The following is a 576,716-nucleotide window of genomic DNA, read 5'->3' as shown; positions in this document are numbered from 1 at the left end:
AATCACGATGGAAGACAAAGGGGAAGACCGAATATCTTACCACTTGGTGCAGGAGAGAAAAAGAGTGAAGAGGGAAGTGCCACACAATTTTGAACCATCAGATCTTCTGATAACTCACTATCATGAGAACAGCAAGGGGGAAATTCGCCTCCATGATCCAATCACCTCCCACAAGGTCCCTCCCCCAGCATTGGGAGTTAAAATTCAACATGAGATTTTGGTGGGATCACAGGGCCAAACCACATCATTTTGACCTTGGCCCCTCTCAAATTTCATTTCCTTCTCACATTTTGAAACCAACCCTGCAACCCCAACAATCCCCCAAAGTTTTAACTCATTCCAGTATTAACTCAAATGTCCAAGTCCAAAGTCTCATCTGAGACAAGGCAATTCCCTTCCACCTATGAGCCTGTCAAATTGTAAACAAGTTAGTTACTTCCAAGATATAGTGAAGGTAGAGACATTGGGTAAATGCTGCATTCCAAATGAAAGAAATTGGCCAAAACAAAGAAGCTACAGGGTCCATGCAAGTCTGAAACCCAGCAGGGCAGTCATTAAATCTTAAAGCTCCAAAATAATTGCCTTTGACTCCATGTCTCACATAAAGGGCAAGCTGATGCAAGAAGTGGGCTCCCAAGGCCTTAGGCAGCTGCACCCCTGTGGCTCTGCAGGGTATAGCTCTTGTGGCTGGTTTCATGGCTAGCATGGAGTTCTTGCAGCTTTTCCAGGTTCACAGTGTGAGCTGTCAATGAATTTACCATTCTGGGGACTGAAGGACAGTGGCCCTCTTCTCACAGCTCCACTAGGCAGTACTCCAGTGGGGAGTTACTCTGTGTGGAGACTCTAACCCCACATATCCCCCCTACACTGACTTAGTGAAGGTTCTCCATGAGGGCTCTGCCCCTGTAGCAGATTCTGCCTGGACATCCAGGTGTTTCCATACATCCTCTGAAATCTAGGCCTCTGCCCAAACCTCAACTCTTGCCTTCTGTGTACCTGCAGACCCAACACCACATGGAAGCTGCCAAGGCTTGGGGTTTGCACCCTCTGAAGCTGCAGCCCAAGCTATACCTTTGCCCCTTTTAGCCATTGGAACAGCTGGGATGCAGGGTGCCATGTCCCAAGGCTGCACAAAGTATCAGAGTCCTGGGCCTGACCCACAAAACCATTTTTCCCTCCTAGACCTAGCCTGTGATGGTAGAGGCTGCTGCGAAGATCTCTGAAATGCCCTGGAGGCATTTTCCCCATTGTCTTGTGTGTTAACTTTTGGCTCCTCTTTATTTATGCAAATGTCTGCAGCTGACTTGAGTTCCTTCTGAGAATATGGGTTTTTCTTTTCTACCACATGGTCAGGCTGCAAATTTTTTCAACTTTTATGCTCTGCTTTCCTTTTAAATATGCTTCTATTTCAGATCATCTCTTTGTTTATGCAGATGAGTATAGGCTTTTAGAAGCAGCCAATCTACATCTTGAATTCTTTGCTGCTTAGAGATTTCTTCTGCTGGATACCTTAAATGACCTCTCTTAAGTTCAAGGTTCCACAGATCCATAGAGCAGGGGCACAATGCCACCAGTCTCTTTGTTAAAGCATAGCAAGAATGACCTTTACTCCAGTTCCCAATAATTTCCTCATCCCCATCTGAAACCTCTTCAGCCTAGACTTCACTGTCCATATCACTATCAGCATCAGAATGGTCACAACCATTCAACAAGTCTCTAGGAAGTTCCAAACTTTTCCTCATCTTCCTGTCTTCTTCTGAGTCCTCCAAACTATTCCAACCTCTGCCTATTACCCATTTCCAAAGTCACTTCAACATTTTCAGTATCTTTATAGCAATGCCCCACTTCTCTGATAACAATTTTCTGTATTATTCCATTTTCACACTGCTATAAAAAACAGGCTGGATAATTTATAAAGAAGAGAGGTTTAATTGACTCACAGTTCTGCAGGCTGTACAGGAAGCATGGCTAGGAGGCCTCAGGACACTTAGAATTATCTGAAAGTGAAAGGGAACCAGGCACATTTTATCATGGTGGAACAGGAGAGAAAGCAAAGGGGGAAGTGTCACACATTGTTAAATCATCAGATCTCATGATAACTCACTCACTATCATGAGAACAGCAAGGGAGAAATCCACCCCCATTATCCAGTCACCTCCCATCAGGTCCTTCCACCAACATTGGAAATTACAATTCAACATGAGATTTGGGTGGGAACACAGAGCCATATCATATCAATGACATATTACAGTGAAAGCCTACAAATTAAAATCAGCAAAGGGAAAAATACATAGGGAGGAACCTGAAAGAAACCAGGCGCAAGCTTCCGTTTGCCCCCTCCCCAATGGAGTTACAAGAACAGTGCTTAATTCTCTCTGAGGTGATCTGTGACAACATATGCGAAGTGTTATAAGAACGGAAACTCCCCCAAGCCTTGGCATCTAGGGATTTTACTGGGAGTCAGTTACATAGGGATATAATACAGCCTCCCAGGGGTAAAATGGAAACAGAGTGTCCCACATCTTCAGGCATGCAAAAAGAGCTATTCACCAGAAATCACACTGTTGGCATTAACTATCTGGTGACCCGAGGCAGTCATTCAAACACTCTCTTATCAGGGAGGATAGTCCCAGGACTGAGAGGTCATCTCCCTAAAGGCATGAAAAAGCTAGTCTTTGGTAGCCCTTCCCTTTTTTAACACTTGAATAGAAGGATTTGAGGAGCCCAGGCCTGCTAGTTAGCCCAGCATACCTCCCTCGACTCAGGCTCCATCATCTATTTACAACAAGCTTAGGTTTGTTGTAAATAATGAATGGAATTGGGTATATGGAAAGTGTCTGTATAACTGATAAAGAGTTAATATTTATTCATTTAGTTGGTATAGGTCAAAAAAAAGGAAAAAGATCCTGTACACCTTTTCCAAAATCAAAATATCTATATGGTTTTTACATAGCAAATAAATAGATAATTAACTGATCATCATCACAAAATATTGTCTGTTCGAGGTGGTTATCCAGATGTGTCACCCACTAGAAACTCTTCTAAAGGTATGCCATTTGTTCTCTTTAAGCAGAATCTTATCAGTGAGGGTAGATTTATATTTGTGTGTGGTTTGTGCCCTGCACAAGGGTACCTCACTGAGGGGGAAAGTCAGGAACTCAAAGGCACTGCAAGTTTTGCTTGCCACCCTGTGTGACACCAGCTCTGTCTAACTAAGGGCTTTTTCTTCTTATTATTATTATTTCACACATAGGCCTGTAAGAGCTGGTGGTAGTCCCATCACTATTGTTATCTCCATGTTATAGTGACAAAACTAGTAATTTAGTTAATAGTGGCTTAAAACATTATGTGTCAAGATTAAAGTCATGGATTCATTTGAGGAGCTATGGGCATTCTAAATGTTTACCATACTAACCCTAATTGCCATGTTACTGAACACAAGATGAAACTCACCTAACAAAATAATGTGTTTTATGATATATTGAAAAACTGGTTTGGAATAAGAATCAGTTGTTAATATTCTTTAAAAACACACACACACACACACACAAATATTCTGCACACACAAGACCATTTCCAAAAGCTACAAAGCAGAGGTGTTGCTCACATCCTCTGCTGTTTATTTTAGCATTAAAGCCATTAGCTCTGGTTATTAGATCCTCACAGGAGATGAGAAGGATTACTGTTAATCAGAGGGAGTATAAATTACCATGTATGCTGATGACATTTTAATGTTCATGACAAATCCAGACAAATCTTGGTAGGCATTGTTGGATTTACTGGATTAATTTATGTAACTGTCAGAATAGAAAATTAACTGTGAAATTCTAGTCTGACGTCAATGAATGACTTTCATCTAAAGCAACTGATCACTTACCTGCCTTTCCCTTAGAAACTACTTGGGGATATACTACCTTAATGTTAAGGACTCTGCAATCTTAGCAAAATCATAAACATAGAAAATAAAATCAGGCAAAGGTTTACTAACATCATTCCTTGGCAGATCATATTTGCCAGCACTTCATGTTTGTTATCTGTATATTCTCCTTTCTTTTCTTTCTCATACAAGAGATGTTAGTCTAGGCTTTTCTTACCTGAACACTATCTATCTTCTGAAAATATTTGTCTTCATAGGGCAGGTCATGAGCAATGGAGTGCCAATTTTTATAAGCTTCCCCATATCAAGGATAAGGCTAGACTGCATAAAAGCGAAAGACTGATGAAAATAAGCAAGGAGTCATATTTCAGTCACCAGAGGACTTTACTCTCTGCTTCCTTGACTTTTCAACTAACTGACCTGAGAACTAAAAACATCAATCTGCTCCAGTTTTCCAGCTCTCTGCAACTGTCCCCAACCCAGTCCCACTCTCCAGGAATATTCAGCCCAGCAGAGTCAATTCTACAACATAGAAAAGCAACTGTGAGCAAGCATTCAACCATCTTACTTTAAAATCATTTTTAAACACTATGACTTTAATCAACTCTAAATCTCATTATCCATTCTTCATTTGATGCAGAATCATCCTCTGACTTGGTGCAGTATTTCCCCAGATTCCACTGCAGCTAGGAGCATCTAAGTGGTTAACAAGGTATGAAATGAGAATTCTGGAAAGAGATGATTTCTTCATGCAGACACTGATCTTTGCTTCTCCCTTCCTCTTTTCCTGCCTGGAACCCATACAGGATCCTAGAGTTGCAGCAACCAACTTCCAACAAAGTTTCTGTAACTATACTAAAAATGACAAAGTATGTTCAAACACAGTACTAGTGTTTTCTATTATTTGCAGTCAAAACCCTTCTTAACTGATGGAAGCAGAATCTGTTTATAAATCTTGCACCAAAAACATATTCCACTCAGAGTCTTTAATATGGCAGTGAGACAGTCCTTTTCCATGACAGCACTATGTCTCCATAATTGTCAGACAAATTAAAATGTGGTTAATTGTTACATAATGTTCCCAATATAATGCCATTTGATGTTTATGGTAAAAACAAAGCCATCAAGATGATTGAGTGTGGGCACAAAAAAAACACCCCTAGAAGAGATAAAATCATTCTCATTAAGCCATCCCCCATCTGAGAAAGGATGTTGCTGGTTCAATCGTAGTTTATGGTTAACATTGCAACGGCAGGGCAAGAGGAGAAGGATGGCAGATTAATAACCGGACTAATTGGTTTTAAATCCACTTCAGTAAATCTCCAGATACCGCTTTTATTGATACGCAGTGCAAGCTCAGTGCTGTCAGGAAGCAGGCACTGCTGTGGTGTACCAGTGTAGAATCACAGAGCACACAAGAAATTTTGACAAGCAGCAGAAAACATTCTGTGGTAGAAAAGAAAATATTTGTCTAGCTTCTCACACAGTGGAGCAACATTTCCATACCTTATTTACTTCTTCTCAAGAGGGTAGACAATTTTTACACTGAGTGAGAAAAGGAAATACTAAAAATGGGAATTATGACACTCATCTGCTTCTCACAAATCAATATTTGTTCAAAACCTCCCCACAATCGCACTGCATGTGAATTAGGCAATGCCAAAATTGCTGCAATCTGGCAAAATGTTAGTGTGTGGCGATTGTGATCCAAGCTCCGATGTTTGTGTTGGTCCCCTCCACAAGGGAACAGCCATTGCACACAGGCCAAGGTGGAGCTGGTGTCTGCAAACTCTATCGGCATAAATGGTTGTGTCGTGAACACTTGCTGCGCACCCATCTGTCTTATGCAAGACAAAATGTTTCAATTACGACGACATTATAAAAGGAAGCGTTGATATACTGAAAGAGACTGCTTACCGAGGGTATCCATCCGCACCAAAATAAACATCATATTGTTAATTGTGGCTGACATGCAGTTTGCAAAAACGCTTTAAGTTATTTGTATTACTAACAGCCATCTGAGGTCTTATTTTATCTCCTTAAATCTGCTGCAGTTTTCTGAATGAATTTTTATGGTTACATTTAAGGAAACAATTAGAAGTGCAAATAAAGAATTCCCGGTAGTCCCACTTATCTTGTTTGATCTGAACACTCATAAACAAGCCCTTTGAAAAGCTCAGGCGCTTTTCCCCATCTCCTCCTCACCATGATGATAAACCAGTCTAGTAAAGAAAACGTGCAACTGACATCTGAATTTTCCCTTCGAGAGACATCCTGTAACATTAAAAATTAATATTTTCACCTTTTGATGTTCCCCCAAACTTTCTTTCTGTGTTTAGTCAGTAAGGTTTCCCTTTTAAGCTAGAAATCACAATTTTCCTTTTTTTTTTTTTTTTTTTTTTTTTTTTCAGGAAGACACTATGATCCTTTTTCTCTACAAATCAAACTGTGTTTTCGTATTCCATTCTTCATAGCTTGGGTCCTCCTTACACCATTATTATAGATACTTGCATACATTATATGTACACATGACATTTATGTATTTTTTAAAAACTATTGTTGGTGTTGTCAGAAACCTGGGCCCTGTTTACAAATATGCTCTATAAAAATGGAAAAATAAGAGCTGAATATACAAGCGCTAGTCCCAACCCTGACAGAGAATCAGTTGCCCACTCTGCCCTCAAGGGAGAAGAGACAGGTCTATAAATAACAATAATATAAACAGAAATTGATGTGTCATAAAAGAACTAAAAATGAAGCAATAAAGGAGTGTAGAGGGAGACTCCCCCTGGCTGGGGGATCAGAAAAGGCTTTCTAGGGAGGGTCTACTTGACAGGTCCACCCACAGAGCTTTAAACAACCTGAGAGACAGAGCTTGGCAGAGAGCACAGAGGGAATGACAAGAAAAAGGTGGAGAAACAAGGGGAGTAAACAAAGCACAATAAAGACCACAGCTTGTCCTGAAGACTGGGGGCATGAAGTGGTATAGTAAAAGGTAAGTTCCAACTAAATCGATGAATCACATGAAAGCCCCTTTCCTGGAACTAGGAATTCTATACACCTTAGGCAAAATGAAAATCCAACTATAAAAGGGGTTAAATTGAAATAAGGCTGGTCTCAGAGGTACTTGAAAGCCAGTCTAAGAAATTGAAGCCTTATTTGGTAGACGATCATGACAAAATTTATGACATCATAATAGTACCAAAAAAAGGCTATCTGGAAGCGGTTTCTAATGTCAACGCGCAGTGAGTGATTCTGACAGGTTGTCAGACGTCTCCTATGCACAGTGCTATGCACAGCCTGCTCATCTATCTGAGGTTGTCTTCTCAACCAATCCTGTGAGAGCCCTAATATCTATCCTCCTCCAGAAAAGAAATATGCAATGTATTAAGCAACATAACTGCAAGTCAAGGGGCTCACTGGGACTACCTCCAATTCACAGCAATTTAGAGATTAGAATTAAGACTTTTCCATACTCTGTGAATCATCAGAGTTCCTGACTTCTTTAAACATCTGTACCTACATATAACAACTTTCCCAAATCTCCTCATGGTTTTCCAGCCAATAGCAAAGATAATGAATAAGAGATTTTCACACAAAAAAGGAAACTCACATATATCATTATAATTAGAATATAGAGTTTTAAAGAATATACATATGTATATGCATATATGTATGTGTGTGTGTATATATATATTCATTAAACACAATGCCAATTCAATTTCCTTGAACACTTGTCAAGACCTATTTTCTGTGAGATTTCTTGCTAACAGGCCCTCAGTCACATTAAGTGTTCACAAAGTGCATAGAAGTTGTATTTTATCGCACAGCCCTAATTGAGCTGTCGAGGTTAAAGAAGCCGAGTGTTACAGAAATGTTTATTATACAAGCACACTTAATCTGAAGCTAGAAAGGAACATTTCTGTAGCTTCGGGTGTAATTTATCCCTGCAAAAGGCAAGAAAAAGGGCCTTTTTTTATCACCCTCTCATTTCAGTGAATTATGTTTATAGAGTCCTTCTACTGCTATGAATCTGGCTTCACTCCAACGTGAAGAGGAGTTGAGTCCCAAATCCCCCTCAGCTGAATCACATTATGTTCCTTGTCCCTTGCTTCCCATCAAGACACATGTCTTCACCATACATACAGTGAGTCACAGTCATTTACACCTGCTCTAACTTACAGCAGCCACTTAGTTATAGCAAGGAAAATAGAATGTAAATCCAGGTATCCAGAGACATTTATTATTTCAAATATTTTTGTTTCAGTCAACTTGCCATTGGGAACTGGGGTGGGGGCACATTCTTTTTATTTTCTCTCTCTTTTTTCTTTTTTGGTTATCTATTTTTTTCAACTGGTAGGACAAGTAAAGGAGAATCTCCATTTTGCTAAATTGATAGTTTTCTCATCTTTGAGTCCTTTGAATCTTAGCATCAGGGTGGCAACAGCAGCCAATAACATTATCCAGATTAAGATTAGAAAGGAGAATTTAAAATTGTTTATTTTATTGTTTTGTTGCTCTTTTTTATTTTTTAAATTTTATTTTAATTTTTTTTATTTTGTTCTACACTAAAACATCAAAAAGTAAGCTCATCAAAATGGACAGTATTGCTTAAACCAAGATATTCATCTGCCTCTTCTTAACAAAGAAGATACTCTGTATGTATAGATTAAAGTGCTGCTTTTAAATTCTAAATTTATTTTAAAAATTAATAAACAAAAGGTTACAAAATTTAATTTGAAATACTTAAACTTCATATAACTATTTTACCATCTAGAAAATAAATTTCCAATGAACATTTAAATCCAATGAACAAAAATAATAAAATATGGTGAATAAATCATTCTTCCCAAAATAAAAAATATAGTTCTCAAATAGGTATGTAATAGTGCTGAGTAATTCATTCATTCATACAACAAGCATTTATTGAGAGCCAACAATGCTCCAAGCTTTCTTCATTGAACTTATATTCCAACCAGTTTAAAATCATTTCATAAAACAAGAAATAAGAAATAAAGAAGAATTATATAACCACTTGAACATGATTAATTTTTTTTAAATTTGTGTAAATTTAATAGGATATAATCAAACATTCCAAATGAAATTTGTCCATGGCACCAAAGTAATAACTGTTCAACCAGTAGCTTCATAGACTTTTCTCAGAGTCATCTCTCCCTGACAATCCTGGAAGAGAGATCATTGTTTCAGTAGAGACCTAGAATAATAGGTCAAGATTCTGCAGAATACAGCAACATTAGAACATCAGCAAAAGTTCATTTCATTTAACAAAAAAAAATTGTTGAGGTATAATAAAAGAAATTGATATTCAAAAGTTGATGAAAAGTCAGAATGCAAAGCCACAGGTAACTCTTTCCAAAGCTCTTCCCACAGCATCTCGCTGTGGCAGAAAGTAGTAGACTAAGAAAATTGTGATGGAAGTTCAAATACAGCTACCGATACACCAGTTTCTCAAAACACATTAAAATTAATTAACCATTAATGAAAGTGATCCAACAACAAATAATTGATTTTTCCTATCATGTTCAAATTCAATAAGCAATAATAAAAAAAAAAAAAAACTATGAAAGTGAGAATAAGAAGGGTGCGGTGGCTCACACCTGTAATTTCAGCACTTTGAGAGGCTGAGGTGGGTGGATTACCTGAGGTTGGGAGTTCGAGACCAGCCTGACCAACATGGAGAAACCCTGTCTCTACTAAAAATACAAAATTAGCTGGGCGTGGTGGCACATGCCTTTAATCCCAGCTACTCAGGAGACTGAGGCAGAAGAATTGCTTGAACCCAGGTAGCAGAGGTTGCGGTGAGCCGCGGTCATGCCATTGCATTCCAGCCTGGCCAACAAGAGCAAAACTTGGTCTCAAAAAACAAAACACCATTAGAAAATGAGAATAACTAAAAACTTCAAAATGACACAAAATGGTTTATTGTACACTAGTTTTAGATGCTATATAGCCAGGGCCAATGGGTGTGGAGAGGATTATTGTTGGAGAATAGATTCCTGGGAAGATTTGTTTTCCTTGTGGTTGCAGGAACATTTTCAGTAGCAATTAGGCTAAATGCTTCTTTGTTCCCATCCAATTGGAGAAATAGTTACTTGTTCTTCCCAAAAGCCCCAAGCCACTTTACCCATCTTATTTGTCCAAATTATCATGGGCTTATCCATCTTGGAACCGATCCCTAACAAAGAGCATGAAATCACCACAATCGGACAAATCATCTGAGGTAGATACTGGGGAATTAGGCACAGTGTCCACCACATCATCTCCCAAAGTCCAATTCAGTTAACACTTTTTCCAAAGCTTTCTTCCTCCTTTATCCTTCCTGTCTCCATCCCTAGGGTGGAAGTAAGCTTTCACTACTCAGACCTCTGATAATGTTTACTCTGTACTTCTTTTATGAAACTTACCAATTCCACACTTCACTATGAATATTGAATAATATTATGAACTATGTTGCATTATAACCCAAATGTGTCCCGGCATCCTTGGGAAGCCGTGACTTGTATTCCACGTTCACCTGAGGCTGGACTCAGTGAATCTAGATTTCTATCTACCCTTCCAGCTCTCCCACAAACACCCAACTCCAAAAGCACTGGTAATGAGTGTCAGTTTCATTTAAAGATTCACAAACAGAAGGCCAGGCACGGTGGCTCACGCCTGTAATTCCAGCACTTTGGGAGGCCGAAGCAAGCGGATCATGAGGTCAGGAGATCGAGACCATCCTGGCTAACACGGTGAAACCCTATCTCTACTAAAAATACAAAAAATTAGCCGGGCGTGGTAGCGGGCGCCTGTAGTCCCAGCTACTGGGGAGGCTGAGGCAGGAGAATGGCATAAACCTGGGAGGCAGAGCTTGCTGTGAGCCGAGATTGCACCATTGCACTCATGCCTGGGTGACAGAGCGAGACTCGGTCTCAAAAAAAAAAAAAAAAAAAAAAAAAAAAAAAAACAAAGAGATTCACAGACAGAAAAAGACAAGTTCACTTCATGCGTTTGACACCACAGAGCAGGCCCTGCCATATTTCTCCAAAGGCCTGCTGCCTCTGGCCTCCATGGCTCTCTGCCAGCCAGCTAGTTAGCACTGTCTCCACAATCGCACGCTCCTGATGCTATGTGACTGATATTCTATCCAGTCTTCTCAAGCAGGAGACAGACTCAGCAAGGAGGCTGCTTGGATAAGATTACCCTCAGCACCACCGTCGGTTGCTTTCCCCCTATATGTTATCCCCCAGAGAAATTACATGGACTATTTCTTCACTTTGAATGTCATAACTATATCACTTTCTTGCTTGTCTCTGCCTGGCCCTTCTGTTTCAGTCCTAAATAAAAATAAATATAATGAAAAGAGTAATTGTAATACTGGCTCCAACATCCTTTGTCTATAACTTAATAAAATACTCCATTAGATGTCTGTATTCCTGGCAGAAGTCTTCTATTCATGTCCATCACTTGAACTCTAGCCATACTGGTGGGTGGAGGGCAGAAGTAATATATTTTGTATACAGTTGTACATATCTTCTCTTCCTATAAGGGTATAAGATCCTTGAGGGCAGACTCAATTTCTCATAGACCTGCATATCATATCCCATTCTCTCAATTAATGCTGAATAAAAGAGAAGGAAATTATAGACATATAGCAGATACTAAAGGAATCTTAAGGTTAATTGTATTTTCTCCTCATTTGCTCTGCAATACTCAAATCTCGTATTTGCCAGGTAGAACCCCTATCTATGTCCAGAATCAAATGAGCTCAAATATAAGTGCTTTTTATTAACTTGAAAAGCCAGAAGCCCCTTATATAATATTCCTACCTTATATGTTCTTTGCCAACATCATTCCAGTTGTAGGCACTAGATGTAACGTAAAAACTTAGAAAGGTTCTCTGAGAAGATATTGATAAGGGCACTGTTTACCTCATCTCAGAAAAGCTTTACTTCTAAAGGCCAAAATGTCATCATAAAAAATTTTCAATAAAGTGTCAGTGACAAAACCTCATTCCTAAAAGTCATTGTGTATGGTTTCTTACTTGCCTCTGCATGGCTCTCCAGCTTCAATCATAAATGACAATTAAAATAACAATGACAATAATAATATCTACCATTTATTGAATACATGCATCAATTACTGTCCTAAGTATTTTGCATGTATTACCAAATTTAATCACAATGCTACCAAATTTAATTTTGTATGAGATAGGGATGGTTATACCCATTACCATGTGTGAAAATTAAAACAAGAGAAAATTAGAACAAGAGAAAATACTCATCCAAGACACTAAATAGAGCAAGACTGAAAACGAGCTCTGAAGAGGTTTGTTCTTGCTGTTCTACCTGCAAACTTCATTCTGCACAGACTTGTAACCAGTAAGTTCTAGTCGAGGATCTTCAGCCCCACCAAGTGAATGTCTGGATGAAGGCTGCTGCCCCATTCCTGGTGAGAAGTCAGCCTAGAAGGAATCTAACACCCCTGCCCCCAGCTGCAGTACTCTATTTCAAGCTCATTCTGTGTGGTGTTTAAAAAGCTCTGCCTGACTTGACTTCTGCCTTGGCTTCCAGCCAGTTCTCCTCTGGGATCAATAATGGAATGAGTAACTCAGCAACTATAACCCTCTTCCCCCTAACAGGCCTGGCTTCCCAGCTCCCCAAGACTAGGCTCTGTTTCCCATATCACCTCAGTCACAGGCTGGCCTCTGGGATTAACTGAATCCCTGTGGGGATTCCAACCACCAGGATTTTCAGACCCCGGTGGTTGGAAAATTCATGTATGAGGCGGGGGTGGGAGGGGCCAGGATTCTAAAACAATAAGTGCAAGAAACAGAGGGAAAGGCCTCCATGAGCTGTGAAAGATGTTCTACCTTTTCATGGTCTGTCTGAAAACTTCAGCCTTAAAGGAAATCAGGATGAGGGAACTAAAATTATGAGGAAATCCATTAAAATAAAGCAACCTTACATTCACTAAAAACAAAAAACCCAGTACACAAATAAGATGGCAATTGTATTTTACACATCTAAAATAAACAGTAACAGGCAATATACAATTACTATCCATTTACAATACCTTATTCAAGAGCAGTGATTTTTAAGTTTTCCTTCCTCTGCAGTTTTTATGTCACGTGTATGATTCATTTTGGATGAACTATTTTACTAGAAGAAAAGACACACATTATGCATGTTATACAAAAACAAATTAGCTCAGTCAAGATTTGGCTCATCTCTTTAAAAAAGTAATAATCATGGAGAGAGCAAACATAATAATAGAAGGTATTGTTTATGGAGTGCTCAGTACACATTGTCATTATTATTGTTGCTGTTGTTGCCATTGTTATCACTTTATAGATGAAGAAAATAAGGTGCAGAGACGTTAAGTAACATCACAACAAAGAGTATGTGGCATATGAGAAGCAAAAGAAGGTTTTTGGTTAGCAGAAATGCCTGGATACCACCGTATTAAGAAGTTTATAATGTTATGACCAAAATTATCCAGAAACCCAGAACCCTTAAGGACTTGTGACTTTTAAAAAGGATGAAATGAGAATTAAGGGCAAAGGGCTGGTAAAACCAAGATGTATAACTAAAATTTGGGGTCGTACCTCAGGCTACTGAAAAGTACAGAAGGAATCCAGATTTTTCAGAGATGTTTCTGTGGGCACAATGCTCACATACCAGAGGCATGAGGCAAATGGATTCAAAAAGAAATGTTTTGACCTGGTACCAAGAGGACATCTCTTGGAGGTTGGAATACTATCTAAAAAAAAAAAATCATTCTAGAATTTAAGGAAAAACTAAGATAAAAAAAATTTTAAGGACAATGCTTTCAAGAATTAAGGAAAAAAATAAGCAAAAGAAACCCAGAAGAGTCATACTAATGCATCTAAAGTCTATACCTAACTAAAGGAACGACTCGAAGGTCGTCCTGTGAACTCTCTCCCTTGTGTGTGATTTGTCCCCCATCCCTTAAAAAGTTCTCATGCCTTAGTAAGGTTGGTAAAGTTGAACTCGTATATTCTCCTCTGCAATCAATAAAAGCAACAGAAGTGGTCTTGCGTCCTAGACATTAGTGCTAGAATTGTAGACTCAGATAAAAGTGCAAAGGGCAGGGATGCTGATAATCTGAAACTGGGAGAGCCAGGAATTCACTCAAGCTGAAATGTTCGAAGCTCAACAGTGAGTTAGCAGTAAGGCAGGCAAGAGTCCAAAAGGACTGCATGGTGTGTCAAAGGGCAGGCAGAAGCAGTGAGTTAGGAATCAGGCAGACACGTGGAAGGCAGAGCCTCACATCTCCCAGAGATTCAGGCAAACACAGGGTCAGAAATCAAGCAGGCAGGCCAAAGCCAAGAAGGTATAACTATCACAGAGCGAAGGAAAGCAGATGGCCAAAGCCCCAGACCAGCAGCACAGGATGGGGAGTTTCACAGAGAGTGAAAGGAAAGGGCAAAATAGGTGAGTAAACAGATTTAGAGACTTGTACGGATTTATAATGTCTTTGTGCCTGTATATGCACAAAACTAGCAAAAATGGAATATTGATTCTAACAAAATAACCCATTTCACACTGAATTCTGAAGCTTTCTGTTACTCTGCAATTGAATGTACTATTTAGTGAATGCAAACATTGTACTTTAGTGTCCATTTTCTCCTTCCTCAAATGAGGAAACTACATAGATACATAGCTCAAATGACCAATGATTTAAAATATTCATTTGAACAAGTTTTTTGCTGCTTCCTAAAGGATCACTGATATTTTCCAAAGCTGAATGACTAACACCCTTCCAAAGAATTCTTGTACACATTGGGGCCTTGGAGCTTACATAGTTTTAAACTCATTTTGCCATACATCAGTTATTCATTCTGTGATCCATTTATTGTAAGCACTCTTAGAGCAAAAATGAATGTCTAAAATTGTTTTTTGTTGTACGTGCTTTGACTGATACTGAGATTCTTAAAGCTTCCTGCAGTTTTACAAGCAATTTCCTGTTCTATCTCTCAAAACTTGGTCTTTTTAAGAGATTTATATACATGTAAAAATAATAATTTTTATATTTAATTATTAAGTACATTTATGAGTAACTATTATTATAGGTAATCAATGAACATTGAAGTTTCAGACCAAGATAAACAGTTGTGAATCAAGATCTGTAACATGATACACAGATAAAAATTTGAGACTTTTAAAACTTATAAATCATATTGATGAAAAGATTTCAGCACAAACTTTAGGGTAAAAATTGCGATTGGACAGTTGTCTAATGATGTAAAATACTTGTGGTTTTTCAAATTGGATTTTCAAAGTAAAATCTGTCCCTAAGAGTGGATCTGATAAAAGGGCAAAACTGCATCTATATAGCTCCATGTCTCCTGTCTTTTCAGGTTTGTCATCAGAAGGAAATATTTTCATAATAAATTGAAACTGTGAACTCAAAGAAAAAAGCCTGAATGATTACAGTCAGATGTGACTGAGAATTGTCATGATCACAGAGTTCTGGAATTCTAAATTTCCCCCCACACACCCTTTTGTTCCTCATACTTATACATAGTTCTCAAATGTATATCTGTATCCGTTCATTTAATGTGAAGAAAAAAAATGGCTACATAGAAATTTAATATCATCATGGTGTTCACGGATATGCAAAAAATAAAGTATGTTCCAACCGAAGATATAAAACAAGAAGGATGCACTTGTGCTTTGACCTGAAGAATTTATTTAAATATTTTAAATGTTAGCATAGCATAAGAGAAAGTTTCCTAAGCCAGGAATCAGAGACTGGGGGCCTATTTTCTGCTGTGCCAGCAAGTGGCTATGCCTATTAACCTCTTAAGGTCACCGTTTCCTTATTTTTACTATAACTAAGATTATTTCTTTAACTTTAACTTCTATGTTTCTAAGAAAGATTCCTCTAAGCATTCTAAAGGCTAAAGATTGAAATGCGTTCACCACAAAGGCCATACATTGTCTTTCTCTGGAATTCTTTAGCTATAAATTGAAAAACTCCAGATGGAACAAAGATTTAAATGTAAAATCCTGAAAACATAGGACTAGAAAAAATACATAGTCATATTTTATTATAATCTTGGAGTGAGGAAAACTAAATACTAAGAAACACCATCTTCACTGTATATGACAAGGAAAATTGACTAGGAAACTTGAAAAGCTATTTACACAATTTTCTTCTAATGGAGCACTGTACAGAATAGGTATTCAAAAATACTTGTTGAATAAATAAATGAGTGAATGAATGTAGTGGAATTATACTTAAATTATAAAATCAGAGAATTCTATCTAATTATGTAATTTATAATCTGTCTTCATCGCCATCTATATTGTTATTCATAGTACTTTTAAATTAATACAAACAACTTATGAAAAGTATAAGCAATATAGAAATGGCCTTCTTTTTCTTCACTGCATAGTTTCCCATCGAACAGAAAAAAATATGATTTACATAGTCTGCTTCTTACTGGTGGATATTTAATTTATTTCTTATTTTTAATCTTCTTAACAAAGATATAATGTTCATTTCTTTGAACTTGAACAAGTATTTGTATAAGATAAATTCTAGGAGGGGAATTTACAGAAATACTTGAGGTGAGAAAGCATACACACACTTAAAATTGTAGTTCATATTACCAATACCATATTACCAAAATGTTGTACCAATTTATACTCAAACCAGAAGTTGATGAGTATATTTGTTTCTCCACATCCTCACAAAATACTGGTGACACAAGCTTCAAGAACAGTCTATCTGAGAGGTGAAGAATTGTATCTCTTTATTGTTTAGTCTAAATATTTCTAACTATTAGTGAAATTGAAAACCTTTTCACTTTTAGTGACATTATAGTGATGTTATGTTTCTTCCAAGAATTTATAGCTTATGTCTCTTGCCATTTTTCAATTGTGGTGCTTGTACCATATTTATTATTGATTTATAAGACCCCTTTGTAGATGAGGTAAACCAGTCTTTTGTCTGTAATCTGTGTTGCAGTTTTGCTAGCTTATGTTCAACTTCATTTATGGCATATTACGTCAAATTTTATTGTATAGAATTTTATAATCTTCATGTTGGGGTATTTATCATCTTGTCATGGTTTTTTATGTTTAGAAAAGCTTTCCTCACTCTATGATTACAGTAAAATATAACTATAGATTTTTTCTAGTCCTTCTATGTTTTCATGATTTTACCTTTAAATCTTTCCTCCATCTGGAGTTTTCTAATTTATGTTTAAAGACTTCCAGTGAAAGACAATCTATGGTCTTTATGGTGAACACACTTCAATCTTTAGCCCCTAGTATGCTTAGAAGAATCTTTCTTAGAAACAGAATTTAAGAAAGGTTGAGCATATCAAGGTACCTTGATTTACCTTCCCAAATACAATGAATTTCCATTCCCAAACACAGCGAAGATGATACTTCTTAGTATTTAAGAAAACTGAAGCAGGTAACATATCTAATATAACAGCAGAATTAATATTCAGTCTAAAAACCCAACAGAAAGGAACAACACAGGTAGAACTTCACCAGCTGGTTGTGAAAGATTAGTTATGCAGTTGGTTAGGAATGACAGTACTGTTGTTGCAGTACTCGTGTTGCATTTTTACTACGAATGTAGAGTTGGAAGAGAAAAAATATTGCCTCCCCAATGTTTATTGCTCTTAAAATTCTCAATTCTTTCTCCCATTACCTAACTTAAGAAGAAAAGATAAAAGAGAAATTATCTGCAACTCTGTATTAGTCTGTTCTCATGCTGCTAATAAAGACATACCAGAGGCTGGGTAATTTCTAAAGAAAAAGAGGTTTAATGGACTCACAGTTCCACATAGCTGAGGAGGCCTCACAATCATGGAGGAAGGTAAAGGACAAAGGCACATCTTACATGGTGGCAGGCAAGAGAGCTTGTGCAGAGGAACTGCCCTTTATAAAACCATCAGATTTCATGAGACTTATTCACTACCACGAGAACAGTATGGGGGAGACCATTCTCATGATTCAATTTTCTCCAGCTGGCCCCACCCTTGACATGTGGGGATTATTAAAATTCAAGGTGAGATTTGGGCGGGGATACAGCAAAACCATATCAAGCATTATGAATTAACATCAAGAAAAGGGAAATTTGGCAAGACTGAAAATCAGCCTATGTACTGGTTCATCTTAAGAGGTTGTTAACATATTGAAACTTTTTCCTCACAGTTGATAGGAAGCCACTGAAACTCTCATGCTTCTCATAGCCTTGACTGCCCTTCCTTCCCCCAGCATTCTCAGACCTCTCCATGGTAAAGACACAAAGGACCTAATTCTGGTCCCAGCAGAGGCATCCAGGACCTTGCTGCAGGACTATGGCTGGTGTCCTTCTGAAAGGTCAGCCCCATGCCCTAATCTCTTCCTTTTGAGTAACCATTGACTTTGAGGACATTCAGCAGTCTCGTAAGTAGTCACCATCTCCACTGTATTTATCACCAGCTACCTCACTTTGGTGTTGGCAAATCTAAGTATCTGCAGCCATAACTGTTCTCACATCTCCCAACTCCCACTGCTCTGCCATGCCCCTTAACACTTGCCATCCTACAGCTACATGTGCAAGATAAAGATCATTGATTCACCCAAGGCTTTGGCCAAAGCTTTGGATCTCCATATGTTACCCAATAGAGGGTAAAATTTAGATGAATTTTGTGGGATGAAAAAGACTTGAAAATGAATGAAGATTTTGGTCTTGTCTGTGACATATGCACTGATTGCGAGAGAAAATCAGAGTTCTAGTTTCTTGATCTGTTGTATAGAATTAACATTAATTTTTGTTATCTTAATCATTTATGTTATTGACTTTTCTGTTCTAGTCCTGCTTTTCTCAGTTTTCAGTATGATTTTGGACGTTTATCTCTACATATTCACTTTCCTACCTAAGACTCCATTTACAACTCTGCTCTGTCCTCTCATTAAAATTCAGAGTCCACACCAAGCTTCTACTTTGATTGACTGAGTGATTTTTTCTTCTGCTCATGTTTGGCAGGCCTTTAATAGTAATTAAAGGTTTCCCTAATATGTTCATAGGGCTCTCTGATAATCAAGAAGAAGTCACTTTGATTGATAGTCTCTGTTATGAAAATAGGAAGGCAGGACCTCTTAACAAATTTCCATGAAGAAAAATTCAGTAGATGAAATGTTCCAAATGAATGTCCAGACATATTTAACCTCAAAGCAGAATTATTTGAAAGGCCAATGTGAGCTTTTATTGTCTGGCAACGATATCAAAGTGAAGCCCGGAATATGGATTCTGAGCATCCTAAGGCCTGAAAAAGCCCCTGGGGTTCCCTTTCTCCTACTCATTAGCTGGAAGTCTTTGGTGGTGTGAAGGATCAACTAGAAATCTATAGCAATAAAGCTGGTGCTGAGGCTGTCCTGGCAGGTGAGAAATTAAGACAGGAAGTGAATCCTGTGGGCTTTAAAATAATGAGGAGAAATGGCAAAACCAACAGCAGTGGGTAAAGGGCATGAACAACTAAAGAGTCTCCATGGGTCGTCATTGGAAAACATATTATTTCAGTATATATTCTCTTGATTTAGTGCCTGCTGCCTGAGGTCTGTGGTACCACTAAAGCTAATAAATCATTGCTCTGGATGACAGCCTGAGCACCTGTGTTTTATCATACAGCAGGAAACCTTGTAAATTACCAGGAGAAGCAACTAGTGACCATGCAGCAGAGCTATGAGAATCAGTCAAAGCCTCAGTCCATTAAGCCCATTTCATTTTATTTGCAGGTGCATTAAAAGAAATAGGGAGCACTGCAAAAAGATGAGCCCCAGCCTTTTGATTAGTGTATAATGAGAACGACACAGGACTGCTACAGCAGAATCCTAATGGCCTACAGATGGAATATGTCCACAATGGGACCCCACCTGCCTCTGTCTACCCATTGGCTATGTTGCAATTTAGCCTATAAAAGCAATAGGACAACTTCAAGAGAGTTTGTAGCAGGCACAGAAACCTTGCTTTGTGCTTTTAGTGCTTTTGAGCTTTGTTTTGTAGAGAAAGTTGGCTTATGAGTTCACTGGATGTGTCACACTTTTCAAAACTTTTGATTCTGTAACTTCCTCTCAAACAAATTGGCCAGGAAAAAAAAAAATGTGCTAAAGTGAAATATCATTTTCTTAGCAAATTTCTCTAAGTGAATAAGCTCACTCTTTTTTCACCCCTGAATTTTTATTCAAACTTCTCCTATCTGGTTATGAAAACCTGTATTCTTGAGTATTCATTAGAGCTGGAAGTAAAAGGAAGTTTAAGACTAAACGATATGTTTTTGCGACTCACTTTAATGGAGTTATCAGCCATAAGATACACATCCACAAGAGACAACCTCTAACAGTGCTTTTCTCCAAGCACTTCTTGATTTATGGTTTCCTGTCTGTCATTTCAAGCAAATCCAATACTCCTAACTTAGGTCAAGATGACATTTAACCGTGTAGGGCTAAGTTTCAGATTACCTAGAAATCATTTACCTGAATTGAATATATGCAGTGCTATTCTGAGGTCAGACTTATTTACATGGAAGAATTCTGAATACACCTGCCAGGCTTCCAAATACAAGACCACAGCCCAAATTTCAGCTTGCCAACTTGTAGAAGAGAGGAGAAAGGGAGTTGTGATTATCTCTAATTGTCTGTACTTGTAATAGCCAGATGGCCATAATTCAGCAAAACCAACAGCTCTCTCTTCCCTGTCATTTCTTTCAAAGCTGTGAGCTGGACAGGGAAGGAAGATAAACATAGATCTTCCCTTCAAACAGTCCCTCCCCATTGACTATGGGTAGTAATTCCTGCAAGCACAACTCATAGGAAGATCCCTTCTTTGTGCCTTTCAGTAAGTGACTGTTCAGCCAGTTCTCAATTATTCAGGGAGAAGGCCTGCCACATTCTGGATAATTTTCATTCTGTGTATCCTTCATACTCTATCATCGTCTCTTCACATGCTGTCTGCTATATCTAGTTGTGCCATTGCTGGGGTGACAGAAAGAAGCATCACCCATCAGCAGCCTCCTCCCCATCAACCGTGTCAACTGCACATCCAGCAGGGTTGCTAGAGTAAGTACTCCATCAAACTTCCACCTCTCAAGGCTGTCAGCCCAAGATGATGTATCTACAAAGGGATTTCAGAGCTTTATAAGCAAATAATGCCTCCTCCAAAGCACATATTAACTGAGCAAAAAATACGCCTTAAATTCAGCATGTGCATTTGCATAGTTACACAGAAGCCCCTGCTGCTTATTTGCCTAAGATAATGAAAGAGCATACAAGGAACCTTCTCCACTGGAGCCTAAGCACATGCAGAAAACATGATGGGTTGATTTAAAGTTTTAATTTCCTTTTTCTGGGGTGAGGAAGAGTCATCATTTGGACTAATTTAGATGACTCACAGTATCTGGAAAAAGAGGGAGTAGCCCAGGGTAGAAACTCTTATAAATCTTTTTTTTTTTTTTTTTTTTCAGTGCTGCTGATTTATTTCAGTATGTTCTACCAAATTTTCTTCTCTGTTAAATGAGGTTAATACCTGTAGAAAGACAGTAAAGCCTAAATGTTATGAAAAGCTGTGAAGTTCGACAAAGCTTTGTAGCAACATGAAACCCTAACACTGCAAATCAGATTCATAGGACATCTACTCCCAACTTTCACAGAACAAATCATGTGGTTTCTCATAATCACCCTAGGTTACTACTCCAGAGCAGCATCAAGAAAACTCGTTTCTAGATTTTCCCATCATTAAGAATTTTTCTTTCAGCAAAATATTCTTGAAGGTGATTTTTGTGGTACATCCTAATCAGGCATGTCCCCTTAAACCCTTTTTAGACTGATAAGCAATAAAAATAATCAGATGTTCAACACTTCCTTTTCTCAGGTAAGTTAAGTTTAGCTTTTTATAAACATTAGTCATTGAAATTTTAAAACTATTTGTTTAATTGACACATTATCATTTCACATATTTATAAGATAAAATTTGGTGTTTCAATATATATCTCTGTTGTATAGTGATCCAATTGGGGTAGTGTATCCATTACCTCACACATTTATCCTTTCTTTGTGGCAAGAATACTCAAAGGCTTCTCTTCTAACTATTTTGTAATATACAATATTTTACCATTAATTATAGTCAACCTACTGCTCATTAAAACACCAGAATTTTCCTTCTATCTAAAATTTGTACCTTGTACAAATTATTTGTACTTTGTACCTGTTGGCCAACCTTTTCCCATCCTACCTTCCCAGTTCCCCTCCTAAGTCTCTGCTGGCAACTGTTCTACTCTGCTTCTAAGATATCAACTTTGTTGTTTCTTTTAAGAGTCCATACAAATAAGATAATATGGTATCTGTCCTTCTGGGTCTGACTTATTTCACTGATATGAATTGGCTGTGTCCCCATCCAAAATCTCACCTTGAATTGTAATCTCCATAATCCCCATAATCTTCACATGTCAAGGGTGGGACCAGGTAGAGGTAAGTGGATCACGGGGTCGGTTTTCCCCATGCTATTCTCATGATAGTGAGTCGCACGAGATCTGATGGTTTTGTAAGAGTCTGGCATATCCCCTGCTTGCACTCACTCCATCCTGCTGCCCTGTGAAGAGGGTGCCTGCTTCTCCTTTGCCTTCCACCATAATTGTAAGTTTCCTGAGGCCTCCCCAGCAGTGCAGAACTATGAGTCAATTAAACCTCTTTCCTTTATAAATTACCCAGTCTTGGGTATTTCTTCACAGCAGTTTGAGAATGGCCTAATTCATTCACTTAACATGATGTCCTACAGGTTCATCCTTGTCAAAAATTACAGGATTTTATTCTTTTTAGGCCTGAATAGTATAGTATGCCATTGTATATATATACCACATTTTCTTTATCCATTCTTCCATTGATGGACACTTAGGTTCATTCCATATCTTGGCTATTGTAAACAGTGTTGTCATAAACATTTCTTTTGAATATATACAAAATAGGATTGCTGGTTCCTATTTCTATTTTTGATATTTTGAGGAATCTCCAGACTGTTTTTCCATAATGACTGTACTAGTTTACAATCCCACCAGCAGTTTGTAAATAGTCCCTTTTCTCCACATCCCATCTAACACTTGTTTAATTTTGTCTTTTTGATCAAAGCTATTCTAACTGGAGGGAGGTGGCATCTCATTGTAGTTTTGATTCACATTTCTCTGATGATTAACAGTGTTAAGCATTTTTTACATGTCTATTGGCTATTTGTATGTCTTCTTTTGAGAAATATCTATTAAGGTATTTTGCCATTTTTAAACTGGTTGTTTTTTTGCTTTTTACTATTGTGTTGTTCAAGTTTCTTATATATTCTGGATCTTGACACCTTGTCAGACGTGTAGTTTACAAACATTGTCTTCCATTCTGCAGGCTGCCTCTTACTGTATTAATAGTTTTCTTTGTTGTGCAAAAGCTCTTTTAGTTTGATGTACTCCCATTTGTCTATTTTTGCTTTTATTGCCTGTGCTTTTGAAGGCTCATTTTAGAAACTTCTTGCCCAGCCCAATGACGTGAAGCATTTCCCCTACATTTTCTTCTAATAGTTTTATGGTTTGGGGTTTTATATTTAAGTCTTTAATTGATTTTGAGGTAATTTTGGTATATGGGTGAGAAGTAGGGGGTCTTGTCTCATTTATCTGTATGTGGCTATCCAACTTTCCCAGTACCATATATTGAAGAGACTGTCTCTTCCCCAGTGCGTGTTCTTGGTCCCTTTGTCAAAAATTAGTTGGGTGTCAGTGGTTGGATTTATTTCTGGGCTCTCTATTGTTTCACTGGTCTATGTATCTGTTTCTATGCCAGTACCATACTATTTTTATTACTATAGCTTCGTAGTATATTTTGCAATCAGCTAGTGAAATGCCTCCAGTTTTGTTCTTTTTGCTCAGCATTGGTTTGACTATTCAGGGTCTTTGGGGTTCCATATAAATTTTAGTATTGTTTTTTCTATTTCTGTAAAGAATGCCAGGCTGGGTGCAGTGGCTCACACCTGTAATTCCAGCACTTTGGGAGGCTGAGGTGGGAGGGTCATGAGGTCAGGAGATCGAGAATATCCTGGCTAACACAGTGGAACCCTGTGCCTACTAAAAAATACAAAAAATTAGCCAGGCATGGTGGCGGGCACCTTTAGTTTCAGCTACTCGGGAGGCTGAGGCAGGAGAATGGCACGAACCCAGGAGGCAGAGCTTGCAGTGAGCCGAGATGGTGCCACTGTACTCCAGCCTGGTTGACAGAGCGAGACTTCATCAAAAAAAAGAGAAAAAAAAAAGAATGCCAATACTGTTTTGATAGAGATTGCATTAAATCTATATATTGCTTTGTGTAGGATGGTCATTTTGATAATATTAATGCTTCCAGTCCATAAACATGGAATATCTTTTCCTTTATGTGTATCCTTTTCAATTTCTTTCACAGTTTTCCTTGCAGCAATTTTTTTTACCTCCTTTATTCCTAGGTATCTTATTTTTTTTTGTAATGACTGTAAATGGAATTTTTTTCTTAATGTTTTTCAGATACTTCACTATTAACATATAGAAATGCTACTGATTTTGTGTGTTGATTTCGTATCCTGCAACTTTACTGAACTTACTAGTTCTAACAGTTTTTTGGTGGCGTCTTTAGGGTTTTCTATATATAAGTTCCTGTCATCTGCAAACAAGGACGATCTGACTTCCAAACTGGAAGCTTTTTGTTTCTTTATTTTGCCTAATTGCTCTGGCTAGGACTTCAAGTACTACGCTGAATAAAGTGGTGAAAATGAGGTAATCTTAGAGGACAAATTTTCAGCTTTTCCTCACTCAGTATGATGTTAGCTGTAGGTCTGTCATATATAGCCTTTATTGTGTTGAGGTACATACCTACAACACGTTTGTTGAGAGTTTTTATCATGAAGGGATGTTGAATTTTGTCAAATGTTTTTTCTGCATCTGTTAAAATTATCACATAGTTTTTGTCTTTCTGTTAATGTGGTATGTCACATTTATTGATTTGCATGTTATACTATCCTTGCACCTGCAGGATGAATATTATCTGATTATAGTGAATGATCTTTTTAATGTGCTATTGAATTCAGTTTGCTAATATCTTGCTGGGAATTTTTGCATCTGTGTTCATCAGGGATAGCAAAGAGAAAGCCATCAAGATTAGAAAGAGAGAACTAAAACTGATGTTTATTTGCAAAGTAAATAATTATCAATGTAAAAATCCAAAAAGAATTTAAAGAAAACTTCTAGAATAAATACATTTAGCAAGGTAAGGATATGAGGTCAAAGTACAAAAAGTCAACTGTTTTTCTGTATACTAGCACCAGACAATTGAAAAGAGCAATTTAAAAATCAATGCCATTTACAAGAGTTCAAAAATCAAGACATTGTAGTATTAAAATAATGAATAAATAGGTGAATGAACAGAATGGAAGTATTCAGAAATAGACCCACATATATAGCATCAATATATTTTAGACAAAAACCTAAGACAAAACAATTGAGAAAACAGAGTCCTTTCAACAGACAGCACTGGAATAACTATATAAATGTATTTAAAAAAGAAAAAGAATCTTGACTCCTTCATCACACCATACACAAAATTATTTTGAAACACATTATATAGACCTGAACTTAAAGCTAAAAGTCTAAATATCTTAGAATAAAAAAACAGAATATTTATATTAGTTGAGGTAAGAAAATATTTCTTAGGGGACAAAAAAAGTAATAACCATAAAGTACTAACTTCATCAAAATTTAAAAGTCATCAAAAGACACCCCTGGGAAAATGAAAAAGCAAGCCACAGACTGGGCAACAATTTTGCAATGATCTTATCTGACAAGGGACTTATATCCCAAATATGTAAAGAGCTCAATAATAAGAAGACAACCCATTTTTACAATGGGTGAGTTTTTTTTTTTTTTAATGCATTTTTTTTTTTATACTTTAAGTTCTACGGTACATGTGCATAACGTGCAGGTTTGTTATATATGTATACTTGTGCCATGTTGGTGTGCTGCACCCATCAACTCATCAGCACCCATCAATTCGTCATTTATATCAGGTATAACTCCCAGTGAAATCCCTCCCCCCTCCCCCCTCCCCATGATAGGCCCCGATGTGTGATGTTCCCCTTCCCGAGTCCAAGTGATCTCACTGTTCAGTTCCCACCTATGAGTGAGAACATGCGGTGTTTGGTTTTCTGTTCTTGTGATAGTTTGCTAAGAATGATGGTTTCCAGCTGCATCCATGTCCCTACAAAGGACGCAAACTCATCCTTTTTTATGGCTGCATAATATTCCATGGTGTATATGTGCCACATTTTCTTAATCCAGTCTGTCACAGATGGACATTTGGGTTGATTCCAAGTCTTTGCTATTGTGAATAGTGCCGCAATAAACATACGTGTGCATGTGTCTTTATAGCAGCATGATTTATAATCCTTTGGGTATATACCCAGTAGTGGGATGGCTGGGTCATATGGCTATTTATGACAACCCACAGCCAATATCATACTGAATGGGCAAAAACTGGAAAAAGTCCCTTTAAAAACTGGCACAAGACAGGGATGCCCTCTCTCACCACTCCTATTCAACATAGTGTTGGAAGTTCTGGCTAGGGCAATCAGGCAAGAGAAAGAAATCAAGGGTATCCAGTTAGGAAAAGAAGAAGTCAAATTGTCCCTGTTTGCAGATGACATGATTGTATATTTAGAAAACCCCATTGTCTCAGCCCAAAATCTCCTTAAGCTGATAAGCAACTTCAGCAAAGTCTCAGGATACAAAATTAATGTGCAAAAATCACAAGCATTCTTATACCCCAGTAACAGACAAACAGAGAGCCAAATCAGGAATGAATTTCCATTCACAATTGCTTCAAAGAGAATAAAATACCTAGGAATCCAACTTACAAGGGATGTCAAGGACCTCTTCAAGGAGAACTACAAACCACTGCTCAGTGAAATCAAAGAGGACACAAACAAATGGAAGAACATACCATGCTCATGGACAGGAAGAATCAATATCGTGAAAATGGCCATACTGCCCAAGGTAATTTATAGATTCAATGCCATCCCCATCAAGCTACCAATGAGTTTCTTCACAGAATTGGAAAAAACTGCTTTAAAGTTCATATGGAACCAAAAAAGAGCCCGCATTGCCAAGACAATCCTAAGTCAAAAGAACAAAGCTGGAGGCATCACGCTACCTGACTTCAAACTATACTACAAGGCTACAGTAACCAAAATGGGTGAGTTTTGAATACACACTTTGCCAGGAAGATAGAGTGGCCAATAAGCACACAAAAAGACCTTCAACATCATTAGTCATAAGAGAACTGCAAAAATCAGAATAAAGTACCACTTCACACTCACTACAATGTTAACATTTTAAAAGGTTTCATGAATTGATAGCAGAAATGTGGAATGATACAACCACATTGGAAAACTGTTTGGCAGTATCTTAAACATATACTTAACCTGTGGTCTAACAATTCCGTTACTAGGTATTTACCAAAAAGAAATGAAAACATTTCTTTGTGTCCACACAAAGACTTATACAAACATGTTCACAGCAGCTATATAAATGATAGCCAAAAGTGAAAACCATCACATAAACTATCAACAGGAAAAAACGGATAAGCAAAATGTTATATACCATATAATAGAATATAAAACAGTAATCTTTTAAAACAAAATACTGGCATGTGCAACAACACAAATGAACATCAAAAACATTATGCTTGGACATAGATACAAAAATATATAATCAATTATTACATCATACAAATAAAATTAGAGAACATTCAAAATGTTCTAATCCATAATACTAGAAACTAGAGCACTGGTTGCCTATCAAGGGGTAGAGATTAATAGGAAAGGGCCTCTATAGAGGCCCTTTCTGAGCTGGCGAAGATGTTCTATATCTTATTTGAGTAGTTGGTCATATGAACAAATGTTGGTCACATTTGTCTAAACTAATTCACCTGCAGCTTTAGGATTTGTGCATTTGCTATATGTAATTCTTATCCCAAGAAAAAAGGAGAAAAATGAAAGAAAAATAATCACATGGAAAATACTGAATATTAATTCTATATTGTCCATACCTCAAAACATAAAGTATCATCTAATTGCAAACTAATAATCTATGTAAATACTCACTGAACACTTGCTGTGTGCTAGGAATCTTGTTGGTGGGGTGTGTGTGTGTTTTAAGAGACAGGGTCTTGCTCTGTTACCCAGGCTAGAGTGCAGTAGCATGATCATGGCTTACTGCAATCGAACTCCTGGTCTCAAGAAATCTTCCCACCTCAGCATCCTGAGTAGCTAGGACTACAGGAGCATGCCACTGTAGCCAGCTAATTTATTTTTTAAAATCGTTTTGTAAAGACAGGGTCTCAGTATGTTGCTTAGGCTGGTCTTGAACTCCTAGACTCAAGCAATCCTCCCACCTCAGCCTCCCAAAGTGCTAGTATTACAGGCATAAGCCATAGCACCTGGTCACTAGGAACCTTTTTGAATGAGCACAGTTAATGAATTTTTCTCATTTTATCATCAGGGTATCCTATGAGGGTACATTTTATTATCATCACCACACTTTACAGATGAGGAAACTGAGGCCTGGAGACAGTAAATAATTCACTTAGAATGACAGAACTAATACGTAAAAACCTATACCTGACCGTCTAACTATAGAAACCAGGCTCTTAAACAACATGGATCATCTGAAAAGCACTTGTTTGGGCTTAGGAAGGCTTCAATACCTATGCTTGAATTGATGAGAAATGTTGATGGGAAAAAGATATATTGTATCTAAGAGGTGAAGGATTTAAGAGAAACAAAATGTCTTAGGTTAGTGAATTCAAGGTAACATTAGTCGTGATGATAATGATAGCTAAAATTTATTGAGCACTAACTATATATCAGACATTTTCCAAGCACTTAATGAATTTTAATCATTAATGCCTCACAATGGTCCTATTAAGTAGGTCTGATTATTCTCATTTTTATAGATGAGGAAACTGAGGCAGAGAGTTTTAGTCATTTAATAGACATACACAGCAAGTAAGTGATAGAAATCAGAAAGACATTGGGGAACAGACAAAATAAGAAAAGAAATCTGCACGGTATTTATATTCCTGCAAACTCAAAGATGATATAATACTTCCCAAGAACACAGTTGAAATTAGCCGTAAGAACGTCATAACGAGAAAAGCCACAAGCAAAGCGAGCAGAGAGTAATCAGAGACAGAGCTACCCATGTTTCAGCTATAGCTACCTTAAGAAAAGGCCTATGAAGGTGACTGGAAGGGGTTTGTGCATTGGATAAAGAAGACTTCCACAACAGACAGTCTCAAGTTGTACATTGTGATTGAATTCTCTCTGACAGAACTTCTTGGGTACCATGGTCACATCATAGGTCAGACTGACATGGTCTTAGGCTTTAACGGAAATAAACTAGACATTTGTGAATTTACATAACTTCACTTGTTCTATGGACAGCTACTGCATAAAGTGAAACCCCAGATTAAGGGAAGAGTGAAAAGCACATTCTCCCCATGTTGCGGCTGGCAGTTTTGGCATACTGCTGCCATGACTCTCTCCCTGGCCTTGCAGCCATCAAAGAAACTTGAGACCACTCAATGGAGTAAAGATAAGTAGATGGGAACAAATAAGAACACGAGGTTGTCTTTTATTATGAAACTATCAAATAATCCCAATCAAATACAACATTTTGAATCAAAAAAGCAAATGCTATGAAAATCGGCCTTAAGTGGGGATGCAAAACAGGTCATCTTCTCCAACTCAGCTTAGCTGCACCTCCTTCCTTGCTGGGATGAACTGTATTACATCTCTGAGGGCGGATATTCACCATGAAGCTTGGCAGCAAACGATCCAAGTCCAAAGTGACTCCTAATAGCTGAGCAAAAAGACAGATGAACGTCAAGCCTTCACTTACCCCCTATGCTAGGCTGCAGGCTGAGGAAGAGGAATCAGCTCGGTAGGCAGATGGAAGAAATGCAGCCTTTCTTAGCTTTCCCACTTCAAGAATACTGGGTGTATGTCGTAATTTTCAAATATATATATACTAACAGAGAAAAGAGAAGCTAGAAAATCATATCCAGAGGTAAATATTTAAATTTTTAATAGGCTAACTATAAGCATATGCTATAGGAACAGAATTGAAGAAACATCTGGGGCAGGCATTTTTTATCTTTATTGGGAAATTTGACAGACTGTTTTTTACCAAGTTGGGAAAAAAAAACAGTATGAAATGATGGTTTTTAGTATACTAGTTTTTATTTGTGTTTCTACAATACATAGAAATTCATGTCTTGAAAATGCACTCAATAACAACAGTGATTAAGAAAATACAGTGTATTTTGCTTTGATCATTGCAAGGATGAAAAAATACTACCGCAATTATCTTTTAACCACTAGAGATCCCTGATATAACCAGGTACATCTTTAATATAAAACATATGAGTGTTTTCTCTGTAAAATGCCTGTACATATATATAATGTGACACTCGAGGTGGCATGGCAATTAAGGGCATAATTGCTGTAATTACTGATGGAATTACTCATATTCCTCTATGCTACTTTTTCTAATTATCTTGGTTTAATGAAAATGTGTGTTTTTGCATTGAACAGGATGTGGCCATCATTTGGCTGCCTGCCTGGGATGATGTACAGTGTCTGTCCCTTGAATGAACATAGTGCAGAGAGGTCACCACTTGTTTGCAGGAAGAAGAGGTTTCTGGAACACAACAGGCAATTTAAATGCATGTCATGAACATCCTACAAAAGCTCACAGATGGATTTCACTGGAAGAAATATAACAGTAGGGGGGACATTATCCTAGAAGGAGCCCAATAGCTTTACAGTCTTCAGGCTTTAATGAGAATGACTTGTAAAAATAGTACAAAGGTTTCATACTGTTTGTCCATTCTTCTTCTAGTCTCTAACTCAAAAACAGATTCAAACAGTACCATTTTTCCTGGTTTTGTTACACTCTTTATCATAAGAATGAGGTGTTTTAAACTTACTGAAAATTGCAAGACTTCTGGAAGTACGCTCTCTCTCTCTCTCTCTCTCTCTCTCTCTCTCTCTCTCCCCCGCCCCCCTCCCTCTCCCTCTCCCTCTCTATCTCTTTTACTTCATATATTTTAAATGTCTTGGAAACTTAATTGGCTGGCTATACTATTTATTTATTTATTTATTTATTTATTTATTTATTTATTTATCAGCCTGCTGGACAGAAGTTAATCATTCAACAAAGACTATAAAGTCACTCAAAACATATATCTGATATATGCAAAAAGCACTTTGTAAATTCAGGTAATTATTGGTATCACAGCCCCTTGGCATCACTAAGTAGAAGGGGTTTGGTATTTACGTTCTTAATTGTGAAAATCACATAGAAGGAAAAGATAAAGTTGAGGAAATTATCTTGACTCAATCACAACAAATCTTAAGATCTACTTTCACGGCCTGTATTAATTTCCTATTGTTGTTTTTAACAAATAACCATAAATTTACTGGCTTAAAACATTAGAAGTTTAATAGCTTAGAGTTCCAGGGGTCAGAAGTCTACAGTAGGTCAGTAGGGCCACATTCCTTCTAGAGGCATTCTTTTTTCTTTTTTTTTTTTTAGTTTTATTTTAGATTTGGGGGTACATGTGAAGCTTTGTCACATATGTAAATGTGACACAGGGATTTGTTATACATATTATTTCATCACCCAGGTATTAAGCCTAGTACCCAATAGTTTTCTTTTCTGCTCTTCTTCCTACTCCCACCCTCGCTGCTCAAGTATACCCCAGTTTCTGTTGTTTCCTTCTTTGTGTTCCTATGTTCTTACCATTTAGCTCCCACTTATAACTGAGAACATGCGGTATTTGGTTTCCTGTTTCTGCATTTGTTTTTTGTTTTTTTTTTTTTGGTACACAATATTTATTTATTATGTTTTTTAATTATACTTGAAGTTCTAGGGTACATGTGCACAATGTGCAGGTTTGTTACATATGTATCCATGTGCCATGTTGGTGTGCTGCACCCATTAACTTGTCATTTACATTAGGTATGTCTCCTAATGCTATCCCTCTCCCCTCCCTCCACCCCACAACAGGCCCCAGTGCGTGATGTTCCCCTTCCCGTGTCCAAGTGATCTCATTGTTCAATTCCCACCTATGAGTGAGAACATGCGGGGTTTGGTTTTTTGTCCTTGCGATAGTTTACTGAGAATGATGGTTTCTAGCTTCATCCATGTCCCTACAAAGGACAGGAACTCATCCTTTTTTATGGCTGCATAGTATTCCATGGTGTATATATGCCACATTTTCTTAATCCAGTCTATCATTATTGGACATTTAGGTTGGTTTCAAGTCTTTGCTATTGTGAATAGTGCTGCAATAAACATATGTGTGCATGTGTCTTTACAGCAGCATGATTTATAATCCTTTGGGTATATCCCCAGTAATGGGATGGCTGGGTCAAATGGTATTTCTAGTTCTAGATCCTTGAGGAATTGTCACACTGTCTCCCACAATGGTTGAACTAGTTTACAGTCCCATCAACAGTGTGAAAGTGTTCCTATTTCTCCATATCCTCTCCAGCACCTGTTGTTGCCTGACTTTTTAACGATCGGCATTCTAACTGGTGTGAGATGGTATCTCATTGTGGTTTTGATTTGCATTTCTCTAATGGCCAGTGATGATGAGCATTTTTTCATGTGTCTGTTGGCTGCATAAATGTCTTCTTTTGAGAACTGTCTGTTCATATCCTTTGCCCACTTGTTGATGGGGTTGTTTTTTTCTTGTAAATTTGTTTGAGTTCTTTGTAGGTTCTGGATATTAGCCCTTTATCAGATGAGAAGATTGCAAAAATTTTCTCCCATTCTGTAGGTTGCCTGTTCATTCTGAAGGTAGTTTCTTTTGCTGTGCAGAAGCTGTTTAGTTTAATTAAATCCCATTTGTCAGTTTTGGCTTTTGTTGCCATTGCTTTTGATGTTTTAGACATGAAGTCTTTGCCCATGCCTATGGCCTGAATGGTATTGCCTAGGTTTTCTTCTAGGGTTTTTATGGTTTTAGGTCTAATATTTAAGTCTCTAATCCATCTTGAATTAATTTTTGTATAAGGTGTAAGGAAGGGATCCAGTTTCAGCTTTCTACATATGGCTAGCCAGTTTTCCCAGCACCATTTGTTAAATAGGGAATCCTTTGCCCACTTCTTGTTTTTGTCAGGTTTGTCAAAGATCAGATAGTTGTTGATGTGTGGTATTATTTCTGAGGGCTCTGTTCTGTTCCATTGGTCTATATCTCTGTTTTGGTACCAGTACCATGCTGTTTTGGTTACTGTAGCCTTGTAGTATAGTTTGAAGTCAGGTAGCATGACGCCTCCAGCTTTGTTCTTTTAGCTTAGGATTGTCTTGACAATGTGCGCTCTTTTTTGGTTTCATATGAACTTTAAAGCAGTTTTTTCCAATTCTGTGGAGAAAGTCATTGGTAGCTTGATGGGGATGGCATTGAATCTATATATTACCTTGGGCAGTATGGCCATTTTGACGATACTGATTCTTCCTATGCATGAGCATGGAATGTTCTTCCATTTGTTTGTAAGCTCTTTTATTTTGTTGAGCAGTGGTTTGTAGTTCTCCTCAAAGAGGTCCTTCACATCCCTTGTAAGTTCTTTCTAGAGTACTTTTCATTGTTTACAATCTCCCCTTTCCCTCCAGGAGAGGTTTGAGTCAATCTCAAACTTTCCCTTTTTCTCATTTAATGCAGAGTTAATAATAAACTAAGCAAAGTTACGCCAGAAATACAGGCTCCTTGGGGGCATCCACTGTTATCTTACATATTTTTGTTCTTAGTGTATCCTTTTATACCCTAAAAGGCATTCGTATATGTGTCTGGTATGAAATAAGGAGACAGAGTTCCACAATAGGAAAGTAGTTACTGAGCAGGAGCATAATGTTTCTTGACAGATCCACACCAACCTACAGCCCCTTAGCCATTGGTCCAATCTACCCAATAACCACGTGGAATTAAATACATCATCCTGGATGACAAAGTAACTGACAAATCATGAGGAATCAAAGGGGTCATCAACTAACTGGATAGTAGTCCAGATAAATTTTAATTAATTAATTAAAGGGAAGGGGAAAATAATAATACACAGAGAGTGCCCTGTGTCTCTTCTCTGTTTTAAGCCAATCTGACAAGATCAAGTAATATATCATCTTTATTTTTACGTCACATATTTTAAACACCTTGGAAATTTAATTGTCAAACTATATTGCTTATTCATTCGTTTCTCAGCCTGCTGGTAAAGTTAGATAAAAAATTTAACTGAGAACCATTATAATCTAAACAGTCTGGCAGTGAGTATGAATTTTATACACATCCCTAAGATGCAACTTATATCACATTCTTTTATTTCTCTAAATTTATTCAGAAAGCAGTTATTGAGTACCTACTATGTGCCAGGCACTGTGCTAAAGACAAAGCATGATTAAAAAGAAAATCTTTACTCTCATGAAGGGCTAACATTCTGTTGAGAAATATAGACAACACACATAAGTAAATAAAATATATGTGTGTGTGTGTATATATACACACATATAAACACATACACATATATCATATATATATATATATATATGATAGGGCTGTGCTCCAAGAAGAAACACAAAGCAGGAAAGGGGATGAAAATTATTGGAGGTATGAGATTAAATTCTGGCCAGGGTGGCCAGGGAAGGTCTCAACTGCAAAGGTGACTTTTAGTTAAGATGGGAAGGAAGCAAGATTAGTAATTCAAATAACTGGAAGAGGAGCATTCCATACTGAAGGGACAGCAAGTTCCAAAGCCCTGGGATTGCAAGCAGAAATAAAAGGACGGGTGTAGTGGGAACTGAAACAAAAAGCGGATGAGAGTAGTAGTAATAAAATCAGGGAAAATGAGGAGCCAGTTGCCATAGGGGTTTGTAGATCACAGTTAAGACACTGGCTTTTCCTCTGAGTGAAATGGGAAGGCACTAAAGTATTCTGAACAGAAGGGTGACATAGTCTACCTGTGCTTAACAGAGCAGTCTGGCTGCTGCACTGAGAATAGACTAAAGGAAGGTAACTGCAGAAGCAGGGGACCAGACCAAAGGGTATTGGAATAATTCAGAAATGATGTGACGTGGATCAGGTTGGTGTCCTTGGGAACTAGGAGGAATGGTCAAATTCTGATAGAGGAGAGTCAGGAGGATTTGCTCAAAATTCAGATATGGAGTGTGAGGGAAAGAGAGGAATTGAGGTTCTGGGCTACACAAGGGGGAAAATGAAGTTGCCATAATTGAAGTGGAAAAGACTATAACAGGAACTGATTTGAGAGAAAAGTCAAGTCCAATCTGGGACATGTTTAGCTTGAAATGCCTATTAGGCAGCCAACTAAAGATGTCAAGAAGACAGTTGGATATATGGTTTGGACATATTCAGCTGCAGGCTCCTCCCGGGCTGGCTGGCCAGTAATCCAATCTCAGTCATTGAATGCTAGAATCACAGGTTTACATTATTCCAGAAAACCAGGAAGGGACCAAGTCCCTTAGTCCATGATGATTCTAAACGTTGCAGTTGTTTCTTCTCCTTCGTGCTGCCATCAAGAACTGGTCCTCCGGCCATCAGAGGCCTCAAACTTGTCCACAGAGAGACACGTGTGGTCTTTAGGCCACAATGTTTCCAGTTATTAAGGGCACAGGCCCAGACCACCATATTGAGGCTCACTCATGTTTTTACGTTAGTAAGTTATTTAACTTGCCTGTGGCCTCTTCTCTGTAAAATTATTATGATATAGTAGTACCGGAATCTACCATGGAGGATTGTTGTGAGCATTAAATGTGTTAATACTCATAAAACATCCAAAATGCAGACTTGGCACCTGTACAATAAAGAATCACTCTCACCCTCACTATTATTATTGCAAGAATCTGTAGCAGGGCCTGGAACACAAGTAGAGCCACAAATCCTCAGCCGTGTTCTTAATCTCAGGGACTTTCAACATTTTTCCCCCCCTGTTACCCCAAAACTTGTCCACTTTTGCCTCCTCATTATAAACTCTCTTCTACCTGCCTCCCTGTCAAAGATTCTGAAGCAAAAAAAGATTTCTAGTGTGAGAGAAGGGAAATTGGGGCCCTTCAAAATTCTTTGAGACTTTTTTCCACAGGATAAGAATGGGGAAAGAAGATACTAGTACTAGTTACTGATTTTTAAATAGCCTATCCTTTATACTGTGACTGTACATCCTTCAATATGCTTTCCATTAGGACTATTCAAGGTCTATTCCAGTCTGTCAGCTTACTTGATTGTATCATGATCAAGAAACAAAAAGATTCAGAAAGCTCAGATGGCATGTAGACAAGCCCTTACCCAATAACAAAATGTCTTTGGGTTAGACGATTGCACAGAAAACATGGCACACAGATTTGAAGCCAAGCCTCCAGGCCTTCCTTTTGCGGCTGCTTTACCTTATCCCAAGCTCTCTCTCCTAAGTAGAGAGACGAAAATGATTTGTATTTAACCCATCACATGTTTGAATGCAAATGAGTGCTTCAGAACTTTACATAGCACATAAATACGGAATAATGCTTTTGGTATATTTCCAGTTAAAAAGCAAGTTCTCATTTGCAACAAAATATATTTTACTAACCAAACAATCTGACCAAAAACCAACAATTTGATCAATGCAGCGTATTTATCTATTGTCTGAAAAAGCAAATATCCTTCTTTTTCTTTAACTTTATGTTCAAGACCAGTGTTAGAAATCTTTACTCATCATCAAGAATGTTCTTTTTCTCTCATCTTAAAAGTAAAGTTTACTTCAATAATAGCCTTAAAAGATAGTTGTACATTTTAGCTGAAAAACACTGGATCTTTAAATTTAAAAAATCTTTCATTTAGCTTCTTCCCAAACGAGATTTCTTATAGTACTCAACCAACTTGTGAAATATTTCAGTCATATATAAGCTTTCACTGATTCCAGGCAACAGCATTTTGACAAACAAGTTTAGCATTGAAATGAACAGTAGCAATTCCGCAGAAAGAAGTTCTCTCTTTTTCATTTTAATAACATTTCTGCACGAATTCCAAAGCGATAGGGTTCCTGTTATTCTGGATACAATGCTCATTACTCATGTCTGCTGGGACATTATTGGATGTATACTTTGGAATAAAGAGGGCTTTTACAATGTCTAATATGATGTCCTTTGCAATCTGTTATTAGCCTGTGCATTGCCTTGCCAGTTAATCATCCCATTATAGATTCAGAAAATCTGACAACCCAGAGGGATTGAAATGCAGTGTGCTACAAGATTAGAAATAGCTGTATGAAAATGAAGGAAGGATAACAAATGTTGTAGATTGGTCCATAAAATAAAGGCTTCAAAAGATTTTTGTTCTGGAGATCTCTCAATACTTTTACCAGAAAAGAAACAAGAGCAATGGATAAATAGAAAGACAGGAAAGCCTTGGACTTGACCACAGGTAAGGAATAAAATAAAAGCAGTTTATTCAGGGTTTGTTGAAACCTACCCAAGATAATTAAAAATAAAATGAATACACACATCAGCTCTCTATGTACCTGTCCTATCATTTGAGAGCAGAAGAGTCCGATGCATTTCGTCAGTCATCCCAAGAACTGCACAGCGCCACTCATCTCACTACTTGTTTGTGTGTTACGGTTGGTGCCCTTGCTTCTGCGTACTTTGCTGCCATCTCCAGGAAACTGTGATGACAAGAATAGCCAAACCTGGATGGTTATTATAGCCCTAGAAAAAGTCTTGTAGGTGACTTTCTGTATTAGGAAACCCGGTATTAGAGAATATATTTTGTAAAATCAAAATATTTGCAATTATCAGTGGTTATTAGAGCACATATAGAATGTCTATTGGTTATTTATTGAGAAATGAGTCACACTAAAATGAGAGTTTCATTAGCAAAATGGCAAATTCAGAAGAAAGTCTATGAAAATTGCACTTCTACTTCACACACTGTTAAAGAGAGTAGAAAAATAGTTTGTCATGAACGTCATTATTGCTATAACAATCCAAAGAATTAATGGTGAATTGGTCTGTATAGAGTATATCGAATTACTATAAATTCAAATACTTTTTTGGTGAACAAGTTGTCTAAAGGAGACAGTACACAATGAAATTCCATCTGCTAGAGACCATAAAACAGGATAATTAAAAACATAAAGACAGGCAGGAATTGGTTTTCTCTAGGAAACATCCTAAGTCGGCGGGAGCTTTGAGACTTTCTAAAATTTACTCAATATGTCTGTATAGTGGTTACTGCTGGAACGGGTCCCCTTTGACTCTTGCGTAAATAAAAGGAAAACTGTTCTTATAGCCCTCAGGGAAAACTCAAGGTATTTCTCAGTGATGAACATGCAGCAAGTGCGCTGAGGTTCAGTGCTATGCATAATAATGTGGAGACTGTTCACAATGTCAGAGTATAGTGAAAGCTAAACACATGACTGAATGACAGTGAAGAAAGAATGACCACTTTGGCCTTGATTATTTATGTTTGATCAAAAAATATACGATGTAATAACTGTGCAACTCTGTATTCTACAGATAACATTCAATATATAAATAATATGTATCTACACTTCAGATAAATTAATAGATAGGTGACCAGGAATTTCAACATTTAATAAAAGGCCACGAACCAATCCTTATATACTCTAGTAAAAGGTATATTCTAAATACTCAATAGAAAATAATAGCTTTTTAAATATATTTTCAAAGAATTCTTAACATGTTAAGTCTAGATAGTATAGTCCACACTCAAAATAAGAATTTATATCATCTTTTCCCCAATTGGACTGAAATGCCTTTACACCAGTATAATTATTTATAACCTTAGCTCCTAGCAAAATGCACAACACAACAGACAAACATTAAATGTTTATTGAACTGAACTGCATATAGTAAACATATTCAGTAAATACAGTAAATATCACTAAAGGTTATGTATTGAGGATGGCACATCTTCTAAAGTAGTACTTTCTAATCCTTAGGACAATTGCCATCAAATTAAAGCTAAGTGCTACACTTTAGTGGGAGAAAAAATACAGTTTACAAGTAGGCTTCACTATGGAAATTAAGCCACTGTCGATATGAAAATAAATATTCTTTAGTCATCAAGCCTTCAAATGAGAGTGGTACAAATTAATGCCAATACTTTTCCTAATTCTGCCTTTTAAAAATACTATAAAACATCTAATAATTGGCACAATTTAAGTGAAAATAGTAAGGGATCAAAAAAAGAAACAGTACACACACCAAAAAACCAAAATCAACAGAGAAAATGAGCCAGTCAATTAAAGATCCTTTTGTAGAATAGAGGCCTTGACTCAGAAGACAAACCAGATAGAATTAGGTAGGACATCATTACATCACATACGGTATATAATCATAATATACCAATTAAAGAAGATCTGAAAAAGAGACAAGATGTACTCTTCCAGAAGACTTCAGAACTTTTTCAAACAATAATTGTTAGTGGCTTATAAATTTGAAAAACATACAAACATGGTTTGCCCTAAACACTGAAGACAAATTAACTTTATAAAGTAAGGGGTCTAGAGCACCCAGAGTAGAAAAAAAATGAGACATTCTTAAGGTCCTACCTTTCTGTGCATTGTCGTTAGAGTAGACCAAAGGTATTGACAAGGTAATTCACTTTACTCTAGATTAGTCTAGCATGTAATTAGACTTCTGGCTGACATCTGCCCAAGGACCAGTTCCTCCCACAGCTCTGCCAGCTGCACTGGCTTCTGTAAGTGGAACCATGTTGAATGAGTGAAAGAAGGGACCGGTCCTTTTTCAGTCTGATAATTAGCCTCCCCATCCCATTAAGCACAAGGTACAAAAAAGGGAAGAGCCTCACAATCATAACATGGCAGCTGTTCCATTTATTACAGAAAGAAAATTGATATGCTAATGCTGAGGCATGAGAAAAGTATACCTTTTAGTATATAGGTTGCACAATAGAACCTGTTTATTAACACATGTGCATAACTAAACTGAAATTATTTTCTATAAAATATACATTGGCATGCCCCAAAGCTGTATGCCCAATAAAAGCATGAACAGATTCACAACACAAGTAATTCCACAAGATACCAAAACTCCCCTCTACACCCTTCTCAAAAATCAACATGAAAGTGAAATTCAACCTGGAAAATAACTGTTCATTAATAAAACTCCTTTCTGGCTATTTCTTCCTTCTGTATACTGTAGAATCAGTCTGCTTTTTAAAAAATCAAAAATGTCATGACTTGTTAGGAGTATCAAATAAGTTAATGTACACAGAAAATGCTTATACATGTAAAACTGCTACACAAATGTTAACTTGATTTTTACTCGGTTGGATGTGACTTCTCTCTAGACTTTTTAGGCTCCCAAGTGCAAATGTTGCTGCAAATATAATCATATACTGAACTAAATTGCTATACATATTTAAACTGTAGGAACTTCAAAGTTCAAGACGGAGTGAAAATATTATTTCTCAAGATGGGCTGGTTGAAGCTGTAGAAACCTGACATCAATCTATTCCTCCATAGAACAGACCTAAGGGAACCAGCCCAAGTGTGAGGAAGCTCAGGCTAGTTGGGAAAGCAAAGTGCTTTATTAGAATGGGACACCATGTGTTCATGGGGTTACCCGTGATTCAGCCAACAATGAGACTCTACCAGGTGACACCATGAATAGCATCACTGGCCAGATCAACAGTGAGGCTGACAGATTGCAACCAATTTCTACTAGACCTACTCTCCTCACCACCCTCCTTTCCCACAGCCACTGGAGCAGGTACGTCTTTTCTACTAAGCAGGTAGGAGTGGTCAGCTGGGGTCTAATAAGGGAAGTTTGCACAGACAAAGCAGTAAAAGAGGCAGGAGCAAGCAGTCTATGCAATCTTTTTTTGTGCTATAAAATATTTTTATATACTTATTCTAAAGTTTTTTCTTTTATGTTTCTTTTTTTTACTTTTTAAATTTTTGTTAAAAAACTAATACACAAGCACACACATGAACCCAGGCCTGCACAGGGACAGGATCATCACTATCACTGTCTTGAGTCTCCACATTTTGTCCCATTGGGAGGTTTTCAGAGGCAATAACATGCATGAACTTGTCATCTCCTATGACAACAATACCTCCAACAAACAGAAAGTAAGCTTTGAAGGTCTAAGTAGCCACAGTCTTTCAGAAAGTTTTCTCTTTAAACTGTCCAGAAACATATTTCCCAACTGTTCCTTTTGGCTTATTTGAACCTCACTCATCTCTAATCACAACCTATAGTTGATTCTCCTGATCCTGTCTTGATTCACAAAATAATGAGTTGGATAACCTTTTTACATGCCTACTTTTCAGTGACTTATCACATTGAATTAAAATAGTCTTTCTATTTGTATCTTTTCCCACTCTTAGTTTTTCGTCAAGATGATCTTTATATATTTCATTCTGACCTCCAATCAGAAGCCTGCCTACTTGAATGTTATATCTAAAGGTCATTAAAATTATAATCAACACCGATTTTGAACCCTATAACCTCCCAAATGTGCTCATACCTTAGATGGACACTTCATATTGGGTTACCCAAGTCCTGGAGTTGTTTCTATGCAAAAAGTCTCCTTAGAAACCAGAAAATTGGGAGCAAGATGGCCGAATAGGAACAGCTCCAGTCTCCAACTCCCAGCGCGAGCGACACAGAAGACCAGTGATTTCTGCATCTTCAACTGAGGTACAGGGTTCATCTAACTAGGGAGTGCCGGACAATTGGTGCTGGTCAGCTGCTGCAGCCCGACCAGCGAGAGCTGAAGCAGGGTGAGGCATCGCCTCACCTGGGAAGCACAAGGGGAAAGGAATCCCTTTTCCTAGCCAGGGGAACTGAGACACACAACACCTGGAAAATCGGGTGACTCCCACCCCAATACCGCGCTTTAAGCAAACGGTCACACCAGGAGATTATATCCCATACCTGGCCGGGAGGGTCCCACGCCCATGGAGCCTCCCTCATTGCTAGCACAGCAGTCTGCGATCTAACTGCAAGGCAGCAGCCAGGCTGGGGGAGGGGCGCCCACCATTGCTGAGGCTTAAGTAGGTAAACAAAGCTGCTGGGAAGCTCGAAGAGGGTGGAGCTCACAGCAGCTCAAGGAAGCCTGCCTGTCTCTGTAGACTCCACCTCTGGGGACAGGGCACAGCTAAACAACAATAACAACAAAAGCAGCAGAAACCTCTGCAGACGCAAACGACTCTGTCTGACAGCTTTGAAGAGAGCAGTGGATCTCCCCACACGGAGGTTCAGATCTGAGAAGGGACAGACTGCCTGTTCAAGTGGGTCCCTGACCCCTGAGTAGCCTAACTGGGAGACATCCCCCACTAGGGGCAGACTGACACCCCACACCTCACAGGGTGGAGTACACCCCTGAGAGGAAGCTTCCAAAGTAAGAATCAGACAGGTACACTCACTGTTCAGCAATATTCTATCTTCTGCAGCCTCTGCTGCTGATACCCAGGCAAACAGGGTCTGGAGTGGACCTCAAGCAATCTCCAAGAGACCTACAGCTGAGGGTCCTGACTGTTAGAAGGAAAACTATCAAACAGGAAGGACACCTACACCAAAACCCCATCAGTACGTCACCATCATCAAAGACCATAGGCAGATAAAACCACAAAGATGGGGAAAAAGCAGGGCAGAAAAGCTGGAAATTCAAAAAATAAGAGCGCATCTCCCCACGCAAAGGAGCGCAGCTCATCGCCAGCAACGGATCAAAGCTGGACGGAGAATGACTTTGACGAGATGAGAGAAGAAGGCTGCAGTTCATCAAACTTCTCAGAGCTAAAGGAGGAATTACGTACCCAGCACAAAGAAACTAAAAATCTTGAAAAAAGAGTGGAAGAATTGATAGCTAGAGTAATTAATGCAGAGAAGGTCATAAATGAAGTGACAGAGATGAAAACCATGACACGAGAAATACATGACAAATGCACAAGCTTCAGTAACCAACTCGATCAATTGGAAGAAAGAGTATCAGCGATTGATGATCAAATAAATGAAATGAAGCGAGAAGAGAAACCAAAAGAAAAAAGAAGAAAAAGAAATGAACAAAGCCTGCAAGAAGTATGGGATTATGTAAAAAGACCAAATCTACATCTGATTGGGGTGCCTGACAGTGAGGGGAAAAATGGAACCAAGTTGGAAAACACTCTTCAGGATATCATCCAGGAGAACTTCCCCAACCTACTAGGGCAGGCCAACATTCAAATTCAGGAAATACAGAGAACGCCACAAAGATACTCCTCCAAAAGAGCAACTCCAAGACACAAAATTGCCAGCGTCACCAAAGTTGAAATGAAGGAAAAAATCTTAAGGGCAGCCAGAGAGAAAGGTCGGGTTACCCACAAAGGGAAGCCCATCAGACTAATAGCAGATCTCTCGGCAGAAACTCTACAAGCCAGAAGAGAGTGGGGGCCGATATTCAACATTCTTAAAGAAAAGAATTTTAAACCCAGAATTTCATATCCAGCCAAACTAAGTTTCATAAGTGAAGGAGAAAGAAAATCCTTTAAAGATAAGCAAATGCTTAGAGATTCTGTCACCACCACGCCTGCCTTACAAGAAACCCTGAAGGAAGCACTAAACATGGAAAGGAACAACCGTTACCAGCCATTGCAAGAACATGCCAAAATGTAAAGACCATTGAGGCCAGGAAGAAACTGCATCAACTAACGTGCAAAATAACCAGTTAATATCATAATGGCAGGATTAAGTTCACACATAACAATATTAACCTTAAATGTAAATGGGCTAAATGCTCCAGTTAAAAGACACAGACTGGCAAACTGGATAAAGAGTCAAGATCTATCAGTCTGCTGTATTCAGGAGACCCATCTCACATGCAGAGACATACATAGGCTCAAAATAAAGGGATGGAGGAAGATCTACCAAGCAAATGGAGAACAAAAAAAAGCAGGGGTTGCAATCCTAGTCTCTAATAAAACAGACTTTAAACCATCAAAGATCAAAAGAGACAAAGAAGGCCATTACATAATGGTAAAGTGATCAATTCAACAGGAAGAGCTAACTATCCTAAATATATATGCACCCAATACAGGAGCACCCAGATTCATAAAGCAAGTCCTTAGAGACTTACAAAGAGACTTAGACTCCCATACAATAATAATGGGAGACTTCAACACTCCACTGTCAACATCAGACAGATCAACGAGACAGAAAGTTAACAAGGATATCCAGGAATTGAACTCATCTCTGCACCAAGCAGACCTCATAGACATCTATAGAACTCTCCACCCCAAATCAACAGAATATACATTCTTCTCAGCACCACATCACACTTATTCCAAAATTGACCACATAATTGGAAGTAAAGCCCTCCTCAGCAAATGTACAAGAACAGAAATTATAACAAACTGTCTCTCAGACCACAGTGCAATCAAACTAGAACTCAGGACTAAGAAACTCAATCAAAACCACTCAACTACATGGAAACTGAACAATCTGCCCCTGAATGACTACTGGGTACATAATAAAATGAAGGCAGAAATAAAGATGTTCTTTGAAACCAATGAGAACAAAGATACAACATACCAGAATCTCTGGGACACATTTAAAGCAGTGTGTAGAGGGAAATTTATAGCACTAAATGCCCACAAGAGAAAGCAGGAAAGATCTAAAATTGACACCCTAACATCACAATTAAAAGAACTAGAGAAGCAAGAGCAAACACATTCAAAAGCTAGCAGAAGGCAAGAAATAACTAAGATCAGAGCAGAACTGAAGGAGATAGAGACAAAAAAACCCTCCAAAAAATCAATGAATCCAGGAGTTGGTTTTTTGAAAAGATCAACAAAATTGACAGACCGCTAGCAAGAGTAATAAAGAAGAAAAGAGAGAAGAATCAAATAGACCCAATAAAATATGATAAAGGGGATATCACCACGGAACCCACAGAAATACAAACTACCATCAGAGAATACTATAAACACCTCTACGCAAATCAACTAGAAAATCTAGAAGAAATGGATAATTTCCTGGACACTTACACTCTTCCAAGACTAAACCAGGAAGAAGTTGAATCCCTGAATAGACCAATAGCAGCCTCTGAAATTGAGGCAATAATTAATAGCCTACCAACCAAAAAAAGTCCAGGACCAGATGGATTCACAGCTGAATTCTACCAGAGGTACAAGGAGAAGCTGGTACCATTCCTTCTGAAACTATTCCAATCAATAGAAAAAGAGGGAATCCTCCCTAACTCATTTTATGAGGCCAACATCATCCTGATACCAAAGCCTGGCAGAGACACAACAAAAAAAGAGAATTTTAGACCAATATCCCTGATGAACATCGATGCAAAAATCCTCAATAAAATACTGGCAAACCGGATTCAGCAGCACATCAAAAAGCTTATCCACCATGATCAAGTGGGCTTCATCCCTGGGATGCAAGGCTGGTTCAACATTTGCAAAACAATAAACATAATCCAGCATATAAACAGAACCAAAGACAAGAACCACATGATTATCTCAATAGATGCAGAAAAGGCCTTTGACAAAATTCAACAGCCCTTCATGCTAAAGATGCTCAATAAATTCGGTATTGATGGAACGTACCTCAAAATAATAAGAGCTATTTATGACAAACCCACAGCCAATATCATACTGAATGGGCAAAAACTGGAAAAAGTCCCTTTAAAAACTGGCACAAGACAGGGATGCCCTCTCTCACCACTCCTATTCAACATAGTGTTGGAAGTTCTGGCTAGGGCAATCAGGCAAGAGAAAGAAATCAAGGGTATTCAGTTAGGAAAAGAAGAAGTCAAATTGTCCCTGTTTGCAGATGACATGATTGTATATTTAGAAAACCCCATTGTCTCAGCCCAAAATCTCCTTAAGCTGATAAGCAACTTCAGCAAAGTCTCAGGATACAAAATTAATGTGCAAAAATCACAAGCATTCTTATACACCAGTAACAGACAAACAGAGAGCCAAATCAGGAATGAACTTCCATTCACAATTGCTTCAAAGAGAATAAAATACCTAGGAATCCAACTTACAAGGGATGTAAAGGACCTCTTCAAGGAGAACTATAAACCACTGCTCAGTGAAATAAAAGAGGACACAAACAAATGGAAGAACATACCATGCTCATGGATAGGAAGAATCAATATTGTAAAAATGGCCATGCTGCCCAAGGTTATTTATAGATTCAATGCCATCCCCATTAAGCTACCAATGACTTTCTTCACAGAATTGGAAAAAACTGCTTTAAAGTTCATATGGAACCAAAAAAGAGCCCGCATTGCCAAGACAATCCTAAGTCAAAAGAACAAAGCTGGCGGCATCATGCTACCTGACTTCAAACTATACTACAAGGCTACAGTAACTAAAACGGCATGGTACTGGTACCAAAACAGAGATATAGACCAATGGAACAGAACAGAGTCCTCAGAAATAATACCACACATCTACAACCATCTGATCTTTGACAAACCTGAGAGAAACAAGAAAAGGGGAAAGGATTCCCTATTTAATAAATGGTGCTGGGAAAATTTGCTAGCCATAAGTAGAAAGCTGAAACTGGATCCTTTCCTTACTCCTTATACGAAAATTAATTCAGGATGGATTAGAGGCTTAAATGTTAGACCTAATACCAGAAAAACCCTAGAAGAAAACCTAGGTAGTACCATTCAGGACATAGGCATGGGCAAGGACTTCATGTCTAAAACACCAAAAGCAACGGCAGCAAAAGCCAAAATTGACAAATGGGATCTCATTAAACTAAAGAGCTTCTGCACAGCAAAAGAAACTACCATCAGAGTGAACAGGCAACCTACAGAATGGGAGAAAATGTTTGCAATCTACTCATCTGACAAAGGGCTAATATCCAGAACCTACAAAGAACTCAAACAAATTTACAAGAAAAAAACAAACAACCCCATCAAAAAGTGGGCAAAGGATATGAACAGACATTTCTCAAAAGAAGACATTCATACAGCCAACAGACACATGAAAAAATGCTCATCATCACTGGCCATCAGAGAAATGCAAATCAAAACCACAATGAGATACCATCTCACACCAGTTAGAATGGCAATCATGCAAAAGTCAGGAAACAACAGGTGCTGGAGAGGATGTGGAGAAATAGGAACACTTTTACACTGTTGGTGGGAATGTAAACTATTTCAACCATTATGGAAAACAGTATGGCAATTCCTTAAGGATCTAGAACTAGATGTACCATATGACCCAGCCATCCCACTACTGGGTATATACCCAAAGGATTATAAATCATGCTGCTATAAAGACACATGCACACGTATGTTTATTGCAGCACTATTCACAATAGCAAAGACTTGGAATCAACCCAAATGTCCATCAGTGACAGACTGAATTAAGAAAATGTGGCACATATACACCATGGAATGCTATGCAGCCACAAAAATGGATGAGTTTGTGTCCTTTGTAGGGACATGGATGCAACTGGAAACCATCATTCTTAGCAAACTATCACAAGAACAGAAAACCAAACACCGCATGTTCTCACTCATAGGTGGGAACTGAACAATGAGATCACTTGGACTCGGGAAGGGGAACATCACACACTGGGGCCTATCATGGGGATGGGGGCGGGGGGAGGGATGGCATTGGGAGTTATAACTGATGTAAATGACGAGTTGATGGGTGCTGATGAGTTGATGGGTGCAGCACACCAACATGGCACAAGTATACATATGTAACAAACCTGCACGTTATGCACATGTACCCTAGAACTTAAAGTATAATAATAAAAAAAAATAAAAATTAAAAAATAAAAAAAATAAAAATAAATCCCAGAAAATCCTGGTGAGGATAATATACCAAATGGAACTCAGATGCCATCATGAATATATACTCAATTAAACCTGTTATATAAAGTACAGCATCCTTTCACAATATGAATTACAACAGATCTCAATGTGAAGTCTGGAGGAGAGCTGGCAGTGACAAAGGTCAGTTTGCATGCTGCAGTATTGTCTCCTACAATATGGTTCCTTCAAGATGGCTGGTGCAAGAGAAACTGTGAAAGCAAAACAATTCTGCCAATTTTACAGAAATTAACTCTTTTCACTTGCTCTCCTGATGACTCAATTTACAACATTTGTAAACTTGTTTTTACCTACAGTGTAGAACCTTTATACTGGATGCTGGATGGGGATACACAACAAAAGTTGAAAAGGTTTATAGAGGTCTTTATGCTACAAGAATAGGCTAACAATCTGTTCAAGTTGATGAGGTATCTCTACAAAACTATCCAGACTCACTTGAACTCTGTCCTTAGTAGCAGCCAAGTGCCTGGAGATAAGGACCATCATGCTGCCAATTTCACAGTGATGTGATTGGCCTGTGATCCTTCCATTCTTCTCTCCAAGTGCTCAGGGTTTGCTAGTTTGACAGTAGTGGTGATCTCGTACGTCTTTTGCATTGTTTTATTTCTTTGTCTTTGTTGTTGCTATTTTGCCTTAGCAATTCTACTACATAAAATTGAGAAGGCTCTCTTTGTTAAATGTTGTAGCACCAAAAATTTCTGTGGAAATTGCATTTTGGGTTTAGAATAACTCATCCCTGAGAGACTTCTCAGGAACTTTTTTTTCAGAAAACTATACATATATATATAGTTTTAAATATATATATTATATATATGTATTTAAATATATATATGTGTGTGTGTATATATATAGTTTTAAATAGGAGATTGATTATCTATAAAACCTCAAGGTGGGGCACAACTTAAGCAATGAAAGAAACCATTAAAAATATAATTGTTTTTCTAATACTAAAATAAAAAGAATTCTCTTTGGCATAAAACAGAAAAAAACCCAAGAAACAAACCATATTATGGAATAAAGTATGTACAAAACTCATAACTGACAAATGGTTATATTATTTTTATATATATACTTTAAGTTCTAGGGTACATGTGCACAACGTGCAGGTTTATTACGTATGTATACATGTGCCATGTTGGTGTGCTGCACCCATTAACTGGTCATTTACATTAGGTTTATCTCCTAATGCTATCCCTTCCCCCTTCCCCCATCCCACGACAGGCCCTGCTGTGTGATGTTCCCCTTCCTGTGTCCAACTGTTCTCATTGTTCAACTCCCACCTATGAGTGAGAACATGTGGTGTTTGGTTTTCTGTCCTTGCAATAGTTTGCTGAGAATGATGGTTTCCAGCTTCATCCATGTCCCTACAAAGGACATGAACAACTCTTTTTTTATGGCTGCATAGTATTTCATGGTGTATACGTGCCACACTTTCTTAATCCAGTCTCTCACTGATGAGCATTTGGGTTGGTTCCAAGTCTTTGCTATTGTGAATAGTGCCTCAATAAAAATACGTGTGCATGTGTCTTTATAGCAGCAAGATTTATAATCTTTTGGGTATATACCCAGTAATGGGATGGCTGGGCCAAATGGTATTTCTAGTTCTAGATCCTTGGGGAATCATCACACTGTCTTCCACATTGGTTGAACTAGTTTACAGTCCCATCAACAGTGTAAAAGTGTTCCTATTTCTCCATATCCTCTCCAGCACCTGTTGTTGCCTGGCTTTTAAATGACCGCAATTCTCACTGGAGTTAGATGGTATCTCATTGTGGTTTTGATTTGCATTTATCTGATGGCCAGGGATGATGAGCATTTTTTCACGTGTCTGTTGGCTGCATAAATGTCTTCTTTTGAGAAATGTCTGTTCATATCCTTTGCCCACTTGTTGATGGGGTTGTTTTTTTCTTGTAAATTTGTTTGAGTTCTTTGTAGGTTCTGGATATTAGCCCTTTATCAGATGAGAAGATTGCAAAAATTTTCTCCCACTCTGTAGGTTGCCTGTTCATTCTGAAGGTAGTTTCTTTTGCTGTGCAGAAGCTGTTTAGTTTAATTAAATCCCATTTGTCAATTTTGGCTTTTGTTGCCATTGCTTTTGATGTTTTAGACATGAAGTCTTTGCCCATGCCTATGGCCTGAATGGTATTGCCTAGGTTTTCTTCTAGGGTTTTTATGGTTTTAGGTCTAATATTTAAGTCTCTAATCCATCTTGAATTAATTTTTGTATAAGGTGTAAGGAAGGGATCCCATTTCAGCTTTCTACATATGGCTAGCTAGTTTTCCCAGCATCATTTATTAAATAGGGAATCCTTTCCCCATTTCTTGTTTCTCTCAGGTTTGTCAAAGATCAGATGGTTGTAGATGTGTGGTATTATTTCTGAGGGCTGTGTTCTGTTCTATAGGTCTATATCTCTGTTTTGGTACCAGTACCATGCTGTTTTAGTTACTGTAGCCTTGTAGTATAGTTTGAAGTCAGGTAGCGTGATGCCTCCAGCTTTGTTCTTTTGACTTAGGATTGTCTCGGCAATGTAGACTCTTTTTTGGTTCCATGCAAACTTTAAAGTACTTTTTCCCAATTCTGTGAAGAAAGTCGTTGGAGCTTAATGGGGATGGCATTGAATCTATAAATGACCTTGGGCAGTATGGCCATTTTCTCAATATTGATTCTTCCTATCCATGAGTATGGAATGTTCTTCCATTTGTTTGTGTACTCTTTCATTTTGTTGAGCAGTGGTTTTAGTTCTCCTTGAAAAGGTCCTTCACATCCTTTGTAAGTTGGATTCTTAGGTATTCTATGCTCTTTGAAGCAATTGTGGATGGGAGTTCATTCATGATTTGGCTCTCTGTTTGTCTATTATTGGTGTATAGGAATGCTTGTAATTTTTGCACATCGATTTTGTATCCTGAGACTCTGCTGAAGTTGCTTATCTGCTTAAGGAGATTTTGGTCTGAGACGACAGGGTTTTCTAAATATGCAATCATGTCATCTGCAAACAGGGACAAGTTGACTTCCTTCTTTCCTAATTGAATACCCTTTATTTCTTTCTCTTGCCTGATTGCTCTGGCCAAAACTTCCAACACTATGTTGAATAGGAATGGTGAGAGAGGGCATCCTTGTCTGATGTGCCAGTTTTCAAAAGGAATGCTTCCAGGTTTTGGCCATTCAGTATGATATTGGCTGTGGATTTGTCATAAATAGCTCTTATTATTTTGAGATACGTCCCATTAATACCTAATTTATTGAGAGTTTTTAGCATGAAGGGCCGTTGAATTTTGTCAAAGGCCTTTTCTTCATCTATTGAGATAATCATGTGGTTTTTGTCTTTGGTTCTGTTTATATGCTGGATTATGTTTATTGATTTGCATATGTTGAACCAGCCTTGCATCCCAGGGATGAAGTTGATTTGATCATGGTAGATAAACTTTTTGATGTGCTGCTGGATTTGGTTTGCCAGTATTTTATTGAGGATTTTTGCATCGATAACACACAAAGTGCTTCTACTGATTCATCAGCAAAATGACAAATTCTGTCATAGAAAAGTGATTAAAGAAAATATAAAGGCAATTTAGAGAAGAAATGGAATTCTCTAAGATACAAATGCTCAACCTCACAATAATAAGAAAAATGCAAAGTGCAGCAACAAGATAACATTTTTAACTCTTTATTGTTACAAACACATAAGACAGGTTGCATCAGTGCTCAAAAGGATGTGGCACCCAGGCAGCCTCATGCAATTATGATGGGAGCTTGAATTCCTTTTTTTCAGAAAGTATCTGGTAGTTTCTGTTAAAATGTTAAAAGGGCATAACCTTAGACTCAGCAACTCTACCTCTAGAAATTTAACCTATGAAAACGAAATCACAAGCCTAAAATGACATATGTAGAAGAGTGTTTACTGCAGCGTTGTTTGTAATACCAAAGCAACTGGAGACAGTCGGAATGGCCGCCAATAAAGTAATGGTTAAATATATTAAAGTACTTCCACAGGACGGACAATTCTGCAGTTATCACTGAGGAGCTGGAGACTTGTACTGGCCTGAAAATCTAAGATAACATAGTTTAAGCAAAAAAGGTACAAGTTGTAGAGAAATATGTATAATATGATATTATGACATAAAGAAAAAGCCTCTATAAATATGTATAGATTCATATATGTATGTACATATAATTCATGTATCATTCATGTAAATACATATATTAGAAAAATGTGGAAAAATACTTACCAAATATTAATATGGGTTATTTCAGGGAGATGTGATTAGAGATAGAATAGGAAACTAATCATTTTTCCTTTATATACCTCTGTAGTATAAAGCATATTATAAAAGAAGCAGCTAATCCTGCCACTTTACTCCGACTTTAATGTATTTATTTATTCAACAAATATTTACTGGAGCTTAAACTTAAAACTAAAATTGTGTAATCACTTAAAAGGAAAATTCAGAATAATCCCAACCAACAGGTAAAATTGTTTAGCTATTTTAGATATATTCTACATCAATGAAATCATTCAGCTGCAGCTACTTAAAAATTTTATTGAAGTACTTTTATAGTTAGAAAACAAGTGGGTAACATGGGTCCAGTAATAAAAAATACTGTTATTATTTATTCTATGCTTCATGACATAAAATCGAATATATTATAGGTGTTTGGTGAGATTCAGAACTTTTTATCTTAATACATGGTCAACCTCAGTTACTCTATGAACCCCATTCTATGAGAAAATGAGAAGACTTACCTCGAGAGAAGAATGTAAATTCTCATACCTAATTGTAAATTTGCTTTCTATATTTTGGGTAGGTGTTGCATTAGTCAGAAACCCAGAAGTTTGACTCTTCATGTTCTCCTCAGAGAAGTCACAAATACATTTGAGATAATCATTGCCAGAAGTTGGCTTGAGAGACTTCATGAGAAACTAATTTTCTAGCCTTTCCTCTAGATTTTCTGGGCTCTTTACTCTCTGTTTATATTAACTCCTCCATTCTTTTATCTTGTTTTTTGTTTTTGCTTTTTAATTATTTTTTTCTTTTTTTGGTCCTGGGGGACCTCAGGGCCAAATGTAATATCCAATTGTAGTAACCAACTTATCCTGGGTTCCTGAGAGCATCTCTTGATTCTACTTTACTTGATAGTTCATCTATCATTGTATTCTTGAAGTCTTTTCTTTAAAATTTTCTCTTATTTAAGTGTTATGGTATATTATTGTTTTTAAAATAATAACTGTTAAAATACATTTATCATTTTCCATAAATATTAATAAATCAAATAAAGATAGTTCTTGGACATGAGGAAACAAACATTGAATATACTATACCAACTTTAATTATGCATAAAGGTACATTTATGTTATTTTCTGAAGAGTATTTTTAATTTTCCTCCAACTATGCAAACACAAATATTTTTGAAGATAGTTCCACAATGGAGAGACATATTCACTTGAGTGGTTCCCCAATAAATTATGTTCTCAAATGACTTATCATAAATAATTACTTACTGTTCAAAATACGACAGAACTCAGACTTCTATGGGCCTTGTAAAAGTGCCAGCATATGTATACTGAAAACAATTAATTCATCTCTCCACTCAATTAATCTGAAAGTGTGGCCATTCTTTCAGTAAGGAAAAGGGATCTCTTTGGATTCCTCTGCTGTTAATGATAAAACCACAGTCAAGAAGTATTTCTTTGACTACACTGGCTCCATTACTTTATTTAAGAAATCTCATTATCCCCCCCAAAAAAACTTTAATTGTAGAGAAGCGTAGAATTCTGCCAAAATTTTACTTTTCTCCCCCTCAGTTTTATGAGCTATTTAAAATCTATGTTGTATTAAAACTAGTTTTGTCATAGAACACTGGATTCTGAGTATTAGTTCCTGGGGCTTATGTTCAGCATAAATGTAAAGCTCAACTGATTAAGATTTCAAAGAAGCTGGGTCAGAATCAGAAAGATTTACAAGGATTAAAACCTAATATGAGGATTATTATAATTCTTTATATTTTCATGGTTCTTTGGAGTTTCAGAGGATCATTGGAATAAATTATTCCATATGGTCCATATAATATTCCTGGGTCATGTATTATTCCCATTTTGAAGAAAGAAAAAACTGGAGTTTATGGAAGACAAATGACTAACCCAGGTTTTTCGAGATAGGGAATGGCAAAGACCATGAGCATAGATCTCTCTCTTCATTCTCCATGGTTGAACTAAAACAAGGTCATTGCCTTTTAAAAGATTGTCTAAAAGCTAGGGGAAGCAGAAAGGTAAATCTGACTCCTCCTCCTGTGGTACTATAGAGTACCTCTATGCTGACCACCTCCTCCTATGGCAGGCACCAGCCCAGTCCCACAACCAGAGTGTCTGGAAGTGTGTCTGTCTACCCAGAGTTTAAGTCTAATCAACAGGAAAGGAATCTCCCTTTATTCCATCCTCATGCTTACTTTGTAAATTCCTATTTTCTTTCTTAGAGCAAGTCCTTTTTTGGAGTATAAAAGTCTACTTTCTCTACTGTGATATACCAATAACTCTATCCGGGAGGAAGACTTGGTCCATCGTTATCAACTGGGAAATTCCTTAAATGCACAGTTGGTTCCTCCAACTCTAGATGTTTGGTGCTATGTCCAATATCTTTTATAAAACCCTAGTGATCTATTCCCACTTGGTCATGTGGAGCCAGCCCAATCCATTCCCTTTCAAAAGGACCCTCTCCAGCTCCAGGGGAGACAATGTCGTACCAGGACCAAACAATGATAGCTGTTTGTGGAGTGCTTTGAATCTATATATAAGGAAACAATTCTCTCTATCCTCATTCTGCTTCCCACCAAAACCAAAAGGATCTTCAGAAACGTAACACATCTAATATAAACCCAATGTATATAACTCTATCTAGACTTAAATAGAATACTTATCTTTTTAATTTAGAATATCTACATTCAAGTTATTTCACAGTATTTTTCCAAAATGATTGATAGGTTATTTACTTCCTAGAACTAAACAAGCTATTTTTGTGGTTTTGGCTTATGTATGTGCGATTTTTTTTTCTTTTAGTTTTATCTCCTGAACAAATAACTAGTCTTCCCCAAAGAGAAACTTTAGTCCCTGGGGAATATAGAAAACAGCAACTTAGAAACAGCAATTTTTCCATCTTCTCACCATTCAAGTCCTAGTCTCAGCTCTTCACAGAAATTTTCAGATGCATTCTTTCTCACTTACTATCTGCAGAGCTCTAATTACCTTCAAAAGTGCAACACAAGCAGAAATGAAAAGAGGTAATATGTCTATCTGGATCCTCTTTGTGCCATCAGCATCTCGCATATTGAAGACATTCAACAAATGTGGGGTGGATGGATGGGCAAAAAAATAAAAGAATTAACAAATTCAATATGACTCATTTGTTTCAGCGAACTATTGCTCTATGGTTTAAAATAGCAATTTTTTTTTTTTTTCTTGGGATTCTGTGGGCTGGCCGAGCAGATTTGCTGCTGGATTTGCCTGGGATTATCCACTCAGCTGCATTTAGCTGCAGGATCAGCTGGGATGAAAGTGAGGCCTCACCTGGATGTCTGACAGTTGGTACTGACTGTGAGCTAGAATGCCCTGGTTCTCCTTCACTTGTCCTCTCATTTTGTAATGAGTTAGACAGGCTTCCTTACATGGCAAATGCAGGGCAGCATTCAAAGTGTGTGAAGGCAGAAGCTGCATGATCTCTTGTTTCTAGACTTCAACATTCACACAGCATTACTTCTACTGCATATGTCAGTCAAAGAAAGACACAGGCCAGTCCAGATTCAAGGGTTGAAGAAATGTACTCCACCTGTGGAATGAGGGGACCGCAAAGAATCTGTTTCACAGTCTACCCCCTAGCCACCCTCTTGTATAGTCCTTGCACGTGCAAAATGTGCTCACCCCTCTCAAGCTCCCAAAAAGTCTCATTCATTCAAAGCATCTGGCTCAGATTCCAATACCTAGAATTTATTGCCACATTTAATTTACCACCTACTCATGCACCATAAAATCAGCACCTACTAAGAGTAGGTGCTGTAAGAGTTCCTGCCCCATTTATAAATAACCTCCTGGACTCAATCACTTCCCTCCTCCTTTGTACCACTTCTTCCCCCTAATTAACAAATTATCCAAGACCTGACCTCTTGCTTTGCCTCTCACTTTTATCTCTACATTTTCTCCTCCTATCACAGTTTGTCTAACATAGCCTAGGAATCTTCTCCTCAGAAATATTTTACTCCCTTTCTGGTTCCATTCTGCTTCTGTATCTCTTAGTAACTAACCCATCCCAACAATCCCCCTATGGCTAGAGCGAGGGTCAGATGGAGTAAAGAGATTAAACTAATGTTTTGAAATATTTATGAAGTTTCTTGGAAAATCAAAGCAGTTGAATTTTATTTATGACTTCAGTAATGATTTGCAGTTTAACACGTCAGTGATTCACTCACCTGTCTATAAAATAGAATAAATTATTTGACCTGGGGCTATAGCTTGCCTCCTACCTATCTATAATTTGTTACTGGGAGAATTTCCAGAGACATTGCTGTATATTCTACTTTTTCATCCCATGGAAAAACTGTATTACTTTACAGTGATCACACATTTTAATTGGCAAGTTTAATTATATACTATAATCATCTTCTGAATTATACCTCAGAATGGTTTGATCAAGAAGATCTGTTTTTATCAAATTTGACAGAACTCACTTACAATTAACTTCCTAGAGAATAACTTCTGTTAAAAAAGAAATTGCTATTTGTGTTTCATCTTACACTCTTATTACAACCTTAGCCCTGATTTATTATGATAAAGAGAACTAAAATTGGCTATACTTCTTTCTTTTATAATAGATTTCTTAAGCACTCATTTCACATACCAAAACAACTTGAATGAAGTAACCAAACCATCACTGTGATTACTTTTGCTAGAAATAGGGTCAGAGCAGATAAATTAACTTCATTTCTCAGGTGTATGTCCTTAGTCTCCAGAATCCATGGGCTCTGCCCAAAAGTAAAACACCACACAATATAATTTATAATTGGAGCTATTTGTTTAGAAATAGCATTTGTTATTTTCTGTGTCTATAATTGTTTAAAGCTGTGTAACATCCCATGCTCCCGACCTTTTGTAATTTCACTTGGACATTCTCTACCAAAATAACCTCAGATTTTCAGACTTGAATATTATCTTCAGGCATCAGTTAAACTGCAGCTATGAATTCTGATAGCAGTTTGTGCAGAATAACTATTAAGAAAATACATTGATTATCCAAAATATACATTTGAGCCACGTTCTAAACATTCTCAATAAGCTAAACATAATTGATTCACTTATTCAACAAATATTTGTCTACCATGTGCAGGAGATACATATAAAACAAAGCCCTGGCCCTTGTTCCACTCACATCCTAGTGTGTTGAAAAAGTCAAACAAACAAGTAAGTATAGAGGGTACTCAACAGAGATTATTCAAGTAAGGAAATAATAAAACAGGATGAAGAGATAGTGAGTACAAGGTTGGGGCAGGGGGAAATGAGGTTGTTATTTTATGTAGCAGTATTGCCTATTATTAATAGATACAGATGAGGCCATAATGTCTGACTAATTTATTTCAGTCCAGGTAACTGACCTCCAGAATATATTTCTAACTTTGGCCAAGCTCTCTCTTCCTCTCTCCAGAATTACATGGCAGATTATGCCTCCTTGTCTCCCATGTTACTGATCTTAGCACACTGATATTGGACAATCATCTGGATTTCTTACCTCCTGATACCTTCCTTAATTCCACTGAGTCTGATTAAGAGAAAACAACTGATGCAAAGATTGCCTTCCTCTTTAGAGACTTTTCTTTGAACCTATTGTATTCTGGAAAGTGGGCAAATCAGGCTTCTTGAGGTTGGAGATTAAAGTTCTCAATAGAACTACCACCATTCGACTCAGCAATCCCACTACTAGTTATCTACCCAAAGGAAAAGAAATGATTACATCAAAAAGATACCTGCATTCATATGTTTACTGCAGCACTATTCACAATACTAAAGATATGGAATCAACAAGACTGTCCATCAATGGTTGATTGAATAAAGAGAACATGGCATATATATGATGGAATATTATTCAGACATAAAAAAGAATGAAATCCCGTCTTTTGCAGTAATGTGGATGGAACTGGAGGCCATTATCTTAAGTGAAACAATTGGGAAACAGTCAAATATTGCATGTTCTCATAAGTGGGAGCTAAAGAAAGTACACACAGACATAGAGTATGGAATAACAGACAGTGGAGACTAGGAAGTGTGGAAGATGGTAAGGGATGAAAAATTATTATACTTAGTGGATACAATGTACACTATTCAGGCAATGGTGACACTAAAAGCCTACACTTCACCACTCCCCAATATATCCATGTAACAAAACTTCATTCATACTTTTTAAATGTATACAAATAAATTAATTAATTAAAAGTTCTTTGCTGAAGTCATCCCTGCTCTGTGGTTTTCCTTTGAAGATTTATCAAGTCTTTTCTCTTTTCTATTCAAAGCCAGAGAAAAGAACTAAAAAAATGCCAGAAGCCAAAAACTAAAAATAAAAAACCCCTGCAACTGCCTTATATGATAATTATCTGAGTTGACATAAAAATTAAATTGCAGATTTTTACTAGACGTTTCAGTTATATGCAAGTTAGCTTTTATGATCATTTACCTTAATGCTTTGCCAAAATTTGTTACCTCACACTAAATATTCATCCTGCCCATAAAAGTCCATCAGCATGGATTTAGCAGTTTAAATTCCTACCTGTGTTTCTAAAATGTGATCCTTTTCAAACCACTATCTTAATTATTTTTCTGTTGATTGCTTCCGGTGCAGCTGCTTTGAACTTCATGGAGATTTGGTCTTCTGATCTCTACTTCCTACCCACGGAGACTGAAATCGTAATTCTGCTTATCCTTATCACCCACCTTGAGAAGTTAGAGTTTCTTGATCTGATTTTCCATTTCTAATCCTAAATCTGAGGACTTCTATGAATATTAATCACTGTGCAATATTGCGCTGCAGCAATGCTGAAAACATGAGGACTGTACAGTATGACTGAATCACATTCTTTAAATATAAAAGATTCAGTTAGGATCTATGAAGGAGAAATAATCCTAAACTACAGCCATTCAGCTTAATTGAGTACAGTACTATAGGTAAGTATTGTTTCAAGGAGTGGAGAAGATTATGTGAATTGCTCTGGAAAACCAGTAAGGCTTTTAGCTCCTATGGTTCTGCTTAGTCTACCAGCTTGCTCTGTTTCCCACTGTGGTATGCCTGTAGATAAATACTCTGCAAGAAATGTTTACTCCAGGCTTTTGCTGGATCACAACCACGAAAGTGATCAGCTAGAACAGAGAAAATTAAAAAGTTTAAGGATTAAAAAGTTTGTTAATTTCGGGGAGAATGAATATTATGAATAACTAAAAACTTTTCTTAACGGAAATGGCTTTTGAGTTAGAAAAGCATTAGAATGAAAATTGCTGTTCCCTCCTACTCTGCTTTCTCATTGTGTGATAAATGATAGTCAGGTTTGCTGCACTAGCCAATTTCCATATTTTTGAGATATTTTTCTGGTGGCCATTGTTATACAAAGTCGGCTTATCATTTATTCTGCCTGCTAACTATTTTTCTTACTTTTTTCTTTCTGTCTTTCTCATGCATTCTCTTTCACTCTTTGTCAGTCAAATACATGCAATCTAGGATTTTTAAAAGTCATACTGCAATTTGAAATTTGGATATTCATTATCATATTACTATTACTATATAGACTATCTAGTCAAAAGGCAGCCTGGAAATGTGCTGGCCAAATTAGCAAAGAAATACGAAAGATTATCAGTTGCTAGGCAATAAATTAGTTGCTTAGGTTTGTTTATTTGTTTTGTTTTGTTTTTTGGTTTTTTTTTTTTTTTAGCTAAAAAGAAGAAAACAAAAGGTGGAGAATCAGTAGATTAGGTGGATAGGGATGACAAGAACATTCTCCCCATGATATCAATAAGGATTTCCTCTGCATAAACCAGTTTTAGTTTGAATCTGCTTAAATTTGCAATCTCCAGGAATGAATGACAAATAAAGATAATGATTTTTACCAATCCTCTAAGTTAACAAAAAAAGCCATTGTGCTGTGGTACAATTTCTCTCTTCAATAAAGACATTTCTAAGTGATGAGAAGGATTGCTGATTTTTCATTTGACAAAATTTTATTATGGTAAACTTTGCTTTCTCAAATTTAATTTACTGTTACACTAAAATGTAATATTGCAATAAATTCTCCATGGGTCTCTGTCTATACTAAAACTTTTCTAAACTACTAGAAAGATCATTCTTTGGTTGGCTTTTTGATGTTCTGGGACTGGCAAAAAGGAGATTATATTATACATTTTTACTTCTATTTCTGGTAAACACTGGTTTTGATAAAACCCAAAGCACCTTCTGCTAGGGCATTTATGAAAACAGACACATTGTAAGCTATTGGGTTTTTAATTTTTCATTCATTTATTCAGCACACTTAAATTGGGCAAAACACTACCTAAACACTGGTGGGAATGAGAAGGAATGCCATGGCATCAGATTGCTCCTTTCCTCTTAGTGATCAAGACAGGGGAAGGTAAACATTGCAGCGTTTATTGTAAACCAAGTCAGGTTCTCCTTCAGTTTTCTGTGCTATGAACTACACCAAGTCCCAGGCACATCATATCATCCATTTACCTGCAGCACAGCTACTGAGCACTAAATATGCAACCTTTATTCTGGGAGAAAGAAATACACACCCAATCTGAAACATCGGATGGTTTCAGGATGGCATTAATATATTAATTGTCAAAAATGTAAGCTAATATTTGCCTCACTCTTCTTTCATATATATTCTCTTAGAACCTGGAGTCTTCACGAATAGGAAGGAATCATGAGGCACCTCTTAAGATTACTAAATGTGTGGTCTTAAAAAGTTAATGCAACTTTCAAAAGTTTTAAATGTAAAACCAGGTGTACCTAAACCACTGGGGAAATCTGGCTCAATTTGAATTATCATTTTTCACCCATTCTACTTTATGCTTGGTTTCTCTTGAAATTTTCTTCTGAAGTACAGGCAAAGTTCCTGTCATTAGGAGGCTACTGTTGTGTGAAGTCAGCAAGTGCGTTTCAAACTTTAAAATACGCATTAAGGGAATTATATTTGCAGTCCGTAATTGCAGTATGCTCTAAAACCCTGGCCTAATAGGTCCAAGGACAATTCTGTAGTTGTATTTATAATACCGACTTGCTATAACAACTTTATGTAACATGATCTCAGTTTAAGTGTTCATTTCAAAATGACTTCTGCTATCCAATACTCAATCTACTTAGTTATCAGAAACTGTCAATATGCCCTTCACCTCACGTTCTTAAGTGACAAGTTCCACTTCTCCAGTTTATTTGTTAGCTTTATTGATTTAAATTCCTTCTCTGCTTCTATTCATATGTCTAGAAGAGAATAATATTAGCACAGACTTTGTGACAAAGATTCAATAAAGAGCTTAAAGTGATCACTATGGGATCAATCTGCAAGGTCAAGGAAAAATGAAGGGATATATGTATATCACACTGTGTTTACCACTATTCTTAATTTACACCAAGCCAATGGCCATGAATGTAATTTGCAAATTCAGACGTTTTATTTTCAGCTAATAAGGAACCCATTCCTATCACTTAACAAACATTTTTGAGGACCTACTATGTTCTTGCCACTGGATTGGCTATAGAAAGATAAATATGACATGCTCTTTCTTCATATCCTCATGAGAGAAGAGCAATTTTACAAAGAAACACACTACAATGAAGTGAGTACCAAAGTAAAAATATGAATGTTTTGCATTTTGAATTTTGTTTTGAGATATATAATTACAACTGCTTCCTAAGGAGAGCCTTTAAAATGAAAGCCCTTGATAGGATTGTATAGGCAAGTTGAAATAGAGGCTCAAGAGTTAAATTTCTTTGCATCATAGAAGTAGGACAATTTGACAATTCAGGAGAGAGATCTAGGACAACACTGCCCAGTAGAAATATAATGTGAATCACATATGTAATTTCAAAACCTGAGTCACATTTAAAAAGAATGAAACTGATGAAATTAATTTTAATAATATATTTTATTGAAACCAATATATCTAAAACATTGTCATTTTAACATAATCAATATTTGAAAAATCATTAAGATATTTTATGTTCTTTTTCCCAACTGTCTTCAAACTCTGTTGTGTATTTGATACTTGCTGCACATCTGATCTCATGCTAGCTACACTTCAACTGCTCAAGAGTCACCAGAGACCGCAGGTGACTAATGGCTAGAGTATTGGACAGTGTGGATCTAGCAAATGAAAGAGGAGAGGAGAATGGGTAAGATGGCAGAAGCATGTGCACTCTGCCATAGGATCTCTCCCACAAACCCACACAATCTTCAGTGAACCCCACCATCCTCATAAATGCTTGATTTGAGGAATTTGTGTTGTGGAAAATGACAAAACTAAGTTTCACAAAAGCATTGACGTGGTATGGGACAAATACAACAATTTCATTTATTTATTTATTTATTTTTAGATGGAGTCTCACTCTGTCACTCAGCCTGGAGTGCAATGGCACAATCTCAGCTCAAAGCAACTTCCGCCTCCCAGGTTCAAGCGATTCTCCTGCCTCAGCCTCCTGAGTAGCTGGGATTACAGGCACATGCCACCATGCCTGACTAATTTTTGTATTCACAGTAGAGATGGGGTTTCACCATGTTGGTCAGGCTGGTCTCGAACTCCTGACCTCGTGATCCACCCACCTCGGCCCCCCAAAGTGCTGGGATTACAGGCATGAGCCACCACGCCCAGAAAATGCAATAATATTTTTAAAGACAAGAAGGCATGAAGGGTGTGAATATGTAGCTGAAGAGGTCTGGAGTTGTTATTAAGAGATAAAACCGGACTTTGGGAGGCCGAGACGGGCGGATCACGAGGTCAGGAGTTCGAGACCATCCTGGCTAACACGGTGAAACCCCGTCTCTACTAAAAAATACAAAAAGCTAGCCAGGCGAGGTGGCGGGCGCCTGTAGTCCCAGCTACTTGGGAGGCTGAGGCAGGAGAATGGCGTAAACCCGGGAGGCAGAGCTTGCAGTGAGCTGAGATCCGGCCACTGCACTCCAGCCTGGGCGACAGAGTGAGAATCCGTCTCAAAAAAAAAAAAAAAGAGAGAGAGATAAAACCGGACAGATGGTGTGAGAATAGGAAGTATTGTATATACCATGCACAGGGGTTTGGTTTTATGTCAGATACAAGAGGGAACCATGGGGTAGGCTTATGTCTGATAATATATAATAGATTTCTGTTTATCATTTTCACTTGGACGTCTTACAGCACTTCAAACTCAACATGATGAAAATTTAACTCATTGAACCATTACTTCAAACCTGCTATTTCCATGTTTCTTAATTCCTCCTGCTCCGTTAATGTTCTAAGCCTACCTCCTAGTATCCTGCAAAGCTAACTACTTTCCTCTTTTTCTACTGCCCATTCCTATCCTGTACCATGACTATCTCCCAACTGGATTACTACAATTGGTCTCCCTCTTCCAACTTGATCTATTTCAATCCATTCTTCACAGAAGTATAGATTTTTCTAAAATGCAAAGTAAATTCTGAAGTTTCATGTTAGTCTCCTGCTTTTCTTAGAATAAATTCCCAATCTCCTTAAATTAGTTTAGATGCTGAATGGTCTGAATGCTGATTACCTCTCCGGCTTTATTCCCGTTTTCTTTTTTCCACTCTCCACTGCAGTCATATTAAACTTCTTTTAGTCCATCAGTTGTACCTGCCACGTCAGGGTCTCTGGCAGGGGCTGCATCCTCTGTATTGAACATACTGTCTCATTGTTTTGGTCTCTATATACATGACCTTCTCCTAGGAAGTATTTCCGTGTGTCCCCAAGTGTAGATTGAATTACTCTCATACATCGCTATCTAGAACTCTGTACTTCCCCTACCATAACACATAGCACACTGTTTTATAATTTCTCATTAATGTGATAATTTACCTGTGAATTCTTTTCTCCCTTAACAAAAAGGGTAACCATGTCTTTTCTCCTGTGATATCTCTAGTGCAAACCACATCTGGTACAGATTAGATACTCAGTAAATGTGTGTTGAATGATCAATTTATAGCAATAGATTGGAGTGTTAGAGAGATCAGAGAAAGGTATCAAGTTAGGTTACTGCAATACTCTATATAATAATAGGTGTTGAAAGCTTGAACTAAGGTAGGAGTACAAATAATGGGTGAGGGATGAATGAGATATAGTGAAAGACATATGGAAAGTAAATTTGCCAGAGCCTGGTAACTAACTGAATGTTGGAGGTAAAGAAGAGGGAGTTTAAAATGATTCCCAGTTTTAAATCTTAGATGGTTAGTGATGTCAATAAAAGAAGAAACACGAAAAGATCAGCAAGCTTGTGTGCAGGGAAGTTACAATAACGTTGTAAAGAAATAATGAGATCTGTTGGACACATTTAGTTTGAGGGCACAGCAGGAGATTCAACTGCCGATTGAGAGCCTCCAACTAAAAGTAAAGCTCTGAAAATTCAGGACAGTAGTAGGAAGTGAAAATAGAAAGTTGAAAGTCATTGACCTACAAATGACAGTTGAAGTCACAGGAATGGATAACATCGAGAAGCAAGAGTATGTAGAATGAAAAGGGAAAGAAAAAATGAGGACAGCACCTCAAGAGCCCCAGTTGTAAGGATTTGGCTGAAGAACCAAAGCCATAGTACTGCTCGTCAAAAACGGAAGGTTGAACACATTGGTCTATTTTCAGTCCATCTATAAACCACATTAAAATTAAAAATACAGGAATTGTATTTAAAAGGATAACTCGTAAGAACAAGCAGAACAGGAGCAAGACAAGGAAAGAAGAAAGGAGTACAAAACTTTGAAAGGGATTAAACATGTGGACAAATGATAAATAACTTAGCAAGCCTGGGGAGGAAATACCACAATGAAATCTTAATCCAGTATGCAGAATGTCCAAGATCCAAGTCAATTTATATAACCGAATCCCCCAAATGCCTCATTAAGAACTGGCAGTGCTATATACTTCAGAGCTGGAGGAAAGCTCCACCCACATGCTCAGTGCTTCCATTTAAATCGTTAGTTGCCAACCCTTCAGTTTGAACAGTCAAACCAAGTATTACCAGGCCACAAAAGAGAGCTTTTGCTATGAAATGCAAAAACCAAGGCAGACAGCTAAAACTTGGAGGAGACAGATTTTGCAGGCAGAATAAAATTCCCAGGAAAATTACTGTTAATGTTCTTAGAAAATAAAACAAAATACTGCAACCATGAGTAGGAACAGGATATCATTTTTTAAAGGGACCATTTCAAGAACAAAAAGAGGGATGCATTTCTAAAAAGTTATAAATTTGAGAGCAGAAATTAAAAATCCAAAAAGATAAGTTTGGGGAGAAATTTAGGAAATATTCTAGAGAACTGAGGAAAAAAAGACAAAGGGGATAGATATAAATAAGAAAATCAAAGGTCTGGTCTATAAATTATAATAAAATAGGAGTTCCACCAAAAGAAAACAGGAAAGAGACAGAGGAGAAAACCACTTGTATTAGTTTCCCATGGCTGCTATAACAAATTCCCACAAACTTGGTGGCTTAAAACAACACAAATTTATTCTTTTACAGTCAAGAGGGAAGAAATCCAAAATCAGCTTCACTAGGCTAAAGTTAAAGTGTTTGCAGGGCTGGTTCCTCCTGGAGGCCCTAGGGGAGAATCCATTTCCTTGACTTTCTCAGCTTATAGAAACTGCTTGTATTTCTTGGCTCATGGTCCCGTGCCTTTATCCTCAAAGTGCATTACTTCAACCTATGCTTCTGGTATACATCACCTTCACTGATTCTGACTCCTCTGTTGTCTGCTTACAAGAATTATCAGGCCCACCCAGATAACCCAGGATAAACTTTCTATCTCAAGACGCTTAACTCCATCACATCTGTGCAGTCCTTTTTGCCATAGAAGGCAGCATTCCCAGGTTCCAAGACTTGGGACATGGGCATCTATGGCAGGGAGAGATGGGGTGTTATTCAGCCTGCCACACCACTGATGAAATAATTTATGGAAATTTTCCACAACTGAAAGATCTTACTTTGGAGATAAAAAAAGACATCCCACTACCCAGCACAGGGATGAAAACAGAGCCACAACAAGCACAGTACAGTGAACTTTTAGAATATTAGAGATGTATGAAGATCCTATAGGCTACAGGATAAATCATAATGACTTCACTCTTCTCAAGAGCACTGGACATTAGAAGACAGGGAATCAATACTTCAAACAGTTCAAGGAAATTATTTTCAACTTAGTGTTCCCTAACCAACTAATCTACTATTCAAGCACCTAATTAGTGCAATCCTGATATCAAAACCTGACAAAGACACTATAAAATATAAAAATCTGGCTGGGTATGGTGGCTCATGCCTGTAATTCCAGTACTTTGGGAGGCCAAGATGGGTGGATCACCTGAGGTCAGGAGTTCAAGACCAGCCTGGACAACATGGTGAAACCCCATCTCTACCAAAAACACAAAAAGTAGCCAGGCATGGTGGCAGGTGCCTGTAATTCCAGCTACTCAGGAGGCTGAGGCAGGAGAACTGCTTGAACCCAGGAGGCGGGGGTTGCAGTGAGCCAAGATCGGGCCACTACACTCCAACCTGGGCGACAGAGCAAGACTCTATCTTGAATAAACATAAATAAGAATAAAAATATAGGTCAACATCTCTCTTAGATTAAAAAATCCTATATGAAATAATTATCAAAAAAATCCAGCAATATATTAAAAGCATAAGACATCAACACCAGGTAGAGTTTATTCCCAGAAGGCAAGGTTAGTTTAACATTTGAAATACAATCAACGTATATTACAATGTATATTACCACATCAACAGAATAAAGGGAAAAAACAACATATCAGTAGACCAAGAAAAAGCAATTGAGAAAATTTAATATCAATTCATGATTGAAAAAAACAAAGCAAGTCAGTAATACAAAAGAACTTTCTTAGTCTGTTGAAGGACATCAAAGAAAAGCTTACAGAGAATACTAAACTTAATGGTGAAATATTGTACACTTTCCAATGAAGACAAGCAAAGCGAGACAAATAAGGAGAATGGTCATTATCACCACTTTTAGTAAAATGAGGAAAACATATATAGAAAATATAAATATTTAAATAGAAAGAGTTAAATAGTCATTATTTGGAGATGATATTTCTATGCATGTAGAAAATCCAAAAAAATCTATAAACTACTTAATAAGCATATTGGGCAAGGTCATTGGACACAAATTTGACATACAAAACTATGTTGTATTTTATATACTACCAACAAAACAATTGAGAAATAAAATGTTTTAAATACCATTTCCAGACCAAGTGTGATGGCTCAAATTCCAGTGCTTTGAGAAGCTGAGGCAGGAGGATCACTTGATGCCGGGAGTTTGAGACTACTCTGGGCAACACTGCAAGACCCCATCTCTACCAACAAAATAATTAGCCAGGTGTGGTGGTGCAAGCCTGTTAAGTCCTAGTTACTTCAGAAGATGAGGCAGGAGGATCACCTAAGCCTAGGAGTGCAAGACTTCAGTCAGCTATGATTACACCCCTGCAACAGAGTGAAACCCTGTCTCCAGAAAATAAAGGAAGAAAACCTACTTCCAAAAGCATCAAAAAATATGGGATGAAAACAACAGGAGTAAATAAAAAATATTGAATGAAAAAATATAAATACAAAAAGGCACAAACAGTATGATTCTACTTATACGAGGTTCAAGAAGGCAAAATTAATCTATGTTACACTCATCAGAATAGTAATAACATATTAAATGGCATGGGCACTAAGCATCCTTTTTAGCTGATGGAAATGCTCTATATCTTAATTTGGGTGGGGTGTACAAGCATATACATATGTAAAAAAATTCATGGGAATTACATTTAAGCCTTGTGCAACCTATATATATGTTATACCTCAATACAATTTAAAGGGCTTGGGATTCTAAGTGTCAGGGTAGAATAAAGCACGTTTTTAGACGTGTGAGGTCACAAACTATTTGCTTTATGTGAAAACTATTTGGGTATGGTATTCCATAGAATGCGAGAGCAAACCAACAATGAGGAAGACCTGAAATAGAAAAAACAGGAGATCTAACAAAGGAGAGGTGACAGAGTTCCCAGCAGGATGGTCAGTAAAACCCCCAGTTATACCCCGGATGTGGAGGGAAAACAGCCCAAACGAGAGCAAGCCCTAGGAGAGATGCCTCCAAAAATATTAATTTGATAGAATATCAGAAACATCTGGACGTCTAAAGAGGCGATTTAGGCAATTGCAGAGAGTTTGAGGTTTAGTTAATAGAAGGCACAAAGAAGAGCGAAAAAATGAATAAATGAGACAATTATGTAAATCCAGGAAAATGAAAACTTGTATGGGAAAAATAATGTAAACATAGTTTACTAACATGCTTCCTTAAACATTATTTATATGGTTACAATCGGGTAACCACTGAATGTTTATCTAACCAACTTGTAATATAACCATATTGAGAGGCTGGCAAGTTATACATAATAAATGTACATATGAAGGAGGGAAAGAAAAGAAGCTAAATAGCTTTGTCCCATTTAGTGGGATGTTAAGAGATGATGCCTAAAACAGAACCACTGAATGCAGTGATGTAAGCATTTTTATGTCAGCATATCAAATAAATAGCAAAATAGTTGGCTAAGAGGTGAAAGGAGTTACCTTTTGGGTAGGAAGAATGGTGGGAAGCATGGCTGGAAATTGATACTTTGTAGTAAACCTGGCAGAATATTTCAACTCCTTAAATTAATGTGCATGTAAAACTCTTGACTGAAATGACAACTTCAAAAATTTTCAAAAAGAGGATGAGTGATGGAAAAGAATCTGAGAAGAGTTGATTAGAGTCAGGAGATGAACTTCAGAAGAACTAATGTTTGGACTGAGTGATAAATGGCTCCTGATCATGGTCTAGATGGAACATCTCAAGGTTTTCAAATTAAGTCTTCAATGCTCTACCCTTGCATTTTAAACCTATCATTTTTCAGAGTGAGACAACCTTTCTTTTTTGAAACTCCTTTTTCCTCAATGCAAAATTCTTTAAATAATTTTTGAAGCATTCTGTCAGTATTTTGTGCTTGCTGGGAAAAGAAATTTTCTTCATTATTTTATTATTGATATCTCTCAACACCTTCAGCAGAGAATTTATTACTTATTAAACCAGATGACATTCCCTGAGAGTTTTCAGGAATTATAAACAATTACAGGAAAGAGAAGTGTTTCCATTACCAAAAGGGCAGTAATGATAGAATCCACTATTGAATATGCCAGCAAGATCATAGAGTTTAGAGAGCAAGCACAGTGTTTTAACCTTTATTCTAGCTGATAGAAGATGATGCAGTATTCTATTATCCACAATGACAGGTGATTTATTGGGATACTTCTTTTCCTCCAAAGTGTTTTAAACCATTGTCTTTTTCTCCAATTGCACTGATTTTTCATCTTCGTACATGCATGGGGCTGTGAGCATCTGAGTGGTCATTTTTTCAAAAATCAACATTCTCACCTCTAGAGACATTCACCTTGTTAATGCTACATCACAAATTGAGGGTTGCCAGTGTTGCAGTCCAGAACAACTTTTATTTAGGCAGATTTTGTTACTATCCTAGCTGAAAATTAACCAAAGGTTTTGGAAATTTGTTCCTACAAACATTTCCCTAAAAATCTGCTTTCTGAAATCTTGGTTTAAGAAAAACCATGATGTGGGGAGCCAGATATTTTTGCTAAAAGAAAAATATTTTAAAATAAGATTCCCAAAAATTGAAGGATAAAGGGAGCAGATTAAAGGCTGATAGTGGGACTGGAATGGTTATATATTGTGTCATTTTTCAGGCCTGTAATTCTGGTGTATGTTTACTTTTCTCTCAAAGGAGGTGAGATTATCAGTCTTGTGGTAATGGATCAGAAAACCATCAGACAAGCGGTTTTGCTGAGGTTCTGAAATGAGAACAAAACATTTAAGGACCTTTCCTCCTAATGTTCTTCTCCAATGGAGAGAAAGACCCATACTTCAGGTCACTGCTAGAGTGGCAGATTATTATTTAGTTTTCAGGTAGGGTGTTGGGGGGATTATTAGAATGCTGAGTCAAATGGTGCTTTGCAACATTGATATCTTTTTGATAAATTGCCCAAATTTCATGGTTAATGAGCCATGGTTATCTGTGCTCTGTAGATGTACAAAATTAAAATTCTGAAAGGCTAAAGACTGCCACTCTAGTGCATTTTCCATTTTCAATTGCCCTTTGTAATTTTGCTATGTACTAAAATTTAGAACTACATATGTGTGAAATGGGGAAAAATTTTAAAGGAAGAATGCATTATTAAGAGAACAATCAGTATAGTTTCAGGTTGCTTTTATCTTAAAATTTATAATCTAGAAAGAAGGAAGTCTTAGGAATTGATATACAAATCTTAGATTAAGGTACAAAAGAATTGGATTCTAACTATCTAGCTGAGTGTGTTTGGGTAAATTAATTTGTGTGCATTTAGGGCTTGATTGTCATCCAAAAAATAAAGTGAAAAGATAGAGACATTAACTCCAAAAATGCTTCTAGTCCTAAAATGTTTGTTTTTATTTTTGAAATACCACAAATACTATGAAATACTAATCACAATTTTAACTGTTTAAAATATTCTAAGATTTTATCTATGCCCATTTTATAACTTTTATCTATTTGTTTTTACTCTTCATCTTTTGATTTACATAGACTTTAAAATCACATACATAAAGAATATTACAAAAATTTGTTAATAATCAAGTGTATTTCAGATTAATTACAGTGTTGAATGTAAAAACAAATGAATAAAACTACCTGTAAATGAAGAAAAATCCAATAAGAACAAATATAAATATAATCTTGTTTTCAATAGTATCATTTTAAGCTAATATCAAGGCAGAAATTACAAAGAAAAGGATTGATAGCATTGTCTGAAAAGTTAAAAACAAAATTAAAAGGCAAAATATCTATGCTGAATGTGTAGAAAAAGATAATATCTTCAAAATCAGTAGAAGATTATAAACATCCTAATGTTTATAATCTACATGAGCCTACATGAGCCAAGTAAGGGGAAACATAGTCAACTGTACGTAACATCAGTGAACTGTAAATAAATATGAAAAATTGCATATCAATTGGGTATTTTTCAATGTTTTATAATAACATTCAGTTAGAGGAGGTTCTGGAAATGAGTACTCATATACTGTTAATGGACACGTTAGGTGGAAAAAAATTCTGGAGTGTATTTTGACAAAATGACTATAAAGTCTGAGAATTTTGCTTTCCATTGGATTCAACAAGTCAATTTTAGATAGTATGGTCTAAAAGAATATCATGAACATACTTTTATCTGAATGAGGTAAAATGCCACTGGAGGGTTTTAGACAGAGGAGTGAAATGATCTGCTGATGTATTGAGAACGGACAGCAAGTGGCAAGAGGAGGAAGCAATGAGGCAAGTTACAAAGCAAAAAGTAATAGCAGCTTGGAAGGATAACATTAAGATAAAAGAAAAAATGTTTAGTTTAGTGTTAAGCACAAAAAGTAAGTTAGGTTACAAATCACCATGAACAATCTGCCTCTATTTGTGTTCAAAATATAATTATGTCCATACATAACAGGTTATCTCTAAGAAGAATAGTTCTTTTTGTTTTTTAATATCTCTATATTTTCAAACTCATATACAGGTAACTTCACATTTTATAATCAGAAAAAATAAAACATATTACAAATATAACTATATATCTTGAGTCAGAAGTTCCCAGGACATGGAGCTATAACATAACTAGCACAAACTGACCCAAGAAAATAAATTTATGTCAACACTTGGGTTATTCAGTGACCATTAAGTCACATGGCTAAATTAAAGGAAGAAAAAGTAACAAGAATTTGAGCATGTTGTGATTTGGACCATGTAACCAAAGTATATACAGAATCCTAAAGAGGCCTCTCAGCAAACTCTTGCCATGCAAATAAGTTTAAAGCTCAATGTTGTATTATACTTAAAATTTTGAAATTTGGTATTAGAAAACAAAGTCCAACAAATTATTCAAAAGTAAAGTTTATATAACTAGAAAAAAATGAATAAGTGACAGAGAAAAAGAAACTTTCCAAATGGAGGAATTATGTGTGCAGCGCAGCATGATTATTTTATTTGATCTTAAAATTATGGGGCAGAGGTAAATGCCCCTGTCTGACAGCTTTGAAGAGAGGAGTGGATCTCCCAGCATGGAGGTTGAGATCTGAGAACGGACAGACTGCCTGCTCAAGTGCGTCCCTGACCCCTGAGTAGCCTAACTGGAAGACATCCCCCACTAGGTGCAGACCGACACCTCACACCTCACATGGCGGGGTACACCCCTGAGACGAAGCTTCCAGAGCAAGAATCAGACAGCAACACTCGCTGTTCAGCAGTATTCTATCTTCTGCAGCCTCCACTGCTGATACTCAGGTAAACAGGGTCTGGAGTGGACCTCAAGCAAACTCCAACAGACCTGCAGCAGAGGGTCCTGACTGTTAGAAGGAAAACTAACAAACAGAAAGGACACCCACACCAAAACCCCATCAGTACACCACCATCATCAAAGACCAAAGGCAGATAAAACCACAAAGATGGGGAAAAAGCAGGGCAGAAAAGCTGGAAATTCAAAAAATGAGAGCACATCTCCCCCTCCAAAGGAACGCAGCATATCGCCAGCAATGGATCAAAGCTGGACGGAGAATGACTTTGACGAATTGAGAGAAGAAGGCTTTGGTCGATCAAACTTCTCAGAGCTAAAGGAGGAACTACGTACCCAGTGCAAAGAAACTAAAAATCTTGAAAAAAGAATGGAAGAATGGATAACTACAATAATCAATGCAGAGAAGGCCATAAATGACCTGATAGAGATAAAAACCATGACACGAGAAATACGTGACAAATGCACAAGATTCAGTAACCGACTCGATCAACTGGAAGAAAGAGTATCAATGATTGAAGATCAAGTGAATGAAATGAAGTGAGAAGAGAAGTGTAGAGAAAAAAGAGTAAAACAAAATGAACAAAGCCTCCAAGAAATATGGGATTATGTGAAAAGACCAAATCTACGTCTGATTGGGGTGCCTGAAGGTGAGGGGGAAAATGGAACAAAGTTGGAAAACACTCTTCAGGATATCATCCAGGAGAACTTCCCCAACCTAGTAAGGCAGGCCAACATTCAAATTTAGGAAATACAGAGAATGCCACAGAGATACTCCTCGAGAAAAGCAACTCCAAGACACATAATTGTCAGATTCACCAAAGTTAAAATGAAGGAAAAAATCTTAAGGTTAGCCAGAGAGAAAGGTCAGGTTACCCACAAAGGGAAGCTAATCACACTAACAGCAGATCTCTTGGCAGAAACTCTACAAGCCAGAAGAGAGTGGGCACCAATATTCAACATTCTTAAAGAAAAGAATTTTAAACCCAGAATTTCATATCCAGCCAAACTAAGTTTCATAAGTGAAGGAGAAATAAAATCCTTTACAGACAACCAACTGCTTAGAGATTTTGTCACTACCAGGCCTGCTCTACAAGAGACCCTGAAGGAAGCACTAAACATGGAAAGGAACAACCGGTACCAGCCATTGCAAAAACATGTCAAAATGTAAAGTCCATTGCAGCTAGGAAGAAACTGCATCAACTAACGAGCAAAATAATCAGTTAATGTCACAATGACAGCATCAAGTTCACACATAACAATATTAACCTTAAATGTAAATGGACTACCTGGTCCAATTAAAAGACACAGACTGGCAAATTGGATAAAGAGTCAAGACCCATCAGTTTGCTGTATTCAGGAGACCCATCTCCCATTCAGAGACACACATAGGCTCAAAATAAAGGAAGGGAGGAAGATCTACCAAGCAAATGGAAAAAAAAAAAAAAAAAAACCAGGGGTTACAATCCGAGTCTCTGATAAAACAGACTTTAAACCATTAAAGATCAAAAGAGACAAAGAAGGCCATTACATAATGGTAAAGGGATCAATTCAACAGGAAGAGCTAACTATCCTAAGTATATATGCACCCAATACAGGAGCACCCAGATTCATAAAGCAAGTCCTTAGAGACTTACAAAGAGACTTAGACTCCCATACAATAATAATGAGAGACTTCAACACTCCACTGTCAACATTACACAGATCAACGAGACAGAAAGTTAACAAAGATATTCAGGAATTGAACTCAACTCTGCACCAAGCAAACCTAAAGACATCTACAGAACTCTCCACCCCAAATCAACAGAATATACATTCTTCTTAGCACCACATCCCACTTATTCCAAAATTGACCACATAGCTGGAAGTAAAGCACTCCTCAGCAAATGTACAAGAACAGAAATTATAACAAACTGTCTCTCAGACCACAGTGCAATCAAACTGAACTCAGGACTAAGAAACTCAATCAAAACTGCTCAACTACATGGAAACTGAACAACCTGATCCTGAATGACTACTGGGTACATAACAAAATGAAGGCAGAAATAAAGATGTTCTTTGAAACCAATGAGAACAAAGATACAACATACCAGGATCTCTGGGACATATTTAAAGCAGGGTGTAAAGGGAAATTTACAGCACTAAATGCTCACAAGAGAAAGCTGGAAAGATCTAAAATTGACACCCTAACATCACAAGTAAAAGAACTAGAGAAGCAAGAGCAAACACATTCAAAAGCTAGCAGAAGGCGAGAAATAACTAAGATCAGAGCAGAACTGAAGGAGATAGAGACACAAAAAACCCTCCAAAAAATCAATGAATCCAGGAGTTGGTTTTTTGGAAAGATCAAAAAAATTGACAGACCGCTAGCAAGACTAATAAAGAAGAAAAGAGAGAAGAATCAAATAGACCCAATAAAATATGATAAAGGGGATCTCACCACGGAACCCACAGAAATACAAACTACCATCAGAGAATACTATAAACACCTCTACGCAAATCAACTAGAAAACCTAGAAGAAATGGTTAATTTCCTGGACACTTACACTCTCCCGAGACTAAACCAGGAAGAAGTTGAATCCCTGAATAGACCAATAGTAGGCTCTGAAATTGAGGCAATAATTAATAGCCTACCAACCAAAAAAAGTCCAGGACTAGACGGATTCACAGCCGAATTCTACCAGAGGTACAAGGAGGAGCTGGTACCATTCCTTCTGAAACTATTCCAATCGATAGAAAAAGAGGGAATCCTCCCTAACTCATTTTATGAGGCCAACATCATCCTGATACCAAAGCCTGGCAGAGACACAACAAAAAAAGAGAATTTTAGACCAATATCCCTGATGAACATCGATGCAAAAATCCTCAATAAAATACTGGCAAACCGGATTCAGCAGCACATCAAAAAGCTTATCCACCATGATCAAGTGGGCTTCATCCCTGGGATGCAAGGCTGGTCCAACATATGGAAATCAATAAACGTAATCCAGCATATAAACAGAACCAAAGACAAAAACCACATGATTATCTCAATAGATGCAGAAAAGGCCTTTGACAAAATTCAACAGCCCTTCATGCTAAAAACTCTCAATAAATTCGGTATTGATGGAAAGTATCTCAAAATATTAAGAGCTATTTATGACAAATCCACAGCCAATATCATACTGAATGGGCAAAAACTGGAAGCATTCCCTTTGAAAACTGGCACAAGACAGGGATGCCCTCTCTTACCACTCCTATTCAACATAGTGTTGGAAGTTCTGGCTAGGGCAATCAGGCAAGAGAAAGAAATAAAGCGTATTCCGTCAGGAAAAGAAGAAGTCCTATTGTCCCTGTTTGCAGATGACATGATTGTATATTTAGAAAGCCCCATCATCTCAGCCCAAAATGTCCTTAAGCTGATAAGCAATTTCAGCAAAGTCTCAGGATACAAAATCAATGTGAAAAAAATCACAAGCAGTCTTTTTTTTTTTTTTTTTTTTTTTTTTTTGAGACGGAGTCTCACTCTGTCACCCAGGCTGGAGTGCAGTGGCGCTATCTCTGCTCACTTGAAAGCTCCCCCCATTCGCCTGCCTCAGCCTCCCAAGTAGCTGGGACTACAGGTGCCCACCGCCACGCCCAGCTAATTTTTTGTATTTTTAGTAGAGACGGGGTTTCACCATGTTAGCCAGGATGGTCTCGATCTCCTGACCTCATGATCCGCCCGTCTCAGCCTCCCAAAGTGCTGGGATTACAGGCGTGAGCCACCGTGCCCGGCCCACAATCATTCTTATACACCACTAACGGACAAACAGAGAGCCAAATCATGAATTAACTCCCATTCACAATAGCTTCAAAGAAAGTAAAATACCTAGGAATCCAACTTACAAGGGATGTAAAGGACCTCTTCAAGGAGAACTACAAACCACTGCTCAGTGAAATCAAAGAGGACACAAACAAATGGAAGAACATATCATGCTCATGGATAGGAAGAATCAATACTGTGAAAATGGACATACTGCCCAAGGTAATTTATAGATTCAATGCCACCCCATCAAGCTACCAATGAGTTTCTTCACGGAATTGGAAAAAACTACTTTAAAGTTCATATGGAACCAAAAAAGAGCCCACATTGCCAAGACAATCCTAAGTCAAAAGAACAAAGCTGGAGGCATCATGCTACCTGACTTCAAACTATACTACAAGGCTACAGTGACCAAAACAGCATGGTACTGGTACCAAAACAGAGCTATAGACCAATGGAACAGAACAGAGCCCTCAGAAACAATACCACACATCTACAGTCATCTGGTCTTTGACAAACTTGACAAAAACAAGAAGTGAGGAAAGGATTCCCTATTTAATAAATGATACTGGGAAAATTGGCTAGCCATAAGTAGAAAGTTGAAACTGGATCCCTTCCTTACTCTTTATACGAAAATTAATTCAAGATGGATTAGAGGCTTAAATGTTAGACCTAACACCATAAAAACCTTAGAAGAAAACCTAGGTAATACCATTCAGGACATAGGCGTGGGCAAGGACTTCATGTCTAAAACACCAAAAGCAATGGCAAGAAAAGACAAAATTGACAAATGGGATCTAATTAAACTAAAGAGCCTCTGCACAGCAAAAGAAACTACCATCAGAGTGGACAGGTAACCTACAGAATGCGAGAAAATTTTGCAATCTACTCATCTGACAAAGGGCTAATATCCAGAACCTACAAAGAACTCAAACAAATTTACAAGAAAAAAACAAACAACCCCATCAAATGTGGGCAAAGGATATGAACAGACAGTTCTCAAAAGAAGACATTCATACAGCCAGCAGACACATGAAGAAATGCTAATCACTGGCCATCAGAGAAATGCAAATCAAAACCACAATGAGATACCATCTCACACCCGTTAGAATGGCAATCATTAAAAAAACAGGAAACAACAGGTGCTGGAGAGGATTTGGAGAAATAGGAACACTTTTATACTGTTGGTGGGACTGTAAACTAGTTCAACCATTGTGAAAAACAGTGTGGCGATTCCTCAAGGATCTAGAACTAGAAATACCATTTGACCCAGCCATCCCATTACTGGGTATATACCCAAAGGATTATAAATCATGCTGCTATAAAGACACATGCACACGTATGTTTATTGTGGCACTATTCACAATAGAAAAGACTTGGAATCAACCGAAATGTCCATCGGTGACAGACTGGATTAAGAAAATGTGGCACATATACACCATGGAATACTACGCAGCCATAAAAAAGGATGAGTTTGTGTCCTTTGTAAGGACATGGATGTAGCTGGAAACCATCATTCTCAGCAAACTATCACAAGAACAGAAAACCAAATAACGCATGTTCTCACTCATAGGTGGGAATTGAACAATGAGATCACTTGGACACAGGAAGGGAATCATCACACACCAGGTCCTGTTGTGAGGAGGGGCGGTGGGGAGGGATAGCATTAGGAGATATAACTAATGTAAATGATGAGTTAATGGGTGCAGCACACCAACGTGGCACACGTATACATACGTAATAAACCTGCACGTTGTGCACATGTACCCTAGAACTTAAAGTATAATAAAAATAAAAAAAAAAAGAATCCAGGCCAGGAGTGGTGGCTCACACCTATAATCCTAGCATTTTGGGAGGCTGAAGCAGGTGGACTGCTTGAGGTCAGGAGTTCAAGACCAGTCTGGCCAACATGGTGAAGCCCTGTCTCTATTAAAAAATAAATAAATAAATAAAAATAAAATAAAATTATGGCATTAATTTGTTATTAAGTTGCTTTAATTAATATTATGAAAGATTTCAGCCATACTAAAAAGTATAGGTTTAATAAACTACCTAGTTTAAGAAAAACTTCCATTCATCTCTCTCCCTACCTCAAAATAGCTGTTATCCTAAATTTGGTGTTTATAACTTCCAAGCATGTTTTTATAATTTTACTACATAAACTATGTATGTACATATAATAAGTGTTGTTGTTCATGTTTCTATTCTTTACAAAATAGTAGCATACTATACTTATGCCATGTATATGTATGTGTATTTTATATATATATATATATATATATTTATATATATATATATATATGCAAGGTTATATTTTTAGATTATCTATATTATAATTTGGCTCTAATTCATAATTTCATTTTATTTTAATGAATTAATATGACAAAATTTATGTATTAATTCTCCTGTGGATATACATCTAAGTTTTTTCCAATTTTTCACACAATGTTTCAACATTCTTATATGTATGTCCTGTATACCTATAAGGAAGTGTCCCTAGATTATATACATGGGAATGGAATTTTTGGGTTTTAAGGTTAGGTGCATCTTTAGGTTTACAATATGTGGCTTTAATTGCCCTCCAAAGTCATTGTACCAATTTGTACTCTCACCAACAGTGTTTACAGTGTCTTATGACATATAGAATATAATCTTTTAAATTTAAATTAATCTTTTTGATGCTGAGTCTTGCATAAGAAATCCATCCCTAGCGTGATGTCAAAAATCTTTTTTTCTATGTTTTCTTCTGAAAATAATTTAGTTTCATTTTCATGTTTGGACCTTTAATACCCCTGGAATTGGTTTTGGTTTATGTTGTAATCTGTAGATTCATTTTTGTTTCCATATGAATAACCTACTGATTTAACAAAATCTGAAGTTAATCTGCATCTCTACTCTCCTTCAGGAGAAAAACAACCATCCAACGTACCCTTAAAAAGCTCTAAATTCCATGAAACCTGGCTTCTAAAGTTATTTGTGGTTGCTTCAACCCAGTGTTACTAGTAGTAGTATAGCTGGGATGATGTTTTAATTTCTCAATGTATTAATCACCTACATAGTGTAAAACTGAGCCCCAAATTAATGTGAAGGCAGACCTATATTTGCAAATTATCAGAGGAAAAATTCTGCCACACCAACTCCCAGTTCAAACTGAAAAAGGTAGGTTGGCTCCCTATGCCATGGGATAGATATTTTTCTGGTTCACCCTTGATCTAGTCACTGGTGTTGCAACCTGCTGATCGTTTTTCATTTTATTTTCTGTTTCTTTTTCAACTCCCTGACTCATGTAGATCCACGGCATCACTTTCTGTCCCCAAGGAGTGTTAAATTCCAATTCTTGTTACTGAGAGACGGAACCAACCCCGACCCCAACCTTTCAAGGTGGTTGCCATATTACCTTTTGCTCCAGGAATTTTTTCCTCATTGTTTGTCTCTCTTGAGATTTTCCAATTCTTTTGGGAGCATTTAAATAGATAGTTGTTATATTTGATCTAGTGTTTTCAGGTATTTAAAAACTGAAGGCCACTTGAGTTATTTAATATCCCCTATCCAGAAAATGAAACCATCTAAGTTATTTTAATATGTCAATATTGGTTATCATATTTAATGTTCAATTCAATGCTGAAGATAGTTTTGGGATTATTAAAAATGAAATTTATCTTCCATGTATGATTCATTGAGAAATCTTTATATTCATGTCACATTGAAAATGGCTCTTGTTCTTTCTTAGATCTTTGTTAACTTTTTTCAGACGCCAAAGATAAAACATCTGGTTGCTTTCAAAGCTCTGTTATTTAACTCCATTTATGAAGGTACTTAAATTTACATAAATAAAAATTGATGTAAATGTTTATCTTACTCATCTCATCTTACATTTTCTTGATTTTTATTGGGCTACCATGTACCACAATCTACAAAAATTCAAGAAGTCAGTTCAGTTATTTTGTCATTTTCCCACTATTCCCATGCCTAGCCTGTGCCACAGTAAAGCAAACTAGAGTGCATTTTCCATCCAAATGTCAAATATTTTTCTGGCTCTGAGCCTTTGCTTATGCTTTAATCTGTCCACATGCCCTTATCCACCACTCCTCAAATTCAATATTCAACATCCTACACATCCTACAAGGCCTCTTTAAATGTCTATCATCTTTATGAAAGGACTCTTTATTACCCTCAAGATGATCTTCAATCTTTTTCTATAGAACTCCTGTGGTTCTTTTCATATTTATCTTAAGCTATTGCTTCATTGGGATTTTAAATTTTGATTTAGTTTAGAAAATAAGAGTCTCTTTTTTGTATTCTTGTGTATCATGAAGCACTTTGAGAACTTGTAGAATGTCAACAAATACTGAAATTGAAGGTAAATAAAAATTTCTATGCAAGTCAAAATGATTGTTTTAAGTAATTAGAGTAACATTATTTTAAATATAACCCTAAAGAGAAGATTTAGAAGTGTTAAATGCTACATAAAAGATATGACAACATGCTGAATAAACTTCTCTGGATTTCTACAAAATGAAAGTAGTAGACTAGATGTTTCCTAAGATGTCTCCCATCTCTAATACGCTAATATTGTTCATCAACTTCATATACACATTCATGTGTATGTCAGTCAGGACACATAGGGTTCACACTGTGAGAGCACAGGATTCAAACCTACCCACTCTAGTTCTAAAGTTCATGATTTTAACTACTATTATATACTGCCCAAGTTGTACAAGAGGTTTTTATAGTCAATAAATATAATTTCTTGAATTAATTTATGAACCAATTTATTAAACATAAATACTATTTTAAAATAACAATTAAATTTAAATGACAGCTAATTAATGGCATAAAATGAGAATTTTAATTAATTTATACTATAAAATGTAATAATTTATACATTATATTAATTATATACATATATTTACTGCATATATAAACCTTTGTGTACGTTAGGCAGTATACCATAGCGTTTAAAATCATGGACTTTAGAATCAGACCAAATAGATTTGAAGCCTATCCTTCACACTCATTGTGTGACTTTGAGCAACTTGCTGAAGCCCTCTCTTTCTTATTATAGTTATATCATCTATAAAATCAGAATAGAGTACCTGCTTCATAAGGTTTTCTGTGTATTAAATGGGTGTACAAAGTACTCTTTGCCAAAAGCATAATAAGTACTCAATAAAAGTCCATTATTGTTTTTCTTACATCTATATACTTGAAAACAACCATCAAACACTCGATTTATGTCGGTGACTGATTACGTTTTAAGAAAAAACAACTAATTTTTCCTAAAACTCTCTCATCCCCACATTAGAGAATAGAACTATAAATCTAAAGTAAACTCTCTCTCCTTTACAATTCCAGAACCATTTATCTGTTTTTTCAAAATTGGACCAAATGTATTTTTGTACCTAACCTAACACTTCGTCAGATAATCATGACTCATTTATCTCTATCACTCAAGTTTTTTATCTATCAATATAAAATAAACTACGTATGTTTATATTTGTAGATTTCCTCACCCAACAGATGTTGAGAAAAACCTAAAGCCCTGGCATAAAATTTCTTAGCCTTCTGATTTTAAACCTTGTTACATTTTCTATTTTAAGCCACATAAGGAAGTTATTGATAAAAAGTTACTTATAGGACTGGCACAGTATAGAATATAAATTTCATTGCATTTTATGTTAGCCATGTTTATGGATTGGAAGAATTGATATTACTAAAATGTCCCTACTACCCAAAGCAGTCTACAGACTCAATGCAATCCATATCAAAATTCCAATGTCACTCTTCATAGAAGCAGGAAAAAAAAGCCCTAAAATTTATATGGGACCACAAAGAAACCAGAATGAAGGGGCGGAGCAAGATGGCCGAATAGGAACAGCTCCAGTCTCCAACTCCCAGCACGAGCGACACAGAAGACCGGTGATTTCTGCATTTTCAACTGAGGTACTGGGGTCATCTCACTAGGGAGTGCCGGACAATCGGTGCTGGTCAGCTGCTGCAGCCTGACCAGCGAGAGCTGAAGCAGGGCGAGGCATCGCCTCACCTGGGAAGTGCAAGGGGGAAGGGAATCCCTTTTCCTAGCCAGGGGAACTGAGACACACAACACCTGCAAAATCGGGTAACTCCCACCCCAATACCGCACTTTAAGCAACGGGCACACCAGAAGAATATATCCCTCACCTGGCCGGGAGGGTCCCACGCCCACAGAGCATCCCTCATTGTTAACACAGCAGTCTGCCGCGATCTAACCGCCAGGCAGCAGCGAGGCTGGGGGAGGGGTGCCCGCCATTGCTGAGGCTTAAGTAGGTAAACAAAGCCGCTGGGAAGCTCGAACTGGGTGGAGCTCACAGCAGCTCAAGGAAACCTGCCTGTCTCTATAGACTCCACCTCTGGGGGCAGGGCTCAGCTAAAAAAACAACAGGGGAAGCAACAGAGGCCTGAGCAGACGCGAACAACTCTGTCTCACAGCTTTGAAGAGAGCAGTGGATCTCCCAACACGGAGGTTGAGATCTGAGAACAGACAGACTGCCTGCTCAAGTGGGTCACTGACCCCTGAGTAGCCTAACTGGGAGACATCCCCCACTAGGGGCAGTCTGACACCTCACACCTCACAGGGTGGAGTACACCCCTGAGAGGAAGCTTCCAAAGTAAGAATCAGACAGGTACACTCGCTGTTCAGCAATATTCTATCTTCTGCAACCTCTGCTGCTGATACCCAGGCAAACAGGGTCTGGAGTGGACCTCAAGCAATCTCCAACAGACCTATAGCTGAGGGTCCTGATTGGCAGAAGGAAAACTATCAAACAGGAAGGACACCTACACCAAAATCCCATCAGTACGTCACCATCATCAAAGACCAGAGACAGATAAAACCACAAAGATGGGGAAAAAGCAGGGCAGAAAAGCTGGAAATTCAAGAAATAAGAGCGCATCTCCCCATGCAAAGGAGTGCAGCCAATCACCAGCAACGGATCGAAGCTGGTCAGAGAATGACTTTGACGAGATGAGAGAAGAAGGATTCAGTCCATCAAACTTCTCAGAGCTAAAGGAGGAATTACGTACCCAGCGCAAAGAAACTAAAAATCTTGAAAAAAGAGTGGAAGAATTGACAGCTAGACTAATTAATGCAGAGAAGGTCATAAATGAAATGACAGACATGAAAACCATGACACGAGAAATAGGTGACAAATGCACAAGCTTCAGTAACCAACTCGATCAACTGGAAGAAAGAGTATCAGCGATTGAGGATCAAATGAATGAAATGAAGCGAGAAGAGAAACCAAAAGAAAAAAGAAGGAAAAGAAATGAACAAAGCCTGCAAGAAGTATGGGATTATGTAAAACGACCAAATCTATGTCTGATTGGGGTGCCTGAAAGTGACGGGGAAAATGGAACCAAGTTGGAAAACACTCTTCAGGATATCATCCAGGAGAACTTCCCCAAGCTAGTAGGGCAGGCCAACATTCAAATTCAGGACATACAGAGAACGCCACAAAGATCCTCCTCCAAAAGAGCAACTCCAAGACACATAATTGCCAGATTCACCAAAGTTGAAATGAAGGAAAAAATCTTAAGGGCAGCCAGAGAGAAAGGTCGGGTTACCCACAAAGGGAAGCCCATCAGACTAACAGCAGATCTCTCGGCAGAAACTTTACAAGCCAGAAGAGAGTGGGGACCAATATTCAACGTTCTTAAAGAAAAGAATTTTAAACCCAGAATTTCATATCCAGCCAAACTAAGTTTCATAAGTGAGGGAGAAATAAAATCCTTTAAAGATAAGCAAATGCTTAGAGATTTTGTCACCACCAGGCCTGCCTTACAAGAGACCCTGAAGAAAGCCCTAAACATGGAAAGGAACAACCGGTACCAGCCATTGCAAAAACATGCCAAAATGTAAAGACCATCGAAGCTAGGAAGACACTGCATCAACTAACGAGCAAAATAACCAGTTAATATCATAATGGCAGGATCAAGTTCACACATAACAATATTAACCTTAAATGTAAATGGACTACCTGGTCCAATTAAAAGACACAGACTGGCAAACTGGATAAAGAGTCAAGACCCATCAGTCTGCTGTATTCAGGAGACCTATCTCCCATGCAGAGACATACATAGGCTCAAAATAAAGGGATGGAGGCAGATCTACCAAGCAAATGGAGAACAAAAAAAAGCAGGGGTTGCAATCCTAGTCTCTGATAAAACAGACTTTAAACCATCAAAGATCAAAAGAGACAAAGAAGGCCATTACATAATGGTAAAGGGATCACCTCAACAGGAAGAGCTAACTATCCTAAATATATATGCACCCAATACAGGAGCACCCAGATTCATAAAGCAAGTCCTTAGAGACTTACAAAGAGACTTAGACTCCCATACAATAATAATGGGAGACTTCAACACTCCACTGTCAACATCAGACAGATCAACAAGACAGAAAGTTAACAAGGATATCCAGGAATTGAACTCATCTCTGCACCAAGCGGACCTAATAGACATCTATAGAACTCTCCACCCCAAATCAACAGAATATACATTCTTCTCAGCACCACATCCCACTTATTCCAAAATTGACCACATAATTGGAAGTAAAACACTCCTCAGCAAATGTACAAGAACAGAAATTATAACAAACTGTCTCTCAGACCACAGTGCAATCAAACTAGAACTCAGGACTAAGAAACTCAATCAAAACCGCTCAACTACATGGAAACTGAACAACCTGCTCCTGAATGACTACTGGGTACATAATGAAATGAAGGCAGAAATAAAGATGTTCTTTGAAACCAATGAGAACAAAGATACAACATACCAGAATCTCTGGGACACATTTAAAGCAGTGTGTAGAGGGAAATTTATAGCACTAAATGCCCACAAGAGAAAGCAGGAAAGATCTAAAATTGACACTCTAACATCACAATTAAAAGAACTAGAGAGGCAAGAGCAAACACATTCAAAAGCTAGCAGAAGGCAAGAAATAACTAAGATCAGAGCAGAACTGAAGGAGATAGAGACACAAAAAACCCTCCAAAAAATCAATGAATCCAGGAGTTGGTTTTTTGAAAAGATCAACAAAATTGACAGACCGCTAGCAAGACTAATAAAGAAGAAAAGAGAGAAGAATCAAATAGACCCAATAAAATATGATAAAGGGGATATCACCACTGACCCCACAGAAATACAAACACCCATCAGAGAATACTATAAACACCTCTACGCAAATCAACTAGAAAATTTAGAAGAAATGGATAATTTCCTGGACACTTACACTCTCCCAAGACTAAACCAGGAAGAAGTTGAATCCCTGAATAGACCAATAGCAGGCTCTGAAATTGAGGCAACAATTAATAGCCTACCCACCAAAAAAAGTCCAGGACCAGATGGATTCACAGCTGAATTCTACCAGAGGTACAAGGAGGAGCTGGTACCATTCCTTCTGAAACTATTCCAATCAATAGAAAAAGAGGGAATCCTCCCTAACTCATTTTATGAGGCCAACATCATCCTGATACCAAAGCCTGGCAGAGACACAACAAAAAAAGAGAATTTTAGACCAATATCCCTGATGAACATCGATGCAAAAATCCTCAATAAAATACTGGCAAACCGGATTCAGCAGCACATCAAAAAGCTTATCCACTATGATCAAGTGGGCTTCATCCCTGGAATGCAAGGCTGGTTCAACATTCGCAAATCAATAAACATAATCCAGCATATAAACAGAACCAAAGTCAAGAAACACATGATTATCTCAATAGATGCAGAAAAGGCTTTTGACAAAATTCAACAGCCCTTCATGCTAAAAACGCTCAATAAATTCGGTATTGATGGAACGTACCTCAAAATAATAAGAGCTATTTATGACAAACCCACAGCTAATATCATTCTGAATGGGCAAAAACTGGAAAAATTCCCTTTGAAAACTGGTACAAGACAGGGATGCCCTCTCTCACCACTCCTATTCAACATAGTGTTGGAAGTTCTGGCTAGGGCAATCAGGCAAGAGAAAGAAATCAAGGGTATTCAGTTAGGAAAAGAAGAAGTCCTATTGTCCCTGTTTGCAGATGACATGATTGTATATTTAGAAAACCCCATCGTCTCAGCCCATAATCTCCTTAAGCTGATAAGCAACTTCAGCAAAGTCTCAGGATACAAAATTAATGTGCAAAAATCACCAGCATTCTTATACACCAGTAACAGACAAGCAGAGAGCCAAATCAGGAATGAACTTCCATTCACAATTGCTTCAAAGAGAATAAAATACCTAGGAATATAACTTACAAGGGATGTCAAGGACCTCTTCAAGGAGAACTACAAACCACTGCTCAGTGAAATCAAAGAGGACACAAACAAATGGAAGAACATACCATGCTCATGGATAGGAAGAATCAATATCGTGAAAATGGCCATACTGCCCAAGGTTATTTATAGATTCAATGCCATCCCCATCAAGCTACCAATGAGTTTCTTCACAGAATTGGAAAAAACTGCTTTAAAGTTCATATGGAACCAAAAAAGAGCCCGCATTGCCAAGACAATCCTAAGTCAAAAGGACAAAGCTGGAGGCGTCACGCTACCTGACTTCAAACTATACTACAAGGCTACAGTAACCAAAACAGCATGGTACTGGTACCAAAACAGAGATATAGACCAATGCAACAGAACAGAGTCCTCAGAAATAATACACACATCTACAGCCATCTGATCTTTGACAAACCTGAGAGAAACAAGAAATGGGGAAAGGATTCCCTATTTAATAAATGGTGCTGGGAAAATTGGCTAGCCATAAGTAGAAAGCTGAAACTGGATCCTTTCCTTACTCCTTATACGAAGATTAATTCAAGATGGATTAGAGACTTAAATGTTAGACCTAATACCATAAAAACCCTAGAAGAAAATCTAGGTAGTACCATTCAGGACATAGGCATGGGCAAGGACTTCATGTCTAAAACACCAAAAGCAACGGCAGCAAAAGCCAAAATTGACAAATGGGATCTCATTAAACTAAAGAGCTTCTGCACAGCAAAAGAAACTACCATCAGAGTGAACAGGCAACCTACAGAATGGGAGAAAATTTTTGCAATCTACTCATCTGACAAAGGGCTAATATCCAGAATCTACAAAGAACTCAAACAAATATACAAGAAAAAAACAAACGACCCCATCAAAAAGTGGGCAAAGGATATGAACAGACATTTCTCAAAAGAAGACATTCATACAGCCAACAGACACATGAAAAAATGCTCATCATAACTTGCCATCAGAGAAATGCAAATCAAAACCACAATGAGATACCATCTCACACCAGTTAGAATGGCAATCATTAAAAAATCAGGAAACAACAGTTGTTGGAGAGGATGTGGAGAAATAGGAATACTTTTACACTGTTGGTGGGATTGTAAACTAGTTCAACCATTATGGAAAACAGTATGGCAATTCCTCAAGGATCTAGAACTAGATGTACCATATGACCCAGCCATCCCACTACTGGGCATATACCCAAAGGATTATAAATTATTCTACTACAAAGACACATGCACACGTATGTTTATTGCGGCACTATTCACAATAGCAAAGACTTGGAATCAACCCAAATGTCCATCAGTGACAGACTGGATTAAGAAAATGTGGCACATATACACCATGGAATACTATGCAGCCATAAAAAAGGATGAGTTTGCGTCCTTTGTAGGGACATGGATGCAGCTGGAAACCATCATTCTTAGCAAACTATCACAAGAAGAGAAAACCAAACACCGCATGTTCTCACTCATAGGTGGGAACTGAACAATGAGATCACTTGGACTCGGGAAGGGGAACATCACACACTGGGGCCTATCATGGCGGGGGGGAGGGATTGCATTGGGGAGTTATACATGATATAAATGATGAATTGATGGGTGCTGACGAGTTGATGGGTGCAGCACACCAACATGGCACACATATACATATGTAACAAACCTGCACATTATGCACATGTACCCTAGAACTTAAAGTATAACAAAAAAAAAAAAAAAAAAGAAAAGAAAATGGATCAATGTTTGCCAGCAGCTGGGACTAGAAAGAAGAGATTGACTGCAAAGAGGCATGAGTGAACTTTTTGGGGTAATGGATATATGCTATATCTTGATTGTGCTGGTGGTTATGGTAACTGTATAAATCTGTCAAAATTCATTGTTTACTTTAAAAAGATGTATTTTAGGGTCTTTAAATTGTACCTTAATAAATATGGCTTTTCAATGAAAAAAAAAAAAAAAAAAAAAAGAAACCAGAATGAGCCAAGGCAATCATGAGCAAAAAGAACAAACCTGATGGTATCATACCACCTGTTTTCAAAGTATACTGCAAAGCTACAGCAATTAAAACAGCATTGTACTGACCAAAAAATAGACACATTGACCACTGAAACAGTATAGTGAGCTCCAAAATGAACTCACACGTGTACAATCAACTGCTTTTCAACAAATGTGTCAAGAATATGCAATGGGAAAACGATAGTTCCTTCAATAAATGGTGCTGGCAAAACTGGATATCCACATGCAGAATAATAAAATTGAAATCTTGTTGCATACCATATACAAAAATCAATTCAAAATAGATTAAGTACTTAAGCATATGACCAGAAACTATAAAACTACTAGAAGAAAACGTGGGGGAAAACTACACGACATCGGTCTGGGCAATGATTTCTTGGATTTAATCCCAAAAGTACAGGGAACAAACTCAAAAGTAGACAAATGGAAATACATCAAATTAAAAAGCTTCTGTGTACCACAGGAAACAATTAACTGTGTGCAGAGACAACCCACGGATTGGGAGAAAATATTTGTAAGCCATATATCCTATAAAGGTTTGATATACAAAATATGGAAGGAGCTCAAACAAGTCAATATTAAGAAAGCAAAAATTCTAATTTAAAAACGGGCAAGAGGGTATATATGCACAGCGGAATATTATTACTCTTAAAAAAGAATGGAATTCTGTCATTTGTGACAACATGGATGGGATTGAAGGATATTATGGAAAATGAAATAAGCCAGGCACAGAAAGACAAATACTACATGTTCTCAGTTATATGTGGAATCTCAAAAAAAAAAATCATAGAAGCAGAAAGCAGAATGGTGGTTAGAAAGGCTGGAGGGAGGGGAAAAGGGGTAGATGATGGTCAAAGGGTACAAAATCTCAGTTATCCAAGAGAAATATGGAATTTTTTTTCAGTTCTATTGCACAACTTGGTGAATGTAGTTAATATGAGTGCTCTACATTTCATAATTGCTAAGAGTACATTTCAAATGTTCTTACGACATAAAATGTTAAGTATTTGAGGTGATGGATATGTTAACTAGGTTGATTTAATGATCCCATTATAAATACAGTAGTATTTATAAAACACAACATAACTTAAAATTTAAATTTAATTGCAAATTTACAATTTAAACAAAGAATAATCTAATAGTGAGAATTTGCTATGGAGCAGACACATAGAACACTTTTTTTTTTTCCCCAGAAGCCTTCATATGTTCAAGTATCTGGTAGTTCAATTCATAATCATTTAATAAAGTGAACATTTATAGTCTTAAATACTAAGAAAGAAACAGTTAATAAAAGTTAAAACCCCACTTGCATTTAACTACGTTTAAAAAATATAATCCCAGGAATACTGTAAGGAGTCCTACACTTAGGAGTGAGCATTGTACAAGTTAATGTAAGTAATGAACCTTTCATGTGAAATGATGTTGTGTCACAACTCATTTGCATCCCACTTAAAGTGTAATTAAGTTTCCCTGACAGCATGGCTTATGGCTGAAAGAACAGACCTGGGTGCTAAATTAATCCAGAGTCCCTCAGTTAATAACACTCAGCAAAGAAAACTTTACACACTCTTTCATTTAAAGTTTCCAAACTCCCATTTACAGAAGTGTATGACAAGGCAACCCTACTGAGAAACCTTTGTATGAAATGGATGGCCTCTTGCCAGGCAGATTCAATCACTAAAATACCTGAAAACTGAATTTTGATGAATTGGGACATAACAATGTGCTATTTTCACTCTAATTAGGAAGGATGGTGGTCCAGAAGGGATGATTTCACATTTAAATTTCATTGCACCATGTATTTAATCTATAGTATGTTTTCAAACTTAAATCTGAAGTGTTGGTAGTTTTAAGATATATAACAGGACTGGCCTACAACACTAAGTGCTCCGAAATAGTAGAATTCATTTTTTATTCATTCTTTAAGGACTTCAGTTCTCCATATATGTTTCCAAGTGAAGTTATTCAATAAATTATCTTGAGGTTTTCTGGTACATCTGTTTGTTTGCAGTTGTCATTACTTATTTGTTTTGTTAAGAATCTTCACTTTTTGCCATCTCCAGAACTGATTATGATTCTGCCACAAGATTAGAACTACACTGTGCTGTTTAAACAAGTTTTAGCTAAACAAGGGGTTCATTTATAAATAATGTAAACCATTTTCAGAGAGGTAGACATGAGGACAGCAAATTTCTCAGGATCAGATTCCACTTCTCTGATAGGGCAACATAAGAATTTTTGCCCAACAATAATTATTGCTTGATGCTATTATCCTGTTCTCTTTCTGGCCACCCCAGTTCAAAGGCCAGTGTGAAAAGAAACACTCTATCTTGAAATGGATGACTTCAAAATTGACTGTTGCTACCACCATAAATAAAGTGGTTTTTCGGAGAGTTATTTTACATGTTGGTATCTGGAGAAAGACAACTCGATACACCTCTAACACACCCAACACCCTTGAACTCTATGAGTGCCCAACCTGATTATGCCTAATAGATTTACTCCAGTTCCCTAAACCCATATTGTTCAGGGTCTTTCAGGCTAAGCTAGCATTCATTCTGATAGATGGTCTGCATGCTTTCCCTACTAGGAAAGTTGTCACATTTAGAAATTAGATAATATATTAAAGTGTAGCATTGAATAGGAGCTCTAATATCCTCCTGCAAGTATTTGCATGGTACTGAAATGTACCTAGGGCAAATTTGCAGCAGCTCATTTTTCTAGATCAGGTCTCAGCATGGTGCAATGTATCACTGGCATTTTAACAGAAACATCACATGCTCTTCCCTGATTTTCCAAAGAACTATTTCAGGGAACAGAAAATGTGCCAGGAAGGATGAGTTGATGGGAAAGAAACACCCAAACAATTATTTTTCTCTTTATCATTTGTTAGAAGAACCATTATGTAGTAAAACATAAAGAGTAAAATTCATGTAAATGATTTATTTTTGGCATGTTGTTAGATCGCTTACAGTGGTAGCAGGCAAAGATTTTACTGCAGCCATCCAAGTGTGGCCAAAAGGTGGTGGTACATGGAGTTCTATTTAAGTGCCTTTCTTTGTGAGTTATAACCCATGTTGTCAGAAGGTAAAGGATCACAACAAAACTCCCTCCATAGCTCTGAGTCTTGCTGCTGCCAGTCGTCTCCCATAATCCACTTCAGATTGAAAGGTTTAAAATACTCAAGGCGATGGCTTAAGGTCACATTGAAAACAATTCAACTATAAGCATTAAATACACAGCCATGTTTTGTTGTATTCATTAAATACTAGAAAAACTTAAAAGAAAAACATGTGCTTTAAAGTTTATACATAAATCTGTTATTTTAAAACATATATCATTTATATTTTTTAATGCAAAAGTGTACAGACCTTGCCACAATATTAAAGAGCAAGAAACCATTCTTTCTATGCTAATTATCAATAAATATATACTTAATTTATATATATTTATAATACATACATACACATATATTTTTAAATCCAAATCATACCTGAAAAAGGTTATAAAGTAGTTTATTGAATTTACATGTTAAGACATGTCAAGATGGTCCAACTCTAAGGTTCAATATGTAATAATGAAAATATACTCTCATGTCCCATTTACAGTTTTTCTGAGCTCCTCGTTACTATAAAACATGCTGACTCAATTCATATAGGAGTACTATATACTAATTAAGTACTTCATTCATACCACACTCTTATAGATGAGCTTTAACTATAGATTTTCAAAGTATATGAACTTTTGCAGCCAGCAGCAATATTATTAATACTATCCATTAGAGCAAATAGGAATCTTGCAGTCTCGTACAGAGGACCTAAAATAGCTTGAAGGAATTTGATTCAAATTGACTGCTATGTAGATTCATTTCCAATTAGCTGGGAGTTAATCCAAATGATAGTTTTTAAAAGATAAAAGTATAAAAATAGTTCAAATAAACATACTGAAAAGAATTCACCTATGCTGCATAAAAATACTATATGTGTGTATATGCATGTGTATCTATATAGTCAGAGATGCATATAGAGAGCATATATACTTACATATTACAGTTTTATATGTACATGCCTTAAATATTTAGGTACTGTGTAACATGGTGTATGTTTAAAGCATCTCTCAAAAAATGTGCAAATTTTGAAACGAGCATGTATCAAACCAAAAAATTCATACTGTATTCATAAAATATAATACATGAGAGATGCTATTGAAAAGTATAGCATGAATTTTTTACATTTGGATTTTCAGCTGAGGTTATGGAAGACTGAGAAAATAATGTAAATATACAAGAAAGATTACTTAGTATATTTAATCCTACATTTTAAAAAGTTTAAATAGGCTACAATTGTCCGTTGGCATTTTCAGTTACTATTATTTTGTATTAATCGTATAAGCAGAAAATGTTTTAGAATAACTTTGGTTAGAATCTCACTTATTTGTGAATAGAACCCCTTATTTCTAATACCAGAAACAAAATAGAGGTCTTTTTTAGATAGTGAAAAAACTTAAGATGTGTTAACGCTCTTACGTTCCCTCTCACAACCCAAGGTAGCCAAAAACTGAAAGTAAATATGTAATCAAATTCTTGTCGCATACTCATGTATTAGGACGTTGTCCATCCTCAATTTCTTCATGTAGTATTGAATAAAGGGCTTCATAAATACTTCCAATCCCAGATTCATGAATTGCATACGAATTCATCATGTCAATACCAAGTAGAAAATATTCCCAAGGAAGAAATGCAATCCCATTTCACTGGTTCCAAGTAATGTTGACTTTAAATTAAGTTCAGCTCTCTCTTTCTTAGGGAAAAATAATCAAAACTGTATAACTTAAAGGTAGCAGATAGCATGCATTAAATAAATGGAACCAAGGATTAAATTAAACAAAAATTATATAATTGTTTTGGAAAGCAAGCTTGTCAGTCATGGTTCCTAGGTTAAAGATATATTAATAAAGCCATTGAGAAATAGCCTCACTTGTAAAAATATTAAAGTATTATGATCTGTTACAAAACAAAATGTCAGATCTGATTTATGCAAATGACTAATTTTTAAAAGAGTCATAATGATACTGCTGATCTGGGTATCGGTTCTTCATGCTTGGTGTGCTACAGAAAAGCAACTGAAACTGCTTTGTTTGCTCATTGGCCCTAACTTTATTACAGTTGTTAATATCCATACTGATCCCTGCAGGGCAAATCCAGATTCTGGAATCCTGTTAAGCAGCCACCTTAGCTCAAGGAACTCGATCTATGTAGGCAATAACTAAGGGGTCTTATATGCCCCTAGCTGCTTGGTTTAATTTTATTCTTTCTCATGCTTTCAGAAGCTAATCATATTTTTATATTGGTCTTATTCACTCATTCATCAAACATTATTTCACTATTTTATTCAAATTTGAACATTTAACAATTTTTTTGCTGATATCAGTTTTTACCTTTTGAAGCTGTTCATCTCCATATTAATTTTATAATATAACCTTTTAATAGGAATAAGGAACAAAAGGGATAGGACTTTAAAACCATCTCTGTTCCAAACAGAATATTGAAGGTCTTTATTCAGATTATCTTGCCATAGACTTTCCTCTCCTGTTCCCAAAGCAGATCCTGTCAACCCTAATGAAGAATCTAATCTTAACTGAAGTAAACTAGAATAATTGACATTCCCATTCTAAAAATTACCCATTTGGAAAACAGTAGTGATAGAGAGCCAAATTATCATCTCTGGTCTTCCAACTTCACTCCCTCAGAGATCAGGACAACTTAATTTTTAAAATTTGTCCAGGAACTTTTATAATAATGCTGTCCACAGTACAACTTACAACTTCTATGAAAAGACCCATAAACTAAAATCTATGGTCTCTGATAAACACAATATGCTGATCATAGTCATTTCTCACTAACAGTGTATTCTGCATCTAGAGAAGGAAATATGCAAGGAATTTTACCCAGGAAGGCTCCGAAGCTAACTCTGTGTAACTCCACAGAGCTGCTAATAGTTGTCTCCTTTAGATTTTTTTTTAAGAAAGATAACTTTTTAAATAGAAGGTCCATCATCAAATAATTAAAATCCCATATATCATCCTGCTGCCAGGACAAACTTGAATAACTAGCTTGACCTCCTTTCAAAACAGTAACTCAAAAGAATTCTCCATTATGGCTAGAATTTCTCGGTTCATTCTAAGATGATAAGAGAATCATAAGAACCAAGCATCACTGGTTAGGGAGTTCATTTTTTCTAAAAACAGGTTTCATAAAAAGATCATTTTATAAAGATCTGAGTCCATCAAGTTCCAACGAGTGTTATGATCTAAATCAGACATTATTGTTCCTCTCATCACTCCACTTGCTTCTGTGCCAGAAAACTGAAATCAATTCCTGATTATATAAATCCCCAGGTTGTTATTCAGCAAGTATTTATTATATGATTGTCACATGGAACTGGATATTTGCGGTCAACAGAAGCAAAATCCTTGCCCTTATAGAGTTTATAATCTCAGGTACATTCAGAAGCGAATCTTGAGTATCAGCAGAATACCTAAAGCAAGCATCTTAAATTCTTTTATTTATTTATTTATTTATTTATTTGTTTGTTTATTTATTTATTTATTTATTTATTTATTTATTTTTGAGAAAGCATCTTGCTCTGTCACCCAGGCTGAAGTGCAGTGTTGTGATCTTGGCTCACTGCAACTTCCACCTCCCCGGGGCAAGTGATTCTCATGCCTCAGCCTCCTGAGTACCTGGGACTACAGGTGCACACTACCATGCCCGGCTTATTTTTTTATTTTTAGTGGATTTGAGGTTTCACCATGTTGGCCAGGCTGGTCTCAAACTCCTGGCCTCAAGTAATCTGCCCCCCTCAGCCTTCCACAATGGCATCTTAAATTATTTTACCAATTTACCAAAAGAACGGGATGTTATTTTTGATTTGTTGAAAGCACTGCAGAAAAACCAATTGATGTCCAGACACAGGCTATAATAATAAGTCATCCAGCTGAATAACCTTTTTATTTGTCATGTACTATATTCCCTTCTGCTTGAGAAGAATATAATTCTAAGAGGTCAGAGATTATGCTTACTTTGTACATCAGCATGTATCCTTTGTCTGGCATGCCTAAGTTTGGTTGAATAATGGAATGAGCAACAGGCCAAGGAATGAATGAATAAATAAGTATCTTTGAAGCATCTAGTCACAGGGAATCCTACAATAAGTATGCTTCATTTAATACTCTTAATTCTTCACAGCTTCCTTCTTGCTCCCTAAAGTGACTGTCAAGTACCCTTCCTGTTACATTAGGCAAAAGAACAGGTCATTAAAAAGATTGTAAATGCATTAAGTCATAGATTAAAGTAGCTATTTCTATGTTCTTTGCTCCCCCATCCCTTCTTCTTCCTCTAAAAATATGGATTTTTGCTGCTAAATTCTTTAAATCTTGCTATGAGTAGTGATGCAAAAGACTACATATAGTAGCTGTAGGAAGAAACCAATGTGTCATTCATGTTATTATGACAAAGGATAGCTCCATTCTTTCCCCAAACTGCAACATCATCAACCCACTGCCTATCCTCTCAAATCCTAGTTTTATCTACTAGACTGTAGCAATGGTTTAATTTTTTAAATTTGAATAAACTAAACATGGTTCAGGAGCCACATTAGGATCCAACCCTCAAAAACCTTCCAGGCAAATATCTGTAAGGTTTATAGTGAATAATTCTGTAATTTTAAAGTGCTTATTTAAGTATTTGAGTAGAACCAGAGTTGCTTTTTGAGAAAAACTTTGGCACTACCTGAGTCATTCCTGCAGTTTCTTGAAAAAGTAAGCTGCTTTTCATTTCAGTGAGAATCTAAGAGAGGCTCTTCATTGTTTCCGCTGAAACACCATCTTGGCCATCAGTTTGTCTAGTTAAGATCACAATAGCTTTCTATCAGTCAACAACAAATAAAGAAAGCCATGATCACAGTGTGCTTCCTGCTCTGAATTTTCTGCTACATCGTTCTTATCACAAGTCCAGGTATGATAATTTACAGTCAAAAGAAATTGATTAAAGAGGTAATTTCAAAAAAGTTTTCTGATTGTAAACTCACACAATGTACTTGTAAAAAACAAATTTCTGGAATGCATTTAACATCTTCTGAATTTGAAGATTAAGGGAAGATCCAATACCTAGAACTGTGTCTTGCAAACAGTAGGAGCACACTAAGTATCTGTTGAAAGAGTAAATGTATGAATTACTGAGTCTCATACTACAATGTTTTATTTCCCAAAGGTAGCTCATTGTGTGAGACAGAATCACTGATTTTTCTACCTGCACCTTTTGTCTAGATTTTCCCTGAAATGTGAGCTCCTTGAAGGCAGGAGCTTTGATTATTTCGTTCACACTTATAACCCCAGGCATCACAACAACATACTACATATGGTAGGTGCTCACAAAATATTCGTTGAATGAATGAATGAGTCTATAAACCTCTTTAAATATCAAGCTTCATATAATGCAAGAGCGCTCACCCAGAGTAGAACTTGTAATACAAAACACAGGTGAACCTATGCAAGAAAAGCTGAAAGTTGACATTGATGACTTCAACACATTTCAATGGCCTATTTTCTAAACAATAATATTCACAATTCTCTTGGGAAGAATTGTAATCTTTCTCACTTAGGGAACGAATGCTTCTCATTTACTTAACTATGTATAATATTACCCTATAGAATTATTACCTTAGCTAAAAATTTGAAATGTATTAGTTTATTAACAATGTGACATAATTCACAGGCAACATAAGTATATCTATAAACCTCTAAATCAAAAAGCCACTCTAGTAGAAAAGGTACAGCCCTTAACATAGAAGGAAAATATGTTTTTTTCCTATCAGAGTGAAGGAAGTGTCCTTATTCTGTAGACTCCCTGCGTACTAGCATGGCTTCATGTTATTTGGTGTTTTGTCTTGCCTTTGTTTTTGTATTACAAAATAGAAGCAGAGGTATTTAAAGTACGTATAAAATAATAATATATTCAAAACATTTGGAGAAATATTGTTTGTCATAAATCCAATAAACATTGACTAACTGATATGGTTTGGCTCTGTGTCCCCACCCAAATCTCATCAAATTGTAATCCCCACATGTCAAGGGAGGGACCTGGTGGGAGGTGATTGGTTTATGGGGGCGGTTTTCCCCATGCTGTTCTCGTGATAGTGAGGAGTTCTCACAAGATCTGCTGATTTTATAAGGGACTCTTCCCCCTCCAATTTCTCCCTCTCTCCTGTCGCCATGTAAGACGTGCTTGCTTCCCCTTCTGCCATGACTGTAAGTTTCCTGAGGCCTCCCCAACCATGTGGAACTGTGAGTCAATTAAAACTCTTTCCTTTACAAATTACCCAGTCTCTGGTATTTCTTTATAGCAGTGTGACAATGGACTAATACACTAAATTAATAAAACATTTTGAACAAATGAATACATGTTATTAGAGTGAAATCTCCAGGAGAGCACAGACCACATATTCCGTGACTTTGTATCCTCTGCCTCTAACATAGAGTCAGGCTCATAACAGGCACTCAAAAATACTTGATAAATGAATGAATGCAAGAATGAGTGAATGAATAAATACATTTCAATCATTTTGTTTTTATTAATCAAACCCATTTTTCATCTAGAAACCTACCACTTTCAGTAGCAATTTGCTTGATACTCAAGTGCATCTACCTTTTCCCACATATTAAGACAATATTGTGCTCTAATTTTCAGTGTCTAATTTTCAGTGTTGTATGCTAGCTGTTATAGTATTATGGCACCAAACCATGCTAAGAATTCAGCAAATCACTTAACTCCGTTTGACACTTAAATAGACAGTAGTGTTAAATCTGTCACTTTGTTTCTGCTACCTCCATTACTGTTCATTGGATTTTAATGTAGTTGGCATCCACTTAACAAACAATATACTCACAGTCTTCAATTTTCTTTATTTCTCCACTTTTCCAAAGTAGAATGTCAAATGGTAAAGTTAATAGAGCTGTAAAAAATATAGTACCAAATTTATTTTAATGACAGTGTGGGTATCATTGATTTAGGACAGCTGCTCTCTGAATATAGTCAGGACCTAATAACTGTACAGAAAAAGGCCAAGGCAGATGTCCATTTCAGATGCCTGAAAACCTATTGGGAGACCACTGCCCAGTTAGAATGACTGGTCTCAGCTGCAGTTTCTTTATAGTTTAAAAAAGTCCCAAATGCTTTTGTATGCAGAGACCCCCTAGATTGATTTTCTTACTGGAATAGATTCTTCACAAACAAGGATAATCCTTTATTTGAGGTTTAGTCACTTGAATTCCTCTCTGTATTCTTCACTGTCAGGCTTTGCAATTGTTATTTATTCTTGGTAGAATGCACTTATATATTGTAGTTACGGCACTTTTCACTCCGAGCCCTTCTTTTCAGAGCCTTAGAGAAAGAAAGGTCTTTAGCTAGAAATTTCTCATGCTTATTGGCAATTTGGAGATGATTTATTTTAGAAGAGAACAGAGGTGAAGGGAAAGATCATTTATTCCACCACCTTTGAGAACTTGATTATCAGTTAATCACAGGTTTGTTGTTAAATGAAATGTGATGGTTTTCAACATTTAATTTTATGGCTTTTACCTAAGAACTTACAAAATATTTCAAAGTCTCATGAACAGAGTAAGCCCAATAGGCTAAAAAAATTTTTTATGGCTAATGTATTTTAATTTATTCTCTCCCACATTAATGTAGTAAAATGGATTACTATAACACCAGACAATGAAAGCAACTTTAATGTATATGTATTTATAAATACACATATATTTATTCAAATACGGATCTATAAATAAGCCAACAGTTATGTATTCTGTGGATGTCCTTTCAGATTTTTTTTTTTTTTTTTTTTTTTGAGACATGTTTTCACTCTGTTGCCCAGGCTGGAGTACAATGGCACAACCATTGCTCACTGCAGCCTCAACTTCCTGCACCCAGGCAATTCTCCTGCCTCAGCCTCCTGAATAGCTGGGATCTCAGGTGCATACCACCATGTCTGGCTAACGTTTAATTATTTTTAGAGATAGGGTCTCATTATGTTGCCCAAGCTGGTCTTAAACTCCTTGGCTCAAGCAGTCTTCCCACCTTGGCCTCCCCAAGTGCTGGGATTACAGACATGAGTCACTGCGCTCAACCTTAAATGTTTTTAACACTAGTTTCAACCACACATGGGAGAGTCTATAATAATAAAAACTGTCACTCTTTAAAATCTCTGCTTAATATCTTAGCATTTTAATCCATTGTTTTCCAAAGCTTTTTCTCCATGAGAATTATTGCATATGTACTTAGGACTAAATTATATAATGGTTACTGAAACAATTATTCAACAGTGTTTCAAAATGCATCAAACTTACTTTAGGGCTCTCTGATTTTGCTACATAGAAGTAAAATATTTAGACTAACTTCTTTAGAGAATAGTAAGATTCAAGGCAATCTACTGCTCTCGTCTTTTCTTTTTCTAATAAAACAAATCCTTCAAAGTAAATTATTGCCAATTACTTATGAGAATATACAGGAAGAGGACTAGAAAAAAATAGTGAGTGGATTTGCTTAAAAGACTATTTCAACTTCCTAAGTGTGAAGTCTTCAATATTATCTATTAAATAGCACAGAGACTACAGTAAATAATATATAGAGAATGAAACTAGATATAACTATTAAGAATTTAAAGGAAACTTGTCATTATCTTCTTAATTAGATATAAGAGCAGGCTGCTTATGAAAGTTAAGTTCCCTATACACTTTTCTGATTTTTCATGCTAAACTCGAAGACTCTACAATAAATAAAACCAATGAAATACGGAATTTAGATTCAGATAATTACTTCTTAAAGTTATATACCAGAAACAGAAATAAGGAGAAGATCTACATAAAAACGTAAAGTTATATGTTGTAATTACTATTTTTTTTCTCTCTGAGACCTCAAAAACTTGATTTTGCCTCAGATTTGTAATTCCAAATGCAAAATTAAAGTAAGTACCCTTGTTTTTTTCCTGAAAATATTTGACTAGAGGTAAGACTAGGAATAAGTCATCACTAAATTTAAATTCTCCTTCCTCTTCTTAGGGTAGGACCAATAAGTAAGAAGCAAGCTGGGCATGACTTTTGTATGCCAGGAGGTCCCCGAAAGGAACATACACATCCAGGACAGAGTCCAAGATGTTATATAAACAGTATATTAGAGGCAGCCTCATATGAACTGGAATTGTCTTAGCTATTGCTCCAGAGAGCACAAGTAAGCATCTAAGGAAAGCATAGAAGGAAAGATTCTCTCCTGTCTTCCATATTCAGAACATCACACTGCTATCAACTTTCTGGGTACAAGGGAAAAACATAAGTGACTCTTGCCTAACTTCCCAATATTGAAAACTATTATGCTCATTTGGAAAATCTTTTGCCAACACAAAAGCATTACTTCCCATAAATTCACAAATGGCATATAATTTTATGTTCAATAGAGCATTATTGGGTGATGATTACTGTGTATGAAACACAGTAGGACCATCTGGCAGGCATATTACTTGCGACACAAATCTCAGCCTGCGTTTCAAAAAATGTTTAAAGGTATTACATAAAATTCTCGGCTAGATATTAGCCAGGGTTCAAAATGAAAACATATGCATGAGCCACTCAGAACTTATAAATAAATAAAAATGGAAAGGTCAGCAATGGTCTTTCTTCCTCACTGTTACTAAGCCTTTCAAATAAGCTCAGGAAATGTATGCAGGTGGTTTTTTGATTAATTTGATAGAGGTACATCCATGGAACCAATTTACAAATGATTTGCAGGCAGACTGGCATTACTGAAATAAACGGTGCTATTACTATGATTTATGCTACTATTCCTAACACAAATGATAAAGTGAAATTTACAGTCCTTAATTACCACCATGAAAAATTGGAAGGGAGAGAAAAGAGCAAAGATTGGCAATTTACAAACTTGTCAGTAAGGCAAGATGCAAAAATCCATTTTCTTTACTTTTTTAAAAAAATATATTGTATAAATGGGCCTTACTATGTTGTTATCAATCCTCTGTGTAAGAGGGGGGAGTTAAAAATAAAACAAACAAACAAAAAGTGACCAGAACCTAACCTTAAGATGCCAAGAAGCATGGCTTAAGAAAGCAGCTGACAAAATGAAGCCTCTAATTATAAAAAGCAAGAAGGTGACAAAATACAATACCGCACCTTATTTGGGCCACTCGGAAAACCCAGTTTGCTCTTCAAATCTTTTCCTTTCTACTATATCTTAAAAGGCTTGTAGCAGAGGAAAAATCAAATTAAAATCTTATCTGCAATTTTTAACTAATTTTTTTCTCTTGTCTCATTCATATCTAAGTAGTACCTGCTTGAAGTTTGTTGGGGTATTCAAAAATATTTATAGGGAGGTTGTTATCTATGGAACACTAATAAAGCTATACAGAAAACTTTGAAGACATGACTTACACACTACAGTTGTCAAGAGATTAGGAATAATGTGAATTGCCCCCATTGGCTGGGTTCATGGCACATTCTTGTTTTCATTTTCCATCATTTACTACTTTAAAAATCAAGCCATGCTTTATTTCCAAAACCTATTCTCTTGCATAACTGTGATACAGGAGCTAGAAAGAAATTACTTAGGAAGATATTAAGGGCAACAGAGTCCTTGGTGGAATTTCTCTTTTAACAAAAAGCAGCCCCAAATAATTTCTTTTCTAACAAAGAGCAGCCTGAAAAATGGAACTGCAGACATAGATAAGCAAGCTAGAAGCTCACACAGGGGAATGCCAGCAGCTATGCCAACAGAAAAGGGCTACCTGCAAGCTAGGTATGTGCAACATACAGGCTCCATCTTCCCATTTCTTTGTCACCACATGTACGGTAAAGAAGCAGGCGGCATTGCACCGTCCAACGTAAAGAACTCATCTTATAATAAAATATTAGGGTGGGGTGGCCAGTTTTTTCACAAACTATACAAATGGCACACCTAGCCCTAACCAGTTTCTCATACCTTATGAAACGGCACACCTGGTCCGACCAATCTTTCGTGCCCCATGTAAATCAAACACTGTCTCCTCAAGCTCATCTATAAAACCCACAGCATTCCACCACGGAAGCGGCAACTCATTTCTCTGGGACCCCTGTCTCTGCAGCAGAGGGAGCTATTCTCTTTCATTCACCTGTGAAACTCCCGCACTGAACCTCACTCTCTGTGTGTCCGCGTCCTAGTTTTCCGTGGCCGTGAGACCGCGAATTTCAGGTATTTACCCCAGACAACAATGCCGCTTCAACTGGCCTACCACTAGGGAATGGCTAGGGTTCTAATGGACCTTCTAATCACTATTTGCTAAGTTTGGCTCAGTCTATGGTAATTCCACACAGTGGCCATTTGTACTGTTTCACAGACTGCTTTATAGCAAAATTCTGAAGTTACAAAACATGGCAACTGATTCGATATGAGGGGCAACAGAGATGGAAGAATCAAAGACGGCAAAAGGTTCTTGTCTGCCTGATTTAGAAAATAATGGTACAATTTTAGAAACAGGGAAGGCACAACCCAAAACTGGAAATTTATGAATTACTTTCAGGAATGTTAACTTTGAATTGCAGGGCACCAGTTGTAGACATTCAATAAGCATTATTAGAAAGTTAGGGCTGTAATTCTGGAGAGAGCTTAGGCCCAAAGATGTAGGTTTGGGATAAATATGAATAGAAATAAAGGTTGAAAGCATGAGATAGGATCAGATAGTCATAGTATAGAATGGAAAGAAAAGAGATCTGAAAGGAAAAACAGAGAAAGGACATATTTAGAGGACCCAGAGAAGAGAAAATGAGTTCCAGAAGGAATAGTCAGTGGAAAAGTGGGAGAATCCTAAGAATAATCTTAGGAATAGAGAAATGATCATCAGTGTCACATACTACATAGAAATCTGGAAGAATGGGAGATTTTATTAAATCTGTTGACCAAAATAACTTCAGTAAATAAAAACCAAAATACAAACCTGGGTGTGTACTTCTTTCCAAACTCAAATTGTATACACTAAATATGTACAGCATTTTGTATGTAGTACATATTAAGTGTTTTTTAATTTTTTTAACTTTTAAAAAGCAGACTATGAAGATTTAAGAAACAAACACATCAAAGAAAACAGAACTGCATGTATAGTTTTCCTGTTAGAAATCAAACAGGAAAAGATTCAGGAGAACACTTTGGAGATGGATTAGAGGGCTTTTTAAATAGTTGATATCAAGCATATATAAGCATCTTAGTGATTTCTAATTGTTTTTCCACTTCTCAAAAACTGCTTCTTTCATTACTAAGATATTATAGTATGGGAAAAGCCTTCAGATAAGTCTCTTTTGGAGTTTATCCCTTTTATATGTATGACCTCATGGTCATTGTGGATTCTTATTTTATCTTTGCCTTGTTCCTAGAAAACCTACAGACACTTGGGCATTCTACAAGCAAGTAGTTTCAGTGTTTCTATTTCCCATAAATTCAGGCTTCATTACTACTGCGTAAAACTTGAATTTTTGAAGCAGCTTTTTCTCCACTTCAATTATGTTTCTCAAAAGGTTCACATCTTCTTTAATAATTTCCTCATTTCAAATTCCTAAGTTTCACACTTTTCTCTCAGACTTTTCCATACCTCCATTCACATATATTTGGGTGGTATCTCCTTCTCTTCAGTATTTTCTAGGTTATAATTTCATTAGCATTCTTGAAACAGGTCCATGGAACTTGAAATGCTCTCTTTCTTCTAATTTATCAGTATTTCAGCAAAGTTTAATATTAACTACCATTTGAGGACTTACTCTATTCATTAAACATTATATTAAGTGTCTGACATTCATTTCTCTTTTCATCCTCTCTGCAAACCTATTGAGGGAATATTTTCATTCTCTATAATTCACAGGTAAGGAAACCGAGCATTAGTAGGGCAGGGTCACTCATCCAAAATCACACAGGAAGAAAGCAACAGAGCTGGGATTTGAACCTGAATCCCTTCGACTCCAGTGTTCATCATCTTCCTTGTGGAAAAAATCTACTTCAACCCTTTTAGTCTTACTTTATAAGGATTTTAATCATTAATTAATACATTTTTAGTTTTGAAACTCTGCTGCACAAAACAATTTCTCTTTGGAGAAAGCAGGCATCAATTTGTCAATTCTGGTCCATCCCAACTCAAAGTACTCAAAAGGATAAATTTCAAGAATTGTTTCTTTTCTTCTTTCATCCTTAATTCACACTTTGGTCAAGCAATCCTGTCTCCTAAGAGACCCAATTATTGTTTCAATGGGTCTTTCCCTCTGTCTTTCCCTCTGTTCTTTTCTCTATTCTAACTACTCTGATAAATAAGACTAATTATTGATAGTGATAAATGTGTATAGGATCACCACAATCTGAAAATACTCATTAATTTTCATTAATATTATGATAACCACATATTCTAGAGTTGACTTTAATACATATATTTTTTCTTATCAAATATAATCTGTTATGAATCAATAAGTATATACATGCTAATGACATTAAAGTCAGCAATATACCTTTATATTATGTAGTTTAGTGTAAATATGTTAAATTTTAATCATATTATATATGCATACATATATACGCATTCACATTGTATATTTTAATGATTTTTAAACCAGTGGTATATCTTTATATTAAGTAGTTCTCAGTCAATACACATACTGATTCTTTACTACATATGCTAGTTGTTTTTCTCTCTTCTCAAACACATTAAAAATTGAAAATCCAATTATATTTCAATATGGTAGCCATTAGCCACATCTTGGCTATTTAAATTTAACTTTGAATTAATTAGAATTAAATAAAAGAATCCAGTGTGTCAGTTGCAATAGTCACATTCTAAGTACTCCAAAGCCACATGTGGCCAGTGGCTACCATTTTGGACAGGACACACAGAGAACATTTTCTGTCATTTCCACAGAAATTTCTATTTGGGCAGTGCTGACCTAGAAGACTCAATAGCTAAGTCCATTTTTAGAATGTCCTGCCATTTCTCTTAAGATTATCATCTTCAGAAGTGTTCCGTGCGTGCAAGTGCTGCGAATCACGTGGGTCCCTGGCGCATTTCGGGTTCCGGCGGCTGCAGCCGGAGTTCAAGCCTAAGCAGTTGGAAGGGACCATGGCCAACTGTGCGCGTACCTTCATTGCGATCAAACCAGATGGGGTCCAGCGGGGTCTTGTCGGAGAGATTATCAAGCGTTTTGAGCAGAAAGGATTCCACCTTGTTGGTCTGAAATTCATGCAAGCTTCTGAAGACCTTCTCAAGGAACACTACATTGACCTGAAGGACCGTCCGTTCTTTGCCGGCCTGGTGAAATACATGCACTCAGGGCTGGTAGTTGCCATGGTCTGGGAGGGGCTGAATGTGGTGAAGACAGGCCGAGTCATGCTCGGGGAGACCAACCCTGCGGACTCCAAGCCTGGGACCATCCGTGGAGACTTCTGCATACAAGTTGGCAGGAACATTATACATGGCAGTGATTCCGTGGAGAGTGCAGAGAAGGAGATCGGCTTGTGGTTTCACCCTGAGGAACTGGTAGATTACATGAGCTGTGCTCAGAACTGGATCTATGAATGACAGGAGAGCAGGCCACAATGCTTTCATATCCATTGCTCCTCCTTCCCATGGGCAGAGGACCAGGCTCTAGGAAATCTAGTTATTTAAAGGAACTTCATCATAATTTGGAAGGAAGCTCTTGGAGCTCTGAGTGCTCCCTGTACAGTATTACCATCCCCTACCATCTGATTAAAATGCTTTCTCCCCCCAAAAAAAAAAAAAAAAGATTATCATCTTCTTGGCTACTTTCTTTTTTATGGCAAACCCTTAGGCATTATTTATTTTTCTACTACCACTTTGTAACACTACTGACAATATTTTACAACATGAGATCAATATTGCAAATGTTCACCAATTCAAAAAATCTTCCATAATTTTTTCTTAAACAAAATGCCAACAGACCTTAGTTACTTCTGTCATTTCCCCTTCCTCCAAAACTTAAAAAACAACACAAAAATAAAGGAAGCCTCTGTAATAGAATGTGCAACCCTTTGTAAGTTCCAGCGATGAGACTATCTGTTCTTCGAGGTGGTCCTATGATGAGAATTCCATATCTAGAGCTGGAAAAGAACTCTTTAACAGTTTATTCTATTTTATATGGACAGGTCATTATTTTAGCTCCTAAATCCTATATTTCTACTACTGTCAGCAACTTTATGCTGTGAGCTTCTGGTTGTTTTCTTGCTTCCTTATTTTTTGAAAACTGAAACTGATAGAATACACAGGTAAAAAACTGGCAAAAGTTAACATTGTAATCTATAGTTACAGAACACACAGGGATAACTGGTCAACACATGGATCAAAACTCCAATCTTGGCCTTTTTATCATATAAGACTACAACAAAGTTTAAGTCATATGTTGATATGGTTTAGCTCTAAGTTCCCACCCAAATCTCACCTTGAATTGTAGTTCCCATAATCTCCATGTTTTGTGGGAAGGGACCCAGTGGGAGGCAATTTAATCATGGAGGCAGTTACCCTCATGCTGTTCTTGTGATAGTGAGTGAGTTCTCACGAGATCTGATGGTTTTATAAAGGGCTTTTCCCCCTTTTGCTTGGCACTTCTCCTTCCCGTCATTATGTGAAAAAGGACATGTTTGCTTCACCTTCCACAGCGAATGTAAGTTTCCTGAGGCCTCCCCAGCCTTGTGGAACTGTGAGTCAATTAAACCTCTTTCCTCTATATATTACCCAGTCTCAGGTATGTCTTCATTAGCAGCATGAGAATGGACATATGTATTAGAACAAAAAGGAATATATCGTTCAATTGTTTCTTCTTTTCTTAGTAAGTAAAAACAGCCACTGAAACGTGAACCTAGTCCCTTAAATATGAAAACCGATTTACCTCAAGGGCAACCTTTTAAAAACTAATCAAAGTTTCTCAGTAAAAAGCATCTGGTTGTTGATTATGAGTAGTTAATAATGTCATAAACTATTAGATGCTTTTAAAGGAATTTCTTTTTAACACAAATTTTCATACACTGACAAAGATATTCATACTATTTTTGTGACACTTTTACTGGTGTATTTGTAGAGGACTGAGATAAAAATAGAGGGAGTCACAAGTCTCATCACCTTGATTTTTATAGGAGCAACTCTGGCCCTGCCAGAGATATCATATGTCTATCTCTCTGATATTGAGAGGACCCAGGAGTAGGCAGTGACTTTTTCCCCTTCATAGCAATTCAACATTTCATCTTTGCCACCTCTGTACCTGATGCTAAAACAATGTGAATCTTATTTCAATTGACAACAAAGTCCTACACAATACAAGTGCTCACTAGATAATTCAGATTTCCAATTGCCTGTCATTCCTTTTTTACATATAATACTTTCAGTTGCTGTTTTAATAATGCCTGCCATTCCATTCTGACAAAAACTCAGAACAATATTAAAATAAGTCAGTCTAAAGCCTTTTTATTCCAAGTATTGTCTGCAGGTAAGCATCACAGGGTAGCTTATTAGTAACATAAGATCTCCAGCCCCTACTCAGATTTACTGAATCAGAATCTGCATTTTAACAAGATTCCATGGTGATTTGTTTGCGAAGCACTGATGTGAGAGACTTGTAACACATATTAAGCATCGATTTAGGTTAGACGTTACATATCTAGATTTTGTGTTGCCTTAGCTCTCAAGGGCAATACAAAGTACAGTTTAAAAATGTGCCATTTTGGCCGGGCGCAATGGCTCACACCTGTAATCCCAGCACTTTGGGAGGCCAAGGCAGGCGGATCACGAGGTCAGGAGATCGACACCATCCTGGCTAACACGGTGAAACCCCCTCTCTACTAAAAATACAAAAAATTAGCCAGGCGTGGTGGCGGGCGCCTGTAGTCCCAGCTACTCGGGAAGCAGAGGCAGGAGAATGGCGTGAGCCCGGGAGGCGGAACTTGCAGTAAGCTGAGATTGCGCCACTGCGTTCCAGCCTGGATGAAAGAGGGAGACTCTGTCTTAAAAAAATAAATAAATAAATAAATAAATAAATAAAAAATAAATAAAGTGCCATTTTATTTTATTTTATTTTTATTTTTATTTTTATTTTTATGTTTTTGAGATGGAGTCTTGCGCTGTCACCCAGGCTGGAATGCAGTGGCGCCATCTCAGCTCACTGCAAGCTCCGCCTCCTGGGTTTACGCCATTCTCCTGCCTCAGCCTCCCGAGTAGCTGGGACTACAGGCACCTGCCACCTCGCCCAGCTAGTTTTTTGTATTTTTTAGTAGAGACGGGGTTTCACCATGTTAGCCAGGATGGTCTCGATCTCCTGACCTCGTGATCCGCCCGTCTCGGCCTCCCAAAGTGCTGGGATTACAGGCTTGAGCCACCGCGCCCGGCCCAAAAGTGCCATTTTATATGCATTAACTCATCCAGTCTTCCTGGAAGCCCTGCAGGGTTGGTGATCCCCATTGTACAATGAGGAACCCAAGTCTGAAAAAGGTCCAAGGACAGTGAGTGGTAGTTTCAGTACTGAACCCTGAGCTCTAAAGTCACTGGCCTGGGTGAACTCCCCAACACTACAGCTTTTGCCTTTTAATTTACTTGAGTTAATTAAATCAAGAAAAATTTACTTAAGTACTTCTCTTTTATAAAATTGAGATTATAAACACATGGCCCAAATATCGTATTCATAGTACTTTATTTATCTTTGTTTTAGGACAAGGAAAAACTTGGCAGAAGAAGTATGTCAATAAATTTTCAGAAATTAGATGGAAGAAAGGTAATTTATTGATCTAGAGCATCAGAAATCATGAAACGTTGAGTGCATGTAAAGGGAAAGAACAACAAAAAGCAGGTTAATTTGCCCTACAGAATCTCTGAAAGGCTCAGGCCTTGGGAAGACAATAGATAATTTAAAGATATGAGTAAATCTCATGGCTGAAGCCAGGAGTTTATCTGAAAGAAACAGTCGTTATGCCCGTAGAGTTCTTCTTAAACCCAAACAGCCAGAGGTATCTATTACCGAGTCAGGAAACCAGAGGTTTGTTCTTCAGAGAATTCAACTAGAGGGCTCTTGATCTAGTCATACTAGGCAGAGAGGGTATTGGAGGTGAAAAAATAGATGGAATATAGTTGATTAAATAAGTCTATACACTGAATGATAGAAACTCCAGCCCCAATGTTTGTGCTGTTCATAATCCTGAAGGAAAACCACCCAGAAAGTAGGCTAATGAATTCTTCTCTGATTAGAACAGCCATAGAGAATATACTTACAGCAAATTATTACTGAAGGTCTCCCAATTAAAAAAAAAAAAAAGCCACTCAGAGCTTCTAATATCAAACTAGACAAGAACCACCAAGCATTTGAAGAAAACCTCTCATATAAACGGCAAGAACAAGATCAAGCACAGACACAGAACCCAGAGAAAATAGAACAATAGAAATAGCAGAAGAAAACTTAAAATATATTAGTAGTCCTCACATCTGCTAAGAGATGAGAAGAGGTGTGGCAGACACAGAAAAATTGCTGGGTATTGTTGTTTTTAAAGTACACATTCATGGAATAGATAATAGCTTTTGGCAATTAATTTTTTATTACCAGAAAAAAATTTTAAATATGTAAATTTGAAAAATGAAGTCCAAGAAATCTCATGGAAAATGATACCAAGTCACAAAGGGATGGAAAATGACGTAAATTAAAACAGAGAGAGAGAATCATCCACATAGTCCAACATCATATAATTAAAGAGTTCTAAACAAACAAAATAGAAAAAAGAAAGTTAAATATTAGAAGAAAAATTTTCCAGAGGTAAAGGACATACATGAGTCTCTACAGTAAAGAGTTTGTAGTGTAGCCAATACTATGAATGAAAAGAGATTCATATAAGTTTAAAGTATCGAAAATCCTAGTGTAACAGGGATAAAGAAAACATAGGAAAAGTTTTCAAAAGAAGAAACAAAATAATGCATTAAAAAATAAGTAAAAGAATTGAGAGTAGGGGCGGAGAAAGATGGCCGAATAGGAACAGCTCCATTCTCCAACTCCCAGCGCGAGCGACACAGAAGACCAGTGATTTCTGCATTTTCAACTGTGGTACTGGGGTCATCTCACTAGGGAGTGCCGGACAAGTGGTGCTGGTCAGCTGTTGCAGCCCGACCAGCGAGAGCTGAAGCAGGGCGAGGCATTGCCTCACCTAGGAAGCACAAGGGGGAAGGGAATCCCTTTTCCTAGCCAGGGGAACTGAGACACACAACACCTGGAAAATTGGGTAACTCCCACCCCAATACTGCGCTTTAAGCAAACAGGCACACCAGGAAATTGTATCCCACACCTGGCTGGGAGGGTCCCACGCCCACGGAGCCTCCCTCATTGCTAGCACAGCAGTCTGCAATCTAACGGCAAGGCAGCAGCGAGGCTGGGGGAGGGGCGCCCACCATGGCTGAGGCTTAAGTAGGTAAACAAAGCCTCTGGGAAGTTCGAACTGGGTAGAGCTCACAGCAGCTCAAGGAAGCCTGCCTGTCTCTGTAGACTCCACCTCTGGGGACAGGGCACAGCTAAACAACAACAACAACAAAAACCAGCAGAAACCTCTGCAGATGCAAACGACTCTGTCTGACAGCTTTGAAGAGAGCAGTGGATCTCCCAACACCAAGGTTGAGATCTGAGAAGGGACAGACTGCCTGCTCAAGTGGGTCCCTGACCCCTGAGTAGCCTAACTGGGAGACATCCCCCACTAGGGGCAGTCTGACACCCAACACCTCACAGGGTGGAGTACACCCCTGAGAGGAAGCTTCCAAAGTAAGAATCGGACAGGTACACTCGCTGTTCAGCAATATTCTATCTTCTGCAACCTCTGCTGCTGATACCCAGGCAAACAGGGTCTGGAGTGGACCTCAAGCAATCTCCAACAGACCTGCAGCTGAGGGTCCTGACTGTTAGAAGGAAAACTATCAAACAGGAAGGACACCTACACCAAAACCCCATCAGTACGTCACCATCATCAAAGACCAGAGGCAGATAAAACCACAAAGATGGGGAAAAAGCAGGGCAGAAAAGCTGGAAATTCAAAAAATCAGAGCACATCTCCCCATGCAAAGGAGCAGAGCTCATCGCCAGCAACAGATCAAAGCTGGACGGAGAATGACTTTGACGAGATGAGAGAAGAAGGCTTCAGTCCATCAAACTTCTCAGAGATAAAGGAGGAATTACGTAGCCAGTGCAAAGAAACTAAAAATCTTGAAAAAAGAGTGGAAGAATTGATAGCTAGAATAATCAATGCAGAGAAGGTCACGAAATGACAGAGATGAAAACCATGACACGAGAAATACGTGACAAATGCACAAGCTTCATAACCGACTTGATCAACTGGAAGAAAGAGTATCAGCGATTGAGGATCAAATGAATGAAATGAAGCGAGAAGAGAAACCAAAAGAAAAAAGAAGAAAAAGAAATGAACAAAGCCTGCAAGAAGTATGGGACTATGTAAAAAGACCAAATCTACATCTGATTGGGGTGCCTGAAAGTGAGGGGGAAAATGGAACCAAGTTGGAAAACACTCTTCAGGATATCATCCAGGAGAACTTCCCCAACCTACTAGGGCAGGCCAACATTCAAATTCAGGAAATACAGAGAACGCCACAAAGATACTCCTCGAGAAGAGCAACTCCAAGACACATAATTGCCAGATTCACCAAAGTTGAAATGAAGGAAAAAAATTTTAAGGGCAGCCAGAGAGAAAGGTCAGGTTACTCACAAAGGGAAGCCCATCAGACTAACAGCAGATCTCTCGGCAGAAACTCTACAAGCCTGAAGAGAGTGGGGGCCAATATTCAACATTCTTAAAGAAAAGAATTTTCAAACCCAGAATTTCATATCCAGCCAAACTAAGTTTCATAAGTGAAGGAGAAAGAAAATCCTTTACAGATAAGCAAATGCTTAGAGATTTTGTCACCACCAGGCCTGCCTTACAAGAGACCCTGACGGAAGAACTAAACATGGAAAGGAACAACCGGTACCAGCCATTGCAAAAACATGCCAAAATGTAAAGACCATCGAGGCTAGGAAGAAACTGCCTCAAATAACGAGCAAAATAACCAGTTAATATCATAATGGCAGGATCAAGTTCACACATAACAATATTAACCTTAAATGTAAATGGACTAAATGCTCCAATTAAAAGACACAGACTGGCAAACTGGATAAAGAGTCAAGACCCATCAGTCTGCTGTATTCAGGAGACCCATCTCACATGCAGAGACATACATAGGCTCAAAATAAAGGGATGGAGGAAGATCTACCAAGCAAATGGAGAACAGAAAAAAGCAGAGGTTGCAATCCTAGTCTCTGATAAAACAGACTTTAAACCATCAAAGATCAAAAGAGACAAAGAAGGCCATTACATAATGGTAAAGGGATCAATTCAACAGGAAGAGCTAACTATCCTAAATATATATGCAGCCAATACAGGAGCACCCAGATTCATAAAGCAAGTCCTTAGAGACTTAAAGAGACTTAGACTCCCATACAATAATAATGGGAGACTTCAACACCCCACTGTCAACATTAGACAGATCAACGAGACAGAAAGTTAACAAGGATATCCAGGAATTGAACTCAGCTCTGCAGCAAGCAGACCTAATAGACATCTATAGAACTCTCCACCCCAAATCAACAGAATATACATTCTTCTCAGCACCACATCGCACTTATTCCAAAATTGACCACATAATTGGAAGTAAAGCACTCCTCAGCAAATGTACAAGAACAGAAATTATAACAAACTGTCTCTCAGACCACAGTGCAATCAAACTAGAACTCAGGACTAAGAAACTCAATCAAAACTGCTCAACTACATGGAAACTGAACAACCTGCTCCTGAATGACTACAGGGTATATAATGAAATGAAGGCAGAAATAAAGATGTTCTTTGAAACCAATGAGAACAAAGATACAACATACCAGAATCTCTGGGACACATTTAAAGCAGTGTGTAGAGGGAAATTTATAGCACTAAATGCCCACAAGAGAAAGCTGGAAAGATCTAAAATTGACGCTCAAACATCACAATTAAAAGAACTAGAGAGGCAAGAGCAAACACATTCAAAAGCTAGCAGAAGGCAAGAAATAACTAAGATCAGAGCAGAACTGAAGGAGATAGAGAAACAAAAACCCTCCAAAAAAAATCAATGAATCCAGGAGCAGGTTTTCTTGAAAAGCTCAACAAAATTGACAGACCACTAGCAAGACTAATAAAGAAGAAAAGAGAGAAGAATCAAATAGACGCAATAAAAAATGATAAAGGGGATATCACCACCCAACCCACAGAAATACAAACTACCATCAGAGAATACTATAAACACCTCTACACAAATCAACTAGAAAATCTAGAAGAAATGGATAATTTCCTGGACACTTACACTCTTCCAAGACTAAACCAGGAAGAAGTTGAATCCCTGAATAGACCAATAGCAGCCTCTGAAATTGAGGCAGTAATTAATAGCCTACCCACCAAAAAAAGTCCAGGACCAGATGGATTCACAGCTGAATTCTACCAGAGGTACAAGGAGGAGCTGGTACCATTCCTTCTGAAACTATTCCAATCAATAGAAAAAGAGGGAATCCTCCCTAACTCATTTTATGAGGCCAACATCATCCTGATACCAAAGCCTGGCAGAGACACAATAAAAAAAGAGAATTTTAGACCAATATCCCTGATGAACATCGATGCAAAAATCCTCAATAAAATACTGGCAAACCGGATTCAGCAGCACATCAAAAAGCTTATCCACCATGATAAAGTGGGCTTCATCCCTGGGATGCAAGGTTGCTTCAACATTCGCAAATCAATAAACGTAATCCAGCATATAAACAGAACCAAAGACAAGAACCACATGATTACCTCAATAGACGCAGAAAAGGCCTTTGACAAAATTCAACAGCTCTTTATGCTAAAAACGCTCAATAAATTCCGTATTGATGGAACGTACCTCAAAAGAATAAGAGCTATTTATGACAAACCCACAGCCAATATCATACTGAATGGGCAAAAACTGGAACAATTCCCTTTGAAATCTGGCACAAGACAAGGATGCCCTCTCTCACCACTCCTATTCAACATAGTGTTGGAAGTTCTAGCTAGGCCAATCAGGCAAGAGAAAGAAATCAAGGGTATTCAGTTAGGAAAAGAAGAAGTCAAATTGTCCCTGTTTGCAGATGACATGATTGTATATTTAGAAAACCCCATCGTCTCACCCCATAATCTCCTTAAGCTGATAAGCAACTTCAGCAAAGTCTCAGGATACAATATTAATGTGCAAAAATCACAAGCATTCTTATACACCAGTAACAGACAAACAGAGAGCCAAATCAGAAATCAACTTCCATTCACAATTGCTTCAAAGAGAATAAAATACCTAGGAATCCAACTTACAAGGGATGTCAAGGACCTCTTCAGGGAGAACTATAAACCACTGCTCAGTGAAATCAAAGAGGACACAAACAAATGGAAAAACATACCATGCTCATGGATAGGAAGAATCAATATCGTGAAAATGGCCATACTGCCCAAGGTTATTTATAGATTCAATGCCATCCCCATCAAGCTACCAATGAGTTTCTTCACAGAATTGGAAAAAACTGCTTTAAAGTTCATATGGAACCAAAAAAGAGCCCACATTGCCAAGACAATCCTAAGTCAAAAGAACAAAGCTGGAGGCATCACGCTACCTGACTTCAAACTATACTACAAGGCTACAGTAACCAAAACAGCATGGTACTGGTACCAAAACAGAGATATAGACCAATGGAACAGAACAGAGGCCTCAGAAATAATACCACACATCTACAGCCATCTGATCTTTGACAAACCTGAGAGAAACAAGAAAAGGGGAAAGGATTCCCTATTTAATAAATGGTGCTGGGAAAATTGGCTAGCCATAAGTAGAAAGCTGAAATTGGATCCTTTCCTTACTCCTTATATGAAGATTAATTCAAGATGGATTAGAGACTTAAATGTTAGACCTAATACCATAAAAACCCTAGAAGAAAATCTAGGTGGTACCATTCAGGACATAGGCATGGGCAAGGACTTCATGTCTAAAACACCAAAAGCAACGGCAGCAAAAGCCAAAATTGACAAATGGGATCTCATTAAACTAAAGAGCTTCTGCACAGCAAAAGAAACTACCATCAGAGTGAGCAGGCAACCTACAGAATGGGAGAAAATTTTTGCAATCTACTCATCTGACAAAGGGCTAATATCCAGAACCTACAAAGAACTCAAACAAATTTACAAGAAAAAAACAAACAACCCCATCAAAAAGTGGGCAAAGAATATGAACAGACATTTCTCAAAAGAAGACATTCATACAGCCAACAGACACATGAAAAAATGCTCATCATCACTGGCCATCAGAGAAATGCAAATCAAAACCGCAATGAGATACCTTCTCACACCAGTTAGAATGGCGATCATTAAAAAGTCAGGAAACAACAGGTGCTGGAGAGGATGTGGAGAAATAGGAACACTTTTACACTGTTGGTGGGATTGTAAACTAGTTCAACCATTATGGAAAACAGTATGGCGATTCCTCAAGGATCTAGAACTAGATGTACCATATGACCCAGCCATCCCATTACTGGGTATATACCCAAAGGATCATAAATCATGCTGCTATAAAGACACATGCACACATATGTTTATTGCGGCACTATTCACAATAGCAAAGACTTGGAATCAACCCAAATGTCCATCAGTGACAGACTGGATTAAGAAAATGTGGCACATATACACCATGGAATGCTATGCAGCCACAAAAATGGATGAGTTTGTGTCCTTTGTAGGGACATGGATGCAACTGGAAACCATCATTCTTAGCAAACTATCACAAGAAGAGAAAACCAAACACCGCATGTTCTCACTCATAGGTGGGAACTGAACAATGAGATCACTTGGACTCGGGAAGGGGAACATCACACACTCAGGCCTATCATGGGGAGGGGGAGGGGGGAGGAATTGCATTGGGAGTTATACCTGATGTAAATGACGAGTTGATGGGTGCTGACAAGTTGATGGGTGCAGCACACCAACATGGCACAAGTATACATATGTAACAAATCTGCACGTTATGCACATGTACCCTAGAACTTAAAGTATAATAATAATAATAATAATAAAGAATTGAATGTCTCATCAATAATAACAGAAACTAGAAGACCATGGAGGACTGTCATTAAGATGGTGAGGAAAGATGACTATCAACTTCAGCGGACATTTTCAGACACAAAATAGTCAGAAACTGGACAATTCACACCCCTTTCCTACGAAGATTCTGGATTTTATGCTTCAGAAAATCATGGGAGTAACTAAGAAAGATAACTATCCAATAAACAGGAGCTTCAACACAGTAAGTGCTACAGAGAAGCTCCTGAGGGGTCCCTGTGCAACTGACCGGCAAGGTGGCAAGCAGCCAATCCAAAGCCTAGCAAGTGGATTAAGAGCTATAGGGAAAAAATAAAACCAACAGAATATTTGAAACTGGGTTTGAGCATTTGTAAAAAATTAATAGGTTTATGACAAATGTGAGGGAAGATGTGGGGAAAAATTACAGGCAATTAGGAAACAAGGGAAATGCAAAAATAAGGCAATTATAACCTTTAGAAGAAAGTGTGATGAAGAACATGTTATTAAATACACTTCTCACCTCTGTAGTGGACAAAATTTAAAAAGCATAGCATAAACACTGATAATTTAACTAAAATTTGTGATGTGAGTGTTCTGAAAGGATGGATTAAGGAGAGAAGGTGATAAAAAAAAAAAAAGAGCTAAATCCTCAACCACTATAACAGGAGGTGAATAGATAAGACTTTTGCTTGACGAATTAGGAAAGGCCAGTGTCTGTATATTATTCACAAATAATTAACAAAGTAAATACCAAAAGAACTCTTAAAAGCAGTTGCCTGTGAGGGAACAAGACTAGAGAGAGGAATAATGGGGCAAATAGTGCTCCATTTACTCATGAGCCCTGCAGTTGATCTTCTAAACCATGTGTGTTTGTAAAATAATTTTTAAAAATAAAATTGCTTTTAAAAACTATGGAAATAACCTAATTGTCCACCAGTTGAGGAACATATGAGTTCTATGTATTGAAACAAAACACAGCACTTAAAATGAGCCATTGCAAAATATATGACTTTGCAAAATATTTGACTTCTGCCATATTTATGTAATTTATATATCTAAACCTATATGACTGACTCTCTCTATATATATGCCTCATATTGTCCTTTACAAAAACATCTTAATTGTTTTTTTCAATTAATCAACAAGAATATATCATTTTATAAACTTTCAAAATATATAAAATACGTCTTTTATGAATACACATATTGAAAGGCATGAAAATACTACAGAAATAATACAGACCAACTTTAGTAGTGAAAGCAGAAAAAAATGAAAAAGTAGGAAAAGAGAAGAAAGGAAGGAAAAGAAAAGGATTAAGAGGTGAGCTTTTGGTGTGTCTATAATGATTTATTTTTTAATATCTGACAAATTCGGGTGGTGAGAATTAATTCTAGGCGGCAAGTGTCATTATGTTCTGTGCTTCTCGGTCATTTTGAAATATTTCACTTTTTAAAAAAGTTTATGCTTCTACATTGTTGAAAGTGTCCTCAGTTTATATAAGATTTTCCAACAAATAATACATTATTCTCTGCTGTCCTTTTAGGAAGTTGAGTAGAAGAAATTCAGTTCCCAGAAGAGCAGTTATCATTACTAAATCCAGTGTACAAGAGCACATATAAAGCAATAAGTCTTATGAAGGACCCACTCATAAACCATCCAAACCAGGGGTTCATTAAAAAAATATTAGCCTCATAGATACAACCCTCTCAAGTCCTTGAGCTCTCTTATTTTGTTTCCTTTTCCCAGAACTTTAGAGGAGAAAGTCAAAGTTTAAAAACAAGTATATATGCATTTGAATTCCCAAAAACATTTAAACCTGCATTTCAAGATATAGTAATTGTAGCATAATGATTAAATCAATTTAATATAGATTTGTATCACTCACTGCAAATGCTTCACCATGGCAGAGCAGCACGACTAGGTGCTATCTGTGCCTAAGCAAACAGAAAAGAATCATAATGATAGAGATGAAATTAGGCCAATAGCTCAAGTATTTTCAAGTTAAAATATCATCCAATTTTTATTTTTTATATAATTTTATTCATGATTTTCTAGTAGCTTATTCTTGGAAAATAGTGGCTATTAACTGACAGAAATTGAGAACCAGTAATGGTGGGACACAGGGTGTGTTTTTACAGATTTTAAAGGAAGGGATTTGTCTTTCCCGTTTGCATAGATTATATACACTTTCCCACTTTTTAAAAAACTTACTATAAAAAGTGTGCTAAACAATGTCCGTAAATCTGAACTTCATTTAAATTTTCAGCTCTTCAGTAATAGGGAAAGTTAATTATCAGATAAAAGAACATTAATTTCAGGACCAGCTGTTTGGATTCACATTAATAACATTTAACACAGTGTACATAATACACTAATGTATTCTACTCACAAATTGTCAGAGACGTAAATGCACCAGCATCTACCCAATTTACTGCCTTTCACACAAGAGATATGTGCATTTCAACCAAAGTCTGCATTAAGTACATACCTAACAGGTGTCATATTTATAAGGTTAGAAACTAAATTGCCTCATCAAAAAAGTTAAAGAATGAATATCTTAGAAATGTCTCTTAAGAATTAGGATTCCCAATAATGCTTTAAAATTAACATTAAATCAGTAGTGTTCAAAGCTGGTAACATCAGAAAATTAAATTACAGAATTTTAATACCTTTTATCTTTAAATTCAATTATTTGTCATTTATAATGTAGTACTACTATTTGACCTAAAGTTTTTTACTTCCTACACTGATGTATATGGTTTATATTTTTTACTTTCTGTATATTAGGATGTTTTTGGCATCTTAAAAAAGACTTTCTGGCAGGGAAAGACTGCCTGTCCAGAAACTAGCCAGTTATTAGAGATAGCAAAGGGCCCAGCTGGGAGCATGCCTTTGAGATGCAAAGTAACCAATCCAGAGCCATATCTTCTCTATCCATACACCCCAGAAACTGGACCTCAGGAAGCAATATTCCTCTGCTATAAACAACCCAAGGCCAGGTACTATGTAACTAAGGATAGCCCCTATCTCATAGTTTAGAGGCTGCCAAAATTTTTCAAAATTCCCAGTCCTAAACTGTTTACCTACCTTGTTTCCTGCACCAGCAAAAGCCATGGCCCAGGCTCTCCCCTGGCTCCTGCCCCTTTTGCATCCTGATTAAAGCTGATGCTTTCTCATATGGCCTTGCTTCCAATTTCTAGGGCCCGTGGGTACAAATGGTCCCCATTTTAGGATGGTTACACTTAATGGTTTTTCAACATTGTGATGGCGCAAGAGTGACATGTTCAGTGTGAAGATGCACTTTCACTTTCAACTTATATTATTTTCAACTTAGGATGGATTTGTCAGCCTTATATTAAGTTGAGACATATCTGAATAATAAACTTTGTTTCCCTGAGCCTCTCCTGTAGCCACACCTAATCAACTATCATATGAAAGAACACAGCAAATGATGTTCATGTTTCACTTGTTTTCCTGTTTTCTGCATGAAGCGTTTCTGATTGTTCACCAGTATCTGCTCTCTCCTGCTACCTTTTAATTACAGATACCACTGGATTTAGCTGGCCCATGACTGCTAGAGGTGATATTTTCAGCGCTCCTTTGTTGCAGCTAGATGTGGTCCTGTGATTAGATTTTAGCCACACTTATTACACAGATGAGAAATAAAACTTGTTTTGTTAATCTAAAGGACAAAACTAGGAACAACACAACAAATACAAAGGAGGGAGTCTCAAATATAAGAAATGACTTTCTAACAATAACATTCTTTAGAAGATATTGTACTTCCAACGTGAGATTTTCTTTTCAAACAAAGGCTGAATAATGGACTCCACCACTGGTATGGAAGGAGAGATTTCTGAACCAAATAAAAGTTTTGAATATATGGAAAGTCTCTTCCAGCTCTAATGTTTTATGGTTCTATGCTAAGTAGGAAAATGAAAGTTGGGAGGAAGGCAAGAAAATGGGAGGCAGGTTGAAATGACAGGAGGGAGTAAGGCAAAAATGAGTAAAGAAAGACAACTTTTAGAACTATTGTATTTTTTATTATTATTTTAAAAATTTTTCTGAGACAGGTTCTTGCTCTGTCACTCAGGCTGGAGTGCAATGGTGCAACCACAGCTCAATGCAGCCTCAACCTCCTAGGCTCAAGCAATCCTTCCACCTCAGCCTTTCTAGTAGCTGGGACCACAGGCATGTGCCACCACACCTGGTTAACTTTTTTAATTATTTTTTTAATACACAGGATCTCCCTATGTTGCCCAGCCTGGTCTCCAACTCCTGGGCTCAAGCGAGTCTCCTGCCTTGGTCCCCCAAAGTGGTGGGATTATAGGCATGAGCCACCACACCTGATCAGAACCAAGTAATTTACAGCCAAGGACTAGATTACTGGGAAACAAGTCTTAATGATTACCAAAAAAAATTGCTTTAAAGATAATTTTTATATAATACCGAGTTTTGTCGGACACAGTGGCGCACACCTGTAATCCCAGCACTTTGGGAGATGGAGGTGGGTGGAACACCTGAGGTCAAGAGTTCGAGACCAGCCTGGCCAACTTGACAAAACCCTGTCTCTACTAAAACTACCAAAATTAGCTAGGTGTGGTGGTGCATGCCTGTAGTCCCAGCTATTGGGGAAGCTGAGGCACGAGGATCCCTTGAACCTAGGAGGTAGGGGTTGCAGTGAACCAAGATCATGCCACTGCACTCCAGCCTGGGCAACAGAGAGAAACTCTATCTCAAAAAATAAATAATAAAAATAAAATATAATACCAAGTTTCACATATTCCTACTCTTTTTAAAAAACAAAATAACCACATCTTACAAACAAAATCTTTGAGAATCTAGAGAACGGACTCCAGATTCAAAGTATAAAAGTAGAACTATGGCTTTGAGATTAATGTAATTGAAATAGAAAATCTTTCATTTATCATTTATAATAGCAGTTTTAGACTCCTTGATTGATTCATGTTATAGTCATGGAGTAATTTAACACCCTAATTTATAACATGCTGTTGGTTGACTTTTGCCGTACTTATATTTTTGCCTGCCCTAGATTCTGTCACTTTACAAACACCTTAGTTAATGGCTCCCTCCAGTTTATTTATAAGTTTAATTAAAGCAAATAAGGCAAAGACTATGCTACACTCATCTTTGCACCATCTCTAGTGCCTAACACAGTGCCATTGTTTTCAGTGGGGCTCCAAAATACTTTTATTCAACAATCATTTGTCAGTCTCTACTGTGCACCTGCCAATACTCTGGGCACTGAAAGTACCATGGTATTATAGTTAAGAGTGTGAACTTCTAAATGAGACAAATCTGTATTTGAATCCTTCTTCTGCCATTTAGTATATATACCTAAACTGAGTATATATACTCAGTTTTATACCTAAAGTTTCCTCACCTGTAAAATGGACAAAATAATGATACTTTCCTCCCAGGTAAAGACAAAATGTGACAATATGTGTAAAATGCTTTAAATAGCCTGGAATATAGTAAATCCTCAATAAATGTTATTTGTAAATCAATCACATAGTATCTATAATACGATGTTAATTATATGACTATTCATATTATAATTTATGCACTATAAATTCATTGAATAAAAGTCCCAGGAGGAAAGGACTTTTACCCAATTTTTTTTCCAATTGTTGTATCTCCAGTGCCTAAAATAACGCTGGAACAAGGTGTTTTAAATAAATGAATCAGTAATCAAGACATTTTTACATAAAAAGGGTTTTATTTTCTACAACAAACTTTTAAGAATTAGAAACTATGTGAAATAATGTTCTATTAAAATTAAATGAAGCAGGACTTAAAATATAGCTAGATATTCTGTTTCTTTCCAGAATCTTGCCTTGGAAAGATCAGATCACTCATATCTTTATGGCACTAACTACTTACATTAAAATGCTTACCTTTACAATCTAAGTAACAAAATATTCCAATTAGCCATATATTGTGAGTTAATTAAGCATATCTGTTACCACCCAGAAGTCTTAACACATAAGAAATTTAAAAATAAAAAATGATAAACTCTTGAATTTCTTATCAATCTCTGGGACTACACAAGAGAAATGTTTTTAACAGAAGAAATTAAAATGTCAATAATTTCAAGCTTATCTTCCTAAAACATATTTTAGTATTCCTGATGTATAAGAAAAGTGATTTATCCACACTTAATTATTTTTCAATTCAGTACTCCAAAAGGCAGAGTTCCTGATAGAAAAGAAGAAACAAACCATGAGGCACCTGAATAACCCATAAGGATTTTATGTTTAAGAATCATATTATGGGGGGCGGAGCAAGATGGCCGAATAGGAACAACTCCAGTCTCCAACTCCCAGCGCAAGCAACACAGAAGACCGGTGATTTCTGCATTTTCAACTGAGGTACTGGGGTCATCTCACTAGGGAGTGCCGGACAATCGGTGCTGGTCAGCTGCTGCAGCCTGACCAGCGAGAGCTGAAGCAGGGCGAGGCATCGCCTCACCTGGAAGCGCAAGGGGGAAGGGGATCCGTTTTCCTAGCCAGGGGAACTGAGACACACAACACCTGGAAAATCGGGTAACTCCCACCCCAATACTGCGCTGTAAGCATACAGGCATTCCAGGAGAATATATCCCACACCTGGCCGGGAGGGTCCCACGCCCACGAAGCCTCCCTCACTGCTAACACAGCAGTCTGCCGCGATCTATCCGCAAGGCAGCAGCGAGGCTGGGGGAGGGGCGCCCGCCATTGCTGAGGCTTAAGTAGGTAAACAAAGCCGCTGGGAAGCTCGAACTGGGTGGAGCTCACAGCAGCTCAAGGAAGCCTGCCTGTCTCTGTAGTCTCCACCTCTGGGGATAGCGCACAGCTGAACACCAACAGGGGAAGTAGCGGGAGCCGGTGCAGACGCGAACGACTCTGTCTGACAGCTTTGGGGAGAGCCGCGGATCTCCCAACGCGGAGGTTGAGATCTGAGAACGGACAGACTGCCTGCTCAGGTGTGTCCCTGACCCCTGAGTAGCCTAGCTGGGAGAAATCCCCCACTAGGGGCAGTCTGACACCCCACACCTCACAGGGTGGAGTACACCCCTGAGAGGACACTTCCAAAGGAAGAATCAGACAGGTACACTCGCTGTTCAGCAATATTCTATCTTCGGCAACCTCTGCTGCTGATACCCAGGCAAACAGGGTCTGGAGTGGACCTCAAGCAATCTCCAACAGACCAACAGAGAGTCCTTCTGACTGTCAGAAGGAAAACTATCAAACAGGAAGGACACCTATACCAAAACCCCATCAGTTCGTCACCACCATCAAAGACCAGAGACAGATAAAACCACAAAGATGGGGAAGAAGCAGGGCAGAAAAGCTGGAAATTCAAAAAATAAGAGCGCATCTCCCCCTGCAAAGGAGCGCAGCCCATCACCAGCAACGGATCAAAGCTGGTCAGAGAATGACTTGGACGAGAGGAGAGAAGAAGGCTTCAGTCCATCAAACTTATCAGAGCTAAAGGAGGAATTACGTACCCAGCGCAAAGAAACTAAAAATCTTGAAAAAAGAGTGGAAGAATTGACAGCTAGACTCATTAATGCAGAGAAGATCATAAACGAAATGACAGAGATGAAAACCATGACACGAGAAATACGTGACAAATGCACAAGCTTCAGTAACCGACTCGATCAACTGGAAGAAAGAGTATCAGCGATTGAAGATCAAATGAATGAAATGAAGCGAGAAGAGAAACCAAAAGAAAAAAGAAGAAAAAGAAATGAGCAAAGCCTGCAAGAAGTATGGGATTACGTAAAAAGACCAAATCTACGTCTGATTGGGGTGCCTGAAAGTGAGGGGGAAAATGGAACCAAGTTGGAAAACACTCTTCAGGATATCATCCAGGAGAACTTCCCCAACCTAGTAGGGCAGGCCAACATTCAAATTCAGGAAATACAGAGAACGCCACAAAGATACTCCTCCAGAAGAGCAACTCCAAGACACATAATTGCCAGATTCACCAAAGTTGAAATGAAGGAAAAAATCTTAAGGGCAGCCAGAGAGAAAGGTCGGGTCACCCACAAAGGGAAGCCCATCAGACTAACAGCAGATCTCTCGGCAGAAACTCTACAAGCCAGAAGAGAGTGGGGGCCAATATTCAACGTTCTTAAAGAAAAGAATTTTCAAACCCAGAATTTCATATCCAGCCAAACTAAGTTTCATAAGTGAAGGAGAAAGAAAATCCTTTACAGATAAGCAAATGCTTAGAGATTTTGTCACCACCAGGCCTGCCTTACAAGAGACCCTGAAGGAAGCCCTAAACATGGAAAGGAACAACCGGTACCAGCCATCGCAAAAACTTGGCAAAATGTAAAGACCATCAAGGCTAGGAAGAAACTGCATCAACTAACGAGCAAAATAACCAGTTAATATCATAATGGCAGGATCAAGTTCACACATAACAATATTAACCTTAAATGTTAATGGACTAAATGCTCCAATTAAAAGACACAGACTGGCAAACTGGATAAAGAGTCAAGACCCATCAGTCTGCTGTATTCAGGAGACCCATCTCACAGGCAGAGACATACATAGGCTCAAAATAAAGGGATGGAGGAAGATCTACCAAGCAAATGGAGAACAAAAAAAAGCAGGGGTTGCAATCCTAGTCTCTGATAAAACAGACTTTAAACCATCAAAGATCAAAAGAGACAAAGAAGGCCATTACATAATGGTAAAGGGATCAATTCAACAGGAAGAGCTAACTCTCCTAAATATATATGCACCCAATACAGGAGCACCCAGATTCATAAAGCAAGTCCTTAGAGACTTACAAAGAGACTTAGACTCCCATACAATAATAATGGGGGACTTCAACACTCCGCTGTCAACATTAGACAGATCAACGAGACAGAAAGTTAACAAGGATATCCAGGAATTGAACTCATCTCTGCACCAAGCGGACCTAATAGACATCTATAGAACTCTCCACCCCAAATCAACAGAATATACATTCTTCTCAGCACCACATCGCACTTATTCCAAAATTGACCACATAATTGGAAGTAAAGTACTCCTCAGCAAATGTAAAAGAACAGAAATTATAACAAACTGTCTCTCAGACCACAGTGCAATCAAACTAGAACTCAGGACTAAGAAACTCAATCAAAACCGCTCAACTACATGGAAACTGAACAACCTGCTCCTGAATGACTACTGGGTACATAACGAAATGAAAGCGGAAATAAAGATGTTCTTTGAAACCAATGAGAACAAAGATACAACATACCAGAATCTCTGGGACACATTTAAAGCAGTGTGTAGAGGGAAATTTATAGCACTAAATGCCCACATAGAAAGCAGGAAAGATCTAAAATTGACACTCTAACATCACAATTAAAAGAACTAGAGAGGCAAGAGCAATCACATTCAAAAGCTAGCAGAAGGCAAGAAATAACTAAGATCAGAGCAGAACTGAAGGAGATAGAGACACAAAAAACCCTCCAAAAAATCAATGAATCCAGGAGTTGGTTTTTTGAAAAGATCAACAAAATTGACAGACCGCTAGCAAGGCTAATAAAGAAAAAAAGAGAGAGGAATCAAATAGATGCAATAAAAAATGATAAAGGGGATATCACCACTGACCCCACAGAAATACAAACTACCATCAGAGAATACTATAAACGCCTCTACGCAAATCAACTAGAAAATCTAGAAGAAATGGATAATTTCCTGGACACTTACACTCTCCCAAGGCTAAACCAGGAAGAAGTTGAATCCCTGAATAGACCAATAGCAGGCTCTGAAATTGAGGCAACAATTAATAGCCTACCCACCAAAAAAAGTCCAGGACCAGATGGATTCACAGCTGAATTCTACCAGAGGTACAAGGAGGAGCTGGTACCATTCCTTCTGAAACTATTCCAATCAATAGAAAAAGAGGGAATCCTCCCTAACTCATTTTATGAGGCCAACATCATCCTGATACCAAAGCCTGGCAGAGACACAACAAAAAAAGAGAATTTTAGACCAATATCCCTGATGAACATTGATGCAAAAATCCTCAATAAAATACTGGCAAACCGGATTCAGCAGCACATCAAAAAGCTTATCCACCATGATCAAGTGGGCTTCATCCCTGGGATGCAAGGCTGGTTCAACATTCGCAAATCAATAAACGTAATCCAGCATATAAACAGAACCAAAGACAAGAACCACATGATTGTCTCAATAGATGCAGAAAAGGCTTTTGACAAAATTCAACAGCCCTTCATGCTAAAAACGCTCAATAAATTCGGTATTGATGGAACGTACCTCAAAATAATAAGAGCTATTTATGACAAACCCACAGCTAATATCATACTGAATGGGCAAAAACTGGAAAAATTCCCTTTGAAAACTGGCACAAGACAGGGATGCCCTCTCTCACCACTCCTATTCAACATAGTGTTGGAAGTTCTGGCTAGGGCAATCAGGCAAGAGAAAGCAATCAAGGGTATCCAGTTAGGAAAAGAAGAAGTCAAATTGTCCCTGTTTGCAGATGACATGATTGTATATTTAGAAAACCCCATCGTCTCAGCCCAAAATCTCCTTAAGCTGATAAGCAACTTCAGCAAAGTCTCAGGATACAAAATTAATGTGCAAAAATCACAAGCATTCTTATACACCACCAACAGACAAGCAGAGAGCCAAATCAGGAATGAACTTCCATTCACAATTGCTTCAAAGAGAATAAAATACCTAGGAATCCAGCTTACAAGGGATGTAAAGGACCTCTTCAAGGAGAACTACAAACCACTGCTCAGTGAAATAAAAGAGGACACAAACAAATGGAAGAACATACCATGCTCATGGATAGGAAGAATCAATATCGTGAAAATGGCCATACTCCCCAAGGTTATTTATAGATTCAATGCCATCCCCATCAAGCTACCAATGAGTTTCTTCACAGAATTGGAAAAAACTGCTTTAAAGTTCATATGGAACCAAAAAAGAGCCCGCATTGCCAAGACAATCCTAAGTCAAAAGGACAAAGCTGGAGGCGTCACGCTACCTGACTTCAAACTATACTACAAGGCTACAGTAACCAAAACAGCATGGTACTGGTACCAAAACAGAGATATAGACCAATGGAACAGAACAGAGTCCTCAGAAATAATACCGCACATCTACAGCCATCTGATCTTTGACAAACCTGAGAGAAACAAGAAATGGGGAAAGGATTCCCTATTTAATAAATGGTGCTGGGAAAATTGGCTAGCCATAAGTAGAAAGCTGAAACTGGATCCTTTCCTTACCCCTTATACGAAGATTAATTCAAGATGGATTAGAGACTTAAATGTTAGACCTAATACCATAAAAACCCTAGAAGAAAATCTAGGTAGTACCATTCAGGACATAGGCATGGGCAAGGACTTCATGTCTAAAACACCAAAAGCAACGGCAGCAAAAGCCATAATTGACAAATGGGATCTAATTAAACTAAAGAGCTTTTGCACAGCAAAAGAAACTACCATCAGAGTGAACAGGCAACCTACAGAATGGGAGAAAATTTTTGCAACCTACTCATCTGACAAAGGGCTAATATCCAGAGTCTACAAAGAACTCAAACAAATATACGAGAAAAAAACAAACAACCCCATCAAAAAGTGGGGAAAGGATATGAACAGACATTTCTCAAAAGAAGATATTCATACAGCCAACAGACACATGAAAAAATGCTCATCATCACTGGCCATCAGAGAAATGCAAATCAAAACCACAATGAGATACCATCTCACACCAGTTAGAATGGCAATCATTAAGAAGTCAGGAAACAACAGGTGCTGGAGAGGATGTGGAGAAATAGGAACACTTTTACACTGTTGGTGGGATTGTAAACTAGTTCAACCATTATGGAAAAGAGTATGGCAATTCCTCAAGGATCTAGAACTAGATGTACCATATGACCCAGCCATCCCACTACTGGGTATATACCCAAAGGATTATAAATTAGTCTACTACAAAGACACATGTACACGTATGTTTATTGCGGCACTATTCACAATAGCAAAGACTTGGAATCAACCCAAATGTCCATCTGTGACAGACTGGATTAAGAAAATGTGGCACATATACACCATGGAATACTATGCAGCCATAAAAAAGGATGAGTTTGCGTCCTTTGTAGGGACATGGATGCAGCTGGAAACCATCATTCTTAGCAAACTATCACAAGAAGAGAAAACCAAACACCGCATGTTCTCACTCATAGGTGGGAACTGAACAATGAGATCACTTGGACTCGGGAAGGGGAACATCACACACTGGGGTCTATCATGGGGAGGGGGGAGGGGGGAGGAGGGAGGGATTGCATTGGGGAGTTATACATGATATAAATGATGAATTGATGGGTGCTGACGAGTTGATGGGTGCAGCACACCAACATGGCATAAGTATACATATGTAACAAACCTGCACGTTATGCACATGTACCCTAGAACTTAAAGTATAATAAAAAAAAAAAAAAAAAAAAAAAAAAAAGAATCATATTATGAATGTACTCTATGTAATGAGGTATAATGGACACCAGTCACTTCTCTCTCCTAGCTAATATTTCTCCCTTTTCCTCAGAGCCATCAGTGCCTTAGAGAACTAACAGCTCCCCTCCCTTCCAACTCTGTGATTCACAGACTCCTTATCTTTACATGCTGAAATAGGAGAAAAAAAATATTTGTTTCCTCTAAGGTGGCTTAGCTAGCACTGGTGCAAATTTTCATCTGCCTGAGTCAGCTCCCTCAACCCTACTACAAAAAGGAATAAATTAAGACAGACACACACAGATGTGGAAGAGACATAGAGATGAATGGGAGGTAAGGCATGGGAGTGTGAGAAGGGTACAGAGCAAGGGAGAAATACCCGTTTACATCACTCTGATCTTGGGATTCATGCAGGTCTGAGGCAGGATGCCTAGTTCACCTCTGATGTTCTTAAAAACCTAAGCCAATAAGCCTCTTTTTTATGAGTTGTATTTCTTTCACTGTTAATGAAAAGAATTCCAATGCACACAGGAGATTTTCTATTTTACTTAGTTACAAAATATCTAAAGGTACAGAATAAGTTTATAAATCAAAATATTTCAAGTCTTATGAATACTCAAGAGTTTCAAATATGGGCACTATTTTTGTTTTCTGTTTTTAATATTTTATACATTTGTATGATTAAAATTGCAAAACATTTGGGTTTTACTTATTAAAACTTTCTCCTCTTTGAGATGTGAATTTCCACACAATTAGCAAGAACGCTGAAAATGACTAATTTATTTTAAAGAAATTATCTTACCAACTCAAGTTAATATAATTATTAAGTTAACAACACAGGCAGTAGTGCATGCGGATTTTAAAAAGCACATATTCTGAAGCCAGACTGTCTTGATTCATATTTAGGCCCTGCCACTTGCTCATTGTGAGGCACATGTTTTCTCATCTATAAAATAGATTATAGAGTCGTTAAAAGATCTAAAATGTGGACAGTGCTCAGAACAGTATTTGACACAGAGTAAGCATTACATCAGTGTCAGTCATGTTGTTATCTAAAACAAACGATTTTGCAATAAGTAGACCCTGGGTTTCATGAACATGACTTGGCAATAATAGTACAATGCTTTAAAATGCCTCATTGGTTGGTTCATTTTATCATCTCACACTTTGCTTCAATTAAAGAAATGAGGATCAGAACTGCTTGACAGATGCACAAAAGTTCATATGTACACATCCAAATTAATGAAGCATCTTAGCAATGTTAGTAAAGACAAAGCCAAGATAGCATGGTAGTTCTCTTTGCTACTTGCCCTTTTTCTCCTTAGAGAGGAATGTGATGGAAAGCAAATTATCTGACTAGGAATTTGGGACTTGAGGCTGAAAGAATCTAATGCTGATTGCTTCTGCTTATTTTCTACAATAATATGATAATGTACAGCAAAAAAAAATTGCTGTCTATGATCCTAGGGATCTCATGTTCAAAATATGCAAGAGACCAAGCATGCATTGTGACTGTGAGAAACACTCTGAGTGTAAGCGCTTAAATTCAAAATTGTAAAAGCACATTGTAAGCTTACAAAAAAAAAAAAATCTGCTGACCATATTCGGCCTTTGAGACATCAATGGAGACACCTGGTTGTACATTCAAAAGTGAATAGTGACTTTACCTGAGTAGTAATGTTACATGACTTTTATATTTGTGTATCTTTTATTATTTTTGAAATGTTTCACCATGTACATTATTTCCTTTCATCATTAAAGGATAAAAAGACACATGCTATTTTTTTCAATTATAGGTTAAGTGACTCAGCTGTACCTAAATGAATTTGTTAATTCATTACATGTTAGAAAATCACATAGCAAGCCTTATGAGAAGAGGATAGAATAGATAAACACCTTAAGGAACAAAAGAGAGAAAAATCTGCGGGTAAGGTTAATTTAAGGAGGCAAAGAACATTCTTAGATGATTGTCTGTTATAGAAAAGAAGTCCAGTACACCATTTTCAACAGGCAGAATTCACAGTGATTCAAATATGCTGAGATGTGGTAAGCACTCTGTAAATGTGGTGAAATTGTATTTAACTATCCAAAATGACTATCTAAAGAATTATTTCTTTCTTTAAAGCTATAACTATGCAATGCATCTGCAAATCATACTTCTTGACTGAGAATACATCTTTCATCCATCTTTCCAGGTGTCAATAGCGTTTATTCGTCAAATGCCAGAGGAAATGTTAAAGCACAATGAAGGTCAGAGAGTCATATTATTAACCTTGTATGGATTTTGAATAGAAATGGATGGTAGCCAGACAGAGCTGAATACATCATTTTAAACTTTAAGCTTTTGAAGTTTACAATAAAGGCTTTGGAGCTCGGAATTTCTCTCATTAGGAAATTATCTGCTAAACTTTGCTTGCTTGTTGACTCATAGGCAGAGATTATAAAGCATAAGGGGTGGGGTGGGGTGTGTGTGCATAGAACTTATTTAATGGAGTTAAATCGGGGTCATAAGTATCCTAAAAATCACTGGAAATCGCACCTACACTAAAATCTACACAGTTTTGAGATCCACGAGACTAGTTTCATGAAAAGGTATCATCATGACGAACCTAAATCAGGAAGTGGGTCAGCCTTAAGGAAACATCATAATCTCCACCTTATGTGTGATTTCGCATTTCAGAGGAAATGCGTAGTCCCTCTAATGCTTCGAACTTTGCACGATGTCTAAAATAATAAATACGGATGGGATTCATGCATATTTTGCAAATCAAATAGAATGAGGGTTTACTGATTTTTAAAAACTATTCAGAAAGCTAGTCAAAAGCAGTGAGCACCTTTAAGTATATATTACAAGAGAATTTATAGAGTTCCACCTCAAGGTGCTGTTTAGTCCTGTGGTTCAAAAAAAAATGACTCAACAATTGCAAATAAAAAACAATTATTATAGTAAGAGATTTAATTCAGAAAAACTTAAGAACGTAAACATTTCTAAAGGGTCACACTCTGAAGAAGGGAAGTCTAGTACCTTATAGAAGGAAATTTTTATATTCAATCCTAGTGCAAATGATTTACAGAAAATGCAATGTAATGTCCTCAGGACCTTGTGAATATTAAAAGTAAAAGCGGTCAGGCACGGTGGCACATGCCTATAATCCCAGTACTTTGGGAGGCCAAGGCCGGTGGATAACCTGAGGTCAGGAGCTTGTGACCAGCCTGGCCAACATAGTGAAATCTCATCTCTACTAAAAATACAAAAATTAGCCAGGCATGGTGGTGGGCACCTGTAATCCCAGCTACTCGGGAGGCTGAAGCAGCAGCCTCAGCCTCCGAACTCAGGAGGCAGGCGTTGCAATGAGCTGAAATCATGCCATCGCATTCCAGCCTGGGCGACAGAGCAAGACACATCTTCAAAAAAAAAAAAAAAAAAAAAAGTAAAAGCAACTTATCTGCTGTCTACACAAAATACTCTACTCCAGTTGTTCCTCAAAGTGATTTCCTGGAAATGTTAATTCCACAGAATTTCTACAAATAATAGGCATTAAATATGGGAAGTAGTTTAGAATAGTAGTTACCAGTGAGGGCTCTAGGTGCAAAGAAGGTGAGTTCAAATTATGCCCCCACCACTTATGTGTCCTTGGACATATTTCTTCATTGCTTTATGTCTCAGTTTTCTGATCTATGTAACAGGGATAAAAATGGTATCTACATCACAAGATTCAGCGAGTGTTCAAAAAATAGTAGTTGCCATTGTTGTTATTGGTATTACTATTATGTTAAAAATTACAGTGGTCAGGCCAGGCGCAGTGGCTCACGCCTGCAATCCCAGCACTTTGGGGGGAAGAGGCAAGTAGATCACGAGGTCAGGAGATCGAGACCATCCTGGCTAACACAGTGAAACCCCGTCTCTACTGAAAATACAAAAAAATTAGCTGGGCATGGTGGCGGGTGCCTGTAGTCCCAGCTACTCAGGAGGCTGAGGCAGTAGAACGGCATGAACCTGGGAGGCGGAGCTTGCAGTGAGCCGAGATCACGCCACTGCACTCCAGCCTGGGCAACAGAGCGAGACTCTGTCTCAAAAAATAAATAAATAAAAATAATAATAAAAAAATTACAGTGGCCAAGTATGTTTGGATACATTGGGTTAATAAAATCAGATATTTCTCTTCTGAAAGATTTTGGAGTTATTATTGTGCTAATACTCAGTGATCCTCCACAGGACAAATAGAATTTGCAGGGTTTTTCAAACTTTTTTCACCTTGAAAGCTTTGTTTTCTCTCAGCACATTTTTCAAAACTAATGTCAAACAACTCAGTTGAGGAATATAAATAAATAAGAAGAGGATTTCAAAAAGTTTTTTAAAAAAGATAATACAAAAGAATCTTTCTACTGTTATCACTCTAGTCAGGAGCTTTTTTCATGTCCCAGAGTCTTGTACAGTGGCTAAGAGTTCTAGTGCTAAAATCAGATAATCTGGCTTTGAGTACCAGCTCTATTACGTATCCACTAAGTGATCTTAGGCAAGATAATGAACTTCTCTGAGCCTCTGCATCCTCATTTGCAAAATGGTAGTAGTCACCATGTTAGCAGTGGTATTATAGTTATCAATACAAGTCTACAGCAACCTCAATTATTGCCTACTCAGAAGAAAGCGTTTGACTGAGGGGTATAAGGCAAAAGGAAAGACCAAGGCAAGTTTCAGAGCAGTAATGAAAGGAAAGAAGTTACCTTTGGAAGAGGACCAAGCAGGAGACTTGAAAGACCAAGTGTGCGGCTTGACCTCTTGACTTGGAGCTTTATACATTGGCATACTTCTGGGATCTTGCATTACTTCTCCCCACTCCTGAGATCTTATTGGAAGCTGCTGATTGCTAGTTTCAGGTGTTTTCTATCTATTAGGAACAGGCCTTTCCCTGGTGTCAGCTGTGACGAATTATTTCTTTAGTGAGACCGTTAACAACCTCCTGTCCATCACCTCATGGTGGCCCAACACTCCTTGTCTGTGTGTATACTCTGCTCATACCTAACTAGCTACCTACAGAAACAACCATGCCTCTCTTACAGGATTGCCATGAGGATTAAAGGAACAAGTGTAAAGCATTTGCTAGAATGCTACCAAGCTGGGAACAGAAATCCTGCTCAGGGCATCCTGGATACTGATGTATGCAGGAAATGTTTCTATTTCCCTATCCCTCCTTAAGCTTCTGACCTTCTGATGCTTCCTTTGACCTGAGAGCCAGAAAAATGCAGATGTCTTCAAATACTTCTTCTTGAGGACATATTATTGCTAGTAGAAGATTTTCTTGGATGATAATATAAATCCCAAACATAAAGAGGAATGACATAACAAAGTATTCAGCTTCTCAGAGCCTTCATGACTGAGCCCGGCTGTAACTGTGTCACTACCAAGACTGCAGGACCAAAGGAAGCTGCTCTGAGAAATCCTATATTTTCTCTTGCCTTATGTGCCTTTGCTTCTGCTGGATTTCTATATTTTTTATTATAAATTTGGAGATTAACATAATTATACCGGAACCGTGGTAGGGTTGGGGAGGGTAGGGTTGGTTCTTTCTACCTGCAGTCAAACAGAAATACTGTAGTACAGCAAAACCGTCTCAACAGTAAGCACGCAATGAACTTGTTAGCCATCATTGCCATTCAGGGCCGGAGTCAGGGTTTGTGGGGCCAGAAGTTTACACAATTTGGGGGAACTCTGAAAAAAAATAAATACAGAATTGTGACACAGTTAGACACAGAATCTTAGAAGGTATCCATGCAAGTGAGCCCTGAAGCATAAGCCTCATTAGCTTTACAATAAATTCACTCAGGAGACAGATAATACATATTCTTGCCTTCACGGATTTTAAAATAAAACAAAGGAAATAAGACAATGCATAAGAGTTTAGGCAGCAATCAAAAATACAAGAGAAGATTCAATACGGTGTTATGTAAATGCCACAAAGCAGTATATAATACACTTTTAAGTGAATGGCACAGGTAATACATGTTGCAGAAACTCAAAAGATAATCACCATAAACTGAAATTGTTTTAGAAGGATTCACAGAGGAGGTGACATTTTAATGAGGTTTAAAATGAAGGATTGGGGTAGGCAAAAAGAAAAAAAAATTCTGTGTATTCAGAGGTTCAGATTTGAGCTTAATCTTGCAAGCTACTAATCTTCTTGAAAACAATGGAGTGACATAATCAAAGTGGTGTTTCACGACAGCTAGCCGGGTCATTGAGTGTGGAATAGAGGCACTGGCAGCAAGTATAGCCTCTGAGACCATATTATAATAGTCTAGATGGTCTTGAAGCAGCAATGCTGATGATGGAAATGAAGGGACATATTCAAGGGATATCTGCAAAGAGGAATTAACAAGAATTGATAACTGTTTGTGGACAACAACAAATGACTAAGAGGTCAATGATAACACCAGACTCTGAAAGCTGGTAAGTTGGAGAATAACTTAACTGAACTGGAAAGTTAGAAATGAAGAGATTTTGCAGGAGGACAAGTTCATATTTAGGTATATAAGGTTTAGGGTAAAGAAAGAATACAGGTTTTCATGTTCATGAGGAAATTGTAAATATTATCCAAAGTGATTCCAAACAAAGACTGTCTACTGATTAAATTCTAGTATCCTAAGAAATCTATTTTTTCAAAACAGAGTATCATGATATATTGGAAGGTTCTGAGTTTTAAGTCAAGAAACCTCAGCTGTAGACAATATATATATATATATCATCTAATAATATAATATATATTATACCACAAAGCATTTTATTATTTTTATTTTAGATTCAGGGAGAACGTGTGCTTATTTGTAACATAGGTATACGGCATGATGTTGCAGTTTGGGCGCTTAATAATCCCATTGCCCAAGTAATGTACATGATACCTGATAAGTAGTTTTTCAATGCTTGTCCCCCACTTCCTTCTTCCTCCCTTTTGGAATTCTCAGTGTTTATTGTTCTCATCTTTGTTTCCACATGCGCCCAATGGTTAGCTCCCACTTGTAAGTTAGAACATATGGTATTTGGTTTTCTTATCTATTTTAATTTTCTCAGGATACTGGCCTTCTGCTGCATCCACGTTGCTGCAACGGACATTACTTCATTCTTTTTTATAGCTGTATACTATTGCATGGTGCATCATTACCTCATTTCCTTATCCAATCCAAGATTCATGAGCACTTGCTTTGATTCCCTGTCCTTGCTACTGTGAATAGTTCTGCAATAAACATACGCTTATTGGTGTCTTTTTGGTAGAATAATTTATTTTCCTTTCAGTATATACCCAGTAATGGGGTTGCTGATTCAAATGGTATAATTCTATTATTAGTTCTTTGAGACATCTCCAAACTGCTTTCCTCACAGGCTGAACTAATTTGCATTCCCACTAACAGTATATAAGAGTTCCCCTGTCTCTACAACTTCGACAACATCTGTCGTTTTTTGACTTTTCAGTAATAGTGATTCTGATTGGTGTGAAATGGTATCATATTGCGGTTTTGATTTACATCTCTGTGATGATTAGGTATGATGAACCATTTTTTGCATGTTTGTTGGCTGCTTTTATGTTTTCCTTTGAGAAGTGCCTATTCATATCCTTTGTCTGCTTTTTTCTTATTAAATTACTTATAGATTCTATACATTAGTCTTTTGTTCTATGCAGTTTGCAAATATTTCACTCCATACTGTAGGGACAGGTGTATTTAAGGGAGCTAACTGACTGGATCCTTCACAGGCAGAGTTCCAATATATTATGATTCTCTGAAACAGTCACCTAATTTTCCCTAAATTAGTTAGTGAAGTCTATAAATTTTACAAACACAAAATGTCTAGATTTAAATTCTTTCTTCAAAAGCTATAGATAATTTTTTAGAATTAAGCATCACAATATTGCTGTAACATTTTTAAGGGGCACAGTTTTAACTCATAGTTCCTAGAACTTCAGAGAACACTGTCAATTTAAATTTAGTGCTTTGCAAATACCACTCAATACCCAAAATAAAACAATTATCTGTATTGACTATGTGGACTAACATTTTCACATTAATTACTAATTAATATTGTTTCATGGATAATTTTCTTACATGCCTATCAAATATAGACTTCATTCCAAAAATCTCAATTCCGGTTCACACAATCTTTGGCCCAGCTTTCTGAGTCATTAAATTTTTCAGATACTCACGTTGAAATCGCCGAGGTATTTGGAAACTCCAAGATAAATAATAGATACGGTAAGCAAATATGGCCGCATATCATATTTTGTGTTCTTCATTTTTCTCACTGTTGACACTCAAAATACAAAATCTCTCACCTTCATACTCCTAGAGTTCATTAAAAGGTTGCCCTGGTGCCCCTGATGGTGCTGGGGGATCATTAAAAATTGGAGCATTCACTTCCATTGGTAAGCCTCGAGCCCAAAGTTTAAATGTGAGAGTCACAGGCCTGTGCATCACTGGTGTACTGTTCCATGTTGTGTTAATTTTATATTCCAAATACTAAAATTAGAAGATCAAATACCATGATATAAGTAAAGCAGTGGTTTCTTCTTCCCCTGGTCTTGATGTAATTAAGCTCAAATAACATTTTTACCAATATCCTCAAGGCAATGAACACTTCATTACATTTTTTAAATTATATTAATTGCACTAAAATGTTTTTACCCATAGCAAAATTTCTACAAAAAAAATTTTTGAAGAGTTGCTTGATGTGATTTAATACAGGTACATTACCTATGTTTACAAGGTTTACCAACATAAACATGTTTTTATTCATTCCACAAACAATTTGAGAATAGACTATATGCAGCTGCTCATTAGGTTCTATAAAGGAAATTCAAAGAACTGAAGATGTAATCCCTGCCCTTAAAAAGGTTATAATCTTTATTATTAGGGGAAAAAACCAAAATGCACATCTACAAACTAATGAATAGTTCAAAAAAAAGCATTAAGAACCTGACTGGAATACACAGAAAGGTGATAGAAATATGGAGATAAATATGAGTTGGAGTAGTCAGAAAAGCCTCTTGGTTTGGGAGGCCAAGATGGGCGGATCACGAGGTCGGGAGATCGAGACCATCCTGGCTAACACGGTGAAACCCCGTCTCTAGTAAAAACACAAAAAATTAGCCCGGCGTGGTGGCGGGCGCCTGTAGTCCCAGCTACCCCGGAGAAGCTGAGGCAGGAGAATGTCATGAATCCGGGAGGCGGAGCTTGCAGTGAGCCGAGATCGCGCCACTGCACTCCAGCCTGGGTAACAGTGTGAGACTCGTCTAAAAAAAAAAAAAAAAAAGCGTCCTGGAACTTGAGCTACACAAGAAAGGAAAATACATATATTTAATGTAACTATCTTATGGATGCTTATTTTGCCTACTTTAATTTCAATTTTTTGAAAGCTGAAAGTAATCGCATCAGTTAGTATTTATTATTTATTGCTCACATTCTATGCTAGCTGCTGACTTATGTGCCCTCCCAAAATGTATTAGAATGTTGTTCTGACCTAGGTATACATTAAATGCTTAGCAAGTGCTAATCAATTAATAAATATTATGTAAGCATGACTTTTTTGTTCTAGATGTTGAAATTTAAAAAAACAAGACTGGTCCCTTGGACTTAGATGACTCACAATTCAGTGGAAAAGCACACAAATGTGAGCAACATGTGAGAAAACAGCATGAAAAGTGCCTTAATAGAAGTAGGGGCACACAGAGCACGGACCCTCTACTTCTGATGGTGGGAACTGCAAGAGCGCGCTGCCAGGGTTACTACCTGAGACCGTCACTACAGCAGTTACTACTGTTACTGCTTGAGACCGTCAATACAAGACTGAACGAAGGGACCAACGCAGAAATGAAAACTTAATACAAAAGAAACTGTTTTAAAGAAGAAATTAAAACTTAAGACAAACGTAACTGTTTTAAGGAAAGGCTAGCATGGGGAAGAAGAGAGAAGAGAAGAAAAGACTCCCTGCGTCTAGTGAGCAAAGGCAGCCGCCTAAGCATCTACAGCCCTTATTGGGTAACAAGAGCAGGGAGAAGGAGGTAACGATTGGTCAGCTGCTTAATGCATCACAGATTCATATTGTTACTAACAGGCTTCAATTATGCCTAATGGTGAGAACCACTTGCACCTGGGTTGTGACTGCCCTCAGCAGTCCTTCTGGGCGGCAGACGCAGTTTGTCAGTTTGTCAACATTCTGCATTTAGGAGAAGAGTTTGCTGTTTACATTTTACTCATGTGGCCTCCAGTGGTATATTGAGTTGATCACGACCCTCACTCTTTCGGCCTGCAACACAGAAGTGCCAGCAAAGACCTCACAGGATGTGCAGGAACAGAACAGGAAAGAAAACAATTATGTTACAAATGGAGGAAATAGCATGAACAAAAGCCTAGAACCATGAGAAAGCTGAGGGGAGATAGGAGATAAACCAGCATAAGGGACATGGTGGATGGGGTGTGGTGAAAAAAGTGATGTTGACAGAAGGGGTGCGGATCACTGGGCTGACATTCGAGTTTATGCTGATGCCATGTGGACCACTGAAGGTTGTAAGCAGGGAATTTACTGACAATTTTGTGTTTTAGAAAAATCGCTCTGGAAGATGTATAGAAAAACCAAAATACTCTGAGAAATCTGAAGTCTTAATCCAATTTATTTTATTTGTTTATTTATTCTTTGTTTCTATCCCAATTTCTCCTAACTACACTGGTAAGGTTTTATTTTCAAAGTTAGAGTCTTGATTTCAAATGACTCTTAGGCAATGTTTATAAGACAAAAGGATCTTAAAGAATACAATTGAACTCAATTCAATAGAACTCTTTATTTTCTCACTACAACATAGTATTTCTTGAATTTCCTAGTGCAGAATACATTCATGTCTTTGTAATTATTCTTTCCTCATTATGCAGAGAAAATTAACCAAACTGACTCTGACTAAAGAAAAGAAAACAAAATTTAAAGCCAAGAATAAATTATGACAAAACATTGGTCTAAACAGCCATTTAGAAAACTATCCTATTATAAAAGCAGAAGAAATTTATGTGCAAAAAAGTTTAAAACTCCATATAGTCAGTGGTATGATTGTTCTTTTGCTCCTAAACATGCCCAAATTGTGCCTAGCTCTGAGCTACTTTTGCTTAAAAATAGAATTAGAATGATTTTTAAAATGTATTATATTTATTTTTTTTTCCTCTTTTTGTAAATAGATTATATTCTTTCTAATATCCCAACATGGTCAAAGATGTTCTTCTAGCAACTTGCAAATTTCAATAAAACTGTTATCTTCAGTAAAAGTTCAAAATGTCAAAATAATTTTAAATTTAGTATGAAATTTTACTTGTTTGGTTATGTAGTTTGGAAATATCAAATGTTAACCTGAAAATGTATGGAACACAATAAAATGAGTGTATGTGGACAAATAACACATTTTTAAAATTCTGGTAATCAAATGTTCTCTGGTGTGAAACTTCTTAAGCAAGATTCCTATTTTACAAAACCTACTTTAAATATAAGTAAAGTTCAGTGCAAATACACACACACACACACACACACAACATTTTTAGGCACCCTAATGCTCAACTGCTGCTGTATTCTAAAATAGCTTGATGCTTACCAAATTCTCAAATGCTTAGTCTGCTTTCTGTTAAATTCATGAAATTCCCACTTGATGCCAGCACTTACTACATAAAACAGAATTTGACCTGATGAGTTGATTTTTGTTTTTTGTTTTTTAAATCAGGTTTTCACAGAGGAATATCCTACAACCTATAGTGACAAAGAGGTTTTATTTGGCCAAAATGCTACGATTCCTGCAAGGCAGAATTAAATTTCTCTAAACTGGAAGAAATACACTTCTAAAAGTCAATAAAAGAGCAGATAACACTCTTTTAGTGGACAGGTTTTGTTTAGCTGTATAACCTTTTTTGACAGATTTCATTTTTAAAACTCTCTGCAGGAAAATTACTAATGATTTTCCAATCAGAATAATAGGAAACCAAGCAGCATTAAAGTTAGGACTGAGTTATATCAGAATTAGAGAATTTTATTCCAAGATGTTCCCCTTTCATCTATAAGGGCAAAGAATTACAAGAGTTGTGCGATTGTATTGGGTCAATAGAACCAATGTAAATACACAGTTTGGGTAAGTAGGCTAAAAACTCCTTGCTGTATCATTTCTTCTACTATAGGATTTTACATTTTGCCCACCTTTTTCAAATAATTGCCTCTATTCACTACCTGGCCTACATCTACAGTGCCCTAAAAGATAAACAATAACTCATGTAGGTTTCTGTGGCCATTTTTTTATCCTTCTGACAAATCCATTTGAAATTACATATTTTTATATCTAATACTACTACTGAGTTATGATTTTTTAAAGATTTTAATTGTAGATAGGCAGAAAATATCATAAAATCAAACTGGCATCTTCTCTTTGTAGGACAATCAGCTTATATTTTATAAAGGAAGGGAAGGGTCAGCAAAATAAAATTATTAACTTTATCTAATTAGATTCAAACATGGATGATGTAGGTATGTTAAAATCACTAGGATAGGGGGGCGGAGCAAGATGGCCGAATAGGAACAGCTCCAGTCTCCAACTCCCAGCGCGAGTGACACAGAAGACCGGTGATTTCTGCATTTTCAACTGAGGTACTGGGGTCATCTCACTAGGGAGTGCCGGACAATCGGTGCTGGTCAGCTGCTGCAGCCTGACCAGCGAGAGCTGAAGCAGGGCGAGGCATCGCCTCACCTGGGAAGCGCAAGGGGGAAGGGAATCCCTTTTCCTAGCCAGGGGAACTGAGACACACAACACCTGGAAAATCGGGTAACTCCCACCCCAATACCGCGCTTTAAGCAAACGGGCACACCAGAAGAATGTATCCCTCACCTGACCGGGAGGGTCCCACACCCACGGAGCCTCCCTCATTGTTAGGACAGCAGTCTGCCGTGATCTAACCGCAAGGCAGCAGCGAGGCTGGGGGAGGGGCGCCCGCCATTGCTGAGGCTTAAGTAGGTAAACAAAGCCGCTGGGAAGCACGAACTGGGTGGAGCTCACAGCAGATCAAGGAAACCTGCCTGTCTCTATAGACTCCACCTCTGGGGACAGGGCACAGCTAAAAAACAACAGGGGAAGCAGCAGAGGCCTGAGCAGACGCGAACAACTCTGTCTGACAGCTTTGAAGAGAGCAGTGGATCTCCCAACACGGAGGTTGAGATCTGAGAACAGACAAACTGCCTGCTCAAGTGGGTCACTGACCCCTGAGTAGCCTAACTGGGAGACATCCCCCACTAGGGGCAGTCTGACACCCACACCTCACAGGGTGGAGTACACCCCGAGAGGAAGCTTCCAAGGTAAGAATCAGACAGGTACACTCGCTGTTCAGCAATATTCTATCTTCGGCAACCTCTGCTGCTGATACCCAGGCAAACAGGGTCTGGAGTGGACCTCAAGCAATCTCCAACAGACCTATAGCTGAGGGTCCTGACTGTCAGAAGGAAAACTATCAAACAGGAAGGACACCTATACCAAAACCCCATCAGTACATCGCCATCATCAAAGACCAGAGACAGATAAAACCACAAAGATGGGGAAAAAGCAGGGCAGAAAAGCTGGAAATTCAAAAAATAAGAGCGCATCTCCCCATGCAAAGGAGCGCAGCCCATCGCCAGCAACGGATCGAAGCTGGTCAGAGAATGACTTTGACGAGATGAGAGAAGAAGGCTTCAGTCCATCAAACTTATCAGAGCTAAAGGAGGAATTACGTAGCCAGCGCAAAGAAACTAAAAATCTTGAAAAAAGAGTGGAAGAATTGACGACTAGACTAATTAATGCAGAGAAGGTCATAAACGAAATGACAGAGATAAAAACCATGACACAAGAAATACGTGACAAATGCACAAGCTTCAGTAACCGACTCGATCAACTGGAAGAAAGAGTATCAGCAATTGAGGATCAAATGAATGAAATGAAGCGAGAAGAGAAACCAAAAGAAAAAAGAACAAAAAGAAATGAACAAAGCCTGCAAGAAGTATGGGACTATGTAAAAAGACCAAATCTACATCTGATTGGGGTGCCTGAAAGTGGGGGGGAAAATGGAACCAAGTTGGAAAACACTCTTCAGGATATCATCCAGGAGAACTTCCCCAACCAAGTAGGGCAGGCCAACATTCAAATTCAGGAAATACAGAGAACGCCACAAAAATACTCCTCCAGAAGAGCAACTCCAAGACACATAATTGCCAGATTCACCAAAGTTGAAATGAAGGAAAAAATCTTAAGGGCAGCCAGAGAGAAAGGTCGGGTTACCCACAAAGGGAAGCCCATCAGACTAACAGCAGATCTCTCGGCAGAAACTCTACAAGCCAGAAGAGAGTGGGGGCCAATATTCAACGTTCTTAAAGAATAGAATTTTAAACCCAGAATTTCATATCCAGCCAAACTAAGTTTCATAAGTGAAGGAGAAATAAAATCCTTTACAGATAAGCAAATGCTTAGAGATTTTGTCACCACCAGGCCTGCCTTACAAGAGACCCTGAAGGAAGCCCTAAACATGGAAAGGAACAACCGGTACCAGCCATTGCAAAAACATGCCAAAATGTAAAGACCATCGAGGCTAGGAAGAAACTGCATCAACTAACGTGCAAAATAACCAGTTAATATCATAATGGCAGGATCAAGTTCACACATAACAATATTAACCTTAAATGTAAAAGGACTAAATGCTCCAATTAAAAGACACAGACTGGCAAACTGGATAAAGAGTCAAGACCCATCAGTCTGCTGTATTCAGGAGACCCATCTCACATGCAGAGACATACATAGGCTCAAAATAAAGGGATGGAGGAAGATCTACCAAGCAAATGGAGAACAAAAAAAAGCAGGGGTTGCAATCCTAGTCTCTGATAAAACAGACTTTAAACCATCAAAGATCAAAAGAGACAAAGAAGGCCATTACATAATGGTAAAGGGATCAATTCAACGGGAAGAGCTAACTATCCTAAATATATATGCACCCAATACAGGAGCACCCAGATTCATAAAGCAAGTCCTTAGAGACTTACAAAGAGACTTAGACTCCCATACAATAATAATGGGAGACTTCAACACTCCACTGTCAACATTACACAGATCAACGACACAGAAAGTTAACAAGGATATCCAGGAATTGAACTCATCTCTGCACCAAGCGGACCTAATAGACATCTATAGAACTCTCCACCCCAAATCAACAGAATATACATTCTTCTCAGCACCACATCGCACTTATTCCAAAATTGACCACATAATTGGAAGTAAAGCACTCCTCAGCAAATGTACAAGAACAGAAATTATAACAACCTGTCTCTCAGACCACAGTGCAATCAAACTAGAACTCAGGACTAAGAAACTCAATCAAAACCGCTCAACTACGTGGAAACTGAACAACCTGCTCCTGAATGGCTACTGGGTACATAATGAAATGAAGGCAGAAATAAAGATGTTCTTTGAAACCAATGAGAACAAAGATACAACATACCAGAATCTCTGGGACCCATTTAAAGCAGTGTGTAGAGGGAAATTTATAGCACTAAATGCCCACAAGAGAAAGCAGGAAAGATCTAAAATTGACACTCTAACATCACAATTAAAAGAACTAGAGAGGCAAGAGCAAACACATTCAAAAGCTAGCAGAAGGCAAGAAATAACTAAGATCAGAGCAGAACTGAAGGAGATAGAGACACAAAAAACCCTCCAAAAAATCAATGAATCCAGGAGTTGGTTTTTTGAAAAGATCAACAAAATTGACAGACCGTTAGCAAGACTAATAAAGAAGAAAAGAGAGAGGAATCAAATAGATGCAATAAAAAATGATAAAGGGGATATTACCACCGAACCCACAGAAATACAAACTACCATCAGAGAGTACTATAAACACCTCTACACAAATCAACTAGAAAATCTAGAAGAAATGGATAATTTCCTGGACACTTACACTCTTCCAAGACTAAACCAGGAAGAAGTTGAATCCCTGAATAGAACAATAGCAGGCTCTGAAGTTGAGGCAACAATTAATAGCCTACCCACCAAAAAAAGTCCAGGACCAGATGGATTCACAGCTGAATTCTACCAGAGGTACAAGGAGGAGCTGGTACCATTCCTTCTGAAACTATTCCAATCAATAGAAAAAGAGGGAATCCTCCCTAACTCATTTTATGAGGCCAACATCATCCTGATACCAAAGCCTGGCAGAACACAACAAAAAAAGAGAATTTTAGACCAATATCCCTGATGAACATCGATGCAAAAATCCTCAATAAAATACTGGCAAACCGGATTCAGCAGCACATCAAAAAGCTTATCCACCATGATCAAGTGGGCTTCATCACTGGGATGCAAGGCTGGTTCAACATTCGCAAATCAATAAACATAATCCAGCATATAAACAGAACCAAAGTCAAGAACCACATGATTATCTCAATAGATGCAGAAAAGGCTTTTGACAAAATTCAACAGCCCTTCATGCTAAAGATGCTCAATAAATTCGGTATTGATGGAACGTACCTCAAAATAATAAGAGCTATTTATGACAAACCCACAGCTAATATCATTCTGAATGGGCAAAAACTGGAGAAATTCCCTTTGAAAACTGGTACAAGACAGGGATGCCCTCTCTCACCACTCCTATTCAACATAGTGTTGGAAGTTCTGGCTAGGGCAATCAGGCAAGAGAAAGAAATCAAGGGTATTCAGTTAGGAAAAGAAGAAGTCAAATTGTCCCTGTTTGCAGATGACATGATTGTATATTTAGAAAACCCCATCGTCTCAGCCCATAATCTCCTTAAGCTGATAAGCAACTTCAGCAAAGTCTCAGGATACAAAATTAATGTGCAAAAATCACAAGCATTCTTATACACCAGTAACAGACAAGCAGAGAGCCAAATCAGGAATGAACTTCCATTCACAATTGCTTCAAAGAGAATAAAATACCTAGGAATCCAACTTACAAGGGATGTCAAGGACCTCTTCAGGGAGAACTATAAACCACTGCTCAGTGAAATCAAAGAGGACACAAACAAATGGAAGAACATACCATGCTCATGGATAGGAAGAATCAATATCGTGAAAATGGCCATACTGCCCAAGGTTATTTATAGATTCAATGTCATCCCCATCAAGCTACCAATGAGTTTCTTCACGGAATTGGAAAAAACTGCTTTAAAGTTCATATGGAACCAAAAAAGAGCCCACATTGCCAAGACAATCCTAAGTCAAAAGGACAAAGCTGGAGGCGTCACGCTACCTGACTTCAAACTATACTACAAGGCTACAGTAACCAAAACAGCATGGTACTGGTACCAAAACAGAGATATAGACCAATGGAACAGAACAGAGTCCTCAGAAATAATACCACATATCTACAGCCATCTGATCTTTGACAAACCTGAGAGAAACAAGAAATGGGGAAAGGAATCCCTATTTAATAAATGGTGCTGGGAAAATTGGCTAGCCATAAGTAGAAAGCTGAAACTGGATCCTTTCCTTACCCCTTATACAAAGATTAATTCAAGATGGATTAGAGACTTAAATGTTAGACCTAATACCATAAAAACCCTAGAAGAAAATCTAGGTAGTACCATTCAGGACATAGGCATGGGCAAGGACTTCATGTCTAAAACACCAAAAGCAACGGCAGCAAAAGCCAAAATTGACAAATGGGATCTCATTAAACTAAAGAGCTTCTGCACAGCAAAAGAAACTACCATCAGAGTGAACAGGCAAACTACAGAATGGGAGAAAAGTTTTGCAATCTACTCATCTGACAAAGGGCTAACATCCAGAATCTACAAAGAACTCAAACAAATATACCAGAAAAAAATAAACAACCCCATCAAAAAGTGGGCAAAGGATATGAACAGACATTTCTCAAAAGAAGACATTCATACAGCCAACAGACACATGAAAAAATGCTCATCATCACTCGCCATCAGAGAAATGCAAATCAAAACCACAATGAGATAACTTCTCACACCAGTTAGAATGGCAATCATTAAAAAATCAGGAAACAACAGTTGTTGGAGAGGATGTGGAGAAATAGGAACACTTTTACACTGTTGGTGGGATTGTAAACTAGTTCAACCATTATGGAAAACAGTATGGCAATTCCTCAAGGATCTAGAACTAGATGTACCATATGACCCAGCCATCCCACTACTGGGTATATACCCAAAGGAGTATAAATTATTCTACTACAAAGACACATGCACACGTATGTTTATTGCGGCACTATTCACAATAGCAAAGACTTGGAATCAACCCAAATGTCCATCTGTGACAGACTGGATTAAGAAAATGTGGCACATATACACCATGGAATACTATGCAGCCATAAAAAAGGATGAGTTTGCGTCCTTTGTAGGGACATGGATGTAGCTGGAAACCATCATTCTTAGCAAACTATCACAAGAAGAGAAAACCAAACACCGCATGTTCTCACTCATAGGTGGGAACTGAACAATGAGATCACTTGGACTCGGGAAGGGGAACATCACACACTGGGGCCTATCATGGGGAGGGGGGAGGGTGGAGGGATTGCATTGGGAGTTATACATGATATAAATGATGAATTGATGGGTGCTGACGAGTTGATGGGTGCAGCACACCAACATGGCACAAATATGCATATGTAACAAACCTGCACGTTATGCACATGTACCCTAGAACTTAAAGTACAATAAAAAATATATATATGTATTAAAAAATAATAAAAATAAAAATAAAAATAAAAAATCACTAGGATATTTACTTTGAATTCAGAAAAATAAGCATATAGAGAGAGCTATTGATACAAAGTGACTTGTTATAATAAAAAGTAAGGTTTATAATCAAAATTTATTAATTGGAAATGATACATATGTATATATATAATTTTTAGGTAATCTAGTAATCCTATATAGTATCACACATATATCAAATTTAAGTAAGATTTAATGAACAGCATTTTTACCCATTAAGATGTAAAATAATATTTAAGTTTTAACTGCATCTTACCTGTAAGCAAGATATAAAACAAAGTAGGTAAATGAAACTTAAAATGATATGAAGTCTTTACTCCAGAGCCAAAAGAATCATATAGTCTCCTACATGTAATTTTAGCAATTAAAATGGTGAACTAGACACAAACAATATCATAGAAAAAAATAAAAATCTGAATTCAGAAAAGAAAAAGTTACAAGGTCCTCATTGGGTTATACAAAATTATAATACTGTAAAGCTTGTCCCGCTATAGAACAAGGTGATCTCTGAAATTACAAGCCAGGGAATTCAGAACTATAAAAAGGAAATATTACTTCATAATCTTTAGTTAACCTGTAGCTACACTTCCGTAGAAGGTCATAAAATCATATTCTGTGGTTGGATTTAAAAGCTGGATAATTTTATAGCCACTCATAATATCAGGGCTCAAGATCATTGCCTTTACTGGCTGGAATAGAATTCTTTGATCATCCATATGAATATACTGCTAGGTAAGGAGGTAGATGGTACAACATGCAGTCTTACGGGTTAAATATTGGTTTCTTGGAGTCAAATGACAATGTTTACCACCTTCGTCTTCTTTCAAGCATGCTTAAGATTATTGAAGGTGAATAGAAGCCATAGGAAGCTGCCTTTGTAAGTCAGAACTTATATTTCCCTTACGGAATCTTCCCAACAATTGATAGACCCATGTGCACAGTAAGCCTACATCTGATAAAACACTGGCATCAAATGGAAGCTAGAATTTCCATTTCCAGGTTCTTTCAACTTGGGTGACCTTCCATTTCCAAGCTGAAACTTCACTTTCCCAGCATCTAGGGTGCTTCTCTTAGACGGTGCCTTAGTTTGTGAGTATACTTCCTGTATCTATCATCTGCTTAAAAAGTATCACTTACAATGTCCTCTATATGCAAGCTTTTAAATTATTTTAAAATGTACTATCCTTTCATCTTTAAACATTCTTTTAAATTGCCGTTTCCTGCCTCTGTGCCTTTGTTCATTCTGCCTCTGTCACTGGAATGTTATTCTCTGCCCCTCCTACTTCAAGGATCCAGTTTCTTCAGGAAGTGATCCCTGATGTTCTCAGATAAAAGTGATATTCCAAACCTCCCTCCCCACCTACCATGTGCATCCCAAATATTGTATCTGTGATTTTGATATTTATCCATCTCTACCTTATTCTAAGAGTATGTATAAATTCGTTTGGCTTACCTCTTGCTTAGCTCTCTTCTAGAATGTAAAAATTTCGTAAGTAGGAGCTGTACCTGAGTCATTTCTCGTGTGTTTCACAGCACCTAGTCTACTGTCTTCAACAAGGGCAATAATGTGTGCTTCCTTGGCAATAATGCATGCTAAGAATTACTCTGTGGCATACCTATTGTGGATATTTTTATGTAATTCTTAGCTTTCCTCTTCCAGCTGGCAATTGTCTTCTTTCTTGGTTACTTTTGAAACTTCCAGTAATCAAAATAACAAAAAGAAAATTAATCTCTACAAAAATACAGTTCTTAGATCCAGTATTCATGCAAAAAGAATAATGCAGTAAAAATAGATAAATAAAAGCATGCTGAGGTTGTCAGTATTTTAAACACAGTTATGTGGTGTTTCTTGGTAGAGTTGAATGAAGCACCAAAAATATCGTTTTGTTAACCTGCTTCTTCCATCTAGTGGCAAAAAGCAGGAAGAAACAATGTCCTAGAAAAACACCATGATCAAATGGTTCTAAATGCCATTTCAGGAAATACTGATGATAAGAGTTCAACATTCAAGATTTAAATGATAAGTATTTTTAAATAATTTTAGCAAATTGATAGTGCTCAGCTGGGGTAACTGTCAAAGGTAAAGTCATACATGTATTTGCATGCTTTCACAAAGACTTCAACTATATATGTAAAGCTATGTATCACCCCACATTAAATTGAGATAGATTTATTTTGGTATACATAATTATGGATCGGGAACAAACTGTTGGATAACTATTTAGAATTCCACTATTTCCTCAGCTATAAGCACATGGCAACCGTGCTGTTATAAGTTTTAAGAGGTGCAATTGAGAACCACTGCCATTGGACTTCACCATTGGAATTGCCAGTGAAAATGTTTTTGCAATAATAGGCAGTGAAAAATTTTGTGACCTGAGGCATAGGGTCAATTGGAAGGGGGAAAGAGGGAAAGTTTAAAGGAGGTAGAATCAGCTGCTCTGCATTGTTAGCGCTGCTTCAAAGACAGTAATGAAAAATAATATGCAATGGACAGCATAATTCTCTGTACTCTCAAAGGCCACCAGTTTATCCCTAATACATTAGGTTTGACTGCCCTTCTAACACTTTCTGTTTGCCTCACTGCAAATGTAATTAATGTTTTAGAAGTTAAATGTGGGTTATGCAGAAGTGGAAAGATGTTCTCCAGAACAGCAACTTTTTCCCCTTCTTCTATTCAAGTGAACCAGTTAACCATGTGTAATGATGATAAAAATAAAAAGCTGTCAAAGTATTTAAATATGTAAAGATTATAAGGGAAAATATAAGTATTTACGAGTATCATAATTATTTTAAACTCAGTTTTTAATAAAAGAAAATATACTTTTTGTTTATTTCCTAATTTTTAAGAAGAGAAAACTTGTGTCTTCCTATCTCTGAAACTCTTTTTCCAGATGAATAGGGACCAGCTACAAAATTTCATTGGATATTTAATCACGTCACACCACCACACTGAAGTTCTTCCTACTGCACAGAAACAGGCAGATGAGATTCTATCCTCCAACTCAGAAATCAACCAAGTGAACAGTGCTCCTGACCCCACAGCTGGGGCCAGCATTGACAATGAGAACTGTTGGCATTTGGATGAAGAAGAGGTGAAAGAGCAAGTGAAGTTATTTCTCTCCCAGGGGACTTACTATGACCCTGGAAAGCAACTCAACTCAATATTTGCCAAGGTTCAAGAAATACTGTGGACGAGAGATTCCAGTGGAGCAAGGATACTGATACCAATAACTGAGCAGTTTATGGCTGATCCATGACACACTCTGGAGTCAGCAAGGAACAAGCCTGACAGGCAAGGTCAGGCAACTCTGGAATGAGCTGGGGGCTTTATGGGTGTGCATAATTTTAAATCCACACTGCAAACTGGAGGAGAAATACTGCTGGCTGCAGCAGCTGCAGAAGTGGAGCGACCTGGATGTCTGTCCCCTGGAGGATGGAAACTATGGACGTGAGCTGCCCAACATCACCAATGCACTTCCCCAGAATGCCATTTGCAGCCCAGACTCCTTATCCAGACCTAGACGTACGATATTCACAAGAGCCATTGAGGGTCATGAATTACACTGACAGGACAGCCACCTACAGCAAATAATCAGCAGTGATGTTTACACAGCTCCCGCCTGCCAGCACGAAAGTGAAAGACTACTCTTTAATTCCCCAAGCCAGTCACTGTGGCTTGAGCATGTGCCTACAGCCTGTGCTCGGGTTGATGCCCGACATTCCCATGGTTATCCAAAAGAGGCCCTCAGACTCACAGTGACCATTATTAATACTCTGAAGCTGCAGCAACAGCGGCAACTGGAAATCTACAAGCATCAGAAGAAAGAATTGTTGCAGAGAGGAACCACAACCATCACAAACCTGGAGGGCCAGGTAGGCTACCCCCGATCCCATTGGCTGCCTGTTTCTCACTTTGACTGAGGCCTGCCGCATGAATGATGACGGCTATCTGGAGATGTCAGATATGAATGAAAGCAGAACTCCTGTGTACCAACATGTACCTGTGGCTGTAGGCTCCCCAAACACTAGTAAGTCCTACCCGTCATTGACCCTGGAAGTTGCATTGATGAACCTGGGTCAACAGACGATAATGCCTGAAGACCTCTACGCACAGAAGAAGATGTCCCGTAATGAAGAGCAGCTCCTAAGCCAACTCCAAGAGCTGCAGGTTGACGATGAGCTAGTGCAAACACTGCAAACAGCGTATCTTACTGCTGGAAGGGGGCCCTTTGAGCAGTCTGGGAGAAGTCATCCACTAAAAGAGTGTTCCCATGCAGACCTTTGCCAAGTATTTGTTCTCAGCTCTGCTGCCTCATGATCCAGATCTGTCCTATAAATTAGCCCTACATGCCATGAGGTTACCTGTTTTAGAAAACTCAGCTTCTGGCCGGGTACAGTGGCTCACACCTGTAATCCCAGCACTTTGAGAGGCTGAGATGGGTGGATCATCTGAGGCCAGGAGTTCAAGACCAACCTGGCCAACATGGAGAAACCCCATCTCTACTAAAAATACAAAAAAAAAAAAATTAGCCAGGTACGGTGGCAGATGTCTGTAATCCCAGTTACTTGGGAGACTGAGGCAGGAGAATTGCTTGAACCCAGGAGGCGGAGGCTGCAGTGAGCTGAGATCACACCACTGCACTTCAACCTGGGCAACAAGAGCAAAACTCCATCTCAAAAAAAAAGAAAAAAATGAAACAGAAAACTCAGCTTCTGTAGGTGACACATCCTACCCTCACCATGTGGTATCACAGCAGTGTGAACTGGCCTCTGCCATGCTGACTGCTGCCAAAAGAGACACTGAGACTCTGAACAATTCTGGAAGCAATACAGAAGAAAAGCACATTCATTCCTCTTTCCTTATCTTCAAACTGGCCCAAATGCATACAAGATTGCTACTCCCACTGTCAGTAGTACTGAGAGCACCCTGCTCACCATGGCCCTGGGACTTGGGTTACAGGTGATGCAGATGGCCTTATCAATCCTTAACTGGAGATGCCAGGAGATGGTATGGTGGTTGGTGACCTGTGCTACAGAAGTGGGTGATTCTCCCACTTCTGTCTATCCCCAGGGGAAAGGAATTTCTAGGCCCTACGCTTGGGATGGGACAATGAATCCTTTGAGCTTTCATATTCCTATTCTTGATGTCCTAAGAAAGGATGTGGCTGCTGGTGGGAGATGATGGCCTCTGTTTAGCCAGCTCAAGCCCTGTTCTCACTGCATGAACCATATCCTGATGTCAGCAGAACTTTAACCCTCTCATCAGAGATGTATCTAAGACAGTGAATTTTCAGCTGCCAATACTCAAGTGCTCCCTTGGGAGGTAGTGGGCCAGGTAGTTTCCTCCCCATCCCTGTCCATGCTTGTGAGCAACCCCAGACAACTTGGAGGCTCAGGACCCTTTCTGAAGCCCAAAGCCCCAGCACAAGACTCTACCCTGAGAGGCCTCACTTCAGCTAGAACCCCTGGCAGATCTCCAACCCTGGCCTGTGGGCAAGCAAACCACAGACTCTACTGCTCCGTCCTTGTGAGAGGCTGAGAGCACCTGCAGAAACCTTCAACCTTCTAACCAGGGAAGGAAGGGTTAGCAAGAGACCCCAAACAGGGTCTGGCCATCTGGGATGCTCCCCTTTCCCTGGTTTGCCTCAGATCATCTCAAAGTTGCTGAGGAGGAGGGAGAACTCATCTATGCAGGCCAAGTTCAAACCCCAAATGGTAATCTGGGCAGACCTGAATCAGGACACAGATGGCACAGCTGAGCTCAGGCTCTCCCTGACAGGTGTGTGGGCCCTGGTGAGCATCTTGCAGAGCTGGTACACACTCTTCACTTCTACTGAGGCTACTAGTATTGTAGCTGCCACAGCCGTATCCCACACTACTATTCTACGCCTCAGTCTTGACTATCCACAGCAGGAGGAACTGACTAGCTGTGTTCACACACTGGCCTTGCAGTGTGCTATGAAACATCCACAGACCTGTGCCCCTGTCAGCCCTTACGCTCTGTGAGGAAGACCACGTTGCCTTTGAGGCAGCCTACCAGATTGCCACTGATGCTGATGCTGGTGGCATGAGCCATTCATAGCTGTTCACCATCTCCCACTACACAGGGCTCCGTGGCTACCCGCTCCATGCCTTCAAGCTGACCTCACTGGCCATGACCCATCTTAACCTGGCCTACAACCAGGATACCCACACAGCCATCAATGATGTGCTCTGGGCTTGTCCCCTCAGCCACTCACTAGGCAAGAATGAGCTGGCAGCTCTCATGTCCCTGGTGATGAAGAGTGTGCACTGTGCCACAGTGCTTCCAGACATCCTGTGTGCAACACTGCACAGTGACTGCACCTGGCCTGGCTGGCACTCCAGGCCGCTGTAGCTCTGGAAAGTTCATGTCCATTGACAAAGCTCCATTGTGCGAGTTGCCAATGATGCTGATGACACCATCAATACTTATATCAACACTACAAACTCATGCCTAATACACATCAGCTCTCGCCACCATGCAAAGTTCATTGAATTTCTAAGCAAGGCTCTGGAGACCTTCCTGCTGCCCCAGGATGACCACCTGCAATTTGCTCAGTTCATCAACAACCTCAAACAGATTTACAAAGGCAAGAAAAAGCTGACGCTGCTGGTGCTTTGCCTAAGAAAGCAGATAGCTCACTGCCAGGGCAGCCTGGGTCCCCAGGTAGAATCAGGGTGGGCCAAGGACATTGAAACATTTGTCCACCCTGAAAGGACTCCGAGCACCTGTGACTGAGGCCAAAGAACTACAGGGCTAAGAATGGGGAGAGTCTAACTCTAGTCGATATGCCTTCCTTAGCAAGCTTCTCACTACAGCCCACTGTTCGCGGAGGAGCTGGGCCCTGCAGATTGACCAGAGACCCCACAACATGCCACCTCCTGCCCCTATATCCTGCATGTTCTGAGCATTGGCCCTGTCTCCCTTGGCAAACACAGAACACTATTCTGTCTCAGGGATTGCTTAACCAGAGAAACAGATGCATTTATGGTGCTGTAAATACTATAGTATATGTGTTGCCAATTATTGTAAAGTTGTAACTATTTATAATTCTGGTTCTTGTTTGATGGGCACTTGAAGTAGCTGTGGGTGGGAAGATATGCTTATTTTCTGAGGAGAACTCACAATCATTTCTCAGGTTTCCCTTGCAGAGTGTATGCTGTTAGCAGTGGAAGAGTGGGGGTACCACGGAGAAAAACAGCCAGTTCGAAAAAAAATCCCAAGTCTAGTCTATGCAGAATCCCCCACCTACAGACAGGGCATTTATAGCCAGTGGTGGGTGAGGGGCAGAGGACAGAACTGGACTTAGATTTTTGCCTCACAAAGCTATGAGGACACTGAAGCTCCTGCTCCTGCCTCTTCAGGAGCCTGATGAGTGACTAAGAAACAAGGGCAGAGAGAAGATGAAGGTCTGGGAAGCCACTGAGCTCATAATATTCTTCTATAATTATTTGCTGGCCCCTTTTGGGTTTAGGATTTTTTTTTTTTTTTTTTTTTTTTTTTTTTTTTTTTTTTTTTTTTTTTGCACTCAAGCTAAGTGCAGACCAGCCCCAGCCTCCAAGTCAGCAAGCAATAAGACTGTGGCAAAAACATGCAGAAGAAGCCTGAGGTAGGGCCGGGCGCGGTGGCTCAAGCCTGTAATCCCAGCACTTTGGGAGGCCGAGACGGGCGGATCACGAGGTCAGGAGATTGAGACCATCCTGGCTAACACGGTGAAACCCCGTCTCTACTAAAAAAAAAATATGAAAAACTAGCCGGGCCAGGTGGCGGGCGCCTGTAGTCCCAGCTACTCGGGAGGCTGAGGCAGGAGAATGGCGTGAACCCGGGAGGCGGAGCTTGCAGTGAGCTGAGATCGCTGCCACTGCACTCCAGCCTGGGCGACAGAGCGAGACTCTGTCTCAAAAAAAAAAAAAAAGAAGAAAAAGAAGCCTGAGGTAGAAAGGCAGGGGAAGAAAGCAAATACAGGGTGAGAAGAGCACTGTGCACCTAAAGCAGCCAATCTGATGGCAGAGGGAGACTGGTGCTTAGAAGCTTGTTTGGTGAGAGAACGAATAGAGGAGGCACAGAGATGGGGAACAAACATTTAAGTGGTAAGAGATTTAAAAGGAATGGGGAAGAGAAACCTGGCAAAAAGAAAGGACACATTCATGCAGATCCTCAAACATGAATACAAAGATATCCCTACATGTAGAAATACGCTCAGTTACACATATAAAGACACAGATACATAGATAGCAAGCATACACACGGACACAGATTTTCACATATGCACTCATGTGTGCCCAGATACAAATACACACTAAACATGCACAAACATGAGTGCATTTACACATAGATATGCATCCTCACATATATACACATCATAAATATGTATGTGCACATACAGGTGGTCACCTTTGTGTTAGAGAGTATGTGGTTTCATCTACAGTTACGTGTGTGTGTATCTGTATGTCTTAGGATATGTGTTTATGTGCAAAGACATATCTATGCATGCCTGTCTGTATGTGCACATACATATTTATGTGTATCTATGTCAGCTCTATGGCTGTGTACCTGTGGGAATATATGCACACTGGCCTGTGGGTTTCCGCATGAGGATATACATATTTGCATACATGTTCCCATCTGGGAAAACAGAGGCAGGAGGTGGTTACCATGTCTCCAGGATTCTCGTGGCCAATCTTTCTGGATCAAGTCCATGAAAGGATGCTAACTAACTGGGCGATTGTTGGAGCCACTGACACTGTTTAGATGTGCCAGCAGCCACAAGACCCAAAAGCCTAGCCCTAATAATTAAATTGAAACAAACTGTTAGCATATGATGCCAGAAAGAGCTAGGATGGGGATAGAATCTGGTGGCCCAGTAGGGCTGTTGACACCTGTGGTGAAACCTAGTCGGGTTATCTCATTTACTTCACAATCATATGTCCCCACATTACAGGCAGTTGAAATGTGTGGGTCCCTCTTATGTATTATAATGAAGTTTTACAAACGCTAGAGACCTTGGTATTTAAAATTTTTTTCACAGTGAACATGGTCAGTTCCCAAGAAATAAATTTCAGACAAATTGTAAACATCATACATAATATTTTATTTATAATTTTTGGACAATCAAGGGAAGGAGGGAAGATGTTATAAGTAATAGTCATGAGAATGAACTCTAGTACAGCTTCCTGTGCTAGAGTCTCAGCTGTCATTTATCAGCTATCTGAACTTTGGCAAGTCACATAACTTCTCTGAGTCTCAGTTTCCTCATTTATAAAATAGGGATAATGAAAATACTCACCTTATAAGGTTGTTCCAAAAAATTAAGTGAGAAAATGCATACAGAGTACTTGGCAATAGTAAGTGCTCAATAGATATAAAATACTATTGTTTACACAGTACCTAGTCTATACCAAGCATTTGTAGTACATTATCTTGCATAAAATATATCTAACATTACCTGTTTTCAGCCATGCTCTGAGCCAACATCCTTTCTATACTACTTTAAGATGGTATATAAGATTCCGTGCCTCATTGGGAGGTTGGGTCATCATTCTGAAGGCTCCAGTGTATACATATTAAATAAATGCACATGTATAAAATATATATATATATATATCTCTAAGATTTATTTGATGCATGTTTAAAATAAATTTAAGAGTGCTCTTTTTGGTAAATATTTCTTCATCATAGCTTACCTTTGTAAACAGATGTGTGATTTTTATAAGCAATTTTCAAGATTGTTTTCAAGTCGTTTAATAGTCAATAAATAATTACAATTAATATTCATATTTGTGTCTGGTTTGGGGGGAGTTTTTAGAAAATCTGAACTGAAGAGCTTAAGATTATTTAAATTAAATAAAACAGAGAAGTAAATTAAAATATCTGTAAAAGAACAAAAAAAAAGGAAGATGAAATGATCGTTAAAAACTTTTAGTCCCTAAAAAAATAGAAGCTATCATGAATTTCTACAAGAATATTTGATATGACACCATAAACCTAAAGAATGACAGAAAAAGGTCATTCCAAAGCACTCAATTTTCCTATCCCCATGTAAGTCTGGGTTAGAGTTAGGCTATGATGTGATTTTTGAAAACTTGGTAAAAACATATTTACAGAACAGAGGCATATTTTCATTTCTGGATAAAATATGTGCTATTCAAGATATGAAACTTAATTCTCTACAGTTAAGGAGGAATAAAAGAAAAAGGAATTATCATAACTTGCACACAACTGCTTTTGAGTTATGATACCCACTCAATGTCATTTACTCTGCTGAACCCAATTTATAATTACTAGTTAAACATCTTTAACATGCAAAATACACCTGAAGGACTCTCAAGAAGTCTCCTTCTGAGATTTCTGAGACAAAAGTCTCCTTCTGAGACAAAAAATATAAGGCAATTTAAAAATATTTTAGGCAAGATGGCCAAATAGGAACAACTGCAGCTCCCAGAGAGATCCACGCAGAAGGCGGGTGATTTCTGCATTTCCAACTGACCTACCTGGCTCATCTCACTGGGACTGGTTAGACAGTGGGTGCAGCTCACAGAGGGTGATTAGAAGCAAGGTGGGGTGTCACCTCTCCTGAAAGGACAAGGGGTTGGGCAGCTCCCTCCCCTACCCAAGGGAAGCTGTGAGGGACTGTGCCATGAGGAACACTGCATTCCAGCCCAGACACAACACTTTCCCATGGTCTTCACAACTCACAGACCAAAAGATTCCCTTGGGTGCCTACACTGCCAGGGCCCTGGGTTTCAAGCACAAAACTGGGTAGCCGTTTAGGCAGACACTGAGCTAGCCACAGGAATTTGTTTTCATATCCCAGCATCACCTGGAACACCAGTGAGAAAGAACTATTCACTCCCCTGGAAAGGGGACTGAAGCCAGGAACCAAGTGGTCTAGCTCAGCGGATCCCACTCCCATGGAGCCCAGCAAGCTAAGATCCGCTGGCTTGAAATTCTCGCTGCCAGCACAGCAGTCTGAAGTCCACCTGGGATGCTGGAGCTTGGTGGAGGGAGGGGCGTCTGCCATTACTGAGGCTTGAATAGGCGGTTTTCCCCTCACAGTGTAAACAAAGCCACAGGGATGTTCAAACTGAATGGAACCCATGGCAGCTTGGCAAAGCTGCTGTAGCCAGACTGCCTCTCTAGAGTTCTCCTTTCTGGGTAGGGCATCTCTGAAAGAAAGGCAGCAGCCCCAGTCAGGAACGTATAATCAAACTCCCATCTCCCTGGGACAGAGCACCTGGGGGAAGGGGCCCTTGTGGGCACAGCGTCAACAGACTTAAATGTTCCTGCCTGCTGGCTCTGAAGAGACCAGTGGATCTCCCAGCACAGCGCTCAAGCTCTGCTAAGGGAAAGACTGCCTTCTCAAGTGGGTCCCTAACCCCCATGCCTCCTGACAGGCAGACACCTCCCAGCAAGGGTCAGCAGAAACCTCATACAAGAGAGCTCCGACTGGCATCTGGCAGGTGCACCTCTGGGAAGAAGTTTCCAGAGGAAAAAACAGGCAGCAATCTTGGCTGTTCTGCAGCCTCCACTGGTGATACCCAGACAAACAGGGTCTAGAAGTAGGCCACCAGCAAACTCCAGCAGACCTGCAGCAGAGGGGCCTGTTAGAAGGAAAACTAACAAATGGAAAGAAATAACATCAACATCAACAAAAAGGACGTCCACACAGAAACCCCATCTGAGGGTCACCAACATCAAAGACCAAAGGTAGATAAATCCACAAAGATGAGGAAAAACCAGCACAAAAGGCTGAAAATTGCAAAAACTAGAAGGTCTCTTCTCCTCCAAAGGATCACAACTCCTCACCAGCAAGGGAACAAAACTGGACGGAGAATGAGTTTGATGAACTGACAGAAGTAGGGTTCAGAAGGTGGGTAATAACAAACTCCTCTGAGCTAAAGGAGCATGTTCTAACCCAATGCAAGGAGGCTAAGAACCTTGGAAAAATATTAGAGGAATTGCTAACTAGAATAACCAGTTTAGAGAAGAACATAAATGACCAGATGGAGCTGAGAAACACAGCACGAGAAGTTTGTGAAGCATACACAAGTAACAATAGCCAAATTGATCAAGCAGAAGAAAGGCTATCGGAAATTGAATATCAACTTAATGAAATAAAGCGTGAAGACAATATTAAAGAACAAAGAATGAGAAGGAACAAACCAACCCTCCAAGAAATATGGGACTATGTGAAAAGACCAAACCTATGTTTGATTGGTGTACCTGCAAGTAATGGGGAGAATGGAATCAAGTTGGAAAACACTCTTCAGAACCTTATCTTGTATCTTCAGAACATTTCCAACCAAGCTGGGAAACACTCTTCTGAACATTAACTTCCCCAGCCTAGCAACACAGGCCGAAGTTCAAATTCAGGAAATACAGAGAAAACCACAAAGATACTCCTCAAGTAAAGCAACCCAAAGACACATAATCATCAGATCCACCAAGGTTGAAGTGAAGGAAAAAATGTTAAGGGAAGCTAGAGAGAAAGGTCAGGTTACCCACAAAGGGAAGCCCATCAGACTAACACTGGATCTCTCTGCAGAATCCCTATAAGCCAGAAGAGAGTGGGGGCCAATAGTCAACATATTTAAAAGAATGTTCAACCCAGAATTTCATATCTGGCCAAACTAAGCTTCATAAGCAAAGGACAAATAAAATCTTTTATAGACAAGCAAATGCTGAGATTTTTGTCACCACCAGGCCTGCCTTACAAGAGCTCTTGAAGGAAGCACTGAATATGGAAAAGAAATACGAGTATCAGCCACTCAAAAACATACCAAATTGTAAAGACCATCGACACTATGAAGAAACTGCATCAATTAACGGGCAAAATAACCAGCTAGCATCATGATGACAGGATCAAATTCACACATAACAGTATTAACCTTAAAGGTAAATGGGCTAAACGCTCCAATTAAAAAACACAGACTAGCAAATTGGAGAGAGTCAAGACCCACTGGTGTGCTGTATTCAGGAGACCCATCTCACATGCAAAGACACACATAGGCTCAAAACTAAGGAATGGAGGAATATTTACCAAGCAAATGGAAAGCAAAACAAAGCAGGGATTGCAATCCTAGTCTCTGATAAAACAGACTTTAAACCAACAAAGATTAAGGGAGACAAAAAAGGGCATTACATGATGGTAAAGGGATCAATTCAACAAGGAGAGCTATCTATCCTAAATATATGTGCACTCAATACAGGAGCACCCAGATTCATAAAACAAGTTCTTAGATACCTACAAAGAGACTTTAACACTCCACTGTCAATATTAGACAGATCAGCAAGACAGAAAATTAACAAGGATATTAAGAATTTAAACTCAGTTCTGGACCAAGCAGAAATAATAGACATCTACAGAACTCTCTATCCCAAATCAACAGAATATACATTCTTTTCAGCACCACATTGCACTTATTCTAAAATAGACCACATAATTGGAAATAAAACACTCCTCAGCAAATGCAAAAGAACAGAAATCATAACAAACAGTCTCTCAGACCACAGTGCAATCAAATTAGAACTCAGGATTAAGAAACTCATTCAAAACCACACAATTCCATGGTAACTGAACAACCTGCTCCTGAATGACTACTGGTTAAATAACGAAATGAAGGCAGAATAAGTTCTTTGAAACCAGAGAGAACAAAGACACAATGTACCAGAATCTCTGGGACACAACTAAAGCAGTGCTTAGAGGGAAATTTATAGCACTAAATGCCCACAAGAGAAAGCAGGAAGGATCTAAAATCGACACTCTACCATCACAATTAAAAGAACTAGAGAATCTAGAGCAAACAAATTCAAAGGCTAGCAGAAGACAAGAAATAACTAAGATCAGAGCAGAACTGAATGAGATAGAGGCATGAAAAAACCTTCAAAAAAATCAATGAATCCAGGAGCTGGGTTTTCTGAAAAGATTAACAAAATAGATAGACTGCTAGCCAGACTAATAAAGAAGAAAAGAGAGAAGAATCAAATAGACACAATAAAAAATGATAAAGGGGATATCACCACTGATCCCACAGAAATACAAACAAACATCAGAGAATACTATAAACACCTCTATGCAAATAAACTACAAAATCTAGAAGAAATTAATAAATTCCTGGACACATACACCCTCCCAGGAATAAACCAGGAAGAAGTTGAATCCCTCAGTAGACCAATAACAAGTTCCGAAATTGAGGTAGTAATTAATAGCCTACCAACCAAAAAAGTCCAGGACCAGACGGATTCACAGCCAAATTCTACCAGAGGTACAAACAGGAGCTGCTACCATTCCTTCTGAAACTATTCCAAACAATAGAAAAAGAGGGACTCTTCCCTAATTCATTTTATGAGGCCAGCATCACCCTGATACCAAAACCTGGCAAAGACATAACAAAAAAAGAAAATTTCAGGCCAATATCCTTGATGAACATCGATGAGAAAATCCTCAATAAAATCCTGGCAAACCGAATCCAGAAGTACATCAAAAAGCTTATCCACCATAATTGAGTCAGCTTCATCCCTAGGATGCAAGCCTGGTTCAACATATGCAAATCAATAAACGTAATCCATTACATAAACAGAACCGATGACAAAAACCACATGATTATCTCAATAGATGTAGAAAAGGCCTTTGATAAAATTCGACATCCTTCATGCTAAAAACTCCCAGTAAACTGGGTACTCAGTAAACTGGGTATAGATGCAGAAAAGGCCTTTGATAAAATTCAACATCCTTCACGCTAAAAACTCTCAGTAAACTGGATACTGAGGGAATGTATCTCAAAATTATAAGAGCTATTTATGACAAACCCACATCTAATATCATATCAAATGGTCAAAAGCTGAAAGCACTCCCTTTGAAAACCAGGACAATAAAACGATGCCCTCTCTCACCACTCCTATTCAACATAGTATTGGAAATTCTGGCCAGGGCAATCAGGCAAGAGAAAGAAAGTGTATTCAAATAGGAGGAGAGGAAGTCAAATGTCTCTGTTTGCAGATTACATGATTGTATATTTAGAAAACCCTGTCTCAACCCAAAATCTCCTCAAGCTGATGAGTAACTTCAGCAAAGTCTCAGGATACAAAATCAGTGCGCAATAATCACAAGCATTCCTATACAACAATAATAGAAAAACAGAGAGCCAAATCATGAGTAAACTCCCATTCACAATTGCTACAAAGAGAATAAAATACTATGAATACAACTTACAAGGGATGTGAAGGGCCTCTTCAAGGAGAACTATAAACCACTGCTCAAGAAAATAAGAAAGGGCACAAACAAACAGAAAAACATTTCATTCTTATGGATAGGAAGAATCAATATCGTGAAAATGGCCATACTGCCCAAAGTAATTTACAGATTCAATGCTATCCCCATTAAGCTACCATTGACTTTCTTCACAGAGTTAGAAAAAACTACTTTAAATTTCATACAGAACCAAAAAAGAGCCCATGTAGCCAAGAAAATCCTAAGCAAAAAGAACAAAGCTGGAGGCATCATGCTACCTTACTTCAAACTATACTACAAGACCACAGTAACCTAAACAGCGTGGTACTGACACTAAAACAGATATATAGACCAATAGAACAGAACAGAGGCCTCAGAAATAACACCACACATCTACAACCATCTGATCCTTGACAAACCCGACAAAAACAAGCAATGGGGAAAGGATTTCTTATTTAATAAATGGTGTTGGGAAAACTGGCTAGCCATACGCAGAAAATTGAAACTGGACCCCTTCCTTACATCTTATACAAAAATTAACTAAAGATGGATTAAAGACTTAAACATAAAACCTAAAACCATAAAAACTCTAGAAGAAAACCTAGGCAATACCATTCAGGACATAGGCATGGGCAAAGACTTCATGACTAAACACCAAAAGTAATGGCAACAAAAGCCAAAATTGACAAATGGGATCTAATTAACCTAATGAGCTTCTGCACAGCAAAATAAACTGTCATCAGAGTAAACAGGCAACCTACAGAATGGTTGAAAATTTTTGCAATCTATCCATCTGACAAAGGGCTAGTATTCAGAATTGACAAGGAACTTAAACAAATTCATAAGAAAAACAAAGCCCCAGCAAAAGTGGGCAAAAGATATTAGCAGACACTTCTCAAAAGAAGACATTTATGCAGCCAACAACATATGAAAAAAAGCTCATCATCACTGGTCATTAGAGAAATGCAAATCAAAACCACAATGAAATACCATCTCATGCCAATTAGAATGGCCACCATTAAAAAGTCAGGAATCAACAGATGCTGGGGAGGATGTGGAGAAATAGGAACACTTTTTTTTTTTTTTTAAGATGGAGTCGTGCTCTGTCGTCCAGGCTGGAGTGCAGTGGCACGATCTTGGCTCACTAGGAACACTTTTACATTGTTGTTGGGAGTGTACATTAATTCAACCATTATGGAAGACAGTGTGGCAATTCCTCAAAGATCTAGAACCAGAAATATCATTTGACCCAGCAATTCCATTACTGAGTATACACCCAAAGAATTATAAATCATTCTACTATTAAGACACATGCACACGTATGTTTTTTGCAGCACTATATACTATAACAGAGACTTGGAACAAACCCAAATGCCCATCAATGATAGACTGGATAAAGAAAATGTGGCACATACACACCATGGAATACTATGCAACCATAAAAAAGAATGAGCTTGTGTCCTTTGCAGGGACATAGATGAAGCTGGAAACCATCATCCTCAGCAAACTATCACAAGAACAGAAAACCAAACACCATACGTTCTCACTCATAAGTGGGAGCTGAACAATGAGAACACATGGACACAGGCAGGGGAACATCACATACCAGGGCATGTTGGGGGGTAAGGGGAAAAGGGAGGGAGAGCTTTAGGACAAACACCTAATGCATGCAGAGCTTAAAACCTAGAAGACAGGTTGATGGGTGCAGCAAGCCACCATGGCACGTGTATACCTATGTAACAAACCTGCACTTTTAGCACATGTATCCCAGAACTTAAAGTAAAATTTAAAATAAATAAATAAATAAATAAAAGAAAACAGCAGAGCAAGAAAATCATATACAGATAAAGCCAGAGACACAATGAGACTGTCATTCTCTAGATCAAACACTGTCACATGTCATCATACTTGTAACCCAAAGTATCCTAACTTACAGTTTAGGGACAGAGCTACATACTGTGAAAAGGGGCCACTTCCAATGAATAATTTTAAAATCTTAGTATCTCTAGATGTAAGTCATCTCTGTCTATCTATCTATCTATCTATCTACCTACCTCCCTCCCTCAATGTATCTACCTACCTATCTATATTATCTGTTTTATTCCCAATTTATAAATCAAACTAAATTGAAGATTGTTACTCTCCTTAGTTTTTAAGATACATCAGAGACACATTTGGGTGTGAGCTATGCCTCCAAATCTTCTCTAGTCACTAATTATTGAGATTCTTTTGGATATAAACATGTTACCCAAAAGACAATACTGTGAACACCCAAGTGTTTAAAGCTTGTTTTCTATAAACAGCATAAATTAATAGATTTTGAATTTTTGTGATTAGATAAAAAATAAAATTATTAAAACAATATATACACTTAATACATGTGATGCATTCTGATATTTTCTATTTACTTAACTGTTACATACAATCTACTAAAAGATTCTATAATCCACTCACTAATAGGTTTGTAACTTGCATTTTGAAAAGCCACTGATAAATTACTCTATTGTTTTTGAAAGAAAATAATCCTCTCAAGAAATAAAAGGATGACTTGTCATGTTCCAAAGAGTATAATATAATGAAAGGAAAACAGATTCATTTACAGTCTTTCAGTTTTCTGCACAAGTGGACTATGAGATGACCATTCAGAATAAATTTTTACTAAATCATCATTTTTCTCATATATAAAGATAAAAGGTTATTATAGTTATTGCAAGTTATTCAAGGATATGAAGTTTTGCTTGCCAAAGATTCCATGTCTTCTGAAGCTTATTTTTTGCTTTGATAAAAACAAGCCAGTAAAAGCAGTTAGTACAGATGAGGCATGGGATTTCTTTCTAATATTCCAGAACACTATGATACATTCCCTAAGGATAATCAATGTTAAGAGAGTTGCATTCAGATTAGCCACTAGTCCACCACCAATGTACACCTGCTACAATAATAATTTTCATGTGTTACAATGCTGCAACAAATAATACTCTAGAAGGGCTTAGGGGGGAAAAGTGACTCCCTTAGTGAGTGGCTTATTAATAAGGAGTGGCTTGAATACTCATCTTCCCTATTATGTACTACCACATAAAAGTGAAGGACTTATGAACCTCTTTTCTCTTCTATGCTGTTTTTATTTATAGAATCAGGGAGGAAGAGATCTTGGTTTAATAGCTTTATCTTGTATTATTTTATTAAATATGCTTTTCTCACCATTTCCATACTCTTCTCCTTCCTGAATACCCATAATGTGAATATTTGTTCACCTAATGTGGTATCTATACATTTCATAGGCTTTCTTCATCCTTTCAAATATATTTTTCTTTCTTTTCTTTTTCTTTTTTTTTTTATGTGCCTGTGTTATTTCAAAAGATCTGTCTTCAAGTTCAGAAATTATTTCTTCTGCTTGTTCTAGTCTGCTGGTGAAACTCTTGATTGTATTTCTTTTTTATGGCATTCATTGAATTATTCAGCTCCGTATGGTTTTTAATGATATCTATCTCTGTTGAATTTCTAATTCAAATCAGAAATTGTTTTCCTGATTTTGTTGAATTGTCTGTCTGTAGTATCTTGTATCTCATTGAGTTTGCTTAAGATTATTATTTTGAATCTTTTTCTGGCACTTCATGTATTTTCTTACGATTGGAGTCTGTTACTGGAGAATTATTGTTTTCCTGTGGAGGTGACATATTTCCTTGCTTTTTCGTGGTTGATATGTCCCTATGTTGATTTCTACACATCTTGTAGAAAAGTTACTTCTTCAATTTTACGGAGTAGGTTTCATAGAAAAAGAACAATTTGCATTAATGGGTCTTGGAGTGTCAGTCGGGTGGGGTGTGTTGGCCTTCATTCTAGGTGGATGCAGTAGCGTAGCCTCCATGTAGTTTCTTTAACTGAAATCCATGCTAGTAGTGTTTGCAAGTTTCTCGCTTACTTAGTGGCCTAAGCTGAGAGAATTTGTGGTGACAGTGGTGTGCCTTTGCTGGGATTGGCCTCACCACCCCATTTCTCTGGTCAGGGGTACATGCATGCACACAATGGGTCAGTCACCTTGGGGTCTGTCTTGCTATGGTTGAACCCATAGGGCTGTTACACTGGTCAGAATCACACACAAGTGGCTGCTTGGTTGGCTCAGGGGCATGTCCACTGGGGACAGCCCATGGGGCTGTTTCTCAGGTCTGGGGCATAGGCTCTTGGCTGCTTGGCTAGCCTAGGGATGTGTCCACCTATTTCTCAGATCCTTATTGGGAGCACAGGGCCAGTGGGAAGGCCCAGGGGTGTGTTTGTGGTGGGGTTAGGGGAGGATGTGAGAATGCAGGGCTGTTTCTCAGGTTCTGACTGTGGGCACACAGCCAACTCCACTGGGTGTATCAGGTGCTCAGATGCTCAGAGAGCTCTCCCACTTGGAGGAAGGCATGCAGCAGTTTGGCTGGCTCAAGGGCAGGCTTGTCCTGGGAAGGACTGGAACACCATTCCTCCTGCCATAAGCGTGGGTGGGGGTTGGTTTCTCTGCCATGCAAGACCAGAGTCACAGCCAATCCTGAGCCCAGACTCCCCACAGCTGGGTTGTGAGGTTCAATCACCCATGTGGGTTTGGCATAATGAAGATGGAGCCCAGTGCCGGAAAAACACAGTGGCTACTGACCTCAGAGCAAGACACACTCCAGAGATGGCTCAGGTCTCAAGATGGCACCATGCTGCAGCAGCTTGGCTCAGAGTGGGTGAGTAGGGTTAGGAAGTATACACCTTGTACTCCTAATCCGGTGCAACACAGCTGCATGAGTTCCCTGCAGCTCTCCAAGATGGACTCGGGGCTTACAGGAACTATGGGATTCTTCTGTTTAAGGACTATAGGTGTTTGCAGTGGCAATGGGGCTGGGGGACAGTGGGGATCTCCTGCTTATCCTTTCCCCACATGTGAAGTCTCTCCTGACTCCAGGTATATCTGATCCAGGCAGAGAAGATGAAGCTGCAGACAACAGGTACCTCCACATTACCCTCCTAGACTTCCAATCACTACTCCTCCACCGGACTCCAGCACTCTCCCTTCAACACTGGAGTCAAAATCTTAGCTGTTTATTCATTGCCTTGGTCCTTTATTGTGGTGGGAATGAATGCCAGGTATCTCTAGTCAGTCATCTTGCTGACATCCCTCTCAATAGCTTTATTTTGTAAATGAGTAGTGAAGACTAAGAAAGGCAGTAGCATAGTAAATAAGTGCCTTCTCTTGAGAATCAAATTCCCTGGGTTCAAATCTACTACTTCTTAACTGTATGCTCTTGGGCAAGATATTAACTCTGTAGGTCTTAGTTTCATTAACTTTAAAAATAAGCATTCTAAGCGTATCTGACTTTCTTTGAGGTTGCTGTAAAAAGTAAGGGTAACATTCTTTATATAGTTTCTGAAAAAATAATAAGTATTCAATAAGTATTAGATATTGCAATGAGATGACTTGCACAAGGTGAGGCAGCTAAAAGGAATGCCCAGTCTATTGTGGCAGTATAAGACATTTGGTGTTTCTGCTATGTATACCAAAGCATACTAATTATATTTAGTGACATTAATGATATAATATCACTAAGTAATATTATCTTTTTGCCATTTTTCATAAAACTAATTCAAAAACATACATTTGTATTTAGCATAATGTGTATTTCTCTGAATGCCCAGACTTCAATTTACAGTTTGGTTTTCTATTTCAGCAAAGCTATCTTTTCAAAAGATATACTCTAGGTACTGTGGTGCTTTAGGGCATTATTACAAACATGGGTTTTCAGTGTACTATTGAGTCAGAAATACTGTTTAATGGAAATTACAGGTGATAGGCTGCCAAAAGAAAATACATTATTACTAAACCTTGCACTCTCTGCGAATTTTTCAAGAGTGCAAAGTAAAAAATTTACAGAACACACAAAGCTCTCTCAGGAGCCAGTGATGTAGCTATAAATTATTTCATTGTAATTCAAATACGTAGTAAAGTAAAATGTCATTTGACAGCATTTTCTATTTCTCCTTTATATTACATATTAGATATATAAATATCAGGCAAAAATTTATTCATAGATCCCATTCTATGGAAAAGAATATCTTAATTACTGGTTATTTATTGTGAAATAAAATAAAATATGCACAGACACCCCTCACTTTTCACAGATTCATGACTTCTGGCTTCCTATATTCCTCATATATGTGTCATCTTAGCTTCCAGGGTAACTCTTTTTACTATTCCTTCCACGAAAAATGATAGTTGGTAAAAACTAAACAGTTACAATAGTCAATTTTATAAGTTTTGCTCTTTCAGAGTAAAATTAAGATAAGAAATTATCAGAAAATGAGTAGGGCCTAGGAATGGTGATTTAACAAAAAATATGCTACACACACACAGAGCACATTTTATGCTCTCTCTCTATATATATGCTATATATAAACATATATGATACATATAAACATATATTTATAAAAACATATTTTTCTTGAGAATTTTTTTGAGAAAAAATTATATATTTATATATCATATATATAAATATATATATAAAATATATATATATATATGTTAGGCACATATTCCTCTTGGACTTAGGTGCCTTAGGCTGGATACCCCTCCTACCCCCGACAAAAGCAGAGCCTTTAAAAAGCGTTGTGTGCAGTGCATTAAATTTGGAATGTGATTCTAAGGAATGGGATTGGGAACTTTGGAAAAATTAAATAAGGTAAGCCAATCTAAGATTGTATTTTTAAGCTCATCAGTACTGTAGGTAACTGAAGACCCTAGTGGAGTCCTACTTGAGACCACTAAGGAACTATATAGAATGCATTTCGGAATATTCTGCCCAAAGGACAGAAAAGGGGAGTATTTATCCACTGAATCCTGTCCCTATTGTCAATTCCCTCAAACTTCCAGGTTTGCATATACGTCAGAGTAGATTAGCAGATTTCCATAGGTGTTCCACATAACTGAGGTGGCAGAAAAGCACTAATACAGAAATCTAGAGATACATGGGACAACAGAGGTAAAGTGCTATCAAAGAGTAAAATGTATGAATTGAAAAATGGCCTAAGAGGATGTGAGGTAGGACACGAGAGATATTAAATACAGTCCACTCCTTGCAGCACTCAGAGCCACACCGTTTCCACATTGAGTCCAATCTATCACAGAGTCTTCAAGGAAGTGGGGGGCCATTACACAAATACGAAATGCAAAAGATTTAGTGGAACAAGTAATGTGGCTCCTGTAATTGATTCCAAGTCCATAATTGATAGTTATCATCTCTCTCTTCCACCACAAATTCTGTATTTCTCTCACATTTGGCCAACCTCTTCAGTAGGTTCACGTGGTTTGAATGGTGAGGTGACCTAGACCTTCATCCTCAAAGGGTCAGAGTCTTTAGTTGCTTTACCTTGTCAGGCCGTGGTTGCTACAGCTGCCCATTTAAGGTTATCACTTGACACTGAAGCACCAAAGGATGCCTCAATGAATCCCCTAGGAAGGACATACTCTATACTGCCTCCATTAATAGTTATAACTCTAGCTCTGGATGGTAGCCAGGATCAATATCTCTTCCAATATCATGCTTCTATTTGCCTGCTGAACAGTTGACACAAAGAGTCATTATGACTAGATGGCTTTCATAGTTTCAGGTACCTCAGCTGCACCTCAAGCCAGTCTACCACTCCATGAAAGTTTTCATAACTGTGAAGTTACTTATAGCAGAGCCATTGCCACCAACAATGGGGTCCTTGTCACCAAATGCCCTGTGATACAATTCTAGATTCCCATCCTGATGAGCTGCTTTCTAGGGCTACTTTAGGTAATCACTGACTTAGCCAGGGTTCCCCATGAAGCAAACATAGGACAATAACTTCCAAAGAGGTTGACTGTAGTTAAGTAACTCCAGAGAGGACAGAGGTACTAGGAAGAGCAAAACAGAAAATGATGGAAATGAAGGAAAGATAATGCAAAAGTGTGTTACTAGTTGGCCACTGTTGTAGATAACCAGGGTGGGATCCTTTTAAGAGAATTTCTGAGGCGCTGTGTGGAAGGGACCATAGAATTGTTAAACTGAGGGATGTAACAGAGAAGTATTTATCCATCAACTCCCACCCTCCTTGGTCAAGAGGTGCCCCATGGGATGTTTTAGTCCCTTCACACATCCAGGATAGTTCATGTGTGAGAATGGCTAAACGGGTTCCTGTAAGTGTTCCACACAGCAGAGGAAGCAGAGAAGCCCTAGGGGCAGGAAGTAAGACATACACAGTACAGCCAACGCAACTGGCCAGTCAGTTCACTGTATGCAACTGATTGCTGGAGTAAAAAGTTAGGCTGAGAGGATGGGAGGTGGGTCAGAAGAGCTATCTAGGACACAGTGAAATAAATGCTCTAATAAAGCAATGTGTAAAATACTAACGGAACTTATATGGAAAAGAAGAGACAATCCTTAAGCTCTGAGGCATGAGAAAAGGGCTGAGGGTTTACTGTAATTGCTTTATCCACTTGCTACCCTTTCTTTTTCAATATCAGATTAATTATGCTCATATCTTCTGTCCCCTAAAAGCCTAACATTTAAAAAAGGAGGAAAAGGAGGAGGGGAAATTAAATATTTTTTTCCTGTGGCAAAAACTTTTTTAACATTCTAAAAAAGTAATTTGGAGCCAAAAATGAAAAGCATATTTCCCTTCAGACTGTGATTTACACTTTCCTGGAGCTGGGAAAAAGCATGAGAAAGCACCTGAATAAATATGCACACTGTGTAATCTATTTAGGTGGTGAGAAGAGAGAATCTGCTTGACACTGCAGTGAACAATTCAAATCACAGCAAAGAAATGCATTTATGCATACTTTAAACAAAAGGATGATTATTCTTTCATGGTCCTGAAGTTGACAAACAAATTTGAAATGGCTATTACAAACACCCATTCTCAAATACAAGTTTCTATAGGATACATCATTTGTAGCTGACTAATGGACAAGCTTTCTGAAATTCTGTAGTTGATATGCATGTTTCTTTCAAAAGAAAGTGTTTATGTAATGTATTTTTGCTTGCTTGGTATTGGAAGAAAAGGAAATGTCTTATCTAGATGAAAGAAAGTTAAGAGATGTTTAAAAAAATCTTAACAAATTTAAAAAAGATACACATTATGTTTGAGAAAGCTCACAAGCCACAACATTCAAATTCAGTATTTTATATTGCTGTGATTGTAGCTATCATATTTGTGCTGCATTTTTACCCATATTATAAACAGTTATGATTTATATCTGGAACTGTGATTCATAGTGTTCAATTCACTTCTAAAATCAAGATACTCTAAAATATATCTTATTTTTATTTTGATAGTTTTATATGCATTTATAAAATTATTCACATAATTTATAAATAAATCATCCTAGGTTATTTAAAATATACCAGTCCTATCCAAAACAGGCAGATCATTTCCATATCAAATTAATTAGTAGCTATTGTCAGTTTTAAGAATAATTTCTCAATTTATCTAAGATGCCTAAGACTGCCACCATGATGTGTAGTCAGGAGGATACTTATAATACGTTTTGTAAAAGTCAGCATTTATCTTACACCAACTCCCTTTTCAGATAGAGAACATATTTAAGAAATGAGTAAGTCGATAAGCCACTTGTAACCAGCACTAATGATTGTTCAATGGACACATATAAACTCAATGTAAACTTGAAGTTAATTCCATTTAATTTATAGCTTATTTTATAATAGTATTTTATTAATGAGTTAATTTACATATACTAAAATCACAAATCTAAACATACAGCATGACATGTCAACAGCATGTTGACAAATGTATGCAACTACATAACCGTCATCCAGATCAAAATACAAAACATTTCAATCACCCCAGAACATTTCCTCAGGCTCCTTTTCCATTCAATTTGAATTCCCTGCCCTCACTCAAAGCAGCCACTACTCTGGTATCTATCATCAAATGCTAGTTTTGCCTAGAAGTGGCTTTAATGTAAAAGTAATTAGATAGTATGTGATGTCTGACTTGTTTTGCTCTACTTAATGTTTTTGAGATTCATACAGGTTGTTGCATGTATCAGCGTCCTTTTTTTAATGAACAGTATTCCCCTGACTACATTGCAGTTTGTTTACCATTTTCCTATGGATGGAAATTTGAGTGTTTACAGTTTTGTGCTATTGTGACTAAAGCTTCTATGAGCAGTCATTTTTCTGGGGTGTATATCTAGGAATGAAATAGCTGAATCACAAGGTAGTGCAGGACAGTGCTCTAGGTGGCCTTGGACAAACTCAATTGTTCCCCCTTTCTCACTTGTAGTTCTCAAGAATAACTGTACTGTGTGCTGGGAATGTAACATCCTGGACTAAGTGACTCTGAGAAACATTATGACTTTACAGATGAAACATCTACAAAGAATCATCTATTTTCTTGTTAATCATATGCAATTTGCCACAGATATTTTCAGTGACTTCTATGAAAATATTTGTTGTTGAAATGTATGCATGACATCTTAAAAAATTGATATTTATTTTTTGTTTATCTTAAAAGACATAGAGAAAAATGATCAGTATGGTTATCTATTACACTCCTATATATCACATTTCTCTATTAGCCACAGGTCTGATTCCGGTTGTTTCCATTCTTCTCCAAGCAGCGTGTTAAAATTGAAAGGTTTGAAGTATTCTAGGTGATGGCTAAAAGCAAAGAAAAAGAAGGTGGGAATTGAAATGAATTATGCATTTGTGAAATAGTTGTCCTGAAGGGCTATTTATTTTGTCACATCTATAATAAGACAACATTCTATTTTAAGCAATACTAAAGGTAAGACATATTTTATATGTACAGTTTCCTCACTCTAGCTATCAAACACTCAGCTCTGAAAACATTCACCTGCATCTCAAAGCCCTCTTCTTTCAATTCTGCAAATAGCTCCCTCACAGCTGAAGGGAGAAACCAACTCTCAAAACATGACTCATTCCATCCAACTTTAAACAAATCATATTATGCTCTTGCATATGTTTTTATATTCAAATTTTGACATAATTTATATCAGTCATATATGCAATGGTTTTAAAAAGTTTCAGTTCCAAAGATAAGAAGATAGCCTTCTTAATTCCCTTCTCTGCTGAAGCAACAGAGGTTAATGTAAAGGAGTGTTAATCCCAGTTCTTTTCTTTCCAGGAAAACCATTTAACTATATTAAGACGCTTTCTCTAGTGGCTTAATGAGGAGAGAAAGGCTTAGCTACTAACATGCTACAGTGGAGCCCCACTCTGTAGGAAGTCACTCTGCCTTGGCTCTGTCCTGGCCAATGTATAATCGTACTTCCACCTCCGATAAGCTTCCAATAATGTATGAATGAAGAGCCTGAATATAGGAAGGTATTAGCTGATGAACAGCCAGAGAGACATGACGTCTTGATACGAAGACCTTGAGTCAGTTGCAACTACGTTTTTGTCTCATTCTGCCCACCTGGCCAGGATAAATCAGTTTTTGAGTCATAGTTGTCAATCCCAGAGTAAGAGATTAAGGAAAAAACAGTGAAGGATAAGAAAAAGGAAGGGAAAAAAAGACTAGCTAAAAGCTATGTCAGGACTGGGGGAAAGGGAAAGGGAAAAGGGGAAAAAAGTCAAGCAAAAAAAGGGAAAAAATGTCAAGGATATGAAAAAGGAAGGGGAAAAAAGACTAAGTAAATGCTATGTCAGAACTGGGGAGAAAGGCAAAGGGAAAAGGGGAAAAAAGGTCAAGCAAAAAAGAAATATGCTAGAAGTGATAAAGACAAACAAGCATGAAGTAAGAGCATGAAAGGAAGGAGAAGGCAAACAGGGACAGGAAGGACAATGCAGCATATTCCACAGGTAAAAAGGCAGGAATGTCCGTCTGCCACAGTGCAGTGCTCAGTAGGATGTCTCTGTTAGGTTCTTCCAAATGCCCAGATTCACCAGACTACCTTGGCCATGGTGAGTATATCTAGAGAGATACAGAGCAGCAATTACAGCTTGCCCCAGGACAGCATCTGGCTTTCCTCCCTGAAGGAGTAGTCCTTGCAGAAGTCCAGGAAGCATTCATAAGGCTGGCCAGGAGCTCTAGTCTGCCTATGTGAGAGCTACAGGTGCAAGGAAACAAGACTCAAATTGAGAAAGCATAGCAGATACCTTGGCTCAAATGCCTTCTGCCCCATGGGAGCAATATCTCTTGGAATAACTCCATAGCCATAGCTTCCAGTGTTCCCACATGGAACATGACTGTTAAAGCGGAATCCCAAAGCCACGCTGTCTCCATCATATATTTATAGTTCAACCAAAATTATTTTCAGTCCAGATGTAATTTACCACTTAAGGGTCATTTTTATCAAAAGCAACGTTGCCTAGAAACATAGTTGATATTTTTATCCTCATGAGGTTACCAGAAGAGGAGAACTAGAGAGATAACTGAAGATCAGATTTCCTTGCAACAGGGACCCTTTGTTCACAGCCGGAAACACTAATGCTTCTGGCCCTTTAGCCCTGAAAGAAATTTTAAATGAATTTGCAAACATACTGCTATATCAGCTATTGCAACATTTACTTTTCTCACATGCAAACCACTATGGAAAAATAAGTGTTCTACTGACAGTAGTGAGAGAGATTATGTCAGTCCAAAGTTTACCAAGTATTTTCTGAGGATCATCAGTGAACATTGGACTCTACTAGGTACTTGTGCACATATGTCATCTTCTTTGATCAAAAGGGTTACTTCTGCTCCACTAAGACTTAATTTCCAAAAAACTCATTTATTTGGAATATATCTTCATTTATTTTCTACTTACAAATCAGGTTTTTGTCCTTGTTGCAGTTCATGCTGTGGTACAGGGTAAAGAGCTTCATAACTTCGTTTATCTTTTGATCCATGAATTGCAAATGAATTGAATTTTGTCACATTTGGTGGAAAATAATTCCAAGGGAGATAAGCTTTGCCTTCCCATTTTGTCTCTCCTCTGGACACTCTGAATGATAATGGAAGTTCTTGCTACAGAAACAACATGTGGAACACAAAAGATAAAATTGGGCTTACACTTTAAACATAGAAATAAATATGTGTATTACTGTGTATGTAATGATTTTGCCTCATATTCTTATTTACTTACTTTCCACACATTTCTTCTTCCAGAGAGTAAAAGCACTAAATGCTGTCCGTGGCTGTCAAAATTGAGATTCCTTATGAGTGTCTGAAAAACATGTTATTTTCTTCACTATCCTTTATACATGGAATGTGTGTGCTTGCAACTAAATTTCTAAATAATTAAAAGATGCAGGCTGAGCGTGGTGGTTCACGCCTGTAATCCAGCACTTTGGGAGGCCAAGATGGGCAGATCACGAGGTCAGGAGATTGAGATCATCCTGGCCAACATGGTGAAACTCCATTTCTACCAAAATACAAAAAAAAAAAAAAAAAAATTAACTGGGCATGGTGGCATGTGCCTGTAGTCCCAGCAACTTGGGAGGCTGACGCAGGGGAATCGCTTGAACCCGGGAGGTGGAGGTTGCAGTGAGTCAAGATAGCGCCACCGTACTCCAGCATGACAACAGAGAGAGACTCTGTCTTAAAAAAAAAAGAGAGACGCAATATTAATATTGGATAATTCTAGGGAGAGCCAGTGTGTTCAGTTGTTTAGAAATGACATCTTTGGGTTTACCACTCCAGACAACTGCCACCAAATGCATAAAGTTTCATGTTTAGATTGCTTTTTATATTCTTTAAAGAAAAAATTATATAAAATACTTCATTTGGTTAGATGACACAAAGTATGAAAAAGGTCAGAGGGATACCATGTTATTTGGAGTTTTTTATAAAATGAGCTTCAAAAACTGAAGCAAGCAACAGTTTCCAAGTCTGAATTCAACAACTTTAATAAAGGTTATTTCTGTAAGAAAACTATGTGGTAGCTCATTAGGAAAATAAGAAATGCAAAACATAGACAGTCTACAATTAGTCAACAGGCTAAAGATTTTCATCTTTGTCTATTTTTTTTTTCACACACTGCCCTCAACCTGTCTGCCTCTTGTGTTTTCCTGTTTTCTACCATTCATTCAGCATCATGTTTTCAAAAAGGAACACAGTATCTTCTCAAAGGGAAATTCTAATAACAGTGTACAATTGGGACTAGCCAGGTCATTAAGAACCAAAGGATTTCATGTATTTACATGAAGCAAATTCACTAACTCTAGAAAAACCTATATCTCAAAATATTTCTATACAGGTACTCTTTTGAGAGCTTTTCAGGGAAGATTTCCTTCAGTAAACTATTCTAACAGAAGCCAAGTATTCTTTCCCATTTAAAAGTCTTCTGATTATTTTTATTGTTATCATGCAGCCTTAGTGGTAAATCCTAGGAGAAAAAATTCTTGCAAATAAGAATAAATTCTTCCTGTTGCTTTCCTAGAGGTTAACTGTTACAGGAAATGATTGCCTGAAGCAAAACTATGATTCTTGATTATTAACTACCCTGATACATAAGAAACCCAAATTACTCTGTGAATTTTTTAACCTTTAAAATCTATTAATTTTATACACAATGATTACTGTGTAATTTCTTAACAAGAGAGATTCCAATTATTCCATTCATCTAGTGTTAAGTCATCACTTTATGAAAATAAACCAATATTATCATCTAATACAATTAAAACTAAGGGCAAAACTTTAGGATATCCAAGTTTTTTACTGTTCTCTAGATAAGTTATGAATGTTTGCCTTAGTTTTCTCACCTATAGGGTAAAAATAAGCACAAAAAAGTTGAAATTTTCTTACTTCTCATGGCAGTCTATGAGAATTAATCATATTTTTCAATAACAAATTTTGGCATGTTAGTTGAAATGTGACACACAAAGGTATATGATTATTCTTCTTTAAAAATATAATGCAAACAGCTAGACTTTTCTACATTTGATTTAGCTGAATATCAAAATAAAGGAAAATAAAAGAATATTTAAAAATCTCATTTCAATCAATTGTTTGGAGCTCTCTGACCAGCCTACAAAAGGAGCAATGGCTTCTAAATGTTAGATGCAGAGAAGCATTTAAATGGCATTTCAAATGAATAACTGCAATATAAATATTTCATTATTAAATATTTTATTAATTTTAAATATGCTATAATTTAGATAATAGGCGTACATCTACAGGAAAAAAGAAAGAGTTTGCCAGTCAGGTAAATAGGATTCCCAAGAGACAGTTAAACCTGAACAAAGAACAAAGTCAAAGCCAATATCATACTGAATGGGCAAAAACTGGAAAAATTCCCTTTGAAAACTGGCACAAGACAGGGATGCCCTCTCTCACCACTCCTATTCAACATAGTGTTGGAAGTTCTGGCTAGGGCAATCAGGCAAGAGAAAGAAATCAAGGGTATCCAGTTAGGAAAAGAAGAAGTCAAATTGTCCCTGTTTGCAGATGACATGATTGTATATTTAGAAAACCCCATCGTCTCAGCCCAAAATCTCCTTAAGCTGATAAGCAACTTCAGCAAAGTCTCAGGATACAAAATTAACGTGCAAAAATCACAAGCATTCTTATACACCAGTAACAGACAAGCAGAGAGCCAAATCAGGAATGAACTTCCATTCACAATTGCTTCAAAGAGAATAAAATACCTAGGAATCCAACTTACAAGAGATGTCAAGGACCTCTTCAAGGAGAACTACAAACCACTGCTCAGTGAAATCAAAGAGGACACAAACAAATGGAAGAACATACCATGCTCATGGATAGGAAGAATCAATATCGTGAAAATGGCCATACTGCCCAAGGTTATTTATAGATTCAATGCCATCCCCATCAAGCTACCAATGAGTTTCTTCACAGAATTGGAAAAAACTGCTTTAAAGTTCATATGGAACCAAAAAAGAGCCCACATTGCCAAGACAATCCTAAGTCAAAAGGACAAAGCTGGAGGCGTCACGCTACCTGACTTCAAACTATACTACAAGGCTACAGTAACCAAAACAGCATGGTACTGGTACCAAAACAGAGCTATAGACCAATGGAACAGAACAGAGTCCTCAGAAATAATATCACACATCTACAGCCATCAGATCTTTGACAAACCTGAGAGAAACAAGAAATGGGGAAAGGATTCCCTATTTAATAAATGGTGCTGGGAAAATTGGTTAGCTGTAAGTAGAAAGCTGAAACTGGATCCTTTCCTTACTCCTTATACGAAGATTAATTCAAGATGGATTAGAGACTTAAATGTTAGACCTAATACCATAAAAACCCTAGAAGAAAATCTAGGTAGTACCATTCAGGACATAGGCATGGGCAAGGACTTCATGTCTAAAACACCAAAAGCAACGGCAGCAAAAGCCAAAATTGACAAATGGGATCTCATTAAACTAAAGAGCTTTTGCACAGCAAAAGAAACTACCATCAGAGTGAACAGGCAACCTACAGAATGGGAGAAAAGTTTTGCAATCTACTCATCTGACAAAGGGCTAATATCCAGAATCTACAAAGAACTCAAACAAATATACCAGAAAAAAACAAACAACCCCATCAAAAAGTGGGCAAAGGATATGAACAGACATTTCTCAAAAGAAGACATTCATACAGCCAACAGACACATGAAAAAATGCTCATCATCACTCGCCATCAGAGAAATGCAAATCAAAACCACAATGAGATACCATCTCACACCAGTTAGAATGGCAATCATTAAAAAATCAGGAAACAACAGGTGTTGGAGAGGATGTGGAGAAATAGGAACACTTTTACACTGGTGGTGGGATTGTAAACTAGTTCAACCATTATGGAAAACAGCATGGCAATTCCTCAAGGATCTAGAACTAGATGTACCATATGACCCAGCCATCACACTACTGGGTATATACCCAAAGGATTATAAATTATTCTACTACAAAGACACATGCACGCGTATATTTATTGCAGCACTATTCACAATAGCAAAGACTTGGAATCAACCCAAATGTCCATCTGCGACAGACTGGATTAAGAAAATGTGGCACATATACACCATGGAATACTATGCAGCCATAAAAAAGCATGAGTTTGCGTCCTTTGTAGGGACATGGATGCAGCTGGAAACCATCATTCTTAGCAAACTATCACAAGAAGAGAAAACCAAACACCGCATGTTCTCACTCATAGGTGGGAACTGAACAATGAGATCACTTGGACTCGGGAAGGGGAACATCACACACTGGGGCCTATTATGGGGATGGGGGAGGGGGGAGGGATTGCATTGGGGAGTTATACACGATATAAATGATGAATTGATGGGTGCTGACGAGTTGATGAGTGCAGCACACCAACATGGCACAAGTATACATATGTAACAAACCTGCACGTTATGCACATGTACCCTAGAACGTGAAGTATAATAAAAATAAATAAATAAATAAATAAATAAAATCTATATGTGCTTTAGTTTTTAATCCCTGGTGCTGAATGCAAAAGTGACACAGCATATACTTAACAAATGCATGATGAATAAAGAATGGAATACATGAATACATAATTATGTAATACATAAAATTAAAGTTTCATCTGGTCATTTAAAAATCCCCTAAAAGAAACATTTTTATAAGCTAGCTCAATTAATTATATACATATCTCTCCTTTTATTTCTGAATAGCTATATGTAATAATGCAAATTTATTGAGTAAATAATGAGAAAGACTTTTTGTTTTATAATGACTTTTCATTTTGAAACAAAAATTATCTTCTAATTTATTAGAAAAATCTACATTAGTGAACTGAAAATACTAACATAGAATTTTCAAACATTTAGAATATGAGTATATTCTAAACATGTATTCTAAATATGTGCTCTGTACTTGAAACTAAGAAATATATAAAAGTATATCATTCAAATAAATTCAGAGTACCATTCTTACTAGTTAACTGGAATTAATGAGCTTTTACTATAACCATATCATTTATAACAGAAAATAATATGCTCAAATTATGTAGTAATAATTAAGAAAAAACATTTTATACTTACGGACAAAGTTCAACTTCTATATACTGCTCAGTTACATCATTCAAGAAAAATGCTTCCACAACTTTTGAAAACAGAGATATAACATATTGAGAAATTTAATATTGCTTTCCAACAATAAATAATTTGTTTATTCCTTTAGAATATAAAATAAATTGACTATTTTTAATTATAATACTATCCCCAATAGGAAAAAGAGCAAAGAAAATAGACATTGCCTGGAAGAAGAAATATATAGGAAATAAATCATCAACAATTTTCTCGCATATCAGATTGCCACATATTGAAAAGATTAATTAAAACTAGTGCTGGTCAAGTTGTAAAGAAATTAATATTATCACATAAACTTTGAGCCAGTTATCTTCTTCTAGGAATGTATCTGAAGAAAATAATCTGACAACTGGGAAAAGAATTAAGTATAATGCTATTCATTAGAGTACTGTTCAAACATTAGAAATGATCTAAATGATTTATCTCCTATTACATAAGATTATCTCTTATTCTCTAAATAAATCTATTATACAGAAGAACTGTTAAGTAAATTATGGAATTTATGTATTCCATGCAATGGAATACAATGCAGCTATTAAAATCAAAGATACCATTAAATATTTGTTGATAAAGGAAGATATCCATGATATTCAATAAGTCAGCTGCAGAATAGCACCAAAATGTGTGTGACATTAAAGTTGCATGTGTGTCTATGTCTAGATGTCTCCAAAATGTGCACAAAAATGTTAATGACTGCATATCTGTGATTGCAGGAATTTAGGTAGGTGATCTTTCTTTTTTTGTTTATAATTTCCTGGAAACTTCTGAATATTGCTATTTTTAAAATTGTTTAATTTTGAACATAATACATCTTTCTTGTAAATAATTAAAACAATATATATATGAAGTAAAAAGTCACGTCCTTTTCTTCCTCTTTGGTCTAATATCTGCCAGACCTTTTCTGTGCTTCTCCATACTATTTTAATGACTGAATAGTATTATTTTACAGAATATTATAACTTACTCACTTAATCCTTTATGGATAGACATTTAGGTTGTTTCCAGTTTTCCATTTGTTGTTTTTATAATAAAATAGAGCTAAAATACAGACATAGTTCTGCTATCAAGTCAGAGAATCTTATTGTCCCCTTTTGAATCTTCTATCTAGATAAATGAAAATGTCTACTGTGATAGTTAATCGTATCTGTCAAATCAACTAGGCCATGGTATCCAGATATTTTGTAACATATTATTCTAGTTGTTTCTATGAAGTCATTTTTTAAAGATGAGTTTAACATTTAAATCAGCAGACTTTTAGTAGAGCAAGTTTCCCTCTATAAAGTGGCTGGGGCTTATCCAATCAGTTTAAAGCCTTTATAGAAAAAAAGACAGACTTCCCACAAGAGAGGAATTCTGCCAGCAGAGAGCGTTCAGATTTGAACTGCAACATCAACTCTCCAGCTGGCAGACTGAAAACCCAGGGAAGAGTGGACTTGCTAGCCGCCACAATTGTGTGAGCTAATTTCTTAAAATAGATCGCTCTCTTTCTCTCCATATATATAAAATAGATACATACATACATATATATACACACTCTCTCACTATAAATATATGTGTGTATATATCACACACACACACACACTCAGATGCACATATGTATCTTCTGCTTTCTACTTTCCATCATCACCTTACAAATACTTTTGCAGCTTCTCTGTGTTAAACACTATATCAGATTCTGGAAATACCTTTATTAGCTTACAATCTAATCAGATACTAAAGTGGAAAGTTTTAATAAAAATTCCAAAAGGGAGGATGCATACATTGCTACAGGAAAAAAAGAAAACAGATGCTTAGCTCAAAAAAGTGGTTTAGTGAAGGATTCCTGGAAAAGTTGCTATTTAAGCTCTATCTTGAAAGATGATTTGGAACTAGGTGAAGAATGACAGAAACAGCATTCTAGGGCAAGACAACAGTAACATCAAGGGTACACAATTAGGAAATATTGTAGCTTAAAGAACTATGAACAGTTCAGTCTTACCAGGCAAACCTTTCAATGTAGGAGGAGCTGGTGGTGCTACAGAGAGAATAAGCGGCCAGATCGTGGAAAGTCTTATATAGAGATCATATTAAGAAGGGCAAAACTTACTTTGAGAGGAAAAGGATCCTGAGAAGGTTTTTAAGAAGCTGAAGGATGAGTTTAAATTTTCATTTTAGATATAGCACTCTGGCTTCTAAGTGAAGAATGGGCTTAAGGGCTAAAAGACTATTTGGAAGGCTCTGCACTAACCAAGGTAAAAGACTATGAAAGCCTAACTTTTGGAAAGGATAGTGGGGATGAAGAGGAGATACTGAGTTAGAGGAATATTTAGGAGGCAAAACTGATGGGACTTAGGAAATAAATCCAAATAATGGAGAGTGTCAAAGAAGGATATCTTAGAAAGATCTCACAATTTTTTAGATTTGGTGATTTAATGTATTGTTAATACCATTTATTGATATTGGGCAATTAGGTAAAGAACTGGTTTATGAAAGAAGTAGGTGAGTTGAGGCTAGAATTTGTTGAGTTTCATGTCTGTAGTGCCTCTAGCAGGTAAGTCACATTAGTGTATATTCCATTAATAAGAGGATAACATACCAGTTTTGTATCAACAAAAGACAATATATATTTAACATATGACAAATTAACACTGACAAAATGAGTGCTTACAGATGGCATAAACTAGACATATTGACTAGAAGATTCATCAAAATCTTCTTTGAAGAAATGGGACATGAATTAGATCTTGAACTATGTATTAGAGGCAGGGGGAATAGAATGAGAAGGTACATAGGTTAAGAGTTTTGGTTGAATATGGTGGCCCAATTCATAAATATGCTGAAAGCTTAAAGGAAGGGTTTGAACTTTATCCTAGGGATAATAATGATTTAAGCTCTGGGAAATGGCATCATGAAGAGTATTTCAGAAAGATGTATCTGATAGCTTAATTAGGATACAGCAGAAGGAGATCATAGAGCAAACCTGAAACAGTGTAATTTTATGTCATGTCTTAATTTGATATGTGAGATGAGTTACCAGTATAAAGTAAAAACTACATTTCATATTGAGGTTGATAGTGTTTCTACAATAAGTAAAACACTCCAAATCTTCCATAAAGAAGATTTACAAGGTTAGAGTGGTAATTTAAAGATACTTAAATACAAAACAGGAATCTTGAACTCTTCTCAGCATAGGAAACAGAAATAAAGGAAGACAATAAGGCAGCAATAAAAAAATCTGGATTTGTGGCTGGGCAAAGTGGCTCACGCCTGTAATCCCAGCACTTTGGGAGGCTGAGGTGGGCAGATCACAAGGTCAGCAGATCAAGACCATCCTGGCTAACACAGTGAAACCCCATCTCTACTAAAAATACAAAAAATTAGCCGGGTGTGGTCACGGGCACCTGTAGTCCCGCTACTCGGGAGGCTAAGGCAGGAGAATGGCATGAACCTGGGAGGTGGAGCTTGCAGTGAGCCAAGACTGCGTCACTGCACTCCAACCTGAGCAACAGAGCAAAACTCGGTCTCAAAAAAAAAAATCTGGATTTGTAATTGCCATTTTTTAACTCTTCTAGCTATATAGTTAAAGTCACATAGGTAATGGAGAAAAAATCAGAATGAGAGATTGGTAGGAAATATCAGAAACTGTACATGTCAATTGCTCAGAAGCACTTCCCAACAGCAAGATAAAATAAGAGTTCTGTGAGAGGTTATTATAAGAAGATTTATGTTTGCAATAAAATACACTACTACCACTTACCTTCATAATCCCACAGTTGATTGAAAGGTTTTCCTGGTTCTCCAAGTGGGGCTGGAGGATCATTGAAAAATGGAGCACTAATGTCCATCATCACTCCTCTGTCACCTGGATTCAGTCTGATAAATACCGGCTCGTGCTTCACTGGAAAACCATCCCAAGTGTGTTCAATTTTAAAATCCATCTGAAGACTCTTAAAGAAAAATATATTAAAACAAACTCTTTAACAATATACAAATGTTTTCTTTAGTTGGAAATGAAATGAAAATTTCAATGCCAAACAGCAGACAGGAAAGGCAGCAGAGTGGCAAGAGCACAGTCCTGGGAGTCAAAAGGCTATCTTGTGTTGTGCCAAAGCACGGACTCTGAGTTCTAGTCTAAAATAGGTAACTAGTTCCTAGAGGCTTTAAAACTTCTAGATTTAACACTTTTTTATGTAACTTTTTTTAAATTGCTGCCATAGAAACACTATCAATCTCAACACAAAAAGTGATAAAAGTGTTAAAAGTCTAGATTTGGCTCTAGTGCTGTTGTAAATAGTGCATCAAAATCATTTTCTTAATTGTAATCAAGTCTACTGCAAAAATTATTTATATACTTAATCACAACTATAAGCACCATGGGTTCTTATGTCATCCTTTGTCTTTTATTTATTGTAAAGTGTGCAGGTGTCTCAGTTACTGGATCCTCTGGGAATCAAAATCTTTATAATAAAATTCAACTTAGTTAAAAAAAAAAAACCCTCCATAAATCAGTAGAAGCAGCGCTGTTAACACTTGTTCTTTTGTCCAAAATCCTTTTCTTCATGGGGGTTGAGGACGGGGAGTTCCAATCATTTAAAAGTTAGTAGAGCTGAATTTTGCCTTCCTTTGTCCCAGCATATACACTTTCATTTTTAATATTTTAACTGTTAAATGACTGCTTGTTTGGTTAATTACCTCTCTCCAACTGAAAAATGGGAACAAAATCTGCGATCATTTAAACTTTGAAACAGACTAAGTACCTACAAAAGAGCAGTTTTTGCATTTTAAATTAGTTTCCTAAGTATTCAATAGAAGGGCATAGTATTGTAATGCATTGATAAAATTACATTTTTGAATACTATGGATTGGGCATTTTCTAAACATTGTCTCATTTAATTTCACTACAAACTTGCAGAGAAACTATTATTGTCCTCATTACAAATGGAACAGATTTGTTCAAGGTCACATGACTAGCATATCTAGAAATTAAACCAATGTCAACAATGTTTTCCCAGATGAAGACATTTCAGGAATCTGCGAGGAGATGAAAATTTTATTTAGGAGTGGTGGAACCCCCAAATTACACTAGATCCTGTGTTTTATCCAAAAGATAATCTCACTTAGTACCTGATGACTTTTCCAAACTGTAACTTCTTTTATCTGAAATCTTTGAATGTATTCCTTTGCTTCATAAGTTATTTGCAGTCTTTTACTGTAATTAATGAGGTTACTAAATTTGGAATTAATTTAATTCAGTGAATATGTATTAAAAACCTACTATGAGTAAGCGGTGGGAGATCCAAATGTACAAGCTCTGCGTAACATAAGAAATCCAAGACCTCTAAAAACCTTTTTCTAAAGCATATAGCTTTTACTAATTTTCACTACATGCTCACAAATTTTACTAGATAATCTCTAAAATTAAACAATTCTGGTATTATAACCCATTTGTAGAAAGTTAATAGCATTTCAGAAGAAATGTTCAGCAACTCATATTCTTCATTATTGATATAAGCGCAATGAGTGATAAAACTATATAAATTCATTCTGATTTAACTGGATTACATGGAATAAAATACCTCAATAATAAATTTATTTTCTTTAGTTGAAACATCAAGGCACATTCTACAAAAAAAAAAAATGTATAATCCTCTACCCTAAATTTTGGTAGTAATAAGCATCCTCATGCAGCACATAGGAAGAAATAAGAATAAATCAGGACGTTAGAAATGCTGAATGACTGATTCTGACACCAATAGGCTGAAAGAAAATGTTATTCTCCTAATTTAGAGCTTGACAATTCTTGACAATTTTGGCAATACATACCTTAGCTACTAGGAAATTCTGGCAAATTCACTTATTCTTCATACAACCACCAAATCCACAAAAATTCTGCATACATTAAAGAGATCCCCATCTTAATCAGTGGATTTCCACTAGGGACTTAATTCCCTGCACATTCAGGCAATCAATTCTATGTCTAAATGGAATATAACCATAGCAGTGATATCCAGTGATATGCTCCTAAAACTGGCCTATCATTTCCATGCGTACATGGTGGGTCTCATGGTTAGAGTGAGATAGACTTTATAGCAGGTGTGTCCCATCTTTTGGCTTCCCTAGACCACATTGGAAGAAGAAGAATTATCTGTCTTGGGCCATACATAAAATGCATTGACACTAACAATAGCTGATGAGCCAAAAAGGAAAAAAGAAAAAAAGTCACAAGAAAATTCATAATGTTTACGAATTTGTGTTGGGCTGCATTCTAAGCCATCCTGGGCCACATGCAGCCCATGGGCCTTGGGTTGGACAAGCTTGCATAGGTTTCAAATTACTTCAAAATGTAATTTTATCTGGAAGATAAGAAGTAAAAGATAAAAGCAAAGTTACCATTGTTAAGAATTAGGTAGTGAGTACCTCAAACCTTTCTACTGGTTCCTTCTGCTTTTCCCCACTAAGGTTTCTTTGAGCATTATTTGAAAATTACTGCAAGAAATAGTGACTAGACTTCCATGGCTGATCAGTTATGGGAATAGTGCATGGCTGATCAGTCCAAAGACCAAATATAATTTTGGCTTTAATTGCATAAACAACTTTAGTTTCTTATTGCAATGACAAATGTGTTTATTTTTAAAAAAACTTTATATTGCTTAAAGAACATTCATGTCAATCTAAGTGTGCATAATATTTATAAAAATTAACCTAAAAAGTATAGTCCATCCTGCCCAGTAATTAACAGTCTAGTTTAAAAATAACATAAACTAGAGACAGATGATTCTCCTTCAGTAATCTTCTGAGATTTAATCCCCACAATCTTTCAATTTCTTTGTATTTGAAATTGTGCTCATTAAGTAAAGACAACTTAATTGTCAATGTCCTTCACCTCTTGGGCTAGCGCTCCCCTCCTAGTCATTCTCTATTAACCTGTACACTGCTCTATTTCTATTCTTACATGGCACTTACATGGCATGACATATTTGTTTACTGACTCCCTGAACCCAGCTAGAATGCCTGTAAGTGATGCTTACTATTTATTTGTTGAGTGAATAACTTTTCTAATCCCTGGATCTAGCACTCTAGATTTTATGCAGAAGAAACCTACTGTGTTCGTGGTATCATCATCACGACCATCGCGTAGTGTCATTTAACACTACATATCAGATCAATACAACGGCTAATAACGAAGATGATAAACCCAGAAATTCCCTTCAATTTAGTTTATCAAGCACTTATTAAGCACTCATCTTATTTCAGGTACCATACCAGGTGCTGGGGCAATAACATATAATAAGTCTACAGCAGTTTGGGATGGTTCTCACGTAACTAGTCAATGAGGTCCCCATTTCCAATATCAGTTGGTTCATTTTGCAGTCCTAAATTTAATTCAGTGGGATCCTTATACCAAAGTAAGTTTTAGATGAATCAAAGATTTAAACATAAAAATCAAAATCATATAAAAACAAGAAATAAAAAGAAAGTTAAATAAAATCTTATAGTAGTAAGGTAGGAGATGAGCTGGACCTGTTTTCTGAGCACCCAGGCCCACTGATTAAAACAGAAACTAATCAAAATAAAATGCAGCAAAAGAAACCAGCTAAAACCAAGATGGCAACAAAAGTGATCTCTAGTTGCCCTCACTGCTCATTACACATTAATTACAATGCAGTAGCATGCAAAAAGAAATTCCCAACAGTGGCATGACAGTTTACAAATGCCATGTTTGTAAACTCCTAGAAGTTACTTTATATGGTTTAAAAAAGGGAGGAACCCTCAGCTCTGGGAACCCTTCCTACTTTTCTGGAAAACGCATGAACAACCCACCCCTTATTTAGCATATAATTAAGGAATTGTCGTGTATATAGCTAGCCAACAATTCATGGGAGCTGCTGCTCCTACTCTGTCTATGGAGCAGCCATTTTCCTGTACTTTGTTGCTCTGATAAGCTTGCTTTTGCTTGTGAACCCCTTCCTGAATGAAGCTAAGAACCCTCCTGGGCTGAGCCCCAATTCTGGGCTTTCCCTGCATTAGTAGAGAAAACCTTTTAAAATAGAAACCAAAACCCAAACATTTTACTCCATAAATATAACAAAACTAACATGGATGCAGCTGGAGCCTATTATTCTAAGCAAATTAATGCAAGTACAGAAAACCAAATAACACATATTTTCACTTATAAGTGGAAATTAAACATTAGGTACTCACGGACATAAAGATGGCAACAATAGACACTGGGGACTACTAGAGGGGGATGGGAAGGAAGGGGCAAAGTTTGAAAAACTAACTACTGGGTACTATGCTCACTACCCAGGTGATGGGATCATTTGTACCCCAGATCTCAGCATCATGGAATATAACCATGTAACAAACCCACGCATGTATCCCCTGGATCTAAAATAGAAGTTGAAAATTTTTTAATAATTAATAAATAATATAATAAAAGCAAAAACCTCCTTCCCAAGTTCCCCTTACCCCAAAAGCCTATCATTAACAAAATCAATAGACAGTCTGGGAAAAAGTATATGCAAGTCATACTTGATACAAATAACTAATTTCTTTGATGCGTAAAGAGCTCCTAGAAATCAATAAGGAAAAGACCAACACTCTAACAGAAAAGTGACCAAAAATTATGAACAGCCAGTTAGCTCACAGAGAGAAAATGCAAAATGTTCACTTACAATGACAGAAATGCAAACTAAAACCACAATAAATTACCATTTTTCACTTAGATTGGCAAGGATCAGAAAGTCTGATAACATGCTGTGTTAATGAGGGCACTGAGAAAAAAATCATATATTGCTAGTGAGGCATAATTGATACAGCCTCTGTGAAGAGCAATACGTCAGTATCTATCAAAATACAAATGCAAATATCCTTCGACAAAAATAATTCTAGTTCTAGGAGTCACTATACCTGCACATATTCAAAATGCATAAGTATTGAGGATATTTGTGGTAGCCTTGTTTATAATAACAAAATGTTGGAAGCAACTTAAATGTCCATCAGTGGAGGACTGGTAAAAAAAAAATTATGCTATATCATACAATGAAACTCTGTATAACTGCTAAAATGAACGAGGCAGCTCTAAATTAACATCTATGCTAAAATACGTTGTGAAGTGAAAAAAAGCAAGGTGCATTTATTTAATAAAAAGGAAGTTTATTTGCATATATGCTTGTGATGCATACACTATCTCAGGAAACACCAAGAAACGGGGTGGTTACAGTGGTTACTTCCCTGAAGGGAATTATCTGCCTGCAGATATGGGAAGGAGGAAGCTTTGCTTTCAACTTCACCACTTTTTAAAAACCTATTTGCATTTTATACTATGACAGACACGCATTACTATTTTAAGGCAACTGAATGGTTTAAAATTATTTTTTGGCCGAGTGCGGTGGCTCACGCCTGTAATCCCAGCACCTTGGGAGGCCAAGGCGGGCGGATCACAAGGTCAGCAGATCAAGACCATCCCGCCCAACATAGTGAAACCCCGTCTCTACTAAAAATACAAAAATTAGCTGGGTGTGGTGGCGGGCGCCTGTAGTTCCAGCTACTTGGGAGGTTGAGGCAGGAGAATCGCTTGAACCCGGAGGCAGAGGTTGCAGTGAGCTGAGATAGCGCCACTGCCCTCCAGTCTGGCGACAGAGCAAGACTCCGTCTCAAAAAAAAACAAAAAAAAACAAAACAAAACAAAAAAAAACAAAATAAGGCTGGTCTCTTAAGAGTATGGTGGCTGCCCCTTCTCCCCTTTATATTATATATGCTGAACGTTTCCGAAAAGTCATAATGCATATTATCAAGATGATTACTGTCCTGCAATTCAAGTTTGGCTGTTTAGACTTTCTTAATACAATGTTTATTGTTAATCTGTATGTTTCTACTTTTAATCCCTATTCTTCAAATTGCTCTTAAAACAAGTCAAAAAAATAAATTTTCAATTATTCTGATTGCTTTTTCTTTACCTGGAAAGACCTCTAAAAGGAAACGAAGGAAGAGAAAGGAGACCGAACACTGGAGCATTAAGAACCCGGGAAAAGAAAAAAATGTTCACAAAGTTTAAAAGAAATAAATTATGGTAAAGGCGTTTTCTCAACCAAATGATCTGCAAGGAAAATTTCCAAATTCCTCTGCTCAACAAAATTTCTTTTAGTTTTTCTACAATAATGATTTCTTTTCAGTTTCCATACCGCCCCGAGGCCCCGCCCATTTATAAGAGAAACGAAGAAATGAGGAAGTCAGCCTGAAAGTGGGAGTACGCTCAATTAGCAGGAGACAGCTGAAAAGTAAAATACTTTTCATTATTTTCCAGAGATCAAGCGAAAGACAAGACCTGGCGACGGCGAAAGGAATGTCAGAGAGAAGAGGGAATAACAAGAGAACACAGACCACGAAGCTTTTCTCAAAACACTGGCTTCCTCCTTTTAGCCGAGGTCAACGGAGAGGGCTCAGCTTTAGGCTCCACCCAGCTGCCTACACGTTCTGGGGGAGGGGCTTGGAACACTGAAGCAGAGAGACTTGATTTTTCTAGGAAAGAAAGATGTTGAAGGGCCACAGGTGAACATCTGAAGACTTCTAATCGTTCCACTAAAGTTTGAGTGGTTTCTTAGAAGAAGGAAGGGTGATTCGGAAATAAAAATACTGTGCAACAATTTGAAAATCAACTGTAAATCATTAAGATTACAATAGAACATGTACAGAAATAATTCATTTAATACAACTACAGGCTAACTGGCTATATAAGCAAAAACTATAAATTATATTTTACCAGCTATAAATTATATTATACTATACTCCTGGGGAGGCATGTTCATGGCGGTTAACAATTGTGAAATTAGAACCATCCTGCCTGGGTTCAAATCGCAACTCAGGCACTTGCCAGCTGTGTGATCTGTTCTGACCCTTGCTTAAACTTCTAACTTTGTATTCTTCATGGTACTTTGCACATAGTAGTGGGTGCTCAATGTCAATTGATCAACCAAATTAATGTTAGTGAAATGTCACTAATTTTCAATCTATACAATTATCTATTAGTATGTACATTTCCACTTGTCATTCCTTGTATTCAATTTATACTAATAGATACTTTCCAGGAACATCTACTGAATTCTTTCATTCTTTCCATCAGATATTTAATCAATTCTGTGTTCCAGGTATTATGATGGAGCCTGGAGACAAACTACAAAACATGATAGATAATGCAGGAAGGAGCATGAAATAAGTACTAAGGTGGCACCTACCTTGGGAGACGTGGATAGAGAACTCAGGAGGTGTGAAAAGGAGAAACACGAGAGGGGATCCTTTAAGGATAAGTGAAATCATCACAATTTTGTTTCCTAATGATGAAACTTACGTTGAAAATACTCCATTAAAATTGATCTACTAAAATCTTGTAACCACAAACACAAACACAAAAACAAAAAACTATCATGATCATAATTATGATCATGTAAGCTAAAAAAAATCGAGTGCAGACATAAAAAATTTCACCTGAGATACTCACTTTATTTAACTACCACTCATCATTATAGCCAGAAGGTATTTGCTTCCATCCAGTTTGGGTGTAAGCATAGAGTTAAGTCTATAATTATTTATTTGATGCCAAGTAGAAACACAATATGACATTATACAAAGTTCAAATGTGGGAGAAGTTACAAGCAAGTCCTCGGAGAGTCAGTGAGATGTTTATGAAGAAAGAGTCATATACTGAACTCCAAAAACGAGTTGCACAGTCAATTTTCCCTTTACGTAAAAAGTTTTCGTGTAAACACTATAGCTACTAAAAATCAGAACAAGTTCAATTATCCACGACCCAAAGCTAGATTAGACCTTTTCAATGATTATTAAGCTACACATCCATATTTATTTATTTATTTATTTATTTATTTATTTTGAGACGGAGTCTCTCTCTGTCGCTGGGGCTGGAGTGCAGTGGCCGGTTCTCAGCTCACTGCAAGCTCCGCCTCCCGGGTTTATGCCATTCCCCTGCCTCAGCCTCCGAGTAGCTGAGACTACAGGCGCCCGCCACCTCGCCCGGCTAGTTTTTTGTATTTTTTAGTAGAGACGGGGTTTCACCGTGTTAGCCAGGATGGTCTCGATCTCCTGACCTCGTGATCCGCCCGTCTCGGCCTCCCAAAGTGCTGGGATTACAGGCTTGAGCCACCGCGCCCGGCAACACATCCATATTTAACAGTTAGTCTTTAGAGGAAGGGACCATCTCATTCTATTAACAGCGAGTATTGAGTCAGGCCTTCAGATGCCTAACTGCACATATTCGAATATATTTTTAAAAATTTCTTAACACATATCGCTAAGGTTACTTTATATGACATTATGAGTACAGGACAACAAACTCTTAAGCTGTTAAACAGAAAGCCAAATCAAGCTGCATCTATGACATGGCTGTTTAGTGAAACTTTACTTCAATCCATAAAAATACAATTTATTAAAAGCACAAAACTAGTGGCTAGCTTCAAATTAACATGTTTGTTGCTAGTGGTGAGATTTCCTCCAATGTTAAATGATTTTTTTTAAAAAAACATACGTTTTAAATCCAGACAAAATCAATTTTCAAAAATGAAAATTGTAATCTATCCACAAATGTAAGTTTTACCGTTTTGTTTTTTGAAAAAAAAAAAAAGTACCTTTTATCTTTCCTTATATTTGAGGAAACAAGCTTATCTTTGAAGAAATAGCTGCTGAATTTGCAAGATCTTTTGAATACTTCTAACTACATGCTTTATTACTACACAGTTAAATATTTAAACAACAGTTGTCTCCTTTGGCAGGATGGTACTTACCTTCTTGAGATGACCAAATCGAAACACAGAACTCCTCCAGAGGTACAGCCTTGGTGGGAGATTCTGAAGACCCCAGTCTGGCTTCTACCCCTAGCCTCATGAACCTGCATCCTTTACTTAGTCCAGAAAGGCTTAGTATATTAGTAACCAAAGATAGTGAGGGCATTTAAACTGTGTATTTCATGCCCTACTCACGTTTGCATTTTGGGTTAAAAAAAAAAAAAAAAAAAGAGGTTGGGCCCCACCACCTGGAGACACTGTCCCACCAGTTTGCCCGCTGCGCCAAGCCGGTGGCTCAGCTGTCACCCAGGTTCTCACGACTCCTCCCATTGCTTGACAGCCAGCCAATAGCGTGCTAGGACTCTAGGACGCGCGATGGCGTAAGCGCAAACGCCCGCGTGATGACGCAAGCGGCGTCACCGTCTCCAAGGAGTGGTTCGGGGCACCGGTTTCAAAGTCGCAGGGCGGGCCGAGTGGACTTCCGCTGCTGGCCTGGGGCTTCCCAGCCGTCTTGGCGTCGTCTTCTCCAACCCACGCCGCTCCGCGTAGAACGCCGCTCTCAGGCTGCCCTCCAGCTCCCGCGGCACTCTCCTAGGTGGCCCGATGAGACCCGGAGTGACCCGCGGGACGCCTGTATCGACCACGTCCTCTTCCCACCAGGGTAGGATTCGGTTGAACGTGGAACAGAATTCACTTGGTGCGTCCCCAACAATCTTCAGTATCTCTCCAGGGCCTGGGACTCGTCTGGGGCGCGGGGGAAGGAAGCGTGGCGTGTAGATGCCGCGTGAGTAGGATGCAGATTGCACCGCTGGAGCGCTTGACAACCAACCGAGCGTTGGCTTAGTTTTGTTTTCCCGCACAGCGAGCTCTGTGTCTTTCAGAGGAAGGTAAAGGTGGTGAAAACTCCAAACTAAAATTGTATCGAAATGGCTACAGAAATCGACTTTCTGAGAGAGCAAAGTAAGCTCCATGTTTTTTTGAGACTTCATATTCACATACAATGTTTAATATCGTCGTCGTTGACCGACGTATCTTTTTTGAATGCTGGTTGGGTACATTTAAATTTGTAAAAATTTAAAGAAGTTAGTTGCAGGAAAAAAGAAAAGCTTGATGGTATACGTGAGGATGTGTATATATTTAAGCAGAACCGTATGGTGGTACTTGTGGCTTACACAGAATTCTGCTAGACGCTAAACATGTTTGTTACGTTCCTCTCGTGCTCTGAAGATTAGAAGGCTAATGGCCAGCAAGAGTTTCCAAGTGTGCATTTAAAACCTAGGGGCCCAGCTCTCTGGCCATTTATTAAAAAGATGTTTATTGAACTCCTGTTTCTATTATGTACCAGACACTATAGAAGAACAGCTGCTGCAAAGATAAACAGGACAGTTTTTACCTTAAGAATTTAATTTCGGGAGGGAAATGTATTCCAAAGTATATTGAAGTGGCAGCAACTGCTGGCTCTTTTGCCACAGTCTCATGGGGTTGTTGGAATGATTAAATGAATATTAAAATATGTAAAGGATTTAGAATAGTATCTGATACATTGTTAATTTATTGTTATGTAATAGTTAAATATTAACTGTTACACGATTATTATTAAAATATGTTCAAGGAAGGTGCTATTGGGCTGAAACGTGCAGTACCAATATGAATTTACTATATAAAAACTCTAGGCATCCCAAATAGAACAATATTTGCGACACTGAGGGCGTTAGGAATATGCTTTGTTAAAGATTTGCAATAAGGCTGGTTTGAATGTAATATTGATGTAAATTGAATTGGAATATTTATATAGGGAAATGGCAAGTGCAGTCGAAGGAGTAGAAAGGGCTGGATGGTGAAGGGCCCTGTCTTCTCTGTGCTAAGGAGTTTGGACCACTGCATGGGTTATAGGAATTCAGTTGAGAGTGGCATGATCAAATTGTCATTTAGAAGGCCCGGTCTGATTTTTATGGGGAATGTGCATTATAGCAGAGTGCAGTTAGTTGACTACTGTCATCATTCAGGTAAGAAGTAAACTAAGTTGGGCACAGGGAGACTGGGGATCAGGGGATTTGAGGGAAAGAGGTAGAGGACACTTAGTTTTCGCTTGAGCAACAGGGAAGTTAGGAAAAAGGTAGTAAGTCCCATTTTGGCAGCATTATAGACCAGTGGTTAAGAACTCAGTTAGCCTCTAGATTTAGTCTGTCTGGGCTCAGAGCCTACCTCTTTCCAGGTCTGTGACCTCGAGCAAGTTTCCTAGCTTTTCTGCACCTCAGTTTTCTCACTTGTATAATGAGTATAAGAACACAAGAATTCTCTTGAAGTTGTGACACTTAAATGAGATGATGAAAAAGCATTGAGCATTGTGTCTGGCACATTTTAAGTGCATGGTATATGTTATCTAAAATAATTAATGACACTATAATGACACAATAACATTAGCATTATTTCTTAGGTTTGTAGTGAGAATATCCCCATCCCATAAGAACAGCTAACTGGCCACCATAAGAGTGGTGTGGCACAGGAGTTGGTTGGTGAGGAGTTTGGCTAGAGTCAGGAGAGTACTTAAGGCAGTGAGAAACTATTAATTTCATAAGAATGATCCAGCCAGAATTCTTAGATAAAACCGAGATCCAAATACCAGGGGGAAACAAATAAGACAACTGAAGCATAGTAACATTTTTTGAAAAATGAGTGGTATTTAATAGTTCCACAGAAGACAAGTGGAGTGCAAGAAGGAAATCTCAAGCAGAAGGAGCAGAAGAAGGAGTGGTTCAAAGGCTTAAAATAACTGGTTTTATTCAGGGAATCGGAGCCTAGAATGGTAGCGTTTGCATGAAGAGATAAGAATGAGAGTTGAGTGTCTGTGTTGCTCTCCTTTTTTCTTTAACTAGATTTTGCATGCCATTTGAAGGTGGTGGATTATTCCATTAAGTGACCCACCTAAATACCAGCCCAGATAAAGATAGATGGTCTTCTTTCCACCTGCCTCTGACTTTTTCTACACTGATTTCTGTTGATCTTTATTGTGTCTTTGTTCCTTTTGAATTTGGGAGCCTAGGTCAAGACCATTTGTTTTGGTACTTCTCAACTGGCAACCCCACATGACATTTCCTCTGATAATTACTATTTCAGCTTTACATATCGTAACAACAGGCAGCTCCACACTCAACCAGGCTACTAGTAGAGTAAGCTTGTAGCATATTTGCTGTGTACTGTTCTTCCACCTCTGTCTGGGAAAGATCAGTTAGTTTTTAGGAACCTGTTCAAAGAGGTACTTGTATTATCAATCTAAGGAACTAAGAATTCATTCATTAGTGGGGTGTGAGACTCACTGGCAGAGTGGTGATGGACTCATTTTTTTCTTTTCATTCTCTTAACAGTGTTGGAGACAAACATTTTTAATTTTGATGAAATAATTCATCAATTTTTTCTTTTATGAATTATGCTTTGGGTGTCATGTAAGAAATCATCGCCTAACCCAAGGTTGCAAAGATTTCTTCTATGTTTTCTACTAGGAGTTTTATAGTTTTAGGTTTTACATTTAGATCTATGGTTCATAGAGTTAAATTTTATACAAGGCATGAGGTAAGGATCCAGGCCACTTTTTTGCATTGGATGCCCAATTGGAAAAACTACCCTTTCTCCATTGAATTACCTCTGCTCCTTTACAGTTGTTTATATATGTATGGGTCTATTTATGAACTCTATTCTTTTCCACTGATTTATTTGTCTATCTGGACACCAATACCCCACTGTCTTAATTATATCAGCTTTATAGTACGTTTTAAAGTAAAATTGGTTCTTTTTTACCTCGTTGATGTATCTCTTTAAATTTTCTCAGCTATACTTTGTAGTTTTTAATGTTTAGGTTTTGCACATCTTTTGTGAGATTTATGCCTATGTATTGAAATTTTTGATACTACTGTAAATGATATTATTCTTTTACTTTCAGTTTCTGATTTTTCATTGGTAGTATGTAGAAATAACATTTCTTTTTTATTATTATACTTTAAGTTCTGGGGTACATGTGCAGAACGTGCAGTTTTGTTACATAGGTATACATGTGCCATGGTGGTTTGCTGCACCCATCACCCCGTCACCTGCATTAGGTATTTCTGCTAATGTTATCCCTCCCTTAGTCCCCTACCCCCCAACAGGCCCCAGTGTGTGATGTTCCCCTCCCTGTGTCCACGTGTTCACCTTGTTCAGCTCCCACTTGTGAGTGAGAACATGCAGTGTTTCGTTTTCTGTTCTTGTGATAGTTTGCTGAGAATGATGTTTCCAGCTTCATCCATGTCCCAGCAAAGGACATGAACTCATCCTTTTTTATGGCTTCATAATATTCCATGGTGTATATGTGCCACATTTTCTTTATCCAGTCTGTCATTGATGGACATTTGGGTTTGTTCCAAGTCTTTGCCGTTGGGAATAGTGCCACAATAAACATACGTGTGCATGTGTCTTTATAGTAGAATGATTTATAATTATTTGGGTATATACCCAGTAATGGGATTGCTGGGTCAAATGGTATTTCTGGTTCTAGATCCCTGAGGAATCGTCACACTGTCTTTCACAATGGCTGAACTAATTTACACTCTCATCAACAGTGTAAAACATTCCTATTTCTCCACATCCTCTCCAGCATCTGTTGTTTCCTGACTTTTTAATGATCGCCATTCTAACTGGCGTGAGATGGTATCTCATTGTTGTTTTGATTTACATTTCTCTAATAACCAGTGATAATGAGCATTTTTTCATGTTTGTTGGCTGCATAAATATCTTCTTTTGAAAAGTGTCTGTTTATATACTTTGCCCACTTTTTGATGGGATTGTTTGCCTTTCTGTTGTAAATTTAAGTTCTTTGTAAATTGTGGATATTAGACCTTTGTCAGATGGATAGATTGCAAAAACTTTCTTCCATTCTGTAGGTTGCCTGTTCATTCTGATGATAGCTTTTTTTGCTGTGTAGAAGCTCTTCAGTTTAATTAGATTCCATTTGTCAGTTTTGGCTTTTTTTGCCATTGCTTTTGGTGTTTTAGACATTAAGTCTTTGCCCTTGCCTATGTCCTGAATGGTATTGCCTAGGTTTTCTTCTAGGGTTTTTATAGTTTTAGGTCTTACATTTAAGTGTTTAATCCATCTTGAGGTGATTTTTGTATAAGGTGTAAGGAAGGGGTCCAGTTTCAGTTTTCTGAATATGGCTAGCCAGTTTTCCCAACACCATTTATTAAATAGGGAATCTTTTCCCCATTGCTTGTTTGCGTCAGGTTTGTCAAAGATCAGATGGCTGTAGATGTGTGGTGAGAAATAATGTTTTTTAATATTCTGCTCTGCAGCTTTGCCAAACTCATTCATTAGCTCTCGTAGTTTTGTAGAGTCTATCAGTAGTTTTATGTAGATAGTCTTGTCATCTGAAAATAAAAACAGTTTTATTTCTTTTCAATTTGGATGCCTTTTATTTCTTTTTCTTGCCTTATTGCAGTGGCCAGAATCTCTGGTACGGTGTTGAACAGAAGTGGTAGGAATACACATCCATGTCCTGTTCCTGATCTTATGGGGAAGGCATTTGTCTTTCAGAATTAGGTATGATACTAGTTGTAGGTTTTTCATAGATGTTCTTATGTTGAGAATGTTCCTTTCCCTTCTTAATTTGTAGAGAGTTTTTATCAAAATGGATGCTGGATTTTTAAAAATGCTGTTCTGCATCCATTGAGATTATCAGATATTTTTTCATTTTTTGTTTGTTAATAGAGTGAATTACATTGATTAATTTCAAATGTTAAAACCATCTTGCCTTTCTGGGATAAATTCTACTTGCTCATGATGTATAATCCTTTCTCGATATTATTGAATTTTATTTTATAAATGTTTGCTTAAAATTTTAATGTGTTCAGAAGCTTTTTTTCTTTTTGGGACAGGATCTTCCTCTGTTACCCAGGCTGGAGTGCAATGGCACAGTCACTGCTCTTTGCAGCCTCAACCTCCTGGGCTCAAGTGATCCTTCTGCCTCAGCCTCTTGAGTAACTGGGACTGCAGGCACATGCCACCATATCTGGCTAATTTTTTTTTTTTTTTCTTTTTGTAGAGATAGGGTCTCCCTGTGTTTCCCAGGCTGGTCTTGAACTTCTGGGTTCAAGTGATCTTCTTGTCTCCCAAAGTGCTAGGATTATAGGCATGAGCTATCATGCCCAACCTATGAAACTTTTTTGCGTTTCTTTTTTTCTTCCTTTTTTTTTCTTGCCAAGGGTCTCACTGTCACCCAGGCTGGAGTTTAGTGGTACACTTGTAGCTCACTACAACCTGGAATTCCTAGGCTGAAGCCCTCCACCTGCCTCAGCCTCCTGATCAGCTAGGACTACAGGCATGTGCCACTGCACCTGGCTAATTTTTTTTTTTTTTTTTTTTTTTTTTTTTTTTTTTGGTAGAAGCGGGGTCTCCCTTTGTCATCCAGGCTGGTCTTGAACTCCTGTGCTCAAGTGATCCTCTTGTCTCCCAAAGTGCTGGGATTATAGGCATGAGCTATCATGCCCAACCTATGAAGCTTTTTTGCTTTTCTTTTTTTTCTCTCCCCCTTTTTTTTTCTTTCTTGCGCAAGGGCCTCACTGTCACCCAGGCTGGAGTTTAGTGGTACACTTGTAGCGCACTACAACCTGGAACTCCTAGGCTGAAGCCTTCCACCTGCCTCACCCTGTGAGTAGCTAGGACTATAGGCATGTGCCACTGCACCTGGCTAATTTTTTTTTTTTTTATTATACTTTAAGTTCTAGGGTACATGTGCATAACGTGCAGGTTTGTTACATATGTATACTTGTGCCATGTTGGTGTGCTGCACCCATCAACTCGTCAGCACCCATCAATTCGTCATTTATATCAGGTATAACTCCCAATGCAATCCCTCCCCCCTCCCCCCTGCCCCCTCCCCCCTTCCCGTGATACGCCCCGGTGTGTGATGTTCCCCTTCCCGAGTCCAAGTGATCTCATTGTTCAATTCCCACCTATGAGTGAGAACACGCGGTGTTTGCTTTTCTGTTCTTGTGATAGTTTGCTAAGAATGATGGTTTCCAGCTGCATCCATGTCCCTACAAAGGATGCAAACTCATCCTTTTTTATGGCTGCATAGTATTCCATGGTGTAAATGTGCCACATTTTCTTAATCCAGTCTGTCACTGATGGACATTTGGGTTGATTCCAAGTCTTTGCTATTGTGAATAGTGCCGCAATAAACATACCTGTGCATGTGTCTTTATAGCAGCATGATTTATAATCCTTTGGGTATATACCCAGTAGTGTGATGGCTGGGTCATATGGTACATCTAGTTCTAGATCCTTGAGGAATTGCCATGCTGTTTTCCATAATGGTTGAACTAGTTTACAGTCCCACCAACAGTGTAAAAGTGTTCCTATTTCTCCACATCCTCTCCAACACCTGTTGTTTCCTGACTTTTTAATGATTGCCATTCTAACTGGTGTGAGATGGTATCTCATTGTGGTTTTGATTTGCATTTCTCTGATGGCGAGTGATGATGAGCATTTTTTCATGTGTCTGTTGGCTGTATGAATGTCCTGTTTTGAGAAATGTCTGTTCATATCCTTTGCCCACTTTTTGATGGGGTTGTTTGCTTTTTTTTTGTAAATTTGTTTGAGTTTTTTGTAGGTTCTGGATATCAGCCCTTTGTCAGATGAGTAGATTGCAAATATTTTCTCCCATTCTGTAGGTTGCCTGTTCACTCTGATGGTAGTTTCTTTTCCTGTGCAGAAGCTCTTTAGTTTAATGAGATCCCATTTGTCAATTTTGGCTTTTGTTGGCGTTGCTTTTGGTGTTTTAGACATGAAGTCCTTGCCCATGCCTATGTCCTGAATGGTACTACCTAGGTTTTCTTCTAGGGTTTTTATGGTATTAGGTCTAACATTTAAGTCTCTAATCCATCTTGAATTAATCTTCGTATAAGGAGTAAGGAAAGGATCCAGTTTCAGCTTTCTACTTATGGCTAGCTAATTTTCCCAGCACCATTTATTAAATAGGGAATCCTTTCCCCATTTCTTGTTTCTCTCAGGTTTGTCAAAGATCAGATGGCTGTAGATGTGTGGTATTATTTCTGAGGACTCTGTTCTGTTGCATTGGTCTATATCTCTGTTTTGGTACCAGTACCATGCTGTTTTGGTTACTGTAGCCTTGTAGTATAGTTTGAAGTCAGGTAGCGTGACACCTCCAGCTTTGTCCTTTTGACTTAGGATTGTCTTGGCAATGCGGGCTCTTTTTTGGTTCCATATGAACTTTAAAGCAGTTTTTTCCAATTCTGTGAAGAAACTCATTGGTAGCTTGATGGGGATGGCATTGAATCTATAAATAACCTTGGGCAGTATGGCCATTTTCACGATATTGATGCTTCCTATCCATGAGCATGGTATGTTCTTCCATTTGTTTGTGTCCTCTTTGATTTCACTGAGCAGTGGTTTGTACTTCTCCTTGAAGAGGTGCTTTACATCCCTTGTAAGTTGGATTCCTAGGTATTTTATTCTCTTTGAAGCAATTGTGAATGGAAGTTCATTCATGATTTGGCTGTCTGTTTGTCTGTTACTGGTGTATAAGAATGCTTGTGATTTTTGCACATTAATTTTGTATCCTGAGACTTTGCTGAAGTTGCTTATCAGCTTAAGGAGATTTTGGGCTGAGACAATGGGGTTTTCTAAATATACAATCATGTCATCTGCAAACAGGGACAATTTGACTTCTTCTTTTCCTAACTGAGTACCCTTGATTTCTTTCTCTTGCCTGATTGCCCTAGCCAGAACTTCCAACACTATGTTGAATAGGAGTGGTGAGAGAGGGCATCCCTGTCTTGTGCCAGTTTTCAAAGGGAATTGTTCCAGATTTTGCCCATTCAGTATGATATTGGCTGTGGGTTTGTCATAAATAGCTCTTATTATTTTGAGGTACGTTCCATCAATACCAATTTATTGAGCGTTTTTAGTATGAAGGGCTGTTGAATTTTGTCAAAAGCCTTTTCTGCATCTATTGAGATAATCATGTGGTTCTTGTCTTTGGTACTGTTTATATGCTGGATTACGTTTATTGATTTGCGAATGTAGAACCAGCTTTGCATCCCAGGGATGAAGCCCACTTGATCATGGTGGATAAGCTTTTTGATGTGCTGCTGAATCCGGTTTGCCAGTATTTTATTGAGGATTTTTGCATCGATGTTCATCAGGGATATTGATCTGAAATTCTGGTTTTTTGTTGTGTCTCTGCCAGGCTTTGGTATCAGGATGATGTTGGCCTCATAAAATGAGTTAGGGAGGATTCCCTCTTTTTCTATTGATTGGAATAGTTTCAGAAGGAATGGTACCAGCTCCTCCTTGTACCTCTGGTAGAATTCAGCTGTGAATCCATCTGGTCCTGGACTTTTTTTGGTTGGTAGGCTATTAATTATTGCCTCAATTTCAGAGCCTGCTATTGATCTATTCAGGGATTCAACTTCTTCCTGGTTTAGTCTTGGAAGAGTGTACGTGTCCAGGAAATTATCCATTTCTTCTAGATTTTCTAGTTGATTTGCGTAGAGGTGTTTATAGTATTCTCTGATGGTAGTTTGTATTTCTGTGGGGTCGGTGGTGATATCCCCTTTATCATTTTTTATTGTGTCTCTTTGATTCTTCTCTCTTTTCTTCTTTATTAGTCTTCTAGCAGTCTGTCAATTTTGTTGATCTTTTCAAAAAACCAACTCCTGGATTCATTGATTTTTTGGAGGGTTTTTTGTGTCTCTATCTCCTTCAGTTCTGCTCTGATCTTAGTTATTTCTTGCCTTCTGCTAGCTTTTGAATGTGTTTGCTCTTCCCTCTCTAGTTCTTGTAATTGTGATGTTAGAATGTCAATTTTAGATCTTTCCTGCTTTCTCTTGTGGGCATTTAGTGCTATAAATTTCCCTCTACACACTGCTTTAAATGGGTCCCAGAGATTCTGATATGTTGTATCTTTGTTCTCATTGGTTTCAAAGAACATCTTTATTTCTGCCTTCATTTCATTATGTACCCAGTAGTCATTCAGGAGCAGGTTGTTCAGTTTCCATGTAGTTGAGCGGTTTTGATTGAGTTTCTTAGTCCTGAGTTCTAGTTTGATTGCACTGTGGTCTGAGAGACAGTTTGTTATAATTTCTGTTCTTGTACATTTGCTGAGGAGTGCTTTACTTCCAATTATGTGGTCAATTTTGGAATAAGTGTGATGTGGTGCTGAGAAGAATGTATATTCTGTTGATTTGGGGTGGAGAGTTCTATAGATGTCTATTAGGTCCGCTTGGTGCAGAGATGAGTTCAATTCCTGGATATCCTTGTTAACTTTCTGTGTCATTGATCTGTGTAATGTTGACAGTGGAGTGTTGAAGTTTCCCATTATTATTGTATGGGAGTCTAAGTCTCTTTGTAAGTCTCTAAGGACTTGCTTTATGAATCTGGGTGCTCCTGTATTGGCTGCATATATATTTAGGATAGTTAGCTCTTGCTGTTGAATTGATCCCTTTACCATCATGTAATGGCCTTCTTTGTCTCTTTTGATCTTTGATGGTTTAAAGTCTGTTTTATCAGAGACTAGGATTGCAACCCCTGCTTTTTTTTGTTCTCCATTTGCTTGGTAGATCTTCCTCCATCCCTTTATTTTGAGCCTATGTATGTCTCTGCATGTGAGATGGGTCTCCTGAATACAGCAGACTGATGGGTCTTGACTCTTTATCCAGTTTGCCAGTCTGTGTCTTTTAATTGGAGCATTTAGTCCATATACATTTAAGGTTAATATTGTTTTGTGTGAACTTGATCCTGCCATTATGATATTAACTGGTCATTTTGCTCGTTATTTGATGCAGTTTCTTCCTAGCCTCGATGGTCTTTACATTTTGGCATGTTTTTGCAATGGCTGGTACCGGTTGTTCCTTTCCATGTTTAGGGCTTCCTTCAGGGTCTCTTGAAGGAAGAGTGGTGACAAAATCTCTAAGCATTTGCTTATCTGTAAAGGATTTTATTTCTCCTTCACTTATGAAACTTAGTTTGGCTGGATATGAAATTCTGGGTTTAAAATTCTTTTCTTTAAGAACATTGAATATTGGCCCCCACTGTCTTCTGGCTTGTAGAGTTTCTGCCAAGAGATCTGCTGTTCGTCTGATGGGCTTCCCTTTGTGGGTAACCCGACCTTTCTCTCTGGCTGCCCTTAAGATTTTTTCCTTCATTTCAACTTTGGTGAATCTGGCAATTATGTGTCTTGGAGTTGCTCTTCTCAAGGAGTATCTTTGTGGCATTCTCTGTATTTCCTGAATTTGAATGTTGGCCTGCCCTACTAGGTTGGGGAAGTTCTCCTGGATGATATCCTGAAGAGTGTTTTCCAACTTGGTTCCATTTTCCCCCTCACTTTCAGGCACCCCAATCAGATGTAGATTTGGTCTTTTTACATAATCCCATACTTCTTGCAGGCTTTGTTCATTTCTTTTTCTTCTTTTTTCTTTTGGTTTCTCTTCTCGCTTCGTTTCATTCATTTGATCCTCAATCGCTGATACCGTTTCTTCCAGTTGATCGAGTCGGTTACTGAAGCTTGTGCATTTGTCACGTATTTCTCGTGTCATGGTTTTTATCTCTGTCATTTCGTTTATGACCTTCTCTGCATTAATTAGTCTAGTTGTCAATTCTTCCACTCTTTTTTCAAGATTTTTAGTTTCTTTGCGCTGGGTACGTTAATTCCTCCTTTAGCTCTGAGACGTTTGATGGACTGAAGCCTTCTTCTCTCAACTCGTCAAAGTCATTCTCTGACCAGCTTCGATCCGTTGCTGGCGATGAGCTGTGCTCCTTTGCATGGGGAGATGCGCTCTTATTTTTTGAATTTCCAGCTTTTCTGCCCTGCTTTTTCCCCATCTTTGTGGTTTTATCTGCCTCTGGTCTTTGATGATGGTGACGTATTGATGGGGTTTTGGTGTAGGTGTCCTTCCTGTTTGATAGTTTTCCTTCTAACAGTCAGGACCCTCAGCTGCAGGTCTGTTGGAGATTGTTTGAGGTCCACTCCAGACCCTGTTTGCCTGGGTATCAGCAGCAGAGGTTGCAGAAGATAGAATATTGCTGAACAGCGAGTATACCTGTCTGATTCTTACTTTGGAAGCTTCCTCTCAGGGGTGTTCTCCACCCTGTGATGTGTGGGGTGTCAGACTGCCCCTAGTGGGGGATGTCTCCCAGTTAGGCTACTCAGGGGTCAGGGACCCACTTGAGCAGGCAGTCTGTCCGTTCTCAGATCGCAGCCTCCGTGTTGGGAGATCCACTGCTTTCTTCAAAGCTGTCAGACAGAGTCGTTTGCGTCTGCAGAGGTTCCTGCTGCTTTTTTTGTTGTTGTTGTTTAGCTGTGCCCTGTCCCCAGAGGTGGAGTCTACAGATACAGGCAGGTTTCCTTGAGCTTCTGTGAGCTCCACCCAGTTCGAGCTTCCCAGCAGCTTTGTTTACCTACTTAAGCCTCAGCAATGGTGGGCGCCCCTCCCCCAGCCTCGCTGCTGCCTTGCGGTTAGATCGCAGACTGCTGTGCTAGCAATGAGGGAGGCTCCCTGGCCGTGGGACCCTCCCGGCCAGGTGTAGGATACAATCTCCTGGTATGTCCGTTTGCTCAAAGCGCAGTATTGGGGTGGGAGTCACCCGATTTTCCGGGTGTTTTGTGTCTCAGTTCCCCTGGCTAGGAAAAGGGACTCCCTTCCCCCTTGCACTTCCCAGGTGAGGCGATGCCTCGCCTTGCTTCAGCTCTCGCTGGTCAGGCTGCAGCAGCTGACCAGCACCGATTGTCTGGCACTCCCTAGTGAGATGACCCCAGTACCTCAGTTGAAAATGCAGAAATCACCGGTCTTCTGTGTCGCTCGCGCTGGGAGTTGGAGACTGGAGCTGTTCCTATTCGGCCATCTTGCTCCGCCCCCCTGGCTAATATTTTTATTTTTATTTTTTTGTAGAAGCCAGGTCTCCCTTTGTCACCCAGACTGGTCTTGAACTCTTGGTTTTAGGCAGTCCTCCTACTTTAGCCTCTTAAAGTGCCTTTTTTCCCCCGCTTTCAATATTTTTGTCTGGTTTTAATCTCAGGTAATGCCAGCCTCTTAGAATTACTTGGAAAATATTTTGTACTCTTCAACTTTCTGTAAGAGTTTGTATAAAATGGTGTTATTTCTTCCTTAAATATTTGATAGAATTCACCAGTGAAGCCAACTGGACCTGAAGTTTTCTTTGTGGAAACGTTTTAAAATACAAACTCAATTTCTTTAATAAATGAAGAGCTATTCAGTACTCTGTATTGTACTTGAGAAGAACCTCTGTAGGTCTCACATTCCCTAGAGTTCTTTCTTTGTGCAGTCTTCTATCCTTTGTCCTGCCAATTCTAGTTCGCTTAATCTCCACTACTTCTCAGCTCCACAAGAGTCCAGTGATCTCCACTTGCATTTCCTCCCCCTGTGTCATGGCCCTGGAAAGTCTCTTAAGTCATTAAGGTGGGGCAATCATAGGGCTTACCTCATTTGTTTCATGTCTCTGATTATCATCGTCTGATGTCTAGTGTACTATAAGACATTGATCATTTATTGCTTGCTTTTTCATGTGTCAGGCAGAAAAGTGGTCCATGGTATTTCTTCTTGAGTATAAGCAGAAGTCCTATTCAAGTTGCCCTACTTTTTGATGTCTTAAACTCAGGTATCTTACTCCTACTATAACTGTTCTTTGACCTCCTCAGACATCTATCCTTTGAGCCCTTCATTTTCTTTACTTCCTTGACTGCTTCCCAGTTTGTTTTTACTGGTGTCTTTTATAGGCTATAACCATTACCCATTAGTCCTTCTGCTCTTGTCAGTAATCTTAATGTGATTACGCCCCTGCTTCTCTATAGCTGATGCCCAGTAACACCTCATGCCATGATTGGTTGATTTTCCTTTACAGTTTTCATATCCAATGCTGTTCAGTACCTATAGATAGCTCAACCCTCTGGATAAGTGCCTTCACAAAGTCAAGGTTAACAGAGCTAGTAGGTGACTGAGCTGAGATTTGAACCCAGGCAGTCTAGTTTCAGTGTCTCTTTTCTTAATTACTACACAAAAAGCATACTTGCAAGAAAGGAAAACTGTAGACCTGTTTCACTTATGCATGTTGGAACTAAAATCCAAAATAAAATATTAGCAAATTGAAACTCAGTGAATGTGTATGTGTGTGTATATATATATATATACATACATGCACCAGCATCTTCATATATTTAGGAAATGCAAATTAAACAAGTGAGATAAGTACTTGTAGAATGAAGGAAATAACAGAATTTAAGTTACAGTAAAATTTTCTTCAGATTATAGTCAATCTATGAAGATTGAAAGTGTTTCCCTCATTATTAATACATAATTTACTTCTTGCCCTATTTTAATTACTGAGGACACAGATCTAGTTTTTTTCTTAATTGAAAACTCGGGGAAAAGAGAGGTTTGTATTGTGATTAATAGTTTTTCTTTTTTTAAAATTTATTTTTTAAGTTCACGAGTGCATGTGCAGGTTTGGTATATAGGTAAACTTGTGTCATGGGCATTTGTTGTACAGATTATTTTGTCACCCAGGTATTAAGCCTAATACCCATTAGTTACTTGTCCTGATCCTCTCCCTTCTCCCACCCTTCACCCTCCAATAGGCCACAGTGTGTGTTAGTCCCATCCATGTGTTCTTATCATTTAGTTCCCACTTATAATGAGAACATACTGTATTTGGTTTTCTGTTCCTGCATTAGTTTGCTAAGGATAATGGCCTCCAGCTCCATCCATATTCCTGCAAAGGACATGATCTCGTTCTTCTTTATGGCTGCATAGTATTCCATGGTATACATGTACCACATTTTCTTTAACCAGTCCACCATTGATGGGCATTAAGGTTGGTTTCATGTCTTTACTGTTGTGAATAGTGTTGCAATGGACATACATGCTCATGTGTCTTTGTGGTAGAATGACTTATATTCCTTTTGACCCTTTCGTATGGGATTATACTCAGTAATGGGATTAAAGGGTCGAATGGTATTTCTGTCTTTAGGTATTTGAGGAATTGCCACACTGTCTTCCACAATGGTTGAACTAATTTCCACTCCCACCAAAATGTATAAATGTTCCTTTTTCTCCACAACTTCACCAGCATCTGTTATTTTTTGACTTTTTAATAATAGCCATTCTAAGTGGTGTGAGATAGTATCTCACTGTGGTTTTGATTTACATTTCTCTAGTGATCAGTGATGTTGAGCTTTTTTTCGTATGCTTGCTGACCACATATATGTCTTCTTTTAAAAGGTGTCTGTTCATGAGCTTTGCCCACTTTTTAATGGGATTTTTTTCTTGTAAATTTAAGTTCCTTATAGATGCTAAATATTAGACCTTTGTCAGATGCACAGTTTGCAGAAATTTTCTCCCACTCTGCAGCTTGTTCACTCTGTAGATAGTTTCCTTTGCTGTGCCAAAGCTCCTAATTTTAATTGGTTTCCATTTGTCAGTTTTTGCTTTTGTTGCAATTGCTTTTGGCATTTTTGTCATGAAACCTTTGCCTACTCCTATGTCCAGATGGTGTTGCCTAAGTTGTCTTCTGGGGTTTTTATAGTTTGGGGTTTTACGTTTAAGTCTTTAATTCATCTTCAGTTATTATTTATATATTGTGTAAGCAAGGAGTCCAGTTTCAGTCTTTTTTCATATGGCTTGCCAGTTATCCAAGCACCATTTAAAGTAGGGAATTCTTTCCCAATTGCTTGTTTTTGTCAGGTTTGTTGAAGATCAGATAGTTGTAGGTATGTGACTTTAATTCTGTGTTCACTATTGTGTTCCACTGGCCTACGTGTCTGTTTTTTGCACCAGTACCATGCTGTTTTGGTTACTGTGGCCCTGTAGTGTAGTTCGAAGTCAGGAAACATGATACCTCCAGGTTTGTTCTTTTTGCTTAGAATTGCTTTGGCTATTTAGTCTGGTTTTTGGTTTCATATGAATTTTAAAGTTTTTTCCAGAGAAACACTCCATAGTTTTCTGTGTAGGAGTCTTAAACATCTTCTATTGTATTTATTCCTAGGCATTGATTTTTTTTATGGTACTATAAATAGCATCTTTTACTGTTTTCTAACTTTATGTTGCCAGTATCTAGAAATATAATTAATTTTTATATATTGACCTTGTATCCAACCACTTTGTAATCTTAATGATTGATTTTTAAGAATGTATCTGTGGTTTTTTTTGGATTAATCACATATGCACTTGTAACTATGAATAATGACAGTTGTTTCATCCTTTCTAGCCTTTATACCTTTTAGGTCTTTTTCTTGCTTTACTGAATTAACTTTGACCTCCAATAGAGTGTTGAGTAAATGTTATAATAATTTATCCTTATGTGATTCCTAATTCGGGGGAAAGTTTTCAACATTTTTACTCATAAGTATGATGTTTGTTGTGTATTTTACATAAGCATTCATTATAATAACAGTGTTCCCTTATCGTCTTACTTTGCTAAGGCTTTATTATGAATATATCTTGAATTTCATCAGATGCTTTTTAAAAATAACTTTTGAGATGAACATAGTTTTTATAATTTTTTGCTAGTTTATTTTCAATTTCTTTATTTTCTGGGCTTATCTTTATTTATTCCACTTGGCTTTCTTTGTATTTAATTTGGTGCTGTTTTTCTAAATTCTTGGAATTCATATGTAACTTCAGACTTTTTCTCTAGTATATGCAATTAAAGCTACAGACTTCTCTTTAAGAAAGTTTTGAGGTATCACATTTTCACTATTGTTCACTTCAAAATACCTTAAAATTTATTTTGTAATTCCTCCTGAGATCTTTCTTCTTCTTCTTTTTTTTTTTTTTTTCTTTTTTGAGATATAGTCTTGCTCTGTTGCCCAGGCTGGAGCGTAGTGCAATGACAGCTCACTGTAGCCTCAAACTCCTAGGCTCAAGTGATTTCCTGCTTTGGCCTGCCAAAGCAGTGAGATAACAGTCATGAGCTATCATGCCTGGCCAAAAGTGATTTCTGAACTTCCAAACATATAGAGGATTTTCCTTTCTTGATACTAACTTTATTGTGCTGTTGTAAGGTAACATACTGCCTTTGGTTTCAGCCCTTTGAACGTTATCGAGACTTTCTTTTACCAGTAAATAATCAACATTAAATGTTCCGTGTGATCTTGAAAAGAATGTGTGATTGCAAATTTCTTGGGTATTATGTTGTATGTATGTTACTTTTCTTGATGTAAATAAAAATATGGTCTTGTTGTTTCTTTTTTTTTCTTTCTCTTTCTTCTTCTTTTTTTTTTTTCAGAGTCTCACTCTGTCACCCAGGCTGGGGTGCAGTGGTGCGGTCTTGCCTCACTACAACCTCTGCCTCCCAGGTACAAGTGATTCTCCTGCCTCAGCCTCCCAAGTAGCTGGGATTACAGGCGTGTGCCACTACACTCAGCTGATTTTTGTAGTTTTAGTAGAGATGGGGTTTTGCCATGTTGGCCAGGGTGGTCTCGAACTCCCGACCTCAAGTGATCCACCTGCCTCGGTCTCCCAAAGTGCCAGGATTACAGGCATGAGCCGCCGGGCCTGGGCTGGCCTTGTTATTACTGAGACCTCTCACCTTTATTCTGGTGAATAAAGGTCTTCCCCCATTGTCTCTTACCCACTCCTGTTTAATTTGGATTCTTTGTCCTGCAATTTCTCCTCAAGGTGGAGGTTTGTCCTGGAAGAGTTTCAAAATTCCAATTCGTTTTAAGAATTCTAAAAAATATGACTATAGCTTATCTTCCCAATGCTTCTCAATTTTTGTAGCAGGAATAAGATGTGGAGAATATATTTTACTTTCATTAACCCAAAGAGCATGCCAGCAGAGACTGAGAATTCATGTTTATGAAATCAGAAAAGGTAGTTCTTTGCAGATGTTATTTTTTTCACTTTGGCAGTGATTAGTTGGCTTAGATATAGAAAAGGGCCTATTTTCAAGTTTTAAAATGGTGGATTGAAATTGATGATTCATCTTCTCTTGCGAAGCAGTGGAGACTAGCCCGTTTTGCATTGGATACGTCAAATGATTACTGTATTTCTAGTTTTAAAGAAATGAACATTACTCAATGAACTGAAATCTGTTTTCCCCCTTGTTTCAGATCAAAGACTAAATGAAGATTTTAGGCGGTACCAAATGGAAAATTTTTCCAAATATTCATCTGTACAGGTATGTAAATTATAAATTCTACTTGGGAATATTCTCATGTGAAGTTGCCTACAGCACTTTGAAACTTGACTTACAACTTTGACTCCTGTAATGGGAAAGCGTGTTTTTGCTTAATGAAAGTAAATCTTTTGTCAATAGAAATTGCCCTTTTTCCCCAACCAGAGTTGGAGCTTATATATTATATATGATATATAAAATGTTTGAGTTCTAAAATGAGAATTCATTCGAGTTTTGAAACATCCTAAAATTGTTTCTCAATATACATCTAGTTCTGTGTTTTAATTCTGTACATTCTCATAAATTATGATAGAAGCATAAACTAATGCAAATTGCAAATAATATATGGTTTTTTGAAAATATCTTTTTTCCTTGGTTGTCATATCTTATTTAAATACTGTGTTTAAAAAATTCTTTAGCCAGAAAGGTATAATTATTGGTGGACTTTGCATTACCGAATATTAAAAGGAAGATAATGACTCGTAGGTTAGTGGTGACTCTCTATAGAAGCAAATAGGAGTGTTTTACTTTTACATAAATGCATTTTATAATTAGAACTTAATTTGGTTTGGATCTGTGTCCCCGCCCAAATCTCATATGGAATTGTAATCTCCAGTGTTGGAGGAGGGGGCCTGGTGGAAGGTGATTGGATCATGGGTGCAAATTTCCCCCTTTCCCTTCTCATGATAGTGAGTGAGTTCGCATGAGATCTGGTGGTCTTAAGTGCATCTCCCCATTCTGTCTCTTCCTCCTGCTCTGGCCATGTAAGACATTCCTGCTCCCCCTTCATCTTCCACCATGATTGAACATTTCATGAGGCTTCCCCAGCCATGCTTCCTGTACAGCCTCTGTTGGGGAAACCAGCCCCACACCACCTGGTGGGTACCCCGAGTTCAGCGGAGACAAAGGAGTTAGAAAGAGACAGAATAAGCATTTAAAAGGTGAGTTCAGGGGACCGGAGCGTTGGAGGCTTGCTCATGGCCCAGAGCTCTTCTCCGCCTAATTTATTGGTTTACAAGATCTTTGTTCTTAGGGAAGATGGGAGGGGTAGGAAGGGTTGAGAAAAAGGATTAATCAATAAAGGAGTACTTGTGAGTCATTCAATAAGATACATAGCAGTGGCAGGTTTCTGTGAATTTCCTTGAGCAAAGATGTGTGTCTAAACTACTTAAGATCTTTAACTTATTAGGGATTGAAACAAGTGGGAGTGGGTTTCAGGAGGAGCCAAGATGTTTGATTATACTCCACTGCTTCAAGGGGGTTTTATCTCCCTGAGCAACCTGTGGAATGCTGCTGAGCTATTATGCTCTCAGGGCATAAAGATATGAAGGCAATAAGGAGACTCTTCTCCTCAGAGGCTGCCCATGGCTCCCCATAGGTGTCTCACACAGGGGAGACCAACTCATCTGGCACCCCAGAAACTCTCTTTCCCACAGCCTGCAGAACCATGAGCCAACTAAACCTTTTTTCTTTATAAATTACCCAGTCTCAGATGTTTCTTTATAGTATTGTGAGATTGGATTGATATAGAAAATTTGTACCGGTGAATGGGCATTGGTATAAAGATACCTGAAAATGTGGAAGCGACTTTGGAACTGCATAATGGGCAGAGGTTGGAACAGTTTGGAGGGCCCAGAAGAAGACAGGAAGATGAAGGAAAGCTTGGAACTTCCAAGAGACTTGTTGAATGGTTGTGACCCAAATGCTTATAGTGATATGTATAGTAATGTCTAGGCTGAGGAGGTCTCAGATGGAGAAGAGGAACTTACTGGGAACTAGGGTAAAGGTCACTCTTGCCATGTTGTAGAAAGATACTGGCAGATTTGTGCCCCTGCTCTAGGGATCTGTGGAGCTTTGAAACACATATGTGTTTGCAAAGAGATGGTCTGAAACTGGAACTTATATTTAAAAGGGAAGTAGAGCATAATAGTTTGGAAAGTTTACAGCCTGACCTTGTGATAGAAAAGAAAAACCCATTTTCTGGGGAGAAATTGAAGCTGGCTGTAGAAATTTGCAAAAGTATAATAAAATATTAAAAAAATAAAAAAGAGGAGCTGAATGCCTAAGACAATGAGGAAGATGCCTCAAAGCATTTTGGGGCCATTCACCACAGCCCCTACCATCACAGGCCTGCAGTCATAGGAGGGAAGAATGGTTTTGTGGGGCAGGCCCAGGGCCCCACTACCCTGTACAACCTCAGGACATTGCTCCCTGTGTCCCAGCTGCTTCAGCTCCAGCTGTGGCTAAAAGGGCCCCAGATAACATCTCAGTCAACTACTCCAGAGGGTGGAACCCATAAGTCTTGGCAGCTTCCACATGGTATTAAGCCTGTGGGTCGCAGAGGACAAGAGTTGAGGCCTGGAAGCTTCTGCCTGGATTTCAGAGGATATATGGAAATGCCTGGATGTCCACACAGAAGCCTGCTGCAGGGGTACAGCCCTCATGGAGAACCTCTGCTAGGGCAGTGCAGAGAGGAAATGTAGAGCTGGAGCCCCCACACAGAATCCTCGCACTGGACACTGACTAGTGGGGCTGTGAGAAGGGAGCTACCGTCCTCCAGACCAAAGACTGGTAGGTCCACCAACTTGCACTATATGCCTGGAAAAGCTTTAGGCACTCAGTGCCAGACTGTGAAAGCAGCTGCAGGGAATGTACCCCTGTAGGGCGACAGGGGCAGAGCTGCCCAAGGCTGGGGGAGCCCACCCCTTACATCAGTGTTGCCTAGATGTGAGACCTGGAGTCAAAGGAAATTGTTTTGGGCCCCTAAGATTTAATGACTGCCCTTCTGGGTTTTGGACATGCCCCAAGGCCTGTAGACCCTGTCTTTGGATCCCTGTCTCCCTTTTGGAAAGGGAGTATTTACCCAATTCTATACCTTCATTGTATCTTGGAAGTAACTAACTTGTTTTTTATTTTACAGGGTCATAGGCAGAAGGGTCTTGCCTTGTCTCAGATGAGACTTTGGACTGTGGACTTTTGAGTTAATGCTGAAATGAGTTAAGACTTGGGGGACTGTTGAGGAGGGATGATTGTATTTTCCAGTATGAGGATATGACATTTGGGAAGGGCCAAGGGTGGAGTGATACACTTTGGATTTGTGTCCCCGCCCAAATCTCATGTCAAATTGTAATCACCAGTGTTGGAGGAGAGCCCTGGTGGGAGGTGATTGGATCATGGGGGCGAATTTTCTCCTTGCTGTTCTCATGATAGTGAGTGAGATCTCATGAAATCTGCTTGTTTATAAATGGGTAGTACCTCCCCCTTTTCTCTCTTCCTCCTGCTCCAGTCATGTAAGATGTGCCTGCTTTCCCTTTACCTTCTACGTTCTGAAAGTTTCCTGAGGTCTCTCTAGCCAGGCTTTCTGTACAGCTTGTGGAACAATTAGCCAATTAAGCCTCTTTTTGTAAATCACCTAGTCTTATGTATTTCCTTTTTTTTTTTTTTTTTTTTTTTTTTTGAGACGGAGTCTGGCTCTGTCGCCCAGGCTGGAGTGTGGTGGCCGGATCTCAGCTCACTGCAAGCTCCGCCTCCCAGGTTCAGGCCATTCTCCTGCCTCCGCCTCCCAAGTAGCTGGGACTACAGGCGCCCGCCTCGTCGCCCGGCTAGTTTTTTGTATTCTTTAGTAGAGACGGGGTTTCACCGTATTAGCCAGGATGGTCTCGATCTCCTGACCTTGTGATCCGCCCGTCTCGGCCTCCCAAAGTGCTGGGATTACAGGCTTGAGCCACCGCGCCCGGCCGTCTTATGTATTTCCTTATAGCAGTGCAAGAATGGACTAATGCAGAACTAAAAGTGTTTTCAAGGTATTAAAAGTGAAGAGCTTGTTTTTAGTATTAAAAAGGAATAGTTTATTTGGTTGGCTTGAATACTTATTCTTACAGATTTTTTTAATATATATTCAATATTTAGCTGACTGCTCTATGCTTTTATTTCCAAAGACCAGATTCAGCATCCACAGAATCTTGAAGCTATCCATTCGCTATTTACTGTTCTAACCATGATATTATTTTTATTATAATGTATAATTTTTATGCATGCTTAATAATTGTAAAAATTTAAGTGATAGAAAATCTTTCATATTCCAACAGCTTTTAAATTTTGCTCAGAATCTTAAGATTTTTGCTTCTGTTTAGTGTCTTGTGGAATAGGCCTGAATAAAAGAGTAAAAAAAATTTATTTTAAAACCGCAGATGACTCTGGGCATGGTAGTGCATCACATCTGTGAAAAGCTGTGGTTGGCTTGATTATGAAAGATGGTTTTAACAGATAGCATAATGGTGACTCTAGCCTTTCAGATGCACCTGCATTATGCATTGTGATTATACTAATTAAAGCTCAAGAGTAGCAGACCTAGTAGGGACAAATCTTCCTTTACAAGAGTGTCCTCTTTGGAAGAATTATAACTGCTTTACTTTTCTGAAGCTAACCATTCTTCTCTTATGTGTGCTATTCTTGTTGTCTTGCAACCAAATCTTGTTTCCTATCTCTTTAGTGGTAACATACTCTTACTGCCTAAGAGTCCTCTGCCATCCTCCATATCTTCAGAACATGTTGCTGTTTCCAGACTCCCATCCCCATGGACCTTGCTTTTCACTGCATGTTTTGCAGTAGTAAGAGAAGAGATGATATGACAGCATGAGAAGGAGATTAATCTGCTTTCTAGCAATAATGCCCATATCCTTGACCATATGTAGTGCATCCCTAGAGGGTTCTTTACCTCAGATATATTACTTCAGTTTCTGAAAAAATGTTCAAGAGAATTTTTGTTTTTAGTTTGTTTTCTGTATGTTTTATAGTAAAGGAAGAAGTAGAAGGAAACCATTATCAATGGGTGTGTGGGATCCAGGAGTGCTAGCTCATATATCTTATCGCTGTAACTTAGTTGTTGCTGGTAGCAACAGAAATCCTTTATAAATTTGTGTTTCTCCTTTTTGTTTAGCCATGTTTTCCAGATACCTAGAACAGTTTGGTCAGTAGGCGTTTGATAAATATTTGTTGAGTGAATGAAACAACTATGTTCTTCTTCTTTTTCCTTCCCTCCTACCCACTTATCTTCCAACATGATTTCAACTCTCTGTGTCAAATATAGTGAAAGTCATGGAGATGTGAAAAATCATGGTCAGCTTGAGAAATACAAGTAGTACTTACTTTTTAAGTTTTATTTTTCAAGACAAAGTCCTAAAATCCTTACATTGGGTGTCATAAAATTGCCAGGAGTTGCGTTAAATGAACATACTTTATTGAGTCTTTTTATGATACTGGAAAAACAGAGCAACAGGAGTTTGATATTTATTTCTTGTATTTTAAGCTGGAACTTGAAACTTGATTTTCTATATAAACTTTGTTAGGTGTAATGGTGAAAATTCTTTAGTATAATCATTACATAATGATCATTTAGGCTTGCTTTGGATCAAAGTAAGTTTTCTGAATAGCCTTAAGATAACCATTTTGAAGCTTATTGTTCTTAGGGAACTATATTACCTTTATGATAACTAACTATACTTTACATAAATTTTGTAGACATAGGCTGAAATTTGAAGTCTTCCAATGTGTTGAACAGCTTGTATATTTAATATATTAAATATTTGGCTTATTATACTTTCATAATTCAATCATCTGTTCCCTTTGTTACAATTGTATGTAACTTTTAAAAGATATTTTAAATCGCTGGTTTCTTGAATGATTTCTTTCAGAGTTGTGAAATTCAGTTGTCTTTGATTATTTTGTGTTTTCTGTATAAGTAAAAAGTATTTCAAGTGGCATTGCTCTCTGAAGTACAGTAGTTGGCACTAGGTGACAAATATTCAAGATTAGAAAAAGATTTTGCTCAAGAAGCTAAGTGGAAAATTTCCCTTTTTTCCTAGTCCTTTATTCCATTTTTTTTTTTCTTGAATACTTGCTTTGTTTTCATACCCAGGCTAATTGAATCCTCTTTGTTGTCTATGCCACACCGGTACATGTGTCTACTGAGGGGGCTGAGGTTAGTGCTTTGGTCTCTTGGTACTTGCTGAGGGGACAGGATGGAATACTAAAAATAAGTTTATTTTCTCTGAAAGCTCACCTAAAAATATTTTCTTTTTGTAGCTTGGGAATTCTCTTTCTACTCATTACCCTTTGTACCCAAAATTAAAACAAATAAATATTGAGATAGTCTGCTGGGGTATAAAAGGAGATACATAAGATAGAATAAAAAGAAAAGGAGGAATACATATAAAAGCATAGTGCCAAAGAGGTATGAGTTGGCTATGGAGGGGAAAGACATCATAGTCCAAATATATTCACTTACTCAACAAACATGAATATACTCATTTAATGAATTTTGAGTTCATGCCTATGTTAGGTAAACTCTGGGGACAGGATTACAAATAACATAGACAAAGGATCCTCCTTCACTAGAAGATATATGAATGAATGAAAGATATGTGAAGGAATGAATGAAATAATTAAAATTATAGTATCCTATGAAAGAAGCAGGGTGCTGAGATAGAAATTAATATGTGTGTTGTTGTGGAGGTGGTGGTGGTAGAGACCTATTTTTGATAGAAAGGTCATAGGAGACCTTTCTAAGGCAGTAACATTCCAGCTGGGAAAGAAAATGAAGATCGAGCCAAAGAATGGACCAAGAAGGAGCCTTGAGGCAGGAAAGAATTTGATATGTCTTGTACAATGTTTAGGAGTTTGTGCCAACTGTCATCAAAAAATATTTATTTGAAAATTATATTAAAGAAATGGCAAGGCTACTCCTATTGCTCATGAGTTAACAAATATAAGACTCAATAGATAAAATATAACAATTCACCTGTACTGTTTGAGTTGAATCAAATTATTAGCTTTCTAGACTAGCACTGTCCAATAGATCTTTCTCTGATGATAGAAATGTTATATAATTCTGTACTGTCCAGTATTGTAGCCGCTAGTTACATGGGGCTTTTGACCACTTGAAATTAGGCTAATACAACTGAAGAAATGAATGTTTTATTTAATTTTCATATTAAATGAATAAAATTTAGATTTAAATAGTTACATATGCTTGAAGCTTTTGTATTGGCCATTGTAATTCTGGACTCTCTATTGATGAGTTACTCACATAAAACCTTGAAGGGATGATTTTGCATCATCCCATGATGCTAGGAGATTGATGATTTAACACATTACAGGGAGTTTGACTGTAAGTTTATCAGTTACTTATGCTGTTCATCAACATTTATTGATAAATGATGAAAATTAACCTCCTCATGATATGAATGAAAGGATTAAGAGATTTCCTGCAGTCCTTTAAAATGTACAGGAACATCTTCCCAAAATGCTAGCCAACCTGTTTCCTTCCAAAGGATAGAGGAAAAGATGCAATTTACATATTTGGTAGCCAATATTGATTAGAGTGAGAGGCAAAAGTAAACATTCAAAATTGTAATTAGAGTACTTACAGAGTGTATAATTTTCTTAGAGAAAGAAAAGCATCCAGAGAATTTGCTTACCTAACCACAGTCCAATATTATTGACATTTTTTTCTGTGATACACCATCAACGTTATCTCAGGGAGTCATCTAGAGAGCAAAGATAATTAGATACCCAGTATGGTAGCTGATGCCTGTGAACTCAGCATTTTGGGAGACTGTGGCAGGAGGATAATTGAAGCAGGGGGTTTGAGACCAGCCTGAGGAACATAGCAAGACCCCATCTCCACAAAAAGTTAAAAAATTAGCATGACATGATGGTGCGTGCCTATAGTTCTGATTACCCAGGAAGCAGAGGTGGGAGGATCTCTTGAGTCCAGAAATTCGAGGCTGCAGTGAGCTATGCTTGCATCATTGCACTCCAGTTTGGGTGATAGAACAAGACCCTGTCTCTAATTTTTGAAAAGATAAATAGAAATTAATTACACTATATCAGTTATTTCAGATTCAAGAAATACACAATTATTTAAATTATTCCTTTATTTAGTATAGCTTATTTAAATTTTGTTTTAGAGATAATGAAAAGAACATTTGTAAATGTTTTTTAGGCAATTTCAGTCTTATATCTCAGCATGATTTTTTCTGTTACTGCTTGAGTTATTAAGTAATGGGGTTTTTTTCTTCTAAAAGTTTCATTAGCAAATGGAAAGGGATTGCTAAGTCAGCATTTTTATTCTTTCAAAGATTTTTTATCTGTGTTTTGACATATTATGCTTATTTTCATCTTACAACTGTTATAATTACTTTGGATTATTGGGTCATTTATTCTTAGGTTTGTATTTTCTTAGCAATTGTTATTAGAGAATAGTTTTTGAACAGTGTTTTCACATAATTCGACCTAACTAATATTTTCGATCACTACCTTTATGGAAAGAATTATGCCAAGTGCTTTAGTTATATGAAGTTAAAATAAAATGACCATATTATAGGAACTTAAAGACTAAGAAAAATATGGAATGAGACAAATATCAAATAACATGGTAAACGGCATATTATTTGTATCTTAAGAACATTTTTTAAAAATGTGTGTATTAAGGGTAACAAAAGAAATATAGTTGGAGAGATCAGGAAAAGTTTCTTGAAAATGTAGCATATCTTATGGACATTGAAGAGTAGATGAAATTTCAAAATAACTTCATGAAGGCAAAACTAGAGGTGGTTGGGAGTGTTTCAGATGGACTCACTGGCGTAAGAAGCCAAAGGAGATGAGAAAATGAGAGTCGTATTTAGGGAATAAAATATATTTCAATTTATGTAATCTATTTGGCATATAGGAAAGAATATGAAAAACATTAGGTTGAGCAAGTTATCGAGAGCTATGAATGATTATGTTGAGGAGTCTGGATTTAATTGAATAAGCATTGGTAGACTGCTAAAGATTTTTAAAAGAATGACTTTCTGAATAATCTGAAAGAAATTCGTTTATTCATTGATCTATAACTAATTTGTTGTGCACCTATAAGTAGTGAGGTATTGTGTTAGACTCTGGCAATATGATAGTAAATAAGGCAGGCATAGTGTGATCTATAAGCTAAATTAAAATGGAGTGAAATGTGATAGGAGTAACAATCAGGAAACCCTTATAAATAATGGGTGGATCAATTAGCCCATAAATTACTGTTTTATAAAATGTTATTCATCTCCCACCTTCAGTCATAACAATTTATAAGATTTGGATTTTATAACAATTAAGAAACTTAAGAAGTAATATTTTAAAAGTTTGAACTGTTTAGTCATCCCAAGTAGCTTTTGTAACTAACTTTTGAACAATTGAAAGTTAAATACAATGGACAGAGTAGCATGCAGAGGCTCACATTGTGAATTTTTGCTCCAGAACAACTACAGGAATAAGTCAGGAAATCCAAGAGGACCCACAGACTCTCTGAAGGAAGCAGATTGCTCCTGCAGAACCCAGGAGACATCCCAAATACCATGGTATGCATGGCCGAGAGACCCACAGATGGTTCACATCACAGGACTCTGTACAGACAACCCCCAGTACAAGCCCAGAGCCTAGTAGACTTGCTCAGTGGCTAGATCCAGAAGAGAGATAACAATTACTATAGTTAGACTCTCAGGAAACCACATCCATAGGAAAAGGGACAGAGTATTATATCAAGGGAACACCCTAAGGGACAAAAGAATCTGAACAACAGTTTTCAGCCCTAGACCTTTCCTCTGACAGAGTCTACCTAAATGAGAAGGAACCAGAACACCAACTCTGATAATATGACAAAACAGAGCTCTTCAACACCCCCCCAGAATCACACTAGTTCACCAGCAATGGCTCCAAACCAAGAAGAAATCCCTGATTTGCCTGAAAAAGAATTCAGGAGGTTAGTCATTAAGCTACTCAGGGAGGAACGAGAAAAGGCGAAGCCCCATGCAAGGAAATCCAAAAAATGAGACAAGAAGTGAAGGGAGAAATATTCAAGGAAATAGATAGCTTGAAGAAAAAAACAAAAAATTCAGGAGACTTTGGACATACTTTTAGAAATGCAAAATGCTCTGTAAAATCTCAACAATAGAATTGGACAAGTAGAAGAAAGAAATTCAGAGCTCGAAGACAAGGTCTTTGAATTAACCCAATCCAACAAAGACAAAAAAGAATAGGAAAATATGAACAAAGCCTCCAAGAAGTCTGGAATTATGTTAAACAACTAAACCTAAGAATAATTGGTGTTCCTAAGGAAAAAGAGAATTCTAAAAGCTTGGAAATATTTGGGGGAATAATTGAGGAAAACTTCCTTGGCCTTGCTAGAGTCCTAGATATCTAAATACAAGAAGCACAAAGAACATCTGGGAAATTCATCACAAAAAGATCTTTGCCTAGGTACATTGTCATCAGGTTATCCAAAGTTAAGATGAAGCAAAAAATCTTAAGACCTGTGAGACAAAATCACCAGGTAACCTATAAAGGAAAAGCTATTATATTATCAGCAGATTTCTCAACAAGCTGGAAGGGATTGGGGCACTATCTTCAGCCTCTTCAGACAAAACAATTATCAGGCAAGAATTTTGTATCTAGCCAAACTAAGCATCATATATCAAGGAAAAGATACAGTCATTTTCAGGCAAACAAATGCTGAGCAAATTTGCCATTACCAAGCCAACACTACAAGAACTGCTAAAAGGAGCTCCAAATCTTAGAACCAAAACTTGGAAACACATCAAAACAGAACCTCTTTAAAGCATAAATTACACAGGACCTATAAAACAAACACAAAAGCAAACAAACAAAAAAAAGCAAACACAAAAAAACCAAAGTACATAGGCAACAAAGAGCACAATAAATGCAACAGTACCTCACATTTCAATACTAACATTGAATGTAAATGGCCTAAATGCTCCACCTAAAAGATACAAAACCACAGAATGGATAACAACTCACCAACCAACTATCTGCTGCCTTCGGGAGACTCACCTAAAACATAAGGACTCACATAAACTTAAAGTGAAGGGGTGGAAAAATAATTTCATGCAAATGGACACCAAAAGCAAGCAAGAGTAGCCATTCTTATATCAGACCAAAACAAAACTAAAAAACTTTAAAGCAACAGCAGTTAAAAGAGACAAAGAGGGACATTATATGCTGGTAAAAGGCCTTGTCCAACAGGAAGATATCACAGTCCTAAACATAAATGCACCTAACACTGGAGCTCCAACATTTATAAAACAATTACTATGAGACCTAAGAAGTGAAATAGACAGCAACACATTAATAGTAGGGGACTTCAGTACTCCACTGACAGCCCTAGGCAGGTCATCAAGACTGAAAGTCAACAAAGAAGGGATTTAAACTACACCTTGGAACAAGTGGACTTAACAGATATATACAGAACATTCCATCCAACAACCACAGAATACACATTCTGTTCAACAGTGCATAGAACCTTCTCCAAGATGGACCATACAACAGACCATAAAATGGGCCTCAATAAATTGAAGAAAATTGAAATTATATCAAGCACTCTGTCAGACCACAGTGGCATAAAACTGGAAATAGACTCCAAAAAGAACCTTCAAAACCATGCAAATACATGGAAATTAAGTAAGCCTGCTCTTGAATGAGCATTGGGTCAAAAACGAAATCAAGATAGAAATTTAAAAATTCTTCGAACTGAATGACAATAATTACACAACCTACCAAACCTCTGGGATACAGCAACGGCAGTGCTAAGAGGAATGTTCATAGCTCTAAACACCTACATCAAAAAGACTGAAAGAACACAAGCTGACATTCCAAGGTCACACCTCAAGGGACTAGAGAAACAAGAACAAACTAAACCCAAACCCAGCAGAACAAAGGAAATAAACAAGATTAGAGCCGAATTAAGTGAAATTGAAACAAACAAGCAAGCAAACAAACAAAAAGATAAATGAAACAAAAAGCTGGTTCTTTGAAGGGATAAATAAAATTGATAGACCATTAACAAGATTAGCCAAGAAAAGAAGGGAGAAAATCCAATAACCTCACTAAGAAGTGAAACACGAAATATTACAACTGTCACCACTGAAATACAAACGATCATTTAAGCCTGCTATGAACATCTTTGTACACATAAAGTAGAAAACCTAGAAGAGATGCATAAATTCCTGCAAAAATACAACCCTCCTAGCTTAAATCAGGAAGAATTAGATTGCCTGAACAGACCGGTAACAAGCAGCGAGATTGAAATGGTAATTAGAAAATTACTAACAAAAAAAAAGTCCAGGACCAGATGGATTCAGATGGTAGCAGAATTCTACCACACATTCAAAGAAGAATTGGTGCCAAGAATTTTGATACTATTCCACAAGATGGAGAAAGAACCCCTCCCTAATTCATTCTATGAAACCAGCATTACCCTATTATCAAAACCAAGAAAGGACATATCCAAAAAAGAAAACTATTGACCAATGTCCTTGATAAACATAGATACTGAAATCCTTAACAAAATACTAGCTAACTGTATCCAACAACGTAGCAAGAAGATAATCCACTATGATCAAGTGGGTTTTAGAGCAGGGATCCAGGGATGGTTTAACATACGCAAGTCAACACATGTGATACCCCTCATAAACAGAATTAAAAACAAGAATCACATGATCATCTCAATAGATGCAGAAAAAGCATTCAACAAAATCCGGCACCCCTTTATGATTAAACCTCTCAACAAAATTGGCATACAAGGGACACACCTCAATATAATATAAGCCATCTATGACAAGCCCACAGCCAACTAATACTGAATGGGGAAAAGTGGAAAGCATTCCCTCTGAGAACTGGAACAAGACAAGGATGCCCACTGTCACCACTCTTCAACATTGTACTGAAAGTCCTAGCCAGAGCAATCAGACAACAGAAAGAAATAAAGGGCATCCAAATTGGTAAAGAGGAAGTCAAACTGTCACTGTTTGCTGATGATATGATTGTTTACCTTGAAAACCCTAAGGACTCCTCCAGAAAGCTTCAAGAACTGATAAAAGAATTCAGCAAAGTTTCCAGATACAAGATTAATGTGCACAAATCAGTAGCCCTTCTATATACCAATAGCAACTAAGCAGAGAATCGAATCAAGAACTTGACCCCTTTTACAATAGCTGCAAAAATAAATAAATAAAATGCTTAGGAATATACCTAACCAAGGAGTCAAAGTACAAGGAAAACTATGAAACACTGCTGAAAGAAATCATAGATGACACAAATAAATAGAAACACATCCCATACTTATGGATTGATAGAATTAACATTGTGAAAATGACCATACTTCCAAAAGCAATCTACAGATTCCATGCAATTCCCATCAAAATACCATTATTCTTCACAGAATTAGAAAAAACAATTCTAAAATTCATATGGAACTAAAAGAGAGGCTGCATAGCCAAAGCAGGACTAAGCAAAAAGAACAAATCTGGAGGCATCACACTACCTGATTTCAAACTATACTGTAAGGCCGTAGTCACCAAAACAGCATGGTACTGGTATAAAAATAGGCACAAAGACCAATGGAACAGAATAGAGAACCCAGAAATAAACGCAAATACTTAAAGCCAACTGATCTTTGACAAAGCAAACAAAAACATAAAGTGGGGAAAGGACGCCCTTTTCAACAAATGGTTCTGGGATAATTGGCTAGCCACATGTAGGAGAATGAAACTGGATCCTCATTTCTCACCTTAAAAATCAACTCAAGATGGATTAAGGACTTAAATCTAAGACGTGAAACTGTAAAAATTCTAGAAGATAACATTGGAACAACCCTTCTAGACATTGGCTTAGGCAAGAATTTCATGACCAAGAACCCAAAAGCAAATGCAATTAAAAACAAAGATAAATAGCTGGGATCTAATTAAACTAAAGGGCTTTTGTACGGCAAAGGAATAGTCAGCAGAGTAAACAGACAACCCACAGAGTGGGAGAAAATCTTCACAATCTATATATCTGACAAAGGCCTAATATCCAGAATCTACAACAAACTCAAACAAATCAGCAAGAAAAGAACAAACAATCCCATCAAAAAGTGGGCTAAGGGCCTGAATAGACAATTCTCAATAGAAGATATACAAATGGCCAACAAACATATACATATAGACAGATTCTCAAAAGATGATATACAAATGGCCAACAAACATATGAAAAAGTGCTCAACATTGCTAATAATCAGGGAAAGGCAAAACAAAACCACGTGATACCACCTTACTCCTACAAGAATGGCCATTATCAAAAAATCAAAAAACAGTAGATGTTGGCATGGATACAGTGAACAGGGAACACTTCCACACTGCTGGTAGGAATGTAAACTAGCACAACCACTATGGAAATCAGTGTGGAGATTGCTTAAAGAACTAAAAGTAGGACTACCATTTGATCCAGCAATCCTACTACTGATACACACACACACACACACACACACACGTATATATATATACACACATATATACGTATATATACATATACGTATATATGATGGAATACTACTTATCCTTGCAAAGGAATGAATTAATGGCATTTGCAGCAACCTGGATGAGATTGGAGACTATTATTCTAAGTGAAGTAATTCAGGAATGGGAAACCAAACATTGTATGTTCTGACTCATAATTGGAAGCTATGCTATGAGGATGTAAAGCATAAGGATGACACAATGGACTTTGGGGACTCAGGTGGAAAGGGTAGCAAGGAGCTGAGGGATGAAAGACAAATTGGGTACAGTGTATACTGCTCGGGTGATGGGTGCACCAAAATGTCATGAATCATCACTAAAGAACTTACTCATGTAACCAAACACCACCTGTTCCCCAACAACCTGTGGAAATAACATTTATAAAAAAAAAAAAAGTTAAAATATTACTTCTGTCCCAGGCATGGTGTCTCACACCTATAATCCCAGCACTTAGGGAGGCCAAGGCAGGTGAATTGCTTGAGGTCAGGAGTTTAAGACCAGCCTGGCCAACATGGTGAAACCCCATCTCTACTAAAAATACAAAAATTAGCCAGTCATGGTGGTTTGCACCTGTTATCCCAGCTACCTGGGAGGCTGAGTCAGGAGAATCACTTGAACCAGCGAGGTGGCAGTTGCAGTAAGCTGAGATCGTTCCATTGCACTCCAGCCTGGGTGACAGAGCCAGACTCCATCTCAAAAAACAAACAAACAAAACTTCTTAATCTTTTTAAAGTATAAACTATTTTTAGTAGTCTAGGATAAATCAGTTTCTGAAATTATGTAGAATACTAGATGCATTTATTATTTTATTCATCAAGATGCACTATGGAAGATTGCCTTTTCGTTTCACCTAATTCATATTGCAGTTCTCCTGGAACCATGTGAACATATCATTTAAAGTTTTGCATTTCAAGAGTTAATCCTTCCCATGTTGGTTAAATGCTTATAATGTATACATTGGGTTAGCTAATGATTTGGGGTTTTTTTTTCTCATATTTAGAAAAAAAGAAAAGATAATGAGCCAAGGTTTATTAAGAGTTTTCTGTGTCAGGAATTAAGCTAAACACGTTATGTATCTTATTGTTTATTTTGAAAATTTATATACTTTAAACATACATCAAAATATAGAAGATAAAACTAATACCTGTGTACCTACCACCCAATTGTGTCAGTTCTCAACTTTTTGCCCTATTTGTTTCAGGTTTTGTTATGTTTTATATTTTATTTTTGTTAAGAAATTAAATATCGCAGATATAACTGAATCTCTGTGTGCACTCCTTTCCTCACCTGTTTCCTTCTGTCCCTTCCCAGTGGTAATTACTATCCTGAACTTAGTGGTTTTCAATACTATTCATGCTTTAATACTTTATATGATTATACCTGAAATTTTTTTATAGTGCCATTTGTCATGTTTTTAAACTAAGTGATAATATGATGCTGTATGTATCCTGCAAAAGCGGTATGTGCTCAACATTATTTTTAATATTTGATATATATTTTACCAGTTTATGTACTGTAACTATTATCTGCTACATTCCATTGTATTACTATACCAAAATGTATCCATTCTCTTGACAAAGGAATTTAGATTTTGTCTAATTCTTTACTTTTGCGATAATGTTTCAGTACAGTCTTGAACATGTCTCCATATATACATCTGAGAGTTTTTTTAGTATGTCTACCTAAAATTGGAGTTATCTCATCTTAAGATTTACTAGAATTGCTAGAGGTGTTTGCAATAATTTTCATTCTAATTCATGGTCTATAAGAGTGTTCATTGTGAAACAACCTGTTAACATTTGTTAGTAATGTCAAATATTTTGTTTTGTCAGTTTATTTGTATTTCTCTAATTAGTAGTGAGATTATTCTTGCTTTTGTTATTGATCTCAGATTTTCTCTGTTATATTTTTTCTAATAGTACCCTTTGGTCATTAAAACATAGTAAACTTTAAATTGTGGGCTTTCATTTATCTGGTTTATATGTTTTCTAATAGAAAAATTTTAACTTTTAATACAGTTAAATGTTTATGGTTTTTCTATTGTTGATTTTATTACTGTGTCTTAAGAAGTTCCTCACTAGCATATATGAGCTTTTCATATTTAAGTCTTTATTCAGTCTGGAATTTATTATTGTGGATTGTTTAGGACAGGGCTCTGTTTTATTTCTCCGTATAAATAACCAGCACTTCCAGCATTTATTATTTGATACTTTCCCTACTGACTTATCCATATGAAGTCTGCATATATGCATAGCTTGTTCTGTGTCTGGGCACCCTATTTTTGTCTGTTGCTATTTTGTGTTTCCCTCCAAATATAATGTAGTTTAATTGCTACAACTGGAAAGAAATTAAATTGTCAGGAAACTGCTAATTTAGGATTCACACTTGAAATATTTTCATATTCTGTGAGTGAAACTTAAACTCAGTACACTCTTGCAAGATATTGGTGCTTTGAGCCTTTTATTTATTTCCTGATTACAACACATTTATTTATTGTAATTTATGATAAATTACAATAAATTACATTATATATTGTAATTTATATAATTTGCGTTATATAAATATTGTGATTTATATAAATTACATTATATAAATATTGTAATTTATATAAATTACAATACATTTATTTATTGTAACTTAGAGTTTAGCAAATTATAGCCCACTGGCCAAATCCCACCTGCTCCGTGTTTCATTAGAGATTTATTGGAACACAGCTATACTCATTTGTTTATATATTGTCTATGACTCCATTTGTACTAGAGCAACAGGCTTGAATAGTTGGAACAGAAACCGTGTTATTTGCAAAGTCAAATATTTATGGCCAGGCCCTTTACAGAAAAGCTTTGCAAACTCTTATTCCAACTCAATTTTATTATGAACATTAATTATATTAAATGTGAATAAATTAAACATTCCAAGTACTTAAAGTGCACACACATACACACACACAAAGCCAGCTATGTGAACAACAATACGGTTGAAAATGAAAAGGATAGAAAAAGTTACACCATGAAAATATTAACTAAAAGAAAGCAAACATACGCCTAATAATATGAAATGAAATAGATTTAACTAAGAAATATTACTATAGATAAATAAGTGAAGGAGTTAAATCTGTGGTAAATTTTAATACTTCTGTACCCAACTTGGAGCTTCAAAATGTACAAAAGAAAAAAGTGACAAAACTAAAAGTGAAAAAGAAACAAATATACACTTTTAAGGGAAAATTCTTTCACCATGGAGAATAAGCAAGAATAAACAAAGAAAAAAATAAAAAGTCTAAACAGCACAATTGACAAAATTCCCACAAATGACTTATGTAGAACACTGTACTCAACAAAAATAGAGTACATGTTCTTTTACAGTGCATATGGAGCAGTTACCAAAATTGACCATATGCTGAGTCATAAATTTCAACAAATTTCAAGGGTTTCAAATTGCTTATAATTGTTTTCTGACCACAGTGGCATTTAGCTATAAAGCAACAGCAAAAAGTTAACCAGAAAATCCTATGTTGCTTTGAAATTTAACAGTACGCTTCTAATGACTTACTAGTCAAAGGAAATTTCTAAATTAAGCTAGAAAATAGTTTGAACTTAGAATACTAAAAATTAGACACATAAAAATTGTAGGATGGACATCTAATTTCAGGAATATAGTGTAAATGTACTTTTCCTTATTCCTCTCACTGTGTACACCTAAAAGCATTGAACATTATATGTGAAACATACAATGCTGAAAGCTAGAAAGAAGGCAAGCAGACTATAATCTCAATGAAAATCTCAAAACTTATACAAAAATTAACTCAAAATCACTCATAGAATTAAACTGAAGATGTAAATCTATAAAATTTTTGAGGATCAGTTGCGGATACTTTTCAGAATCTAGAGCTAGAAAAATAATTTTTGATATCACAAGCATGGTCCATAAAAGGAAAAAGCAAGGTACATAAATTGAAAATTTGAACTTTATTAATGTTAAAAACTTTGGCTCTGTTACAGGAGGATGAATAAACATAGCACAGACTGACAGAAAAATTTGCAACCATATATGTGACTGGTTATTACTATCTTAAATTTATATGGAACTCTTAAAATTCAACAGTTTAAAAAACAAGAAAAAACAAAACCAGCTATTCAATTAGAAAATAGGTAAAAGAGAGCTAGATAAAAGAATAAGTGTTATCTACTGTCATCTCCCCACAGTGCACCGATTTTGACAACCACCCTTTCTAGCAGTTTAAAGGCTAGAGAAGTTCCAGAATACTATTGCAAAATAGACACATTGAAGGATGTAAGAACAATTTCAGTTCACCTGCATCACTCCTGCCCCAAGATGGCATAGCTCGGTTCCAAGAGAGACTCCCTCAACCTGTGATTCTTCCCACAGAGGGAAGTGAGAGCATAGTGAGTAAGCTCCTGGCTTTTCTACCTGTGCAGGACACTCCAAAAGACCCATCTTTTCCTTACTTCACTCAGAATAATGGGATCAACCTGGCTAAGTGTCTAGGAGAGACTAGGAGCAGGGAAAACAGGGAGGGACTCACAGTCAGGGCTTGAAACTCAGGAAGGGACTGTGTAGCCTACTAACCACTTTGCAGACTCTTTCAGCAGACCCAGTCATATGCTGCTTGGGACACCTAACCTGTGTGGTGTACCACCACACCAGCTGGCCCACAGGTGATTCCAACACTTCATATGCGTTACTGCCCTCCTTCCCCATGGCTGGCTGTCAATGTGCACCCCCTATATGGGGAATGCAAGCACAGTCAGCTGGCACAACTCTTTGGGATTTAAAGAATGCACGAAAACTTGAGCATTTTAGGGCACTACCTCCCCCCACCAAAAAAAAAAAAAAAAAAAAAAAAAAACATGGGATATTCTCAACACCCAGCCTAGTTTTATAGAATCCAAAGAAAGCATACAATCTTAGGAATTCTCCCTAAAAAGTAATGGGTGAAGGTGTGGAGTGGGTACATCTACTAAAAATGTCTGAGAGAAACTTCGTGAAGCTGTTTCTTTCCCAAAGCTAGTCAGTAAAGACTAGAGGAGGTGACTGCTTCATATGTTAAGATGGCAACATAAGACTGATTCAGATGTTAAGATAACAACATAATACAGTTAATGAAGTGAAAAGTGCAATAGAGAGCTTTAGCATTATACTTGATCAATTAGAAGAAAGAATCTGAACTTGAAAGCAGGTCATTTGAAATTACCCAGTCAGACAAGAAAAAAAAAAGATTGAATAGTAATTAAGAAAGCTTAAGATATTTATGAAACATTGTCAAAGGAAGTGATACACAGATTGTGAGAGTCTCAGAAGGAGGAGAGAGAAAAAAAGAAGCACAAAGCTTAAAGAAATAATGTCTGAAAAGTCCCCAAATCTTGGAAGACATCTAGACATCAGACATAAGACCCAAGGGTTCCCAGACAGATTCACCCAAAGATGACTTTACTCAGGCACATTATAATCAAATTGTCAAAAATCAAAGACAGTTAATTCTACAATCAGCAAGAGAAAGGCACTTATAACATACAAAGGAACTTCCATAGGCAATCAATGGATTTCTCAACAGTTACCTTACAGGTCAGGAGACAGTGGGATAATATATTCAAAGTACTGAAAGAAAAAAAAGTCAACTAAGAATACTTTACTCAAGAAGACTACCTTTCAGAAATGAAGGAGAGATAAAGATTTTCCCAGACAAACAAAAGCTGAGGGAGTTCATCACCATTAGACCCAATTTACAAAAGATGCTAAAGAGTTCATGAAGCTGAAGCAAAGTGATACTACTTATTAAAATATTGAAACACATGAAAGTATCAACTCATTGATAAAAGTATATTGTCAAGAATATTCTGACACTATAATGGTGGTGTATAAATCACTTTTAACTCTTCTACAAAGGTTTAAAGAGAAAAAGTGACATCTGCAAGATAGCCAAGTAGAAGACTCTAGCAATTGTTCCCTTCACAAAGATAGCCAGAACAACAAATAACTTCATTTTAACAAAAATAACTGGGAGTGAGTGCCAGAATGCATCAGAGGAGTAACAGAAACCCAAGTGGGCACAGAAACTCAAAATGGCCATGTAGAAAAAGGAAGGAAATGACAGACTTCCATTACACCAACCCCTAACTGGGAAAAGATAGGAACAAGGAGGAATTTCTCTACATGGAAAAGGTAAGGAAGAGGATCTCAGGAGCCTGCATCAACTCCTTGGACACCTACAGACCTTGCCACTGGGGTCCCCTGAAATCCTCAGAGTCACTAAGCTTATCTGAGGGAGCTACCTAGAGTCCACATAACCATACTGCCCCCAGAAAAGGAACCAACACTGTACCCTGACCCCAGTGACTTACGCAACTAGTGTGCTATGCATTGTGGAATTGAAACTGCAACTGGAGTGTGCCTTGCTCTGGGGGCAAGTAGCCATAGCTCCCCTTCATTACTGAAGCTAAGCTGCTTTTCAGCCACCCCATCTCAGTAGCTTAGCATCTCAAAACTGAGCTGCGAAAAACTGTTACAGCCTTCCCTGAGGGCCAGGCAGAGATGGAGCTACTCTACCTTCCCCTCACCCTATCCACGCCCCCACCACCAGACTGGACCCAAAGTGGTACCCTGTCTCCTAGGAAAACAGTACCTTAGCCACTTAGAGCAATCATATCTCCTCAATGCCTCAATTTGAAGCAGCATCCCACATTCCAGCAAAATGGCGTCTAGGTCACTCAGAATGCTCATTGTCCCCAGGACTGATCTGAAGTATGCTATCACCTTCTGGGAAATTGCTGCCCTGTCAGAGCTGAGTGCTTATCCCAAGGAAACATCAGTGACTAAGCTGAAACACCCCGCCCTATAGGCCAGACATTTCATATCCGGCTTCCTTGGCGCTGGACTAGCTCTAGAGTCTGAGCTGCAGAGACACATTTCTTTCTACGGAGTGGATTCGTTGTTGTGCCATTCTGTGATGCCCCCAAACTGAAAAGACAACTGTGCTTTGCCATTCTGGGAAACTTGCTGCTGCACACCTGCCCTCACAGAAAGTAAGATACAGATAAGCCTTACCATCCTAGGGTCTACAGTCATCACTACATGGTGTCTTATCCCCTGGTATCTTAGATGCCACTGAACTCTACTGGCTTAAGTTCCTTATTTCTAGGTGTACTCTGCTCCTCGGCACAAATCTCCAGAGTACCTTTTCTTCTCAGGAGTTGGGCCAGTGTTGTGCCCTGCCCCCATCCAGGGATAGAACCACAAGTACAATGCACCCCTTGGGCCCAAGTGGATAGGGGTGTCTTAGAGTCCAGATCCTGGCTCTGTGGGCACTCTACATCCAAACCTGCCACAAAGAGCAAACCTGAACCCCCAAACCCAGGTACCACAAAGGATCAATGAAACCCTGAGCCTATGATCTCACCCCACAGCCATACTAAGATCCTACACCAGGAACTCAGTGCCATTGCAGCTACTTATAGGCCATGTCATACCTGGGACCAACAGGGATCCTGTTGATAAGTCTCCCTATTGTGGTGAAATTAAATATAGGAGGACCCCAAGAATACTTGACACTAAGGAAATTAACAATCCATGCCACCACTGCCACAAACTTCTACAGCCCAGGCCACTAAGACACCCACAGTTATTGCTGACATTAGTTGCAGCTGAAAAACCTTCATGGACCCAATTCCATTGCACTTATCTGAAAACAAAATTACCACGTCCTTCAACTGGTACACTAAAGCCCAACTGCAAGTGCAAGTATTTCTCGAAGCTACTCTACAAGATATGGAAGAAGTGGTTGTTCCAACAGGTGTATAGATCAATGCAGGTACACAACAAACATGAAAAGGGAAGGAAATATGGCACCACCAAAGGAACATAAGTCTTAAGTAAAAGAACCCAATGAAAAGGAAATCAATGAATTTCCAGAAGAAGAATTCAATGTGATGATATTAAGGTAACTCAGTGAAATAAAAGATAATACAGTAGATAATTCAATGAAATCAGACAAAGAATTTATAATATGAAAGAGAAATTTAACAAAGAGATAGAAATCACTGAAATGAATCAAACAGTGTCTTCAACGGAAGAATTTGATTAATGAAAAGTACAGTATAGGCCTTCTAGAAGAGACTTGATCGAGCAGAATGACTGAACTTGAAGACAGGTTGTTTTGCAGAAATAATTTCTGCAAAAAAAAAAAAAGCCTACAGTACTTATGGAACACATTAGGCGAACAAATACTCATATTATGGCTTTCCAGAAGGAGAAGAGAAGGGAAAAGCATAGAGAACCTATTAATGAAATAATAGCTGAAAACTTCCCAAGGCTGTGGAGAGATATATATTACAGACAAATTTTCAAAAGTCAAAGACAAAGAGAAAATTCTAAAGCTAGCCAGTGGTAAGCAGCAAGTCACATATAAAGGAATCTGTAATTAGACTAACAGCATTTCTCTGCAGCAACCTTACAGGACAGGAGAGAATGGTCAAAGTACCAAAAGAAGAAAAACAATATCAGCCAAGAATACTATACCCAGCAACACTCTTCTTCAGAAATGAAGGAGAAAGAGTTTTTCCCAGACAAATGCAAAATGAGAAAATTCATGACCACTCTATCAGCCCTACAGGAAATGCTCAAGAGAGTCCTATATCTGAAAGCAAAATACAGTAATTGCTATCATGAAAGCACATTAAAAATACAAAACTCACTGGTGGAGCAGATACACAAAGGAGAAATGGAAAAAACATCAAACCTTATCACTAGAGAAAACTACCAAACCACAATAATAAGAGAAAAACAGGAAAAAAAGGATATAACAAAACCACCAGAAAACAAATAACAAAGTGACAGAAGTAAGTCCTTAACTGTCAATAACCATGAATCTAAATGGATTCCATTTCCCACTTAAAAGATAAAGACATGCTGAATGGATAAAAAGCTGTGACCAAGAAACTCACTTCACCTGTAAACATACATATGGATGGAAAGTGAAGGCATGGAAAGATACCCAAATGGAAAAAAAATCAAACAAAGGTAATTATTCTTATATGAGATAATACAAACGTTAAATCAAAAACTGGAAACAAACACAAAGTCATTATATAATGATGAATTCAATTACAGACAAATTTTCTGTTTTAAATATATATACACCCAACACCAGAGCATACAGATACGTAAAGGAAGACAAAGGGAGTCCTGTGATCAAGAATGAATATAACAATTGTAAATACTTGATCTAAAGTGATAGTAGACTCTAATACAATAATAGGTGGGGGCATTAACACCCCACTTTCAGCATTGGACTGCTCATCTAGACAGAAAAACAGTAAACATTAGATTTAAACTATAGACCAAATGGATCTTGCATGCATTTATATAAATTTTTATTCAACAATGGAAGAATACATGTTATTTTCATGAATACATGGAACATTCTCCAGGATATATCATATTAGGCCACAAAACAAGTCTCAACAAAATAAAATGATTAAAATATTTAAAATATTGTTTATGACCACAGTGGAATAAAACTATAATTCAGTAACGAGGAACATTAGAAACTGTGTATATACATGGAAATTAAACAACATGCTCCTGAATGACCAATAGGTCAATTAACAAAATTAAGAAGGAAATTTGAAAATTTCTTGAAACAAGTGAAAATGGAAACACAATATACCAGAAACAATGGGATACAGTAAAAGAGGTAAATTTTTAGCAATAAATGCCTACATCAAAAAAAATAGAAAGACTTCAAGTAACCTAATGAAACATCTGAAGGAACTGGAAAGGCAAGAACAAATCAAACACAAACAATAGTATAGGGAAAGAAATAATAGATGTCAGAGTAGAAATTGACAAAATTGGCACTAAAAAAAATACAAAAGATCAGCAAAATGAAAAATTCATTATTTGAGAAGATAAACAACAAAATATGGCAAAATAACCAAGAGAAAATTGAAAAGATCCCAATAAAATCAGAAGTGAAAAAAGGAGACATTATGATACCACAGAAACACAAGGGATTGGACCGGGCATGGTGGCTCATGCCTGTAATCCCAGTGCTTTGGGAGGCCAAAGTGGGCAGATCACCTGAGGCTAGTTCAAGACCAGCCTGGCCAACATGGTGAAACCCCATCTGTACTGAAAATACGAAAATTAGCCAGGCGTGGTGGCAGGTGCCTGTTATTTCAGTTACTCGGATGGCTGAGGCACAAGAATCACTTGAACCTGGGAGGTGGAGGTTGCATTGAGTCGAGATCATGCCACTGCACTCCAGCCTGGGTGACAGAGTGAGACTCCCTCTCAAAAAAAAAAAAAAAAGAAATACAAAGGATCAATAGGACTATTGTGAACAATTATATGTCAATAAATTATAAAACCTAGCAATGATGGATAAATTCCCAGACACACAGAACCCTCCAAGATTAAATGTAGAAGAAATAGAAAACCTGAACAGACCAATTATGAGGAACAAGACTGAATCTGTAATAAAAAGTCTTTAAAAAAAAAAAAAAAAAAAAAAAAAAAACTCAGGACCTGATGGCTTCACTGCTGAATTTTTACCAAAACATTTAAAGAATAATGTTAATTCTTATTAGCTGGGCATGGTGGTGCATGCCCATAGTCCCAGCTACTTGGGAGGCTGAGAATTATCAAAAAAAAAAAAAAAAAAAAAAAAAGAATATTAATTCTTCTAAAATTATTCCAGAAAACCAAAGATGAGGCAATTCTTCCAAACACATCCCACAAGGCCAGCATTACCTGATACCAAAACCCAACAAAGGCACAGTAAAAGGAAACTATAGCTTAATATCTCTAATGAATATAGATGGTAAATTCTTCAACAAAATAATTGGAAATAGAATCCAGCAGCATATTAAAAAGATTATTTACCATCATCAAGTGGGATCAAGAGATGTGAGGATGGTTCAACATACACAAATCAGAAAACCTGATACATCACATCCAAGAATGAAGGACAAAGACCATATGATAATCTCAATAGATCCAAAAACAGCAAGTGATAAAATTTAACGTATCTTCTTGATTTAAAAAAACTTTCAACAAGTTAGGTGTTTGAATGTATCTCAGCCCAATTAAGTCCGTCTATGACAAACCCACAGCCAGCATTATACTGACTGTATAAAAGTTGAAAGGTTTTTCTTCCTAAGATGTGGAACAACACCAGGATGCCCACATTCACCATTTTTATTCACCTTAGTATGGGAGTCCTAGCTAGAGCACTTAGGCAAGAGAAAGAAATTAAACGGCATCCAAGTTGGAAAGGAAGAAGTTGTTTGACCCTATTTGCAGATGACATCAACTTATATATAGAAACATGTAAAAGCTCCACCAAAACACTCTTAGAACTGATCAACAAATTCAGTAAAGTTGCAGAATACAAAATCAACATGCAAAAGTTAGTAGTGTTTCTATACACTAAAATAAACTAGTGGGAGAAAAAATCAAGACAACAATCTCATTTACAGTAGCTACAGAAAATTAAGAAAATATCTAAGAATAAATTTACCAAAGTGGTGAAAGATTTCTATAAGTAAATATATAAATGTTGAAAGAAATTGAAAATGATACAAACAAATAGAAATACATACCATGTTCATGGATTTCAAGAACAAAGCTGGAGGCATCACTCCACCTGACCTCAAAATATACTATAAAACTATAGTAACCAAAACAGCATGGTACTGCCATAAAAATAGACACATAGACCAATGGAATACAATAAAGAATCAAAATTTACATCCAAGTGAATTTCAACAAAAGCACCAAGAACATTCATTGGGGATTGGACAGTCTCTTTAAGAAATAGTACTGGCAGGGCCAGGTGCGATGGCTCATGCCTGTAATCCCAGCACTTTGGGAGGCTGAGGTGGGTGGATCACAAGGTCAAGGAGATCACGACCATCCTGGCTAACATGGTGAAACCCTGTCTCTACTAAAAAATAGAAAAAATTAGCTGGGTGTGGCGGCGGGCGCCTGTAGTCCCAGCTACTCAGGGGGCTGAGGCAGGAGAATGGTGCCAACCTGGGAGGCAGAGGTTGCAGAGTGAGACTCTGTCTCAAAAAAAAAAAAAAAAAAATAGTACTGGTAGATAGACATTGGTAAGATGGCTGAATAGGAACAGCTCCGGTCTGCAGCTCCCAGCAAGACCAATGCAGAAGGTGGGTGATTTTTGCATTTCAGCTGAGGTAACCTGTTCATCTCATTGGGACTAGTTAGGCAGCAGTTGCAGACCATGAAGGCCGAGCAGAAGTAGGGTGGGGCATCATCTCACCCGTGAAGTGCAAGCAGCCGGAGTCCTCCCTACCACAGGCAAGGGAAGTCATGAGGGACTGTGCTATTCGGCCCAGATACTATGCTTTTCCCACAGTTTCTGCAATCTGTAGATCAGGAGATTCCCTTGTTGCCTACACCACCAGTGCCCTGGGTTTCAAGGACAACACTGCGTGGATGTTTGGGCAGACACCAAGCTAGCTGCGGGAGTTTTTTGTTTTGTTTTGTTTGTTTGTTTTTTTCTTATGCCAGTGGTGCCTGGAACCCCAGTGAGACAGAGCTGCTCACTCCCTGGAAAGGGAGCTGAAGCCAGAGAGCAAAGTGGTCTCGCTCAGCAAGTCCCACTCCCATGGAGACCAGCAAGCTAAGAACCACTGGCTTGAAATTCTTGCTGCCAACACAGCAGTCTGAAGTCTACCTAGGATGAACAAACGTGGTTGGGGGAGGGGCATCCACCATTACTGAGGCTTGAGTAGGTGGTTTTCCTGTCACTGCTAAGGAGGCAGGGAAGGTCGGACTGGGCAGAACTCAACAGAATGCACGTAAGAGACTGTGGCCAGAATGCCTCTCTAGATTCATGCTCATAGGGTATCTTTGAAAGAAAGGTAGCAACCCCAGTTAGGGGCTTATAGTTAAAACTCCCATCTCCCTGGGACAGAGCACCTGAGAGAAGGGGCAGATGTGGTCGCAGCTTTAGCGGATTTAAACGATCCTACCTGCTGGCTCTGAAGAGTGCAGCGTATCCTGACAAGCAGAATCCTCCCAGCACAGCACTAGAGCTCTGCTAAGGGACAGATTGCCTCCTCCAGTGGGTCCCTAACCCCCATGCTTCCTGACTGGGAAAAATCTCCCAAGAAGGGTTGACAGACTGCTTATACAGGAGAGCTCCAGCTGACATCAGGCCAGTGCCTCTCTGGGATGAAGCTTCCAGGAAAAGGAGCAGGCAGCCATCTTTGCTGTTCTGCAGCCTCTGCTAATGATACCCAGGAAAACAAGGTCTGGAGTGGACCTCCAGCAAACTGCAGCAGACCTGCAGAAGAGGGGCCTGACTGTTAGAAGAAAAAACTAAAAAACAGAAACCAATAACATCAACATCAACAAAAAGGACCCCAACACAAAAGCCCCATCCAAAGGTCGTCAGCCTCAAAGATCAAATCCACCATGTAGGTAAATCCATTATGATGAGGAAAAACCAGTGCAAAAATGTTGAAAAGTACAAAAACCAGAATGCCTGTTCTCCACATGATCACAACTCCTTTCCTTTCTGCAAGGGCAGAAAACTGGACAGAGTATGAGCTTGACAAATTGACAGAAGTAGGCTTCAGAGGGTAGGTAATAAACTCCTCTGAGCTGAAGGAGCATGTTTTAACCCAATGCAAGGAAGCTCAGAACCTTCATAAAAAGGTTCCAGGAGCTGCTAACTATAATAACCAGTTTAGAGAAGAACATAAATGACCTGACGGAGCTGAAAAACACAACACGAGAACTTCGTGAAGCATACACAACTATCAATAGCTGAATCAATTAAGCAGAAGAAAGGCTATCAGAGATTGAAGATCAACTTACTGAAATAAGGCATAAAGACAAGATTAGAGAAAACAGAATGAAAAGCAAGGACCAAAGCCTCCAGGAAATATGGGACTTTGTGAAAAGGCCAAACCTACGATTGATTGTGGTCCCTGAAAGTGACAGGGAGAATGGAACCAACTTGGAAAACCCTCTTCAGGATATCATCCAGGAGAACTTCCCCAACCTAGCAAGACAGGCCAACATTCAAATTCAGGAAATACAGAGAACACCACAAAGATACTCCTCAAGAAGTGCAACCCCAAGACACATAATCATCAGATTCACCAAGGTTGAAATGAAGGAAAATATGTTAAGGGCAGCCAGAGGGAAAGGTCGGGTTACCCACAAAGGGAAGCCCATCAGACTAACAGCGAATCTCTTGGCAGAAACCCTAGAAGCCAGAAGAAAGTGGGGGCCAATATGCAACATTCTTAAGGAATTTTCAACCCAGAATTTTATATCCAGCCAAATTAAGCTTCATAAGTGAAGGAGAAATAAAATCCATTACAGGCAAGCAAATGCTGAGGGATTTTGTTGCCACCAGGCCGACCTTAGAATAGCTCCTGAAGGAAGCACTAAATATGGGAAGGAAAAACTGGTAACAGACACTGCAAAAACACACCAAATTGTAAAGACCATTGACACTATGAAGAAACTGCATCAACTATTGGGCAAAATAACCAGCTAGCATCATGATGACAGGATCAAATTCACACATACCAATATTAACTTTAAATGTAAATGGGCTAAATGCCCCAATTAAAACACACTGGCAAATTGGATAAGGAGTCTAGACCCATCAATGTGCTGTCTTTAGGAGACCCACTCACATGCAAAGACACACACAGGCTCAAAATAAAGAGATGGGGGAATATTTACCAAGCAAATGGAAAGCAAAAAAAAAAAAAGGCAAGGGTTGCAATCCTAGTTTCTGATAAAACAGACTTTAAACCAACAAAGGTCAAAAGAGATAAAGAAGGGCATTACATAATGTTAAAGGGATCAATGCATTAAGAAGTGCTAACTATCCTAAATATATATGCACCCACTACAGGAGGAACCAGATTTATAAAGCAGGTTCTTAGAGACTTACAAAGAGACTTACACTCCCACACAATAATAGTGGGATACTTTAACACCCCACTGTCAATGTTTGACTGATGAATAAGACAGAAAATTAACAAGGATATCCTGGACTTGAACTCAGCTCTGGACCAAGCAGACCTAAGAGACATCTACAGAACTCCCCACCCCAAATCAACAGAATATATGTTATTCCCATCACCACATCACACTCATTCTAAAATTGACCACAAAATTGGAAGGAAAACACTCCTCAGCAAATGCAAAAGAGTGGAAATCATAACAGTCTCTCAGAACGCAGTGCAATCGAATTGGAACTCAGGATCAAGAAACTCACTCAAAACCATACAGCTATATGGAAACTGAACAATGTGCTCCTGAATGGACTACTGGGTAAATAACAAAATGAAGGCAGAAATAAAGATGTTCTTTGAAACTAATAAGAACAAAGACACAACGTACCAGAATCTCTGGGACATATTTAAACAGTGTGTAGAGGGAAATTTATAGCACCAAATGCCCACAAGAGAAAGCAAGAAAGATGTAAAATTGACACCCTAACATTGCAATTAAAAGAACTAGAGAAGCAAGAGCAAACAAATGCAAAAGCTAGCAGAAGACAACAAATAACTAAGATCAGATCAGAGGAGAGCTGAAAGAGCCAGAGACATGAAAATTCCTTTAAAAAATTAATAAATCTAGGAGCTGGTTTTTCTAAAAGATCAACAATATACGTAGACCGCTAGCCAGACTAATAAGAAAAGAGAGAAAAATCAAATAGACACAATAAAAAATGATAAAGGGGATATCACCACCAATCCCACAGAAATAAAAAACTACCTTGAGAGAATACTATAAACACCTCTACACACACACACACACACACACACACACACACACACACACACAAACTAGAAAATCTACAAGAAATGGATAAATTCCTGGACACATACACCCTCCCAAGAATAATCCAGGAAGAAGTCAAATCCCTGAAGAGACCAATAACAAGTTCTGAAATTGAGGCAGTAAATAATAGCTTACCAACCAAAAAAAGTCCAGGACCAGATGGATTGACAGCCGAATTCTACCAGAGGTACAAAGAAGAGCTGGTACAATTCCTTCTGAAACTATTTCAAACAGTAGAAAAAGTGGGTATCCCCCCCTAACTAATTTTATGAGGCCAGCATCATCCTGATACCAAAATCTGGCAGAGATACAACAAAAAAAAGAAAATTTCAGGCCAATATCCCTGATGAACATCAATTTGAAAATCCTCAATAAAATACTGGCAAACAGAATTCAGCAGCACATCAAAAAGTTTATCTACCACGATCAAGTCGGCTTCATCCCTGGCATGCAAGGTGGGTTTAACATATGCAAATCAATAAACATAATCTATCACATAAACAGAACCAGTGACAAAAACCACACAATTATCTCAATAGATGCAAAAAAAGGCTTTTGACAAAATTCAGCAGTCCTCCATGCTAAAAACTCTCAATAAACTAGGTATTGATGGAACATATTTCAAATAATAGGAGCTATTTATGACAAACCCACAGCCAATATCATACCAAATGGGCAAAAACTGGAAGCATTCCCTTTGAAAACCGGCACATGACAAAGATTCCCTCTCTCACCACTCCTATTCAACATAGTATTGGAAGTTCTGGCCAGGGCAATGAGGCAAGAGAAAGAAAGAAATGGTGTTCAATTAGGAAAAGAGGAAGTCAAATTGTCTCTGTTTGGAGATGACGTGATTGTGTATTTAGAAAACCCCATCGTCTCAGGCCAAAATCTCTTTAAGCTGATAAGCAACGTCAGCAAAGTCTCAGGATACAAAATCAGTGTGCAAAAATCCAAGCATTCCTATACACCAATAGCAGACCAATAGAGAGCCAAATCATGAGTGAACCCCCATTCACAATTGTTATAAAGAGAATAAAATACCTAGGAATACAACTTACAAGAGATGTGAAGAACCTCTTCAAGGAGAACTACAAACCACTGCTCAAGGAAATAAGAGAGGACACAAACATGGAAAAACATTCCATGCTTATCGATAGGAAGGATCAATATTGTGAAAATGGTCATTAGAGAAATGCAAATCAGAACCAAATGGAATATCATCTCACACCAGTTAGAATGGCGATCATTAAAAAGTCAGGAAACAATAGATGCTGGCAAGTTTGTGTATAAACAGGAATGCTTTTACACTGCTGGTGGGAGTGTAAATTAGTTCAACCATTGTGGAAGACAGTATGGCAATTCCTCAAGGATATAGAACCAGAAATTCCATTTGACCCAGCGATCCCATTACTGTGTATATACCTAAAGCATTATAAATTATTCTACTATCACATGCACACATATGTTTATTGAAGCACTATTTACAATAGCAAAGACTTGGAACCAACCCAAATGCCCATGAATGATAGACTGGATAAAGAAAATCTGGCACATATACACCAGGGAATACTATGCAGCCATAAAAAAGAATGTGTTCATGTACTTTGCAGGGATGTGAATGAAGCTGGAAAGCATTGTCCTCAGCAAACACAGGAACAGAAAGGCAAACACTGCATGTTTTCACTCATAAGTGGGAGTTGAACAATGAGAACACATGGACACAAGTAGGGGAACATCACACACCAGGGCCTGTTGGGGGTGGCATGTAAGGGGAAGGAGAGCATTAGGACAAATACCTAATGCATGCAGGGTTAAAACCTAGATGACAGGTTGATAGGTGCAGCAAGCCACCGTGGCACGTGTATACCTATGTAACAAACCTGCATATTCTGCACATGTATCCCAGAACTTAAAGTAAAATAAAAATAAAAATTAAAAAACTGTCATCTGCAAATAAAGAAAAAGAAATAGTGCTGGAAAAACTCGGCATCCATGTGCCAAAAATAAGTCATCCCTGTCTCTTACCATATACAAAAATCAACACAAAATGGACTAAAAAAATGTAACACCAAACACTATGAAACTGGTGGACAAAAACATAAATGTTTCAGTACATTTTCCTGGGTAAAGGTTTTATGGAGAAGACCTCAAAGGCATAAGCAAGAAAGGCAAATATAGACAAATGGGATTATATCAGTCTTAAAAGCTTCTGTATTGTAAAGGAAACAGTCAACAGAATGAAGAGAAATCCAGCAAAATGGGAGAAAGTATTTGAAAACTATTCATCTGACAAGAGACAAATGTCCAGAATGTATAAGGAGCTCAAACAATTCAGCAGTTAAAAGAAGAATCCAATTTAAAAATGAGTAAATGAACTGAATAGACATCTCTAAAAGAAGACATACAACTGGCCAAGAAGTATATGAAAAAAATGCTAAACATTTAGTCATCATTAGAGAAATGCATATCAAAACCACAGTGAGATCCCATCTCACCCCTGTTTGAATGACTTTTGTCCTAAAGACAGGCAATAATGGATGCTGGTGAGGATGTAGAGAAAGGGGAACCCTCATACACTGTTGGTAGAAGTATACATTAGTTTGGCCATGGTGGAGAACAGTATGGAAGTTCCTCAAAAACATAATAGTTCCCTAGAACTATTATGTTTTCAAAATTTATATGAAAAAGGACAAGAAGAGCTAAGACAGTCTTGCAGAACAACTACACTTGGAAACAGATACTACCAGGTCTTAATATTTACTATAAAGCTATAGTAATTTGGTTAGTATGGTATTGGCCAAGGAAACAAGCCAGTTAAACAGAATAAAGTTTGGAAATAGCTTTACACATACCAGACTTTCATTCAGAATAAAGAAAAATGAAGTTTGATCTCTACCCAAACTACTCTCATATGTAATTTCTGCATTGATTGCATATCTAAATGTTAAAGTAAAGCTTTTAGAATAAAACTTGAGGGAAGACGTTATGAGCTTATAGTAGGCAGGATGGCTTAAATGGGACATAAGCACTAATCATAAAGGAAAGAACTGATAAACTGGGCTACTTCAAGATGAAAAAACTTATGTTTTTAAGACACCATTAAGAAAGTAAAAAGATAAGCTATGGAATGGAGAATATATTTGTAATCTTGCAAAAATCTAGAATATTTGAAGAATGTCTTCAAATTAATAACTAAAACAATTATCCACTAGAGAAACAGGTCACTTCACAAAAGGGAGTATTTAAAATGCTTAGTAACTGTAGAAAGGAGTGTTCAACTTCATTGTTTATCAAGTAAATGGAAATTCAAACCACAATGAAATACTACTACATCCACTGGCTAGAGTGAAAAGCATAACTCCAAGTGTTGACAAAGATGTGGAATAACTCTCATACACTGCCTATGGGAGAGTAAAATTGGTAAGATTACTTCAGAAAATTGTTTGACATTTTATTCTAGATCTGACTGATACAGACCTTATGAGTCATCAGTTTTACCTGTAGGTATACCCATCAGAAATGCCTATACCAAGACCTTTTCAAGAATGTTTGTAGCAGCACTATTTATAATAGCCAAATAATGAACAATCCAAATACTTCATTTAATAATAGAAAGCATAGCCAGGCACGGTGGCTCACGCCTGTAATCCCAGTACTTTGGGAGGCCAAGGCAGGCGGATCACGAGGTCAGGAGATCGAGACCATCCTGGCTAACACGGTGAAACCCCGTCTCTACTAAAAATACAAAAAATTAGCCAGGCGTGGTGGTGGGCACCTGTAGTCCGAGCTACTCAGGAGGCTGAGGCAGGAGAATGGCATGAACCTGGGAGGCAGAGGTTGCAGTGAGCCTAGATCGTGCCACTGCACTCCAGCCTGGGTGATAGAGCGAGACTCCATCTCAAAAATAAATAAATAAATAAATAATAATAGAAAGCGTAAATATATTGTGGCATACTTATAAAGTGAAATGGTATATGTCAGTAAGAATGAACTAACCAAAATTACCCACAGCAGTAAGAATGAATCTCACAAACCCAGTGGTAAGCAAAAGAAGCCAGACATAACAGAAAATATACTGTATGGTTATATTTTTATAATTTTTTTTAAAAAACAGGCAAAATGATTTCATACTGTTAGAAGTCAGGATTTGGGTCCCACATGGAGCCTGGGGGTAGTGACTTAGGGGTTTAGGGGTTGTTGGTTATATACACAGTTCTCACTTTTTGCAGTACCATGTTAACTGAAACTTGTGTGTATCAGAACTTTGTCCTTACTTGGATTTGATGTTTCCACAGAACTGTGCAAAATGAAGACACTTATACCAATATGCAAAGTGAGGAGTACTTGTATTGTGTTGTTTGATTTGTGTTTTGGTTACATGAGTATATTCACTTTGTGAGAATTATTTAGCTGTATACTTATAATTTGCATAGTCTTCTGTATGTATATAGTACTTGAATAAAAACAGTATTGATTATCTTCCTTTCATCCACTCATTCTCACCATTCAATGCCTCTTTCATGGTATGTCTTTATTCTTATTATTGTTCCTTGCTTATTTGCCTGTCTCTTCCTATAACTCTACAATCCATTCAGTGGATAAGGACTATGAATTGTTTGTTCATCTTTGTATTATTTACTGTACCTCCCATGGGCCCTTACACATAGTAGGTAAATAAATATTTACAGAGTAAAATATTAAAAATTAATTAAGTGAAACCTTAGAATTCAGAGGCTTGAGTTATGCTTTAAAATTACTCTTTATTATGTATGTGATCATAAATACTTTCTCCCTTCAAAAAGCCAGAATATTACAGATGCTTTTAGTGATCCCTTTGACCACCTTCCTTCTCTGTCCTATTTTCTTCTCTCCACCCCTAGAAATAACTTCTTTGTTTTTTATTATATATCTATTTTGATACATATAAATTTAGTTAATTTCTTGAACTACTTATGGGATTCTATTGTATCATTTTTATTTATTCTGTTAAAAGACATTTTGTTAGCTATGTTTTATAGTAAAGGCAGCACTGAAAAACCTCGCACATCTTGTGTTTAAATGTTTCTCCATATGCCATAGATACAAAATTTCTGGTCATGCTATGAATGCTATAGGTCTTTTAACTTTGCTTATGGTGTCTTTAGCTGTATAGAAGTTTTAAATTTGGATGTTGTAAAATGTGTCAGTCTTTCCATTTATAGGTTTTGCTCCTGGTGTCTTCCAGCTAACAAATGTAATTTGAGCAAAAAAGTATGGCAGGCGCTGCTTGAGATATTTGCAAACAAAACAGACAAAAATTTCTGCATTTGTGAAGTTAAGAAAACATTGTCTAACTCAAGGTCAATAATGCATTTTCTTGCAATAATTGTTAAAATTTTAACAACATTTGGATTTTTATCTATGTTTTTCCATTTAGTATGTGCTGGAATCTAATTTTGTTTTGTTATCCCGTACTATTTGTTGGATAGCAGTACTGTGTCCATTCGATTATAATTCCTCTTATTTTATATACCACATACCTATAAATGCTTAAATCTATTTCTGGGTTTGTTATACTGTTGAGTTTGTTACTGTACCTATAGCATACTGTTTAAATTGCTGTAGCATTGTGGTGTTTTGCTATGTAGTAAGCCAAGTTCTTCTCTTTCTTTTTTCTTTTCCTTTTTTTTGGTGAGATTATCTTGGCTAATTTTTCACACTTACTCTTTCATGGAACTTTTATAAATTATTCTATTGGAACTTCATTTTTGAGTGCAATGAAGTTGTAGTGAATTTTAGAGAGCTGACATACTCAAAATATTGACCGTTGCACCCACAGATGAATGCTATAGTACCATGTTTGTTTAGATTTCCTTTTATATCTTTTAGTAAAGCTAATTTTCTCAATAAGCTCCTGTACCATTTTTTGTTTGCTTTATTCTCCAGATATTGTTTGTCATAGTAGTGAATAGGATTTTTTATTTTACATTTTCTAATCATTGCTGGTATTTGAAAAAGCTAGTAATTTTTTTTTAAGTGTTCATTTTCTGTCTGGTGACTTTTAGTGTATTCTCTTACTAGTTCTAATAATTGGTAGATTATACTGAGTTTTTAGGTAAATGGCCAAATTGTTTGTAGACAATAATAACCTTGCAGCTTGCTTTTCAACCATTAAATTGTAATTGATGTAGATTTCTGGCAGATATTTTTATCGAATTAAGAAAAGTTCCTCAAATTTCTAATTTGCCAATGGTTTTTATTATGCATGGGTATTCAATTTACCAAATGCTTTTCAATATAAATTGAGATTATTATTATTTTTTCTTTTTCTCTCATTATGAATGACAAATAGATTTTCTAAGTTTATGTAAATTTAATTGCATTTAATATTAAATCACTATCAATTTTGGCTAGAATGATGTGAGGACACATTTTAAGATGCACATTCTCTTATAGAAAGCTGTCTGCCAAGGAGAAGGAGACGACACATTTGAAACCCTAGTGTTTGACCAAAGGTAAGTATTAACCAGACGAATATCATTTTCTTAGTTATATTTAATTATTATTAAAGTAATTCTTCTAGTATCAGGAATGTTTGTTTCATGGTCTGCTGTTATTAAACTTAAATGCTTTGTTCTTGAATTGACAAGAAAAAGCAAGTATTACAGGGCCTACAAAATTAGTTCTCAGACAGGAATGATTTTACCCCTGTTTCCCCAGGAGATATTTGGCAATGTCTAGAAACATTTTTGCTTGTCACTACTGTGGAAAGTGAGGCTGCTGCTGCCATCTAATGGGTAGAGGCCAAGGATGCTGTTAAACATCCTTCAATGCACAGATTAGCCACTCCACAACAAAGAATTTTTCAGTGCAAAATATTAATTGTGCAAATATTTAAAACTCCTGGTTTTGGAAAAAAGGGAAAAGTTTTGATTGCATGAGTAGACTAAACATAAAATTTTTATGTATAATTTATTTCACTTGTTATATATTTATTAAACTAGATGGAACAGAATATGCTATATTTTTATTGTCTTTTTTTTTAGCTTTTTAGCTCCTCTTATAACTGAGTATGATAAACATCTAGGAGAACTAAATGGGCAGCTGAAATATTATCAGGTATGAAATCATAGTTATGAGGCTTTTATGATATTTCATTATGAAAATAAAAAGTAAAATAGACTCCCTCTTTTTAAAAAGACATTGATGAGAAAGAGATATTTGCTGTAACTAACCAATTGGTGGCCCTCTGTAAATGTGTGTGAATGTATGTATGTGTATATGTTTGTTTAAAGATTCTCTTCTAGCTGGGTGCAGTGACTCACGCCTATAATCCCAGCACTTTGGGAGGCTGAGACAGGAAGATCAATTGTGCCTAGGAGCTTGAGACCAACCTGGGTAACATAGTGAGACTCATCTCTTTTTTTTTCTTTTTCTTTTTTTTTTTGGAGATGGAATCTCACTCTGTTGCCAGCCTGGAGTGCAGTGGTGCAATCTTGGCTCACTGCAACCTCTAACTCCCTGGTTCAAGCTATTCTCCTGCCTCAGCCTCCTGAGTAGCTGGGATTACAGGCATGAGCCACTGTGCCCAGCTAATTTTTGTGTTTTTAGTAGAGATGGGGTTTCACCATGTTGGCCAGAATGGTCTTGATCTCCTGACCTGGTGATCCGCCCGCCTTGGCCTCCCAAAGTGCTGGGATTAAGTTAGCTGGGTGTGGTGGTGTGCACCTGTGGTCCTAGCTGCTCAGAAGGCTGAAGTAAGAGAATTGCTTGAGCCTGGGAGGTCGAGGCTTTAGTGAGCTGTGGTCAAGCCGCTGCACTCCAGCCTAGGCAACAGAACTGGACCTTGTCTCAAAGAAAATAAATATTCTCTTCAGTTTTGTCTTTTAATTCAGTGTTTCCTTGCTCTTGCTGTCTTGCATGAGATATTTCTTAGGTGCTTAGAAGAATCTCTTAATTATTGTTTACTTACATCTCTCTATGTTTGCTTACATCTCTCTATTTTTAACCTAAAACTGTCTCTCATCCTTTCAGACCTTCCTCCTTACCTCATTCTATCTGCATTTCCCATTACTTGCAGAATGGATTATCATTTTGGGTCCCAGGGCTTATGGAGAACTGAAATAATAGCACAAAATTGTTTAGGGTACAATTTGAGTTTCAATGAGCTACATGTTTAGAATATACCTAATATTTATCATGTGTTTCTTTGATCTGAAAATGTCTTTTAACGTTTTCCCCTAAAATTTTGACCTTTCTGATACTGCGATAACCATGTAATAGAAGTATTTCTTAAATAGAACTTATATGTCTCAAGCTAAGCCTATCAGGAGGCAATGACCTCTCTTTATTAGAGCTTGAATATACTCATGATTGTATTTGGTTTAGATACCAATTCCTGGATAAATACAGTTGTAGCAAGGGTGGCAGAGTTGGCTTTCATTAATGCAAATAGAAGAGAGTATAATGACTTTATATTAAAACACCCTGGCCAAGTGTGGTGGCTCCCGTCTGTAATCCCAGCACTTTGGGAGGACAAGGTACGGAGATCCCTTGAGGTCAGGAGTTTGAGACCAGCCTGGCCAACATAATGAATTTCCGTCTCTACTAAAAATACAAAAATTAGCCAGGTATGGTGCCATACACCTGTAATCCCAACTGCTCAGGAGGCCAAGGCAGGAGAAATCACTTGAACCCGGGAGGCAGAGGCTGCAGTGAGCCGAGATCGTGCCACCGCACTCCAGCCTGGGCAACAGAGTGAGACTCTGTCTCAAAAAAATAAATAAATAAAATATAGTAAAGCAGCCCCTGAGACTGATTTCCTCAGAATAGGGCCGTGTGTGTGGCAGACACTAAGCACTTTCTCCCTTACTTCCTTTTCTTTCTATGCATGGACATGAAGGGATCCTACTGTATACTTTCAAGTGTAGCACATAGTAGGCCCTTAAATATTTAATAAATGATTAAATGCCAGGGTTTATGGGAACAAGATGATTAGAGCTAGCTTAATAAGCCCTTACTTATCAATTAATGCATTGATATATAGCTTTACTAAAAGAACACATAATGCTTCCAATTGCTAAAAATAAAATTAGGTTCTTTCACTGCATTTGAAATTATGTAGGCTTTCATTTCCAAGGTTATTTCTCAAATACATAAACGTACAAAGTTGTCCTCTAGACCCAAATATCAAATAAAAGCATTTCATTAAAATTATAGTGTCTTTTATCATAAAGTCTTCCTGGTCTTTACTGTGTATTTCTTAGCCTGTAGTCATTTAAATTTAGGACAAGCACAGTAATGTCTTTTAATCTTCCTAGCTGACAATTAAAGAGCAACGGAAAGCTCTCTTTTGCACAGATGATATTTTCCTTTTGTTTTCAGGAGTAGTGAATTTAAAGTTTCTGCTGAATTTACTCTTTCTAAATTCCTATAATAACATATTATGTACTTTGGTTGTTATAACATAGGATAGCTAATTATCTTGAAATTAAATTCTTTTAAATTTGTTATAATCTGATTCATATATTTCTTTAATCGGCTATTTTACTAAGATGTTTGTTTTTCCATTTTGCATTCTTTACCGCCAGAGGGTGATCACTGAATTAATTACAAGAGAGAAATAAACTGTGCTAGAAAGCCTAAGAGTCTTTGATGATAAAAATAATTGCTCCTTCTTTTAGAGAAAAAAAAATGTGGACAGCTAAGAATGGTTGCTCAGATAGATGTGATTGATTAGAAGTACTAGTTCTTATGACTTACTGACCTAGTCAAAAAATAGTGTATCTCCAAAGCAGGAAAAGTAGCACTGCAATTCTCTATATGGACGATTTTTTGCCAGAAAATATAAATAGAAGGGAAAAAATTGATGATGTGAGAAATACTGTGTGGATTTCACTTCCTTCCAAATGTAAATATTTTGAAATATTTTACAGTAAGGAATTTATAGTGAGAGTGTTGCAATCCATCTTTAGTCTTAGCTAATGAGTATATATCTTACATAATTGTTTAAGAGTAATAAACATTCTTTAAGATGCACTGATAGTTTTGCAACTTTTAAAGATGAGTTTATCAAGTGGGCTTCATCCCTGGGAAGCAAGGCTGGTTCAACATTCGCAAATCAGTAAACGTAATCCAGCATATAAACAGAACCAAAGACAAGAACCACATGATTATCTCAATAGATGCAGAAAAGGCTTTTGACAAAATTCAACAGCCCTTCATGCTAAAAACGCTCAATAAATTCGGTATTGATGGAACGTACCTCAAAATCATAAGAGCTATTTATGACAGACCCACAGCTAATATCATACTGAATGGGCAAAAACTGGAAAAATTCCCTTTGAAAACTGGCACAAGACAGGGATGCCCTCTCTCACCACTCCTATTCAACATAGTGTTGGAAGTTCTGGCTAGGGCAATCAGGCAAGAGAAAGAAATCAAGGGTATTCAGTTAGGAAAAGAAGAAGTCAAATTGTCCCTGTTTGCGGATGACATGATTGTATATTTAGAAAACCCCATCATCTCAGCCCAAAATCTCCTTAAGCTGATAAGCAACTTCAGCAAAGTCTCAGGATACAAAATTAATGTGCAAAAATCACAAGCATTCTTATACACCAGTAACAGACAGAGAGCCAAATCATGAATGAACTTCCATTCACAATTGCTTCAAAGAGAATAAAATACCTAGGAATCCAACTTACAAGGGATGTCAAGGACCTCTTCAAGGAGAACTACAAACCACTGCTCAGTGAAATCAAAGAGGACACAAACAAATGGAAGAACATACCATGCTCATGGATAGGAAGAATCAATATCGTGAAAATGGCCATACTGCCCAAGGTTATTTATAGATTCAATGCCATCCCCATCAAGCTACCAATGAGTTTCTTCACAGAATTGGAAAAAACGGCTTGAAAGTTCATATGGAACCAAAAAAGAGCCCGCATTGCCAAGACAATCCTAAGTCAAAAGGACAAAGCTGGAGGCGTCACGCTACCTGACTTCAAACTATACTACAAGGCTACAGTAACCAAAACAGCATGGTACTGGTACCAAAACAGAGATATAGACCAATGCAACAGAACAGAGTCCTCAGAAATAATACCACACATCTACAGCCATCTGATCTTTGACAAACCTGAGAGAAACAAGAAATGGGGAAAGGATTCCCTATTTAATAAATGGTGCTGGGAAAATTGGCTAGCCATAAGTAGAATGCTGAAACTGGATCCTTTCCTTACTCCTTATACGAAGATTAATTCAAGATGGATTAGAGACTTAAATGTTAGACCTAATACCATAAAAACCCTAGAAGAAAATCTAGGTAGTACCATTCAGGACATAGGCATGGGCAAGGACTTCATGTCTAAAACACCAAAAGCAATGGCAACAAAAGCCAAGATTGGCAAATGGGATCTAATTAAACTAAAGATCTTCTGCACAGCAAAAGAAACTACCATCAGAGTGAACAGGCAACCTACAGAATGGGAGAAAATTTTTGCAACCTACTCATCTGACAAAGGGCTAATATCCAGAATCTACAAAGAACTCAAACAAATATACAAGAAAAAAACAAACAACCCCATCAAAAAGTGGGCAAAGGATATGAACAGACATTTCTCAAAAGAAGACATTCATACAGCCAACAGACACATGAAAAAAATGCTCATCATCACTGGCCATCAGAGAAATGCAAATCAAAACCACAATGAGATACCATCTCACACCAGTTAGAATGGCAATCATTAAAAAGTCAGGAAACAACAGGTGTTGGAGAGGATGTGGAGAAATAGGAATACTTTTACACTGTTGGTGGGATTGTAAACTAGTTCAACCATTATGGAAAACAGTATGGCAATTCCTCAAGGATCTAGAACTAGATGTACCATATGACCCAGCCATCCCACTACTGGATATATACCCAAAGGATTATAAATTATTCTACTACAAAGACACAAGCACATGTATGTTTATTGCGGGACTATTCACAATAGCAAAGACTTGGAATCAACCCAAATGTCCATCAGTGACAGACTGGATTAAGAAAATGTGGCACATATACACCATGGAATACTATGCAGCCATAAAAAAGGATGAGTTTGCATCCTTTGTAGGGACATGGATGCAGCTGGAAACCATCATTCTTAGCAAACTATCACAAGAAGAGAAAACCAAACACCGCATGTTCTCACTCATAGGTGGGAACTGAACAATGAGATCACTTGGACTCGGGAAGGGGAACATCACACACTGGGGCCTATCATGGGGAGGGGGGAGGGTGGAGGGATTGCATTGGGGAGTTATACATGATATAAATGATGAATTGATGGGTGCTGACGAGTTGATGAGTGCAGCACACCAACATGGCACAAATATACATATGTAACAAACCTGCACGTTATGCACATGTACCCTAGAACTTAAAGTATAATAAAAATAAATAAATAAATAAATAAATAAATAAATAAAAAAGATGAGTTTATTGGCTGCAGTGGGCTGTGATCATGCTCTCGAGAATACTCCAGCTTAAGAGACAGAGTGAGACGCCATCTCAGGGAAAAAAAAAATTATTTAAAAATTATAAAATCAAGATAATTGCTACAATAAATCCAAACCTCTTGCCATGGCATTCTCAAAACCCTGTACCTGTCTTTCCAATTTTCTCTCTCACTGTATTGGTCCATATATGGTCAGTGCTCAATTATCTGGTAGTGAATTAATTCATGTTGGTTTAATTGTGTTTCACGCATAACGGGGACCTTGGAAAAGTTCACCTTTCAAACCAAATTTATAGTTAGCATTCACTATTCTGATCTCCTAGACCAAGCTGCCTTGATCTTCTCTGGTTGAAAGGGAGAGAAAAAGGCTTGGAGAACTGCTTGTTCCACCTGTCCCTTGTGAAGGTGTACTCCAGGATAAGCTTCTCTCCTTTAGCCTAGGAAGCACAATCAAGACTAATACACAATCATGAATTGATTACAGTTTTAAGTGAGATTTTGCATGCTTTTACATATAAATTCAGGGTTTTTTTTTTTTTCGGGGTGTGTGTGTGTGTGTGTATGCTCTCCACTTGCTCATTCACACTTACTGAGAGTTGACTACTTATTTTTTTGCTATTTTGCTTTTACTCATATTTTCACCAACTTTAAATGCTCTTTCTTTTCTTTTGAAATCCTAACATCTTTTTACTCCTTCAGAGAGCATTAATCAGACCTTCATTTAATTCCCTTTCTAGTGTGCATTTTATTCTTCCTTGTATTTTAGTTAGGTGTTTTTTTTTTTTTTAAACCATCTTTCCTACTATTTTTCAATGAGCACGTCTGTTTACCATAACAGCCTTGTATGGTACAGAGAGTTTAGATAGTTAATGAAGGTGGTGAATCAAAGACTGAATGAATGACTGCTAAAAAAGACCTCCATTTTCTTCTTACTGTTAGCATTTTACCTTTTGAAATACTAGAAAAATACACATACTTATATGCGCTTCACTAAACTGAGGTGAATTAACTAAGATATACATTCAAGATACAGGAACCATCTGGTATTTGTTATAGTGACATACTCCGGAATATCTTTCATCTGTTTTTCACAGCTACAAGTCATAGGAATTACATTTATAAATATTTCCCACTGTGTTACCTAAAATCTTTCTATTTTATTTATATTTTATTTAAAATGAATGTTTTATTGTATTCTGTTTATTAGTAAACTATCCATATTAATTATCCCTTTGTTAGAAATAAAGAATAAGTCTTTCTAATCTGACACTAGACCAGTGTCAGAATCTGATTGCTTACATGAGTGGTCTACTTAATGGAGAGCTGATTGTCTGGAAAATGCATTGCGAAACCATATTTTATTCTTTCAGAAACAAGTGGGTGAGATGAAACTACAGCTTGAAAATGTCATCAAGGAAAATGAAAGGTAAATCAATTAACTATTGGTTTTATCTTTTATTGTCTTAGGTAACTTTTTTTTTTGTTATTTGATATTTGATAGCTATAATGTTAATAGTTAAGAATGTGGACTCTGGGGCCTGATTTTTCTATTTGACTCCTAGCTCAATTACCTGTTAGCTGTGTGACCCTGGACAGATTACTTCCCTTTCTGTTTTAGTGTCCTCTTCTATAAATCAGATATCATGATAGAACCTATTTCATAGGGCTGACTGTAAGGGATAAAGTAAGTACTTGGAGTAGGGGACAAAATAAGCACCTTACAAATATTAGCAATCAATAATGTAGTATATAATATATATGTATATTGGAAAACATATTGATAAAATGAAAACTTCTCAACATACCACTCAGCTTGAGTGTTAAAATGTTGCCAATACTGGTGTATCTATCCATGATTTCCTTCCATTTCCCATCCTTCTCTTTCTCTCTGCCAGAGATAAACACTATCTTGAATTTTATGTTTATTATTCCCTTGCTTTTACAGTTTTTTTATAGGTATGTGTATTTCCAAGCAATATACTTTTTAGTTTTATATTTTTAAAGACTGTATAAAAATGGTATCTAGTGTTCTAGGACTTTTTTATTCAATAACACACACAAGTGCAAGAGTTTCAAGGAAGGAAGTTGCTGAATTACAGGTTATATGAATAGCAGTTTTGTAATATAATATCAACTTAATTTCCAAAATAGCTATACCAATTTACACTCTTACCAGTGATATTTATGAGTTTATATTGATCCATATCTTTTAATATCTGTAGCTCATGTTAAGCTTCCTAATTTTCATCATTTTGACTGTTAAATACTTTTTTATTGTGGTTTTAATATGCATTTTCCTGAATACTAATATTGTTGACTTTTTTTTTTTTTTTTTTTTGAGACGGAGTCTTGCTCTGTCTCCCAGGCTGGAGTGCAGTGGTGCGATCTCTACTCAGTGCAAGCTCCGCCTCCCGGGTTTGTGCCATTCTCCTGCCTCAGCCTCCCAAGTAGCTGGTACAGGCACCCGCCACCATGCCCAGCTAATTTTTTTGTATTTTCAGTAGAGATGGGGATTCATCGTGTTAGCCAGGATGGTCTCGATTTCCTGACCTCATGATCTGCCCACCTCAGCCTGCCATTGTTGACCATTTATATGTTTATTTACCTGTGTGGTTTTCTTTTCTCATAAAATGCTTGTTCATATATTTTCCCCATTTCTACTTACCTTTTTCTTATGAAATTGTCAAAGTGCATTATGTGATCTGTATTCTGAAAATTTGTTGATGTGCCAGTCAGTCTCAATGCAGTAAACAATAACCATTCTAGAAATTTCAAACAAGAAAGGATTTAATTCACTTACAGTTAAATGCTACTAAATCATTGGTTTTACAGTTACACCTCAGAGACTATAATCCTGAGGTCAGGAATTTATGGTGCTACCACCATCCCTGTTACTACCATGGCAGCATCGTTTCCGTAAAGCTGTAGACTTGATATTGGAAAAAGGACCATATGATATTGACTACGAGAGACATTTTTGTCTATCCAGTTTTACTTACCAGCCACTATATCAACAGAAAAATGGTCTCAGCTCACTTCTGCCTTCTATATCTCCCTTCAATGCCTCTCACTGGTAAAATTTTAATCTTATCCACAACTTCAGCTACAAGACATCTGGACAATGTAGTTTGAGACTTTTCGTCCCGGGACGGAGGCCAGAATATGGAAGGGGACAGAAATAAATAATTAGTGCTAGTGGTTCATAGAACACATTCGATAATAGGTGTTTCAAATCTGTGTTCCCAGATTGTGGTGTGTTTGATTAACAGAATTTTTTTTCTTTTTTTTTTAACTTAAAGTATTTCAATCTCTCACTCTTCTCCTGTGGTTATTGTTCTTTGTATCTCTCGTAAGAAGTCCTTTCTCAGCCTAACATCATAGAGATCTTCTCTTATGTTTGCTTCTAAAAAATGTTTTTTTTTTTTTTTTTTTTTTTATTATACTTTAAGTTCTAGGGTACATGTGCATAACGTGCAGGTTTGTTACATATGTATACTTATGCCATGTTGGTGTGCTGCACCCATCAACTCGTCAGCACCCATCAATTCATCATTTATATCATGTATAACTCCCCAATGCAATCCCTCCCTCCTCCCCCCTCCCCCCTCCCCATGATAGGCCCCAGTGCGTGATGTTCCCCTTCCCGACAAGTTTCTTAACTTTAACCCATAAAATTCATATAACTAGACTGAAATCCGATACATCTTTTTTTGTTGACTTTTAACTAGACTATCCAAAGTTTTTTTAGTTCTAAATTTATTCAAAACATGGGCTCTTAAAGTTTGACATTCTTTTATTGTATTCTTCTATATTATACAGTAATTTTATTTTTATTTTAATTGCATTTATTTTAGTGTAGCTATATTTAAATTAATACATGCTGTTCCTTAAAATTACATAGCACACCCATGGAATTGTCTTGCCCTTGGCTATTTCATGATTTTCTCTTCCTTGTATTTTCCATTAGTTTTCTTTCCTTCTAATTTCCAAAACCTTCACATATTTAAGCTGTCAGTGTTTACTGAAGTGCAAAATAAAGTAAATCTTTTAATTGGGCTTTTAGTTTTTCTCATTTATTTTTGTTTTTTTTTCATGGGAAATTTTTTTTAACCTTAATATTTTATAATTTACTCTTCTTTTCCAAAATACTTATTAAGCAGGAATATACTCTTCCTAGTAAAGAATATTATAAAGATTTCTGAATCACCAATATACTTAGATAAAACTTGTATATTAATGTGCTGAGAATAGACAAGGTGTTTTATGGTTGAGATAATCATTTAATTGTTTCCTATATTGGACTTTATATTATTCCTTTCATATCCAGGTCTTTTGAAGCCAATCTTTAAAATCTGCCTTCACCTATTTAACGGTAATGCAGTCGTCATGTCTCATGAATATGTTTATTCCTAGTACAATAGGAAAGTGTAAAAAAATGGATTCTAAGTTTATTAAAGACACTTTTGGTAACTTGATAGTGTTAATCAGGTTTTAAAGTGAACTCTACTGATTATGTCATTAGGACAACATCCTACTTTTAATTATATGTTGCAGCTAAGGACTACAAAAGCAAAAGAATTTATTATTTTTAAGGAAAATACCTTAAATAAATATACATGGACAGGTCTAAATAATGGAAGCTAGCAATGACGTGGATTATGTAAAAGTATACAATTTCACATTACTGAATTTTGGAAAAATTTTAATACATTTGTATATCAGAGTATATTATCTGAGAATTTACTACAAATAGGAAATAATGAAGTCATTTTGTAAAACTCAGACTGAGGAAAAAGTAAAAAAATACATATTATTATTATTAGTATTCTCCCTTCCATTTTGAAATCCTTGAAATGTATTTCATGTTGAGATTATAGAGGTTTTTGTTTTGTTTTGCTTTGTCTTGTTTCTTTCTCAATACTATTTTTTCCTCCTCTCATAACTTTCCAGAGGAAGGAAATTGAGTAAGATAATTGAATAAATGAATGAATACATGTACAGCATTTTCTGATACTAAGTAAAGCAAAGTAAATTTTATTGTTGTCATTTTTTATTTTACTATTGAGGGGTATGGAAAACATCATCCGTTGCCAGTACAAGAGCTGTTTTTTTCCTTCATGCATAGTCACATAACCCTGATTTTATTCCAGTGGCAACGTGCTCAGGGAAGATGAGCTTCTTCCACAACCTGAGATAATAAATCATTGACCTAAACCAGTTTTTATGTCTTTTTGCCAGGAATTGGCTTGGAAGTGGACATGTGACCTAGTTTTAGCCAGTGAGATATAAAGGAAAGTCTCATGTGGAGCTTCTGAAAAAGCTTTTTCTCTCTGATAAGAGGAGAGAGGGCGAAAAGAAAGCTTTCCCCTTTTCCTGCTCCCTGTCATTTTAGAAAGTGATGTGTGAAGCTGCTATAGCCATTGTTTAACTATGTGTGTAGGTATCAGCAACATGAGAAGATTAGAAGAAGAGAAACATGAGGAAACCTTTGCAAAGTCCTTAAATGATATTATTGAGCTGCTGATGCAAATCTGGAACTGTATACCTTCCAAGTTAATATTAGGTGAAGTAAGAAAATAGTCATTCACAACTGTTGAGTGATTACTAAATGTCAGGCACCATTTAAGGCTTTGAGATACATTAGTGAATAAAATAGACAGAAATGGCTATTCTCATTTATTTGTTGGGTGTTTTATTACTTGTAGCCAAAGTGTGCTGATAAAGAGATTTAATTACATCTGTCAGGGGTTCACAAACTGTAGCTTGTGGGTCAAATCTGGCCTGCCACATCTTTTTATAAATAAAATGTATTGGATCACAGCCATGCTTAGTCATTTAAATCTTGTCAACGGCTGCTTTGTTTTATGTGCCTATGAAGTTGAATAGTGGTGACAGAGATTGAATGGCTCACAAAACCTAAAATATTTATGTACTCTCTGGTCCTTTACATAAAAAGTTTACTAATCCCTGATACATGGAATGTTCTTTCACTGCAGAATCTCTTAAATTAGTGTTTAACAGTCACTAAAAAGTTTTTTTGAAATTTAAAACTATCTGAAGACATTTAGGCATATTTATATATAGCTTTAGAACACAGAAACGTAAAACTTCAACAAGATTATAAAGTTAGTATTTAGTATATAAAGTAGTTAGTATACGAATCTAGTGTGTAGTAATATTTGGCATCTTATTTTTTATTTTCTGATAGCCTGATATTTGTTTTTTTAGATTACAACTAAATATGATACAGATTTAAATAGCATTATACAATGGAATTATTTTAAAAGCATTTTTATTGATGTGCTTTCATAATTTGACTAATGATAATCAATGGTATGATATTAAATTTGATTTTACTTTCCCTAATTATGCCATTCAAGTGTGCTGACAATAGCCTATGAATACAGTATAGTAAATATTTATTACCTATTTGAAATTTGGGAAGGAGTTCATGTATATATTTACAAAAACAATAATAAAGCCATTATTTTTCAATGCTAGCCCAGAAAAAGGTATTCTCCTCCCTTCAAATTGATTTTGCTTATGGAATTTTGGAAGATGTGATGTAAATGCTTTTCCTATTCTTGAGTGAAAAAGAGAAAAGAAATCTTTGGGATGACATGATCAACACCACTATGCTGGCGCTACTCGAGGTCATTACACTGTGAAGAAGACTATTCCCCAAAGCCCGCCAGAATCCTGTCTGCCTAAGCTTTAATCGTGAAGTTTTAAGTATCTATTTTTAATAATCTCATGAAAAGCCAAAACTAACCTGGTTTCTCTGTGTGTCTTGGTTTATAATTGAGTTTATGTTTTTGTATTTCTGTATGTATAGACCTCTCATCAAACTTCATTTTGTTACTAGTCTTAAGTCTCTCTGACCTTACATTGGCTTCTTTAAACATGGTAAACTAGTTTCAACCTGAGGACCTTTTACCTGTTTCTTCTGCCTTGAATGTGTTTCTCCAGAGCTGCACAGAACTGGACTTTTCCCCTCATCTAGTCTCTTATCAGGGAGGCATTCCTAAGCACATTATCTAGCCCTGCTCTTTCCAAACCCCCCCTTTCATTTTTCTATTATCCAATTTTATTTTATTCATAGTACCTTATTACTACTTGAATTTTTTTTTTTTTTTACTTTTAAGTTCTGGGATACATGTGCAGAACATGCAGGTTTGTTACATAGGTATACGTGTGCCATGGTGGTTTGCTGCACCCATAAACCCATCATCCAGGTTTTAAGCCCCACATGCATTAGGTATTTATCCTAATGCTTTGTCTCCCCTTACCCCCTAGCCCCCAATAGGCCCCAATGTGTGATGTTCCCCTCCCTGTTGTCCATGTGTTCTCATTGTTCATCTCCCACCTATGAGTGAGAACATGCAGTGTTTGGTTTTCTGTTCCTGCATTAGTTTGTTTTAAGAATGGTGACTTCCAGCTTCATCCATGTCCCTGCAAAGGACATGAACTCATTCCTTTTTATGGCTGCGTAGTATTCCGTGGTGTATATGTGCCACATTTTCTTTATCCAGTCTATCATTGATGGACATTTGGGTTGGTTCCAAGTCTTTGCTATTGTAAATAGTGCTTCAATAAACATATGTGTGCATATGTCTTGATAGTAGAATGATTTATAATTTTTGGAGTGTATACACAGTAATGGGATTGCTGGATCGAATGGAATTTCTGGTATTACATCCTTGAGGAATTGCCACACTGTCTTCCACAATAGTTGAACTAATTTACACTATCACCAACAGTGTAAAAGCATTCCTATTTCTCCACAGCCTCACCAGCATCTGTTGTTTCCTGACTTTTTAATGATCACCATTCTAACTGGTGTGAGATGGTATCTCATTGTGGCTCTGATTTGCATTTCTCTAATAACCAGTGATGATGAGCTTTTTTTCATATGTTTGTTGTCTGCATAAATATCTTCTTTTGAGAAGTGTCTGTTCTTATCCTTCACCCACTTTTTGATGGGGTTGTTTGTTTTTTTCTTGTAAATTTGTTTAAGTTACTTGTAGATTGTGGATATTAGATCTTTGTCAGATAGATAGCTTGCAAAAATTTTCTCCCATTCTGTAGGTTGCCAGTTCACTCTGATGATAGTTTATTTTGCTGTGCAGAAGCTCTTTCATTTAATTCAATCCCATTTATCAATTTTGGCTTTGTTGTAATTGCTTTTGGTGTTTTATTCACGAAGTCTTTGCCCATGCCTGTGTCCTGAATGGTATTGCCTAGGTTTTCTCTAGGGTTTTTATGGTTTTGGGTTTTACATTTAAGTCTTTAATTTATCTCAAGTTAATTTTTGTATAAGGTGTAAGGAAGGGGTCCAGTTTCAGTTTACTGCGTATGGCTAGCCAGTTTTCCCAGCACCATTAATTAAATAGGGAATCCTTTCCCCATTGCTTGTTTTTGTGAGGTTTATTGAAGATCAGAAGGTTGTAGATGTGTGGTGTTATTTCTGAGGTGTCTGTTCTGTTTCATTGGTCTATCTATGTGGTTTGATACCAGTAACATGCTGTTTTGGTTACTGTAGCCTTGTAGTATAGTTTGAAGTCAGGTAGCGTGATCTTTTTGTTTAGCTTTGTCCTTTTTGCTTAGGATTGTCTCCAGCTTTGTTCTTTTTGCTTAGGGTTTTACTATATGGGCTCCTTTGTGATTCCATATGAAATTTAAAGTATTTTTTCTAATTCTGTGATGAAAGTCAATGGTAGCTTGATGGGAATAGCATGGAATCTATAAATTACTTTGGGCAGTATGGCCATTTTCACAATATTCTTCCTATCCATGAGCATGGAATGTTTTTCCATTTGTTTGTGTCCTCTCTTATTTCCTCGAGCAGTGGTTTGTAGTTCTCCTTGAAGAGGTCCTTCATATCCCTTGTAAGTTGTATTCCTAGGTATTTTATTCTCTTTGTAGCAATTGTGAATGAGAGTTCACTCATGATTTGGCTGTCTGCTTGTCTACTGTTGCTGTATAGGAATCCTTTGATTTTGCACATTAATTTGGAATCCTGAGACTTTGCTGAAGTTGCTTATCAGCTTAAGGAGTTTTTGGGCTGAGACGATGGGGTTTTCTAAATACACAATCATGTTGTAGTCAAACAGAGACAATTTGACTTCCTCTCTTCCTATTTGAATACCCTTTATTTCTTTCTCTTGCCTGATTGCCCTGGCCAGAGATTCCAATACTATGTTGAATAGGAGTGGTGAGAGCAGGCATCCTTGTAATGTGCCAGTTTTCTAAGGGAATGCTTTTAGCTTTTGCCCATTCAGTATAGTATTGGCTATGGGTTTGTCATAAATACCTCTTACTATTTTGAGAAATGCTCCATTAATACCTAGTTTGTTTAGAGTTTTTAGCATGAAGGATGTTGAATTTTATCAGAGGCCTTTTCTGCATCTATTGAGATAATCATGTGGTTTTTGTCATTGGTTCTGTTTATGTGATGAATTTCATTTATTGATTTGCATACGTTGAAACAGCCTTGTATCCTGGGGATGAAGCTGACTTGATCTTGGTGGATAAGCTTTTTGATGTGCTGCTCGATTCAGTTTGCTAGTATTTTATTGAGGATTTTTGCATCGATGTTCATCAGGGATATTGACCTGAAATTTTGTTGTGTCTCTTCTACGTTTTGGTATCAGGATGATGCTCACCTCATAAAATGAGTTAGGGAGGAGTCCCTCTTTTTCTGTCATTTGCAGTAGTTTCAGAAGGAATGGTACCAGCTCCTCTACACCCCATATCAACAGAATATTGATGTAGAATTCAGATGTGAATCTGTCTGGTCCTGGGCTTGTTTTGGTTGGTAGGCTGTTAAGTACTGCCTCAATTTTAGAACTTGTTTTTGGTCTATTCAGGGATTCGACTTCTTCCTGGTTTAGTCTTGGGAGGGTGCATGTGTTCAGGAATTTATCCACTTCTAGATTCTCTATTTTATTTGCATAGAGATGTTTAGAGTATTTTCTGATGGTAGTTTTTATTTCTGTGGGATCAGTGTTGATATCCTCATTATCATTTTTTATTGTGTCTATTTGATTCTTCTCTCTTTTCTTCTTTATTAGTCTAGCTAGAGGTCCGTCTATATTGTTAATATTTTCAAAAACCAACTCCTGGATTCATTCATTTTTTGAACAGTTTTTCATGTCTCTATCTCCTTCAGTTCTGCTCTGATCTTAGTTATTCCTTGTCTTCTGCTAGCTTTTCCAATTGTTTGCTCTTGCTTCTCTAGTTCTTTTAATTGTAATGTTAGGGTGTTGGTTTTAGATCTTTCCCACTTTCTGATGTGGGCATTTAGTGCTATAAATTTCCCTCTTAACACTGCTTTAGCTGTGTCCCAGAGATTATGGTACATTGTGTCTTTGTTGTCAGTGGTTTCAAATAACTTCTTGATTTCTGTCTTAATTTTGTTATTTACCCAGTAGTCATTCGGGAGCAGGTTGTTTAATTTCCATGTAGTTGTGCAGTTTTGAGTGAGTTTAATCCCGAATTCTAGTTTGATAGCACTTTGGTCTGAGAGACTGTTATGAACTCCATTCTTTTGCATTTGCTGAGGAGTGTTTTACTTCAAATTATGTGGCCTATTTTAGACTACATGGTGTGTGGTGCTGAGAATAATGTATATTCTGTTGATTTGGGGTGTAGAGTTCTGTAGATGTCAATTAGGTCTGCTTGGTCCAGAGCTGAGTTCAAGTCTTGAATATCCTTGTTAATTTTCTCTTTTATTGTTCTAATATTGACAGTGGAGTGTTAAAGTCTCCCACTAGTATTGTGTGGGAGTCTATGTCTCTTTGTAGGTCTGTAAGAACTTGTTTTATGAATATGGTTGCTCCTGTGTTTGGTACATATATATTTAGGATAGTTAGCTCTTCCTGTTGCATTGATCCCTTTACCATTATGTAATGCCCTTCTTTGTCTTTTTTGATCTTTGTTGGTTTAAAAGTCTGTTTTATCAGAGACTAGGATTGCAACCTCTGCTTTTTTTTGCTTTCCATTTGCTTGGTAAATATTCCTCCATCCCTTTATTTTGAGCCTATGTGTGTCTTTGCACGTGAGATAGGTCTCCTGAATACAGCACACCAATGGGTCTTGATTCTTTATCCTGTTTGCCAGTGTGTGTGTTTTAATTGGGGCATTTAGCCCATTTACGTTTAAGGTTAATATTGTTATGTGTGAATTTGATCCTGTTGCCATGATTCTAACTGATTATTTTGCACATTAATTGATGCAGTTTCTTCATAGTGTCATTGGCCTTTATATTTTATTGTGTTTTTGCAGTGGCTGGTACTGGTTTTTCCTTATTTAGTGCTTCCTTCAGGAGCTCTCGGAAGACAGATGTGGTGTTGACAAAATCCCTCAGCATTTGCTTGTCTGTAAAGAATTTTATTTTTCCTTCACTTATGAAGCTTAGTTTGGCTGGGTATGAAATTTTTGGTTGAAAATTATTCTCTTTAAGAATGTTGAATATTGATCCCCACTCTTCTGACCTGTAGAGTTTCTGCAGAGAGATCTAGTGTTAGTCTGATGGGCTTCCCTTTGTAGGTAACCTGACCTTTCTCTCTGACTGCCCTTAATATTTTTTTCTTCATTTCAACCTTGGAAAATCTGATGATTATGTGACTTGGGGTTGCTCTTCTCAAGGAATATCTTAGTGGTGTTCTTTGCGTTTCCTGAATTTGAATGTTGGCCTCTCTTGCTAGGTTGGGGAACTTCTCCTGGATGATATCCTGGAGAGTGTCTTCCAACTTGGTTCCATTCTCCCTGTCACTTTCAGGTTCCCCAGTCAGTCATAGGTTTGGTCTTTTCACATAGTCCCATATTTCTCACAGTCCTTGTTCATTCCTTTTCATGCTTTTTTCTCTCATCTTTCCTTCAGATTTTATGTCAGTAAATTGATCTTCAGTATGTAATATCCTTTCTTCTGTTTGATCGATTTGGCTATTGATACTTTTGTATGCTTCACTAAGTTATGCTGTGTTTTTCAGCTCCATCAAGTCATTTATGTTCCTCTTTAAACTGGTTATTCTAGTTAGCAGTTCCTGTAATCTTTTATCAAGGTTCTTAGCTTCTTTGCATTGGGTTAGAACATGCTTCTTTAGCTCAGAGGAGTTTTTTTATTACCCACCTTCTGAAGCCCACTTCTGTCAATTCTCTAACCTCATTCTTGGTCCAGTTTTATGCTCTTGTTGGAGAGGAGTTGCGATCATTCGGAGCAGAAGAGGCATTCTGGGTTTTGGAATTTTCAGCGTTTTTGCACTGATATTTCCTCATCTTCATGGATTTATCTACCTTTGATTTTGAGACTGATGACCTTTGGATGGGGTGTTTGTGTGGGGGTCTTTTATGTTGATGTTGTTGCTTTCTGTTTGTTAGTTTTTCTTCTAACAGGCCCCTCTTCTGCAGCTCTGCTGCAGTTTGCTGGAGGTCCGCTCCAGACCCTGTTTGCCTGGGTATCTCTAGTGGAGGCTGCAGAACAGCAAAAATTGCTACCTGCTCCATCCCAGAGAGGCACTGGCCTGATGCCAGCTGGAGCTCTCCTATATGAGAGGTCTGTCAGCCCCTGTTGGGAGGTTTCTCCCTGTCCGGAGGCATGGGGGTCAGGGACCCACTTGAGGAGACAGTCTGTCCCTTAGCAGAGCTGGTGCGCTGTGCTGGGAGAATCCCTCTTGTCAGGATCAGCTGCTTTCTTCACAACCAGCAGGCAGGAACGATTAAATCTGCTGAAGCTGTGCCCACAGCCGCCCCTTCCCTTGGGCAATGGGGGTTTTGTCTGTAAGGCCCTGACTGGGGCTGTTACCTTTCCTTCAGAGATGTCCCGCCCAGTGAGGAGGAATCTAGAGAAGCAGTCTGGCCACAGCCGCTTTGCCACACCCAGCCCAGACTTCCCAGCCTCCTTAGCACTGTCAGGGGGAAAACTGCCTGTTCAAGCCTCAGTAATGGTGGATGCCCCTCCCCCAGCCAAGCTTGATCATATCAGGTCGACTTCAGACTGCTGTGCTTGTGGCGAAATTTCAAGCCAGTGGTTCTTAGCTTGCTGGGCTCTGTGGGAGTTGGACCCACCAAGCAAGACCACTTGGCTCCCTGGCTTCAGCCCCCTTTCCAGGGGAGCAAACGGTTCTGTCTCACTCTCGTTCCAGGCGCCACTGGGATATGAAACAGCCACCCAGTTTTGCGCTTGAAACTCAGGGCCCTGGTGGTTTAGGCACACGGGGGAATCTCCTGATCTGCAGATTGCAAAAGCCGTGGGAAAAGCATAATAACCAGTCCCTCACTGCTTTCCTTGGCTGTGAGAGGGAGTTCCCCAGCTCCTTGCGCTTCCTGGGTAAAGCGACACCCCACCCTGCTTCTGCTCACCCTCCATGGGTTGGACCCACTGCCTAACCAGTCCCAATGAGATGAACTGGGTACCTCAGTTGGAAATGCAGAAATCATCCTCCTTCTGCATTGGTCTTGCTGGGAGCTGCAGACCGGAGCTGTTCCTGTTTGGCTATTTATTACCTGAAATTACTTATCTTCTTGGTTATTATTTGTCTTTTCCACTAGAATGTATGAGAGCAGGACTCTTGTCTCTTCTACTACTGTATACCTACCACCACTGAACAGTGCTTGGTACACATTAAACTGCTCAATAAATATTGAAGGAATGATTTCATATATTAAAAATATAAACATACATATATTCATACCTGGATCTTTTTGCTGTAAAAAACAGAGGCTTGAGTCATTTTAAGTAATAAGGAATATATGATGAGGAGATACATGGAATTTTAACTAGAACTGGGAAGCAATTAGGAATGTCTCTACAGGTGTGTTCTTCTTACCAGTTCATGTGGCCTTATGGTCTCCGCTATGGTGGTGCCCCTCTGTGTAGCTGCTCCTTCTTCTTTTCCAACCAAAAGACTGATTCTCTCTCTTCTCTAGTCCAAATCCTGAAGAAACCCAGTCTTGTTGGTTTAGCTAATTGCCATCACTTGTATTTGTCAACGCTTTTTATACTAGTCACCTGTTGATAGGACTGCCCTCAGAAAATATGCAAAATTATAATCTAATCATTGGCTTCTGTCTGTGCACAGAATAGTGCATGCTGTCCCCAGAGCCATGGGCTCTGGGCAAAGGCTACTTAAGTCTGGACATGGCAGATACCATGACTATAACATATCCAGTATATATATAAGAATGTATTTATAGAGCACCTCACTTTGGCTTTAGACATCAGAGAAGGCTTCAATGAGTGGGTAAAATTTGAGCTGAGTCAGAAGGAGTAGGATTTCATTCTCAATGATTTTCAGAAAGAGTAGGATAAGTAGCAGATAACTGAAGAAAACATTATATGTCTAACACATTCAGGCCTTGTAATATGGCTGTGTCTCAACATATGTAAGGGAATTATGCATGATGAGACACGCATGGCAGGTAGGGACCAGATGATATAAAATTTTATATTCTCTGCTTAAGGAATTGAGCTTTTCCCACAGATCACATAGAGAGTTCTTCAGGGGTTTTAAACAGAGGAAGGGGTGCAGTTTTAGAAGGATTATTTCTAGTTGCACTTTAGAACTGGAGAATACCAGATAGAAAAAAAAAAAATGTGTATGATTCATTGGAGGAGCATAAGAAAGGAAACAGCAATTCTAGTTTTTAGGATCTTTTGTATTAATCCCCAAAAGAAATGCTGCACTGGTGGCAGTGGTATGGATATTTTCACCAAGGAGGCTTGGATTAGTGAAATCTGTCTGGTGAGGTGAGGCATCTGGAGAGTCATACCAGACAGTTGTCTAGAATTTTTTTTTTTTTCATTTATATAAAGAAATACACAAAAATATAGTGGCAGCTGTGGCAGGGTGCAAGTGGGCTGCTGGGGTGCCTGCCTCCCTGTGGGAGTTAACCATAGTGGTTATATGTGCATATAGTGGCATATATATAGTGCATATATGCCAATATATGCCACTATATTTGTCTCTCTCTTCTGTCTTATTTGATTCTAAAATTCACTAACTATCCCCCTTTTCCCACCTTTTAACACCTGCAAAAGTGAGATGCAGCTGTATTCAATGGCTTGTCAAAGGTTAATAGGCAGCAGTTTTTCTTTTTAATGGTATGTAAAAGAATGATGCATCTTTTATTGGAGACAAATTCAATTCAAAGAAATACAGACATTGTGTTTGATTCATCTTTGTCACCTAAAAGATCAAAACTTTTATAAAGATGATCTTTGCCAAAATTTTATTGTCTGTTTGGGATAATTGGTTTTAACTTTATTTCTGCAGTCCCTGCCTGGGTTATTTTCTTGGTATTAGTACGTGAATTTATATGGAACCCAGTTTCTTAATACATAAAATTAAAGTCTTGGACTATATGATTTCAGTTTTATTGTTTTATATTCTCATAGTAAGTGCTCTTTAAATCTTTTGAAATGATACTGCAAGTGGTAAGCTAGAAAAATAATAAAAATCATAAAGAATAACTATAAAAGCATAGCTATTTATGTAAATTTAATGTAAAAGCACTGTCTTACAGGACAATATTTATTTTCTTTAAAAAAAATTTCATCAGAAATATCTTTTCTCCAGCAAAATAGTCAACACTAAGTTTGCGCAGCCTGTTTCCTTTTTGTATTACTCATGTTGTATCTGGCATAACATATAATGGAAGCTCCCTTACCTTCTAACTTAGTAGTTGGTCTGTTGATTGAGAGTTAGTAAAATAAGGAATCATAAAAAATACATACTTTAAAAATATTTGACTTTGACTTAATATAAATGTACATTATTCTTTAATTATTTGTTATAATGCCAAGGTCTTTACTTTGAGCGAGTCTATTAATTTTTTGTTATCTTTGAAAGCTATGAAAGATAGTTTTTTGTTATCTTTCATGCATAAACCATATATATGTTTAACTCATTCTTTATAATTTCCATTTTAAATTTCTTTGAAGAAGTGTGAGAACTGAGAGATCATTTTGATCTCCTTTTAATCTTCTTTGATTTTGTAGTTTTTCTGGCTTTTTATAATTACCTTACCTACCTCTAATTAAATAGCAGTGAATTTAACAACTCATCTCTATTGGGCCTTTCATATTCAGTTTAGGTGTTATAGAAACATTAACTCTTTATACTTTTATTTATCACTTTCGGGCATATGTAATTAAATTGTGCAATTATAATAACAGGTTGTGGCAAATATGATAGATTGGCTTAACATCTGTTGCACCTTCCTTTTAGTATGCCTTCCTCTATTGCAGAGGCTGGAAAACTAAAAACTAGTTCAGGATATGAGTTTGGTTCTGCTAATGATAACCACTTGTACGATACCTAAATTGGAAAATAGTGGGAGAAAAGGCAGTGCCTGAGGCATCTATTTTGTGGCTAAGAATCTAACAAGTGTCGTATGGCTATAGAGCCAACAATTCTGGCAGTCACTTCTGTCAAAGCTAAGGGAGGGTGTTGCTGCAGGTGGCAGCTCTGGCAATAACATTCTGGTCTCAGGTTCTCAGCAAAGGGATGTGATTCTAGAACCAGCAGTAGATATAGCTGCTTCCTGATTGTCCAGTTTCCTAATTGTGACCAATGTAGCAAACCATTTCTGCAATTAGCTAAACCAATAAGATTGACTTTTTTTCCAGAACTTGCACTGGAACATAGAGATCAGCTAATTGATAATGATAGCAGAAAAGCAATTATGCAGAGATATATGGTGCTGTTAGTGTTATTAATAATACAGATAACACTGTTTGCCTCCAAAACGTTTTATTTAGTCTCTTCTTAATATCAAGCCAACCAATTATAATAGTACTTTCTCTTTTTTATTTTCCTTTGGCTCTTACATTTTGACTTGCTTATGTATTTTAATAAATACAACTGGAACCAAAATTGTCTTACTACCTTGCATATAATATTTCTTTAGATATTTGTTGAGCTTGAATTGTTGATATTGAATTTTCAAGACGTTTAACCGTACATAAAAAATAATGCTTTAAAAAAGATCAGTTTCTTAAACCTTTAGGGCACTTAACTGATTTTCTTAATTATACTGCCAATATCATTGGAAAAATCAGATAAAATTCATTTAATCTGTATTTATTTACAAATATATTATTACAATTATTTTATGTTTAAAAGAAAACAAGAAAATAAGCAAAGATATAGATGATACAAGGAGCAAATAACAAGTTTGAGTACACACATGTGCATTTCTGTTTATACACACTCATATATTAACCAACAGGAGTGTACTTTGTTTTTCAAAGACCCATGAAAAACTTACAAACATAGATATGGAGTGAAAACTCTCCCTACCACATACATACATACAAATTCCCCCTCCCCAAAAAACACATAAATTATGTCTACAATAAAATACAAAATGACAAAAGTTGAGCACATAAAAATTTTTAAACTATATTTTCAAATAACCCCTGAGATTAAAAAATGAATTGACAACTAAAATTAAAAACTACTTAAAATAAACACCATATCAAACTAGTAAGGTGCAGCCAAAATAGTATGCAGAACACTTTGTCATTTTTAATTAATAGAAAAGTAAAATTGAAAATAAGTAAATCAATGTTGTTTACATTAATGACAGAGTAGGTACTGTAATCAGGCTTCTTCTGAGAAAAACTGGAAAGTTCAGACAAAACTATAAAATCTTGACAAAATCTTAACAAAAATCAAATCTGTTTAAAGAAATTGGAATCTGAAAAGAATTATAGGGCAAAGACTAGGAATAGAAAGAAATCCAGGGATGTAAGTCTGCATTTGGGGCTGCTTTCCCTAGTTGCATCTCACTGTCCAAGAAGAGATGGAGAGAGGTTTAAAAACTGAAGAGAGCTTGAAACAAATTTACAGACTTAGAACAATAAAAAAAAATGAAGTTCAGCGTCCATCACACTTATGGATAGGTGTGTTAGGATCCTCAAAATGCCACTATACTTTTTAACGTATAATATCTAGCTCATATCTAGCACAAAAAGAATTAAGAACAGGAAGATTGAAGCTAACATGGTAAGATTTTAAAAGAATCACTAGAAATAATAGGCAGTAAAAATAGATCCACAGGGTTGGCCTTTAAAATGCTTTACCAACAGAAAACCAAACACCACGTGTTCTCACTCAAGTGTGACCTGAACAATGAAAATACACGTACACACAGAGCAGAACAACACATACTAGGGGCTGTTGGGGGGATGGGGGAGGAAAGCATCAGGATAAATAGTTAATGCATGTAGGGCTAATACCTAGGTGATAAGTTGATAGGTGCAGCAAACCACCATGGCACACATTTACCTGTGTAACAAATCTGCAGGTCCTGCACATATATCCCAGATCTTAAAATAAGATAAAACTAAAATAAATAAATAAATAAATGTGCTTAATATGGTCAGTGAAATAAGATATAATATTGAGAATTTTGTAAGAGAACTAGAAACTCTAAAAAGGAGGGGGGAGGGGGAAGGAGGGAGGGATTGCATTGGGGAGTTATACATGATATAAATGATGAATTGATGGGTGCTGACGAGTTGATGGGTGCAGCACACCAACATGGCATAAGTATACATATGTAACAAACCTGCACGTTATGCACATGTACCATAGAACTTAAAGTATAATAATAAAAAAAAAAAAAGAAAAAAAAAAAAAAAAAAGAACAAATTCTAGAACTGAAAAAAATACAACAATGGAAATGAGACATAACAAGATAATCAAATGCAACTTAATTCAGAAGAAATATTTTAACTGAATATCAATATGAAGCAGAGAGACAAGAGGATAGAAAATATAAACCCGTATGATAGCCAACTGGATGCAGCCAGGTGGAGCAGCTGCCGCTGATGGACAGAGATGACTGACGTACTCCTAGCAGATGCTCAGAAGGAAGGCACTGAGAGTGGATGGAAGAAAGACACAGAAGCTGCAATGAAGTGGGGGAAAACTGGGAATGCTACATGGGGGTACCACACACCTGGACTCATTCCTGGTCTCTGGTGGCTCCGGGGGAATGGGTGAGTTGAACTTTCAAGGAGCATGGGCCTCTGGAACCCTAGCAGGAGGACACCCTTCAACCATCATGGACACTTGAGTTAGCAGGGAGAGGTTCCTGGAGAAGTGGTAGGGGCAGCAAGCCAGCTGATGTGAATCCCAGAGGGTTTGGTGCAGGAGCATGTGTAGTGGAGCATGGCCAGGGACAAGGCTCGACTTGCTGTCTTGCTATCTTAGGAGACTTTAGCCCTAGGAGAACTGTTCATCCTGATCTCTTCAGGGTGCACTTGCCCCAGCTCAGATAGGGCCAATCCAACTTGAGCACCCCTTGGTCTGCTGCCCTCTCCTGGGTACCCAGCCTGGCCATGCCTGCCTAAAGAACAGCCTCAGGTGCCCTGGGAGCCACATCATGGCTTCTGTGCTGGTGGACCATGCCTGACTGGCAGAGAGCTCCAGCAGAGTGGCCCCAACAACCATGCACTAGCCTACACACTCCCTCTGCACACCGCAGCTACCCCTGGACCCATGGCAACTCCCCACATCTGTCTGCTGATACGTGTCTGTGTGGGCAGGTTTTGCTTTCCTTGCCCCACCAGCACATGGAGTGTAGTCCACTCCCCTCCAGTGGCTGACTGCCATTGCAGACAGAGCCTTGGTGGGAACAGAGCCAGCCAGTCCCACCCTGCCAGCACTCCACTGTTGCACTAATACTTCCATGGGAGCAAAACTAGGCTGCTCAGAGAACAGCAGATCCTCCTCCACACTGAGCGACCACAGAGAAGGCACACAGACCTGTGCCTACCAGTGCCCCTCCCCTAAGCCAGCACCACCACCTGCACAACCACCCACATAGTCACCAGCAGGGGCTCCCCACACCCATCCCAGATGAGTTGCCTCTGCCACTGTGGTTAATTCCCACAGGGAGGCAGGCACCCCAGCAGCCACTAGCAGCCTGCCACAGCTGCCACTACTGCTGTTGCTGACACATGAATGGGAACAGATCCCTCTGTCACTGCACCCTGAAACACTTTGGCTGACACTACCCATTAGAGTGTAGTGACCAGTGGTCCAGAAGCACCTGGAGCTCCCAGCACAGTGGATTTCTAACCTCATGGAGTGAGAGAACAATGTCGGAGCCCAATACAAGTCCCCAGAGTTAGAGCATACAGTCCAGATGTCAGGAGCTGAGCATTGGTCTCCTAATGTCTTTAAGAAATGAAACCAGTTAGCTAAATCTTCCCTATATGATAATCAAACCCTCAAAGTCATCAAATAGAATAAAGGAAAAAAAAAAAGTCATTGAAAGGTGAGCAGCATCAAAGATTGAAGATGGATAAACCCAAAAAGTTGAGAAAGAATCAGTGCAAGAATCCTGACAACTCAAAAAGCCACAGTACCTCTTTTCCTCTAATCAACCACATCACGTATACAGAAAGGGTTCAGAACTGGACTAGGATTGTTAAAAATGACCGAAATAGAAATCAGAATATGCATGAAAACGAAGATCATTGAGCTACAGAAGTATGTTGAAACCCAATCCAAGGAAGCTAAGAATGATGATAAAACAATGCAGGAGCTGACCGGCAAAAATAGCCAGTATAGAAAAAACCAACTGACCTGATAGAACTGAAAAACATACTACAAGAATTTCATAATGCCATCACAAGTATTAAAAGCAGAATAGACCAAGTGGAGGAAAGAATCTCAGAGTTTGAAGACTGGATTTCTAAAACAAGACAATCAGACAAGAATAGAAGTAAAAGAATGAAAAGGAATGAACAAAACCTCCAAGAAATATGGGATTCTTTAAAGAGACAAAATGTATGACTCATAAGCATCCCTGAAAGAAATGGGGGGAAGGGAAGCAACTTGGAAAACATATTTCAGAGTATCATCCATGAGAATTTCCCCAACCTAGCTTAAGAGGGTAACATTCAAATTCAGGAAATGTAGAGAACCCTAGTAAGACACATTACAAGAAGATCATCCCCAAGACACATAACCATCAGATTTTCCAAGGTCAAAATGAAACAAAAAATGTTAAAGGCATCTAGAGAGAAAGGTCAGGTCACCTGCAAAGGGAAGATGATTAGACTAACAGCAGACCTCTCAGCAGAAACCCTACAAGCCAGAAGGGATTGGGGGCCAATAGTCAACATTCTTAAAGAAAAGAAATTCCAAGCCAGAATTTAATATCCAGCCAAAACAAGCTTCTTAAGCAAAGGAGAAATAAGATCATTTTCAGACAAGCAAATGCTGAGGAATTTCATTACCGCCAGACCTGCCTTACAAGAGCTTCTGAAGGTAGCACTAAATATAGAAAGGAAAGATAATTATCACCCACTACAAAAACACACTGAAGTACACAGACCAGTGACACTATAAAGCAACCACATAAACAAGTCTGCAAAATAACCAGCTGACATGATGATAAGATCAAATCCACAAATATCAATACCAACCTTGAACGTAAATGGGCTAAATGCCTCAATTAAAAGGCACAACCTTAGCAAACTAATGCAGGAACAGAAAACCAAATACTGCGTGTTCTCACTTATAAGTGGGAGCTAAATGGTAAGAACTTACGAGCACAAAGAGGGAAACAACAGACACTGGGATCTACTTGAAAGGGGAAGGTGGGAGGAGGGAGAGGAGCAGAAAAGATAACTACTGGATACTGGGCTTAATACCTGGGTAATGAAATAATATGTACAACAAACCCCTGTGACATGCATTTACCTATGTAACAAACCTTCACATGTACCCCAAAAGTAAAATAAAAGTTAAAAAAAAAAAAGTAAAGACACAGAATGGCAAAGTGAATAAAGAACCAAGACCCATTGGTATACTGTCTTTAAGAGTCCTATCTAACATGCAGTGACACACATGGACTCAAAATAAAAGGATGGAGGAAAATTTACCAAGCAAATGGAAAACAGAAAAAAAGCAGGAGTTGCAGTCATAATTTCTGACAAAACAGACTTTAAACTGAAAAAGAGCAAAAAAAAAAAAAAAAAAAAAAAGGCATTACATAATGGTAAAAGGTTCATTTCAATTCCGCAAGAATATCTAACTATCCTAAATATATATGTACCCAACACAGGAGCACCAGATTCATAAAGCAACTTTTTAGAGACCTTCAAAGAGACACAGACTCCCATACAGTAATAGTGGAAGTCTTTAACACCACACTGAAAATATTAGACTGGTCATCAAGACAGAAAATTAACAAGGATATTCAGGACTTGAACCCAGCACCAGATCAAATGGACCTGTTAGACGTCTATATAACTCTCCACCCAAAGACAACAGAATATACATTCTTCTCATCACCACATGGCACATATTCTAAAATCAATCACGTAATCAGAAGTAAAACACTCCTCAGCAAATGCAAAAGAACTGAAATCGTAACAGTCTCTCAAACCACAGCACAATCAAATTAGAAGCCAAAACTTAGAAATTTGCTTAAAACCATACAATTACATGGAAGTTGAGTAACCTACTCCTGAATGACGTTTGTGTAAATAATGAAATTAAGGCAGAAATCAACAAAGTCTTTGAAACTAATGAGAATAAAGATACAACATACCAGAATCTCTGGGACACAGCTAAGGCAGTGTTACGAGGGAATTTATAGCACTAAGTGCTCACATCAAAAAGTTAGAAAGATCCCAAGTTAACATCCTAACGTCACAACTAAAAGAACTAGAGAACCAAGAGCAAACAAATTCCAAAGCTAATAAAAGACAAGAAATAACCAAAATCTGAGCTGAACTGAGGGAGATTCAGGCACACACACACACACACACACACACACACACACAGACACACACAAATTCAGAAGATCAAAGAACCCAGAAGCTGGCTTTTTGAAAAAATTAATAAAATAGACCATTAGCTAGACTAATAAAGAAGGTAAGAGAGAAGATTCAAATACAATCAGAAATGACAAGGAGAATATTACTACTGACACCACAGAAATACAAACAACCATCGGATAATATTATGAACACCTCTATGCACATAAACTAGAGAATCTAGAAGAAATGAATGAATTTCTAGACACATAACACCCTCCTAAGACTCAACCAGGAAGAAATTGAATTACTGAACAGACCAATAATGAATTCTGAAATTGAGGCAGCAATAAATAGCCTATGAACCAAAAAAGCCCAGGACCAGATAAGTTCACAGCCAAATTCTACCAAATATACAAAGAGCTGGTACCATTTCTCTTGAAACTATTCAAAAAAAAAAAAAAAAAAATACTTATGTATTCCTAAGCAAAAAGAAGAAAACTGGAGACATCACACTGCCCAACTTCAAACTATACTTCAGCCCTACAGTAACCAAAACAGCATGGTACTGGTACAAAAACAGTCACACAGACCAATGCAACAGACCATAAAACTCATTTTATGAGGCCAACATCATCCTGATACCAAAACCTAACAAAGATACAACAAAAAAGAAAACTTCAGGCCAATATCCCTGATGAACATAAAGACAAAAATCCTCAAGAAAATACTAGCAAACGAATTCCTGCAGCACATCAAAAATCTTACCTACCATGACCAAATAGGCTTTAGCCCTGGGATGCAAGGTTGGTTCATCATATGCAAATCAATAAATGTGTTTCATCACATAAACAGAACTAAAGGCAAAAACTACATGGTATCTCAAATGATGCAGAAAAGGCTTTCATTAAAATTTAACACTGTTCATATTAAAAAGTCTCAATAAATTAGGTATTGACAGACCATACCTCCAAATAATAAGAGCCATCTATGACAGACCCACAGCCAACATCATGTGGAATGTGCAAAAGCTAGAAACATTCTCCCTGAAAACTGGCGCAAGATGAAGATGCCCTTTCTCACTGACTCCTATTTGACATAGTATTGGAAGTCCTGGCCAGGGCAATCAGGCAAGAGGAAGAAAGGTAATCCAAATAGGAAGAGAGGAAGTCAAACTATCCCTATTTGCAGATGACAGAATTCTATATCTATAAAACTACATAGTCTTGGCGTAAAAGCTTCTTAAGCTGATAAACAACTTCAGCAAAGTCTCAGGATACAAAATCATTGTGTAAAAATTACTACCACTCCTATACACAAAAAAACAGTCAAGCCAAGAGCTACATGAGTAATGCAATCCCATTCCCAGTTGCAGTAAATAAATAAACAAACAAACACACAAACTACTTAGGAATACAGCTAACCAGGAAGGTGAAAGATCTCTTTACAAGAAGAAGTACAAAATACTGCTCAAATAAATCAAAGATTACACAAACAAATGGAAAAATATTCCATGCTCATGGATAGGAAGCATCAATATTGTAAAAATGGTCATACTGCCCAGAGTAATTTATAGATCTAATGCTATTCCTATTAAACTACCATTGAGATTCTTCACAGAACTAAAAAAAACAATTTTAAAATTCATGTGGAACCAAAAAAGAGTCCAAATAGTCAAGGTAATCCTAAGCAAAAATAAGAAAACTGGAGACATCATGCTGCCCAACTTCAGACTATACTGCAGGGCTACAGTAACCAAAACAGCATGCCACTGGTACAAAAACAGGCACATAGACCATTGCAGCAGAATAGAGAACCCAGAAATAAAGCCACACACCTACAACTATTTGATCCTCAACAAACCTAACTCAAGCAATGGGGAAAGGACTCCTGTTCAATAAATGGTGCTGAGATAACTGGCTAGCCACATGCAGAAGATTAAAACTTGACTCCCTGCCTACATCATATACAAACATTAACTTAAGATGGATTAAAAACTTAAATGTAAAACCCCTAAATATAAAAACCCTGGAAGACAACCTAGGCAATACCATTCTGGACATAGGAGTGGGCAAAGATTTTATTAAGAAGACACCAAAAGCAATTGCAACAAATGCAAACATTGACAAATGGGATCTAATTAAACTAAAGAGCTCATGCATAGCAAAAGAAACTATCAACAGAGTGCACAGACAACATACAAAATGGGAGAACATTTTTGCAAACTGCATCTGACAAAGGTCCAATATCCAGCATCTATAAGGAACTTAAATTTACAAGAAAAATCAAACAACCTCATTGAAAAATGGGCAAGGCACATGAACAGTTACCACAAGAAGACACAGATGTGATCAACAAGCATATGAAAAAAAAGCTCAACTTTATGAATAGTTAGAGAAATGCAAATCAAAACCACAATGAGATACCATCTCACACCGGTCAGAATGGCTATTAAAACATCAAAAAATAACAGATACTGGTATGGTTGCAGAGAAAAGGGAATGCTTTTACACTGCTGATGGGAACGGAAACTAGTTCAGCCACTAGTGGAAAGCAGTTTGGATTCTCAAAGAACTCAAAACAGGAGTGCCATTTAACCCAGAAAATCCCATCACTGGATATGTAACGAAGTAATAGAAATCGTTCTACTATAAAGACACATACACTCACATGTTCATCGGAACATTTATTCACAACGACGAAGACATAGATCAACCTAGATGCCCATCAACAGTGGACTGGATAAAGAAAATATGGAACATATACACCATGGAATACTATGCAGCCATAAAAAAGAACAAGATCATGTCCTTTGCAGGAACACAGATAGAGCCAGTGGTGATTATCCTTAGCAAACTAACAGAGAAACAGAAAAGCAAATACTTCATGTTCTTACTTATAAGTGGGAGCTAAATGATGAGAACACATGGACATGTAGAGGGAAACTACAGACACTGGGGCCTATCAGAGGGTGGAGGTTAGGAGGAGGGAGAGGATCAGGAAAAATAACTAATGGATACTAGGCTTAATACTTGGGTTGAAAATAATCTGTACAACAAACCCCAATGACACAAGTTTACCTACATAACAAACCTGTACATGTACCCCTGAACTTAAAAGTTAAGTAAAAAATAAATTCAGAAAAATTTTACAAATAGAATATGGAACAAAATGTAATAGTGAAAATAACTAAAATTCATGTAATTTGAATCCCAGAGAGAACAGGAAAGACAGAAATAATATTTGAAGAGATGATAGCTAGAAATTTTCAAAACTAGCAAAAGTTTTATAGATTAAAGAAACACCATACATCACAAGCATGATAATGCAAAAACATCTACAAAATCAAAGAAAATCTAAGAAAAATTCTCACAACAGAGATTATCCTCAAGAATAGCAATAAGATAACTGACTTTTCAACAGATGTGATAGAAATCGAGAGACATGGACTATCTTCAAAGTGCTGAAAAGAAAAGAAACAAACTGTCAACTAAGAATTGTGTGCTCAGCGAAATGTTCTTCAAGAAGGAGAGTTAAATACATGCATTTTCAGATGAAAACTGAGAAAATTACCATTGACAGAATTAATCCAAATCCCAAAAAAGAAGGAAAAATCATCCTAGAATAAAGTTTGGAACTATGGAAAGGGTAAATATGGGAGAAAATCTAATGAATATAAACTTCTAAAAATAATGATAATGGCTTTAAAATGTTTAAGGAGACTTGAAATACGAGCCAGCAATACCATACATTTAGGAAGAGTGTAAATGGAGTTGAAATATTCTAAGGTTCTTACATTATAGAAATAGGATACTAATTTATGGTAGAGGGTGGCAGTTCTCAGATACGTTACAATGTCTGGGCTGGGCACTACAGTAAACTAAAAGATTCTATTGCTTCCAAACTAATGGAGTGGGAAAGTGGAATAATAAAATGTAATTAATTCCAGTTAATAAGCAAAGAGAATAGGAATAAAAAGAGAGATAGGTGTTTTGTTTTTTTAAAGGCAAGAAAAATAGGAAATACTAAGGTGGTTGATATAAACCCAGATACCTTAGTAATTACATTAAATTTTGCTGTACTACATGCTATAATTTTAAGACAATGATTTACCAGAGATTAACTAAATGAATCCACAATTATATGCTTTTAACCAAAGAGATTCATAAAATACAAGAGTACAGAATGGTTGTAAATAAAAGAATAGAAAATACGTATACCATGGAAGTGCTAACTAAAAACATGCTGGTAATATCAGATATAGTAGAATTTAATGTGAAACAAATGATTACAGATTAAAAGGCAGTTTTCATAATGATAAAAAATTGTGTTTGCTCAAAATATATGACAGTTCTAAATTTGTAAGCACTCAAAAACAAAGACTTAATATAAAATGTGATAGCACTGAATGGCAGAACAGACAAATGCACCATTATAATAGGAAATATGAGCAGGTTGCCCTCAGTAAATAAAATAGCAACCAGAAAATAAAAACAGTAAGTTAAGATGCAGTATTTGAATAATGCAGTTAAGAAATATCTTAAGGGACATCCATAGAATACTGATACCGAAGACCTTCAAAATATGCATTAAGTACACAGGATAGATTTCTGAAATTGACCAACTCAAAAAAAGCAACTCTCAGATTATGAAAGGATTGAAATTATTCAGATTATGTTCTTTGATGACAGTGAAAATTATTCTAGAAATCAATAACAAAAAGGTCACTAGAAAATCCCCAGCTTTTTCTAAGTTAAGTGGTATGCCTCTAAATGTTACTCAGAGGTCAAAGAACTCACAATGAAAATTAGAATATATTTTCAAATGATTAATAAAGAAAATAACATAACCTCGGCGTTGCCTTTAAGGTGATTCTTAGAGGGAAAACTGTAATCTTAAGAGTATTAGGAAAAAAAGTCTAAAAAATATGATGTCTTAGAATTTGCTGAAGAGGTTAGAAGGACAGCAAACTAAACCCAAAATCATATAACACCTCGGGATCAGACCACACTCAGTGAGAGACAGCAAGCATTACAAACGCAAGATTAGATACCTATTCCCCATGTATTCCAGATACTGAAGCAAACAAAATTAAACTATGTTTAGGTAGTCCTTCCTTTGTATGAAGTGTAAGATTATAAAAATGACCTTGCAAGCTGAAACTGTACAAAATTATCTTAATAATAAATGGAGAATAATTATGATATTTCTGTGACCTTTAATGTTTTTGTTTGTTCGTTTGTTTTTGTTTTTGTTTTGAGACAGAGTCTCTCTCTGTCGCCCAGGCTGGAGTGGCTTGATCTTGGCTCACTGTAACCTCCGCTTCCTGGGTTCAAGCAATTCTTCTGCCTCAGCCTCCTGAGTAACTGGGACTACAGGCATGCGCCACCACGCCCGGCTAATTTTTGTATTTTTAGTAGAGACGGGGTTTCACCATATTGGCCAGGCTGGTCTAGAACTCCTGACCTCGTGATACACCCACCTCGGCCTCCCAAAGTGCTGGGATTACAGGCGTGAGCCACCGCACCTGGCTAAAAATTTTGTTAAGACCCTAAAAACAGTCTTACTGTCAGTTATAATTATATTGCTTGTTATAACTACATTTTTAACAAAGAAATACGACACTTTAATTCTCAGTGTTTCTGATATTTTAAAGTACAGTGTACTAAATATTAATTTTACTATTTTTTCATTTCATTTTACAATCAATTTAAAGGATTAGGATAATTGATAGGTTATGATGCAGATAACAATATGATGAAAATGATGGAATATTATGTCATCTTTAAAATATTTGCAGAAAACTTTTTAGAATATGAGATAATGCATATGTCTCAATACTACAGTTAAAAAGACAGATGATAACATTAGCAATACAGTATGTCATTGATCTATTTTTTCTTTTTTAAAATTTTTTATTTGTTTTTTTTTTATATATACTTTACATTCTGGGGTACATTTGCACAACGTGCAGGTTTGTTACATATGTATACATGTGCCATGTTGGTGTGCTGCACCCATTAACTCGTCATTTACATTAGGTATATCTCCTAATGCTATCCTTCCCCCCCGCCCTCTACCCCACAACAGGCCCCGGTGTGTGATGTTCCCCTTCCTGTATCCAAGTGTTCTCATTGTTCATATCCACCTATGAGTGAGAACATACGGTGTTTGGTTTTCTGTTCTTGCGATAGTTTGCTGAGAATGATGGTTTCCAGCTGCCTCCACGTCCCTACAAGGGACACAAACTCATCCTTTTTTATGGCTGCATAGTATTCCATGGTGTATATATGTGCAACATTTTCTTAATCCAGTCTGTCATTGATGGACATTTGGGTTGATTCCAAGTCTTTGCTATTGTGAATAGTGCCGCAATAAACATACGTGTGCATGTGTCTTTATAGCAGGATGATTTATAATCTTTTGGGTATATACTCAATAATGGGATGGCTGGGTCAAATGGTATTTTTAGTTCTAGATCCTTGAGGAGTCGCCACACTGTCTTTCACAATGGTTGAACTAGTTTACAGTCCCACCAACAGTGTAAAAGTGTTCCTATTTCTCCACATCCTCTCCAGCGCCTGTTGTTTCCTGACTTTTTAATGATTGCCATTCTAACTGGAGTGAGATGGTATCTCATTGTGGTTTTGATTTGCATTTCTCTGATGGCTAGTGATGATGAGCATTTTTTCATGTGTCTGTTGGCTGCATAAATGTCTACTTTTGAGAAGTGTCTGTTCGTATCCTTTGCCCACTTTTTGATGGGGTTATTTTTGTCTTGTAAATTTGTTTGAGTTCTTTGTAGGTTCTTGATGTTAGCCCTTTGTCAGATGAGTAGATTGCAAAAATTTTCTCCCATTGTGTAGGTTGCCTGTTCACTCTAATGGTAGTTTCTTTGGCTGTTCCAAAGCTCTTTAGTTTAATTAGATCCCATTTGTCAATTTTGGCTTTTGTTGCCATTGCTTTTGGTGTTTTCGACGTGAAGTCCTTGCCCATGCCTATGTCCTAAATAGTATTGCCTAGGTTTTCTTCTAGGGTTTTTATGGTTTTAGGTCTAACATTTAAGTCTCTAATCCATCTTGAATTAATTTTTGTATAAAGAGTAAGGAAAGGATCCAGTTTCAGCTTTCTACTTATGGCTATCCAGTTTTCCCAGCACCATTTATTAAATAGGGAATCCTTTCCCCATTTCTTGTTTTTGTCAGGTTTGTCAAAGATCAGATGGCTATGGATGTGTGGTATTATTTCTAAGGGCTCTGTTCAGTTCCATTGGTCTATATCTCAGTTTTGGTACCAGTACCATGCTGTTTTGGTTACTGTAGCCTTGTAGTATAGTTTGAAGTCAGGTAGCATGATGCCTCCAGCTTTGTTCTTTTGACTTAGGTTTGTCTTGGCAATGTGGGCTCTTTTTTGGTTCCATATGAACTTTAAAGCAGTTTTTTCCAATTCTGTGAAGAAAGTCATTGGTAGCTTAATGGGGATGGCATTGAATCTATAAATTACCTTGGGCAGTATGGCCATTTTCACCATATTGATTCTTCCTATCCAGGAGCATGGTATGTTCTTCCATTTGTTTGTGTCTTCTTTTATTTCACTGAGCAGTGGTTTGTAGTTCTCCTTGAAGAGGTCCTTTACATCCCTTGTAAGTTGGATTCCTAGGTATTTTATTCTCTTTGAAGCAATTGTGAATGGAAGTTCATTCATGATTTGGCTGTTTGTCTGTTACTGGTATATAAGAATGCTGGTGATTTTTGCACATTGATTTTGTATCCTGAGACTTTGCTGAAGTTTCTTATCAGCTTAAGGAGATTTTGGGCTGCAACGATGGGGTTTTCTCAGTATACAATCATGTCATCTGCAAACAGGGACAATTTGACTTCTTCTTTTCCTAATTGAATACCCGTTATTTCTTTCTCTTGCCTGATTGCCCTAGCCAGAACTTCCAACACTATGTTGAATAGGAGTGGTGAGAGAGGGCATCCCTGTCTTTGCCAGTTTTTAAGGGGAATGCTTCCAGTTTTTGCCCATTCAGTATGATATTAGCTGTGGGTTTGTCATAAATAGCTGTTATTATTTTGAGATACATTCCATCAATACCAAATTTATTGAGAGTTTTTAGCATGAAGGGCTGTTGAATTTTGTCAAAGGCCTTTTCTGCATCTATTGAGATAATCTTGTAGTTTTTGTCTTTGGTTCTGTTTATATGCTGGATTATGTTTATTGATTTGCATATGTTGAATGAGCCTTGCATCCCAGGGATGAAGCCCACTTGATCGTGGTGGATAAGCTTTTTGATGTGCTGCTGGATTCAGTTTGCCAGTAATTTATTGAGAATTTTTGCATCAATGTTCATCAGGGATATTGGTCTAAAATTCTGGTTTTTTGTTGTGTCTCTGCCAGGCTTTGGTATCAGGATGATGTTGGCCTCATACAATGAGTTAGGTAGGATTCCCTCTTTTTCTGTTGATTGGAATAGCTTCAGAAGGAATGGTACCAGCTCCTCTTTGTACCTCTGGTAGAATTTGACTGTGTATCCATCTGGTCCTGGACTTTTTTGGGTTGGTAGGCTATTAATTATTGCCTCAATTTCAGAACTTATTGGTCTATTCATGGATTCAACTTCTTCCTTGTTTAGTCTTGGGAGAGTGTATGTGTCCAGGAATTTATCCATTTCTTCTAGGTTTTCTAGTTTATTTGCATAGAGGTGTTTATAATATTCTCTGATGGTAGTTTGTATTTCTGTGGGTTCGGTGGTGATATCCCCTTTATCATTTTGTATTGCATCTATTTGATTCTTCTCTCTTTTCTTCCTTATTAGTCTTGCTAGCGATGTATCAATTTTGTTGATCTTATCAGAAAACCAGCTCCTGGATTCGTTGATTTTTTGAAAGATTTTTCATGTCTCTATCTCCTTCAGTTCTGCTCTGATCTTAGTCATTTCTTGCCTTCTGCTAGCTTTTGAATGTGTTTGCTCTTCTTTGGTCTATTTTTAATGGAAAGTAAAAATTCTGCTAGAAAATATATTACAGAATTAATAATGGTTTTTTTCAGAGGACTTGGGGTATCTGTTCTAAAACTTGTTATATTTCTCTATTGATCATTTTCTCTATTAGGTTAACATTTCATATAGGAAAAATAAATATTGTAAAAAACACTGTTAGATATTTAAAAATAAAAACTTCTATCTTAACCAATACTTGTAAGTTTTTTAATTAGAGAATAGTTTTCAAGCTCTGTCCTTTTTTAGAGTAATTAATTTTTTTGTTTCTAAAGTGTTTACCTCCTCAGTTTTATTGTGTTTGATGAACTTTGTTTACAATAAATGTGTTCTGACGTTAAGATTTAAGTTTTCTTGTTTCAAAGGAGATTTGTAATATTAGCAAATCATTCATTCACCTCTAAATGTTTTAGGTAGATGGTTGTAGTTTATTTTGTTATTTTCACTTTGAAATGTATTTACTATATTTTCTGCTTATAGTTATATTAAATAAGAGTGTTTTCTGAAAATGTACCTTTTTTTCTCTTAAGTATTATTTTAAATTAAAACAATCATTCCTTTAAGTTGTACCTTCCTTGCCTTTTTTTTTTTGTAGTTGTTTTAAAGCATGAAATATCTGCAGTTTACTTTAATGTTAAGATTAAAGTCGAATTTAAGCCTTTCAGTGTTATTGTTGACCTTATATAAGGATGTGCTGAAAAATAAAGTTTCTGATATCTTGGTTTCATAGCCAGCGACCATTTTCTTCTCTTTGCTTGTTAACTGGAGTTAGTAAGAAGTCCAGTGAGTTTTGTGAACACACTGAAGAAAATAGCAAACAACTCTACAAGATTTAATATGTAATTTTCATTTAATTAACTGGATATACGTAGCTATTTTAGAATTTTTCTGAATGGCTTGTTTTATTATTTAATAAGGGATAATACCTGAATTTTACTCTTTTGAAAAATTTTTGAAAAATTTTGAAAACTTAAATCCTCTCTAGGACAAACTGAATCATGCTTCAATTAATTGTGATTGATTTAATGCATTTGAAAGTGTTACATAATCTTTTTATTCTTACAGCACAGTATTTAATGGTAATTAAACACTTCTAATTTTTTCTTTGAAGTCTACTTAAAAATGGTTTTGTGTAAAGAGTTGTTGTTGACCCAAATGTTTATTTAATTGACCTCAAAACAGTAATTACTGTTACTAAAATGACTTGAGACTATCGTGTCATCTGTTTGTTTCAAAGGTTGCACAGTGAATTAAAAGATGCTGTTGAAAAACAATTGGAGGCCTTTCCCCTTGGCACAGAGATAGGAACTGATACATATGCAGATGATGAAACAGTCAGAAACCTTCAAGAACAATTGCAACTAGCCAATGAAGTGAGTGTCATGTATTTTTAAAAATCATATTCTGAATTAACATACCTTTTAAAAATTCATGTTAATCATTATTTATGGATAACAAAATCATAAAATTGTAACATGATGATTTTCTACAGTTTACAAGAATCGTTACAGGTAGCAAAACTTGTAATAAATACTCTCACTGTTATAAATATACTTGCCAAATACCCTCACTGGTTGTTAAAAATGTGTTTAATTAAATCATAAAGCTTTTAACATGATTTTTTTCTTATGAGAATATTATTTTCTTTCTTTTTTTCTTTTCTTTTTTTTTTTAAGTGTACTTTAAGTTGTAGGATACATGTGCAGAACATGCAGGTTTGTTATATAGATATCACGTGCCATGGTGGTTTGCTGCACCCATCAACCCATCATCTACATTAGGTATTTCTCCTAATGCTATCCCTCCCCTAGCCCCCTACTCCACAACAGGCCCTGGTGTGTGATGTTCCCCTTCCTGTGTCCTTGTGTACTCATTGTTTAACTCGCAGTTATGAGTCAGAACATGCAGTGTTTGGTTTTCTGTTCCTGTGTTAGTTTACTGAGAATGATGGTTTCCAGCTGCATCCACGTCCCTACAAAGGACACGAACTCATCCTTTTTCATGGCTGCATAGTATTCCATGGTGTACATGTGCCACATTTTCTTTATCCAGTCTATCATTGATGGACATTTGGGTTGGTTCCAAGTCTTTGCTGTTGTGAATAGTGCTGCAATAAACATACATGTGCACGTGTCTTTATAAGAGAATAATTTATAATTTTGGGGGTGTATACACAGTAATGGGATTGCTGGATCAAATGGAATTTCTGGTATATCCTTGAGGAATTGCCACACTGTCTTCCACAAAGGTTGAACTAATTTACACTCCCACCAACAGTGTAAAGTGTTCCTATTTCTCCACATCCTCTCCAGCATCTGTCGTTTCCTGACTTTTTAATGATTGCCATTCTAACTGGTGTGAGATGGTATTCCATAGTCATTTTGATTTGCATTTCTCTGATGGCTAGTGATGATGAGCATTTTTTCAACAAACATATGAAAAAAAGCTCATCATCACTGGTCGTTTGAGCAGCTATGTTAAATATATCCTGTTTTCAACTGTAATTTTTTGTAAATTTTATTCATAAGGGAATTTTAATTTACAGTGTTACATCCCAGATGTTTCATATCTTGTATGGGTTTAAATCCCCATTCTACTTTTCAGCTGTGTGATCATAGAAAAAACTCTTGTGCCTCAGTTTCCTCATTTATAAATGGGGGCTACAAATTCTAAATTACAATTTTGATTTGATAATTTTCTGAAAATTCAGTTTTATTTCCTGAAAATTCAGTTTTATTTCCTGAAAATTTGGTTTTAAAATTCTATAATTATGAAAGTGATACTTTAGGTAAGTCAGACAGGCTATCTTTAGCTTGATAAGGAACATGTATTTAACACTAATTTTTTTTAATGTATGAATGGAAAGAATTTTTAAATGTGATGAAAGAAAGAAAGAATGAAAACATGCTGTTTGTTCTAGACTAGGAAAGATTTCTAATTGATTTCATAGGAGTAAATAGAAATTAATTTAGGCTTATATGTCTAGCACATATGTAAGTTAATAAATTTGCTTATTTATCAATATCGTTATTATCATTACCGAACAGCAAGACTCACAAATAAGAATTAAAATTATGTGCAAAAGGTGCTGTGTAGTATAAATATATTGCTTTAGGAGCCAATAGCAATAACACAGTACTAAATATCTAGCTTAATATTTTTAGTTTAAAATATTTTTCTGTTACAGTATGATTTGTAAAAATCTTTCTAGAAGTCAGTTTGGCAAGAAGAGTCTTAGAAATGTTTGCACTATTTGATGCAGTAATTAGATGATGACACCACATAGATTTTATGAATTTGTTCTAAAGAACTGAATATAAAAATTTTTGAATAAATATGTTCATTATAATATTTATTGTAATGAAACATTTGACATAGTTTAAAAATCTTAAATATGGAATCAGTTAAATTGTAGTTTATCCAAATAATAAGCATACCATTTTTAAAAATTATGTAGTGTACATCATAATCACTTGAGGACTTTTTGAAACATGGATTTCTGCTCTGCCTCCCCATCCCACCACCACTCCAGTTTCTGATTCGAGAAGTCCGAGATAGAGCTCAGTAGTTTACATCTCTAACAGTTCTGAGGTGTTGCTGATGATGCCGGTCCTTTAAGAATCTGGGTTGTATAACTACTAGTCTAGGTGATTTTTGTCATCAGACAGGTCTGGAGAAACAGTGGGACATTTTGAGGTATGAGGCATTTTTACGACCATTTTACTGAAAAGAAAACTTAAGTCTTAAGAAAATGAAGTGAATTATCCAGGACCATTTGGCCAGGAATTAGAGATCACACCCATATCTTCTGGCTCCAGATTCTGTGTTTATCTACAAATTTTAAAACCACTTTTAAAATTTTTAATTTGCCTTCATTTTTTTTTTTTTTTTAATTTTAGACAAAACTAATCTATTGTGTTAGGAACACAAGGAAATAGTTATTTAGGAGAAGAGTATAGTAACTGGAAGAGATCACAAGAGGGGCACCTGGCTTCTAGGTGATGGTAATAATGTTCTCTCTCTTGAACTGGGTGCTGGTTACATGAGCGCACTTACTTTGTAAAAATGTACAATTTGTTCGTTTTCTGAGTGCATGGTATACCTCAGTGTTCTCCAAGGTGCCTTACGTTTTTGTATGTTACGTATCTATCAGTATTTATTGTATTACAAATTAAAACGGAGACTTAAAAAAAAAAAAGTAGGAGCATAAGCACACAGTCCATTAGCCCTTAGAACAAGGATGACATCACATCATATAAACTCTAGAATAAACTCCACTGTACATTTGTGAGAGGATGAGAGTAAAAATGCAGATAGTGTTAACATATTATTCTGAAGATAAATTTGACTTCAAGGACTTTTCAAAGTCTAAGAGTTTCTGTACCACACTTAGATAATACTATGTGCAAACAATAGTTAGTGACCTGAGAAAATTCTCATTATAAAATGGCAAGTAAAAATAGCCCGCTATATGGTCCCTAATTTTGTTAAAATAATTACAAAATTCTCTCCCAGCATCACATTTATAAACATGAATGCATCAACATTTAAAAAGATGACTGTATCTAGATGTTAGCAGTGTTTATCATCAGGTAGTAAAATTATAGCTGATTCTGATTTTCTCCTGTTTTTCTCTGTATTTTCCTAATTTTCCACAATGAAAATTTATTACTTCTATGATCAGGAAAAAAATATTGTGCTTTACCAGGGGACAGTTTTCTTCTTCATCAGTTTCTAGAGCTTATACTTTCTTGTGGAACAAAGAACATGGTTTAAGTCTACATCTCTGTTAAGGATTTTAATTTTAGCTAAATCTGAGTAAAAACACAATTTCAAAATAAGGAACTTTATGTCTTCAGGTTTACTTTCTAATAAATTATTAATAAAACTTCATATCAAAAATATTATAATACCATCTTTACACAGTTCTGTTTTATTTTATGACTTTATAAGAATTTATTCTATAAAAGAAAAAGATCCATTTTTACTATACAATAAATAGCCTGCTGATAATTTAATGAGTTATCCAATTTTTTGAATAGGAGAAAACTCAGGCTGTGGAACTCTGGCAGACTGTTTCTCAGGAGTTGGACAGACTACACAAGCTTTACCAGGAACATATGACTGAGGCCCAAATTCATGTATTTGAAAGTCAAAAACAAAAGGTAATCTTGGATTTCATTGTTTTCTTGTATATCGGTAAGAAATTGCACTCTGAAGAAACTGTTTTAGAGGGGAACACCTAAGACTCTACCCTATAGCATTTAGAATTTCTAATCACTTTATTATTTATGTTAATAATATATAGATCTTTGATGGTTACACTCTTGAAAGGTAAGATAATTAGAGAACTGGACAGTGATCATTTGGTTCTGTAATGTTGTCAGCAATGAAAGCTCAATTTAGTGCTCAAAAGCAGCTTTAACATTTTGTATAAATAAACCTTCAAAGTTTTTATTTGCTTCATTTCCTACCTGACTTTTAAAACAAAACAAAACAAAATTGTTCATTACTTTATAGCCAGTGAAGAAACCTGCTCAAATACAGTGAGAGCACTATGTAAAATCAAAATGTTAATACCCTTAAATGTGACCTGTTACTAAAATAGGTGTCAACTTTATCTACCATAAATTAATCAGAATATAATTTTACAATAGGAAGCAATCTCAGTGGTTATTAAAAGACTTTTTTCTATCCAAAGCAAGAATCATTCTACACTCTTTCAAAGTGGACAAGTAGCTTTAGCTTTTGCTTTACACGTCTATTGACAAGAACTCATTATCTCACAAGACCATTCATTCCGTTGGGAAATCTACCTCTTTTATTCTTCTGTTGGTTCGTTTATTGCTAGGTGCATTGAGCACTGTGGAGGAATTCTAATTCTGACCTCTTTTCTATATATTTTGAGAGGCAGCTCTTTAAATAATTTGGTTTTCATACCTCTCTTCAGCTCTCATTTACAGACTTTTCAAATTCTGGTTTATGAATATTCCTATTATTATAATTATAATTAGAAATGTCTACCTAAAGAAATTGTAAAAATACTTGCATGATGCTTTACAGTTTACAAAATGATTTTTCTGTACATACCCTGGCTTGAAAAAAAGTTCACGTGTAATCAATCTGATTTGTTGGACTTTTGCCTCTGAGATTTAAAAAACATTTTTCATATTAAGTTATTTGATTGCTGTTTCCTCATATAGGTCAGTCAACTAGCCCACAAGGTTGGGTTTTTGTTTTGTTTTCACCTGAATAATATCATTCTTTTACTATAGCTGTATAGTTTGATGGGTCCTTATACGAGACTTTACAAATAACACTTCATTCTTTTTTCCCTGGTTATATATTTAATTCTGTCATTCAGTATATTTACAGCCTCTCCCAACTTTGTGTCATCTGTACAAATGATATTTAATAGAATCATAACGGCTAATCAAACAATTTTTAAAATGTGGGGCGTGAGAATTTTTTTAAAAAGGATGGGCAGTAACTCCTGTGCCATGGTTTGTATTATAGGTTTTGAGTAGGTTTGAAAGCAACATTCCAGTATTGGACAAGGTCTCTCTAGCATTTAGGATTTCTAATCACTTATAATTTTTTATGATCTATTTCTTCGAGTTTTAAAATAATATTTAATAATTGATTTCTAGAAATAATTATTTGACATAAACAGCTACATTTATTTCAGCATTGCCACTTTAATTTTTTAATCATTTAAAAAATTTCTTAGTTTTCCAACTACTAATTCACACAGTAGTAAGAAGAAACACTACCAATTTTATCTAAACTTAGGCATAATAATTTTAGACTTGATTTTAGTTTAATTTTAAATATGGGTTATAAACAACAAAATGCTATTTATGTACTCCCCTTATCTTCCCACTGTAGGATCAGCTTTTTGATTTTCAACAACTGACCCAGCAACTTCATGTTACTAATGAGAACATGGAAGTGGTAAGTATACTTACATAAACTAGAAATTGTTCCTATAAATAATCATATTTATTCATGTTAATATAAATCAACAACAAGAAAGCATACTGCATGAAATTAGATAGGCAGTACTCTTTTTTCTTTTGCTTTTGCTTTCTTATTCAATAGCATGACATAGTTTACAGTACCTTTTAGATATCTAACATCTCTCTGAAATATATCTTAATCTGGAAATCCTCTTAGGATTCTTAGTAAGGTCTCCTTAGACTAATCTAGACAGTGAGCTCCTCAAGAGTAGAGCACATGCTTATATTTTTTTATTTCATCTGACATACTGCCAGGTATTTAATAAGAATAGTGTAATTGTTTAATAAATTAATAGCCCATTTCCTAAAAAATTTTAGGAAACCAAGGACCATGTGTTGGTATGATACTCCTAAATTTCCCTATAAGTTCTTCCTAAAATAAATAGAATTAATCTTCTCAATTCTGTTCTTTACCTTCTTATTCTCTCACTTTTGTTTTCTTTACTTTCTTGGAATGTTATTTTTACCTCACTGTTGAGTAATAGAATTATGACACTTCAGGTAATTCCTCTCTCTTTCCCTTCTTCATTCTTGCCTAGTTACTCTGCTAATTCTTGTTAGTACCTAATAAAAATGTCTTTGTATAACAGTGGATTTGTGCCATGAAAAGTAAGTATCCAATTTTATTCTACTTTAAAAATTTTTCTTTTTTAACCGTGTAAAAAATTATTAAACCAATCTGTACCTATTCTGTTTAACATTTGAAATGTCTAATCACATACAGTTTTTGATAATATATTATGCTTCTTAGAGTTTTAAAATACTAGTACTCCAGAACAAAATGGTTACTGATTTCTGTAATAAAGAAAGGCATTTTTTAATTTAATATATTTCTACATGGAATTAGTGCTTTAACCTAGCATCATAATTATTCATTACTTCTTCAATATGTCTCCTAGAATTGGAATTATATCATTCTTTGATATGTCATACTGCAGAGCCCCTATTTTATTATGATTTTGATGAAAGAAAGTAATGGGAAAAGGATGTATATATTCCAAGGGAATATGTTAAAAATTTCTAAGGCAGAAGTAGTCTTGGTTCCAGGTCGAAGCTAAGAATAAACTGGATACAAGAAAACTGATAAAGAAATGGCATGATGGATAAAAGAGAGTTTTATAAAAATATAGAAAAGACTGTATAGGTGGTTAAGATAAAAGTAAGTGGTTGAAAGAAATTTTAAAATTTAACTTTTTCTTAATGTATATAATGAATAACAAAGAAGACTGATAAGTATAAAGGGGGCAAGCAAAGTGATAAGATCTTATACATCTCAAAGAGCATTCAGAGCATAGTTATAGGGGCAAGTTTGAGTCCAGATCAAACTTGAAGAAAAGTTCCCTTTAAAAATCAAGCAGTTTCCAACAAAAAATTTTCTGATTACATGAATAAACTCATTAAATGAATAGATTCTTATAGATGTAGAATAAATTGATGAGTACGCAGTGAGTAAATAAACTATCTTTCAATGTAATTTAACTAACATGGCAGAGTAGGACACCCTGGACACTCCTTCTCCCCACAGATACACGAATTCAGCAACAATTCATGGACAAATTTCCTCTGCGACAAACCAGAAACTAATGGAAATGTTCTCACCTCCTAGGGGATTGGAAAACCAGACTCACCAAAGCTAGCAGGGAGATTTGAGACCCTCTCTTGGTAGACACCCTGTCCCCAGTGCCGTGCCATGTGATCAAAAAAGAGACCCCTTAGCTCCCAGCTTCACCCAGGGGAGGGAAGGGATTAGGTATGTGCATTCATCACCCCAAATTTTCTGAGGGTGGTCCCCAGAATACTGGCCTCTATCCTGCCAGTCTTGGAGCTCACAGATCCAGCATAGTTTGACCAACCAAGGGAGAATGGAGGCATTGATTTGGACTGATAGATGGCATTGGTCCTGTGCTCTTCTCAGCACAGAGTAAGTAGATGAAAATTCAGTTCTCAGCTTCCCCCCAGGGAGGGCAGAAGTTGATCCAGCACTGCAGCTTCTCTGCAGCAGCCCAGAGAAATAGCATCTGTCTCACGAAGCTCTAATAGGTCCAGCACAGTCTAGCCACATAGGAAAGAACAGAAATAGCAGATTGGGCTGATACATGCTATAGTTCCCTACCCCCCAGCTCATCACAGAGCAAGCAGCTGCCAGCATCTCCCTGGGGAGGGAGAGAGTTTGTAGAGGCCTGCTGAATCTCTGGCCAGCTGATTGGTGGGGGTCTTCTCTTGTATAAGGCTAATCCGTGAAGACTGGGAGAGGTGCCCACTTTCTCTAATGCATGGACATAAGCGCAAAGTCAAGGAAAAATGAAGAACCAGCTAAAGATGTTCCATACAAAGAAATAAGATAAATCTCCAGAAACCAATCCTAATGAAAAGAAGTTATGAATTACCTGATAGGGAATTAAAAATAATTCTCTTGAAGATGCTCACCACAGTTAAAAGAACAATGCATGAACAAAGTGAGAATTGCAAAAGAGAAAAAATACTAAAAAGTAGCACAAAAATGGATCTAAAGAACACAATAACTGAATTTAAAATAGTGTTGGGAAGTCTAGATTTTCATATTCACAACATGATTTTGGACCCTTATCTTACACAACACACAAATATCAACCCAAAATGGATTAAAGACTTAAATCTAACACCTCTTACCTATAAAGTTCATAGAAGAAAACCTAGGGGAAAAGCTCCATGGCATCGGTCGTGGCAGTGATTTCATGGATATGGCATCAAAAGTACAGACAGCAAGAAAAAAGTAATCAAGTGGGACTACATCAAACCAAAAAGTTTTTACACAGCAAACGAAATCAGCAGAGTGAAAAGGCAGCCAATGGAATGGGACAAAATATTTGCAGACCATATATCCAATAAGGGAATAATCTCCAAAGTATTTAAGGAATTTCTATAACTCAATAGTAAAAAAAAAAAAAAAAAAAAAAGACACACAAAAAACCTAATAACTTGATTTTTAAATGAGCTAAATACTTAAGTAGATATTTTTCCAAGGCAACAGGTATGTGAAGAAATGCCCAATGCTCGATATCACTAAACGTTAGGGAAACATAAATACTAAAACTACAATGAAGTATCACCTCACACGTGTCAGACGGATTATTATCAAACAAAAAAGACAACACGTGTTGAAGAGGATGTGGAAAAACGGGAAAGCTTGAACATTTTTGGTGGGATTGCAAAACGTTACATCTGCCGTGGAACACAGTATAGAGTTTCCTCAAAACAATAAAAATATAACTACCATATGATCCAGAAATCCCTTTTCTGAATATTTATCCCAAAGTATTGAAATTAAGATCTTGAGGAGATGCTAGCACTCCTGTGCTTATTGCAGCATATTCACATTAGCCAAGATATGAAAACAACCTAAACGTCCATCAAAGAGGAGTGGATTAAAATGTATAAATGGACAGTGGAATGCTATTCAGCCTTTAAAAAGAAGGAAATTATACAATATGTGATAACATGAATAAACTTTGAGAGCATTAAATGAAATAAGCCAGTCACAGAAAGATAAACACTGTATGATTTTACTTATATGGAAGTATCTATAGTAGACAGATTTATAGAAACAGATTGGAATGGTGACTACCAGGGCCTATGGGGAAAGAAATAGGGACTTACTAATCAACACACTTGAAGTTTCAGTCAAACAAGATGAATAACCTCTAGAGATCTGTGCAGTGTTGTACCTGTAGTCAACAATTACGTATTGTACACTTAAACATGTTTTAGAAGTGTATAACTCATGTAAGTATTCTTACTACAAATTGATACAAATGTCTGTCTTTACCAATGCAAATTAGTAATATGTAACAGATATGCTCTGACATGAATGGTACATAAAAGTACATATTTCTATTTATTTTGATGTAGATATATTATAATTTCACATTTCCCATAGGTTTGCTTTACTGAAATGTTTTTTAAGATTTGCTCATCTCTATAATTTACTCAAAAATATTTAATTGCATACTAACTATCTTGCATGAAACTATAGGTTCTCTAAGTTGCAGAAATGCATCAACCATAAAATCTGTGTCTCCTTCATAAAACAGGCTGACATATGAAATAATCAGTGAAAAAGGTGCTAAATAGATGATGGTTGAAAAGGATGCTTCCCTACACCTTCTTGAGTCTCTTAATTATAGTACATAATTTTCTTTATGGTCATAAATATAGAACAACTATTCCATATTCAGATGCAGTTGTGGAGCTCTTACTAGGCTTGCTAGCAAGTTAAGGACCTTGGTTTCCAGCACTAGATTCTTAAAATGCAGAATTTTAGCTTATTCTTCTGTTAAGTCCTCTATGTAATCTGTCTTTGAGGTGTTCCCAAATGGTCAAAAACACAAGCATTAATTACGCTACTGCCAAGACAGTATATATAATAAAACACTAGTTGTGCCTGTGATGTACTCAATCATGTGCCAGGCACTGGCAGTTCTGGGAAAAGCTGATCCTTTAAAAAGGCTCATATTTTAATCAGGAATACCTACACTTTAATATTTAAATATAATGTGCATTGTAAAGATATGTATTAAGTTTTATCAAAATGCAGAAAGGAAACAGTAAATTCTACCTGAGAATGAGTAAAACACACATGGTATTGAGGAATGAATGCAGACAGAATGAGGACATCCTGGGCAGAGGAAAATACGATAGTATGTTTGTTTTTTGTTTTTTGTTTTTTTTAATTTTTTTACTTTTTAATTATTATTTTTCCATAAGTTATTGGGGATACAGGTGGTATTTGGTTACGTGAGTTCTTTGGTGGTGATTTGTGAGATCCTGGTGCACCTATCACTCAGGTGGTATAAACTGCACCATATTTGTTGTCTTTTATCCTTCACTCCTTCCCACTCTTTACCTCAAGTTTCCAGAGTCCATTATATCATTCTTATGCCTTTGCATCCTCATGACTTAGCTCCCACATATCAGTGGGAACATACAATGTTTGGTTTTCCATTCCTGAGTTACTTCACTTAGAATAATAGTCTCTTTCCATTCCTGAGTTACTTAGAATAATAGTCTCCAGTCTCATCCGAGTCATTCCAAATGCTGTTAGTTCATTCCTTTTTATGGCTGAGTAGTATTCCATTGTATATATACACCACAGTTTCTTTTTTTTTTTTAATTAATTAATTTATTTTTTATTATACTTTAAGTTCTAGGGTACATGTGCATAACGTGCAGGTTTGTTACATATGTATACTTGTGCTATGTTGGTGTGCTGCACCCATCAACTCATCAGCGCCCATCAACTCCTCATTTACATCAGGTATAACTCCCAATGCAATCCCTCCCCCCTACCCCCTCCCCGTGATAGGCCCCGGTGTGTGATGTTCCCCTTCCCGAGTCCAAGTGATCTCATTGTTCAGTTCTCACCTATGAGTGAGAACATGCGGTGTTTGGTTTTCTGTTCTTGCGATAGTTTGCTGAGAATGATGGTTTCCAGCTGTATCCATGTCCCTACAAAGGACACAAACTCATCCTTTTTTATGGCTGCATAGTATTCCATGGTGTATATGTGCCACATTTTCTTAATCCAGTCTGTCACTGATGGACATTTGGGTTGATTCCAAGTCTTTAGTATTGTGAATAGTGCCGCAATAAACATACATGTGCATGTATCTTTATAGCAGCATGATTTATAATCCTTTGGGTATATACCCAGTAATGGAATGGCTGGGTCATATGGTACTTTCCTTGAGGAATCGCCATACTGTTTTCCATAATGGTTGAACTAGTTTACAATCCCACCAACAGTGTAAAAGTGTTCCTATTTCTCCACATCCTCTCCAGCACCTGTTGTTTCCTGACTTTTTAATGATCTCCATTCTAACAGGACATAGGCATGGGCAAGAACTTCATGTCTAAAACACCAAAAGCAACGGCAACAAAAGCCAAAATTGACAAATGGGATCTAATTAAACTAAAGAGCTTCTGCACAGCAAAAGAAACTACCATCAGAGTGAACAGGCAACCTACAGAATGGGAGAAAATTTTTGCAATCTACTCATCAGACAAAGCACTAATATCCAGAACCTACAAAGAACTCAAACAAATTTACAAGAAAAAAACAACCCCATCAACAAGTGGGCAAAGGATATGAACAGATATTTTTCAAAAGAAGACATTCATACAGCCAACAGACACATGAAAAAATGCTCATCATCACTGGCCATCAGAGAAATGCAAATCAAAACCACAATGAGATACAATAGTATGTTAAAAATATGAAGTCAATGAGCTCAAATAGAGCATGAGAGAAGCACAGTGAAAGCTATCTCAGGGACTTTAGTTGGAGAAATGTAAGCATGATATGTTGGGACAGGATTAAATCAAAACTATTAAGATCAATCAGGAGAAACCATAATATATAAAGAAAAGGGATAAGGAATTTGTATCATCATGGATAAAACCAGCAGTTATGGGAGAAAATCAATTCCTTTAGGAAAAGTTGTTCTACATTTAGAAGACTACTTCATATCTTGCTGTGGATTTCTCCAGAAGTTGACCTTCAGGAAAAAGTTCCAAAATATGTCATTTATTTAGTAAGTAATGCCAGGGAGCACCAGTAAGAAGGTGGGGAAGTGGTACCAAAGAGAAGAGAAGACAGTCAATAAAAGGCTTTTTAAAATTAAGGAAGTTAACACTGTGAGTAACTAAAACTTAATGAATTCTGAAAGACAGTGTGGAACACAAGCCTCAGAGTTACTTCACCCATGCAAGAAGGGAGTTTGGGTTTTTTATATGCCAGTTCCCTTCAGACATGTCAGGCTGCTCAGAACAGGGTGGAACATTAGTTCTGTAACACTTATAGATTTATGCACAGTTGGATAGATGAGATAGCCAAAGAAAGCCATAAGACAGGAATGCAGGTGTAGGTAGTTTCAAGTTAAGCAGGTATCCAATGAAGTAGTAAAGGCAAGGAAAGGTTACATTTTACCCTCAAAAAATCTAATCATTATCATAAATCTCACTAAATTTTTTTTTCTACTTGTATGTCTGATGTGTCATCTTTAAGATACGGTTATTAAATATTCTAATACTGATACTTTTATTTTTCTTGTGGCAGACTAACCAACAGTTTCTGAAAACAGTAACTGAACAAAGTGAGATGATCGAACAACTCCGAAAAAAACTTAGGTATTTTCAAAAATGAGTTTCATTATTTCATTGTTAATTATTTTTCTTCAAGGGAGCTGATGATGCTGTAATTTTCCCTATGGGTGTTTTTTTTTCCTTCCTTTTGTTAAGCTTCTGTCAATATCTTCTTGTGTGTATGATCGGTTAGGATGGGAAGAAACTGAAACCAAGATTATTAGGAGATACCTGTGCTACACAGTCAGACCTCTAAATACACAGATGTTCAAGTCCCTTATATAAAATGACATAGTATTTATATATAACCTATGCACATCTTCCCATATACTTTAAGTAATCTGATTTTGATTATTTTTATTTTAAAAATATTTTCAATCTGCAATTGGTTGAACCCACGAATGGGGAACCCACAAATCATTTGAGCATTTCTTCGTATACATATTGTCCATTTGTATGTCTTCTTTTGAGAAATGACTATTCGGATATTTTGCCCATTATTTGTTCTTTTTCTTCCTCTTGAGTTGTTTTAGCTCTTTACATATTCCAATTCTGGTTATTAATCCCTTGTCCAGTGGGTAGTTTACAAATATTTTCTTCCATTCTGTGAGTTTTTTCATTTACTTATTGTTTCCTTTGCTGCCCAGAAGCTTTTTAGCTTGATAATGATCCCATATGTACATTTTTGCTTTGGTAGCCTGTACTTTTGAAGTCCTCCTCAAGAAATCTTTACCCATATGAATGTCTGGAGTGTTTCCCCGACGTTTTCTTCTAGTAGTTTCATAGTTTCAGGTCTTAGATTTAGTCTTTGATACATTTTGATTTGATTTTAGTTTATGGCGAGAAATAGGGGTTGAAAATGCATTGACTGTAAATGCATTGATTTATTTCTGGGTTCTCTGTCTGTTCAATTCATCTATGTGTCTGTTTTTATGCCAGTACCATTCTGTTTTGGTTACTGTAAGTTTGTAGTGTAATTTGAAGTCAGTTAATGTGATGACTCTAGCTTTGTTCTCTTTGCTCAGGATTGCTTTATCTATTCTGTGTCGTTTTTGGTTCCCTTTAAATTTTAGGATTTTTTTCTATTTCTGTAAAGAATATCATTGATATTTTGATTGCATTTAATCTATAGATTTGATTGCTTTGGGTACTATGGATACTTTAACAATATTAATTCTTCCGATTCATGAACATGGAATTTCTTTCCATTGTTTTGTGTCATCTTCAATTTCTTTCATCAAAGTTTAATAGTTTTCTTTTAGGGTTCTTTTACTTCTTTGGTTATTTGTTCCTGAGTATTTTGTTTTATTTGTAGCTATTGTAAATTTCTTGGTTTTTTTTTTTTTATTCAGATTGTTCAGTTGGCATATAGAAATAATACTGATTTTTGTTTGTTGATCTTGTATGTGGCAACTTTACTTAATTTATCCAATCTAATAGTTTTTCTGATTGAATCTTTAGGTTTTTCTAAATATAGGATCATGTCATCTGTGAATACGGATAATTTGACTTCTTCCTTTCCAATTTGGGTGCCCTTTATTTCCTTCTCTTGTCTAACGATTTTGTCTAGGACTCCTTACACTGTGTTGAATAACAGTGGTGAAAGTAGGTATCCTTGTCTTGTTCCAGATATTAGCAGAAAGGCTTTCAGTTTTTCCCCATTCAGTTTTTCCCCATTCAGTAGCTGTGGGTTTTTTCCCCATTCAGTAGCTTTTCAGTAGTTTTTCCCCATTCAATTTTTCCCCATTCAGTAGCTGTGGGTTTGTCATATATGACTTTGACTGTGTTGAGACATGTTTCTCTTATACCCAGGTTTTCTTTAGAGTTTTTATCACAAAGCGATGTTGAATTTTATCAAATACTTTTTTAGCATCAATTGAAATTATCATATGGTTTTTGTCTTTTGTTCTGTTGATATATCACATTTATTGATTTTCACATATTGAACCATCCATGCATCCCTGGGATGAATCCCACTTGATCATGAAGAATGATCTCTTTAATGTGTTGTTGAATTGAGTTTCCTAATATTTTGTTGAGGATTTTTGCATCTGTGTTCATCAGAGATGTTGGCGTATAGCTTTCCTTATTTTGCTGTGTCTTTGTCTGGTTTTGGTATCAGGGTGATATTGACTTCATAGAATAAGTTTGGAAGTATTCCTTTCACAATTTTTTGGAATAGTTAGAGTAGGATTGGTATTAGTTCTTCTTTAAATGTTCAATAGAATCCAGCAATGAAGCCATCAAGTCCCAGTCTTTTCTTTGATGGGATATTTTTTTATTGCCGCTTCTATCTCTTTATTTGTTATTGGTCTGTTCAAGTTTTGTATTTCTTCATGGTTAAATCTTGGTAGGTCAGCTGTTTCTAGGAATTTATTCATTTCTTCTAGATTTTCTAATTTATTGGCATATTGTTTTTCATAATAGTTTCTAATGATATTTTGAATTTTTGTGGTTTCAGTTGTAATATCTCCTTCTTCATCTCATTTTATTTACCTGAGTCTTCCGTATTTTTTTTTATCAGATTGGCTAAAGCTTTGTTGATTTTGTTTGTCTTTAAAAAAAACTTTTTTTTGTTTATCTTTTGTATTTTTTAGTCTGAATTTTATTTATTTCTGCTCTGCTCTTTATTATTTCTTATACTAATGTTAAGTTTGGTTTTCTCTTGCTTTTCCAGTTGTTTAAGAAATATCCTTAGGTTGTTTATTTGAAGTTTTTCTACTTTTTGATGGAGGTGTCTATTACTATAAACTTCACTTTTAGTACTGCTTTTGCTGTATCTGTAGGTTGTGATATATTGCTTCTATTTTTATTTGTTTAACAAATATTTAAATTTCCTTCTAAATTGGTTAATTGACCCAATGGTCATTCAGGAGCATATTGTTTAATTTCCTGTGTTTGTGTTGTTTTCAGGCTCTTCTTGTTACTGAATTTTAGTTTTATTCCTTTGTAGTCAGAAAAGATACTTCATATAATTTCAGTTTGTTTGAATTTTGGGGACTTGTTTTATGGCCTAATATATGTTCTGTCCCTGAGACTGTTTCATGTACTGAGAAGAAGAACATGTATTTTTCACCTATTGGATGAAATACTCTGTAAATGTTTATTAGGTCAATATAGTCTATAGTACAAATTGAATCTAATGTTTCTTTGTTGATATTCTATGTAGATTATCTGTCCAGTTCTGAAAGAGGGGTGTTGAAGTTCTCAGCTATTATTTTATTGGTGTCTAACTTTATATTTAGTTCTAATATTTGCTTTATATATGTGGATGTTCCAGCATTGAGTACATATATATTTACAATTCTTATATCCTCTTGTGGGATTGACCCCTTTATCATTATATAATAACATTTTTGACTCTCTTTACAATTTTTGTCTTGAAATCTATTTTATCTGGTATAAGTATAGCTACTCTTGCTCTTTTGGGGTTTTTGTTTGCATGGAAGTATTGAAAATATTTCCTATATTTTCAGTCTTTGGGTATCTTTATAGATGAAATGAGTTTCTTGTAGGCAGCATATGATTAGGTCTTATTTTTTTTCTATTCAGCTACTCTTTTTTTATTTGAGAATTTAGTCCAGTTACATTTAGTGTTATTAGTGATACGTAAGGACTCACTACTGCCATTTTGTTACTTTTTTTCTGGGATGGTATCGTTGGTCCTCCCTTCCTTTCTGTCTTCCTTTGTGTAAAAGTGACTTTCTCTTGTAGTAGATTTTAATTTCTTGGCTTTTCAGATTTTTTTGTATCTATTATAGGTTTTTATTTTGTGGTTACCACGAGGCTTGCAAATACTATAACCAATTGTTTTAAACTGATGACAACTTAACTCTGATTATAAAGAAAAATAAGCAAAGAGCATTTAAAACTCCACACTTTAACTTCATCTCCACTGCTTTTTGATTTGTTGTCTCTATTTACATATATTTTATGTTGTCTATCTCTTCAAAAGTTGTAGTATTTATCATTTTTGGTAAGTCTGTCTTCTAGTCTTCTGACGAAAGATATTAGTGGTTTATACACCACAATTAGAATTAAAGGTGTCTAACCACAGTTAGACAATTCTGTATTTGTCTGTGTACTTACTATTGCCAGTGAGTTTTATATCTTCAGATAATATCTTGTTACTAATGAACATCCTTTTCTTTTGGATTGAAGAACTCCCTTTAACATTTCTTGTAAGACAGTTTTGGTGCTGACAAATTCCATAAGCTTTTTTTTTTTTTTTTTTTTCTGTGAAAGTTTTAATTTCTCCTCTATGTTTGAAGGACAGTTTTTCTTTTACATATTATTTGCTTCTCTTCTCTTGCTGCTTTTAAGATCCTTTATCCTTGACCTTTGAGACTTTGATTATTATATGTCCAGAAGTAGTCTTATTTGGTTTGAATCTGCTTGGTGTTCTTTGACCTTCTTGTACCTGGATATTCATATCTTTCTTTGGGTTTGGAAAGTTCTCTGTTATTATGTCTTTGAATAAACTTTCTACATCATCTCTCTTAGTACATCCTCTTTAAGACCAGTAACTCTTAGATTTGCCCCTTTAAGACTGATTTAAAGATCTTGTAGGCATGTTTCATTCTTTTTTTCTCCTCTGAGTGTGTATTTTCATATAGCCTGTCTTCAAGCTCATGGATTCTTCTAGTTTTTCAGTTCTGCTTTTGAGAGAGTGATGCATTTGTCAGTTTTTCAACTGAATTTTTCAACTCCACAATTTCTCATGACTTTTAAAAAATTATTTCAGTCTCTGTCAAATTTCTGATGGGATTCTGAATTCCTTCTGTTATCTTGAAACTTGTTGAGCTTCCCCAAAACAGCAGTTAATACTTTGAATTCCTTGTGTGTAAGGTCACATATTTCTATCACTCTAGGATTGGTTACACTGGTGCCTTATTTAGTTCATCTGGTAAGGTCATGCTTTTCCTGAATGTTCTTTGTGCTTGTGGAGGCTCATTGGTATCTGAGCAATGAAGAGTTAGGCATTTATTGTAATTTTTGCAGTCTTGGCTTGTTTGTATTCTTCCTTCTTGAGTGGGCTTTCCACAAATCTAAAACAAATTGAGTGTTGTAACCTAAGCCTGCAATTATTGCAGCCATTTCAGAACATTGCAGAAGCCATTTCAGAACCATGAATGCTGGTTCTCTTAGATCCTCCTGTATACACAGACTTGCTAGACTTTGGTAAGATGATGGATAATTCCCTGGGTAACCAGGCAAAGTCTCTTACTCCTTCCACAATCAGAAGGAGTCTCGCTGTGCACTGTGCTGTCTGGAGTTGGGGAGAGGTGACGTGGCCATTCTCATGGCTTCCACAGCTAGCACTACACAGAGTCACACCTGAAACCCTGTAGACCAGTACAGTACTGGGGCTAACTCAAGGCCTGCAGCCACCACTGCCTGATGTTTATTCAAGGCCCAGGACCACTTCAGTTAGCAGGGGGTGAATTCTGCCGGGATGGGGTGCATCCCATTAGAGGAGTGGATTCTCTTCTAGCACAGAGTGAGTCTAGAAACCCATTCAGGTGCAAAAATCTAGAATCTGGGACTTCAGAAATCTGCTTGGTGCTTTTACTGTGGCTGAGCTGGTACTCAAGTTGCAAGACACAGTCCTCTATACTCTTCCTTCCCCTTTCCCCACGCAGAAAGAGTCTCTTTGGAGCAGTACTGCCTGGAGTTTGGGAAGGGATGACACAGGCAATCCCTTGACTGCCACTGCTGGTCACACTGGGTTGTACCCTAAGTGCACTGCCTCTGAGACCAGTGCAGCACCAGGGCTTGCCTTAGGACTGCAGTCCTTGTGGCCTGACTACCACTTAAATTTATTCCAGGCCCAGGCTACTTTAGTCAGTGGTAGTGAAGGCAGTAGAGACTTGGTTTCCTCCCACTGGGACGGTGAATTCCCCTCTGGTTTGGGGCTGGTCTAAATGCTCCCTCCATGGGTGCTGGTGGAATTCTAGCCTGTGTTGTGTTCTGCTGTGACAGGACAGCACTGAGTTCTAATGCAAAGTTCAGCACTTGCTTCACTGTCCCTCTCTCTAGCACACAAATTATCTGTCCACTCTGCACTGCTTGGGGTTGTGGGCAGTTTGTATAGGTAATGAAAAACTGTCTTTCCTACACTCATCGGTACCTCTTTCCTTGATATTATGTTCAAACCAGGTATTGTGATCACTCACATGATTTTTTGGTTCTTATGAGGATGCTTTCTTATGTGAGTGGTCATTCAATTTGGTATTTTTGCAGGGGAACAGTTGTTGGAGAGTTCTCTTCAGCCATCTTGCTGTGCTTCCTCTCCTTAGAGAAATACTTCTTAACCAAGATTTAGACTGGGCACAGTGGCTTATGCCTGTAATCCCAGCACTTTGGGAGGCTGAGGCAGACAGATCACCTAAGGTCAGGATTTTGAGACCAGCCTGGCCAACATGGTGAAACCCCATCTCTACAAAAATTAAAATTAGCCTGTCATGAAAAAAGCAAAAGATTTAAATACAAGGCAAAAAGGAAAAGATTTCTTTACTTAAATATGTTAAAAGATTAGGCTTCTGTTACAAAAATAGTATGAGTCAAATGAAAAGACAACTCATAGTCTATGAGAAGACATTTACAGTGCATGTATTGTAACTGACAACAGATTAGTGTTAAGGACACATTAACTGATTAAGTATCAGTAAGAATAATTAACTCATCAAAAATTAGGCAAAGGATATGAATAAGCATTTCAAAAGTTACAGCGATCAGGAAAATGCAAGTAAAAAACGTGATCCTTACTTCAAGTTAATGATTGTCTCTGTGGAATGAGGCTATTTGTGGAAGTAGAGAATTGAAGACAACCTAGGTATCTGTGACTAAGGGAATGAGCAGTAACGTGGTAATTACATCCTGTGAAATACTGTGCATCATTTAGAAACACATATTTACATGAAAAGATGTAGTTACAGCAACATGGGTAGAACTAGAAAACAATGTTTATATTTAAAAAGTAAAATATATGAATCTATAGCATAAAACACATGCTTGTAATAACAATATATGTTTTACCAGTAAATGTGTATATCTGAGGATATATCACATTTTTATGTGAACTTATGAAATGGAGGAGAATGAGAAAGGGATTGGGAATAAGCAAAAAATAAAAATAAACAAATGAAAACATCTTTTACAGCTGATAATGATAATAGGTCATGGAGTGAATAGTGTAAAAGTTCAAGGTTAAGAAAAGAGTAGAAGGAAAAAAAGAATATAAGATTTTTGGCACATTTAGGATAAATTAGAAGGTAGAGATCCTGGAAGGATGAGTAAGGAAACTGGTTCATAAAGACCTACAATCATATTATAGTAATGGAAATAGAGAATAAAAATGCATATAAAAAATCTATATAGGAAAAAATGGGCCGAACTTCATAATATTGGACTAAAGGACAGGGGAAGAATCATGAAATTTTATTGCTAGAAGGTATGTTAATGTTCATCTAGTTTAACTTCCTAATTTTATAGAAAACTCAAAGTGAACCAAAGGCTTAGAAACTATTTGTCTTGTCCAGAGTTGCACAACAAATTCGTGGAAAAGCCAAATTAGAACTCACATCTTGCAACTGCTAATCTAGTGAGCATCTAAGCCTGGCTCTCTGACAGTATGCACAGCAGTAGGGAAGTCAAGTAGGAGAGTTGATTGGGGGGGAAAATGTATGATGAGTAGATACTTTGATTTTTGACATCTGCCTGGAAGATTCATTTAGCGTGGACATTAGGGCCTAAGGATTATAAATTGAGTTTAGAGATTGATAAAACTAGTTGCAGTTTTCCAAAGCCTAAAACGTCTTAAGTGTTTAATTGTCCATGAGCAACTTTGCCATAATATTTACTGACAGTATTCCATAGCTTAACATTAAGCAGTTCAGAGTTGTATACATAAAACTATACTTGCTTTTCCTGCCACAGATTTGAAGGAACATAAGGATAAGCAGATGCTTCTTTTAGGGAAGAGGGTGTTGCTTTCAAGTATGACAGATTCTGAATGATGGGCATATTGACATTACCAGAATTTAGGTTTTGAGATGCTCTATGTAACCATGCCAAGAATAACTAAATTAGAAACTCCTTAAGCACTACAGTTGTTTAAGTTTGTGCTTATACTGAAACATATTAATTTCATTTGTTGTCTGATAGTGTGGTGCAAAAAAGTTAAAATCATGTGAATTTATAATTAAAGCTTTAATCATATTTCATTTTGAGAGTTTTTGGTGATACGTTGTCATAGTTGATAAAACTCTTCAGGCTGTTTTCTTAAGAATCTTCATTGACCTGATCTTCCTCAACCCTCCAGTTATACAGAAAAGTAGTCATATTGCTGTTTCTCAGAAAAACTTTTGGTAACCTCCTTTTTGCCTTAGATCATTCTGTTTCTCAGAAAATTTGTAATTTCTAAACCTAGTTAAAACTTGCCTTCTCCCAAAAGACTTCTCTCATTCATTCTACCAGATTTTTACTCTTTCATTCTTGTGAACCTACTCAGTATTTATTCATTTAAACTTAGATTTATACTGTTTTTCCAGAGGTGCTTTTTTGTCTTATATATTTATTTATAATATATATCCAACTGAGTTATGATGATAATTATATTCCAACTCTCATGTGCTTAGATTTTATGCCTGCCTTGTAAAGTCTTCGAAGGGAAAGATTGTCATTTATTATATATTTTTAGGAATAACCAATGTTATCTTTTAAAAGGATGTACTATAAAGACTAAGTAGTGGCCGGGCGCTGTGGCTCACGCCTGTAATCTCAGCACTTTGGGAGACTGAGGCGGGCAGATCACCTGAGGTCGGGAGTTCAAGACTAGCCTGACCAATATGGAGAAATCCCGTCTCTACTAAAAATACAAAATTAGCTGAACGTGGTGGTGCATGCCTATAATCCCAGCTACTAGGGAGGCTGGGGCAAGAGAATCGCTTGAACCTGGGAGGCAGAGGTTGCGGTGAGCTGAGATCACACCTTTGCACTCCAGCCTGGGCAACAAGAGTGAAACTCCATCTCAAAAAAAAAAAGACTAAGTAAAGCATTTGCTTGGGTTCCTTATTAACTTTTCATCAGAGTAACATCATCAGAATATTTGTTAAAAATAATTTTAGCTAGCCGGGTGCGGTGGCTCAAGCCTGTAATCCCAGCACTTTGGGAGGCCGAGACAGGCGGATCACGAGGCCAGGAGATCGAGATCATCCTGGCTAACACGGTGAAACCCCGTCTCTACTAAAAAAATACAAAAAAAACTAGCCGAGTGAGGTGGCGGGCACCTGTAGTCCCAGCTACTTGGGAGGCTGAGGCAGGAGAATGGCGTAAACCCAGGAGGCAGAGCTTGCAGTGAGCTGAGATCCGGCCACTGCACTCCAGCCTGGGTGACAGAGCAAGACTCCATCTCAAAAAAATAAATAAATAATAATAATAATAATAATAATAATAATAATAATAATAATAATTTTAGCTGGCCAGGTATGGTAGCTCACGCCTGTAATCCCAGCACTTTTGGAGGCCAAGGTGGGTGGATCACCTAAGGTCAGGAGTTTGAGAACAGCCTGGCCAACATGGTGAAACCCCATCTCTACTAAAAATACAAAAATTAGCTGGACGTGGTGGTAGGCACATGTAATCCCAGCTACTTGGGAGACTGAGACAGAAGAATTGTTTGAACCCAGGAATCACAGGTTGCAGTGACCTGAGATTGTGCCATTGTACTCCAGCCTGGGCAACAGAGCAAGACTCCATCTCAAAATAATAATAACTTAGCCACTAAGGACTTATCTCATTAACAGACATAGATATTATCTTCATATAAGGAGCCTATAATTTGTCAAATCAATTTATATTCATTGAGAACTTAAAAATGTACATCTGTGCTCTGAGGGTAGAAACAGTCTTTATAATAAGTTTATGTATAATGTGATAGCCTCAAAGTTATTTTAATTTGACCCATTTCATCTCAAGGGCACTTTTGTAGCTTCGACAGTTTCTATGAGGATGAGATCTCATTAAATTTTTCTAGCTCGAAGTTCTCCTGGTTCTCTCTACCCACATGGCTCAGAGACACCTGAAAAGCAGCAGGCTCCAAACTAACCTTATCATTATCTCTCAAATCTTTTATCCATATTCGTGAATTGTACCATCCAATTCCTGATTCAGAAAACTAGGAGACATCATAAATTCTTTTCTGTCCCAACTCTACCTTATAAATGTCTCTCTGATCTTTCACTTCATTACTTTCTCATCTGAGCTATAGCTGTAACCTCTAAATTAACTTACTGCCTCCATCTTCCTTTTTCATACTATTATCAAAGTGATCTTTCTAAAATATGTCTGATCATGTCACTCTCCTTCAATGGTTACTAAATACCTATAGGATATAATCCAAATTATTCAACTTGACATATTATTCAGCTTGAGTCTCCTGTGTACCAAACATGCCTTCTTCCCATGTGCCTCAACTGTAGACTGCACATACATCTGTCACAGCATTTTTTTTCTTTTTTTTTTTTTTTTTGGCAGGAGACCAGAGTTTTATTATTATTCAAATCAGTCTCCCCGAAAACCCTCAGGGATCAGAGTTTTTAAGGATAATTTGGCGGGTAGGGGCCAGTGAATCAGGAGTGCTGATTGGTTGGCTCAAGGATGAAATCACAGGGACTTGAAGCTGTCCTCTTATGCTGAATCAGTTCCTGAGTAGGGGCCACAGAACCGGTTGGCAGGTCCAGGTGGGGCCATCCGGTTGTCAGAAATGCAAAACCCTGGAAAGACATCTTAAAAGAACAATCTTAGGTTTACGATAGTAATGTTATCTTCAAGAGTAATTGGGGAAGTTGCAAATCTTACGACCTCCAGACTAAATGGCTGGTAATATTTAGAATTCCAGCCCCTCTCATCCTAACTTGGTGGCTCGGGGCCTTTCATTCATTTTACGAGAACAGTGTAGCTTTTGGGAAGGGCTATTTAAACTAAAAACTAAATTCCTTCCCAAGGCTAATTCAGCCTGTGCCCAGGAATGGACAAAGAGAGTTTGGAGGTTAGAAGCAAGATGCGGTTGGTTAGATCTGATATCTTACACTGTCACAGCATTTTTAACACTTTATTGTTTACAAATCCATCTCTCTACACTAGTCTTTGAGCCCCTGGAAGGCATGGATTATGATTTGATGATTTTTATCTTGCCATCATCTAGCACAGTACTAGACATATGGCAGGTGATCAAAAAAATACTTGAGTGAGTGAGTCAGTTAATTAAATAATTAAATTGCACTTTATTAGAGAGACAAAGCTAATTTATTCATGTGGATTTTCTATTTGCGTCCTTTGCTCTTTGACCTCTCAGGGCACAATTGTTTTCTTGAACTGTCATTATTTTTAAAAATTCTATTTTATATTTTATCTCCTTCAGCTACACAGAAATGTGTGACCACTTAGAAGTTTGATTTCCAAAACAACACACCTGAAAAAAATCATTTTAATATAATTAATAGAAGCTTTGCACAATTAATTAAAAAGATTTATAGTGTTTCTCGTTATAGATCCAGCCTTTAAGCTATATTGACTTTTAAATGTTTTTATTACCAATAATCTCAAAATTTGACTGGGTGCTAGAGCCTTAAATATTTTTTATGTTTAGTGGTTTCTCTATATTTAAATATGAAATAAAATCCAGAACATCTTTAAAATATGATAGCAAAATTACTTATACATAAGTGGCTTCATTGAAGAGCATTAGAGCTGATATGATTGATAGGAATGCAATTCTTAGTATTGCTCTATCATATTAAATCTGAAAAGGTAAATTATATAAATCACAGTTTGTATATATTCATTGTGTTCATTTTAATCTTTTTTACAAATGCGTATTTTTTTCTTTAAAAATGTATGTGCTGATAATTTTTATATACTATCTTATTTTTTTAAAAGACATGTACTTTTGCCGGGTAATAGTTTTATTTTAGCTGAGATAACATATTTTTCTCAGATGTTTCCTGTTCCAATTTAAATAATATTGTGTCTTCTATTATAAAAATGCTATGGAAATCTGGAATTCATGGATCACTAGTTTTAATTCATAGTGTGTCTTGGAAACAATCCCATGTGAGAAATGGCCCTGAGCAGATGTGCTTAGTCATAGAATTGCCAGACAGTTCCTTATGTGTTGGCAGCTAGTTTTCTGAGCATGAAAAACAGGTTTTAAGATAAGAAATAGGGCTTTGCTGTCAGTTTTCTATTTCTTCACACTGTTTTACTTTAATGTTATTTAAAGGGATTACTGTCACCTTTATTCAATAATGTTTTTTTTTTTTCTCTCAGTCTTTAAGAGACAGTAACAAGATTATTAGACTTTTAGAACACACTAGTCAAGAGTGGAACCTTAGCCACAGTTAATTAATATTAACATTTCTTGTTTAGGGGTCTGGCAAGAATAAAACAAATACATAACATCATCGTTCAGAACTTTTGCCTCTAAGAGTAGATGACTGTTTTCTGTCAAAATATATTTTAATTGTTGTTTATAACTTTCTTTTGCAAATACTCTACATTATTCTACCTATCTTTAAAAATGTGGTTCTGTCTGGTATGAAATTTAAAAAGCATAGGCTTTGAAGTCAGCTCTAGTTTTTTATTCTGACTCTGCCATTGTCTTAATCCATTGGGGCTGCTATAACAAAATGCCACATACTGAAAAGCTCATAAACAACAGAAATATATTTATTACAGTCTGGAGGCCAGGAAGTTCAGAATTAAAAAGATGGCAGATTTGGAGTTTGGTGAGGGGCTGTTTCCTGAGTGTACATGACACCTTCTCTCTTTGTCTTCATGCAGTAAAAGGGGCAAAGAAGCCTCCCTTGGGCCTCTTATGAGGGCACTAATCCCATTTTCGAGGGCACTGCCATCATGACCTAATCACCTCCCAGAAGGCCCCACCTCATAATATCATTACATTGAGAATTATATGAAGGTTGTATTTATATGAGATTTCAACATATGAATTTTGCAGGGACACAGATACTCAGACTAAAGCAGCCATTTACTGGTGACTTGGGTAGGTTGTTTAACTGCATGAACTTCAGTTTTCTCATTGCTATAATGAAAATGAAATTACCTTCCTTGCAATGTTGCAATGTAATATAACTTACTGTCTTTCCCCACTTCCCTTCTACTTTAGTATCCAACCTCTGTAGGTAGGATATACAATATTTACAAATTACCTGCTAGTAGATTTGGGAGTTGGTATTAGCATTGTAATAAATAGTGGATTATTTACCTCCCAGACCTGGGAAATCTGCCTTTTTTTTGTTGCTGCTGTAATTTCTAGGACCAGAGTAACCATTTCTTTCTTTCTCCTCTTTCTATTATGTTGTACCCCCATTTCTTGCCAACTGTACAATCCCAAATTCCTTCTGTTCCCTTCTGTATATTTCAGTTATATTCTTTTTGTTTTGAAATCTTAGTTTCTCTTTTGCAGGGTTCTTTTTAAGACCTCAGATGTATAGACCTCCCTGGTGAGTCCTCAGATACTTTCTTCTTCCCATTCTTTGATGTTGCTTGGAAGAATCTGTATTTATTATAGTCACTCTTTGGAGTTTTCTTCAGTTTGGATTAGCCCCACCTATCTATTCTTCTCCTCAAGAATTACTGGTACCTTTTATGCCTTAAAAATGCCTCCCTCATTCTCCTTGGTTGTTGATTTTCCTTAACGAATGATTTTTTTCTACCTTTCTTGAACATTTCTCTACCAGGACTTTTGTGTTTATGCCATGATTTCTTCTCTGACTTTTGTTGCTTTTTTTCTTTTTTGCCTCTTTTGCCTCCCCCATTTCCTTATCCTACCTATGAAAAGTGTACATTTCTTAGATTTCTAACCATGTGACTCAATTTCTCTCCTTCATAGATGATCATATCCACCCTGCCCAATTCAAACTTTCAGCTCAATAACGTTTCCCAAGTATACACCTCTGACCTTGATCTCTTTGTTGATTTCCATAATTGAATTGCTAGGTCAGTGGTTTTCAAACTTGTTATTTTTTAACAGTAAACTCCTTTAAAAAAAAAAAAAAGAAATCTTATACATGGAACCTCAGAATTTAAACTTATAAAAGCAGAATGGCTATGAAGGAGTAGAGGGCCTCCCCATCTTAGTAGCTAATGCCATCATCAAACCTCAGAATTTTTGCTTGCTTGCTCTCTGTTGCTTCATCTCTACTTCTGCTCGTGTTGGCTCTGTGTACAGATGATCGCAAATCCACTCATCATCAATATCACCTCTACCCCACTGTCTCTTGTTTGCAGTACCCTTTTCTCTGGTCTACCTGCTTTCACTCTTACTCCACTGCAATTCATTCTCCACACAATATATCACATCATTTACCTGCTTGAGACCCTCCAGTGTATTTTCATTACAATTGGAACACATTCCAAAATTCCTACTGTATCCAGAAGGCCCTTATGTGATCTGACCTGTAAACTTCCTCTCCGACTTTATCTTATACTTTTTTCTCTGTGATACATTCCGGCTTAATTGTCATTTCTTTGTTTTTCTCATATTCTTTCATTTATTCTTAATTATCTTTGCCTGTAATTCTCCTCCCCTAAATTTCCTTCAGTTTTCATCATCATCCTTTAGGTCGCAGCTCAGATATTCCTACCATAGATGTACCTGATGACCCATGTCTTTCCTATTTCCCTGTATCATCTTCTTTATAACATTGTCACTTTCTTTAATTACCTGATTTATTGAAATGCTTATTGCCTGTCTCCCTCCATTACAATATGAACTTTATGAGACAGGGGCTTTATCTTCTTTGTTTACCACTGCATCACCAGTGCTGATGACAGTACTTCGTATGGTGCATGTAGCTGCTCAATAGACAGCGCTTGGTATGGTACATGTAGGTGCTCAGTAAAATAACTCTAGGACTCCTGAAATACAGGAAAAACAAACAAAAAACTGATGAGCCACAAGCTCTTAAAGCTCAACATGTCCAAATTATATTCACAGTGTCGGGCATATTATAAGCATTCAATAAATATTTGTTCAAAGTATGAATGCATAGAATCCCTTAAATTCTCTTTGTGAAACCTGTACCATCTCTCTCAATATTGTTGTCATCACTCTGGTTTAGACTTTTCCTCCCTCTTGCTCATTTATTATAACATATTGGTTACAGAGAGAGACAGAACTATCATTCTAGTCTATTTTTCACGAATGTCAGGTTTAAATCTCTAAAGTGCAGCTGTGATACCATTATTGGTGCAGTTCCCCCACTTGCCTTTAAATCGATACAGATAACTGTCAATTAAGGACATTGACATTGTAGTCCCCATGGCCTTTACAGTCTTATTTCTCATCTTCTCTAAATAACTCCTACACTTACCTACCTTTATGCTTGTGCTTATCTTGTTTTTTCCTAAAGCTTTCTCTATCTCTTCTTGTGAGATACATAATTCCTCTGCCAATTCTTGCTTTAAATACCTCTCACTTCAGTATTTTCCCAGCTAAATGTAAATGTGCTGCATACTCAGAATCATAATGTTTTATTTTAATCTTTTGTGTTGCTTAACATATGATTGCTTTGTGGCCCTCCTCAAGATTACTATAGTGCTATAATTACCTTATTGAGCTGAAAGTTTAAATTGGGTAGGGTAGATATGATCATCTGTGAAGGAGAAAAACCCTTTGTGTGTTTTGTACCACATTATTGCAACACCTCAAACATTGCAGGCATGAAGTAAACATGTTGCAAGCATGTCTGTTGAATAAGAGATTTCAATAGTCTGATCAATGAGTATGAATTAATATTTTCTGCACTTTGTCAGTGTTACCCAAAGTTACATGACTCTAAGACTATACTTGTAATCATTGTTTACAAGAGTAAATTGTCAATTCTGTAGTTATTTTATAAAATCTAAGGCAGTGAATATACATCAGAATCCCCTGTAGAGATTCTGAAAAACAGAGATGACCAAGTACTGCCTGCGGACATTCTGAATAAGTCTCAGATTGAGCCTATCCATATATGATGTGAAAAAGCCTGTGCATATTAGTTGCAAAAAGCTCACTTTCGTACACACAAAGTATGGACACTACTACTGGTATCATAGAATATTATATCTAACATAGAAATTAGAATTTTGAATTACCTAAAACTATGTATAATTTTGAGTTAACTTCAAGTTTCTGTAAATAATACATAAATAATGTATTCAAAAACTGAAGAACCACTATTTTGGAAAGTTTTGTTAGCTCAGTGTATGGATTATAATATCCATTGCTTTTAGAATTTCTTCAGAACACTTCTGCCTTGAATGGGTTTCATTATTAGACTGCCACTAAAGATTGGGAAGAGGAAAAAAATTGAAATAAAACGTTATTCAGTTTTGGTACTTACTCGGTTTCCTAAAAGCAGTAGTGATTTTAAAAGTTTAGAACTTTGTCTAAAATTATGTTTCAGGATTTTCTAAAGCTATTAAGTGTAAATGATCGGCTTTATTATACTGGGTAATTACAAAAGTCCTTATTAAATTACCTAACGTATGCATTTTTCTGTTCTAAAGAGGAAAAAATTAAGAATATCAAATCAGCAAAAACTAGCTTTTGTATCTCTCAAAATCTTACCAGTTTTCATTGTATGCAAAAAAGGTATTATAAACATTTTTAGAATTCCCTTTGTATGAGAGTGCAGGAAGAAACAAAAATTTGTCTTAAAATAGACTCATTGTACTTGATGTTAAGTCTCAAAAAAGTGTATTGATAATTAAAGCATTTTAATTTCTGTCCAAATTGATGGTATAATTTAAATCTGGTATTATATCCTATCCTTTATGTTATACTTGATTAAATTTTGCTTAATGAAGTTTTATTTTTTTTAAATTTGTCGGCCAGGTGCAGTGGCTCACGCCTGTAATCCCAGCACTCTGGGAGGTTGAGGCAGGCGGATCACAAGGTCAGCAGATTGAGACCATCGTGGCTAACACGGTGAAACCCTGCCTCTACTGAAGAATACAGAAAATTAGCCGGGTGTGGTGGTGGGTGCCTGTAGTCCCAGCTACTCAGGAGGCTAAGGCAGGAGAATGGCGTGAACCCTAGAGGCGGAGCTTGCAGTGAACCGAGATCGTGCCACTGCACTCCAGCCTGGGCTGTCTCAAAAAATAATAATAATAAATAAGTTGTCATTCAAATCTGTTTAATATCATAAGCAATTAAAAAATACATTAATGAAAAATCCCAAGAATATAAAGTGGATTAACAAACATACCTGAAAATAAAGTAATGTGCTTTTTAGAATATTTATTTGAAGCAAAAGTAAAATCCTTGGGTAGTTATGACATCAAGATTATTAATAGTTAACTAATTGTGTTTTTTTTTAATCAAATTTTTTTGTTAAACTGTTTTTGACTTTTTTAAAATTACATACACAGGGAGACATGTATCTAAAACATTTGCATGTAAATGGTATAAATGTAATTATTGAGTTTCTTCATAAAATAATATTAGAATTATTTTTGTTAGTTCCTTCAAAAATTTTAAAAGTGTGAATATTTAAAAGAACTCACAAGACTGCACAGAGCATACTTACAGAAGGCTTTTATTTAAAGGCCAAAGGATATCGTGCAGCCAGAAAAAGAACATAGGCAAGCATATAGCGTCCAGGACACATTCAAGCATAGGCACCCTAGGGCCTTTATTTATACACAGACATGCTTTATCTCCACGTTGAGCCACCAAGAATCTGTGCAATGAATCTTGGCTTCAGGAGAGCTCCAGGCAGGAGTTCCTATCAGGGTCATTTTTTTTTTTTTTTTTTTTTTTTTTTTTTGCCACACTGATCACATAGCCTAGCCTGGCTATCTAGTTATGCCTGGTGAAAATCATCAGTAAACAAATCAACTTGCAGGCTGCAGGAAGCGATTCATGCTTTAAACAGCACATCATAAATCCCGCTGTTCATATACTGGCTAAGAGTCAAGGCTAGACATTCAGGCATCCCCAGAGCTTTCCCAGTTCAATTGTAAATTAGTACTTTACTACACAGTTCCTGATAATTTAATCTAATGAAAGACAAAATGATGATGGTAGCTGCATTGTATAAACTACAGTAAAATTTATAAAATGTTTTAATATGCATTAACTTATTTGAACTTTATAATTCTGTGAACTATATGGGAAAACTGTTTTTATATCCATTTTATAGATACTAAGACTCAGAGAAGTTAAGTGATTGGCCCAGTTTACATACCTTTTGTGTTTGTAGAGTCAGTTCTAGAAGATAGGCTTTCTGCCTTTTATTTTAGAATTTTTTTCAACCCTTCATGCCAAAAGTAGATATAAAGAACTATTTACTTACTTTCTAACTGTTCTGTGGAACAGTGTGGAAAACTACTACTTATTTGCCCCCCAAAAAATAGTATTTGTGTTTTAGTGAATATAATATAATTTGAATGTTTTCAGAATTTTTTTATAATGACTTCCAAATTAGGTCTAAGTCCAGTGCCTATTTTTTTTTCTTTTTACCTATGTAGCAGGAGATTTCATCTCAAAGGAATATGAGATAATATATATTTGGAATAATTGTTCATAAATTATTTTTCTAGAATTTTTCACACATGAATATTAAATTGGGTGTGCAAGATCTAGGTAAAATATCAATATATAGTTGTAACATTCTCTTTCTCTTTCTCTCCCTCTCTTTCTCTCTCCCTCTCTCCCTCCTTCTCCCTCTCCTTCTCCCTCCCACTACTTCTCTCCCTTTTCCCCTCCCTCTTCCCACCTTTTCCTTTTGCCCTCTCATTCATTTATGATAGATTTACTTGTCTCCTGTGCCCTAGGTACTGCGCTATCTCCTGAGGGTTTAAAAATTAATAAGATGTGATCTGTGCTTTTAATTATCTTACATTGTATATTTTTTATGAACTTACAGTTCCACAAAGGAGAATCTCTATAGTATTGATTACAATACAGTGTAGTCAATCAATAATGTATAAAGTATTATATATTATAAGTATTGAGACATAGGGTTTTCGCCAAGGGGAAATTAGTGAAGACTTGAAGATAGGGAGACTTTTGAACTAGGTCAAACTTAAGGAATTGGTTAGAAAATGAAGGAGAAGACTAGTCCAACCAAACATGTGAAAAAAGAAACAAAGATGTGTTTAAGAAACACTGAGTGAGTGTTTTATTATACTTGGAATATAAATTACATGGGGGTAATTGGCAAGAGATGAGACTCTTTGATGCTAGATATTGACTGGCCTTATATGCCATGTAGGGGAGTGTAGACTTTATGCCAAAAAGTGTGGAATCCAGGAATCATTGTTAAATAGGAGTTTTTAGTACTAGATAACTTTTTTAACAGATAAGATATAAAGAATGAACGAAAGAGGAGACCATCAGTGAAGAGATGAGTTTGGAATCTATTGGAATAGTATTATGAGTGATAATGAAGCTAAAGTTTGGGCCGTAGAATGAAAAAGGAATACACAATTGAAAGACAATTTAGAAATAGACTCAGGCCAATTAGATTAAAATAAGGAAAGAATCTAATTATAGAATTTTGGTCTTGGCAAATTGCCTAATCCACCTCTGTTGTTGGACATGAAGTCTTTGAGACGTGCAGCATGGTCAAGTGAATTGCAGTAAGACATATTACTAGTTAGTGATGGAACTGGGTCCCTGCCTCTAGTGTTCTCCACATTGTACCTTGCTTTCTGTGTCTCCAACAGGTTTTTTTTTTCTTTCTTTTTTTTTTCCTTGATCATACTATGACCTTATCTTGCTTACAGTTTACAGGATACTCTAATATACATTATCTATTTTTACTTGTTCAGCAATCCCATGAAACAAGTAGAACAAGCAATATTTTATCCTTTCTGAAGGTAAGAAAACCAAATCAGTGTGGTTGCTATGCTTATTCAGAGTTTTCTCAGTTTTATCCTTACTACTTAAATATATTATTCCTTAAGTTTTTCCTTTAAAAATATATAGGATTTTATAACTGGTAGAATCATTTGTTGATTTAGATTGTAGATATACTCCTGAAATTATCTCTCAGCCTGACATAGATTTTACATGAATAAGGTGGTTTTTGTTTTGTCCTTTGGCGAATCATTTTGCAAATGAAAAAAATACATTTTTGTTTGATTTTTTTTTTTTTTTCTTTGAGACGGAGTCTTGCTCTGTCGCCAGGCTGGAGTGTAGTGGCGTGATCTCAGCTCACTGCAACCTCCGCCTCCCGGGTTCAAGCAATTCTCCTGCTTCAGCCTCCCAAGTAGCTGGGACTACAGGCACGCGCGCCAGCACACCCAGCTAATTTTTGTATTTTTAGTAGAGACAGGGCTTCACCATGTTGGCCAGGATGTTCTCAATCTCTTGACCTCGTGATCCTCCCACCTCAGCCTCCCAAAGTGTTGGGATTACAGGCATGAGCCACTGCACCTGGCCTGTTTGATTTTTTTAATAATCTTGGTTAATTTAAAGCAAAACATTTTCTTAAATGCCTCATCATATAAAATATTATTGGGACCATTTGAGGGTAGACAGTCTGTCATAGGGGACTCTTTAAATAGTAGTTTTATTACTTATTGTGAATCCTAGGGCTTATTGGTAAACCTCTATCAACATTGCTCTCCTCTACTTCAGTTTGATATAATAGTAGTCTTAATTCACACTTATTATGAGTGTCAAGTGAGATGACTGCAAAGCGTTTACAACAGTCCCTGGCCCTAATAACTACCTGAGATGTTTTCAGCTATTATTAGATTTGTATTTTCTATTGTAGGAAATTTATAACTATATAAGCAAAGCAGTTTTAAAGACAGAGTCAAAAGGAAATGAATTAACATTTACTTGTGAATTTTGCATCAAATAATTTCTGTAAGTTTTATAGCACAAATATGATTTACATTTAGATACATACATAAAATATAATTAAGAAATAGGGAACAGTTCCTACACTAAAGTATTTTTCTTCTTAAAAAATATGTTCTTTAGATAAAGTGTTTTATACTCAATGGTAAATTACGATAATATTAAAAATCATTTTTTTCTGTCTAAGAAAGTCTTATTGTTCTAAAATCATTTCCTATGAGGAGTCAAGAAGATATTGAAACTTACTTGCTTCTGTTAGAATGTTCACAAAAACTTGTCTTTTTCATTTGTTGCCAATACAGTCTCTGAAGAAAATAAACATTGTATTATGGTGAGACAAATATTTTAATTTATGTTAAGTGTTTACATAATACAAACTTCTGGTGTCTATGGAATGATCAAGGTATTGAAGTTTAAGTTCATTTTCATAGAAAGTCCAATCTCCATCTCTATAAGGATATTATAGACCTAAGTATATCCTCCTTAGTGCACTGGAGCTCTTGTTAGGTAATGTATCAAGATGATAAAGTGCTTTTTCAAGAAATTCATTGAATTACTTTGGTATATAATATAATTTACCCAAATAAAGCATTCATGACCTCTACTTCGTACCCTTCACCATTCAACTATATTTTTTCTTCTTTAGTCTCTTCTACATGCTTTCATTAGTAATAAAGGAATCTTCCAAAATTTATTCCATGGATCCATTTTCGATACACAAGAAGTAGAATTGATTTTACCAAAGTTAGATTTCTATTCTAATTTTTTATTCTTAGCAGTCTAGGAAAACAGTGTTTATTAATTTACCTTATTTTTTAGGCAAGCCAAATTAGAGCTGAGAGTTGCTGTAGCAAAAGTGGAAGAGTTAACTAACGCGACTGAAGATCTGCAGGGACAGATGGAAAAGAAGGTATTTTCTATTTCTAAGACAAATGGATACCCGTTGCTTAGTTTTCTTTCTATTTTGTTGATTTATTTTGAATTAGGTGTTAAAGAGGATTGTCAGAAGATGAATTAATTATTTTATTACCCTTAAATATAAAATATGAAAGTAGGAAGCTAAGCTATGTTATTGAAAACAACTTTATAAATAACTTTTTATTTCCATTCTCTGTAGCCTAATTCAATAAAACATCATAATCCCACTTAAGCACATCATTACTGAAATGCAAATTAATACAAGATCAGGTTTCAGTTAACTGGTTATTTGCAGGTGGAAAACAAGCATTTAATACTACCTTTATGTTATTTACTAAAATATTTATTGGCATAATAGACTCTGGTTCTTTTAAATATGTAATAGAGAAATTTCAGAAGGATGTCAAGGAAAAGTCAGGCTTTATTTTTAGATAGATATAATTATTGAAAATTCTCACTCTGGGACTTATTAGCTATGTAACTTTCTAAGCCTTATTCCCAATCTGTAAAAAGTTGATTATGGATTTCTAATAATGGTAGATTTTTTTTAAGTGTTACAAGAACCCTTCCATAAGTAACAATTTTAAAACTTGGATAAATTTTTAAAACACCAGAAAGCACCCAAAACAGAAAAAAGTAAAAGAAATAAGAATTGTTAATTTTTGGATTTCTGGCCTGTCAGTTCTCCCAACCTCCACAGCTGTGGCTTCAGAAAGCACCTCTGTATTTGCTTAAGGTACCCAGGTCAAAGTTTAGGGCTAGAAAAGCAGTAGGAGATTTAAAGAAGAAATACTGGCAGCAAGAGTAACACACAGAAAAAGTGAGAGCCAAATTCTGAGTGTAAATTCTTACCAAATTCATGCCTGACAACTAAATTATGCATATGGAAGTTGGGGAGGGACCCCAGAGAACCCAGTGAAGAAGCAGGCAGAGACCTAAGAGAAATCTACTTTTGAAAGATAGAGATATATGAAACTAGATATTTGAGTTTACTACTTTTTATAATTGAATACATGCGAGAAATGTGTGCAACTGAAGCATCAGTGTACTGAAGCCTTCCTTATTGTTTGAAGTATCAGAGGACAAAGCCCAAAGCTGGAAAGGCAGCTGAAAATTACAAGGGAATCTCTAGAAGCAAGGGAACCACAAAGAGGATGAACCCTATCTCTGCCCAAATCTTGACTGATCTTCAAATTATGTAGGCACAGGGCCTAGTTATAAAAGCAATAGTGGAAAGCAAAAAGAACTAATTATATGTATCAGCTGATGCATACTGTATGTGGAATAGATTTCAAATTTCAAGACCAAGCAAGATAATTGTCTACTTGAACTAAAAAAAAAAAAAAGAAAAGAAAAGAAAATAATGCTCAAAAGAACAAAACAAGTAACTGCAATGTATTATCTACACTATTGGGTTTTCAATAAAAAATTACTAGACAGAAAAGTATGACCTATACTTGTTGGGGAGGTGCTGAGGGAGGCAGCCATTAGAAACTGACTTTAAATGGATCTATCTGTTAGATTTAGCAGACAGAGACTTCAAATCAGCTATTATATATTATATATATGTTCAAGGAATTAAAATCTGTTTTTAAAGTCTCTAGGAAGAGATAGATAATTTTAATTGAGGACTGGGACATCATTTTTAAAGAAGAAACTCGAGAGCTTTAAAGTTGAGCAACTGAAATAAAAATTTCACTAGATGGACTCAAAAACAGATTGGGAAAGACAGAAGAAATAATCAATGAACTTGAAGTCAGATCAATAGAAGTTACCCTGTCCAAAGAACAGAGAGTTTAAAAGATTGAAGAAAAATGAACAAGTGCTCAGAAATCTATAGAACAATGTGAAGCAATACAACATAAGTGTAACTGGAACTGCCAAAGGGAGGGGGATGGCAGCAGAAAAAAATTAAAGAAATAATGGCTGAAAACTTCCTAAATTTGGTGGAAAATATTAATCAGTAAACACAAAATCACTTTAAGACACATCACAATGATACTGACAGCCAATTATGAAGAGAATACCTGAAAGTAGCAATAGAAAAATGACCAGAGAGGCAATGATAAGATTAATGGCTGAGTTCTCATCAAGAAACTGTGGAAACACTTCTGGACATAGGCCCTGGCAAAGATTTTATGTCAAAGACTCCAAAAGCAATTGCAACAAAAACAAAAATTTGCAAGCTAAAGAGCTTCTGCATACCAAAGGAAACTATCAACAGAGTAAACAGACAACCTACAGAATGGGAAAAAATATTTGCAAACTATGCATCTGACAAAGGTCTAATATCCAGCATAAAGAACTTAATTTTACAAGAAAGAAAAGCATTAAAAAGTCGGCAGAGGACATAAACAGACAGTTTTCAAAAGAAGATATACACGTGGCCAACAAGCAAATGAGGAAATGCTCAGTACTACGAATTAGAGAAATGCAAATCAAAATCACAATGAGATACCATCTCACACCTGTCAGAATGGCTATCATTACAAAGTCAGAAAATTACAGATGCTGGTAATGCTGAGAAAAGAGAGTGTTTATCCACTGCTGGTGGGAATGGAAACTAGTTCAGCCATTGTGGAAAGAGGTTTGGAGATTTCTCAAAGAACTCAAAACAGAAGTACCATTCAACCCAGCAATCCCATTACTGGGTATATAACAAAGTAATATAAATTGTTCTACCATAAAGACATGTGCCCATGTATGTTCATCACAGCACTATTCACTATAACAAAGAGATGGGATCAACCTAGATGTCCATCAATAGCAGACTGGATAAAGAAAATGTGTTACGTGTATACCGTGGAATACTACACAGCCATAAAAAGAGCAAAATCATGTCCTTTGCAGTAATATGGATGCAGCTGAAGGCCATTATCCTAAGCAAATTAACCCAGGAACAGAAAACCAAATACTGCATGTCCTCACTTACAAGTGGGGGCTAAACATTGAGTACAAATGGACGCTAAAGGGAACAATATACACTGGCCCTACTTGAGGGTAGAGGATGGGAGGAGGGTGAGGATTGAAATACTACCTATCAGGTACTATGCGCATTACCTGGGTGGCAAAATAATCAGTATACCAAACCCCCTGACACACAATTTACCTATGTAACAAGCCTGCCCATGTACCCCTTGAATCAAAAATAAAGACTGGAAGGGTGAAAAAAAAAACCTGTGAAAACAAAGTATTGGAATAATATATTTGAAATGCTGAAGAAAAAAATACTAAGAATTCTATATTCAGTGAAATTATACTCCAAAAATGAAAGCAAAATACAGGCATTTTCAAATAAACCAAAAATGAGAGAGTTTGTCCCCAGCAGACCTGCATTCAAAAAATTCTGAAGGAAGTTCTTTAGGCTAAAAGGAAATGACACCAGATGGCAACTCAGATACAAGAAGAAACTAAAAGCAACAGAAATGGCAAATATGAAATAACGTGTGTACATACTTTTCTCTTCATATCTTTAAAAGATGACTGCTTATAGCAGAACTAATAATACTGTATTTGATGGATTTGTAAAGTGTGCAGATGTAATATATGACAACAATGGCACTCAGGACTGGGATCCTACATGGATATACACTGTTGCAAGGTTCCAGTGTTTTCTCTGAACTTTCATCTAAATATTAACTCTAAATAAATTGGGTAAGTTCAAGATGCATATTGTAGTCTCTACAGCAACCACTAAAAAATAGTTCAAACAGATACAGCTAAAAGCAATAGAGGAATTAAAATAGCAGTCTTAGGCTGGGCATGGTGGTGTGCACCTATAGTCCCAGCTACTTGAGAGGCTGAGACAGGAGGATCACTTGACCCAAGGAGTTTGAGTGCAGCCTAGGTAACATGACAAGACCCTAAAAAAAAAAAAAAAAAAAAAAAAAATGGCCGAGTGCAGTGGCTCATGCCTGTAATCCCGCACTTTGGGAGGCCAAGATGGATGGCTCATGAGATCAGAAGTTCAAGACCATCCTGGCCAATGTGGTGAAACCCCGTCTCTACTAAAAATACAAAAATTCACCAAACGCGGTAGCAGGCACCTGTAATCCCAGCTACTGGTGAGGCTGAGCCAGGAGAATCGCTTGAACCTGGGCAGCAGAGGTTGCAGTGAGCCAAGATCACGCCACTGCACTCCAGCCTAGGAGACAGAATGAGATTCTGTCTCAAAAAAAAAAACAGAAAGTTATGGCATCATAAAAAATATTTGTTAACACATGGAACAGGAAAAGATGAACAAGAAATTTCTTTAGAAAGATGATACAAATAAAATTTATTAATATAGGTCAAAGTATCACTATGTCAAAGAAGAAAGACCCTGTGATTACCTTGATACTTAATGAGACATAGAATAGTATAGTTAAGAGAGCATATTCTAAAGGCAGATTATCTCCATAGAAATCTCTCTCTTGTTTTGTTAGACTTGCATTATAGAAATAATCTGAAATATTGGTAGAAATCTATATGCAATAACTTTTGAGTATTTTTTATTAATACAGGATTGATGATGAAGTTCTCCCCTCCTTTTTATTATACACATGATTTGTTTCCAAAGTCATATTGTTTCTTTTAATGTATGTATTAGAATGCTAATAGCATAGTAACTTTATAGCATGAACTGTTTTCTTTAGGCTGTATAATGGTGTATTGAATTTTCACATACTCAAAGTAAGCTTCTTGTTTCTTTATTTTCTAGGAGAAGGATGTGGTGTCTGCCCATGGAAGAGAGGAAGCATCAGATAGGCGCTTACAGCAGTTACAGTCCAGTATAAAACAATTAGAAATAAGGTAAATTGTTAAATGCACCTAGTGTTGTTGATATGCTTTAAAAGATATTTTACAATAAAGTTTCAGAGTGCAATATTTACTAGAATAAATGTTTTATAAACTCTAAATCAAAACTATAATCATAGGTGTAAAATCTGATTTAATCGACATTATTTATTAAAAATTATATTCAACAGATTGCTATACTTTGAATATATATTCAAAGATAATTTGTTTAATATGATTTTAGAACCTTTACTAAGTACATTAATTTAACTTTGAACGAGAATAGTTGTGCCAAATTTAGTCCAGTACTTTTTGGGAAACAAATAAAACCCTTGATACCATGCTTTTGTATCAGTACTGCAGAGTACAGAGCACACCTTTATTTTCATTTCTCCTTAGGTCAGCCTGCAGATTTTGGTGTGAACATAGTTGACCTTCAGTAACCTAAAATCTTTCTTTCTTCTAAAGAGCAGTTAAAATTTTAAAATCGTAGTTAAGAGGAAATTTGATATTACCTCAACCCCTCTATAGTTCTGTACTTCTAAAATAATACAGTTACAGTAGAAATAAACCATTAAAATGGAAGGCAAAGAAAGGAGAGGAATGTTATTTTTAAAAGCTATTTTTTAGGAATCATGAACCATAAATCCTACAAAAAGGATTAACTTCAAGAGCTAAATGTAGATTCTTTTTGCATCTTGGGTGTAATATGTCAGAAAAATCTTGGAAGCTGAAGCTTGATCATCAATCCTTTTGGTCCTCCAGAAGGCAGGGTGCTAGTGTATCCTGCTCCCCAGTACTGTTCTCTCTTGTGTTCTTAGGAGTTCTAATTTGCAGTGGCCCTTCGGATACCTTTACCCATCACTCATCTCTGTCCTGATAGCCATCATCAATTGGTGTCATGTTTTTCAACAGGAGTATTGCCTTTTTGAGTGAGACAATTCTTAGTTGTTTGAGACTGTGCCAATAACTACAGGATGTTTAGCATCCCTGGCACAAAATATGAAATTCTAGTCGCACCTCTTAGCATTGTAACTACCAAATGTCCCCACACATTTCAAATGCCAGTACCATCATAGTTGCAAACTGTTGAGTATAGGACACTGGTATATCAGAACGGTCCATGCAGTACTTTTTTAAAAATCTTTTTTCTTTGTACAAGCTGAGCCACATGACTTGATTTTAGATTGTGGACTTTATTTTAGGTAAGGAGAATATATATTTGTCTTTTGCTAAAGCTAACAAGTAATTTTTAACCAGATGCTAAAAGTCATCTTGAAAAGATAACATTTTCCAAGTGCTTTGATGATTTTATTTTGCTATAAATGAATAATTTATCTGTTTAATAAAATCTTTTCATTTGACACAATGACTATAATAAAAGTGAAAATAAATATATGCCTACCTCTCCCACATCAACTATGCCTTTTGTGTGCTAATATTTAGAATAACTAATACAGGTAGAGGAAAACAAATATGATCCTTGAAGAAAGCAATAATAATTAGATTTGAGAAGAAAAGAAGTGAAATGAAGTTTTAATGATTTTTGTATGTTTGTTTGTTTTCAGTAATTTTGGGCAGTATAAAGGAGACATATGCAAAGCGTACTTGAAACCCCTATTTTTATGCCTATTGAACAGGAGTAGTAGAAAAAGGTCTAAGAGATAGTTGAGATATACCCCAGTATGACTAGGTATGATTTTCCGTACATTGTTAGAAGAAAAGTCTTTAAGACTCCCTCCTAAGAGGGACTTTCATATTCACAGGTGAAGCATCATGTTTTCAATGTGTGTTGAGCGCCTACTGTTGTACCAGCCAGTGTTTTAGGTTCTGGAATTCTAGAAGTGGCCTGTATCTGGTGATATCTGATGATCTCTGTAGATGACAGAGAAAAGTCCTTAAACAACATTTATACCTATTTAAACAGATACAAAGGATTATTCTCAGTAGGGAAAATTCACCAATGGATACTACTATTAAAAATAGGGTTTTTGGCCGGGCGCGGTGGCTCAAGCCTGTAATCCCAGCACTTTGGGAGGCCGAGACGGGCGGATCACGAGGTCAGGAGATCGAGACCATCCTGGCTAACACGGTGAAACCCCGTCTCTACTAAAGAAATACAAAAACTTAGCCGGGCGATGTGGCGGGCGCCTGTAGTCCCAGCTACTTGGGAGGCTGAGGCGAGAGAATGGCGTAAACCCAGGAGGAGGAACTTGCAGTGAGCTGAGATCCGGCCACTGCACTCCAGCCTGGGAGACAGAGCAAGACTCCGTCTCAAAAAAAAAAAAAAAAAAAAAAAAAAAAAAAAAAAAAAATAGGGTTTTTAAAAAATAAGTAAAAACTTAGAATGAACTCTGATTGATAGGCATCACTTACTTGTATAATCACCCCCACCACCTTCTGACCTCCATTACTCATATGCTTAAATTGTTAGAGAAAGAAAATTATTCAACAATATAATTGACTCTCGGTTGGCTACCACTATCTGCCTGAATTGATATTTGAGATTTCACCCATATTTACTAAAGAATGCACCCAGATTTATACATCATTCAATACTTAATCGGAATCCAAATCACTTTTTTTCTCCTTTCTTCAGCAAATATTCACTGACTAGACTGAAGACATTTTAAAAGCTAAGTTACCATAGGATATATATATATGTTTGAGAGCTTGAAAAGAGTAATATGAAAGTGATTGAAAAACAGAATTTAGATACAATTGTTTTTCCTCAAGATTTAGTTGGGTGGGTCTTTAGTACTGTGAAAGACCAAATGTACCAGATAATTCAGGAGATTATTTTATTCAGGCTATTGCAGTAGGGAGAATGCTCATTAATGAGGAATGTTTCAAAGAAAAGGAAGGGGCCTGAGGTTTTATATAGGCGGATAAATGAGGTGTGCATGAATCTTACGGGACTCATGAGGAAGGATGGAGGTGGGTCTTATTTTGGAATATGCAAGAACAGGGTTATTTTATGCTGTTAGCTCTATTCTGAAACACAAAATGATAGAGGGGGTTTAGAGGACAAAGGTGGGAGGATTTCTTAGCCATCCCTGTTTTCTTGGCTCAGGTAAAGTCTAATATCAGTATAAAGGAAGAACAAAAGCCAGATACAGCAGACATAATATACGATTAATGTCTATTCTTAAGATTTGAGGCAGATATTTGAGTGGACCAACAATTCAGTAACACAGGTTGGAAATGGAGGAGAACAAAGTAATGATTAATAATGATTGTGCAGACTATTCCATTCACATAACATGTCAGACTAAATATTCTGAAAAAAACCCTCTTAATGTAAGCATCTTGATAAATAACAATATGATTTGTTTCCAAAGTTGTTTCTTTAACTCACATATTAGAATGCTAATAGTATAAAAACTTTATAGCATGAACTGTTTAATTACATTTAAATGCTCAACTTATATAGTTGGGAACTCTCAAGCATACAAACAGAAAAACAAAAAAAAGCTAAAACAAGAATGATAAATAAATGACTTGCCTGCCAAGGACGTCAGGGCTGGATCTATATTATGTCACAAGAAGGTAAATGTCTTTGAGCAGGCTGGAACCCCTGAAGGAGCTACACTCTAATTAAAAGGCTAAAATAGAAAAAAAATTCTGCTTCTTAACAATGATAGCCAACCAATAAAACTATTTCCATCATGTAGCCAAATGGAAAAAAAAAATCATAATAATCATTGTAGTCTTCTCTGAGAATGTGTAACCATAACTCTGCCCTCATATGACACTGTTGTTTAATGTTATACTATCTGTTCATTTGGAAACCTCAGCCCCAAAAACTAAAGTGGCAACAGATTGGTAGGTAGTCCTGGTACATGGAAGAAGCAATAGTAAACCTTTGGGTGAAATACTTTTGAACACGGACCCCTCAGGATTCCCACAGATTAAGTTTAGACAGATATGAACTTAATCAAAAATTACCAAGTGCATGAGAAAATAAACCACTTGACTGACAGGAAGAAGGTTTTGATGTGGGTAGTGGAGGGGAATGGGGAGGGGAGAATAGAGAAGCCTGCTTCTTCTACTATTTAGAAAAAAGAAATGCCTGAAAATAACAAATAACAAAGAAAATTATAAAATGTGTCTTACCAAATATGTTATAAAGCCAAAGTAATCAAATCAGTAATCAAATTAAAATGAGTTGAGCATGTAAAAACTAAGTAGATCAATGAAACATAATCTAATAAATTATGAGATTTACATATATGATATTTGCATATTTGGGGGATGGTAATAGAAGTATTTAAATTCATTCGTTACTAATGGTACTCAAACAACTGGCCATTAGTTTGGAACTTAAGTTGGACTCTTCTCTTACATCATATTCAGGAGTAAATTCAAATGAGTCAGGATTAAAAATATAGGGGTAAAAATTAAAGTCATGGAAATCTTTGGAGGAAATCTAAGAGATTACACTGACAATCTATGGATGAAGGTGACCATCTTTATAAAAACTGAAAGCCAAAAGTTGAAAAAAATAGTCAAATTTAGCTGTGTTAAATTTTTAGTGTGGTGAAGATTCCCTAAATAGAGTCAATAGGCAAGAACAACAAAAAAGTAGATTTGGAAAAAAAATATATTTTCAGCATAAAGGACAGACTAAGGGTTAATATTTATAATTTATGGTTCTTATAAAGGGAAGAGAAAAGTAAACAACCCATCAGAAAAAAAATGTGCAAAGATTAGAAGAAATTCAAAGAACAAAATTCATATGGCTTACAAAAGGAAGAAAATATGCCTAAAGTGTCTTACAGAGAAATACAAATTAACAGTGAAATGAGGTTACATTCATTAGACTAGGAAAGGAAGGAGCCTTTATAACATGATGAGATTTCTATATTATTAGATGAGAAAAGCAAGTACAGAAAAGGGTATATATTATGATTTTTATTGTTATAAAAAAATTAAAAAGCTCCTGTGGTTAGCTGTATGTATAATATGTGTGTATATTTATGTGTATATGTGTATGAGTATATATACAATGTGTATATAATCATATGAATGTTGAGAAAATTATTTTAATATATACATTAGTAAGTTCACATAGCTTGTCTGGGTAGAAAGCATGAAAAGGGAGAAAAGAGAAAAGACCATATAAATGTAAAGAACAACTCATTTCTTAAGGGTTTGCATTATGTCATTGTCATGTAACTATGTAATACAGTGTGATACTATAACAAGTATAACATAATTAGGATCAGAAAATCCAGGCTCAGTCTCAGCCCCACTGCTCATTAGCCCTATGACCTTAATCAAATGCCTGACCTCTCTGGGTATGTTGTTTGTTCTTTAAAATGAAGATATGGAGATAGTAAAACCTACTTTATAGAAGTGTAATGAGTATCAAATGAGAAAATATTAATACATGTGAAAGTTACTGGCATAATAATACAAGTATTATGCTACTGAGTAGTAGATGCTCAGGAAATCTCCCTCCTTCCCTTTAAAAAAGTTTAACTTTCCCAGTGTAATTATTGATTTCTAGATTATGTGTGACAATCCAAGAAGCCAACCAATTAAGAACAGAAAATACACATCTGGAAAAACAGACCAGAGAGCTACAAGCAAAGTGCAATGAATTAGAAAATGAGCTATATGAGGCCTTTGTAAGAGCCAGAAATAGCATACAACTCTTAGAAGAAGCTAACCTTCAAAAAAGTCAGGTAAGAAAGCTGGTAAATATGTTTAGATATAATAAAATGTTGACTATTCTCCCATGTGACCTCACAGTAAGGGATTCAATAGCTGCAGAATAAATGCATGAAAATGAAATTGCTATTCTCTTCATTAGTAATCATACCATATTCTTGGATGGTAAACCAAATATGATAATATTATAAAATGTCAATTCCTTTCTAAAATAATGTATAAATATCAGACTTTTCTTATTTTCCCAAACCCTGTGTAACTAATCTTCATCCCCTGTAGTCTCATACTTAAAAAAAAAAAAAAACTGTTAGTGCTTTACTGCAGTATACCCTATATTTTATTCAGTTGAATCTGATCAATCTTATCCGTCTCTATTCCCCTTCATCATATACTCAATTACTTTAATAAAGCAGAAGCTTAATTGGCTTTAAAGATTTATTTGCCGAAGTTTTCATGTCACTGTTCTTTTTTAGTTCTCTAACAATTGTGATACCTGTGCTATCAAATACAGTGTTCCTTGTCATATACTGCTTCCCTATGAATTATATATTTAGTTTATTGAAGTCACAAAATAAATGTTTTAATGTTTATTTTGCTGCCTCCCTTATGTAGAGTTCATTAAATCATTAATTTATTTACCAACATTTATTGAAAACCTAGTATATGCAGAATACTTTGCTAGCAAGTATGTTGGGATACAAAGGAAGTGCTTTGTTTTATTTATATTTCCCTTTTTACAGAGGATTTTTCAAGAGATCCAGTAAAACAGAACATAGTGTAAGTTGGATATTGAGAAGCTAATAAATAAAAAAAATTATCTAAATCCTAACTGTGGGAATGCTAAGGTGTTTATCATGCCTTTCAACTAATATTTTCATCTGTGATCTGGATACTGTCTTTTAGAATGGTTAAGAGGCACACAATAGACATAATATGCTTGGGAATTGTGTTGAATACCTAAATCAACTAGAAAAATTAAGGTCAAGACAAAATTTTTATCTCTGCCCTCTGAAGCCTACTTGTATGAGCACTCTTAATACCAAGCCATTAAAAATAAACATCTTGTGTAGAGCACAGTGGACAGAGAAAATAGTAGGAACACTCATTGCCCATCCTTCTCCCAAATTTTCTCACTCAAATCCTAAGTCAACAGACCCTCACAGAGACTGTCTCTGGCTATAATATTAAACTGCTCCTTGACTCATTGCTTAGTTGCTAGAGGTTTCCCATCTTCAGTTGCTTGTTCAAAGTCAAAGGTTCTCCCAACCGATCATACAAGCAAGGCAGGAAGTACAGCCTAGCATAGTTCCCCTTCTCCCCCTCAAGGTTATTACGTAAGAACAGCTGTTACTTGTCACTAGCTTACTGGTTTAAGGTCGAGGAAATTTATCTTAAAAAACAATTTTTAAAAAAACAGGTAAAAATGTGTATGGTACCTTTGGAAGATGGTGGGAACAGAACACAGGGCCACTTACATGTTGACTTAAAATGGATTCAACGTGGCCTAATTGAAGGAGTTCCAAGCCCAGAAAAAAAAGTTTGTGTTAGAGATATAAATATGGGAATTGTCAGCATATAAATGATATTTAAAACCATGAAATTTGATTAGACCACTAAAAGAAGGACATATAGAGAGGGGGGCAAGAACTGAACCTTGGGTAGTCCAGTATTAAGAGATTCAGGAGATGAGGAAGAATCAGCAATGTAGACTGAAGAGGAATGATCAGTGAGATAGGAGGAAAACCAGTACTGTGTGTGATGTGCTGAAAATCACATGCAGAAAGTACAACAAGGAGAGGAAAGTAAATATCTCAAGTGCTGCTGGTAAAGAAGTACTGAAAATTTACTTATAGATAATCAATATGGAGATCATGATGGTGAAAGCCTGATTCAAGGAAGTATAAAAGAGATTGAAAGAAAAAGTCTTGGAGATGAACATGTTACAGAGTTTTGCTTCACAGAGAAGCAAGGAAATGGAGTGTGACTGACAGCAGAGCTAGGATTATGGCAATATTTATTTGGTGGGAGATGGAAATGATTGGAATGATAGAAACACATCAAAGAGACAAAACAAGTGGTGTCTGCAATGATCAAGTTATGAGTTAATGAGTGACATAATTTGAATAATACTAAATAATGGAAAGAGAGAGAAATTCAGGAGATACTTATAAGGATACAATACCTAGAGATGATGATTTACTTTATATAGGGATTCAAAAAAATGGAAAATTCAAAAATGGTTTTAAGATTTCTGGCTGTAGAGATTAGAAGGGTGTTAGAAACATTGGCTGAAATAAATACCATAGAGAAAGTGTCTTTAATTAGGACAAGGGCAGGTGAGAAGGTTAGGGAAAATAAATATCATTCATGATTTTAACATGATATTCAAGTAGAGATGTCCCAGAAGTTTTGAATAAGGTGTTTATAGAAAGTGACTAGTGGATAGGTTTTTACCTATTGCTATCTTTACTAATAATGATGTGATCTATAACATGAAATGATTGTTTTCTGAAGGCTCTACTTGAGGAGAAGCAAAAAGAAGAAGACATAGAGAAAATGAAAGAGACAGTTTCTCGGTTTGTACAAGATGCTACCAAAAGAACCAAGAAGGAAGTAAGGATTTTTAATTATATTTAAATTCAGAATTTAAGTCACAACTAAAGACTAAATTCCACCTAAATATTTGTAAATTAAAATTAAAATACTTGCCTACAGAGTTATAAAGACTGTATTGAAATTATTAGCATAAGTGTTTAAAAACTAACTAAAGGAACTGAATAAAGGCTCCTTTCCTTTAAAATTATCTCCAGTAGGATAGTGGGATATACTGAATAGCCCTCCACTTGATAAAATAAAGATGTTCCTTTTTTTTCCTTATCTGTATTTTTTGTGGGCAATATTATTTCTCTCCTAGGTGAACTGTAGCTTTAAACTGGTTTTTAAAACTTCATCAGTTTAGAAAAAAATGAAGTTAAAATGTTTGCTTTCTCCCAAGCAACTAGGTGGTAGAATTTTTATTTCCACAAAGCCACTGTATAATATTTCTTCCTGCAGAAGTATTTCTTAGAAATCTATTACTTTTACAGAATCATGGTGCAAAGAAAAAAAATCTATTACTTTGTCTTTATATGACTGAAATTAGATAATTTCCCAAGATAAAATTTTTAATTTAAGGCAGAGTCCAAAGTAAACCGTGTGCTTTTTAATTTCTAATCTTCTATATCTTTTCTGCAGGAGCTCTGTCCTTCCTGTTCGTGAAGTTGAGAGTACTGTAACATTGGACTATAGCCTAAAATATTCTTGATGACATATTTTTAAAATAAATATTAATAAACTTTATACTTTTAATGATAAAAATATTTTATTAAAGTATTCATGGTATGAGCATTCCTCTGATTGTATTTTCTTATCCTAAAATAAATGCACATTGATTTTGGGGTTGATGAAGTTCATCTTTTGCATGAAGCATTAAATCTAAGTAGGATTTTTCACAAGCACTGTGATCTCATTCATTCCAAATGTTTTGCAAATGGAAAATACAGATGCTTCCTAAAATCCAATTATTTCCCTATTCAAATATGTAATCCTTCCAGGCATCTGAAGCTCAACATGTCTGAAACTGAACTTACTGTTGTAGTCAGTCCCAGATTGTTTCTTCCTTAGGTGTTCCTGTTGATTTCCTGTAGCCAGCCTTTCCCTGCCATTACAACTGTTCGCTCAGGAAGTATTTATTGAGCACTTCCTGTGTGCCACGCATTTTGCTGGGTCTTTGCCCCCTCTGAGTTCCACACTGTTGCCTAGTTGATTTTTTTAAGTAAACTTTAAAAATTATTATTAAAAGTGACATATGCTCATTGTAAAAAGAAATTTAAAATATGTATGAGAAAATATGTACAAATGAAAAATATGTATAAAAGAAAATTAAAATTACAAGTTTAATACCCGGAGATAGCTACTGTTTTTAGCATTGTTCTGTGAATTTCATTTAATCCCAAATTATTCACTGCGTGTCCTTCAAATATGTAGAATTAACCTGTTGAATTGAGAATAACTTTATATGTATCTCTTCCTATTGACTACAGTAAATACAATGAATAAATTGTCACATATTTCTGTTCTGTCTATAAAATTGAACAAAAATATGACAGTGGCTTATTTCTTTAAAATATGAAAATACTTTATTTCTTAGATATCTCTCAAATAAATAAAATTTGTAAAAAAAAATACATTGTTTACTTTTGATTTTAAATCATAGCTAGTGCCATTATTGGATTTTCCTATTTCTTAATAGTTTATCTTACTATTTGGTTTATAAATGTCCTTACTATTCATAAAATTATAGAGGGGAATGCTTATATAAAGTGAGGATAGGATGAGAGAAGGGTATTAGTCCCTCTACAGACTTCAAAACCCCAATCACAGTAAACTACCTGACTGAAATGTGTATTTCCTCACATGACGAAAGTTTACATTTTGTTTCATTAGATACTAACTCTAGAAAATTCCATGACTTTTGGAGCACAGAAGTTTATGTATGATATGCCATCAGTGTCAATAGTTCTACACAGTCGTTTTTTAAAGGCATGAATAGTTTGATTCATCTGTATTTGCCAGGATTACTATAAATATATTTGAAAATATGTACCCTCCTGTTGTCATAAGCCCTCAAGTTAGCTGTATCATTTCTAGATACTAAAAAGAACACATTTTAAAAAGAAATTAGGCCGGGCACGGTGGCTCAAGCCTGTAATCCCAGCACTTTGGGAGGCCGAGACGGGCGGATCACAAGGTCAGGAGATCAAGACCATCCTGGCTAACATAGTGAAACCCTGTCTCTACTAAAAACTACAAAAAACTAGCCGGGTGAGGTGGCAGGCGCCTGTAGTCCCAGCTACTCGGGAGGCTGAGGCAGGAGAATGGCGTGATCCCGGGAAGCGGAGCTTGCAGTGAGCTGAGATCCGGCCACTGCACTCCAGCCTGGGCGACAGAGCGAGACTCCGTCACCAAAAAAAAAAAAAAAACAAACAAAAAGAAATTATGCGAGAGAGAGACAGACATGACAGGGCTTGTAAGAACCAAAATTTTTATATTATAGGAACATTTATGACTTAATTTCTCTGCCTCAGTTTTCCTCATCTATAATGGAAATAATAACCTCATTGGATTTTTGTGAGAGTAAATGAGATAATACATGTAAAGCACTCTGAATAGTACCTAACACACATTAATCCTCTATAAATTCTGTTATTGTTACTGATCCATAAACAGAATACATTGATTCTTAATATAATTATTCATAGGAAAAGTCTACACCAAATTATAACCTTGAAAAGAGCTAAAATAGGTCAGGCGCGGTGACTCACGCCTGTAATCCCAGCACTTTGGGAGGCTGAGGCAGGCAGATCACAGGGTCAGGAGATCGAGACCATCCTGGCTAACACGGTGAAACCCCGTCTCTACTAAAAATACAAAAAATTAGCTGGGCGTGGTGGCGGGCGCCGGTAGTCCCAGCTGGAGGCCGAGGCAGGAGAATGGGGTGAACCTGGAAGGCGGTGCTTGCAGTGAGCCAAGATCGCGCCACTGCACTCCAGCCTGGGTGACAGAGCGGGACTCCGTCTCAAAAAAAAAAAAAAAAAAAAGAGCTAAAATAGACCCAGAAATAGTATGCTTGGCAGGCCTTCAGAAAGATAACTCATATTAATTAACCATATAAAGTACATGGCAGTATTGTAAATGTTCTAAACAAAGTTTACATCATATTTTCAAAATAGTCCAACTTACAAGATACTACAAAATTCTCAAAGACCTTTAGATCATAAAAGTTTACTGATGATTTGCCATTGGCATCAGTATTCTTCAGAGTCCTTTTAAAAAGCATGAATAGTTATTAGAAAAATTTATTGTCATAGAGAAATCCTGATGAGATGTGACTAATTCTTCAAAATACTCTGTGCACATTAATAGTGTTCTTTCTGAAGATATTTAAATGTTAATTAAATTTTATTAAATGTTATTTATTAAATATTATTAAATCTTAATTTATCTTCAGAAGTAAAAGTAATTTAATACTGGGGTGTGATGGGTATTATTAAAAAAATTCTTCTGTCAAAAGCATCCTATGATGAAAGTGTCTGACAACCACAGTCCTTTTGGATATACCATTCTATTCACTCTTCTTCCACTTTCATGGCAAATTCTTTGCTCTTTAATATATTGTGTGCTTATTTGTCTTTTATGCCCTAAAAGTTACAATTTTATTTTTATCAAAATTATCGTACGTGTTTTTATCAGATATTAATCATTTTTATTCTAGACCCAAATAATGAGTAAATGTCTTAATTTACAGGTTGCAAACACAAAAAAACAATACAGTATACAAATTTCTCGATTGACAGAAGAACTTTCAGCCCTTCAAATGGTATGTTTGACTATATTGATATTTTCTTCCAAATATTGCTTATATTGGGGATTCATTCATTCAAAGGATGCTTATTGAACCAAGCCGTGACTAGGTGCTAGGAAAAAAGTAAAAATCCAGATAGACATGTTTGCAGCAGTCTTGTGGCTTATGTTCTAGCAGGAAAGATAGATGGCATTTATTACATTTTACTGTAACTACCTGTCTTTGACAGAGAATGCACAGGATGCTATTGCTAGCTGTAGCTCCTATCATATGCTGAGTTTTTCTGGGAAACCAAGGAGAAAGAGAAAGTTTATATAACAGTGGTAAGGAAGAAAGACAGAAAGCTTCCTGAAAGAAATGAGTACTGAGGAATGAGTAGGCCAAGATAGGAGAGGAAAAGATTACTTGTGTAGTTAGAGGTGGGATTGGAAATAGAAGTTTAACTTGAAGTTTGATGTAATGAAATTTAATAACCTTGCTTACAGGAGAATAAAAGTACAACAATCTTCAAGAATTGAGAAAATGTTTATAACTTCACAAACTCTCATCTTGTCTGACTCCCTGTATCACTTTTTATCTCTATTATAAAATTTATCAATGAATCATATCTTGTAATAAATATCGTGCATTCGGTGTATATTGATCATACACACTCTGTCTCTCTCCATGAAAATCTTATCTCTGCAATTAGATTGTAAGCATCTCAACATAGTAGAGTCTTACGCCTTCCTTTGTTTTCCCTATTGCTTGCCTAGTACAGTGTTTTGCAGAGTTTATTTTTAAATGTTTATCAACTGAAGTATATATTTAAACACTCTGAAAGAGGAACCACATTTTCTTTTGCCATTCTACAAACTTTGGAGAGTACATGATGGGATCTTAATCATCATATATTGGGTCCCAAATGTAATAGAACAAGGAACATTTATTTTGTATTTGTTTAATGTCACTTATTTTAATAATGTAGGAACATCAAGTAAAATTGGTGGGATGCAATGTGGCCAGTTAGTCACGTGTAGTTTTTTGTTGTTGTACAGTTTTGCTTCCTTTTCTGTCACTCAAGTTATTTCACTTGTTCTCTTTCATGGGCTGATTAGCTATCAAGAGATTAATATCTTTGTGGAAAAAGAGGAGTAGAAGGATACTACCCCAGTCCAAGATCATTTAATGGATGGTAGACTCTTCAAGGGCATGAACATTCATTCTTTCTGTATTCTCAAGGGAACAAGGACTGACTAACACTTCCAGGGATTTTTCAAATCATTGTTAGCTATGTAACAACCAGAGCTATATTAAACTCACTTTAGAGTAAAAAGAATGACAATTTCAGTTTATTGCAAAAAGTGTTTCTTATATAGTAAAACAATTCTACTTCATAGCTAAGTGATTTTTCTAAAACATCTGATAGTCATGTTGATTCTATGGGGAGAACTATACTGTGTAATTGAAAAGTTTGAAGTATTAAGTACGTTAAAAATATGTTCAAAGGAAAACATTTGGCTACTTTAAGACAGATTTTCTCAAAAAATCTAAGCTGCAGTTTGGAGCATAATAACCTGATGCTTGCTATTGTTTTCTACTATTAACAGTTTTACTATCTATACTAAGAGTATTAGTATTAATGTACTATCCATCTGTACTATTATTTACACTATGAAGTCCAGGAAGGTAGTTAAGCATACTTTTGCTAACCCAAAATTAAGGTATGCTCACAGGAAGGAGAAAAACTTGTATTTTAGATGAGTGTGCAGATTATTTAATAGATTAAGAAAAAGCCAGAACCATTGTATTTCAAGCTACATATCTCCCTTTGAAGACCAACATGTACCTAACAGCCTTTGTTTTCTGTGGTAAGGTGTTTATCTTAAGAATATTCAAGGTTTTATTGTGCCATGTAGCAGATTGCTATTAATCTATATCAAATAAAAAATTAATTATAAAATGTTCAAACTTACAGAAGTAAAATAAAATGTTCATTATAGTCTTTTCTTTGATGCATGAATTTTTTGGAAGTCTTTTGTTTTTTAGTTTCTAAATACATGAGGATTTACACTGTCTGTTGTTGATTTCTCATTTGGTTAGGTCGGCAGCACAGATCATGGTCTATATGATTGGTTCTTAATATGTTTTGAGACTTCTTTTATAGAGTATTATTTTGGAAATACTCCATGAGTACCTGAAAAAATACCTATTATTTTGTCGTATTTTCCCCCAAAGGTAGGCATGTCAGTGGTGATAAGCTAATATCTCTAAAAACTTTGTAATAGTAGTTTTTAATGTTTGCTTTAGTATTATAGTGCATTTCTAATAGAATTAGTATGGTAATTCTCTCTAAAGGTTTAAATTTTGCTGTCTCATTTTACTTTTTTTACCCCCAGGTTAACCAAATATTCTTTAGGCCATCATCATTTGTCAGTAAAATGGTGGATTGGGTGGAGAGGGATATGAAGCCTACTTACACATGCATTTCTTTATATACCACTTACCAGCCCCAGAAGTGTGAGCCAGACTTTGTTATTAACGTATATTAAAAATCACATGGGAGGGGTTACAAATGTAGGTAAAATCCCAAATTTACCACTGAAGCTACACTCTCCTAGATAAGCAACTTCCTGTATGAATATATGCAATATTAATGTTGCATTTTGTATACACTCAGGGTTCTATCTTAATAAAAGACATTAAATTTAAATTTGTCAACTGATTTGTAACATAGGGTTAAAGATCTTCATTATAATCAATGGTGATTAATTTTGGGTCACAAAAGAAGCTTACTTTAAAATTTAAAAACATATTGAAATACACTTCTTCTATAAAATAATTGAACATCATTAGTAAGTAATGCACTGTTAGCAAAGCGGGTTCCTCCAAAGCATGATTCACAATTAGAAAAAAAAAAAGAGAGAGAGAGAGAGAGAAAAAAGCCATACCCATTACCCATTCTCCAAAATAAATGTATAAATACAAATAATTGTGAAGAACTAATAATTATTATGACTTTTTTGTTTTAGGTGCATTCGCAAATTAAATTTTATTATCTAATTAATATGCTTGCTAAATACTGAGTAAAATCTCTTGAGAAATACTTTATGTTCATGCTAATAAAATATTTTTAGTATTTCTGTTTGCTATAATTTTTGTAAAGAAAACAGTTAACTTTTTTAGAGTTTATACACCCGTATATCTTTTAGGCCATAGGTTATCCCTGAGGGTTTTGTGCCACTATCTGGTTCTTAGTTCCCTTTTCAAAATACTTGATAACAGTGTGTAAAAACAAAATCTATAGTATGAGAAAGGAGTTCCATTCATATTTTTTTCTCCCTGGAATCCCCCAACCTCTGTCTCCCACCTAGTCTGTTTAATTAGAACTCCTTGGCATCCTACTGCTGGAGGCAATTTCTGAAATCCTGGGTTAGGTTGCTCTTCAAACATTGAGTTTTGTCTTTAATCAATATAACCTTAAACTTGTGTTGATAACTATGATATTCCCATTATGAACAAATTATTTTACTTCTCCATTTTTCCCCACTTTTCTTAAGATGTTACCAAATGTATATATTTACAATATGACTTGAATTTATAGGAGTGTACTGAAAAACAAGGCCAAATTGAACGAGTCATTAAGGAAAAAAAAGCAGTGGAAGAAGAACTAGAAAAGGTAAAAAAAAAAAAAAAAAAAAGGAAATATAACTACCTAAAACTCAACTGCAAATATGCAACATTACTGTCTGTTTCCATCATGCCATCTACTAGCAATTCCTTTATTTGTTAGTATTGTCCTGGTAAGTTTTTCTTTTCTTTTCTTTTTTCTTTTTTTTTTTTTTTTTTTTTTTGCCATGGAGTCTCACTCTGTCACCCAGGCTGAAGTGCAGTGGCACAATCTCATCTCACTGCAGCCTCCACTTCCCAGGTTCAAGCAATTCTCCTGCCTCAGCCTCCCGAGTAGCTGGGACTATAGGCGCCTGCCACCATGCCTGGCTAATTTTTTTGTATTTTTAGTAGAGATGGGATTTCACCATGTTAGCCAGGATGGTCTCTATCTCCTGACCTCATGATCCGCCCGCTTCAGCCTCTCACTTTCCTTAAATATATTTAGAGTCTGCAGTTAAATACCGATGTTGCCTGGATACAATTCCTTTCCAAGAGCGGCTGTATTCTTTGAACTTTGTACTTAAAGATACAAATTTTGTGAAGTAGCTATATTTCTTGCTTAAACCTCATCCTACAAAATTTCACTTTGTCTTTACTTTGTTTTTGAATTTTATGTTAGCTCTTATGGTGCTTAGGCCATCTATAAATAAAACAAGCATATATAACCAGAAAATTATAGCATTGCTATGATTTTTACCTTTTAGAAGTACAGATTTTAACTTCACACTTAGGAAGAATATTTACCCCCGTGATATTTCAGAAAAACTATTGGGAGAAGTCCATAGTTTAAAATTCATTTATTTCATACACTTTTGTATTAGCAGTAATATCCTACTCTTTTAAAGTACCTTGGGGAAAGAAAGGGAGAACAAATTTGATTGAGCACTTACTGTATTTTAGGTGCTGCATTAAGAACTTTCATAGAGAGGTTAAGTAACTTACCCAATGTTAAAAAGTGGTAAATGGTAGAGTCAGAGTTTGATTTTCAAAGAAGAGCTATGTAGCATAAAAATTATGGTCTGGCCAGGCGCTGTGGCTCAAGCCTGTAATCCCAGCACTTTGGGAGGCCGAGGCGGGTGGATCACAAGGTCAGGAGATCGAGACTATCCTGGCTAACACCGTGAAACCCCGTCTCTACTAAAAGATACAAAAAACTAGCCGGGCTTGGTGGCGGGCACCTGTAGTCCCAGCTACTCGGGAGGCTGAGGCAGGAGAATGGCGTGAACCCGGGAGGCGGAGATTGCAGTGAGCTGAAGATCTGGCCACTGCACTCCAGCCTGGGCGACAGAGCGAGACTCCGTCTACAAAAAAAAAAAAAAAAAAAAATTATGGTCTATATCTATTATCAACATGAAAAAAATTATGACATCAGTAAAAGAGTAATACACAAAGCAAAACATAATGTACAGTTCCATTTGTAAAAAAAAAAAATACATGTGTTCAAAGTAGGACTTACGATTACCACTCTCCTGCAAGGTAGGTCCCTTCTGAGTTTCCATCTGCATATCAGTTCCCATTTAGATTGCCACCTGTTATACATCAGGGTTTGGGATGACTGTTTTAACATCACATGGCAAAGGTTAAGGAAAAGGCTTTGGGGGAAATGTAAAACTTACAAGGCAAAAAACAACAGGTAAAGGGAAAGCACAGCACCTTATTCTCCCACTGTTCCACAGACCAGTGTGCTAAGGTCAGAGAACTGCTGGGTCTGCAGCATAGTTCTGTATTCCAGTAGCGGAATGTTGATGTACTGATACTCCATGTTTTTATAGAGAGTGACAAAGCAATCCTGTCAGTGGGGAAGACACAGGTTACTTGGTCAGGCAGTCTAGATTTTGAGGGTAGCTCAAAAATCTTAAAAAAAAGAGGGAGCCCCATTGCATGGAAAGCTGAGCTTGGGTACAACCACCACTGCTGAGGAAGGGGAAGCCCCATCCAAGCTAGATCATTGTCCAGGTAACCCAGAGTGAGATTCTGGAGTCACTGTCAGAGTTCTAGTTATTGCACCATGGTATGTATCTTTATTTTTGAATAATGGAATAGAGGATTGTATTGAACGGTATTCATCAAAGAATCACCAGTGGGTTATCTCTAAGTTGACATTGATTTTTACTTCAGCTGCTTTACATTTTTGTATTATTGCATAGTTTACCATGAGCATGAATAATTCCAAAAAAAACTCTATTTTTTAAGAGACAAGGTCTTGCTCTGTTGCCCAGACTGGAGTACAGTGGACATGATCATGGCTCACTGCAGCCTTGATCTCCTGGGCTCAAGGATCCTCCTACCTGAGCCTCCCTAATAGCTGGGACTACAAGTGTGAGCCACCATGCCTGGCTAATTTTTTAATACTTTTTTTAGACGACGCGGTCTTGCTATGTTACCCAGGCTAGTCTCAAAACAATTATTATTTTATATATCAGTTTTTAGCATTTTATTTTGTAAATGTGAGAGAACCAGATTTAATTATTGATATGTTTCATATGTTACGGTCGGAACAAATGAATATATGATCATGGCTTTTTATTTCTTCCATTGATTTCTGTTTCTAAACTGTTTATTAAGACAGTTTCTTCTGTAATATTATATACATAATAAGCCTCTTCTGCAGATTTACCGTGAAGGCAGAGGAAATGAAAGTGATTACAGAAAACTGGAAGAAATGCACCAAAGATTCCTGGTTTCAGAGCATTCAAAAGATGATCTTCAGCTAAGACTTACGAGAGCAGAAAATAGAATAAAACAACTTGAAATTGAGTAAGTTTTTCTTTTGGATTTTCTGTGATAACATCTTCAGAATTAACACAATTTTTGACAGAGTCTCTACCCTTTTTTTTTTTTTTTTTTGGTAGGACTTACAATATATCTTATGTTGAAAAAAATTTAGGACCAAATGCAATTTTATTCAGGATTATTTCTGAAAATGAATTTCTGCAGAAAGAAAAGATTTAACAGTAGCATACCATTTTCTTTTAAATGTATCCTGTCTGGCAATTAAATAGGATGTTTATAATATTGTTGTCTTTGTACTAATTGTGAAGCTATTATAGTATCTTGCTTATATTCTTTTATACTACCTATATTTAGTATATTTCTTGTTATAGTGAATATTCTATAATGATCCATCTTGTATATTTTATTGTCTATAAAAGTGATAAAGTCATAATTTGACATATCCATTCTGAGTATTTTTCTACCTCCCCACCCCGATGGTATTACCTAATATAGCAAAATTTTCTTATTTGAATTGCCTGAAATCTCAATCTCTGTATGTGTTCAAAATATATTTTTTAAATAAATACTAATACCTAAGTTACTTAATAAAGTTCTTTTCAAAAAGAGATCCTGCAAATTTGTTTAATAAATATATGTGTAATTTTCAATAACCTATTCAGATAATCTGCTCATATGGTTACTTCCAGATCAAACCTGCAGGAGGAACTGGTTTATTCCAGCATAAATCTTCTTGTAGGTACTAAGAGAAGTATCACACATGAAGGCTTTTCCCAATACCATACATTCACAGGGCTTCTCTCCAATGTGTATACCCATATGTCTCTTAAAGGAGGAGTATTGAATAAAAGCATTCCTGCATTTGTTTTAATTCACATGGTCTCTCTGCATTATGAGTATTTTGTGTGTGTATAGTAAAAGGAGATATCAATGTCTTCTTTATGTTCCTTATATTCATAAAGTTACTCTCCAAGGTGAACTCTCACATATTTCCTAAAGGGTGTAAACATAGAATAAGGTGCGAGGACTGGGTAAAAGAGCCTCCCATGTTCCTTACTTTCAAAAAGCTTCTCTCCCGGATAAATTTTGAAAGTTGAGTGAAGGATAAGGATTAGCCCATCTTCTTTAGATTTACAGGGCTTCTTTCCAATGTGAGTTCTTTTCCTTCATTAAGGAAATGAGAAATGACTAAAGGCTCCCATGCATTCTTTTTATAAGCAGAGCTCTCCTCAGTATGAATTCTTACACATTCATCAAGACATGAGGAATTAATGAAGGCTTTCCCACATTCTCCACATCCAAAGAGTTTTTCTCCTAAGTTTTCATATGTGCTTTAAGCTGTATTTGATGAATTTTTCTTAGTCACTTCATTTAAAGGGTTTCTCTTGAGTGTAAGTGCTCCTGTCCATTTCTAATTTCAGGAATGCTTAGAGTGCTATAGTCTTGCATCTCCTTTAATCTCTGGAAATCCCCTTTTCTGTATTTTGTTGTTGTTATTGCAAATAATTTGTTTTAAAAATGAGTTCTTAGTAATGTAGAGTTTCCTCCACTACATGCCTATATATTGATGCTGTTTACTCTGTCTCACGTAGTTCCTAAAAACTAGTAATTAGACCCAGAGGCTTGATCTGGTCTAACTTTCTTTTTTTGTTGTTGTTTTTGGAAGAATTCTTCATGGATGATGATATTGTGGACTTCTATTAGGAGGCTCACAATGTGTGGTTGTTTCTGGTCTCAGCCTCTTTCTGATGTTAGCATCCTTTTATTACCATTGCCTAGATATGTCACTTTATTAGGAACTTTATCAGCCAAGGTTTAGACAGAAAAAAGACTATGAGTATTGTGGGAATAAAGGATTTAATGTAGGAAACAGAATTTGCAAGAATGTGGGAGTTGCTGGGGAAGCAAAGATCTGGAAAGACAGAGGTAGAGATCAAAGAAAATCAATCACTAACTGTTTTCACCCAAAGCACTAACAGATATGGGCAGGTCAGAATGCCAAAATAGGACCATAAAGGAGTGGTTCATGGTGATAAAACTGCCACCATGTGAAAGTTGCTTCTTTATTTTAAGAATTTTTCTGCTTTCAGGCCGGGCGCGGTGGCTCAAGCCTGTAATCCCAGCACTTTGGGAGGCCGAGACGGGCGGATCACGAGGTCAGGAGATCGAGACCATCCTGGCTAAACAGTGAAACCCCATCTCTACTAAAAAATACAAAAAACTAGCCGGGCGAGGTGGCGGGCGCCTGTAGTCCCAGCTACTCGGGAAGGCTGAGGCAGGAGAATGGCGTAAACCCGGGAGGCGAAGCTTGCAGTGAGCTGAGATCCAGCCACTGCACTCCAGCCTGGGCGACAGAGCGAGACTCCGTCTCAAAAAAAAAAGAATTTTTCTGCTTGCAAAATACTTTTAACTAGTAGTTTTCTTAAGCTTTCACAATATTAGTAGCATTTCTATACAATTCCCTGTGAAACCTATTAACCAGGGAATGTTCACAGTACTTATCTGTTATTGAAAAGATGGAAGTTTTAAAAGATAGGAATAAAAATTAGTATATTGATTGAAGCAACATTAATGTATAGAGGTTGTCTCACCCGGTGATCAGTGATCCATTGTTGAGAAAGTTCAGGAAATATAATCCATTTAACCTATGATAAAACGAGAAGTTTACAGAACTAGAAGTTTATGAAAACTTTCTAAGACATATAATGGGAAAATATAAAAGTAGATTTCATAATTTAGTAATATAGTAAGCTATTGTGTTAGTCTATGGAGTTTATTGATTAAGTAAAGGAGTGTTGGTTATTATCTGCTTCATCCTTTTTTTGTTCCTTCAGTTGATTCCCTTGAAGTTCTCCATACACAGTGATTCTTAATGTTAGTACAAATTTGAAAGAAGTCTCACACTGATTTTATAGATAAGTGATGACAGTTCAGTTCATCTGTTCTTAGTTAAGATTTGAATATATTTAGGTTGAATGTATTTGCCTGGTATAACATAACATTTTGAAACCACATAGTTTCAGTCTAAAGTGGAAAGAAATGGCTCAGAATAAAGCAAACAAAAGTCCATGTGATAAAATGTAGACAGACTTTTATCTTCTACTATAGATCATTAAGTTTAAGGATTCTTTTCATTTCATTTTTTAATCAGCTCCTCAGAAGAAATATCACGTTACCAAGAAATGATTCAGAAAATTCAAAATGTATTGGAGTCTGAGAGAGAGAACTGTGGGCTTGTCAGTGAACAAAGGCTAAAACTTCAGCAAGAAAATAAACAGTTACGGAAAGAGACTGAGAGTTTAAGGAAGATTGCCCTGGAGGCTCAAAAAAAAGCCAAATTAAAGGTATTTTCAAGACTAGAGTTAAATGTGTACTTATGAAAATCAAAGTATGGAGAATATTTAGAGATACCTAGCAAAATATCTTTAAGCCCCCCCTCTTTTTTTTTTTGCCTTCTCATCAAATAGCACTAAATCATAATTCAGAGTGTCAACCAATCATTTCTGTGTTGTAGAACTCTTGGCAGGCATACTTTGAAAATGATTGCCTTTGCTACACACAAAAAAAATTCTTTTCTAACCATGAAATGTACTGTTATTCCTGCCAAAGCAATTTAAGCACCACTAGCAAAACCATAGATTAGGTAACTTTACAGACTGCCTTCCTCTCTTCTCTCCATGTAGTAGCCTTTGAAAAGTTGAACTTCTCTAAAACTAACTGTATAGAGGATGTTACAGCAGCAGGCTCTGAGAACCATTCACAGCTAGTCTGAAAATTCCATGGCAGGAAGAAGGCAAAAGGCAAAAATGTCATCTAAAACAAATTCCCTTTCTTTTCTCTCTTATTTCCTTGTCCTTTGATGCTTATATAGTTTAGTAATAGGAAGATGATACTCCTTTTAAGGGACTTTTAAGAAACACAAATATCTTCATAAACATCTTGCTTACCTTTCCCCATGTCATGTCACTTTTATAAAAAGTGGCACTAACTTTTTATGATAAATACCTACATCTTCCAATTTCATAGTAAGAATATGAAGAGGTCATGTCATTGTTTTATTTTGGTTTTTATTGCTGCAAGGACTCCTAAGAAGTCATATTCCAACCTAATTCATGTCAACATGTATTTTTTGAATGCCTCCTATTGCAGGTATGAAATACCCTAATTATTTGTAAAACCTTGAACTCTGAAATGAAAAAGAGAGTCTCATTTACAGAGAAGTTTTTACTTTGAGCTTTAGACTGTGGGAGTTCTTTGAAGAACAAGGAGAGGAACCATACCACCAGATATCAAGACTTGATAAAAAGCTAAAATAATTTAGACAATGTGTTATCAATATAAGAATAATCAACTTGATCAATGGCAAAAAATTGAGTCTAGAAACAAACTCATTTATCATAATCACTTGATTTATAACAAAGGCACCATTGCAGTTCAGTGAGGGGGAAACTGGCTTCACAAATGGTGCTGGATCAGTCAGATCCACATTTTAAAAATAAAACTTAACTCCTATATCACAGCATATATGCAAATTAGTTGGAGCTGCCTTGTAGACCTAAATGTAAAATGTGAAATGATAGTTTCTAGGAGAAAATCTTCATTCATTTGAGTTGGAAAATATTTCTTAAACAGAGCACAAAAAACACTAATCATAGTGAAAAATCCAAGCTGAATTGGATTTCACTAAAATTAAGATATTTTTAGTCACCAAAAGACACCATTAAGAAAGGGGAAAGTTTGATGGGTGCGGCACACCAACATGGCACAAGTATACATATGTAACAAACCTGCACGTTATGCACATGTACCCTAGAACTTAAAGTATAATAAAAAAAAAAAAAAAGAAAGGGGAAAGTATGAGAAAGTATTTATAGTGCATATAACCAAAAAGAGAACTCATATCCAAAATATAAAAACTCTTACCAATTAATAAGAAAAATATTAATAAGGAAAAAACAGCTAATAGTTAATAAGGAAAAAATAGATACTCCATTTCCAGAAAAGGGCAAAAGACGTAAGTAGGCACTTCATAAAATAGCATATAGGCAAATATGTTCAACTTCACTATTTTTCAGGGTAATTTAATAAAACTATAAGATAACAGTACACACCACCAGAATGGCTAAAATTAAAAAGACTAAAAATATCAAATACTTGTAAGAATATAAAGCAAATAGAACCTCGATAGATACTGCTGGGAATGTAGCAGTATCTTTTAGAGCTGGATATACATACATCCTGATATGGTTTGACTGTCTTCCTACCCAAATCTCATCTTGAATTGTAGTTCCATAATCCCCACGTGTCATGGGGGGACCCAGAATCATGGGGGCAGGTTTTCCCATGCTTTTATCATGATAGTAAGTCTCACAAGATCTGATGGGTTTTTGTTGGTGTTTTTTGTTTTGTTTTGTCTTTGTTTCTTTGTTTTCAGATGGAGTCTTGCTCTGTCTTTCCCAGGCTAGAGTGCAGTGGCGCGATCTCAGCTCACTGCAGCATCTGCCTCCCAGGTTCAAGGGACTCCTGTCTCAGCCTCCCAAGTAGCTAGGACTATAGCTGTGTGCCACCACAACTGGCTAATTTTGTATTTGTAGTAGAGTTGGGGTTTCACCATGTTGGCGAGGCTGGTCTCAAACTCCTGACCTCAGGTGATCCACCTGCTTCAGCCTCCCAAAGTACTGGGATTACAGGCAAGAGCCACTGTGCCCAGCTCTTTTATAAAGAGCAGTTCCCCCACAAATGCCCTCTTACCTGCTGCCGTATAAGACATACCTTTGCTCCTCCTTCACCTTCTGCCATGATTGTGAGAAATGTGAGTCCAGCAAGCCTCTTTTTCTTTATAAATTACCCAGTCTCAGGTATTTCTTCATAGCAGTATAAAAATGGACTAATACACATCTTATGCCAAATAATCCTGGCTACATACCCAACAGATATGAGTGCTTACATTCATCAAAACATGTGGACAAGAATATTCGTAGAGGCTAAAAACAGTGATTTCATTAACATGAAATTGTATGAATAAATTGTGATATATTCATATAATGGAATAGAAGCAACAATGAAAAATAATAAACTATATAAGCAATAGTGGATGAGTCTCATAGACATGGAGATGAGCAAAGAAGCCAAACATACAAAAGCTTATATTTTATTTCACTATATGGTAGTGAAGAATAAGCATAATTGTCTATGAGGATCCTATCAGAATAGCTACCTTTTAAATGGATGAGTACTGATTAGAAGGACACATGAGGGAACCTCCTGGGGTATCTAAATCTATTTGATGACTTCGGTATGTCAGTATATGTGTAAAAACTGAGCTGATCTTTTAAGACTTACACAGTTCATTAGAAGAAAGAAACAGATGAATCTTCGCAGAGGAAAGTAGGCAAGAGTAGCAAGAGTATACATGAAACCAGAGTGCCTATGAGTTTGACAGTTGGACAATTATGGAAGCTGGGTGATGGGCATACAGGAAGTGTAACATTCTATTTTGTGTATGCTCAAAAGTTCTCATACTAAAACATTTCTGTGATTTTTAAAAAGTGTACTTTGGTGAAAAAAATGTTATATCTTCATCTCATTATAAACTGTATATGATAAATTTCATATGAATTAACAAATTTAATATGTTAATGATTCCATAAAACATTAGCAGGAAATGTAGATGAATATTTAACTGAAAGAGAACTTTCTAAGCAAAAAAAGGGAAGAAATTGCAAATGAAAATATTGATAAATTTAAATATGTTTTTAAATATTTAAAACCGTTTCTAAATGTTCCAAAAAGAAATCACTGGGAGGTAGATAGTTTTAACAAATGTGACAGAAAGCTCTAAGACCATACCTCAGGAGCTTTTAAAAATACAAGATAAAAATATTTGTAACCGAATAAAAAATCATGTGAGAGATTAACAGAATCTACAAACTAAGAAAAAAAAACAGTAGGCAATAAGCAGTTTAAACTCACCATTAATTAATTACTAAGTATCTCTGAGTGAACGTGCAGCTAAAAGTATTAAATGGTACATATTTACTTTAGAGTCTAAAATTCAGTCATAAGGAAATAACTAAAATATTTCACAAGTTCATTGCAGCATTATTTATACTAAATTAGAAACAACCTAAATATCTAGGAGTGGATAATTATATTACATCTATATATAGTAAAATTATGGAAAATACAAAACATTAAAAAGACAAATATAAAGTGCCTCTACTCCCAAAACTCAGATAATACTTCTAACTTCTACATAATTGCTTTTATTTATGAATTTTAAAATTGTTACTTTAGTGTATAAAGGATTACTATCTGTGTGTGTACACATATATATTTTTGATATATAGTGATATGTTTTTAATAAGATACTGTATTGTCATTAAAAACTATATTTCCAAATAATTTATCATGTGTTTATATTGATACACCCTATGATTAAAGAATATATATATACACACACATATACAGGTAGTAATCCTTTACATACTGTAATAACAATTTTAGAATTAATATATAAAAACAATTATGTAAAAGTTAGAAGTGATTATCCGAGTTTTGGGACTAGAGGCACCTTATATTTGTCTTTTTAATGCCTTATATCTTCCATAGTTTTATAATATATATTTATTTTGTTTTCTTTTTTTTTATCATGGGTGGGGATGCAATCAGTGAATTTTCCCTGTCTAGTACTCCACTTGATCTGTCTTTATCATTTCACTTCAATGCTTGTTATTTTCCATAATTTTACAATATGTATTTGTTTTCTTTTTTTTATACTGAGTGGGGATGGAATCAATGAATTTTTCCTATCTAGGACTCCTCTCGATCCATCTTTAACATTTCAGGATAGTAACTGATGGTATGGAGAACAAAAGAGTGATAGAAAGTTTATCTACCCTACATATCTCACCAAATCTGTGTCTAGCTTAAGAGAATAGCCATTGATAAAGAGCCGAACCTCTTAACTAACTAGCTATAATTCTATTTTAGGGAGGAGGAAGGCTCTCAGATAAATTGCTTTGTAACTGATTCTTTCTTGGACAAAATAGGAACCTGGTGCACCTACACCTTGCTGTTTTTCTCCCCATTGCAAAAGAGTATGATCTTCAGTAGATCAACTGAAAGAAGCCAAAAAGATAAAGACAGTGAGAAATTGGGAGGTCAGTAGGCCACAAACCTTAACAATTTATCATATGAAGTTTTTATTTGATCTTAATGCCACTGCATTGATTTCAGCCCTAGCTTTCGCCTTTTCTACCTACTCCTTTTGCCAAGGCTCTCCATTTCTTTATGGTCTAAATTCCCCCTCATAACCATCTAAAATTAAGAAATGGAGTCGTTTCCAGCAATTCAGTAATCTACTTGCGTGGATATTTCTCTGCAAAGGAAGGAAGAAGGAAGAAAGAAGAGAGACCATAAAACCCTTTTTCCCATCCAACTTTCTGAATTTTATCATTAGTAGAATTTTTGTAATAGGAGATAGTTGTTGGGGCCCTTAGCCTGTCAGCATTACCACAGACCTGTCCAATTTACTTAGCAATGCGAATTGTATCTACTAAAGGCCTATGGGGCTTGTTAAAGACTGAATTTTGACACCAAAAAGCCGCCATGCAATCTGCAAATATGTTTTGACAACTGTACTGTGTTCCAGGTGCTAAATACGCAATGGTAAACTAAACAGATATGGTACTCATCCTTAAAAGCTTATAATTCGCATGTAGGTGGGCGAACTTTAAATATATAATTATGAACTCAATGAGTTCCAGAAGTTGAAATAGGTAAGCAGAAAGAGATTATTTCAGGCAAAAGAAACAGCATGTGAAAAGAACCAAAGAATAAAAAGGCATTATAGTGGAAAAAAATGAAAGGGAAGGGAATAGTGTGGCACAACACAAGCTTGTAAAAGTAAGCAGGGAACAGGTTATCATGAAGGATCTTAAAGCAAAGCTTGTGAAATGATAAACAGATTTTCCAAGTGAGAGTGGGAGTTAACTAGGCAGCCAAATTATAAAACTGTACGGATGCATAGATCAGTTTTGTGTGCGTATATGGTTTTTGTTGTTGTTGTTTGTTTGTTTAAGAAGCTCTGTCACCCAGTCTGGAGTGCGATGGCCCGATCTTGGCTCACTGCAACCGTCGCCTCCCAGGTTCAAGCTATTCTTCTGCCTCACCCTCCTGAGTAGCTGGGATTACAGGCATCTGCCACCTCACCTGGCTAATTTTTGTACTTTTAGTAGAAATGGAGTTTCATTCACCCTGTTAGCCAGGCTGGTTTCGAACTCCTGACCTCCAGTGATCTGCCTGCCTCAGCTTCCCAAAGTGCTGGGATTACAGACATGAGCCACCGCTCCTGGCCCATAGATCAGTTTTTAACATGTGTTCATGAGAGAGAGAGACAGACACTTAAAGGGGCTGTACTTTTTGTTTTCCACCTGAGATGTTAGACTAACATGATTTCTCCAGAGGAGGTGAAGATCAAGGCAGGGAAGGAGAAAGGGCAGGCAATCTAAATTTGCAGAATCTAATAATTCAAACATTATTAAGATAGCAGCAGGGATCAAGGGGCCTCAGTAGGTTTGCACAGCAGTAATACAACCCAAAACGAACACATCTAATATTGTTTTTCCAGTGTCTGGATTTATAAAGTCTCAAATTTCTGCATGTGTACTATTTGAGAAAGCAAACTGTCGAGTTGTAGGAAGCGTGTTGCATTTATCAGGGGTGGCAAGGACAGGATGTTTGCAGTTCGCTTCAGTGAGCCAAGAATTTTGTTGTTGTTGGGCCTTGTTTTGTGTTTTTTGACACGGTAAAGTTGAGTCTCGTTCTTTTTTTGAGTTTGAAAGTAACCACGTTTAATGAATTACTAGAAGTCTAGCCAGCTGTGGTCATTTTTAAAGCAATTAAAGTATCACAAGATAGGTGTTCTTTATAATACTTCTTTAGTATAGCAAAATATAGATGGCCTGAGAGTACAATAAGGAAGTCAGATCACCTTGCTGCCTTTTTCCACAAGTGTTTTTCATCTCAACCACAAAATGTAGAAAAATGTTTCAGTAACTTTTTTCTCAATTTCCCCAAACATGGTACTTAGGTAGTTATATTCTAGACACATATGAAAGAAGGCAAGTCATTATATACATTGGATGCCTTAAAGCATTAGGGCTTAATTCTCTCCCTGAACCCCAGTAGAGAAAGCTTCTAGGGTATCCAAAGAGCATTTACTTATAAGTTCATTCTGCAATTAAAGTGCTTTTACTATAATGACATAAATTCTTAGAAGTGTACTGAAGACATTTTCGTAAGAGATTTTCAAAATCATTATTTATATTGTCTCTTTCTCCTGAAAAATAATCCGTTCATTAATCATTCACTAATACTACAGCTGAAGTGGTAAAGAAATTCCTGTATATAATTATCTTTGACTTTACAAAGCCCTTTGAAAGAATTTCAAGTTTAGTATGTAAATCAAAAGTGGTTTGAGTAAATACCTAACTCAGATACCAACAGCATCAACACTTTCCTTGGATTCTGGCAACAAAAATCAGAGTAAATAAAGAGAGAAGTGTTACGTTGTAATAGATAGTGGACTTTTCTTTTACTGGCATGTTAAGGTGTTAGGGAAAGTGTTGCAAAAAATATAGTTAATCATAATTCTAGTTTTACTGACATAACATTGTAAGTTTTCATTTATGATGAAGACCAATTGTAAACTTGATGTCCCTTTTTTTTTTTTTTTTTTTTTTTTCAGACAGAGTCTCACTCTGTCACCCAGGAGGCTGGAGTGCAGTGGATCTCAGCTCACTGCAACCCTCACCTCCCAGGTTCAAGCGATTCACCTGCTTCAGCCTCCTGAGTAGCTGGGATTACAGGCACACACTCCACACCTGGCTAATTTTTGTATTTTTAGTAGAGAAGGGGTTTCACCATGTTGTTCAGGCTGGTCTCAAAACTCCTGACCTTGTGATCTGCCCGCCTTGGCCTCCCAAAGTGCTGGCATTACAGGCGTGAGCCACCACACCTGACCAAACTTGATTTCTTACATAGTTTTCTCATCCAAACATTTCTGTCCCTCAGACAATACAATAAATGATTCCTTTTGTATATATCATTGAGCAGTATAGCACCTATAAGAAAAGAAAATATGTTTTCATTTTATTCTTTAGATCAGTACAATGGAACATGAATTTTCAATAAAGGAACGTGGGTTTGAAGTTCAACTGAGAGAGATGGAAGACAGTAATAGAAATTCCATTGTTGAACTGAGGCATCTCCTAGAGACTCAACAGAAAGCAGCCAATAGGTGGAAAGAAGAAACGAAGAAACTTACTGAAAGTGCAGAAATTAGAATCAATAATCTAAAGTAAGTCTACTGTTAGTTGTTTGACATGTTTTACAGAAGAAATTCTTTAAGCTGTAATTTAATGTCCTTGCCATAGTCTTTTTTAAAAAAAGTATAATTCTGAACCTTATCTTTTTATTCAGTAAATATTTATGAAACTACTGTAAAAATATTATGTCATAAACCAAAGCAAATATTATATTTTTTACAAATTTCATGTATGTTTCATAAAATGTAATAGTTTTTGTTGGATATATTAGTTTAGATAGTTGCAACAAAATCTGTTTCACCTGCAAAACCTGAAATAATTTGTTCTCCGGCCCTTGAGAAAAAGTTATCTGACCCTCCCTCAGAGAAAACTTGAGATTTTTGTGCTGAATGAGATGGGAAGCTCAAGAGCTTCAGCATGGAAATGAGATCAGAGGGCTTTGAGCAAAGTGATGTGATCAGACTTAAATGTTCAACAGATGATTGTGATCACCGTATGATCTATATCACTGTATGATTTACTATAGTAAACCTAAAACTACTCTAAAAAATAAGTCTATTAAAAAAAAGAATGGACTGTAAAGAGGCAAGGGTAAGAGAAGAGAGAAAGAAACTAGTACTAGTCTGCATATAAAATAGTGGTGGCTTAAACTCAGTTATAAAGGGTTGGTGATAATCACAGGAAGTTTGCTTTGGGCTGTTAAGTATGAGCTGCGCAAAAGATATTTAAGTCAGGATATCAACTAGTCAATTATGTATGTAAGTTGATATTCAGGGGCGAGATTACAATAAGAGCTATAAACTTATGAATGACTAACATACACATGATTTTTAAAGTCATGGAATGAGAACATGTTGAAAAAGAGGATAGAGAGATGGAAACTGTGAGGACTGAGTTTCAAAATGTAAACTTTAGGGAAATTATTCCACTGAGAAAGACTGATAAAGCGTATCCAGAGAAATAGAAATAAAGACAAAATAGTAAAAATAAAAAAAATTCAGAAAATGAATAAGCAATAATGGGTGATATTTATTGAACGCTTAATGTGTGCATTTTTCTAAGCAACTTACATGTACTTAATCTTTACAGCAACCCCACAAAGTGTATAACATTATTAATTATGTTTTACAGATAGCCAAACTGAGGCCAAAGGAGGTTAAGGAACTTGTATCAGATCACATAGATAATGAATAGACATATCTAGGTTTTACATTCAGTTTGGGTGAAGACACTATGCTCTTAACCATTATGTTTTATAAAAATCTGTTATTCATTGGTTAAGATAAGGACCCTGCTGAGAATGGACCTTCTAATTTGGTACCATGTGGTGACTTTGTTAGCCATGATAAAAGGAGTTTTGGTGAAAGGTTGAAATGAAATATATTTAAAATGAAAGAGTTAATGGTGAACTAGGCAATTTGAACCAACCCTCCACCACAAGTAAAAAAGTTGAATTATAGAAAGCATCTACAAAGCACACTAAAGAACTAACAACAACAAAAAAAATCATTACCAGTTAGGCTCAGTGTCAGGGATGCAAAGTTAGTATAACATTGGAAAATCAATTAATATAATTTACAACATTAACTTATTAAAAGAGAAAAATCATAAGATCTTTTCAATAGATACAGAAAAAGCATTTGATAACATTTAATATTTTTTGAAAAAATATTTTTGAAATATTTTTGAAAAATATTCCTTAAAAAAACTAGGAATAGAATTTCCTTAATTTTCTAAAGCCATCTATTCTATGGCAAACGTTGTTCTCAGTGGCAAAAAATAATGTCAATAACATTCTTTTGAAGACTGAGAAGATGTCAGAGAAGTTCACTATTACCATTTCTATTGATCTTTGTACTGGAGTCCTAATCAGTGCACTAAGGCAAGAAAAAGAAAAGGTTGACAAAATGGAAAGGAAGACAACATGGTTGAATACGTAAAAAGTCCAAAATAATTGATAGACAAACTATTAAGTGAGTATAGAAAAACCATTTGTAATCTACATACCAGTAACAAACATTTCAAAAATAAAACTTTAAAAGTAATTTATAATTACATCAAAAACATCAAATACCTAGCAACAAATCTAACAAACAATATGTAAGACTTTTGTTTGAAAGCTATATATAATATTAAGAGTAATTAAAGTCTAAATAAAGGCAGAGACCATGTTTATTAATTAGAATGCTAAATATTAAAATTATGTTCATTGTCCCCCACCAATATACCTATAGACTCAGTGTAATCGCAGTTAGAATCCTAGCATGTGGAGCAATATCTGAAGTATATTAAGGTTAAAAAAAGGTAATGTAACAGTAGCTATAGTATTCTACTCATTATCTAAGAGTGAGGAATGTGTGTGCCTGTGTGTGTGTTTGTGCACATATGTGTATATAAACAACATATGTACACACACAGTCATACACACACATACACACATTTGTGTTTTTAAAAATGAAGAGGTGAGCCAAAAAATAATTCAAAGGTAATCTCTGAGAGGAGAGAGGGGGACAGAATGAAGGATAGACTTCTTTGAATGAACCTTGTTTTGTAGATTTATAAGCTTAATTTTGGAACTATATAAATGTTTATATAATTATTTTTCAAATTAAATCAAAATTTGAAAAGCAATACCTAAAAATCAAAAGTAAAATTAAACAAATTAACTTAATTATATAGGAAGTTGATGGCTTAACTACATAGATGAATTATTTCAAGTGATATTAAACATAGTAATTAGACTGTGTGGGATTAAAGCCTAAGGATTAAAGGAAATGCAAGAAATCATAAACTGTTTTTAGTAGTCATATTGTTAGAAATAATATTCATGGTGGTGTTCTGAAACTTATAATTATAGGATAAGGCAGCTGAGTTATTATAAAAGTCTTTAAGAACCAAATTTTTCATCATAAAAGAGAGGAAACTCAAAAGAAATTGAATAAACCTGTAGTTCTAAATTGGAATTGGAAATATGAGTTTATGAACTCAAGATGTATTTTACTCTTTAAAAACGTGTATTCCCTAGTTCAATCTTTTCAGTAAACAGTGAAAACAAGACCAGTATTCTTACAAGGTCTTAAAAGAAACTAAAGGCCGGGCACAGTGGCTCACGCCTGTAATCCCAGCACTTTGGGAGGCCAAGGCAGGCAGATCATGAGGTCAGGAGATCGAGACCATCCTGGCTAACACGGTGAAACCACGTCTTTACTAAAAATACAAAAAAATTGGCCGGGCACGGTAGCGGGTGCCTGTAGTCTCAGCTATTCGGGAGGCTGAGGCAGGAGAATGGCGTGAACCCGGGAGGCGGAGCTCACAGCGAGCCGAGATAGCGCCACTGCACTCCAGCCTGGGCGACAAAGCAAGACTCCATCTCAAAAAAAAAAAAAAAAAAAGGAAAAGAAACTAAAAGGTCTCCTAAAAGAGACTAGAACTCTGTGGAAAAATGATTGATTACAGATTTGGGACAGGACAGTACAAGATAAGCCTAGAAAATACTTTGTCATAACAAAAAGCAAAGAGAAGGTATCAAGATTACTGGGATCACATCAAAATGGCCTATGGACCAACTTAAGGTAGCTCCCCCGGCCCATGTGGGGAGTATCTGCATATCAAAAAGAATATGTGCAATAAATTGAAATATATCAAACATATTTTTTAAATTCATGACTTCAAAATGGTTTTAAGTAAAGAAAAAAAGTCTTTGGTCACCTTTGGAAGATGCTGTAGAATTAACTCATTCTGAAAGAAAAAATATGAATAAAAGGAAAAATCAAGTATTATTCTCCCTTTCCTTTATTCACTGTATGTTACCAAATGGCATTTGGTCTTTTGTGCCATAATAGACTTAGTGTGAAGCCTCCAACTTTGTTTTTCTTTCTCAAGATTGGTCTGACTGGGGTCATTTGTGGTTTCATACAAATTTTAGGATCATCTTTTCCATTTCTGTGAAAAATGTCATTGGAATTTTGATAGGCATTGCATTGAATCTGTAGATCACTTTGAATAGTATCAACATTTTGACAATATTAATTTCTTCAGTTCATGAATACAAGATATCTTTCCAATTATTTGTGCCTTCTTAAATTTCTTTTATCAAATTTTGGTAGTTTTCAATATGGAGATTTTTCCCTTCTTGGTTGAATTTATTCCTAGGTATTTTATTGTTTTAGTAGCTATTGTAAATGGAATGTTTTCTTGATTTCTTTTTCAGATAGATTGCTGTTAGTGTATAAAAATGCCACTGATACTTTGTGTGTTGATTTTGTAACCTGCAATTTTACTGCATTTGTTTATTCTAGCAGTTTTTTGATGAAGTCTTCAGGGTTTTGTATACGTAAGATCATTTCATCTGCAAACATGGGCAATTTAACTTCTTCCTTTTCAATTTGATGCCTTTTATTTGTCTTGCCTAATTTCTCTCGGTAGGACTTTCAGTACTATATGGAATAGAAGTGGCAAAAATGGGCATCCTTGTCATGTTCTTGACCTTCAGAGGAAATAATTTCAATTTTTCACCATTAAATATGATGTTAGCTGTGGATTTTTCATATATACCCTTTATTGTGTTGAGGTAGTTCCCTATTTTGGGTAGGAAATTGTTTTTTTAGAAAAATCAAAGAATGACCTCAAAAATTAAAGATATTTTAGATTTTAACTTCGGTTTTATACATGTATATTTTAACATATAAGGTTAAATATATTTAACCAATAAATACTTTAATTCATGCCATGAATATTTTATAAATTCAATTTTTATTACCAATTCTTATTTTAAATGTTCTGTGGTTTATACTTTTTTAAAAACCTATAATGCAGGTACTCTAGAAAGGAAATTTTCAGTTTTGTTTTTAATTACAGACAAATTTATTGTCATGAATTATTTCTCCTCAAAAGCGTAAACTGAGGCAGAGATCTGGCATGGGCACAAAAGGTCGGTGTTCCCACATGTGGCAAATGCTAAAGAGTAAAGTAGAGATGAGAAAGAAGAGGACTTAAATCAATTTAGAGGAAGATGAACAACGAATGTATCAGTGATATGAAAGCCCTGTGTCCTTTCCACAGAGAAGTTTGGTATCCTCATGACTTGGCAGCTGTCTTCCCTCAGAGCAAATAATTCAAGAGAAAGCATGAACCAGATGGGCTGTAACTGTTTAAAAAAAAAAGGATAGAAATATAATAGATTTTAGGAATAGGCATAATTATCTGGCTTGAGAGTTGAAGGTAAGAAATAAACTACAGAAGAAAAGATTCAAAGCTCAGCAGTGAATCACAATTTTGTAAGCATATATTTACTGGAACATAAATTTGTAACCAAAAATTAATCATAAATGGACTCTTTAATGATTTCTGATTAAAATTCTGTAGGCCGGGTGCAGTGGCGCATGCCTGTAATCCCAGCACTTTGGGAGGCCAAGGCGGGCTGATCACGATGTCAGGAGATCGAGACCATCCTGGCTAACACAGTGAAATCCGTCCCTACTAAAAATACAAAAAATTAGCTGGGTGTGGTAGTGGGCGCCTGTAGTCCCAGCTACTCGGGAGGCAGAAGCGGGAGAATGGCATGAACCTGGGAGGTGGAGCTTGCAGTGAGCTGAGATGGCGCCACTACACTCAAGCCTGGGCGACAGAGCGAAACTCCCTCTCAAAAATAAAATAAAATCTGTGATAGCGAATGTTTATATGATGAAATATATCTGCATTTGTTGGCTTTTAAGAGGCAATAAATCTTGACAATAAAAGATAGTTGAACGCTGAAATCTAAGAAAGAAATATCACAAAAGGCAGTTCCTTTTTAGTCATATTGTGGAATTACTATTCCCACAGAGATTATTCTGATGTAATCTTCACTGCTCAGTGATTTTATTATAGCTTTATTGCTGAATTACTAATCTCTTTTTTCTGAAGTTCTCAATTTTACCCATTTGAGAAAAAAAATTTCTGACCCCCCAAAAATCTGCTGCCTAGTTTCTGTTTCTCTCTCTCTCTCCCCACCACTCAGTCCTTCCTTCCCTTATTGGCTTTTAGATGCCTATGCCTGTATTTAAAGTGAAAATAGTTTCTCTGTCTCGTTTCCTCTTCTTCCCTACATTTTATTACCAAGCTTATTTTATCCAGATGTTTGAATAATTTTTCTTTTACTTTCTATTTTTAGGTACTCACGTACAAGCTTCAAAGAAACAGGCCCTTCTGATCTTATCAAATTATTTTTTTAAAGATACTCATTCTTATGCTATTAATTATCTGTTGAATTCTTCACTGCACCGTCCTGCAGCTCTACATCTTACCTGGTATTTGCCCTCATGTTGTAACTGTCAATAGATCATTTACCATATGTCTTGTTATTATCTTAATTTCTGCATTTCAAAACTCAATTTATACTATATTTTCCAAATTGATTTCTTCTTTAACAGTCTTTCTTCATTGATACCACTATTCCCCTAATTCCTGAATATAAAACTTTATAGCCATCTTTGACTCATTCTTTGTATTTATCTTCTTTCAGTAACCAAGTCCTATTGATTCTTCTTTTGAAATGCCTTCTATCTTTTCATTCCCGCTTCCATGACTCTAGAACTGCATTAGTTACCTATTTCTATGTAACAAATTACCCCAACATTTAGTTCTTAAGAAAAACATTTATTATTTCATAACTTAATCGGTCAAAAATTTACTTATGAAGTAATTGGAAGTGGCTTATCTGGGTGAATCTGTCACAAGGTCTTTCATGAAGTATCAATCAAAATGTCATCTGAAGACTTAATGGGAGTGGAGGATCTGCTTCCAAGATTACTTACACCTCTGTAGATAGAAGGCCTAAGTTCCTGTTTATGGCCAGACCACTTCCTAGCCATGTGACCTTTCCACAGAGAAGTTTAGGATCCTCAAGACTTGGCGGCTGTCTTCCCTCAGAGCAAGTAATTCAAGAGAAAGCAAGAAGGCGTAATGCTTTTTGTGACCTAGTCTCCTAAGTCACATTTTTCTATCATTAGAAGTGAGTTGCTAAATCCAGACCATATTAACAGTAAGGGGTTTTAGGGCCGACCTTCTGAAGACATGAATCTCCAAGAATTTCTGGCCATATTTTATAACCACCATAAGACCAAATCTGCATATTTTACTTGTGTAAATATTTGCTTATATTGTCCTCTCAACTCATTTTTGCATGTAACTTCCTTGATCCTGAACTCCTCAACCTCTAAAACAATAAGAAATAGATTTCTCTTTTTAACCATCCAGTTTATGGTATTTTTCATAACCCCATGAATAGACAAAGACAACAACACAGGATAGATGAAAGTCAACTTCCGTTTTTCCCATGTTGTAGTCATTCATCCCTGAAACATTTAATGACAAGACTCTCCTTTCCTTGCTATTATACTTTGCACTGCCCCTTTTGTCATAATTTGTGTTCATATATGTGTGGATCTGTTTCTGACATCTCTTTTATGTTCTGTTGGTTTGTGTGCTTATCCTCGTGTCAATACCACACTGTCTTATTTATTATACCTTTGTAAGACCCTTTTGAAAAAAACTACAAGATTTGAAAAGCAACCTGATACCTAATTACGGTCATTTCTCTTACCTTGTCCTTTTTTGTAAAAATATCTTACCTATTCTTGGTTCTGGGCATTTCTGTGTTCATATTAGAATTGTATGTCAAGTTCCTTAAATAAATTTGATGGAATTTTAATTTGAATTCTATCAACTTTATAAATAAATTTAGAACAAGCAACATAATTAAAATTTTTATAATATTAAGTCTTTCAATCTATGTACGTGAAATATCTCTCCATTTGTTTAGGTCTTCTAAAATGTTTCAATAAAGTTAATTTCCTTGTAGAAATCTTACACCTTTGTCAAATTTATTTTAATATCATTTTCTCATTGTTGCTTATACATAGAAATGTGAAAGCTTTTTGTTGCTGACGATACTTTCTTTACCCAGTGACCTTACTTAGGACAAAAGCTGTAGAATCTTTTGGATTTTGACCATATCATCTATCAATATAACAGTTTTATCTCTTCAAATAACTATATGTTTTGTTTCTCTTTCTTGATTATTGCACTAGCTAGGACTTCCAGTGCAATATACAGAGTAGGGATAGTCAGGATTCTTATTCTTGTTCCCAATCTTAAAAGGAAAGCTTTCAGTTTTCATCATTTCATATAGTATTTTCTGTGTTTGGTGATAACCTCCATCACATTCAGGGAGTTTCCTTTTGTTATTACTTTACTAAGAGCTTTTGTCACAAATATTAATTTTGTTTTTTCGAGACGGAGTTTTGCTCTTGTTGCCCAGGCTGGAGTGCAGTGGCATGATCTCAGCTCACTGCAACCTGCGCCTCCCAGGTTCAAGTGATTCTCCTGCCTCGGCCTCCCAAGTAGCTGGGATTACAGGCATGCACCAGCACGCCTGGCTAGTTTTTGTATTTTTAGTAGAGGCGGGGTTTCACCACGTTAGTCAGGCTGCTCTCAAACTCCTGACCACAGGTGATCCACCTGCCTCGGCCTCCCAAAGTGCTGGGAGCCAGAATGCTAGGCCTACAAATACTAAATTTTATAAAAGCTTTTGCTGCATTGTTCTATGAATTTGTTCTGTGTAATCTGTTAATGGGATAAATTTTATGGATTGATTTTGCTAATGTACCAAATTTTCATTCCTGTGACAAAACCAACATGATTGTAATGCATTCTCCTTATATATATTTCTGGATTTGGTTCGTTAGAGTTTTATTTAATATATGTTTGTCTATGTTCATGAGAGAGATTGACCTGAAATCCTTTCTTGAACTCCCAAGTTATATCAAAGTTATGTTAGCCTCAAAAACAAATTGAAGAGTAGCCCTTCTTTTTTTGTAATCTTGTATATTTTATGGAGTTTTGAAAGTGTTTATTCCTTGAATATTTGACAGAATTCTCCAGTGAAATCTCTTGGCCTGGAATTTTGTTGTTGTTGCTGTTGGGTTTTTGTAGGAGTATTTTTTTATTGTTGATTCAATCAAAATGTATTTAACAGTGATATAATTCTTCAGATTTTATATTTCTTCATTGACATAGTTTTGGTAAATTATATTTTTATAGAAATACATCCATTTCTTCTAAATTTTTAATACTTTTGGATATGTTTTCCATATTATTATCCATTTAATATCTGCAGCATCTGTAATACCTCCTTTTGCATTCCTGATATTATTATACCTTGTCTCTTTTTTCTTTATCACTCTTACCAGAGTTTCTCAATTGTTTTACTCTTTATAAATAACCTTTGATTTTTAATCTTTTCTGTTTTGTGTTTATTGCCTATTTTTATTACTTTCTGCTCTTTGTTAACCCTCTCCTTTCTTTCATGTTGCTGTTCTTTTTTCTGACTTCTTGAAATAGAAGCATGACTCAAATTTTCACCTTCTCTTTTTTCCGAATGCATGCATTCTTCAATGTTATAATTTTTTCCCTATGTCTTGACATAACTTTAGTATACGTGTTGATATATGTCGTGCTATTATTTAGTTCAAATTATTTTCCTTTTTTTTTTTTTTCTGAGACAGGGTCTCACTCTTTCACACAGGCTGAAATGCAGTAGCACAATCTCAGCTCACTGCAACATCCACCTCCCAGGTTCAAGCAATTTTCCTGCCTCAACCTCCCAAGTAGCTAGGACCACAGATGCCCACCACCACGAATGGCTAATTTTTGTGTTTTTTGTAGAGACAGGATTTCATTATGTTGCCCAGTCTGGTCTTGAACTCCTGGACTCAAGCAACTGATCCTCCTGCATTGGCCTCCCAAAATGCTGAGATTATAGGAGTAAGCCACTGCACCTGGCCTCAAATTGTTTACTAATATTTATTATCTTTTTTAATCTACATATTATATATAAGTACATTTTCATATAAATTCTAAAGTTCTTAAATATATCCAGTCATTTTAGTTATTTTTTTCTTAATTGTTTCTATGTTTCATAGATTTAGAAACAGTAGATAGCTCAGTTTCAGGCCATTTCATTCATTGATACTTAGTGTAATTCAAAATATACTGGGATTTGTTTTTATTGTATTATTTAGTACTTTCTATTTCTGACATCTTTGCTTTATTCCTTTTTTTCTTTCTCATCTTTTTAATTCATTTGGTATTTTTTTAATCATTCTGCTTTTTTCCCCAATATTTGGAAATTAATTACTCATATTATTTTGGTGACTACCCTACCTGTTATACCACATATACTTAGGAAGTCTGAAGTTAATCAAAGCTTTTATTCTCCTCCCAGAAAACTCAAGAACCTTGAAACATATTAGCACCATTAATTTCTCTTACCCAGCTTATATATTATTGTTGTCAGGTTAATTACTATTTAGTGAAAAATATATTACTGTAATGAACTATATATGAACAGTAATAAATGTAAAACAAAGTAATATATATGAACAGTAATATATTTATTGTATATTACTGAATGTATGAGATACTAGAAGCAATGTAGAACAAAGTACTAAATATATATGAGCAATACTGTTCTCATACATTCCATCTGGGACTACTTTCCTTAAGTCTGAATTATGTCTTTCAGAAGTTCCTTTGGTAAAGATCTACTGGTGATACATTCTCAACTGCTGCTCATAAAATATATTTACTTTTTGTCTATTCTTGAAAGATATTTTTCCTGGGATGGAATTCCAAATTGACAGGTATTTCCTTCTAGAACATTAAAGATAACATCTTTGGGAGCTGTGAACTGACAAAATATCAAGAGTTTACGCAGTGATAAGAGACATGAGAGTTCCAGTTGACCAGAGTGGAACATCCTTGTTGAACACCCAAGTGTACAATAAAGATTTCAGGATCGCTTTATCCTATTGTTAAAACTAAACTAGCCTAGAGTAAAAAGAATTGAAAATCTGTCTTGATAAAGCTAAAAACAAGCTTCAAAAGGAACAAGCTGGTCCTCAAGTAACTTAACTACCTGCCAGAACAAATCCAACACTTTTATTACTAGATAAACAAAAGCAGGAAAATGGTACCCATAACCAGAAAAAAAGAAAAGCAAAAACTAGTGCATCTAAACACACCCAGAAATGGCCAGGCGCAGTGGCTCACACCTGTAATCCCAGCACTTTGGGAGGCTGAGGCGGGTGGATCACGAGGTCAGGAGATCGAGACCACAGTGAAACTGCATCTCTACTAAAAATACAAAAAATTAGCCGGGCAAGGTTGTGGGTGCCCGTAGTCCCAGGTACTTGGGAGGCTGAGGCAGGAGAATGGCGTCAACCTGGGAGGCAGAGCTTGCAGTGAGCTGAGATCTCGCCATTGCACTCCAGTCTGGGTGAACAGAGCGAGACTCTGTCTCAAAAAAAAAAAAAGAAAAGAAAGAAAGAAACACACCTAGAAATGAGAGGGGATACAATTATTAATTTTTAAATTTTTATTAATTAATTAAAAGTATTAAAAGATGAGAACTTTAAACCAGCTATTGTAAATATTCTTAGTGATTTAAAGAAACACATGAAGATGATAAGGAGAGAAATGGAAGATACAAAAAAGGAACCAATGGAAACCTGTGGATGAAAAATATTAGAGAATTTTAAAACTCACAAAATGGGATTAACAGCAGATCATACACTGCACAAGAAAAGATCAGAAAACTTGAAGAGAGCAAAAGAAACCATCCAAAAATGAAACATAGTGAGAAAAAAAGACCAAAGAAAAATTATGCACAGAGAGCCTCAGAAACCTTAGGGACGATAGCAAGCAGTATAAAATACATACAACTGTAGTCCCAGGAGGGCAGGGATGGGAGTGTGGGAGTGTTTTAAGAAATAATGGGCCAGACACGGTGGCTCATGCCTGTAATCCTAGCACTTTGGGAGGCCGAGGCAGGTGGATCACCTGAGGTCAGGAGTTCAAGACCAGCCTGGCCAACATGGTGAAACCCCCATCTCTACTAAAAATACAAAAATTATCCAGGAGTGGTGGCACATGCCTGTAATCTCAGCTATTTGGGAGGCTGAGGCAGGACATAGAGGTTGCAGTGAGCCAAGATCATGCCACTGCACTCCAGCCTGGATGACAGAGTGAGACTCCAGCTCCAAAAAAAAAAAAAAGGAAAAGAACTAATGGCCAGATTTTTTCCAAACTTGATGAAAACCCTTTGTGTAGTAATCTGCTACTGCATAACAAATTGCTCCAAAATTTAGGGACTTAAAACAGCAAACATTTATTTTCTCACAGTTTTTGAGGATTAGGAATCTAGACATGTTGGAATCAGAATGCCTCTGACTCAGGGTTTCTCATAAAGTTACAGTCAATGTGTTGACTAAAGCTGCATTATCTCAAAGCTTGACCAGGAAAGGATCTGCTCCCAAGCTCACTCTGTAGCTGTTGGCAGGCCTCAGGTCTTCACTGGCATTGGCAGGAGACATCAGTTCCTTGCCTTGTTGATCTCTTCATGGGTCTAAAATGTTGTAGCTTGCTTCCCTCAGAGTGAGGAGAGAGGGGGAGCGAGTGAGGGAGAAAGGGAAGGAAGTTGAGAGAGAGAAAGTAAAACAAAGGTCAAGATCTTTATTTAAGCTAATCTTGAAAGTGACATCACATCATGTTAACCATATTCTGTCAATTAGAAGTGAGTCCCTGGGTAGAGCCCCAAAGGTGAGACTTCATAAGGACCTCATAAGGTAGGGATCATTGAGGTTCATTTCAGAGCTTACCCGCCACATCATTACATCACACCGTACACAAAAATAACCTGAAATGAATCATAGACCTAAGCATAAAAAAGGAAAACAATAAAATATCTAAAAGAAAATCTTATGATAAGCAAAAATTTCTTCCAAGACATAAGAATAAATTACAAAAAATTTGATAAAGTGGACTATATTAAATTAAAAACTTCTGGCCAGGTGCGGTGACTCATGCCTGTAATGCCAACACTTTTAGAGGTCAAGGTGGGCAGATCAACTTGACGCTACGAGTTCAGAACCAGTCTGGCTAATAAGATGAAACCCCCATCTCTACTAAAATTACGAAAAATTAGCCAGGTATGGTGGCACACCCCTGTAATCCCAGGTACTCAGGAAGCTGAAGAGTGAGAATTGCTTGAGCCTGGGAGGTGGTGAGCCGAGATTGTGCTACTGCACTCCAGCCTGGGCCACAGAGCAAGAGTCTGTCTTAAATATAAATAAATAATAAACAATAAAAATAAATAAAATTTAGAAAATGTCTGCTTTTCAAAAGCCACCATTAAGAAAATGAAAAAAGACTGTGAGAAAAAAATTGCAATTAGTATATCTGACAAAAGACTTGATTTTTTTAACCTTTCAACTCAATAATAATAGACAATTTTACTACAAAGTTAAATGTATACTCATCATACAAACATGCAGTTTTACTCACAGATGTTACCCAAGAGAAATGAAAACACATCCACACAGAGACCAACCTGAGCAACATAGTGAGACCTCGTCTCTACAAAATAAAAAATAATAAAATTAACCAGGCATGGCAGTGCATGCCTAAAGTCCCAGCTACTTGGGAGGCTGAGGTAGGAGGATCACCTGAGCCCGGGAATTTGCAGCTGTGAACCCCGATCATGCCACTGCACTCCAGCCTGGGCAGCAAACCAAGACTGTTTCCAAAAATAAAACCAAAATATATTGACACAAAAAACCTGTACACAAGTATTTATAGATATTTTATTTATAATGGCTGAAAATGAGAACCCAAATGTACATCACCAGGTGCATGGATAAACACTCAGAAATAAAAAGGAACAAACCACTGATACACACAACAACATGGATGAATCTCAAAAACGAGATTGAAAATTAAAAAACCAAACATAGAAGACTACATACTGTATGGTCCCATATGTGTGAAATTCTAGAGAAAGCAATTCTAATTTATAATGATAAAACACTTTGGATGCGTAGGACTGGGATTTGAGGGGTGGGGCAGTGACTTCAAAAGGGAAGAGGGAACTTTTTAGGGAGATGGAGTCTCGCTCTGTCACCCAGGCTGGAGTGCAGTGGCACGATCTTGGTTCACTGCAACCTCCGCCTCATGGGTTCAAGCCATTCTTTTGCCACAGCCTCCCAAGTAGCTGGGACTACAGGCATGTGCCACCACGCCCAGCTAATATTTGTATTTTTAGTAGAGACGAGGTTTCATTGTATTGACCAGGCTGGTCTCAAATTCCTGACCTCAAGTGATCCATCCACCTCAGCCTCCCAAAGTGCTGGGATTACAGGCGTGAGCCACCGCACCCGGCTTATTCTATATCTTAATTCCTGTGGTAGTTACATGAGTGTATGCTTTTGTCAGATCTCACCAAACTACACTCAAAATGGCTGCACCTTATTTCCCACAATTATATCCCAATAAGATTGATTTTAAAACCAAAATAAATATTGCCTTTGCATGATTCACTGTCTCCTGTCCTCCTGAGATTCTGATCAAAGGTATTTTAAACTTTTATTTTGCATTTCTTTCTCTCTCACCCTCTTTATTTTTCATCTTTTTTCATTGTACTGTATTCACACAGTCTCTTCTGATCTGTTATTTTACAAATTATCTTTTTTAATGTTCAATTTGCTGTTGTATATTCTTAAAGGGTTGGTTGGTTGGTTTGTTAAGTATTATTTTAGGTCATGGATACATGAGCAGGTTTGTTGTATAGGGAACTTGCATGTCACAAGGGTTTGGTATACCTATTATTTTGTTACACAGACAACAAACATAGTACTTGATAGTTTTCTGATCCTCTCCCTACTTCCACCCTCCACCCTCAAGTAGATGTCTGCTGTTTCCTTCTTTGTGTCCATGTATACTCAATATTTAGCTCCCACTTGTGAGAGCATGCAGTATTTGTTTTTCTGTTCCTGTGTTTGTTCACTTAGGACTATGGCCTCCAACTCCATCCATGTTGCTACAAAGGACATAATCTCATTCTTTTTTATGACTGCATTGTATTCCATGGTGTATGTATACCATATTTTTTTAATCCGTCTACCATTGATGGGCATTTAGGTTGATTTTGTGATTTTGTGAATAGTGCCACAGTGAATCTACACATGCATGTGTCTTTGTGGTAACAATAATTTATATTCCTTGGGGCATATACCTAATAACGGGAATGCTGGGTTGAATGGTATACTTCTGTTTTAAGTTCTTTGAGAAATCTCCAAACTGCTTTCCACAGTAGCTAAACTAGTTTCTATTTCCACCAGCAGTGGAAAAGCATTCCCTTTTCTCTGCAACCTTGCCAGCATCTGTTATTTTTTTGACTTTTTAATAATATCAGTCTGATGTGTGTGAGATAGTATCTCATTGTGGTTTTGATTTGCATTTCTATAATGATCAGTGATGTTGGGCATTTTTTCACATGCTTGTTGGCCACATATATGTCTTCTTTTGAAAGTGTCTGTTCATATCCTTTGCCCACTTTATAATGAGGTTTTTTTTCTTACAAATTTGTTTAAGTATCTTGTAGATTCTGGATATTAGACTTTTATAGCATGTATAGTTTGCAAATATTCTCTCCGTTCTGTAGATTGTCTATTTACTCTGTTGATAGTTTCTTTTGCTGTGCAGAAGCTCTTTAGTTTAATTAGGTCCACATGTCAACTTTTATTTTTGTTGCAACTGCTCTTGGAGTCTTCGCCATAAAGTATTTGCCAGGGCCTATGTCCAGATGGTATTCCCTAGATTATCTTTCTGGGTTTTTGTAGTTTTATTTTATATTTAATTTTCCAATCAACCTTAAGAAGATTTTTGTATATGGAATTAGGGGTCCACCTTCAGTCTTCCACATATGGCCAGTTATGTCAGCACCATCTATTGAATAGGGAGTTCTTTCCATATTACTTGTTTTTGTCTACTTTGTCAAAGATTAAATGGCTGTAGGTGTGTGACTTTATTTCTGGGCTGTCTATTCTGTTCCATTGGTCTGTGTGTCCTTATTTTTTACCAGCACCATGCTGTTTTGGTTGCCGTGGCCTTGTAGTATAGTTTTCAGTTTGTTAACATGGTGCCTCCAGCTTTGTTCTTTTAGTTTAGGATTGCCTTGGCTATTCAATCTCTTTTTTGGTTCCATATGAATTTTTAAACAGTTAAATAGGTTTTTTTTCTAATTCTGTGAAGAATGTCATTGGTAGTTTGATAGGAATAGTGTTGAATCTGTAAATTGCTTTGGGCAATATGACCATTTTAACAATATTGATTCTTCCTATCTATAGCATGGAATGCTTTTTCATTCATTTGTATCATCCCCAATTTCTCTGAGCAGTATTTTGTTATTCTCGTAGAGATCTTTCTCCTCCCTGGTTAGCTACATTCCCATTTTATTCATTTTGTGGCTCTTGTGAATGGGATTGTGTTCTTGATTTGGGTCTCAGCTTAGATGTCACTGATGTATAGAAATGCAATGGATTTTGGTACATTAACATTGTATCGTGAAACTTTGCTGAAGACATCAGATCTAGGAGCTTGTGGGCAGAGACTAATGGGTTTTCTAGGTCTAGAACTATATCATCCATAAACAGAGATAGTTTGACTTCCTCTCTTCCTATTTGGATGCCTTTTACCTCTTTCTTTTGCTTCATTGCTCTGCCTAGGATTCCAGTACTATGTTGAATAGGAGTAGTGAGAGTGGGCATCCTTGTCTTGTTCCAGTTCTCAGGGGGATGCTTCCAGCTTTTGCCCATTCATTAAGATGTTATCTGTGGGTCTGTCATATACAGCTTTTATAATTTTGAGATATGTTCCTTCAATGCCTAGTTTTTTCAGGGTTTTTAACATGAGGGGATGTTGAATTTTATCAAAAGCCTTTTCTAGACTGGACACAGTGGCTCACACCCAGCACTTTAGGAGGCCAAGGCAGGCAGATCACTTGAGGCTAGGACTTCAAGACCAGCCTGGCCAACATGGCAAAGCCCCATCTCTACTAAAAATACAAAAATTAGCTGGGCATGGTGGCATGTGCCTGTAATCCCAGCTATTGGGGAGGCTGAGGCATAAGAATCATTTGAATCTGGGAGGCCAAGGTTTCACTTAGCCGATATTGTGCCACTGCACTCCAGCCCAGATGACAGAGCAAAGAGAGTTTTCTGCATCTGTTGAGATGATAATGTGGCTTTTGTTTTCAGTTCTGTTTATGTGGTGAATCCCATTTCTTGATTTGTGTATGTTGAACCAACCTTGCATCCCAGGAATAAAGCTTACTTGATTGTGGCGGATTATCTTTTTGATGTGCTGCTGGATTCAGTTTGCTAGTATTTGTTGAGGATTTTTGCATCTATGATCATCAGGAATATTGACCTGAAGTTTTCTTTTTTTCTTGTATGTCTGCCAGATTTTGATACCAGGATGATTCTGGCCTCATAGATTGAGTTAAAGAGAAGTCCTTTCTCCTCAGTTTTTTGGAATAGTTTCAGTAGGAATGGTATCAGCTCTTCTCTATACATGTGGTAGAATTTGGCTGTGAATCCTTCTGAGCCTGGGATTTTTCTAGTTGATAGGCTTTTTATTATTGATTCATTTTCTGCAGTCACTATCTGTTGGTCTGTTCAGGGATTCAATTTCTTCCCGGTTCAATATTGGAAGGTTGTATGTTTCCAAGAATTTATCCATTTCTAGGTTTTCTGGTTTGTGTGCATAGAGATGTTCATAGTGGTGTCTGAGGTTTTTGTTTGTTTGTTTGTTTGTTTGTTGTATTTCTGTGGGGTTAATAGTAATATCCCGTTGTCATTATGATTATTTATTTGGATCTTCTCTCTTTTACTTTATTAGTCTAGCTGGTGGTCTATCAATCTTATTTATTCTTTCAAAAACCAACTTCTGGATTTGTTGATCTTTACTATGGTTTTTTGCATCTCTGTTTTCCTTCAATTCAGCTCTGATTGTTGTTATTTATTGTCTTCTGCTCGCTCTGGGGTGGGTTTGCCCTTGTTCCTATAGTTCCTCTAGGTGTGATGTTAAGTTGTTAATTTGAGGTCTTTCTAATTTTTTTAGGGCGTTTAGCCCTATAACTTCCACTTAACACCACTTTAGCTGTGTCCCCAAGATTCTGGTATGTTGTAACTTTGTTCTCATTAGTTTCAAATAATTTCTTGGTTTCTGCCTTAGTTTTTTGGTTTCCCAAAAAGTCATTCAGGAGCAGGTTGTTTAATTTCCATGTAATCATATGATTATGAGCAATTTCCTTAGTATTGATTTTTATTTTTATGGTCTTGCACTGTGGTCCAAGAGTGTGTTTAGTATGATTTTTTTTTTTTAATTTGCTGAGGGTTGTTTTATAACTGATTGTGGTCAATTTTAGAGTATGTGCCATGTGCAGATGAGAAGAATGCACATTCTGTTTGTTTTGGGTGGAGAGGTCTATAAATATCTGTTAGGCCAATTTGGTAAAATGTTCTGTGCAGATCGTGAATATCTTTGTTAGTTTTCTGATTTAATCATCTGTCTAATATTGTCAGTGGGGTGTTGGAGTTTCCCACTATCATTGTGTGGTTATCTAAGTCTCTTTGTAGGTCTCTAAGAATTAACCTTATGAATCTGGGTGCTTCTGTGCTGGATGCATATTTATTTAGGATAGTTAGGTCTTCTTGTTGAATTGAACCTTTTACCATTATGCAATGTTCTTCTTTGTCTTTTTTGATCATTGTGGGTTTAAAGACTGTTTTGTCTGAAATTAGAATAGCAATCCCTGCTTTTTTCTGTTTTCCATTTGCTTAGTTTTTCTCCATTCCTTTACTTCGAGCCTATGGGTATCTTTGCATGTGAGATGGGTTCCTTGCAGATCACATAGAGTTGGGTCTTGCTTCTTCATCCAACTTACCACTCTGTGTCCTTTAATTTGGAGCATTTAGCCCATTTACATTCAAGGTTAATATTGATATGTGGAGTTTTGATCCTAGATCATACATTTGGTCTCTTTATATAATCCTGTATTTCTCAGAAGCTTTATTCATTCTTCTCTGTTGTTTTTTCTTTGTTTTTATCTGAGTTATTTCAGATAAACCAGTCTTCAGACTCTGAGATTCTTTCCTCAGGTTGGTTGATTCTGCTGTTAATACTTGTGATTGATTGTATTACGAAATTCTTGAAGTGAGTTTTTCAGTTCTATCAGTTCAGTTTGGTTCTTTCTTAAAATGATCATTTTGTGTTTTATGTCCTGTATCATTTTATTGTGTTTCTTAGTTTCAAAGTTTGCTTCTGATCACTCCAATATCTGTTATCAGACAGATCTGTTTCTTTTGGATCCTAAGCATCTTGTCTGGTTTCTCTATTTATTAGTAATTGCCCTTGAAAATTTTTGTTATAAAGCTTCCATAGTATGGAAACTTTGCCTTTGCCTCTTCTGAGTGCCTGAGAGCACTACTGGGTCTGAGAACTTCAACTAAGGGTGGGGTTTCTGGGCTTTGTTAATTTTGAGGTGTGTCTGTGGTCTGTGGCCACAGAAGATTATATTTTTTCTTCTGCTTTGTTCATAACCAAAGTACCTTCCCTGTAGTCCTGTGACTTTGAGAGACGTGGCATGCATTCAGATATGGTTCACCTTTACCTTGAAGGGATGCTCTTTTGGGATACCAGATCAATGATGGAGAGGTTCTCTCCACCACACCCACTGTTAGTGGTAACAGAGTCAGATCCCAAGTGTGGAGTATTGTAAATGCCATCCTGGAAAGAGGAAGCGTTGGTGCTCCAAGATTCTGTTAGGTTTTCTCAATATAAGCTTTCATTCAGAAATTGTCTTGGAACATTTTCACTATATTTCCCTGTGTTTAATGCTTTTACAGAGTTGTAGTGGAGTTTTTAGTGAATTGATTAATCTGAATAATTTAATATGCCTTTACTAGATCCAAACATATATTCTTTAAAACTAACCCACCTCACTTAGCACAGTAATCGAGAACTTGGCTTCTAATAATTTTTGTCCCATACAGGGTTTGTATATGTCTGTGATCAGTTACAGCATCCTGGAAATTGAAATGGACTGTGGCTCTAAAATAAATTATCAGAACTGTTGCTGGGAATTAGTATCAGGATCATTAAAACCAATGTGGCACCTATATAATACATAATAATTAAGAAACAGTAGTTGATCTTAGTATTATTTCTTGACTAAAATAAATATGTTGTGTACCATTATATTTTAACTATATTACTTTGTATGAGATGGTGAGGCCAGCTGCAGATCAAGAGAGAGAAAATGGAAAGAGTTTTACAGCTTGTTATACTCACAGTTCTCTGGACAAACCCTGCACACCACACAGGACCACTCAGGGGAAGCACTGGGGTCAGTCATGAGGTAGAAGGTGAAGGGGGTAACTGTGAGCACACACTTTATTGTGATTTTTACAGAAAGGAACAGATGATGCCATGGTGAACAAGTTTTGGGTTGGCTGATGTGAACAAGTTCAGTAGGCTTCATGGCATAGTGGCTGTTTCTGGGTTGGTTGGTTGGTTGGTTGGTTGGTTTTTTCTGTTTCCTGGCCCTAGAGTGATTATGGCAGATGTAGTGGCCCAGAATGTGAGAGCCCAATAAGGGAAGTAGTTGGAGTTGTACACTCAGCTGCTCAAAATAGAAACTGACCAGCCTCTTTGCCAGGGTCTCAAAACTAAGTCAAGACTTTTAAGTCTTGACAAGTCAGAAATAAGTCAAGACATGTAGCTATATTATACCTTGAGGCAACTCATAGTGTAGGATCCTAAGCCTATGATATAAGGACACATTGCTCTAATGGACCAAAAGTGCCTAACCTTGTTTTATTTTTACACTGTGTTGAAACGGTAGCTGAAAAGTAAGGGTCTGTTGCATTGATTGAAATCTTCAAAACATCTTGAAAAAATGTACCATAATTTTTAACTATGTGTCTTCCTTAATGATGGACTGCCTGTGCTGAGGATGTCCTGTAAAGACTTAATATCCCACTTTCTAGCATACTAGCTTTTTCATCAGTCAGTATGCTTTGGTGATTAGAAACTGTAAATCTACTCAGAGAAAGCTTCTGCCACTTGGCAGATATTTTGCGTCCAGTTTAAGAGAAAGGCAGTGCTACTCCTTTGTTGGTTTCATTACATTTGATTTTCCCATTGTTTTCAGAACAAAAAAAAAGTAAATCAATTTGGTTTAATGTCATTCTTATATTAAAAATAACATGTAGACTATTAAAATGATATATATTAACTCTGCAGTAATAGAAGCTCATTAATATTTTATATGCTTGCTTTAACGTATTTATACACTTGCCTGAAAATATCCAAATCTGCTCTGATTCAGAATTTTAGTACCCCTGTAAAAGTATTCAGCAGTATTATTAGTATCTTCGCTGTCCATCTTTTCACTCTTTTAAGTTCAGAATTATAACTTGCAATTTAAAATGTCTAATACTTTGGTCTGCAGATGTATACAAATGGATCCAGAAACAAAAGCAGATCCCTTAAAACTCAGTTTAATTTATATAACAAACAACTGAGTGACCATTCTTTTCCAAGCATTCTGCTAAATGCTAGAAACACAAGACAAGTAAGGCTTTGCCACTAAGAACTTATTCTATCCCATTGCCTATTTTTGTTTCTCGAAACTAGCATTCATCACTGTCAGTAATTATGCTTTATACTTGTTTCTTTTACATGTTTTAAAATATTCTCTCTTTCCTACGGGACTATCAGCTCCATAAAGTTTATTTTATACCTTACTGTATCCCTAGCTCTTAAAAGAGTGTCCAGCAGTAGTAGATACCCAGAACATATTTTTTGAATGAATGAATGAAAGCTAGTGAGTTTTATCAATTATTGTTTCTTTTCTAGGACAAACTCTTCTTCCAATTTTGATCCTTTGTGGTCAAAGTTAGAATTTCAGCTTTTTGAAATGCATTTGAACTTTTAAAACATAATATAATGCACCCCCAGTATTTAACAGACCTAAGAAACTTGAATTCTCATAATTGTACCACTGCTGTATAATGAGACTTGTTTCTCATCTTACAAACTTGAAAATGCTATTGATTCTAAGAATTGTTGGCCGGGCGCGGTGGCTCAAGCCTGTAATCCCAGCACTTTGGGAGGCCGAGACGGGCGGATCACGAGGTCAGGAGATCGAGACCATCCTGGCTAAAACGGTGAAACCCCGTCTCTACTAAAAAATACAAAAAACTAGCCGGGCGAGGTGGCGGGCGCCTGTAGTCCCAGCTACTCTGGAGGCTGAGGCAGGAGAATGGCGTAAACCCGGGGAGGCGGAGCTTGCAGTGAGCTGAGATCCGGCCACTGCACTCCAGCCCGGGAGATAGAGCGAGACTCCGTCTCAAAAAAAAAAAAAAAAAAAAAAAAAGAATTGTTATGAAGACTGTTGATAATAAAGGAATACATAGTCCTGAACATAAGCATTAGGATTAATAGGGTAAAATAATTTTTAAAAATCAGTATTGCTAATAATTAAGGTCATACTTCCAGAGGAGAAATATCACACAAAACATTGCAGCTAGGATTATTCAATTTTTTGAACTCCTGTTCTGAAATCTAGAAAAGTACACATTGGCCATATAACACAGACCAGGGTGAACTGTGCATGTGTGTCCACAGGCACCAGTCCACTAGAAATTATTGGCAGAGAGTATTTGTTGAATGGGTATCTGTATATGAACATAACTATCTGTGTAAGTATAACAGTCCGTAGTATGGTGTTGGGCGCTTGATAATGATTCTTTAAGTGTTTATAGGTAATTTATTTAAGAATTATTGAAATGTCATTTTTAAAGGAGTTTGCTAGCCAGCAGTGCAACACCAAAGAGGAATCCTTTCAACTTGAATTCTAGTATACAGTGCCCAATTATGAGCGAGGAGAGTAGCCCATATATGACTAACTTAAAAGGAGTTTACTCGAATGAGTTGTGTCAAAAAACCTCATCAATCTTGCTACTTGTTATCACACCATCATAGCTTCATTCATTTGAATACTGAAAATTGTTTGTTTCTATGGGCTTTTTGGCATTGATTTTAACTAAAATTCAGATACTGTAGAAGAAACTATAGTTTCCAATAACCATGATCTTGAAAACAACCTGAATGTGGTTCATAGAATGACAGATTGTTCCTCTCTCTGTATCCCCTTTCGTGCACCTCCATAGTCAGCTTTCAGGTATGGTTGATTCTTTCTCTTCTTTCTCCTTAATGTTTTTCAAATCCATTTGCCTTCATCCCTGCTACCCCTGTCTTAGATCAGATCACCATCATCTCTTACCTCTCTTACAAACTCTTCGTTTATCCCTGGACTGCTGCAACAGCTTTTAGATCTGGCTGTTACATGTATATCCAATCTCATTTCTCATCACTTCCTATTTTTTTATTACTCTGCTTAAGGTTTTAGAGAAACCTCTATCACATTGAGGATTTTTTATTATAAAAGATAATATTACTAGGTTTTTGTTGTTGTTGTTTTGTTGTGTTTTGCTTTGCTTTGCTTTTTTGAGACGGAGTCTCGCTCTGTCACCTAAGCTGGAGTATAGTGGCGGGATCTCGGCTCACTGCAAGCTCCACCTACTGGGTTCACGCCATTCTCCTGCCTCAGCCTCCAGAGTAGCTGGGACTACAGGTGCCCGCCACCATGCCTGGCTAATTTTTTTGTATTTTTAGTAGAGACAGGGTTTCACCGTGTTAGTCAGGATGGTCTCAATCTCCTAATCTTGTGATCCACCCACCTCAGCCTCCCAAAGTGCTGGGATCACAGGCGTGAGCCATCGCGCCCAGTAATATTACTAGTTTTAAAGATCAAAATGATATCCAAATCACCCAGTGCTTTAGAAATAGCTGCTAAGTAGTAAGCCAGCTAGTCACTTCTCTTTGTGGGCGGTGGTGAGGAGCGGGAGAGTACCAGTACTCTGATACCTGCTTTGCTGTTATCCAGCAAGGACTCAGACCTTTTAAAAGACAATACCAGTGAACAAAACAGGCCAAAATCCCTGCCCCCATGGAGCTTTCATTCTAATAGGAGAGACAAACATTAAACAAGAGAAATTAAATTTGTGATAGATGATAAGTGCTAAAGAGAAAAATAACGCAGAAAAAGGCAATAGGCACTGTATGTATTTTTGAGAGTGCCTCATTTTAGAAGAGGTCAGCAGGGATAATCATCCTCCACTCTCCCGCCCTTCTTTCTCTTCTTCCTTGGCCATCCACAGCCCTGTTTAAACCTAACTCGTTGTCTTCTCTGTACCTTTACTGTTCAGCTCAAGGTGGCTGGAAAAAACACACAGCCATTCTGGGTTGTCTCACTTTAAATTCATGACCACAAAAGGAGCCTGTAGTGCTGCAAGACAATCATTTTATATATTCTATTCTCTTTGGTGACTATTTCATACCCTGTTTTTCTCTCCTCATATCTTTTTGCAACTCCTCCCCCATCATCACTTTTAGTCAATAACTTCAATTCCAGTTTCACTGAGAAAAGAGAAGCAATCAGAAGGGAACTTCCGCAGTTTCCGACACTGTGGTTCTATTTTCCCATGCCTCTGTTTCCTGTCAACTCGGCTGTAATGCTCCAGTGTAAGAACAAACTCTTCATTTGTCCCTAGATTTTATTTTTGTTTTGCTGTAGTGCCTCCTTATTAGATGTTCAGTTAAATACAAAGAATTGTTTTTAAAAACAATTTTGCATAAAAACAGAATGTCGAATGTAGCAACATGAAATGGTTAACTACCCTGAGAGAAATAAATAGAAATAATTCATGGAATAAGCAATTTGAAGCAAACCAACCAACCTTCTAAAGAAATTTCCTACTTAAGTGAAATCTTGGCTTTTAAATTTGTTTGGACTTTCTGCTAGCACTGGCCGGATATGCTCAGCAAATGACATTTGGTAACAAAGCCCTGCCTAGCCTAAATAGTCAAGATAAAAGTTTGTATCTTGACCAGTGGTATATGTGAATCCAGTAAATCCAGTAAATACCACTAGAATTTTTGCCATCTTTTTTTCTTTCTGTTTCAAAGCTTACCTCCTTTTCTACCCAGCCTTAAAAACCAAGTCTTGGTACAGGACAACACATTGAGACCCCATCTCTATTTATATATATACAAAGAAGAAGGAGGAGGAGGGGGAAGAGAAGAAGGGGAAGGAGGAGGAGGAAGAGGAGGAGAGAAAAGCTCGTGTACTTACTTTACTTTTACTTGCACAAAAAGATTACTAGTTCTAGAAGGCAGTTGATTTTAGGCAAGATTTATATATATGAATTGTATCCCTCCTTTTTGGAGGATATAAATAATACTGAAGATTATGCATGAAATCAATTAAATGTATCTACTGAAGTATTTTTACTGACCTATCTTAGCTATTGGTCATAATATAAAATTCTATGACAGTCATAATAGATTTATAATTTTTTAAGTTAAAAAAATTATTTTAAATTTTAATGAAAAAATACATTACAAAGGTGATAACCTACCCCTGACATGCAATAGCATCCATATCGAGCATCAGCAGTTTGCTATATGCTATGTTGTACTAGTAAAGTACCAGACTAACTGCTAGGTGGTACTTCCATATCTCTGGGGAAGAATTCATTTGTTCTCCTTAGAAGTGGTTTTGTTTTTAGTGATTCAATGGTATAGTCTAAGTCTTGAACCAATTAGGTCTTTTATTAATAATAAATGACAAAATAAACTGCAGAACATTTTAAAAGCAAATGGCTCATTTGATGCATTTGACTCTCCCTATAATGATTTCTCTATATATACCACAACTTTATGTATTCTAGCATTCATATCAAAAGTGTTATTATTCGCTTTCAAAATGAGCCTTTTCAGGTTAGGTCTCAGCATCCTGCTTCTCTGTGTGCGTTAATTGTGATGTATTAAGCATCAAAGCTTTCCCCCTGAAAATACAGCTTTTAAAAAGTGCTAGCCTTCCTTGATCTCTAAATTAACTGTATGCATTGAATCTTGAAAGTACTTGGCTGTTTGCCTCTGTCCTCTGTACTTCATAAGAACTGAATTCTTGTAAGTTGGCTATTTTCTTGCTTGCTTTTTGTCCACCTGTTTGCTACAGTTAGGAGAATATTAGAGGCAAAACCAAATATAAGTATAGTCATGGTATACGTAGTCCTCCCTTGACTTGTTTTATTCCCCGTGGAAACTTCTGTACCTTTTGGCAACTGACAATTAAATATGACTACCAGTACTTGTGATTTTTAAAATTATCTATCCATAAGTAACTACAGTCAAAATTAAATGTAACACAAAATAAATAAAATAATTTTTTCATAGGAGGTAATTTTTCATCTTAGTATCAGAGAACTTAGGATCAGAAGCTTTTTAAAAATTTGAGTTTCTGTATGGTATCTTTTGGTTTGAAGTTTAATTTGTAATATCTTATTAATTCATCTATAATTATCCCCACTCAGCTACTACTCCTTTATCTTGCAATGTATGTATCACAAAGAATTTTGAGCTTCAAAGAAGAAGCTGTTTTACTAGTTAACTTATTAGTGTATAGTATCCATAACTGCAGTATAGATCTACTAATCTTACTTAAATGAGAGATTGTTGTTACTATTTATTTATTTATTTATATTTTTTTGAGACAGAGTTTCATTCTTATTGCCCAGGCTAGAGTGCAATGGCACAACCTTGGCTCACTGCAACCTCCACCTCCCAGGTTCAAGCGATTCTCCTGCCTTAGCCACCCGAGTACCTGGGGTTACAGGCGCTTGCCACCACACCCAGCTAATTTTTTGGATTTTTAGTAGAGATGGAGTTTCACCATGTTCGTCAGGCTGGTCTCAAACTCCTGACCTCAGGAAATTCACCTGCCTCGGCCTCCCAAAGTGCTGGGATTACAGGCGTGAGCCACCGCACCTGGTCTGTTGTTACCATTTTTATATATTAAATCAACAAACTTCTGTTGGAAAAAAATGAGATTTTCCCTACCAGATATCAAAATACATAAAACAGTATTGGCACAAGGATAGATAATGTGAACAGAATACAGAAAAAGAAAAAAAAAATGTAAAATCAGAAATTTTGGTCATGACAATGGTGGCATTTTAAATCATTGGTGAAATAATGATGTTAGAAAGATAATAACTCATTTAGAATATTCTTTATTTCATATATACAATAAATTCCAGATGTATTAAAGAGCTAAGTATAAAAAGGAGTGTATTAGAAGAAATAAAATTACTTTTATTCTCTTGGAATAGAGAAGACTTTCTAATCAAAACACAAAATCCAGAATCCAAAAAAGAAAAAGTGATTAATCGATCTAACCATAAAAATTAAAATTTTTATGAAGATACTAAACAAAGATAAATGACAGATGGGATACTGGAAAAATTTTTAAAGGGTTGATATGCAAAATTCATCAGGTTCCACATTAAAAGCTTAACAACCTAATAGAAAGATGGACAAAGTATGTGAACTCAGTGGTTCAAACAAAGCACACAAAAGCATCAATGCAAATCTCCTTTAAACATGTCAAAGCCGAGTTGATGGGTGCAGCACACCAACATGGCACAAGTATACATATGTAACAAACCTGCACGTTATGCACATGTACCCTAGAACTTAAAGTATAATTTAAAAAATTTAAAAATAAATAAATAAATAAATAATAAAAAATAAAAATTTGAAAAAAAAAAAAACACATGTCAAAGCAAGGTCAGCCTCACTTTTCATTAGTGAGATGCAAATTTAAGCAATAATTTTACCCAGCAAATTGGCAAAATGTAGAAGATGGTTAACATCCAGCGTCTAAAAATACATGGGGAAACAGGAGTTGTCATACAGTATGGGTGGGAATGTAAACTGGCAAATACTTTTTATAAGGTAATATAGCAAAATCTAACTAAATTTAAACTGTACAGATCCTTTTGCAGTTCCCGGTACAGGAATCTGTCCTACAGAAATACTTGCGTGCGTATAAGCATGTGGTGACATATGTGTCCCTGCAGTTGGTCAGGGCCCTCACATCTTTAACTATGGCTCCTAAAGTGGCCGCCTTCACTCTGGTTTCTCTGCCATCAAATTTTTCCCCACTCTATTCCATCTTTCATACTGCTGTTAGAGTTATTTTACTAAAAAGTAAATATACTGGCCCTGCCTACTTAAAGACTTCTGTTTTGTTGTTGCCTACAGATTTTTCACAATCTTTTCTCTGCCATATTTTATCTGCAGTCTGCCTTTCTACCTCCATCCTTCAAGTTCTTTATGCACCAGCCACACTGAACAACCACCCCAATAAACCCAAAGTGCTTGGCCAGCCCTCGGACATATTCCTAGTCTACATATTATTCATTTATCACATATTTATTGAGCAGGCACTGTTCTTGAAGTAATGGGAATACAGCAAAGACAAGATTCTTTTTTTTTTGAAGTTTAGATTATTGACAGTGAAGTAGAAATTATCAAATAAATAAACATACACATGTTAATTATCAGATAATAAGTACTATGCAAAAAGTTTAGAGGCTGGGTGCAGTGGCTCACACCTGTTATCCCAGCATTTGGGAGACTGAAGTGGGAGGATCACTTGAAGCCGGGAGTTTGAGACCAGCCTCTGCAACACAGCAAGACCCTGTCCCTACAGAAAATACAAAAGTTAAAAAAATTATTTTTTTTTTAATCTAGGCATGATGTGTGTGCCTGTATTGAATAAATGAATGAACACATGAATATACAATATGTAATATTTGCTTGTCCAAAACAAACTGTACATATAGAGTGAACTACACAGCATTTGCGCCTAAGGCATTCTCCTCACATTGTAAAACATTATAATTCCTTGGCTGTATATCTGTAATGTTTGGCTGCTGTAACTGTTTTTTTCTCCTTTTTTTTTTTTTTTTTAATTAACGGGATGAGAGGCAGCTGCAGGTACCAGCAAATTACAAAATACATAATTACTAAAAGTAACTGAAGCATATTATAGCATAATTCAACAGGAAAAAGAAAAAACATCTGGCACATGCTATGTTAATTTGTCATAAGAGAGTTCCAAGGAAAGTACTTGCTGCAGCTGGCAGATCCATCATTTCACTGAAATGAATAGCACACCTTTTGTTTTTAATTCTCTCATGTAATATAGAATAGAACCTTATGCAATTTAATCATCAGTCATCACTAAAGGATTTCATGCATTGAGGGAGTTTTCCTTTGTGCCGTGTCAGCCAAAATCTACATGGCTCACCCTTACCTTAAACTGTGCCTCAATCATAACAGAATGGTCCAAGCAATTATAGTAATTAATTAAAGTGTCTGAGATATTGGCCTAAATTTAAATTTCTTATCCCATAATTAAATAACTTTGTTTTATTTCATATGTCTTTTATTAGTTTTATTCAAAGTATGTGTGATGTTTTCAAAGAGATGGATACATTACAGAGAAAACCTTGCTCATACTCTCATAACCATACCATTTCAGCTAGTGTATGTGCCAGTGATAGTCACAATTAAAATACAATTAGTATGGAAACTCTCTCTTTCAATATGGGTTAGGATATTCATTTCTGTGATAGAGACAAACAGAAATTATTATTATAAAACATCCTCTAATGCAGACCTTTTTGAAATAGTCTGTATTTCCAACTCTCTGCTGAATATTTTCATATAGGTACCTCAAACTGAGTTTAGTCTAAATTGAACCCATTATTTCACCCCTCGCTGAAGTTTTCATTTTTATTTCATCCTGTATTTCCCATTTCTGTGAATGGTAGTATCGTCTACCCAGTTGCTCAAGAAAAACTCTGGGTACCATCCTGGACTCCTCCTCATACCCCACACCCCATTGTTACTAATTCAATCTCCTAAATATCTCTTCAATCTGTCCCTTTTTCTCCAGTTGCTATCATTCAGGCCATCAACATTGCTCACCTGGATTGCCACATTAACACTCTAATTTGACTACGGATTAATACCCTTACTATTTTTCCTGCTGCAGTCAGCAAGATTTCCTGATGTTCAAATCAAATCATATCACTGCTCTTCTTAAAATACTTCAGTGCCAATTTCTGGTTATGACTTATGAGGTTCTTTATGATCTGTATTTCCTTGCATTTCCAGTTTGTTCCTCTTTCACTCCCACCCCCACCTCCTAGTAACGCTGTATATCCCATTCATGCTGAACTTCTTTTGTTTCCTAAATTTATTATCCTTTCTTTTTTCCTGATATTTGAAATTTTCCTGATATGTGAAATTCCTGGATTTCATGCATGGGTTTGATTGTGACACTCTTCTTTTCCTTCCTCTGCCTTTTTCCATCTAACTGCTATTTATCTTTCATACATCAGCTTCAAAGTCTACTTCCTCTGAAGAGACAGCTCTACCCCCCTGTTCTTCCGTGTGTCTTATCATAGCACCATGAAGTTTTTATAGCATTTGCTACCTATTTTAAGCCTAGTAGCTTTCCAATATTTCTAGTGGTCCATAACTTTCACTTTGGCAGTGACTAGATCTTGTTTCCTCGTTGTCTCCCTAGCACCTAGCACAGTAGTATATAGCGTGTAACAGGCACTCATTTCAGTATTTATTAAATGAGTAAACTTCGTAATTTCCCCAGACTCCTTCTAAGATGAGCACTTAACATTAGCGTTGTGAGGAAATTTCAACCATTACTTTGTAACTTTCAGTTCATTCTTCAGATAACTTTAAAATAAGCTTCCTGTGAAGGATCTTTATAAATAAAGCTTTAGAACACATTGATTTTCCTGTTAGTAATCTCCCAAATTTATTATACCACTTGATGGTTACTTTGAAAATATAATCACTGAATTATCTCATTAGTTCTGATATGAGAACAAGTACTTAGAAAAAACTTTGAAAAAGCAAGATGTAAGATATTAGAAATGTTATTACTGGATGGACTAGTCAACTGATTCTGTGGAATTAATTAAAACATGCATAGGCTTAAAAAAAAAACACCTTTTGTTTGTCAGTTACATTCTAAGCCTTGTGAATGTAGCTTCTCATTAGGAGTTTTCATTCTAGTGGGGAGAGGCTGTAAGAGAAGAACCAACAATATAACAATCAGAAGCAACAAATAAACAATTTTAGATTTTTAAAGTGGTATGAAGAAAATAAATGGAGTCACGTGATACATACTGGAATGGAGGTAGGAGTTAGAAGAGCTAGACTATTTTAGGAAAAAACATAGTCTAAAAAGGTGACATTTAAACTGAGGTCTGAAAAATGAGAAAAATTATACCAAAAAGTCAGGAAAATATTCCAGGCAGAAGAACAGCAAGTGTAAATGTCCAATGTTAGGAAGGAGCACACTCACGTGAGTCAGTATAGTGAGGGGAAAGAATGCTGTAATATTGAAGAGCTACCTCAGCAGGGATCAGATTGAGTGGGCTATTTTAAATGAGATACTTTTACTTATTTTAAGTAGAATGTTTAAGTAGTACTATTTTAAGGTTTAAAAAAAAAAGAATGTTTAAGTAGTACTATTTTAAGGTTAAAAAAAAGTCTAAAGTGCAGCAGTGGGAAATCACTGGAGAATTTTAAACATCTTTAGAGTTTAAAAGACCACTTATAACTACTGTGTGGAAAATAGACTAGAGAGGGAGCAAAAATAGAATCAGAGAAACCAGATATTAGAGTATTAGAGTAGTTTTGGCAATAGATGATAGTGGCTTAGAATAGGGTATCTTCAGTGGAGATGGAGAGAAGCCGGCAGTTTTGAAATACATTTGGGAGATGGAACAGGACTTACTGATAAATTAAATATAGGGCATGAGGGAAAAAGGAGGAATCAAAGATGATACCTAAGCTTTTGACTTGAGCAGCTAGGTAGATGGCAATGCTTGTTTACTAGGAAGGAGGGAACTTGGGAAGAGATAGATAAGAAGTAGTTTCCATTTTGGACAGGTTATGTTTGAGATGCTTATTAGTTTTTTCTAGTAAATGTGTCAAGTAGGTCGTTGAATACATAAGTGAAGAGCTCAGAGAGGTCAGGCTTTGTTTTGTAATGTTATGTTTACAGTCATGGACTAGAGAAGATCACTTAGGGGAAAAGTGTAAATAGGGAAAGAAAACCTAAGACTGACCCAAAGTTCTCTAGTATATCTAAAGCTGACCTGCCTGCCTTAAACCATGGTATTTCTAGTTAGCTGAATGAGAAAGAGACTTCGGAATGAATTTTCTTTTTTAGCAGTCAGGTCTTTTAAAGCCATACAAAAACTTGAGATTACAGTCTTTGCATTTGCTAAATATTTTGTCACGTACTACGATTAAATATTTTTATCTAATATTAAAATATTAAATATTAAATATTTCAGAAAATCTTTATTTTGCCTTTTAGATCTTAATATTATATGATATCACAGATTTGCTTTACTAACATCTCTTGTAATTGATTGGACTTAAGTGGGAAACAATATGATTTAGTTGAGAAAACATTTTGATTAAAAGACTGGTACAACATGGACATAAAGATGGGAACAACAAACAGTGGGCACTCAGGAGAAGAGAGGCAAGGGCTGAAAGATCTTCCAACAATGGTCTAATCAGCTCTCTGAGCTCTTCACTTGTGTATTCAATGACCTACTTGACACATTTACTAGAAAAAAACCAATAAGCATCTCAAATGTAACCTGTCCAAAATGGAAACTACTTCTTATCTATCTCTTCCCAAATTCCCTCCTTCCTCGTAAATAAGCATTGCCATCTACCTAGCATATCAGTGTTGATTACAGTATTTTGTTTATTTAAGCATTTAATTTTTTAATAGTTACAACATAAATTGCTTCATCTGTAAATTATTTAGTAAACTTTTACTTACACAGAAATTGCATTTTGCAAATATATTTCTAAATTATATTTTGTAAGGATGAGTAGGATTTTCTATCACATAAGCATGAATTATATAAGTGAACTAAAAACATATGAGACTGTTAACTAAGCACTTCCCAGTGATGCTTTCAGAGATTCCTCATTCTTCTATGTGTACTTTAAAGTTAGTGGAAGATAGTAATTACACCTTGAACCTGAATCCCTATAATAAGCCAGAAATTATAGAGAAATTGGGTACAGTTTTATTTCAATTATTTGGTGCAAAATACTCTTTAAAATGTCATACCAAAATGAAATTTCCTCTATCTCTGTGTTTTCCAGGAGATTACACTTGAATCCTCTCTGATAGGTATGAATGTTTCTGTTCTTTTTTTTTTTTCTTTATACTTTAAGTTCTAGGGTACATGTGCACAATGTGCAGGTTTGTTACATATGTATACGTGTGCCATGTTGGTGTGCTGCACCCATTAACTCGTCATTTACATTAGGTATATCTCCTAATGCTATCCCTCCCCTCTTCCCGCTCCCCACAACAGGCCCCGGTGTGTGATGTTCCCCTTGAATGTTTCTGTTCTTAAAGATTTCCAGGGAAGAGATTATATAGTCTTACTGAGCATGTGTTTCAACTGTAATACCACTGTGAAACTTTCTGGAAAGTCTTATTTAATGTTTATCCTAAATTACTCGTGATACAGGGAACTCTCAATTATTTTCTCTAATGAAGGGAAAATGTCTTGTAGATAACAAAGAGTCGAATCATCCTCCTGGGTGTTTCCTTTATCCCTGCAGTGAAACATCCTGACAGAGAAATAAGAAGTTACAAAGTACTGACAGGAAGGCTCTAGGAAAGTCTCAGGGGATAGAGTTGGTGAAATCACTTTTCTCTTCACCCTTTAATACCTTCTAAAATTTCATTTGGAAGAAAACTGTAAGGTTGAAAGAAATGCTTGAATGAAAAATAAGCTTCTCTTAGCCACTTCAGTTTCTTTGGAGAAAGAAGAATATAAATAAGTCTAAATAAACACCAGTAGTCTTTATCTAAAATATGGTTTTTCTGATAAATTCCTCAGTAAATCTTGAACAAACAAGGATTAAAATGTTCTAACTGCTATATTTTCTATAATTTAGAAAATTAGAACTTTTCTAATTTTAGAAAATTGGAAATTTAGCCATAAATCAGCAAATATGGTAATGGCCACATAACATTTTGGTCAACGATGGACCACATATATAACAGTGGTCTCGTAAGATTATAAAGGAGATGAAAAATTCCTGTTGCATAGTGACATCATAGCTGTCATAGTGTCTTCATGCAATGCATTACTCAGGGGTTTATGGCGATGCTAAACAAAACGACTGCACTGCCAGCTTATAAAAGTATAGCATATGCAATTATGTATAGTACATGATACTTGATCATCAACAGCTGTTACTGGTCTATGTGTTTACTCTACTGTACTTTTTATTATCTAAGAGCATACTCCTACAGGTTTTTTTTAAGTTAACTGTAAAACAGCCTTAGGCAAGTCCTTCAAGAGATGTATTCCAGAGGGAGGCGTTGCTATCAAAGGATATGATGGCGCCATGTGTGTTATTACTCCTGAAGACCTTCCAGTGGGACAAGATGTACAGGTGGAAGACACTGATACTGATAATCCTGACCCTGTGCAGGCATCATCTAATGTGTATGTTGGTGTCTTTGTTTTTAACAAAAAACTCAAAAGAATAAGGATATAGAGAAAAAATATTTTTGCACAGCTGTACTTTTGTGTTTAGAGTTAAAAGTTAAAAAATTAAAAATTTTATAAAGTAAAAAGTTACAGTAGGCTAAGATTAATTTAGTGTTGAAGAAAAAATATGTTTTTATAAATTTAGTGTAGCCTCAGTATACAGTGTTTGTAAAGTCTACAGTAGTGTAAAATAATGTCCTAGGCCTTCCCATTCACTCTGCACTCACTCACTGACTCACCCATAGCAACTTCCAGTCGTGCAAGCTCCATCTATGGTAAATACCCATACAAATGTACCATTTTTTATCTTTTATACAATATTTTACTGTACATTTTCTATGTGTAGATACACAAATACTTACACTGTTAAAATTGTTTACAGTCTTCAGTACAGTAACATGCTGTACAGGTTTGGACCCTAGGAGCAGTAGGCTATACTATTAATATTTTACCTAGGTTTGTAGTAGACTTTACCATCTAGGTTTGTGTTGTACACTCTGTGATGTTCATACAACAATAAAATTAATGATAAATTTCTCAGAATGTATTCCCATTATTAAGTGATACATGACTCCATTTGGATATGTAAAGCAGTATGGTAGATATTGTGGAAACTAAAAATAATCCTTCTTTTAAAAGTTTCTGCTGTGTACGGTGGCTCACAACTGTAATCCCAGCACTTTGGGAAGCTGAGGTAGGAGGCTGTCTTGAGCCCATGAGTTTGAGACCAACCAGGACAACATAATGAAACATCATCTCTATAAAACATAAGATTAGCCAGGCATGGTGGTGCATGCCTGTAGTCCCAGCTGCTTGGGAGGCTGAGGTGGGAGGATCACTTGAGCCCAGAAGGTCAAGGCTGCAGTAAACCATTATTATACCGCTGCACTCCAGCCTGGGCAATAGAGTGAGACCCCATCTCAAAACAACCAAAAAAGTTCCTATTCCATTTAGGAGAATGTATGTATGTATGTGTGTGTACATATATGTATATATATATACATATATGTAAAGCACTAGCATTATAATACAGGATTGATAAATCTCTCATACATAAAATAAGTATTTAATATCATAAAGATTTGATGTGTAAAGAAAACTGTCTGGATTAAAATGAATGGAAAGGAGACCTGAAAAGAAGGGAGACAAGGGTGCAGTCTTAAAGAATGGGAAGAATTGTAATGGGAAATCTGGAAAACACAATCTAAAAAATGACATAAACCTGATCCTGAGGTAATACATATGCAGTTTGTTTTCGAAACAGTGAGAGCCCAACTGAAGTGTGGAAGGTTCCTATTGGGGATAAGGTTGGAGATAAGTTACACAAAATTTTGGAGGATCTTATGAAATTCTCAGGAATTTGGACTATTTTGTCCAATAGCTGAGAGCCATTGAAGAGTATAGCTCAAGGAAGCAAATTATTAAAGTGGTGTTTTGGAAAGAGAAACATGCTAGAGATACATGGTTTAGAGAGGGAAACCCACTGTATTGGTTGAGTGCATTCATATGCCCTGTGGTAGAGTACTTTACATATATGGTTTCACTTGGTACTGAGAAACCCAAGCAGCTTGTTATTACAATAAATCTAAGAATTAAGTTCTAAGAACTTGAATTGGGATGGTAACACTGGGTAGAAATGAAAAATAGATGCAAGAGACCTATCAAAGAGAGAGTCTCTTTCGGGGTAAATGAGACGTTGCATTTAAGACAAAGTGAGAAGCTGGGCGCAGTGGCTCGTGCCTGTAATCCCAGCACTTTCGGAGGCCGAGGTGGGTGGATCATCTGAGGTCAGGGGTTTGATACCAGCCTGGCCAACATGGTGATACCCTATCTCTACTAAAAATACAAAAATTAGTTGGGCCTGGTGGTGGGTGCCTGTAATCTCAGCTACTGGTGAGGCTGGGGGAGGAGAATTACTTGAACCGGGGGAGGTGGAGGTTGCAGTGAGCTGAGATCATGCCACTGCACTCCAGCCTGGGAGACAGAGCGAGACTGTCTCACAAAAAAAAGAAGGACAAAGTGAGAAATAGGAGTTGTCTTTAAACTTTTTAACCTAGACACCTAGGGCAGAGATGTCAGTATAAAAACTGAGCAGCAGGATGAGAAGTAGATTTGTGAGACAATGCAAAAAGCTTGATATTGGGCTTGTTAAGTTTGAGTTTAAGACTGGACTTTTAGGGAAGAAGTCTGAAGTAAAAATTTAATTGTTAGGTTTCCAAGTATATAAATTTTCATATTCCTAGAAGGCCTAATACACATACACACACACATATACTCTCTGCGTGCGTGTGTGTGTGTGTGTGTGTGTGTGTGTGTTATTCAACGAACTTTCATTATTTACCTTCCATGTTGCAGTATAGGGCAGTGGTTAAGAGCACAGACTTTGGAATCAAAGGGCCAAGTTGTTTTTAATCTTGACTCTACAGCTGACAAGCAGCCAGATGCGTTGGCTCACGCCTGTAATCCTAACACTTCAGGAGGCCAAGGCGGAAGGACTGCTTGAGCCCAGGAGTTCTAGATCAACCTGGGCAATAATATGGCAAAACCCTGTCTCTACAAAAAATACAAAAAAACTAGCCGGGCATGATGGCATGCACCTGTAGGCTCAGCTACTTAGGAGGCTGAGGCAAGAGGACCACCTGAGCCTGGGAGGTGGAGGCTGCAGTGAGCCGTGATTATGCCACTACACTGTGGCCTGGGTGACAGAGTGAGACCCTGTCTCAAAAAACAAACAAAAAAACCTGACAAGCTATGTGACCCTAGGCATGTTACTTATTTTTTAAATTTCTGTCTTTTAATTTTCTCATATGTAAAAATGGGGATTTCAGGGCTGGGTGTGGTGGCTCACTCCTGTAATCTCAACACTTTGGGAGGCCGAGGAGGGCAGATCACGAGGTCAGGAGATCGAGACCATCCTGGCTAATACGGTGAAACCTCATCTCTACTAAAAATACAAAAATTAGCCGGGCGTGGTGGCGGGCACCTGTATTCCCAGCTACTTGGGAGGCTGAGGCAGGAGAATGGCATGAGCCTGGGAGGCAGAGCTTGCAGTGAGCCGAGATTGCACCACTGAACTCCAGCCTGGGCGACAGAGCAAGACTCCATCTCAAAAAAAAGGGGGGGGGGATTTCATATATTAGTCATGCAAACTAAATATTAAATTAATTTATGAAAGCACCTACAACAGTGTCTGGCACATTGTAAGCAAATACTGTGGAAATGTTTGCTCTTATTATCATCATCACATCATTTTCACTATTATTTGCCAAGCTTTGTTGAGTACAAAGATGAGTAACAAAGTTGCTCACCATCCAATGGGGGAGACAGAGCTTGACATATAAAGAGATAAATATTTACGTGGATTAAGGGTAACTTAAAGTATATTTTCATTTAATGATTTGTGTCTTTGTGATCTTAAATATTGTGGAAAATTATTACTATCCATCATTCAGATTATCTTGAGTAAGAACTGAAGAATAGTTTAGGCATGAAATTATACAAGTAGGTGTTTTCCTGAAAAGGTTTTGTGTAAACTGAATGTTGGCTAACTTTATAAATGTGATCATTGTTTTGTCTTAATCTCAGTTATACTCACAATTTGTTTTTCATCAGCACTAATATATATAACTTTTACCTTTAATTACATTTGACCTAGAAGACTGGCCACTAGTCATTTTGTTTATCATTCTTTAGTTGGTTTTTTTTTTTTATGTTGTTGGGGGGATGGTTGGGCAATAATTTTAAGCTGCACAAGATACTTTAAAGTAAGCATAATAATTTGTTATATTTTGTTATTATCACTCAAAGCTAAAACAATATATTTGGCTTCGTCTGTCATGGAATTGATGATAGATACTCAAACTCCTCATAGTCAGTGAACCTGTATTTATGAAATCACTGAGTTAGAATAACCAATCTCCCTCGTAGTCTGTCAGTTCTATGATGACAACAACTATGTTTGCCACCACATACCTTGCACCTGGCCTGTAACGAATGTTCAGTAACTATTTATATAATTGAATAGTGGATGGCATTGCTTTTTGTTTTATATACTTATAACAGATTACTTGCTATTTTTAACAACTATTCACTCATCAATAGGACACTTGAGAGGCTTACCAAATTTTTAGGCTGTTTGCTGGCTCCTTTGAAAAAAAATCAAAGCTGAAGTTATTTTGGAAGAGCTAATCTGTTGATTGATTTCACAAGCACAAATAAGGTCAAAGGATAAAAGCCAATACTGAATCAAGAATTTCACCTGAGCCAAATCCAAATTAATTCTCTACTTGGAAATAATGATAAAGAAATCATCCATAACCATCCATAACCCTAAAAGTTCACACACAGTGTGATGTGAAGAAAAGCTTTGAATGTCATTGATTCATTATATGTAACACTCACAAATTTATCTGATCTTTGTTCAGATTAAGTTATTTTTAATGCTACATTGTATGTACCCTTAACCTGAAACTCTTGAAGTGACTTTTGACTAAAAGCAATATAATACTTATATGTTGAACAACAACAAAGAAGACAGTTCTGTGCATAAGATAATTTTAGCTAATGAAGCATAAATGATATGAATGAGTAAAATACAGTACATTTACAACCAAAACATAAATAAGAATTCTAACTGTACTGCACTGAAGTGATACTGGAGTAATTAATGTTGCCTTAAATTTCTAAGAGTTGAACTCCTCTAAAAAGCACTGTATATGAATCTTACAAATGCATACTAAGGCTGGGCATGGTGGCTCATGCCTGTAATCCCAGCACTTTGGGAGGCCAAGGAGGGCAGGTTGCTTGAGCTCAGGAGTTTGAGACCAACCTGGGCAACATGGTGAAAACCCATCTCTACTAAAATACAAAAAATTAGGCAGGCGTGGTGGTGCACACCTGTAGTCCCAGCTACTCGGGAGGCTGAAGCACGAGAATCACTTGAGCCTGGGAGGCAGAGGTTGCAGTGAGCCAAGGTCATGCCACTGCACTTCAGTTTGGGCTACAGAGTGAGACTCCGTCTCATTAAAAAAAAAAAAAAAAAAAAAAAAAACACACATACTATAGCTAAGAAGCACAGTAGCTTATGAGATTTTGTAGTAATAAATACTGTATCTTTTTGATATGAGTATGCCTTTATTTTAGTGTCTAATAGTATCTCAAAATAATATTGAAGATACTTTTGTACTTTTAAAATATGTGTTTTTATTTTGCTTTTTTTAGTTTGGCAAAATATACATAACAAAATTTACCATTTTAATTGTGATAAAATTTTTTAAGTTATGATAAAATACACATAAAACTTACCACCTTAACTATTTTTAAGTGTACAATTCAATAGTGTTACATATATACACATTGTTGTGCAACTAATCTCTAGAATATATGTGTATTTTATTAAAAAGAAATAAATGAGTCCTTTGAGATATGGTCTATTAGTAAGTGACTTTATTTTGCACATGAAGATGATATTTTTGTTCAAATCATGAACATGTATCTTGCTAATAAAGATTCTTTTTTCTATTTGGAACAATTATATTAATGGATTTTTTGGTGCTGTCTTTTGATTAATAGGAGTGAGCTGAGTCGACAGAAACTTCATACCCAAGAGCTGCTTTCTCAGCTGGAAATGGCAAATGAAAAGGTAGTTGAGGTAAGATAATGACTCCCCTGGGAAGTGCTTTCTGCTGCAGCTTGATACACATGTTATAGAATTTTACCTGAGCCAAATCCAAATTATTTCTCTACTTGGAAATAACAATACAGAAATCATCCATAACCCTAAAAGCCGACACGCAATATAATGTGAATAAAAGCTTTGAAGTCAGTGATTCATCATATGTAAATAATAAAAGGTAGAGCTCTTATTTCTGTTTTACCAATAGAACTTTTGTAGTATTTCAGAGAATGTATTAGGATCCCCTTTATTCTTATGCATCTCTAAAATTATTTTTTAACCCAGTCATCTTTTTTCCATTTTAATCCATCCCAAAAGACACATCACACAAAAAATACTTTTGCCTACTGTAGTATATTAAAATATATTTAGATTTATGCCTTAGAACTAAATATAGCAAGAGTTCAAGTTTTTTTCCTTGAGGTGTTCAAAAAGTAAATAATTTTTTGGATTATGATTGGGGCTTTTTAGATCTCTTCATTTGATGTTCATCTTCATTTGATGTTCTAACTTCAAATGTTTGTTGGAATTTCCCTGAGTATATGGTCTACTCCATCTTTGTGGTCTACTATAGGAACTATAGTGAAATCATTACTCCTAAGCATCATGGCATTATGAATTGATATGAGCCATTTAGAAATTATTTAAGGAATAGCCATTAAAATAATCTTTCAGGTAGCTCCCACTTCCAGATGTCTATTCTGATGAAGTAATTTACAATACAGAAAAATTTAAAAGAAGATATTCAGTACAGTAAGTTTCTGATTCTTCATAGAAAATGTGTTTTTCTAACTCTTCCTGATTAGGCTTGTATTATTATCTCATTCAGATAAGTGCCAGAAAAACTGTTTAACAATTCTAGTTGTACAAAAATATTTTTTCAGATGTACTATAACCAGGCTAGTAAGTATGGAGATAGCTAATCCGTTTTTTAATTGATAAATTATTTGGACTTGTCTGCATGACAGTATGTTGTGACAGCTTTGTATTCATGATGCCTGTATAGTTCTTGCCATAACAAAGTATTAGAAACTGGGTGCCTTAAACAACAGAAAATAATTGTCTCTTAGTTCCAGAGGCTAGAAGTCCAAAATTGAGGTGTTGACATTGTTGGTTCCTTCTGAGAACTGTGAGGTAGAATCTGTTTCATGCCTTTCTCCCAGCTTCTGGTAGCCTCAGACATTCCTTGACATGTAGATTGTGTTCTCTCTGTGTTCAACTTGTCTTTCCTTTGTACGTGTATGTCTCTGTGTCCAAATTTCCCCTTTTATGAAGACATCAGTCATATGGATTATGGTCCACCCTAGTGATCTCATCTCAACTTGATCATCTGCAAGGACTCTATTTCCAAACAAGGTCATATTCACAGGTACTGGGGGTTAGGACACAATTCAACCCATGACAGTACCTAATAGTTGTGTTGACCCTAATAGACGCTGGAGTATGCAGATGTCTCGGGGAACATACAGAAACAGTTCATCCCAACCCTGCTAAAGCTCTGGTTGTAAGGCCCGGCAGTCTGTGTTTTCACAGTCCAGGTGATTCTGAAGCAGTGATCTTCACAAATTGAAAGTCTTGTTCTTCTGAGCCATTTTGCTTTGAGATTTGTTAATTCACTTTCTTTGCTGGCATGTGGGAGAAAGAAAACCATTTATTAAGAATGTAAAGCCAAGTTTTATTTTAAAGTTCATAACTTGAAAAAATGTAAATTTTGAGATATTATTATTTGTATTTTATAAGTGGTAAAATGATGTCCAGATTTTTCATTGATTATTCCACAAAACATCTCCATGTCACATATGGATTTCTAACTTGTTTTCTATTTCCTCTTAATAGAATGAAAAGCTAATTCTAGAGCATCGAGAAAAAGCCAATAGACTTCAAAGGCGTCTGAGTCAGGCAGAAGAGAGAGCTGCTTCAGCTTCCCAGCAGGTAGGGAGCATCCTCTTATCCCTAGATAATAAACAGTTCAAAGATAAGATAGTTTTTTAGAAGTTCCCAGAGAACTTAATAGTTTATTTTTACTAGATTAACATATTTTAAAATTAATCCCTTTAATATGTGAGGTTGAAAAAGTAAACACTGGAAACAAAAATAAGCTCTGCGTGGTGGTTCACAACTGTAGCGCCAGCAATTTGGGAGGCCTAGGCAGGAGGATCACTTGAGGCCAGGAATTCAAGACCAGCCTGTGAAACATGGCAATACCTTTTCTGTACAAAAAATTTTAAAAATTAGCCAAGTATAGTGGTGCATACCTGTGGTTCCAACTACTCGGAAGGCTGAGGCAGGAGGATGGCTTGGGCCCAAGAAGTCGACGCTGCAGTGAGCCATGCTTCTACCACTGCACTCCAGCCTGGTGGACAGAGTGAGACCCTGTCTCAACCAAAAAAAAAAAAGAAAGAAAAGAAATATACTGTCTTAACTATCATAACCTCTAGCCACAGGCCACTATTTATATTTAAATTAATTTAAATTAAATAAAATTTAAAATTGAGATCCTCAGTCATACTAGTCAGATTTGAAGTGCTCAATAGCTGTATGTAGCTAGGGCTATCGCATTGGACAGTGTAGATATGGAACATTTCTGTCATAACAAAAAGTTCTGTTATACAACACTGCTCTAGAATTATATTCTGTCTAAAACTAGGCAGATATTCACTAACAGATTTGAAAGTAGATAATATTGCTTTGAAAGTAATATTTCAAATTCTCTGCCTTTGTTTTTATTTTACTTTTCAGTGGAAAAATAATTCCTTGGCTTACAGGTTAATTTACTTAATGCATATTTTCATATGACCAAAGAAATCTAAAATACAATATAAAAGTTGTCCAGTGGGAAATAGAGTAGAAAATGCAGAATATCAATGAAATACTAAGGGATAATTTCTCTTAATACACACACATCATATAAAGGAAGTGCGCCCTTGATTATAAAGTAGGAGCAATAGTCCCTCTTATGAGGAACAAAATGAGACCAGTTCAGTGATTATAAAGATAGACTAGAAACAGACAGTTGAAATGGATGGATACATAGGGCAGGCAAGAAAGCAAAAACAAATCAAATTACTATATTATTAATTATATTTGCTTATAAATGTATTATTTCAATCAAAATTAATATTCTTAACTACTACGGCATTTTATACATAGTAAAGCCACTCTGCTTGCTGAATTCAGTTTATGTTCATGATATTTACAGATTTTTTAAAATCTACTTCTGTTATGAACATGGCATGCCACTTAAAGAAAATTTAGTAATGATTTATCCTTCTGTTCCTCTCCCTCTTGAAAGTAATTACAGCCTTGTCAAATAATTTTTATGTCTGATGAAGTTATAAATTAACTAATGGGTTAGCCAATTATTTAAGAACATATTTAGGTTATAAGGTAACAGAAGTTAGGTGCACTGGACAGTATCTGGAGAGTATGTGTTTTGGTGTTAGGCAAATCCCTTAGTGCCATTTAGTGCCATTAAGTAGTCATGTGACTTTGGGCAATTTCAACTCCTCTAAGCCTCAGTTTCCTCATGTTTAATATAGGATAATAACACCTCCCTCATATGGTTATTAAAGGATCAAAAGAATTAACACATGTAAAGCATTTCCCTTAGTGATAAGTAGATATTTAGAAGGATATGTAAGAAATTAAATTTCTATATCATAATCCTTAAAGCTTCTCATTTACCTTTTTTAAGGCAAGTGGCAAAGAAAATGTCTACATAAAATCAGCTACCTTGAGTTTTATAGTAAAAACGGTACAATTACAGGACATTAATTATATAACCAGTTAGCATCTAGATTAGTTTCCCCCCAAAAAAATTAAACCTAAACAGTCTAGTACTGATGTTTCTTCTGTTGTTTAAACTCTCCAATGGGAAAGACTCCACCATTCTTTTAAGTAACCTTTTTGAAATGTTTTGTCAGTAACCACTTCACGAATTGTTCTGTAACAAATCTTTCCCTAAGCTTTTATCCTTCCCTTCTGTTCCTATTTGAAGATGGAAGGTAATCATTTGGCACTTTCCCCTTACCCAAAAAGGAATTTCTTCCCTGGAGTTAATATTTGTTCTGTTTTATATGAGTCCAGGTGATCAACTTTGTTTGTAAGATGTACATTTTATTTTTTTAATTTTTATATTTGCCCTCTCTGAATCTTCTAATTTTCCTATAAAAACTAAAAAAGTGCTATTAGAAATAATGTCCTACTAAATGCATGATATTAACAAAATGAAGAAAATTTAAAAATTATTATCGTCTCTGATACATCACACTTACCATAGTGCAGTGCAGCATCATGTTACTGGTTCAGTACAAGCCCTGAATCATGCTGATTCACTTTGCTCTAAATGTGCTTTTCTGATTAACTTTCTCTACGTGTTATTCATCCATTCTAAGTGTATCACTCTAAATGGTTGAATGCCATACTGTGATCTTTCAACATATAAGTGTTTTAAATCAGTGTGGTGAAGCCTTTCAATGCAAGAACACGAAACCTAGAAGCAAAGAAAAGAAATAATAAATATGTTCACAGTTTCAAATTTCTGTATCAGAAAAAGTCATAAAGTCAGTGACAAACTGAGAAAAATATGTGTACCATATATGAGAAAAGGCTAATGCCCTAAATACATACGAAGGATGCCTAAGTTTTCAAAAAATGCTACAGTCCAGTAGACAAATATATAAAGGAAGTTTATGGAGAAAGAAGGACAGATGGCTTTTAAACATTTAAAAAGATGTTCACCCTCACCTATAAGACAAATACAAATTTAAACTGTAATCACATCATTTTTCACTTATCAGATCATGAAGTTTGGAAGTGCATTGTGCTGACACTCTCACCATTATTGATATAAGCACATGTTGGTACAGTCTCCAGAGCACAGTTTGGCAGTATCTTTCAAAAACTGTAAATGTATGTAACCTTTGACCCATACTTGCACCTGGAAACATTTTTGCCAGGAAGCAAACATGTAAAAATACTGATTGAAGCATTGTCTGTCATTTTAAAAGATTAAAAACCATACAAATACCCAACAATAGCAGACTAGTTAAATTATGGAGTATTCATACAGAGGAATAGTTTGCAGCTATTAAGAAGAATAAAGTATAATAGGCCTAATATAGAGCTATTTCTAAGGTAGATAATTTAGAAGAAAAGAAAACAAGATGAAAAGTGTTTATAATTCTTTCATCATTTTTTAAATAAAAGGAAAGAAGAAATACATATATTCTCATTTAAAATATTTCTGGAAGCATACTTTACTGGAAATACTGGTTGTATCTGGAGAGGGGTCTATGGAATGAAAGACAGCAATGGGAACGAGACTTCCTTTATGCTGTCTACCGTTTCGTACTGTTCGATCTTTTTTTTACCATGTGTATATATTATCAATTCCTACTAACATGTAAAGATTATTTTTCTATTAGACTTTCCTTGTTAAGATCTATCATCACTTTATTATCAGCCTTGCATTGTGTTGGCTCACATGAGTCTGTGTTTTAGAAACTTTCTCTTTTTCTTTTTTTTGAGACGGAGTCTCGCTCTGTCGCCCAGCCTGGAGTGCAGTGGCCGGATCTCAGCTCAGTGCAAGCTCCGCCTCCCAGGTTTACGCCATTCTCCTGCCTCAGCCTCCGGAGTAGCTGGGACCACAGACGCCTGCCACCTCGCCGGGCTAGTTTTTTGTATTTTTTTAGTAGAGACGGGGTTTCACCGTGTTAGCCAGGATGGTCTCGATCTCCTGACCTCGTGATCCGCCCGTCTCGGCCTCCCAAAGTGCTGGGATTACAGGCTTGAGCCACCGCGCCCGGCCTTAGACACTTTCTTGATTAACTTTTATCTAGATGTTTTTCATCCATCTGGAATATGTTTTACAATTCTAAGCATATCAACCCTGAGCTATCGAATGTCTTATTTGACCTGCATTTCTCTAATGGAATAGACATTTTAAAGTTTTAAGAGTAAAATAGATATTAATTTAAAAATGATCACTGACTGGGCACAGAGGCTTACACCTATAATCCCAGTACTTTGAGACCAAGGTGGGTGGATTGCTTGAGCCCAGGAGTTCAAGGCTGGTCTGGTCAATGTAGTGAGACCCTGTCTCTGAAAAAAATTAAAATTAACCAGGCATAATGACTACTGAAGAGACTGAAGCAGAAGGATCACTTGACCCTGGGAGGTCAAGGCTACAGTGAGCTGTGATTGTACCACTGTACTCCAGCCTGGGCAACAGAGCAAGACTGCCTCAAAAAGAAAAAGATCATTTACAAAACCCTTTCCAATAAGACCGTTTTCAGTACTTAGAGGTTGTGATGCATTCTACTTTGTATTAATCTAAGGTTTTCCACAGAAAAAGTAACTACTTACCGATTATTTATTTTAATTGCAGCTCAGTGTGATTACAGTGCAGAGAAGAAAAGCAGCCTCCCTGATGAATCTGGAAAATATTTAAAAATATTCATAGTTCATTCACAGAAGTTTAGAGTTGGGAAAGCAGTTGGACTAGAAGTGTATTGAAATGGTAAAGCCTGCAGAGTATAATAGTTAAGGCTTGTGTTATTTTGCATAAGCATTGTTATTCTGTTTTGAGGGTTATTGGAAAACAGAGCAGTGACCACTTCCTGTAAGTAAAGAAAATATAATCCTATATTGAGCCTCAGTGGAGAATAAACCAGCCGAGAAGAACTCATTGCCTTCATCAACGTGTCTGTTTTTTAATTCCTCCTTTTTCCCTTGAAAGGCTATAATAATTTTCAAACTATGCAAATTTCTCTTTCATAAGAAAGAGTTTTTAAGAAAATTCTAGAATTTAATATTTCAGTTTCCAAGATTTGAAAATTTTACATCTAATTGTTACTTCTAACTCATTTTTAAAGTTCCTAAGTATCCATTTTATTATGAACTCATAAATGTAATAAATTGTGCACTTTCTAAAACAATGCTGTCATGTATTTTAATGTATGATTGTAGTGCTTCATTTTTAACTTACAGTTTTCAGTATTTATGAAACTTGATATTTAAGAATTTGGAAGAAGTTTTTTACATGTTACTTAAAGCAATACTAATCAAATGGAGATCTTAGGTGCTGAGACTGCATAACATTGAACTATTGAAGTCCTATTGATCTTCATAGATACATGTACCTATTCTCTGGTTTGAACTTAGTGCACCCTGGTTTCTGTTGGTTAAAGCAGAGAGGTTTGCATCTGGATAACCAATCAGGAGACTGCTGCAGTTGTCCAGAAAAGATAATGAGTTTGAGTTGAAGGTGACATGAAAACATTCATGTGTAGATATTCAACCATCAGTCAGAAATTTAGTACTGGTGCTAACAGTTAAGACAGTCATAGGAATCTTTTTTTATTATTATTATCGTATTTTAAGTTCTAGGGTAAATGTGCGGAAGGTGCAGGTTTGTTACGTAGGTATACATGTGCCATGGTGGATTGCTGCATCCATCAACCCGTTATCTACATTAGGTATTTCTCCTAATGCTGATCCTCCCCTACCCTTTCACCCCTCGGCAGGCCCCAGTGTGTGATGGGAGCCTTTTGTGTGGAGCTGAGAATTGAAGCTGTGGAAGTGGAAGAGCTACCCTTGGGGCCTTCCATGATGTGAATAGCAGTCTCTTCAGCCTCCTCCCACACTTTTCTTCCCCTCCATTTCTTGTGCTCTGACTTTGATGGCCTTCTTTACTTCCATCAATATATAATCCTCCCTCCCAATACAGAGTCTCTGCAGGTACCTTTTTTTTTTTTGAGACAGAGTCTTGCTCAATCACCCAGGCTGGAATACAGAGGCATGATCTCAGCTCACTGCAACCTCCGCCTCCCAGGTTCAAGCCATTCTCCTGCCTCAGCCTCCCAAGTAGCTGGGATTACAGGCACCCACCACCACACCCACTAATTTTTCTGTTTTTAATAGAGACGGGGTTTCACCGTCTTGGCAAGGCTGGTCTCGAACTCCTGACCTCAGGTGATCTGCCTGCCTTGGCCTCCCAAAGTGCTGGGATTTCAGGCCTCAGCCACCGTGTCTGGCATCTGCATGTACTTTTTTATTTATACACTTTTCAGATCTCTACTCAAATATCAGTTCCTCAGAGGCCTTCCCTAGCCTCAAAAAGATCCCCTTGTTATATTGCTCATAACAGTGCACTGTAGTTTTCCTTCAAAGCACTTATCAATGTTTGTAATTAACTCTTTTTGGAATATTTTCTTTCATATCATCTTCTCCCCAACGGAGTACAAGCTCTCTAAGAGTAAGACCACATGTATTCTCATTCATTTTATCCCTAGCACCCAATATAGTCCCTGGCACATGGAGGGTATTCAATAACTGCTTTTTCAACAACTGAGTTTTTAAGAACAGGACCTGAAGGAATGTCTTTATTTGTTGAACGAGCTCACGAAGATGAGTCATTATAGGAGACTAAATAGGAGCAATGAGAGGGTGATAACAAAGAGACTCCAACATGATAAACCACTCAAGGAAAGCACATGGTTGCTAGTATCAAATGCAATGATGAGACCAAATCATACCCATATGGCAGTTAAATGGTAATAAGATTGGAGGCACATAGCTTATTTTCATTTCTTAAAGAATTTTTCATTTGATTCTTTAAATTCCTTCCCAGGTCATTCACAGACTAATTTCCATGTTGTAAGAGTTATGTTCATATTCATATTTATAGAACATAGAATATATTTTTAGAAAATTTTAGGGATGTTAGAATTTTGTGTCTGACAAAAGTTTGAGACTAGAAGAAAGCGCTTCAGAAACTAACACTCTAGCAAATGGAATGTAAGTATTATATTATTATACGTTTTCAAAAAATCTAACTTTCCATATGTATTTTTCAAGGTGAAATTTCGGAATAGAGATACTTCCTCCAAACTTTGGCCTCAGGCAACTACTGTTGACATTCTGATAACCCATCTTCTCTTGGATCTCCTTGCGTACTTAGATATTCTCCAAGAGAAGAATAGGCTGCTAATATGCAGATAATATGCCTTTCTGACCTCTGTTGAATTTGAACAGGCTTAAGCTATGTTTAGCAACAGAACTAAACTTGATGGTTTTTTTCTTTTCAGAAAAGTTTGTTAATAATTTCCAATGTAGGCCAGTTGCGGTGGCTGAGGCCTGGAATCCCAGCACTTTGGGAGGCCAAGGCGGGTGGATCACGGGGTCAGGATATAGAGACCATCCTGGCTAACACGGTGAAACCCCATCTCTACTAAATATGCAAAAAATTAGGGCCTGGTGGCAGGCACCTGTAGTCCCAGCTACTCGGGAGGCTGAGGCAGGAGAATGGTGTGAACCCGGGAGGTGGAGCTTGCAGTAAGCTGAGATCGCACCACTGCACTGCAGCCTGGGTGACAGAGCGAGACTCCATCTCAAAAAAAATAATAACAATAATAATTTCCAATGTAAAAATGTAGTGGAGTTTTTAACACTTCTCATATAGGTCAGTCTTCATTTATAAATGATACAAACAATATCATTTATTCTGTGAACTGTATTTTACTATACAGGAGAAATGAGTAGGAAAGAGAGGTAAGAAGTGCATAGATCTGCTATTGAGGACAACACAGCTAGTTCATTTTATTTATTCATGTTTCTTGATTGTTTCTCCATGAAGAAGAAAGGAGATACGATTACCTCTTCTTCCCTTTGTATACAAATATGCAAACTAGGGCAGGCAACAATCTTCTAATTTCTTCTCTGGTGTGAGAATTATAACTACCCCCACACATGGGAAAACATTAGCAACAATTCAGTCACTCATTAAGTCTGCAAATATTAAATATTTCATAGCTACAGAGTCTTGCCAAACCAACTCTCAAATCAAGAAAGAGTGAAAAAACACTTTAAACATTTTACTATAAATTCTGTTCTTTAACCATAATGTCTTATATCATCTTTTTCAAAATAAATTTGTAATGAACTTTTTTGCAAAAATTTTTATCAAAAATAATTAAATTTGTCTAGTGATTACCTAAAACATACATATATACACATAAACATGTAGACAGAGAGATTGCAGTACCCTGAGGTTGCAAATAAAAACCTGTCCCTTACCATCCCTTAAACCTTAGAAAAATATGTGGCTTTGGGGACAAAGCCATATATTTATATGAGGAAGAAAAATATGCTTGGATAAAAAAAGTCATAGGACAGAAAGGCATCTTAAAAGAAATTTTTTACAACACTGGTATCCTCTAGCTCAAGAATTCACCGCAAAACACTCACACGTGTTCCACGTTCTCATAGGTGCCCCCCATGTGTGGTATTTGCCTATGTGTAAGCAGACAACTTACTAGATCTCCAGAGAATAGATATGGCTTCAAACTATGTACCCTTTGTCTTCTCCCTACCCCAAGAAGATTCTGAAACATAGTTTCTTAGGAAATCATGCTTAGAGGGTCACTGTAGTTAGTGATTCATTGAAATATACATATGTAATATTTTTCAGTGTTTAGGATGAGGAAAAAATATGAATTACTATTCTATAGTTTATTCTATAGCTATTCTGTAGAACTTACTCCATAGTTTACACTTCCATTAATGCAGCTTGAAATTATATTAGCTTTTTTGGAGGGAAAGTTGAATCACATTGTTGGACAGATATTGAGCATGTTGTCAACTAAAATCCTAAGTCTTTTTCAAAGGTTTTGTTGCTAAGCCAAATCTTTGCCTAAATACAAGACTAGTTACTTATCCCTATTAAATTTAATTAAATTATTAGAAACTGCTGAGGTCATTTCAGCTCCTAATTCTGTTAACTCGTTTGATAGCTCTACAATAGGGGCCATGTCTGTCTTTGTTTACTGCTATATTTCTTGCACCACAGACAATTTTTGATTTACAGTAAATGCTAGCCACACATTTGATAAACATGCTACCCATATTTTCATTTGAACCATTGAAAAAAAGAAGAGAAACAGACAGATTGAAATATAGACAGTCTCAGAGCATACCGAGCACCACCTCCCTTAAATGTGTAACTGATCAGCACATGTCAGATGTAGTAATTCAACCTGGTTTTAATCTGGCCCATATGGCTGCTTGTGCACTATCATAAGAACATCAAGAAAGATCCAGCCTTCTGTCAAGCAAAAGTTCATTTATGCCACACTAGTCATATTCTCCAGATGTAATCCAGTAATCCTGTCCAAAATGAAAAGTAAGTTAGCCTTCTTAGTAAATCCATGTAGCATCCTAGTGATCACAGCAGGTTCCTTTTATGTTTGTTAAAACTCTTCAGTTCATTTGATAAGGCATTATGGAAGTTTTCATTCAATGTTTTCATTCTATGGCAGCACAGTCCTTTTATCAATGAAAAAGCTATCAGAGCATAATATAAAGTATAAGGAAACCTTTAATATTTATATCTAGGAGGATTAAAAGTGAGACGATCTTTCATTTAAACTACTCTATGGGATAAAGGAGAATAAGAGAAGTTATAAGCATATTTCTTCAAATAACTAAAACAATCCATTGGAGAGTTTCTCTGGATTATGGTAACATGCTTATGTGTATTAATAATGTCTATTTGTTGAGCATCTGTCATATGCTATGCATCATGCTAACATTTTGCATTATTATCTCATATAGTCCGACAGCCCTTCTAGGTAGGTGTTATTTCCTTTCCAAAGAGATGAGGTATAGTCAAAGTTAAGTCATTTGCTCGGGGTCACATAGCTGGCAGGTGGCACAGCTGGATTTCAGACCAGATCTGGTCAACACTAGAATTGTACTGTTGTGCAACATTGTATCTTTAGAGTTTGAGGAATCTATAATTTTGACACCTCTCCCATTTGCTGACAGTGATTCAAAAATAACCTTTATAGGTTCTCCAAGTGTCATGGGATGTAATTCATCTGGGTTAGGAGGCTTGAACTACTGTAAACATCTAGATGCTGTCATATAAGTGCTTCACACATTCTAGACTTCAAGTGACCCTCATGATTTTACCTGTGTCCACTCTGTCCTTGCAGTTCAAGGATCAGCATTCTTGATTGAATATATAGATGCCAAATAGGTTTCGAAAAATTGTACTTCCACTTTTTCATTCATCAACCTTAAAACAAGTCTGAGCTATGAGCCTCTTTTTTTGTTTTAATTCCTTCTCTGACTGGCACTACCCAAAAAGCTCTTTTGGTTTTCAGATGATGTATATATACCTAAAAACTTGCTACAAAAAAGTATCTTCATATCGAGTGGTATTTGGTGAATTTTTCAGACCTGAAAAGAAATTGGCCACAACCTAAATGTAAGTAGTAGAAAAAAATAGATGGAAGCAAAGGAAGTTATAGTAATTAGCTTAATACCTCCTTTGCAAGTTTCCAGATTTCTTCAATGAGTGATGACAGTTTCACCAATTTTAATCGACCAAAAAAATGTTAAATTGTGTTTAGTTATTGTAAAGTGATATAATGTATAATTGCCTTTCAGAGTGTGATATTTTAAAGCATGGAGTTTGAAAGGTATTTACTTAGAGTACTTGAGACTAGTTGAGGCAAAGATTTCATCACAAGCATTTGATATAAAAAAGAGAAGCTCCAAGGATGGAACTGAATTAGAGCCAGAATTGGTGGGAAAAAGGAGAAAAGCTCTCTTTGAAACTGTGTTGCATGGGAAGGGAAACACCAGAGAAAAAGATTTGCTTCATAAAGAAATTGTTTTACACTGGTCATAATCCTGAAGTTAGAACTATCATCCAGATTAGTGAGTAAAATAATCACATTAACCCATAATTATAAATGTAATTTTTAAAACTCAGCCATATGTAAGCCAAGTAGTAGTGAGAATATCAGGACACATTGGCGATACATTAGGAATGACAACACACATTATTTTTATCTTTGCTACTTAATTCAGCATTGCTTATTCATTTGTAAAAATAACTGGATTTATTATACTTTATATTACAAAAATGCTGACTTGGAGGTTTTACATAGCTTTAATTTAGTGTTAAGATATTAGTTCTCAACATCAAGAAACTATGTGATTTTAAATAATTCTGTAACTTTCCAAGCAGTGTTAGGATGTAGAGAGAATTCAGTTATTCCTTTTATTCTTTGATAGCAGTGTTGTTTTCTTCGATCACATATACATATATTTGATCTGTAAATATGTTTGTTTGTATGTATGTGTGTCACATAAATATGCATGTGACTAAATTCCATTCTTCCTAGAATAAGGCAGGAACTAACTGACCATTAGCAGACTATCCTGCTCATTATCTATTAGGTTATACTCAGTCTTTTAACCAGTGCATTAACATGTTTTAACCAAGTTTATTGGCTTTACAAATAAATTTAACTTTACCAATTCATGTAACTTAAGTTTACACAAGTAGTCCTCAGTATACTCAAAAATATGCGAACTACTTTGTGTTAACTTTTTTTTTTTTTGAGACCGAGTCTCACTCTGTCACCTAGGCTGGAGTGCAGTGGCGTGATTTCAGTTCACTGCAACCTCCACCTCCCAGGTCCAAGCAGTTCTCTTGCATCAGCCTCTTGAGTAGGTAGGATTACAGGCGCACGCCACCACACCTGGCTAATTTTTTGTATTTTTAGTAGATACAGGGTTTCACCATATGGGTCAGGCTGTTCTCAAACTCCTGACCTCGGGATCCTCCCACCTCAGCCTCCCAAAGTGCTGGGATTACAGGCATGAGCCACCGCTCCCGGCGTGTGTGAACTATTTTTATATTCTGAGAGGCAGTACAGCCTACAGGTCTCAATCCCAGACGGGCTGGGATTGAATCCCGGATCTACCCCTACTGACCTTGAGCAAATTACTTAATTTCTCTGTGCCTCAGTTTCCTCATCTGCAAATTGGAGATAATAGTGCCTACTTCACATTATAAGGATTAAACTAATTAACATAATACATACCAGTGCTTGCCACTTGATAAACCTTTGTAATTATCTGCAGAAGTCCAGAGGTTTCCCCAAAGGCTATGTCGAATGACAAAATCAGCTTTTATTTCAGAAGTTATCACTATGGAGATACCGTTGGCAAGACTTCAGCCAAATGCTGGAGAGATTAATTTCAGTAAGATTTGTGTCAAGGAAACCAGATAAGAGGCTGCTTCAGTAATCCAGGCAAAAAATGAAGAGGCCTGAATTATATAGCAAATGGTGGTGGGATCCAAAGCAAAAAATATCAAGGCAGTATTAAATATAATGCACAGGCCTTGATCACTATTTGGCTGTGAGAGCTGAAGAATTCATAAAGGACTCCCAGGTTTCAGTCTAGGAGGACATTCTCTAAAACAGGATATAGAAAGAGGTCCAAAATCTCAAGTACCTGTATACATCCAAGAGGGGATGCCCAATAAGCAATCTCTTCACACTCCAGAAAAGCTGGATTGCAGAGATGCCAAACTGAGTAAGTAGTACAGGGAACAGTTGAAGTCAAGGAAGTAGGTAACATTGGATTTGCATTTATCCTCTTTTTCAATGACCAGGCAATCAAAGCCTACCTCAGACTAGAACACGTCATCTAATGCAGTTCTGAGCATTAAAGGGAAATCATTGAAGATTTCAACCTCGAAGTTAATTGTGAAGTTTGTTGCAGATGGCTAATGCTTCAAAGGTAGAAATTGTTTTCTCAGTGATTTGGGTGAAAACATGAACATGAGTCCCTGGTGCTACATTTGCCATCACAGATTGCAAAAACTGCCAATGATAGGCCCTTCCTTTGGCTCCTGGGGACTTAATTTCCCTAGGGAACTATTGTGGTTATCCAACTTTAAGACCTTGTAGGAAGAATCAGTTATTTCTCTCAGGGGTCTTACTCAGAGCAAGCAATATGGAAGTAAACAGTCACTAAGGAGAAACAAGAAATAACCTTTTAGCAAAATGTACGAATATTTTCTTTTTAACTACCCAAATCCTTACAAAAATTATAAATTAGACTAAGATAGCTATCCTGTTTTGGATCCTAATCATTATAATCTACATGAGAATACATAATTCACACCAGTTTTGCTGTTCCCAACATAAAGAAAAAGGTGCATTTCACTATATGCTAATTTCTGCATGTAGTGGATGTACAAAAGATTGTTTCAGGCAGGGAGAACTCAAAACTAGAAACAAGAATGAGTGTAGGCCCAGTTCTGCCAGTACCTACTGCTGCGATCTTGGCCAAGTCTTAAGGTGTATAATGCAGATAATCTACTTTTTTGCCCTATTGTCCCAGAGTTCTGTGATCAAAAGAAAGCATTTAATGAAACTGCTCTTCGAAAAATTATTTTTAAAACTATTTAAAGGTTGTATTATAAATACAACCTTCCCATCATTCAGGAATATTTTTTCACCTCTGAAAGCTCATTAGTTAAAATAATATTGCAAATATCAGTGTCTTGTTCCTAATAAAAATAATAGCCTACCACTTACTAAATGCCTAATATATGGTCTCTGTAAGGTGCTCAATGGACTTGCTTTAAATAATCACAACTACTTCGGTATCTAAGATACTAAGATGTTATCCTCTTTCTGGGAAAATTGAGGCTTAAAACGGTTAAGTGACTTGACCAATGTCACGTGCCTGGTAAACTATAGTTTAGCCTTTAAATACAGTTCTCTCTGACCCTGAAGTCTATGTTGTTTCAACGATTCTATGTTTTCAGATCCAAAACTGTATTCTGGAAAGAACTCCAGGTGAGGAAAACTAAAACCAAACCGTTATTTTTCAGTTCCACCATCAGAGTTGTGCCAGAAAGCAGCACAGTGAATCTATGCTCTGCACCATCTTGATATGTTCTCTACAGTTCTCATTCCTGATTTAAATTGGGAGACAGTAAACAACTGATTCAGGACTGCTAAGTCATACATACCTTTAAATATTTAGCAAAAGCAGATTTCAAAAGACACTTAAAATGTATTGCAAAATGTACAGCATTTATTCACATACAGACAAAAAGGCACAATTCTACTAAATAGTTCAACAAAAAAATACAGCTGTCCTCAACTAGTTTTATAAATACTTTCAAAAAGGGGGTAGAAATAAATACAGGATTGGGTCATGTAATATAAAATAGTCATCTCTACATATACTTTAATTTGATTTTTAACTCTTCATGCACCTTTTTTTTTTTCAATTTTAGCTGAATGGACACCAAGCTAGGCACATAGTGAAAAATCCTCTGTACAAGGTTACAAATGTAATGACAAGTTTGTCCATTTCAAAATAATTAAGATTTGTACACAACACATAAAACCCTTCATTTAGATCTTGTGTTTAAAACCTAACAAAATGACATTCCAGGCAACTTTACAAAAGTTTAACTAGCCTACATTTTGACATAATACATTAATCATAATCAAAGATATTTCTTGGTCAGGATGCACAAGGAAAGATAAAGCTTAAAAAAAAATGCAAATGGTTCCATACTAATAGAATGCAAGTGGGTGTTTGGGCTGGTTGCTGCTTATGGCCACCTCATACAGAGTTCCCAGCATGACATGAAACTAATTCACAAAGCTATCATTATACTGTCAGAGAAACCGTGCTCTATACCATTTGCATTTCGAAGCAGGAATAAAAAGTGTGGGCTTTTTATTTTTGTGTGTTTTGTTTTTGTGTGGGGTTTTTTTTTTTTAATATTTTTTGTTTTGTTTTTGTTTTGTTTTTTGGTTCAGCATAACTTGGAACATTTGAAAGCTTTTCAACCTAAATGTGGGGAAAAAACAGGTAAGGCATTATTTTTGCACAAAACTAGCATTCCTAATAGTGCAAATGAATCTGATACCTCTTAAAATGGTGAGAGGTGATACTATTAATTTAGATTTTCTTTCTATGGCTTGACAAATTATCCCTCTATAAATTCTACTCTCACCCAGAGCTGTTGCTGTAGTCAAAAGATAACTGTAGATAAAGTCCAACCTTCTCCTGTATCCAGCAAAAGGTTTTTGCTCATATGCAAAAAAAATCTAATTTTTAAATTATGCTACAAGTGAATATACAACTTGGATTCATAAGAACCTTCTATTATCTGTAGCAACAAGCTGATCTGGACAGCAGTCTTTCAAAATGAGCCCCATAGCTCAAAAATAGTCGGTCAGTCTAAAAACCTGCGTCATTCTTTCCCCTCCCCTGAATTAGCTACTAAAATCACTTCAAAAGTTAAGACTTGGTTTGAAAATGTCATACATACAATAGGGATGCATCAGATCTACTATTTGATCATCTGATAAAACTTGCATAGCAAGATGGAATTCAATAAGCCTTTTCTGTTGTTGACAATCATCTGGAAGACTTGAAAGTTAACTGCAGAACTCAAAGCACTATTCATTAAGTATCATAATGTCCCTGCCATATGGAAACAGATGTATAAATGAATCAGGAATCTGAATACTGGTATTAACAAACTAAAGATAATTTAGGGGAAGTCGGGCTTGTTCCAAAGGCCCATAGTTCTGTATCTCATTGCTATTTAAACTTTCCTTCCTTAAGTTTGATTCACAACCACATTGAATTCCAAAGAAAATTAACAGGACCTAAACACTATCCACTGTCTTAATACATATGCACTACAGTGAGTGCAAAAACAAAACATTGTACTCAAATTTAATGCTAAATTTATTATTGCTGATAACTTACTAGTTATTGCCATTTGCAATTAGAAAGTCCAAGTTACAAATTAGAGTTTAGAACTCTGACTACAGAAAACCTATTCAAGGGTACACTTCAGTCTCTTTCCTGTATAACCTTGGTCAATAGTAAGAGCTTATCGCAACTTATTGCCTTTCTGTTGTTTTTAAAATATAACCTATTTCGCTTTTTCTCTTTTTTCCTTTTTCTTTTTTTTTCTTTTTTTTTTTTTTTTTTTTTTTTTTCGTTTTTCTTAAGGAATCCGTTCATGTTGGAAGCCCGGATTCCCTGACATATGCACTAGTGGTTGGCTCTGGGAAGTAAGAGTCACCAGAGTCTGGAAGTTCTTCACTTGAACTTGAGTAGCCATTGTACTATTGGAAGCCAGATGGCCAGGTATTGGCAATGGCCAGGGAAATCCCAAGCTGGCTCAAGAGCCAGTGGTTAGGGAAGAAGAAGGTCACGTGGACTGGTAAAAATTGTACTTCAACTGCCCTTATTCATAGATACAACTTTCCTAACAGTCTCACTCTCAACCAGTCCCATATCCACAACCCACTCACAGGCTTCAAGCAGCAGGACCTTGCTGTATTACCCTAAATCTCCACATTGCAGCAGCTCTACCCTGTCCCCTCAGCTCCTTCAATAATGACCTTTTAAAAATTCTCTTCCCTGACTGCTATATTTACACATAAATTTCCTAGTGTTACTGAGGCTTCAGAGCTGCTGCCTGTGTACTATAATGCAACAAAAATAGCCTTGAGGGCCAAATATAAATATGATTTCAAGATCTACCACAGTCCTAGAAAATAAACTTTATGGGCTATGAATGGTACCATGAGGGTTTCTCAAGAACCATATCTGGTTCCCTATATTCAGGTAACCACGAGTTTGTGCTTTGGGAAGAATGCAGAGGGCTATAAAAATTCACGACGCTTATTTAAGCCTTGCCTTCTTTAAAACTTATTTCGTTCTTATTTTAGTGTTTAGTTCAGGTTCTAGTCTTAGCAGTGTCTTACGGTTACAATCTACTCTTCTGTTTCCTCAACAAGTTGCAAATAACACAAACTTCTCACAAAAATGATTTTAAAATGACTCTGGAAAAAAATTAATCTGAATTGCAAGTAAATGTGTTTGTGTAGCTCAGGATTAATGGGTTTCTGCTTCTCCCTCCATCAGAGGTCTCCTCTAGCACACCCAATGACAAGCCCAAAGGGCTTCCATGTCATCTCTGTTGCATCAAGAAGCCAAGATGCTTCTCCTGATAATGTCTGTCCTCCTGCTGATAGTGCTGCTGGTGTGTATACATTTCTTTTCTGATGCCTCACTCTCTGAGTCACTCATTTCCACATCGGGGACATACCCGTCATTCTCATTGTCGGATTTTAATTTGCTTTTTGCCCTTTCCTTGGCTGGAACTCGGCCTAAGCCCAAATATGGGAAGTCTGAGTGCTGGTGGCAGGCCCCATCGTGGGCCTCTCCCTGCTGCTGCCGTTCCCCCTTCTTTGGAATCCGGAATCCTCCCCAGTTTTTCACTGGGCTGGCAGGTGTTGTAGGCACTTTGACTGCAGTCTGATTATAGTTTACTTTGATTAGGGAGCCATTGCACTTGGGCACTATCTCCTTCCTTGTGCCAGGTGCTGACTGCCCCACTCCAGGGGAGGTGGCAGCTCTTGTGTTGTCCAGATGCCTCTGGGACACATCTGTGGACCTGAGAGGCTTGTGACTCTGTTTAAAAGATTTGTCCTTTAAGTCTCCTTTAATGAGATCACAATGAAAACGATTGTCTCTTCTTTTCCCGTGGTCTGGCATCACCACACCATTTTTCTGTTGTGCTGATATGAGACGTGCTTCTGCAAAAGTCTTTTCCAAACCCAAAAAGCTCTCTGGGACCACCGTCCCCTCCCTTCTACCACAGAGGTCTGGCTGCTTCAGCAGGGTTTTGCCTTCCCTTCCAGTGCTATTCTGCAAAGGATCTCGCTTATGGGGCTTTTTCAGCGAATGAACCAAGGAAGTACCCATTTGTTTTCTGAAGAATGCAGAATGCCACTTCAAGTCCTCTATCTTGGGAGCATCAGGGCCCACAGAAGGACTGTTAAACAAAAGCATGTTTTCCAGTGAGGAGGAGGAGCAGGAAGAAGAAGGCACACCTATAAACAAAACCACAAATAAAGAAAAATTACAACAGAAGCAAATCCTTAAGAATAAAATTGTAGACCCTCAGTGTGGCCCAATTTATGTGAACTCCCCACCCAACAACACAACACTTATACCACCAAGTTTGTACAAATTTGGTTTTTATAGTGAAGAGATGACCTGCCTTGAGAATCTCCATTCAATCTGCAGGCTCAATATGCAACATTTTCTGAAACAGCTGAAGCTCACATAATTTTTCAAAAAACTGTACCTCCTCAAATAAATACATGTTCCTCTGAACAAAATAACTGATATGATTTTCAGAGGGGATTCCATGCAGAACCCCAAAAAGCACCCTAAAGGGTTTCAACTGCATTACTCAACAGCATCAGGTGGTTGATGGCTGCCTCTACTCCCTCTACCTGGTTACAGACCAGCAACTGCACCGCGCTCCTCCACGGTCCAGTCTTCTGCCTCCAGTAGGAGACTGAGAGTACCCCAAAAGCAGGGTCCGGGGCTTCTATCTCTAAGTGTCTATACCCTCACAGGGTTATTATGAGGACAAATACATGTAAACATGTGAAATGAATAAAGGAAATGTTTAAAATAATTTTTTTTTTTTTTTTTTTGAGACAGAGTCTTGCACTGTTGCCCAGGCTAGAGTGCGGTGGAGCGATCTCGGCTCACTGCAAGCTCCGCCTCCCGGGTTCACGCCATTCTCCTGCCCCAGCCTCAGAGTAGCTGGGACTACAGGTGCCCACTACCACGCCTGGCTAATTTTTTTGTACTTTTTTAGTAGAGACAGGGTTTCACCATATTAGCCAGGATGGTCTCGATTCCCTGACCTTGTGATCTGCCCGCCTCGGCCTCCCAAAGTGCTGGGATTACAGGCGCGAGCCACCGTGCCTGGCCTTAAAATAATTCTTGACACATAGTAAGTGTTCCAAAAAATATTCATTATTACGTGCAAAATACATTTGTGGGATTCAACTGAATTGTCATTCAACTGGAAGTAAGTTAAATTGATGTTTTTCAAATTTTTTTGATGCAAATCACAGTGACTAAATTCCACCGCATGACCTAGTAAGAGTTCACATTTCACGAAATAATATTAACCCTCATCACTTGATAATACACTCTGACATTTCCTATTATACTTTACTTGTTTTTAATGCTGGTCATGATCCACTGAATTCATCTCACAACCCACTAATGAGTTGTTACCCCTAGTGGGTGAATTCATTAGAGTTTGTCATAAAGACCACGATTCTACACCAGCCTCAAGAACATCTAGAAAGAGCAGTTCTCATATTTTCTGTCTCCCAAAAGATATGAACCACCAAGAAAACAAGGTTCAGCCCCAGGGTATGAGACAGGAGGCCATATGAGAACCTAGGCTCACCAGACACAGACACTGCGAGCAAATGAAACATAGCTAGCGACTCAGAACACAGAGCCGTCATGACCACAGGATGAGGTATTTCACAACCTGCTGGTTTGGAAATGCTGCTTTCTCAAGAATCAATCATTAGAATCAACCTTCACATCACACTGAATATATTTCTTTTACTCAATCTGCCACGGGAAAAGAGAATGGTAAGAAGAGGCTAACATTTTCTGAACTCTGATTTCTATCTCCTTAACTGTAACCCATGTCTCTAGATAGCCTCCAACTCATGACCCCCCCATAAGCACTTGTTGCCACTGAGGACTCAGCCAAATGACCCTACCCATCTCAGAATCACACAGTTTAAACCACGGACCCTAAATGACACATAAATCATGACCATCTGCTCTACTTCAGGCAGGAGACAGCCTTTAGGCATGAATAAGAACACAACTGAAGCCTAGGACTGGAAAAAGAAAAAAAAGCACCCTAAAGGGTTTCAACTGCATTACTCAACAGCATCCTACAGGAAGATAAATGTTTTCAACTGATCATACCTATGGTTGTTATCTCAGAATGAAAGGAGGATTTGTTTTCCTTTTCTGAAATAGTAGGATTTCTGAATGAAGATCTACATTACAGCTCTGTTACCACGAAACTACTCCCAGCCTTATTAAGAATATCATTCGCTCACCCAGTAAAAACCTCAGCCATGAAATGCAAAAACCTGCCTGCAATATCCATGAGAAATAACTCAAATGAAACCAGATGAAAATGCTCTTTATGGCTTATTTTTACAGGGAATCACTCATTACATAATGACTTAAGAGTTGCAGAAAGCCCTCCAGTGGCACAACTCCACAGGCACAACTTGCATCAGTGATCCCAGCTCAGCATTTGCTGCCGTAGGCTCGGTGATCTGCACCAGACAGTCTTCCAAGGGAGTTAAACAGATCTCATTTATTTGTATTCAGGTAGGAATCATGAAGAGAGAGCTCACCTTAGGGAGTCTGAATCGAACTACTTTTACATATGACACCCTACTTAGAAAATTTATTTTTAAAATCTTAAACTCCAAGTTCCAGCTAATAATATACACTTGATTCACCTGGAAAATAATCTTGGGAAGAAAATATAGAGGATGTCAATAAGTTATTGCATTCAAACTATGTAACACTTCAAGAACATCATTTAAACCTCCCTAAACCGTTTTTTATTTCTTCAGATGACCCAGCTCCCTCTAGTCGCACATAATTGGTTAGAGAAACCAGAATTTGGATTTCAACGCAACAGGTTATAACAACTTCTTTGTTGTCTCTGTGCACCGTAATAATCTAGATGGAGTGACAAAAAGCCACAAATGCACAAAAACAAGAGTAAATCAACTATGATTGCACAACGCAAGCACCAAGAATGGTGCTGCTATAACTTTAAAGGGCAGTCCAAGGCAGGAGAGAGACGCTGACTATCTTCCAATGAAGTCCAGTCTAAGACCTACCTGTTCCGTGGGTCCCTAATTCTGCCTGATCCACACTCAGCAGCTCTCCTTCTCTGAAATCGTTATACTACCTACTTTTGGGGGCTTATGATCACAGAATGTAGTCAAACACACTTAAGGGGTCTTGATTCTAAAAGAAACTTTAAGATCAACGGAATCTCACAGAAGTTAAACAACCTGCCCAACTTGATCTTTGCCCTCGATCTCCAAGTAACTGATGTGTTCTCCAGAGTAGAGGAAGTATATACCCTAGTTTTCTTTGTCTGTTTGCCTAGCCCAGGGCAATATAAAATAGAAGACACTAAATAAATATTTGGTGTGCAATCTCAGAAATATTCAACAACCCATCTACACCAAAAAAGCCTACTGTGAACGTTATCTAAAAATGAACTGTCTTGAGTACAGTCTTGAGATATTTACCATATTTACCACGTTACACATAGAGCCCAAGGCTGAATATAAACCTGTTAGGTACCCCCATGATGTGTTGTACCAAGTACTGTGTCATCTATAAGTCACTGTTTCATTTTAGTCTCTCAATTCCAAGAGGTAGCTTGAGATATCCCCATTTTGCACATGAAGAAACTGGGACGACTCAAAGACTTTCATGTGTTTGCTCAGTAAGCAGAGAACATAGGATTCCACCCATATTTATAGAGGGCAAATTCATAGCTTTTTCCCTTAAACATAATGCCTCAAATTAAAGACTGCCTTTAAATATGAACGTCGGCCGGGCGCGGTGGCTCAAGCCTGTAATCCCAGCACTTTGGGAGGCCGAGACGGGCGGATCACGAGGTCAGGAGATCGAGACCGTCCTGGCTAACACGGTGAAACCCCGTCTCTACTAAAAATACAAAAACTAGCCGGGCGAGGTGGCGGGCGCCTATAGTCCCAGCTACTAGGGAGGCTGAGGCAGGAGAATGGCGGTAAACCCAGGAGGCAGAGCTTGCAGTGAGCTGAGATCCGGCCACTGCACTCCAGTCCGGGCGACAGAGCCAGACTCCGTCTCAAAAAAAAATAAAAATAAAAATAAAAATAAATAAATAAATAAATAAATAAATAAATATGAACGTCTATGCTTCTTAAATTCTTCTATAAGAAAATTAAGAAATCATTATTTCTTCCTCAACAGTGTTAAAGCTTACAAACTCCTGCCCTATACTTTGACCTACCAGGGCTTAATGCATACCTGAAACTCTTTCTTGCTCCAAAAGCTTAGTGTAAAGATTGAATATCTGTTCCTGGACTTTGCACACAGACCGTTTAATCTTTTCCCTGCGGGTCACCATGTAAGTGAGGTTCCGAACCTAGAATGTAGAGAATAAAGATTCTAAGTAAGCAATACAGTATAACAGTACTTTGGTGCTTTTTAAATTTCTTTACCTAAGAGAAATTACTACTACTAGGGCCTTGACAGATACTTGAAATCAATATGTACTTTAAACATTTCATCCAATCTCTAATCTCATTTTGGTAAGAAGGATTCCACATATACCCCTGAACATAGGCAGCAGCAACACTGAAGAGGGCTGGGGACCCACCGGAGTGGGAGGGACACCTAGAGAACTGGTACAAAAGTCCTGCCTCCTCCACCACACCTAACCCATCCTGGCACAGAGGCCATTGGTGTCCAAGTCAAAACTTGCAACCTCTTGCCAGTCTTTGCTTATTATTGCGTCAATATCTTATATTACTTGGATGGCCAATGGCTTTAAAGCAGCTCAGAAGCCACTTCCGCTGCACTTTATCAACTGTCTTCTGAAGGCTGAACTAGGTCAACATGGGGCCAAGGGTCATCAAAGTGGAGCCCCCTGCACCAGGCCCACTGGAAGACCAAATGGTTACCAAGAATCCTAGTGAATGTCTTTGTCAACTGCACACTGAACTCACTGAAAGGCCTGGAGTTAGCAGGTAGCTTATGGGTTGCTATGAGGTGTGCAAATGCCTAGGAAACTTCCAGCTTTGCCAATGATTTGCTGGTTAGACATCTCCAGTCCAGTTCTTTGTATCATCACTTGAAAAACTGGTATTGCCCTCTCCTGATTCGCTTGTAACTGAAAAGACTCAGTACTAAGAGTTGACTCTACTTCCTATCTGATGTACGACTGCTTTGGATCACATAACCCTAACGTATGCTCAGTAATCAGCATTCAGATTTGTTCCCCACCTGTCATCACTCAATACACAAAATTTAAAGAATTAGTCTCTAAACTCCCTTAATCCTTCAGTCCTAAAATCTATTGGTCAACCTGATTAGATTACATGGGCCTGAAAACACAGATGTCAGACACAGCACACCAAATACACAATTAAACCCTTCTTCAGGAATATGTGGACGAGACCTCCTAAGTAATCTCAGTGGCAGGAGTGGTTGCATGTCTTTATCTGACCACATCTTTCCCATTAGCTCCTACAGGCATGCCTTCACTTTCCTAAAAAATCCCATTATGATCAAACTCTTCCCCTGCCACCTTTATAATTTTTTCCTCATAAACTCAATAAAGTAGTATCACCCTAGTTTAAGTGAAAAAAGTCCAAAGGTCACCAACCTTTTCTTTTGGTAGTGAGGACAGCAACAAGCATCAACAAGCCTTGTGAAGACACAAAAGATTTTGCACTCTGGTGTAGAGTCTAAGTGTAGACTAAACCCTAACAATTCCAGTTGTGCTAAAGGCAGTCTCATTTGCAAAAGGACATGAAGCATGTAGAGAGACCGAACACAGACTTTCCCATTTGCATCATAGTAAAATCTCCTGGCCTAAACAGGAAAATGCCAAGTCAGGCTTCTCCTGCCCCTAACCAATTCACTTTCAGGATCTTCCCATCTTTTTTTCTGTATCAATCCCTTATGTCACTAACATTTCCTGTCTTATTTTAAAATTAAAGAATTGAGAATAAAGACACTCTCCCTGTCTCACAGTAAATATTACACGGATGTCAATCAGCCTAGTTAAGGTAGTCTCTTTCCTTTTCTGACAGCTGCACACCCTCAATCCAAGAAGCAGTGTCCTTTATAGAAATTCTCACCAACTTGGGAATGGAAGTGGTTAACAGACTACTCTCTTTGATAATATTGTTCTATCCAGGGGAGATTAAGAGTGAAGCTCAAGAAAGAGGGGCCAGACCTAGATCCATAGCAGATTCAAAACTTCTAGGAAACAGAACCGTTTTGACATTAACAAGGAATCTCACTCCTGGAAATAGAAAATGGAAACAAATTCTGACATGTTAGCAGCAGACAGGTTGCTCTCCTATTCCAATCAGATGTGTAACGGAGACACATCTCTCTTACTTGAAATTATCCTTGAAAATGGAAAACGGGGAAGCCAGGGAATTTGAACTTTGTGTATTATTCAAATTTAATTTTGGTAGCTTTGACCAAACCATGGCTGCTACATAGAAAAATCCCACTCCTATTCCTCATGATCTCTGATGGGAAATATCTAAAAGTAAACCCAAAAAGCAAAGGGCATGGTTTTCAATTGGAACAAACCAGCCCTAACTCCACTTTATAGTAGTGAGGACTCTAAACCTGACTTCCCTTATGCATAAAGCTCCCTGTAGGACAACGCTCAGCAACCTCCACCTGCAGAGCTGGACTGATGCTCTCCCATCCTCAAAACACATCCAACTTGTCCCTTCCTGCACCCACTGCACCCGCTGCACCCGCTCCACCAAGCTCCCTCCCCTGCTTTCTCTTCTCCCAACTGCCTGCAAGGAGGTATCTGAAAAAAATCATTTAAACCATCTCCAGGTGCACTCTCACACCACCTTAAACCTGATCATCACTTTCCCCTAAAGCAGTGTCCCTAAACAGGGGGTACCCACAAAACAGAACCACCCTCTGGAGGTGGGGCCCATGACTTTGCCTTCCTAAGTTTCCGGGTCAGGCACAACACCCTGAGGACCACTGCTCTAAGAAACCCAAAAGTGGTTTCAGCGTGTTTTCTTGAATCCAAAACTGTTTGCAGCACTGAAGTTCAACGTGCCTTTATTTTTTTCAGGGGACACTGCAGACACTACCAGATTTTCAAAGGTGACCATTTCCACTGAGTGACTACAGGACTGCCCCCAGGACTTGGCCACTTTCCGTAATGCTAGCCAGAGTGCAGTGGTAGCATGTCTTTATCTAAATAAATAGTCATTTGCTGAACTCACGTTTACTGCATATTTTAGGGGAAACGAATGAGAGTGAAGTGGCAGCCTTGGGAATGACATGGCTACCCACCACATCAGCAACTTTGTCTTCTTAAAGTTGTGTGCTCCCAAGCGCTCCTGAAATCTACTCCTGTCACCTAACTTCCAGATCCAGAACTGGTACCCAGGTGTGCAATGCCCCGAGGTGTGTGTTTGAAGGAAGAGCAGTCACCATAATCACTCAGTTGTCTGCATTTCTAATTATGGCCACTCATTTGTCAGTCTGAGAATGATCATATGCCTTGATTGTAGTCACATGTATTAAATGATTTTTGAGGATCTGCTACAAACTGATATTGTGTGAATTAAATAGAAAACTAACTTACTTGAGAAAACAAGTTGGTAGTGATTTTTTTTTATTGTCACCCCTGCCCTGATACACTTACTGTTTACAATTACAAATAACTGTGCAACTCTCTGGGCAAGGCAAAAATTTCAATTTTTTAATGCCTTCACCATCACAGGCATCATGGCAAATTTGGGGTAGCGTATTTTTTTCAGGACAATAAGCCCATTTTAAACTGAGTCTAAGGCTGGGTGCAGTGGCTCACACCTGTAATCCCAACACTCTGGGAGGCCACAGCGGGTGGATCACTTGAGGTCAGGAGTTCAAGACCAACCTGACCAACATGGTGAAACCCTGTCTCTACCAAAAATACAAAAATTAGCCAGGCATGGTGATGCATGCCTGTAATCCCAGCTACTCATGAGGCTGAGGCAGGAGAATCACTTGAACCCGGGAGGCAGAGGCTGCAGTGAGCTGAGATCATGCCACTTTGCTCCAGCCTGGGCAACAAAGTGAGATTCTGTCTCAAAAGAATAAAGATAAACTGAATACAAACTCCCTAAAGTTCCTTAGGCTTTTTAATAAAGTAAATGTAAGTAATGCCACACACATACACACACAAATCCTGATTTATTCCCTGTTTCTCATACATTGTTGGCATTGTTCTACTTAAACAGCGACAGTGATGACTCCAAAAAAAATGTTTAGAATTAGAAGTGCATGTTAATCTGAGTAACTTAAGTACAGAAAAGAGTTAGTACACCACAAGCATTTTCTACACTTTTATTTTGTGGTGATTGTGAGACAAACACAGTCCAAACAATAGACTTCTTGTCCTCCCCCTCCCAACAACTATCTGACTCCACAGCTCATGCACCCCAATTACAGCAGGTGTCGGGCTGGCATAAAGGCTTCTCACCAGGATTCCAGTTTATCCTTCTCAATCCTTTTCTCATCTCTAACAAAAACGCCACACATACATGTAGTTGTGAGAGGTAAAGTCTTCTTTACACTCACCACCAGGGGGCGTAGGGGAGCACAAAAGCCTCACAAACCTGCTCCAGGCTCCTGCCTCCTCCAGGGCCCGAATGCACCGCCTTCCCAGGAATCCTAACCTGGTCTGAGAAGGGGCATCACAAATAAGCTGGCACTCAGTCGTGTACTAAAAGGATTGCTAATGCTCCCTTTAAAAGACTTTCACTTCTACGCCATCTCTAACAGGGCCATGCAGGTCTCCATGATAGCGCTTTTTTGGTCCAGTGCTTCCCGGGTCTTTCCCTGTTCTTTGCCCGTACTCCCATTTCAAATCATCTATGAGTCAAGAGTCTCTCCCAGGCAGGTGAATCACTCCCCACTAATAAGCGAGCGGCTTGGGGGAGATGTGTTAACTGTTTCAGGCTACTTGGGTACCTTTCAGTGCAGACTGCTTCAGGCCAGAAAACCTCGCTCCCACTTCGTTTACACTAATGAATTTAATCGGTAGCCAGCAGCCAGGGGAGTTGATGTGGAAGATGCTCTAAGAAGCATCCCCAATTAGCAAGCCTCAGCCAGAAACTACCTACAGAAAGTAGGAGGCCCTAGGGGGAGGCAGCCCACTCCTCATTATTCCTGTAGCAGGAAGGGACTTCCAGACGGGACTCCAGAGGTGATGGAAAGTGGGGGAGGCACAAAAGCAGCAAACAGCGGAAGGAAGTGCCAGCAGCTGAGGCTCGGCAGCCAACAGCCACGACATTCAGCAATCTCAGTGTGACAAACAACACATCTGTAGTGTGCTGAGCATGACTGTGGCTCCTCAGACAGATCTGACACCGCTGTGCACCAGGAATCCCACCCATACCCGCACATAGACACACAACAGACATGGATGGACACGGGGACACACACACCCTCAGTGATGACTTAGCACCTCACTGCCAGGAGTATCTTCTGTAACAGATATATGCATGTGTACATACAGCTCATGCACACACATCAGCACCCACTGCCTGCTCTGCTATGTGACAGTACCGGGAATTCCCCTATGAATTACCCAAGAAACAAAGCGGGGGCCAGTGAGCAGCCAGTCTTAGCTTCCTTCACAAGCCCATCACCAGCACCTAGTGTTTCCCCGGACTCAACAAGCAATTCTCCCCTCTCTGGCCCCTCCTTTAGAAATGAAATCCATGCTGGTTTTCTAAATCAGTCTGTAAACAATCCTGAGTCAACTCCTCGGGTCATTTTCTTGGGGCTCATTCACTCTAGCTCTAGAATGAAGGAATGGGGGTAGGGAAGACACACCCCATTTGATCTTACAAACCAGTAAAGATTAATGGGAAAGTGTTTAAAAAAAAAAAAATCACAAAGAAGCTCCCCACTCAGTGGCAGTTTTGCACATAGGTACAATGAGTTTACCAGCCCATAAATATTTTTAACCAACACAACCTCATGCTGTGGTGTGTACAAGGATCTGAGAGTATATGACTGGCTATCATTTCTTGCTCTGGGCAAGCGTTCGCCTCTTTGCATCTTCTTCTCTAAGTCACTATAAGGTGTCAGTGTCAATCATTACCCTCTCCAGGTCCTGCCGCAGGTGCGTGAACAGCTGCAGCCTCCTAAACAAGACATCCTGCTCCCGCTTGGCTAGATTGTCCTCTTCGTCTTTCTTTGGGGTGATCAGGGGCTTGTTGAAATTGACCTTCCTCTTCAACTTCCAGTACTGGTACAGGAAATCCACTACTTCCTCAGGCAGCCGCAGAGCCCTGGCAACATCCAGCAGGTTGACGAAGGTGTAGAACTCATCCTCCAACTGCTGCAGCTTCTGCTTACGGACACTCACCCGGTGGGCCTCCTCCCGGTTCTGCTCAAGGCTGGCAAAGGGCTCCAGCGGATTCCGGGGGGAACACTCAGGGGCCCCATTCTCCTGTGCAGCCCCCTTGCCAAGACTCTCCTCAGGTTTCCTATGTGAGCTGTGCTTTGGGCAATACGACTTGAACTTGACTTCATCATTCTCTGCTAAGATGGTCTTCATCTCCAGGCCCCGGTCAAAAGCACAAGTCACATGGAAGGCTGTGCGGCAGTTCTTCACAGAGCACTGGTAAGAACACACAAAGAATATGATAATAGACCATTATAGAGCAACCATGGCAGAAGGCCCACAGTGCTAGGCACCCCATGTACACAAGCACAGAGAAGAGCCATACTTCAAGAATGTGCTGTGACAGGAAAGTTGTATGTGGATTAACCCTGGAAGATCATGTCATGTTTTAAAAGAGGTAAGGCTTGGGATTTTTTTGTAGAGATGAGGTCTCCCTGTTGCCCAGGTTTGTCTCCAACTCTTAGGCAAAAGAGATCTGCCCATCTCGGTTTCCTAAAGTGCTGGGATTACAGGCGTGACCCACTGCACCCAGCCAAGTCTTGGAATTTAAGGGCCCTCTTCAAATGAAAGGTTTAATCGACCAAACCCTAACTTCTTCGGAAAAGTAACTGCATCCAAATCCCATCTTGAAGCAGACATGATTATACAAATAACATGTGTAGAGGAAGGAGGTGTGGCACCAGGATCATATTCAAAAGAATTTGTCCTCAATATGCAAAGTCCACTTTGGTTTTCTTACACATTTGAGCTCTTTTGGCATAAACTTGAGTAAGAACCTTCTTGGGAAGAATGACTACTACTCACAGTTTGAACACAAATCCTCATTCTGACTCCCCAGCCAGGAAGAGTCCCAACACAAGTGAGAAAATGAACAGTGCACTTCCTTGAAGCAGCACCAAGGAGAAACTGAATAAAAACCCCAAAGAATAGGAGACAAGAGGAATCTAGCACAGGAAAGGTGGGGAAAGGTCTTCACACTTGTGAAGAAGCTTCACCAGATGCATGGAGGGCTCTGAGCCCTGAGATCTGTGCATGCCGGGCCTGGCCACTGAAGAGAGGCAGAATTGTGCAAGACCCTTCCCATGGGTCACAGGGAGGTCAACCTAGAGGCCAAGTGTCAGCAACCTATACAGAAGAACACCTCCCCCTCACTGCCTAACAGGGCCACAATTTAGTGCCTTTGATTCAGACAGCAAGTCTGGTGTAGCAGGAGCAAAGTGATTCACTCCTCCTCCACTGATCTTGCTGAGCAAATCCCTAGAAGGTGGTTCCTCATGGTGACTGAAGCCAGTCCCTGAAAAGCAGCACTGCATTGTGTGAGGCCAAGTGATCCCCAGGGCATGCCAGGGGCTGCACAGAGCTGTAGAACTCAGTGGCTTCAAGCCAACTGAGAAGTTGAATTCAACTCATTCAACAGATCCTGAATCACATCACCACGGATGGCAGAGGCTAGAGCTAAGGATTTCCCCCTAATCATTTCAGTATTTAAGAGGAAACTCGCTGCCAGCCAGGCTTTATTCCATTACTATGAGGTCTCTTTTACTGAGAAGAGGAGAAAATCCAGCTCCCTTCACCATTCTACCCTTACAAACACCTCAGCCACACAGACTGACATAAATCTGTGTTTTCTCTATAAATAATTTCAATTCTAAGAAATGTGTGAAATCAGCTTTGGTGGCAGAACGCATACGCGCGCGCGCGCACACACACACACACACACACACCTGGCCACTGTCATGAGAAGACAAAGTGTCTTCCCTTGTAGCACACAGCCAAGTGGGAAGCAAAAGTGGGAACAGATGACTGAGACACTATCTGTGTTTGGCTTAAACTACACTTAACCCAAGCGCTCTAACCCTAAAGAGAAATGAACTGCAGCAGAATATTTATACAGGACTTTGTAAAAACGCCAAATGGCCTTCCTCAGGGTTTTCCCATTCAGGTTGACTCAGCAAACAGATGTTTCAGAAACGTAAACCAGAGCCTTCACAGCTGCAGACATTTCAGAGAGGAATTCTTTTAATAAAATCAATCCATTCTGTGAAGATATGAAAAATCATCAGCCTTCTTTGCCCTCTTCTTTAGATTAATGTTCTGGGAAAAAGAGGTCAATGGCAACAAAAAAGTCATTATATCATCTCTCTTCAAAAGGGAAACAAAGATCCCATTCGCCCACCTCTTTTAAACATTAATTATGGACCAGGATTGGCATACTAAGGAAAGGGCATAAATCCTACGCTCAGAACACCAGGGAATGTGGTCTGCTGCAGCCTGTTTCCTGCCAGTGCACACATGCATACGCATACTTACACATGCATACTCACACACATACGCATGCATATGCATATACATATACACGCATACTCACACATTTTTACACACACATACATGCATACACACATGCATACTCACACAAGCATACTCACACATGCAAACACAAATGCATACTCACATGCATACTCATACATGCACTCGCATACACACAAACATATGCACTCACACATACACGTATACATTCACCACGCATACTCAAATACACATTAATGCATACTCACAGCACACACATGCATAACCAAATACACATGCATACACATGCATAATCACACGCATACTCACACCCCCACACGCACTCACATTTGCATGCTCACACATACACATAATCACACATACACACGCATATTCACACACACACTCACACATGCATACACAAACACACTTAAGTACATCAGCTCCCTGCCCTTTTCCTGCTCCACTCTTCCCTCCTCCTTCCCCAATCCAACTCGGGTCAGAGGCGTTTGTCATGTATACACATGCCAAAAATATCTCCACTATTTCAAGGTCCCCAGCCAAATCCTACCAGCTGTCTCATGACCCACCCTCCAAATATTTCTGTTATACTTTGGATTCTTGAATACCAGTCGAAGTGATCAAGAAGAAAAGTAGAAGCACTTGGCTTGTTAAGAAAATTTAAAAATAGCCAGGCACGGTGGCTCAAGCTTGTAATTCCAGCACTTTGGGAGGCCGAGGTGGGTGGATCATGAGGTCAGGAGTTCGAGACCAGCCTGGCCAACATGGTGAAACCCCATCTCTACTAAAAATACAAAAATGAGAATTGTGCTGGCATGCGCCTCAGCTACTTAGGAGGCTGAGGCAGGAGAATTGCTTAAACCCGGGAGGTGGAGGTTGCAGTGAGCTGAGATCATGCCACTGCACTCCAGCCTGGGCGACAGAGTGAGACTGTCTCAAAAAAAGAAAAAAGAAAAAATTTTAAAACCACCTTCCCGAAAGAAGTATTTATCAGCCAAAATACAAATTGACTTTGCCGAATGAGGTCATTTCTTTAAAACCCATGGCTGACAGTATGACCATGCTCCTAGAGCTTATGCCTGTGCTGAGCTGCTGTGTCTTCTGCCTTGAGAAAGAAGCCATCCCAAAACAGTGCCTCTGCTCCCAGAATTCAATGAGGAAACCAAGGAAGAAGAGCCTGGGGCCTGTGCTGGTACATCCCAAAAGATCCAAACTTAGCCTGAAGGGCCCCCATCAGCCACACACAGCAGCACTGCAGGTCTCTCTAATCCTGACTGGCTAGATGTCAATAATGTGAGACCTAAAAATGAACTCCTCAGGTAGGGTCTTAGACCATGTGAAAAACAGTATGCCATCTATATTCCCTCCTTAATTCCCCTATCTCAAGACATCTTATGTTTGTCTGTACCTGGATATGCAAAAGCAGACAGGCAACATGTTTACACACAGGTGTGCATGCACTCTCTCGCTCAGGCTCTCTGTCACACACACACACACACACACACACATGCATGCACACAAACTGCCATAAAGAATCAGACATCCAGATGATGTTCCAATCAGCTGACAGCATACACGGGAGCCCCTCACGGATGCACATCTACCCAGGCCGTGTTCAAAGAGTCTCTGTTTTTCCAAATGCAAATGCATCAGCATGTCCCCTTGATTACTAACAGGTGTGCGCACACCACGGAAACCTGCAATCTCAGGAGGCCACCACAGAGCTGGGCCAGGGTCTGCAGCTACCATCAGTGACTGCAGGTGAGAGGGTGGCCAACTCTCAAATGCCATGTCAAGGAATATCTCACTAAGATTCCTAGGAGACGTTGGCCTATGGAAAGAAGCTGTGATGTTAGACTTTGGGCAGAAAGAGGGTAGCGAGAGACAAGAACCGCCTCACAGTTCAGGGGAACTTCTGAACTACCCTGTGACTATGAAAGCTTGGGTTCTGGTTACACTGGATACAGTTTTAAAGGTGTGTGTACTGGGGATGGAGTCACCCCTTGGGAGCTTCAACCTGCTTCCTGGATTCTAGTCCCCTCTCCAAACCCTTCACAGAGCCTTCCCTCACTTGCTCCCCACCACGCAGGAAAAGAAAATGAAGCCATTCTTCGGAAGCTAATTACCTGTATAGAGGCCCCAAACTTCTCATTGCAGAGGCTGCACACTAGCGCCCACCGACTGCTGGGAATGTGTGACACCTTGGTGATGGGCTCCATCTTCTCCGGGCTGCCAATGCTCACCTAAAGGTCCGAAAATAGCAAGACAGGGTGGCACAGGTCGTCAAAGGCTGAACATGAATGTCACAAACTAAAAGATCCATTACCTTCCTACATCTCTCCTACCAAACAGTGGCAAGGGGCACTCACTCACCTGGAACAAAGCAAACTCTTACTTTAAAAGCCTCAGAACAGCCCCAGTGCCAACTGAGCCCAGAGCCCAGTCCCCATCTGACAGACATCCCTGTTTGTGAAAAACACTTAGATAACTGAGTTTTCACTTCTCACCAGAGCGTCTGATGACAAACACTCACGTACCAGGATAATGCCGTCTATAATCTCTAGCCCATGATAAATTGGGCAAGACTAAAAATCCATCTTAAATATATTCAAACAGGTTGTCAACAACAGGGTAAATAAATATAACCTGTTTTTAATCTCTCGCCAAAGAAAACCATTTTCTTCAGTCCGAAACATGACTGTATTCAAGATGGGAAATTACAAAGATAAACAAGGTATCATCTCTGCATTCAGCCTGGATCACCAAATTGTATCCCATCAATACCAAACCACGAGACCCAGTGCTATCAAGACCTGAATCATGAAACCTCAATCCAAATCATCCTCAAATAATTTTCCCCGGGAGGAAAATGTACCAAAATCACACCCAAAAAATGCTGAAATTTGAATCGCAATTATATTCTCACACTGAGCTATGCAAATTATATTAGTCAACATCTGAGACCAGAAATAAATTAGACCAGACCTGAAATTAAAAAGGCTGAGGCTGGCCAGGCACGGTGGCTCACGCCTGTAATCCCAGCACTTTGGGAGGCCGAGGCGGGTGGATCACGAGGTCAGGAGATCGAGACCACGGTGAAACCCCGTCTCTACTAAAAATACAAAAAAATTAGCCAGGCGTGTTGGCGGGCGCCTGTAGTCCCAGCTACTTGGGAGGCTGAGGCAGGAGAATGGCCTGATCCCAGGAGGCGGAGCTTGCAGTGAGCCGAGATCGTGCCACTGCACTCCAGCCTGGGCGACAGAGCAAGACTCTGTCTCCAAAAAAAAAAAAAAAAAAAAAAAAGTTGAGGCACAATAAGAGTTTAAATAAAAATCACCAAAGTATGACTAAGAGTGGTGGTTTTTTTAACCATGGTGGTGTCTCATGTACAGCTTGCCACACACAGGATATACAGCTGACCCTTGGGGAATGACATGCCCAGGCCACAGCTGGTTAAGTGCTGCAGGTCTGCTCCCGGGAGTGAGAGTCGCAATGGGAAGGCTCACTGTGATGGAAGGGTGAGGCGAAGTTTGACCACCACCAACTTACAGTCCCAAGTGACTGCTGCTTCCAGCTAACATTTCCACAAATTTACATTCCATGACAAGATGACAGTGTGCTTAAGATTCAGTTTTTTCCCCAAGGATAAAGGTAGCAATTAAAAGGTGTCCTTTTACTCATCAGCTACAATGCTGCCTATTTATGCATGGTTCTCCACCCACGCACCAAATCCCAGTAAAAAGCCAGGATCTTCTGAGCTAAGGTGCTATTAAAAACCATGCTTGACCAGGCACAGTGGCTCATGCTTGTAATCCCAACACTTTGGGAAGCCAAGGAATGAGGACCACTTGAACCCAGGAGTTTGAGACCAGCCAGGGCAACAAAGTGAGATCCCTTCACTACAAAAAATAAAAAATAAGATGGGCCTGGTAACACATGCCTATAATCTTAGCTACTCAAAAGACTGAGGTGGGAGGATCACTTGAGCCCAGCAGGTCAAGGATGCATTGAGTCATGATCCAGCTCACCACATGCCAGCCTGGACAACAGAGTAAAACTCTGTCTCAAAAAAGTAAAAACAAAAAAGAACCACACTTACCTCAGGGATCCATAGAGCACAGCTGACGTGGACCCACTTGGTTCCGCTACGGGTGGGCTTCATAGCTCCACCCTTCTTCGGACACAGCAGACATTTTGGTTGAACCCCCAGGGCACATGTCCGGCACAGCCAGCTGCCCTCTGGTACCTTGAGGATTCCATAACAGGCCTGTGGTCCACAGCACACCCCAGAGGAATAGAGAGAAAGAGAAAATAATATTTTTCCCATTATATCTATTCATTTTAAAATACTTAGAAAGATTTTAACAGAACTACCACCAAAGTAGAGACACTCCCATAGCTTCCTGGCTATGAATCCTCTCCCCTTAGGAAAAATGCCAGGCAGCCTCACAGGAGCATTTAGGAGGTATGTGAGCTCTGCTGATACAATACATATTTACTTAGCAGAGGGTGGTCCTGGAAACTACTTGAGGACAGAAAGGTTTATGTGAAATCCGCTTTGCTGTGTTGCCGCAGAAACCCATCCATAACAAGTTTCTAAATATTGAGCAGTAAGTCCTCGAAACACTCCACAGGGCTCCGTGACAGAAGCTATTCCTCTACTTTACTGATAGAAGTGGGATACAGAGTGTGGAGAAAAAGCACACAGCAGTTGAGAGAATCTCCCAAAGCTGCTGAATGAGATGACAATGGAACAGGAGAGAAGCATGCACACTCCCTAGGCTAAGCAAACTCCACACCAACTAGATCCCAGTACTCTCCCAGTGAACACAACAGGGCAGAAAAAGGAGACCTTCTACACAGAAAGAATGTCATCTCCTTAGCTGATATTTAAAACAAATTCAGCCTTTCGGAAATGGAGACAAAAAATAATTTAAATTAAAAAATAAAACAAAGCCTGTTTTGTACAAGACGGCAAAATTACACAAGATGTCATAAACTACAGAAATCAAGGCTTTTACAACTAAAGTAATTAAGACAGTTCAAAGACAAAAAAGGTTAATGTTAAGTAAGTGAATAAATAAAAACCATGATGGTACCAGGAGCATATTCAGAGAGCCCTTTAAAACCCCAACTGTTCAGAACTTTGTCCTTGAATGACCTGGAAGTCAGGAAGTCGAGAGTCACAGTAGCATAGCTCTAATTCTTTAGACAGAAAAAACACAGCCACTATGCAATCTGAATACCCACGACGATGCAAAGAGGAAACCACAAGGATGAGAGTTAAGCAAAGAAAAGTCACACTTCAGATGGACGCCTCGGAGCACTGTGTCAGGGCCATGAATAAGCCACTGTCAATGCAGACTTACTAGAAAAAAAAGTTAAGTGACACTATAAAGGTTTCAAAATACTAAAAGTCTGTATCAGATATTCTACAGTCACAATTGAAGGAAGGAATTTTTTTTACTGGAAAAGCAGGTCTAAGCTAATTTAGGAGATTACATAAAGTATGCCTTAAAGATAAGCCATGAAGGATTTCTCAAAGGAAAAATGAAGTAAATGTTGAGGAAAAAAGACAAGGTGATAGGGCAAAAAGAACAGAAAGTGAAGAAGGGGGCATCCAAAAGCCTTAAGTTACAACTCTGCCACATGCCCGCTGTGAGAGCTTGCACAACCCTGCCTTGACATCAGTTAACTCGCTGATAAAACAGGGGTTGACCAGTTTTCAAGCAGAACGCTTTTTTTCAAAAAAATTTTTCATGGGGAAAAAAAATAGCAAGTTAAGACAAGAAGAAGACTGAGAAGTCAGCCAAGTAAATACAAGAAGCACCAGCAACCAAAAATCAACTGGTCATCAGGGTGCTCATGTCACAGAACAAAGCCACCACAGGAATTCTCACTACTGTTAGGAGACTTCCCAGACAGTGTGAGATCCAGAGCAACAGACACGATGACTGAAGCAGGAGTCGCAGATCTCCCTGTCAAGGAACCAGGACTGGGCCACAGCTGGGGAGGCCTTCAGACAGCGGGAAAGCCTAAGAGGTCACAAATTATGAAGCAAATGGTAATCAAGAACTTCATGGAGCAAACGTGCTTCTTCTTCCCAAGAAGTCACCAAGCACCTATTCCATACAAGTCTTTCTTTTAAGTGTGCTTTAAATCTCAGCATCAACAGGTGAATTCAAAGAAAGTACTTCAGGAGAGCCTTTTAAATCCTAAGAATATACGTGGGCACACGTCCCCGCCCAAATCCAAATTTCTTCATCACTGCATTAAAAACTAAATAAAAAAGAAAAGAGGCACTGAGATTGTCATAAACTTTTTAAGTTACCGAGCGCCCATCCTCCTGAAATCTAAGCAAGCAACCACCAAAATCTACTGTGCTCTTTTTTTTTTTTTTTTTGAGGTGGAGTCTCGCTCTGTCGCCCGGACTGGAGTGCAGTGGCCAGATCTCAGCTCACTGCAAGCTCCGCCTCCTGGGTTTACGCCATTCTCCTGCCTCAGCCTCCGGAGTAGCTGGGACTACAGGCGCCCGCCACCTCGCCCGGCTAGTTTTTGTATTTTTGGTAGAGATGGGGTTTCACCGTGTTAGCCAGGATGGTCTCGATCTCCTGACCTCGTGATCCGCCTGTCTCGGCCTCCCAAAGTGCTGGGATTACAGGCTTGAGCCACCGCGCCCGGCCTACTGTGCTCTTTTTTAAGGCAGGAAATCGCCTTCAAGAAAAGGGGCTGCTTTCCTCTCCTTTAACAGCTCAAGCTTATACCCTAACACATGCTTACAAACACGACAGGCAAAGTGTGTCCTCGAAAAGACACGCTCAAGTCCTAACTCCAAATATCTAAAAATGTGACCTTCTTTAGAAATAGTCATTGCAGATGTAATTATTTAAGATGAGCTCACTCTGAAGTAGGGTGGGTCCCTAGTCCAATAGGACCGGTGCCCTTCTAAGAAGACTGCCACGTGGGCCGGGCACGGTGGCTCACACCTGTAATCCCAGCACTTTGGGAGGCCAAGGCGGGCGGATCACGAGGTCAGGAGCTCGAGACCAGCCTGGCCAACATAGCAAACCCCATCTCTACTAAAAAAATACAAAAAAGAAATTAGCCGGGTGTGGTGGCACACTCCTGCAGTCCCAGCTACTGGGGAGGCTGAGGCGGGAGAATCACTTGAACCTGGGAGGCGGAGGTTGCAGTGAGCCAGGACCACGCCCCTGCACTCCAGCCTGGGTGACAGAATGAGACTCCATCTCAAAAAATTAAGAAGAAGACCGCCATGTGAAGACAGAGACACAGGGAGAACACACATGATGACAAGGGCAGCCGCAAGCCAAGGAATGCCCAAGATTGCCCAAATCACTATGAGCTACAAAGAGGCAAGGAACTGCATGTTTCAGAGGAAGCACAGCACTGCCACCACCTCAATTCTGGACTTCTAGTCTCCAGAACCCAAGACAATACATTTTTGTTGTTTTAAGCACACACAGTCTGTAGTAATTTTTCTGTTACACAGGGCAGCTGTAAGAAACTAATACAGCACACTAACACACACCTTTTCAAAGGTTTGTTTTCTCAGTGTTCTTAATACCTAAACTTAGGTGTTACAGTAGGACAGAGGGGGCTCATACATTCTTTTTAAATAAACTTGACTTCTATAGATAAGAATAAAACACTATGTGAAGAAAGACGATTTCCACAGAGGGTGCTATCCTTCTGGCTGCAAAAGCAGAGGATATATTTCAATCACTGTAAGAACCTACCAGGGAAAAAGAAAGTCTATAGGGCGTATTTCTTTAAATTGTAGAAAAACAGACCCCATTCAGAGGAAGAATCCTGGACTCCAGGCATACACTCCCCACAGCAGACAGGCTCATGCCCCAGGTTTCTTCGTTCTGGCCTCCCTGCCCCACATACCTGGTGCACACAGATGTTGCATTTGTCACAGAACACCATCTCATTGCCGTCCTCACCATCAGGAGACTGGCAGACATCACAGACAACATCTTCATCATATTCGATCCCCAGGCCTTCCTCAGTCTCTATGGCGTGATTCATATTGTCGTAGCATCGCTGCTCAAATTCCTCTAAGACCCTCTCCATGGTGTATTCATCTAGTTCAGGCATTCCTGAAGTTAAAAATGCCACAAACCCATTTTAATAAATCTGTATTAATAACTATTACAAAATAGTTCCAGTTTATTTATACTTAAAAATAATGTACAATGAATAAATAATAGTCTGATAAATAAATCCATCACTGGCCAGGCGTGGTGGCTCACACTTGAGCCCAGGAGCTCAAGGTCAGCCTGGGCAACATAGTGGAACCCCATCTCTACAAAAAATATGAAAATTAGCCAGGTGTGGTGGCACACACCTGTAGTCCCAACTACTCAAGAGCCTGCGGTGGAAGAACTGCTTGAGCCCAGGAGGTTGGGGCTATAGTGAGCCATGACTGTGCTACTGTGATCCGGCCTGAGTGACACAAGACCCTGTCTCAATCAATCAACCAACCCATTGATGCATCCATCCCTGAGGGCCCCAAAATTTTTTATTAAATCGTTATCAGATCCTTCTAAGAAACAATCTTCAAAGGGGAGAGTCTTCCAGGAAACTGTTATGTTCTTATGGTCAGGTAGTAAAGATGCAGTGTAGTAAATGGGAAAGCAAAAGGTAAATTTTAAAAGGATTCAAGGATATTAAATACATACATTGTTGAATACAACATTTCATTATACTCATTACACATAACAACTAACACGTAAGGGACTTCAAAACCAGTACCTCATATATGGTTTGGATGTTTTTTAACATTTGCCTTTCTTGGTAGGTAAAACAGTTCTCTCAAAACAGATTACACTTTGGACACTCTAATATTTTTAAATGGTTTATCCCTCCTCATCCTCTGACTTCTACAAAGTTGAAAAACATAGTGAACCAAATGCAAAAAAAGACTGAAACAACAGGTACAGTGGCTCACGTCTATAATCTCAGTACTTTGGGAGGCCGAGGCAGGTAGATCATTAGAGGTCAGGAGTTCAAGACCCGCCTGGCCAATAGGGTGAAATCCTCTCCACTAAAAATACAAAAATTAGCCAGGCATGGTGGTAGGTGCCAATAATCCCAGCTACTTGGGAGGCTGGGGCAGGAGAATCACTTGAACTCAGGAGGTGGAGGTTGCAGTGAGCCGAGATTGCACCCCTGCACTCCAGCCTGGGCCACAAAGTGAGACTTCATCTCAAAAAACAAAGAAAAAAAAAAAAACCAGTAACAGCTAAGACAAACATCTTTAAGCATGTGTTCCGCTTATGTTATAAAATTACAAAATTAGGCCGGGCGCAGTGGCTCACCCCTGTAATCCCAGCACTTTGGGAGGCTGAGGCAGGTGGATCACGAGGTCAGGAGTTTGAGACCATCCTGGCTAACATGTTGAAACCCCTTCTCTACTAAAAATACAAAAATAAATTAGCCGGGCGTGGTGGTGGGCGCCTGTAGTCCCAGCTACTCGGGAGGCTGAGGCAGGAGAATGGCGTGAACCTGGGAGGCGGAGCTTGCAGTGAGCCAAGATCACACCACTGCACTCCAGCCTGGGTGACAGAGCGAGACTCCATCTCAAAAAAAAAAAAAAAATTACAAAATTAATCCTGCCAGTGTATTCAACAGTATCTTCAAATATGAATTAGCCCAGTTCTTATTATTTAAACCATTCATAAATGTCAAGAGTCTTTGGGCTGAGTCCTCTGACTTCACACAGGACACCTAGATTCCAGTCAAGCGCATTACACTGGTCTTTATAACGTGCTTACTACAAAGCAGAAACTGTGTATCTTTGAAGCTAAAATTTACTATTCAGTCCCAAAAACATCTCTGAGAAGAACTCCTGAACACATGCCATAAAACCACCTTGTGGCCTGCTAATGTTTGGGCCATTAATACCTAAAGCAGGACCAAGAAGAAGGAAATCTATTTTGTCTATAAAAACACCTGAGTAGGCCGGGCGGGGTGGCTCAAGCCTGTAATCCCAGCACTTTGGGAGGGGCTCAAGTTAAAACACATGTGATGTGCTTAGAAATGGGGAGCATGCCTGGAAAAGTGTTCATTTAGAGAAGCAGCAGTCCACGGCTAAAGAAGGAATCTGAATGGTGTCGCAGAAAAAAAAACACTAGAGCAAGTCACTGGAGCATGGCCTTTTGTCACTTAGTTTCCCTGGACTTCAGCTTCCTTAAGGTAAGTGAATGAGGGAGTTAGATCAGAGCAGACATGGGAATCCCTGGTGCCTAAGCCGAGGAGCCCTGCTTCCACTCTGAATACATCTCAGCACATCTGACACAGCCAAACAGGCTGAGCTCTAAGGCAGGGCTGTGATTCTGATTAACTGAAGCTATGATGGAGCTGCCTTCAACTGGCAATGAGGGGCTTTTTGCTACTCACCTACCTGCCTAAAACACGTTTCTATTCATCATTGGTTAATAAAATAATATAATACATGGTCTCTCACCCATCTCCTTAAATTCTTCATTGGTCAGTTCCAGCCATGCAGCATCCATATCATTGAGGTCATAGCGACACACACTGTCAGCCAGTGTCCGGATGTCCACATAGCCCAACTCGGGAGGCTCTGAGCCTGATGACACGATGTACTTCTTGGGCCTGATGAACATGAGGGACTTCTCTTCAGACACAACCCTGCATAACAAAAAACAAGGCAGCTAGGTTACCCTTTCAGTCACAGACAATGAAGTGTGCCACAAGGCCCCAGGTGTCACTTCCTCTTCCAACCCTCAGAGCCACAGGTCATCACTAGAGGCTGAAAACCTGAATGTCACTGCTAATAAAACCTTAACTAGAAGTTGTTAAAGCCTGTGAACAGGAAATAGATATGAATGAAAACACTGTAGAAGCCTTCAAATCTGCTTCCCAGGACACTGCTGTGCCCTGCCCACCACCTCTGACCACTCTGGCCTGCAGCCAACACCAAAACACACTGACCCTTACATTTCAAGAGTTAATCACTTTCCCTTAACCAGCCCTGCCCATCCCTGCTGGAGGCCATTAGAACCAGGGCACCACATAGGCAGGGCAGGCACAGCAGACTCTGAGAACCAGAGGGAGATACCTGCCAACGCTCACCCCTCACAAAAAAAAGCTGGAGAGAGGGAAAAGAAAATTAGGCCTTGGGCTGGGCACAGTGGCCCAAGCCTGTAATCTCAGCACTTTGGGAGGCTGAAGCAGGTGGATCATTTGAGGTCAGGAGTTTGAGACCAGCCTGGCCAACACAGTGAAACCCCATCTCTACTAAAAATACAGAAATTAGCCTGGTATGGTAGCGCACACCTGTAATCCCAGCTACTTGGGAGGCTGGGGCAGGAGAATCGCTCCAACCCAGGAGGCAGAGGTTGCAGTGAGCCAAGATTGCAACATTGCACTCCAGCCTGGGCAACAGAGTGAGACTGTCTCAAAAACAAAAAAAAAAAAGGAATTAGACCTCGGCCTTTACCAACAAATCTAAGAATCAAGAGTCCCAGCCAAGAGGCAGACTGACTCTCCCAACATATACCTATGATCCCAGAAACAGAAGCATAAGTTTCTTCTCCTAATACTGCCACACACTGTCTCCCGACCTTTAACACCTGGAGTAGTGCTTTCCAACTCACCCCACTCAAAGTAAGACAGCATGCGCAAGAAGAGCAAATCACTCCCAACTTGGACCAGAAAAGGCCATCTTCCTAATCACAGGCCCCAGGCCTCAACAAAGTCCTTCCACATATGCATTTCTGCAGTTTAAATTACTGTCAACAGGCTGCCCAGAGTCTGTCAGAGTACTTTCATCACCCTTATATTATGGGAGTGATTTTATCTACATGACGCTGAGATGGACAAACTGAAGGGATTTATTTCTCCTACTCAACCAAGAGCAGGGATCCAACTGAAAACTTCCACAAGCTGTATTAATGCTCACTTCTGTCCTGGCTCCCCACTGAAAGTGAAGCATTCAGCAAGTGACTCCTAGGCTGGGGCTGCCAGTGCTGAATCAGGTGGTGCTACATCTCAGACACAGGCTCTGAGGCAGATACCTGGTCTGCCCCGCAGAGCCCCGTGACCGCTCCATTCCACAGGTCCAGATTCTAGCCTGTGGGGGCCATCCTGGCACTTCTGATTGGTCACCTAAGCCTGAGTAAGACAGGGGCATATGTCACCACTGGATAGACTCCCCAGAGATCCCAAAATGACAACTCAAATTTGATCATCTTAAGTGCCCAAAACAAGAGACACAAAGTGGGTGACGGCCAGGAAGCAAGTTCAGTCACGACTCAGCGTGGAGAAAGACACTATTTCACAAAGCAGCAGCCAACTGATGATGGCCGAGAAGCCAGATGCCAGCTGAGCACAGAGGGCACTCAATCCTCCCTCCTAAGAGGACTCTCCAGGTGGCACGAAGCAGGGCAATGAGGAAATGAGTAAACAGCTGCAACCTGATTGTGAGGAGAGTCAGCAGGGACTCAGCCCTGAGGATCTTTAAAGTCAGTAAATTCAGAGAACGCACCCCGAGAACAATGTGACCAGTCAAAATAAATCCCTCCAAAACTCCCCTCTCCGCAAACCCTAACTGGCAGGTCTCCTCACACCTGTCCTCCTCCAAAGGCGGAGGCAACTACACACTTCTCTACAGGAGAGTCACTCTCCAGGGTGAACATGGAGGGCAGGAAAAGAGGATGCAGACGTGTGAACACCCAAATTTTCCTCCCCCAGCCCATCACTTCCCAGGATGTCTTGGACTTTGACTTCCTCTCATAAGACCGCAGCACCTCCCTACAGTGGTGGCTGTAATGTTAAGCATGGAGGCTCATGGCCCTCAAAACCACTACCCTGTATGCCTGAAGTGTGCTGCTCCTACATTTCTATTTCCACTTGAGGCTCATGATATTTTACTGCTAACTCAGAAATTGTCTCTTCTCAGATGCCTGCTGTCAGGGAAGAAGAGCGAGGGTGGGTGGAGAGGCTTCTGCCCTCAGGACATCTCTACCTGGCCACAGGCTGAGGGATGGTCCCCGGGCTCACAGGCACCTGGACCCCTTTTTCCCATTCCTGTCTCCAGGGATCTGCCAACACATAGTACTCATCCGGGTTCAGCTGGTAGGAGTCATGTAACTTCATGGCAGTGATCAGGTCTGTCCTAAACACCTGGAAAGGAAGAGAAAGGGACACTGACATTTGATATTTGCATTCTTATTCAGAGTGCTGGCAGCTGCAATGTAACCATGGAGCTGCCATGTAACAAGGTCACTGTATCAACATAGAACAAGCCTGACCTATTACAGAAAACCTTTGCCTGACACGCCTTTTACCTCACTCAGGCATGGGGGGTGGCAGTGCTGAGGGAACCCTGTCCTCTCACTGCCTCAGTCCATAGTGTCCACAACTACTTCAACAAAAACAACAAAAAATCTCTGAAAAATGCCTCTCAGTTCACCAAAAGGGCTGCTGAAAACATGTACCTGGAAATCTCTGAAGGGAGATACTGCACTCAAGGGTGTTCTAGAAATATAACTCCACTAACCATGTAACAACTTCTTCAAGCCAAAACCCAGAACCGCCAGGGACTCATCTGTTTTTTTTTGTTTTGGCTTTTTTTTTTTTTTTTTTTTGGTTTTTTTGAGATGGAATCTTGTCTGTCCCCCAGGCTGGAGTTCAGTGACACAATCTTGGCTCACTGCAACCTCTGCCTCCCGGGTTCAAGCTATCCTCCTGCCTCAGCACCCCTGAGTAGCTGAGATTACAGGTGCGTGCCACCATGCCCAGCTAATTTTTGTGTTTTTAGTAGAAACAGGGTTTCATCATGTTGGCCAGGCTGGTCTCAAACTCCTGACCTCAAGTGATCCACCTGCCTCGGCCTCCCAGTGTGCTGGGATTACAAGCATGAGCCGTGCTCCTGGCCAGGGACTCATCTTCTATAATGAGACTGCCCCCACCCAGGCCCTGCCTCCCAGGGCACCAGGGTTTATGGTATGGCAGCTGGTGAGGTCAAGGTCCAGGCTGGCCTAGAAAAATCTGGAAGAGAAGCAATCACAGGCCACTTGGTTGATGGGCCTGCAAAGAACATGTTTGCACACCTTCACCTGGCATAAATTCTACCTGGGAAGAGTTATTTGTGGGGAAAGGAAATAGAGAAAGTCACTACCCTCTTCCCACTCTGCCAAAAACAGGCAGACCCAACAGTGCCCCTCTACAAAGAGAGCTCCCCAATTCCTTACCACAGGCCAAATGAAGGAAACCGCAGAAAAGGCAGCCCTCCCAGTGCCTATGCCACTGCAGACTCCTGGACCACTGGCATTCATCCTTGGTCAATGAGGCCTGCCCCTGGGGTGGAGCGCAACACTGCCTCCCAGCCAGAGCTGCACAACTGGCTCCCTCTCAAGCCTCGTCCTTGGCCCACTGGTGTCTAAGGCTGCATAAGAAAGCTCTGACCTTGGCATCAGGACCAGCCCAAAGTTGTGTTTGGCATCGAGCAAGCTTGCATCTGTAAGCTGCCCTGTCTGTTTACACAAGTCACAATGCTGAACTCTCTTTTCTCAGGACAGGGAGTTCTTTCTTGTGCTACTAAACACAGTTCACACATACGCCTGCTAATAGGTCCATATTTGTTTTTTCTGGTGGCTTTTCAGGCTGGTGATCACTTTAATAAACTTCACCATAATAAACTCTGAGGCAGTGTCTGAATAAAAAGGCCATTTCTCCTGCCTGCCATTTTCAATATGGACTATTCCCCAGTATGCCACTCCTCATTTCTAAAGACCTATTAACAAGCAAGAACTAGGCCATGCACCTCCCACAAAAATCACATGTAATACCAGGATCCTTCCCTTCAAGCACAGAGCAGCTGAAGCAGGTGCCCAGCCCAGTGGACACCAACTCCCTGGCCCCCAAAAGAAAAGTACTTTAAAACCTAAGAGATGGGCCTATATCTTCAAGAAGCCGATCAGGTAAAAACATATTCCAACTAAGTGGTATAAATGGAAAACAAAGGAGTTTGCCAAAAAAGAAAGAAAAATCAAACTGAAGCAGTGAAATGAAAAAAGGCAGCCTGCTATTCCTTTGCTCAAAGACTCGGTCAAGAACTGAAACAAAGGCCCTCAAATGGATGTCAACTCTGGAGTCTCTGGTAGAGTATGTTAGTGCCTTACATATAGTTTGGACTCGGGGTTGAGAAAAACATCTGGACCAAAATGTGGGGCTGGGACAAAGCCAGCACAGCGACCTGTGCTGCTGGGCCCCCTCCTCAATGCTTGGTGTCAGTGCCAGAAGCAAGTTTCGAACTCCACCACTGGGCACCAGCCCCCATCACACCAGGTCACAGCTCCTCGGTCCCCCTTGTATTCCTGTGCTGAAGTAACAGGAGTTTAGTGTGAACATCAGAAAGGTATTTGGGGGGTTATGGACACAGCACAAGGAATTAAGAAATAAAGAGCAGCAGAGACACTCCTGGGCAAAGAAAAGGAAGAGAGCATTAAAGGTTCAAATGAAAAAAGGCCTGAAATAAAGTAAGGGGAGGAAGTAGCTACCTTCCCAAGCACATCTGATCTCATGCTAAAGTGCCTCCTGGGATGGTTTTCCACAATTCTAAAGGATGTAAACTACTTCCTCATGGAGGAAGCTATTCCACAACCAAATAACTTCTCCACTCCGCAACAGGGCAGCCTTCTGATGTTCCCTATTAGAGCCTGGAAAGTTCCTCTGAGGAATATCTGCCTCTGCGGAATATCTGCCTCTGCATTGCCATTATAGGATAAGGCTGTCTATGAACTCACCCCATGAGAAGCAGCACAAAGCAAAGCATTCAACCAAAGAAACTCTTCCTAGAATCTTCTCACTTGAAAACTGTGATAAAATAAAATGCTTTTTCTTCAATGATTTAAAGCCTAGCAAAGGTCTTTAGAATAAACAGACCTCAGGCCTTATAAGGGCCCCTAAACAAATACCAGCAGAAAGAAATGCACCTAAAAGCAACTTTAGATACACAGATAACAAAAGTTAGGGAGCAGAGGAAACATAAGATGAGAAAGAAATTGAGAAAGAGGGGGGAAAACCTTCAGCATAATCCCCAAAACAAAACTCCCACAGTTACATTGGGTTGTTGCCAAATAAGCCACAAATTCATGGCTAAAACTAACTTGAGGCTGGCAGTGACTTAGCAGCAGCTGAACCCGCTGATCTCCTGGCTAGAGGAAAAGTTATTGGGAGCCAGAGATGATACAACAGGAAAGGAAAAAAAGAATATAATGAATAATAACACTTACTGAGCACTTTTTATGTGTCAGCAACTATTCACATGCTTTGCATGTATTAGCCTATGTGTATTAACCCACTTAATCCTCACAACAATCCTATGAGGTAGACACTTGTGTTCTCCCCATCTTACAGATTTGGAAACTGAGGCACAAGGATTTGAATACTCTGCCCAGGACTGCACAAATAGACACCACTCAACTAGGTACATGCGGCAGCATATATTCATGCACGGTCAGGCAAGCAGTCAAGAAGTACCTCCGAAGGCTTGCGATCTTCATGTCTGGAGCAGGAACTTCTCCTATGCTGGGATCGGGAATTCTGGGACCAAGTAGTTGACAGGCCTAAAGAAACAAACATCCAAATAAGAACCATTAAAAACTGCAGGAGTTACTGAGTGTTCTCAGGGGTTTTCTTATCCAAACTCATCCCAGGCTCACCTCAGCACTGCACCATGAGACCACCTATGATGCCCTCTTGGCTCTCACAGAGCTCTTCCACTTCCATCAATTATTTAACTCGTTAGTAGGCCTAATGTGCTCATTCTGTGCAGGGATGCTATATCAAGGACCGCACCCAAAAGGAGAGAGGACTTTAAGAATACCATGCAGGTGTAGTCTTCACCCATAAGCCTGCACTGAAGAGGTTCAAAGTCTCATGCTGCTAAATACAAACTGAAAAAATAACAGGCCGGGGCGGTGGCTCACGCCTGTAATCCCAACACTATGGGAGGACAAGGTAGGTGGACCACCTGAGGTCAGGAGTTCAAGACCAGCCTGGCCAACTTAAAGAAACCCCACCTCTACTAAAAATACAAAAATTATCTTCGTATGGTGGCAGGCACCTGTAATCCCACCTTCTCAGCAAGGCAGGAGAATTGCTTGAACCTAGGAGGCAGAGGCTGCAATGAGCCCAGATTGCATCACCGCACTCCAGCCTGGGAGACACAGCAAGACTCCATCAAAAAAAAAAAAAAAAAAAAAGAAAACAAAAGAAAAGAAAAACATCTTACTGAGTCTGCAGGAAGCTTTCTAAAACACTTTTTTAAAAAAAGGTTTGACTCGACAAGGCATTAAAAACTTAGCAATCCCTAGAGAGGGAACCTCAGGCCTATGGGGTAGACGAAGTAGGTCGTATAGTCCTGTAAGTAGAGAGGATGGTAGGTGAACAAACTTAGTGAAGACTAAGGGGCCAACTGCCAAATAACCCCTAAAATTTGCTCCACTTTCCCATGAAAATGCCAATTGGCTCTGTTCTCTGCCTTTCTTACAAAGGGGGTCTACACCTATCATCTGGCCTCCCCCATAACACAGTACATAACTGCTGCCTAACAGGATCTCCCAACTGCTGCCAAGTCTGAGCTCGTCTCTGCCCTGACACTTCTCAGCACCAGCAACTCCATCCTGTCTGAAATATTCCCTCGGCCTCAGTGGCAATTCTCTTTCCACTCTGTGGGCTCCTCCTCTCCATGCATCCCATCAACATGGGTTTCTCCTGAACTCTTTGTTCTTTTCTTGCTCCAAATGTTCTCCCCAGGGGGATGTCCACAGTCTTACCCAGCACACCCAGAGGAACCTGCCAGACCTACATTCCCAGACTAACCTCCCTTCCAAGCTCCAGGTCCATTTTCACCTTCACATATGACATCAACCCTAAGGTATTCCTTCTATCTGTCAACTCAGCATTATAAAAACTGGGCTCAACATTTTACCCAAACCTGTTCTACCTCTTACATTCCTACTTTGATGTCTATTACCACCATTTCTACTTGACATCAGAAATCTAAGAGTCATCCTAGACTCCTTTCACTCAGGACACAATCAATAGCTGGGTCAATTCAACTTCCTAATAATTCCAGCCCCTCTTCTCCATCTCTGCCTCTGCCTCCTGTTAATTTGTTACAAAGACAACTTAAATGCAAAACCTTCCACTTGTGGGTGCCGTACTGTTGCCAGAGATCTGAAACAGCCCTAACACCCACATGTAGTATTTCTCCAACTTTCTGATAATTCACCTCCACCTCCTTTTTTTTTTTTTTTTTTTTTTTTGAGACGGAGTCTCGCTCTGTCACCCAGGCTGGAGTGCAGTGACCAGATCTCAGCTCACTGCAAGCTCCGCCTCCCGGGTTCACGCCATTCTCCTGCCTCAGCCTCCCGAGTAGCTGGGACTACAGGCGCCGCCACCTCGCCCGGCTAGTTTTTTGTATTTTTAGTAGAGACGGGGTTTCACCGTGTTAGCCAGGATGGTCTCGATCTCCTGACCTCGTGATCCGCCCGTCTCGGCCTCCCAAAGTGCTGGGGATTACAGGCTTGAGCCACCGCGCCCGGCCCACCTCCTATTTTTAATAATCATCACCCCAATTCTGAATACATACTGTACCATTTTCCAGAAATTAACAAACTCCAGAAAAATAAAAGCCAAAGGTTAAGGTTAGCTGCCATTCTTCCAGTGAAATCATTTGTCACTCAGACAGGAAGCTCTTATCTCTACAGATTCCAGAGACAGGAACAGAGAATCAAAGCAACCTTAAAACCTTGGGGACTTTAAGAAATAGATTCTGCACATAAGCCTATCATCAGATTTGCAATGACCAAGACCAAATGGGATTGCCACGCTTCCCTGAAAGGGACAACGTCGGCACTACCCTTGAGCACCAGTTCTGAGGCTCAATGCTAGGTCAACTGACTGACTGCTGTTCCGCTAGCAGAATCAGCAGAACTGGACCTCCCGCTGGTGGCCCCATGGCATTTCAGTAAATGTTTTAGAAAATTATTCTTTAAATAAATACTAAGTGTACCTCTTTAGACTCTAAATGAACAAGAATATTTCACTCCCACACCGAAACAAATATTCTGGGCACACTGGGGTGAGCCCAACCTGCAGAAGTTCTAAATCTGGTCATTACTGGAAAAAAGGAGGACAGATGCCAAGTTAGGAACCTGGAGATGAAGGTGGCTGGGTGGCTCCTAGGGTCTATAAAGAGGCCTCTCTTTCTCCCTCTTGTCCTGGAGGCCATCCTCCAGCTGGTCCACAGCCTGAAAGAAGAGAGGAGGAAAAGCACACGCAGTGTCTGGATGGAATTCCCAGAAGGTTTGGGGAAGGAAAGAAAAGCAGAACAAAAAGGGATGATCCTCCTCTGCTTTGAATTACTATGGAAAAGGTTATAAATGATAAGGAACAAAGCCAGAAATTTAGATAATCACTTCATTGCTATACTTTAAAAATTAACATGAACTTGGGAGAAGAGGGTCTCCAGAGTCAAATACTTTCAGAGTTAAAGCAGAAACAACAAATTTGTTCACTCTCAGGTTTTCTGACCCTCTTGTGTCTTGAGGATCTGTCAGGATCCCTCCCAAGTAGTTTCCAAGGTTCCCAGGGAGCCTGCAGCTTTGCTGGCATAGAACACAACCCAAATAATGACACTCATTTGAAAGCTTTTCCTAGGACTGCTTTTATAAATCCTGAAAACTGCTGTCTATGCCACATTTGCTTGTAAAAACAGAGATACAAAGATGCTACATACTTGGTATCCAATAGTAATAACCAAGAGAAACTCTAGTCCACCCAAAAATAGTCTGTTCCTTTTTCTCTTACTTTACCTAGTGTTGATACAATATAGGAGGAGGAAAAGCAAAATTAATCCTATTAAACGCACTTTGCAGATAGGGAAAAACTCATAAAGAAACTAAATTTAAATTATCACTGGCATAAGGAATGATCTTAGCAGCTTATTTAGAAAAGCCAAAAATCAGAAACAACCTAAACATCCACCAACAGACTGTGAATGAAAAAACTCTGGTATATGTATATGTATATATCCATACAGTGGAACACCACCCAGCAGTAATAAAAAGGAATGAGCTACTGATACATGCAAACATGAATGAATGCTGAAGTAATTCTCCTGAGTGAAAGAAGCCAGACCAAAAACAAGAGTCCATACTGTATTATTCTATTTACATACAACTCTAGAAATGCAAACTAACCTACAGTGACAGAAAGTAGATCAATGGAAGACTAGAGAAAAGTGGGAGGGAAGGATTATCTTGATTTCAATGATTTCATGGGTGTAAACATGTCAAAACGTATCAAAGTACACAATTTAAATATACGAGGCTCAGAGGCTCACTGTAGGTCAATTATTTCTCAATAAAACTATTAAACATTTATCACTGAGATACCATCCATTAACAGTAAGGAGAAAAAAATTTTATTTTACTTTACACAAGTGGTCTGTATAAAACCTAGACTTTGCTGATGAACCAAAGAGGGGGTTGTGAACCCAAGGGAACTGCTCTGCCTTCCATGTCCAGGAGCACTGGTGATCTATTCCTTCTCATTTTCTTATTGTATCAAAAAGTTAATCTATCAAGAGCCACTGGTATAAGACAACAGAATTTACAACATAGAGCATAGCTAAATCAGTCAGTGCTGTGCACACAGCAGATTCTCAATATTTCTCTGAAAAGTAGATAATTTTTTTTAAGAGTCATTGTTGAGGACAATCAATCATGCTCTAACCATCACCGTAACCCATGAACTCAAGGTGGTAGGCACTAAGAATTTACTCCTGTTTCACCTAATAGAAGATACGCTTTTGAGCTCAAGGAAAATAAAGCAATAATACATTTAAAGATAGATTTGTGGAGCCACTGTTTCCTGCTTGGAATGCACCTACATCTACAGAAACATTCATGGAAGGCCACAGGCTAAAGACTCAAAGGGAGTGTCTTGACATTGCTACACCAACACCGCTCTACAGCCAGGCTCTCCTCAGACACTCCCAGGCAGTCAGGAAGCTACCAGAATATTATTAAAACCAAAATAATTAACACTCCCTTTTAATTAAAACAAAATTTATAAACACCTTCTGGAAAATACTAGGGGTAGGACAGTGGGGTTAAACCAGAAATTAGAGTATTTTAAATACTAAAAAGACCAGGAGTCAGTGAGTTATGCTACAGCAAAACATTAAAAACAGTGTGTTTGCTATTGTTAAAACCTGCGTAAGATTACACTGGGTTGGTTTGCATTTTGTTTGTTTCCAGAGTGCTGATATTTAATGACAAACTAATTTAAGCATATGACAAGTAAAATTTTTTTTTTTTTTCGCTTTCAGTAAAGGAGTTGGGAACTCTAAAAATCTGCTAATAATGTCTAAAAGTATTTTACTGCCATTCACAAGGTAAAATTATTACCTAAAGTTAAGTTCACTTTACTGACAAATTTAAATGACTTAAAATTCTTGACACATACTGTTCGGTTAAGAACAATTCTATGTTACATTACCTCATGTTAAACACGGGAAAGACTGAGTGGGGAAAAACATTTTGTCTTGTTTTTAATACCCCCAACTTCCATTAAAACAGAATCCTTTGGGTTAATATAAAGTTATAAAAGGCTCATAGATCGTAGCACCATGAACATGGACCCTGCCTGGGCCTAACGTTATTTCCACTCCTATTATACAGACATCTCCAACACTCACTTCCCTTTGAAATATTAAAAATAGCCATGTTGTCTTGCCCTAGATCTAAAATAAGGAAAACCTCAAGAGTAAATCTAACACATATTGCACACACCTTCCACATTTAGTAGCTAGTGTGTGGTAAGCTTCTCATGTTGTGCCATGCACGAAAGGTTCAGAAATTAGAATGAATGGCAGTCTTTGTGTTCGCTGCACTACAAAATGCAAACTATGAAAGAACCTTGCCACTGATCAAATGGAAGTCCTCCTGTCTCAGTCACTGCTCTGGCCACTAAATAATATGCTGGTATCTGTCTTTAGGGGTGTTAAACCAGCTTAACAAAGTAAGATGCTTAAAACTGGCAAGTATCGAGTCCAGCAGTTTGGTGTCACATCATGGGCACACAGACCCGACAAATGTACCTACGAGTTACTTGAAAGCCAAGCTAGCCTTGTATTGAGTAAAGCAAGGCTGTGTTAACTCTCATCTCAAATTAGATAAATTTAATCCAGTTACTGTTTATTTGCTTTAGCTGCATGATAGAGGACAAGCATCTGATATAACTGTCATTTAGATCAGGGGCTGACCCCATAACTACCATAGTTTTTTACCCCAACATAGCCCAGCTCTACAGCCCAACTCACTTCTACTTCCAACAAACAAAGGCGTCATACATACATTCAAAGAACTGGCCCATAAATGTTTCAACATACTTAAATATACTTAGGCCTTCAACCAACTGACACACAAACATTTGACACTCACCCACCATTTCTGCTGAGGTCCAAGTACAAGTCAGTGGGAAAATTACTAATTTTAAATTTCAGTTGGCTTCCTTTCTGCCCATTCCTTATCACAAGTGATGGGGCAGAGCCTGGCTCTGATAGGTGGGGAGACAGAGCACTTCACCCTAGCCCAGGTGTAGAAGCAGGGAGACCAGAGAGGGCCCACACGGAGCCTGGTTCCAGGCCTTCTTCCCATAGAAAGTCAACAAATCTCTGAAACTTAAAGGAAGTCAGACAAGAACAAGAAGCCCTGCTCTACAACGTTAGGAAAATCTTAACAGTATCAGCATACTGCTATCCTTCTGTGTGAAGGAAGGAATGAGATCAATCTCCCTTTGGACTTTTGAGAGACACCAAATTTAAAAACAACCAAAACCAACAAAAACACCATTTGCTACATATATATAAAGATGCTGATCATACTCAGGAGGCTGATGCAGGAAAATCACTTGAACCTGGGAGATGGAGGTTGCAGTGAGCTGAGATCACGCCACTGTACTCCAGCCTGGGCAACAGAGCGAGACTCCATCTCAAAAAATAAAAAAAACCAGTGTTGATCAGAGCTAGCTACTATTGGCCTGAGATAACCAACAATATATAATTCCTGATAAAAACAAGGATACCTGATGTCTTAATTAGCCTCCACAAGTTTTCTGAAGATAAAATGAAATGTCCTTTAGGTTTTAGAAATATAGTTGATTCTTGAACAACACAGGTTTTAACTGCCCAGTTCACTTACGTGAGAATTTTCTTTCTGCCACCCCTAAGACAGCAAGACCAATGCCTTCTCTTCCTCCTTCTCCTCTTCTACCTACTCAACATGAAGACGAGGATGAAGACTTTTATGACGATCTACTTTTACTCACTGAATAGTATATTTTATATATATATATACACACATATATATTTTTCTCTTCTTTATGATGTTCTTAATATTCTCTCTAGCTTACCTTATTGTAAAAATACAGTATATAATACATATGACATATAAAATATGTTTATTTATTTATGTTATTAGTAAGGCTTCTGGTCAACAGTAGGCTATTAGTAGTTAAGTTTTTGGGAGCCAAATGTTATACAAAGAATTCTGATTCGCAGGGTGGGGGGAGTTGTTCAAGGGTCAACTGTACTTAAAGTAGTTAGTAGACCCCATTCCCACATTTGCCAAATCCCTAACGACAGGATCCTGGGCTGGAAAGCAGAAAATTAAGGACTTGTTTACCCTGGCCACACTCCGGCGCAAAGTGTAACTTCAGAGACTGGCTGAGCCACGCAGTCCCAGAAGCCCAGCAACTTCAGACGCTGCCTGCAAATACCCCAACATTACTCCATCCAACTGCAGGGCTGGACTTCCAGGGGACCTGGAGAAAGCCTTCAACTATGACTGCAGTTGTATAAGGGCTTGCACTTGGCACAGAAAATGCCTGTCCATCCCCAACTGTAAATACCACACCGGTATTCCTCTGGAACAGGCCAGAAAACAAGGCAAAGGGCTCCAGACCAGAGGCCAGCAAGTCCCAGCCATGGCTGTGGCTGATGCTGCAGCCCCATGCTGACGTCTGCAGCTGCCTCTCCTTCACTGGGACATGGTCTGCACTGGGCTGGGAAGTGCTGCCAAAATTCTGTCAGGCCTGCAGGCTGGAGAGGTTGAGGTGTGGCCACTGCATAGACCCTGTCCTTCTTGTAAGCAGAACTTTCCAAATGCACAGGCCCAGCTGAAGGCAGGCAGGGTATGGGTAGTTAACCCAGGTAGGGCTCATTTTGTGGACCTGAATGCAGGGACAGAAGGCATGCCCCCCGACGCAGGCCACCCAGTTATATACAAAAGGAAGGCTCCAATGCAAATGAGTGGGTTGGTGGCAAAGGCCTACACTGTGAACCGGCTGCCTTCAGACGGGATGGAAAGGGGTGTGTTCCATGGAAATGAGCATGTGCATCTTTTTATAAGCCTGGCATTCCAGAGGTTCTTAATGAGAACTCTGTGTTTACCACTACCATCATCCACCTTATCAAATCATTGAGCATGGACAGACAGCATGGCCATAAAGCATCAACATATACTTTATATTGAACCAGCTGTATGACAAAAGGACGACCAACCTTCTATTAGCAACTATCATTCCTCTCCTTCACCACCAGACTTCCATGTTTAAGCCTAGGCTAACCCTTTGGTAACCTATATTTACCTTAGTTCTCCACTCCCAGCTTCTCGACGGAGGCCAGTACAGACTTGTGACCTGACAGACACACTTTCGGTTGGGACTGTGGACACTCTTCTCCTCCTTCATTTCTAACCAGAATTCTAGGTGGAATGTTTTTTTTTTTTTTAACAGAGATGGGTTCTTGCTTTGTTGCCCAGGCTGATCTCCAATTCCTGGGCTCAAGCAATCCTCCCAGCTCAGCCTCCCTAAGTGTCAGGATTACAGTCATGAGCCACCGTATCCGTCCTGAACATATATATTTTAGATGAAATATTTGGCTGGGCGCGGTGGCTCACGCCTGTAATCCCAGCACTTTGGGAGGCCAAGGCAAGAGGATCTCGAGGTCAGGAGATCAAGACCATCCTGGCTAAGATGGTGAAACCCTGTCTCTACTAAAAAATACAAAAAAGTCGCCGGGTGTGGTGGCAGGCGCCTGTAGTCCCAGTCCCTCGGAGGCTGAGACAGCAGAATGGCATGAACCCAGGAGGCAGAGCTTGCAGTGTGCCAAGATCGTGCCACTGCACTCCATCCTGGGCGACAGAGCAAAAACTCTGTCTAAAAAAAAAGAAAAAAGAAATATTTGGTCTTCTAGGGCTTTTATGGGCTGAGTTGTACCCCTCATCCCCAAATGCGTACTTTGAAGCCCTAACCTCCAATCTCAGAATATGACTATAATTTGGAGACAGGGCCCTGAAAGGGGTGACTGAGTTAAAATGAGGCTAGGCTATTAGGGTGGGCCGTAATCCAATTTAGTCACACCAAGGCACACCAGGGATGTCTGTGCAGAAGAAAGGCCAAGTAAGAACACAGTGAGAAGAAGGCCATCTACAAACCACAAGAGGCCTCAGAAGACACCACACCTGCCAGCACCTTGGACTTCTAGTCTCCAGAACTGCAAGAAAACAAATTTCTGTTGCTTTAAACTACTCAGGCTGTGGTACTTTTCTGTAGCATCCTAAGCTGACTAATATGGGGCCTTCTAGGCTACTAGGAGCCTCCGGACAACTGAGAGGGACTAAACTAAGCCAGGGTCCAAAACTACACTGTCCAACACAGTAGACATTAGCCACATGTGTCTTCAAATTTTTTAATTCATTAAAATTAGCAAAGGTTTAAAATTCAGCTCCTCAGTTGCACTATATTAGGACATTCTCATCCTATGGGACAATGCTGGTCCAGAAAAGAGAAGGCTCTAAATCTGAGAGAACATCCAGGAGAAAGTTTTCTAACCCAGCTCTCCCAAGGAGGAAGAGAGGCAGGCAGTGACAAGAGCAGACAGAGTGAGCACACACCTGATGCTCAACACGGAGAAAAATATTTAAAGAGGGCTCTCAAGCTTTTATTGGGCATTATCTTTATGTGGAGGTAATTCATCAAGCAGTCTTCTGACTAATTCTGACTCTAAAAGCAAGATTTTTTTGAGACGGAGTCTCGCTGTGTCGCCAGGCTGGAGTACAGGGGCTGCGATCTCGGCTCACTGCACCCTCCGCCTCCTGGGTTCAAGTGATTCTCCTGCCTCAGCCTCCAGAGCAGCTGGGACTTCAGGTGTGCAGCATCACGCCCAGCTAATTTTTAGTAGAGACGGGGTTTCACCATGTTGGCCAGGATGGTCTTGATCTCTTGACCTTGTGATCCGCCCGCCTCGGCCTCCCAAAGTGCTGGGATTACAGGCATGAGCCACCGGGCCAGGCAAGACTTTTTTTTTTTTTTAATTAATGCAGGACAAAATTATGTACTCAAGCAAACAGCATTTATGGAGTACTTATAACTCACGAAGACACTCTGATAGGCGCCACACAGGGGCAGAGAAGAAATTTCAAAGCATTTTTTTGCCTCAAGGAGTAAAATGCCTAAAACTGTAAACATCAGAAAACAGGTAGGGAGGGTTATGAAACGACAAGCGCCTCAGAAGTTCGGAAGGGGGCATCCCAATCCCAAAGGCTTGGACGGGTGGCTTTACCTGCCTGCACTTGGAAACAGACCTTCAATACCTTTCTCTGAAATAAGAGGAAAGGTCTTTCCCTCTGGAGACCCTACACCCTCTCTCAACTAGTTCACTTCTCTCCTGCTGCCAACATCAGCAGTCAGTCCTAAAACTCTCAATTCCTTAGAGCTCCTCATCGCAAGCCCTTCACACTTGACGCTCTCCCGTAACGGCCAGTTCTCCTCCCCAATAGCCCCATGGCTGTGCCAAGCACACCAACTGAAATACCACTCTGAATTCTGTTTTTCACGTTCCTGGTCCCCCCTTCTGAACAGGGTGGCACCTAGAAAGCAAAGCCTTGCTTTCTAATGTGCAGCTTTTAATTTGCTGAAAACTTGGAGCACAGAAAACTGAAAATAACCCTATTTGCCTAAAAAGTATTTCACCCTTAAGGATCCATACAACCTTCATCTCCTCTACAGGATTCCCCGCCCTCGCCTCCTCTGAATCTGTATCTGCATCTGTTTCCACAGTGCATCAAAAAGACATCTCTATTACTGCCCTGATGACTTTCCCATCAGAGCTGTTCTTACATATGTCTAAAGCAGAGTTCCTTGAAAGCAGGCCCAGCTCCTTTCCCATCACACAAGCATTCTTTCAAGGTGCACTGGGTTTAATCTGTAATGTAAAACAGAAGCTAACAGGCTAAGAGCTCAGACACTGTGCTAGGTACAAAATTTCCCTGTTATCTGAGGGGAGCTCTTCTCTGAGTAGTCTGTTAGCTTCTCAATACACAGACACTGTGTGATATTTATTGTGACTGCCTGGAAGCCAACTAACTTCTGGTTCTCAGCTGCACTGTGAAAATATGAAGTTGCCAGAGAGCTGAGATACAGACAGTAGTAGTATTAAATACAGTCACATTAAAACCAAGTGAAGAGCAAGGACTTTCGACCTATCAGAACCTGTACTTAATAATTTTCACATCACACTAGGCAATCTTCAACCTCCCCTTGTATTGAGTTGAACCAGTTAATGATTACCTGGCTTTGATTAAGTTCCCCTTTCATAAAGCGCAACTGCGAAGTACCATAAATGATGTTTAGGAAAACCAGACACACTAGTGACCCTTAGAACTGGATTATTCCTCCCAGGATAACAAATAGGAAGCCTCAGGAATGCTTGCTTGCAGTCAACCTTACCCAGCAAGATCTGGTTACAGACCTGCAGTATCACACTCAGGTATGTTTCTCCAGGCTTTGGCTTTCTCTGACCTGCCTGATATGCAAAGGGCCTCAGCTATTTAAAGCATTACATTAAAAAATCATGTTTTTACCCTGACCCAAACCCTGGTAGGCTCCAAGAACAACAAAGCAGGACTTACTGCCATTGTCGTCAGAATCCTCACTGCTGCTGGGAAGGCGACCTCGTTTCATGATCTCCCCGGGAAACAGCAGGCAGCCTGCAAAGCAATGAGACAGCACTTAACCCAAGATGATAATACACAATCATCAAGTTGTGCTTCAGATGGCAGCCCAGGATTCACAGCAAACAAAAGCAAACAAAAGGCTTTAAGTAGCATTTGAATTGTAAACAGTAAAAAGACCAAAGATACATAATTAGGTACAATCATTAACAGACCAGGTTAAAAAAGGAGGGGGAAGGGTGGAGAAGTCACATATCAGTAGGTCTCCCAAAGGTGCCAGGTTTCTTTCTATATTCCTGTGACATTATTACTATAACTACTCCAGGAGTATTTAGCTGACTGGCAGCAAGCACTGCAGAAAAAAATCCACAGCAATGAACACTGTACTGTGCATCTTCACTACAGACAGATTCATATTTTATGCGTACATGTTGGGGGTGGGGTTGTGCCTGGATGTGTGAATATTTACACTGCACTGGGCATGATTATGCTTCTTGGGCAAATTATACTAAAATAACCCTAAAAGCCGAAAGAAACAAAACAAATGGGGTAATGGGAATGCAAATGTCTCCTCCAGTCATCTCCAACCCCACAGATGGAACAGGAAGGCACCACAGACATTATACAATTTTGATCCAGACCCCTCCCTTTCACATTAAGAAACTAAAGCCAAGAAAGGTTAAGCAGCAACTTCCCCAAGGTCATGTTGTGGGAATGGAGCTTCTAATTCCAAATCCAATACTATCTCCCCTCCACTTCACCTCAACTCCCTTCAGGACAAATACAACCAAATCCAGCCAAAATAAGAAGTCAGTTTGTACAAAGACCCAGCGCACCTGGCCAACTCCTCCCAGGTAGCTGATGATAACAGAATTCTAGCACTACCCTCAAGTATGAGAAAGGCTGCATTTAGGTAAGAAGGCACTGGACTGAGACAGAATGGCCAATGAACTTATACAGATGATCTCATGGTTACATTCACACAGGGCAGCTCTCTAAACAAATACAAAAAGCTTTTCCAAATTAAAATTACTGATCAACCTGACATCTTTAGGGCACTGGTCCGTCAGTTCAATGAATCCGAAAGAGGAAAGGGAGCTTTTTCAAGTCAGAAAAAGTATGGTAGTCCATCACCTACCTACCCCATCCACCCTCTCAGAAAATACATGCCAACCTCCTCCTCATTGGGAATCACAATATGTGCGATGTGGTGTTAAGCTGGGCATGGTGGCTCACCCCTGTAATCCCAGCACTTTGGGAGGCAAAGGGCAGGAGGATCGCTTGAGGTCAGGAGTTTGAAACCAGCCTGGCCAACACTGTGAAACCCCGTCTCTACTAATAATACAAAAATTAGCCAGGTATGGTGGCGGGTGCCTGTAATCCCAGCTACTCAGGATGCTGAGGCAGGAGAATCACTTGAACTCAGGAGGGGGAGGTTGCAGTGAGCTGAGATCACACCACTGCACTCCAGCCTGGGCAACAGAGACCCTGTCTCCACACACACACACACATACATACACACACACACAACAACAGAAGTGTGGCACATAGGAATGGTATGGAGAAAAAAATGTGGAAAACCGGGCCGGGCGCGGTGGCTCACACCTGTAATCCCTGCACTTTGGGAGGCCGAGGCGGGCAGATCACAAGTTCAGGAGTTGGAGACCAGCCTGACGAACATGGTGAAACCCTGTCTCTACTAAAAATACAAAAATTAGCCGTGCGTGGTGGCGAGCGTCTGTAATCCCAGCTACTCAGGAGGCTGAAGCAAGAGAATCGCTTAAACCCAGGAGGCAGAGGTTGCAATGAGTGGAGATCACACCACTGCACTCCAGCCTATGGGACAGAGTGAGATTCCGTCTCAAAAAAAAGAAAAGAAAGAAAAATGTAGAGAACCACTGTGATTGAACAAGAAAGCAATTTTAAAAAATCAAAACTCCACTCTAAAAGGGCCTATAAATGAACAGTCAAAAAACCCTAAACTCCCTTTTCCTTTGACAGGTCATTTCACAATTTCTCACCTTTTGTTAAAATTGTAATATAAGCCTTCAGGTCTAACTCTTCTTGAGTTTTTTCTCTTCGGTGAAGTCTCCTTCCCTTTACCCCTACGTGGCACATAAAAATATCAATATCATGAAGTTTGCTTGCCTTTTCTCCCGTAATGTCTTTTGTCATTTAATTCAGACTCACATAAACTGAACCTAAAAAAGTAGATGAAAAGTTTTTCCTATACTACACTTAAAAAGTGGATCTGCACAATTCACTCAAATATTTAGGTCCCTAATCTATAACTGCAATTTTTTATATTTCCTTCCTGAGAAACTCACCCAGTTAAAAGTCTGTGGGTTTTTTATCAATTGATTCTTCAAAAGCCATTAAAACGATGTACCAAGAGAAAGCCTGAACATGAGTCCTGATCAATATGGGTCATGAGCTGCATTATGGACATGCTTTGGAAGCTGGGGTTTCATGCTGTAGGCATAGTCAAGTCCTAAAACCCACTCCATCCCTTTTCCAAGAGCCCCACTCACCCACAGCCAGGCAATCTGCAATTTGGCCTGGGGCAAGCCCACTCCAGCCCTCAGGTTCCATAACCAAGAAACACATGTGGTCCACTCCCTATTCCACTGTTTTCTCTGCCCTGGGTGTGTGCCAAAAACACCAACTGCAGACAGCTAAGCTCTCCAACCTTCTAGAGAATGCACCCCGGGTCCCCTCAGGATCCAGCAAGAGGTAAAAGGGAAAAGGGAAAAGCAGAGGACCACTTACTCCTAACAGCTTCAGCTCCCCAAAGCCAACATTACGAAAGAGTGCTAAAAAAAAATGGTACTAGGCTGGTCGTGGTGGCTCACACCTGTAATCCTACCACTTTGGGACATCAGGGCAGGAGGACTACTTGAACCTAGGACCAGACTGGGCAACATAGGGAGACCCCTATCTCTACAAAAATAAAAATAAAAAATTAGATTTACCTAATAGAGTAGTTTTAAAAATCTTTTTGAATCAAAATACTTACTTTCCAGCTTTCAAACACAACTCCCTGAGGAAGCACTTCAACAGTCACTAAATAAAGAACGCGAGCACTGGCCAAAATACAATGATGCACCTAAACACACATAAATACTCTCTTAAGGAAAATTATTCAAGTAAAGAAGAGTAAAAATAGTATTTTCTTTCTAATGAAATCCATTTTCATCCACCCTGAAGATCTTGAGTAATGAGGGTTTGAGAGTGCTGTATTTGCTTCTCCAGGGAACTTGGCACAGTAATGGGGGTTAGTGCTCGGCAGAATTTCCTCCTCTGTGGCTCTAAAGTACTTAAACCTTGACATCAAGCTGATTTATGTCACCCAGGATTACTTACTGTATCAGAAAATCAAAATACATGTTACTATCTTTAAGCTACACAATACAGTGATTGTATGCTGCAAACACCTGCCCCAATAAAAGCCAGCATCTGCATCATCACCTTTGCTGACTCTTAGGGCAATGGCTAATTACTATCTAGATGGTAGTAAGGTAAGTAATAACCAATTAAAATGGCTATTCACAACACCCCAAAGTAGCAAGAAGATATAACAGCACATAATGCAGCCGACAAACATTTGAGTATCTCATATATTAGGAGGTGCTGGATGAAAATTACTATCCCTGACCTCATAGAGCTTCTGGCCTAGTTGAGGAGACAGGCAAGCAACAGAAATTCAGTATTGCTTGTGCCTGACAGTGGTAAACACAGAGTTCTACAGGAATAAAGGAGGTGGATAAAAGTCAGAGAAGGCTGATAAGACTGAGCTGAGTCCTAAAGAACAAAGAGGAGGTAGTCAGAAAAAGGAGCATGTTTGGGGCAGAGCACCGTACTTACCAACACATGTGTAACACAGCATATTACTCTGGGTAGCATCTTCATACACATCCATTCTCACCTTATAGCCAATCGCCAAGGTTTACTGATTCATAACATTATGACTCTTCGAAGTCCCTGTATGCCCCGTGGGTTTGTCCTTCAACTACTTGTACATAGAAAGCTTTAAACACCTATTCTCCAAACTATGATTTCTTCCCACTTCCAATTAATACTACAACAAATTAGGCCAGGCGCGGTGGCTCAAGCCTGTAATCCCAGCACTTTGGGAGTCCGAGGCAGGCGGATCACGAGGTCAGGAGATCGAGACCCTCCTGGCTAACACGGTGAAACCCCGTCTCTACTAAAAATACAAAAAAAAACTAGCCGGGCGCGGTGGCGGGCGCCTGTAGTCCCAGCTACTCGGAGGCTGAGGCGGTAGAATGGCGTAAACCCGGGAGGCGGAGCTTGCAGTGAGCCGAGATCGCGCCACTGCACTCCAGCCTGGGCGACACAGCGAGACTCCGTCTCAAAAAAAAAAAAAAAAAAAAAAAAACAAATTAATTACACCCCATGAGGCAACCTCATCAAACTACTATATGCAGATCTCTCCCTCCACTCCACATTACAAATAGGTCTAAGTCCAAACTGTCCAGCCAAAAATGGAAGTTTTCTGACTTCTCACAGCTTTACTCAGGCATCTGTTCTAGCAAGCCCCAAGACCCAGAGCTTGCATTGGTTGGGCCAGGCCTCTTCCCTGAACACTCCACTTTCTTTCAGTTCTCATTCTCTGCTAATGCTGCTCCTGTTGCTTCTTGCTCCCTACCTATCCTAATCCCACCTCTCTTCTGAGGCTCAGCTCAAAGTCACTAACTACTCCAACCCCACACACTTATATTCTGTACTGCTCAGTTCAACTTTCTTCCTCTTTTAGAAGTTTTTCACTTTGGTTTTCAATGTACTGTTACCTTAATAGTATCATTGAAAAAAATTACTCATGACACTTGTTAGACATGGTAAAGCAGATTTTACTCAAGGGGGACCATGGTGGTAGGTACAGGGAACACTGCAGTGGGATCCTGCAGTGGGGGACAGAGACTGAACGCAACTCAGATTCCAACAGAGGTGGAGATCTATATAACCAAGGAGCAGGGTGGGGCCAGTGGATAGAAGATTATTAAACAGAAATATCAAGGATAAGGGGTTTATGGCTAAAGGCCAGGATAAGATAGGACAGAGTGGTCAGATACCCAGGTGAAGAATTTTCCCTAAACTGGTTTTAACAGGATTTTTGCTTCAACTGGATTCAACAATAATACAAAGAGAAGGCCATGGTAGTGCCCATTCACGTGGAGGACCAGAGGAGCGTGACTAAAGTTTTGGTCAAAGGAGTCTTTGTCAGTATTCAATCAACTAAAGCCTTGCATCATGACTGAAATGTTTCGTGTGTGTCTCTAAACATTACAGCAATTTCTGGAGAACACAGATTCTCTCAAGTCAAATATGAAATAAACACAGAACAGAGGGCCAGGCGCAGTGGCTCCTGCCTGTAATCCCAGCACTTTGGGAGGCTGAGGCAGGAGTATTATCTGAGGTCAGGAGTTCAAGACAATCTGGCTAACATGGAAAAACCTCATCTCCACTGAAAAAAAAAAAAACACAAAAATTAGCCAGGCGTGGTGGTGCATACCTGTAGTCCCAGCTACTCAGGTGGCTGAGGCAGGAGAATCACCTGAACCGAGGAGGAGGAGGTTGCAGTGAGCTGGGCTTGCGCCACTGCACTCCAGCCTGAGCGACAAGAGTGAAACTCCATTTCAAAAAAAATAAAGATATAACAGAGAAGAGGGACCATGATGGTAGGTACAGAGAACACTGCAATGAGACCTTGAAGTAGAGAACAGAGATTGAACCCAACTCAGACTGGTCAGAAACAAGGCCTCTCAGGGTGGCTACAACAACAGATGCCCTCAGAACTCTGGATACAGTCGACACGGCTCACCCTGACATTCTGTCTACATTTCCTCAAAACTGATGCAAAGTTATCCAGCTTTTCGGAGCCTGGAGTGTCCACTTGCCACGAGAAACAATAGCTACAGAGACAAAAGTGCTAGTTAGTGGGCATTTGGGAGTTTGACCAAAAAGAGGAAGACTACCTAGGAAGTTAGATTAAAAACAGAACACTGCCTGGAAAGGCCACTGGCCAAAGACCCTGGCTGGACCAGTTACTTAATAATCCTCTGGTGTCTCTACTCCACTCACTGCATGAAGAGATACACCAAGACAACTGAGCATCTGTGGCAGCTGCTGGAGAACCATCTATCTCCTCAGGAAATGCAAACACATGCTTTACCCACTGGCCCAAACCCCTAGATTACATGCGGATCACTCTCTCCTTGGATCCCTTCTGTCATATGGGTTAAAATGCAGTACATTAGCTAACACATTAATTTGAGGAAAATTTTATCAAGGTAGATGTCAGAGATATGGTGAACAAGATATGGAATGTCTGCGCTGCAGGAGCACATGGTCTACTTGGAGGAAACATCAAATAACCAGACAAGTGGCTTCAGTGCGGTAAGTGCCATAAAAGTCACCAGATTACTGCTCACATGCACAGGAGATAGCGAGGCACCTGAGAACCTTGAAATTCACATTCCTCTGACTGAAACTGGGAAAAATCTGCACGCAATAGATTGAGAGGAGCCACTATCTGAAGGAACCCATCCCTAGGGTGGCTCTGGAATTTGAGTGAACAAGTTCAGTGACCTAGGCGTGGTCATGACTGATGTGATGATTCTAAGAAAGAATGAGAACCTCATGGACAAGGAGAGAAGGACTTTTACAAAAGAATAAGAGGGTTGGGCACAGTGGCTCACACCTGTAATCCAGGCACTTGGGGAGGCCGAGGCTGACATATCACTTGAGGCCAGGAGCTCAAGACCAGCCTAGCAACATGGTGAAACCCCGTCTCTACTAAAAACACAAAAAGTTAGCCAGGTTTTGGTGGTGTATGCCTGTTGTCCCAGCTACTCAAGAGGCTGAGGCAGGAGAATCACTTGAACCCGGGAGGCAGCGGTTGCAGTGAGGTCGAGATCATACCACTGCACTCCAGCCTGGGCAATATAGCAAGACTGTCTCAAAAAAAGAAAAAAAAAAAGTAATAAGATAATTAAGAATTTGAAGATGTTTATTCAATGCTATTCCTGGAAAACAAGGACTGATTTGAGGAAAACAAACTGTCCAGTTACTAGAATTACTTACTCTCCATGGTGGAACAGGGCTCATTTATCAGGCCATAAACTCTATAGCTATAATAAGGATTACACCCTAGTGATTTTAACTGTCTTATGGCACATATGCAGAAAGGCTGGTTTCTCTCTCAAAGTATCAATTTTATCTACTGTTTCCATTTTTATTTATTTCACTCATAAAGTTCTAGAAGGTACTCAATTAAAGACCTCTACATACTTTTATATATCACCCAATGCAATACTATGTATTAAAATAACCTACTGGATGAATGCCTTAGTTTCCGTTACCTTACATTCAAATCCACTTTACTGAATTTGAAATGCTTTTACTTTAATATCTAATTGACCTTTAACTGGAATAACTTCTACTGTTTTCATTTTTAAATTTATTGATGCCCTTCCATTCTGTCAAATAGCTAAAAGCAAATACCTAAAGATACTAAAGAATGTATTTTCAGAAACCAGGTGGTCTTATATAAAACTAAGTAGTATTTCATGAGCTACTCCTGTTTTTTGTTTGTTTTCATTTTCTTTTTTTTTTTTTTTTTTTTTGAGACAGAGTCTCGCTCTGTCACCTAGGCTGAAGTGCAGTGGCTCACTTGGCTCATTGCAAGCTCTGCCTCCCAGGTTCACGCCAGTTTCCTGCCTCAGCCTCCGGAGTAACTGGGACTACAGGCACCTGCCACCACACCCTGGCTAATTTTTTTTTTTTTTTTTTTTTTTGTATTTTTAGTAGGGACAGGGTTTCACCGTGTTAGCCAGGATAGTCTCAATCTCCTGACCTCATGATCCGCCTGCCTCGGCCTCCCAAAGTGCTGGGATTACAGGCATGAGACACCGCACCCTGCCACTCCTTTCGATTTAAGTTCACATAGTTCAAATTATTTTTTAAACACTAGGTACCTAATAAATTGATTCCTGAATTACTGATCATAGAACACTCCCCCCAAAAGATACATTACATTCTTAATAGGTCACTTTTGTCTTCTATGGAATATACAGTTCTAAATACCCAAATATAATGACCTATAACTTAACAATAAAATCTGTCCACCTGTCCCTAAATGAATGTGAAGGAAACCCAGCTGGTTTCTTACCTCAGTTTTTAAAGTGAACGTTAATCGCCTAAATATGAAGTTTTCAAATTGGCAACATTATCTAATTGATACGCTCATAGAATCTAAAAATACTACTATGACTCTAACTCAAACCCAGATTCTCAATTTAACTAAAGGGTTATATCCAGTCAAAAAAAAAGTCATAGATTTAACTGACAAATATCTTAAATCTTAAGCATTAATGTTTTAATCTTGTCTAAATATCTCAAGCAAAAAAAAGTGCTCTTTATAACGTCATACACCACTTGTTTAAGGAAAATGCTGGCCCAAGCTAATACAGAACCTCTGGAAAGAGGTAAAACTTACAAATATTCAGCTGACAAGTTTACATTAACAATAAATAGCCACCTCCTCCAAAAGGAAAAAATTATAACTGACCAGACAATAAATAACTATAATATTTACTCTTAGGAACATTATTCATAAAGCCCATGTACTATAATACATTAGTTCACTGTAAATTCTTCGTAAGTTATTTTTGAACTCAGATTTAAAAACCAAGAAAGCATTTTTCAAGACTTTAAGGAATTTATAAATTTGAGTGGTTCTGAATGAATCACAAGCAGCTCTCATTTGCCAATTTATAAATAATCCAATCACTGCTTATGAGCTCTAAGGCAATCTATTAAACCCCTTCCAGGACTCTGTAATTGCTGACTCAATTAAGAGTCAGCAACTGAATAAGAGCAGCTATGACAAAACATTCCAATCATTTGTACTTAGAATGTATTTTTTTTAAATTCCCTTGACATGGGAGTAAATGAAATCACAACCAAACAAAAAAGGCAGTCAGTCACCATGGTCTCCAATCTTGAGCTTTTATCCCTATTTCCATCTACTCAGAATTCTTTTCTGTTACATCTAAATGCTCAGATGTGGAAAGATGCCCAAGACATATTAGGAGAGAAAAACAGGCAAACCGCAGGGAAAAAACCCAAAATATAAAGCCATTTATATATAACAGGAGGAGAGAAAATACCTACAGCAATAGACTGTATATTCACAGAACATTTCTGCAAGAACGTAAATGTTCATAGTGGTTATCTCTGAGAAATGTGACCAAAGGGTTCCAAGACAGACTGAGTTGGGAACTCTTCCTTCTCTTTATGACCTTTAATATGATTTTAACTTTTCACCATGATTGTGTACTAGACTTATAATAGTAAAGATTTTTTTTTTTTTTTTTAAGAGACAGAGTCTCGCTCTGTCGCCCAGGCTGGAGTGCAGCGGTGTGATCTCTGCTCAGTGCAACCCCAGCCTCCCAGGTTCAAGGGATTCTCCTGTCTCAGCTTCCCAAGTAGCTGGGACTACACGCGCATGCCACCATGCCTAGCCAATAGTAAAGATTTCTTTCTTCCCTGGTCCTCACTATATAAAAGACCCTGAAAGCACAACTTCTTGCCCCAATGCAAAGCACCAGCCTATAACGAGCAACCATCAATAAACTATGTATATGCCACCTCCTTCCTGAGATGCAGTATCAAAGACTTGTCTTGCTCTAAAAGAATATATGGTGCAAAGATGCAGAAGAAAAAAAAGAGAAAAGGTAATAATGCTATAAAATGCTATTATCCCCTATTTGCTTGATTAGGTCATCCCATACTTCAAAAGCTCAAGTTTTTGAAACAGGTAAAAACAGCCAACATTAGTAGGAGGTCACTTAAAATATACGCAACAATAATAGAAAAAAACTAACCCAGACAGGAAAATTAGGGTTTAAGCTATCTTTAAAGAACAAACACAGGCCGGGCGTAGTGGCTCATGCCTGTAATCCCAGCACTTTGGGAGGCCAGGCCGGATCATGGGAGGTCAGGAGTTCGAGACCAGCCTGGCCAACATGGTGAAAACCTGTCTCTACTAAAAATACAAAAATTAGCCGGGCCTGGTGGCGGGTGCCTGTAATCAGGTGGGTGGTCTCAAACCTAGCAGCTACTTGAGGCAGGAGAATCGCTTGAACCTGGGAGGCGGAGGTCGCAGAAATCCGAGATCGTGCCACTGCACTCCAGTCTGGGCAAAAAGAGTAAGACTCCATCTCAAAAAAAAAAAAAAAAACAGAATCCATTTCAACTCCTTATCCATTTCCACAGTAGTACTACTTTGGAAAAAATAAAAATAAAAAAGGCTATGTTCAAGAGGTAGCTGGCAAATACGCCATTCCTTTCACCTATGGCAGGCATGGTTGATAAATTAGGCCATTCTTTTCCACACTCCCAGGCATATATCTTCAGGATCCTTCTTAATGCAGTGCTACCACCCACAGAAATAAAGCCCATTTGCCCTATATGTCTTATTCCTCGTCTCAGTTTTCTGACAATTTATCTGGGAAAGCTAGGGTCAGATTAATCTCTTCAGAATATATAAAAATGAAATGTTTATTTTTAAAATGAAATGTTATTTTTTAAAGCATTTCACTGAAATCAGGAGTTTGTGTTCCATTCTGCCTTGGGGGTCTCTGAACCAGGTACTAATTTCTGTAATACAAACATACACACCCAAATCTTCATGTCAAACTCTAAAAGCTCTAATCATTAGACACTTTAGGAAAACCAAGTGCTTTTGAATGAACGAAGGTAAGAGTAAGCATGAGAAAGGATTCTACAACCCATTATTCCATCGTTGGTGGAATAAGCCAATAAATGCTAAATGTCTACAGGGTAATTTTAAAAGATTTTTAAATGCTCAAACCAGATGCTCTTATACAGGATATACAAAGCAGCTTCTGCAGAAACCAGACTCAACCAGCTAATGACAATTACACTGTGCACAGATTGAAATGCAGCTGTTTTTCAGGAACTTTGTTGCTTGATTATACCCGGTTGTCAGAAACTATCAGTTACCACTAACAATGTTAAGTCACCAAAAATTTTTAAAGTACTGTTTTAAAAAAAAAAAAAAGAGACTCCCAATGTTGTATATTTGAAGATCTAGATGACACACTTGACAAAAACAGCATTTATACAATCATCCAAGTTACATATGAAAACAAACATTTCATCACAATTGTATAAGCCTTGTTATTATGATCATGGAAACCTAAGATGGTCTCAAACCTAGCAGCAAGGTCTAGAAAGCACTCTCTGAGGCTGAAGTCCGAGTCTCACAACGTAGACTGTGTCTACAAGTCTCACAACACAGACTGTCTACAAGAAATCTTCCCAAAAGAAACCCATAAAATCATAAATAACTGCAGACCTAGAGAGGATTTCAAAAACAATGTAAAATAATTTAATCCAGCATTCCTACTTTTAAAGAGCAGTACACGGAATTCTGGATGTTTATCAACTTGCACAAACCCACATAAGTAGATCTAGTGCAAAGGTAGTAGCAGAACCAAAGACCAGTTCCCCAGGTGGGTGGGCAGGCCAGCCACCTCCTCCCAGATTCCTGGACCATGAGCTTCGTCCTCCTGGATGTACACTGGGATTTAAAAAGAGGTCATGTGAATGATTAAGGCCATGATATGTTATCAGGGAGCAAAAACTGAAAATGTAACCAATGAACAATAGTCTGTTAACTTGGAAACTGAAACACAGATTCATGGCAAGATGGTCACAAATGCCATTCATTTTGCCTAGTGGAGCACACAAAAGGTAAAGCTGGAAGACGACTGTGTCAGCAGTTCCTTAAACACTACCACAGGAGAATGAGTTCTCCCGGAGTGGCAGGCATTAACTTCTGATTGGTGTGACACATACACCCTACTTGACATTATCTCCCTCTGTAGCAGAACCCAATCTTAAAATACATATCCTCTTACACAGGGCTTCTTAGCTTGAACCCCCTGGAGGGTGTGAGAGATGACCAAGGTATTTGTTCTTACACATTTTATCCTAAAAAGGGATCTAGGATCAGAATCCCAGCTACTCCGGAAGCTAAGGCAGGACAACTGCTTGAGACCAGGAGGTTGTTGAGCTGTGATCGTGTCACTGCACTACAGCCTGAGCAATAGAGAGACCCTGTCCCAGAGAAGAAAAAAAAAAAACCTGCCATTGCACTCCAGCCTGGGCAAGAAGAGCAAAAAACAAAAACAACCCACAGCCCTCAGCGCAGCCAACTACCTCCAAACAAACTTCTAATTTCAACTTGTATTCTCAGGTTCCTAGAAGGGAGCTCAGCCACCGGCAGAAAACAATCAAGTAGCTGCTGTGTCTTACTACAAATCTGGGGAGGCCAGGGAGTGATGGCCAAAGCGGGCAGAATCTTTGAGCTCAGGAGTTCGAGAACAGACAAAAAAACACAGCAAACCCCATGTCAACAAAAAATACAAAAAACTAGCCAGGCCTGGTGGGGGATGCCTGCGGTCCCAGCTACTCGGGAGGCTGAGTGGAAGGATCAAGTGAGCCCTGGAATTCACACCACTGCACTCCAGCCTGGACAACAGGGTGAGACCCTGTCTCAAATTAATCAACCAACCAACCAATCTGGGGTCAACAGCCTGTTTCTGTATGGTTTTTAAGCTAAGAGTGATTTTCACATATTTAAATGGTTGAGGGTAGACAGCCAAAGAACATTTCATGACATATGAAGTTTATAAAAATTTTACATTTCTATATCCATAAATATCACGGTCACATTCATTTTGCCCATGGTTGCTCTGGCAGAGCTGCAGACTTGTGACAGACCATATGACCCACAAAACCTAAAATATTGACTACCTGGCTCTTTACAGAGAAAGTCAACTGATCTCTCCCATAAATCAACAGATCAGTAGTATGATGTTTATAAACCACCATTATGTGTGTTTAGTTCAATATGAATCAATTACCAGGTGCTGGACAAGCACCCGAAAGCTTACAAATTAAGGATCAGACACAATCACTCCTTAAGAAATCCCTAACTATGGCCAGGCACGGTGGCTCACGCTTCTAATCCCAGCACTTGGGGAGGCTGAGAAGGGTGCATCACCTGAGGTCAAGAGTTCGAGAGCAGCCTGGCCAACGTGGTGAAACCCCATCTCTACTAAAAATATATAAATTAGCTGGGTGTGGTGGCACGCGCCTGTAATCCCAGCTACTCGGGAGGCTGAGGCAGGAGAACTGCTTGAACCCAGGAGACAGAGGTTGCCCAGATCATGCCACTACACTCCACCCTGGGTGACAGAGCGAGACTCTATCTAAAAAAACAAACCAAAAAAAAAAACACTCCCCCCTAACTAGAGCAGGCAATAATCCAAAGGAGGGCATTGAGGGGACCTCTAAGCAACTTAAATAAAGGCCACAGTAAAACCTGTGGGTTTTTCTCAAAAGAAAACCCCTGAGTCTTCTACTTGGGGCTAGTGTACACAAGTTTTAAAAACTTCTAACAAGCTTCTTACTTTGAGTTAATGACCAATAAGCAGAAAAATCACTGTTCTCAACAGACATTTTAACTACAATATATGGTAACAGTGGCAGTAAAAGGATCACAGAGAAATCATAAAAAGAAGTCACTAGAATTTAAACACTTAAACTAGAATCCAAGGATGTGCTTAAGGGAACACCCATGTTTTCTGGGGGAGAGAATCCATGGCTTTCAGTTTCAAGTGTTCCCAACTTAAAAAGTTACAAATCACCAACACACAGCCTCTGTATGTTAAGTGCATCATTACATTTCCACACAGAAATAACTGATGCTCATAAAGATGACAGAGTAATCAATAAAAATTTTAAATTGCATTTAGTGTACTTTGTGCTAAACTAAAGCAAGTCATGACGTTCAACCTCAAGCAACTTGCTAATAACATTGCTATTTCTTGTTCCTTACCCTAGTGTAAGTGAAAAAAAAAAAAAGAAAGAAAGAAAAAAAGATTATTTTATTCCTCAGTGTGGACTCACACCACTGAAATCTTACCTTAAAGTAAGTGCTTATAAACTCTCATGGAAGATGCCAGGAATTCTCAAATTAATAAAATCTCCTACACAGGAGACACTAAATGATCAATAGTTTAAAATATTACCACCAGCCACACTGGTGCACACCTGTAATCCCAGCCACTCAGGAGGCCAGGGTGGGAGGACTCAGTTCAGGAGTTCAAGACGAGCCTGGGCAACCTGAGCAACACAATGAAACCTCATCTCTCTAACAAAAAATATAGACAGACAGATGCAAATTCTGAGCAATTTCGAAGTAATAGAAAACTGGCCAGGCACACTGGCTCACGCCTGTAATCTCAGCACTTTGGGAGGCCGAGGTAGGTGGATCACTTGAGGTAGGGAGTTCCAGATCAGCCTGGCCAACATGGTGAAACCCCGTCTCTACTAAAACCCACTGCAGTGAGCCGAGATCCCACCACTGCACTCCACCCTGGGTGACAGAGTGAGAACCTGTCTCAAAAAAAAAAAAAAAAAAAAAAAAAAAAAACAGAGAGAGAAAACTGTAGTTTACTTCCCTCAGCAAATAAGCCCAAAAGAATCTAAGGTTTTAAAAATTAACTTTTTTGGCCGGGCATGGTGGCTCACGACTGTAATCACAGCACTTTGGGAGGCCGAGGCGGGCGGATCACAAGGTCAGGAGATCGAGACCACGATGAAACCCCGTCTCTACTAAAAATACAAAAAATTAGCCGGGCGCGGTGGCGGGTGCCTGTAGTCCCAGCTACTCAGGAGGCTGAGGCAGGAGAATGGTGTGAACCCGGGAGGCGGAGCTTGCAGTGAGCCAAGACTGCAGGACTGCACTCCAGCCTGGGCGACAGAAAGAAACTCCTCTCAAAAAAAAAAAAAAAAAATTGACTTTCTTCAATTGCTCTCTATCACATTATATCTCACCTCTACCCAAAGAACCAAAGGCAAAAAGTAAATACTGAATTTGTTTTAGAGTAACCAAAATTTGGTCATTGAACATTTATTGTGTGCACATCGTATACTATGGATCTAGGAGATTAAACGTAAAAATACATGGCCCCTTTCCTAATGATAAAGGCTTTCCTTTCCAAGTCTGGTAATCTTTATGTTTCTGCTTTGAGGTGAGGAAAGGATCCTTAAGAAATCATTCAATCAAGTCCTGGGCTAGGAAAGGTCCCATTAGAGCCAAAGTTTAGCATCAGTTTCTTCCATTCTATTCCATGACACCCAACTTCAAACTTACAAATTGTTACTCCTATGTGTAATTAAAAAGGCCCTCCGGCCGGGCGCGGTGGCTCAAGCCTGTAAGCCCAGCACTTTGGGAGGCCAAGGCGGGCGGATCACGAGGTCAGGAGATCGAGACCATCTTGGCTAACACGGTGAAACCCCATCTCTACTAAAAATACAACAAAATTAGCCGGGTGTGGTGGCGGGCGCCTGTAGTCCCAGCTACTTGGGAGGCTGAGGCAGGAGAATGGCGTGAACCCGGGAGGCGGTGCTTGCAGTGAGGTGAGATAGCGCCACTGCACTCCAGCCTGGACGACAGAGCAAGACACTGTCTCAAAAAAAAAAAAAAAAAAGGCCCTCCAAGGTCATTTTCTTGCATTTATTAGGAGCACAGAGTAACTTGCTTCATCAGGGCTACGAGCTGCAAAAAATGAAAAAATCAAAATAATGCATACACGCTCATGATCACAAACCAAAGTTTTCATATGAGAAATACACTAGGCAAAGGACAATAGACTCAATTAAATCTCAACTTTCTGAGATATTACATTCCACAAAGATAAAAAGAACAAACATAGTAATTGTCCAGATTGTAAATACACGGTCATTTAAAGTGCTGTAAGGACTTGAAAATGGAGACAACAGATTTAAGACTTTTAAGGAAACAACTTACCTGTCTCAGGAATTAAAATACTTTCCTAATTAAGATTGCTGATACCTTCTAAGAAACTAGAAACTCCAAGCAAACCCACCCTTCATGTTTAAAAAAAAAAAAGGTATTGTTGAATATGGTGCCAATTCTCGTACAAGTTAAAGGCTTGTACAAGAGAAGAAATAAGTTTAAACGTGACATAACTTTCACTGTTTTAACAATCAAGCTAAACCTCTTAATGCCAACCCAAATAAAAAGCAAGGTGTGTTTGCTAATATGTCATATTTCCCTCCACAAGATACCTGTTTAATAAACCTCATGGGAAAACCAGTTTTATAATGCAAAGTCCGACAGACTATTAACTGCAATGCTGTAGGTGCCCCATAATACTAAACGACAGGGAAGAGCTTCACAAATAAGAAAGTAAAGAAGCAAGAAGAACTGTGACAGATTCCTGTGCCTCCTCTTCACTCTGACCAAACCCTAAAGAGACAGGATGTAATCCGTGTTTGATATCTTGATGTTTACTGTTCCAACCACCTCAGTACTGAAACACAAACATCTGAGAAATCTTTTTCCAGTAAGTCTGTGGAAAGTAACATCAAGTAAGCAAATTTCCTTAAAGTATTTTTCTAACAGATGATCTCCAAATCTAAGATTTCCAAATTACAATAAATACCATTTTGACTTCCTGCTTTTTTAAAATCCAGACAACTTTATTTCCAAAGGTTTGCCTCCTCAGTGTCAGATATTCTGTCAAAAAGTTACCTAAGGGAATCGACTTAAGGGAAACAACCAAATGCAATAAATGGTCCTTTATTAGGCAGTGGTTTAGACAAAGCTTCTCTATTACATTCCGGGGCTAAATGGGGAAATATGGACACATCACAGTAATAGATGATATTAAAACTAACCAAGCTAGCTGACAGGAAAAAAAGAAAAGGTCTTCATAGTGGGGTGCAGTGGCTCACACCTGTAATCCCAGCCCTTTGGGAGACTGAGGCGGGTGGATCACCTGAGGTCAGGAGTTGAAAAACAGCCTGGCAAACATGGTGAAACCCCGTCTCTATTAAAAATACAAAAAATTAGCTGGGCGTGGTAGCAGGAGCTTGTAATCCCAGCTACTCAGGAGGCTGAGGCAGGAGAATCGCTGGAACCTGGGAGACATAGGTTGCAGTGACCCGAGATCGCACCATTGCACTCCAGACTGGGCAACAAGAGCGAATCTTCGCCTCAAAAAAAAAAAAGTCCTTACAGATGGTATGTACATGTATCTCATTTTTATTAAAACACATATGTATATACAGAGAAAATTATCTGAAAAGTAATACAGTAGTCATCTATGGATAGTAGCAATTTGTTTTTATATTTGTTTCCTTGTATTTTCTAATTTTCAAAAACGTACATGTAACACTACTTGTGTAATAACTTTTTAATTAACAGCTCCTTAAAGTCAAAAATCAGTATCGATCACGTGCCTACTATACGTGAGATGCAATGGAAATCTGCTTTCAGTCTCACCTAGTCCTCCAAGTTTGCTTTTTAGGTCATCTTTCTTCCCCAAACCTCTAGGCTAAGCAACAAAACACATTCCTTAAACTCCAATAGGTTTTCTCCCTCTAGTTTCACTTATTTTTCATTGCTGTCCCTGTATAGCTACTCTTTCAACCTTGATAACTAATATAAGTAAAGCACTGGTTTACAAGCAGAAGAAAACCAGTCAAGTGAAGCGGGGAGAACTAAGGTGTGTTTTGTTTCCTTTTAAATGAACACATATCTACCTTTGTTAAAGTTAAAATACACGTTCAACCAACCCAACTTTTACTAGAAAGTAGTCTGTAATCTTAAAGATGGAATCAAGTTCAAGTTCTACCTTACTTTCAGACACTCCCATTATCTCTGCTAAATAGGGACGAAAGGAAATAGGAGGAAACCTAACACTTCAACAGCTTAAAATTATATTTATTCTACACATTAAAATGAAAATGCCAAGTAAAAGACACTTATAAAAGTATGCCAACTTTGAGGAAGACAGCAAAATACCAAGAAGAAAGCCATCTGATTTAAAAGTGACCGTATAAGTAAATGAGACTAAGATCTTTGGGATAAAAGGACAATAAAAATTCTGGGTTGCATGTACTTGCTAAGAGTGTTACTCACAGAACATCCCATTTAACTCCTCCCACATATGTTGCCCACCTACAACAAATTACTACATCAAGAGTGTTAAGTCAATGTAAGTATGGGCATAATGAATGCTTCCTTTCTCCACCTATAAGTGATTAAATCTTGATCAGTTGTGATTTGATCAAAATGCAACTTACTATAAAATCTCTAACCACTGGTGAGTCACTACCTAAATCAGCTTTCAGGGAAATAATTTCTATCTTAAAACTAGTTCATTAGCTTTGAAAGGTATTAGCCTTGAGCTACAAGTAGCAAGAGAGCCATGGCGGGTATTATAAAAAGGAAAAATAGTTCACCTAATAAAAACCTTTGGGAAAGAACCCCCTAAGCATTCCCATTAATGGAAACCTCAGATCCTCTCCTACTTTCCTAAAAACGTAGCTGTCTCAGGTCATTCACTGCAGCTGTCATTTTACAAAAGAAAATTTAAATTCCCTCTTGGCCGGGGCAAATAGAGGGCGACAGCCCCTCGCCCCGGCCGAGGAGAGGCAGGGCGCCGGCCTCCTCGTTACTAGAAGGCAAGCTAAAGCTCCTTTTAAACGGTCTCCGGAAGACGACGCATTCCTAACGGGTTTCGAAGGCATGTTTAAATCGCCCGCTTTTTTGTTTGCTCTCAGCATTCACCGGCGCCGGGACTGCGGCCGCCCCCGCCCGCTTGGGGTGGGAAACCTGGGGCCAGCACTGCCTGGGGCGGCGGAGGGGGGAGACCGGGGGCGGGGTGAGACCCGGGACGCGCCGAGCCGGGGTTGAGGACTGGAGGATGAGGAGCTCTCGTGGGAGGGTGGCGGAGTGCGGGGGGAGGTGAGAAGGCTGAGGATCCCAGAAAGGGGGCACCCCGGGGCTGGGGGGGAACTGGGACGCCGCCCCGCAGCGGCGAACACTCCGCGCGGCTCCCGCCGCCCGCCGGGGAATACGCAGGGCCGCGGCTCCGCGCGGCGCCGCCCCCTCCCTCTCTCCCAATCCTCCTCCTCCTCCTCCTCCTCCTCCTCCTCCTCCCGAGGCGACAGAAACAACAGCGCGGGAGGAGGGGAAAGTAACTCCCGGCACCTCCGCCGGAATTAGCCCCGGTGCAGTGATGACACCTTCTCGTGGCGCAACCAAGCCCCGCTCCCTCCGCAGCGGCGTCCCCGCCGCCGCCGCCCTCTCCATTTGAAAGTGGCCACCCCCCGCCGCCGCAGCTCCTCCCGCCCCGCCGCCGCCAGCTGCACCAATCCGCTCGGCCCCAGTTGCAAATCAAACGCTCCCTCGCGTCCAGAAGCCACTTGCGCCGCTGGAAACGGCCGCGCCGTCCCCCTCCCCGAGTCCCTCCGGGGCGGCACCTTCGGTCTGGGGCGGGTGCGCCAGCGAGAAACGGTTTTAAGATGGGAGCGGCGGCGGCGGCGAGAAGCTCCGAGCGGGCTCGGCTCCGCTCCCGCTCCCGCCCCCAGACAGTTCTGGAAATTGTGTATCACCTCTGTCACAGGAAGCCATCCGGCGAGGAAGGCGGCGCGGAACCAACAAACAAACGCCTGCGGCCGCCCGCCGGAACCGGCGCGGGGACCGCGTCGGGCTTCGGGCCGTACCCGGGGCGGGGGCGCGGCGGCCACCCCCGCGCCGCGGGCTTTGTGCGGGGCGGGTGAGGCGGGCCGGGCGTCCCCGCCCCCGCAATCCCCCACCCCGGCCCGGGCGGCGCAGCTGGGACCGTTAGGTGACGCTCCGGCAGCGACGGAGAAGCAGCGCCTCGGCCGCCGCCCGCCCCCATTTCCACACTGGGCCGCCTCTCCTCAAACGCCAGAGGCGGGCTACAAAAGTTGGCCCCGGGGCCACCCAGCACCTGCCCACGTGCCGCGGAGGCTCGCTCCCGGGTCTCCCCCGGTTCCCTCCCCCCGCCGCCCTCGACCGCTAGGTCACCTATTACCGGTGGGAGGGGAGAGAGGCTGCTATTTAAACGCCCGCGGAAGTTGAGGCACCCCCACTGGCGGGTGCCGTGCACCTGCCTCCCGCCGCCGCGCTCCGCCACTTTGAGCAGCAGCCGCGTCCTCAGCCCCGCCTCCTGCCCGAAGGCGGGCGGGGAGGGGGGGGGGAGCGGGAAGGAGGTGGAAGGGATCGAATTTCTCCAGCAAATGGGACCGTTCCGACAGGATTCGGTTCCCCGGTCAACATTCCACATTCCATCCCTCTCCCGCATTTGCAAGCCAATGCCGAGCAACCCGGAAAGCCTGCTGGCTACCGAACAACAGCCCCCAACTCGCAAACAGACTCACAGGCACGAGACACGTGCACTGAAGGGCTCTGCAACTTGCAGTCCCGGGGTACACACTACACGTTCATTTAAGGAAACAAGGAGACCAAGAGACCCCACCCCCACAATTTGCAGATGGTGCCAAAGGTTGCAATTTGCAAACCCCTTTAAGTTCATGATTAATCGGTACTTTGCTCTACCAACCGCCAACTCCTACCCCATTTCATCGATGACGGGGTTTTACACTTTACAAGCAGTCGCGCTCAATTCGGAAGAATTGCCAAGCTGTCCCTCCACTCCCGCCCCCCAACCCCCTCTCACTGCCCTTGAATTGATGCAATGAATATTTTGGACATGTGGCGACGCGGTGACAAGAGCCAGGGCTGCGGCCACCACACACAAATGTACCTACACACACCTATGTTTGGACAAATACAGTCCCACCACACACACACACGGTCTCACACACTCTGGATTCATATATGTACGCGAACCTGCGTTCTGCCATTGCCATCTGTCTACCAAGTTGCTACTATGCTTTCCACTTTCATGCAGCCTAATGCACTTTGGCTTTCTATTTAAAAAAAAAAAACAAAAAAAAACCTATAAACTAAAGGCAACTTAAACTGGGCTTCTGCTCCTAAACGCGTTTAATTGATGATTCACCTGAAAACCGCATGTTCTTCGCAAATCCAAAAGAAGAAATAGCTCTAAGTCTTCAGCCCCCCAAATTTGAAAAAAAAAAAAACATAATAAAACTTACTGATCCAACATAGATCAATTCTCAGGATCCAAAAATCATCCTCTCCTCCTCCTCCTCTGGCCCCCGCCCCGGCAATGCCCAAGTTACTGGTGGGATAGTAACGCTGCGCTCAGCGGCTGCCTCCCTCCCTCCTAGCTACATATCGAGAACCCGATCTTTTGGCGCCATATTAATGACGTACTATATTATTTCCACTAGGCAGCGACCTTCAGCATTAAATTACTCCCGAGAACTCCCGAGCAAAGCAACAAAACCATCAAATATGGCTGAGCCTCTCGGCTCGTCCTGCAGCCGCCGCCGCCGCCGCTGCCGCCGCCGTCGCCGCCGCGGGACCGGGACGCGCACACGGACCCACGCGCGGACAAACGCGCGGCGCGCCCACCCCGCGCGCCCCCCGCGGCCCGCGCGCGTACCTGCTGCGGAGGGGTTCGGCCGAGGCGCTGGGCTGGGCGCCGCTCGCTCGCTCGGAGCTGCATGAGTTCGGGCCGCGGGGGGCGAGCGGGCGGGGAGCCGGGCGGGCCCGTGCTCTCGCCGGCGCGCACACACCCGGCACTCGCGCACGGAGGCACTCTCGGTCTGGTTTGGCTTGTTATGGAGGAAGGACTGTGTGAATCAAACTCATTTCTGGGTCACTGCTGCCACAGGAGGGAGCACTTTAATCCCTTGCCAAAACGAGAGGGTGGGGACGGGAGGGCGGAGGGAGCATGCGAGGAGCCCGCGGCTCGGGGGGCTCGGTCCCTCGTTAACTCTTCGCAGCCCTCGCCGCAGCGGGTTCGGCCTGCGCCAGTCGGGGCTCGCAAAGAACGGCACTGTTCAGCTCTTAAAGTCTCTTTCCTTACTTCACCCACCTTGTGAGCCTAGAAATTCTTGAGGTGTCTCCAAGCAGGGAAGTGGGTTTTTAAATTAGCCCCTTCAAACTGCTGTCCCAATTTCAATTCTTGTCTGACATCTAGAAATGGATTCTTTCAAAATAGTTTAAAATTCCGTAGATTAAAATGTGGCTATTGAGATGTGTCATTTGGGTGAAAGGTTTTATTTTTAGGCTGAGTGGCAAAAGAGTTGTTTGTAGTAACAGTTTTAGGGAGTTGCACATTAGGATGACATTTTTAAATATAGATAATCCAATTCTAAATAGCATCTTTACCTAAATTTGTATGGAAGTGATCATTGCAAATGAGCATTAATCCATTAGAAGATATTATTTATAAATTGACACCACTTTATGTTACACATTACTGCAGAATTGGACATCTTCTCCCAAATAAGAGCAGTGAGCCTAATGCTAAAACTAGAATTACAAACTAGTATCAGATCAGTCATCAGAGATTCATTTGGGGGGTATTAATGTGTTAAAAATGAGTGGTTACTGATTTTCTGCTGAAGACAAACTTGCTTTTTCATATAGTGGGCAACATACTTCTTTATGGATTCGCCTAGGGAAATAGAGGGGTATATGACATTCAGCTTCAAAAGAAAAAAAGTACGGATTAGAAGCTCCCATTCAGGCCGGGCGCGGTGGCTCACGCCTGTAGTCCCAGCACTTTGGGAGGCCGAGGCAGGCGGATCACCTGAGGTCGGGAGTTCTAGAGCAGCCTGACCAACATGAAGAAACCCTGTCTCGACTAAAAAATACAAAATTAGCCAGGCCTGGTGGTACGTGCCTGTAATCCCAACTGCTGGGGAGGCTGAGGCAGGAGAATCGCTTGAACCCCAGAGATGGAGGTTGTGATGAGCCCATATCGCTCCATTGCACTCCAGCCTGGGCAACAAGAGCGAAACTCCGTCTCAAAAAAAAAAAAAACTCCCATTCAGTAAATAGGAACAGTGATCACTAATTACCAAACTGAGTATCGAACCCAAAAGGCATATTTATCCACAGGAAGAACCTTTCTGAATATATCAGGTTTGATTTCACATAATCCCACACCAGCCCATCCACCCACATCCAGACCCACATCCAAAACATTATAATCTGATAAATGCGACAAAACAAAACTAATTGAGCCTTTCAATTATTTTTCAGAAAACAAAGTAAGCCAGTGGAAATCCTAAGTAGTGTATATGTCCTGTCCTGTTTCACTAATGAAGAATAGAAAAAGTCCCTGCCAGTCCTATTCATGTGTTCACTTAATCCTGTTCAAAGCGATCACACATGTAAAGCACTGTGTTAACTATCATTATTACTATTCTTAGTATTGCACTTCAGTTATTGCTATTTTCATTGGTTCACCTTGCACATACTCTCTGTAGAAGTTAAAGTACACAGGCTTTGTAGCCAGACATGATTGGATCTGGCTCTCTCAGTTACCACTTTGTGTGCCTGTGGGATAAAAGAACTTTATCTGAGCCTCAGTTTCTTTCCTGGTAATAAAATGAAGTTAACAGCTGGCCCCTAACCTGAAGGATTGTTAAGAGGAATCAGGAAACCTCATAACAGTTCAGGAGTAGAGGCCCTGGCAGTAGGAGGTTGTCCATTCCCTTGGCCACCACTGGTCTGTTTCTTGGTTTTCTCTCCATCAAAAATTGCAATTTTTCTAAATTCCAAACAGCATTACTTCACGCATTTGTCTTAAGAAAATTTTTAACTCACATTTGCTGCTTACTCTTTTACTTTTTCTATCAAAAACATTAGGCACCAACAAAAGTATTGAATAAAATGAATGACAAAAACAAAGGGATAAAATGGCACACAAACTTCACACACTGACACACTGAACAGGACTGAAGGTGCCATGTACAGAGTCTCAATTATGCTATGACTTCAGAATACTCATCGACTGAGACAGTGCTATGTGCTATAAATAGCCCTGGACAAGAAGTCAGGAGACGCCCACCAACTCCCAATATGACTCTCTGGGCTTTAGTTTCCCCACTGAGATGACAGGAAAAATAATGTCTAAGTCCCCTTTCTCTTTAACATTCAGTCATTTCTGATTTTCTTACCAAACTTAGAAATGTGATGATTATTTGAAGAAATGGCGGACAACTTGAATCCATAAGGAACATGTAAAAATATTTTGTCATCAATGATCAGCAGTTGGCATTTCTTAAATAATAGGTGTTTCTTGCCATCAGACCACAAAGGAAACTCCTATACAACCTATTTCTAAAATGGGAAAGGCAATGATATGGTTTGCCTTGCGGCAGCACAGATAATACAGCCTAGAATAAGAAGTACTAAGCTGGCAATTAGGAAAACGAGTTTCTGATTCCACTCTGTCACTTACTGTCTTACCTTGCGAAATCATTCAGGATCATCATATCCTAGTCTCTGGAATGGTTCTTTTAATTCACACCTTATTATCAGAGATGAAAAGACATTCAACAAAATAGCTACAAGGTACTCAGTGTAATGGAAATATCAAGATTCTAGTCTTTCCTGATCCCATCAATGTTCGTGGTGATAATTACAATTCTATATATCCTGTACATTCTGCTGTAGTCATATACAGTTTAATTATTTTCTTCCATAATAATGGATTTTTATGAAATAAAAATTTGGATATTTATATTCACATTCCTGATTTTGAAACCAGACTTGATTAAATCTCTGAATGTTTACTTAGTCATTTCATTTCATCTACTTCTCTGTAGGTAAAGAATTATAAGGCCTTGCTTGATAAGACACTCAGAATTGTTCATATTTGAAATGAAGGGATGCATACACTAAAGCCCTGTATTATCTCATTCCTTTAGGGAAATGAGCAAGAAATTCTTTTTTTTTTTTTTTTTCTGAGACGGAGTCTCGCTCTGTCGCCCAGGCTGGAGTGCAGTGGCCGGATCTCAGCTCACTGCAAGCTCCGCCTCCCGGGTTCACGCCATTCTCCTGCCTCAGCCTCCCGAGTAGCTGGGACTACAGGCGCCCGCCACCTCGCCCGGCTAGTTTTTTGTAGTTTTTAGTAGAGACGGGGTTTCACCGTGTTAGCCAGGATGGTCTCGATCTCCTGATCTCGTGATCCGCCCGCCTCGGCCTCCCAAAGTGCTGGGATTACAGGCTTGAGCCACCGCGCCCCGCCTCAAGAAATTCTTACTGGCAGATACAACTGTCAGTTGGTATACATTCTGACGAGATTTTTTTTTTTTTTTTTTCAAGATCGGGGTCTCGCTCTGTCACCCAGGCTGGATTTCAGTGGTCCCAACATGACTCACTGCAGCCTCCATCTCCAGGGTTCAAGCAATCCCCCCACCTCGGCCTCCAAAGTAGCTGGGACCACAGGCACAAACCACCACACCTGACTAATTTTTCATATTTCTTGTAGAGACAGGATTTCACCATGTTTCCCAGACTGGTCTCAAACTCCTGAGCTCAAGCAATCTGCCCTCCTCGCTCTCCCAAAGGGCTGGGATAATAGGCATAAACCACTGCGCCTGGACCCAGAGAGAAGAATTTTTTTTTTTTTTTTTTTATTGTAAAAGGGCTATCCTGGATAAAATGGGTTGTATCCTAAAAGTTTATTTGCATGTACTTTAATTTTTTGGAATTTTGTGCCAAAAATAAGTCTTGTTACTAAAGAGGGCTTAGATTGTCATTTTTAAAAAAATTCTAATAACTAAACGATAGAAAATAACTTTTCCTTTTTCGGCCGGGCATGGTGGCTCACGCCTATGATCCCAGCACTTTGGGAGGCAGAGGCGGGTGGATCACTTGAGGTCGGGAGTTCAAGACCAGTCTGATCAACATGGTGAAAACCCGTCTCTACTAAATATAAAAATTGGCCGGGCACGGTGGCTCATGCCTGTAATCCCAGCACTTTGGGAGGCCGAGGTAGGCAGATCACAAGGTCAGCCGTTCAAGATCACCCTGGCCAACATGGTAAAACCCTGTCTCTACTAAAAATACAAAAATTAGCTGGGCATGGTGGCACATGCCTGTAATCCCAGCTACTCAGTAAGCTGAGGCAGAAGAATTGCTTGAACCCGGGAGGCGGAGTTTGCCTCCGGGGAGATCTCACCACTGCATTCCAGCCTGGGTAACAGACCAAGACTCCATCTCAAAAAAAAAGAAAAAGAAAGAAATTACCCAGACATGGTGGTGCACACCTGTAATCCCAGCCACTTGGGAAGCTGAGGCAGGAGAATTGCTTGAACCCGGGAGGCAGAGGTTGCAGTGAGCCGAGATTGTGCCATTGCACTGCAGCCTGGGCAACAAGAGAAAACTCCATCTCAAAATAATGATAATAATAACTTTTTATTAACTTTTTTGAGTAATATTGTATGAGGGAGGAATGTAGTTCAAAGAGGAATAAGTACATATAATTTTTTTTTTTTAACACCCCTTGTCCTAATGCATGGTACATATAATTCTGAACAAGAAAAGTCGAGAGCCACAGTCAACACCTATCTGAACTCCGTGACACAGGAGATGAAGGGTAAGAGATTAGGACTAGAATTCCCTGTCTGACCTGTCGATGTGGTCGCCAGTCCTGAGCAACATTTTAGCTCCTCCAGGTAGGTCATTACAACCTCCGAATATATGGAATGATTGTTTCTTGTTGGTGACAGTACCAACTAAATTATTATTATTATTATTTTTTTTTTTTTTTTTTTTTTTTTTTTTTTTTTTTGAGACGGAGTCTGGCTCTGTTGACCAGGCTGGAGTGCAGTGGCCGGATCTCAGCTCACTGCAAGCTCCGCCTCCCGGGTTCACGCCATTCTCCTGCCTCAGCCTCCCGAGTAGCTGGGACTACAGGCGCCCGCCAACTCGCCCGGCTAGTTTTTTGTATTTTTTAGTAGAGAGGGGGTTTCACCGTGTTAGCCAGGATGGTCTCGATCTCCTGACCTCGTGATCCGCCCGTCTCGGCCTCCCAAAGTGCTGGGATTACAGGGTTGAGCCACCGCGCCCGGCCTATTTTTTTCTTGAGATTCTTTCTTGCCCTTCTTTTTGTTTTCCTTTGCTTGTTTTTCATTTTAGTTATTTTAATTCTGTTGATTTCCATACTTTTAGTGAAAGTAAAGATGTCAAAGAGAAATAAGTATGAAATGGGATAAGAGGAGATAATTCCACCAGATGGAAATGACCAAAGCTGAGGAGGTTCAAAATAAGTGAAGCTCTTCCCTAATCATGAAAGGAATACATGATAATGAAATTTTGAAAATTTAGAAAAATGAAGTAATAAAACTCAACCATATGGATAACTATTATAAACAATGTCATTTTTTTTGGTCTTTTTTCTATGCATTTTTCATAAAATTGGAATGATGCCACACATTCCATTTTACATCCTTCCTTTTCACTTACATCTTTCAATTTTCCATTGGGTATTAAATAGTTTTATGCAATATTTATGCATTTCAGGTCTTTGACCCCTTCCATATTATACCTTTCTCTACAGGTTACTTTGGCTATGCATCCTCATAGCTACTCTCCCTGGACCTTGTCAACTATTGGAAATTTCTGCCATCTTTATTATCAAACTCAAAGATCTCCCACTTTGACCACTACCTTTCAGATTTCCAAAGTCTATACATCCCACCCTACCCTTCTTTTTATCTGAAAGTTCTCTAATCTACCCCTCCAGCCTTCTCTTCTTACCAACAACAGAACAGATGTAACTCATAAGGTCTCTAATCATCAGCAGCAGCACCTGAGAACTTATCAGAAATGCATTATTTCCAGCCCCACCTCAGACCTACTGAATCAGAAAGTGGGATCCAACAATCTGTGTTTTAACAACCCTTCCTGGTAGTTCTGATCCGCACTCAATCAGAAAAACATTTATGTAGGTCTCACTCCCATCCACCACCTCTAACCAACTGTTTTCTGAACTTTCTTGTCTAATGTTTCTTCATTCCTCAGACAAATGTATTAAGCAATTAGTATGTCCCAGGCACAGGGCTGGCTAGGCACTGGAAACAAGATAAAACAGGCAAGTAGGCCTATTCTTTGTCCACAGGCCAGTAGAAAATATTAAAAAGTGATTACAATAAACTCTAGGGTTTGGGGAAGGCATATAGCATGCACCTGATCTGTGTGGTGGGAAGAGGGTGGTCAGAGAAGACATCCGTCTAAGACTAAGTGACACTAAAGCTGAAACCTGAAGGCATCAACCAGGTGAGGAGGAGGATGGGGGCCAAATGCTGACTTTTTACAAGCCCTTTGGCTTCAGGGTAGAGAACTGGTTGGGTTGGGAGGGTGGCGGGTTTGTGGACTGGAGAGATTAGGGCTCGTTAGGAGGCTAGGTGACAGTTGAAAGCAGGTTGGACTGTCGTCGTTGATTGTGGAGTGCAGACAGGCAAACAAACCACCCTGCGATGAAGGTATCGTTAACACTCTCAGCTCTTCAGAGGCCTCCAGCTCCCCCAGTTCTGGAGCTGCTCCTCTAAGGGGTACCCGGGGAATGTCTCTGGGGTTTACAGAGTCCCTGGGGCATGTCAGGAGGATGTCCACAAGGCAGAGGCAGTGTTTTGGGCAGCAACATGTAGTGGAATCAAGCAAAGCTCCTGATGGGCAGTGAGTAGGTGGAAGCCCTGGTACGGTGGGATCCAAGTCCTCTCCCAGCACCCAGAGCCGAGTCTCAAGCAGCACGGCTGAGCAGAGGAGGCCTCCCTGATGGTTCCTGGGGAGGACTAGGGCCCCTCATAGGGTTTCTTCTCCAACCCCCTTCTTCCAAAAGGCCTGGATCAGATCCCAGGACTCCCTAGCATCCTGGGGTCACCACCCCATAGTTTCTTTATCCCTCCACCTGAAAGCTTCATTTTTCCCCACTTTCTTCCACAATGCACCTTAATGGCCCATTATAACCTGAGCCCAAATCATTAGCAAATGAAAAACCGGGTTCACTTTTCTCTAAGGCAAAGCTGGGTTGGTGGGGAGGGGCGAGAGGAAGCAGGGAGGGAGGTAGTCTCCCACTCGTTTAGTTCTAATGTTAATGAAGCAAAAAAAGGAGGTAAAGCAGCTAAGTTTCTGTGTTAAAAATGCTTGAAAAATCACTTTTGCATGTGTGTGTGTGTATGTCGGGGGGAGTGTGTGTGTGTTTCTGCCATGAAACATATTTAAATGTAGACAAGACTTTATGGGTTAGATGTCAGAGATGAAGGAGAAGTTGGAGTAAAAGATGAATTCAAAGTCTGTGGCTTAGAGAACTGAGTGGATTTCTTTTTTTACTCAACCAACAGTTACTCATTGAGCACTGAGTTCAGGATCTATAATGGTAGAGACAAATAAAACCCTGTCTTTCTAGTGCTTACATTTATTCTCAGAGACAGTGGGAATATGATGAATTCAATTTGAGGTGCCCAGGAGACACCCAATGGAAGATGCCCCAGAAGGCAGATGGGAACCAGAAGAAGTCTGGTACTGTAGAGAAAGGCTGGGTTGCAAATATTGGATTAGGAGCCATCAGCATAGAGAGATTAACTGAGGCCACCAGAGTGGATGAGATCAATAGGACGTTTCTATAAAGTGAGAAGAAAACAGAGCCTAGGCTAGAAGTATTTAAAGAATGGGCAAAGAAAGCTGCAAAGCTGCAATGGTTTCCTTGAAGGCAGTCCTAGAATAATTCAAACATGTTAGCCTTCTTCATGCCTGAATTTGGACTTCTAAGCTACTGGAGAAAGTCACAGACCTGTGCTGATTGGTTCCAGCATATACTTATTATCCCCCACCTCCACAATGTCCTGAAATCACTCTGTTTTCCTAGTCTGTTCAGTCTGCATTCTCCTGCTGTAGCAGGACGAGCCACAGACAAAACTCCTCAGACACCGAGTTAAAGAAGGAAGGGGTTTATTCGGCCGGGGGGCATCAGCAAGACTTCTATCTCAAGAGCCAAGCCCCCTGAGTGAGCAATTCCTGTCCCTTTTAAGGGCTCATAACTCTAAGGGGGGTGCGTGTGAGAGGGTCGTGATTGATTGAGCAAGCAGAGGTACGTGACTGGGGGCTGCATGTACCGGTAATTAGATCGGAACACAAGATAGGGATTTTCACAGTGCATTTCTATACAATGTAATCTATAGATAACAGAACCGATTAGCTCAGGGGTCGATCTTTAACTACCAGGCCCAGGGTGCGGCGCCGGGCTGTCTGCCTGTGGATTTCATTTCTGCCTTTTAGTTTTTACTTCTTCTTTCTTTGGAGGCAGAAATTGGGTATAAGATGATATGAGGGGTGGTCTCCTCCCTTACTGCCATCTGCCTCAGCGCTTTCACTAGAGCTCCTAACCTACATCACTATCACAGAGGTAACGAGCCAATAGATAAGAATGCCTTCAGCCTTCTGAGATCAAACTTGCCGACAGTCTTCCTTACAGGCCTGTCCTTGCTCTTCTTTCCTGTGGGAAGATGACCTTCCCTCCACTTGTGCCCAGATTCCCCTTCCAAGTCCCCGAGACACCCTAACTCAAGATGCTGGTCTCAAACTCAAGATTAGCCCTTCTCTCTCAGGTCCCTTCTACTTCTTTTCCTACTCACTCCTTCTCAAACACATTTAAATATACTTACGTTCCCCACTGAAAAAGCCCCCTCCCCTTTACAGCCAGACTTTTAAAAAGAATGGTCTACGCTCACACTTGAATGTACTGAAATCTGACTTACGCTCTCCATCACCCCACCCAGCTCTTGCCAAGATCACGATTGATGTTCTTATTGCTAAACCCAATGGCAATTTCTCACCCTTGTTTTATTTGAACTCTCGCCAGCATTTCACACTGTTGTCCATTCACGCCCTGTTTTCTTATTTTCACCTGGCGTCCGTAACACCAACATTCTGATGATTTCTCTCCTACCTGTCCGACTTCTGCTCATTCCCTTGCAGATTTCTTTTTCTCTTTTGTTAAAGTAGTGTTTCTGACAAATTGGCTTTGAGCACATGAGAAGAGGCTTTTTGAAAATCCAACTGAAGGAGTAATTTTGGTTGAGATATTTTATAAGAAAAAAAAAATGGTTCCCTAACCATGTTTAGAATGGACACAAAAAAAGAACATCTGGTTAAAGATTATTAGGCTAGTCAATCAGCTGGGTGGGTAACCCTAGCTTCCCAGAAGGAGTTCTCAGTCTTATTAAAGTCTGTCAGAAAACTGTTCACGCACTTTATCAGGAATGCTAATTGCTTCCCAGAAGGAGTTGTAAATTACATCACACAAAAAATTTCTGTCCCAGACCAGGTTTGAGTCCATTTTCTTTCTCACTTTCAGTCTCTTAAACGTTGATTTTCTGTAGAGTTCTGTCCTAAGCCATCCTCTAATTCTACGTATATCCCTTGTGTGATCTCATCTACTCCCATGACCCCCCAAACACATGTCTACACAGCCAGTTTCACACCTGGCTTTCAGACTTGTACATCTAAAAGTCTCCCGAACATTCCCGTAGACTTCCCACAAGCATTTCAAACTCAGTGTATCCCAATCTGAACTCATTTTCCCTCCCACTTGGTGCCTCTTCATCTGTCTCCAGTCTCAGTTAGTGGTACCACCATCCGCAATTGCCAACCCGAGAGCCAAAACATCATTCTTGACTCTTGCTTTTCCCTGACACCTCCTCCACTACTGTCAGCAATTCAAACTATCATCAAGTCTCTTCTACATCAGGTTTCATCTCCCTATCCCTACAGACAGGGTCATCGTCTCAGCAACCTAAACCACTGCCTAACTGGCTTTCCTGCCTCCAGACTTATCTTCCTCCAATTCATTTCCTACTCAGTAGTCAGTGTGATCTTTTTAGAGCAAAAACCATGTCATTTGGTCAGAATCATAAATGATCTTGCTATTCCCATTTAAAGCCTTTAATTCCTTTTTTTTTTTTTCTTTTTACTCTTTTTTTTTTTTTTTTTTTTTTTGGAGACGGAGTCTTGCTCTGTCGCCCGGGCTGGAGTGCAGAGGCCGGATCTCAGCTCACTGCAAGCTCGGCCTCCCGGGTTTTACGCCATTCTCCTGCCTCAGCCTCCGGAGTAGCTGGGACTACAGGCGCCCGCCACCTCGCCCGGCTAGTTTTTTTTCTGTATTTTTAGTAGAGACAGGGTTTCACCGTGTTAGCCAGGATGGTCTTGATCTCCTGACCTCGTGATCCGCCCGTCTCGGCCTCCCAAAGTGCTGGGATTACAGGCTTGAGCCACCGCGCCCGGCCTCTTTTTACTCTTAAGGATAGAAAGTCCAAACTCAGCAACATAGACTATACGGAACTGATTTTCTGATTCCTACTCACTTTCGCTAGCCTTCCTTCCAAACTCTCCTCCAGTCCCATGTCTTTTTACTTTTCTTCATGGAATCCCTTGAGAAATTTTGAAAATGCTTATCCCTACCTAAGCTTGGGTAGTTCTTCCCTATTTACAATGTTTCTTTGGGCTCATTCAAGTTTCAACAAAAAACCTTATCCTACCTCCCTAACCCCCACCCTTCTCTGTGCTTCCATGACACTCAGCACTATATCTGTATTGTCACTTCTCTCACTGTTTTGTAAATTTTTTGTATCCCTCATTAGACTATCTGTGATTCAAAGATTTTGTCAATTGTCCCCTCCAGTTGTGTACCTAGTATTGGTCCTAACAGTTGGTAGGCGCTTAATAAATGTTTTGAATGAGATGAATGATCATTATATCCGTGTAATTAGTCTCTAAAACACTATTTTAAAAACAGATTGTAACTTTAATTCTTGTTTTCTTATGCTAAAAGTAATAAATATTATTATTATTATTTTGAGACAGTCTTGCTCTGTTGCCCAGGCTGGAGTACAGTGGCACTATCTTGGCTCACTGCAACCTCCTCCTCCCGGATTCAAGCAATTCTCATTCCTCAGCCTCCCAAGTAGCTGGGATTATATGCATGCACCACCATGCCCAGCTAATTTTTGTATTTTTAGTAGAGACAGGCTTTCTCCACGTTACCCAGGCTGGTCTCGAACTCCTGGTCTCAAGCGATCCACCTGCCTTAGCCTTCCAAAGTGCTGGCATTACAGGCGTGAGCCACCACGCCCGGCCAAATATTATGTTTTAAAGAAGCCATAGTTAAAATGAAAATCACCAAAAATCTTTTACTCACAGACTATCACCACTCAAATTTTGTTGTATATTTTTCCTGGTTTTTGTATGTTTGTGTAAGTGTATCTATATGTACCTAAGTTTTTTTTAAAACAAGTGTGATTATACTGTAATTCTATTTTGTGATAATTTAATTTATCTATAGGGTTGGGCTTTGAGATTATTTCTACATTTTTTGCTAGTATAAAGAGTGCTTTAAGCCGGGCACGGTGGCTCAAGCCTATAATCCCAGCACTTTCCGGGGCGGAGACGGGAAGATCATGAGGTCAGGAGATGGAGACCATCCTGGCTAACACGGTGAAACCCCATCTCTACTAAAAATACAAAATAAATTAGCTGGGGTGGTGGCAGGCGCCTGTAGTCCCAGCTACTCCGGAGGCTGAGGCAGGAGAATGGGGTAAACCCGGGAGGCGGAGCTTGCATTGAGAAGAGATCACACCACTGCACTCCAGCCTGGGCGACAGAGCGAGACTCCGTCTCAAAAAAAAAAGAGTGCTTTAGTGAATATCCTTATTGAAGAGAGCAAAATCACCTGGTGGCCATTGAACAGGCCCGGGAGACAAAAACTCCTTACCTGAGGAATTTAGAAGGGAGCAAAGACCACCTGGTGACTATCAAACAGGCCATCCAGGGGCAAAACTCTTTCTCTGGGGAAAATTAGAAGTAATTCGACTTCCCTATTATCTAAAGCAGGCATCTGGTTTCAGATTCTTTCCCTCAAAAAATTTATAAGTAACTAGAATTTCTATACATCTCCAGAATGCCATGCCGAAACTCGTTGTGCAAGCCTTGCTGACATTAAGGCACCAAAATGTCTACAAATGGAATCATCTATCATGACCTGCATGACTAATGTGGTCCAAATTACCTATAAATGCTCCTAAGGAAAAATCCACCACTGCACTCAGTCCTCTTGCTGAGGTGCCCAGCTGCACTCTTCTGCAGCATTTTCTTTCTAATAAACTTTCCTTTTTCAAACCTACACTGTTGTCAGTACATTCTTTTTATCAACCTGCTAGTCCACCACTTCCCAATGTCGGGGCTCTGACACCTTACCCTTTAGCTTTTTTAGCACCTTTAGCACCTTTAGCTACAGAATTGTATTGATGGTATAATATTCCATCTATAAATGGAATTTACCTTGATTCCTGATTTTTTTTTTTTTTTTTCTTTTTGAGACAGAGCCTTGCTCTGTCGCCCAGGCTAGAGAGCAATGGTGTGATCTCAGCTCACCACGACCTCCACCTATCGGGTTCAAGCATTCCTCCTGCCTCAGCCTCCCAAGTGGCTGGGACTACAGGCATGCGCAACCACATCTGGCTAATTTTTGTATTTTTACAAAACTACAAATAGAGACGGGGTTTCAGCATGTTGGTCAGGCTGGTTTCAAACTCCTAACCTCAGGTGATCCGCCCACCTTGGCCTCCCAAATACTGGGATTACAGGCGTGAGCCACTGTGCTGGGCCCCTGATTTCTGATTTTTAAAATTAGTATGCATTTACATTTTCCTAAATTTTTATTTATTTATATATTTATTATTTTGAGATAATATTTTTTGAGAAAATAATAATAAAAATATTATTATTATTTTTCACGCTCTGTTGCCCAGGCTGGAGTGCAGTGGCACAATCTCGGCTCACTGCAAGCTCCACCTCCGGGGTTCATGCCATTCTCCTGTCTCAGCCTCCCGAGTAGCTGGGACTACAGGTGCCCACCACCACACCCAGCTAATTTTTTTTTGTATTTTTAGTAGAGACGGGGTTTCACCATGTTGGCCAGGATGGTCTCGATTTCCTGACCTCGTGATCTGACCGCCTCGGCCTCCCAAAGTGCTGGGATTACAGGCATGAGCCACTGCGCCTGGCCTCATTTTTCTATTTTATTTTATTTTTTTTTTTGAGACGGAGTCTCGCTCTGCCGCCCAGGCTGGAGTGCAGTGGCCGGATCTCAGCTCACTGCAAGCTCCGCCTCCCGGGTTCACGCCATTCTCCTGCCTCAGCCTCCCGAGTAGCTGGGACTACAGGCGCCCGCCACGTCGCCCGGCTAGTTTTTGTATTTTTTAGTAGAGACGGGGTTTCACCGTGTTAGCCAGGATGGTCTCGATCTCCTGACCTCGTGATCCGCCCGTCTCGGCCTCCCAAAGTGCTGGGATTACAGGCTTGAGCCACCGCGCCCGGCCCGGCCTCATTTTTCTAAATTTTTACTTTTACAAATAGTGCTGTAGGAAAAATTCATATATATATATATATATATATATATATATATTTTTTTTTTTTTTTTTTTTTGAGATGGAGCTTTGCTCTGTCATCCAGGCTGGAGCATAGTGGTGCGATCTTGGCTCACTGCAACCTCCGCCTCCCGGGTTCAAGCCATTTTTCTGCCTCAGCCTCTTGAATGGCCAGGATTACAGGCACGGGCCACCGCATCCGGCTAATTTTTTTTTTATTTTTAGTAGAGACAGGTTTTCACCATGTTGGTCAGCCTGGTCTCGAACTACTGACCTCAGGTGATCCGCCTGCCTCGGCCTCCCAAAGTGCTGGGATTACAGGCATGAGCTACCTCACCCAGCCATGTATACATTTTTTTATTCAAGTGTCTGACCATTCTTAGGATGGATTCTGAAATAGGTAAATTACTAGGTCAAAGTATTTAATGTTTTGGATTCATTTTGCCAAATTGCTTTCTACAGACATGTTTTAATTTAAATTCTCCATATCAGTGTATTAGGGGCCACTTGCCCAACATAGAGTTGGACTCTGTGGAAGACTAGGGCCATGGCATGTCCTTGAGGAGATATGTCGTTGGTGACATAACACATACAGGAAACAATAGTTTGATGCATATAAGAATACCACAAACAAATTGGAGATAGGAAATCCTATCAAATGCCAAAGTCTGTTGAGAATGTTTGGTAAAAGAAGTAGAATAATTAAGACCAGAAGTAGAGAGAAAGAAATGGAAACTCTGGGAAACAGATGATGAGTTGGGGAAGGTATCCAGAAAATCTTTGCATGGTGGGGATGGGAAGGAGGAGGACTAAAAATTATTGAATGTTTTCTATGTATGTGCTAGGCACTGTGCTAAGAATTTTACACATAATGTTTCATTTACTTCTCACAACAATCCTGTGATGTAGGTATTATTATTTTCATCCAGATGTGAATGATGTGAAACATTTAGTTCAGAGGTATCAAGTAACTTGTTAAAGATCACAGAGCTGCTGAGAGGTGGCACCAGGTTTGACCAAGCTAGTTGGGCTCCAAAGCCCACGCCCTGAAGTACATCACTCAATTGACTCATTGCAACGTCTGAAACATTTACCTAAGGAGTAATTGTACACAGGATTTGGTATCAGTGACTTGAGCCATAGTTGGCACTCAGTAGATGCTTGAGGAAAAAAATGAGGACAGAAAGAACTCCACATGCTAAGGCTTACTTCAAACATCAGACATGTCAAGCAGGATCTAAACACCTACTTAAAAATATGTGACCGTGGGCTTCAGTGTAAAATGCAAAGCTATAAAACTTTTAGAAAAAAATAAGGGAAAAATTTTAGGATTTAGAGCTGGGCAAACTGTTCTTTTACGTGATTGCAATAGCACAACCCATAAAATGAAATACTGATATATTGGATCTCTCAAAATTAAAACTTTTCTCTCCAAAAGATCGTGTTAAGAAGATGAAAAGACAAGCTACAGAAAATATTCACAAACCACAAATCCAACAAAAAACTTCTATCTGAGGCCGGGCGCGGTGGCTCAAGCCTGTAATCCCAGCACTTTGGGAGGCCGAGATAGGCGGATCACGAGGTCAGGAGATCGAGACCATCCTGGCTAACACAGTGAAACCCCGTCTCTACTAAAAAATACAAAAAAAAACTAGCCGGGCGAGGTGGCGGGCGTCTGTAGTCCCAGCTACTCAGGAGGCTGAGGCAGGAGAATGGCGTAAACCCGGGAAGCAGAGCTTGCAGTGAGCTGAGATCCCGCCACTGCACTCCAGCCTGGGCGACAGAGCCAGACTCTGTCTCAAAAAAAAAAAACAAAAACAAAAAACAAAACAAAAAAAACTTCTATCTGGACTATATAAAGAACAGTCAAAACTCAACAACTGAAAAACCAAATAGGCAGGGTGTGGTGGCTCACGCCTGTAATCCCAGCACTTTGGGAGGCCGAGGCGGGCAGATCACGAGGTCAGGAGATTGAGACCATCGACTAACATGGTGAAACCCCATCTCTACTAAAAATACAAAAGATTAGCTGGGTGTGATGGCACGTGCCTGTAGTCCCAGATACTTGGGAGTCTCAGCCAGGAGAATCACTTGAACCCAAGAGGCAGAGCTTGCAATGAGCAGAAATCACGCCACTGCACTCCAACCTGGGCTACAGAGTGAAACTCTGTCTCAAAAAGAAAAAAAAAAGAAGGAATAATTCAGTTAGAAAATTGATTTAAAAAAGTGAACAGATACTTCCACAGAAGATATGCAGATGACAATTAAGCACATGAAAAGATCTCCAACATCATTAGCCATCAGGAAAATAATGCAGATTTCAACTTCGATGAGAAATCACATTTACTATCAGAATGGCTAAAATAAAAATAGTGACAACAATAAATGCAGACAAGTATGTAGAGAAACTGGATAACTCCTAGTTGCTGGTGGAAACTTAAAATGGTTCAACCATTCTTGAAAACAGTTTGGCAGTTTCATACAAAACTAAACATGCAACTCCCACATGACCCATCAATTGTACTCTTTGACGTTTATTCCAGAGATACAAAATCTATGTTCATATAAAAGCTGTACACAAATATTCATAGCAGGCCAGGCGCAGTGGCTCAGGTAATTTCAGCACTTTGGGAGGCCGAGGCAGGCGGATCACCTGAGGTCAGGAGTTCAAGACCAACCTGGCCAACATGGCAAAACCCCATCTCTACTAAAAATACAAAAATTACCCAGGCATGGTAGTGGGCACCTGTAATTCCAGCTACTCAGGGGGCTGAGGCACAAGAATCACTTGAACCCGGGAGGCGAAGGTTGCAGTGAACCACAATCATGCTACAGCACTCCAGCCTGTGCAACAGAGCGAGACTCCATGTCTCTCACACACACAAAACAAATATTCATAGCAGCTTTACTGGTAATAGCCAAAAAACTGGAAATAACCAACTTATCCTTCAATGAGTGAATAAACAAACTGTAGTACATACCACAAAATATTACTCAGAACTAAAAAACATTTAAATATTGATATATACATGAATCCAGGAATTATACTGAGTTTTTTTTTAAAAAGCCAATACCAAAAGGTTTCACACTGCATATGGTTCCATTTAATTAACATTCTTGAAATGGCAAAATTATAGAAATAGAGAATAGATTAGTGGTTGCCAGGGATAACCAGGGGCTCGGGAAGAAGCCAAGTATACACGTCTGTAAAAGAGCAACAGGAGGGATTCTTGTGATGATGAAATTTTTGTAAATCTTGACTCTATCAATGTCAATATCCTTGTCACATTGTACTACAGTTTTGGAAGATGTTACTATTGGGGGAAACTGGGTAAATGGTAAGTGAGATTTCTCTGCATTATTATTATTATTATTATTTTTAAACCTCTTAAGTGCTGAGAGCATTCCTCACCCAATAGGTAGCTTCTGGCTTTAGCTCCTTCCTTCCTTCCTTCCTTCCTTCCTTCCTTCCTTCCTTCCTTCCTTCCTTCCTTCCTTCCTTCCTTCCTTCCTTCCTTCCTTCCTTCCTTCCTTCCTTTCTTCCTTCCTTCCTTCCTTCCAGACAGAATCTCACTCGGTTGCCCAAGCTGGAGTGCAACGGCACAATCTTGGCTTACTGCAACCTCCACCTCCCGGGCCGAAGTGATTCTCCCACCTCAGCCTCTCGAGTAGCTGGGACTACAGGTGTGCACCACCATGCCTGACTAATTTCCCTATTTTTAGTAGAGACAGGGTTTCACCATGTTGGCCAGGCTGGTCTCAAACTCCTGACCTCAAGTGATCCACCCACCTCGGCCTCCCAAAGTGCTGGGATTACAGGTGTGAGCCAGCACCCCCGGCCTGCATTATTTCTTATAACTGCAGGTGAATCTACAATTATCTCACAATTAAAAGTTTAATTAAATATATATATAGTGAATTAGAAGAGAAAAAAATTGAAACACTAACATATTCCTAGAAAGTAGCCTAAAAGATAAAGGAATTTCGTGATTTCATTCAACAGAGCCACATGAATGAAAAATTCATGTTGGCCATAGGTTGTGCTGAGGTATACATTCCTGAGACTTCTGTTCTGTTGCAGGAAGGCATGCCCTTTCGGTGCTAGTAGAAACAGAGGGATAAGCACAGTTGCAGAGGTAGAGAGAAAAAATGGAAACAGCAGAGAGAATGGTTCTTCTTAGAGCCCTTTATAAATATTCTCTGTCACCTGGCTATCTGTTTTCTACCCAAATGACCAAAAGAAATAAATGACTGTGCCCTTTCTGTGGTAGAGACCCACCAGAGACCTGAGGGCAAGGGAAGAACCTAAGTCTTGCCTCACATATGCCAAATCTTACCTAATCTCTCACACATATTCCTCCATTCCAGTCCCCAAGGCTTCACCCTGAATGCCCTCCTCACCCTCCCAGAATCCCACCCCCCAAGCCACCCCACTACCCAGAAGGGAGCATCCATGCACACATCTAATATATCACTGCCTGACTTCTAGTCGTGGATCCAGTCCTTTAGGTCACTCTGTAACATTCATCTTAGTTTTAAAAAACATGAGAGGGACATTGTTGGCAAAAATCCAGGGGTAATGAATTCTAAGTTCTAGAAACAGTGAAACTGAACTATTTCAATTTGAAAGTAAGAGCTGGCAGGAAACCAACAGAGCAAAGTCCTCTTGGGGGAAAAACAGACTGGTTAGTTAACTTGTAGGTCTGTAAGGTGGGCAGATTTCTTTAAAAAGCAAACAAAGCAATTTTAGACTTGAGAGACTTAATTGCTATCCAAGGCCAAGAATATGAATAATGTTATACAAAAACCTTGCTCAAGTGAGAATTCTGCAATCGAAGCATTCTGACTCTAATAGCTAAAGTTTAAAGAAAACTGTAGAAAAGGATGTTTATTTATCCACTCACATATTATTATATAAACCCATGGTATTGAGATATAAATCTCATCTTTTTTTTCATTGTGGCAAAAAAAAAAAGTTGACACTTTGCAGAATTTCTTTGGCTAAGAAAAGGAGTCAGGCTAGGCACGGTGGCTCACACCTGTAATCCCAGCACTTTGGGAGGCCAAGGTGGGTGAATCACCTGAGGTCAAGAGTTCGAGACCAGCCTGACCAACATGGAGAAACCCCGTCTCTACTTAAAATACAAAATTAGCCAGGCATGGTGGCACATGCCTGTAATCCCAGTTACTCAGGAGGCTGGAGGCAGGAGGATCTCTAGAATCATGGAGGCAGAGGTTGCAGTGGATCGAGATTGCACCACTGCACTCCAGCCTGGGCAACAAGAGCAAAACTCCATCTCAAAAAAAAAAAAAGAAAGAAAGAAAAGAAAGAGTCAAGCTGCTTTTGTAGGTTACAGATAATGTTAGAATTTTTTGCATTTGTTCTTCCCTCAATAAAATGAGAAATTTTATTTATGCATAAGGTAAAATTAGAGAACTAATAATGGCTTAATAGCAGTTCTAGATCACTGTGTAATGAAGGACAAGAAAGGCATATATAAATAGAATTCAAAGATAATAAAACATTTATTTGCTTTAACCCTTTCCCTTTCTCATATCTCTCCCTGTCCACCTAAAATATTAGCAAAGAAGTGAGAGAAAGTCACATAGGAAGACAAACAACAAAGTAAAGAATCTGAGAAAACTTCACCTATGTCATCTTTCTAATTGTAAACATCATTGTAAGCATCACTGGATGGACAACGATTTATATATAAAAATGGTGATTTCGGCCCGGTGCAGTGGCTCAGGCCTGTAATCCCAGCACTTTGGGAGGCTGAGGTGACTGGATCACCTGAGGTCAAGAGTTTGAGACCAGCCTGGCAAACATGGTGAAACCCCCTCCCTACTAAAAATACAAGAAATTAGCTGGGCGTGGTGGCAGGTGCCTATAATCCCAGCTACTTCGGAGGCTGAGACAGGAGGATCGCCTGAACCAGGGAGGTGGAGGTTGCAGTGAGCCAAGATTGTGCCACTGCACTCCAGCCTGGGCGACTGAGCAAGACTTTGTCTCCAAAAAAAAAAAGAAGTCACATTTTCAAATAGTGAAAATTAAAGAGTGAAAATACCTACTAATGGTAGGAAAAAGGAGGAAAGGAAATTCATGTGATACCAGTGGAAAAGTAAATTGTTATAGCCTTTTAGAAAAGTAATCTGGTAATATCTATTCAAATAAGAAATATACTATTCAAACAAGAAGCCTGATGTAAGCAAAGAGTATCAAAAAAATTTTTCCTAAAAAAAATAAAAGCAGGCAAGGACTATGCTCTAGGCTCCTCATATGAAAACACAGAATAATTTTCAAGGAAATAATCAAAACGGAGAGAACTTATTTCGAACTCCTTGACCCCTCCTACAATGTCTATGGGGGCCCAACTCCGTGATCCTCAAGCCTTGCCCTTCTCTTTATATACCAGCCCTTCAGGTCATACCATCTCTCATCTGGTAACCATTCAATGATGTTTATGGACCCCCATATTGTACAATGCATCTAAATTCTTCCCTTTCTTCACTCTCTTCCTCCCACCCCACCATATAATTATGTTAAAAATGACCAAGTCTGGTTAACTCTGGATCTGCCACCTGTTCTTTTCTCTGCATTCCTACACCTGCTGTCCTGACTGGACACTGTATTACCTTTCACCTGACATCGAATATTGTAACTGGTTTTTCTGCTTCTTTTTGTTTGTTTGTTTTGTTTTGTTTTGTTTCTGAGATGGAGTTTCACTCTTGTTCCCCAGGCTGGAGTGCAATGGCGTGATCTCAGCTCACTGCAAACTCCGCCTCCCGGGTTCAAGTGATTCTCCTATCTCAGCCTCCCAAGTAGCTGGGACTACAGGCTTCCACCACCACGCCTGGCTAATTTTTGTATTTTTAGTAGAGACGGAGTTTCGCCATGTTGGCCAGGCTGGTCTTGAACTCCTGAACTCAGATGATCCACGTGCCTCAGCCTCCCAAAGTGCTGGGATTACAGGCGTGAGCCACCGTGTCTGGTCGGTTTTCCTGCTTCTTTATCCCTCCGTGTTCCAAGTTAGGTTACACGCTGTGATCAGCAGTCCTCCATGAAACTATGACCATGATAACATCCTGTCCAAGACACTTGATGCCTCCTCACTAGGTAAAGAGCAAACCCCACTCCCCGGCACAACACTCCAGGTTTCTGAGTACCTGGCTCTAAACAGGAACTGAACTTGCAGCCCTGGTGCCTTTGTGCATTGAAGCAGTGTCCTGAGTTGAATAGTGTTCCTCCAAAATTTATGTCTGCCCAGAACGTCAGAATGGGACCTTATTGGGAAATAGTGTCTTTGCAGATGTCAGGAGTTAAGATGAGGTCTAGTTGGATTAGTGTGGGCCCCAAATCCAGTGACTGGTGCCCTTAGAAGAAAGGCCATGGCCGGGTGCAGTGGCTCACACCTGTAATCCCAGCACTTTGGGAGGCTGAGACCTGGGGTCAGGAGTTTGAGACCAGCTTGGCCAACATGGTGAAACCCTGTCTCTACTAAAATAAAATAATTTTTAAAAAATAGCCGGGTGTGGTGGCATGCACCTGTAATTCCAGCTACTTGGGAGGCTGAGTCAGGAGAATCACTTAAACCCGGGAGGCGGAGGTTGCAGTGAGCCGAGATCAAGCCACTGCACTCCAGCCTGGGCAACAGAGACTCCGACTCAAATTTAAAAAAAAAAAAAAGAAAGAAAGAAAAAGAAGAAGAAAGGCCATCTGAAGACAGAGGCACACAGAGTGAAGACAGCCATGTAAAGATGGAGGTAGAAATGGAGTGAAGCAGCTACAGGCGAAGGAATGCCAAGGATTACCAGCAGCTTCCAGAAGCTAGAAATTGACCAAGAAAGGATTCTTCCTTAGAACCTTTAGAAGGAGCATGGCCTTGTGGACACATTGATTTTGGACTTCCACCTTCTAGAACTATAAGACAATAAGCGTCTATTTTTTTTTTTTTTTTTTTTTTTTTTTTTGAGACGGAGTCTCGCTCTGTCGCCCAGGCTGGAGTGCAGTGGCCGGATCTCAGCTCGCTGCAAGCTCTGCCTCCTGGGTTCACGCCATTCTTCTGCCTCAGCCTCCTGAGTAGCTGGGACTACAGGTGCCCGCACCTCGCCCGGCTAGTTTTTTGTATTTTTTAGTAGAGACGGGGTTTCACCGTGTTAGCCAGGATGGTCTCGATCTCCTGACCTCGTGATCCACCCGTCTCGGCCTCCCAGAGTGCTGGGATTACAGGCTTGAGCCACCGCGCCCGGCCAAACGTCTATTGTTTTAAGCCACCAAATTAATGGTAATTTGTTATAGTAGTTGTAGAAAACTAACACAGGCTGGGTGCGGTGGCTCACACCTGTAATCCCAGCACATTGGGAGGCTGAGGTGGGAGGATGGCTTGAGCCATGAGTTTGAGACCAGCCTGGGCAACATAGTGAAACCCTGTCTCTACACAAAATCAAAACTTAACCAGGCCTGGTGGCACATGCCTCTAGTCCCAGCTACTTAAGAGAGTGAGATGGGAGGATCGCTTGAGCCCAGGGGGTCAAGGCTGCAGTGAGCCATGATCCAGCTCACTGCACTCCAGGCTGGGTGACAGAGTGAGACCCTTTACCAAAATAAATAAATAATACAATTGGTTAGGAATTTTTTAGTGAAAAGAAGAAAAAGCAAAAACCTCAATTTAGAAAAATGTATCATAAAGATCTTACTGTATTCCAGGGAACCCAAGGTCAGAAGTGCAGCTAAGATTCATGAACGTTCAGAATCAGAGACACACAGGCCACCAGTGTTCTCTCTCTATGACATTTCTCCCCTTTGTATCTGCCTCAATTTTTTCTCCCTTTTCCTCTCTCTCACTCCTCTCTCTCTCTCTCTTGTTTCTCTCTCAGTCTCTCCCCCTGCATTTCTCAAAGTCACAGTTATCAGTAAATTCCAGGTTTACCTTTCATACCCGAAGGCAAATTCACTACTTTTTCTCAGTTTCAGTTCCAAAAGTCTCAGGGAAGAACTGATTGGTCTGCTGGGTAAGAATTCCGCCAATATTCACTAGCCAATACTATGTGGTCAGGAGGTGGGATCTCATGGTATGGAGAAGACGATTCGTCCCTGTGGATGAAGTGGTGCTGGGGTGGGAAGGGAAAGAAACTATAGGTCTGTGATATTCATGCTTTCGTTTTTCTGGAAATCTCTCTTTCTCTTATTCTTTATCTCTGCTTGCTTAAATTGTACCTGTCTTTCAAGGTCTGGCTTAAACATCACCTTTCCCACAAAACATGTCAGTCTTTGCCACTAGGTCATGAATCCTCAAAAGCAGATAAAATATGTCTTATTCCTTCCCATATTCTCTTTCCCTAAGCGAGCCTCAGATGTTTGTGGATGCTCCTTGAAGCCTTCCTGGGTCTACCAATTCAGAGTTCATCCCACCACCCATCTCCAGGCTTCTATGATACTTTGAACTTCTTTTGTAGCTCTTGACAACTTCTGTCTCTTTTTTTTTTTTTTTTTTTTTTTTTGAGATGGAGTCTTGCCCTGTCACCCAGACTGGAGTGCAGTAGCTCAATCTCAGCTCACTGCAATCTCTGCCTCCTGGATTCAAGCGATTCTTCTACCTCAGCCTCCTGAGTAGCTGGGACTACATGCGCGTGCCACCCTGCCTGGCTAATTTTTGTATTTTTAATAGAGACAGGGTTTCACCATGTTGGCCAGGCTGGTCTCGAACTCCTGGCCTTAGGTGATCCACCTGCCTAGGCCTCCCAAAGTGTTAGGATTACAGGCGTAAGCCACTGTGCCCGGCCCTGTCTTTTTTTTGAAGATACTTCTAAACATGTTTTCCCTCCTCTCCAAGGTGTCAGGTCATTGTAGACAGGGTCCAGTACTTTGCACATGACAGTCAGGCAGTAACTCTTTGTTAAACATAATTCCCCCTCCCCACCCCCTCAAAAGTCCTATTAATAACATGTAAAGTTAGTTTCAATGGAAATATAATTGCATATATAATGCTAATGTATTTTGAGTCCCAGTATAGGTCCCAGTTTCTTTTTTTTTTTTTTTTTTTTTTTTTTTTTTTTTTTTTTTTTGAGACGGAGTCTCGCTCTGTCACCCGGACTGGAGTGCAGTGGCCGGATCTCAGCTCACTGCAAGCTCCGCCTCCCGGGTTCACGCCATTCTCCTGCCTCAGCCTCCCGAGTAGCTGGGACTACAGGCACCAGCCACCTCGCCCGGCTAGCTTTTTGTGTTTTTTTAGTAGAGACGGGGTTTCACCGTGTTAGCCAGGATGGTCTCGATCTCTTGACCTCGTGATCCGCCCGTCTCGGCCTCCCAAAGTGCTGGGATTACAGGCTTGAGCCACCGCGCCCGGCTAGGTCCCAGTTTCTACTATTCTCAACTCACATGATGGGCTCAAACGACACCTTCTTTTCTGGGACAAAGTCTCGTCCTGCCGCCCAGTCTGGAGTGCAATGGCACGACTTCAGCTCACCGCAACTTCTGCCTCCTGTGTTCAAGCGATTCTCCTGTCTCAGCCTCTTGAGTAGCTGGGATTACAGGTGCACATCACCACGCCCGGCTAATGTTTTGTATCTTTAGTAGAGACGGGGTTTCACCATATTGGCCAGGCTGGAAACCACACCCCTTATTTTATTTTATTTCATTATTTTTTTGAGACAGGGTCTTGTTCTGTCATCCAGGCTGGAGTGCAGTGGAGATCATGGCTCACTGAAACCTGTGTCTCCTTGGCTCAATCAATCTTCCTATCTCAGCCTCCTGAGTAGCTGAGACCACAAGCACCCGCCATCACACCTGGCTATTTTTTTTGTATCACACCTTCTTGCATAATGTAGTGAAGACCCCTATTCTACCATCGTGGCTGGGCCTTGGAGGTTAGTGACCAGAGGAAAGACATCTTGCCAGAAGCTCATCCATTCAGGCCCTGAGTACTATAGGAAGGAGTGAGAGACAGAAGCAGGGAAAAAAGGAGCCTTGGCACAATGCCAAGGATCAGGAGGGGAGATCACCCACTGGGATATAAGAGACGACAAGAGCTGTGGAGCTTTTGCCCGTGTTACAGAGAAAAATGCTAAGAGACCAGTGATTCAGGGCTGAGTGCACAAGTTTTACTGTCAAATGGTGAACCCAATCAAGTACAGTTAGACTGGGGAGATGAAGTTGGGGGAGGAGAAAGGCGGGTAGGTCTTATCAAGCCAAGATTCCACCCATGGTCTGGACAAGTAATACCTCTAGCCTTGATCGGCTAGCGATTCCTGGACTCGTGACCTGGGCCTGCTGGCTATCCTGGGTAGGATTTGAAAAGAAGTCTTATCCACTGGGCCAGCCAGGAACAGCTGTGGCTGGAGACTGCAGTACTGTATCCGGGCCCTGAATGTCGCAGCTGTGCTTTGAAGCTGTGCCCTGGACTGCTGGTCTGACAGGGCCTGGGTGGGGAATAGGAGGCCTGCAGAGAAAAGTTGCAACCCAGAGGTCAGGGCAGCTCATCTTTGGATGCTAAAACTGGGCAGCAAAGTCGGGAACCTCGCACATGCCAGTGTGGAGAGCAGGCCACCTCACTCCAGCACTCCAGGCTTTTGAGACCCCCTTCCTGCATCTGGACACCATCCCAAGCCAAGAGCACCAACTGAGAGTTGGACTTTGATAGGAGACAAAAAAATACAGTTAATAGGAAATTTAAGAACACTCCTGCCCCACATCCAAGCTGGATAGGGAGTTTAGGCATAAGACCAGTTATAGCAAGTTTATTTTTTATTTTTTATTTTTTTGAGTTGGAGTTTCGCTCTTGTTGCCCAGGCTGGAGTGTAATGGCATAATGTCGACTCACTGCAACCTCCACCTCCTGGGTTCAAGCAATTCTCCTGCCTCAGCCTCCTGAGTAGCTGGGATTACAGGCATGTGCCACCACACCTGGCTAATTTTTTTTGTATTTTTAGTAGAAACAGGTTACACCATGTTGGCCAGGCTGGTCTCGAACTCCTGACCTCAAGTGATCCACCCATCTCAGCCTCCCAAAGTGCTGGGATTACAAGTGTGAGCCACCACGCCCAGCCCAGTTATAGCAAATTTTAAAACTACAATATATTACAACCAAAAATGCAATGTGAGGCTCTTCCACTCACTATTAATCAGTGTTTGGCTATGTCTTCGTTCTATATTGATCAGTCATGTCACTACAATGTGGTGAATTTGCAGCTTTTATGCTCAGGACCCTCTTTGGGTTAATACAGCCACAGTTAGTTCTGCAGGTCAGTTAGGAGTCCCTTGGACAATCAAAGAGCGAGTTAATAAAGAAAGACCATTATACCATGTGCTCAACTCCTTTGGAGAGACAAGAATCAAGCTGTGAATTGGTATTAAGGCCAGTGCATCATTTGTTACATGCACAAAGCACAGTAAGGACAAGGGGTTGCTGGGGGTAGACAAACCCAGACAGGGGCATGGCTCCTGCTTCCCTTCCTCCTTCCCCCGGCTTCAGCACGGAGGGACTCATAGCAGTGGAGCAGCTAGGCTCTCAAGGCAGCTAGAGACAGGACCCAGATTATTCAGTCAGGGCCTGACCCATCAGCCAAAATCTCTTCCCAACCTGCCCTTCCTTATCTGCCATCCAATTCAATATATTCCCTCAAAGGTGGCTCTTGGGAATAGAAAAAATTATTAATATTTGGGTCGGTATGGTGATGTGCACCTGTAGTCCCAGTTACTCTGGAGGCTGAAGTGGGAGGATTGCTTGAGCCTGAGAGATGGAGATTGCAGTGGAGCCCAGAGCATGCCACTACGCTGCAGCCTGGGCAACAGAGTGAGACTGTCTCAAAAAAGAAAAAAAGAAAGAAATTATTCAGAAGTTGTCTGGCTTTGAAAATTAATATTTGACTTTACAAAATCAAAACCCAAGAGGCTTTTTCTGTAAGCTTAAAAATTCAACTTATAAATTGTATAGATATAGCTAAATTTAAACAATCACTTTTGAGGAGGGTTTTGATTAATATTTCTTCAAATTTATACATTTACTTAATTGGTGGGATGTGGTGGCTCACGCCTGTAATCCCAGCACTTTGGAGGCTGAGGCAGATGGATCAATTGAAGCCAGGAGTTTGAGACCAGCCTGGCCAATATGCCAAAACCCCATCTCTACTAAAAATATAAAAATTAGCTGGGCATGGTGGCACACGCCTGTAATCCCAGCTACTTGGGAGACTGAGGCAGGAGAATTGCTTGAACCGGGGAGGCAGAGGTTGCAGTGAGCTGAGATTATGCCACTGCACTCCAGCCTGGGCAACACAGCAAGACTCTGTCTCAAAAAAAATAAAAAGAGCTGGGTGTGGTGGCTCACACCAGTAATCCCAGCATTTTGGGAGGCTGAGGCAAGAGGATCACCTGAGGTTGGGAGTTCAAGACCAACCTGACCAACAAGGAGAAACTGTGTCTCTACTAAGAATACAAATTAGCCAGGTGTGGTGGCGCATGCTTGCAATCCAGCTACTGGGAAGGCTGAGGCGGGAGAATCACTTGAACCCGGGAGGCAGAGGTTGTGGTGAGTCGAGATCATGCCATTGCAGTTCGGCCTGGGCAACAGGAGCGAAATTTCATCTCAAAAAAATAAATAAATAAAATAAAAACATAAAAAATAGGCCAGGTGCAGTGGCTTAGGCCTGTAATCCCAGCACTTTGGGAGGCTGAGGGGGGTGAATCACCTGAGGTGGATAGTTCGAGACCAGCCTGACCAACATGGAGACACCTTGTCTCTACCAAAAAAATACAAAATTAGCCTGGCTTGGTGGTGCATGCCTGTAATCCCAGCTACTCAGGAGGCTGAGGCAGGAGAATCGCTTGAACCCTAGAGGCAGAGGTTGTGGTAAACTGAGATCATGCCATTGTACTCCAGCCTATGCAACGACAGTGAAATTCCATCTCAAAATAAACAAATTAATTAATTAATTAATTAATTAAATTTACTTAACCTACTTTAAGTTTTTCATCTGCATTTGTAAACTTAAAGTAATTAATTTTGTCAAGTACTTCAGTTGTATGGCAAAAATTCCTTTTCAAGTACTTAAGTGATTCACATATATGCAATCGATTAATCTTAAAAATGTGCTAATTTAGCCGGCCGCGGTGGCTCAAGCCTGTAATCCCAGCACTCTGGGAGGCTGAGACGGGCGGATCACGAGGTCAGGAGATCGAGACCATCCTGGCTAACACAGTGAAACCCCATCTCTACCAAAAAAAACTACAAAAAACTAGCCGGGCGAGGTGGTGGCGCCTGTAGTCCCAGCTACCCGGGAGGCTGAGGCAGGAGAATGGCGTGAACCCAGGAGGCGGAGCTTTCAGTGAGCTGAGATCCGGCCACAGCACTCCAGCCTGGGTGACAGAGCGAGACTCCGTCTCAAAAAAAAAAAAAAAAAAAAAGTGTTAATTTTAAGTTATTTTAAATGTCTAATATTACATTTACATTTTGAAATATTTCCACTTAAAATCACAAATGTAAGTCAATTACTTAGATCATATGTTTTAAATAAGTACTACATGACTAATATGTTTTTCATTTTTCTTTTTTTTTTTTTTTTTTTTGAGACTGAGTCTCACTCTGTCACCCAGGCTGAAGTGCAGTGTCACAATCTCAACTCACTGCAAGCTCCGCCTCCCGGGTTCAAGGGATTATCCTGACTCAGACTCCCGAGTATCTGGGATTACAGGTACCCACCACCACACCCAGCTAATTTCTTGCATTTTGAGAAGAGACGGAGTTTCACCATGTTGGCCAGGATGATCTCAGTCTCCTGACCTCGTGATCCACCTGCCTCAGCCTCCCAAAGTGCTGGGATTACAGGCGCAAGCCACTGCACCTGGCCCTAATATACTTTTCTAATAGATAGCATTCTCTTAAACACTATAAAGACCTAAGACATTAAATATACAGATTCTTTTACACAAAAATACGAATACAGTGTATTTGATTCTCTTTTCTTTTCGTTCTTTTTTTTTTTTTTTTTGAGACGGAGTCTCGCTCTGTCACCCAGGCTGGAGTGCAGTGGCGCGATCTCGGCTCACTGCAAGCTCCGCCTCTCGGGTTCACGCTGTTCTCCTGCCTCAGCCTCCCGAGTAGCTGGGACTACAGGCGGCCGCCACCACACCTGGCTAATGCTTTTTTTTTTTTTTTTTTTTTTTTTTTTTAGTAGAGACAGAGTTCACTGTGTTAGCCAGGGTGGTCTCCATCCCCTGACCTTGTGATCCGCCTGCCTCTGCCTCCCAAAGTGCTGGGATGACAGGCCTGAGCCATCACCCTCAGCATGTTTGATTTTCTTTATCATTTCTATATTTAATTGTAAACCTAACCAGGTTTTAAATACTTATTGCTTTAAGCCGGGTGTGCTGGCTCACACCTGCCATCCCAGCACTTTGAGAGGTCGAGGTGAACCGATCACCTGAGGTCAGAAGTTCGAGACCAGCTTGGCCAACATGGTGAAACCCCATCTCTACTAAAAATACAAAAATTAGCCAGGCATGGTGGTGCGTGCCTGTAATCCCAGTTACTCAGGAGGCTGAGGCAGGAGAATCGCTTGAACCCAGGAAGCAGAGGTTGCAGTGAGCTCAGATCACACCAGGGCACTCCAACTTGGGTGACAGAGCAAGATCCGTCTCTCAAAAAAATAAATAAATAAATAAAATAAAATACTTATTGCTTTAAAAAACAGAAGTTTTTCTCAAATTCTTTTGAATATACCTTCCAAAGCTGGTATTGCATGACATCTAGAGCCACATATTTCTAGGGGGGCAGGTGTGGTAGCTGACACGTGTAATCCCAGCACTTTGGGAGACCAAGGTGGAAGGATCACTTGAGTCCAGGAGTTCGAGACCATCCTGGACAACATAGGGAGACCCCATCTCTACAAAAATTAAAAGTTAGCTGGGTGTGGTAGTGCTGGCCTGAGATCCCAGCTATCTGGGAAGCTAAGGTTGGAGGATCACTTGAGTCCAGGAAGTTATAGCTGCAGTGAGCACAGCACTTTAGCTTGGACCACAGAGGAAGACCTCGTCTCAAAATAAACAAACAAAAACAAATACCTAGGGAATTTTGTTCATAACACCACTACCAAGAGATGAGTTCCTTTTTACTCTTAATATGTCATGAACTTTAGAACTTAAAAAGGAGTTGTAGCCAGACTCCAAAATAACCCCCAGAGATTCTCACACCTCATAGTCACTCCCTTGGGTGGATACTTCCACTCTGAACAGGGCTGACCTGGAAAATCAATAAGACAGTGTGGAAATGATGTAGAGTGACTTCTGAAGGTAGGTCATCAAAAACATTTTTACTTCTACCTTGTACGCTCTTGGATCATTTGCTCTGGACGAAGCCAGCTACTCATGCAGTCCTATGGAGCAGTCATATAGTAAGTAACTGAGTCCTCCTACCAATGGCCAGCATTAGCTTGCAATGAGTATGAATCACCCATCTGGGAAGCAGATCCTCTAGCCCCAGCCAAGCTTTCAGATAACTGCAGCCCACGCCAACATTTTGACGACAACCTCATGAGGGATTCTGAATTACAACTGAGCCGCTCCATTCTGCCCTCTTCCCTCCCACAAAGCAACAACAACGAAAAACCAGAAACACCAATCAGCTCCTAAATTCCTGATCCACAGAACCCCTGTGAAATTATAAACATTTATTATTGTTTCAAGCCTCTAAATTTTGGAGTAATTTGTTACATAGCAATACATAACTAATAAAAAATGATCACATTAGCCCACATCCTTGAACCTACATCACATCATTATCTAATTTCCAAGCCTGATTAGCTCCTATAAACCTCCATTCAGTGATTACACCATTTGTTTGGATTAAGCTATTTATTGTTTCATCCCATCCTGAATTCTTTTTCTATTCCTTCTATCTGTTAGGTCCACAATTCTACAGAGATTCTAGATCATACCTAATTCTCTGGCTTGTCAGCCTATTCCTGACACACTATCACAACTCCAAACCATGGCGTTCTGCTGCCACCTATCATCACAGCCTCCTCCTAGTGACCAGATTGACAGTTTATGTTCTAACAATAAAAGATGGAGGCATCTTTTTCCCAAATCTACTGCTCCACTGTTTGTGAAGTCTAATAAACCATCTTAACATGGCTAAAAGAGAACCCTGGATTTTTGTCTATACTCACCTACTTTCTCCAGTCTTTCACAGCCCCATAAATGGCATCATCATCCATCCGGTTGCTCATACCAAAGACCTTAGAGTCATTCTGGATTCCTTTCTTCTTCTCACACCATTGGCAATGCCCTCAGACTCTCTCTCCAGATACAACCTAGATTTGTTAACTTCTCTTCATCTTCATTCCTAGCAGCCTAGACTTAGTTACCGTCTTTCACCAGGACTACTGCAATAGTCTTCCAACTGTAATCCCTGATGCTTTTCTCTGGTTTTCAAAAATCTACTGTTGTGACAAAACAGCTATAAACAGTCACATAGGGGTCTTTCTGTGACATATTTTATTCTCTTGGATAAATACCAAGAACTGAGATTGCTGTATCATATGGTAAGTACCTGTTTAATTTTATCAGAAAGTGCCAGAAACTGGGCACGGTGGCTAACGCGTGTAATCCCAGCACTTTGGGAGGCCAAGGCGGGTGGATCACGAGGTCAAGAGATTGAGACCATCCTGGACAACATGGTGAAACCTCGTCTCTACTAAAAATACAAAAATTATCTGGGCGTGGTGGCACATGCCTGTAGTCCCAGCTAGTCAGGAGGCCTGAGGCAGAATTGCTTGAACCCGGGAGGCGGAGGTTGCAGTGAGCCAAGATCTCACCACTGCACTCCAGCCTGGGTGACAGAACAAGACTCCATCTCAAAAAAAAAAAAAAAAAAAGAGAATGCCAGACATTTTTTTTAAAGGAGACAGGGTCTCACTCCCATTGTCCAGGCTGGAGTGCAGTGACGTGATCACAGCTCAACTGCAACTTTGACTTCACCAGCTCAGGTGATTCTCCCACCTCAGCCTCCCAAGTAGCTGGGAGTACAGATGTGTACCACAGTGCCTGGCTAATTTTCTGTGTTTTTAGTAAAGATGGGGTTTCACCATATTGCCCAGGCTAGTCTCGAACTCCTGGGCTCAAGCCATTGGCCCTCCTCAGCCTCCCAAAGTGCTTGGATTACAGGCATGAGCCACCATGCCAAACTATTTTTTAAAGCAGATATACCATTTTGTATTCCCATCAGTAACATACGGGATTTCCACATCCTCTCCAACACTTGGTATTGTTTTTTTTTTTTCTTTTTTAAGTCATTTTATTACGTGTGTAGTAGTTCTTTTTTGTTTTTTTTTAATTCGCATACAGTGAAATGTACCAATCCTAAGTGTACAATTCAAAGAATTTTTATAAACATGTATACCCATCTAATTAAGATGCAAAACATTTTTATTACCCTCATAAATTCCCTAATAACCCTCTTTCAATCTTTGTGCCCCTAGAAGCAGCCACTTCTATCGCTATCACCATAGCTTAGTTTCACCTCTTCTAAAACCTCATAAAAGAAATAGTACAGCATATACTGTTTTGTGTCTGGCTGGTCTTACTCAGCATAATGGTTTTGAGATGCATCTATGTTATTTTGTGTATAGTAGTTCTTTATTTTTATTGCTGAGTAATATTTTATTGTATGAACATATCACAATTTGTTTATCTAGTCACCTTTTGATGGACATTGGGGTATTTCCAGCAATTTCATTCCTAAATATTTACCCAAGAGGAATGAAAGCATATGTCTACAAAAAGACTTGAACAATAATGGCCTGCTTTCTTTCTTGATCCATTACAATCCATTCTCCTTACAGCAGCCAGAGGGATCTTTTAAATAAATCACTCAAATCTCAGCACTTCTCTGCTTCCACACCCTTCAGTGACTTCCCATCCTACTTAGGAGAAAATGCAGGCTGCCTACCATGGCGTGTGAACCCCAGACATCAGCGAGTCTTAACTAGGTTGCACACAGGAATCCCCTGGGATCTTTTGATGCCCAGGCCCCACCTCAGACTAAGTGAATCAGAATCTCTGGGGGAAGGCCCCACATGTTTCTTAAAGCTCTGCAGGAAATTCTAAACAGCCCTCAGGTTTGTGAGGTCCTGACAGTGTGACCTGACCCTGGCCCTTCAACTTTATCACACACCACTCTCCTCTTCCTCTCAATCCTCTGAACATAGCAATTTTATCCCCATCTCAGGGATTCTGTGCTGGTGTTTCTTCTGCCTGGAATGCTCTTTACATTTTACTGTGATTTGTTCTTTCCTGTGATTCAGGTCTCAGCTGAAATGTCACCTGTTCAGAGGGTTTCCTGCTCACCCACTCTAAAGGAGCCATACGGTCCCACTCTAGCATGTCATCTGTTCAAATGCCCAAATCACATTTGTTTTTGCTTTACTTATCTCTTTTTTCTTTTCTTTTCTTTTCTTTTCGTCTCTTTTCTGTTCTGTTCTTTTCTGTTCTGTTCTCTTCTCTTCTTTTCTTTCAGAGTCAGGGTCTCACTCTGTCACCAAGGCTGGTGTGCAATGGCATGATTACAATCACAGCTCACTACAGCCTAGAACTCCTGGGCTTAAGTAATCCACCCACCCCAGCCTCCTGAGTAGCTGGGACTACATGTGCGTGTCAACACATCCAGCTAATTTTTTTTTTTTTTTTTTTTTTTTTTTTTTTGAGGCGGAGTCTCGCTCTGTCGCCTGGACTGGAGTGCAGTGGCCGGATCTCAGCTCACTGCAAGCTCCGCCTTCCGGGTTTACGCCATTCTCCTGCCTCAGCCTCCCGAGGAGCTGGGACTATAGGCGCCCGCCACCTCGCCCGGCTAGTTTTTGTATTTTTTTTTAGTAGAGACGGGGTTTCACCGTGTTAGCCAGGATGGTCTCGATCTCCTGACCTCGTGATCCGCCCGTCTCGGCCTCCCAAAGTGCTGGGATTACAGGCTTGAGCCACCGCGCCCGGCCTAATTTTTTTTTTTAACCTCTTTGTAACGATGGAGTTTCGTTATGTTGCCCAGGCTGGTCTCCACCTCTGTGTTGCCCAGGCTGCCTCAATCTTCCCACCTCAACCTCCCAAGTCATTGAGATTACAGGCATGAGCCACTGCACCCAGCTTACTTATTTCTACTGTTGCCTTGTTGGTATATTTTTCTGTGTGATTGTCTGTCTCCCCCTCTAGAATGTAAAACCCATTAGAACAGAGACCTTGTCTGTATTGCTCATCACAGTATCCCTAGTATTTATAAATGTGCCCGAAACATAGTAAGGGCTTAATAAATGTTTGCTGACAGCGTGACCGAATACATCAATGGCATGACCATATTACCTGGGAGAGGGGGCAGCAATTCAGAAACAAATTTTCTTTATTTCCTCAGGGTGTTAGGATGAGGTAGTAGATTTTCAGGAAAATGGAGACCAAAAGAATCAAACCCAGTTACTAGAGTTCATTAGGTTCTAAATGGCACAGAGGTTGTTTTCTGTCTCTAGAATCATATCTTTTGTCCTAATTTAATGCTGTGCCTATTGTTGATACTAAATTCATATTTTTCTATTAGTAGTGAAATAACTATGGTTTGCTTTGAGGGGCTAGAAGGGATGTGAGACCCAGAGGAGATGTTAGGTATAGGGCTGGACCTGGAGAAGACCACAGCATATGAGTGGGAATTAATGATTCTCCCTTAAAAGAGACAGAAGTATCTTTGTTATTTGTGTCTCTATCCTCACTTTAGGGAGCTGCCACCGACTCAAAGCATGAAATTCAGTTTAATCTGTTCTGTCCAGTTGAATCTCAATGCACCCTTCTATATGCAGTTTCTTTTGTTAGGCAAGACAGTATATTAAAGCAATGTTTAAAGAAATTTACAGAGAAAGGAAGAGAAGGAGTAACACAGGGAGGAGGAAAGAGAGGTGACAAGAAAGAATTCACGAGCATCTTCTATGTGCCTGATACAGGCTTCAGTTGAGGTTTGAATGTTTAAGTATTTACTTATTTATGATACTTTATCTGAAATAAATATAATTATACTCTTTTTTTTGTTTTTGTTTTGAGACGGAGTCTCATCTGTTGCCCAGGCTGGAGTGCAGTGGCACAATCTTGGCTCACTGCAAGCTCTGCCTCCCGGGTTCACGCCATTCTCCTGCCTCAGCCCCCCAGATGGCTGGGACTACAGGTGCTTAGTAGAGACAGGGTTTCACCGTATTAGCCAGGATGGTCTCGATCTCCTGACCTCGTGATTCGCCTGCCTCAGCCTCCCAAAGTGCTGGGATTACAAGCATGAGCCACCGTGCCTAGCCTGTTAATTATACTCAACTTACAGATGAGAAAACTGAATGGAGCTTGGAGAAAAGTGACTTTCCTTTCAAGTATTCTTACCACTTACTTGTTATAAAAAGATTACATAAAAATATGCAAGACACGTACATCAAATATACAGATGACATTATCAATGGAAAAGCCATTTAATGTAATAAAGATAGATCAGAGATTCAAACTGGTCTTGTCAGGCTAGAACATTAGAATAAAACCAAGAGCTAGATACAGCATAGTGTATAAAATGGAAATCCTGCAGTTAGCTACAAGGGTACAGAAAGAAAGGCAACTAGTTTGGCTGGATTTTGTGTAAAAGCAATTTTGTGGATTTGGCTAGCTGTTAGTTTAATATAAGCCAATAGTAGATGCCAAAAACGTGAACAGGACCACTTATAAGCATTTCATGATGGTCTTTACCTTATTTGACTTCTTTCCAGTATATATCACTATAGACACTTTAAAAAATTATTTTCTCTTGTCTTCTGTTCCATCTGATTATCTTTCCATCTCTGAAGCAGATTCTCATGAATATTAAAACTAATAATAGAGTAGCCTTCATTTATTAAGGGTTCTGTGTTAAGTACACATATTGCTATTATTTAATCCAACCTCTTAACAGCACTAATGAAGTAGGTATAATTCCTCCCCATTTTATAGATGAGAAAACTAAGTGATTTTCCCATGATCCGAGAGCTAACATTAGTAGCACCTAACTCAGTCTCACTTCGGAGCGCATGCTCTTAATCACTGCACTCTTCTGTCCCGGGTCAGTTTCTTTCAGATCTTCATTTTACTTTGCTCATTTTCCTAAGTGTCAGCATTCCTTAGAGTCCTGTCCTCTGTCTCAGCTCTTCTGACTTCAGTACTCTTTGGTTAATCATCAGTAGACATAGGACTTCCACTGACAGCTTCTGCATTGATGAATCCTGTAGCAGCTACTGACAGCTGCTGACCCAAGAGCACTTACCCTCTTCATATTCTTCCTTGCTAGCAGGAGCCTCTATAAGCTTGAGAAGAGGCTGGCCCCATGCCCAACCCTGGCTCCAAGGAGTGAATCATGGTTGGTTTAAACCAAACACAGCTCATTTTCCTTTTTCTGTGATTTAAGCACTAGGAGGGAGTCAGCTGAGGAATTTTTGAAAAAGGTTATCCTTGCTCTTAAACAGAAATATTCATTAATGGGAAAATCTCTCCTCTATCACATTGTTGTGTCTGTATGTGATGTCTGGAACTAAGGCAGCTATCTTGGCGCCTTTGTTCGTTTGTTTGTTTGTTTGTTTGTTTGTTTGTTTGTTTGTTTGTTGAGATGGAGTCTCGCTGTGTCTCCCAGGCTGGAGTGTAGTGGCGCGATCTTGGCTCACTGCAACCTCTGCCTCCAGGGTTCAAGCGACTCTCCTGCCTCAGCCTCCCAAGTAACTGGGATTACAGACACAGCCACCATGCCCAGCTGTTTGTATTTTTAGTAGAGACGAGGTTTCACCATGTTGTCCGGGCTAGTCTCAAACTCCTGGCCTCAAGTGATCCATCTGCCCCAGCCTCCCAAAGTGCTGGGATTGCAGGCATGAGCCACTGAGCCCAGTCTTGGTGCCTTTATTAATTTTCAAGAGTATGAAGAGCACCTAAGGACAGAATGATTGAGAATTGCTGACTAGTCCAGCCTCCCTCACTGAAACAGTTTCCCACGTGTTTGTTTGTTTTCTTATTGCTAATCTATTCATGGCCAACTGCAATAAGCCCATTCTTTACATTGCTATCAGAATGATCTTTCTAAATGCTAATCAGATCCCCTACTTACTCCTTCAATGGCTCCCTGCAGCTTTTAGCTTAATACCTAACACTCTACTTCTCTAATTTTATTTGTTCCTCTCCTCTTACACACATCCTTCACCCCAGCCATTCACAGTTCATCCAAGTTTCCCATCAGAAATGGTGTTGGTTATTCCATGCCTCCCACAGCCTGCACTTTCTTTCTTTCTTTTTTCTTTTTTTTTCTTTTGTCTTCAGAGCAGAGATGAAAGAGCTGAGAAATCAATAAGGATGCTAAGACAATCCAGAAATTAACAACAACAGCAAACCACCACCAACAGCAAATCCTAAGGCTGAAGGAATAGAAGGAGATGAAGTCACCAGACCCCAAGGGTCAAGGTTACCCAGGAAAATCTAGAACCAGAATGGGCCTGTTCTGCAGGTGCTGGGACCAGGAAGGGGGCAACACTGCCAATGGTGCCTTCCAGAGCTTTTCCATTGATAATGCTCTTAACTCCCACTTGACATACCCTATCCCCTCATTCTCTAGCTAGCTACTTATGCTTGTTATTTAAAATTCAACTTGAGAGTCACTCTGTACAGGAAGCTGCCTCTGAGCCCTCATTGTGCTTCCAAAGTGTCTTTTATCATAGTGGTTCCTGTACAAGTACTAAGGAAAGAAGACAGCATGGTATGAAATATGAGAATAAACAAAGTATGCACATGGACAATCCTTTTTCTTTTTCTTTTTTTTTTTAGATACAAGATCTCACTCTTTTGCTCAGGCTAGAGTGCAGTGACACTATCACTGCAACCTTGAACTCTTGGGCTCAAGGGATTCTCCCACCTCAGCCTGAGTAGCCAGTACTACAGGTGTGTACCACCACACCCAGCTAATTTTTACAGTTGTTTTTTTTTTTTTTTTTTTGTAGAGACAAGGTCTTACTGTATTGTCCAGGCTAGTCGTGAACTCCTGGCTCAATCCTTTTTTAAAAGACAGCTTTGTTGAGATATAAATCACATATCATACAGTCACCCAGTTAAAATATACAATTCAATGGTTTTTAGTATATTCACAGATATGTGCAACCATTGCCACAATTTTAGAACATTTTCATCACTTCAGAAAGAATGCTCTTGCCCTTTAATGAACCACCCCTTGCCTCCAGCAACTACTAATCAATCTACTTTCTGTCTCTATATATTTTCCTGCTCTGGATGTTCAGATAAACAGAATCATGTAAAATGTGGTCTTGGGGACTAGCTTCTTTCACTTAGCAGAATGTTTGCAAGGTTCATCTGTGTTGTAGCATGTGTCAGTATTTTATTCCTTTGGATAATCCTTCCCAAGCAAAAAAACTGAACTGTCACTGGACAATATGTGTGAACCAATAGGTTTCACTTTGGTGAGATTTTCACTTGAATATTCCTTGCTTGTGCCTGCTATATTTGCTTCTTAAGCAAACACTGGCAGCTGGCCTTTGACTTTATATGAAGAAGAAGAAATTAAAAATTAATTAGAATTAGAGAATCCCCCAGACCATTGTATGACTTTTCAGCAATAGAATTAATAAGAAAACCACCTTAGACTGTTTCTTCACACAGTTCTAGTTGTCTCCGTAGGTATATACAGCAGGAAAGACCAGACTGGTGACAGGACTGATGTCAGTATACTAGTTTTTAGTTCATTGGTTCTCTCCATGGTCCTCAGACCAACAGCATCAGTGTTACCTGGGGAACTTGCTAGAAATGCAAATTCTCAGCTAGGGGGTGGTGGCTCATGACTGTAATCTCAGCACTTTGGGAGGCCCAAGGGGAAGGATTGCTTGAGCCCAGCAATCCTTGAGACCAGCCTGAGCAACATAGTGAGACCCCTGTCTATAGCAAAAAGTTTAAAAGTTAAAACAATTAGCCAGGTACTTGTGGTCATAAGCTACTTGGGAGGCTGAGGTGGGAGGATCACTTGAGGCCAGGAAGTCAAGGTTACCCTGAGCTATAATTGCACCACTGCACTCCAGCCTAGGTGAGAGAGCAAGACCCAGTCCCAAAAAGAAAAAGAAGAGATGCAAATTCTTAGGCCCCACTCCAGACCTAGTGAATCAGAAACTCAGAGTGGGGCCTAGTAATCTGTGTTTCAACAAGCCTCTAGGTGATTCTGATCTACACTTAAGCTTCAGAGTCACTGATTAGTTAATGGTATAGTACTATCAATATTGGCACATGGACATAAATTAATTACTGACTCGTATCTTCTTTGTGTCAAGTGTAAATGCCCAGTGGATGAATAAAAACACTGTTTAGGGGTTAAATAGCAGATTATGATACATATGCTGAATTTCTGTGCATTGCTAGAGCAGGCAACCCATTTTCTTTCTCTTCCCTACCGTCTTTACTTCCTTTTAAAATAATACTTTGATATAAACTTACTTTAAAAAATAATAAATCCTGATAAATGTATTGCCCTTACAAACTTACTTTAAAAAAATAACAAATCCTTGTAAATTTACTGCCTTTACCATGAAGTTTATTTCCACTTCAGGTTGAGCAAATTTTGCAGAAAGCATCTCTAGAAGATAGTATCTCTACAAATCTTGGTTCAGGAAAAATTCATTCCTATGTGAACTCACATCAGACATAGATCTCTAGAGATCGCTCTTCCTAGTGAATATTTTGTCAGCACAGAGACGGTATCAGGCAGTGCATTTTTAAAGCAACTGGTAGCATGATGTCTGTATTGATGAAATACCGGGGACTTTACTTTGACACAACAGGGACTTCATCTAGTCCTTTGCTGTTAAGACCAAACACTTTTTAGATACTCTGAGGATAGTCATTATCTCTTTCAGAAAGAACACTAGAATGGCTTATTCTCAGTTCATTTGAATAGATTTGACTCATGGTTAGCAGTTTTGAAATTCTGTTAAAATGTTAATGATTCTGATCAAAACAATTTTCTGTTAATTCTGATCAAAATAATTTTATTTGTCAAAATTCGCTGTTGTGGTTCTTTTGAAATAGTAGTCATTATTTCCTCAGCATCTATTTTCATTTTGTTTTAAATACCATTAAAATTAAATTTTAAAACATCTTAGACACACAAAACCCTGATACGTGGTACTTGCCGTGCACTGTCTTACACCGTTAATTATCATTTTATGTTATTTATGTCTCATTCCTCTACCAGATTTACTCTTCCTGGAAACAATTACTGTTTTTCGCATGTATTTGTTGCCCCCTCTTGTCTCTCAGTGTCTTAAACAGCAGGCACCCACTAAACACGTGTGTGTTCATTGATAGGTTTGACGGTAACTTGAAACACCCATTCCTCTGGTCAGGAATAGAAACAATCTCAAATTAAGTAAGTTAAGAAGAGAATCTGGGCACAGTGGCTCACGCCTGCACTTTGGGAGGCTGAATGGGAGGATTGCTGGAGCCCAGGAGTTTTAGACCAACCTGGGCAGCATAATGAGAGCCCCTCTCTACAAAAAATTTAAAAAATTGGCTGGGTGTGGTGGCACAAGCCTGTAGTACCTGCTACTTGGAGGCCAAGGTGAGAGGATCACTTGAGCCCAGGAGGTCCAGGCTGCAGCAGGCCGGGATTGCACCACTGCCCTCTAGCCTGGGGGACACAGCGAGACCTTGTCTCAAAAATAAAAGAAGAGATACAACAGAACACTTTTCAGATATACAAGGACATCAGTGAAGCACACCTAGACCGTATGGGACATGGAGCTGGACATTCAGGATCCAAGGCTAGTCCTTTCACCCTTCTTAGGACTCTGTGGCAACAGGTATGTGCTTCTATCTGTGTGTCTTCTTTCTCAAGCTTCCTTGAGCAAACTGATTTCTTTTTTATTGTGCTGTCTCCATTCTCTGAAAATATGAGTTTACCTTTGACTTTGGTTTGTCACGGATCTACCCAACTACATATTTTACTTCAAGAGTCCATTATCATCTAGTTAGTTCTATTTCAGTGGCCCAATTTCAAATTCCATAGAGAGGTCACCTGATCGGATGATCTGGTACAATCAGTCATGAATAGCAAGTAAGACATGTTGAGGAATCAGGAGGTATATAGAGCTGCCTTCCCAGGAACTGTGGATGGAACTGTTTCACTAAGAAGGGGTCATGGGTAAGGAAGTCATGACTGGCACTTCTACTCCAATTTCTTTCTTTTTTTTGTTTTTTGAGACTAAGTCTCACTTTGTTCTCCAGATTGGAGTGCAGTGGCACTATCTCGGTTCACTGCAACCTCTGCCTCCTGGGTTCAAGTGAATCTCTCACCTCAGCCTCCCGAGTAGCTGGGATTACAGGCACCCACCATCATGCCTGGCTAATTTTGGTAGTTTTTTGGAGATGGGTTTAACCACGTTGGCGAGGCTGGTCTTGAACTCCTGACTTCAGGTGATCCTCCCACCTCGGCCTCCCAAAATGCTGTGATTATAGGCGTTAGCCACTGTGCCCGGCCTTCTACTCCTATTTCTATTATACTACAACCTAGAACTCCGCCAGGTTTGCAGAATTTAGACATTAGAGGTAACTAGGGTTATAGATAAACTTCTTCCCTAATCTAGATCAAGATTGGCAACTACGGCCCTTGGAGCAAATCCAGCCCTTGATCTGTTTTTTTTTGTTTGTTTGTTTTGTTTTGTAAGAGCCAAGAATTACTTTAAATGAAGAATAGGTGACAAAAATCTTAAGTGACCTGTAAAGCCTAAAATATTTACTGTCTGGCCTTTTGCCAAAAGAGTTTGCCCGCCAGGCACGGTGGCTCACACCTGTAATCTCAGCACTTTGGGAGGCCAAGGTGGGTGGATCACTTGAGGTTGGGAGTTCGAGACCAGCCTGGCCAACAAGGAGAAGCACCGTCTCTTCTAAAAATACAAAATTAGCTGGGCGTTGTGGCGCATGCTTTGTAATCCCAGCTACTTGGGAAAGTGAGGCAGGAGAATCCCTTGAACCCCGGAGGCGGAGGTTGCGGTGAGCTGAGATTGCACCACTGCACTCTAGCCTGGGCAACAAGAGTGAAACCCTGTCTCAAAAAAAAAAAAAAAAAAAGAGCTTGCCAATCTGCTCTTGGTGATATATTTCCTTCTTTTCTTTTTTCATTCATTTAATGACTCTTCATTGTTCTAGGTGCTGTTTTACGTATTGAAGATGTGGTGATGTCACAAGACAGATGTGGTTAGGAGATTAGATTTTGTTGTGGGTGGGAAAAGACCAACAATAGGCATATCCGTTAAATAAACAGTGCAATTTCGGATTGTAAGTGCTGTGAATAAAGCAAACAGGGGATGATGGTAACAAAGAGAAGATAGCCAGGGAAGGAGAGGCTATGGGTTGGTCAGGAAGATGGTGATGATGATGATGATTATTTCTTTTTGAGGTGGAGTTTCGCTCTTGTTGCCCAGGCTGGAGTGCACTGGCATGATGTCAGCTCACTGCAACCTCTGCTCCCTGGTTCAAGCGATTCTCCTTCCTCAGCCTCCCAAGTAGCTGGGATTACAGGCACCTGCCATCACGCCCGGCTAATTTTTGTATTTTTGGTAGAGATGGGGTCTCACCATGTTGGCCAGGCTGGTTTCGAACTCCTAACCTCAGGTGATCCGCCCGCCTCCGCCTCCCAAGGGCTGGGATTACAGGCATGAGCCACTGTGCCCACCCTGAAGATTATTATTATTTTTTGAGTCAGGGTCTCACTCTGTCCCCCAGGCTGGAATGCAGTAGTACAAATATGGCTCACTGCAGCCTTGACTTCCCAGGATTAAGTGATCCTCTCACCTCAACCTCTCAAGTCGCTAGAATTAGACGCACAAAGCACCACACCCAACTAATTTTTTCTATTTTTGGTAGACACAGGGTCTCATTATGTTGCCTAGGTTGGTCTCAAACTCCTGGGCTCAAGTGATCCTCCCACCTCAGCCTCCCAAAGTGTTGGGATTACAGGTGAGAGTCACTGCACCAGGTCCGGTCAGGAAGATCTTAAATGTGGAGATGATTTATGCTAAGACCTGAAGAACGAAGAAGAACCAGTTATGAAAAGATCAACATTACAACCAGAGGACACAAGGGGAAATAAGAGCTTGGCTTAGTCATGAAACTCCAAACAGGCCAGTGGTGTTAGCGGGGGGAAAAAAGGTAAGAAATGAAGTTGAAAGGTAGCTAGGGGCCAAACTATGTAAGGCCTGTGAGGAAGCCATTAAAGATTTACTGACACAATAGATCTTTTTATTTTATTTTATTTTATTTTTTTGAGACAGAGCCTCGCTCTGTCACCCAGGCTGGAGGGCAGTGGCACCATCTGGGCTCACTGCAACCTCCACCTCCTTGGTTCAAGCAATTCTCCTGCCTCAGCCTCCCTAGTAACTGGAATTACAGGCATGCACCACCACACCCGGCCAATTTTTTTGTTTTTTGTTTTTTGTTTTTCAGACGGGGTTTCACTCCTGTTGCCCAGGCTGGAGTGCAATGGAGCGATCTCGGCTCACTGCAACTTCTGCCTCCAAGGTTCACGCAATTCTCCTGCCTCAGCCTCCCTAGTAGCTGGGATTACAGGCACCTGTCACCACATCCAGCTAATTTTTTGTATTTTTGGTAGAGACAGGGTTTCACTATGTTGGCCAGGCTGGTCTCGAACTCCTAACCTCAGGCAATCCACCCGCCTCAGCCTCCCAAAGTGCTGGGATTACAGGCATGAGCCACCGTGCCTGGCCAGATCTTATGGATGTTTTAAAAATCTCTCTCTGGCTGCCATGAAATAGATGATAGGGAAGCAAGAGTTAGTTCTGTTTAAGAGGTTATAATAACAATTCAGGTGAGACATGATTTATACTAGAATGGTGCCATGGGAATGGAGAAAGTGGATGAATTAAGGTATTTTGAAGGAAGAACTAAGGAAGCAAATGGATTGGGTGTGAGGGGTAAAAGAAGAAAGGAATTAACATGAATCCTAGATTTCTGTTTGAGCAACTGGGTGGTTAATGGGGTTGGTTATCTTATGTGTATCATTTTTGATAACTGAGTAACTGCAACTTCAGAACTAAGAATTTTGCTTACATATCAAGAAAATTTTCAAAGACAAAACAAAAACTATTTTCGATATTGAATTTTCTTAACTTTTACATACATACTTTCCTACAAGGGATAATTGAATGAAAAGGACTTCTTTGCAAACTTCAGACTAGCCCTAAAGTGAATGGAAAGTAATTTTCTTCTCTTCAGAATAATAGCTTGTGCATGCTTTCTGACCGCGGATAGCCCTCTTAGGGCTGCCATTTTGTCCTGAGATTTGGTGACTCTGGTTCTCCCTTCAGGAGATTGCTATGAAAAGGCAGAGAACCATTGGGGTCTGTTCAATGGACACACCAGGCTCTCTCCGTCTCCCTCATCAAGGCCTGCGGGGCACGATGAGAACTGGCATCAGCCTACCGATGCTGAGATTTGTTTTGAAGCATTCGAAGAGGAAGCGAATGCTCAGGGGAAGCTTTAAATTTCTTTCTACTTACAGAAGTTGAATTGCAGGAGCTATCTCTTTACCATTAATCACCAGGTCCAGTGTGAAGCCGGCCAACTTCAGAGTTAGTTAAAAGAGATGACTAATGACTCAACTCTCTCCTTATCTCACTCTCTCTTCAGGTTTGATCTCACCAGACACTCAGGCTTCACTTACCCACTTGAACAAGAGCTCTTCCAGGGTTCTGCAGTATTGAGGGAGTTCTGTGTTTAAAGGGACCTGTCCTGTACCCCTGTTCAACTGACTGACAGGGAACTTCAATGCCTAGCCTGGGATATAAGTGGGGCCGAAGGTGGAAGAGTGAGAGTACCAGGTCTCTATACGTGTCCAACTTGACCGTGATGGTTTAGGCATGACCTAGAATCCCTAGGAGGTCTTGATCATTTCAGTTTAAAATGACTCTTATTATATAGGGAATCTTTTTTGAAGTTAGTTCTTCTAAAAGTCTGCTTTTGGTCTCTGCTCACGGAGTTCCGTAAGAACTTATTTTAGAGATAAGCTTTCATGGCTATCCTTATTGTTCCAACTTCAGTGATCAAAATGTCTGAGACTGTGTTTTGATTTGATTTCTTTGTAGTTATTTTATCACTAGCCTTTCAGAGTTTTAGATTATACTAAGCAATTACTGGTTACCTTTCCACAGATTCATTACAACTATATAACTAAGTATTGCTCTCTCAATAATATTCCAGTGAAGCTTGCTGTTCAAATCATACACATTTCCAACGATGTCCTGTCTCCCTCATAAACAAAGGGGCTCCCTCTGCTCCCCTCCACCAGGGCTGCTCACTCCCCAGAGGCCTTTGCCGGCTTCCAGTAAGGTACATCTTAAGTAATGAAGTCAATAGGGAAGAATCAAGGATGGAAATGTACCCAGTTTATGTCGATGGACTTGTTTAACTATTTAAGGTTGTATCTCACAGTCTAGTGTGTTGTAAAGTAGTGCTTGTAATCCACTGAGCTTTCAAAATAGCTCTCTTTCCTATTAAGCCTGCATTGAGAAGTGGGGTTAATTTGCCAGAGTACTTTTTTGTGATAATTACAGGACTTGCAGATCAGCATGAGTGAATTGGCGAGGTTCTGTAACTAACAAAAAAATACACAGAAAAATTATAACATTTGACTGCTTCAAGGTTCCTCATGAGAGAAACATTAAATATTCCTGATAGGTGAGTTTTGAGTCCAAGCTAGCACATTAATACATGCTTAGGGAAAGATCCCTTTCAAGTGACATATGACCCAACACTCCCATAACAACAGGAACTGTTCTGCTATTCAGAGTCTTGAAACTTACAGTAGATGAACTAATAATGGATAAATTTCGTGAATTAGAAAATGCCTAATAAATTTTTGAGGTGATAATTATTTTGCCAGCTAGGCTATATGGATCTTTGCTTTATTAGACCCGTATATGAAATATTAAAATTCTGCCCTGAACTCTAGGAACACATTGCCATTTACTTAATGAACATGTGTTAAGTGCCTACCGAGTGTTAGGTACCATGCTAGAATCAGGAGATGAGAACCCCAACATGTAATCCTGTCTGAACACTGGTGCTCTTTTAGGAGATGCTGTAACCAACGTTACTTTGGCTTGGTTAAAACTATCTTTCTTGTTGCATGTGGTTGAACTTTGAGGACTGGGAAAGAATGGGTCCACTGTCCTAATGGTTAGAAGCCTCTGGCCACCAGTGTTCACTATTGGCCATTTATTACCTGCCTTGGGAGCCTCGGGGCAGGTTCCAACAAGATATATAGTTATATTAACACTGAAGGGTGCTAAGACATCTGTCTTCAAATTTGGCAAGCTCACTCATAACACCAAAGGAAGAGAAGAGAAACACTTTCTGTGTCTCTGAGCAAAGACCTCTTCTGTGTTTAGCAAAAACCAACCAAACCAACTAAATACTTCCTCAGCTGGAAGACAAAAAAGAAAACATTTTTATTATACATAGAGGGGGATGAGTCACATTTTTACAAGGTTTCATAGATCAGCGACTTCATGAGCCCCCCCTTTTATTGTGTGATGACCCTTTTTTTGAGAACAGTTTTAGATTTATAGAAAATTTAAGACAGTAGAGAAAGTTCCCATATCACTTCTACCACCTCCCTCAGTTTCACTTATTATTGTATATTACAATTAATGACAAATATTGAAACATGATTAATATCTAAAGTCCATATTTATTTAGATATTCTTACTTTCTACCTAATGCCTTTTGTTGGTTTCAGGATAGTACATTATATTTTCATGTCTCCTGAGGCACCTCTTACATATGATAGTCTCAGAATTTCTGTTTTTTATCAGCCGGCGTGGTGGTTCACACCTGTAATCCCCACTTTGGGAGGCTGAGGTGGGCAGATCACCTGAGGTTGGGAGTTCGAGACCAGCCTGACCAACAAGGAGAAACCCCTTTTCTACTAAAAAAAATACAAAGTTAACCAGGCATGGTGGCACATGCCTGTAATCCCAGCTACTCGGGAGGCTGGGGCAGGAGAATTGCTTGAACCCAGGAGGCAGAGGTCGTGGTGAGCCAAGATTGCTCCATTGCACTCCAGCCTGGGCAACAAGAGCAAAACTCTGTCTCAAAAAAAAAAGAATTTCTGTTTTCTCTTTTTTTTGAGACAGGGTCTCACTATGTTGCCCATGCTGCAGTGCAGTGGCACAATCATGGCTCTCTGCAGCCACAACTTTCTGGGTTCAAGTGATCTACCCACCTCAGCCTCCTGAGCTGCTGGGACCACAGGCACGTGCCACCATGGCCTGGCAAGTTTTCATCTTTTTTGTAGAGATGGGATTTTGCCATGTTGCCCAGGCTAGAATCGAACTCTTAGACTCAAGGGATCCTCCCACCTCCCCACCTCAACTTCTCAGAGTGTTGGGATTACAGGCATGAGCCACCGTGTCTGGCCTCTGAGATTTTCTTTGTTTTTGACGATCTTACCAGTTCTGAGGGGTGCTGGTCAGGTATATTGTAGGGTGCCCCTCTGTTGGAATTTCTCTGATGTTTTTCACCTGATTATCCTGGGGTTCTGTGGTGCTGGGAGGATCACTGAGATACAGTGCCATTTTCATCACATCACACAAAGGCACATCTATTAACATGATTTATTATTGCTGATGTGACACTCGATCACCTGGCTGAGGGAGTGTCTGTTTTCCCCAGCAGGCAGCTGCTCCTTATCCCGTTTTGCACACTCTACCCTTTGGGAAGCATAGCTCCCCACTCCTTGTACAGCCCACACTCAAGGAGTACGGGGTTATTCTCCCCTCATTATGGGTGGAGTATCTACATACAATTATTTGTCATTCTTCTGCAGGAGAGCAAGAAAGATTTGTCTGTTCTCCTCAATTTATTAATTTATTCAATCAATCACTTATTTTTATCAGTATGGACTCATGAATGTTGATATGTTGAGTTTTTTTTAATTTTTTTGAGACAGAGTCTTGCATTGTCACCCAGGCTGGAGTGCAATGTCTCAATCTTGGCTCACTGCAACCTCTGGCTCACTGCAACCTCCGCCTCCAGGGTTCAAGCGATTCTCCTGCCTCAGCCTCCTGAGTAGCTGGGATTACAGGTGCATGCCACCATGTCCAGCTAATTTTTTAAAAATTTTAGTAGAGACGGGGTTTCATCATCTTGGCCAGGCTGGTCTCAAACTCTTGACCTTGTGATCCACCCACCTCAGCCTCCCAAAGTGCTGGGATTACAGGTGTGAGCCACCATGCCTGGCCTCTAATATGTTGAGTTATAGTCCAATACTACTTTGTTATTTAGTTGCTTAAATTGTTTTCCCATTGGTTATTGGAAGTTCTACAGCTGGCTCCTATGTGCCTCTGACACCCTCCCATCAATGAGGGCAGATTTTTTTGTCTGTTTTTGTTTGTTCTTTGATCTCTTCATGACCCCTTTTTATTCTAAGAAAGAATCTGTAATCAGTCAGTCTCCAGTATTGAGATTCAGGCTGTAAGAGAGATATATTTTTTTAAGGTATCTGGGTCTAGTGTCTCAAATCTTATGTGGAAGGGTCCCATCAATTTGGGCTCACCCGAAGACATAAAGTCTCTGCTATCCACCTCCCAATCCTGCCCCTTGCCTGGGCATAGAAAGATGACTTAATTATATTTCTCAGTTCATGGTCCATGACCATCACTGGATTGTGCAAGTATCCGCTTTTATTCTACTTACTTATTTTCCTTTACCCCAATACTCTATTTTGATTCTTTTTACCTCTCCATAAGCCCCACAATCTAATATGTATTATTTTGGTTGTAGGTACAAAATATATATGATTTTGTGCTCAGGTATTATTAACTTACACAAATAATGACGTATTATATATTTCATTTTTTATACAATTAAATTTTTATTTATTATTTATGCTCTTTTGTTGTTGTTTATTATTAGAGATGAGGTTTCAGTATGTTGCCCAGGCTGGTCTTGAACTCTGGGCTCAAGCAGTCCTCCCACTTCTGCCTCCCAAAGTGCTGAGATTACAGGCATGTGCCACCATGCCTGGCCTAACTGTATTTTTAATGCCCTAAAAAAAAATCTAACTAGTATTTTGATTTGGATTGTATAAAGTTCATAGATAGAATTCTAAAGAATTCAGATATTTATAATTGTTTTACATCTCTTTTTATAACATACTGACTCAATAAAGGCATGGTCCTGTATCTCTTCTACCAGTATCTGGCCAATCCATGTATATTAACAAGCTGAAATTTAATTGAATAGTCACCAAAGTAGATAAAACTGGTTTCAGAACACAAAGCAGGTGACAAATAAATAAAAAATCAGTTTCATATGGCCAGGCGCAGTGACTCACACCTGTAATCTCAGCACTTTGGGAAGCCGAGGCGGGCGGATCACTTGAGGCCAGGAGTTTGAGACCAGGCTAGCCAACGTGGTGAAACCCCATCTCTACTAAAAATACAAAAATTACCTGGGTGTGTTGGTACACGCCTGTAATACCAGTTACTCAGGAAGCTGAGGCACAAAAATCGCTTGAACCTGGGAGACAGAGGTTGCAGTGAACCGAAATCGCACCACTGCACTCCAGCCTGGGTGACAGAGTGAGACCTCATCAAAAAAAAGACAAAAAAACCTAGACTAAACTAATCAGGAAATGGACTAATGTGTTTCTAGCATACAAAAGTGCAGAGTAAATGCATATTGGGAGTGAGAAATGGGACAGTGGGACAAGAGAAATAACCAGGATAGATAAAGCATCTGAACACATTAAAATTTAATTTTATCTGATGAAAGTAAACTCAAAAGTATGTAAAATAGACTGCCACTTGAGTAAAAGGAAAAATAAACCAAACCAATAATGTAGCTATATATTTTTTCTTATATATACATACCTTAAATATGTCTGGAAGGATATAGAAAATCTAACAACATTGGTTATTTGCAGAAATAAGAACCGATAGGTTAGAATGGGAACAGAGAGGAGAAAACGACTTCTTAGTGTATACATTTATATTTTTAAAAATTTGAATCATGTAAATTATCTATTTAAAGATTAATAAACTTTAAAAGTTGATGGGTACATAAAAGAAAAATATATTTTCAGAATGTGTATGATATGAAATAGAAATAATGGGTATGGGCTGGACGTGGTGGTTGAAGTCAGGAGTTCCAGACCAGCCTGGTCAAAATGGTGAAACCCCATCTCTACTAAAAATACAAAAAATTTGCCGGTTGTGGTGGTGGGCACCTGTAGTCCCAGCTACTCGGGAGACTGAGGCAGGAGAATCTCTTGAACCCGGGAGGCAGAGGTTACAGTGAGCTGAGATCACAACACTGCACTCCAGCCTGGGCGACAGAGCAAGACTTTGTCACACACACACACACACACACACACACACACAAAAGAAAAGAAAAGAAAAGAAAAGAAAGAAGTAATGAGTATGCATGTGTACACACTTGCACAAATGCATCTAAAGAATTTGGTACCACAATGCCACTAATTCAACCCTGTATTAGTAAGGGGAATAAAAGGATGAGACTATGGCAGAATTTCCAACTCAGTTATCAAAACCTCCAGGCTACATATCATTGATATGATACATTGATATAAATAGGGCAGACCAGAAACTAGTTACTGAAGGTGTGGGTCTCAGTCACCTTCAATGTCCTGCAGTAATCTTCAAAACTTTGGAGTCCAAAGGATATTAAGGCATACGGTAAATCTCAGCTTAGTCTCCCACGCTGCCTGCTATGACGCATCTTGGAAAAGCAACTTGGTCGGCTTCTTCCTCTTCCCAGCCAACTGAAAGCTATGTCCAAAGTTTAATGACGGAGTATTGATCTGTGGAGTATAAGGATTGATAATCACTCAGCTATTCCAGCAAATTCATTGCCAACTATTAAAAGATTATAGACAATTCACTGTAAACAACAGAAGAGAGACAGCTTTTCTGTAGTCTCATAGGAGCAAGAGCTAACAGTGAGGCTCAACAACCTTTTTCCTGGCTCCTGGTCAAAATCTTACATTTTGTAGATAATTCCTTCTCAAATGATAGGTATTTCCTACCTTGACTTATATACCTGGGTTTTATACTTGCTACCACCAGCATATGTAAATGTACCATATCATCTTGACAATTCGCCTGCAATATATGAATAGCACATTCATGTCACAGCTACATCTTTCTTTTTTTATATCATTCTATATTAAAATTCCTCTAAAATAAGTTGTGCATGTTGATTTGTTTTTTTGTTTGTTTGTTTCTTTGCTTTTTTTTGAGATGGAGTCTTGCACTGTCGCCTGGGTTGGAGTGCAGTGGTGCAATCTCAGCTCACTGCAACCTCCGTCTCCAGGGTTCAAGTGATTCTCCTGCTTAGCCTCCTGAGTGGCTGGGATTACAGCCGCATGCCACCACGCCCAGCTAATTTTTTGTATTTTTAGGAGAGATGGGGTTTCACCATGTTGACCAGGCTAGTCTCGAACTCCTGACCTTGTGATTTGCCCACCTCGGCCTCCCAAAGTGCTGGGATTACAGGTGGGAGCTACCACGCCTGGCCATGCATGTTGATTTTTAAAATCACATATTACTTCCAGCAAATACAATCTGATTTCAGATTACATTAAAATTTAACCTTAATAGAGTCTCTTCTTGTTCTTTTTAAAATTTTTGAATTGTATTCTATGCAATGGTTCTACTTAGAATTTTTCACATAAAATAATTTTCTCTGAAAACTATCATTTAACAATAATCTTATAATGTTCCTTACTGATACTGGTGAAAATTATATGACTTATTTTTAAATTGTCTTCATTATAACTTTTTTAGAATCATGGATATAAACAAAGATTAAGCTATAAGGATATATTAGCATTATGTCTAGTGGTGAATAATTAGGGACAACTAACTACTTAAAGTACTTTAAGAACTGGGCCAGGCACAGTGGCTCATACCTGTAATCCCAGCACTTTGGGAGGCCGATGGGGGAGGATCACTTGAAGTCAGGAGTTTGAGACCAGCTTGGCTAACATGGTGAAATCCTGTCTTTACAAAAAATGCAAAAATTAGTCAGGCATGATGGTGCGTGCCTGTAATCCCAGCTACTCGGGAGGCTGAGGCAGGAGAATCGCTTGAACCTGGGAGGCAGAGGTTGCAGTGAGCCAAGATTGTACCACTGCACCCCAGCCTGGGCGACAGAGTGAGACTCTGCCTTAAAAAAAAAAAAAAGTACTTTAAGAACTGAAGGATTTTGGCTAGGCACGGTGGTTCACACCTGTAATCCCAGCACTTTCGGAGGCTGAGGCAGGCAGATCATTTGAGGTCGGGAGTTCAAGACCAGTCCAGCCAACATGGCGAAACCCTGTCTTTACTTAAAAAATACAAAAAAAAAAAAAAAATTAGCCCGGTGTGGTGACAGGTGCCTGTAACCTCAGCTACTTGGGAGGCTGAGGCATGAGAATCACTTGAACCCAGGAGGTGGAGGTTGCAGTGAGCCAAGATCGTGCCACTGCACTCCAGGCTGGGTGATCATTTTGAGACTCCATCTCAAAAACAAACAAATAAACAAAGGAACTGAAAGCTTTCTTCTCCTTCTTTTTATTTTCTTTCAGACGGAGTCTCGCTCTGTCACCCAGGTTGGAGTGCAGCGGTGCGATCTCGGCTCACTGCAACCTCCACCTCCTGGGTTCAAACAATTCTTCTGCCTCAGCCTCCTGAATAGCTGGAATTACAGGCATGCGCCACCACACCTGGCTAATTTTCGTATTATTGGTAGAGACGGGGTTTCACCATGTTGGTCAGGCTGGTGTCGAACTCCTGATCTTGTGATCCGCCCACCTCCGACTCCCAAAGTGCTGGGATTACAGGCGTGAGCCACTGCGCCTGGCCTGAAGACTGTCTTATTGTTGGACACCTTTTTCTCTGGCTTCCCTCTGGCCTCCCACTGCCTGTTACCTAAGGATATCAGGTAGAAGTCTTTGGAATGTGATGAGGTTTATGCAAAATTTTTATGTGGTCCAAATCCTGAAACTCATCTTCTTACTGAAACACTGGAGGGCTAAACTTCGTTTAGAGCTTTATTAATGAAAGCAAGTAAAAATTGCTATAAAAATTCAAAATGTTACAGCAGTTAATTCCATGAACTCTGTAGTGAGATGGCTTGGGATCAGATCTGAGGCTACTGCTTACTAACTGTGTAATACCATGGACAAAAAAGTTAACCTCTCTGTGCCTCATTTTTCTCACCTGCAGAATTGGGCTTATAATAGTACCTGGCCCATAATCTGTTGAGAAAACTATGGGTGAATATGTAGAAAATATGTAGGATGGTGCTGATATAGTAAGTTTACGTATTGCTATCCAAATAAATAATCTGTGGGTCTACCACCTGGTATACTCATTTTTAAAAATTTTTCTTTCATAGTTTTTTGTTGTTGTTTCCTTTTTAGAACAGTTCTAGATCTCCATCGTTATAAAAATGTATTACTGGCCAGGCGCGGTGGCTCACGCCTGTAATCCCAGCACTTTGGGAGGCCAAGGCGGGCAAATCACAAGGTCAGGAGATCGAGACCACAGTGAAACCCCATCTCTACTAAAAATACAAAAAATTAGCTGGGCGCGGTGGCGGGCGCCTGTAGTCCCAGCTACTGGGGAGGCTGAGGCAGGAGAATGACATGAACTCGGGAGGCGGGGCTTGCAGTGAGCCGAGATCCCGCCACTGCACTCCAGCCTGGGCAGCAGAGCGAGACTCCGTCTCAAAAAATAAAAATAAAAATAAAAATGTATTACTGTGTTGGTGTACCACAATTTCCCAAGAAAAACAGTAGCTAAGCTAAGCCCAAGCTGGCTTTTGGTAGGTGACACAGGTCATTTTTTCCCCCATTCTATTTCTTTCTCTGAATTCTTTCTTCTCATTGTCAACCAGATGCCACTTAAGGTGATAATAAAATTGAGACACAAGTTAGGAAGGAAAAAGCAACCTGACTTTCAGAGTCCTGAGAGATTTTTATGAGCAAAACAAAGAAAGATCCCGACATTATACCTAGTAAATGCTCTAGGAGGATAAAAAGGGACAACAACCTCCACCAATAAAGTGCAGTCACTGTAGAAGCTTTTCCACATCAGAACACTCTGACCTTACTTTGAGAGCTTCCGGCTGCATAATCCTTTCACGGACGTTATATGCACTAGAGGGGACAAGGGCAAGAAGAGAACAAGGCACAGAGTTTCAGAGTGAGTAAGGTATAGAAATTCAGAGGAAAAGCAGAGGCAGAGGAGCGATTAACAGAAAAAAAAAAAAAAGGCAGTACAAGATTTGACAAAGAGGCAAGGGGAACAGGAATGGAGATAGGAACGAAATAAGAAAGCTGCACATCCAGAGAGAGATACGGGGAGAAATGCAGTGCCTAGTAGATGGCGATAAGCAGAGTTCTGCTTTGAAAAAAGAAATCAAAGGGTAAAAAAGAAAAAAAATAGAGAACATATGGGGAAATAACTAGAAAGCAGCTGAAAGGGTTGCACCTGGAAGGAAGAAAAAATGAAGTAACATTTATTCATAACAATGTTTGAGAGAGGGAAGAAAGATTTTCTTCCTCTTCAAGATTCCCATCCCCTCTAAAAATACAGTCACTAAGATGCAGCCATCTTTGTGGTATTCACTGCTCCAATCCCATTTCCCCCTTCTCTGACATTTACTTTCATTCAAGTCAGCTGCCAGTCACTCTTACTAGAAACTTCCCAAACCATACTTCAAGAGTTTGTAAAAGACAACGTTCTTGGCAAGGGGGTCTTAGAGGTTGGCTTTTTCTTTCTGTCATGCAGCATCAGGTTATCCCTGACAGCCTCACAGCAGCAGGCAAGATGAAACTTAGCTCTCAGGTTGGAGCTAAGGGCTCAGATTACTTCCTCATGTGACCTAGTTGGCTTTGCTTTCTTCTGTGGCAGCAAACTGAATCTCTATCCCCAGCCAGCTGTCACAAAGCTGCCAATGGTCAAAGGATGTCCAGGCTCTTAATATAGCCTGAGGAGCCATGCAAGGCACAACTTAGCCCAGAGAGGGCCAGGATTAGAACCTCGTGTCCTAGTTCAACGCACTTTCACTACAGAGACCAGATATGGGCAGTCGAAACACGACTGTGTAAGATTTGGGAAAAGGGGTCTCATTTGCTAGCAGATGACTATTTGGGTAACTTTTTTTTCTTCTTTCTTGCCTTCTATAGGACTAATAAAGTTTTCTTGTTTTTTCTCCCTGCCCTCTCTTTCCTTTTCTCCCCATTCTGGTTTGGAAGCTATGATATTTCATTTCTTTCAGTCATTTCTGTTGATTAAAAAAAAAAACAAAAAACTGTGGAACTTTCCAAACACATTCAAATAGAGCTAATAGTATCAATTTCCCAATGTCAGCTAACAATAAATAGCCACTTTTGTTTCACCTATATACACACCTACAATCTCACCCCTGATTATTTAGAAAAAATTCTAGATATTACATCATTTCCCTGTATATATTTTAGTATTATGTCTAAAAGATAAGAACTATTTTTTGAGACAGGGCCTTCCTGTGTCACCCAGGCTGGAGTACAGTGGTAGGATCAAAACTCACTATAACCTTGAACTCCTGGGCTCAAACGGTCCTCCTGCCTCAGCCTCCCAAAGTGCTGGAATTATAGATGCGAGTCGCTGCACCCAAACAAAAACTCTTTTTTTAAAGCAAAATTATAATGTTACCATCACATCTAAAAAATTAACAATAATTCCTTAATATCATCAAATATCTGGTCATTGTTCACACTTCCCCAACTAACTTCTTATTATATTTTTCTTTTTTTTTTCTTTTTTTTTTTCTTTCTTGAGACAGGGTCTTGCTCTGTTACCTAGGCTAGAGTGCAGTGGCATGATCATGGCTCAATACAGGCTCCACCTCCTGGGCTGAAGAGATTCTCCCATCTCAGCCTCCTGAGTAGCTGGGACTACAGGTATGTACCACCATGCGAGGCTAATTTTTGTACTTTTTGTATAGACAGGGTTTTACCATGTTGCCCAGGCTGGTCTTGAACTCCTGAGTTCAAGTGATCCACTTGGCCTTTTAAAGTTCTAGGATTACAGGTGTGATCCACTGTGCCTGGCTTTCTTCTTCTTCTACAGTTTTTGTCTGGATCCAATAAGGCCCATACATTGCAATTGATTGCTAAGTATTTTAACTTTCTCCCCACATCTGCACCCATTTACCATCCACCCCATCACTCTCTCTGCTTTATTTTTAAGGTTTTTTATTGAAGAAACTTGGTTTTTTGACCTACTGAGTTTCCCATAGTCTAGATTTTGCTGATCCCATCCTTATACTGTTTTTTTTTTTTTTTTTTTTTTTTTTTTTTTTTTTTTTTTTTTTGAGACGGAGTCTCGCTCTGTCGCCCGGGCTGGAGTGCAGTGGCCGGATCTCAGCTCACTGCAAGCTCCGTCTCCCGGGTTTACGCCATTCTCCTGCCTCAGCCTCCCAAGTAGCTGGGACTACAGGCGCCCGCCACCTCGCCCGGCTAGTTTTTTGTATTTTTTTAGTAGAGACGGGGTTTCACCATGTTAGCCAGGATGGTCTCGATCTCCTGACCTCGTGATCCGCCCGTCTCGGCCTCCCAAAGTGCTGGGATTACAGGCTTGAGCCACCGCGCCCGGCCTGTTTTTTTTTTTTTTAAGAAAATACGTTACAGTGTTCCTTGTTATTTCCTGTGAAATGGTAGTTAGAACTAAAGGCTTGATCAGATTCAACACTTTGTTGTTGTTGGCAACACAACTTCATGGGTGATGTTGCACACATCTATCAGGAGGCACATGATAATGTTCAAAAGTCTCTTCTTATGACATTATCAGACATTGATAATTGTTGCCTAGGGTCAGTAGTTAATTAGGGGTTACAAATGGTGATTTAAAAAATTGCTTCTTTATTATCTGAAATACTTTTGTAGACAAATGTTTCTTCATCAGTGCTGACACGTAGATCACATGTAAGGACAAAATAAATTCTTAATTCTGTCTCTCCATTAACCCAATTTTATTTTGTTTTATTTTGTTGTTTTCATGTCAGATGGGTAATATGCTGATGTTGTAACAAGGCTGGAGTGTGGCACATCTCACATGTGCACGTGAACACCCAATTATCACACCTATGAACTACAAAAGGATCTAAACAGATTTTAAGTTAGCCAGTTGTTTCCCTAGGATCCTCCAAAGGTGATCAATACAGTTGTGTTTTTTTCTTGGTGAAGGGATCTCATGATGAACTAATGGATTTTAACATGAATTGTAAGTAAATAAATAAAATGGTATGATTTAAGCCATTAAGTTTTGGGATATCTGTTAGCATGGCAATAGATGACTGCAATAGTCCTCTTCCATTTAACAAGAAAACTTTGTAGATAGAAATGCCAAAGCTGGGTGCAATGGCTCACACCTATAATCTCAGCACTTTGGGAGGCGGAGGCAGGAGAATCACCTGAGGTTAGGAGTTTGAGACCAGCCTGGCCAACGTGGTGAAATTCTGTCTCTACTAAAAATACAAAAATTAGCTGGGCATGGTCGGATGTGCCTGTAGTCCCAGCTACTCAGGAGGCTGAGGCAGGAGAATTAGCTTGAACCTGGGAGGCAGAGGTTGCATTGAGCTGAGATTGTGCTGCTGCCCTCCAGCCTGGGCGACAGAGTGAGACTCCGTCTCAAAAAAAAAAAAAAAAAAAAAAAAAGAAAGAAAGAAAGAGAGAGAGAGAGAGAAAGAAAAAGAGAAAAAGAAAAGAAAAGTGTTAAAGCAATTTTCATTATCAATCTTGTCTTTTCTGTTGCTTCCGTGAACTGACATTCTAACCTTGATGGGCAGGCGGCATTGCCACGCATTTTAGAAGTTGCTGCCGATTTTGTGCCCATCCACATGGAGCAGGATGCCGTCAGTCTGACATGTTCCCCACATGTCCCTTCTGGCATTGTTGCTTCAGGAACCAGGTACTGCATTTGTCCCACAAGAATCAGCCCCCAGATTTCCTTCCAGATTATCTGATTTCTTCCATTGGTTTTAACTCATGGGTGGCCCATTTACTTCAAATCTAATGTCTGAAAGGCTCTTAATTTTGTTTTTCTAGAGACAAGAAGCAAAACTGGTCAGTATGTTTCACTCACACAGAAGCCATGTCTAATCTGCAGGAGGATAATTTTGACATTGCCAGAACTATTGTTCTGTCTGAATGACTATGATTAGTTTAGGATCTCATTTGAAAATAAGGCAATTACGCTGGGCACGGTGCTTCACGCTGGTAATCCCAGCACTTTGGGAGGCCGAGGCGGGCGGATCATGAGGTCAAGAGATCGAGACCATCCTGGCCAACATGGTAAAATCCCGTTTCTACTAAAAATAGGAAAATTTGCCAGGCATAGTGGCGCGTGCCTGTAATCCCAGCTATTCAGGAGGCTGAGGTAGGAGAATCGCTTGAACCCAGGAGGTGGAGGTTGCAGGGAGCCGAGATCGCACCACTGCACGCCAGCCTGGGTGACAGAGCAAGACTCCATCTCAAAAAAAAAAAAAAAAAAGAAAAGAAAAGGTGAGAAGATTCCTTGACATAATAAGACTTAACCGTAAGCTATAGTATATTTAACTTAGGCCAGAGGGAAATACAATAGATTTATATTCTTTCTAGCTATGTGCTTTATTACAGTATCACAGATTATTGCAACAGAGGAAGCACAATAAGAAAAACACTGAAAGAAAACAACAAAAACAAATATTCGGACAGGCTGCTCATTTCCCTCATGGTGATGTCTTCTCCGGCCAAATTGCTAAGGCTATGGCTGTGAGAGACGATGACTGGGAGATGGGACAGTGAGTACATCCAGGAATAATTCTTAGAAATCCTCAATTAAGTTCAATAGCATTTTGCTAAACCTCAAGCCTGGTAATTTATACACACACTTATACACGAATACACTCTGCTGCCCTGGTTCTTCAGCAAAAAGAAGGCAGCTTATAGCTGAAGAGAAAGCTCACATTACAAAGACTTCATTACTTTTACAAAATATGCACCAAAGGACATTTACTAGTGCACTGAGAGCTATTATCATAAATAATTAAAACTAAACTATTCTTCTCTAAATAAATGTATAAAGTACATTGGGTGATTCAGAGCACTAAGCTTTCTCAACATACTGCTCTGTATACTTACAATGCAAGAACCCACCTAGGCCATTAAAATGATATTTCTGGTTTTCCCATAGAGACTTTAGAAAGCAGATTTGGATGGGGCACAAGAACTTAGGATGCTGAAGTCCTTCCTTCTAGTTGCTTTTTTTCCCCTTACAGTAATTATTTACAAGAAAATGAAAATGTTTGTAGACATCTTTTCATGAAGGGCTCTTATAGTCGGATTTTACACAAATACATTGATGCACAGTTCAAAGAGTCTGAGTGTTAAGCAACATGACATTTCTCAAGCATCACTGCCCATTGTGGAAGCCATCGTGATTTGTGTTGAGAGGGAAACTTCTGGAATCTTCCTTATTCAAAGGATATAAAATGAAGAGCCATCGTGATGTGATGAAAAGGATTTCCTATGCCCTTTAACCCAATGCAACACTCTCATATTTCACTCAAACACTGAATTAGATATGTAATAACTACGTGGCTTGCTTCCATGTGAGTCCTGGAGGAAACTGAAGTTGCCTAGAGATCGAATAGCTGCTTTGGATTTCTAGAGTCAGGATCCACTTTTGTTGCTTTGTCAACTTCCAGGCTTACTCTGATTTGGGTCTCTTGGAGGTGAGTAGCTTTTAGGAATCTAGTAACCTTGAGGTCTCTAGAGTTAATCTGAATGAATTCAATTCTCAGAACTGAACTTAATTCAAAAGCAGCCTTCAGTTAAAAACAGGTCTTTATTCCTGGGGCCTGTTTAAACAAAACTAGACCTGTCCTTTGTCCATTCTTTTTTTGTTTGTTTTTGGAGATGGAGTCTCACTCTGTCTCCCAGGCTGGAGTGCAGTGGTGCAATCTTGGCTCACTGCAACTTCCACCCCTCAAGATTCAAGTGATTCTTCTGCCTCAGCCTCCTGAGTAGCTGGAACTATAGGCACATGCCACCAGGCCCTGCTAATTTTTGTATTTTTAGTAGAGACAAGGTTTCACCATGTTGGTCAGGCTGGTCTTGAACTCCTGACCTTGTGATCCACCCGCCTTGGCCTCCCAAAGTGCTGGGATTACAGACGAGCCACTGCACCCTGCCTTTTTTTTTGAGATGGAGTCTCGCTCTAATTGCTAACTCTAACTGCTGGGATTACAGGTATGAGCCACTGCTATAACAGAATGCCACAGACTGGGCAATTTATTATTATTATTTTTAAGTTATTTCTTTTTTTTTTTTTTTATTTTTGAGACGGAGTCTCGCTCTGTCACCCAGGCTGGAGTGCAGTAGTGCGATCTTCACTCACTGCAAGTTCCACCTCCCGGATTCATGCCATTCTCCTGCCTCAGCCTGCCGTGTAGCTGAGGCTACAGGTGCCCGCCACCGCACCTGGCTAATTTTTGTATTTTTAGTAGAGACGGGGTTTCACCGTGTTAGCCAGGATGGTCTCGATCTCCTGACCTCGTGATCCGCCCGTCTCGGCCTCCCAAAGTGCTGGAATTACAGGTGTGAGCCACCGCACCCAGCCTTTAGGTTACTTCTTACAGTTCTGAAGGCCGAGAAGTCCTAGGTTAAAGGCCTGCATCTGGCAAGGACCTTCTTACTATGTCATCCCTTGGCAGAAGGGCAAGAGAGCATGTGTGAGAGCAGGAGGGACCAAACTCACTTTATAAGAAGCCCAATCTCACAATAACTAACCTACCCCCTTCATGCCGACAGAGCCCTCATATGATAATCACCACTTATTAGGCCCCACCTCCCAACACTGTTGCACTGGGGATTAATTTCCCAACACATGAACTTTGGGGGACATGTTCAAACCATAGCAAAGGGCACATTCCAAAGGCAGAAAAGTGTGACTCAAAGGAAAAGTGCATACTATAAAGCTTAGCGAAAATAAAATCAAAGAATCTTAGTATAACAATTACAGCAGCAAAAGCTTTACTATCATAGGCCGATGGAGGCTGGATCTTTGAGTATTTGAAGCTGGAAAACTGCAATTTGGGGGATTGCTTCTGCATTCTGGGTAGGGGTACTTGTCCTTAGGTCAACTCCTCATTTCTGTTCACTTTGGTGAACTTTTTTTTTTTTGAGACAGAGTTTTGCCCTGTCACCCAGGCTGGAGTGCAGTGGCACAGTCTCGGCTCACTGCAATCTCTGCTTCCCGGGATCAAGTGATTCTCCTGCCTCAGCCTCTTGAGTAGCTGGGATTACAGGTGTGAGCCACCATGCCCAACCACACTTTGGTAAACTTCCTAGTAATATAAACCTAAGGCCAGTTAATTCCCAATTCTTCAAAAGAAGCCATGAATCAGCAAGTTATACAAACTCAGAAACTTCGAACTGAGATGTTAACATTCTGCTTAGTCATTTAAATTAGCACATTATCAACTGAACCATGCCACTCCACAGATAGAAAATATTTTCCTGAATAAACTGAATTGGAACTAATCCATAGCTAAAAATTATATCATTCTTTGGAGGCAAGTGCTTGGCTTTGTCCAAGCATGTGTTCACTAGGAGATCCGGAGAGCAGATTGTGGCAAGAAGAATGCTCAGGCTAAACTTTTCGCCAGCTAATGCCTGAGGAAATAGAATCCCAAGGAAAAAAATAGTATATGTATTCATGCTACCTGGGCTATGTACAGGACTGGCTACACAATTTGTGGGGCCTAGTGCAAAACGAAAATACGGATCCCCCTTGTAGGGACAGTCAAAGACTCGCCTTGATGAAATTTTAGTCAACATCCTTTGAATGGGCCGGGCTGTGGTGGCTCATGCCTGTAAACCCAGCACTTTGGGAGGCTGAGGTGGGTGGATCACTTGAGGCCAGGAGTTTGAGACCAGTGTGCCCAACATGGTGAAAACCTGTCTCTACTAAAAATACAAACAAACAAAAAAATTAGCTGAGTGTGGTGGCACACACCTGTAATCCCAGCTACAAGGGTGGCTGAGGTAGGAGAATCACTTAAACCCGGGAGGCGAAGGTTGCAGTGAACCGAGATCTCACCACTGCACTCCAGCCTGGGTGACATAGTGAGACCCCGTTTCAAAAAAAAACCAAAAATCCTCTGAACTCTCCTCTCAATTAGCCTCAATGTTGGCTCCCCTGCTTGCCAGGCCTGCATAGTTCAGTTGTATCATGAATTCTATTAAGTCAGTTTAGAGAGAATCCCCCATCCTTAATACTTGATCACCCTGGCCTGCTTTAGCAAGAGCCCTGTTTAAGTTGGTTTAACAATAATCTCCCTACTGTAGGCTGGGCATGGTGGCTCACACCTGTAATCTCAACACTTTGGGAGTGCCAGGCAGGAGGATCATTTGAGGCCAAGAGTTCAAAACCAGTGTGGGCAACATAGCAAGACCTCATCTCTAAAAAAAAAAATTAAAAAATTAGCTAGGCATGGTGGCACACACCTGTGGTCCCAGCTACTCAGGAGACTGAGGTAAAAGGATTGTTTGAGCCCAGGAGGTCAAGGCTGCAGTGAGCCATGATTGTGCCACTGCACTCCAGCCTGAGTGACAGTAACAGAGCAGGACCTTGTCTCAAAAAGAAAAAAAAAAAAAAGAATCTCCCTCCCGTTGATGTCTCGTCTTCGTAATTTCCATCCTTAGACTCCACAACTCTGGAGTTGGTTATAAATCCCCACTTGTCCTTGCTGTATTTGGAATTGAGCCCTGTCTCTCTCCTCTATTGAGTCTTGATACCTATTGTAATTGTCCTGAATAAAGTCTTCCTTATCATTGTAACAAGTGTCAGAATAATTTTTTCCTGAACCGTTATGGTGTTGTGACTCAAATAGGATCAGATTCATCAATGGACTCCCAAAACTGCTCACCCAAGACCTCAAGTACACCTTTGAAGACTTTGCCTTCACTCCTGACTGATTAGGGATTACGTTGATGAGTCTGGCTCCTGAAGCAGGGCAGCAAACGACAGTCTGTTGAAGCACTTTTGATTCTGATTCTTAAGATGTAAGGACAGGCTGGGCTCCATGGGTCACGCCTGTAATCCTAACAGTTTGGGAGGCAGAGGCGGGTGAATCATATGAAGCCAGGAGTTCAAGACCGGCCTGGCCAACATGGCAAAACCTCATCTCTACTAAAAATACAAAAATTAGCTGGGTGTGGTGGCAGGCACCCAGCTACTCGGGAGGCTGAGGCAGGAGAATCACTTGAACCCAGAGGGCGGAGGTTGCAGTGAGCTGAGATTGTGCCACTTTATTCTGGGCAAAACAGCAAAACTCTGCCCAAAAAAAAAAAAAGATGAAAGGACAGATTTTGATTCTCTCTCTCTCTTTTTTTTTGAGAAGTAGTCTCTGTGTCGTCTAGGCTGGAGTGCAGTGGGCAATCTTGGCTAACTGCAACCTCTGCCTCCTGGGTTGGAGCAATTCTCCCACCTCAGCCTCCTGAGTAGCTGGGATTACAGGTGTGTACCACAACACCTAGCTAATTTTTGTATTTTTAGTAGAGATGGGGTTTCGCCATTTTGGCCAGGCTGGTCTTGAACTCCTGACTTCAGGTGATCCTCCCATCTCAGCCTCCCAGAGTGCTGGGATTACAGGCATGAGACACCACCCCTGGCCTCTCTTATTTTTTAGTAGAGACAGGGTTTCACCATGCTGGCCAGACTGGTCTCAAACTCCTGGCCTCAAGTGATCCACCTCCCTTGGCCTCCCAAAGTGTTGGGATTACAGACGTGAGCCACCACGCCCAGTCCCATCAAATTAATTTCTAAAATCCTATAAAAGAATGCTGTTTAGGCCGGGCGCGGTGGCTCAAGCCTGTAATCCCAGCACTTTGGGAGGCCGAGACGGGCGGATCACAAGGTCAGGAGATCGAGACCATCCTGGCTAACACAGTGAAACCCCGTCTCTACTAAAAATACAAAAACTAAAACTAGCCGGGCGAGGTAGCGGGCTCCTGTAGTCCCAGCTACTCGGGAGGCTGAGGCAGGAGAATGGCGTAAACCCGAGAGGCGGAGCTTGCAGTGAGCTGAGATCCGGCCACAGCACTCCAGTCTGGGTGACAGAGCGAGACTCCGCCTCAAAAAAAAAAAAAAAAAAAAAAAAAAAGAATGCTGTTTAAATTGACTTAGAGATAAATGCATACTTAAGTAAAGTTAATATTACTAAAACACTTAGAAATATAGGAACTAACCCAAATGTTTTTCAAGTTCACATGTATTGAGTAAATCTTTGATAAATAAGACTAATTTGGTATTATTGACAATAAAAACAAGTATGTCTTAAAATTTTCATCATCAAATATGATATGCTCATTTTTATTCTACTTGGGGTTACTAGTCAAGTGAGGTAATATTATATTTACTAGATATTTAAGATTATAAAAATTGGCCAGGTGTGGTGTTTCATGCCTGTAATCCCAGGACTTTAGGGGGCCAAAGTGGGTGGATTGCCTGAGCCCAGGAGCTCAACACCAGCCTGGGCAATATAGTAAGACCCTGTCTCAACAAAATATACAAAAAATTAGCCGGGTATGGTGCTGTGCGCCTGTCGTCCCAGCTACCCCAGAGGCCAAGGTGGGAGGATCACCTGAGCCTGGGAGGTCGAGGCTGCAGTGAGAGGAGATCACACCATTCACTCCAGCCAGGCAATGGAGTGAGACCCTAGCTCAAAACAACAACAAAAATATTATAAAAATTATAAGTTCACTCTAAGAACAAATGTACAAGTAATGATGTAGTAAAAATGAGTCACTTGATATTCCTTACTTTATGCATATCAAGCATAGCAGTAAAACAAAAAACCGACGTATTGAACCTTTTTAGGTTTTTGCTTATGTGATACTTGCTTAACAGGCGTAGACTATAAAAGTACTTAACAGAGAAATAACGTGAGATGATGGCTAGCTATGTTTAATGATATGTCTGCCTGAAAATAGTTTCCAAAATCTTTTTGGTAACTTGGAACCTTAGAGTTACGCTAAGTTAAATAATAGATATTCATTAAATACGTGGATCTTTTCTAAGTAAGATAAACTACTGAAACATTCATTATTAAGCATAAGTTTAATTTTATATACTTCTGGTTTCTCATTTTTATATGGTACAGCCAAGCTAAATATATTTGGATCTATTAATAAACATGTTCTTTTTGCCACATTGGAAAATTGTACTATGAAGAAGCATATACCTACACAAATTGTCGGATGGTGTATATTCATAAAATATGCTAGTCTGCCACAGACGGCTGGTATGTGACAGACAATCCACAATTGTCTACTTCCTAGTTTTCTCTGTTAAAAAAAAAGGTTACTAAAGGTTAAAAATAATAATCAATATATGTAAATAAAACTACTAGAAATGATAAGGGTGAGGAGAAGCAACTTTGCATAAAAAGTATGCAAGCAATGTAGGATGTGTTTCTGTTAAGAGAAAAAGAGAGTAATTTTATCCTAGATTAAAATGACTGGTTGTTCCAGAATGAGAAAGATAAAAAGTAGAGGACAAAAACTGAATGGATATAAAAAGTTGTAGAGTGCTTGTGGAAAAGGAATCTTGGAAAAGGAATTTTATCTCGTGGTCAAAGCTGACTAAGATTGGATAGGTTTATTTATAAGGGTTTTAAAAAATAAAAAAAGTACACTAGAAAGAGTAAAATTGTACACCAAAAGTACACCGATGCGAAACTAGAATTTAGCTTTCTCTACATTAAAAATGACAAAGTTTTCTTGGATTATTGGTCTGCTCTTAACAGATTATAAGAGAAAGAGGTTATCTTTCTCTTTTGAGTGATCTGCCCAGGAAACCAAGATTTTGTGTCTTATCAGAGTAATTTTCTATGCTGTAGGTTAACCTTGATTATGTCCTTGATTATTTAAGACAACGCTTTTCACTTTTTAAAACAGCTATGAGACGGGCACTGTGGCTCACGCCTGTAATCCCTGCCCTTTGGGAGGCCGAGGTGGGCAGATCACCTAAGGTCAGGAGTTCGAGACCAGCCTGGCCAACATAATGAAACCCCATCTCTACTAAAAATACAAAAAATGAGCTGGGCGTGGTGGCAGGCACCTGTAATCCCAGCTACTCAGGCAAAAGAATCGCCTAAACCCAGGAGGCGGAGGTTACAGTGAGCCAAGATCATGCCAATGCACTCTAGCCTGGGCAACAGAGTGAGACTACGTCTCAAAAAAAAAAAAAAAAAGCTATGGTTTCTTTACACTTGTTTTATCTTCTACACTTACTTTTGAATTCTTTTTTTTTTTTTTTTTAATGAGACAGTCTCGCTCTGTCACCCAGGCTGGAGTGTTGTGGCGCAATCTCGGTTCACTGCAACCTCTGCCTCCCGGGTTCAAGCGATTCTCCTACCTCTGCCTTCTGAGTAACTGGGACTACAGCCATGCGCCACCATGCCCAGCTAATTTTTGTATTTTTAGTAGAGATGGGGTTTCACCATATTGGCCAAGCTGGTCTCAAACTCCTGACCTTGTGACCCTCCCACCTCGGCCTCCCAGAGTGCTGGGATTACAGTTGTGAGCCACTATGCCTGGCCTACTTTTGAATTCTTTTGCTGTCACTTTGGTCAAATAGGTGGCTATTGTTTCACAGTGTCATAGATTTTATTTACTCAAATGCTCAAACTTTTTGATATTTCTGACAGTTTTGTCTTCCCCAAATCAAATTCTAAATGAAATCTTGATTTTGAATGGAATTTGAGATTTCCTAAAGGGCCTCTGGAAAATCTCAAATAATTTATTCTTTCACCTTGTAAAGAGAGAGATATTTTTTAAAAATTATGTTTATTTGATATGTTGAATTGCAAGGAAAGCATCAAATTGAGCCTGGGACAGTGGTTCATGCCAGTAATCCCAGCACTTTGGGAGGCCTAGGGGTAGGATTGCTTGAGCTCAGGAGTTTGAGACTCACCTGGGCAACATAGGGAGACCCTGTCTCTACAAAAATAAAAAAGTTAGCCAGGGCAGCTGGGCTTGGTGGCTCACGCCTGTAATCCCAGCACTTTGGGAGGCCGAGATGGGCAGATCACCTAAGGTCGGAAGTTCGAGACAGACTGACCAACATGGAGAAACCCCATCTCTACTAAAAATACAAAATTTGCTGGGCACGGTGGCGCATGCCTGTAATCCCAGCTACTAGGGAGGCTGAGGCAGAAGAATCACCTGAACCCAGGAGGCAGAGGTTGTGGTGAGCCGAGATAGCACCATTGCACTCCAGCCCAGGCAACAACAGCAAAACTCTGTCTCAGAAAAAAAAAGTTAGCGAGGGCATCGCAATACACACCTGTGCTCCCAGCTACCCAGGAGGCTGGGGTACGAGGATCACTTGGGCCCAGGAGATGGAGGCTGCAATAAGATATGATCATACCACTGTACTCCAGCCTGGGTGACCAAAAAAAAAAAAAGTGTACTGTCCACTGTATTGTATTGACTCTTCCCTCTTTGAATTAAAAAAAAAAAAAAAAAAAAAAAAAAAGACTGATGACAGTTTGCTCCTTGATTAAACTTTAGTTAGTCTGAGCCCTCTTCTTCAGCCCTTGACCTTGGTCTGCATTCTTGCTGGGCTTGCATAGCCCAGTAATAGCAAGAATCCTACTACATCAGTTTAGAGTGAAGCACCTACCTTTGATGTCTGATTACTTGGTCTACCTTCAGCAAGAATCCTGTTAAGTCAGTGTAACAAGAATTCCTCTATCCTTGATGCTTCTTCTTAAGTAATTTTTCATCCTGCGACCTCACACCCACCTCACATTCTGTTCCTTGGTTATATTAATAAATTTCCACTGTCCTTGCTGGATTTGGAATTGAACTCTAATCTTTTTCTCCTATTGTGGTAGTCTTGACACCTTTCACAATGGTTCTTCCTCCTGCCACCTGCTGGACCGAGCACCATGCCCACACTGGGGCAGGAAGTTGAAACAGACACCTGTGCCAGGAAGCTCAAGGCACCTGGATCAGGGCTGGGGAAGAGGCAAGGTTTCCTCCTTCTCCCTCTGGCCAGAGAGCAAGTTAGAGGCTTCAGAGACAGGCACAGGTAGAGGACATCTGTGTCCAGCAGTGTGGATATCTCACAAAAGACACTCAGGCAAAATGAAGAGGCCTGAACAGAAACAAAACAGAACAAACTGAGGCATTTGTTTTGGAGCATATGAGGAAATCACCTGAGAAAAGAATGACTTAAGAACTACATTTGCCAGGCACAGTGACTCATGTCTGTAATTCTAGAACTTTGGGAGGCCAAGGAGGGCAGATCACGAGGTCAGGAGTTCGAGATCAGCCTGGACAACATGGAGAAACCCCGTCTCTACTAAAAATAGAAAAAAAAAAAAAAAAAAAATTAGCCGGGCATGGTGACACGTGCCTGTAATCCCAACTACTCAGGAGGCTGAGGCAGAAGAATCGCTGGAACCTGGGAGGTGGAGGTTGCAGTGAGCCGATATCACACCACTGCACTCCAGCCTGGGCAACAGAGCAAGACTCCATCTCAAAAAAAAAAAAAAAAAAAAAGGAACTACATTTCAGCAAGTGGGTCGGTGATAATTTAGTTACAAAAAATTTATGTATTTTCCTTTTGAAGTTACACATTGCTGAGGCCAAAATGTGTCAGTTGCACATGCCACAGATGATAAATAACTGGAATTCTAATTTCTTTTCTAAATGTGAGAGAAAAAAAAACCTACGGCTATTCATCACTTTGAAAATCAAAACAGAAATGATTTCTTGGCTATGACGCCAAAAGCACAGAACACAAAACAAAGCAGACTTCATCAAAGTTAAAGAATTTTGTGCATCAAAGTAAAAAGGCAAACAATAAAATAGAGAGGAAATATTTGTGAACTGCATATCTGACAAAGGATTAATACGCAGAATATATAAGGATATGCAGTAGGAATAGGGAAGTATTGTTTAATGAGTACAGTTTCAGTAAGGGATGATGCAAAATTCTGGAGATGGACAATGGTGGTGGTTGCACAACAATGCGAATATACTCAATGCCATTAAAAATAAAATGGTAACTTTTATGCTATATATATTTTACTATGATAAAAAAAAAAAAACTCGCCCAGGTGCGATGGCTCATGCCTGAAATCGCGGCATTCAGGGAGGCCGAGGTGGGTGGATCACCTGAGGTCAGGAGTTTGAGACCAGCCTGGCCAACAAGGAGAAACCCCATCTCTACTAAAAATAAAAAATTAGCCAGGTGTGGTGCCACGTGCCTGTAGTCCCAGCTACTTGGGAGCTGAAGCAGGAGAATCACTTGAACCCGGGAGGCGGAGGCTGCAGTGCAGGGAATTGAGATTACACCACTGCACTCCAGCCTGGGCGACAGAGTGAGACTCCATCCCCCCCCAAAAAAAAAAAAAAAACCAAAAAAAACCTCAGGCTGTGTGTGGTGGCGCATGCCTGTAATCCCAGCACTTTGGGAGATCAAGGCGGGCAGATTGCTTGAGGTCAGGAGTTCAAGACCAGCCTGGTGAAGATGTTGAAGCCCTGTCTCTACTATAAACACACACACACACACACAAAAATTAGCCAGGTGTGGTGGCACACACCTGTAGTCCTAGCTACTCAGGAGACTGAGGCAGGAATATCGCTTTAACCTGGGAGGTGGAGACTGCGGTGAGCCGAGATCACACTACTGCACTCCAACCTGGGTGACAGAGCAAGACTCTGTCTCAAAAAACAGACAAACAAATCAACCTCAGGAAAACTCAACTATCAGAAAGCCTGAATGTATTTATTTATTTATTTTATTTATTTTGATGGAGTTTCACTCTTGTCACCCAGGCTGGAGTGCGATGGCACGATCTCGGCTCACTGCAACCTCCGCCTCCCAGGTTCAAGTGATTCTCCTGTCACAGCCTCCCAAGTAGCTGGGACCACAGGCGTTTGCCACCACGCTTGGCAAATTTTTGTATTTTTAGCAGAGACGGAGTTTCACCATATTGGTCAGGCTGGTCTTGAACTCCTTACCTCATGATCCACCTGCCTCAGTCTCCCATAGTGCTGAGATTACATGCGTGAGCCACCACGCCCCGCCCAAAAAGCCTGATTAAACCTATAAATTAGGAGGTCGTTATTGAACTATGAAAGGATTTTGTCAATTTTAAAATGATTTAAGTAGGATCGTTTCCTAGAGCTTTACTGTGTCTCTTCACAAATCATTACAAATTTGATGAAGTGGCCGGGAGCATTGGCTCACGCCTGTAATCCCAGCACTTTGGGAGGCCGAGGTGGGCAGATCAGCTGAGGTTGGGAGTTCGCCACCAGCCTGACCAACATAGAGACACCCCGTTTCTACTAAAAATCCAAAATTAGCTGGGACTTGCGGCACATGCCTGTAATCTCAGCTCCTCGGGGGGCTGAGACATCAGAATCCCTTGAACCCTGGAAGTGGAGGTTATGGTGAGCCGAGATCGTGCCATTGCGCTCCAGCCTAGCCAACAAGAGTGAAACTCCGTCTCAAAAAAGGTATTTTTTTTTTAAGTGTTCAAGAATGGGTAAAAGAAGAAATGGAATAAAAGAAAACATGCTAGTGATATTTGCAAACCACGTCTCTTAACAAGGCTATTGAATATTCCATTTATGAGTTTATTGGTTTTTGTTTTTTTTCCAGACAAGAGTGCCACTCTGTCACATACGTTGTAGTTCAGTGGTGTGGTCACGCCTGGACCATCCTGGACCTCCTGGGCTCAAGTGATTTGCCTACCTCAGCTTCAGAGTAGCTGGGACTACAGGTGCACACCACCACACGTGGCTGATTTTTGTATTTTGTGTGGAGACGGGGTCCCACTATGTTGCCCAGACTGGCTTCAAATGCTGAATTCAGTTCAAGCAATCCACCCATTTCAGTCTCCCAAAGTGCTGGGATTCCAGGTGTGAGCCACCACACCCAGCCTATACATACGAACTTCTCAAATTTTTATTTTGAAAAAAATCCAAGACTCACAGCTATAGTAAATGAGCTTCCTTGTACCTGTCATCTAGGTTGATTAGTTTGTTAACACATTGTCGTTTTTTCCCTTTATATAATTACAATTTTATTACTTTTGATGAAATATTAATGATTAGGGAGTAACCTGCAGACATCATGATTCTTTACCCCTAAATAATTTTAGCACACATCTCACAGAACAATGACTTTGCATTACATAGCTAGAGCACAATTGTGTCGATTGGATCCTTCCAGTGGGTTCTTGGTCTCACTGACTTCAAGAATGAAGCTGTGGACCCTCGCAGTGAGTGTTAAGAGTACTTTTTTTTTTTTTTTTTTTGAGACGGAGTCTTGCTCTGCCACCCAGGCTGGAGTGCAGTGGCCGGATCTCAGCTCACTGCAAGCTCCGCCTCCCGGGTTTACGCCATTCTCCTGTCTCAGCCTCCCAGGTAGCTGGGACTACAGGCGCCCGCCTCGTCGCCCGGCTAGTTTTTTGTATTTTTAAGCAGAAACAGGGTTTCACCGTATCAACCAGGATGGTCTCGATCTCCTGACCTCGTGATCCGCCCGTCTCGGCCTCCCAAAGTGCTGGGATTACAGGCTTGAGCCACCGCGCCCGGCAAGAGTTCTTAACGATGGTGCGTCTTAAGTTTGTTTCTTCAGATGTTCAGACGTGTCCGGAGTTTGTTTCTTCTGGAGAGTTTGTGCTCTCGCTGACTTCAGGCCTAAAGCTGCATACCTTCCCACTGAGCGTTACAGCTCTTATAGGTAGCGCATTCAGAGCTGTTCATTTCTGCTGCTGGGTTCGTGGCCTCCCTGGCTTTAGGAGTGAAGCTGCAGACTTTTGCGGTGAGTGTTACAACTCATAGCAAGTAAGCAGCGGCAAGATTTATTGTGAAGACCAAAAAAACAAAACAGTCACAACACCCAAGAAACCCCAGCAAGCTGCCACTGGCGGTTCAGGCAGCCAGCTTTTATTCCCTTATTTGGCCCCACCCACGTCCTGCTGATTGGTCCATTTTACAAAGCACTGACTGGCCCGTTTTACAGAGTGCTGAGTGGTCCATTTTACAGAGTGCTGATTGGTCCATTTTTGCAGAGTGTTGATTGGTGCATTTACAAACCTTTAGCTACACACAGAGCACTGATTGGTGCATTTACAATCCTTTAGCTAGACAGAAAAGTTCTCTAAGCCCCTACCTGATAAGCTAGACAGAGAGCCCTGATGGTGCATTTACAAACCTTTAGCTAGACACAGAGTGCTGATTTCTGCATTTACAATCTTTAGCTAGACAGAAAAGTTCTCCAAGTCCTAACGCGACCCAGAAGCCCAGCCAGGTTCACCTCTCACAATGATCATATTCCGAAATTTAACAATGATGTGGTACTGGACAACGCATATACAAATTTCTCCAGTTGTTCCTTTAATATCATTTGTGAAAAAATAATTACCTTTTCCATTCAGAATCTGATTCAGGATCATGCATTGCATTTAATTGTCGTGCTTTTTAATCTACTTTGATATGGAACAGTTCTTCAACTTTTTTTTTTTTTTTTTTTTTTTTTTTTTTTTTTTTTTGAGAGGGAGTCTCCCAGGCTGGAGTGCAGTGGTGGGCAATCTCGGCTCACTGCAACCTCCGCCTCCCAGGTTCAAGTGATTCTCCTGCCTTAGCCTCCTGAGTAGCTGGGACTACAGGTGCACACCACCACACCCAGCTTATTTTTGTATTTTTAGTAGAGACGGAGTTTCTCTGTTGGCCAGTCTGGTCTCGAACTTCTAGTTTCAAGTAATCCACCCGCCTCGGCCTCCCAAAGTGCTGGAATTACAGGCGTGACCCACTGCGACTGGACTTTTTTTTTTCTTAAGAGACATGGTCTCACTCTGTAGCCCAGGCTGGAGTGCAGTGGTACCACCACAGTTCACTGCAGCCTCGATTTTCTGGGTTCAAGTAATCCTCCCACTTCACCCTCCTGAGTAGCTGGGACTACAGGTGTGTGCCACCAGACCCAGTTAATTTTTTCCTATTTTTTGAAGAGACAGGGTTTCAATATATTCCTCAGGCTGTCCTCAAGTGATTCTCCCACCTAGGCCTCCCAAAGTGCTAGGATTACAGGCATGAGCCACTGTGCCCAGGCTGGTCTGATTATTTTTTTATGATCAGTTTCAGGCATTTTTGGTGGGAACACCGTATTAGGCGATAATGTATCCTTCTCAGTGCTTCACATCAGGAGGCACATGATTTCTGGTATATCCTTATTTTTTTCTTTTCTTTTTTTTTAATTGTTTTTTTGCCAGTGACACAGCCTCAGGAGGTCCTGATGACACGTGCCCTTGGAATGTCCTTTCTTGGTTTAAGTAGTGTCTGCCAGGTTTCTCCACTATAAAGTTACCACTTTCTTTTTTTTTTTTTTTTTTTTTTTTTTGAGACGGAGTCTTGCTCTGTCGCCCAGGCTGGAATGCAGTGGCCAGATCTCAGCTCACTGCAAGCTCCGCCTCCCGGGTTTACGCCATTCTCCTGCCTCAGCCTCCCGAGTAGCTGGGACTACAGGCGCCCGCCACCGCGCCCGGCTAGTTTTTTGTATTTTTTTAGTAGAGACGGGGTTTCACCGTGTTAGCCAGGATGGTCTCGATCTCCTGACCTCGTGATCCGCCTGTCTCGGCCTCCCAAAGTGCTGGGATTACAGGCTTGAGCCACCGCGCCCGGCCTAAAGTTACCACTTTTATCTTTGTTATTCTAATTTGTGGGAAGTACTTTAAGACTAGTTAAATATCCTGTGAAACTTGAACTCAAGCATCGTAGCATCCATTGATGACTGCTGCCTGAATCAATTATTTTGTATGATGATTGCAAAATGGTAATTTTCTATTATTTCTTTTATTAAATATTATTCTAAAATGCAATGTTTTTATAGCAAATAAATACATTCTTTTGCATGACACATGTATCAGAAATAAGTTTGTTTTATGCCTTTTTAAAAAAATTTTGAGACAGGGTCTTGCTTTGTCACCCAGACTGAAGCAGTGGTAAGAACATGGCTCACTGCAGCCTCAACTTCCCAGGCTTAAGCAATCCTGCTGCCTCAGCCCCCCAAGTAGCTGGGATCACAGACATGCACAACCATGCCTGGCTAATTTTTGTATTTTTAGTAGAGATGGGGTTTCACCATGTTGCCCAGGCTGGTCTCAACTCCTGAGCTTCAGCTTCCCAGTGTTGGGATTACAGGTGTGACCCTCCGTGTCCTGCCTGTTTTATGACTACTAATGTGGAAAAAGCATGTTATATTTTGGCTCACACAAGACATAAAAAATGAAATTAAAGAGATAAGATACAATGAACAAGCATTTCAGTTTTCTTTCCAGAACACAGAAATGCCTTTTGGACAGAAACAGTCATGTAAGACTATACTAGTGTTTAATATAAGAGGCCTATCTCCAAGATAAGGATTTGGAGAATGAAGGAAACATTTTAAAGAAGAATGGTTTTGAATAATCAAGTTGAGAATAAACATTGATTGCTAACAACTACAGATTAGTGGGGAAGGTATCAGACTGATTTTCAAGCTCAGTTTAAACATTAGTTTAGAGGGTTGTAATCCTAAATGTATTTAACTGTTTTAATAAAGTATATTTTATTTTACTTTTTCCTTAAAAAATTTGAGTGTGCTACTGTTTTTCTCTGTTTCTCATACTTTAAGCCTGGCTAGACCGTGGCCCAAAGAACTAATGGGATCATTACTCACCTAATGGCAGGATATAGTAATTGCACATAATAAATTCAAAAGAAACATCTTCAGATGCTGAACTTGCAAAAACAAACACATCAAGTGAGAAAAACCTTACCTCAGTGGTTCTAAATCCTGAAAGCACACAAGAAATTCCTGGCAACATCTTAAAATGCCCAGGCCCAGGCCCTCAGCCCACCTCCATCTGGTTATACCTTACTCTCAGAGAGTTTCACCTAGCATGGATACTTTGCAAACGCTTCCTGAGTTATTCTGATGTGCAGCCGGTTCTAAGGACTGCTGCCCTAAATCCATCACCTATTGAGGAAGCAATTAGGCCTCAGGCTAGTTAAAGCTCCATACCAGCTTCATTAGTTTTTTCATCTCAGGTCTCAGGCCAACATCTCTTTCTTCCTTCCAAAACCCCTTGGGATTTGTCTAGAGGGTCTCTTTTCTACAGCTGTTACCACCTGCTTTACCTCTTATAGTTTCTCCTTTAGGGTAGGACATAAAATAAATATTTCCATTTTGCTGGATTCCTTTTCTGCAATTCCTCATCTATAATTTTAAGAGTTTTAATGCAAAATAAAGAAATAATAAAATATACCTTGCAAAGACTATAAAGATTTTAGTTTATCCTTAAAATATCTATTGCTTCTTGAAATATATATATGAATATATATATAAATAAATATATATATATATAATTGCCTCGCTATTTTCCCTTCCTAGCCTCTGTTCTTTGATGATATTCTCTATACTTTTATTATTTTTATGGTTTCTTTTTTAAATTTTGGAGACAAAGTCTTGCTCTTTTATCCAGGCTGTAGCGCAGTGGCACGAACACGGCTCACTGTAGCCTTGACTTCCCGGGCTCAAGCAGTCTTCCCACCTCAGCCTCCCAAGTAGCTGGGACCACAGGCCCACACCACCAGACTCAGCTAGGTTTTGTATTTTGTGAAGAGACAGGATTTTGCCATGTTGCCCAGGCTGGTCTCTAACTCCTGGGCTCAATTGATCTGCCCGCCTTGGCTTCCCAAAGTGCTGGGATTTCAGGTGTGAGCCACTACTCCTGGTCTTCATTCTATTATTTTTATTCACCAGGGCTTGAGTTTATGAGGATTCCTGATAAGAATTCCCAGACTCTCCATTTGATACCATTCTTAGAAATCCCGATGATTTACTAAGGCAAATATTTCAATATATAGATTTATATACATATATATGTGTGTATACATATACACATGCTAGTTTTTTATAGCAGAGCATTCAACTGCTTTAAGACTTCAGTTATTTACACTTCAGGAAAACTGGTTTGTGCAATCTTCAATTTTTTGTTTTGCACAGGAAAAATCAACCTCAGTTTTCTGCTACTGTATTGAAAATCATAACATGTATGAAGATAAAATATGTATAAAATTAAAATCTAAGCCAATGGAATACAATTTTTTTTTTTTTGAGACGGAGTCTCGCTCTGTCACCCAGGCTGGCGTACAGTGGCTAGATCTCAGCTCGCTGCAAGCTCCGCCTCCCAGGTTCACGCCATTCTCCTGCCTCAGCCTCCTGAGTAGCTGGGACTACAAGCGCCCGCCACCTTGCCTGGCTCGTTTTTGTATTTTTTAGTAGAGACGGGGTTTCACCATGTTAGCCAGGATGGTCTCGATCTCCTGACCTCGTGATCCGCCCATCTTGGCCTCCCAAAGTGCTGGGATTACAGGCTTGAGCCACCGCGCCTGGCCGGAATACAAATTTTTTATTAAAATTTTTCTGAAACATGCCATGCAGCAGTTAAATTAGAAGCATTGGATGAAACTGAAAACAGAGGGAAGCATAAATATTAACAGTCACAATAATGTCTGATCAATAGTTGTAAGAATTTGTTAAAATGCTTCTATGTCCTAATATGTTTTAATACCATAAAATACATTTTTGAGGTAAGTCAATGTCATAAACTCTTGTCTAAATACAAAACAAATTCCTGAACATCCAATTCCAGCAAACTTCTGTTCATTTAAGCAAAAATGCTGGGAAAGTTTAGTTCTTTCACCAAGCAAATACAGGAAGAATTTAGACCAGGCGCTGTGGCTCACCCCTGTAATCCCAGCACTTTGGGAGGCTGAGTAGGATGATCATTTGAATCCAGGCGTTCGAGACCAGCCTGTGCAAGTTAGCGAGACTTCATGTCTACAATAAATAAGTAAAATTAGCCTGGCCTGGTGGCATGCATCTGTAGTGCCAGCTACTTGAGAGACTGAATAGGAGGATTGCTTGAGGCCAGGAGGTTGAAGTTGCAGTGAGCTATGGTCTTGCCACTGCACTCCAGCCTGGGCGACAGAGTTGAGACTCTGTCTCAAAAAAATAAAAGTTCTGTTTGTAAGGTTCTTGTATCAGTTCGAGCCCCAAGAGCGCGGCAACAGACAACACCAAGAGGTGTGGAGCAACATGCTGTTTTAACAAGTGCCTGGGTGCAGGCAGGCTGAGGCCTAAAATGGTGTCAGCCCAACATGAGGATGGGGGAGGGGTTTTATAGCCTCCTGTAAACAGGAAGTGTCCCAGTCTCACCTAATTGCCTTGTGGTACCCAGATGGCCTCTTTCTCGATCTTCAGTGATAGGTGTCTTCCAGGCAGGGTACATGTCTTCTGGCCGGCTCTCTTCCTGCTTCTGCTATCTTGGTGGTGCAGGTTGCTGGCACAAGTAGCCTTGCGCCTTGGAACTGGGCCTGAGAAGGCAGGAGTTACTCATGCCTTCAAGCTTTCAGGCCCCAGGGAGAACCTTTCACTATTTAATCAAACAATTTCCATCTTTCAACAGATCCAAATGTTTGCTGCACTAGTCAGAATCACCAATCCTGGACAATGCTTATTTACTATGGTCTCTATACAGGAAAGACAGACTTTTTACCAGTACAAGTTCGTGGTCAGATGTCATTAATATTGTATGGGAGAAAACAGAGAGGAGAGATGAGCTGTCTTAGCACTTTGTAATTTTTCATCTAACATGCAAGTAGCCATTTTCCTTTAACTTGCTTGTTTTTCCCTCACTTCAAAAATCAAAACACAATAAGAAGCTTACATCTAAGTTATCAATGTTGTATTCACTCTTTTTAAAATGAGACTGACTTGTAGCTCAACATTCACTCTAGCATAATACTATTGAAATAAAACAAGTAGAAAATGCCAATATACTCGTTACAGTGGAATTTAATGTATGCAATTTAATGTTAAAAAATTCAGATGCTGAACCTGATTTAAAAGGCCTGAGGAGATTCAACAGAAGCTAATATTTGCCCCAAACCCACCCAGTATAAAGCTACATGATTTTGAAGAGATCACTAACAGAATAAAATACCATATAAAGTAAGAGTTAACAACAAAAACAAAAAAAGAAGTAGAAGAAAATCTCAAAATCCAAGAAAGTCTTTGGATAAGAAACATTTGATCACCCATACTTAGTTTTTACTTCTTGAATTACTCTTCACTGAAATTCAGCTATGCTTAAGGGGATGGCATTGGAGAGTTTCTTTCCGTATCCATCTTAAGGATCCTTAATTTCAGTTGAGAAGCTCTGATGCTTCTCTAAGACTTATTTATCTTTAAAGGTCCATAAGTGCATGCATAATGCGACATTTCTTTTCATTTGAAAAAATGTGCCTGATGAATTCTACTGCTTCACTTCAGTAGAACCATGCGGGTCTCAGGCAAGTGCCTTTTAATCTTCCCTCCCAGCAATTGGGAGATGCAGTAATCTCCCTGGTGTAGAACAATATTGACTTCATATTCACTACTAGGTGTGGTGTTATTTTATATGTGCATATATGGATATAATATGTGCATTATATGGATATAATATGTATATTATGTATTATATTAAATGTAATGAGACCAGCCTGGGCAAGACAGTGAGACCTCATCTCTATAAAAAAAACAAACAAAATTAGCCTGGTGTGGTGGTTCAAGCCTGTAGTGCCAGCTACTTGAAATACTGACATGGGAGGATCGCTTGGGGCCAGGAGATTTTTTATATATATATAATATATTAACAGTATATAATTATAAAATAATATTAACCATAGATAATAATATAAATTAATAATAAATATTATTTAGTAATACTATAAATATAAATTAATTGGTATTGTGTATAATTATATAGTCACTAATATGATATGCAGTATTACATATGCATATATGTATATAATATATAATGGTGTATACACATAAATACGTACTATATAATGTTTTTTGTCCACTGTCCTGGCTCATAACTCCCATAGCCCCTGTTAGAGAATTTTGTTATCATGTTGGGCATGTTAGACCTCAGGGGAAGGCCTCAGACCTCCTGCTCTCCTTTCACCTGCCCCAAGGCAGGACTCTAATCTCTCCCACCTTTCTGATTGTGAGTCTTAAGATCCCCCTGAAGCCATCCGCCCTATACACTGGGGGAACAAATGCTGACATCATTAAACTTCCATAAAAACCCAAGAGGACTGGGTTTGGGAGCTTCCAGATGAGTGAGCTCATGTAGCTTCCTGGAGGGTCCTGCGCCCAGGGAGGGCATGGAAGCTCCCTGCCTCTTTCCCCATACTTTGCCTTATGCATCTCCTTATCTGTAGCCTTGGTAATATCCTTTATAATAAACCAGTAAACATAATATAATAATTAATTTCCCTGAGTTTTGTGAGCTGCTCTGGCAAATTAATCAAACCCGAAGAGGCGGTTTTGGGAATCCCAATTTTAAGCAATGGGTCAGAAGTTCCAGAGGCCCTGACTTAACGACTGGTGTTTGAGGTCGGGGGCAGTTTTGGAGACTAAACCCTCACCCTATGGGATCTGACACTGTCTCCGGGTAGACAGTGTGGAATTTAATTGGAGAACACCCAGCTGGTGTCCTCCGGTTGGCACGTGTGGAAAAATCCCCACGTTTGGTCACCGAAGTCTTCTGTGTTGATGATTATTGTGGTGGTGGTACGAAAGTAGAGGGAAAACACAACTTGGGAGTTTTTTCAAAACACTGGGTATTTTTGAAAATAAAGTGTGCAACAGCTTTTGCTAATAAATGGGCTTCATTCGACAGAATACAGATGTTTACAAAATGAATGAATAAATAAATAAATAAATGGGCTCCCATGGAGACAAGGCTAAAATCACAGTAACAGAGTTCAGTTGTAATAACTAGCCATGAATACAGTAGTCTTTCTGCAACAGAAGAGGCCTAAGCTTGTTTGAGTCAAAAGACAGCTTCCAAACCCTCTGTGTCAATATGACAACCTGACTTGAGGTTTTGTTATCTTTTGGACAGCTGATTTTAGGCATGATAAGCGGAGAAAATAATGATTTTCAATTTTATTATCTTATTTCGTTTTAAAAGAGGGATTATTATAGCAAACCCCATTACTTATTATTGTGAAAGGAAAATAAATTTCAGGACCCCAAAATCACTAAGCCATGGGAAAACTCAGGCTGGGAACTAAGTCAGGCAAACCTGCCTCCCGTTTTATTCCTAAATAAGATAGCTACAATGATAAAAAGCTACCTACCTCCTTCACAATTTGCCCACAAGGAAATTCCTTATGGACAAAGGACAGGCAGAACTCAAAGTCATCCTTCTGAGGCTCACCTGAGACAAAGGCTTATCTGATTGCTTTCTCTGCCCTATTGTTTATGTAAAAATGCAGATTTACTGAGCCAAACTAAATTGTGTGTTCAGTGGAAGGCTGATCAAGGACTCAAAAGAATGCAACATTTTGTCTTTTACCTACTTATGACCTGGAAGCACCACCCCACTAAATTGTCCCGCCTTACTGAATGAACCAATGTACATCTTTTATATATATTGATTGATGTTTCATGTCTTCTTAAAATATATAACAGCAAGCTGTACCTTGACCACCTCAGACGCGTGTCCTCATGACCTTGTGAGGTTGTGTCACAGGTGTGTCCTTAACCTTGACAAAATAAACTTTCTACATTGATTGAGACCTGTTTCAGATACTTTCTGGTTTACATTATCTAACATCAACAATTTTCAATAATTATCGTCAATGATCAATAATTGACAGAAGAAATAGAAAAATGGAGCTATTCTCCTTCCAGAAGCATTCTGTGATGGAAAGGGCCCCAGATAAGACTTGGAAATATTTAGATTCTATTTGCCAGTCTTGGGAAAAAAGAATTTTAATACTAGTGAGGCTTACAATAATTAAGATAGTCACAATGAAAATATGACAAGCTGATCTGAAAAAATTAGACACTAGGAAATGGAAAGAATTATCATTGATGATCGTCAATCCCTAGAAAGTTGTTTTCTGTGGCCCAGCATTCAATTTTGTTCAAAATACTGTAAAAGTAGTTGCTGATAGTAAATAAAATTTTCAGCTGCAGCAATAATATTAACCTTGTCCTTACGGTGGCTTTTATGAGACCTTGACTGGGAAGAGTGGAATTGTACTTTTTCCAAGACTGCTGCAGTGTTCTAATTTCAAAAGATTATGGTGGATGTGAGAAATACAAAAAGGGAGCTCTTCTTCTTTCAGAAGCATTCTGTGATAGAGAGGGCACAGCATAAGACTTGGAAAGATTTAGGTTCTCTTCCAGCTCTGCTGATAAGAGGCTGTGTCCATTCACAGGGTAAGAGTGAAACCGCCTTTCCAAAATTGTAACTAAGAAAATTATGGGCCGGGCGCGGTGGCTCAGGCCTGTAATCCCAGCACTTTGGGAGGCCGAGACGGGCGGATCACGAGGTCAGGAGATCGAGACCATCCTGGCGAACACGGTGAAACCCCGTCTCTACTAAAAAAAATACAAAAAAACTAGCCGGGCGAGGTGGCGGGCGCCTGTAGTCCCAGCTACTCGGGAGGCTGAGGCAGGAGAATGGCGTAAACCCGGGAGGCGGAGCTGGCAGTGAGCTGAGATCCGGCCACTGCACTCCAGCCTGGGAGACAGAGCGAGACTCCGTCTCAAAAAAAAAAAAAAAAGAAAAAAAAAAAAAAAAAGAAAATTATGACAGTGAAAGATATCTGACCTAACCAACTCCATCTTGCTTATAACCTCTAAACTGTCCTTATTCATTTCTGGGTGTAGGCCAAACTAGCCTTGGGAAGGAATTTAGTTTATAGTTTAAATAACAATAGCCCTTCCCAAAAGCTAGACTGCTCTTGTAAAATGAATGAAAGGCCACCAGCCAGCCAAGTTAGAATGAGAAGGGCTGGAATTCTAAATATTACCAGCCATTATTTTGGTGGTCATAAGATTCACAACTTCCCCAACTTCTCTTAAAGGTAACATCACTGCTGTGAACCTCAGATCTGCCTTTTGAGATGTCTTTTCAGGTTTTTGCATTTCTAACAACCCGATGGTCCCACCTAGGCCTGCCAACCAGTTCTGTGGCTTCCAACCAGAAACTGAGTCAGCATAAGAAAACAACTTCAACTCCCTATGATTTCATCCCTCAGCCAACCAATCAACACTCCTAATTCACTGGCCCCTGCCCCCCACCAAATTATACTTAAAAACTCTGATCTCCAAGGTTTTGGGGAGACTGATTTGCATAATAATAAAACTCTGGTCTGCTGCACAGCAGCTCTGCATGAATTACTTTTTTTTTTTTTTTCTGAGACAGAGTCTCACTCTGTCCCCCCAGGCTGGAGCATAGTGGGGCTATCTTGGCTTACTGCAACCTTCACCTCCCAGGTTCAAGAGGTTCTCCTGCCTCAGTCTCCTAAATAGCTGGGACTGCAGACAGGTGCCACTATGCCTGTCTAATTTTTTTTGCATTTTTAATAGACACGGGGTTTCACCATGTTGGCCAGGCTGGTCTCAAATTCCTGACCTCCAGTGATCCGCCCTCCTTGGCCTCCCAAAGTGCTGGGATTACAGGCAGGAGCCACCCCACCGGCCAAATTACTCTTTCTCTATTGCGATTCCCCTGTCTTGATAAATCAGCTCTGTCTAGGCAGAGGGCAAGGTGAACCCATTGGGTGGTTGCAAAAGACCGCTAACAGAATAAAGTATCCTATCAAGTAAGAACTAAAACAACAACAACAACAGCAAAAAGATATAGAAGGAAATTATGCAAAGTCCAAAAGCATTTTATTTATTTATTTATTTATTTTTTAATTTTTATTTTCGAGACGGAGTCTCGCTCTGTCGCCCAGGCTGGAGTGCAGTGGCGGGATCTCAGCTCACTGCAAGCTCCGCCTCCCGGGTTTACGCCATTCTCCTGCCTCAGCCTCCCGAGTAGCTGGGACTACAGGCACCCGCCACTTCGCCCAGCTAGTTTTTTGTATATTTTTAGTAGAGACGGGGTTTCACCATGTTAGCCAGGATGGTCTCAATCTCCTGACCTGGTGATCAGCCCGTCTCGGCCTCCCAAAGTGCTGGGATTACAGACTTGAGCCACCGCGCCGGGCCCAAAAGCATTTTAAATGACAGCAAATTAAGGATTAAAATGGCCATGATGGTTAAAAAAAAAAAATGAATCAAATCTAATCAATGTCTAGATTTAACTACCACTTATGGAGGATAGAGGAACAAGTAAAATAACCACAAGGAGACAGTCTGCCCTATGCAGAATAAAACATCTTACAGAAAAAAATGAGCCACTTTCTTTTTCCTTCCCTTCCTGCCTCCCTCCTTCCCTTCCTTTCTTCCTTCCTTCCTCCTTCCCTTCCCTCTTCTCTTTCTTTCTCTCTCTCTCTCTCTTTCTTCCTTTCTCTCTCTCTTTCTCCCTTTCTCCCTTTCTCTTTCTCCCTTTCTCTCTCTTTCTCCCTTTCTCTCTTTCTTCTTTTCTTTTCTTTTTTGAGACAGGGTCTCACTCTGTCACCCAGGCTGGAGTGAAGTGGTGCCAACTCAGTTCACTACAACCTCTGCCTCCTGAGCTTAAGCAATTCTCCTGCCTCAGCCTCCTGAGTAGTCAGGACTACAGGCACGCACCACCACACTCAGCTATTTTTGCGTTTTTTGTAGAGACAGGGTTTGGCTATGTTGGCCAGGCTGGTCTCGAACTCTTGACCTCTAGTGATTCTTCCGCCTCAGCCTCCCGTAGTGCTGGGATTACAGGCGTGAGCCACCGTGCCCAGCAGATTACAGGCGTGAGCCACCGTGCCCAGTTTCTATAACAAATTTATGCATAAAAAAGTGAAGAATGAGCCTGTGCAACATAGGGAGACCACATATTTACAAGAATATTAAAAAAAAAAAAATTAGCTGGGTGTGGTGGCAGGTGCCTGTGGTCCCAGCTACTTGGGAAGCTGAGGCAGAAGGTCGTTTAAGCCTTTAAGGCTGTATGAGCTGTGATGTTGCCACTACACTCCAGCCTGGGCGACAGAGGGAGACATCTGTCTAAACAACAACAGCAAAAAAACTATAGGTGTTTATTAAAGTATTTACAAAGGAAATTACATTTCTGAGACTTTCTTTTAAATTTTTCAGGAAAGGAAGCAAGAAGAAAGACAAGAAAAAGGAAGGGAAAGAGAAGGAAGGAGGGAGGAGGTAAAAAGAAATAAAGGAAGGAAATAGGTATAGGTGGAAGGGATAGATGAAGCAAGATTGATAGAATGTTCATTTTTGTTGAAACTAGGTAATTGGCACATTCTCTCCACTTTTGTGTACTTTTGAAATTTTTCATAATTAAATATATTTATAATGTCTGCTTTGGTGCATTCTGGGGCATATGCTATTGCTGTCAGTCAGCCTGCTTCTTGGGACTTACAGGCTGAGAATTTTTCATTCTATTTTAAATCAAACAAAATACAATAGTAACACTTAAAGAACACATGCAGCCACGATGTAGGATAGGCTTATGCTAGCATTGTTTTCCTGTCAAAATTCACTATTGCTGAAGGACTATTTATTTTCTACTTATTCACCATTTCTGTAACACAACATTTTCTACCTCTTGGAATTCTGTGCTTTATAAAATGCTATTTATAAATTAAAGACTGCATGAGTCCTCAAGCCTGGCCACTTAGAATACAAATGAAACAGAGTAGTTCTTGTACCTCCAGAATGCCCATTGTTTGGACGAACGGAGGCAAGATGGCGCACTTCCGGGTTCTTCATCACCAACTTTTCCCGCACGCATGAAAATGCAGCCGGCGCCCCGGAAGGTGCAGATCAACCGGGCATGCGCCAGGTGATGTCAATCTGAAGAGACCAAGGTTTACCTGGTCGCACCTACGGAACACCCCCGACATGCCCGTGTCCCGCCTATTGCCCTCCCACTCCTAGAAAAGCCGCTCCCAGCCAGCGCCCCGCGCAGACTTCCCAGCCCCCACTCCTGTCGGGACTGCATTAGGAACTCCGTCCAAGAGCTCCACCCGGCTACTCTCTTGGCCTCCTTTGCTGGAGGCCGACAGACCTCTCCCTACCCACCTTCTTCCCTGAAGCTAGGTGACCAAAAATAAATTTGCAGTTTTGCTCCTACCCTTGCCTACTCGCTGGTTCTTTTGTGCCTGCTCTGGTGGTCTTAGAAAAACAAATCACCCATGAAAGTACATTTCATTCTGAGGACATGCTCATGGACTTCTAGGTGAAAAGGCCTGGTGGAAATTCTAAGCTTTACTAGTTAAGGTTGGCAAAATTTGTCAACTCAAGGTCCTAGCCCTGGGCAGATATGAATTATGTGGCTATCTCCAACATCGTACCTATCTGGAGAATTTGACATTGTTCAATAACAAATATTGGTTTTATCAAGGCATCTGCCCACATGAGCAAAAGCTAATAAACAGTAATTGGCAGGTAGGCACTCAAATGTAAAAACAAAACAAAACAGTATTTGGGTGGGGCTGTGACTTCTTTGTGCCCATGTTAGATTTCTCTCAGAATTCACTCTGCTGACAAAAATCTCTTGGTAGGATTTTAATATGTAGAAAGCAAACATCAAATAACAATTTAACTTGAGATCTGAACTTGATTTGAAAAAATTAGCCAAATTTTTGTATATGAATTTGCTATTAGGGTAAGTTCTTAGCAGAATTCGCAACGTTCTAGAGCTGCTGTTAAACGACAAGTAGACCAAAATATGGTTGATTTTTTTCAAAATTGGAAGAAAATTATTAAAGATCTTTAATGATATTTCCAATGCTGTATCTTCAAACATCCATTTTCCTTTGGATAGAGTCCAAGCACAGGAAAATTGAGGTAAGTCACAGAGAGACCAACAATTGCTTCTTGAAACATGCCCAACAATTTACATTGAAATACATTGCTTAAAACAGGTGGCTTTTGTTTTTCAATGTACTCTTTACTAGAAATGTAAGATAAGTGCTGAAAGGTGTGTAAATCAATAAATTTTTACAAAGTGATCACAACTGTGTATCCACCACCCAGGTCAGAAAACAAAACTGCCCAGCAGCACCCTCTGTACAGTGACCAGTTACTACTCCCTCATCTCTACTCTAAGCCTTATTCTGTGCTCTATCAAATTCATTTTGCCACTTTTAAACCTTATATAAATGGAATAATGCAATATGATTTTTTATATCTACCTTCTTTAACTCAACATTGTAAAATTCATTTATGTTGCTGCAATTGCTTTTATTTTCATTGCTAAATAGTATTTCATTATATGGCTGTCCTATTATCCAGTCTCCTGTTGATGGACATTTGGGTTGTTTCCAGCTTGGGGAATTATGAATAGGGCTGCTACAAAATTCTTTTTTTTTTAACTTTAATTAATTTATTTTATTTTTATTTATTTATCTTTTTTTTTTTGAGATGGAGTCTCGCTCTGTCACCCAGGCTGGAGTGCAGTGACACGATCACAGCTCACTGCAAGCTCCACCTCCTGGGTTCACGCCATTCTCCTGCCTCAGCCTCCCGAGTAGCTGGGACTACAGGTGCCCACCACCATGCCCGGCTAATTTTTTGTATTTTTAGTGGAGACGGGGTTTCACCATGTTAGCCAGGATGGTCTCGATCTCCTGACCTCGTGATCCACCTGCCTTGGCCTCCCAAAGTGCTGAGATTACAGGTGCGAGCCACCGCGCCTGGCCGCTTAACTTTAATTTAATTTTAATTTTTTTTTTAGAGACAGGATCTCACTCTGTTGCCCAGGCCTGAGTGCAGTGGTGTCATCATAGCTCACTGCAGCCTTAAACTCCCAGGCTCAGGTATTCTCCCGCACCACCTCCCAAGTAGCATGAGATTACAGGCATGGGCCACTGCTTCCAGGTTTTCTTATGAAATTCTTGTGCTATCTTTTGGTGCACATATGAATGCATTTGAATATATGTAGATGGCCCTTGTTTTAATAAAACCCAAGATTTATAGTGCAAGGACCATATTTTGTTTATCTGTGTGGTCCCAGGACCTATCAGTGACTGGTACTTAGTAGATACTCAGTAAATCTTTGCTAAATGAATGAATGAATGGATGATTTCTGAGGACAATTGTTTTTCCTATAGAACTTAATGCCGCACCACTCACATTAGTATATTTTGGAGTGTCATTGAAATCTTTCTGTTTGTACACATATCAGTTTTCCTTTCCAGAAGGTTTTATCATAGAGGTTTTCTGTATTATGTATCTGCATGTTGTAACTGAAGAGATTGATACTCTGCAGGCCTCTCAAACAACAGCATGCATATTAAGACTGCCCTCTGCCTACTGCTGTTTGCAGCTTGCGTTTTTGCTTTTGGAACTGCCTGACACTTTTGCTCAAAGAGTCATTTCTCACTGATGGTGCATTCCGCAGTTATCTGCTATTCTTTTTCCAGTATACCATAACTAGGCTTTCTTGAGTTATCTCTGGTTATAATACTAGCTGTCACAAGTTGGTTACATAAACTTTAAAAAATGAACTTTAAACTAAAGTTTTTGACTTTTATCTTTTTGCAATGTAGGCGTGGGACAAAAAAGAGCACTTTTTGAGGCTATATTTACATGAGATGGGAAATGCTACGGCATGTGCTGCAGGTGCTGATATGTAGTCAAAAAATGGCCAACAATATTAGTATCTTACCTTATTTTACTCTCTCTAGTTCAGAAAATGTTAATTTTTCATTGTGGGTGGCATTCATTAATATAATGAGAAGATGGTGGAATCTGACAACAACAAAAAATCAAAAGTTCTTCATGAAGCTATGAACACAAGAGCCGGGCACAATGACTCATTCCTGTAATCCCAACACTTAGGGAGGCCGACACATGAGGATCATTTCAGGCCAGAAGTTTGAGATCAGCCTGGGCAATATAACAAGACCTTGTCTCTCCAACATTTTTTAAAAATTAGCTGGATATAGTCCTAGCTGTTCAGGAGGCTGAGGTGGAAGGATTGCTTGAGCCCAGGAGGTTGAGGCTGCAGTGAGCCAAGATCACACCACTGACTCCAGCCTGAGCTATATAGCAAGACCCCATCTCAAAAAAAAAAAAAAAAAAAACCCAAACCACTGGCTGGGCGTGGTGCCCACACTGTAATCCCAGCACTTTGGGAGGCCGAGGTGGGCAGATCATGAGGTCAGGAGTTTGAGACCAGCCTGACCAATATGGTAAAACCCCATCTCTACTAAAAATACAAAAATTAGCTGGGCGTGGCGGTGCATGCCTATAATCCCAGCTACTCAGGAGTCTGAGGCAGGAGGATTGCCTGAACCCAGGAGGTGGAGGTTGCAGTGACCCGAGATCATGCCATTGCACTCCAGCCTGGGTGACAGAGTGAAACTCCATCTCAAAAAAAAAAAAAAAAAAAAAAAAAAAACCAAAAAACCTCAAAACCAACTAAACAAAAAAACATTGACCAAATGCTTAGCCAAGTAAACTTCAGGAGTGTTTCAGGACTCAGGATTATGTGACTTCTCACATGAATGATCATCTAGAGCAGGAGACCCAACAGAGTTGGTAGCTCAAAATAATTTGCTCTAAAAACTTTAAAAATTAAAAATAATATATGATTTACTACACAGTTTGATTGGAAAAAAATATCTTCATGAGGAGACTACTGGTTTAGTGATATCAACCCAAAGGCTTTCAGAGGGGAAACATCTAAAACAGACTGTCACTTCTAATGGTGTGTCCAATTAACTTAGAAATATCCTTGACATTTTTCCTCTCGGAAGAAAGACTCTGGGTGACAGTTTTTTTATGTTGCTGTTGTTTGGGGTCGTGGAATTTTTTTCTTCTCTGTTTTCAAGCCTTTAAGCGAAAAGAAATGGCCTTGAACCTAAGCACTGGAGCTTTATACCTCCTTACATACGTGTAGCTACTTTCTGGGTCATTGCTCTTGTAGGTTCCTTTTTTTTTTTCTTCCCGAAGTCATTTTGATATCTCGTCATTTAAAAACAACTGTTCTCAAAGGCTTCTTCCAGTTGTCTCTCAGATGACTGATTACAATCAGAAGAAGAAAAAAGTAAAATAAACTTTAAAGGGGAAAAATCCAAACCATTTAAATCAGTGCCATAAAACTATTTTAGAAAACTAGCTTTCTATATTTTAATGCTTTCCATGTCTGAGGCATTTCTCCAGACTTTGGTGCTATAATTGTAACACCATCTTGACACTTCTACTTTTAAGCCACAAAGTTTTGTCTTTTCCTTTTTCAAAGAAAAAAAAAATGTTGGAGCCAAGTGACCACTATGTGTACTCATGACTCAGGTGATGGAGGCGCACAGAAAGGTACACACTGAACAAGCAGATCTATGTCCTGTGTTTGTTGATGGCACGTGGAGTGGGGAAGGTGGCCAGGGCACTGAAGAAAGAAGGAGAATGGCTGAAGTTTAGACCTGTTCTGACAAGGCACTGGGGACACTGCCTGTAGGGAAGCCAGCAGGGAAGATTCCTTTGTGGAATTTAGAAAAATGGGCCCCCGCAGGCATAGGAATTGACCCTTTAGACCTGTTAGAAAAAAAGCTATTTTCCCCCCCAGTTGATGCAAGAGGATCTCAGTCTAGATGTCTGCCCTTGCTCTATCCCTGAATCTGGTGCTCTGTGCAGGACACAACCCATAAGATCACAGGCTGCAACCATGCCTGCAGCCTTGTAATTGACCAGTCCTTTGGCTGTCCCACCCCAAAAGGGGCATTTGTCTAGTTCGTGTCTGAACCATCCAGAAATGACCTTCCCTAGTCAGCCTCATGTGACAGGAATTTTGAGGCAAAAGCAGCTTTGTTTTTTTTTTCTTTTGAGACAGAGTTTCACTCTTGTTGCCCAGGCTGGAGTGCAATGGCGTGATCTCGGGTCACTGCAACCTCCGCTTCCTGGGTTCAAGTGATTCTCCTGCCTCAGCCTCCTAAATCACTGGGATTACAGGGGTGTACCACAACGCCTGGCTAATTTTTTTTTTTTTTTTTTTTTTTTTTTTTTTTGTATTTTTAGTAGAGATGGGGTTTCACCCGTTGGCCAGGCTGGTCTTGAGCTCCTGACCTCAAGTGATCCATCCGCCTAGGCTTCCCAAAGTGCTGGGATTATAGGCATGAGCCACCGCACCTGTCGTGTAAACAGTTTTCTGTGCACATAGTTTGGGACTGTTGAAGAAGGAGACAGGGAGAGATGAAGATAAACAGGCTCATCTTAAGACCTTTAAAAAAAGAAAAAAAGCAGTCAAAAAAAAAAAAAACTGCAGTAGGCAGAGCTGGGAAAACTATTTATAACAGATAGAAAAAAGGAAAATCATATTTACTAAATGCTTCTCACGTGCCAGGTATAGTTAAATGCTTTCTTTCTTTATTTAATTTTTGAGACGGAGTTTCAGTCTTATTGCCCAAACTGGAGTGCAATGGCACGATCTCGGCTCGCTGCAACCTTTGCCTCCTGAGTTCAAGAGATTCTCCTGCCTCAGCCTCCCAAGTAGCTGGGATTACAGGCATGCGCCACCAGTCCTGGCTATTTTTTTGTATTTTTAGTAGAAACAGGGCTTCACCATGTTGGCAAGACTAGTCTCGAACTCCTGACCTCAGGTGATCAGCCCACCTCGGCCTTCCAAAGTGCTGGGATTACAGGTGTGAGCCATCGTGCCCAGCCAGATGTTCTATTTTTTATAAACATTACCTCTTAATCATCAAGAAACCCAAAACATTAGATAGTGTCTTTATTCTTCCAATGGGTAAAGAATCTAAATCTAAAAGAGAATATGTAAATTGCTTAAGATCACTGGGCTAGTATGTGGTAGAGTCAGCCCCCAGATATTATAACTCTTAATGACTAGCTTTTCCAGTTCTCACACACTGACACTTCCTCTCCCCAGATCTGACACAGGTGACCTGGGTCTGGATGGTGTGGCAGAGACTACTGGCTACCTTCCAATATCCATTGTCTGCTTCTTTTTAAAAGCAGAACTCTGATTTTAGCTGAACAAATGGCCACTTAGCTAACACACTACATGTGGCAGTCTCCTTTGCAAACAGGCAACATGACTTATTCTGGCCAATGACATGTAAACCGAAGTGTGATGTAGAACTTCCCAGAAGTTCCTTAAAGGGAGGACATGCCTCTCCTTTGTCTCTTGTCTTTAGTGCTGCCTAAAACATGGATATAATCTTGAGCCATGATGTTATCTTAGCAGTAGAAGTTAAATATGGCAGAATAAAAGATGGAAGGAAGTTGGGTCCCTGACAAACTATCCATTTACAAACTTCTTTTCTCTCTCTCTCTCTCTCTCTTTTTTTTTTTGAGACGGAGTCTCACACTCTCGCCCAGGCTGGAGTGCAGTGGCGCCATCTCGGCTCTGCAAGCTGCGCCTCACAGGTTCACGCCACCCTCCTGCCTCAGCCTCCCGAGTAGTTGGGACTACAGCACCCGCCACCATGTCCCGCTAATGTTTTGTATTTTTAGTAGAGACGGGGTTTCACCATGTTAGTCAGGACGGTCTTGATCTTGTGATCCTGACCTAGTGATCCGCCCACCTCCGCCTCCCAAAGTGCTAGGATTGCAGGTGTGAGCCACCGCGCCCAGCCTTCTCTTTCTTTTTTAAATATTTATTTTATTTTTAATTGACAAACAATAATTGCAGATATTTGTGGGCTCATGTGGAATAATCAAATCAGGTTAATCATCATATCTATCATCTCAGATGTTTATCATTTCTTTGTGGTGAGGACAGTTAAAATCCTCCCTTTTAGCTATTGTAAAACGTATAGTACATTATTGACGGTGTAGGTTGTGCATTGCACAAGGGCATTTGCCCTGAGAAAGGAGCACTTGTCTTCTAATATGCACAAAGGAGCTGTCTGATGACCAAGCAATTGCTTGCAGTTCTATGTCTGCCCAGGCACTGCGTAGAATAGTTGTATACTTGTTTGTGACAATAAGACTTTTACCTCTACTGATCTTAGTTTTCTCACTCGTAAGTTCCCAGGACCTATGTTTTCTTACCTAAGCTAAGGACACTGGAATAGACAGGTTTAGGTTCTCCACAAGGTCTAAGAAATTCTGTCCTATTTTCTCTTGACACAGACTCTGTGACCACTCAATCTAAAACAGTCACCCCTCCAGAGCCATCCTTTATTACATCATTTTATTATCTTCACCATATATCTTCATATATCAGGCCATTATCCGGATATATTCTGTCCATTTATTGTTTACTTGTTTATTGTTTGTCTCCCTCCATCCCACACCATTCTAGAATATGAGACACATGAGAGTATTTGCCTTATTTGCCTTGAACATTGCTCTCTCCCCCATTACCCAGAGGTCCTGGTACATAGTTTTCAGTAAATGTTTGTTGACAAATTAATGGATAGTTTTGATAGCACTATGAATTTTTTTTTTTAAATTTCACACATACTAAGTACTAGTATTAGTAGTAATTTAGGGTAATTTGTAAATCTTATGTTACTCTCATCAAGAGCTTTGCTTTCCTTTATGCCACATGTCACATTTACTATGGAGACTTTTAAAATTTACAAGGTAAGAGGAAGATAAGAGAGAAAGACCGAAGTGCCCGTGTTTAAATGAAGAACCTAGTGGAGGTTTCTTAGCTATTATGCTACGCCTGAGTTAAAACAGCAGTTGTGTTATTTTGCCCATTCAGAAACATCGTTTTAATACACATCTGGAAGGCCATCACTTCAGGCTTTTTGCCACAGTAGACGAAACCTATCACAGAATAACCAAGAGATCACTGTTTTGCTCTGAATGTAGAATGGAAACACACAGGTGATGGGTGAACCATTCTTTGTTTCATGTGTGGAATCCTCCAGAGACATTCCTCATTTTGAGAAAGGTCAGGTTTTTCCCACTCCCTGTAACCTTTCTCAAGTAGTCAGGCCAATCAGAAACTCCTCTTCCATCCCAGCTGCTGCGTCTGTTTCACTAGTCTCACACTCCAGGATCCATGCTGGCTTGCTCCTTGTGGAGCAGTCAGGGAACATATTTGTGTTTTTCCTGAATGCTAGGCCTTAGTGGCTAGGGTCATCCCTTTTTAAAAGACAGCTTTCTTTTGATTTCATATAGGTACCCTGTTCAGGCTTAAGAAAAACAAAAAAATAAAGAGGAAGAGGTAGAAAGGAAAAAGGAAAACCAATGAGGGGAACGTTTGGTCATGACTGCTGCTGCTGCTGTGAAATATTAAAATGCCAATGACATTATCCTGCTCATAAACAGAATAGAGATGCGCAAGCAGCATTTGCAGGGTGTGATAAATGTCCTTAAAAGTAAGAAGGTGTAAAAATGAAATGAGATAGAAGGCAGAGCAAAAGGGAAAAGCATAAGATGAAAATAAACAGCAGAAAAGAAGCCCTTCTGATCACTCACATAACTTGTTAAATAACATTTTAAAAAACAGAAATGGTCGAATACGACTTCATGTCTTCAGTGTCTTGAAACTTCAGTGAAAAAAAGTGCAGGCCGGGCATGGCAACTCATGCCAGTAATCCCAGCACTTTGGGAGGCTGAGGCAGGGGATCACAAGGTCAGGAGTTTGAGACCAGCCTAGCCGACATAGTGAAATCCTGCCTCTACTAAAAATACAAAAATTAGCTGGGTGTGGTGGCATGTGCCTGTAATCCCAGCTACTGGGCAGGCTGAGGCAGGAGAATTGCTTGAACCCAGGAGGCAGAGGTTGCAGCGAGCTGAGATCGCACCACTGCACTCCAGCCCAGGCGACAGTGTGAGATTCTGTCAAAAAAAAAAAATTGCAGATATACGGAATATGTAATACGAGGGATGTTTCTTCTAAATAAAAATGCTACAGGTTCATATTATATTAATGAAGTGAATTTTTTAAAAATAATGTTTTGGCCATTTGATCATTTTATAAGATGTAATAGGATACAAAATACATTTCTTGGTTAGAAAAGCAACTTTTTAATAAGATTAACAAAGAACACATGTAATAAGTCCATAGGTGAAATATTTAAAAATACATTGATTTGCCAGGCATGGTGGCTCATGCCTGTAATCCCAGCACTTTGGGAGATGGGGGAGGGGGGGAGGTGGATCATCAGAGGCCAGGAGTTCGAGACCAGCCTGGCCAATATGGTAAAACCCTGTCTCTACTAAAAATGCAAAAATTAGCTGGGAGTGGTGGCAGGTGCCTCTAATCCCAGCTACTCAGGAGGTGGAGGTAGGAGAATTGCTTGAACTCGGGAGACAGAGGTTGCAGTGAGCCGAGATTGGCACCACTGTACTCCAGCCTGGGCGACACAGCGAGACTCCATCTCAAAATAAATAATAAATAAATAAATAAATAAATAAATACACTGATTGGGTTTAAGACATGCTATTCCAAAATATGGCGCCTTGGCATATTAAATATATTTAAGATAGGCCGGGTGCAGTGGCTCACGCCTGTAATCCCAGCACTTTGGGAGGCCGAGACGGGCAGATCAAGAGGTCAGTACATCCAGACCATCCCAGCTAACACGGTGAAACCCCGTCTCTACTAAAAAAAGTACAAAAAAACTAGTGGGGCGTGGTGGCGGTGCCTGTAGTCCCAGCTACTCGGGAGGCTGAGGCAGGAGAATGGCGTGAACCTGGGAGGCGGAGCTTGCAGTGAGCCCAGATCACACCACTGCACTCCAGCCTGGGCGACAGAGCGAGACTCTGTCTCACAAAAAAAAAAAAAAATATATATATATATATATATACATACATATATATATATATATATATTTAAGATAAAGGAATTTGGAAACAGCAGAAGCAGGCAGGTTACTCTCACCTTCCCTGAGCCCCTCCTCCTCCCTGAAGGAGCTCATAAAACCTAAGAAGGTCACTTTTTGACCTTCTATGGCCTTTCTGCCCTGAAGCAGGTCATAAGAACCTCATGTGAGAAGTGCCCTCCTGATAGCTGGAGGGAAGGAGCATCTTTATCTTTGAAGACACAGGGACACAGATAAGAGAATCTGAACAAGCCGGGCGCGGTGGCTCAAGCCTGTAATCCCAGCACTTTGGGAGGCCGAGACGGGCAGATCACGAGGTCAGGAGTTCGAGACCATCCTGGCTAACACGGTGAAACCCCGTCTCTACTAAAAAATACAAAAAAAGCTAGCCGGGCGAGGTGGCTGGCGCCTGTAGTCCCAGCTACTCGGGAGGCTGAGGCAGGAGAATGGCGTAAACCCGGGAGGCGGAGCTTGCCGTGAGCTGAGATCCGGCCACTGCACTCCAGCCTGGGCGACAGAGCGAGACTCCGTCTCAAAAAAAAAAAAAAAAAAAAAGAGAGAATCTGAACAAATAGACCTTACTAAGATCCCCCAGTTTATTATTATTAGATCATATTTTTTTGTCCTCTAATGATATTTCTCCACAATTGTCTACTCTCCATCAAACCTAAGCATAAAAATACACAAGTTTCTTTATTATGTCTTCATTTCCTTATGAATGAAGCCCCCCATGTCACGTATAACATATTAAATACATTTGTGTGTTTTTCTCTTGTTAATGTCTTTTGTTATAGGGACCTCAGCCAGGAACCTAGTGATGGATGAGGAAGAGATATCTCTTTTACCCTGTAACATTGATGGATACATATATATCAGAAACAGTAATGTCTTCAAATGAAGACATTGAGCAAATTCATGAATTAGAGCTTCATTAATAGTTACATCTTAGGATAGCTATTTGTTTACTTAAATAATATCCCTGACGTTGATAACATGTGAGTGTATAAAGATATTATTTGAGCTTTGATTTTGGCTTTAAAAGACTTTTATACATTCCTTGAAAATGATACCGCTCACTAATGCTTATTAATGACAGAATTAAAAGATAAAAACAATTCAAAAATGACTAGGAGTTAATTAAAGTCTGTGACAATGTGGTAAGGTAAAAATAAGATCAGACTTTGAAATCAGGTAGACCTAGGTTATATTTTGACTCTACCACTTTTTTTCTAAAGTGTTTAATAATATACTTAAATTCTGAGCTTTGGCTTCACCACCTTTAAAATGGGGAGATTAATACCGCCTCACACAATTGTCAAAATTAGCACAATGTATTTGAAAACATCTTGGTCTCTGCTGAGTACACCAGAACTCAAGAAATGATATGATAATGTTCCCAGCTTACCTGCTTAGGAAACAAGCTTGTGCTGAATTTCTGCATGCAAAATACTAAAATTTAAAATAGTAACCACCTTTGGATTTTCTGAAATAAACCTAAAATGAAAGGCATCCATGAGGGAAAAATTAAGACTCAATTTACCATGGGATGCATACTTATAAAGAAGGTTATAAGTGTTTATTTTTACTTATGAATTTATTTATTTTTGCATTTTTCGTAGAGCTGGGGTCTTGCTTTGTTACCCATCCTGGTCTTAAACGCCTGGACTCAAGTGATCCTCCCTCCTCAGCCTCCCAAATTGCTGGGATTACAGGCGTAGCCACTGTACCCAGCCTTAGTCTTTAGAAGTCAGCAAAAGCCAAATACTGAACTCAAATGTTTCTTCTGAGGCTTGAAAATTTTTAGAAAATATACAAGTCATGGTATCATGATATCATGATAACTATCATGATTGCTATGTAGGCATCAATTTTCTAGGTTTATAAAAATAGGCTAGGTTCAGCAGGGCTCAGACTGAGCTGGTAAGATTGGCTTCTGACTCACCAAGCTCTTGTCTCTAAAATGACTGCTATTTCATGAATTTAAACAAGTGCCACAAGTGCTCATTTCCATGTGTGACATTTTTGATAAACTTCCAGGTTTTAAACTGGTTAAGAGAGCCAGATTACAAGCCAAATTTGCTTAGTGTGAACAGTGAACTAGCTCCAATATAGCCCCTCTCAGACTTTCAGTGAAATTCCTCGAATATTAGCCAATTACTTTAGTGTGAACACTTTAGATAATCACTTTTCAACATATATAAAAAGTGTAATGGATAGAAAAGGGAGTTATTTGTAACAGAAAGATCTTTGGAGGTACCCAGGAGTGAATGGAGCCTTCTAGAAGCTCCAAGTAACAAAACAATTATGGTGTACCACCTCATATGTAATTCAAAATAAAGACTATTCCAAATCATATAAAAAGAATAAGGAACTCTAACAAAATTCTGATTTTTCACATGATGATGACTATAGAGGTCTTTTTAAAGAAATGGCAAATGTTAAATTTAAGACATTTTTTCCCTCTGTTTCCCTCGCTTTACTGAATGATGTACCAAGTTGTCAACTGCCAACTCCCCAAGAAGCCACCAGAATAATCTGTTGATCAAGTGTGGCTGAGTTTGTTAAACTTCCTGCAATGAGGGAGAACATCACCTTGACAGAGTTCTAGGAATATACCAGAAAGGGAAGATAGAAGCAGAAATACATAAGGTATAGGGTGATTTTTTTTTTTCTTTTTTTTGAGACAGAGTCTCGCTCTGTCACCCAGGCTGAAGTGCAGTGGTGCGATCTAGGCTTACTG

General features: G+C 38.6%; 3 protein-coding genes, 1 non-coding gene and 2 pseudogenes across 19 annotated transcripts; 3 read left to right on the top strand and 3 right to left on the bottom strand.

The window, feature by feature from the left end:
- Positions 1-105,637: 105,637 nt before the first annotated feature.
- On the top strand, positions 105,638-106,387 carry LOC104655307 (annotated as a pseudogene). The gene has a single exon (XR_746953.2). The product of XR_746953.2 is annotated as a nucleoside diphosphate kinase A pseudogene (transcript).
- Positions 106,388-150,937: 44,550 nt separating this feature from the next.
- LOC104674254 lies at positions 150,938-154,828 on the top strand (annotated as a pseudogene).
- An 18,154-nt stretch (positions 154,829-172,982) lies between these two features.
- C2H4orf33 (chromosome 2 C4orf33 homolog) lies at positions 172,983-194,442 on the bottom strand. 2 transcript variants are annotated; one of them, XM_010378518.2, is made up of 6 exons: positions 191,701-191,788; positions 185,075-185,264; positions 181,291-181,351; positions 176,419-176,470; positions 176,101-176,300; positions 172,983-173,986 (listed from the first exon to the last, which is right to left on the bottom strand). In XM_010378518.2, the coding sequence occupies exons 2-6, from the start codon at positions 185,253-185,255 to the stop codon at positions 173,881-173,883; spliced, it is 600 nt and encodes a 199-aa protein (XP_010376820.1). In that variant the 5' UTR covers positions 185,256-185,264; positions 191,701-191,788; the 3' UTR covers positions 172,983-173,880. The 2 variants fall into 2 exon arrangements, with proteins under 2 accessions (XP_010376820.1, XP_010376819.1); XM_010378517.2 differs by lacking the exon at positions 191,701-191,788 and adding an exon at positions 194,112-194,442 and having other exon boundaries at positions 173,018-173,986.
- Positions 194,443-194,523: 81 nt separating this feature from the next.
- SCLT1 (sodium channel and clathrin linker 1) lies at positions 194,524-425,861 on the top strand. Of its 8 annotated transcripts, none has more exons than XM_030916898.1 (22): positions 194,524-194,808; positions 212,227-212,294; positions 248,972-249,030; positions 249,562-249,634; positions 256,386-256,441; positions 288,037-288,172; positions 291,842-291,964; positions 293,688-293,753; positions 300,912-300,982; positions 322,641-322,731; positions 327,439-327,530; positions 333,028-333,205; positions 335,706-335,804; positions 339,538-339,609; positions 343,178-343,252; positions 345,857-346,002; positions 349,130-349,322; positions 357,144-357,340; positions 397,376-397,454; positions 399,315-399,410; positions 414,131-414,182; positions 424,108-425,861. In XM_030916898.1, the coding sequence occupies exons 1-22, from the start codon at positions 194,715-194,717 to the stop codon at positions 424,158-424,160; spliced, it is 2,169 nt and encodes a 722-aa protein (XP_030772758.1). In that variant the 5' UTR covers positions 194,524-194,714; the 3' UTR covers positions 424,161-425,861. The 8 variants fall into 8 exon arrangements, 7 of the variants coding, with proteins under 7 accessions (XP_030772758.1, XP_030772753.1, XP_030772750.1 ...); XM_030916893.1 differs by lacking the exon at positions 424,108-425,861 and adding an exon at positions 415,341-415,464 and having other exon boundaries at positions 194,524-194,772; XM_030916890.1 differs by lacking the exon at positions 424,108-425,861 and adding an exon at positions 415,341-415,464.
- On the bottom strand, positions 413,369-479,584 carry JADE1 (jade family PHD finger 1). 7 transcript variants are annotated; one of them, XM_030916858.1, is made up of 11 exons: positions 479,324-479,584; positions 457,788-457,865; positions 446,284-446,369; positions 442,766-442,923; positions 440,240-440,427; positions 437,659-437,870; positions 433,847-434,014; positions 431,874-431,990; positions 427,135-427,656; positions 421,293-421,410; positions 413,369-417,232 (listed from the first exon to the last, which is right to left on the bottom strand). In XM_030916858.1, exons 2-11 carry the CDS (start codon positions 457,837-457,839, stop codon positions 416,322-416,324), a joined length of 2,532 nt encoding a protein of 843 aa, XP_030772718.1. In that variant the 5' UTR covers positions 457,840-457,865; positions 479,324-479,584; the 3' UTR covers positions 413,369-416,321. The 7 variants fall into 7 exon arrangements, with proteins under 7 accessions (XP_030772718.1, XP_010376814.1, XP_010376815.1 ...); XM_010378512.2 differs by lacking the exon at positions 479,324-479,584 and adding an exon at positions 478,911-479,227; XM_010378513.2 differs by lacking the exon at positions 479,324-479,584 and adding an exon at positions 479,092-479,155.
- A 56,648-nt stretch (positions 479,585-536,232) lies between these two features.
- Positions 536,233-536,336, bottom strand: LOC115896273. Its single transcript, XR_004056175.1, has one exon. It is a non-coding gene; the product is annotated as a small nucleolar RNA U13 (small nucleolar RNA).
- Between the last annotated feature and the right edge of the window lie 40,380 nt (positions 536,337-576,716).

Source organism: Rhinopithecus roxellana, chromosome 2, assembly GCF_007565055.1.
Source record: "Rhinopithecus roxellana isolate Shanxi Qingling chromosome 2, ASM756505v1, whole genome shotgun sequence".
In the NCBI taxonomy this organism is placed as follows: domain Eukaryota; kingdom Metazoa; phylum Chordata; class Mammalia; order Primates; family Cercopithecidae; genus Rhinopithecus; species Rhinopithecus roxellana.
Note: the sequence above shows the minus strand (reverse complement) of the source record. Positions and strands in the feature narration are given on the sequence as shown.

Excerpts from the sequence above, each read along its gene's own strand:
- SCLT1 (XM_030916890.1), top strand. The coding sequence starts at position 194,715 with ATGAGACCCGGAGTGACCCGCGGGACGCCTGTATCGACCACGTCCTCT. Across the intron at positions 256,442-288,036 it reads GTCATCAAGGAAAATGAAAG|GTTGCACAGTGAATTAAAAG; the intron begins GTAAATCAATTA and ends TTTGTTTCAAAG. Across the intron at positions 349,323-357,143 it reads AAAAAAAAGCCAAATTAAAG|ATCAGTACAATGGAACATGA; the intron begins GTATTTTCAAGA and ends TTTATTCTTTAG.
- JADE1 (XM_030916856.1), bottom strand. Across the intron at positions 437,871-440,239 it reads TGAAGAATTTAAGGAGATGG|GAATGCCTGAACTAGATGAA; the intron begins GTGAGAGACCAT and ends TTTTAACTTCAG. Across the intron at positions 427,657-431,873 it reads AGTTTGGGGCCTCTATACAG|TGCTCTGTGAAGAACTGCCG; the intron begins GTAATTAGCTTC and ends TGTTCTTACCAG.
- C2H4orf33 (XM_010378517.2), bottom strand. The coding sequence starts at position 185,255 with ATGGATTTTAAAATTGAACACACTTGGGATGGTTTTCCAGTGAAGCAC. Across the intron at positions 181,352-185,074 it reads TCAACTGTGGGATTATGAAG|TTGTGGAAGCATTTTTCTTG; the intron begins GTAAGTGGTAGT and ends TGTTTTCAAAAG. Across the intron at positions 173,987-176,100 it reads CAAGGACAAAAACCTGATTT|CCATCACCTAGAATACTTCA; the intron begins GTAAGTAGAAAA and ends CTTTGCTTTTAG.